This window comes from Pholcus phalangioides, unplaced genomic scaffold (genome assembly GCF_987345545.1).
Source record: "Pholcus phalangioides strain wild (caught in Gottingen) unplaced genomic scaffold, Ppha-v1.0 ptg000016l_1, whole genome shotgun sequence".
Classification (NCBI taxonomy): Eukaryota; Metazoa; Arthropoda; class Arachnida; order Araneae; family Pholcidae; genus Pholcus; species Pholcus phalangioides.
The window spans coordinates 14,474,849-15,002,826 of NW_028301609.1; the positions used below are offsets into that span (position 1 = coordinate 14,474,849).

Genomic DNA, 527,978 nt, shown 5'->3' on the forward strand with positions numbered 1-527,978 from the left:
AGCGATATTTTCTTCAAGTCTTGTTTTGAAATGCCGGTAGTCTGATGTTGAACAGCTGTCTCTCGATGTAACGATAATCCCTCTACAACGATTGTTTTTCTTGGCCCGTAGAGTATCGTTATATCGAGATTTCACTGTATCAGAGCAGAGGTCTTAACACTAGAAGGACCGGACTATACACAATCACTCTAAATTTTTGAAATAGAGAAATAGCAAGCATTTTCCCTTATGGTTAATCTATTAATTTCGAAGAAAGTTACTTTTTCTTATGCATACAGGGTGTCGATAAAATTACTTTCCAACTGTAAATATGAACGTTCAGATGGAAACTATTGAAAAGATTTTCCGTGAAAAAAATATAGATAAACATTGCACCAACATCACAACGTACATTGCTCCATTTTGACAAATGTGTGGCTTTTTTATATTTGTATCAAGGTCTTTTACGTTCAGACTAATTAGTTGTTCGCGCACACTGTGGATAACATATAATCTTATGTCACCATGAATTTGAACTATTAGGGGAAAATACTAGAGAACTTTCGTTCTACAAATCTGTATGTATAAAACTGATTTTCTGTGTGATTTTGTGTGTGTGCGTGCGTGCGTGCGCGTGCGGTCACCGTACTTACTTACTTTACTTTGGTCACCGTGGTTCCCTAGCAATGCGTTTCAGACGTGTATATGCCTTTATAATGGTTTGCCAATTTGTCAATTATCCGAATCATCATCAGTATCACTTTGAGCGTCAGGCAAAGGATGATCCCCACAGAAATCAGTGTGTGTTCTCTATACAAATCTACAATTTTAGATCGACCGTCGCCAAATTTTGTATATATACCAAACGGGACCCGACTTGAACGATAGGCTACTTTAAAATTTTAAAATTTCGTCAGAGCAGGGCAAAAAAATGCCCCAATCGGGCAAAAAACTGTCGGGCAACAATGGTTTTTGGGCCTCAACAATCACTTTCGGAACGTTTACTTTGGTTACCGTGGTTCCCTAGCAATGCGTTCCACACTTGTTTATGCCTTTACAATGGTTTGTTACTTCTCTAATCCTGTTACTATATGAATAATAATTTATGCCTTTGTAATGCTTTGCCACATTTTCAATACTCTCAGTAAGGAGGCTTTTTGAATAGATGCCATAATCATTATCAGCATCACTTTGAGGGTCAGGAAAAGGGTGATCCTCATAGGAATCAGTGTTAAAAGTGCCGATTTTACTGTAAAATGCGAAAATTTTGTGGTGTTTTCTGTCACATCAATAATTTCAAAAATTGTATTGAATTCTTGATTTTTGAAATATTGAGTTCGCTTAGAGATATACGAAGCCCAGGAGATGAAATATGAAGTAATTAGCCGAACCTACTTTTGAGTTGGATATTCATGCAATAACATTGATTTCAACTTTTTATTTATATCACCTCAAGCATGAAAATTAGTTCTCCGCATTGTCTTTTTATATTCAACTGCATAAATTGATATAGTTTAGGTTGTTTTAAAATCAGTCATTGGTCTGTATAGTACATCGAAGAAATTCCACAGCTTTAAGCATTTTTGGAAGCAGAAACAGGCAGAAATAGATAACTTGAAGTTCGGGAGGGGGATCGAAATACCTAGTGCCCCTTAAAAAAAGGGGAAAAAATATTCGTTTCTTTAAATCTAGATTTGTTTATTTCATGAAGTCGCCATATTGGTTAATTTAGACGCGGTTTGCATTTCCCTCAAAGAAAGAGGAAGATATCACGTGATCCAAACAGCCTCATTGAAGAAAACCCGGGCAGCGCCGGGTATTATAGCTAGTTTATTTATATTTTCTCAAGCATGAAAATTAATGTCTCCGTATTGTCTTTTGATATTCAACTGCATAAATTCATATAGTTTAGAAAGTTTTAAAATTAATTTAGGGCCCGTATCGAAGAAATTTCACAGCTTTAACTAAGCATTTTTTGAAGCAGAAACAGGCAAATGGATAACTTAAAAGAAAGAGAAAAGATTTGTTTCTTTCATGAGTCGCGCAGGCAATCGCCATATTGGTTAACTTAGACACGGTTTGCATGTCCTCAAAGAAAGATGGAGATATCACGTGACCCAAAAAAGCCTCATTGAAGAAAACCCCCTGCAACGCCGGGTATTATAGCTAGTTAATTTATATAAAGTACACCACGTTAGAAAATATACACATTTTTGTCTCTTTCACTAGTATTATCTGATTCGGACCGGTCACACTTCCGGAATCACTGCTTTCTCTCTCGGGTGGATATAGCAAAAAATTCATAATTTATATTGTCAGAGTTTGCATGGTAAGTCTCCTCAGCCGTTGATTCATTGTCCGAAATATCATTTAAATAGTAATAATTTATCATTGTCGTTCAAACATGTCGAGACCCATTTCTACAGCAATGTGAATGAACCTCTGTTTCCTAGGAAGCTTTCAAAGAATATATTGGCATGAAGAGTTATGGAAAGTCTAACTAAAACAAAAACTAAGCTTGCCAAATGAACGAACAGAGAAAAAATTTCCTCAACTTTAATATTGGTGACTATAATAAGAAACGGTGTGTGCTTTGGTTATACAAATACAAATACAAATACAACGCCACAACAGGCAAATTGCCCAACGAGGTGGCTGACTTAAGAACATCATGGATCCCCGAGCCATTTTTTGGAGGCCCTACCTACTACTGCTACACCACACATGCACCCCGCCCACACGTATTGTATGAATTTTTTGCTGTCCCCACGAATAGCTTTTTTAGCAAGCTAGTCTAAATAACATGATGCAACAAATATTGTCATTCCATTTATCTTTTTTCCTACCTGTATGTAACTCATGAGTATACATATGTTGTGTTGTATGTACCATCGGGGAATGATAAGGAATAAACCTACAGCAAAAGCATGCAACGCTCGCCCAACGAGAAACATACACGATTTACATATAGCAGTCGAAATGGCTGCCCTTGGCCGTTCGATGATATCTGCCGAACAAAACATTTAATGTCTTAAAAATTCCGTACACGAAAAGAAGTATGAAAATAATGAAAATTCACCAAAAATTGAGAGTGCGTGTCAAATACTATCGAGGTTATAGCGTTTTCAAAATCCAATATCGTTAAAATGACTGCTCCGGCCGTTCTAGTGTTATAAACGCATGGCCCATGGGCTGAATTTTGGTCCTCGAAGCTTTTGGCACTGGCGAACAAACAAGCCAGTGTTTGTTCGCCTCACTCATGTACACTCGTGTCCATAAATTAAGGATAATGCCAGCTCCGGCAAATAAAGGTTCAGAAACAAAACAAACGTTACTTATTCATAAAGCCCATTTATTAAACAAAAGATAAAGAACAAAAACGATGGTGTATGTATGATACCATTCATAAAAACTACGATTTTTGCTCCCTGGAGCAATTGTAAAAAATATCTCCTTTACAAAAACTTACTATTACATGGTTGGTATGATGGTCAATACATTGTATGTCTCCCATGCGATGAAATGCAGTCCGTACAACGCCTAGGCATGCTGAGTATCAAATTATCGATATGATCTTGGGGAAGATCACTCCACTCAGCAACCAATGCTCTCCGAAGTTCCGGTACACATGTAGGAGGTGGTTGACGGGCTGCAACTCGTCGGCCAAGCATGTCCCACACATGCTCTATCGGATTCAAGTCAGGTGAGAATGACGGCCATTCCATATGGGTTATATCCTCAGATTCAAGGCATTCGTTTACGATGTTTGCTCGGTGAGGACGGGCGTTGTCATCCATAAACACAAATTCTGCGCCCATGGCACCCCTAAACAAACGTACATGTTGTTCCACAATGATGGCCCGATAAATTTTGGCTTTCATGGTTCCGGTTTGAACATGCAGATCTGTTCTGGTATAATTCCACCCCAAACGAGCAATACTGCACCGCCGTAACGGTGCCGTTCAATGATGTTGTCTTGGTGGTAACGGGTACCTGGTGTTCTCCATATGAAAGTCCGACGTGAATCAGACTGCAAGCTAAACCTGGACTCGTCGGAAAACATCACACAAGCCCACTGTGACGATGTCCACATTGCATGTTCTCTACTCCAGGCTAATCGCTGCCGACAGTGAGTTGCCGTGAGCGGAACACATCTGACAGGCCTGCGAGCATATAGACCAATATCTCCCAAACGTCTGTACACGGTTTGCCTTGAAACTGTGGTACCCGTGGCTGCAGATAGCTGACGAGACAGGTCGGATGCTGTGCTCCGTCTGCTTCTTTTGGCAGTTACTGCCAAATACCGGTCTTCATTCGGCGTTGTAACTCGGGGGCGACCTGTACTCTAACGTCTACTGACATTTCCGTTAACTTGGAATCGTTGCCAAAGCCTAGAGATGACACTTTGGGAAATTCCAAGTTCCTCGGATACTTCCATCTGAGTACGCCCACATTCCTGGCGGCCGATCATTCACATGCGTCCTCTGTGTCATAACTATTCGCTTATGGCACTGAGCGCCTTACAGAACTCTTGTGAACAATTTCACTTCTTTGCCACCATTCCTTATATACTCCCCCCCCCCCCTCTTACACTCTCGTCATTGTGACGTACTATCGGCATCATCTGGTGGCTTCCTGAAATTTGCATATCATTCTTGCAGATGTGTGTGATAATTCTACAGGTGAAATTTTTACTTTAGATTTCGATTTTCGTGTGATTCTGAATTATCCTTAATTTATGGATATGAATGTAGTTACTGAATTTATAGTTTTAATCGCGCATTTCATGAAAATTCGTAATTAATGAAAAATATTTTCAGAATTATTGAAAGAAATAATTTCAGAGAATTATGTATAATATACAAAAATTTGTATTCTATGAACAAATAATTGCAGTAACAATGAAAACTTATATTCAATGAAAGAGCACTAGGCTCCTTTGGCCTCTTTTGCATTCGTAAGAAGATAAAAGGTACGTGATAAAAATGAATTTACACGGGAATTTGTGATATTTTTTCCTGGGAATAAATCTTTAATTTAATGATATAAAATAATAAAATCTATAGTCCATAAATTTAAATATTTTCAATTATTTTTAATTAAATTTATATTCGAAGAGATAGGATTTTTTATGTATAAAACAAGACATCCTCAACGTATGGCCCACTGGCTGCATTTGAACCTCGGAGATTTTTGCAGTGGCACGTCGACGAAAAGTTTTACATACTTACAGAATTTAAAGAAAAATTGAAAATGAAAATAAAAAAATTTATTTCAAATTTGCAGAGAAATGATTTTAAAATTATTTTTAGAAAAAAATGGAAAGATCTTATGAAAGAAATATCTTCAGAACTATATTTAAAGAATTAATTTCATAATTATTGAAAAACACATAATTTTAGGATTATTGAAAGAATTAGTTTCTTAATCATTGAAAGAATTAATTTCGTGAGAGACATAGTTTTATAATAATAAAATAAATTGCAGAATTCGTGGAAAAAACCTATTTCACAATTAATAAAATTCATGGAAATTAATAAACATATTTCCAGAATTAATTAAAGGAAATATTTCAGATGGATTATTGAAATATATATTATCAGAATTAACAAAAATTCATACTTACTGAAAAAATAATTTGAGAATTAATGAAAACAGTCTCGAAATAAGTAATATAAATTTTTAATTCGAATTTTATTTCATTTATTAATTCTTACATTTATTAATTTCATTAATTCTTACATTTATTAATTTCATTAATTCTTACATTTATTAATTACATTAATTCTTACATTAATTCTTACATTAATTCTTACATTAATTCTTACATTAATTCTTACATTAATTCTTACATTAATTCTTACATTTATTAATTTCATTAATTCTTACATTTATTAATTTCATTAATTCTTACATTTATTAATTTCATTAATTCTTACATTTATTAATTTCATTAATTCTTACATTTATTAATTTCATTAATTCTTACATTTATTAATTTCATTAATTCTTACTTCTATTACATTGACTCTTCCAATAATATAAGGTCCCTTTTTTGACTCGGAGAAACTTACTCCTTCGACTTCATGTGTAAATACGACACAGTATGGCTTAGCCCTCAGGCCCCAAAGAATTTTTTTTTTTGCCCGCAATGTCTGTAAATTGAAGACACTTGCATTAGAGTTTCAAATGTATTTGAAATGTTTATTATAAAAAAATATTTCACCTATAATTACAGTTGAATTTCATTAATATGAACTCGCCCGATAGGAATTAAATATCTCCCACGTTGGACAAATCACTGTTTCGGCGGTAAATAAGAAATTCGATAAGTGATGAATTTTCTTCGATGTTTTTTCGACTTCCTCTTAATGAGGTTCGATTTCAAGAGAAAATCCTGAAAAATTAATGGAAATGTTTCCTAATTGTGTTTGTAAAGCAAATAATATCACGTGAAGTGCTTTTAAAAATACGAAGCATTCGATAAATTAAAACTTGTTCTTGAAACATAAACGAAAATACCCTAAAGGTTCAAATAAAATTTATTGATTTGAAGTTTTCCAAAAAAAATTGATTTCAACGTCTAAAATGCATTTGAATAATAAAAATTTTCCAAACAGTAATCCAAAATTATTAAAGAAACTAATTCATATTTTAATTACCCTAAGCATGCGAATATATAGGGTGATCTGGAAGCCCTAATTCGGACTTAAATCTCATCAACCATTCGTTTTAGACATATAGTTTCAATTTAAAAATACTCAAAATGTGCTCAGAATTCATGCTGTACCAGTTATGATAGTGAAAATACAGAGTGTCGCAAAATAAAAATTTTTAAACGGTTTCTCCCGTCCTCTAACTTCCAATTCGAAAGTTGTTGCCCTGTCTCTCCCGACTCCAACAAAAAAAATTTCATGTTTTTAACAGCACCTGTATCTCCCGAGGAGGCAAACATCAAGAATGCCGCAATTCTCCTTTTCCTCATTTATTTTTGCTACTGTTTCCCAACTTTTCTCCGGTATTTGAGTTCAAACATCTCAGTGAATGTTGCACTTTAAAACATGGATTTTTTTTTTTTGGCCTCAAGAGAGACAGGGCAAAAACTTTGTAATTAGTTATTAGAGAACAAGGAGGACCGTATAAAAATTTTGATGTTTTATTTTGTGGCACTGTATTTTCACTCTCAAAACTGGTACAACGTGATTTCGGAGCATATTTTGAGCATTTTTTAAATTGAGATCATACCTCTACGATGAACAGTTGATGCGATAAAGGCCGAATAAGGATTTACAGGACACTCTGTATATTACCTTACACACATAAAAAGTTTTATATCTTGTGGATAAGTATTAAAATATAATATATACGGGAAACAAACAAAGAAAACGTATTAATTACGTATTAAAACGTAACAAAAAAAAGAAATGAACATTAGCAAAACGATCTCAAATGTTGAATTTAGAAACATCTAAATGATCGTTTGGAAAGAAAACTGTTTTGAAAAATATCTTTAAAAAATTATTTTAAAATTTCAACCGAAATTATTGGAAAATTTCAACCGAAATTATTGGAAAATTTCAACCGAAATTATTAAGAAAACAGCGAAAATGCTGAAAAAAATAAACAATTTGGAGGAAATTATTAACTTGTTGAACTATTCATTATTTCAATCTCTGAGAGAGGATTATTCAGCCACGGCTAATATTTAAGTGATAAATATTTTTTAATCGATTTTGTGAATGTTTCTGGTCACCTACGATTACGATGATCTCTCTTCTTGTTCATTAAAACTCTTTCACTTCTTCAGTAATTTAATTACATTTGTTACGGTGAATGTGATAAATCTTTCATTATGCATCATCTCCAATCGTCTCGGTAAGATTGGTAAGTTCATCACTTTTACCGGTGATCGCGCCTAATACTCAAGCGTCGTTGGTACAATACTGAAAACATTACCAATTTTACCGGATATGGTACTTTATACGCGCTTTTACAGCATAATAACCTCTCTTTTCTCCAACTCCCAACCCCATCTCGTCTGTAATCACCACGAAATTTGTTAATCACGACAGTACCCAATTGTCCGGGGGAAATTATGTTGTAAAAATTTTGTATGTTTTTTTTGTTTTTTTGAAACAAAATAATGTGTTCTGGGCTCTGCTACGTAGCTGGGCTGGAAGAGATCTCGGCAAGGGGATAAATCCATCGGCAAAGTTCTGGCGTTCATTCATTCATTCATTCATAATAACCAAGTGTCGTTAGTAAATTTGATGAATACTTAAAATTCATCGCCTTTATCTGTATTTCTGCATTTTACTGTAATAATTGGTGAAATTGGTAAATGTGAAAAAAAAATCCAAATGATTCTAGTATGTGTGATGAATATAATCGGACCCTAATATAACGATAACAAATTTGCTATCGTACCCCGATATAATGATACACTACATATATATATATGAACTATCATGTATAGTATATCATATAGTACGATTTATTATGTTTACCAACGACGCGACGCTTAGGTATTATGCATAACCGCTAGTGAAAGTGATAATTTTTTACTGCTTATTAAGTTTACCAACGACGCTTGCGTACTACGCATGATCACTGGTAAAAGTAATTAATTTTAGGGAAATTTATAAAACTTATCAAAATGATCGACGATTATGCATAACAACCGGTTTGTTATGTAATATTATTAATAACCAATATGATATTTAATAACCAAATTTATCGCATTTACTGAGCGCGTTAAAATTACGTTAAAATTTAAACGTTCGGTAAATTTCATAAATTCCCATTTACCTTAAAGTGTACGCGAAATTCTTTTACTGATTTATGGACAGAGATTAGACGTTTTAATTTGGTCTGTGTTTATATCTTTATTGTATAATTTCAAAATGTCCGACGGTTGTAGCTTTCCCAATCGTGGATGGTGCAAGTTTCTAGAGCTAGTTCTTTCTCATACTATTAAAACTATTTTCCACTAGCAGAATACAAATTAATCGTAATGAATGAAACAAAGTGAAGCAAAAGTGATGAATTATATATCACGTATGAACAGTTAAAAGTTCCGGGAAAGTTTTCCCTCAATATCCTTTTTTGAGGTATGTATTAACGGCAAAATATTTTCAAAGTAGAGATGACGGGTGATAACGTGTTTTGCGTGTTGATGCTGCTGCCAAATTGCAGTCGTTGTGGGTGGAGGAATCGCAGTAATTTCCACATCGTTCCTCTTTTTTTTGTCCATTCTGCGACATCAATCACCGAAAGCGCCTTCCTAGACAATATAAGGGATTCTCTGGAGCCTGATTGATTAGTTTCCCGAAGGTTGTTGGAGGAGGAATATAGCCCGTGTGACATACGAGCGTTGTGTTCGGCCACGCGCGAAATGGCCGAGCTGATTGCAACGTCGACAATGTGTCACGAAACGGAAACCGGCAACTATGCGGTGTGTATGTGTGTTGGTCCGAAAAATCAATGTATCATGTTATACCGTTCGCTGTACAACCGTCCAAGATTCTTGATTACGAAATATCAGCTGTAAATCGGAAGTGAATTGATTTTACGCTCGTCTTTACAATGCATTTCATTTGCTTCATAAGGAGGGCAAGCTTTGGGTGTTCCCTCATATTTTAGATATTTCTATTCGTAATTTCTGCGAAAAAAATATGCTTGATTTCTATCCAACGAGTCAGGTAGTTCCCGTAAAAAAACAGCTAGATTTCTATGCAATAAGCTATGTAGTTCCCGCAAGAAAAAAAAATTATGCTCTATATCTATACAGTGAGCCATGTAGTTCTCGCAAAAAATATGCTCGATTTCTATGCAGTGAGCCATGTAGCTCTCGAAAAAAAAAACAGTTAGATTTCTATGCAGTAAGCCATGTAGTCCCCGCAAGAAAAAAAATATGCTCGATTTCTGTGATGTGAGCCATGTAGTTCCCGAGAAAAATATTATGCTTGATTTCTGTGAAGTGAGCCATGTAGTTCCCGCAAAAAACAAATTATGATTGATTTCTATCCAACGAGTCATGTAGTTCCCGCAAAAAAATAGCTAGATTTCTATGCAGTGAGTATGATTTTCCAAAGTTTAGGAATATTTGAGAAAAGAGCTTAACAAGAAAGAATATGAACAAAGATGTGAAGAACACTTGAAGATTTCTTCCTCTTATTTTCCGATATTTCACGAAATTTTGACGGTAAAATATAATATTTTTACATCGGGATATCAAGGGAACCAATATGTTTTAAAACGTCAGAGCAACATAAGGAAAATTTTTGTGAAAAATTAAACATTAATATATATAAGCATATTTTACAATATATCTATATATATATCTATATACTATATATCTCCACTACTAACAGCAATACCAGATGCTGCCGGAATTTCTTGAATGTGTCCAGCGTTGACCATTTTCTATCTCGCCGAATCGCTTGGCATGTCTCTCGGAGTGGAAAGGATAAATATTACAGAGACATTTAGAGCACGGGAAATTTCACATACACTCGAACTCGAATAACTTGTGAAATACGGCAAGAGAAATCATGGAAATGATTTAACGGTATAGCAATACATTATACGCAGTTCGTGATGAGACTGAAGCGCCACCTGGTGACACGTTCAAGTACTTTTCAATCCCATGTTGAAACTGGGCAAAATAAAGAAATTAAATCAGAAGTCGTAGAATTTACACATATTAAATCCTCGTGCATGCACAGTTCAAAAATAACGTGTTTACATTGCTGCCAAAGTCCGAAATCTGCGAATTCGCAAAGTGGCCAATTTCGTGGTAAATTTTTAAGGCCAATGTCCGAATTTAGGGTTTTGGCCAGCCAGTTCACGAAGTGGCTGGAGATCCCTGGTTTAAGTCCTAAAAAGAAAACGTATGATTCGGGGAAAGCGCGAAGAAATCAGCTACTGTGCACTAGCCACGTATCAAACGTTGACCATTAAAAAAATTGATTTAGCACCTACCGGGCCGTCTTACGTACTGTCATCATCATAAATTGAATGTTAGTTTAAATCTAATTAAAGATTTAAAAAATTTATAAATACTGTTTTTCAAATAATTAGTGAATTACATAACAAATAATCTAACCCGGTACTTCAAAGCAGCGCCAGTAGATCAAGAGACTTTTACAACTTTTTATAAGATAATTATTTTTAATACGGAAAATTTAAGCATTGCTGAATTGGTTGTTGCGTTGGTGTTATTTTAATATTTCTCTAGTTCGAGAAAAGATAACAATTTATAAGAAAATTTCGGCAAGAAAATTTAAAAATATTTTGACAGCGTTAATCTTACCATTCTCCGATTTTTCAGCGGATTGAAATTGAAATACTCTGAATCGATATGTACCGATCGTTCAGCAAATATTTTCTAACAAACAAATTCGTTTCTGGAAAGAGAGAAATTGAACATAGAAGTTGAATTTTATCGTGGAATAGTGGTGCTTTTGCCGCGAAATAACGAGTGCTCAACATAGTTTAAACATTTTAAAAAAATAGAGTCCAGGTATAAGTTCACAAATCGTAAATCCTGAGTACGTATTATCGGAGTAAGAACCGGGTGAAATATAAAAGTTTATGAATATTTCAGCTGTTAAAAGGAGTTATTAAGCTAAACGAGTTGCGAGTACTTTTGGAAACAACGTTGGAAACAACTAAAGCTTTTTAAAATTGAAAAACATTTTATTTAAATACAGTCAAATACCGATGGAACGAATACCGTTATAGCGAAAATCTCGTAGTAATGAAAACTTTCCTGATCTTTAAATGAGTAAGGAACAAACAAATTCACAGGAACAATGCGAATTCTGATATTACGGCATGGAAAATCCGTTATAACAAATTGATCCCGTGAAATCAGTTTCAGAAAATTAACTTGCTGAACGGTTGGGGAAGAAGGGTTGTGCTTTTGTATGGCTTGTGTGAAGGGAGGGAATTTTATCCGATATGGTGAGTGAAAAGATATAAAATCTGTGGTAAGAGCGCAATGTTACGCGTTATAGTAATGTTTCATAATTTTTCAATTTCAAAATGAGTGGCCTCGAAGGGAAACAATTTTTGATTGAGGGAAACTTACGAATATTTCCTGAAGTTGATGCTGGAGTAAATAAAGACAATGTGGCTTTAAAATACGGAATATCTTCGTCTACTCTTTCATTATTTTTGAAAAATGTGATCAAGATGGAATTTAAAAATCAAACAGTGGTTATCGAATCCCATTGAAAAAAAGACGACTTTCTCTCAATTTTGTGGATGTTGTGAAGTTCTTTACAGAACATTCGTTCAAGACATTTTGACATTTTCCAGAAACATACATGGTTTCAGGACATTCATTCATTCCCGAAATATGCCAGTTACCAGACCACTCATGCGAGAAAAGACTGGAATTTACGTGTACTTTGGGATGCGAAATCTTTGTAGTGTTTGTTTCAAGCTTTGCACGCGTTTGAACACGCATATACTTGGGAGCGGTGTTTCCCAACCGCTGGGCCGCAGCCCGGTTCTGGTGTGCTTGAATTAATACTGATTCAAATTTATTAATTTAATTATATTTATTTAACTTTATTAATATAAATTCAATGCTAAATGCTAAATTATATTGCTGAATGCTAGTGCTAAATGCTAAATGAATGAACACCAGGACTCTGCTACTGGACTTATCACTGTGCCGAGATCTCTTCCAGTTTAGCTTCGTGTCAGTGGTGGTCGGCCGAAGTTTATTTTCAGTGTTTCCCAACTTCAAGGCGCTCATGCGAGCCGATCTCCCCGTTAAAAAAAAGTCTCGCCACAGAGAGCAACAACCTACAATGGTTATATACACTCATAGTTAGGAAAATTGATGGCAATATTACACAGAAACAAACTTTACTGTAGGTTCACATCACGTACACGCACATTCCAACCTTTACCAATTCATTAGAAGTTCCGCAGAGGAATATGGATGAGAAGCATGTGTGGTTTAGTAGTAGTAGTAGTCCAGCTTCGTGGCTGAGTCTGGAACAAATTGTGCGTACCCAACAGTTTGAGTGCGTATCTGGTGCTGTGTCTGATTTTTTTTTCAGTGTCGCCATCTATACTTCAAATTGTAAGTGTAAGTGTAATGATTGTATATTTGGACTGTTGGTCTCTGTGATGAGGCTTTTTATAGAGGAGATCGGCTTTCAAGTTGCGCGTAACCGTTCGCGCCTTCAAGTTGAGAACCACAGAAAATATTGCTAAATGCTGAATTCTCTACTGGTAAACGCTTTTTTTTTTAATTTTTCTCATACCCGAAAACTTCGAGTTGAGGGAAAATTTTAGCACTAAAATACAGAAAAAGTTCTGGGGGAGATTGAAAGCTTCGACTTAAACAGATATTCGAGTTATTGGAGTCCGACTTACCGTAAATTGGCTGCATTTGATGTTTATGCAATTGTGAACAGAGTAGAAAATAAGCCAGTCATGCAACTTAGATAATAGTATAATATAAAATGACTACGACCAAACCGATGACACAAAAAAGCAGCACATAAAATAATAATTGACCGGAAAAAGTATGAAATATCAAACTTTGTGTACTGGTTTTTAATGTGAAAAATTCTGTTCAGTTTTAATATACGCCTTATCCCTATTAGGCCAGGATCACACTATTTCACAAAATTTGAAAAAAAAAGCCACCAATAACCATTATATTATAATATAAACAATATAACCAATAGGGTTATTGGTTTGTTTGTTTTTTTTCAAATTTTGTAAAATATATTTTATCAAACTTTTATAGTGTAATCCCGGCCTTATACCAAAAGAAGTAACATTCGAATGAAAATTGACAAAAGTTATCTCGGTAATTGAAATTATTTATTCGCAACTACCGTAAGACCCTCACTATCAAAGCCTTGATTATTCAAGTTCAGGGTTAACCGAAGTACTTTAGACAAATTGATTTCAAAAGTTATGTCTAGAAAATGTCATGGGAAACGCCTTGAAACAAACTGATCCATAGAATATCTACGCCAGTGTTTTCAAAATTTGATGATACTCTTGTAATTGTACTAGTGCCTTTGTTTCAGCACCGATAAAGTAGAAAAACGATATAATAGTTTCAATCATCAATATCTCGGCGAATTTCCATCAAAATGTCACAGGATGTATTTCTTTAGATATAAGAAGGCAGCAAAAATATCATTAATTGACGTTCTTTAGATAAGGGGCCGTTCAAGTATTACGTACGTCAGCAAATTTTTTGCCATTTTTGACCCCCCGTCAGCAAAATTTCGTCAGCACTGCCCCCTACATCCTAACGCATATTGGTGAGATCAGAAACGTACGCGAAGGGGGGGGCACAGGGAGCTCGTACGCCCCCCCCCCCAGACGAAAAAATATTTTTTTTAAAGTAGAAAACATTTTTAAAAAATTAAAATTTCGAAAGAAAATACCTTTATATGTTGTTATAATCGATTTCTGTTAATTTCAATGCTATTTGAAGGGTAAGAGCTCAAAATTTCTCTTCAACAAATTCATTGTGACCGACCCTTTAAGCCATATATGCCCCCCCCCCCTCAAACCCAATTTTGCAGAAATGAACTAAGCACCACATTTACAAATCGCTTAAATGACCCGTGGCACAATTCCAGAGCATTTAAGTGGCCCGTGGTACATCCAAAGATCACTTAAGTAACCCGCGACACTGTTCCAGAACACTTAAACGATCCGTGGCACATTTAGAGATCCCTTGAGTCACATGTGGCACGATTCGGAGTACTTAAGGCCCCCCCCCCCCCAGTGCGGTTCTACATCAGTCAGGTTAACCGCGGAACATTCCCAGATTACTTAAGTGATCCGTGGCATAATTACGGATCATTTGAGTGATGCATTGTACAGTTCCAGAGCACTTAAGCGGCCCGGAAACATTTCCATAGCACTTAAGTAGCCTGGACATATTTCTTTCGTTCAGGTGCATGTGTTCGTTCAGGTGCCCACAAACTAGCGAAAGATTTTTCTCGTTTTTGGCGCACCGAGTAAGATGCCATTAAGAATATTTCATAGTTTCATAAAGGGTGGTTGATGACGTAAGCGTCATCCAAACCCCCCCCCTGTCGTCAAAAGTCAGCAAATCGGAAACCCCCTCCCCCACATCGATGCTGATGTAATACTTGCATGACCCTGAAGGAGTTGCACGCAAATTTCGATTTTTTACGTTTTCTACAGTTATTATTTTATGTTGTACTTTTTTAATTGTATCTGATCGAACTTGAAAGACTTTCCTATGCACCCCTGTATAAAATTATGATCTTTAAATCATACTAGACACCTTGAAGGTTAAGTTTCTTTCTAATTTAGTGAAATTGTTCAAATATTTGTCACATAATTTGTCTAAATAAACTCTGAACAGCAAAGAAAATGCAAAAACAATGTTATGCGAAATATTTTTATAAAGCAGAATAAACCAAAATACAAAAATTCTACGGAATTAACCACGAGGGAAATCGCACAACGAACCATTTTCATCGAATTCGTATTCCCAGATTTAATCATTTTTACAATTGATAAAAACTGTCTGAAACATGTAAAAAAAAAAATCATCTAAATATTTATTTCCCTATAGTTTCAAAAAATAATTCAGAAAACAAATTTCTCCAATTTAAAAAAAAAAGCTATTAAAAAAATTTCCTATTAAATGAAAGTATCCGCTATTTTTCGAGAATTTTAAAATACACTCATGTTGTAGATGAAAAAAAACATAAACTTTGAAGATACTTCAAAAAATAACATGAATACTAAAATTAAAAATTAACAATTATGAAAAATGATGAGGAGAAAAGCCTATACTTCAATCTTAAGTCCCACATCATACATTTAAATTAACTGAAAAGGTTCTTTTTTTTTTTTTAATTATGGCGAAATTTCTAATTATTTCAATGTTTTCTTCTTTTTCTTTCTTTTAAATCCACAAAATATCAATTAGATTTTATTTGAAATTTTTTAATCACTCTCTTTACGAATGAGTTTTTAATTTCAAATTACCTCCAGGAAATTTTCCGGGATTTTTTTTAATTTTTTTTTTTTTTTTGCATTTGCTTTCATTTCATTTCTTTCTTTTTTTTTTTGGTACAAAAATTCCCTGAAGGGAATGAAACCAAAAGAGTTTCTTTTGATTAAGGGTCTTCTCGGCCTTTTCTCCAGTGAAAGCAGCCAATGAAAATGCCTTCAACCATTACTTATTCAACTTCCTTGTGTGTTGTTGCCGACGAAGCAGACTTTTCAATCTCGGAAATTTTATTTCATTTATTCTTTTTATTTATTTATTTTATTTTTGCTTTTTTGCTTTCATTTCTGTAAGTCATTAGCCTGTGTAATTTTTTTCCCCTCCGACTTCCATTGATTTCTAGTGGAACCAAATCTTATCCGAAACTAAAAATACGAAACAAAATGAGCAAAGGCTCCGATTCATAATAAGAAACGAAAAAAAAAAAATTAATGTAATTTTTTCTTTTCGGTTTATAACAATGAAATATAAGAATTTAATCAATTTGAAATAAGAGTACTTAACAGAGGTTTCTATCTGTTTCGAATTTCGATATCAAATTGATCGGACTTCTGAGATAATTGGTTGAGATACGGGCTGATTCGCTGATTCTTTTTCAAATTGTAATATGGAAGTTGAATAAGACTGATAATGAACTGATCAGCGAAATTCTCATCAAGTTCAATCAAAAAATGTGTAGCAATTTCAAAAATGCACATCCAGAGCTATAATAGATGGTGATTCAAATTGTTTGTTCGTAGGACTAGCTCTGTAGCTGTTGACTTTAGAAGTATACTTCAAATTACAAAAAGTTTTCAAATGACATGCGGTTTCTTTAAATGACATAATTTTTTGAGGGATTGTATACATAAAAATAAAAAATTTAACTTTTTATACAGTCCCCGTGTGCTGAAGAACCCAATCAGAAAGTTGCTACTTTGTCTCTCCTCAGGCCAACAAAACAAATTCCACGTTTCTAAGTGCAATACGCAATATTCGCTGAGAAATCTTGGTTCCTAAATCGGAGAAAAGTTTGGAAAGTATATCATAAAAATAAGGGGAAATAAGCGTTGTCCGTTAGTTTAGCAGTTCTTTCTTAATTTTTCTCCGGTTTTTGAATTCAAATGTCTCAGTGAATGTTGCACTTACAAACGTGGATTTTTTTTTAAGCCTGAGAAGAAACAGGGCAACAACTTACTAATCAAGTTTTTGAGAACAGGTTGTCAGCGTAAAAAGTTAGTTTTTATATTCTAATAACTATACAACCCCTTGCAATATGAATGACGTGTCTGAGCTCTACACGTTATTTGGATCGTTTTTCTAATTGGAAGTATGCCTCTAGGATCAACGATTCGCCAGTAAAATGTTAAAATGTAGCTTAGCGAGCACAATTAATTTTTGGTTTCATTTGAATAAGGTGTGACTATTAGAAGTTGAAGAGTTAGTTTTTGTCACTAACCACTACGCCAACAAAATTTTCGATTGGTTATGTTGCAATTCTTTAACAATGAACCGCATAAAAACCAAAAGTATCTTATTTCGACAAATTAAAAAACCGATTCCTCTTGTTATCCAACCGGTTTACATAAATAATTTTGAAATTCAATACGATTCTTCAGTAAAATTCCTGGGTGTGGTTTTCAATTCTCACTTAAAATGGGATGACCATATACATACCACCCGTATTAAACGAAGACAGGCAACGGGTGTCATTGCCAAGTTACCTGCTATCATTCCGTTAAAAATTAAACTTTTACTGTACACTCTTATACTTCCTACACTCACTTACTGTCACTTGATTTGGGGTCGTACATCGTCCGAAAACCTAAACAATCTAGCCACCATCCAGAGACACTTCCTGAGTACAATTTCTCATCATTCCCCCTCCCATACTACTAAAATCCTTCCTGTTCATATACTCCACAATTATCTTCTTTAAATGTTCAAGGCAATTAAACTACATATGTTCTCAGATATTATACAATTGACTTCGATTAACCATGAATATAATACCCGTAGTCGTAATATACTTTACCCCGCTGCAGTTCGCACTAATATGCTTTTCAACAATATAAGTACTACGGGTCCACGATGCTGGAATATGCTACCTGCCACTTTAACAGAAATCAATAGCCTACGCATGTTTAAGACCCGTCAAAAAATCTATTTAATACAACAGCCATCAGAGATATAGTATATTTCCCTCTTTTTCCTCATTATAATAGCATCAATCTATGTTGTATTTTTTTTTCCGACTTTTTCATTTTGTTTTTCTGATTGTTTTTGCCAACCCTTTTAATCGGCCACGGAGCTCGTCAGGGCATTTCTATGCCCTTTTCTTCGTGGTTTGACTGTACATGTTCAGTTTTTTTCTGTTATATTGTTCAATGTTCTCACCTGTATCAATAATCATACATGTTCTATAATACACTGTAATATTTTCATGTACGGAAAAATAAATTGAAATTGAAGTGTTGATTTCGATACTACCACATGTTTGATATGCCCGAAACAAGCACCCCCACAAAAGCCAGAAAGGCAATGAACAGTAATCGCCCTATTCTATAAAATACAAGGTAATTATTACCGTACACCCTTCAATTCCTCTAATTCGCTCTTTCTAAATATCGGCCTGAACCCACGCCTAGTCAGAAAGTAGTGTACCCATCTGGTTTTATGATTCGATATCATTCTTCAAAACCATTTTTAGCATCAAGACGGGCCTGGCAATCGTTCAACAACTCATATTTGTTTATCACTAATTAAAGCAAAAATTAACAAAAATGAATTATCAAAAAATACAGTGACGCTTATTATAATGACCTTATTTTCTGTAGACCATTCCATTACAACGACCTATAGGATAAGTCCCAAATGTTTTCATAGAACGGCTATCATATATGTTTTACTTTCGATATAACGACTATTTTCGACGGGAGAAAGGGAGTCGTTATATCGATCGTTACTGTGTATCTCGCGCGCACACCCATGACGCTAAAATAATACCATGAACGAGAAGTCGATCACTTAAAACAGTGAAATAAGCAACTTAAAAAGCAAATTAAGTCACGTGAACTCAACAGATGCTTAAAAGTATCGAAGCAGTGATATCATGCAGCAGCTCCGAGACCACGCCCACCTGTACCACTGTGGCAAGTGCGACCACATAGGGATGAAACAGACCTTAAAGAAAAAGATAATTTCATATATTTAGAACGTATTTTTATTAAAGAATTTGTTTGATATGTTTTTATATTGTTATTATCAGAAAAAATTGATATTCAAAATATTGTTTTCAAATTTGAGTTAATTGAGAAATATCAAAAAAGGAGAAAAATCTGCAAAAATCTCATTACTGATTACTGTAAGAATTGTCAAAGAAAAATCGTATCAAAAACATTGATTACTTACGAAATCGTCATAAGAGATGGAATAGAAGATGTTAAAAAATTGCTTTTGAAAATGTTAAAAATTGTTTTTGAAAACGTTAAAAAAAATTTTTGAAAATGTTAAAAAATTTTACAGAAAATAATAAAAAAAATTTTACAGAAAATAATAAAAAAAATTTTACAGAAAATGTTAGAAAAACTGTTTTAGAAGATGTTCATTAAAATTGTTATAAAATATATTTATTAAAATTCATATAGAACATTTGTTCAAAAATGTTATAGATGTTAAAGAAATTGTTACAGAAGTTAAAGATTTTTTTAGATGTATAGGTGCATGTAATAGATCTTACAAAAAATTCCAAAATATATGAGGAAAAAAAATGAGTGGATCAATTACGAAATTATATCATAAGAAAGGGTATTTGAAAGATTTCATTGGAGTTATTATTGGTAACATCACAATTTATTGGTAACATATTGCCACAATCCAACAACAATAAAACAACTGTTGATGAAGTAAAAAATTCAATTCAATTACTAAATTGTTTAAATCTATGGTCAGCATTTTTAATAGTTTCAATCGAAAATTTTTTTTTATATTTTTGACAAAACAGTTAAAACACTCCAAAAAATAATAATTTTTGTCAAAAAGTCAATTTTTGTGGGCTTTTTCTACAATAATTTTAATTTCTTATCTCTTTCGTAATATTTTATCCTTTTTTTTGCAGTCACTTGTTGGGCAATTTGTCTTTTTTGGTTTCAAATTTAATATCTGTATTTGCATCGAGGCATTTTAAAATGAAGAGATACCTACTACCGAATTTATGTAATACCAGATTACTAATTTGAGAATTTTCTTTTTGAAACTAAACTGCACTGTATACATGCATATATTCCAGCATGACTAACTGACAAAAATGAATTCAAAAAATATAATTTCCCACACTATCAATAACAGAAATTTCTCCTGGATTTTCTTCTTGCATCAACGTATCCATAAAATTCAACAAAAACTGATTCCACACTATTGAATTGAAATTTTAAATTCCACACCTGCTACCTAGACATTAAGTAAATTCTGCCGTATTAATTAATTCTCATTATCTTTTGAAATAGTATTCAGGTACGTCGTCCTTCTTCATCCTTCTCAGCCTCGGGTGAACAAAGTTAAAAAAAAAAAATAACACAATAGACTGGAAAGATTTCAATAATAATAATAATGAAAAAGATTAAATAATGAGTGCTCCAAGAGCGGTCTTCAACAGTTTAATTTATTCACGATATGTTCTTGTCAGGCTGGCAAACGGATTCTGAAATGACCATTCATACATAACGCAAAAAAAAAATCTTTTCCACACAAAAGAACTCCTCAAGATTCTCGAGGAGAGAGCGAAAAAAAAAAGAATCCGAGAATTTGTGCCGGGAATTTTCCGCGTCTGATATTTTGCATAATTTACCATCTTATTTGAATTCAAATCCAGATGTGTTCGGTGATCCTATTTGCCCATTCTATTGATCGGCCAACCAATCCTGCTCTTCTCGGAGTCAGCAATCTCCTCCAACCAATCACCACCCACGTTTCACACACACACGCATATACTCTCGAACGAAAATGGCTTGTTGGTGCTGTGAGGGATCCGAGTTATTTGATGTTATATATACGAGAATCAAAAAATAAAATAAAAATTGGAAAAAATTTCAAACGAAATATTTTTCTAAGGAACAATGTTTTTTTTTTTTTTCTGAGTCTTTTCCTGACTATAACGAAATCTCCCTTTTAAAAACTCCGATCGTTTTGATTTATTCAGTACCATATCTCAAGAAAACTTGATTTAACATTCAACTGGATCTTTGGGAAAACGTATAAAAAAAAATAAAATAAAAATATGGGATTTTTTTTTTATTCTTCTTTTACGTCGATTTAGCGCCCTGGGGACATTTTTCCCCCCTTTACGGGGAAATATTTGCTTACAATTGCCGAAAAACCGCACTGAAATTCCCTTTTGTTTTTTCTTGAGAAACTTTTCCTTTGCATTTTATAGGGTATTTTTTTTTCCTTTTTATAGCGGAATATTTTATCCTTTAAAGTAGTTCGGTGTACGTGCGAGTTTTGTAACAAGCTACGAATTTAAAATTTATTCTAAAATGAACTAAAACAAAACTTCGAAAAAATAGTTTCAAAAGCTATAAAGTATCAAATGCGATTTCTAATAATAAAATAGAGTTTTATGATGTTGTTTTGGTATAAATTTCCGATATTCTCTCCGAATTATGTAGTTTTTTACTGTTAAGATTTTCTATGTTAAATCAGTGTCCCCCCCAAAAGAGGATGCTTGCGCCCCCAGAGGACCACGGCTTTTTCACTGGGGGTTCCGCATGCCGATTTTAGAATTACCGGGGAAAAAATTAATGTCAAGTTGAAAAATAAAATAAACAATATCAATAAATAACTCGGAAAAGGTTTTAATTAAATTTACGCGTAAAAGAACTGCTGCGGCGTCTGTAAACAGTCGAATTTTTCATGAACTACAGATGATAGAAATGTTGAATTCAGAAATTTAATTAACTTTGTATAAAGCTCTACGTATAGCAAGTTTCAGATACCTGAACAACTTCAGTACGAAGCGTCTCAAATGTACCTCGAGTGGTTTCCAGAAAAGGATGTTACGGCCGTGTTTATTTCGCTCGAATTGGCTCCAGATTGCATAAAGTGATGATGCAAAAAATGTTTTTTGTCAGTATTTCTATAAGATTGCGAAATATATCATTTTAATCGCAGCTTCATATGTGGTCGTTAAGATGTCCAGTAATATTTCGTATATGCGTTTTCAAATTGATTCATTGTTCGGAAGGATTTTTTTTTTCAAATAAGGGAATTATTCTGCGTATACTTGTCGGATAATTATAGTACTTTTTAAAAAGTGTTGGTGAAGAGAGAGAGAGTATTTCAATATAATTATTATTCAAAAAAAAGCTTTGTTGTCGTAACTTTCCGTCAAATTCATTGTTCTTTGATTGAATGTATTTGTCTTTGAAAGCACTGTTGTCATTATTGTGAACCAAAATCTTTTATTCGCGGTTTTTTTTTAATTTATTGAAATATTTTTTTTTTTTACAACACTAGGCAATCGTCATTCACGTGTTTTGTTTACAAAATTTGAGTTGTGCTTGTTTAGGATGGCTCATTCTTCTAGTGCTATTGATAATGCTTTGGAAAGGTAAATAAAAGTGAAAAATTCACGAGAAAAATTGGATACATTGACTATGCTTGGCGAAAGTAAGTCAATAGCTGCTGTGGTCCGCCATTACGGAATCAACGAATCTACGGTGAGATCTATCAAGAAAAACGAATCTGAAATTCATTCAGCCGTAGCTGTAGCTGCACCCATGGCAGTCAAAACTTTTCAGCGCCTACGGGATCCATGTTTCTCGTACAGAAAATGCTGTGTTTGTGGGTACAAGACTGATACAAAAAAGTATTCCAATTAATTGTAATATTTTAACACAAAAGGCGAAAAATGTAATTCTTCCATAAGAAAAGGGCTAGTGAAACGTCTATTTCATCAGAATTTTTGCCAGTAAAGGTTGGTTTCATAGGTTTAAGAAACGATTCGGATCACGCAATGTAAAAATCACAGGCGATCAAGCCTCTGCCGACCAGGAGGCAGCTAGAAAATTTCCAAAGACTTTGCAGAAAATTATTGAACAGAAGAGTTATGCACCTCAGCAGGTGTTTAACGCTGACGAAACTACACTATTTTGGAAGAAAATGCCGCAAAGAAGTTAAGCAAGAGAAGAAAAGCGAGCTCCTGATTTTAAGGCAAGTAGAGATGGACTTACTATGTTGTTTTGCGCAAATGCGTATGGGTAGCACGATAAAGCCCACCATCATTTTCAAATCTGCGAATCCGTGAGCATTGAAGGGAAGGATAAGCCAATGATCCCAGTATTTTGGGCGAACAATATAAAGGCTTGGACTATGAAAACACTTTTCCTAGATTGGTTTAAACGGTGTTTCGTTCCGGAAGTCAGGAGGTACCTTGTTAGTGAATACAGGCTATTCAAAGTTCTTTTAATACTGGATTGGCCGAGGAGGAATTAATGCAGCTGACTGGTCCTGAAACTGAAGCTGTACCAGATGAAGAAGATCAAGATAAAGTAGTAGAAGACAAGTTCACCACAAGTAACATAGCGGAAGGGTTTCGCAAGCTCAAATCAGCAATACATTATTTTCATAACATAGATCCCTCTATTTTACGTTTTTCACATGTAGAAAAATTAGTAGAGGAAGCCTTGGCAACATACTCCAACATACTTAATGATATGAAAAATCACAACGTTCTTTCAGAAAACATCACCAACAATCGCTGCACCCTCTTTTTCATTCTTTTCTACCTCTGCGCGTCACCCTACTCTTTTTCAGATGTTCAATAAACGAGATATGCAAGAAAAAACTATGGTTTCGGTTATTCGCGGATTTGCGTATTCGCGGTCATCCCCGGAACGTAACCCCCGCGAATACGGGGGGCCAGCTGTATATATATATATATAAGGTTACAAAATTATTATCGTACTATGTGCGTAGGGAATAATCAAACACAGCCTCCGTTCACAGTGCTGGGCAGCAGCGATCACATTTGAATTAATATATGTATCTGTTGCGGCTGATTTTGAGAATGGACCGCGCGCGACAAGTTGACCCGGCCAGTGTCCGAAATTAAACAGAAATCGACATTGGCCAAAAGTGGCTGGAAATCCCCATAATATCGATATCAATCCCCCAAGGTGTCAATATTCCGATTGCTAACCATAATTACAAATGGTCATAATTTATAATTTTATCACAAAAAAAAATACGCCAACTTGGCGTTGACCCCGAATCGCACCTTTTGTTTCGCCAGGGATCTCCAGCCATTAAACGAACAGTCTGGCCAAAGCCCTGAATTCCGAAATTGGCCGGGTCAACTGGAAGGTCCTTTTCCGTACTGGCCAATTTCGAGCTTTGGTTGTAACAACGATGAGCCAAAACCGCTGAAGCTATAAATATGAAATTTGGTCAGCGGTTTTATTTTATGACGTAGAGACTCACTAAGAGGGGGGGGGGTTCGAAATTCGACCCCTAGGGGTGGGAGGGGTTCAAAGATTACAAAGAGAAATCACGCCGTTGAAGCTACTCATATGAAATTCAGTAGTTTTAATTCATGGTGCAAAGGCTTGCTATGAAAAGGTTTTTTGAAATTCAATCTCCTTAAGGAGGGTTCAAAGGTAGCAAAAAGACATCACGCCGAGATTAAATCACTGAAGCTACAAATATGAAAGTTAGTAGTTTTAATTCCTTGAAGCAAAGACTCACTAAAAAGGGGTTTTCCGAAATTCCACCCCTAAAGGTGTCATAAGGTGGTTGCAAATGTTATGTGAGGAGTCAAAATCGCTGAAGCTATAAATATGAAATTTAGGTATTTTATTTTTATGATCTAAAACACTCACACTTTTCAAATTTCAACCTCCAACGGGGAGGGGGATCATAAGATGATTCAAAGGTTATGTAAGGTGTTCATGGCTGAATCGAAACCACTGAAGCTGTAAATATCAAATTTAGCCAGTATTACATTTTATGATGTAGATACCCACTGAGATGAGATTTCTGAAAATTCAACCCCCCCCCCCCAAGAGGGTCGGTCATGAGGGGGTTCAAATGTTTCATGAATGTTTCATTACTCGGCCTCATCGCCGAGTAATCTTCAGATTACCAAATCCACCAGTAACAGCTACTTTAAACATAAGTGTTTAAATGATTCTTAATGATTGTTAAGTTAAGACCCAAGGTACGCAACTCAAATGGTCCTAGTGAATATATTGACCCAAATTAATTAACTAATTTATTTTTTTTTTTCTTTTCAAAGGGCATTTTGACGTACAATAAACACAAACCAATCACAATTTTTATTTAATTGTCAATTTTGACTGAGGTGTGAAGAGGTTATTATTAACATGATCAACATGACCTTAACACATGTATATCTGAGCGGCTTAATTTCATGGGTAACGGGTCGTTTAACTGAGACGTCGCTTAATAAGGCTGCATTGTTGGAGTCGACACAAATTAGATGGCGGTAACAATATTGTCGTTGCGTTTTGCGTGCATTGTTTGTCGGAATATCGAACTGCGAGCAATTGTTTGGAATTGAGTCGAGTGAGCTAATTTCAAATCTACATTGCTAAGTAATGTCCGACACGTATTATTCTAAAACACCGGTAGAGTTGTTTGTGCGTTGATTTCTGCTGTTTCGCGACGCTACGCACATGTTATGTCGGAAATTTGACGTTTAGTCTGGTTTTAGATTCGAAATTGGTTCGTCCGCTGTCGCAAAGTGGATCAATCGATAGATCGTTGTTGGGGCACGGGGAGAAAGAGATACGAGAGAGAGAGAGAGAGTGAAATACGTTTTTTATAAAGAGATTTAGAAAATTCACACAGAACGAGACCAAGTGAGTCACCGTATGAACGACCAAGTGGGTAAGTTGCCGCATTCCAGCATGGCCCAGGTCTTCTTCGACCACTTGCTTATATCTCTTCATTGAGACAAAGCAGAGAGCCATGATCTTGTTTGTAGGAGCAGCTCTAGTTACCGCATGAGAGACCAAGTTGGCGAGTCACCGTATAAGTGACCTATGAACGACCACGTCAGTGAATGTATCAGTGACCGTACGTACGATTGACCAAGTAAGTGGGTATTATTCTCAAGGGTTGTTGTTGTTGTTTTTGTGTAGAAAAAAAATTAGTTCCAATTTTCGTCAATAGAGGACGCTGCACAAAAGCAAGTCGCTGGAAATATCCAAATAAGAGTCCTACAAAAGGCAGGATATACGATTAACAGTTCATTTCCGAATTTCCCTGTTACTGTCGCTTACGTAAGTTTATCATTAAGATGTTGACCTTTGTGAATAAAGCACTATTGGTGAAGTTGTTTTACCTCAGCCGCAAATCGCCGGCTGAAGCTTTACGAATTTCGGACTCGAAAGACATTGAAGAAAACTCCAGGTCCAATGACTCCTACCGAATTGGTGCACAGTGCGCTCTATCGACGAAGTTTCTTCGGGGGAAAAAATGATTTTCTGTCTGTCTGTGTGTGTTCTCTATACAAATCTACAATTTTAGATCGATCGTCACCAAATTTTGCATATATACCAAATGGGACCCGACTTGAACGATAGGCTGCTTTAAAATTTCGTCAGCCCAGGGCAAATGCCCCAAATTGGCAAAAAACTGTCGGGCAACAATGGTTTTTGGGCCTCAACAATCACTTTCCGAACGTTTACTTTGGTACCCGTGGTTCCCTAGCAATCCGTTCCAGACGTGTATACGCCTTCACAATGGTTTGCCACATTTTCAATCCTCCCAGTAATGAGGCTTTTTCAATAGACGTCATAATCATCATCAGCATCGCTGTGAAGGTCAGGAAAAGGGTGATCCTCATAGAAATCAGTGTTAAAATTGCCGATTTTACTGTATAAATGCGGAAATTTCGTGGGGTTTTCTGTCACATCAATAATTTTAAAAATTGTATAGAATTCTCGATTTTTGAAATATTGAGTTCGCTTAAAGATATACGAAGCGCAGGAGATAAAATATGAAGTAATTGACCGGACCTATTTTTGAGATGGATATTCCCGCAATAACATTGATTTCAACTTCTTATTTATATCTTCTCAAGCATGAAAATTAATGTTTCCATATTGCTTTTTCATATTCAACTGCATAAATTCACGCGGTTAAGATATTTTAAAATGAATTATGGGCCCGTAAAAAGTACACCGAAAAAAATCCGCAGCTATAGCTAAGCATCTTTGGAAGCTGAAATAGGCAGATGGATAACTTAAAGGTCGGGGGGGGGGGGGATCGAAATACTTGGCGCCCCAATACTATTCATTTCTACGTTTCTTTAAATCTAGATTTGTTTCTTTCATGAGTCGCGCAGGAAGTCGCCATATTGGTTAACTTAGACACGGTTTGCATGTCCCTCAAAGAAAGAGGGAGATATCACGTGATCCAAAAAACCTCATTAAAGAAAACCCGGGCAGCGCCGGGTATTATAGCTCGTGTCCAATACAATTGAGCAAAGATTTTTAAATTATTCTTATTCGAATAAGAATCCCCTAAATTTTTTTTCCCCATTACATTATAAAAGTTTGATAAAAGATCTTTTACAAAACTTGAAAAAAACAACAACCAATAAGCCTATTGGTTACCTCGAATGTAACCGATACGATTATTGGTTGCATTTTTTTAGTTTCATCAAAGAGCTTTTTACAAAACGTTTATAGTGTAATCCCCCGGCCCAGTAACGGGACGTCAAAGTACCTTTTATGAAATATCTTGATAATATCCGTTAATCCGTACCCTCCTATTAGCTCGGATTAAAGAGATTCTGTTGTATAGGAAATCCCCCATTTATTTCTTTATTTACCTACGCCTCCATTTCTTATAATCAATTTCTTCTTATATATTTTGAAGGAAACAACAAGGTAAATCGGGCATACCTTCGTCACCCAGAGATGATGGAGAGGCAATTCTTAGCGGTATTAGAAGAGGAAATAAGCTCATTTATCCCGTCTCATCTCACTGTAACTAATAAGACAGGAATTTTCTCGAAGACGGGATTGAAAAAGCAAATATATCATCATGGGGAGGTGAAGGGAACGTAAGGAGAAAGGATTGTGTGCGGTGTTAAAAGTAACGATTTATCGATTCCGCTTAGAGCCGTGTCAATATTAATATCATCCGACGTCAGTTTTATAGTCTGGAGACATGCCCAATCAATTAGAGCGGCCCCCCTTTTAGTGAGGAAAATCCACTTTTAGGTGCCTCTTTCCCCTCAGCAGCGAAAATCTTAATACCCATTAACACTGATAGATGCGCTTTTCACGCTAAATTTGTCCGGATTTTTTTGTGTTTTATCCTCGGAATTTATTTGCATTCTTATTATTCCTTATCTTGAGTCAACTGCCGCCTGTACTGTATTGGCTTTTCTTATTGCAATTTTCATTTTGTCTTGCTTTAATGGGCAAGACACTTCATATTGATAATGAGTGAAAGCAATTTCACTGTTGATCATGAATTGATCTTCTTTTCTTTTTTCTTTCTGCTTGATTTCTATATGTGTGTTGCCTTTATTTTTGAATAAATGCAACCAGATGAATTTGGGCCGTTAAGTTATCTTGTCGCCCCGAGGAATCAAGCCACAATCCTTTCGCATTCCGGGCAAGTCCACTAGCCAATATAAGAATTTCTAGTAGTCATGGAAGTACTACACAGAAACAAACATCGCGTCCAGTTCGCTACACATACGTTCCAACATATACCAATTCGTTTGAAAGTCCGCAGAGGAATATGGGCGAGGTGCATGTGTGGTTCAGTAGTAGCCAATCTAAGACACGAATTTTTTCTTCGTTCATACACGCAGAATATGTGAGTCCATACAGCGAAGTTTTTCAACCTCTCTTAAGCCAGGCCCGTCATTTAATGGGGGGCAGGCTTTGGAAAATACACTAAAAATGGTATATATATAAATATATATATACACACACACAAATATATATATACATACATTGACTACATGTGCTTTGCCCCCCCCCCCCAGACAAAGTTGAAATGACGGCCCTATATCTTAATCGAAGGACCTGTAAAACGTCTGAAACAATTCGACGACGGACCACTCGTGTCTCGTTCCTATATTTTTGTTTATTCCTACCTTTTCTACACCATTTGTCTCATTTTTTCAACGATGCGTATTTGAATTTTTGATATTTACTAGATCGTGAATAGTTTTCAAAACTCTTAAATTATATTAAATAATATTATGGCTGTAGAGAGAGAAAGAATGATTTTCTCTCTCACACATCTGTCATGTTAAAAGTTTTTTTCCGAGCATTACATTTCGCATCGCTTTTTCCGGTAGTTCATTTCCTTTACTAATGCTACATTTTCAGCAATTTCAACAACAATTGGGGTTTTGCTGACTTAAAGGGAAAATTAGGCATTCCTCATATTTTAGCGTATTTAAGATCCCATTCACCCGTATTTTTCATCAATGAAATATGGTCACCAGGTCATTTGAATGTTTTTTTCGTAAAATAAATTTTTATTTACAGACTTTGCCGCAATTGAATTCCGGCTACTATTAGTGATGTATCCCTAATTTGATTTCATTTTTTTTATGTTCTCGCTTTCCCACATTTTCCCGCAATGAGGTATGGTGAACCTAAGTGCGGAACATAAGTCATAATTTTTATTTGAACCCATATGAATATTACTAATATCAATTGTACAACAATTGAATAATTTTTCATTCTTTTAGAATTAAATTATCTGCTTGCGGACCACCTGTGACATCGTCACGAACAATCTCTGGTCCGCGGACCATAGGTTGAGTACTAACACTGCCATAGAGTATATGAGTGTCAGACTCTAGGTTTTTATTGGAATAATATACATATAGTCGTTACATCTGCGTTCTCCGTAAGTCACTCGCGGATAATGTTTACATGGCCCCTGACCTAATCAGTATATCTGCAAGATCCGAGTGCAACATGTGGCTCGCGGGTGTTTTTATGATCCCCGGTTCCACACAGTCGGTATATGTGCGAGCTCCGAGCGCTGACCATGCTTTGAAAACCCCTGAGAGAGATGTACAGAATCGGTATATCTGCAAACCTCGAGGCCCGCGTGTGGCCTCACGGACTATGTTTTGATGGCGTCTAATCTACGCAGTCAGTGTATCTACACTGATCTTAATCACACAACTGAGTAAATTAAGATTAACTAATTAATCTAAATTGCCAATTACGTGATACGAAAAATCCGACTAATTCCATTCATTCGATTTTAATATTTCAATTACGGAGAAACGAATATTAAAACAAACCTTTCAATATATACTTGAGCATCTGGTGTGTGTTCATTTATAAATGTTGTTCTCAAGCAAATCCTTTATTAATAATTTCAAGAGAAATTTTAATAAATGTTTGGGAAAATTTCGAGTTTCAACGCTTTGTTTGCGCAACAAACACGATATGATATATCGTTAATTTACTTTGAGGCTTGACTCAACAAATCCGAGGAATTCCAAGCGCCGTTTGTTGACCGATCGCCGAAGTCATCGCGGGGTTCATTTAAATTTCAAATTATATTATTATAAACTACGCGTTGGGGGATCCGGGCAGATCGCGAGTTAAGAAGCGGGATATAATTATTATTATCCACGTGAAATTGTTATCCGGGTACTTGGCCTATGGGTGCTTGTTATTCATTAAGCGTGTTTTAATGACGATAATTCATTTTAATCATTGAATGTGCATTATTATACAATCTTTAGATTATGAAAAGTATGATAATATACAGGGTGTCTCACAAATTTGTAAATAATTTAAAAATTGAAGGAATTGGTGTATTTGAATGCGGTTTTCGGAAAAGTTATTCTCACTTTGGGGGGAATCTTTCTTTTTTTTCAGACAGAAAAAAGTTTCAAATTTTTGTTGATAGCGGGCGCTGAACGAAAGCAAATCACTTGAAACGTGCAAAGCAGATTCCAATCCCGGGTGTACGATTAACAGATCATTTCTGAATTTTCCTGTTACTGACGCTCACATGAGGTGCACCATTGTGATGTTGATGAGGGGGTGATAAAGTTGTTTTACCTCAGCTACTAATAGACGGCTGAAGCTCTAAGAAAGTTTTGGACACAGAAGGGGATTTAAGTAAAGTCCAGGTTTAATGACTCCTGCCGGGCTTGTTTACAGCGCTCTCTGTCGTCAAAAATGTGAACTATTTTTTCTGCACCAAAATAAATCCCCTTCGTGGAAATCACTTTTTCTAAACCGCATTCAAATATGTCAATTCCTTCAATTTTATGCATTTTTAAACTATTTACGAATTTATTTGACATCCTGTAAAACAAAAGAATTTTTGATGTTAAATTTTTGCAATACTAGAGTATGGAGGGCATCCTATTGTTCCAAATGAAATCGAATTCGGAAGACTGCGCAGATTATTGGCTCATTATTTAATGAATAAAAATAGAGTAAAAAACATTTGGCGCCACTTCTCTCTTTTTCCAATTATTGAACGTGTCCCAGAATTCCATAGCTAAAACAACACAGGGTGATAATACACATCAAGACAAAAAATTTTGGCACAATGGACGTTAAGATCGCAGCGGACTTATTCGAGGGATACGTGCATAATCTCTCACTTAAGAGTTCACCATCATGAGAAACGACAGGGAAACCTCTTCCTTTCTGTCACAGGCTGTCCACGAAGTTCAGGGGTCGCCCCTTCTTCCTCTCCAACGGTATCATGTGTTTGCGTGGGAGTGGGATATTTATACCCCCTCTTAAACGCCCTTTTTGGTTTACTTTGGGATTTTTTCCCCTCCTTTTAATGACGCCGGTGTGGTTTAAATTGCATATTAACCACTTCACGTACAAGCGTTTGTCAAATTTTGAATTATCTCTATTTAACGAATCGGCAATAAATCTGGTAACCTCTTCTTTACCTAATCCGACAATACGGCATCCAAACACGTGTCACTTCAGACAGAATCGCAACGACATGTGAACACGTGTCACCCCATACGGAACTACAATACATGTGAACACGTGTCACCCCATACGGAACTACAATACATGTGAACACGTGTCACCCCATACGGAACTACAATACATGTGAACACGTGTCACCCCATACGGAACTACAATACATGTGAACACGAATCACCATACGACCTCTGAACACGTGTCACCCGAGACAGAACTAAAATACGATATGTAAACATGTGTGACCCCGAAGGGAATCACAGCAACATATGAAGACGTGTCACCCCATACAGAATCCCAACAGCATGCGAAGACATGTCAGTCCAGACGGAGCTATAACACATGTGAACATGTGTCACCTTAGATGAAATAACAATGCATTCGAACTTATGTATCCCAAAACGAACTTACAATAAGCTATGGGCATTTAAACACGTGTCACCATAGACGGAATCACAACGACATGCAAAGACCTGTCACCCCAGACGGAACCACAACGACATGGAAACACACGTCTGTCTGTCTCCTCCCCCCCCCCCCAGACCGAAATAAAATGGGAAAAACATTCTGATTATATTTTTCCAATCTAACATTCCGACCCAATCCATTCGGTAGTGAATTTCCCCCTATGGCAGTGGTTCTTAACCACTGGTTCAGGGGTCCTCGGAGAGGTTCTCAGGAGGGGGGGGGGGGTTAATGAGCTTAGATAAAAGATAATGCTTAATTCTGAGATATTCTGTGAAGGAATCTTTTTTTTCGTTTCATTGGTGCAGAGGATCTGTGAAACACAGAAGGTTAAGCACTCCTAGCTCTATGGCGATATGAACGAAATAAGTAAGTGCGTGTTAAAAAACAAAGAGTAGTAACTGAAAAAAAAACATATATATAAGCAAATATAACTAATTTTAATTATTTTCTCCAATTATTATCCAAGGCTTTATTAAAAAGTGATTTTTATACTTGAACTGATTTTTAAGGTATCCAATTTTCCTCCCAGACCTCCAAAGGTTACGGCCACCACAACAACGTGCTCAACCAAAACTCGGTAGATTAATGTATTTCGTTAGAAAATCGAATAAAAACAAAAAAAAACCGGAACATATTTCCTAAGGGGGGTAGCGAATCTCATCTCGTTCATCATCATCATCTAAATGGTACGTACTTTCGCCAATCATTCCCCCCCCCCTAATGCATTTTTGATTCAATGCCATCGCTAGATTCACAAGTTAAATACGTGCTGCTACTGCGTACGTACCGGATAGGGCAGGGCCTCCGAATTCGGGAGGGGAGGAAAGGACTATGTTACGATATATTGGTTATTGGTGGAAGACGTGTGCGATATATATGTATATACAGAGTACATACAAGTCGTTAAATCAAATTATTGCTGCGGGTCGGCCGTCAAAGATAAGTCATTAAGGCCCGTAATTAGTAGCATCCGCCGCTAATGAACTACGATTAGATGTCTGTTAAGTAATTACGTGTTTTGGGCCCCACGTGCTCTCTCTCTCTCTCTCTCTTAAATGTGATTTAAACGCGGCGATACAGCCCCGCTGTACTAAAATCAATCCCAAATGAAATATACAAACTCGTTTACCTCCGACGCAAAAGTTTTGCGGCATTTCCGGTGGCCATTAAAATTGATTCTCCCGGTCTCTCCTCTACAATAATGATGATAATAATAAAGATTCCCCAAATGTTGCACTTCTGTGCCGGTACGTCGTGTAATTATTACTTTTAGCCTATCGTGTAGTTTGGGAGCAAAACAATCTGTGTAATCATTTGTTGATCTTATGTACAGGGTGCATAGGAAAGTCTTCTTGCCGCCAATTACTGGCGATCAAAAAGGTGTGCTTTTAATTAGAAAAAGTATTCCCCAATTGGTATTGCAAGGGTTGTACAGTTATTAAAATGAGAAAAAAAATTTAGTTTCTTTACGGACACTCTTCGACTCCAAAACTGGTCGCAGGGGCTTCCAAGATGGGTCGTACGGATCCACTAGGATTCTTGAACTATGGGTCACAATCAAACTTGATTCACTGGGGCTTCCGAGAAGGGTCGTATAAATCCACTTACACACAGCCGAGTACTCTTGAGCTATGGTCACGACACGACCCTAACTTGATTCACAGAGGCATCCGAGATGGGTCGTGCAAACTTGCTTACAGTCGAGTATTCTTGAGCTGATAAGGACCCAAACTTTATTCACATATCAAAGGGTATCTCAGGCATCCGAGATGGGTCATATAAATCCATTGACAGTCGAGTTTTCTTGAGCTACTGGTCACGACGAAAACTTTATTCAAAAATGGGTCGTACAAACCCACTTACAGAAAGGGATTCTTGAGCTATGGTTCAAAACCTAAACATGATTCTCAATGGCTTCTGAAACGTGTCGTACAAATCCACTTACTGATTCTTGAGCTATGGGCCACGACCCCAAACTTTAATTTACAGAGGTATCCAAGATAAGTCGTTCAAATCCGTTTAAATTTCTGCAATAAATGCACTTTTTTTGAGCCACTGGTGGCGAAAAACAAACAGTTTCACGGGTCGCAATGCTGATCTTGTTGTTGATTTTGGGTCGCGGCTGAAAAAGCTTAAGAACCCCCTGATATAGAGGGTTGATGTCTTCTCAACATGAGGATGTTATGTCATAGACATACAGGGTTGATGTCTTCAATTCCCCTTTACGGTCACCCCTCTTTTAAGGACGAATATTTTTGTCCCGTTGGTGTCCGAAAAAGAGATGTTTTACTTGGTTTCGATGTTTTAATAAGTTCGCATGTGATATTGTAAATAATTAATTTAATTTAGAATTGGCATCGAAAATATCGCTAGTTTTCTATGTGCATACACACATTTTACTAGTAAGAAAATCGCCGAGAAAATTTCAATTTGTTCGCGGCCATTATTTCTTAATCAAGTATTATGTAGCCTCGTTCGTGTGATGCACTGGAGTGTTCTTTAACGTATTTAGTTCATATGGAGTGAGGAATTGAAGAAATATTTATATATTCATAAAAATGCTTGTAATTATGATTAATTATCAGCAACGGGGGATTTGTGTTGAAAATTTCATTATGTAAGCTTATTAAAAATTCAATTCTTCCTTTTCCTTCGGAGTGTTTACAAAAATTTCTCTTTTTCTCTTGACGAGTATTTTAAGCACTATTTTTTTTAATTATAGTATTATATTTAATTACTCAGAAACTGAAATTTAAAATAAGACTGAGCTTAGTTAGAAAAGACTCTGTCTGGGTGAGTTGTATTGAGCTTGAGCTTTTAGCTTTAATCAATTCTCCACATTCCCACAGACCAGACTATTATTACTCAACTACACGTGTCTCGTAAATATTCCTTTGAGGAATCTCTAATGAATTTTTATATGCCTGAATGTTTTGTGTGTTTATGTTACGGTAAATGTGATAAATCGGTTATTATGCGTACTTACCAATCGCCTTAGTAAGTTTGATTAAATTTATCATTTTTTACCAGCGAATTTTTGCATAGCACTCAAGCGTTGTTGGTAAATTTGATAAATACTTGAAATTCATCCCCTTTATCTGTGATTATGCATAATACCCTAATGTAATTGGTGAATTTGATAAATATGAAAAAAAAATCTGAATGAGTCTAGTATGTGTGATGAATATAGTCGGACCACGACAAAATGACTGCAAACACTGATGTAACGGTACATATATGAATTATCATGTATAGTGTATCATTTTGCATGATTTATCATGTTTACCGACGACGCGACGCTTGAGTATTATGCATAACCACCGGTGAAAGTGATAAATTTCCCACCAATTACACTAGGGTATTATGCATAATCACAAAGGCGATGAATTTCAAGTATTTATCAAATTTACCAACGACGCTTGAGTGCTATGCAAATTCGCCGGTAAAATGTGATTAATTTATCAAACTTACCAAGACGAAATGTAAGGAAATATACGAAGCTTACCAAAATGCTCGGCAATTATGTATAATAACCGGATTTATCACTTTTACCGTAACATCTTATATATGTGTGGTCCTGACTTATTCATGTTGTTAGAGTTATTATTGTTTCGTGATATATTGGTGGGGCCATCTGTCTTCCATATTTTGAAGTGAAAATGACAGATTCCCGAATTCTCGCGTTAGCCTTTTTTTAAGATCCGTCTGCTCTTTTCGTAGAGACTTTTTCAAATGCGAGACCGACTCGCATTCGCGACTCGAACAAGGAAAACCGCGTCTTAAAGACTACCGATTATTATGCGTTATCCTTACCTCGTATCGGTAAATATGAAATATCGTGAATGAATCGCTCAAATTTACCGGTCATTATGCTCAAACTTAAGTCTGGGATCATGAATTGTATTGGTAATGTTGATTATGTTTGCACATGCTCATAAATATGAATAAAGTCAACAAGACTGATTAAAATATATATATATATATATATATATTTTCCTCTATCTTCTTCACACTCTTTTTTAATTTAATTTAATTTTTATGGCAAAATATACGTGTTATATTCGTATGACGTACGGTGATAGTCGAGGAAAATTGAAGTTATATTTCCGTATGATTTCTTCCGTCTTTATCAAATTTACAAACTTCTTCATTTGTGTGTGAGAATTATGCATGATTGCCGGTACCAGTAATAAAGGCAGTGAAATTTATCAAACTTTATAGAAAGAGTAGAGAAAAAAGAGAATTTTCAAACTTTTATTAGTCTTTAAAATTTTGTTGTTTAACAACTTGATCGAGAAAAGGAAAAACTGGCATTTCGCACAATTTTTTCCAATCTAAATTTGCTCTTTAAAAAAAAATCATTTTTTTTTTTTTTGCTCGTCCAACTTCGAATTTTCCAAAAAATTCGAAAAATCGAATTAAACCACAAATCAAAGGATGATGTCATTCTCCTCTATCCATACAAAGGTTTTTAACAGCTGGCTGTGATACGAAGATATATTTTGGAAAGAGAGAAAATTCAACTGCACCTGCGGGGAGAATCGAACCCACGTCCTTTCACTTTCCGGGTGAACGCCCTAGACCTGTGTTTCTTAACATTTTTTGCCCGCGGTCCCTTTGAACCATATTTTTTTTTTCGTGGCTCCCATGTCTTACCCAGAGTCTTCGACCCTCATCTAGAAGCAAGGTTCTTTATACGTATTGAATTAACTTTTCTCAGTGAATTTATACTGAACGAAAATTTTGCAAGATTGGTCTCCAGACTACTGGGCTTGAACTTATTGAGCTCCCCGCTAGTCCGAGTTCTATTTAGGGCCGTCTCTCAGCATCATAGGGCCCCTCAGGTAAAGTGATGCTATGGTAGTCCCACACTTATGTGGATATAAACAGCCTACATATTCCTACTTATTTTCAAAATTTATTATACTATGCAAAATATCGTGAAGTGGGGTCACTTATGGACGTGAGACCCCGGGCATGACAAGAGTGGGACTGACAGAGCTGCAGCCCGGGGGCCTGATATGGTTTTCATCATTTTTTTGTTTTTTCACACTAAATTTAGTATAGAAGGATCTGTCTAGCCGCCTGCAAACCCCCCATCCTAGGGAACCTGCTGCAAAATGTAGGCGGTGAGGCCCTGGTTTTATGGATAGTTTTGTTGGATTCTGTAAGTGTATAGTCACTGATATAAAAGCTTTATTTCTTCACACCTTAATTTTTCTTCTCAGCTCTTCTGCAGCCCTCCAAACTACCTGCCATGGCAGCTTTCTTCATTTTCTTCTGTGGCCTCCTTAAAGTATCCCAGTACCACTAGGGGGCCATATGGCCCCTGGTTGAGAACCACTGCCCTAGACCACTAGATTACAGAGGCACCGAATCTCTCAATCTTTCCTTGGAGCCCGTGTACACTGAAAGGGACCACCAGACTCAGGTAAGCTCACAACTGTTGACGCTGCCACCAGATGGCGACTTATACAAGTATGACGTCACTCTTCAGTGCACGTCCCGTTCAGTGCACACGAGCTCCAAGGAAATATTGGGATGTTCGTTGTCTTTGTAGTCTAGTGGTCTAGGGCGTTCATCCGGGAAGTGAAATGACATGGGTTCGATTCCCCGCAGGGGTATAGAGTTGAATTTTCTCTCCTTCCAAAATACATATTCGCATCAGTCAGTAATTAAAAACCTTTGTATAAATAAGAAATGTCAACATTAAATTAAATATACAACTCACAGGGTGTTCGTAAAAGTTCGAATTAACCACGTACTACATGCTCGTACCTGGGACACTGAAACAACACCATGCACGAGAAAACTCTCACAATCTTATGCTGATGTCGCTTGCTATAAAAAAGTAGCAGGTCTGCTACGTCACACAGGACCTCCAGGACCACGCCCATTGAGCCAAGATGTCAAGCGCAACATCGAAGAGATAAAACAGCCCTTATTATACTACAGTAAATATGTGAAGAATAGAATATGTGTATTTGAAGATATGTATAGAAGAATTTAGAATATGTGTATTTCGAAAATTTTTTTGGGAGCAAAACTATGATAAATAATTTCTTGGAATCACAAACACAATTTTTTATAACTCTTCTGATTATCTTTTCTTATGTAAGCATTTAGGGGTGAGCGATTCACATATTAAAATTTTACAAAAAACCGCAAACAGAAAATGTAACCATGAACTTAGATATGTAATATATATATATTATACCTGATATGTAATATGTGATAAACATATCCAAAGAAATTATTGCTTATTCATAATACACAATAATTCTTCAATATTTTTCAACACAATAAGTTTATTTATACACACACACAAACCTTGTATAAATAAACTGAAGCCTCTGTGAAGAAGTAAACCAATGTATGTAAACTGAATTTTCATTCAAAAAGTATTTACATGTTTGCATTACTTTTTTAATAAGTTTTATACACGTACACAAGACTTTCATAATTGAAATATCAAGAGACAAAAATAACATTATCTCATAACGAAAAGAAAATAACTTTGTAGGATTCTTGAATCGAACATTGCTAATGAACACCTTCAAGTGAAACAGAACAAAAAGTATAGTTTTTCTCCGAAACTAAGATCTAACCAGACAATAAGCCTGTATATATAAGCCCGACCCCGAAAATTGGCCTGTTAAAATTGTCAGCCAGATGAAGGTATTCTGTAGGTCTGTTGCTATACATGGCAGGTTGTCTTGTATAAAGTGATATTAATATGCAATAATGTTATTGACATTTGCATTTAATGATAATTCAAGTTATTCTGTAGTTTTAAGTTCCCAAAATTGGCTAATTTGGACAAGTGGAAAACACCTCCAGAGTAATGAGTCCTCAGAATGACTGCTGTCTCCTCCTCTTAACCAGATCATTTTTTAATTATTACTACTCTCTAAAAAATATTTCAGAATTTAATTTAATGAAGCAGGGATATTCTTCAACAGGGAGGAATTCAAGGAAAAGAGAAGAGCGTGACTTTAGCTCCTGAAAGTTTGGGTTCAATCTTTAAAAAAAACTCTATGGTTCTGGTTACATAGCTAAAGGTTTTATTTTTGACGGATCGAGACAATTTTAAATACATTTTCTGCAGGGTTTGAAAAATTTGCAGAGAAAAAATCCAGGCGCCATCCTGATTTCTTAGAATTTTCATTATCCAAATTCATTTATTTTACCACGAACAATCTTCTTGCTACAGTTCTGCATACAACTCAATGTCCAGATACAATTATGCAGAAATGGGTGTGTTTGCGTTTGAACAATTATTCCCTTATTGTATGGTCAGTTTTATTGTTTAACGTAGTTTAACATGCAACAGAAATGTATATTTAGACATAATATAAGATGTGCACATACAGGACATACATACATGTTTTAGTTAGGTATTTTGAGGTTGTAGAAAAGGAAAATTCACTTTTCCTCTCATTTTGCCCCAAAAAAACCCGCCCAGGCTGTAAGTGAGCAATAATTCCCTTGACATGAATGTCGCTCTTCACTTGTTAACACAAGTTGTATTAACAAGTGAAGAGCGACATTCATGTCATATATATAGCCATCTGGTGGCTCGTCGTCCATGAGCTGTTGGCTGATCGGTTCATCGTCCATTGCACGGTTCCGTTCGGCACATACTTTATATACGCTCTAGCGAAGGAAAATCTCTATCTCCTCTGTAGCTTAGTGGTCAGAGCACACGAGGGACTCGGGTTCGACTCCCGGTAGAGGCAGAGATGAGTTTTTTCCTTCCTTAAAAAATTAACATCTCAAATAATAAACATGTTCACAACATCCGGTCTTCCGTATATCTTGTATGAATTATTCCTTTATTGTATGGTCAATTTTATAAATCAAATACATAGTTTAACATGCACCAAAAATGTAAATTTAGACACAATGTGAAATATGTACACGTAAAGGGTGTACATACATGTTTAAATAAGTCATTTTGAGGTTGTGGAAAAATTAAATTATATTTTTCCCATTTTGCCCAAAAAACACGGGTTTTTACAACACTGGTAGCATACGGCCCGTAAGCCAGTTGTTGGTCATTCCTGATATATATTATTGGATGAATATCCCTCGAAATGGCAAAAAAATCCTAAAAAATTTGGCAATTTTTTATTCCGTTCTTCGAATACATTATCATTAGCATCAGCAGATTTTGCGTTTTCCACTGTATTCGATGACACCAATTTTTTTTCTCTTCGGAATCGCTTCTCTTCGACTATTACTAGAGCCGACCATTTCAAACAGAGGCAAATCTTGTTCAATATACGAGCACAACTAGAAAACTGAGATCAGAGTGTTGCCGAACATTAACACAATCGATGCCGAAATTTCATTGAAAATCAGCCGAAAAGTGGATGAAATATTAAAACTTCCGTCGCCATCCAGTGAGTATAATTGGAACCAAAATTGCAACTATCGATGTCCGTACAAGAATTTAGTCCAATAGAACGAATGATGAAATTGGTGTCCGTGACCGTATCTGATCTGAGGGTAATTGTAAAGCAGGGGTTCGAAATACATTATTTAAATAGTCTTTTTTGCCGGGATATCTTTATTTAGCCGTAAAACAGGGTTGACCGTTAAGAAGGGTTTTACTGTATAAAGAAAGCCCTGGGTCTGGGTAGGGTCACTCAGATTATAAACAACCTGTATGATTTAAATTTCTCATACATTACAAATTTTTTTTAAAAATCTCACGTATATGCATTTACTTAGTGTTACGTAGGTGGACGCAGCATCTATTATCGTCGCGTCTTTCATCACAAAAGATCTCTTCCAAGAATATAAGGACAAAACTGCGAAGTTGCATTTTCCAGCCTTTTAAATGATTCATCAGGTATTTTCTGAAGAGGTTTTGTTCTTGAAAGAAAAAAAAAGCACACGAGAATATATATATATTATAGCCATGAAAGCGTACTTTTTGAGATTTTAGAGCACTTCTGGAATGAGCTTTAATAGTTCCCTTGGCTATTGAAAGATTCTTCGGATATACTTCCATCCAGAAGAAAAAAAATTTTTTTTTTATCTTTTTTCAAAGAAAAGCACGTATAGCAAGTTTTTTAGCAGACATTTCCTTTTCATGGGTAAAATTTTCAATGAAAATATTTTCCCCCCATCTCAATATTACCTGTTACCTCGAAATTAATAATAGAAATGGTTTGAGCAACAACTTAATAATTATATAAAAGCTATCAATTATTACTCGCGTTGTCAATTTGGTTTTAGACAGAAAATAAACACTGAAATAGACTAGACTGAATATAAATGGATTACATTTTAAATAATATGAATAATCATTAAAGAAAGGTAACAGCGGTGTTTATATTGATATTAGCAAGGCCTTTGCTACAGTCAATTGGAATATTTTATTTGAGAAACTAGAAAAATATTCGTATAAGAGGTCTTTCCCCTTGACTAGCTCAGATCTTTTATTAAAGATTACAGACAGGAAACAGTCGGTAAGAGTTAATAACAGTATCAGTGAATATTGGCGTACCTCAGGGATCAGTTTTAGGACCAATACTGTTCTTGATTTATGTAAATAAAATTAATAATATTTATGGTCATACTGTTCTTCAAGACGTACAGAAAACTGGATGTTGTGAAGATATTTATTTCTTGAGATATCGATTTCTTTTTTCTTGGAAGGCAATAACTCAAGCTCTGCCGGGAGTCGAACCCGGGTCTCTCGTTTGCCGGGCGAGCGCTCTCACCACTAAGCTACAGAGGAGACCATGTCATATATATATATATATTTATCTGTCGGCTTGTCGTCTATGAGCTATTATCTGATTGTCCATTGCATGGTCACGTTCAACATATATACGCTCCAGTGAAGGAAAATCTCTGTCTCCTCTGTAGCTAAGTAGTGAGAGCACTTGTCCGGCAAACGACGGGTTCGACTCCCGGTAGAAGCAGAGATGAGTTTTTTCCTTCCTTTAAAAAAACTCTACATCTCAAAAAATAAATATCTTCACAACATCCAGTTTTCTCCATATCTTGCATTAACAAGTGGAGAGCGACATCATGTCATAGATACCGTTCTTAATTTGTGCTAATGACGTAACTGAAGAGTTGACTAAAACAAAAATTAGAAAAAATGTTTATATAAATAAAAGAATCAAAAGCGTTCGCCCCTCTTGCAGCTCGACGCAAGTAAAACCAAATGGATGTGTATTTAATGAATCTAAATACACGGTCAACTGAAATTAAATTGCATGAACGTGATGATTCGCGCCCTAATACTATATGTAATCGCGTATATTGATTGGGTAATGACGTGAAGTGGTCACGTACAAGCTTTTGGCAATAAATTTGGATTATCTCTATTTGACGAATCGGCGATAAATCTGGTTACCTTGGCCTAACCTAATCGCACGTTAAGAAAAGGAAGGGGGAAGGGAAAAATATAAAAGGAAAAAGTATAATAGATAAGAGAGAGGTTTTTTTAGAGTCTCTTTTCACCCACACCCTACGTGTTTTCTTTCGCTCGTACATGCGTATAGTAGAAAGGTACATTATGTGTAATGGAAAAACAGTAACAGAAGTACAGAAAGAATAGAACGAACGAAAAATCATCTTCAATAGAGAATTGCTATAAAACTTCGGGATGGTAAAGGGAGAGAAAAAACATAGAGAACTTGTTCGAATTTATTCCACTAGCGTTTCTATGAAATACTTCGTCCGTGATCGTAAAGGGATTAATGCAAATAAAACCAAATGGATGGTGTTTTTTTTTTATATGGGTTGACAGTCTGGGGGAGGAAAGTACAAAAATCTCATTTTATCTATAAATCGTTCATATCAATGGTCCTCAACAAGTTTCAGCCCATGGCCCGACTATATATTCTTCTCGTGGAATCCTACCTTATCCAGGGACCCAATATAATCCTGGAGCGAGGTCTTTCCTACTGATTGAGTTCAGTTGTGAGTAAATTTATAGTGAACAAAAAAATTATGAAAAAATAAATTGATCTCCAGATCCAGACCCTCCCCCTCCCCCCCCCCCAGTGATGGTTCTATGATGGACAATCTAAACATTATGGGCCTCGGGCGAAGTGATATTCTGGGACTCCTTGAATTCCCTGGAGGCCCATCAGCTAGAAGCAGCAGCTATTAGCTTCCCATGGACATGCCCCCCCCCTCCGAAACATGCTCGGAAATGCTCATGTGTTAAGATGGTCTGGAGAGTTACGCTACGTTCTTATGATAGTCACACTTTTCCCCATCACATTTCACTTACAAGCTTCATTTCTTCACATAACTGAAATTGTTTTTATATCTCGCTGCGGCTGTCAGTTACTTTTCATTTCTCTCCTTCTATTTAATTTTACTCGCGGCACCCCTTTGAATATCCCAGTACCGCAAGTGGGTCATGTTGAGAAACACTGATTTATATCATAATTTTTTCGACAGGATATTTTACAGATTAACAATCATATCTCACGAGACAATGAATCACTAATTCATTTCAACGTGCGTCTCAACATTACTTATGCAAAATATTGCTAATGATGTGTAGAAATCAGGATTAGTATCCCATTAGTATCCCAGCAAAACAATTACAAAGAAGTATTATACGAATATATATATATAGAAACAGAGAATTTATATCATGTGTATCATTAGTTAGAAAAACCATTTGCAGAGAAATCTTTATTCTTTCTCGCTCCGGGGTTATGCAATGAATTTGATAGTATTAATAGGCGACAGCTTTCATTTAATGTGTTTAAAAAAAGCTATAAAAAATTAAGTATTTGAAATAATAGTTGTTTATATTAATATAATTATTAAATTATATCTGTAATGTTGCCAGAAACCTTGCTTCGTGTCTTTCAGTCTTGTTTGTTTTCGTAATGTCTTGTCTAAATAAATAAATACGGTATACCTTCTTTTTTCTTTCAAAATTTAACGTCCAGAGTTGTAATAATTTTGAAAAATATCTGTAATTAGAGCCGAAACCAACCAATAATTTTTAGCTTGACCACATTAGTTTCCATGTCAAATCCAAAACGAGCAGATACAGATCCCATCAACTCCAGCGAATAGATTGAAACATTCTTAATAGTCATCTCTAAATAACGAACCAAAATACTCATTTGCCTGAACCTGTCACCGTGAATGACACTCCCGTCAAATTATGTTAACCGAAGTTATTACAACATAGTTAATGCAAATCTAGGATCGAATTTCCTCCCTTAAAGGTAAAATCGCCATCTTGAGAACGTGCCAACCGAAATGAATGGAAGTTTTCTGAGATCCTTTTTCTCCACTCTCTAATTCAGTCGGCCTTAGGACTGAGCGGATTTATTGAGCAGTAAATGTTGTCTCTTTTTCCCGAACCCGGATGGTTCTGGATTATTGATTAAGGGTCTGTTAGTTATATACTCGGCAATCGAAATGGAACCACGGGTGTTTCGTGGTTTTTTTTTTTTTTTTCAAATTTAACAGAGATATTTCACGAATTTTCTCAGATAACTTCGTCATAGTACACCAAATGAGTGCTGTCAACTCCCCAAACTACAATAGATGGCTGATGCACTTTTATAGGTTGTGCCTGTTGGTACGCCTGTAAATATAAACATATCGATAAATTTTGGTACAGTATAGTAAAAAACTGCGTTGGGATAGATTGGGATAAGAATTTAACATATTCCAAGGGAGACGGATTGCAGCTGCCAGAGCATTCGTTGCATCAGTATCAAAGCGTGTCCACCACTGACACACCTACTCACTAAACTTCACAGCAATCGATTCACAGGCAGAAAATTCTTCGACGAAAAATTCACCGATAGAGGAGAATCTTCGACGAAAATTCCCCCACCACCAAGGAAAATTCAACTACAAACAACTCATCGACAGGAAAATTTACCGAGTTTCCCGAGTCGGTGAGTAATTAACTGAATCAGAGATTAAAGTAAGAAAATCTTTGTCTTCTTCCCCAGAATCGGACTCGCAGACATAACGACAGCCTTCATCTTACCTCTGCGCCACTCGGATTAGTCAAGTAATGAGCGGTTGAGCAAATCACCAAATCAGTGAACAAATGAGTGAGCGGATTTGCAATTAGGTGATCCCGTGACCGAGTCAGTGAGTGTGTCAATGGGCGGGTGAAAAAGTGAGTGAGCAAGAAACTTTCCTCACTAACTGACTCGGTCATTTGTCACTCACTCGCTCATCCACTTGCTTATCAACTGATTTGCTCGCTCACTAACTTTCTTGTTCACTCAATTGTCACTCAATTGGTTACGCATTTTTACGCTCTGACTCTTGCTCACTCACTATAATTTGCTCAGTTTCTCACTTACTTGATCACCCTCTGGTTACTAATTCTACCATTCGTTATACCGCTCACTTGCTCGCTGCCCCACTCTTTCACTTTAACAGCTCAGTCATTCGTTCACTTACTGCAGCGGTTCCCAACCGGGGGTACGCGTACCTCAGGGGGTACACAAGAGGCCGTTAGGAGGGTACGCGAAAAGAAAATGGTAATGGCGGCCACCCATCTAAAAAAAAGACAAAATCATTTTAAAAAATTAAAAAGAATTTTCAAAATTAGGTAGAGGTTTTTACTACTATTGTCAGGTGTAATATCAATAAAATCTTCTATAGCAGAGGGGTTGCGTCCGCTGGAAGGTTCGGCCTTCCCGCCCGCGCCCAACCTATGATCGAGATTCACGCACTCCTTCCTCTCGGCTCACTTTTCTTCGGCGTTTTAGATTGTTGACACATGTGGGGCTGTGCATAAAAGCGAAGAATTAATTCGTGTTGTGTTCAACTTTTGTCGTGAGTGTTTGTATTGAGATATGTGCGTGTTATTCCCGCAATGTTCTACGTCAACTTTTATACCAAGCAGCTACAACTCACGTGATTTACGCTATGGATGATTGGCTAAAAACTGGATCTGTGCGGAAGCGGACTGAAACACCAAAACGAAATACCGTGCACCTGTAAACGTGAAAACGTATTTTGAATCTTTCAAAAGTGATCCTGCCAAAGCTACCTAGACCTCCTACTATACATTAGCTATCGTATTGCGAGAAGAGGGGAAAAAAAAGCACACTACTTGTGAAAATATGCTGTCAGATGCATGTTTGCAAAGGAAAGTGCTCTTATAATGAGTTTAATACCTCTGCCAAATTATACGGTGTCTGGAAGAATACAGGGCATGTCAGACGATGCTGAGAGCACAGCCATAAATCGTCTGCATATATTGTAACGTACTTGGCAACTTAAAATTTAGTTACCAACTTAATCACTTACCGCGTGTAAACGGGCTTTTAGTCACGTCAAAGATTGTGAATTTTTTTTCTATCCAAGTCGACGAAAGTACCGACGTCGCGCAATATTGTGTGCTACTTGTAATTGCTAAGTACTTGAAAGAGAATTCGAAGTAAATCTTTTCATTTGTTACCTATTGAAGGAGTCGTACGACTGTTAAAGACTTCGTTGAAGCATTATTTAGTTGAAAACAATTCAATGGTCAAAATGCATTAGGCTCACAATGGAAGGAGGAAAATGGATGGAGGAAAATCCACGGAAGGTTGCTACTCAAGTCGTTGTGCACGTGTGGCAGAAGACGCTCCCAAAATGAAATGGACTCACTGCTATATTCATAGAGATCCCTGCATTGAAACCGTTGTCTCCAAATTAGCGAAACATTCTTGATGAAGCGATCAAGATTGTTAACTTTATCTAGGTGAAACCTACCAACTACAGATTGTTTAAATTCTTGTGTGAAGACATGGGCAGAGCCTGACAAAACTTTGCTTTTGCACACCGAAGTTAGGTGGTCGTCTCAGGGTTAAGTCCTGACGTTGCTGTTTGAACTTCGGCACGAGTTAGCCCTTTTTTTGGGAAGTGTTTAAAACACTTCACGATTTCTTCTCACAAGCTGAGCTAAATTTAACAGTCAGCTACTTGGAAGGATTAAAATCCTCGTTTGTAAAATATTTCTCAGAGCCGGAAATAGGTGATCGGTGGACATCTAATCCTTTCAAAGAAGAGTATTTTGAACCGGCTTCATTGTCGATTCCAGAAAAGGAGAAATTGCTAGAGCTCTCATCAGATATCTCTCTGAAGATCCTCTTCAATGGTGGAATTGTGAACCTAGTCAGTTTTTGGGCTCGTCGCCGCGACGAATACAGTGAAATTTCTAGAAAAGCCATAATGTTTTTGTTGCCGTCTGTTAGCACAGAGCTTGTTGAACGGGCGTTTTCTTCGTATACTTACATAAAAAATAAATATCGAAGCAAATTGAACGCGCTCCGGATTTGAGATTGTATTTACCGTCTTTTGAGCTTAATGTTTCAAAACTTTGTAATTCAATGCAGTCCCAAACATCACATTAATTTCTTTCACAAGCTTTGTGTTGATTTCTTTGCTTACTTGAAAAATAAAAAAGCTAAATAATGAAAAAATAGACCATTTAATTGAATTCAACATATGCCTTTCTTTTTTAGGGAAGTTTGCGGAATCTGTAATGGGTGAAACAGATTGGGGGGGAGGGAAGTCTGGAGGATTCGGGATTGTGGGTACGCAGAAAGGAACTGGGCCAGCTGGGGGTACGCGGACTGAAAAAGGTTGGGAACCACTGACTTACTGAATGACTATTGGCGAACTGTTGGCGAACTTACGCATTTTTTCAGAATTAGTTTTCAGAATCGACGATAGATGGCACCGAATCATCTACTGCCGACTTGGAACTATTCTTTTTTATTTTAAAAAATCCTATCTAATTTTAATCTTATCCCTTACATTAAAACATTTTTTTTTTATCATTACTTATTCATTTTTAATTAGTTTTTAAAGTCTTAGCCAACATTTGACGCATCCTGTATTTCGTCATTTCACCACGAGAGGGCGATGACACGAGCATCAAAATACGTCTATTTCAGCGAAAGAAATAAATTACTGTACATCTGGCCCGCTAGATAAATTTCAACACGTCACTGGGTATTGTTACGGGGCAGAATTGACATCTGAATGCGAGGAAATTCATCGATGCTTCCTATTTCTTTATCCTCGGCGATGAATGAAATATTCGATAATTTCTGACAGTTTATCCATCCGGTGGATTCGAGACTCGATTTTGAGGGGAGAGGGCAAACGTACAGATTGCACTGATGGGCCTAGACGAGAGCGAAAACATAATATTATTGCCACGGCCGAAGTTTTCAAAATCGGAGAAGCAAATTCCCTTTAGGAAAAAAAAAAGGGAGAAGAGAAAATTTTCGTGCTTAAAATATTCGTGATTTTGACAAAATAAAGTCAAAGCGTAACTTTTAGAAAAGTCCGTTGTTTCGTCCATTTTAGTCGACGCGGATATTGGTTTATCGACAACGTTATAAGGTCTCATTAATATTCATAACTTGCAAAAGCCTTTGTGTCAAAAGCATTTTTCGGAGAATAGTCGACGTTTCGAAACGTCGAAATGTGAAAGCGTGGACGTCACCGGGGGGAAGGAAGGATTCATAATTTATACAAGGAAAATATATGAATAAATTTTAGTTGATGTGTTAATAAAATAATAGTGATATATCAATTTCTACAGGAATGAAATCGATAATGGGCATGTTTCCTACTCTATTGTCTTCAGTTTGCGACAATCACGTGATAACAATGTAATTCGGGGGCTTCTATTCTTCAGAAACTGGTTTAACAACAATATTCTGACTAACACTTTGTTTAGAAGTAAAGAAATCTCTTCTAAACATTTCAAATATTTTCTTCTTAAGCAATGCCTATTAGATTTTCATCCAGTTCTTTCCTGAACAAAAATTCTCAATAAAAGTTTCCGAAATACTTTTCCGCAATTCCCCCAACTGAACAAAGAAATGTTTGTTGACAATTTTCCACAATTATTTTTTTACTAAAACTGTATTATTTTTAAATTATTTCCTTTTCAACAATGGAATTGCATATTGAACAATTTTTCACTGTAGTTCTTTAATAAAACTACATACCTAATTCAGTATTTTGCTTAAATTATTTCCTGAACAATGCTTTTCAACAATTCATCCTGAAACAATGCTTTTGAATAATTCATCTTGAAACAATGTTTTTGAACAATTCATTCCTAAGAAATGTTTTTGAACGATTTATTCCTAAGAAATGCTTTTGAACAATTCATCCCGAAACAATTATTTTCAACAATTTATCCATAAACAATGCTTTCCAACAATTCATCCCTAAAAAGGCTTTCTCAACAATTCATCCCTAAAAATGCTTTCTCAACAATTCATCCCTAAAAATGCTTTCCAACAATTCATCCCTAAAAAAATGTTTTTCAACAATTTATCCCTACACACACACACAATATTTTATATATATAATAACTTTTCTAAACAATCTTTTTCAAAATTTCATTCCAAAATGTTTAATTCCTTCCTGAAGATATCTCTCAACACAATGTGCTCCCTAACTGCGCGTTTCAACCATTCCTTTTCCAAATTATTATTATTTAGGAAAGGAAACGGTTCAGATACTTATAATTATAAAATGATTAATACTTCACAATAATTCTTTTCTAAGCATCATTGAAGAGTTTTCAATGATCCTTTCAAAACATGAATTTTCAACAATCTTTTCAAAACATGAATTTTCAACAATCTTTTCAAAACATGAATTTTCAACAATCTTTTCAAAACATGAATTTTCAACAATCTTTTCAAAACATGAATTTTCAACAATCTTTTCAAAACATGAATTTTCAACAATCTTTTCAAAACATGAATTTTCAACAATCCAATTCAAAGCAAGAGGGTTCAATATTGTCTTTCAAAACACGATAATTTTCAACAAATCTTTCCATTCAAAGCAAGAATTACCAAGAATCCCTCCAAAGCAACCCTCAACAATCCCTTAAAAAGGTAGAACCCTCAACAATCCCTTAGAAAGCTAGAATCCCAAACAATCCTTAAAAGCTGAAATTTGCAAAAATCCCTTAAAAACTCAGCGTTCCAAACAATCCCTTGTAGTGCTGTCCACACGATGGCGCTGCCGTATCTTCCCAGCTTGTATAATTATTAGTCTATTTTCTGCTGGTGGCATCACAACAGAAATCGGGAGTCAAAGGCGTCTGGCTCGGGTTGTTGATGGTTGATGTTGTCTCACTCACGGACGCGCGTGTCTGCGTCTCATCATGCACGGGCCACATTTTCCTCTACCAGCATCCCCGTTTGTATTGTGTAAATATTATCCGTTGTAAATAAAGTGTAAATATAACAACTAAAGATTGGCGACATCGGACGTGAAGCAAAAGAAACCACCATGGCAGAGGTGAGTGCCGTAGTTATACCGCCATTCAACGTGCGTGATGTATCGTTATGGTTCGTGATGTGTGAAAGCACTTTCGAGTTAGCCGCTCCGAAACCGATAACAGAGTCAAAAACAAAATACAACTACATCGTTGCAAATCTTCCTCCAGATAACGCATCTCTAGTACGAGACATTCTCATGAACCCGCCAACTTCGGAGCCATACGAAAAACTAAAGCACGAACTAGTCACGCGTTGTAGTGAATCCTCGTCTACACAGCTTAGGAAACTTCTCGCTTGTGAGCCATTAGGAGATCGGAAACCGTCTGACATTCTCCGTGAATTAAAACGAAGAGCGGAATCTCTCAGCGTTTCGGACGAACTATTGACAGAACTCTTCCTGCAACAACTACCCAAATCTACTCGATCTATACTCGCTGTCGTGAGCCCACTAACCCTTGACAAAACGGCTGAGCTGGCCGACAAGATCCAAGAAGCAAGCCCACCTCATGTAGACGCCGTGAACAAAAGTCAACAGTCGAACACGATCGCACAACTCCAAGAAGAGATTGCCCAACTACGCCGCGAACTGAAAACAGTTTTGCGTGTGCGTTCCCGTAGTGTTTCGCGCTCGCGTTTCTCCCGTTCAAAGAGATCAACATCACCACCTACGTTGCCGGATAGGCAATTTTGTTGGTACCATAAGACATTTGGCAATCAAGCCGGAAGGTGCACTTCACCATGCAGGTTTACAAAAAACGACGAAGGCGGAGAGTAGTAGCGACATGCTCCCTGCCAACGACATCTCGTCGCTTATTCGTAGCCGATCGAAGCACCAACATTTCATTCCTTGTAGACACTGGATCTGACGTTTCAATACTCCCAGCGTGCAGCACTGACAAACGTCAACCACTTCTCCAACTTTCCGCTGCAAATTCGTCTCCAATAAACGTCTATGGTGAGCGAACAGTCACTTTAGATTTTCAACTCAGCAGAGTCTTCCGGTGGACTTTCCTCTTGGCCGCGGTACCGAAACCGATTCTTGGAGCCGATTTCTTGTATAACTTCAATTTGCTTCCGGACTTACGACGACGATGTCTCCTCGACATGAGGACGAAACTTACTGCAAACTGTCAACTAAAGAAGTCAGAAGTGCACTCAATCAAACTTTTCGACGGTGACTCAACTTATCAAAGCCTGCTCAGCAAATCTTCGCTGAACTCCAAACCATGCTGTGAGCATATCATCGAGACAACAGGTAGGCCAATTTTTGCTAAAGCTCGCCGTCTCTCTCCAGAAAAGTTATCTTGCGCCAAAAAGCAATTTCTGGACATGCAAAAACAAGGATTATGTCGGCCATCAAACAGTGCATGGGCCAGTCCAATTCATATGGTCAAGAAACCTAATGGTGCGTGGCGTATCTGCGGTGATTACCGTCAGCTAAATAAGATCACCACACCAGACAGATATCCCATTCCTCATATCCATGACCTAACCCACATGCTTCACGGGACTGCAATCTACTCGACCTCGTCTCGGCGTATCAACAAATTCCAGTGGCAGAAGCTGACGTGCCCAAGACTGCCGTCATCACGCCTTTCGGGCTTTATGAATTTCCTTTCATGCCCTACGGACTTTGCAATGCCGCGCAGACATTCCAGAGGTACATCGACCAAGTGTTGGCTGGTCTTAGTTTTTCAGCGGGATACATAGATGATATCCTCATCGCATCAGCGAACTCTGAACAGCATAAACAGCACCTGGACATAGTTTTCAAACGACTGGCCGAACATGGTCTAAAGATCAACTCTCTGAAGTGCAAATTCTTCCAAGATGAAGTCACATTTCTCGGACACAGGATATCATCAAAAGGAATTTCTCCTCTTCATGATAAAGTGAAGGCGATAAAAGATTTCCCAAGACCGGCAACCATCCAAGAACTTCGACGTTTTCTAGGAATGTTGAATTTTTATCGGAGATTCCTTCCTGGGTTAGCAGAAACACAAGCTCCACTATGTTTATATCTTCAAGAAAAAGCCAAAAGCAACGTGAAGATTGAGTGGACGGAAACATCAAATCAAGCTTTCGTAGATTGCAAGAAAAAACTCATTTCTGCAACCCTTCTTGCTTTTCCACATCCATCGGCCGAACTCTCTATCATGGTAGATGCATCCAATACAGCAATCGGTGCTTGCCTACAACAGCTTGTCAACTCGCACTGGCAACCTCTCGCTTTCTACTCCAGGAAGCTTACCAAAGCTGAGATGAATTATAGCGCTTACGACAGAGAGCTACTAGCAGCATATGCGGCAGTGAAGCAGTTTCAACACATGATCGAAGGGAAACATTTCATCCTCTACACCGACCATAAACCCTTGACATTTGCATTTCGTCAAAAGCCTCACAAGACATCTCCCAGACAAACACGACATCTTGACTTCATCGGACAGCATACCACCGACATACGTCACGTATCAGGCGTACAGAACCTAGTCTCTGATGCTCTTTCTAGAATACAAGCCATTGCATGCCCTCCATCAATAGACTATTCCAAGATCGCAGCAGCTCAAGCGACCGACAGTGAACTTGACTCTCTCAAGCATTCCTCCTCTTTAAAACTCAACATCTGCAATTTAGTTGGTATAGACAAACCACTCTGGTGTGACACATCCTGCAATCGAGTACGCCCATACATACCGAATACTCTTCGAAGACACGTTTTCGATGTTCTTCACAATCTATGCCACCCAGGCATCAAAGCAACAACACGTCTTGTCTGCGATCGCTTTGTATGGCCTTCAATTCGGAAAGACTGCACCACCTGGACTCGATGTTGTGTGCCTTGCCAAAAGTCAAAGGTACACAAACATACTGTTTCCGCTCCAGGAAAAATAGAAATGCCAGACGCTCGTTTCAAGCACGTTCACATCGATATCATTGGTCCACTTCCGTCATCCCAAAATTACACATATTGCCTCACCTGCATCGATCGATTCAGCCGTTGGATCGAAGTTTTACCGATGAAGGACATGACAGCAGCCACTGTTGCTTCAACATTCTATTCTGGTTGGATCAGTCGTTTCGGAACCCCAGAGAAAATAACAACAGACCAAGGTCGCCAGTTCGAAAGCTTCATCTTTCACGAACTCACCAAACTCCTTGGCATTCAGCACATCAGGACGACACCTTACCATCCTCAAGCTAACGGGATGATAGAAAGAGTTCATCGACAACTGAAAGCAGCTCTGATAGCTGGGTCAAACATGAACTGGGTGAACACACTTCCAACAGTCCTGTTAGGGCTACGATCCTGCTACAAAGAAGACCTCAAAGCCACACCAGCACAACTCGTATACGGCACAGAGCTCAGATTGCCTGGCGATCTAATCACCAACAGTAGTAACAGCATACCGTGTCCCACAGAATTTGTCTCCATTCTAAGGGACCAAATGCAGCAGCTACAACCAACTCCTGCAACGGCGCATGGTGAAAAGAGACTGTACATACATTCGGAACTGAAGAACACCACCCACGTGTTCCTGCGGTCAGACACAGTAAAACGAGCTCTCGTCCCCACTTACAACGGACCGTACGAAGTGCTGAAACGTGGTGAGAAGACATTTTTCCTTCTCATAAAAGGAAAACCTTCCATGGTATCGGTCGACAGGTTAAAACCTGCCTTTCTGCTCACCGGCAGTGTGCCTCAGCCAACCAACAAAAACACAGATGTATCCGTGCCAAAAACTTGCTCCGTCGTTCCGAAAAGCATCCTAAAAAAGACAACGACCTGCAAAAATATTTGGAAAAACCGTCTACGTTCATCGAAGCACGTGACTTTTAAACTTTAATTCTTTCTCTTCTGTCCTCGTCCTTCGGACTGCGAGGGGGGTACTGTAGTGCTGTCCACACGATGGCGCTGCCGTATCTTCCCAGCTTGTATAATTATTAGTCTATTTTCTGCTGGTGGCATCACAACAGAAATCGGGAGTCAAAGGCGTCTGGCTCGGGTTGTTGATGGTTGATGTTGTCTCACTCACGGACGCGCGTGTCTGCGTCTCATCATGCACGGGCCACATTTTCCTCTACCAGCATCCCCGTTTGTATTGTGTAAATATTATCTGTTGTAAATAAAGTGTAAATATAACAACTAAACCCTTAAAAAGCTAGAATTCTCAACAATCCCTTAAAAGTTATAATTCCCAACAATCCCTTAAAAAGCTAGAATTCTCAACAATCCCTTAAAAGTTATAATTCCCAACAATCCCTTAAAAAGCTAGAATTCTCAACAATCCCTTAAAAGTTATAATTCCCAACAATCCCTTAAAAAGCGAGAATTCTGAGCAATCTTTTACAAAGCGAGAACTTCCAACAATCCCTTCCAAAACGATACTTCTCTACAATACTTCATTGAACATTATTTCCAACAATATGCAGCTCAACAGTGCTTTTCACCGATTCCCCCTTAAAAATACTTCTCAACAATCCCTTCCTAATCAACAATGTTGAAAAATTCTCTCCTAAAAAACCTCAGGACTAAAAGTTATTCTGAGATTCTAAGTTTATAATTTTAGGTTAAATTTTCCCTAACGCCACTTATGTCTTAAGCAGTTATCTCCTTTAACAATGCTTCCCGGAGGATTATATATCCTTAAACATTGTCTCTCAAATATTTATCTTCTTACCAATGTTTTTTCTCCCCCCCCCCCCATCATCAACAATATTTTTAAAACGATTATTTCAGTTCTTTAAACGATTCATTCCTAAACTGTACAGCAAAATTTGAAACAGCTCTCCATAAATATTTAAAGAAATTATTTCCTGGAGATGTACAACATCAGGTTTTAATCACACCTATCACTTTATATTCTCGCACGAAACATGTTCATGATAATAATATTTTATAGCTCATAACACATTTCATAGTTTTCTCATTTCATTAGTTTCATTCTTCAATTCCCATTTATATTAACCGAAATTTCTGGAATTAGGGGAAAAATTAGTATCTAATAAACACGGATGAATAAAATATGCGTTGGATAAATGTTTCCCTACAACAAAAAACTAAGTATGTTTCGAGAAATATGATAAATTCCAGTCTTTTATAATGAATGTGGAGAAATTTCGATAATCGAAAAATATTCCATACCGCGTTGTAATGGATTCTACATGAAGAAAGATGCTTAATGAGCATCTTATGATTCAATTTAATGAGTTTATGTTCCGGTAAATATGTTTTCGGTTTTGAATAAATAGAAACAGGTTTTATCTCTTTTTTTTTATCTTTTGATATTATGCGTTTGTTTTTCCCCCCAAAAAAGTTCTCTTAATATCTCAAGACGTTCGAAATCGCATTTTTTTTTATCTCTCCAGAGATAAGATGATTAATGATATTGAAGTTGATAGATTGGATTTTATCGTGACATCCAATGAAATATTACCAAGAGAAATGTATCTGGATGAAAATCACTTTATACTTTGGTTCATATGTATAACCTTTTATACGTGAATTTATATCTTTTTCTTGGAACAAAATTGTTTTCGGTTCTCTAGAGATAAGTGTAAGATAGAAATGAAAAGAGGCCTGAGACTGTACATGTAACGGCAAATTTGATAAATGTGGTTATTATATATAATAACCGGTTCTTATGCATAGTACCCAAGCATCGTTGGATACTATACATAATAACCGGTTATTATGCATACTTTAAAAGCATTTTGGCAAGTTTGATAAATATTCATAAATTTGCGACTTTTTACCTGTGATTATGTGTACTACCCAAGCATCGTTGGTTAATTTGACGAAGTTCACTAAATTAATCACTTTCCCCTAACGATTAAGCATAGTACCCAAGCAACAATTTGATAAATTTGATAACTACTAAAAAATTATCACTTTTACCGGCGATTATGCATAATACCCAAGCGTCGCGTCTTTGGTAAACATAATAAATCTTACTATATGATATACTATACATGATAATCCATACATCATACATGTATTGTATTATTATATCGGGATTCAATAGTAAAATTTGTTATCATTATATCGGGATTCAGTAGTAAAATTTGTTATCATTATATCGGGGATCCAACTATCATCTGGTCTCCACCGCGACACGAACCCAGGCCCTCTTGAATTCCGAGCGGAATGCAAAGTCCCGACGGAGACCAGATAACTTTCCTTTCCGAGTTCACCTCGGCATAAAATCCAAAAAATATCTGTTTCCTTGATATATTGGGCTGAGAAAAAACCGTCCATCTCTATCTTTACCAACGACACTTGGTTATTATGCATATTCGCCAGTAAAAATGATAAAACTTATCAAATTTATCTAGACGATTTTAATAAACGATTTATCACATTTACTTTGTAACATATATATGTTATTGCCAAAGATCAAAATTGCCTAGTACGCGCAGTTGTCAATTTTGTTGTTAATTGACCCGGCCAATAACGGAATTTCGAGCTTTGGCCAGCCAGTTCGCGATAACCCCACCGTCACTGCAGTGGTGGTCGGTTGAATTTGGTTTTCTGCGGTTCTCAACTTCGAGACGCGAATGCGAGCCGATCTCGCCGTTAAAAAGTCTCGCTGCAGAGTGCTACAGGCCTACAACGTTACAATTATTCATTCATTACACTTCACTCTCTTTGAGTTGAAAAAAAAAACTCATAGTTTAAAAAATTGATTGCAGATGGCAGGACTAATCTTAACAAGATTTACACAGAAACAAACTTCACGGAAGGTTCACTATACGTACACACTCACATTCCAACATGTACCAATTCGTTAGAAGTTCCGCAGAGGAATGTGGACGAGGTGCGTGTCTGGTTTAGTAGTAGTAGTAGCCAGTTCGCGATGTGCCGGAGATCCCTGGCCCAAGTCCGATAGCAAAAAATATGAGTTCGAGATCTTCACCAAGTTGTTGTATTTTTGAGATTTCTCGCTCTCTCAAACAATACAGCTACTACATATAGCAATGTATGACACGTTGGGTCTGAAAAAAAAATGGATTTTTCACCTACCGGGTTGTCTTACATCAGTATATACAGCTTTGGCCTCGGATCTCCGGCCACTTAACGAATTGGCCGGCCAATGCTCGATTCATTTCTGAAAATCGGACTTGAACGCACTTCGGACTTTGGCAGTGACATATATAATATGCTCATGAAGATATATGAGATTCTATTGCAGGGATTTCCAACGTAGAGTTTCTCGTGGAACCCTTGATGGCTATAAGACTGTTCAGCGGAACCCCTTGATGATGTTAATGAGGCTGTGCTACGGAGCTCAAAAAAAAATTTTGAAAATTTTTCCCAAAACAAATTGTGTTCCTATACTGCCATCTCAACAGCATCCTAGCCCTCAGCGCAAAATGAAAAAGGGCCTCGTCACCACCTCCTCCTCTTAATCAGGGGCGGCAGTGTATAGACAGAGGAGTACGCAGGATCGATCTTTGGACGGGACCAAAAAGGCTTGGGAGGTGGGTACAAAAATTGCCTTCCCGAGAAATTTTGGATTACCACCCTTAAAGAGCATTAAAATTAATAAAAATTTGTTAAAATATCATAAGAAATATTTCTTATATAGGTGAACGATTAATATATTTCTTTACATTTTAAATTCACTATAGCGGAAAACTTACTGAAGATCTCAGTCTGGGGGGGGGGGTGTCTTCCTCCAAGGTTTGGGGGGGGCACGATGAGCACCGAAATGCTCGCGGAAAGGAAAAATATTATTCCTACATAAAAAGGTGTGCTCTAACTTTGCTTTCTTTCAGATGGGGGGGGGGCATGAGCGCATTGTGCCTTATTTCACCTGCACTTATTCTGTGCGCACAGAATTTCGACGTGTGAAGAGAGACGAAAAAAAATATGCTACCTTATTCAATGTAGGGAATATTTTTCTGAGCGGCAAAAAAAACTCTATATACACGGGAACATTCTCAGTCATTCTCAACTCCTAAACGAGTAATTCGTAAACTTACTAGCCATGAAAAAAATGGTCGTTGTCATAGAGAAGCATAGTAATTAAAATCGATTTGATTACTATGTCAGTGGAATTGTTGATGCGAAGTACCGAGCACTAAGCTTTCGTCTTGGTTTCTCTACTTAGGTAGAGATATTGATCAGTCAATGGCAAAATGGTTGCTTATAAACAACCACCAGTACATTTTTTTTTTAAATTATATATAACCCTTTATATATAAAATATTCTCACTAATACAAAACAATATCAATATACTGTTAACAGTTTTCAGGGGTTAAAACATCTTCTACCCCATCAGATTACACTTACTTTCAAAATAAATCTCGTCGACTACAAATATTCTCACAATATGTACAATATTAAACAATCAGTTTTTCACAAAGTGATTAACACAACATAAGTTTACAGCATATTTTGCAATATATTTCCATTTAGACAAAAAAAATGATATGTGTATATACATGAAAAACTCCAACAATGTCACCAAAACCATTCAATATGATTTCTAAACATTTGACAAATATATTTAAAAAATATATAAAAATGGAGTATAAGGTTACAAATGGTCATCATAATTTACAGAACCTCAATACACTCCTTAGAATCATATTATATAACTCTTGAACATTTGACAATTATATTAGATTTTTAAAAAATCTATGCTTATTAGGTCACATAACAAATAGTTATATAATTCACATAACGTTCATATCATATACCTTTCAATTAAAATTTAATTTCGTTTACGTGAACTGATATATTACATGACTGTATTTACATGAACTAATCTCACTACACCAATGTTAAAAATGGAATTGACCGGTAGTGATTAACATTTCCATCATTTTACAAAAATTTGATGAAATTTATTTATAGTAATATTTATCTATACTATGCTGTGGTACATTATTAATAAAAATACAAGGTCTTTTTAATCATAACTTCAGTATGATTAACTATTATTGCCTCTTTGATCAACTGTTCTATAATACATCCTGCACTGTATAGTATTTTCTAAAAGGCATGTTTTTCGGCTGACAAAATTTTATTTTCACTCGTTTGTTAGTTATGAATAAAAGTAATTAAGAGACCATTTTTTCATGAAGTCTTCAAATTACGTGTTTAGGGTTTGAGAATGTTCCAGTGTACATAGGTCTTTTACTACGCAGAAATGAATTCCTTACATTTTACAGGGTGATCCAAAAGTCACACAACCCGTTCTGTGAAATATTTTATTTTTAAAATGCTATCAAGTAATAAATCAAAAAACTATATAGTTCGAATAAGGCAACATTTGTGGATACAAAAACACAGTTTCTTTCAAAATGTTACAACATGTATTCAAATTGTGAGCCTTTGGCGTGAATGCGGCTTTTCAGCGCGCATTCTTTTTGCCAGGATTCTTGCCACTCTTCTCAGAGCACTCACCTTTTCAATCTTCGATTGAATGTTCTTTTTTTCAGCTAATCAATGAAGTGGGGATTATTCTTGTGCATTTGTCTTCAGGTTTCCCCCACAAGAAAAAATCAGGGGATTACGGTTGCGGTGATCTTGGTAGCCACAATCCTTTTGAAATAAGGTGATCAGTTTATTAAACATTCCCAGTTTCTCGAAAACGGGACACCAATCAGAAGATTGTTGTCTTATTGGGCGCAGAACCATTTGGGAATTCATTGTCGATCGACTCAATAACGGCTTCAAACGAATGAGTAGAAAAATATTCTTTAATCATATAAATTCTTTGATTCTGACAAAAAAAAGATCTTGATCATACAACAAACAAAGAGCCACTGAGAGTATCAATGAGCATTGAAAATAATATTAAAAAACGTCTTTCCATCTTGAACAGTATAGTGCCGCTGTCTATGAAAAAAAATTCCATTTACAATCAGTTGAATTTGATAAATTAATTTTTTTATAACGGGTTGCGTGACTTTTGGATCACCCTGTATAACGCTGAACACACATAGTGAGGGTTACCACATATTTCTACACTTGGACATGAGGACGCATGCTCAAATATTTGGCTACGTTCCTTACATATGTTTACAAGAGATGGCACCACTATACCAACAATGAACAACAACTATTTTCAAGTTAAAGCAGAACCACACCTCCGTTGCTTTTCAACGGAGGGTATTTACTAATTACGAAGCTTACCTTACGGTAAATGCGATAAACCTGTTATTATGCATACTTACCTATCGTCTTGGTAAGTTTGATAAATTTATCACTTTTACCGGCGAATATGCATGACACACAAGATTCGTTGGTAAATTTGATGAATACTGAAAATATTATCGCTCTTACCGGCGATTACGCATAATATTCCAAATGAGTCTAGTATGTATGATGAATATAGTCGGATCCCGATATAATCATAACAAATCGTACCCAATTATAATGATACAATACACGTATGAATTATTATCATTGCGCAGTACGATTTATCTTGTTTACCAACGACGCGATGCTTGGGTAATACTCATAATCACCGGTAAAGTAGAATGTCGATACAGTAATGCAGTAGACGCTGCTTATTGGAATCACGGATGTTCTTATCATTGGGGAATTTTTATCTCCTGGAACGCTGCAAATATTCAGTCGTTACTCTTCACTTCTAGTTTTAAAAAGAGATGGCAGAACTAAAATTCACGCACAACACTCGATACTCGCTCAGACTGTTAGGTACACTTCCGGCACAATCATTCGGTAGGAAATTGCCCATGGCGTTAGACCGGAGTTGTGTTCATTTTAAAAGAAAGGGGTGTTGTTAGCACTTCTGCAAAGTACGGAACGGACCGTCGTATTAGCATGAGACAAAATTCTTCATAGTTATCAGGTTTTTGGTTTATGTTATCAACTTTTCTTTTCCTTCCAAATTTGTTCTTGCGCAATTTGAAGCTAAGGTCTAATTGGACCTATCTCCCCCCCCCCCCGCCATAGTTTATCATTATCAAGACTATATCGAAAGTCAGAATGTGCAATTGTGCATTTCTTTTGTGGTTAAAAAAACATTTCCATACTGTTCGTAATGTCACCGCTGTGGTGGTCATAATGGTGGACTCGCATCGCGAGGACCCAGGTCCGAATCCCACCGTCACCACATTTGTGGTCCGCTGAAGTTGGCTTTCTGTAGTTTTCAACTCTAAGGTGCGAATGCGAGCCGGTCGGCCTACAACGGTACAAATAATCAGCCATCGCACTTCACCCATAGCGTGAAAAATTGATGGCAGAGGGCAGCACACACTATATAACAAGCATTACACAGAAACCCACTTCACGTTAGGTTCGCAACACACACAGCTTCCAACATGGCCCAGGTGTTCTTCGACCACCTGCTGAAATCTCTTCATTGAGACAGAGCGGCGGGCCATTGTGTAGTGAAGCCTAATAATGAGTGCGTGTGCAATTGTCATCAGAAATTTCTGCCATCCATCTTCTAAATCGGGGTGGCCAACAGCTGGCGCGCGAGGTGGTTTTGCGCGGCCCCGACAAGATGAAAAAAAACTATTATAGTTTTGATATTGCTTTTTCGATTGACGAAATCGTAGTCAATGTAGAAGAAAAATTTATTTCTGATTTGACAAAAAAACAATTTGCATTTTAAACGCACAAACACAAAACCTCTTCAAACACACAGGTCACATGATTTCTTTCAAAAACCTGCTGTGGGTGTTATGGCAGTTACAGATTTTCTTGCGCAATCATTGGAAGTCAGTGATGTGGTAATCTGGACGAGCAAAATTTCCCTCAAAATGTTTTCTTTTGTGTCTCCATAAAAAATTTAAAGGTAACGTGCTGCCGTCTATTGATAAAAATATTCAGTCAAGTATTTATTTATCAGAAAAAAGGAGCATTCATTCGGGGGTTTTAAATGTCTGAGCTCAAACGTTTGAGGTGAAACGTCGTGGGCGAAATGTGTGAGGCGAAACGTCGAGGCCGAAATGTCTGAGATGAAACGCCTGGGGTGAGTGAAACATCAGGGACGAGATGTCTGAGGTGAATACATTTCTGCTCCAACGTTTTGTCTCAGACATTTCTCCCGCGACGTTTTATTCTCACACATTTCGCATCCGACTCCATGTTTACTATCGACATTTCGCCACCGACGTTTTGCCTCAGACACTTTCGGACATTTTGCCACCGACTAAGGATAGGTATAGAAAAAAATTTTCATGAAATTCATAATAAAATAAAATTTCAAAATATCAAATTATTTTTTTGTTTCATAAACTTTAAATGTTTTATAAAGTAACATTCTCCAGTCTGGTGAGAGCATTAACATTCACAATTCTCCGACGAAAATAACGTCATCTCCCCCCTCGACAACTTACGCATTCCCATCGGGATTTATATAAAAGCCAAATTTCAAAATATAATTTCAACGCCTTTGTATCAAACAGATTCTCTAATTCCTTGAATTAATTTTATCCATGCATCCGATTTATTTAATAAATTTAATTGCGTGGAAATGATAAGAGGAAAAAATTGCAGTCACAGAAATCACACGTGTTACAAAAGTAATATGTTGCTCTAATTGAAATTTTTTTCCCAAATTATGCAAAAAAAAACCGAATCTCTTGTGATAAGATTCAATTCCGAATAAGTGCGATGAATAGTAATTTTTTTTTTTTTTTTTTTTGGTTTTTGATCAATATTAATTTACATTAGATGATTAATTCGGTTTGATGTTAAAATTAATCGTTTTCCGTGTTATCTTATGTACAACCCATTTCAACGGAATGAATTTTTTATAGTTATTCGGAACATTAAATGTAACAAAATGTCTTTTTTTTGCGCTTTACTTGATTTTATTCGGAGATTCTTTATGTCTTTAATCAAAATCCTCCGAGACCTTTCCGAGAGAATTTACCGATAGATGTGTTTTTCGGATGTTCGTATTATATCTCCAAAAACGCCAACTACTGAATAATTAATTTAAGGGAATTAATTAGGTGAATCTCATTCAAATGATATTAGATTAGTTTGTTTTTATTATTATTATTGTGTGAGAGGGAGAAAAACGCACTTGAAAATAAAAATTCAGGTTTCGAGGAGGAAACGATTGCTTCAACGTGAAATGATTCGAGTTCTTTGTACGTCACGTTCAATTAAACGCTTTCTTTCTAAGGGATAAACAACTCAAATATGGACTAGTATAAATAGCATTTTGATTAGTGGAGAAGCCAGTGGTGTTTCGTAGATTTGACTTGAGATCATTTGTTGTAGCTATGAATGCTCTCTTTCTTCTGTTGATGATCCGGAAAATTTGCCTTCCACATTTTCGCCCTCGATGTTTTGCCTCAGACATTTCGCCCCTGGCACTTTCCACCCCTGATATTTCACCCCAGACATTTCACCCCCGATATTTCACCTCAGACATTTCGCCCCCAATGTTTCACCTGAGACGTTTCATCTTAGATATTTCGGCCCTGAGGTTTCACCTCAGACATATCGCCCCCGATATTTCACCTCAAAAGTTTCACCTCAGACATTTCACCACCGACGTTTTGCCACAGACATTTCACCCCCGACGTTTTGCCACAGACATTTCGCCCGCGACGTTTTTTCTCACACGTTTCGTATCCGACTCCATGTTTGCTTTTGACATTTAGCCACCGACGTTTTGCCTCAGACATTTTCGGACATTTTGCCACCGACTGGAGATAGGTATGGAAAACAATTTGTGGATTGAACAAATATGGAAAATAGTTTGTGGACCGGCAAAAAATGAACAAATGGAATAAGAGTAATATTTTTGCTGGTCCGAAAAGTATTACCGTTATAGAAAGTAAGTTGTGGGCCGAACAATTTTTTGAATTAAATTGTGGACCAAAAACTACGGAAAATAATTTGCGTAGCAAACAAATATGGAAAATAATATGTGGACGGAATGAATTTGGAACATAATTTGTGGACAGAACAAATGTGGAAAGTAATTTGTGGGCTGAACAAATGTGGAAAATAGTTTACTAATACTTATCTTATGAACTATGATCTTCGGAAAATAATTTACGGACTAGCAAAATGTGACTAATTTGTTGACCGCAAAAAAAAATCGGTGGGGAGGCAAAATTTGAATGAGGGGATTAATAAGCGGTTGGTGAAGCCGTAAATCCGCCTCTGTAATCACTCACAGTCCATATGACATTGCTAGACAATATGAGCCACAATATACTGTACGTATAATATTCTGGAGATGATCATAACCAGTCATTAGACGGAACGGTTCGTTCGATGTTATCTCACCCCATGCTTATCTGATCTCGAGATATATTGTAACAGCAAAACATATATATATATATGGAACAAAACAAAAAAACTTATCCTGCTTATCCTCGCACCATGATATTGAGCTTAGTGGTGCGTCATTGGGTGACATCCTAAGGGATTTTCACGTATAAGAATTTTTTTTTTCATGTAGGCATGTTCCTCCACGGCCTGTCACATGCAACAGGAATATTAGTCTCCGAGTTACGGACGTTGACGTTTATTTCTTCGCCGTGCACTGGCATCACAGGCAGATGATGATGATGGATAACCCTAGGTGGGGATAAAAGCACAAAAAAAAAATCGCTATATTTCTTTTTCATACATTTTTTCCGGGACGGAATTCTTTCTTATTTTCTACACTTGACTCCTGTCTTTCCCACGTGACCGGGATCGCTCTGGAGAGGGGTTTTTTTTCCGGGAAAAGAATGAAAGGAGAAAAATATTTTTTTGTTTCTTTCTAGCACAAGGAGAGTTTTCCCCTCTTATAACATATATATCCTAGAAGAAAGCGGATGACATTTCAGTCTTTGAGTATTGCTTTCTGTACGAAACAATCAGTGAAAAATCGCCTTCAAGACAGTGGAGATCACGTCAAAGTCCTCTTTCTTGTCTCGATATATGATATTGTCAATCGCCGAAATGCGCCTCTTTTTTTTTTCTTGCCAATATTACAGGTTTTCTTCAGAGTTCCGCGAGAAAATTGTCAGTATCTTTCCAACAAAGTCTACTCTTTTTTTCGTATGCAGCAGGGGAGTATATGTCAAAGGATATCACCAAATTTCTGAATGATCGCCGTGAGCGAGAATAATGTATTGAAGATATATTTTCTTCGATAGAGTCTCTATTTCACCTCTTTTAACCCTTATTATATGTAACTATTGTTGTTTTCTGAACTAATTTAATGATTGATCTCTTATTTTTTTCTTATAATGATTGATCACATCACAGCTCTTTGTTCAACTGTGTTTTCTAAACGTTACGAGAATTGACTCGTGTAACGGCTTTGTTGTTACGAGATTGATGCAACCCGTGAATGGTATTAAAATACCAAAGCAGTTGTGACAACCACTGCCTATTGATGACTCAATTAAATTGGAGCAGCGATGTCTGACATGATGCGAGTGCATGAAGTGGAGCGCCAATTCTGTCCCGATCCAATTACAGTCAGCCCCGCTTAATAACGTACCTAACTGATACACGAATATCCCGTTTATGTGGAGAAAACTCTCAGGAATCAAAATTTCTTCCGGTAGTAAAAATTTCTTATAACCGTCAAATTAGTCAGCACCGTTGTACCATCATTACCGTCAAATTATGTAACGCTGGTTCTCTAAGTGTCATCATTAGATAAAGAATTAAGGTAGGTGCTTCTGGATCAGGGCTATATAGTAAGGTCTGTTTTATCTTATTGACGTTGTGCTTGCCGCCTTGTCTCAGTGGGCGTGGTCTCGGAGATGCTGAGTGATTTCACGGGCCTGCTTAGACGACATCAGCAAACGATTGAGAGATTCCTCGTACATGATGTTACCTGCGGCTTCGCTCGCGTGGATTTGATAACCTCAAAATTGCTCGGTGATGTCCCCCGTATAATATATGACCCCCCTTGAGAGTTGAATTTACAGAAATCCCGTCTTAGTAAGGGTCTATATTATAAAATATAATACTGACCAAATTTGATAGTGGTTTGGGCTCAGCTATGCCCATGTTTGGACGAAATTCCAGAAGTAAAACGGAGTCCCTATAAACTGATTACAAGGTAGCATCGATATCGGAGCGCTTGAAATTTAGATGTGTCACACGCTTCTTGGCAAGCATTTTTAGGGTTCGGATGTCGGGCTCACGTTGAAATTCGGTTTAAAATGAAGTAAAATAGAATGAAATAAAAGTTTTCTCTTGCCATGTGGGCAGAGGATGATGGTGGGTGTTGAACTTTTGTATTTTGAGTGGCTTTTGGTTAGATTACCCTATCGTTTTGTCAACTTTTATTGAAATTTCGATTTTGAGCTGCTTTCAAGGTAAATAATTTTTTTGAAATGTTAATTTTGCTTTTTTTGTTTAAATTGAATTCTTTTCAACTGCAAAATTCGTAGGTTAATTGTTTAAAGTGATTTTATCGAAGAAATTGATGAATGTGATGGTTTTTATAATACGTTTCCATGCTTAATAGTTGAATAAAGTATAGAAGCAGCACACAGCGCAAGATTCAGAATGCATTCAATGAGTATGTTTGATTTAATTTAAATTTAATATTTTCGTCACACGGCCTATGACACTAGTACCAATAATAAATCAATTCAAGTCCATTTCCCGATATGGCCAGTAAGAACTTCAGAAACATTTAGAAAACGGCATTCACAGTCGTCCATCTCATTCGTGGTTCCGACGACAGCCCTCTCTAAGAAAGTTCTTCGAACAGAGAACAAAAATATATTACACATATATAATATAGAGAGATACACATATCGATAAAATCAAAGCCGGTATCGAAACAGAATATGAAGGAAAGTGAAAGAAAAAAAAAACCTTTAAACGATTTTTATCGGCTCTCTCGTAAAGAAAACTAAAATAAAATAATAAAATGCCCGGAATTTCGGTCCATCGCGGGGCTATCGGTAGCCGCAACGTTACCAAAAAGTCAGCCAGGCCGCTGACTCCCCACCATCGATCCAGTAGGTGGAAATTCTGCTCGCTGGAAATGGGGTCTTCCATAGAAAATGAAAAAAAAAAAAATTGAAAAATAATAAAAAAGTTAAAAAAAAAAGAAGAAGAAAAAATCAAAAACGAATCGATTATAAGTTTTTCGTCGTGAACTTTCATTTTTCAAGCTAACGGTTGCCTGCAGTCGAAAGCAGCTATTTTCCAAAAAGTTCATTATATATATATGGAAAGAAAAAAAAAAAGAAAAGTTTATGGATCGACCATTTTTTATTTTTTTTCGCTATAAATCCCGGGCCTAAAAAAAACAGGAGAAGGAAGGCTTTGTAGGCAATTTCAAATAGCTATTTAGTTGATGAGGTATATCTCTCTAGAAAACTGAAATCAAACGCACCAAAAATCATAAATCTCCCGCTTATTATTATCCTTCCCACCATTTCATATATATATATTTTTATCTTGCAGTTTTTGTGGTTTTTTTTTAAGAGTTTTCTCTTTTATCTCTCGGTGTTTGTTTGCGTTTCGAGTTTCAGCCACATCATAGATTTTATGTCTCATTACAACGATTCACAAAAGAGGTATAGGTTGTTTTTTTTCTTTGTTTGAAGTGAAGATAATACGAGGTATATATAATTGGCAACCAAACCATAGCTTTCGGATCAAAAGAGGATTTCGAAAACAACCGAATTCTCTCTGTACTGAACGGAAATAACCGGTTATGGGTTTGTTTTATTTTTCCGTTCGTGATCGATAAAATGATATTAAAGATGAATCGAGTAAATATTTACTATGGGTAAACGAATCGGACGTGAAAACATGGGAAGAAAAATGGATAAAACCCGATTTCCACGAAAAATCCGTAAATATATCGATTTAGGCTATTAATAATGCTGTATATATATATATGTGCACAAATATACACGGGGAGGAAAAAGATTTACTATCTCATGAACTTCTCGATGAACAACGCAAATGATTCTTTATTGATGACATTATTGTGAAGTAATAACAATATTGGCAAAAGTAGGGTTTGTTTTCGCCGCTGACGTTATAATATCGTTGCTCCAATTTTGCACAAGATATGCAGGAGACTGGTTGTTGTTCTGCAAAGATGATTGACTAGGAAATAAAAATTCTTATTTCCCTCCCCCTGGCACTCGAGCTACAGCCCTTTCGCAGTCCGGGCGAATGCGCTATCACTACGCTATAGAAGTAATAAGAAATATCTTCCTTACAGGGTTTATGCTGAACTGCACCGTGCGACGGACGGTGACAAGCAATCAGCTAATGGGTCGTAGGCCACCAGAGGGCAACATATCTGTAGAAAAAGATGTCCTTTCACTTGTTAATACACGGCATGCATCAAACTGGTTGTTACGCAGAGATGATCACTAGGATTTGCCTCGTTTACGAGCCACTTGCTGGTTGCTTGTCACCGTCCGTCGCACGGTATCGTTCAGCATATATGCTCCAAGGAAGGAATTTCTCATTTCTTCTGTAGCGTAGTGGTGCTACACTCCCGAACTGCAAGTGGGCTGTGGTTCAAGTCCCACTGGAGGCAAATGGGAATTTTTCTTTCTTCGTTATCATTCTGTGCATAATAACCAGTTCTCTGCATGTCTTGCATGAACAAAGGAAAGGAAATCTTTCTCTATTTGCAACAAAGCAAGCAGTCACAACAGGTCATTGGCTTAGCTAAGTGGCTGTCTAAACAACAGGGTTTGTCCCACTCGCCCCCTCCCCCACCGAAGTTTCGGGATTCCCCTCAGAAAAATTCAAAAAATTTTTATCATATCCTGATGTGTACCCATTTTAAAGCAAATTAACTCCATTTCACCATCAAAGAGGTTTGTTGCATTGAAATATTTCGTTTGAGAAACCACACAGTGTATGTCTGGCGTCATGTTTGCTGTCACTAGGTGCTGCCCTCTACCCCTCCACAAGGTAATGAAAAATAAATGTGGGTTTGTTTTAAAACGTTAGAGCATCTCAGAAATTCACGAGCCTAGTTCATATAAAAAATGAGAAATTTCTGCAAATGCAACATTGCGTGTGCGTTTGCTTTCACAGTATGAGAAAACTCTTACTCATGTGGAAAGAAAACAGTAAAACCCCTTCTCAACGGTCACCCCTCAAATGCAGTCAGCCCCCTCTTTTACGGTCAAATAATTATTTCCCTTGTATAGTAGACGTATACATCTCAAGCCCCGGATCAACGTTCACCCTCCTCTTTTACGGACAAATCTTTTGCTCCCACTTGTTTCCACAATAGAAGGAATTTACTGTACATTGTACTGCGCTTATCTGTAGCTTTGATAATGAATTTCATGCTTCGAAACATTAAATCGATGATTCTGTTGCACCCATCAGGATTGAACTTCAGCCATGGCTCCCATTGTCGTTTTACTAAAATAATAATAGCTAGTTTGCATTTGAGTGACCGTTTTTTTAGTGCCAATAAGATTGGCATAAAGTACCATAGTCAGATGTTACGAAAACCACCACAACATCGATGGAGTTCGATGGGCATGGCTGAATACTTGATAAAACCTCGTTTTCCCCCCTCTACCAAAATCATCATAGGGTGAAACCAGAAAGTAGAGACAAACACATCTGTAGACTCCTCTGGGTGCTGGTGTACCTGTCTTGCTCTCTCTACTTTTAGATTCTACATAGAAGGTGAAGACTAGTTTGGAGAGGACAATTTATTTACCTATCAAGATTTGGCTCATATTCAAGAAGTTGTATCATTGCTTCTGCTATTCAGATAAGCAAAATTTTGATACAGAATGAAATGCTGCCATCTCCACACAATTTTTTGAACTCTGGAATTAAAAGGTAGAGAGCAATATTATGTGTGTGTCAGACCACATACACGTGATACACGTGTGTGTATAATACCACATTTATACACGTGATTTATCTTTGCTCATGTTAGAAAATAATAATAATCCAATCCCCGGTCATGAAGTTATCAAAGTAAAAAGTAATACGACCGAGTTTACTTCTTTCGAAAGAGATTTCTGAAGTTTAAACTGGCTTAAAGCTGACCGCGTTGAAAATGATCTAAGAAACAGGAATTTAACACCGCATGGGAAAGAATGGCACGAGAACCTCAATCGATACCCTGACCGATCGATATTTCTTTTAAAAACATCTAAAATATTTCGGACGCCAAAAACTTTCAGATCATTTCTTTTGCTTTAAAAGTGGAGATCAGGACGCAGATGTATTTATATAGAAAAGAGGAGGATGCATATATACCAAGGCTACTTTACCACACCAACTCCGGTCATATATCGTCATACTGCGATTTCCTATTGGGTGGGAAATGAATTCACCATATACCGGTGCTCGCTCCAGGCTCGATAGGTAAAGAACTTGTTTCAGATGTTCTTTGCCCAGCCGGATTCGATCCCTTGACGGTAGCCTTCATAGGGGAAGACGATCATCTTACTACTGCGCTACTCGGGTGCATACCAAGGGTGGACAAATACAAGGCCACAACAGGCAAAATTCCCAACGAATCGACCAAGAAAAAGATGCCCATAACAAATATGGATGTCATATATTTCTGAAATAAAGAAAGAGAAATCTGAAAAAAAAATTCACACATGCCCGATTTAAAATAATACACGCACGAATCAGTATTTTATATGCTGGCATCAGGCATTTGGTTGAAAAAAAATACATGCCCGTTGAAAACTTTCACATGCCTCAGGCATGTCCGACGATTTGTCCAGGCCTGATGCGTACGTATTTGAAGAGAGAGAAAAAAGTTGAAAGCGGTGAAAGCGAAAGTGTATTTTTACAGAAGAAAAAAAGAAAACAAAGATTTTTATTTGTAAAGGAAAAAGGACGTATGTTCATTTATAAAAAAAAGAGGAAGCAGATGTATTTATAGAGCAAGAAAAGAAGGACGGAGGGATATTTATATAGAACAAACAAATAAGTACGCAGATGTATTTATAGAGGAAAAAGAAAGACGCCAATGTGTGTATTCAAAGAAAAAAGATTTTGTTGATGGAGAAAAAAATATTAAGATACTTTTACAGAGAAAATAAAGGTAATGAAGGAGATATATTTATAGAGGAAAGATATATATGTGGGGAAAAATAAGATGTATATTTCTAGAGAAAAAAACTGGGGTAGGCTGTGCCGTAAACACGGCCGCAAGTTTTGACGTGAATATGTTCTTTGTGCCTTGGATCGCATGGTAGGTTCTGAAATAATGAAATTATTATCATGGGATTTGTGTTTGGAGCTAGCGCACGATACCAATGTTGTCTTTTTGCGTTGCGAACCTCTCTAGATACATGGAAATAAAACAATGTCGTTACGAAAGCCGGCCGCGATCCTGGTGTCCAGAGCGGAAGACATGTTAACGTCCGTAGGGTATCATCGGATTTTTCCTTAGAAGCACCTATAAGACGACACCATTGGCTTCTTTTCGCGTTCTGAACTTCTCGAGATAGAGAGTAAAATAATTTCGTGGCGGGCCGTGAGTCTGCTGCCCAGACCAAAGGAGGTAATAAAAACAGAAAGGTATCATTAGATTTGCTTTAACGAAATCTACCCGCAGTCATCAAAAACAGTGATATATTCGGAATACTCCTTGAGAGTCAAGGAAACAGATATTTTCTGGGTATTATGCTGAGTTGAACTCGGAAAGAAAAGTCATCTTGTCTCTGCCGGGACTCGAATCGATACTCTTGCATACCGGGTAAGCATGCACCCATCTACAAAACTGGAGACACGACCCTGCGTTCCTTATTTCACGCGCTGTGACGTGAGACGTATGAAGTAGAGGTATTAGAAACCTCTCTTAACTTCAGGAAGTAGTCCCTAGGTGGGGTGGTAGACAGAGATATGGACGGTTTTTTCTCAGCCCAAGATATCAAGGAAACAGATATATTCTGGATATTATGCTGAGATGAACTCGGAACGAAAAGTCCGTCTCCAGCCGGGACTTGAACAAAGGCCTCCTTGCATATCGGGCAAGCATATAGGAAGGTAGAGCCATGTCTCCAGTGGTGTAGATGGTAGCATGCTTGCCGGGTATGCAAAAGGGCCTGGGTTCGAGTCCAGGTGGAGACAAGATTACTTTTCTTTCCGAGTTCACCTCAGCATAATATCCAGAAAATATCTGTTTCCTTGATATCTTGCGCCGAGAAAAAGCTGTTTGTATCTGTCACTTCTTGAGTGTTTAAAGGATTTCGTCACGCAACTTTTTGTGAATGTAGTATCGTCAGATGGTTTAAGTATCGTCAGTATGATTTAAAGTATCGTCCCCCAGTACCGTCATATGATTTAAAAGACTCATTCACGTCAGACGCAGATGAGATACAGGTGTATTTTCAGTGTGAAAAGATGCACCTATGGAGAAAATATAAGATGCTTTTACAGAGAAAATAACGATGATGAAGGCGATATATTTATAGAGGGAAAAAAAGGTATTTATAAGGAAAAGATTTGTTAACGGAAAAAATAAGACGCATATTTTGACAAACAAAAGAAGGACGTAGATGTATATTCATAGAGAGAAAAGAACGATCAAGAGGCCTAAAATTGAAAATATTCAACCATATTCATGTTTGAACGTTTGGAAGACTGACTGCTAATCTATAATCGAAATTGCATAATACCATGTTTGAATATGCTTATAGATATTCTCAAATACATTTAGTTAATTGTTTCTTCGAGATCTTGTTCGAAAATATAAGCTCACCTATTCAGAAATTTTAATTAAAGTGTCCTGCCGTCTAGGATTTACAGAAATCGACTCGTGAGCCGGGAAAGTAGTGATAAATGCCCCAGATAATATACATGTATGCGTTGACTCGAGTTGCCACGTTTCTTTTTTGGATTGATATTGATGACACCTTTGGGTATTTGGGAAGGAATGACAGGTTGCAATATGATCGTCTTCCTCGGATGTCTCTATTCTTGAAGGATCACCGCCACGACTCTCGTGCATATCTGCACAGCGTGTAAGAGACAGGTTTATCATAACACGACGAAACAAACACATAATGATTTCGTCTGATATTTCTGAAGAAAAATGATCCTAGACGTCGTTCTGTGATTGATACTGAAGAAAAAGATTTTTTTTCAAATAAATAAACTAACTAACTAACGTGAGCTAAAGTAGATTTTTAAATATAAAAATTAAGGCGAACTAAATCTGGCCCTAAAAACAGTTTTGATATACAGGGTATCCCATAAATTCGTAAATAAATTAAAAATGCACAAAACTTGAAGGAATTGATACATTTGAATGCGGTTTGGGGAAAAGTTATTCTCGTGATGGTAAATTTTTCTGGTCCAAATTTGTACCAATAGAGGGAGCTGTACGAAAGTCTACCAAGAGTGATAGAAACTGAACACTTCTTGAATCTCTTCCGTGTCCTAAACGTTCGTAAAGCTCCAGCTTGCGATTCGTGGCTGAAGTGAAGCAACTTCACCGATAGTGTTTTGTCCACCAATGACAACCATCCCATCACAATGACAACCTTATGCAAGCGCCGGTAACAGGAATATTCAGAGCTGTTGATCGTACACCCTGCATTTTATATTACTACTTCACCAAACACCAACTCTGGCCATATCGCTACATTGCAATTTACTGCCATTAGTGAGATGGGTTGGAAGTGAAGGTGCTGTCTATCGGTGGTCGCCTCGAGTTCGTTTGGGAAAATATCTTATTTATATCCTCCCTTGGGTTCGAATCCGAGACCCTGACAATTTTATAGTACTGTCATTTGCATATCCAGCAGTTCGCTTTCGTGACAAAAAAACTACTTTTCGTCGTTTGCTCTATCGACAAAAATATTAGCTAAATTTTTTTCTGAACCAAAAAAATCCCTCTTCGTGCGAATAACTTTTCTGCGAACCGCATTCAAATACATCAATTTCTTCGATTTTTATGAATTTTTCAAACTCTTAACGAATCTATGCAACACCCTGTACTAGACAGCATTTTAGAAAATACGATCACCCTGTATAAGGGGCCATTCAAGTATTACGTAAGCAGATTTTTAGCCATTTTTGACCCCCCCCCCTTCCCCCTTGTCAGCAAAAGTCAGCAAAACACTGACCCACCCACCCCCCCCCCCCGCCCTTCTTGTCAGCAAAATTTCGTCAGCAACTTAGAATATTTCATATCTTCAAAAAGGGTGGTTAATGACGTAAGCAACCTTCAAGCCCCCCCCCTCCCCCCTTGTCATCAAAAGAAAGCAAATCCGTAACCCCCTTCCTCCCTTCGATTCTGATGCAATACTTGAATGACCCCCCAAGACTTTAAGTTAAACGCCATGTGCGTATACGAGTTAATGATAATTATGCAGAAAAGAGTTCGGTCACTAACAGAAAGAACTGATTTCGCTGTTGTTTGTGTTTGGCTCTCAAAGTGTAATTTGATTCTTGTACGGCCCGAAAGAGTAAACCTGGGTGGAATATGACGCACAAGCCGAAACATTGGAGAATAGCTGGACGATCTTCTAATGCACTTCAACTACGTATTATTGCAAACAGTAACGCGTCCTTCAGACCTAAATTCATGTTATTTTTGATTGTGACGATAAATCAATTTTTTTTTTTGGTGAAGTAATTGCAACATTAGAAGAAATGAAGATCATCGATCATCACGGGTGATTATCACTAAAGCCGTCAGGGGTTCAGCCAACACCTCCTATAACTACAGCTATCTAGCTATAGATGGCGTTGGTTCAGCACATATTATTTCTCCTATCAGAAATTTTTCTACCTCTTATATATGATTTTATCATTGATTGGCGTTTCATTATGTCTAAAAGAGGCAGAGGGAGTGCTTTTTGAAGTGTATTTTATTAAACACAAAAAAGCTATCTTTAGTTGCTATCATCATCTGAATGTGCTGATCTCGAATTTCAGGATTTTCGCAGCAAAATGTTATAGAAACGAAAACTAATTTTGTCTAGTTCTGAAATGATTTTTTTTCTCTAATTCGGAAAAAAAAATTGATTAGTTACTTAATTAAATTAGTTAATTCTGAGATTAATTTTAATCTGAAACCGCTTTAAATGATTAATTATTTATTTCGGTAATTATATGTGAAGTTATTTTTCTTCTTAATATATCCTGAAATCATTCCTTTCAATAATTATGCAATTATTCTTCTATTGATGGTGAAAAATAAGTCCTATCAGAAGTTACGAAATTATTTCTCTTATTGATTCATTAGTTACTTTTTTCCACTAGTTCTGAAATTATTTAATTCAAAAATTCTGAAATTATTTAATTCAAAAATTCTGAAATTATTTAATTCAAAAATTCTGAAATTATTATAAAACAATTATTTTCTAAAAAAATTATGTCTCGTTTATTCTAGAATTATTTTTCATCAAATCTGAAAAATTTTTTTTTTTTCTGAAAATGATTGGTGGGCCGCGACAAAAACCTCAGAGAGCCAAGTGCGGCCCGCGGGCCATGAGTTAAGACCCCTTACTCTATATAGCACCAGTTCTCAACCTTTTTTGACTCGCGGATCCCTTTTCAGTATATAATTTCTATGGCGGATTCCATGTTTGACTCGAGGAGCCCTTTTTTGTAAATAATTTTCATGGCAGAACCTTGTAGGCCTCTGTTATTTACTTATCTATCAAATTTACCTATTCATTTTATTTTCCTGGAGTCACCGTGAAGCCCCTGGGAGGTGCACACGGTGCACCGGTTGAGAACCGCTGCTCTATAGGAATCAGTTCGCACTATAACACCGGTCTGCAGGTTGAAGATCACTTCTGAAGTATACATGGCAGCACTGAAAAATCAATCACAACCCTAGATAAGCACTTACACCATAATCTCCCAACCTTTTTTGTCCCATCGCCCCCTTCTTCAGAAATTTTTTTCTCCCAGCGCCCCCCAACGTAATTTCACCCATAGAATCCTATGCTATCACCGTAGTTTCTACCGCCCCCCAGGGAGCGTTAACGCCCACGTTGGGAATCACTGACTTAGACTGTTAGGTACACACACTTACACTTCCGGCACAATTCACTAGGTAGTAAATAGCCCAGGGCGATAGACCTGAGTTGTGCTCGGTTGGAAAAAAAAAGTATAGAGACAGCAACACACGAGAAGCGTCGACTGCGTTCAAATAAAAGCGTAAAGTTCGATATATCGAAACACGATTTGCCTAAGAATCAAAAAGAATAACTTAAGGAAAGCAATAACTATTAATCTGACTTGACATTAGCTGCTGTCAAGTGTTTATGAGCGTCATTCCGGAGCTATTCACTTCTATGGTAGTTGCCAGAGGGAACAATAACGGGATAAATACGCATTCCTGAATATTCGGGTCTTTTTTTTTTTGTATAAAATGTCCTCTCGTGTTAGAATAAAAAGATCCCACACATAGCAATATATATTGAAGGATCTTTGGCGGTATCTGGGGACAAATTTCTTAAGACAGAGTTTTAGGGCTGAAAATGAGCTCGAAAAATTTTTAAAACCACAACTTGTTTTTTTCTTCAAAAACCTATTTCCTCGGAAAGTATTTTGCGGAGTCACGTTCTTCCCTCCAGAGAAAAGGAGCTCCAGGAATTTTTTCCCCCATTTTTATTTTATTTGTTTATTATTTGGTAAACGTCTTTTAAATAGTTGGAAAAGTTCGCACCGAAAAAGTTACTCAAAACTATTTATGCCCGAGGTCTTAAAGCGTCAGTTTTGTGTATGTACAGTTATGAGCATCCATGGCGGAAGTGTCGGAAAAAAACTGGGACGTGTGTGTGTGTGTGGAGAAAGGCTTTTTTGCCACCCCCGAAATGTACAACCGTTATGAATATTAATGAGATTTAACGCTGTCGATAAACCAATAGCCGTCCGTGTTACGTGACGAGTTGGAAAAGATAAGGCAAAAATATTTTGCAATGGTTTTTTTTTTCGGTCTTGGTCAGAATTATTCCGGAAGTTTTATTTTTCTGTCATTCGGTGAATAATTGCCGCTGGGCATCGTGTTGAACTTTCGTCCTGGGGATCCAGGTTCGTACCCCGTTGACGGTACAGTGACGGTCGTCTGAAGTTGGTTTTCTGCGGTTTTCGAGGTGCGAATGCGAGCCGATCTCCTATTTGAAGAAGTTTTTCCGCAAAGAGAGTAGGCGGACTTTCAACACGATACTCACATAACAAGAAAATTCGAGCATTTCCGTGTTTACTTCAGAAAATGGTAGACAGATAGCAGCATGAACATGAAACAAGCGCAACTCGACAACATAAATACTACGTTAGGCTACACCTACACTCAGAATACACATTTCGGCAGATTCGTTAGAAATTCCGTAGGGGAATGTGCACGAGTCAATCATGTGTACGAGGTGCATGTAAATTAAGCAGTATACATAGTAGAGAATAATTCCAAATACTCTTAAAATTTATGATATTTATATGATACGGTGGCAATCATAAGATGATATCCCATGAAATGTATTGAATTGGCTGATATTGAAAATTTTTCTGCATGAAACAACGCCTGCTCGAACAGCTGCCTTCGAATTCGATATTTAAGCATTAAAAGAAACACACACGTTTGTGGCATATACTAATACTAAATTAGAAGCCATAACAAGCAAATTCCCCAACGAGGTGACAGTGCTCACGACTGAAAAAAGTTAGACCTCTGCTCTAAAACAACGCGAAACTGGAAACGGCAACATGCTGTGACGTATTTCTACTGAGCCACACATGCACCTCATCCATATTCCTGGTTTCCATGCTAGAATGTGCATATATGTATAGTAAGCCTGAAGTTTGTTTCTGTGTAATGCTTGTTGCGTGTAGTGCTTCTATCTGCCATCGATTTTTCTAACTATGAGTGAAATATAATGATCGAATAAGTATGCCGTTATGAAGGCCGATTACTCTCTGTGGCAAGAGCTCGGCTCGCATTTGCGCCTCGAAATTGGGAAAGAGAAAATTTGAACTGAGAAATTTTCACTCAGATATCGATGATGAAAATTTTCGATTTTTATCTCTTTTCATGTGCTAAAAATGACCAGTTATGTAAAAACTCAACACCACTCAGTGTTTGCCATTATTTTCAAATGAAAAACGGCAAAAAAACGAAAGTTTCAACTGCTAACATTACATGCATTGAAAGGACACGAAAAACATTGTCTTTGTGTGTGTGTGTGTGTTTTTGCTGTTTTGAAAAAAGCCATTAAAGTTTGAAACATTGTTCTAATTTTCGGAGGGTTTCTGGAAACAGCATTTAAACGAGTCTTCGTTAAATTATTTTCCAAGTAACGGAGCCCCACGGTAACCAATACGTTTCAGCAAGACTCCACACTTTCGTTCTGCAGCACTTGAACAGCCGCTTACGCGCGGTTTGCAATTGCGTTCTAATGTTAAGGGTTTGAACAGCCACTCTCCTACTGGTTGGGTAGGTCGCTTTCTTTACCTGCCCAGTCACGTTTGTGCGCGCGGCAAGTACTTTCGTTCTTGTTTGCGGGGCAGGTGTGCCACCTCCGTTCTCGTAGGTGGTAGACACTATCCGACCCTTAGAAGCGATGAGCTTGCAGTTCAAGTACACAATTTGCTGGAGCAAGTCCGACAGCAACAACTTCGAGACGAGTCGCTTAGCGCTCTTTCATACGCTCCTACACTCCTTCTCTATTGACACGCCGCCCCATAACTACTTTCGAAGTTCACATCACCGTCTATTCTGAGATTCTTTTTCTCTCCCCCACCACACCTCTTTTTAGTTGCTAAGAAGCACTTCAGGTCGATCTTCATTTTGATACGGACTTCGATCCCTCCCTTATGTGAAATAATGTTCCCATGTCCCGTTTTTGTGTTATGGTTATCATTCGATTTAGGCGATCACATGTTACAACGTTTTTCATGTCACGATCATTTTGCATACCAATTAATCACGTGAAAATCTCGCGATAAATTGAGTGTGGTTCTCGTGGTCCTTCTGCTATGTACATCTCGCGATATAGTGTGGTTCTCGTGGTCCTTCTGCTATGTACATCTCGCGATATAGTGTGGTTCTCGTGGTCCTTCTGCTATGAACATCTCGTGATAGATAGAGTGTGGTTATTGTAGTCCTGCTATGTGCATTTCGCGTAAGAGTGTGATTCTCAGTCCTTCTGCTATGTGCATTTCGCGTAAGAGTATGGTTCTCGTGCTCCTTCAGCTGCGTATATCTCGTCATAGAGTATGGTTCTCGTGGTCCTTCTGCCGTGCATTTCACGATAGATAGAATGGGGTTCCCGTAGTCCTTTTGCTACGAGCATCTCGTGATAGATACAGTATGGTTCTTGTGGTCCTTATGCAATATGTCTTCATATATAGACGATAGTTCCAGTAGTGCTTGTGCTATGTACACCTCGCGATGGATAGATTGTGGTTCTTCTGGTATGTGCATCTCGTGGTCCCTCTGCTATGTACACCTCGCGATAGAGTGTGGTTCTCGTAGTCCTTCTGCTATTAACATCTCGTGATAGATGCAGTGCGGTTGTCATGGCCCTTCTGCTATGAACATTTTACGATAAATAGGATATATATATGATTCCTATATATATATATATATATAGAGAGAGAGAGAGAGAGAGAGAGAGACGGTCCACTAGGTCCTTCTGCTACATACATCTCGCGATAGAGTATGATTCCCATGCTTTTTCTGCTAAGGGCATCTCGCGATAGATAAAGTGTGGTTCCCGTGGTCCTTCTGCTATGCGCAACGTGCGATTCTCGTGGTCTTTAAAAAAAAATTGTTTCTCGTGATCCTTTTGCTATGAGCATCTCGTGATAGATAGAGTGGGGTTCTCGTGAATCTTCTGCGGTGTACATCTCGTGATAAATATAGGATGGTTGTTTTTGTCCTTCTGCTATGTACATTTCGCGATAGAATGTGGTGCCCGTGGTCCTTTTGCTATGTGCATTGTGCGATAGACTGTGATTCCCGTGGTCCTTCTGCTATGAACATTTCGTGATACATGGAGTGTGGTTCTCGTGGTCCTTTTGCTATGCACATTTCGCGATAGGCAGTATGGTTCCAGTGGTCCTTCTACTATGTACATCGCGTGATAGATAGAGTGTGGTTTTCGTGGACCTTCTGCGGTTCACATCTCGTGATACATATGTGGTGGTTGTTGTGGTCCTTCTGCTATGAGCATCTCGTGATAGTTCCCGTGGTCCTTGGTACATCTCCATATATTGAGTATGATTCCCGTGGTCATTCTGCTATGTGCATCTCGTGATCCCTCTGCTATGTACACCTCGCGATAGAGTGAGGTTCTCGTAGTCCTGCTGCTACGTACATTTCGAGATGGAGTGTGGTTGTGTTCTTCTGTTATGTGCATCTCGTGATAGATAGTGTGTGGTTGTCGTGATCCTTCTGATACGTACATTTCGAGATATAGTGTGGTTCTCGTGGTCCTTCTGCTGTGAACATCTCGTCATGTGTAGAGTATGGTTCCTTGGTCCTTCCGCTATGAACATTTTGCGATAGATAGAGTATGGTTCTCTTAGTCTTTCGTCTATGTACATTCCGCGGTTGAGTGTGGTTCACGTAATGCTTCTGAGTGCATCCCGCGATGGATAGAGTGTTGTTCTCGTGGTCCTTCTGCTATGTGCATCTCGTGGTTCCTCCGCTATGTACATCTCGTGATTGTTCGTGATCTCGGGTATTGTTCTCGTGGCCGATTATCTGATTTATATGGCATCACGTTCACCTACTGCACACGAGGACTAATTAGACTGGAACACAATTTATTTCCGATTCCTAACGGCAGCGTTCGACATTTTGCTTTTTTTATACTCGCAGACACATTGATGTGCTAACTCTCTGCAGTAGGAATCTTTATCCGTGGTCATGTTGTCGCCATATATGTTGTACCTCCGCGTGAGGGAAATTTCTGGCAAGGACAAATCGGGTATGGGAACTCACGACACATCTAAACATCGTTTGGTACTTTAATCAAGTATTTCAACACTCTGGGGTACCACGCCTTTCTCGTGTCCTTCTGCTATATACATGGTTCATACATGTCTTGATATATATCGAGTATGGTTCTCGTGGTCCTTCTGCGATATCTCTTGATAGAGTATGGTTCCCAGCATTCTTCTACAACATAAATTTCCTGATAGATACATTATGGTTCTCGTGGTTATTCTGCTTTGTACATCTCGCGATATATTACTATCTTCATGTCCCTTCTACTGTACTTATATCTCGCGGTAGATAGAGTGCGGTTCTTGTTTAAGAACCACAATCTGCTAGGTAAATTTCGCGATAGAGTACTGTTCGAATGTCCCTTTCTGCCATATTTACATCTCGCGATAGATAGAGTATGGTTCCCGTGCATGGGCGGAGATAGAAGGGGGCGGGGGGGGTCATTGCCCCCCCCCCCACGCCAGAAACTGCAAAAACTTTCCCGAGTGGGTTTTTCAAGATAGGGTGACCAAATAAAGGTTAATTGTTATCTATTCTAATAACTATACAACCCTTCGAAATATAAATGACATATCTGAGGTCTACGAATTCACTTGGATAATTTTTTCAATAGGAAGTATGCTTCTAGGATCAACGTTTCGGAATATGCCACGATAAAGAGGATTTTCTACGTACCCTGTATATTTGTCAGAGAGTTTTGTTTTAGATAATATTTAGTCCCTTTATACGCTTTAAAACATACAGACAGAGAACTGGGGGCGGGGGGAAACTGGATCGGGAGCCAAACAGAAAGAGATGATGAAGTGACTTTCGAAATCTGTTTCCTTAATTACTTGGCGCCATTTTTAAGAGTATGTGAATGGCGACTAGATGTGCTTTTCGTCGGCGTTATTATCGCGTAGAAAACGTCATAAAAATAGCAATTGTCACTCCCTGCGAGAGTGCTTTCGCCTCCTGATGTGATTTAATATACGTCGTTAGCGAAAGGCCGTTTTAAACACTTAAAAACCTAAACGAAAAAAGGATAAAGAACGAAAGTCATTTTCGCTGATGACTATCCTTCATTAAGATCGAAGATTAAGAGAGCGCGAAGCTCTTTCAACTAAAAGTCAAAACTCCGACTATTTTCCATCATCTAAAAAAGAATTTCTTCGCACATATTTATGCAAATTCGGAGCTTAAGTAGATTATATGCATGTTGTTAGAGGCATAAAGTTATAACCTTAATGTATTTTTTCCCTCTTTTTTGGAAAAAATCTTCAGTATTTTTTTACGCCCATAATCATATCATAATATATGAATGGTGATATATTGAATTTGTTAATTGCTGAATGGGTTTGTGTTCATTATATTTGGAATCACATATTTCAGTGGCTTGTCCCCTGACGGACACTTTTCTGATCCCCGGTCCCGTGGAATAGGGCTTTAATGTATTTTGTTCTCGGTAGCGGACAGTAAAATCACGCAGTCTCTAATTTTTTCCCAACTCTAATTTATTAATTTTGACTATAAATCGAGAATTTATCATATTCAACTATGATTATGTTTAATCTTAAGCTCATGTTAGTCAATTTGATAAATTGTCAATTAATTACTTATTTAACTGAACATAACTATGGTCAAGGAGTATGAACTCATGGTAATGTTTGTTTTGATTGGTGATACATGTGAAGAAAGCTAACATTACAAGATTGATAATGGTGTTATGAAAATGTTCTTATCTTCTTCACACTTAATTTAATTTTTATTGCAAAATATGTGTAGTGCACGTACCATGTACGAAAAAAAATAATTAATTCCTTTAATGAAGAGAAGAAAGGTTATAATTTGTCCATATTTATCATACCTTCCAATTTTATTTGGGAATTATGCATAATCGCCAGTAAAAGTGGTAAATGCAGCAAATTTAATCAAACTTTCTTTATCGTGGCGATTAGTGATTATGCATAACCACCGGTGTGTCACTTTCACAGTAACATATAACAAAGGAACTAATACAGAGACAGGAACCAATCGCGTCCGAATCCCAACGGCGTATAAATGTGAAAGTCGCATAAACGAGGTTTCAGTATATATCGTACCTCCCAAAATTTTTTATCTCATCGTTGTCTGTCGTCGAGAGGTTCTACTGTATGAGAATTGAGAAATTTTCAGTTATGTTTGAACTAATGCTACTGTTTTAACTGTCACTTGAGTTATTTGTGTTTATTATTTTTCTTCTCTCGATCGCTCATAAAAATTAGAGTCGATTAAACAATATATACATACATATATATATATACCATTACTATAAATTTAGATTAATAAATCACTCACTGAAATTATTACTAAAAAATTTATGCGCAGTGGATCCCGATTGCAACGTTTATAAAAAAAATCGTTATGAAAAACGTTGTACGCGGAAAAATGCTTTAAACGGGAATTCTTGATAAGTATTAGTAAAAGTTGTGGCCACGAAAATGAGCGGTTTAGTAAAATAAGTAGTAACACTAAGCGGGAAATCGTTCCAAGAAGGAAAGTTATAAGCGGGATTCACTGTATAAATAAAAAAGTTCCAGTTTACTCCAGTTCTCATCAGTAGTGGTCACATCTCTGTATAAACCTATTGGCTTCTCTTCTTACATTTCCTATATAAAAATATTGATTAAGGAAAACAAAATCACTGTATAAAAAAAATGATTATTTTTACACCACACTTGTATAAAAAATATTGGAAATATTTGAAATCTTCCTATAAATTGTTCACTTAATCTTATATATATATCAGTGGGTGTTCCTTTCATAATAGGAAAATTTAAACTAATTAGGCAGACATATGTATAGAAAATGTAAGGTACACAATGAGGTAAATGGAAGTTCGGGGTGAGTGGAACCAAATATGATTTGTAAAATTCAGTTAGCTTCATGACATATCACCCACTTGATCGCTGATTTTTTCATTCGCCCACTCACTGTATTTCTCATACACTTCTGATCACTCCCTCACTCACTCACAATGTGCCGGATTGGTAAAATTTGCAGTCTATGCTTGTGCATGATCAAAACTCATCCAATCTTCAAGCCGCTTGGACAATCAAAATGTTTGCGCAAAGTTCTCATGCACACACTCAAGCATGCTTGTAAAAAAAAAGGTTTGTACACGCATGCTTGTCAAACTTGTAGTTATGCGTATATATATTAGTGATTATGCATAACCACCGTGTGCAAGGAAGTAGTGGCAAGGCGTGTAGCCGCCTTGAGACAGTGAGAAAATAAAGATATTCTCAAGTGCTTATTCTGCATGTTGTTAACACGGAAAGAGTCCCAAGGTGGCGTCCTCAAAAAATTATGAAAAAATTTTAGTGCATTCACCTCCTCCAGAAACACATAGAAACCAAAAAAAAAGTCTGTGTGTATTTGTTAAAGTGTAAGCCGCAAAAAAATTATTAAAAACAGAAGTCGGCTACTCATCGTCTCTCGCGCTTCTTGGCGATATCTATAAAAACTACTTTTTCCCTTTCTTTCCTCCAACTTCTAGAGAAACTAGTTACTGTATTTCTTTTTTTTTTGTTTCCTTTCTTTGTCTGTGCTGTACCAGCACCTCCTAAAGATATTTCTCCGCACGCTGCTTGTGACGTCAGTAAGTAGTACATTTCCCCTCAGAATATTCAGGGAAAAAAATTTCCTGCTCGTGCCAGTATCATCGTTGTGCGGAAAGAAAATGATCGGGCTCAAAATTGGCGATTTCTATGTCCCACATCCAATCACTATGCGGTATTTGTGAGCCAATCAGAAAGATTCTACGCCAAAATAAGAAGAAACGAAATAGGATGGTGTGTTTGAAAATGTGGCAAACTTGCCAGGTAGTCTGAATGACGTTTATGGCAACCCGTGCGGAGACCTTCTATCTCTAGGAGGTGCTGGCTTCACCCCTGATCATGTGTGGTTTAAATTACGTCACTCCAACGCTCTAGGGTTGCGGGAATTTTAAATTCCTTCTTGGCTTCTATTGGCGTTCAAAATATTAATATTTACAATTTTTTTGAGTGACAAATAATAATTCATCCGGGTTTCTTTTATACTTTTGTGCATATTTAAATGAGTAGAACTCATGAGTAGTAGTAGGTAACTTTTTTCAAAACTTTTTGAAGACGTCATCTTGGGAACCCTTTCTTTGTAAGATCATAAATAATAATGGGAAAAACCATTGATTTTATTTTAATAAAAAAGTAGAAAATATTTTTAATAAAAATTCATTCAGTACTGTTAGTATTTATTCATGTGTGTGAAAAATCCCGCTCAATATCGGGCTTCGGTAGAAAAAATTTCGTCTCAGATGTTCGCATTGTTATAAGAATATTCGGGGATATCGGTTTCTGGAAAAAGAATCCTTTGTTCGATCCGAATCATATAAATTCCAGAATATTAAATGTTCCGAAACCCTGTATTTCGTATTCTTGTAGAAATAACGACATTTGAATCCGAAATATCGATTTTGTTTTTTAACCACCACATTTCATTTCCGTAAGTGGATCAATGTTTCCAAGTTGTATCATTTCTCGGTCGATTCAAAAATGGAATTTTCACGGCACGGAAATAATATTCATAAAATTCATCGCTCCGGTTCATTTAACTGAAATTGATTCCTTTTATATTAAATTTTGGATTTTCGAGCTAGTTTGGGTACGTATTAATACGAATATGTAAATTCTCCCCCCCCCGTCTTTTAAAATTGATTCCAACCGAAGCCGAAATTCTAAATTGACTTAATAAATATTTAACAAAATTCTCGGAAGGGGAAAATCCACTCGAAGCTAATCGATTTCGAGAAGCAACCTTTAAGCCTTCCGAGAATAACTTACAGAGTCAGTTCACGTTAATTATTATTACTTTCTGAATTTTTAACTCGGAAGTCTTTCATCAAGTTTTGAATTTTGAAGCACCCTTCCCCCCCCCCCCTCTCTCTTTTGAATGTGTTTAAAATGTTCGTTAAAATCAACAGAAAAAAACTAATTACGAACTTACCGTGGGAGCAGACTATTCTGCTCACTGTAGTGATCGAGCGATCGATTTGGACTTGGTCTTTATAGCTGATTAGCATCGAAACATCAGAAATTGATGAAATCTGGATGCTTCTTGTGAGTGTTTAGTGCTGCATGATTTACGGAAAATTCACCGCCACCCAATTCACCGATAGGAAAATTCACCACCATGATACTCGCCGATAGGCAGATTCACATTCACCGCCAAGTGATTTACAGATTGGAAAATTCACAGCACACAATTCACCAATAGGAAAATTCACAGCCATTCAATTTCACGGATAAGAAAATTCACCGCCACGTAATTCACCATTAAGAAAATTCAACGCACACAATTCACTGTGATATAGTAACTTCCACCAAGTAAAAATTCACTAATAAACAATTCATCGTCACGCAATTCACCGATAGGAAAATCACAGCTGCGGAATAACCCGTTAGGAAAATTCACCGCCACGGAATTCAATGATAGTAGCTTTCGCAGAGACTGAAAATTCACCACCACGCAATTCACTGATAGGAAAATTCACCGGCAATATGAGTGACCGAGTTAGTGTGTGGGTGGGTGTGTGAGTTAGCTTATGAGAATGGATAATTAATTAGTGAGCAACAGTATGAATAACCAAGTCAGTGAGTGACTGCATGAGTGCCTCACTCACTCGCTTGCTAATTTGGCCACCTGATCATTTGAAAAGCTAATTTTGCTCAAATTAAAGCGCCATCTCTCAGTGGTCGTCTCAAGCTCGTTAGGGGAAAAAATGTCTTGTTATACCTATGCTCTTCCTCCGGATCGAACCTGGGACCTTCACGGTGGTAGACAACCATCATACCACCACGCCCCACTCCGAAAATATCATTGAATTGCAAGTTCAATGATATTTCCTACTGTCACCTACCAAGTAAATACAACTGTTGTGATTTTCCGATTGAAATTGGTAACCGATTTCCAATTAATGAGCTACATGAAATAAGCAATACAGTATGATATTAATAAGCATTTTTTGAGCAATAATATAAATTAAGTTAGAGCCCAAATTAATTATGTGAGTGCATGTGCAATTGCATATTTTAGCACTTTTTGTAGTTAGTGTATATAAATGCACGAAGTCACCAAAAATTTAGGACAATTGCATATTTCTAGCAGTTTTTCGCTATTAGTCGCATTGCACTAATGTTTTTTCAAGATTATTTCTAACTTTTTATTCTTCGAATTTCATCAAATTTCTTCAATTTTTCCAAAAAAATATTTTGCTATAGAGAATTATTTAGGGATTTTTTTAAATGCATATTTTTGCACTTTTGAATGCATGTGTTCATGTTTTGCGCATAGTTTTTAGTTTTACTGTATATATTTTTCTTTTATTTTAGGTTAGGCCATGCTTTTAATGTAGATACTTTTCCCATTTTTCTACATATTGCTCATTTTTAGCGAAACTTCAACATTTTTAAACGCATAGTTTTGTTTTGTTTTTTTCATTTCACGTATATTTTTCAGTGTACGTGCCCTATAAGTTACGTTGAAGAATTTTTAAAGCATGTTTTGGTATTTTCGAATGCCAAAAATTTATAAATTTTTTCATTTTTCAACACTTTGAAATGCGTAATGTTTTGGTTTTTTTTTACAATATTTTTCACTACACAATTTTTTTGTACATACTTTTCATTCTTGGTGCCATATTTCAGCGTATGATATTAGATGGATTTGTTTTCATTTTTCACACACGTTTTTGATTTCATGTTGCCGTATATCCCAGAATTTCCTCACTCCCCAGTGCATATATTTCAGTGTTTTTAATGCATGTTTCAGTGTTTTTAATGCATGTTTCAGTGTTTTTAATGCATGTTTCAGTGTTTTTAATGCATGTTTCAGTGTTTTTAATGCATGTTTCAGTGTTTTTAATGCATGTTTCAGTGTTTTCAGTGCATATTTTGCCACTATTTTAGTACATAACATTCGAGCTCTATTCACCATTATTACTTTTATCCACATCATCATATCCATAGCACATTAATCACATCGCTATTAACATCTTGCATCTTACTCATCGTATGTTGACTTTATTATCATTCATCCATATTACATCATGTTATCGCATAAAATTAGTAAGCATCAATTATTATCATCAATATATGATATCCATTAGTTCCTGTGGAGGAGGGTAACTCCCAGGGTAAAGATGTACCCCCAGCCATATTTCTAAAATCTTCTGTTATACCAACCATGACAACAATGCACTACTGCATTTAATTGGCAGAGCGATGATGGAGGGGGATGGGGTGTGAGCTGTTAAAGTCTCATCTACGGCACCTCGATATACGAGCACCGAGATCTCTGTAACACCGCGAGACGCAGAGGGTGTTACAGTTTCTGGCGCCTCGACGGTCTTTCGAAATAATAGAGCCACCGGCGAGTTCCGAGAAGCAATTCTTTTGAGGAACCGCTGGTACCATCGGGCTTATATTAGGTGGGATGCTGCTAAAAACGGGGTCTTTTTTCCCCGTAGTCGAGTGTGAGAAGGAGGTTAGAGGTCGAGGCTAGAGAGAGAGAACCTGGTGGTGAATATCGATGATCAGGACTGAGATGGATCCGGAAGATTTGGTGGTGAGTGCCGTATCAATATGGTCTCGGAATTATCTCTCTCAGAGTTAAAGAATTTAATTTTTCTTTTTTATCGAGATACTTAATCATTTAATATTCGGCATGTCAAGTTCATGTATTTGCAATGGTATTAACATGTTGGATGTGGATCTCCTCTTTGAATAACCCTTATTTTATTTGATAATTTAATAAATTAATTTGTTATTATTAACCCCTCTGTGTGTATTCTATTAATTTTTAATGGTCATTTTCTTTGTTGACGGACGTTAAAACACAACGCAAAAGATTCCTTACCCTAAGTTACTCAAGGATTGCATAGTTATAAAAATAAAAAAACGAACTGTTTAGTTGGTCATCCTGTCCCAAATAATCCAATTGGGAAAGTTATTGTCCTGTCTCTCCCCCTGAGGCCAATAAAAAAAGTTCACGTTTCTAAGTTCAATATTCGCGGAGATATTTTAATTGAAAAATCTGAGGAAAATTGGGAAAGAACGGCTTAAATCAAGGAAAAAAATGTTGTCCGTTAGTTTATGCTGTTCCCTCCCAAATTTCATCTGGTTTTTGAATTCAAATATCTCTCCAAAAATTGCACTTAGGAATGTGGAACTTTTTCCCCCCTCCTTGGCGTCAAGAGAGACGCGACAACAACTTTTCAGTTACGGTTTTGAGCACAGGATGTTCACATAAAAAGTTACTTTTTTATTTTAATAGCTATACAACTTCTTGCAACATGAATGACGTATCTGAGGTCCATACGTTATTTGGATACTTCTGCTAATTGGAAGTATGCCTCTCTAGTAACAACGATCGCCAGTACTTAGATAGATAGATAGATACAACCGCTCACAACCCGGGATTGATGCAAAGCAACTTACTTCCGTTACCTCAAATGAGGCAGGGTTGTGTTGGAAATAGTTAGCAAAGATTTATATCCAAGTCACCCTCCTCTGCCCCGTGCACGCAAGTATCAAATCACTCGCGTCGTTCTCCCCATGAAGACGGTATGTCAAGTCGATGTAACGTACATGCCACTTGACTGAAAATGGATAACTCATCCCAGTGACTAGGGAGAAAAATTGCACGTGCCCCCCAGCTGCACAAATAAGAATTAGTAAGAAGAAGAAGTTGGCGTGATGAAGTGGGGAGATTCGGAAATTCGAATGGCAGACCCGCCAGTAAATTGCGGTGCCAGCTATTAGCTATGCACCCTACCGCTGTGATGGTCGAGTGATCAGAGTGACGGACTCGAAGGACCTGCCGAACACCACCTTCACCACAATAGTGGTCTGCTAAAGTTGTTTTCCTCCGGTTGCAAACTTCGAGGCGTGAATGCGAACCGATCTGTCCGTTAAAACGTCTCCACAAAGAGATCAACAGGCTTACAACGGTACAAATACTCAATCAACACACTTCACTCACTTCACTTCTGAAATATAGATGGCAGCACTGAAACATCCGACACAACACAATATATTTTGCATTCAGACTGTTAGGTGCACACACACACACTCACACTTCTGGCAGAACTCACTCGGTAGTAAATTGCATATGAGTTGTGCTCGGTTTGAAAGAAAGAAAGAAAAAAGCTATACACCCTGTATGTACCGAATCATTTTCCACATCCGATTCGATGCGTAATATTATCTGTTCATGACCTCTCGAGTATTTTCCTATAAATAAAGTGTATCGACAACGAATCTGTCAGAGAAACGTGTGATTCTTTCACAGATATTCTCCCCTTCCGAACGTTTTATTTCTGTTGCCATTCATTTTGAAACTCCAGTATAAATAGAAATTGATAGTGACACACACACACGCGCACGCACGTTCATAAACGAGTCGAAAGCAAAAAAATAAAAAAGTCTGGCTTATTTCGCAGGAAATAAATTTCCCAGATGTATTCTTGACACGAAAAATAAGAGATCAGATTCAATCAGACAAAGTTACAGAAGTAAAATATGTTTTTCTTTCCTATTTATCATACAGGTTGGGTTGTCTTTTTTTTTTTGTTATTGAACGCAAATACAGAATTCAATCCAATTTCCACAAGTCTTATATATTGTGATGTAAAATGATTTTTTGTCTTGTATTTTCCATATTATTCGTTTATTGACTGTTTTATATTTTAATAAAATAAAATATTCTCTCTCTATCACCTTAATACAAAAGTTTAATAAAGCCGGATTCCAAAAATAAATAATTTTGTGTTTTTTTTTCCCCGAATCTATAAAAATCGCGAGGAATTTTTTTCTATTAAATTCCACTCCCACGCGAACCCGATACTCTCAATTCCAACTAGGCTACGTATGAAATCGCCATCGTAAAACCGTTTTACAGATAATACTTTAGGAAAACAAAAACATACACACACATATATAAACACAAAGAAGCTTACTTTCTTGTTTTAACTGAAAGTGGAGATCTAGTGAAAAGTTCGAGAGCAGGAAAATTTTTGTGAGCTTTAAAAGAAGTTTTATTCCAAGCACGTAAAAAATAAAAAAATGTTTGTTTTTTTTTTAAACTGAAAATGAAATATTCAAAACGGGACTCGGATAGGATTTTATTTTCATTTCATTTTATTTATTTTTTGGTAGAAAAAAGGGGAGGAAATTCACTGATAAAAATGCGCCATTAAAATGAAAGCCGCATTAGAATTTTGTTTTTAATTTTGTTGGAAAGGCTTTCATTCGAATTGAATTTAGTGATTTAAAAGAGCGTGAAATGAAAATATTCAAGAGGAATATGTTCGGTTTTAAAAAAAAAAAAAAAACTTATCTGGATGTACGTACATACAGTGACCTTAAGGATGTTTTTCTACTATTTTTCTTTTATAAAGATGAAGTGGATTGAATAAAAGTGGATGACATCAAACGACGAAATGATACCAGGAAGGTTTGTTTTTTTTTAAATGGTAGTAATGCATTAATGATTCAAAATCAATATCCAAAAGTAGTTTCTCCAATGTCTATTCCTAAATTGTGAAATATATTTATAGAATTACACGTTTGGGATGTGCTTCGTAATGGAATATCACGGGATGTAATTGATAATATCTCTCTTTTATTCTCAAGACAATAAATCAATTACTTAGATCGTGTGTTTCAAGTAATTAAAAACTCGAACGATTGAACTCGTGAACTTTCCATAATCTTTTGAATCCCAGAATATAACTTATATGAATTCGAGTTATAAGCGGGAAACAAGACAAAAACACATAACTACGAGACACAATCCTTTAAAATAAATACATGTTTAATCCATGACCCGCGGTCCGAATGTGGCTCTCAAACCTGATTTTATAAAAATGAACTAAGCGGTAGATTTACAGATGCCTTAAGTGGCCAGTGGCACATTTCCAGATCACTCGAAGAATTCGCGGCATATTTACAGTTCACTTAAGGGGCCCGCGGCACATCCCCAGATCACTCTAGCAGCTGACAACACATTTAAAGATCACTTATGTGACCCGCGGCAGAGTTTGAGAGCATTCAAGTTACATTTACAGCATCCGCGTTACATTTGCAGTTCACGTAAGTGGCCCGCGACACGTTTCCAAGCCAATGAAATGGCCCGTACTCTGCGAAATGTTGGGTACCCATGCTTTGAAACATTTATTCAATTATCATTATTTTGGGAGCTGGCTCTCCACTTCCAATTTGGAAAAAAAGATGGCAGTAGCTCCTAAACGCTTGGCATCCATTAATTGTATACGTACTACGTAGTATACTATTGTATAGTGTTTAGGTTTTGCCTTTTACTTTTAGGCATTCACGATTTCAGTTTCATATTTTTGTCACTTTTGTTTCCGTTTCAGAGAAGTTTTCCCAAAGACCTTCCTAAGATTACTGCATCCGTCGAATAAGTTCGTCTCTGTTCTATTTATGCCTAACATTGCAAAAAAAAATTATTGCAAAATGTAACGTTTCAACTTGCTATTGACATGACCATTATCCACAAAATTCCCGTATTTCTCTTTTTCCGGCTATTTTTTTTTAAATGCCCCGTTTTTGCTTTCAACGAAGCTTGCTTTTATTCCCAATTTTAAGTAGAATCAGGAATTAAGGCAATTTGTATAATTTATAAATTGTGTTATAATGAATGTAACTATAAATATTCATCTCAAATATTTGCCAAAAAGTTTTTTTTTTTTCCGGTGTAATACATTTCAGCAGAATTTCTGCTGTCTGAATATGTAAAGTTCTTAAGAAGCTCTCTACTTCTTTTTAAACTTTTAATATATTTCCCAATGTAACGTAAATTTTTTTGGGAACGCGGAGGGTCGTTATAACGAGCGTCGACTGACTTTTGACCCTTGAAGTTTGACAGTGCAAATTACCGATAAGTATAAACATAATCGAAACTTCTCAGAAAGCATTAGTTCCAAATCAATGTATAACTTATATAAATTTAATATTCATGTTCGAAAGATTCCAAAACCCAATTGTTTTTCAATTCGTATGCCTTCTCAATACATCACGTTCATCGCATTTGCTTGAAACTTCAAATACTTCTCATAATTATGCATGTTTTTAAATTCATGAGTTTCTAAGATTTTCACTTCAAATCGAACTAAAAGAATATGAAGTAATAGAACCTTTAGAATGACTTGTAGAGTATTTCGTAAATGCTCCACAAGTCATATAAAAAATTTTTTTTTAAAAGTGGAATTCCTGCTTTAATTTCCGTCTGCATGGAGTACGGAAATCGATTGCCAAAGACATTAATTTCATTTGAAAGTAAAATTAATGAATGAACAGGAAGAAAAGAAAAAAAGTCAAAGTTCAGTTCACCGAAACACAAACTGATTTAAATTGATAGGACCTAAATATATTACAAATGTATATATATTTCACTCTATCTCTCTCTCACTCTCTTATGGCCTTCTTATCAAGACATTTGCCTGATTAAAAGCAACGTTTTATATGTACGAATGTATGTTTCTAAATCCTGGAAATTAAGGAGAAAAAAAATGAACGCTCTTTTGATCCGAATATTGAATTCGAGATTCAATTTCACTCTTTAAAAAAAAGTAAAACACAAGCAAATTAAATACATCTCGTTTTTTTTTTCCTCTCATTTGTTTTCTGAAGCAAATTCTTGTCAGATGATAAATAATATGTATTGCGTGTATTTCAAAAGGAATTTAATTGCTTCTTTTCCCCGTGTTTTTTGGATCTAATCAATTCGGAATGAAAATGTTTTGTTTTTTTTTTTCCTAAATTAAACTTCCTATAACTGAGCAACATTCAATGCATTGCAAAATTTCACTTCCAGAAGAATCTAGTTTCATTTTAAGAAGGAAATGTTGTATAGTTTTGTATTACTGTTACGGTTAAATTGGTAAATGCAGTGGTTATGTATAATCACCGATCCAATCTATCCCATTTTTTGGTAAATTTGTATGTTTTATTCATAAATCTAAATTTATCACATTTTTACCGATGGTTATAATATCCCAGATGGTATTCTTAATTTGCTTTTTTTTAAATGCTTTTTTTATCCCTGCATCTTTCAATAAAATAAATTTTTCCTTCCCCCAGGTAAAGATTCGGAAACAGATTCGGAAACCAAAAACGGAAACAGAGGAAAAAGTGATAATTATAGTTTAAGATTATTTTATATAATGTTATATATGAAAAATCCTTACCTGCACAAATAAATACAAATTTTCTTCCTGTGTACAAATTTTATTAGAAGTTAATATCAACGTTCCAATGTATCGAACGAGATTTTATAATTTATTTTTGCAATTAAGAGATGCAGAACAAATTTCTGTAGTTTTGATCCTATTTATCGATTCAGTCATCTATGTAATTGTCGAACTGGGCACATCTAGATATTTTTCATTCCCCTTTGGAGAATTTTAGAAATCACCTTTTTGCTATAAAACTTTTATGTTTTTATTCTCAATTTTATATATTTTATATTCAATTTTGTATTCAATTGTATATTTGTTTTTATTTTACTTTTTTTTTTCATTTTATTATCAGCTTCATTCGTTGTTTAAGATTTTTTAATTTTTAGTCTTCCAGGGCGTAGGATACTGTACATTTTTATTTGTGTACTTCATGCATTGTTAAGCATTATTTTGTTATATTAGTCTCTCTTTAACTGTAACTGAATTCAATATGTTGTTGGAATTATGAAAAAATAAATAAGCAGGTTTTATATATAAGTAATTCACTAATAATAGATGATGTGGTACAGCAGAACTTGGTAAATTCGATTTTTTGGATAACTCAAACGTTTACGAACTATTTTAAGTCCATTTAATGTTAAAATTTTTTGTTTGATTCGAAGTTTTTCCAAATTTTTTTGGATAATTCGAATTTTAAGGAGGGGGAAATCATGATTTTGTATGAGTAAACTGAGTTTGGAAAAATTATACAAAACCTTTGCTATTCTCAATCAAGTTGTTGAGCAACAAATTTTTAAAGACTAATAAATGTTTTAAAGTTCTATTTTTCCTCTACTCTTGTTTTTTTCATAATTTAATGCCTATTTTTACATTGTTCACTTTGAGTTCATCGAGAATGTGTACCACTTAATATCAATTATGCTTTTCAACTTATAGATCAAAGTTTAACATTCAACATCTGAATCTTTTTGTCCTCATTAAGAGTATAGAAAGTATTGAAAAATTCAGATTATGCGCAACATACGTTAATGAAAGTATATTTCCTTGATAGCATTAAGAATTATAAGCAAACTTTTTGGAGAAAGAGTTTCATAACGGATGATCATAAACTGTTTTCCGTGCGTAAATTATGCTTTGAACATGGCCAAGAAATTCCACCGTGATGCTGATTCCAAAACAGTGGAATAATGTAGCAGCTAAGATTAATTATTATACTTATAAATTATTAAAATTTGAGAAACAGTTTCGTAGTTGATGATAAAATTTTAATAATTAATTATTATTATCCTGCGTGAATGTTGATAATGAAGTTGCAATTTGTAGCTATTTTACAGATCTAGGATGAATTAATTGGATAGTTTAAACTTTTTTCCAGTCACTTTGGACTTCGAATTAACCAAGTTCGACTGTATGTGGACTATGAAGATTGGGGGGAATATGAGTGAGTCTATGAGCGAATATTCATCATTTAGAGCAGGTAACGATTTCCGGCTGAAGAGCAAGAATTTGTTCTCATTTGTTTTTCGTTTCAAAACAAGCTTCGTTTTTTATTTAAACGACAGATTTTCAAACTTCCTACACTTTATATAACTTGGTGGGTGAAACTGATGCGTCGGAAGCATGGGTGTTCGAGTAACCCCAGTATTTTGGGGCATGGGTCCGAGCACAGCAAAATTTATTCGAAATCAAAATTAAAAGTGCCTAAAACACTTTCTCGACGTGACCCTGAATTTAATTCCTTCACTTAAACTCAGCTTTTAGATTCCATCACCATGCATGAATCGACGGCGCGGAACAAAACACATCAAGTAAAAAATGATAAATTAGAAATCAGTGCTGAAGCGGAATATCTTGTCGGAAAATTACTACAGTATTGTGGGTATGATGTAATGGACAAAAACTATATGACGTCAAATGGAATGTTAGCGAACTATATAGTGCCGAATTGTCGTATGCGTAAATTTATATCCGGTCCATGAGCCCAAGTTCACTCAGTATTTGCTACTATTTTCATAATACCTAGAGAAATATGGGGCTTGATCCCCTCCTCCAAATATTTTTGAGCTCTCCCAATATTTTAAACTTTAAGCCTTTGCATATTGTCTTGATATAATTTCTAATTTGATAACGCAGTTTTGAATCCTCTCTCTACGAAATTATTCTAATGCACATCTCTTCGGACAAGCGCGAGCTGGGAAAAAAATATTTCGTGGGGAAATGTGTTTTCATTCACTCACACAAAAGGTTCGTAAGGTTCTTTTTCTTAAATCGGCGCACACACTCGGAATAACAGTGACAGCGAAGGAATGGTATCTTGCTTCTGTGATCATGTGACGGAGGCTTTAGGAAATGGCAAAAATGTTGACGTTGTTTATCTTGATTTCCAGAAGGCATTCGATCGGATGCAGCATAGTAAACTCTCGAAGCGTTTATACGAGATTGGGATTGGGGGCAACTTGTTGAATTGGATAGAATCGTGGTTAAGGGATAGGTCACAACAGGTTATGGTGAACGGGGAATTCTCTGGTTGGACAGGCGTCACAAGTGGAGTTCCTCAAGAAAGTGTCCTTGGCCTCCATATTTTTTTAATTTTTTATCGATAAACCCGATCAGGTTATCAATTGAGCTACGTGTGCTCTTGTAGGCACATAAGGCTTGAGCTATGAAAAAAGACCTGATTTCGTGAATATGTTAACATTGGGGGAACGCAATTGTCGGAAGGATATGACCGAGGTGTTTAAAATTTTCAATGGGATAGGTAGGATAGCCTATGGGTAATTAATACACCGCCAACCAACTGCTTCGACAAGAAGACACCAGTTTCATTTAGTAAGGGACAATTCCAGGTTGTGGTGTCACAGGGGTTTTTTCTCTTATAGGGTTGTTGATAAATGGAATAGCTTACATACGGCAGTCGTGAATTTAAACACAATCGACACGTTTACAAAGAGGTACGATAAACATAGTAGAATAAATCGATAAGTTATCCATACTTAGATAAAAACAGAATTTGTTTTTTCATGGGCAGTATATTATGTATTATTAATAATTTTCGAGATATATGCTTTTATATTGGTTGGATGTATTTTAGATATATTTGGCATCCAAAAATTTATGGAAATCTTTTTTCAGCTACCTGGTTGGGCAATTTGTCTGTTAGGGACTACGTGTGTGTGTTTTATATTTGTATTTTTATTTCTTCCATACAACTTCCGACGTAATATTGCGTCAGAAACATTATACGTGTCAAACATGGTAAACTATCAATGAATTAACCGGAGATTATGCATAAACTTCAGGCTGAGATAATGAAAGTCGATCAACAATGTTTTGTTTCGTTGACATTTGTTCAGCATTTAACTAATTGAAAGTTTTAGCACACTGGGGGAATGTATATAAGATGTTAATATGTATATTATTTTTATGTATACCACCCCTTTACCTTTTAAGCGGTACAGCGGAGAATCTCTAAACTCCCTTCATAAAATGCCATATCTTTTTTTAATTAAGCAGGTTTTCTTCCGATTTTCAGCTGGTGCAAAGATAGCGGTATAGGGAAGGGAAAAGTGTTACGTTGAGAAATCAATGGAGCTATGCTTATCATGGACTGAAATAAGAGACCTTTAAGGAGTCGAGCTATCTCGTCAATGGCTCTTAAAGGGTTAAAAACTTGTGTTATTTTAATAAGCTGCATGTCATTCGAAACTTTTTTGTAGTTGAAAGTGTGTTTCTAAAGTCAACAGTTGGAAAGATATTCGCTGATTAAACACTTTGGACGTAGCGATTCAAGATACCGACTTTTGTGTTCGTTAAATTCATGAAAATGTCTAATTTTAATCCAATCAAATGTTAGTCTTGGCGTCGAGATAAAACATTTTTGTAGAAAATGGGCCGATGAATTTTTCTGTACTGAAATATTCAACATGGAGGGCCATGAATAAAGTCCCATTATACTCGCGTATATTGTACCCAACGTGTTTTATAATATTCACAAAAATATGCAGATTTTTCAGAAAACAAAACACGACAACGTTCTTGAAATTTCAATTTTGATGCAACATATGGAAGATTGTAAATTTCATTATAATAGCGAAGGAAATTAAATTTCAATGAAATTATAAATGTGTAAACAAATAACAAATGTAAATTGGAATAATTTGAATGAATTTCGATAATAAAAGAAAGTTTGTTGTGAATAAGTGATAAAATAACCGTCTTGTTTCATAATCGCATATAAGTTCTATTAGATGTAAAGGTCTTGTGTATGAATAGTTTTGAAATTTATTTAGAGTTTACTTTCTTATGACCGGTAAATTTAAGCAGTCATGGTGACCACTGACTTATTTAGCCATCGTTTACAGGTGATCTTACTCAGCCATCGTTTACAGGTGATCTTACTCAGCCATCGTAACACCGGTGACTTTACTTTTCCATCGTTAACATATTCAAATCAAAAGCAATCGTTACAAAATTCCATAGCATGTTATTTATTAAATGATGACCAAGTAAGCCACTGGCCAACGACGGCTGACTGAGACTTCTGGTGAATAATTTCTAATGTCAACAGTTAATTATGGCTAAGCAAGGTCACCGGTAAGCAATGTCACCGGTAAGTCAAACAAAGGTCACCATTGGTCAAATTAGGTGAACACCAAACGATTTCTAAGTACAGTAATACCTCGGCTAACTAAGACTATTCGTTCCGGAATCACGTTCGTTAGCCGAAATCTTAATAAGTCGAGACGTGATTTCCCATAGCTTTCTATGGAAAATCGTTTGATTCTTTCCAGGTTCTACCGAAAATTTAAAAATGAATTTTTTAAAACCCCGAGAAACGCTATAAAAAAAGATCTCAGAAGAGAGATCGCCGAAGATCTCCGACTAGGGACCCTACTGCGGAATATGGGACCATGGGTCACCACGCCGTGCCCGGATGAACTCATGTTTGGGACTCACGAGGTTGGTCTGCCTATTGGGAGGCATATTCACGAATCAACAGCTTTGATTATAACCATCACCTGATGAAAATCAGTCGTACAAGAACTCTGACATACGGCTTTAACTGAAATAATCATGATTCTAATCATTGAATCATAGGGTGTTCCTCCGAGCGGTAGGTGAATATCTCCTGAGCATGAGAAATCAAGCAAAACTCATTGTTTTTTACACTATGAATTCAGTATAACGCAAGCCCCACCAAAGATCTCAGTGTTGGGGAGGGGATATGATGAGCACCAAGATGCTCGCAGGGAAAGGAAAAATTTTATTCTTGCGACAGAGATGTGCGTTTAAAACTTTTTTTTCCAGATATAGGGCACATTGTTTTTATTTCGCCTGCATAGACCTGTTTCTCTGCTCACAGAATTTCGACATCTGTGCGGAATGACAAAATAACATGGTGTTTTATACAAAAAGGGATTTTTTTTCTGCGCAGCAAAAAAACCTCTGTGTACACGGAAGTATTCTCAGTCATTCTGAGACTATAAGCGTCCATATACTTTGTAAACTGTTTCACCATGAACAAATTGTGCCTTTCTTAGGCACATAACCAATATATTGTCCATAACCAAAAATAAAATTTTATCAGCAAAAATATGCCCTCTTGAAAATATTGAAAACAATTATATTTATCCCAGTACTATACTACATGTGAGAAACACATCAATGAGCTAGAACCCCTTCAGCCACCTACCAAATAAAACTGTTAAAATTCTTCGATTAAAATCAGCTACCAGATTTTGGTTAATGTGGCGCATGAAAAAACAATAAAATATGATATCAGTTAATATTTTATATAAGTAATAATATTAGTTAAATAATATTAGTTAATTTATATTAAGTTTGCTTCAGCAAAACTTACAAAGTCTAGCCACGTTAAAGATTTTTAACCATTTCGTAGCAGTTTTTGGCTTTGATTTTCTTTTGATTACAACTGTAAATAGATATTTTGCGAGTTTTATCTATGTTATTTTACCATTTATAAATAACAACTGTTAAAAATTCTAGACAAAATAGAAAATTTAATTAATATTATTGCTCTAAAATATTAACTAATATCGTATCATATTGCTTTTTTTTTTTCATACAGCACATCGATCAACATCCGATTGCTGATTTTAACAGTTTCATTTAATAGGTGGTGGAAGGGGTTCCAGTTCAGTGATGTTTCTCGTGTGCCAATACAGGGTAATTATAACTTCATGGGACAAACTTTGAGACGTGGTGTAAAACACCTAAGCAAGCATTTTTTATCACAAAATCTAATCATTTTTATCACGAATCGCAATAGCAAAGGTGGTAGTATCATACGTTCATTGCCATAAAAATTTGCGCACCAAGAAATAATTGTGGGATCGAAACGAAAGTTGGCCTGAAGGTACATGTCGGGCAGATATGCAAATGATTAGAAATGCAGCGTGATTGCGCATTGCGTAATGCCACTAGAGGGCGTTGAACTTCGTTCTCCTTGGAGTATAAAACAGGTAAGCAGAGCTTGCTGGAGTGTATTTAATCGTTTGCAAAGGAAATGCCGAGGAAGACATGCCGTTACGCCGCCGTCAAAGACCATATGAGCAGTTGTCAGAGTTCGATAGGGGAAGAATCATCGGGATGATGGAAGCTGGGTGGTCAGCTCGGCGAGTAGCTCGTCAACTAGGCCGTTCTGATTTTACTGTGAGGAGGTGTTGGGACCAGTGGACAGAAGAGACGTCATTTACACGGCGACCAGGTTCAGGACGCCCTCGACAGACCAGTCGTCGAGAAGACCGTCACATCATCCGAAACGCACGCGTAGAGCCAACTGTCTCATTGGCCGCTATCCAGACACAGGCAGCAGCTTCACTACGGGCCCCTGTGTCTTCCCGAACCATCGCAAGGCGCCTGGCTGAAGGACATCTGGTATCGCGGCGCCCATTACGTGTGCTGCCAATGATACCCACCCACCAACGCCTCCGTTTGGAGTGGTGTCGAGCACGACGGGATTGGACTGCAACGGAATGGAACCAGGTCGTCTTCAGCGACGAATCGAGATTCAACTTGAGCAGTGATGACAATCGTGTTCGTGTGTGGAGGCCCCGTGGTGAACGCTTCAATCCTGCCTTCGCTTTACAGCGACACACCGCTCCCACAGCTGGTGTCATGGTATGGGGTGCCATTGCTTACGATACACAGTCACCCCTAATATTGATCCATGGCACAATGACAGCCCAGCGGTACGTCCATAACATCCTTCAGCACATGTGTTGCCACTCATGGCAGGGCTCCCAGGAGCCATTTTTCTACAAGACAATGCTAGGCCACACATAGCAAGGATGTCAAGACTGCCTCCGCCACATTACCACCCTTCCCTGACCTGCTCTATCCCCAGATTTGTCACCAATCGAGCATATCTGGGATCATTTGGGACGGCAAGTTGGACACCCTACGAGGTTGGTCGAACTAGAGGCGCATTTACAGCAACTGTGGAACGAGATGTCTCAGGACGTCATACGGAACTTGTATGCCTCAATGCCCGCTCGTATCGCATCGTGCATTCGCGCTAGAGGGGGTCCAACAGAGTACTAAAACTTCTGTTCATCTGTACTTTTTTCTGCAATAAATGATCCTTTTTCTTGGATTTTCTAATCACTTACTTATATCAACGTAGTACTTACATGTGTAAAATTTCGTTTCATTTTGACGACTTCTTCTGGGTGCGCAAATTTTTATGGTAATGAGTGTATTTTATTCATTAATTATCATGTAAATTTTCAATCATCCGTACAGGCATCACAGCCTCTGGATGATAAATGTTTTTTTTTAACTAATCTAAATCTCTGTATGTTGGAAATGAATAAATTTGATTTGATTTGATTATATGGTATACCGTATTTTAGTGTGCATAAGGAACCCCCTTTTTTGCCAAAAATTAGATCCCGAAAATAGGGGAGGGTTTTTTAAACTACACACCCTGGATAGTATTATAGATACATATTTTCAACTTTTTTTTTCAAATTTTAAGCCCAAAAAATCAGTGGGTTACTTATACACGTTAAAATACGACGTATGTGCTAAATGTTTCAATCAATCCTTTGAGTGACAGACATTTTTCCGAAATTCATAAGACAAAATGTAAACAGGTGCTCCCACTATGTGACCACTCGCCCCCCCCCCCACCCTTCCATCGAAAAAACGTTATTATGTTGATCTGATATATTTACTTTCGTCAGGACGTTTTTATTTGGGAAATTCTCTCACGACACCAGAAATCAACGTTACCCTCCCCCCCAACCGCCCCCTTGGCGGCGTGACCAACACTTTTGGAACCACGGTATGAAAGTAATAGAGGTTAAGAAAGAAAACTCCTTTCAGTAGTCGTATCTTAAGGGCAGAAAAATATTATTCGCCTCAGGTGGCAGAATTTCTAGGACCGACCCTGAATGTACGGACACACACCAGCTTCAGTACTTTAACACCATTTCCTTGTGTAGTAGGTGCCGCATCCATTTGTGATTTGGTCAGCTCATTTCTGTGTCTCATACATGCAGACGGAAAAGATAAGCTCCTAGAATGTCCAGACTGTTCAATTTGATGCCCAGAGTCTTGCACTGAAAATAATCGTACTCTAAATACAAAGACTCCCTTTTTAATGCATATTCTATTAACTGAATCTTTCATTTTACATGAAATGGTTAAAAAACTTTCAGAAAGAAAAGTGGAAGTATACATCAGGAATAAGATTTCGAGATAAATAAGAATTAACCTGGCTCCAGTGGCAGTAATTGTTTGATGATGACTAGTGCTAAAATTCAGCTCACGACGTGTCCGTTCTATCATAGCACGTGCATCCATATCAATGGAAATGTTCGTTAGCCGAATCAGCATTCGTTAGCAGAGGCTGAAAAATCACGAAGAAAATCTCTTTTAGCCGAAAAACGCATAAGCCAAGGAAATTGTAATGCTACCGGTAGACGATGGCAAAGGTCGCCGGTTGGCGTTGACTCAAGTTATGCCATTCGTTAACGATGGCTAAGTAACGTGAGTAAAGAAGCCGTGATGGATGCTGGGGTAAGGGATCCGCGACAGCTATAAGTTCGAACAACTACGATGGACTTTTTTATGTACGCAGCTGGTTAGTTAGCCGATTTCGAAGGCACTTCTCATGTCACCTGTCAGGAACTCGGCCGATTTCAAAGACGAGCGTACAAAATAGCTTGATACCATTTGACCATCCAGAAAATATTTCTCTCTCTTATCTTTTCGTGCGAAATATCGACGGGAAATTCTACATTTTAGAAAAGTTGTTGGTTAAAGGAAAAACAAAGGAAAGCTTTTGATTTCTCTCGTTCCCTTTTGAATGGAGAATCTCGATTGGACTTCAGAGAGATGGTAACTCTTCAACGAACACATTAAAAGCTGGAGTTGAAATAATTGCATCAGCGAATTACAAACTCAAATGAGTTCGAGCCAAATCACCGAAAACATCTTAATGGCCGCTAAATTTTCTCTTTGGCGTCTTTATAGCGACAGTTTGGAAACAAATAAACAAATGATGCGTGGAAAACAGAGAGATTTAAGCTTCTGGAACAAAGGGCCGTTTAATTTCGGTTAGATGTTGCCGTGTGTGTTTCGAACAGTTTAACGGCGGACGTGATTTGTCAAGGCAGTCGGTGCTTCACCTTTATATATATTTGATTCTTCGCCCGACCACACGCAGACACATACGAATTACACAATTTAACGTAGGGCTGGATGTCGCCAAGACGACCACATCGTATTTCTTTATTTTCGGTTATTTTGTTGACTGCGATCGATCCCGACTCCCGTGAAGTCCATCACTTGGCGTCCAAGTGTCTTCGATTTCTCAGTGGCCAGTTCCAATTACTTCGACTCACTCGATTCTTTGGGAAATGAGCGGCGCTTTTCCATCCCACCCCCCCCCCCCTTTTCTTACTCAGAGATAATCCAGGGAGTTCATCTTATTTGCCTTAACGATCGGAAAATTTTCTAATCTCTTGAGAGAGGGAGAGAGGAATTTTCCAGTTGTATGTGCAAACTCGAAAACAGAAACAAAAATACAGTTGCATCCCGTTTTAACGAACACCGTAATAACGGCAATCTCGTTTTGTAACGAAAACTTTTCTAATCCTCAACCTTTCACTAAGTGGCAATGGCGAGATATATCTCGTCTCCATAAAAGCCTCTTATTTCAGCGTTGACGAGCCTAGGTATTTTGTGAAGTTGATTTCTCGATGGAAAACTTTTCCCTGCACCCCTTAGCTGCTGAAAATCGGAAGAAAACCTACTTCATTAAAGAAGATATGGCATTTTGAAGGGAAAGGGTAGGGATTTCTAATTGCAGCTTAAATGGTTAAGAAAAAAAGAGTAAAGAATTAATAATAAATAAAAGAAATAATAATAAACAAGACTTAAGGGTAAAGCTGATTTTTTTATTTTGTTACACACTGTGTTTTCACTCTCAAAATTGGTACACGGTAATTTTTGAACACCTATTAAGCATTTTTTAAACTAGAATCATACCTCTACGACGAACGGTTCGTGAGATAAAGGCCGTGCTAGCACTTACAGGACACCCTGTATTTTAAAAAAGTTGGAACGGCTTAAATAAAGCGAATATTCCGTAAAATACGGGACATATGTTTACTCTTCATATAAAAGTTCCTGGCCCGCAAGCGGCAGAAATTTCGCATTGCTGGCTCGCGGACTCAAAAATTTGTGGAGCTTTGGCCTGGGGGATCTTCGACGCATAGTCCTCGGAGTTTCTCGTCGTTGCCCGCCAACAATTTTTGAAAAGCAGCTGAAAACATCGAAACACGCTTAGAAAAACATAATTTGATAAAGCCAGCTGGCCAATATTACTTCTACTTAATTTACCGCATATGCACCACATTAAACTTCCTCTGGGGATAATTAATTCGTCCGGCTATATTATTTCGTCTAAATAAAATACTTTTGGTGTTCGTGTGGTTCATTGTTAAATAATTGCAACCAAACCAGTCGTAAATTTTGTTGGCGAAGCGATTAAAGAGAAAAACCCAACCCTTCGATTTTGTGGAAGAGTATACAAGAAGACTTGCATCATCAGCGCACAAAATCAAATTTAAGTTCGCCCTGAATCTCAGGGCCATCATTTCAACTTTTTCCGGGGGGGGGGGGGCAAAGCACACGTACTCAATGTATGTATGTACTATATGTATATATATATACCATTTTTAGTATATTTTCAAAGCTGGGAAGCCCCTGATCGAATTAAATATCTACTAGGGAGACTTCCAAATCATTTGCATATCTGTTGAAGCGTGCTGGGGGCCCAGAGACAAGAACCTTGTGTGGACCCCGACTTCACAATGCACTAAGAATGGTTAGATGTTATTTAATTGTACATATTGTTTTCGACCTCTAAGATAACTAGAGAGTAGAGTTGGAGCTGATGTCACCGTATTTTTCAAGATGATAGAGTTTTGTTCTTCAGTGTTATGAGAGATTGTACCTCGAAAGCTTTATTTCGGTCAAATTACTCGTGCAAAACTTACTTCGGTCAAGACGGGTGTGTAAAATTTAAGGCCTGAAGGAGGGCGGTTTCCGTTGAATGAATTTTTCTAAACCCATTTGGGCAGTAAGTTAAATTGACTTAAATACAAATTAAGTCTCTTAAAAAACTGAAACCTAGCGATAATTATTAATATTTCAATGACTTCCACTTGTAGAATGGTGAGCCGTGACATTTTCATACGATCGAGATAAGTAGGTACTACCTGAGAAGATAATTAGGTACTACCTGAAGATAAGTAGGTAACTACCCGAAGAAACATCGAGGTCAAAGATTAAAGTGAGAGGTTCAGAAATTTTCTTCGCTGTTTGTTTGATAACTTAAGGACAAATACCAGCGTATCCAGAAACCGTTTTATGAGGAAGCGACGATATAGCAGACTCCACCTCGTTTATCTCAATAGGTTCTAATAACATAGTTGATGACTGAAGTGCTTGCTATTACACTCCCGAAAATTTACTATAGTATTGAGGATGCGAGAAGTTAATATACTGATTAATATATAGTGATCGTTAAAAAGTTTGCAAATTTGAGAAAGAGAAGCAGATACGGGAATGTATCAAGAGTGAATAAAAGAAAATTAGAAGATTTGTCACGCTGATTACCGGCCAAATTGTTGATTTTATTCCAGGTTTCTTTAGCATCAGAGTTTTTAAATGTTGCAAGAAAATAATATCTATTCCGTATGATGAAATCCTCTTATAGATGGTTCCGAAATGTTTTAAAAGTAGCCTCCGATCATCGACCGAGTAGCTTATGTTCTAATGAACTTGGTGAAAATCTATTTTTCTTATTTATGTTAATTTGAATATCATGAGTCACACACACATATATAAGGTATTCTGCATATTCTGTTAGAAGAAGAAAAAAGTTTCGAGTTATTTACCCCCCGCCCTTCCGATTTATGATGGGGCTTCGTTGGTCCGGCATAAAATGGGTAAGAGTGAATCAATAGCATAAGATACAATAAGAAACATGAAAAATCCATTATACATGTAAATATAAGTCTGAGTCAATTTTTACAAATTCATTTCAAAATTAATTTTCATTTTTTAATCTGACATTTCACTAATTAAGAAAAACCAAAAAAAATTAATCTCCGAATTTCTATATTTATAAAAAAAATTCTCATTTTTTTTCGCGTAAGAAATGATACTTTCTTCTGTCGTTTTTTCAATCACAAAAAAAACTAATAAATTTCCATATCAGGGAAAAAAAGTTTCTGGTAGTAATTTTTCCCCCCAAAGTCCACAGATAAATATTTTTCCTTTTTTTCCCTTTTTTTTTTTTTTTAATTTTTCTTTATTTTTAAGGTGTCTGGGGAAAAACTTTCCTGGACCGAAAAAGAGAGAGAGAGATTATTAAAAATTTCATCCGGAGAAACCTGTGATTTCTTTCATTTTCCGAGTGAAAATAATACGCGTCTTATCTTTTTTTTATTATTATCATTATTATTCGTGAGATACTCACTTGAACGAACATTCGTTTAAACAACTTTTTAATAATAAAATTTTAATATAGTTTTTCCCCTCTTCACAAAAATAATATAATTGTCGATAATTCCGAGATCGATAAGACATGTGACGAGGCTCCAATTATCTCTGTCTTTATCAGAAGCTTTCCTGACAAGGAGATACAGAAAACGTCCTGTGTAACGAGTACGGCTTTATAACTTATTTTCCCCTTTGTAACGACTGACTTTATCGTTTACGTCGTACCACGGTCATTTTCTGCTCACGAGGGCTAATTAGACCGGGACCCTCCATTTTATTGCCTTTTGCAGATTTTTTTTTTGTTTTGCACTCGCCGAGAGGTTGGTGCGCTAACCCCTCTATCTGGGAACTCCTGTGGTACCAATTTTTTTTCTGTGGTCATGTCGCCGTCGTTTCTGTTGTACCTCGGTTTCAGGAAAGTTTCTGACTAGGATGAACCGGATATCGAACTCGCGATACCTCTGAACATCCTTTGGTACTTTAATCGAGTATCTTATTGACCTAGGCTACCGCAATCCCCAACTGATTTGCACGTGGTTGTCACATAGCCACTGTTAAGATACAAAAAAATATTCGGTTATAGTGAATTCAAAATTAGGAAGCATTCGTTATAACGGGGGGAGGTGCACAACCTCCGGTCCACGAAAGGTATTCCGATAGAAAATATCAGTGTACACAATACGATAGATATATAGACTGAACATATTTTTTCATAAAAATACGGGAAATCGGGATTCATACTGGACATGAGGCATTATCCCTCAAAAATGTCAAATGCAAGTAAAGTTATCAGTTATAACCGAAAGCTACCAAAAGTAAGTAAAGTTATCAATTATATTGTCAAAGGGAAGTGAAGTTGTTACTTTTAGCCAGAAGAAATGGCAAAAGCAAGTCATTTACCAAAAAATTATAAATTTAAAAAATATGTGCGATGAATATACAGGGTGTTTCCAAAAGAATCATCCGATTTAAAAACCTCATAACTATTCAGCTTTTAATCCGTTTTGATCGAATAATGTATAGGTAAAAAAATTGAAATCTCGAGTTTCCCGCAGTTTTCGACAGGTAGCGCTAACGCTCTTCCTTAGGCTACCACTTCAGTGTTTGTCAAGATTTTCTTGTCCCACTGTTAGAAACCGATTGGGATGACTTAATTTTCTAGCAGGACGGGCGCCACCACACTGGAGCTTGTACGTTCGAGAATTTTTGAAGAATCGCATTCCTAAACGATGGATCGGCCGAACGGGATCGGACGAGATTCAGTTAAACATCACTAGCCTCAAAGATCGCCGGACCTCACAGTGTGAGATTTCTTCTTGTAGGGGTTTATAAAAGACTACGTTTATATGTGCCTCCCCTTCCAACTACATTAACCGAACTGAAGATACGCATAACAGCAGCCGTGGAAGCAGTGGATGCAAACATGCTTGAAAAAGTTTGGGACGAATTTGACTACGGTATAGACATGTGCCGTGCACCCCAAAGTGGACATATAGAGCACCTTTAATTTTGTTTGTAAAAAAACTTTATGATTAGCCATGTAACATAAAATTAATCTTAAGTGTATTATTCTACACCGTACATACTCGAAAAGCTAATCGAAAGAGAGAAAGAAGCCACTTAATGAGGTGCGTGATTTGAACAAACCTGTTTGTTATTACCTGAATCTTCTAATTGGCCCTTTTCTCTTTTTTCCCGCTCTTCTGCGGAGGAATCATCATCACACTCTTACATTTCAGAGCCCCCTCCGGTTAATTTCTCTATTCTCCTCCTCCTTTATTTTGTGCGGATATCTCTTTCTCTACCCCTATGCATTTTTTTCTTCCTACTCTCAATTCGTGTAACTCGTTTCTACCTTTTCGCCCCAATATGAGCGCAGTCTTACGCATTTTGTGATTGTTGATGAAGTTAAATCTTCATGCCCTGATGTCATAATCTCGAAATGTCTCAATGGGTAGAGCCATAGAATTACATACATTTAAAGCGTTATCGCCTTGTCTATCTCATGTGCAGTCAATAGACTAAAGGTATTCATTTATTATTTTAATTTGATTTGTCTATAATTACTTCGGTGTTTCACACGGGTGCTATGCGGTACAGCCTGTGATGATAAATACACGTTTTGGGGGAGATTGCGGCCACAACGCACACCTTGTTGCGAGCATCGTAACAGCTGGTTACATTGAAAATTTTTTGGGAAAACGGGATATTTTTATTTTCAAAAAACTCTGGAAGGCCAGAATTACGGTAAAAAATGAAAGGGGAGCAGACGAGACGAATAAAAACTTGAAATCGATTAATCGAAAACAGGAATCATCGATCTCATTTCAGTCATTTAATAATTGTGTGTTCATGTTCGGATCTATATTGCTTGTTATTAAAATACCCAAATGAATCAATAATGACCGCCGCCGACATGACCCATAATAAACTCGCTTACATGGTCTTATTTGAATACGTAATAATACAGTAGTACACAAGAATAAGAGACGCTTTCGGCTGCTTTCCGTGATCCGCGCAAATTACGCGAAACTCAGTAATTTGTGAGCGGCGCAGGTGCGTTCGTTTTCCCGACTTTTTTTATTCCTTCCACTAATGCGCGAAAACAGGAAAAGGAGAAGAAACGCATGAATCTCATTCCGTGTCAATTCGAAGGAACATTTAGAGAGAAAAGTTTATTAGTTGAATAGAGGGAGTGCAGCGTTTCTCAATGTCTCCGTACCAAACGACAAGTAAAATTTTTCAAGAAATTCTTAAACTTACAGACTAAGTAAGTTTGACCATATGACCGATATTTTACGTACGGCAAACTCCTGTATTTTTTGGTCATACCGAATTTTTTTTTATTGTCCCGTTTTGTCAATAAAGCTCGTTTCAATTTATAATCTTTACGATCACGATAATTTTCATAATTTATAAGTGATATTATGGTAATTATGGCTGTAAATATTCATCTCATATATTTGTCATGCTCAACGTTTTTTTTTTTTCTTTTTGGGGGGGGGGGTTTCTCCGTGAAGTTGTCTACATCATTCGTGATTTCCAATGAATTTTTTCCCCCATGCATTCGTGCATTATCAATAGTTTAAGCAATAGTTATCGATTTTTCCACCTTAGGGAAAATTTTTGTGATGTCCCGTATTTTTCCGTATTTAAGAGCCAGTATTTTTCCCACCCAGAAATACTGTACCCCTGAACGTTTTCTTTTCCTTCTTGATATACACACATACAGTGAAACTTGTCTATAACGATACTGTAGAGCAGCGGTTCCCAATCGGTGCTCCGTGTAGCTCTTGAAGCTCCATGTGTACTCTCCATGGGCTCTGTGGTCGCTCGAGGAAAATAAAAAAAACAACAGTAAATTTGAAAAAAATAGTTATAAATATTTTTAAATAATAAAAATAAATCAGTAGTTTTGATGAATAAATAAAAAATAGACCTACTGGACTCCGCCGAAGAAATTTTTTTACCGGAAATGGCTCCGCGAGTCAAAAAATGTTGAGAACTGCTGCTGTAGCGATCTAGAAAAAATATTGTTATAGACAGGTTATCGTTGTAGACAGTTTGAGGATTTGCTCATCCAAAGTTTATCTGCGTATAACGAATGCATGTAATACATTGTATGCAGCACTAATTAATTTAATTGGGTTTTTTTGCACGTATTGATTCATCCTATAAATACTCGCGTATATAAAATTGTATTTTATAAACTTTAAATTATTTTAACTGCTTTCAACAACTTCAAAGGGAAAAATTCAATTAAAATTTTTTAGAACAATACAGTATACATAAAAGTATCGTTATGGGGATCTCATTCTCAGCCACCTCTTTGGGCATTTTGCCCGCTATGGCCTTGTATTTGTATAAAAGGGAGATATATGAGCACACAATTTTATTTGACTATAAAATTACAAAAAACAAAAATCTGTTAAATTTTTTTGCTTTACTTGAGCCACACCGGTTGAGAAACGGAGATCTAGGGGGTAACATTCACGTCCACGTAGTAATTGCTAGGAGGACTGCGATCGTTACTTTTGCCGGGACGTATGTGTGGCATGAACAGGAACAACGACCGCCATATCGGAGGCGTCACTGTGACCAACAAAGTTGACCTTGTCCGTGTGTTTCATGAAATCTGACGAAAATGGGAAGTTAAAATCACCCTTTTTTTCATTATTATTATTTTGATCAAGGATCGTGTTGAGAATTTATAATCCAGTCTAATGAAATGTTGGGGCTTTCAATGTCAATTTTTCTTTCAATGAATTATTCAGTTCACACCTGAATAATCCCTCCGTTTATGACAGAAAGGACATAGCTGGGGGTCAGCTGAGTGTTGCACCCTACAACATCACTTCGCCCGGAAAGGAGGGGGGCCATAACGTTTTGACGGCAGTGCATAGAATCCCCAAAAAAAGTGGGAAGCTCATTAAAATCTCCAGGAGTCCGGAGATCAAACTTATTTACATAAATTTTGTTCACTATAAACTTACTCAAAAATCAATCCAGTAAGTTACAAAGCGTGTCACTATTGGGTTAGGTGGAATCCAAGTATAAGAGGGGGAGGGGTGCAAGGTCCTTATAACAATATTCTCTCTGCCACTCATCTACGAAACAGTTTCAATGTCAATAGCTTACAAAAACGCAGAGAGTACTTGCTCGTTATTTTTTTCAAGAACCTGTTGACTAACCAAATTGATTGCATACCCATTCTTAACGAAATCTGTTTCAATATTAAGTGCCACAATACAAGATCTGACTACTTATTTGCCGTCAAATCATTCAATACTGATATTGGTAATTACTGTGCTGTAAACAGATTTTCCGAATTTTATAATGCGCTTCCTCAACATCTGGATATTTTTCATTCGTCTGTTACTGACTTTAGAAGATTTTTGCTGTGATTGCGTTGTATTGAATTTTTGTATTTTGCGTAATTTTTTATACTTTTTATTTGTCTTTTGTGTACTTTATCATGTCGTTTTTTCTATTCTGTGCTAAATTTTACTTTTACTGCAAGCTGTAATTGGATTTACATCTGTAACTTTGTATTTTAAATAAATAAATAAGAATGATTGTTTTCTAAGGAAAATGTTCTAAGAGGTGAAAATCTAATGAAACGGGAGCTATATATATATATGGCAAGTGATGAGTGATGAAGGGGGAGGGGCTCATGAAGACCGCTGTGAATGAAGAGCTTTAGATAAGAAAACCGGCTTGAAAAAAAAAAGTGTCTATGTACACAGTATTCTACCTCTTTATAAGTATTAGAGCCGTGAAAAATGAAAACCCAAAAACAATGAAACGCTTAAATGAGAGTTTATTATTATCTTGAACCTACTCGAAGCACAATCAATGCGCATTCTTATTCAAGCCTGAAATAGTCAAACGTAACACATTTTGATGGGCTTCTATCTCTTTTTTTCCTCACACTGAAATGGAATTCATATTCATGGTAGCCCGAGAACTTGCTCAACTTCCTCTCGGTTCTGCAAATAAAGCCATGTGTCTTCATCGAGATCGACAGATAGATGTCTGAGTCTCCGACAGACCCGAACGAGCCTCTTCAACAGCGGCAGTTGCACCGGAGCAAAACCAAGGAACAATACCTCCAATACCGGATCATGGTTATTCTGTAGGAAAGTTTACAGGATACCGGAGAGGTCATTACCGTTCAGTTCACAGATATTAAGTTCTTTCAAAGTATACTTCCATTTTATGATCACGTTTTGCAGTGAACCTGTCTTGTATGTAACGTGGAGCACTTTCAGTTTTTCGGATGGGATGTTGTGTATGGATTCAAGTCCTTGATCGATGGCCAGGTGCTCCAGTTCTGTGGAATTCTGTAGAACCCGGCTGATATTCAGGCCATTGAATAAGCAACAGCTTATGCTAAATTTGCTCAATTCTTTAAATCCCGTCAGGTTCACAATATCTTGGCAGACGAACTCACAGCGTTCAAGTTCCAGAACTCGAAGTTTGGGGCATCCATTTTGAAGTTTGTCGATCGGACATGGGAATTTATTTGGATTATGAAAACACTGCCTCACGTAGCGCACTTGACAAAAATGGAATTCTTCGAGGGAAGGGCAACAATCAGCAATTTTCGAAAACAGGTGGTACTCACTACCAATGAAGTGGATTCTGGTCAAACTTAAATGCTTCAGTTTCTGCCCCCAGTTCTTGAATACAGGATCTAATATGCTAGGGTGCAATGGCATAAGACTTTCGGTAGGATAGCGTTCGTCAAATTCGGGATTGTTGTCGGTAACGCAATCCATAACCAATCGATTGATGTCCCGCCACTCTTTTGTCAGGAGCTGCATCACAAGTCGGCAAACCATGCTCTTCGTAATGTCGAGTTTTTCCAGGTTGCGGCAATACGGAGCCAGTCTAACGAAATCTTCTGGCTTCAGTTTAGGACGAACTTCGTTAATTTTGCTGATATCATCCTCATGCAGTGAATCAGTAGATAAATTCAATGACCGAGTAGCTGAAAGAAGTCCTTTTTCTCCTAACCTGAGCAAGTGGTCGAGGTTCCAGTGCAGCTTCCTGAAGCTGATTTGTTCCCACAACGAAGGAGTAGCAGAGATATCTCTCCATCGCGTGCAAACCATGGAGACGTTCTTGAATAATTCCCACTGGCCTTCGGTTCGGATGTGTTCGGAAAAGATCTTCGTCATCAACTCTAGAGGCAAATCGTTGATCGACTTCATGTTGTGACTGTAAATCTCAGAGCACCTGCTGTTTCTTTGGGAAGTTCGAGCTTGACTCGGCAACTTAATTTTAGCCGCTTGTTATTAAGGGCCGGTCTAAAAATCAAAAAGTTTGAGAAAATATCGATAATCGAAAAACAATGGATATTTGACAACAGTGTAAAGGAAAGTAATCCGTACATTAGTCCCCTTTACTAAATAAACTTTCGTCTGAAAAAAAAAGTTTACTGTTATTTTTTAAATTTAAATCATTAGTTGAGACTTATATTTTTATAGTCCATACATGCTCTGGCTTCTAGTCCGCAAGTTATCAAACCCATTTGCTCAACAATAAGGTGTTAAGCAAGATGACTCGCTCCGATGGATATATATATATATATATTATTTCACAATAAGATTCTCATTTCTTTTTCTTTTTGTATCCTGTGTATATAATATGGCAAGTGTAAGATAACAGATGAGATGGCATGGGGGGGGGGCGCTCAATTGCTTTTAAAACATACCTCCATCCTCATATGTGTACATTCATCTTAACTAAACCCCGAAACTTCTCCAACTCCTAATCCCATCTCGTCTGTAATCACCACAAAATTTGTTAATCGCGACGGAACCCAATTGTCCGGGGAAAATATGTTGTAAAAAAGTTTGTATGTTTTTTGTTTTCTTTCTTTTTTTTTTTACACAAAATAAAGTGTTCCAGACTCTGCCACGATGCTGGGCTGGAAGAGATCTCGGCAACGGGATAAGTCCAGTGGCAAAGTTCTGGCGTTCATTCATTTAGTCCATACATGCTCAAGCCATGGCCAACGCGACACGTTTCCAAACCAATGAAGTGGCCCGCACACCCCAAAAGGTTGAGCACCTCGTTGTAGTCAGAGTAACGGAGATCCGTGCCAAAGCTCTGGCGGCGGGATGTTGTATTAGTACAGGATATATTACAGTAGAGTCTCGACTATCCGGCCTAGTTTAAAAACAATAACACATTAATGAAGTGTGCGTGCGTGCGTGCAATGTTTATTCTTAGATTTCTTTTTCATGTAATGGGTTGGAAGCAGGTAGAAAGTGAGTATTTATAGAGCCCTGGCCTATCCGACATTTCTGTTAACCGGCCCGCTCTTCCGCCACATTTGGCCAGATAATCGTCTACTGTATATTTAGAAACATCATTAAATTGAAACTTCCTTCCACCACCCATTAAATAAGAAACACAACTGTTATGATTAGAGCCCGGAAGTTTAGACACTAAAAATGGTCAAAATAGACAGGTAAAAAAGGCACTAAATATGCCTAAAATAGGCACTAAAAAAAGGCATTTATAATTTTTGGAAGGAAGAAAAAATAACTACATACAAATGTATTAAGGGTCCAAAAACTAGCTGAAAAATTGTGTGGTTGCACTTAATCTGTCTATTTTTTTAACTATAGTTTATAATAACTGCATTATTATCCAAGTTAAATTGATTTTAAGCTCAAAATAAAATGTTAGTAGATCATGGGGGGAGATACGCCCCCCCCCCAGCATCAAAAGTGGAGTGGGCAGATCTAATGTATATGTATGTATATGAATTGACATCATCATCATCATCATCGTTCCCCCCAGCAATAATGACCTTGCCCCCCCCCCAGACTTCCAAGTCTATCTCCGCCTATGTAGTAGATCCTAAGGATTAAGCCAATTCCAGGACCACCATTACCAGACGCGGAGCTGGTAGAGAAAGCAAATAATTCTCATTTATCTGTGGTAACATTTGGAATTATCATTTCTATAGTAGAAACATGGCTGTATTGTTCTATTTTTGTATAAAAAAAAGAATTAACTTTTTTTAATATCACCACGTATGTGGGACTTCTTCAATGCCTGAGCGAAGCATATTATATAAAGCGTGTGGAGAGAAACAAAAATTTCTAGTTTTCCTCTGCTTTTCTAACACGGACTGCGTTCATTTGAAACAAAATCACTCACACTCAACACCATCCGGTCAAAGCAAAGTAAGTGCATGGCAATACCAATCACTCAGATCACTTATTTGCGTCTAAATAGAGACTGGAGGGGGAGGGCTTCTCTCTCTGATGATAATTAATAGACCTACTGAGAGTAGGAACATTTTAAAAAAGATTAATTCGTGTTTGAAGTTTTCAGTGCTTAAAATATCCACGTTTTACAGATTATGGCCTCTGAAATTCACTAATAAATTTAAAACTATATTAAAAGGCACACACACATTTATGGCACGAAAATTTCAAAAAAACCATTTTTAGAAAAAAAAAAGTTTGAAAATAGACAAAAAAAAGGCATTTATGGCATTTTGCCTGAACTTCCTTGCTCTGGTTATGATTCTTCGATTGGAATGGGTGACCAGTTTTAGATTAATTGTCGCATGAAAAACAATAGTATAATATTGATAAATATTTTTTGAGCAATAATATATATTGTATTATCAAATTTGCTGCAAAACTTTAAAAGTTGATATTTGTCTATAATAAAATACCGTTAGTAACAATCGTAAAGTGTATAACGTATAAAACCGGAATCAAACTCTTCTCGGTTTGAAATATTATCTGAGGCTTTCACGGCCGGCGTTCAATGACCGTTTGCGAGTCATCTTCTCGGTTTATATGCTTTTTGATTACAAACACAGCAAACAAAGGAGGATTATGCTTTGTGAGTTTTACTAATTCATTTTACAACAAACAGCAACTGTTAATATTTCGAGGCAAACTCAACACAATTTGAATAATGTTATTGCTTATAAAATATTTGCTGTCACACTAATTTTTTTTTTTCATGCGGTACACTAATCGAAAACCACTTACCAATTCCAATCGTAGAATGAAACGTGACGAGGCTTTTGAACTCCATCCCAAAAGAAGACTTCTTGCAAAGTTTCCAGGACATGTATAGGAGATCTCAGCGGTGCATAGTAATGGGAGGTGACTATTTCGAAGGACAGTAAGGTAACTTTCGCTAACATTTCATCTACGTTAATGTTACAGGACTATTCGCCGAACTTTATTGTCAGAGGATGCATAATAGTTTATGCCTTTATAATGGTTTACCACATTTTCAATACTTTCAGTAATGAGGCTTTTTGAATAGACGTGTCATAATCATCATCAGCGTCACTATGCGGGTAAGGCAAAGGATGATCCGCATAGAAATCAGTGTTAAAATTGCCGATTTTGCTGTATAAATGCGGAAATTTAGTGAGTTTTCTGACGCATCAATAATTTTAAAAATTGTATTGAATTCTCGATTTTTGAAATATTGAGTTCGCTTAGAGATACGAAGCCCAGAAAATTAAATATGCAGTAATTAGCCGGACCTAACTTTTGAGTTGGATATCCATGCAATAATAACATTGATTTCACAACTTTTAATATATATTTATATCTTCTCAAGTATGAAAATTGATGTCTCCGTATTAAAGTATCTTTTAATATTCAACTGCATAAATTCATGGAGTTTAGGATGTTTAAAAATTAATTATGGGCCCATAAAAAGTACATCGAAAAAAATTCCCCAGCTTTAATTAAGCATTTTTTGAAGCAGAAATACGCAGATGGATAACTTGAAGTTCGGGGGGGGGGGGGGGAAGGAATTTAAAAACTTAGCGCCCCCTAAAAAAGAAAACATAAATTAATATAAATACAGTCGCCCCCCCCCCCCCCGTATACGCGGTTGTTACGTTCCGGAGATGACCGCGAATAACCGAAACCACGGGTTTTTTTGTATATCTCGTTTATTGAACATCAGGAGAAGAGCAGGGTGACGTAAGGATAGAAGGATATGTAAAAGAGGGTGTAGATGTTTTCTGTAAGAACAATGTGATTTCTGTTTGCCGTTTCTTCTTCATATCATCAAGTATGTCGGAGTATGTTGATGAGGCTTCCTCTACTAATTTTTCTACGTGTGAAGAACGTACCATAGAAGGATCTATGTCATGAAAATAATCTATTGCTGATTTGAACTTGCGAAGTCGTTCCACTATGTTACACATGTGAACTGTTCTTCTTCATCTGGTACAGCTTCAGTTTCAGGAGCACTCACTCAGCTGCATTAATTCCTCTGAATTGCTATTAATTAGCTCTGTTAAACTTCTATATCCATATCATTGAACCCTTCTCCCCCGCCCCTGCTTCGCTAACGTGACAATGTCTTTTATAATTTCTTTGGAAATTTTCTAGCTGCCTCCTGGTCGGCAGAGGCTTGATCGTCAGTGATTTTTTACATTGCGTAATCCAAATCGTTTCTTAAACCTATGAAACCAACCTTTATATGCATAAAGTTCTGATTAAATAGACGTTTCACCAGCTCTTTTTTTTATATAAGAGTAAAATTTTTTCGCCTTTCCCTTATAATATTCCAGTCAATTGGAATACCTTTTCTGTGGCCGTCTTGACCCACAAAAAACAGAATTTTCTGTACGAGAAACACATGGGCAGACAATGCAAAGTTTTCGCTGCCATACGTGCAGCAACAGCCTCGGCTGATTGAATTTCAGATTCCTTTTTCTTGATATATCTCACCGTAGATTCATTGATTCCATAATGGTGGGCAACAGCAGCAATTGATTTACTTTCTCCAAGCATATATAGTCAATATATCAATTTTGTTTTGTAAAGTTTTCACTTTTTCGTCTTTTCGAAACGTTATCAGTAGTATTAGAAAAATGAACCATCCTAAACACGTACAACTCAAATTTTGTAAACAAAATACGTGAATGACGATTGCTGAGTGTTGGCAAAAAAAAATTTTCAATGAAGAAAGTAAAACCGCAAATATGGAAAATACGGGGGTGGGGGGGGGTCGACTGTTGTATATATATATACACAGTATATTAATCAGTCGAGGCTGTTGCTGCACGTATGGCAGCGAAAACTTTGCACTGCCTATGGGACCCATGTGTTTCTCGTACAGAAAATTCTGATCCATATTCATTTCTACGTTTCTTTAAATCTAGGTTTGTTTCCTTCATGACATGAGTCACACAGGAAGTCCTCATATTGGTTAACAGACACGGTTTGTATGTCTCTCAAAGAAAGAGGGAGATATCACGGAATTAAAAAGCCTTATTTAAGAAAACCCGGGCAGCGCCGGGTATTATAGCTAGTAATACTGTAATTTTGGCTCGGGGGTGGAGGATTATAACCCCAACAACAACCCCTCCCCCGCTCACGCCAATGTATATCAGAGTTTATTGTACGGGATTTATCTTCCGGTGAGGTTATAATCTAAACCTCTTGATTCGCGAATATGCCTCCCAATAGGATAACAGGGCTCCAATCTCGCGAGTCCTAACCATTAGTTCAATCGGGCACGGCGTGGAGACTCATGGTCCCCACACCTTGCAGCAGGGCCCCAAGCCTGAGATCTTTGATGGGCCGCCAGGTCAGGCACTGCATGTGCGTCCCCCCCCCCCCACCATTATGAATTTATAGTGTGGAAAAACAAAAATGCTGAGAATCCTATCTCGGGGCCTGTCAGACGCGACAAACATTCTTTACCATAAAACCAATGAACGTATTCACGTCTATCTTGTCGTGGCTACACAGGCGTAGACAGACATTTTTATGTTAAAGGACGTTTGCCGCGTCTGACATGACACGGTAAATGTCTGTAGATGTGAATCCACCCTAACAGGTGGTGACTAAGCCGTCTTTCGTTTTGCCCTGGGGCTATGATGCTGTTGAGACGGCAGTAGGGGTACCTTTTTTTGAATAAATATTCAAAAATTTGAGTTCAGTAGAACAGTCTGATTATCATCGAGGGTGAACAGCTTTATAACCATCAAGATTTCTGCGAGAAACTGCGTTGGAAACCGCTGGTCTATGGCACTGTTCAGGGGAATCCTTGGTTTCTTTGATATTCGACCAAGTAGGTGCATCAAAAAAATCTTATACATATAATTGACTTGCAAAAAACATTACCATTGCTACAGGTTCTCCGACGAGTGCTAAATGAAAAATACAGCCTGTAGCCTGTATAGCAGTACATCCCGAACGGTGTACGGTGAAGTTAAGAAAGAGGGAGATGACTTAGACTTTTCTAAGGGATATTCTAAGGCAGTGTTTCTCAAAGTGCGCATGGCTGACCTTTGTCAGGGGTTTGCATCCCTATCTATGCTTTGAAATGATTATTTTATAAGATAAAATATCTACTAGACTATTCTAGGGACCCGCAGAGGAACCATGGCTTGGGCAAGGGAGCCACGGGTGACAAAAGTTTAAGAACCATTGTTCTAAGGCGTGAAAATCTAATGAAACGGGAGCTATATATATATATATAGCTCCCATTTCATTAGATTTTCAACGATATATATGACAAGTGATGAAGGGGAGCTACAGAGCGCGCTGTGAATGAAAATCTATAGATAAGAAAACCGGCTTGACAAAAAAATATGCCTAGGTACACAGGATTCTACCTCTTTACAAGTATTAGAGCCTTGAGTAATGATAACCCTAAGATAATGATACGAGAGTTTATTATTTTTTCGAACGGACAATCAACGCGATTTCTCATTCTCAGGACTAAAAACGCCAAACATAACACATTTTGATGGATTTTTTTTTGTCCACCCTTTTTTTTTACACAGAAACGGAAGTCACATTCATGGTAGACCAAGAACTTGCTCAACTTGCTCTCGGTTTACCAACCAACTCGTTGAGCCTTCCTCGAGGCTGACAACTAGATATCTGAGTTTCCGACAAACCCGCACGAACTTCTTCAACACTGGTACTTGTACCGCAGCACTACTTAGGTACAGTTCCTCCAACATCGGGTCCTGATTACTCTGTAGGAAAGTTTCCAGGATTCCGGAGAGATCATCAGTATTGAGTGCACTGATCAAAATTTCTCTCAGAGTATACTTCCATTTTATGATCGCATTTTCCAACGAACCTGTTTCGTATGAGACGTGGAGCACTTTCAGTTTTTCGGATGGGATGTTGTGTATGGATTCAAGTCCTTGATCGATGGCCAGGTGCTCCAGTTCTGTGGAATTCTGTAGAACCCGGCTGATATGCAGGCCATTGAATAAGCAACTGCTTATGCTAAATTTCCTCATTTCTTTAAATCCCGTCAGGTTCACAATATCTTGGCAGACGAACTCACAGCGTTCAAGTTCCAGAACTCGAAGTTTGGGGCATCCATTTTGAAGTTTGTCGATCGGACATGGGAATTTATTTGGATTATGAAAACACTGCCTCACGTAGCGCACTTGACAAAAATGGAATTCTTCGAGGGAAGGGCAACAATCAGCAATTTTCGAAAACAGGTGGTACTCACTACCAATGAAGTGGATTCTGGTCAAACTTAAATGCTTCAGTTTCTGCCCCCAGTTCTTGAATACAGGATCTAATATGCTAGGGTGCAATGGCATAAGACTTTCGGTAGGATAGCGTTCGTCAAATTCGGGATTGTTGTCGGTAACGCAATCCATAACCAATCGATTGATGTCCCGCCACTCTTTTGTCAGGAGCTGCATCACAAGTCGGCAAACCATGCTCTTCGTAATGTCGAGTTTTTCCAGGTTGCGGCAATACGGAGCCAGTCTAACGAAATCTTCTGGCTTCAGTTTAGGACGAACTTCGTTAATTTTGCTGATATCATCCTCATGCAGTGAATCAGTAGATAAATTCAATGACCGAGTAGCTGAAAGAAGTCCTTTTTCTCCTAACCTGAGCAAGTGGTCGAGGTTCCAGTGCAGCTTCCTGAAGCTGATTTGTTCCCACAACGAAGGGGTAGCAGAGATATCTCTCCATCGCGTGCAAACCATGGAGACGTTCTTGAATAATTCCCACTGGCCTTCGGTTCGGATGTATTCGGAAAAGATCTTCAACATCACCTCTGGAGGCAAATCGTTGATCGACTTCATGTTGTGACCGTAAAATCTCCAACCACCTGCTGTTTCTTTGGGAACTTCAAGCTTGACTCGGCAACTGAATATGGTTCGGTTGTTATCAAGGATCGGTCTGAAAATCCGAAAGTTTCACAAAATATCGAGAAACAATGGAGATTTTACAACAGTGTTATAATTAGTGCTGTACATGACGTTTCTTTACAAATAAACTTTTATCTGAAAAAAAAATGTCATTTTCAAATGCATCATTACGCAAGAATTTTATAGATGACACCCCATCCCAATTCTCTGCTGTGTCATTTTCCATCAATCATAAATCAGTGACTGCAGTGTCATCGGCCGACTGCGCCAGCTGAAATGGGTTGGCGCGAAGCGTAAACGAGGTGCTGATGACGACTATGTTCCAGCTAGGTGATTTCGCCCGGATCCTACTAGAATATACGATCTGCGGCCTCGTCGCTGATACCCATCTACTGAGAGCCAAGCGACGTGGTGCCTATCGACATTTCGTAGTGACGAATGTCTGACAACTTGTAAATTGAGATTATATTCCAGAGACAATCAATCTTAATTAGTCTTGGCGATACTAAGATTATTCATATCAACTCTTTACTGTAAGATGAGCGTGATCTAACAATTATACCTTTTAGATCCGAATCAAAGATCAGTACGTAAGAACGTATAAACCACCGACAGATGAATTATATTAGCGATAATTCATCACGTCAAAGTCGCGATTCCACAATTTTATTTACCATCCTTAGATGAACTATGTAATGCGTACACTTCAATTATATGGCCCGTCGGTTACCGGTTTTCATGGATATCTGTGCTACTTGTCTAAGACTTATTAATACACCTTATTTGGAGAAACACCAGGAGTCATTATATCTTCCTGTATAGGACTATTAAGCAACGTATAACAGCAAAGACGGGCCGGCGTTGAGGAAAGACGATTTATACCCTTCTTTTATACCCCAAGTATTACTAGACTTCCGTCCAGGATCATCCACTATCGGTGAGATTTTACGAACCAACGGACTCTTCAGTACGTACCTCAACAAGGCTATGACCACAGTGTCAAGGGACGCTGTTTAGAGCGCATGGACGCTAGAGTGTTCATCTTCGGATGGAATCAAGAACTTTCGGAAGATTATGATGTAGATTTTATAGTTGATTTTTTTCCCCGTATAGTATGATCCGTCCATTGACCAACATTGATTACGTGTGAATCTATATGTGAAATCTATATGTAATATTATTTGTTATCCTGAAGATATTTAATAACATTGCCAGACACACCCATGCTCCGGGAACGATTTGATATCTCACTGAGATTGGAAGCGGGGTGTGTTTCGTCTTCAAAGGTCAAAGTGCCACCTGCTATCGAATACTATAGGTTTTTTTTTCCTTATTGTTTCATAGAAGTATAAATAAAGGGTGCTCAGCTCTTTTAAGGAGAGTGCGAGCCACTGTATTGGTTGGTTTGAAAACATGTAACGGGCCAGTTAAATGATCTGCAAATATGCCGCAGATCGCATAAGTGATCTGGGAATGTGCTGCGAGCCTCGCAAGTAGTATGAAACTGCACGATGAGCCATTCAAGTGATTTGTTAATGTCCTGCGGGTCCCTTAAGTGAGCGGAGGCTCACTCAAATGATGTGTTAATACGCTGCGGCCCCTTAAGTGAATACCTGCTACTTAACCGTACATGTACCTCGTACACATTCCTATACGGAATTTCTAACAAGTTGGTACACGCCGGAATTTGCGTGTACGTGTTGTGAATCTAACATGAAGTTTGTTCCTGTATAATGCTTGTTATGTGTAGTGCTGCCATCTGCCGTAAATTTTTCTGACTGTGAGTGAAGTGTAATGATTTAGTAATTGTACCGTTGTGTGTAGACCTGTTGTTCTCTGATCTGTAAATCGCTGCTAGCTCTTAAATGATCTGGAAATGTGACATTTAGTTCATTTTTACAAAACTAGGTGTGAGGTCACGTACCATTTTAGTTGACTTCGAGGGCCGCATTTGGCCCGCGGGTCACGGGTTGAGTATGTATGAATTAAGTGGTTCGCAGCATATTTACAGATCATTTGAGTGACCCCTCCACCGGAAAATTTTGAAATCAATGAAGAGACCCGCACTCTCCAAAAGTTTGAGCACACTTGATCTATTCATTCCAATACCAGCAACCATGCCGGTCATATAAAATTTTTTTTTTAATTCCTGATACATCGATTTTCTGCGATTTTTGATAGCACAGGGTAGGAAAATAGTTTTCCTCCTCAGGGTAAAATAGTAGTGTTAATCTGGAGAAAAAGTCTAATAACTTGAAAGAGGGTACTTTATTTGAGAGAGAGAGAGGTATACATTCTTTCCCATCTAGAATTGGCCATAAATTCACAAAAGAATAAGGATAGGTTAAAATCTCTCAGTTACAAGGAGAAGAGAAAGAGGAGGGGGCTGGGGTGCCATCAACGTCACCATCAGTTCAGATTTGGCAAGGGAGGGGGGGGGGGTGTTCTCAAATTCCTCTCAACAGCCTGTCAGCGCGATTTTCTCGGAAAAGGGCATTTTTCTGAAAAACGAGGGGTGTGGGGGAAGCAATGTACTAAATTTATATAGACACACACATAGGTGAAGAATAAATATCTAACGTTAAAATCCTTCAAATAATTTTTCTTGCTTTTTCCTGGAAGGAGAATGATGGAAAAATAGAGTAGGAGATATGGGTTTACCCCCTAGATCTCTACACCTTCTATTCCTGGTGTTTTTGACACACGAAGGCAATTTTCCATATTATTAACTTTTACAGCTGTATCAGCTCGTTTTTCCGTGACTCGTTTAGATAGAAGAGGAGAAGGGGCGAAAAAAAAGCTGTGCGAATTCTTTTCACACAACATAAAGCTGGAGAGACACCACCACCAGCGAATCACTTAATCAAATGTGACACCTCCGGTAGTGATCTCACGTAGAAACTTTGTGTAATGTAAACGTTGCGCGTGGTTGGGGGGAAGGATATAGTTTCATAGCAAATCGAGAGAGTATAAAGCCCTCTTTTCACGCGCCATATTGTGAATAGCCCGATTTCCACTCTAATAGCATTCCAGTGTAATGTTCCTGACAAGTTCAGGGTTGCCATAACTTATTGAGCTTCTGTGAAGCGCTAATAAATTTTATTCTTGCAGTACACTAAGCAAAGCCGACCTTAGGGGTGTGCGGTAGGTCAATATACCTGCTCTAGAAGGTATTAGGTAGGCGCGGTCGCACCGGTCCCCGCACTTACGGCAAAACAAGTGACGAAATATACATATATTTTCATCAATTCTAGAAATTATTTCCCTATAATCAATTCTAAAATAATTTCTCTCATCTGATTATGATTTTTCATCAATTCTAAGTTCCCCCCCCCCTTTCTATCGTTTCATTTTCTCACGTGGTTGCAGGTGGTTTTTTTCTATTGTTTTTTTTTAATTTCAATATTTTTTATATCATTAATTTCAAAAAGGTCCGTCTACGGGCCAAATTATTTTTTTCAATGATTCTTTTCTGAGAATTTATCAGACAATTTTTGAGAGTAGTTTGATTTAAAAAAAATTTCTTTGAGAAACGAAATTTCCTAATTTTTTACCTGTATGACATTTTGCAGCTGCAATTCACGTGGTCATCGATAATCGTTGTGTAACTTTAAATCTTAATAAAACTACAATTTTCCGCGAATAATCTGTGGCCGCATAAAATTCGGAGATACAAATTTTGACACTTCAAAAAAAACTGCGTCTTTATATAATCCATATATGCAGGTTGCCCCCTCTTATTGTTTTCCAATGGCTATTTCCCGAACCGTTAATTTTAGAGACAACTTTCAATTTGAAAAAAAAAAAATGTTTCAAATCATGTCACCCATCATTTTAAATTCCGTCCATATATATTTTTTATAATTATAAAAATAATTCAAGATTTACAGAAGACTGGATGTTGTGAAGATATGTGCCGGACGAGTGCAGAGTCAGCACTCGTCCGGCAATCGAGGGACCCGGGTTCGACTCCCGGTAGAGGCAGAGATGAGTTTTTTCCTTCCTTAAAAAATGAACATCTCAAATAACAAATATCTTCACAACATCCCGTCTTCTGTAAATCTTGTATTAACAAGTGGAGAGCGACATTCATGTCATATAAAAATAATTATAAAAAATCAAAAATTGGAGGGAAAAGAACGTTGTACGTTAGTTTATGCTGTTCTTTCCCCCCCCCCCCTTTTTCTCCGGTTTTTATAATTCAAAAATCTCAGCGAATAATGCATATAAAATTGCAAGTTTCGTAACTTTCGGTTAAATAATTTTTTCTCATTTTTAAACATCATTTAAAACCTTCTTTACTAATTGAAAGTTCTCTCTAAAACCAACGGTTCAGGAAACAGCCATTGAACAACAATAAGAGTGGAACAGTTTCCACTCTTAATGTTTACTAAATGCCAAAGGGATTTGTACTTTCAAAATTATTACTAATGCTATTTTACCACGCCCAAACAGTAGCTTTTAAAATTTTGAAGCAAATGTAATAATTTCACAAATATTATTGTTTATAAAATAGTTTGTAATGCCATTATCATATTGCGTTTTTGTATTCTTCATATCAATGAAAAACCGGTTACTAATTTAAATCGGAAAAGTTTTTTTTACACTATAAATTCACTATAGAGGCCACACCAAAGATTCCAGTCTTTGGGATCAGCATGATGAGCTACAAGAGATGCTCGAGGGAAAAGCAAAAAATTTATTTCTACATGAAATGTACTCTTTTAACTCCCCCGGATGTGTGTATATCATCTAGTTTCACCTGCGCGGACCTGTTTCTCTGCGCAAAATTTTGATATCAGTGGGGAATAGCAAAATAAAATGCCACCTTATTATACAATATGGGGGAATTTTTTTTTCTGCACAGCAAAAAACTCCGAGTGCACGGAGGCATTCTCAGGCTCTAAAACGTCTAAATTTTGTTAACTTATCCACCATGAAAAAATTGTGCCGTTCTTTGTTACTTTTGTCCCAAACCGATAAACGGGTAAAAGTGAAATTTCATCAGCAAAAATATGCCTTCAAGAAAATAACAATGTAGTACAGTATTATATTAAATGTAAGAAACATCATTGAACTGGGATCTCTGCTGCCACCTATCAAATAAAAACACAACTGTTATAATTCTTCGATTTAAATTAGTGATCGGTTTTTCATTGATATGCCGCATAAAAAACGCAATACGATATGACATTATTAAATATTTTATAAGCAATAATATTTGTTAAATTATTACGTTGGCGTGTAATTTTTAACAGTTAGTGTTTGGATGTAGTAAAATAGTATTAGTAAAAATTTGCAAAGGTACAGGCTGAGGGCCCTTGCATCTCCCGGTGATTCATTGCTAATGCTATTTTACCACACCCAAACAGTAAAAATTTTGTTAAAATTTTGAAGTAAATGTAATAATTTTACAAATATTATTGTTTATAAAATATTTTGTAATGCCATATCATTCTGCGTTTTGTATTCTTCATATCAATGAAAAACCGGTCGCTAATTTAAATCGGAAAATTATAGATAAGTGGCAGCAGAGATCCCACAGTTTAATGATGTTTATTACATTTAATATAATGCTATACTATATTGTTATTTTCTTGAAGGCATATTTTTGCTGATGAAACTTCCTTTTTGTCTTTTTATCGATTATTGACAAAAGTAACTAAGAAAGGAATTTTTTCATTGTGAATAAGTTTACAAAGTATGAACGTTTAGAGTCTTGAGAATGTGCTTACGTGAGTTTTTTGCTGTGCAGAAAAAAAAAATTCCACATTGTACATATAAGGTAGCATGTTATTTTGTCATTCCGCCAGATATAAAAATTCCGTGCGCAGAGAAACAGGTTTGTGCAGGTGAAATAAAATACAATATGCCCCTATTCTGTAAAAGAAAGGATCCTTGGTATAGAATTTAACAATTTTATTCAGCTCAGCGGGATTTTTTAAGCAGGCTGAAGTTTAGCATTTTTTATATTTCACATATATAGATGACAGCTGGTATTCCAATGTAACGACATTGCACTGTTTACATACTCCACATGGGAGGGGAAGCGTTGAGAGAGAAGTAGGGGGGGTTACCATAAATTCCTACACTTGGACTTGAGGACGCATGCGTAAGTATCTTTGGCTATGTTCCTTAAATGTTTAGAACAGAGAGATGGCACAATTACACCAACAATCAAAAACAACTGTTTTCCAACCATAACAGAACCGCTTTTAACATATATATGTATATGTTGCTACCAAAGCTCGAAGTTGATCCGGCCAACGTCTGAATTTGGAACTTTCGCTGGGCTTCGGCCAGCCCCTATATGCATGGGTACCCGATTGGCATGGTGGTAAGATGCTCGTCTACCATCGTGAAGGTTGTTGTCAGGGTCCCGGGTTCGAACCCAAGGGAGGATAGTGATAAGATATTTTCCCTAACGAACTCGAGGCGACCACCGATAGACAGCGCCTTCACTTCCAACCCATCTCACTAATGGCAGTAAATTGCGATATGGCCAGAGTTGGTGTTTGGTGAAGTAGCCCCTATATGTTGATCTATATATATCCCTATATATGGATCACTAAGATATCGATATTTAGATTCCTTTGTAGGGGTGTCATGGCTAATTATGAATGACCATAATTATCACAAAAAATACGCCACCGTGGTGATGACCCGAATCATAGGGTTCGATATATAGGTGCCGACCAAAGCCCAAATTTCGGATGTTGGCCGGGTCAGCTGGGCTTGCCAGTTTGCGAAAACTGGTCAACTTTGGCAGTGACGTATATATTTTTATAACTGTTTTTCAACGGGGGGGTATTTATTGTTTATCAGGCATTGAGTGTTGTTTCACCAATTTTGTTTTTCTGAATTGAAAAAATATATTATCTCTAATTCTTAAATAAACTACCCCATGACCATCTTATCGCATAGACCCGCCAAGCGATGACCAGAGGGCCTTCTCGGGTGTATATGCAACATTCACGATAATGGGATTAGATGCTATGATAAATAATAGTCGCTGTGGTGGTCGAATGGTCATAATGACGGGCGAGGATCCGGGTTCGAGCCCCACCGTCGCCATAGTGGTGGTCGGCTCAAGTTGGTTTTCTGTGGTTTCCAACTTCAAGGCGCAAATGCGAGCCGATCTTCCCCGTTAAAACAGGTAACGATTACAACAGACAACAGGAAATATAGATGGCAGCACCGAAAAATCAAACACCACACTAGATACGCACTCATACTGTTAGGTAAATACACTACCAGCACAACTCACTAGGTAGTAAATTGTCCATCGCAATATACCTGAGTTGTGCTCGGTTTGAAAGGAAGCTATGATAAATTGCAGGCACTGCTTGGGCAAATGCATCATTTTTCGAAGCGAAAATTTGAACAATTCAAAAATAAAGTTTTTATTCATTCTATGAAAAAAATTGTAATTATCAATTATCACATTTCCCCAATAGAATTAGTTTTTTTTAAAGTAAAAATACACAAAACGTAGATAAAATAAGTTTATTTACAAAATCAACAAATATTTTTTTCCAAATGACAAACACAACATTCAATGTGCCCGAATAAGAGACTCTATAAAGGAGTCAGCATATTCGATAGTAAGTCGATTGTCAGTGGAAGCTTTTTCTAAAAGACTCCGGTAAGTAAGATCACTGCAGTAACTCTCTGGGAATTTTCTTTTCAATCTAAATACCAAACCAAGATTCCACAATAAATATTAGAGCAACATGATAACATCAGAATAAACACCATTACTGCAATTTCTTGAATATAATCCACATTTGCGAATCTCACTACTCTGAGAAAACAAAAAAATCATTCCAATATAATTAATACACAGAGCAAGGATTCTCAAACTTTTCCACCATTCAATGGTTATCCGCCAGCTTCCCAGAGCTGTTTAACCCATTTGCATCATTCGAAAATGTGGAAAATTGGCCCATATCACCAAAATCTTTTTATTGTATAAAGTTAGAAATATTTCATAATGAAAAAAAGCGGAAAAGAAAATGGCGTACACAAAGAATTTATAATTTTACTTTTTTAAATGAAGATATGCATTGAAAATAATTTGAAAAATTAAATTTAATAGTTTTATACAGTATGATAGTATTCTAGTGTTTTGTTCTTATGCATAAAAAAACTACCGCGCATATATGCACTTATGATGCAAATGGGTTAACAAAGAATATATATATTTTTGATAAATATTTAATTTTTACGTTTTTGCATAAAGAAAGTTTCTGACGAAGTAAATCTGGTATTGAACTGTCGACACCTCTAAATATCCTTTTCTTTGGTACTTTAGGGGAGTAACTTATTGACTTCAGCTACTGCCCCCCCCCCACCTGGTCTAAATCATTGTGATGGAAACAGTATGAGGAGAAAATGGTAGCGAATACTTCCAACATTTGTTAAAAGAACTGATATTGAAATGAATGTCTTTTTTTTTTTTTTGTCCTGCAATTAAATTGCCTAATGTGTATCTTCTGTACAATTTCACTCTCACAAATAAAGTTGTAAAGTTGCACTCATTGCAGTGTTGCAAATGCTCTCCAGCCATCAAGGTCCAAGGCCATTACTGGTTCAAAACAATAGCATACTTCAATGTTAGAATAGTTGCCACATTGGTACTGAACACCCTGCAAATAATCATAAAGATGGACGACCGATTTCCTTTTGTATTGAAATCATTTTGTATTGAAATCGAACTCACAAGAACAGCAACTATTGGCTTTATTTATCTTGCATATTTGTCAAACATATATTTAGGGTTTTTTAGTGAAGTTTTTATCCATAGCGACCTGCTATTTCCCACCACTGACAATTTTCCAGCAATCTTAGTGATAGATTCCAAATGTGCTTCCTGAATGAATCTTGGGATTCTTCAACTATTGATGTTCCACAGCACGGCGCGGTGATGACCGACGTAAGTGATAATCATGTGTGTTATTTGCTTTTTTCTTCTTTTTCGATTCTATTGTCTCTGGAAGAATGCAATACCTTCTTATTATCAAATCAGAAATAATGGGAATTCGTGATTATCTCAAATTGAACCTGAACTAGCATGAACCTGAACTAGCATTCAAATGTGGGAATGTAGTTTAAGGTTTGAAGTGAAAATCTCATCGAATGACGATATCATCTGGTGAATGTTATTGCGTGGGAAACAAATGATTATGGAAAAAATGATAATAATTCTCATTTTGATTGATGAAGTGGAATCTCCCAAAACGAACAGACCCAGTTAGCAGAAACTTCAGGCTTGAATATATTTTCTTATGTAGTGGCCTTTGACTTTTTTTTGGTTGAAATTAGTAACTTTGCTTGCTTTTGACAATGTTTTGCTTCTACCTAGCAACTTTACTTGAAATTTTCTGCGACAACTGGTAATATCCCATATGGGTATCAATTTCCCATTTTTTACGAAGAAAATATAGTTAGCCTAGGCATTAATCATGTCATGTGTATCAATACTATTTATATTTCTCTACCAGGACATTTTTAATGGGCTGGGTGAAACCCCTTGGCAGAAGTTGAGCACTCGCTGTACTTGTATAATATACAGAGATCTCTACTTTCATTAATGTTCATGAAAAAAAATCATGTCAAAAAGATGAACCTATCCAAACAAGTTCCACTCCTAATTGGTTCAAACAATTAGTTGGGTCCAATTCTATTTAATAACTAGCTATAATACCCGGCGTTGCCCGGGTTTTCTTCAATGAGGCTTTATGAACCACGTGATATCTCCCTCTTTCTTTGAGGGACATGCAAACCGTGTCTAAAGATAACCAATATGGCGACGTCCTGCGCGACTCATGAAATAAACAAATCTAAATTTAAAGAAACATAGAAATGAATATTCCCCTCCCCTTTTCTTTTTGATGGGTGCTAGGTATTTCGATTCCCTCTCCCTGAACTTCAAGTTATCCATCTCTGCCTGTTTCAGCTTCCAAAAATGCTTAATTAAAGCTGTGGAATTTTTTCGATGCACTTTACGGGGCCCATAACTAATTTTAAAAGCATCCTAAACTATATGAATTTATGAAAATAAATATCAAAAGACAATACGGAGGCATTGATTTTCATGCTTGAGAAGATATAAATAAAAAGTTGAAATCAATGTTATTACATGGATATCCAACTCAAAAGTAGATTCGGCTAATTACTTCATACTTAATTTTCTGGGCTTCGTATCTCCAAGCGAATTCAATATTTCAAAAATCGAGAATTCAATTTAATTTTTAAAATTATTGATGTGGCAGGAAACCCCCCCCCCCCCACTAAATTTCCGTATTTATGCAGTTAAATCGGCAATTTTAATACTGATTTCTATGAGGATCATCCTTTTCCTGACCATCAAAGCGATGATGGTGATGATTATAACGTCTATTCAAAAAGGCTCATTACTGAGAGTATATTGAAAATGTGGCAAACCATTATAAAGGCATAAACTATTATACATATACTGACAGGATTAAAGAAGTGACAAACCGTTGTAAAGGCATATACACGTCTGAAACGCATTCCTAGGGAACCACGGTAACCAAAGTAAACGTTCGGAAAGTGATTGTTGAGGCCCAAAAACCATTGTTGCCTGACCGTTTTTTGCCCATTTGGGGCATTTGCCCTGGGCTGACGAAATTTAAAAGTAGCCTATCGTTCAAGTCGGGTCCCATTTGGTATATATGCAAAATTTTGCGACGATCGATCTAAAATTGTAGATTTGTATAGAGAACATACACACACACACAGAAAATCAATTTTATATATAGAGATTGCAAAATTTCTAATGGCTCTATGGCACATGATTTTTAAAATCAGCAAATTGATTCACTTGAAGCGAAATCATGTAGCAAAAACAATGGTATTGCAACACAGCTGAAAACAAATACTTACATTCTGAACAAAACTAGTGATATCACTTTCCACTCAGATGGCCGAAACAGAATATTCGTTGGTGAAAAACTGAAAGTTAAAAACAAAAAGACAGCTGAGTCTGAGTTAAAGGGATTCGATTTAAATACCTGGGTTACTATCCACATTTTTACAGTGCTGATTTTTTTCAAACATCTAGGAAAACCTTATAACAAATCTTAGAAACAAACCTTAAAATTCGAGCACAGAAGTTGCCATAATGCCTTTAAGCCCAAAATGCCATAAATGCCTTTTTTTGCCTATTTTCAAACTTTTTTTTTTAAAAAAATGCCTTTTCCTAAATTTTTGTGCCATAAATGCCTATTTTAACATAGTTTTAGATTTATTCAGTGAGTTTCGGAGGCCATAATCTGTAAAACGTGGGTATTTTGACCATTGAAAATTTTTCCACACACACACAACTCTCAGTATTGATATTATCATCAGAAAACCACCCCCCCCCCCAATCACTAAGTGATCCAAGATATTGGTGTTGGAATGCATTAAATTTGCTTTTACCAGATGGAGTTAGGTGTGAGTGATTTTGTTTCTGATGAACGCAGTTCGTGTTAGAAAAGCAGAAAAAACTAGCAATTTTTGTTTCTCTCCACACCCTTTACATATGTTTCGCTCAGGCGTTAGACTACATTGTACATGTGTAGCTGACCGATAACTGTCCCAAGAGGTCATGAATAGACGTCATACTCCACACAGGGCGGAGTAGGGGCAGACAGGGTTCTAGGGCTCATGTTTTGATATGGTTTTTTGTACCATAAATGCACTGCAAACAACCATGGATATTTATTAAACATACATATTTAGTTATCTTCAGATGATATCTATTTCTTAATACATGAACACGATACTTACCTATACCTATAACTGGTCTTGAAAAAAAATCAAATAAATATAGAAAAAAAAACGTACAAGCGTCCACTAAAAAAATTAGAAAAAGTAAGATGGGGGACCCCCCGCCACCGCCCCAAGGCAACATAATCATAGCCTTATGGAAAAAAAAATCACAAAAAAAATTAATTTTTTTTCATAGTACTCTATTTCAGTATCCTATAAGATTTACTTAAGCCAAAACAAAATGACAGAAATGACTTGATAACAAAAATTATTTTGGGTCAAACAGCATTTTAGCAAACACATATAATTATTTTCCCTCTCCTCACAATATATTACTTTTTTTCGAGGAGTCTTTCACAGTCCAATCTGTCTGCTTGAGTGGCGCAGTGGTAAGATGCTCTTCTTCCACTACGAAGGTTACCATCAAGGTTCACAGGTTCAAATCCGGGCAAAGACATTAGAAACAAGTTCTTTACCTACCGAGATTGGGGCAACCACCAATGTGGATGGCGACTTTGTTCCTCACCCAATTCCACTGGTTAGAAATTGCTGTATGGTGATATATAACCAGAGCAGGTGTGCAGTAAAGTAGAAATAGTCCAATCTGTCTATTTTCTTCCTCAATGCACATCAAATTATTAAGATATGGCAGTCTTTTAAGAATGACACTCCTTTGTGACTACTTCCAAAAAACACAGGGCAAAATGTGTAAAGTACAAGGTTCAATGTAAATAATTCAAGGTAAACCAGAGGTTTTACTGAGCTGTTCATTCTCAAAGTGATTTGTTTACATTTTACTGCACAAAATACCAGCATCATCGTTTTGACATATGAAGCACTTTCATTTCTAGCTCTGCAGAATTTTGTAAACATTGTTTATACCTGGACATGTCCCAAAAATACAGAAAACAAAAATGCTATTGGGTAGCATCAGAACCACAAAACCTAGAATAATTGGATGTATCCAACTGTTTTGTTATACAAACTGTTGCTTCACCTATACACAAAATGTGCACCAGTAAGTACAAAAGTATTTTTCTATCCAGACAGAAGTTTTTATAATGAATATTCAAAACATTTACACAAAATGAGTTTTTGAACCCTCAAACTAAGCAAAAGAAAATTTAATAAACCATATGGTCCACATAGACCCCACCCCAGATAACCTGAAAAAAAATTATACAATTTCTGCTTCGGCTCAAGAAAAAAATTACTCAGATTTTATTGACAGGATTTAGTAAAAAAAAAAGTAGGAAAACCCTGAAAATAGGACAAAACTAGGACATTTTACCAAGAAGTAGGACAAGTGGGAGCCCTGCATATGTGTGTATACATTACATAAAAATTAATATACCCTTACCTGAAAGATGTGACGAGTAACCGGACATTATCACTGATGTTTTTATAATGCAGCCCAACAAGAGGAAGCAAATCCAAATACCTTTAAAAAAAAAAGAATAAAAAAAAGAAAGATTCAATACAGAGCAGAATATAATGAGCAAGCAAAAATTTGTAGCCAAAAAAAATTTGGTCTCATCATTTAAGCTTCTTATTAGAGATTAACATTAATGTGCTCACATCTAATTTGAAGCCATTTCTTTCCTTTCCAATTTCATCATCTTTGGAACAAATGCGAAACATTTTCAACAAATGAAGTGAAGACATTTTAAGTCTAAAATCATCTCAGCTTCTTCCTTGACATTTTCCGCAAATGCTAGTGGTTGACATTGTCATCAGATTTTTGTGGGTCTAAGTCTACAGTCTCTCTTTCGCGGTTCAAACTTATATAGATCTCCTGGTGATGCCGATTACTAACACTGGAGAAATGTTAAGGATAAACTAAGATCGGAAAACTGCCTTCAACTCAAGAAACTCTCCAGTACTTGATGATGGCCCAGGAAAACTTAATAAATTCTGAAGGTGTTTCTCTAAATATAAATATACCTCATCTATACATTTCTCTCAGTTATAAGATGATTTTTCTGCCCGGCCAAAATAATAGGAAAATAATGCTATTATATTCTTTTTCATTTATACAGGGCCATAACTAGGATTTTTGCCGCCCGGGCAAACTCTAAACTATTTTGCTGCCCCCACAACTTTAGAATGTGATAATTTTGTTATGGTGTTCTTTGTTCCCACCTAAAACTTCCGCCTTTCTAAATTTTGCCGCCCGAGGCAGTTGCCCCCCCCCCCCGGTTATGGCCCTGTAACTGGATTTATATGACTGAAAACTAATTAAGTTTAATATGCTGAAAATACAATGGTGCACTGGCTATTCAGAATAAAAATACAGTGGTCTCTCACGTATATACTTCTCTCAGTTAAAAGACGATTTTCTACACATTTGGTCAAAGATATCCTGCTCTGTGTGGAAGGACTTTTTCAAATGGGAGATCAGCTCACATTCGTGCCACCTAGGGGCAAACACCCATCTTGGCTCCTCTACTTTGCAATTTCGTATGAACAAGAAACAAACATGGCACCGTTCCTTGTCCACCGCACAGGACACCCCTTCAGTAGTTATAAATAGTGCAGTTCTCTTATACACCACTCTTATGTAGGTCTTTTTTTGTTCCCTTGCACCAATGCATAAGTGAGACCCCCCTCTCTTCCTACTGTAATAGTTTTTATTAACTCTTCGATATAATCTACTGTACCATCATATAGGCACTGGAACCTGGGGACTGGGGCTATTTGAGCACCTCCCAATAAATTTCCTAATAATTAATGAATATACAATGCAAGGAAACTTCCCCCCCCCCCCCATACTATCTTGAGTCCTGTATATACTGGACGACTAGAAACTTTTAGGCCCCACCAAATGTTTTATTAATGTCAGCGCGTCTCTGTGTACAGCCTGATTATCTCGAAGAAAAAATGATCGAATGACTTTTATTTGAATAAATACAATAAAAAGCTAACTTACGCAATCCTCAACTTAGAAATAACCACTTGTCTTCGCAGAGAATTCTGGGATACCGAGTCAACCATTGGAAGAATTGGATCATCCAGGCTTTTTTCTTCCACCAAGCTAGATTGATTCTGAAAAATAAAAATACAGTCATTTCATGAGAGAGTGAGAGACTGCTTTTTTCCCAGCCCAATATATCAAGGAAATAGATCGTTTCTGAATATTATGTCTAAAAAACTCCTAAACTGGTCTCCACCAGGAATAAAACCCAGGTTCCTAGAGATGGATGATTACTTTTTGCTCGGCTAAGATACATGAAATCAGTAAGTTTTCCAGATATTATGCCGAGGTGAACAGGGAAAAAAAGTGTTGTTTCTCTCTACCAGGAATCGAACCCAGAACCACCTGATATGCAAGAGGTCTTTGGTTCAATTCCCGGTGGAGAGAAACAACATTTTTTTTTTCCTGTTCACCTCAGCATAATATCCAGAAAGCCTATTGATTTCATCCAGGTTCCTAGGTTGGATTCCTATTGGAGACGGTATAATTTCCTTTCTGAGTTCACCTCGACATAATATCCAAGAAAAAGTCAACTTGTTTGAGTCATTTCATGACTTAATTATGACATGATTCAATAGATTTTGAATGTGTATCTGTTAAACATAACAACGCTGTTGATTTGTATGACCAAAAAATCTTGAAAATATACATTTATGGCTTAAAGCACCTTAAAATTCATAAATATGACCATTGTTTTACCATTGATTTACCATTGTTTCATCTCTTCTTTTTTCAGTTATTGCTTATATCTTATTAAATTAAAAACATATATATATAAATAAACAAAAAATTCATCAATTTACTTTTTTAATTAAAATTCTCTCACAGATTCGAATGAAAACCACGCCTTCTTTATGTACAATATCTGTTCTTTACTACGTTCTAGAACTGCACTGAATTTTACGAGATACAGTTTCAAATGTTTAAGAAAAACTGCCATTACATATTTAGTTTCTTTTATGAAATATTTGAGGAAACTACTTTGCAGTTTTTTTTTTAATTGATAAAAACTACCAGATGGAGCAATATTGGAAAGCATGTCATAATGCAGATGTCTGGTTTCTGCAATCTTGTTGATTGGTGCTCAAGCTGAACTGCAATGCTGCTTTAAATCTGTACACATTAAATCTGTTTTGCACTGAAACTTTCAACATATTTAACAAAAAAAAATACAGTGGTACCGTCTGTCCTTCTTCTTTTAAACAGAGCACAACTCCGGTCTACCAATTCACTATCATTTTATCTGCTTTCGGGTGTTAGTTGTGACGCAAGTTTATTACATGTTTTATACCTAACTCATTCTCGTATACCAAACTATCTGTGAGCGTATCTAGTGTTGTGTGTGTGTGTGTGGAGTTAGTCTCCCGTCTGTATTTCGATTTGTGAGTGAAGTATAATGTTTGAATATTTGTACAGGTGGAACTACTGAAGGGGTGTCCTGTGCGATGGACAAGGAATGGTGCCATGTTTGTTTCTTGTTCGTACAAAATTGCAAAGTAGAGGAGCCAAAATGGGTGTTTGCCCCTAGGTGGCAGTGTCAATTTTTGTTATTGGTTGCAGCCAACCAATTTTGTTATTGGTCGACTGAAGTTGGTTTTCTGTGGTTTTCCAGCTTTGAGGCACGAATGTGAGCTGATCTCCCATTTGAAAAAGTCTCTCCACACAGAGCAGGCAGGCCTACAACAGGATATTGACAAAACATGAAAATTCATGCATTTCCATCTTTACTTCAGAAAATGGAAGCCAGATGGCAACATGAACATGAAATAAGCACAACTCGACAACATAAATACGTTAAAGCCAAGAATACACTCAGAACACACATTCTCTCTCTGGCGTGTGCCGATTCGTTAGAAATTATGTAGAGGAATGTGTACGAGATGCATGTTCGGTTAAGTAGTGGTAGTAGTATTGGTTGTGGCCATGGTTGTCCATTCTGTTGTAAGACTTTTCAATGGGAAGATCGATCGAAGATACTGGTTCATGTGCCACCAGTAAGATTCCAACCCAGGTATTCGGGATGCTCACCACCTCAGGATGTCCACATGACCGCAAAGCGGCTAACATTGGTGCTGAAAATGCAGAAACATAGCATAAGAATCCTCCAAGAACAAAAAAGTGGCTACTATGAATGGACAAGTTTTTTTTCAAAAAAAAAAAGTAGAAAAGACGAGGATTCCTTGTAAATACATACTACATCTACATCACTGAAGAAAATGCCCACAGATTAAAATTTGCAGTAATATAAATTAACAAAAAAAAACCTTTTATTGCTTGAAAATTCCTAAAATATGACTGATTATTCAAAAATGCTTAAGATATGACCAACAGCTCGAAAATCCTCAAAATATGGCATGTCATAAAAATCCCAAGCCATCATGAACACTACAATCTGCATATTGCATGTAAATTGGCAACTACTATGTCAATGACCATAGATGCGAACTAAGCATGATAAATAGTTGATAAGGTTTTCGCGGCCATCATTTGATAAAAATTGTTTTTTCGGGTTCGAAGACCGTCATCCGTTTGAGTTTGTTCTCAACGTTTCCCCAACACTAGTGGTTGGCATCATCAGGAGAATTGATAAACTGGATCAAAGTCAAGTTTTCCGGAGTCTCAGGTTGTATTTATGCACATAAGTGGCTTGAACTACACTATTGTTGCTGCAGCAACAGAATGATGACAACAGCCAATCAGATAACTCCACATCTCTCGGCCAATCAGGTTCTACCAGCATAACAACTGTTTACAATACGCTGCCAGCCATAGAATCAACTGACCAATCACAAAACAATAGTGTAGTTCAAGCCACTTATGTGCATAAATACAACCTGAGACTCCGGAAAACTTGACTTTGATCCAGTTTATCAATTCTCCTGATGATGCCAACCACTAGTGTTGGGGAAACGTTGAGAACAAACTCAAACGGACGACGGTCTTCGAACCCGAAAAAACAATTTTTAAGCATGATAAGTCAAAATTTAAGTTTCAAAATTAGCACACACATAATTTAAAAAAAAAATCATAACTTAAAAATGGAGTATTTGAGTAATGAGTAAAGAAAAATTAAATAACTTGCATTTTTTGCTGCAGGCCTATCGTTTGATGCAAGGATGGGTGTGGTTCTAATGGCTTTGGATATTCCCCCTTTTCTAGCGGCCGATTTTTTCTTTCTGCCTTTAATTTTTCTGGGTTGCTTATCTTCAGCAACTTCATTATTATTACTATGAGAGAAAAACATAGCAAGTTTTTCCTCAGCGCTCAATTCCTTCACAGTTGCCTCTTCAACTGCTTCAACTATGGTCCCACTAATGACTTTCTCTTCGAATTCCCTCTCTTCTTCTTCCATGTTGTCCAACTTCATACAAAGTTTCAAGTATCTTTCTTGCATGCCAGAGAGTTCCAATGACGAAGAGTTCCGAGACAAATCCCGATGATTGAACAGCTGTTCGATATCAGCAGCTTGCAGTCCATCCTCACCGAGAATAAACTGGTATGTGGAGAGAGTAATCCACTCTCTAAAAATGTTATGCATCTGAGTGAAAAAGGAATCACTTACGGCAGCAGCAGCAGCTGTTTCTGGTTCTGATTTGCTTGATAAAGGCAGTGGTGTGATGAGAATTGGTGGTTTCAAAGGTTTCACTGAGGCTACAGGCATCAATTTATGGCACTGATGCAATTCATCTTTTGAATCCAAAAAGAACTTGTCATTGTCATCATCAGACTCTGTGGAGGTCTCTTCTTCGCTGACGTGGGACGGCTTATATATTTGTTTCACTGTACTACTTTGATTAGTTTGTGTTTCACATTTTTCTTCAACAGGCACTCTGCAATGAAGGAAAAAAAGCAAAATTTACCAAATGCATGCTACAACACAAATATACCAACTAATATCACACTTAAATCAAGAACTTGGATAGACCTAGTTATGACGAACACCACAATCTGCATAATATGGTAATTTTAGATATGATCAATAGTACGAGCCTCATTCAATATATGGTAGAGCCTCCCTTATCCGAATTGAATTGGGCTCATTTTTGATAAGAAAAGTTTCCTATATGATTTCATATACAGTAAAAGTCTCATAATAATAAGAGTTCACACTCACTGGAAAAATTGCAGTTATAACAGACTTCTCATTATCAGTGAATCTCAAGTTTTTGCTCTCTGTCAAATAATACATTGTAGAGAATTCCTACTTTATCTGTAGCATAATCGTCTCTTGGGTATGTTATTTTGTTCTGATATTAGCAAATGAACAGGACTCTCTCCATTCATGAAATTGATTTTTTGAGCTCACAGCAGTTGATTCTCTAAAACATTTCTGCATACAATCTTGCATCCTTAAAACCATTTAGCCAACTGACCTAAACATTAAAATTCTAATTGTTGCTTGATTCTATGGATTTATGAACTCTTTGATATCACACGAAATGATGAACTTCTCTAATCATAGAAAGCATTTAAGTATCCCCTAATTATAAAAAAATTCCCCCTGCCCCCCTCCCATAATTCAAATGGCTTTGATTTATTTTTATAGAGACATTCAAACTAACTTACATGTCTTTTTCTGTCACTACAAGTTTGTCTCGGAAACCATCCGCTAACTTTGCAAGATCATCTAGAAGCAATTTCTTGCAGTCATCCTTAAGACTGTTGTTCTGTGAGTTGACATTCTCTATGGAGACTTTATCATGAATAAAAACTTCTTCTCCAGCACTTCCTCTGAAATTGAACACAGAATAAAAAATTTGGGTAATTGTGAATCACATCTACAGAAAACATCAAAATTGTATGTGAATATCAGTATGATTTTAAATCATATTTGATAAGTATTAAACACAGAAACAATAAGAAACTCTCATCACTATCATGTTTATGGTGACGCTCACTTAAGCAAATTTTTCTTCATTGAATAACCACCACAATAGCCCGGAAAGGAAAATTATATGCACATATATATGAATGTTGGAATGAAAGTGAAGCTATATAAATCATAAACTAAGGTTATTTTTATTTGTTAGAAGCATGATTCTCAGATATGTGTATCCTCAGATTTTGATTATCGATTTTTCCAGATTAAAAAAATGAACAAAACTTATTGCATGAACATCTAAATTATAACAAACAACTAATTACAAACTTGTTGTGGCAATCCTGAAGGAGAGTGACTTTTGCTGATTCTTCTTGAAACCAAACTGGAATCTCGAGTAATTGAGATTTCAAAAAATTTGAAGCTTTGTAGCAGGTATTGCTACAAAAACACTAGATGACACGGAAAATAAATAAATTCCTTTGAATAACACTGATATACATGCATTCTCTTAAATAGCATAAGAATATTATGCATTAAAATGTACAGTTACCATCAAATCTGAAGTTCTTTTTTTCATACTCTACAGTAAATTTCACTGAGCATGTATATTCATTTCATTCCATATATTCATTCCATAGCCTCCAACTAATGTGTAATTAGAATTATTTCATTCCCAAAGTAAGAACTATTTTAAATGTTTCAATGAAAACCCACTTGCTTATGGTTATTACTCTTATACAGACAAATTTTCCGGTCCAGCAAGTGCTTGGGAAGAGAGAGGTCACTGAATTCAGAGTTCACAAAAACGGAAAGAACTGTACAAAGATTCAGATTATTGAGTGTCGGGTAAATGTAGATGATTTCCAATGAGTAACACTTGACTCAGGGCCGCAACTATGGGGGAGCAGGCGGGTCTCGTGCCCGACCCGAGGGGGCACAAATTTCATTCTGAAACCTCTCCTTCAACATTACAAGGGGACGTCAAAATGGGCGCTTGCCCCGGGTGACCAAGCATCTAGTTGCAGCCCTGATTTAACTGTACATGCACTTAATAAACATTCCTCCAGGGAATTTTTTATGAGTTGACCTAAGCTTTTTTTGTGTTACACTGGTGTCTATCTTCCATATTTTGACATGAAATTGGCAAATTTTTGGCAAATAAATTTTTATGATAGGGGTCATTCAAGTATTATGTCAGCATCGAGGGGGGGGGAAGGGGTTTTGGATTTGCTGACTTTTGATGACAAGGGAGGAGGGGGGGGGGAGTTTGAAGGTTGCTTATGTCATCAACCACCCTTTTTGAAGATAGGAAATATTTTAAGCTGCTGACGAAATTTTGCTGACAAGGGGGGGGGGGTCAAAAATGGCTAAAAATCTGCTTACGTCAGAGATGTAAAACCTCAGAAAGCATACTTTCGCCCACACCACTGTGCCCCCCCCCCCAACACCCCAACAGGGATCAAATCTGGATCCTCACAATGAGAATCCAGCATGATGCCCACATGACCACACAGCAGTAATGGGCAGTGCAGCTTATTAGCCCGCCATGGAAATAATGGAAAATATATACACACAGACAGTTGATAAGTTCGTAAAAAATTTGGATGGATGTGCTACAATGAGAACGTAAATCTGTCAGCAATCTTCTCCCATCAAGGTAATGATGTCAAACAGTGTAACCCCAATTAACCTCCTCAGTGGCATTTACAAGATATCTTGCCTCCTTAAAGCCCCTCTTGTTTCAACAATGACAAGCCCAAAGAACTTCATGAATTCTGCTTCTCCTAAGAACATGTTTCCCATTCCCACCCTGTTAGATCCACTGCCAGTGGGCAAAGATTGTTAAAAGTTTTACTATAAAAGAGAGAGACACTGTTTGAAATATACCTTTTTTCCCTAACTGTTGGGTAGTATAGAAATATGCATAAAGTATAAATAATATAAAATTATAGAGTATTTCTCTTCCTTGGTTCTATTATTCTCTGACTTTGAGGAAAGAACTATCCCCTGCACAATATTGGAAAACTCTTAAAAAGAAATGTAGCATTTTATAGAGAGTTTGGCTATTCCCACTAGGCCAGTTATAATGAGAATCAGTGCAATTTATAAAGGAAAGGGTTAATAAACCGTATTGTCAAATAAAGATGCTTCTGGAAAGATGCAGAGACAAACTTCAGAAAGAAAAGTTTTTTGTTTCCGCCAGGAATCAATCCCCAGTCTTCTCGCAGTCCTATAGCATCTCTCTCACTGTCGCCACCTGGTTGGGGCTATAGCTGAGTTAAGGAAGGCTACAATGTCTCCACTCAGTGCATCTTTCTACTGTGTGTGCATCATAAGAAAAAGAAATATCTGTGTCTCTGTAGCCAATTGATTATTACGCTAGCACAGATTGCAAGAGGACCAGGATTCGATTCGATCCTAGTGGAGACAGCAAACTTTTCTTTCTAAAGTTCATCTCATCATCTTTTTTTGTTTGTGTTGTGGGCTGTGTTGTAAATCTAAGTATATTTGTGATCATCTCAACTCGAATTTAATGAATAGAAATGTTGATCATCTCTGACGTTAAATCTAGGTTTAGCTGTATAACTCATTTTGCATTGATCTAATACAGCAGGCTCTCAACTAGCTGGCCTCTGTAATATCCGACCTCGTTAAAAAATAATTATGATTATCCATCATAAAAATGATGAATAATTTACTTTACCGTTATGTTACAAGTGTAATAAATTTTTGAAATCCTTTATCAAGGAAATGAGTTGAAATAATTTTTGCAAGAATTGAGCCTACGTTTTCTTTAATATTTTGTTTATTTTAAGCCTCTCCACGTAACATTGTAAAAAATACTAAGCACCCAATAAAATGTCATATCTTTTTTAATAATGTAGACTTTCTTCCAATTTTCAGCAGATGCATAGCAAGGGGGTATAGGGAAAAGTGTTTCATTGAGAAATCAACTTTACAATAGATCTAGGCTTGTCAATGATAAAATAAGAGGCTTTTAAAGAGATGAGATATTTTGTAAATCTCACTAAGAGGATTAAAACCCGTGAGCACGCAGAAGTGCCGCAACACGACGTGGCATGGACTCGACTAATGTCTGAAGTAGTGCTGGAGGTAATTGACACCATGAACCCTGCAGGGCTGTCCATAAATCCGTAGGAGTAAGAGGGGGGGTGGAGATTTTAATAGAATGAAAAACATTAAGTGACATAGTAGTGTGGGATGCAAATTGCATAAAATTCTTCATTTGTGCTGTTAAAAATATATATAATTATTATTGTTCTTTTTCTTGCAACTTTATATCATTGGGTAACAGATCATTAATCTTTTCAGCAGCACTGATGAGATATCTCACCTTACTTGATGCTTTGTATTTAGCAATTATGAGATAACTCGCTGCCTTTTAAAACCCTCTTATTTTGGCAGTGATGAGCCCAGATACTGGGTTGTGTTCCCCCCCCCCCCTTTAAAGCATGTTTTCCATCCCGAACCTGTCAGATCAACTGCCAGCGGGCAGTCAGCTTCTGTTCTCATTTTGATAACAGAAAAAGGAGAGACTGTGTTCAGTTCAAATTATAAAATGTTATACTTCTCTAGGAATATATGTATAAAAGTAGAGTAATACACTGAAGAGCCAAAAAAACTGGTCACCTGCCTGATATTGTGTAGGGCCCCCCGCGAGCACGCAGAAGTGCCGCAACACGATGTGGCATGGACTCGATTAATGTCTGAAGTAGTGCTGGAGGTAATTGACACCACGAATCCTGCAGGGCTGTCCATAAATCCGTAGGAGTAAGAGGGGGGTGGAGATATCTTCTGAACAGCACGTTGCAAGGCATCCCAGATATGTTCAATAATGTTAATGTCTGGGGATTTTGGTGGCCAGCGGAAGTGTCTAAAGTCAGAAGAGTGTTCCTGGAGCCACTTTGTAGCAATTCTGGATGTGTGGGGTGTCACATTGTCCTGCTGAAATTGTCCAAGTCCGTCGGAATGCACAATGGACATGAATGGGTGCAGGTGATCAGACAGGATGCTTACGTACCTGTCACCTGTTAGAGTCGTATCTAGACGTATCAGGGGTCCCATATCACGCCACCTGCACACACCCCATACCATCACAGAGTCTCCACCAGCTTGAACAGTCCCCTGTTGACATGTAGGGTCCATGGATTCATGAGGTTGTCTCCATACCCGCACACGTCCATCAGCTCGAAGCAATTGGAACCGAGACTCGTCAGACCAGGCAACGTGTTTCCAGTCCTCAAAAGTCCAATGTCTGTGTTGTCGGGCCCAGCCGAGGCGTAAAGCTTTGTGTCGTGCAGTCATTAAGGGTACACGAGTGGGCCTTCGGCTCCGAAAGCCCATATCGATGATGTTTCGTTGAATGGTTCGCACGCTGACACTTGTTGATGGCCTAGCATTGAAATCTGCAGCAATTTGCGGAAGGGTTGCACGTCTGTCACGTTTAATGATTCTCATCAGTCGTCGTTGGTCCTGTTCGTGCATGATCTTTTTCCGGCCGCAGCGATGTCGTAGATTTAATTTTTTACCAGACTCCCGATATTCACGGTACACTCGTGAAATGGTCGCATGTGAAAATCCAAATTTCATCGCTACCTCGGAGATGCTATGTCCTATCTCTCGTGCGCCAACTATAACACCACGTTCAAACTCACTTAAATCTAGATAACCTGCCATTGTAGCAGCAGTAACTGATCTAACAACTATGCCAGACACTTGTTGTGTCATATAGGCGTTGCCGACCGCAGCGCCGTACTCTGATTGGTTCCATATCTCTTTATTTACATACGCATGCCTGCACCAGTTTTTTTGGCTCTTCAGTTTATATATATATTTGGTTGATCCATGAAATGATTTTGTTTATATATTTACACTTTATTTACAACGGATAATATTTACATAATACAAACGGGAATGCTGGTAGAGAAAAATGTGGCCTGTGCACGGCGAGACACAGACACGCGCATCGGTGAGTAAGACAACATCAACAACAAACAAGCAGAGTCAGACGCCCTTGACTCCCGATTTTCTGTTGCATTGCCACGAGCAGAAAATAGAATAATCATCATACAAGCTGCGAAGACACGCTAGCGCCATCGTGCAGGCAGCACTACAGTACCCCCCCCTCGCAGTCCGAAGGACGAGGAAAGAAGAGAAAAAAAATTATATTTTAAAAGTCACGTGCTGCGATGAACGTAGACGGTTTTCCCAAATATTTCTGCAGGTCGTTGTCTTTTTCAGGATGCTTTTCGGAACGAGGGAGAAAGTTTTTGGCACAGATGAATCTGTCTTTTTGTTGGTTGGCTGAGGCACACTGCCGGTGAGTAGAAAGGCAGGTTTTAACCTGTCGACTGATACCATGGAAGGTTTTCCTTTTATGAGAAGGCTAAATGTCTTCTCACCAATGTTTCAGCACTTCGTATGGTCCGTTGTAAGTGGGGACGAGTGCTCGTTTCACTGCGTCTGACCGCAGGAAGACGTGGGTGGTGTTCTTCAGTTCAGAATGTACGTAGAGTCTCTTTTCACCATGCGCCATTGCAGGAGTTGGTTGTAGCTGCTGCATCTGGTCTCTTAGAATGGAGACGAATTCTGTGGGACACGGAATGTTATTGCTACTGTTGGAGATCAAATCGCCAGGCAATCGGAGCTCTGTGCCGTATACAAGTTGTGCTGGTGTGGCTTTGAGGTCTTCTTTGTAGCAGGATCGTAGCCCTAACAAGACTATTGGAAGTGTATTCACCCAGTTCATGTTTGACCTAGCTATCAGAGCTGCTTTCAGTTGTCGATGAACTCTTTCTATCATCCCGTTAGCTTGAGGATGGTAAGGTGTCGTCCTGATGTGCTGAATGCCAAGGAGTTTGGTGAGTTCGTGAAAAATGAAGCTTTCGAACTGCCGACCCTGGTCTGTTGTTATTTTCTCTGGGGTTCCGAAATGACTGATCCAATCAGAATAGAACGTTGAAGCAACAGTGGCTGCTGTCATGTCCTTCATCGGTAATACTTCGATCCAACGGCTGAATCGATCGATGCAGGTGAGGCAATATGTGTAATCTTGAGATGATGGAAGTGGACCAATGATATCGATATGAATGTGCTTGAAACGAGTGTCTGGCATTTCTATTTTTCCTGAAGCGGAAACAGTATGTTTGTGCACCTTTGACTTTTGGCAAGGCACACAACATGGAGTCCAGGTGGTGCAGTCTTTCCGAATTGAAGGCTATACAAAGCGATCACAGACAAGACGTGTTGTGGCTTTGATGCCTGGGTGACATAGATTGTGAAGAACATCAAAAACGTGTCTTTGAAGAGTATTCGGTATATATGGACGTATTTGATTGCAGGATGTGTCACACCAGAGTGGTTTGTCTATACCAACTAAATTGCAGATGCTGAGTTTTAATGAGGAGGAATGATTGAGAGAGTCAAGTTTGCTATTGGTCACTTGAGCTTCTGCGATCTTGGAATAGTCTATTGATGGAGGACATGCAATGGCTTGTATTCTAGAAAGAGCATCAGAGACCTGATTCTGTACACCTGATACGTGTCGTATGTCGGTGGTATGCTGTCCGATGAAGTCTAGATGTCGTGTTTGTCTGGGAGATGTCTTGTGAGGCTTTTGACGAAACGCAAACGTCAAGGGCTTATGATCGGTGTAGAGGATGAAATGTTTCCCTTCAATCATGTGTTGAAACTGTTTCACTGTGGCATACGCTGCTAATAGCTCTCTGTCGTAAGCGCAATAATTCATCTCAGCTTTGATAAGCTTCCTGGAGTAGAAAGCGAGAGGTTGCCAGTGCGATTTGACAAGCTGTTGCAGGCAGGCACCGATTGCTGTGTTGGATGCGTCTACCATGATAGAGAGTTCGGCTGATGGATGTGGAAAAGCAAGAAGGGTTGCAGAAACGAGTTTTTGCTTGCAATCTACGAAAGCTTGATTTGATGTTTCCGTCCACTCGATCTTCGCGTTGCTTTTGACTTTTTTTGAAGATATGAACATAGTGGAGCTTGTGTTTCTGCTAACCCAGGAAGGAATCTTTGATAAAAATTCAACATTCCCAGAAAAAGTTGTAGAAGTTCTTGGGTGGTTGTCGGTCTTGGGAAATCTTTTATCGCCTTCACTTTATCATGAAGAGGAGAAATCCCTTTTGATGATATCCTGTGTCCAAGAAATGTGACTTCATCTTGGAAGAATTTGCACTTCAGAGAGTTGATCTTTAGACCATGCTCGGCCAGTCGTTTGAAAACTATGTCCAGGTGCTGTTTATGCTGTTCAGAGTTCGTTGATGCGATGAGGATGTCATCTATGTACCCCGCTGAAAAATTGGGACCAGCCAACACTTGGTCGATGTACCTCTGGAATGTCTGGGCGGCATTGCAAAGTCTGTAGGGCATGAAAGGAAATTCATAAAGCCAGAAAGACGTGATGACGGCAGTCTTGGGCACGTCAGCTTCTGCCACTGGAATTTGTTGATACGCCGAGACAAGGTCGATGGTCGAGTAGATTGCAGTCCCATGAAGCATGTGGGTTAGGTCATGGATATGAGGAATGGGATATCTGTCTGGTGTGGTGATCTTATTTAGTTGGCGGTAGTCACCGCAGATACGCCACGCACCGTTAGGTTTCTTGACCATATGAATTGGACTGGCCCATGCACTATTTGATGGCCTACATAATCCTTATTTTTGCATGTCCAGAAATTGCTTTTTGGCGCAAGATAACTTTTCTGGAGAGAGAGACGGCGAGCTTTAGCAAAAATTGGCCTACCTGTTCTCTCGATGATATGCTCACAGCATGGTTTAGAGTTCAGTGAAGATTTGCTGAGCAGGCTTTGATAAGTTGTGTCACCGTCGAAAAGTTTGATTGAGTGCACTTCTGACTTCTTTAGTTGACAGTTTGCAGTGAGTTTCGTCCTCATGTCGAGGAGTCATCGTCATCATAAGTCCAGAAGCAAATTGAAGTTACACAAGAAATCGACTCCAAGAATTGGTTTCGGTACCGCAGCCAAGAGGGAAGTCCACCGAAAGACTCTGCTGAGTTGAAAATCTAAAGTGACTGTTCACTCACCATAGACGTTTATTGGAGACGAATTTGCAGCGAAAAGTTGGAGAAGTGGTTGACGTTTGTCAGTGCTGCATGCTGGGAATATTGAAACGTCAGATCCAGTGTCCACAAGGAATGAAATGTTGGTGCTTCGATCGACTACAAATAAGGTGGGCTTGCTTCTTGGATCTTGTCGGCCAGCTCTGCCGTTTTGTCAAGTGTTAGTGGGCTGACGGCAGCGAGTATAGATCGAGTGGATTTGGGCAGTTGTTGCAGGAAGAGTTCTGTCAATAGTTCGTCCGAAACGTTGTGAGATTCCGCTCTTCGTTTTAATTCACGGAGAATGTCAGACGGTTTCCGATCTCCCAATGGCTCACAAGCTAGAAGTTTCCTAAGTTGTGTAGACGAGGATTCACTACAACGTGTGACTAGTTTGTACTTCAGTTTTTTGTATGGCTCCGAAGTCGGCGGGTTCATGAGAATGTCTCGTACTAGAGATGTGTTATCTGGAGGTAGATTTGCAACGATATAGTTGTATTTTGTTTTTGACTCTGTTATTGGTTTTGGAGCGGCTAACTAGAAAGTGCTTTCACACATCACGAACCATAACGAAACATCACGCACGTTGAATGGCGGTATAACTACAGCACTCACCTCTGCCATGGTGGTTTCTTTTGTTTCACGTCCGATGTCGCCAATCTTTGGTTGATCCATGAAATGATTTCGTTTATATATTTACACTTTATTTACAGCGGATAATATTTACATAATACAAATGGGAATGCTGGTAGAGAAAAATGTGGTCCGTGCACGGTAAGACACAGACACGCGCGTCGGTGAGTAAGACAACATCAACAACAAACAAGCAGAGTCAGACGCCTTTGACTCCCGATTTTCTGTTGCGTTGCCATGAGCAGAAAATAGAATAATCATCATACAAGCTGCGAAGATACGCTAGCGCCATCGTGCGGGCAGCACTACATATATATATAAGTTAATTATAAAATTCTTCTCAAAATGTGTACCATATTTTTATTCGTGGACTTTCTGTTTCTGTAATAAGTTTTCAAAATGCACAGTACAGTATGTAATAAACATTTGTAAAATTTTGGCCTGTACTAAGAGGTCAGAAAATATTGACAAGATTTTGGTATGAAAAGGGTGTTTTTATTGTATGGGTGAGGTAGAACATAAGCATTTATACATCTTCAGACTATCTGGCTTTTTTTTCATCTGGCCTGCCCTTCCGCCACATTAGGCTGAATAGTTCAAAGTTCACTGTACTGTGATAATGAAATTTCAATTCCAACATTGTACAAAGTTAATGAATTGCAAAAGCTTCAACGGTACACTACATTAGTGAGAATGAAATTTCAATAAGCTTTTTCTTGAAATCAGAATCTACTGCTTTTTTTTAAAGATAGATAGCATATTAAAATTAATCTGGAAACTCACCTTCCTTGCAGTTATGTCATAAACCTTTTTATAGTTATAGTCAATTTTGTACTTTTGTTGAGAAAGCTAAAATAAAAAAGAAAAAATGTCAATGAATGTCAAATCCCCTATTTAATGAATAAAAACTCTTATATGTCAAGAAAAAGAGGTAACACTTTACATTATTTGCAGATGCTACTTTTTAGAGATACAGTTGAACTTCAATTACCCTACCCTCGTTTACAAAGAGCTCTCTACTAACTGATGCCCAATTTCTAGAAGAATATATATATTTTTTCTTATTGGTGAGGAAATTATGATTTAACTTGTACATTTTTTTACTGATGCAAATGACGATATTAATGAGGGTGAGAAGACTGAGAGTGCAAATAAAAACAAGGACTTGAGGACTATATTTGAGCATATGAAGGGTTTTTAACAGCTGGCTCATGCGAAGATGAATTTTTAGGAAAGAGAAAATTCAACTGCCCTTGCAGGAAATCAAACCCACGTCTTATCACTTTTTGGGTGAGCACCCCAGACTACAAAGGCAACGAATGTCACAATCTTTCCTTAGAGCTTGTGTACACTGAACAGGACCATACATGGATGGTTGGACCCATATCCTCAGATAAGTCGCCATCTGGTGGCATATCAGCAATGTGAGCTTTGACCTGAATTAGGTTCCACCATCCATGTATGGTCTCGGTCTAGTTCAGTGCACACAAGCTCTAAGGTAATATTGAGACATTCGTTGCTTTGTAGTCTAGCAGTCTGGGGAGCTCACTAGGAAAGTCAGAGGATGTGGGTTCGATTCCCCTGCAAGGACAGTTGTTTTTTCTCTCTTTCCTAAAAATTCATCTACGCATGAGCCAGCTATTAAAAATCTTTGTATGGATGACGGAAAGTGATAGCATACTCGGATATATTCGAGCAATTGCTTGGTTGGAGCAGCAACAACTAACAAGGGATAATGTTGTTAAAAACTTCATAACAAAATAGCAAAGCAGATGTTCAGATTGCATGTATATCTAATGAATGGTTGTAATTAGGGATTGTGAAATAGTGATTTGACCGAATAATCAAATACCAAATATTTGGCTGATGTTTTTGCCAAATATCAATTTGCTTAAAATTCTTCAGAATTATAAGTAAAACTGGTGTTTTTAATTGAAAATAAAATGATTGGTAATTTCAAATAATTAATAGTTTTAATTGTGCAATTTACTATTTAAATAAATATAAAAAAACTGGAATTGAAAATTTTTTATTTCCATGATACTGACAATGAAATTCAACGATGATATACTGTATTTTAATATCACTTACAGAATCTTTTTTTTTTTCAAAACCTGTTACAATTTTACATCTAATTAAGAAAATGTCAACCATCATTTACTCTCAAGTATTAATGCATCATAAAATTTACTTATTTTTCCTTTCTAGATGTTATTTGCCCCTTTCAGTAGCTCAATACGTTTCTCGTCTAGGTACATTCTTCAGTTAGTGAACTTGTGTAATTAATGCTCACTTCCACATTATATTGCGGTAGGATTCTGCTTTCAGCTTCATGTTTTACTCTTCTCGTAGAAATTAACCCTGGCATAAACCCCTTTCACAGAAAGGGATATACACCACACAATAAAATATAATCAGTAGATTTCTTATTTATGGGAAAAATTCCAGTTAATATAATTTTTTAAAATTAGTTTGTTGCGCTTATATTAACACTGATATTCAGCCGAATTGAATATTTGTCCTATCTCTAGTTGTAACTAACACAGATAACACTGGACATTTTCCAAATAAGATTCATATAGGATTACTTATAAACTTTGATTCAGCAATGCAGGCTCATTCAACTCACATCAGACAACTGAAATTCTACTGTACTTTATTTTGGAAAAAATAAGTGTAACACAATTCACTGATAGTGTCAAAAGACAATATGCATGATTTAAAAAAAAAAAAAGAAGAAAGACTAACATTCTGGCAGTAATTTACTATTTGCACTTAGAAACATTTATTCATACATAGTAAGAAAAATAAAACTGGAAACAAAAATGGGGGGACTTGCCTTTATTTTATTCTCACACAAAGGATATCCACAGAGGTTTAAAATATTACGTTCTTCAATGACATCAGCGTAATCTGCTTGACTTAAAGTTTTGCACTACAAGAACGGAATTTAAAAAAAAAAAAATTAAATTAAGGAACTTAATATACCACACACGGAATATCTCAATAAAAATCCAACTACCAGTGAAAGAAAAAAAAATAACTCCTAGAATTGCAGAAAAAAAAAAAAAGAATAGTTTTGTTTCCTTAACAATCTAAAATAACATAAATTGAGAACATAACATGTATTTATACATTTATGCAATGGAAATATGACAAAACCACGAGATATATTAAAGAAGGGTCATAATCCTCACCCCCACAGTAAGCAATATATTACAATGCAGGTGAAGTTCACTAATTCAAATATGGTTAGTTCATATTTTAATTCAAAATCAAGTTTCCTGTTCAGTTTAAAGTTGTAATGATTTAATGTTTCTCATTCCTAAAATTTGTTATGCAGGACAAATCTCCCCACCCTCTTCACCATATTTCCAGTGCTGTTCAATTTAATTGTGGCTCTATATTTTTCATAAAGATTCTGGAATATTTGATAAGTCGCATTAGTGGTGATGTCACGATCAGCAGAGCTGATTCCAAACACACGTGAGCTTATTGAGATTATAAAAGAAAATGCCATAGGACGTCAGTCTGTTTAAGTTATTTTTCTAAAAAAAATATGGACAAATAAAATTTGTGAGCTCTTGAAATAAACACTTCAAACTCTTGTGAACATGCAATGTCAAAAATATAATAATAGTTCATCTCTAATTAGCTATGAAAGCTTTATATTTCTTGCATGCCATCCGTTCACATGCATTTGGCCTAATTACTCTGAATATATTTATTTCATTAAATTTGAATTTTTATTTATTTTCAATAACTTCCTTTCATTAATTAACGCCTTTTGATCAATTATTTTTTTTATTAAATCTGAAATATTTGTCCCGATAATTTTAAAATTAATTTTTTAATTTACTTTAAATTTTCGTCAATTATGAACTCATTTCCTTCGAAAAACTCAAGTTTTTCATAAGTTATTACTTTCAACAATTCTGAAATTACTCTTTACAATTCCAAAATTATTCTCAATAATTCTGATTTCTATCAGTAGTTTTGCAATTATTGCTTTCAGTAATTCTGTGACTATTTTTTCAATAATTCTAAAATTATTTCTTCCATTAAGGTCTTTTTTTTAGCGTTTCTGTAAATTCTGTAATTATATATACCTTTTAGATGCTGAATTTGTCTTCTCAATATATATAGCTTATATGAAATCATAGGGTCCCCAGACGGTGGTTTCTAATGTATCAAATGCACAGCATTACTATTGATTCTGGAAAGTATCTCACACAGTTCTAAATACAACAGTTCAGATTTCAATGGTCAGAGCTCTTTTAACAATTTTTTTTTTTTTTTTTTTTTTTGGAATTTAATCGTTTCTCTATGTAAAGTAGTTATTTTCTAAAAATGGTCGGCGAGCCATGGGCTGAAGACCCCAGACCTAAGCAAAGTTGCGATTTGTTTTCACTCTTTCATATCTATTACATTTTTTTGTTTTCAGGTTGTTTTCAAACATGGCGTGGAAAAATGAGATAAAGTTTTGTAATTTACTTGATTCTATCAAAGAACCTAAACTGATAGAAAGAGAGGAAAATGTAGTAGAATCAGATCATGTCAGATCCATTCACTATGATACAGATGATGAAATTATCTCGAGCATTGTGGTGGAAGTTTTTACAATCAGGCACAAAAAAGCATCACCATTTTTTATAGAGGGGAAAAAAAGACCTGAAAATAATTTGTTCGATTCAATTTTTGAATAATGATTAAGTGATTCATAGACTCAATGCATTAAACAAATGTATGGCTACAAGGATAAATACAAGTAAATAGATAGCATGCGAGAAATAAAAAGCTTCATAGCTAATTAGAGGCAAACTATTACTATATTTTTAACATTGTATGTTTACGCGTGTTTGAAGTTTTCAAGAGGTCACAAGTCTTATTTTTTTTAGAAACTTGCCGAGCTCATGTTTGTTTGGAATCAACACTGCCGGTCATGACATTACGCTAATGCACCCTATACATATTGATTCTGGGATCACACATTAAAATTCAAATGTACTGTGTGTACCATTCGTTACTTCTGTCTGAGGCCATGAAAACACTTCTACTACTTAACCAGACATGCAACTGGTAAACATTCTTCTCAGGAATTTCTAATGATTTTGTGTATGTGTAGTCCTAACGTATTTTTGTTATGATAATTATATACACATTTTGTGTTTTAGTGATGCTATCATCTGATGACCAATGATACTATATGGCAGGGCTGGACAAATCCCAGGTACCAGGTCACTACGGCGACTAAAAAATTGGCATTGTCATTTAGAATTTTTTTCGTGTAGTTACTTTTAAGTGTAGTTATTAATCTGCAATTTAATTACTTTGTGTAGTTACTAAATTGCCGGCAATTTTTGTAATTAAATTGTAATTTGTAATTTATAGCAGCATATCTGCCAACATGAAGGAGGGTCACTATGCCCTGAAAAAGTCAAAAGAAGCATTATTTTGGATCTTTTTCTCCAAATAAAAAAATTTTCTGGCACCCAGATTTTTTGTGATTTGTCCAGCCCTGAAATAAGACATGGGAAAAATCACTGATCCATTTTAACAAGAAAAGATTTATAATTTTACTGATCACCAATTCACCCACAAGAGACAATTTGCAGCATAGGTAAAAAGTATACACCACCACATCATGTACACTTCAACGAGTGAAACTCAGGGAAGCCGCCAATTACAGCATCCCTTCGGCTTCTGTGAGATTGTGGTGGTGTTGAGATTATTCCAAGCATTCAAAATACTTTCTGAAAAGATTCCTTCAACCGTATTCCCTCGCATTTGCTGGCATGTCGGGGGAAACCAAAAGAACTAGCATGCTGGGAATACCCATATTTTCCGGCATATCAGGAAATTCAACGTCAGTAGAAGCATAAAATATATCTTCCCTGATGTTTTTTCCTTCTACTTGCAGATCTTTCACTATTGAACAAGCTTTAAAATAGTGAAATAATGCTATTCGCTTAAATCACACAGTTTTAAACTTTCTTTTTTACATTACATAAAAGTCAGCAAGTAAATAGCCCTATTTAGATTTTTACGTTAATTCAGCAAGATATTAAGATTAATATAGACATAAGCACCGAATAGGGCCGTCTTAAGAGTATCATGGGCCCCCGGGCCAATTGATTTTTCTGAGACCCAAACCAAATAATTCTCAAAAATTTCAACCAGGTCTCATTTTTGTGAGGCCCGTTTTCGCTTGAGGTGCCCGGGTGGACCCATGCCTTAAGACGGCACTGGCACAGAAAGCTGTAATATTACACTTTTCAAAATCATCAGCACTGCAGTGGGCATTTCAAGATATGCAATGGTTAATAATAATTGAAAGTTTTCTTACAGCATCAACAAGATGATTACTCGAAACTGGTTCTAACAGAGACTCTACTACATTCAAAATTTTCTTTTTTGTATTTTCTATCTTTTCTCTTGTGCAGGTCCTATAATGAAATAGTTACAGTGCCTTGATTTTAATGCATGTAATACTTTACAATATACTACTTCAGAAGGCATGAATCGGCAAAGAAAATAAGGTTACAAACACTTTATTGGCTCCCAATTTTAAAATAATGGCTTCAAAGATCCTTCTATGTGGTAGCATCATTGACAAACATTGATTGCGAAAAGCATTCTATTTAACATAAAATCATGTCAATTAGCAATTCTTCACCACTGAATGCTTTCACTGATTCTAATAGGACTGGGATTACCAGATTCAGAAACTCCAAAATGAATACAATGCTCATGCCCTTTTGGCAATGATCCACTTACCCTCTTAGTTTAACCCTTATACATATCATGTCCTAATTGTATTATGGATATATTCATATCTCATGCCTGAAAATTACAATCAATTTTAATCTTTTCTATCTAATAAATCTTTAATTCAACTAATGTTGAAATATTATTAGTCATAAACATAAGAACTAAACATTCAAATTGTTAGTGAATTTTCCATACTATCCAAAATCAGTGCACTGTATGGAACAGCTTCGATATATGGTCCACTTTGACAATTTTCTGCGACTTTTTTTGGCGCCAAGCATGTCTGACGGCCCAACGAAAATTCGCGAAGAAGGCCGTCAGACACTACGGGGCACTGAAAAAAAATCGCCAGCATAGAAACAACAACAGAAACCAACAAGCACATAATAATTACTAAATATAATAATAATCAAAACAACATAAGGCATCCAGAGGCTTTTAAATGAACAACAGCCCTTATGCCCTTCCTGTTTGTTTAAAAAATAAAACTCTGGATAAAAGTAAACCGATCAAGCTATAAATAAAACCCCAATACTGTTTATATAATAAACTGATCGGGGGTTAAATAATAAATATATAGGGGTATAAATAAAGCCCCTACTCTTGATTAAATAATACATCGCAATCAAGGTATAAATAAAACCCGGACTCTACTTTAAATAAAGGAAAATATTAAAGGTACAACCTGAGAGACAATAGAAATACCTGATGATATCCAATAATTAATCCGATCCACGCACTACATTTTGAAGATCAAGCTGTATATAGGGAAGGAAGAGGAAAAAATATCTCATCTCCCAACGGTTTTCCAAATCATTCAAAACGCTGCAGCTGGTATTAAGGCAGATGCTACAATTTTTTTTCCAGGGCTGTTTCTGGACTGTTTTCTTGATATTTTAAAAGAATATGTATATGGGTTATTCTCACGAAATCGGACAAACCAAATGAAAAAGTTCCTTTCTTCGTAGCATCCTGCACCAGTGTTTATCATGCTACAAGTACAGTTCCAATGCTATTTATGGTTTTTTTTTACTGTGCCGATAACTTCGCAGTATATAAAAGTAAGTGTTGCCGTAACCATAAGCGCGAGAGCTGAGTTTTTGTTTCTCATCTTATTCTCGAGTGCATTTCCTGAAACTTATATTTCAGATGTCAATCGCATTGATTTCTGGGGCGATTAGAGTCATATATATGTCAAAATTATTTTACTACCCTGTAGCTTTGGCACTGCACCAGTACACAATCCAAACCAATAAAACCACCCGGAAAATTCATAGGTTTTATACTATGGTATGAATATTACTGTAAATTGTATATCCCCCCAATTAATTGAAGCCCTGAGTAAATGCCCGCTTGCCTATTCATGAATCAATGCCCAGCAGCCTTTTTTCACATGTCAATATGGGCATGACCTCCCCCCCTACATCCTGGAGCAAGGCCCCGGGCTGGGGTCTTTGGCAGGCCCACAGGCCAGACTTTCACGGGCCATTCTATACTGAATTTATAGCATGAGAAAACAAAAAATAATGGTAATTGTCCCGGGTCGCAGGGCTCGAGCTCTGTCAGCCCCCACCCTTGTGGAGGACAATGAATATCGGACAGGACTACTTCCATGTTGTTTATATTGGTATGAGTAATGCTGGGAGAGATTAAAACTCCTAATACATTCTTGATCAATAACTAACTGTTTTACATGATAAAATATCTAGGATAAGAATAATTAAATACGAATAAATACTCACAATTGCGCTGACTGCTTTTGTTTTTCTCTAACGTCCATCTCAAAAACGCGAGAATTCGAGAATTTTTCAATGAAATTTTTCAGATCTGGACGGCTTTGACTTTTTTAATTTTGTCATTCCTAGAGAAGGAAGATGGTTTCTTTTGTGTGAAGGGTTTTAAATCAATTTTTAAACCTGTAATTCACTTTTGTAAAATAAAAACATTATTTAAAATGTAATTTAAATTTTTTTCACATAAAATATGTGTTTGTTTTTTGAAACTTTGCATTTGATTTCAGTATCATGTAAGGCCCAGATTTTGTTTACAATGGTTTTTCTTTTCCCGCGGTCACAGACGTCAAAAACGAGTCGGAGATGAGTTTGTAAACATTCACGCAAGGAAAAATGAGCGGTTATTTTCGTTATTACGTGTGGGACCCGATTTTAATTATTTCTCAGATCGTGACCGTTCAATGTCTTTTCTACGTTTCGCTCGGGTTTTGGATATTCATGACGAACTCAATGGCCGGTTACAGCACCCATTCCTTGGATCACATGTTCCTGTACAAGGTAATGAATTCATTACAATTAGTGCCCCTTTTTATTTATTTGGTACCGCTTAAAACTCGTGAAATGTTCTACTATAGTCTAGAAAGCTTTCGCTTTTTTTACATAATATGCCATCGTTCTACCATTCAAATTTTCTTGACTACCCGTCCCTAAAATTTGCCGCCCTCGGCTATGTCTGGCTCACTACCCCCTCCCCTTTAAATACGTTTGTATCTCAGAGTAACTCACGTACCTGCACACTTTCTTGGTCACACAATTTTTGGTCGTTCTCTGAGTCACTCCCATGCTTACATTCTCTGTGTCACTCTTTGTTGCTCATTGCCCAGGTCTCCTCACTCTTTATGTCACTGTTTTCGTCATTCACATGCTTGCACTCTGGTTTTGTCACTTGCTTGCTTGCACACTTCTTTTGGTCACTTGCTTGCTTGCACACTTCTTTTGGTCACTTGCTTGCTTGCACACTTCTTTTGGTCACTCACATGCTTGCACACTGTTTTTGTCACGTGCGTGTTTCCACACTTCTTTTGGTCACTTGCATGCTTGCACACTGTTTTTGTCACGTGCGTGTTTCCACACTTCTTTTGGTCACTTGCATGCTTCCAAACTGTCTAAGTCACTGTTTCGGCCACTCGTTGTGGCCTAGTACTTCTTTAGAAGATCAGAATTTATAATTTTATTGCCTCCAAGCTGCACAATTTGATCGTCCTTCCTTCTCCCGTTCGGCTAATTTTCTTGAACACTTTCCTCAAATTTGCAGGTCTGAGCTATAGCCCACCCTATAAAAATTCCTTTGTCCCTAAGTGTGGTTTACGCTGATGCAGTTTTTTAATTAGATTAGCTGAAGGCACCCTCCCCAAAATGACTAATAATAAATTGTTGACCTTATTTGTGAGGCCCCTCTGATTCATAGCACCATATCTTGCAACACCCTGATCAAATGTTTCACTGACCCGCTGTAACTTAAAAAAAAATTTTTAATGAGAATCATAATCATTCCTAATCACATAAGCGTCAGCTCCTGTTACAGTGTAGCACTTACACATTAAAAAGGGTGGAATGGGTGGTGGTTCTCCATCCCAGAAAAAAAAAACATATTCTCTGGGAGTATACCCAGGGCCATCTTAAGAGCATCATGGGCCATGAGATTTTTCTGAGTCCCTACCTGACAAGTTCTCGGAAAATTCAACTACTTCTCATTTTTCTGAGTTCCCCGAGCCGTGCCCAAGTATGATTTATCAATAACACTTTTGTACTATGCATAATCACCGGTAAAAGTGATGAATTTAGGGAAATTTATCAAACTTACCAAAATACTCAGCGATTGTGCATAGATTATTATGTATAATAACTACATTTACTATAGCATATATATATATTGTTCAAGCTACGATAAATAATCAAATGTCCTGGAGACCCTAGTCACCTGAAATAATGTGCTTACTTCACCTAGTGTGACAGAGCCTGGGTTTCTCTCAGTTCCTATCACTATCACATGATAATTGCGCCTGGAGTTAACTGTGCATGTGAAGTCAACCAAACCATTGACAGATTAAAAGGGGTGGTAGCTCTCCTCCCCCCCCCCCCCCCCCGAAAGCAAAGATTTGTTATTCGACTCAATCTCTAGTAGATGACAAACCTTAAACCAATAAAGTGTTACTATTACCATGAAAATCTTTCTAGTGAACTTGCCTGATTATTAATCCTGTGTTGTATAGATTTTCTGCTACCAAATCCATTTTTTTTCTCTTAATGAATATACTATGTATCTTCTTTTTTTTTATCAGGAAATTCATGTGCGAGATCTTCATGGACGTACGATTATTGGATGTTATCTTCTCAATTCTCTCACTGGGTATGTATGGAAATCTATTTATACCGTTTTATAAATTTCATCAATTATTTTGCAACCAGCTCTTTTGTGTAACTGTGAGATCTTGCTTAACACTAAAACTATCAAAGCAGTCAAAATTACAGCTATTGTAAAAATACCTGTTAATGGTCTGTAATAATCAGCCGTAAAAATGTGGATCTGTTTTCAGATTAAAACTTGTCTCAAAATAACTCAGGTTGCGTGTCTTGAAATATCATTATATGGAAGGTTTCAAGGGCACTAGGCTCATGTGGCTCCATCCCCATGAAAAAATATGTTTATATTTTTCAAATTTTTATTGCATATTATTCATTGACTTCAACATCTCGGGCAATGTAAGTTGCTTAACGACAACCGAGTGATCCCCCCCCCCTCCTACGCAAGCATTCTGATAAGGCAAAACAATAGAGGGTTACTAGGGATAGGAGCATCTTAAACAAGGGTGCAGTGCACCTACGTGGCGGCAACCTAAGCTTTTTTATGTAGTCACATCAGTTTTTTAAATTATTGATTAATGAAAATTCACACGAAACCAGTCACTCTCTTCAATTATACCTTGACAGTGAAAATGTCGAGAAAACTTGAGACAGTCTGGGCCTTGGGCCGTAATACCAGAAACAAGAATAGACTTCTGGTAATATAAAAACCCGTAACAAGATATATCACATGGCTATGAATTCTGGTAATATTTTGTCCTCACTTATTGTGACGTTTTGGAAAAATCCGGAAATTTTCGGACTTTTTTAAATTTACAGCCTTGTATTTTTTTTGAGCTCCTGAGGTTCAGGTTTATGATCCAAAATGAGTTTTGACACCTATCCTCTGCTTCAAAACGAAGTTTGAAATTATTTTGACGGAAGATGTTGCTCATTCGAGCAGGATTGCCTTCCCACATCTGTCATCTAAAAGGAAAGTCATCTGGTCTCCGCCAGGATTTTGACTCTGGTCTTGCACTGGAGACATGACCCTGCCTTCCTTATTATTTCACACACTGTGGTGTGTAGCACTAAAGTAGACATTAGTAGCCTTCTCTTAACTTCAGGAAATGGCCCCAAGGTTGGGTGGTAGAAAGATAAACAGATTTTTTTTCTCAGCCCAAGATATAAAAAAAACAGATATTTTATGCCGACGTAAACTCAGAAGGAAAAGTCATCCAGACCTAGGTTCAAGCCCACTTTCCATCCCAGCAATAAAACTCATCTTGAGGTCTACCGGTGCATGAATAACACACTTTGGACATCTATTCAACCTGTGCGGGCCAAATTAGGGGTTAGATATTATCATATTAGATAAATCAGGGATCAATTATAATTGCAAAAAAAGGTTGAGAAATTGTTTTTTCTGTAAAATTGAAACTATGGATGCAATTGAAAGAACTAATTTGCAAAAGAAACAGCAATTTTTGATGCATCACATCTAATTGCTGAGAACCAGATAATATATATGTTGTATTTCTACGTAGAAAGAAACGTTCCCTCATGTACTAGGTGCACTCCCCATGTTTTCGGATTCTTGGAATGTAAATTGATCGTTTTTCATCATATTACTTATGGCGGACACAAATCTGTGTGTTTTCTAGATAATTTTACTGATGCTGCTTATGCACTGTAGTGTTGTCTCTAGTGCGGCCCGCAACACTGCAGCTGATCATTATGTTGGCCCCTTAAACAGTAAGAAGTCGGCCACCCTCCTTGTATGTAGTAGTTTTTAAAAGTCCCCCATGGAATGACTTTAAAATTTTTGTTTCTGCTTCAACAAATTTCCTTACAACAAATTAGAAAAAGTCACTGAGAAAAATTTTCAAATTTTTAAAATAGATGCAAATGGCAATCAAATTTTGAAAAGCGGCCAGAATGGCCATATGATGGTTCTAGTGTTGAGAAATTCTATTTCTCCAGTCAAGATTTTTCCCCATTTAAGAATATCTTGTGTATATGTATGTACTGTTATTCTATTTCAGTTCACTTGTGCTGTGGTTTTTCATCCAAAGAACAAAGTTATGTCTGGACTTCACTGTGACGGCTCATTTGATCCATCTTGTCACTTCCTGGTGCTATAACAGTCAGTTTCCATCCAGTTTGTCATGGTGGCTGTTAAATCTTGTTTGTGTCGCGATCATGTGTGTGTGCGGTGAATTCCTTTGCATGAGGCGGGAAATGAAAGCCATTCCTCTGAGCATCGGGCCAAAAGCAGATCTATAGCAACATACGTTTTATATTGTGCCGAAATTGTCTAAATTATTTTGTTTGCTTGTAACATAGGAAAATGTGATAAAACAATTTTTTTAACATAAGTGTTACTCAATTAGATCTTGTACAAGGGATGTTCGGTAAAGATACTATTTATTCAAAACATTGTTTGGCAAAACATCTACTACAAATATGTTCATATCAGTGGTTCTCAGCCCTTTTTATTATATAAATTTCTATGGTGGAGCCCTGCAGGCTCTCTTTGTATTGTCATTTGTCATATTTACTGATTTTATTCTGTTAACCTTTTAAGCGGCAATGACTAGATATCTCACCTCCATAAAAGCCTCTTATTTTAGCATTGACTTTGTAAAGTTGTTTTCCCTATACTCCTTAGTTTCCACTTTCTGAAAGTCAGAAGAAAGCCAACTTCATTAAAGATATGGTATTTTGAAAGAGGGTTTAGGGATTTTTAATTGCTGCTTAAAGATTTAAACGTTCCCCCCCCCCCCCAGAGCATTTTCCTCCAGAGTCCCAAGGGCTCCATGGAACACCAGTTGAGAACTACTAATATGAATTTAATATTTTATTCAAATTGTTTGACAAAATACAATTAGTTCAGTTGAACGAAAACTGGCGATTTCAGTTCCAAATTGAGTTTGATGGGAGTTTTAGAATACAAGATCAAAATTTTACTGTCCCCACTGTGAACAGTAGTTTCTGTATTCGGGAAGTACAGATTTGAGATTAATTTGAAGATCGAAAGTAGTTTCAAAATCATTGACTAAATTAACTCTTTCCGAAGCTGTGGGAAGTTTGCTTCTCACCTACTTCTTCTTATACTATTTTGGGAAGTGCATATCACACTATAATGGGTTGGCCTTGCCATTAGAGGTGAAAATTAAGAAATTTTTCCTATTGACCAGTGGGTACTAGACCTGTTAAATCTAGTGACCACTTACGAACGCGAGCAAAAAAGAGAACAATTTCAACTGTGGCTAAATCCCACCGTTTTTACCTTAATATTTAACACATCAAACAAAAAAGTACAAATAAAAAATAATTTCACTCATCTAAAATTTTTTATGTATCTATCATTTATTTTTAGTAAGTATATGCACATCAACTGAAATATACTATACATTAATTAATATTTAAGGTATACGGAAGCCTGCTTTTGAAGGAATCCTGCCACAACTCTCTAAATGCTTTCCTTGGGTTAAAAATCCTCTAATGATGTTTTAGCTTTTTTTTGTTACAAAAATGTGTTAAAATGCATATCATTACGAAGGGTAGAAATTGAAAAGGCTGATGAACGCATGCAAGGTACGCATGGCATATGATCATTAGAATAGAAGAACAAGATTCTAGGAGACTCAGGGAGGAAAATTCAAAGAGAGAAGGTGTTTGGGAGACTGCTCTAGTTTAACAGGAATTATAGTTTTTGTAAATAAAGATGTTTCCTTGTACCTGTGAGTTTTTGGCCATTTTCAAGTCCTCTGCAAAGAACCCCGTGAGAGATCCATACAACAGGACAAATATCTGGTGACAGAGATTCAACGAGACTCAATGTAATATTTTTTCATTGAGCTTGAGCTACCTGTGAGGGTTTTCATTTTGCTCCATACTCTTTCTACCTCTGCATTGCTTGGTGAAATCATCAATAGAATTTGCAATATCATTTCTCATCATCTCAAACTTTGTGAAAAAGTCATCTTCTCCAATAGTGATTCCAAAGATATTTGGTGGTTTGAAATTTGAGTACATTATATTTCTGATTATATTTCGTTTCCTATTCGGAATGCTCTCTTTTCTTTAAGGGGACCAAATAAAATTTTTTTCACTGCCAAGTGGCTTAACTTTGCATAGTGGGGGGGGGGGGGTTATTGGGAGTCTGGTCGTTCCCCCCCCCCTTGAAATGTGAGAAAATGACCGGAAAAAAGATGACCAAATCTATTGTTCTATCACTTTGGTCCCCCTCCGAAATTTCTGGCTACGGGCCTGGCATAGCCCATTAAATGATTTCTTCTTTGGCGAGTTCTTTTCTCCTAGTGTGGCACTGTGAAAAATTGATGGCAACTAGAACAAAAAATCTGAGTTCCCTCTCAAATGTCGTCACCATGAAGCGACTGTTAATTTTCACCTTTACTTGCCATTACACGAGTCCAATTTATTCAATAAAGTAAAAATTGTTTCACTTATTGGTATTCTCAAAAAAATGATAAATCACAAAAAACTAATAATAAAAATAGGGAAATTTTTAAGAGAAAAACATGGCTCATAAAAGGGTTAAAACTGAGATAAGTAAAACGATGCATGATTTGAGAGGGGGGGTTTAAAGTCAGAGTGGTGCAAGTCAATAATCCTCATTTTGAGAAAAATATTTTACTAGAAGTGGGGGGGGGGGGTTATGGAGTCCCATGTTTAAAATTTTATAATGTCGCATTCTGGTGGCAAACTATTGAAGAGCTGAGACTTTTGTTTAATTTTTTTCTTGATAGTTTAGCACTTCTGGTTGCATTTCTGGACTTGGGTCAGAATTGTTGAAAATTGATTTACATTACTCACCCCCATTTATAAAATTCAGCTAGCTTCTGAAAACGTCACAGAATTTTTCTTTCGTACTTACAGTGTGTATTTTTCAGTAAAAACGAAATTGGTACGATAGCGCTGCTCATACTAGGTTATAAGGAACTTTCATATTGAGAAGTTGGTTTTGTGGTCGTGTCTCTACCTCTTTATATTTCAGTTAGGCCTAATATTGATTTTTTTGGAGTAAAATTCTGCCTTATGACTTTATCTGTCATTTTAACATTTTAATGGCCGATGTTCCCAAATTAGTAAAAAATATATATATTTTTGTTCATAAAAGCATTTGATTTTTGTTCATGAATGTGTGAGATTCCAAACTTAATTTGCAAAACAAAAATTTCATTCATTTGAGCACCTATCACATAAATTTAACTTTTTTTCAATCAATTTATTTTAAAAATAAAATTTACTTTTTGTTTTCAACTTTAATGTTTCTATGGACATGGGAAGGTCGAGAACATACAGGAAAAAAAATCCATGAATTTTATTGTTTATATCTCTAAACTAAAGGATCAGAAGGGAGAAGACAAGAAAAAATTAAGAAAATCTATTCAAATCTTAATCCTGCCTGCAAAAGGTTAATATAATCATGATATTTCTAGATAGGAATTAAGAGGGTTATATTTTCTCCAGGTTTACCCTGTGCTGAGACAAGTGGAGCCCAGTGAATTTACACTAACCTCGTACCTATTTACATTGACTTTATCAACTGTGGCACGAATGTGAAGGAGATAAAGCTGAGTCAGCACTAACTGCTTCCATGAACCTAAAAGATGAGTGTCTTGAGATAGAGAAAAAATTAAACTCCATGGACGTAATGTCAAAAAACATTTCAGAACCAAAATTAGGCGACTGGGTTCTCATAAAATTCACAAATAAAAAATATGTAAAAATGTTCATTGGGCAACTAACCAAAAGTTAAGACTCATCTGGAAAAAAAATTTGGAAGAATCGGTACTACATCTACCTTTCAAAGACCCAACATAGAAAGTTAAAGTATCATTACAGGTGATGAAGGTCTGTCCTTTCCTTCACCTCTCAAGTTAGATAAATTCATGATTTCAACTTATGCTTGCGATGGGCTTCGCAGATGGTGTCAATCCAACGAACTTCCCATATCTCTCAAAAACTGGTTCTTAATCTTGGGCACAGTAACGTTTGCCTTTCATCAGTCACAACACTGTGATCTCGGCATCCCCAAAAATATCTACTTGATTTTTTCAGGCAATTACAGTGAAATCTCAACTCATGCCAAGAGACTATCATATTTGATTTTTCATACATATCACAAATGCAGCAACTTGGCACTTATTCAAGAATTCAACATATTTGTAAAGACCTATGTTAGAATGTGCTTCACCTGTATGGTCCCCTTACAGAGTAGGAGATATCAAAATGCTTGAACAGCCATAAAAAAGATTTACAAAGAACCTACCTGGTCTCAGCAAAAAATCCTATAGAGAAAGATTGGAACACATGAATCAACACTCACTCAAATGGCGCCAACTCTTCCTTTATCTAGTATTGCTCTACAAAATACAGAAAGGACTTACACCAACTCAACAAGAGCCCACAAATTTACTATCAGAATCCCATTCTGCCAAAATAAAACTAGATACCATAGTTTCTTCATTCCCACAGCCCAAATACGAAATTCATCATCTGGTGAGATTGTAACAAAGCCAACAATCCATCCATTGTAGGCCGCCTTAAAATACTGTGATCTGTCACCTCATCTTCGATGCTATGCTTTTTAAGTTTCTCTTTTTTTGCAAAGAACTGTTTTTATCATTTTTGTGAGGCAGCCACTGTTATGTCCTTGTGGTTTTAACTTATCAATTGTGTTCTTTTATGTAATTTTACATACACATCTTTTAATAGTTATATATTATTGTTTTATTTGTTTTTCATTTGTGTATTTTTTGTCTCTCTTTTTCCCCCTCTTTGTGATGTGCCAGCCTGCCATTCACAAATAATGTGAATAAATAAATATAATGCATGTACAGGGTGATTATAATTAAAGTTCCTGTGTGTGTGCGCTCTGAGTAGTTTTTCCCAAAAACTATTCATCTGAATACTGCCAAATTTTTAGGATATCTTAATTAGACCATGGGGGAAGAGATTAATGCAATAAAGGAAAGTTTAATTGTTGACCACCAGGTGAATGAGTGACTTTTTTATTGGATTTTCCTTTTCTTCCCCCCCCCCCTTGATAGTGTGTATATAGAGTTCCAATGGAATACGTTCACCAAATGGGCACTACATAGGTCTGATGGAGATATTCCATTGAAACTTGGTATATAAGCTATATCAACCATGAAAAAAAAGGAAAATTTGATTTTAAAAAAAGTGTCTTTTATTCACCTGGTGCTCAAAAATTTAATTTTTTTTTATTATTGCAATCTTTCCCCCATAGAATCATTAAGATATCCAGAAATCCTGAAAATTTGGCTGTATTCTGATGAATACTTCTTGAGAAAACTACTCGGAGTACGAAAACTTTAATTAGAATCACCCTGTATTTCCTTTTCTCATTTGCTCTGTATAATGTTGGTTAATATTTATGGGTGGGGTATTATTTACCTATATTGTGAGTTTTCTGCATACCGAGGTTGTTAATTTTGTATACCAGACTAATAAAGAATGTTTGGGCTTTTTTATGGTTGGTTCAAATGAATTTTTCCCCTTTGTTTAAACTTTTTCATTTATGAATCATTTCATACAAATACAAAGGCCACAACAGACAAAATGGCCAACAAGGTGGCTGAAAAAAAAAGATGTCCATAAAAGAATATGGATGTCGAATACATATCTAAACTTTATCAAAAATACTGCAACCCAATAAGAGCAATAAAAAAACTAATAATTTTGATAAAATATAAATATGCTGCCCATAAAAAGTTAGGGGTAAAAGTAGGGTTGCCTTATCCAAGTATGGAATAGCTTCTCGATTTATTCCAATATGTTTATTGTATTTCTTTTTAAACGTGTCAATTGTGTTAGAAGTCACAACCCTCCGGGTGAGTTAAGATATTCCATTTAACAACAACCCTATAAGAAAAAAATTCCCTGCAATACACCACAATCTTGAGTTGTCCCTTTGTCAAAGCAGTTGATTGTTGGCGTATTAGTAATTCATGGTCCATTCTATCTATTCCATTGAAAATTGTGAACACTTCAATCATATCCCCCCCCCCCCCGGACATCTGCACTCTTTTAATGTAAAAATTTTCAAAAAAAACAAGTCTCTTTGCACCCCGATCAACCCAATGTGTCTCTGTAAATATGGTCTCAGAAACCTGACGGCATACTCCAATCCAGAGCGAACTAAGTCCGGAGAATTGGAAGGATCACAATTATTATACATTTTATGTAAATCCATATTTTGATCAAATTTTTCGACAAAATATAATTCAATTAAATTAAAACTGGTAATTTCAGTTCAAAATTGAATTTGATCAGAGTTTTATAACACGATAAAATTTTATTGTCCCCCACTGTATAAACAGCAGCTTTTGTATTCGGGAAGTATCAACTCACCCCAATATTATTTGGGAGCAGTTTCTAGGGCAGTGTTTCTCAACCAACGGGCTGCAGCCCAGTACTGGGCCCTGATATCACTCATACCGGGCTGTGAGTGATTAACCGTTTCATTTTTCCTCATTCATTTTCTGGTCATGTGTTTGACCAGGCCTTCAACTCACAAAAATGAATGAAACCGGGCCATTGAAAAGGTTGAGAACCACTGTTTTAGGGAAACAAGCAAAGATTTGAAATAACTTCAAAATCATTGACTAACCAATTTTCTAAAAAAAAATTCAAGATCCAAATGCAGAAATTCCAGGATTTGACAAATATGCTCAGCATATTATATTACTTTAAGTGGACAGCCTTAATGTCAATCTATTCCTACATTTGTTTACATCTAACGAATAGGTGTGCGAAATGAATAAAATATATTTTTATAGCAATTGATTAATATAGGTGTATACAGTTATCAATACTTAAGTTTATTATAAATGGTCATAGAGTGGAGAAAATAAATGTCTTGTGAAATTCCCCATCAACTTAGAACTGAAATCATTAGTTTTCATTTAATCAACTTGTATTTCCCCATACCAAAATATTTGATCAAATATTTCAAATATAGTCACTTATCAAAAATTTTATATAACCCTTTCAGATGCAAGTATTCATTTTTAGGAATTTTCAAGATATATGTTTTTGCATTTTTGATACTCAAAAATACATTAAAAAACAATGTCAGTAAACTTTTATTTTTTTTAAATTTTGGAGTTTCATGAGTAAAGAAATAATTCACCTCGTTCAAATTTTTTCAGCTAAGGTGATGCAGGTTACAAATAGATTCATCTTCACATTTAATTTTTTCCAGAAGTTAATTGCTATGTTTTATTGTAATGAAAGACATTTTTCCTGGAGACACTTTTTTCCCCGGAAAGTACGTTAAAAATACCCTGAAAGCTCAACTTTTAAGTGATGCCCTCTGACGAAAGCCCCAAAAGTCATTTCATCATATTTCTAACTCAAAACTTTCATAATCCTTCAAGTCAGGGCTCAACTCCTCGAGGTCAAAAGTAAAAATTCTACAATGAAGAAAAAGCAATCACCACATTTGTGCATACAGAGTCTGAAAGTACATGATTTATAACACAAGGCATCTCACGACATCACTGTGAAAGATGTAATAAGTTTCCTATTAGAAGACCAAAACACATCAGGTGTCACTTATTCTTGTACTATCTTTGATAATATTATGCATAAATTTCCATGCACTACAGCAGTTTTTTTTTTTTTCAACTACGGCACAATCAGGCTTAAACTATATAAAATTTAAGTGTGTAATAAGTACAGGCAAAAGTAACCTCTTATATTGTTTGCTTCTGCATTTGGAAGACAGATGACAGAACTTCTTGAACAAATAATAGGCATGTCTATAAAAACTCTTGCATGTAGATAAAACATGTGCTTTACACCCCTTTTTTTTGCTTGTTCTCCCCAACTTTTGTTTTTTTAATTCCAAAATCTCAGCAAATATTGCACTTGGAAACATGGAATTTTTTGTTAGCATCGGGAAAGACAATGCAACTTTTTAATTGGGTTTTTGGGCACTGTTTATAAAAATAAATGTTTTTATTTTAATAAATACACAACCCCCTGCAACATTAATGACATATCTGAGTTTTACACGTTATTTGGAAGCATGCCTTTAGGATCAATGGTTGGCCAATAAAATGTTGTGCATGCTGTTACCTATGCACCCTGTGTATGAAAATACAAAAACAAAGGACAACAGACAAATTGCCTAGCGAGGTGGTTAAAAAAAAAAAGTCCATAAAAACTTTGTTATTACTGTTATTGCTCATCTGGCCTTAAGAATGAAAAGGTTGTGCAAACCCCGCTGCTACACTCATGTGGTGTTTCTTCCCCCAGAAATGTAATATTGGATAGTTAACTTTCAGGAACCAATCCACTATTAATTCACAGTACCACTGCACATGAAATGGATATAAAAACCCAATAATTACATAACAAATTTTATTTTTTCAAAACACAAAGTTTCAAAACTGTCTGATTCTTATATCAACATTGACTGACTTTAGTTCAATGGACTTTCTCAGGACTTACACAGCACAATAATGTTGATGCCAACATTGTACATTACATAAATACATTTATTTGTAACAGAAAGTTATCTGTTGCAGTCTGTGATTTTTTGTTTTTTTCACACCTTCAATGCTTTCTTCTTTTCTAAAACTTGTTTTTCTAAAGAATATCCCAGTCCGCTGAAGACTCAGGCGGTGAGCTTTCAATCTGAAACAGAAGACATGATATAATAAATAATTGAATAACTTTTTTTCACATTTTTGAAAGTAGAATAGAACCCTGATTATCCAAGCTAATGGAGGGGGGGGGGAAGACTGGAGTTACCGCCAAAAATGCAGTTTGAGGTTGAATGTAATAAATAAAGCCATAAATGACATTGACGCAAAAGTTATTTTTAATTACTGTAGAATGCAATAAGAATATATAATAAAACTCCTCTTTTGCAGACACTGACGAAACAGAAGAACACTGTCTGCAAAAAGAGGTTACTGCAACCAAGGGGGATGACAATTATGAGAGGTTTCACTGTAGTCCAAAATTACATGAATTCTGTTATGTATTAACATACAACATTTACAACATTTCACACACATAGATTACTTCAAATATACTCTTGTATGCCTCAGGGAGAACAATGATACTCATGAGCAACAAGCTAGAGATATGTTTGTTTAGTCTTCTAAACTTATTTTTCCCATCTACCATCACCCGCTATTCCATAAAAATTCTTATAGTCATCGGCCAAGCCAACCCATAATATTCCTTGTTGTATCAGTAGCTTCTAACACCATCTTAGGTCATTCTTCCCCTACTTCAGAAAACACTGCTCTAGTTCAGCGCTGTCTCAACTGTTTCAGAGGCCACTGAGAAAAGTAAAATTCCACGGCCTTTTTTACCTGGATAGAAAAAGCCCTCAAGTTCATTCACGGTTTTGGATTTGTACCCATAACAAGAAAACAATGGAATTTAAGAGAGTGGGACCTCTCTCAAACCACTAAATGCTGGTACTCGAATAGAAGATAATTATTTCTCATCTCGCCCTACCATTACTCTACTGACAGGATTACAGTGTCCAGTTTACTTCGAATCTCATATTGCCCTAGGGCTGCATCGGGAACGCATTAGTTGACTCATTTGGCTAGAAATAATAGCTCATCATTCTACCTACTTTCAAGAAATCACGGTACCACACTTTATCATGCCCCCCCCCCCCCCAATAGATCCCAGGGGTCAAAAAATTTACAAGTTGCAAAGCAAGACGGTTTTGCATGTCATTTTATTGCCCTTAATTTATGAAATGAACTTATGAAAGTACCTTGGATAACCCGAAACTCAGTTAATCTAGGCTCAGATGATGAAGTTTGTTGAATAAAAATGAATATTTTATTATTGGAATATTATATTTTGCAATTTAATTCTCAAATACTTTATGCTCTGCTTACTCAAATCTTAAACACTTGATCAAATAATACAAAAATACTTAGTATTCTAGTAATTTTTTTCCATTTAGCTCATCTCATCTACGAGAATGAATATACTTAGCATTAACCAATTAAGCATTAAGGAACAAGCAAACTTAATCATTAAGACAAGCTTCAAACCAGCCAATTCTAAAAATCCAAGAAATTTAAGACTTTTTTGGAATACGTGAGTCAAATTTCCTGGCCTGCCCAGTCAAGTTCCAATGATTTCCTTACAGAATATCCTATTAAGTGGTTTTTAAAATTTTCCTGATTCACATCATAACCGCCACAGTCGAAATCATTAAGCCTTATAGCAATTGTCACCTATTTTCAAGAGAAGAATTTTTTTTTGATCGCATAAACTGATAAATGCTTCCCTCCGGCAACATAAAATAGTGATAAAAAGAAAATCAGGAAGAGAAAAACTATCACTTTGTTATTCTGTACACTTATAATTATATAACTACCTCATGAAAGAAACAGAAAACATCCTTTCTCTCCCCTTTGGTTATCAGACTTTGAACAAAAGCCAACTCTATCCACTGGCGGTGGATTAACGGGGCGGGGAACATGTTATCAGAAGAAAACTTACAATGGTATCTGGGCTTAGGGTTGCCAAAATAAAAGCATTTCAAGAACCCAAACTATTTTGGGATCCCCAAAACAAAGGAAATTAAGTTAGACAAGATATGTTGGGATCGCCACTGTAAAGGTTAAATCACTATGCATAGCATACTTTGTTTCACACGGTTCTCTGGAGCCAAGAAGAGCAAAAGGCGTTTATAGTCAATAGAAACTGCCCCAATATCAAGACGTTCTGACACTCGGATTCAAAACATCTGAACGATATTTAGTTCTTAATTTTTGGGCCTATCATATTAACTGATTCCAATCATATGTTACCATCAACAAATCACAGGAGATTTTGAACCAAAAATCCAAAAGTTTTTCTTGTTCGATTGTGGGGAAGAGGATCTCAAACACTCATGCCAGAGACAGAATAGTGTGTAAGGGTGCTTACTAGGCACTAGTACTAGCCAAAGAGCTTTGAGAAATTAAAATGTAAATTTGTATAGTGAGAGCGCAATAGTGCACTAATTCATCTTGTGTAGTTATGTGGTAGAGAAAAGGGGCCTTCATTCAGAAAAGATATGGTGGTGAGTGATCCATTCTATTAATTGTTGTTCATTATATAATTTTTTTATTATATCGGGATATTGTGGGTGTCAGTATGACACATTATGATAAGCTGTTTGACGGGATTTACTACGTTAACTATAGAGTAAAATATTAGTTTTGCTTAAATTTAATTCTATGTCATGATTACATTCAGTTGGGTTTAAATTAATTAGACTAGACTTTCTCAACCATATGTTTGTGCCCCGAAGATGCAATAGCATGTTGGTCTCCCTTGATGTTTCTTCGCATACTGGCTAATGAGGGGATATGATAGGTAAAAATAAGGAAACAGAAATGCAGTATGTAAAATAAAATTTTTAAATATGTTGTCAAGCCTAGATACTATAAAGTTCTACTCACTGTAAAATATATTCATTGGTAACCAATACAAGATAGAGATGCAACTTCAACCAAATGAATTAACTACACAGTTTAAAGCTAACGATTATCTTCAGAAGCTACTAACTTCATAATGCAAGAAAACCAGAAAATTCTTTTCACTGTCAAATTCAATTTAAAAATTTTTTTATTTGCAGCACCTTTAACCCTCTCAGCAGCAATTACGATACATCTTGCCTAACTTGATGCTTTGTATGTCTGAAATCCCAAGATATCTTGCCTCTTTAAAACTCTTATTTTGGCAACGATGAGCCCAAACATGTTTGTAAATTCAGCTTAATCTTCTAGCATGATTTTTCACCCACCTCTTCAACCTTCTGATCAACCCTCGGTGGACAGAGTTGGCTATTGTTCATGTTTTGATTAGTGGACGTCTGATAAGAGAGATGATGTTTGAAATATAACTTTCCCCCCTTCCTTTGGGACAGTATAAATAAAAAAATATAGTACATTTCTCTTCTTCTCGGTTTTTTTTTTATTTTCAAAAATGGGTGGGAAAACACTATCACCACAACAAAATCTGAAAAAAAAAGTCTTCATGGAAAAGATGTGTCATTTTATGAAAGATTTAGTTATTAACACTGTGCCAGTTATAATGTGGATAAGTGAAATGTATAAAACCTATTAGGGCAGAGTTTCTCAAACTTTTGTGACCACCTTTGCTCTCTAGTCATAGCTCACCTGCGGCTCCCCAGAATAGTTCAGTTGGTATTCTGTATCTATAAAAGAACCACTTCAAAGCACTGAGAATAAGTACATATCAATAACACCCTCATACCGCAACACTCCTGACAAAGGTTGGCGACCCTCATAGGAGCCGTAATGCACACTTTCAAAACCACTAAGGTTGAATAAGGTGAATTTTAAGTTGAGGTCAACTTCAGGCTACAAGTCACAAAATTGTTGATTCCCTCCCAAACCTTTGCTTTACCAGATGTTATTAACACAACAAATTGGTTGCAAGGGAACCAGTACAAAATTATTTGTTTATAGCAAGTTCACAATGAGAAAAAAAAAAGTCACTCAACCAGCACATTATGTCTAATTTTGTTAAAAGAGGAACCAAACTACACCAGGGATTGACAAATCACGAAAAAAAAAGTCTAGGTGCCACCCAGATATTTTACGAGCCAAACATATTTCTTTTGCCTACGCATGATTACTAAATCATGCAGAGAATTTCAAGAGTCTATATCAATTTTTTAGTAGCTATGGTGACCTTGCGCCTGGGATTTGTCAAGCCCTAAACTATATATATATAACGAAATCATAAATAAGACTTTACCAGAGTCTTCTTTATTTGATACTGCCGGAGAAGCACCTTCATCATCACTCGCAGCATTCTTTTCTATTTAGAATTTGATTAAGAAGTTTAGAAAAAAGTGTTTGCAAATAAAATCTATATGCATACACTTAGCTGAAATAAATTACACTGTTCAATAAATTTTCATAAAGTCTTTGTTGATGCATGCAAATGAGTTTATTTGAATATCCATGACCATAAGGGAACAGAATATTACCATATCACTAAATCATTAGCTCTAGTATCCAAAATTGGAGATGTGAGACACGGAAATTAATAAAATACACAATTCATGACATAACCTTGGTTATACAAGGTGAAATTTGAAAAAATCTTCTACATATTTAGTGAGGATTTCTATGACAAACTATCAGAAAATGGGCCAAAGTACATAATAAATAACTAAACTATGAGGATGAATGGATGAATAAGCAAGTGAGTGAGAGAGTTAGTAAGTGAGTAGGTGAATGAGAGCAGGTGAGTGAGTCATCCATACAGTCCCTCACTCAGAGGGTGTCTGGGCTTCGTAACTAGGCGCATATAAGTCACATTGAAGTTTGGGGACAGAGGAGAAGCACCTTTTAGTGAAAAGGAAAAGTCCCTCCTCAAAACAGCAGGATTCATATTTTCAAAGAATATGAAAAATTCAATTCTCTTCTCATTTCAATTTTCCTGAAAAACCACAGTCAATATATAATTTTATATTATATTCTATATTATTAATATTTTTCCCCATCTTGCAAGCCAGGTTAAGAACCACTGTCCCAGACCTTCGATGACTTCTGGCATGATCATATGCTTGGACTTTCTCTGAGTCTACTGATGTGTGCAGGAAGGAGTTGACGTCATCAAATGTGTCAACTTATGTTGATGCTACATAACAATCTCAAAAGGTAAACTGATATGCCAACAACAGTTGAGCGGTACACCAAAATCGAAGAGGCTTCTAAATACAGTGCAAGCTACTACTGATTTAGTAAAAGACTTGAATATTTTTTGTTGCGACCGGATATTTTAAGGCAATGAGATCTTAAACCACATTGCAATTACAACGGAGGTCGTCATAACAAAGTTTGGCTGTATCACCTAATTTATATAGCATTTCAATTGTTCAGAATCGGTTCCGAGCATTTAGCAAGCATTTTCTCACAAATATTTGTTCGTACAATACCGAAAACAATGACGGTATGAAAGTTAAATCCTAGAGAGATACAGCTGATATGCACAATGCACGTGTGCCACTTCTTTTTATACTGCAGCACTTACGCCCATGCAGTAGATAGGCATAAGAAATATGGTATCATGTTAATTATGAATACAGTAGAACCTCCCATAATGTATGCTTTCTGTTATCAGAACTCTTTCATTAACAGATACAACTGATGTGGAATAGAATTTCAATGCATTTCACCACCTAGTAATGCAAATTTCCTATTAGCGGAAAAAATATTCAGTCCCATGGGCATCCATTATCAAGAGGTTCCATGGTAGTAAAAGTTAATTAAACAGTGTGATCAGTTAAACAACCATATCTAAAATACAGAAAATTCATTCACCTGAACCAGATTTTTCTGCATCCGAATCAGACCCAGCCTCTCCTCCCGATTCTGATCCAGACCGAGCTGGAGATCTGGGTGAGCCGGATCCCGATTTAGCTGAAGGTGAACCAGATCTCGATCTTGCTGGTGAACCAGACCCTGATCGAGCAGCTGGAGATCCAGAACCAGATCTTTCTGCAGGAGAACCTGATCGGGATCTTGTTACAGGCGAACCAGACCGTGATCTTGCCGGTGATTCAGATCCAGATCTTGCTTCAGCAGGTGACCCTGATCTTGACCGTTGCTCTGTGGGTGACCCAGATCTTGATCTTGCTTCAGCTGGTGATCCAGATCGAGATTTGGCAGCAGGAGAGCCTGAAGCAGATCTAGATCTCGCGGGTGATCGCGAACCGGAACGTGCTCGAGATGGAGATCTGGAACCGGAACGAGCTCGAGAAGGAGATCTGGAACCAGAGCGAGCTCGAGAAGATGACCTTGAACCAGAACGAGCCCTAGAAGGCGATCTTGAACCAGAACGAGGCCTAGAAGGCGATCTGGAACCAGAACGAGCCCGAGAAGTAGATCTCGAACCAGAACGAGCTCGAGAGGGAGATCTCGAACCAGAACGAGCTGGAGAGGGAGATCTAGAATAAGCAGGTGGTGAAGGTGATTTTGATTGATCCCTAGCAGATCCAGACCGTGATCTGACAGGAGAGGTAGATGGAGATTTCCCTCCTTTCTGGGAAGCTTCTCCATCTGATGCTCCCGACTTTGCAGAGTTTTCTTCTCTGTCGGATTTTTCTGCATCTGAATCAGAGTCCAACATCTTTTTCTTTTTGCTTTTAGTCTTTGAACTTCTGTCAGATTCACTCCCGCTATCTGAAGCAATTTTCCTCTTCTTTCTTTTCCCAGTGTCTCCACCATCATCGTCAGAACCACTATCAAGATAAAATACAGAGAAAAAAATACATCAGTAACAAAAATGAAATGAAATTGATTCTGGAAACTGAGAACATTGCCACAATTGACTAAAACCATGAAATAAATTTTGTTTCATGAGTGTGCTACGAATACCACTACTGTAGTCAGTAAAGCAGTCTTAAGAAATGATCGAGTCCGGCCTCTGGAATCAGTACGATGGTCATGCCGCATTGAGAAAAAGTGAACCAATGGCTTTTTAGTTGCGATTGTGAAACACGAAAAAGTGAATATGCAAAGTTGCTCATCTAGGAGTCTTTGGTATACGTACAACTCGTGTTGCAAGAAATATCTGGTTTATCAAGTGAAAATCAATTTGAAAAATTCTAAAATTTATGATTGTTTCTTGAAACACTTGTGAATCAAGTTACTCATAACTCAGAGTTTTACTTCATGAACTCACATCTAGTATGTCATATTTTTCGACTGTAAAAATATAAATTTTGCTCAAAAGTGTTCGCAAGAAAAAATTGCATTAAGTTTGAGTAAATAACACAAATTTTTAAAAATTGATTTCTCAAAAAAATCAATATCCATTACAAATAAAGTTTTTTATAATGGAAAATTATATTCTTTACAAAAAATTAGTAAAATGTTTTGAATAAAAAAAAAAGAAACAAGTCAAAGACCTGTCCATTCTTTCTTTGCCACTCTCCGACTCTTCACTAGAGGATATTGTTGCTTTTGAAACAACCCTGCTTCTTTGTTTCGCAGTAAGGCCGTCTTCTTTCTCAGGCTTCTTTTTGCTTCTCCTTGATTCCCTGTCTTTCCTTCGGTGAGATTTACGAGAATGATGACCTTCATCATCACCAGATTCCACTTCATCATCTCCCCGATGAGATCGCCTAATAATGGAGAAGGGAAAAAAATTCTAACAGAAAGCAATGTTCCACAGAATTGCAGCTGTGTGAGACCTTTTTTTTTATCATGACTAAAATAGTTTGTTTTATCATAACATGAACACTTTATCTATATATATAAAAATAACATGTCCTGATTGACTTAATGATTCATCATTGCCAAGCCAAAACCACTGAAGTTATGAATATGAAATTTGGTCAGTAGTGTTATTTTATGAAGTAAAGACCCACTAAGAGAGGGTTTTCGAAATTTGATCCCTAAGAGGGTCATAAGCGGGTTCAAAGGTTATACAATAATCATGCCGAGCAAAAACTGCTGCAGCTATCTATATGAACTTTTGTCAGTAGTTTTATTTTATGACGTAAAGGCTCAGTTTTTCGAAATTCACCCCTAAAATGGTCATGAGGGGTTCAAAGGTTATATGGGACAATAATTGCTGAGCCAAAATCGCAGAAGCTTTAAATATGAAATTTGGTCAGTAGTTTTATTTTGTAATGTTAAAACTCACGATGGATTTTTCTAAATTCATACTCTAAGGGAGACATAGGGAGGGGTTCAAAAGTTTTATTCGACAATCATTGGCTGAGCCCAAACCACTGGAAGCTATGAATATAAAATTTGGTCAGTATTATATTTTATAATATAGAGACTCGCCAAGACAGGATTTCTGGAAATGCAGCACCCAAGGAGGTCATGAGGGATTCAAATGTTATTGGAAGGAATCATCGCCAAGCAAAGAAGCGGTAACAGCTAGTAACTCATATAGTAAATGAGACTAGAAATTTTCCTCAATAAATCAATATTAGTCCAGGGATCGACAAATCAAAATTTATGTGCACAAATTTCTTAGAAGCCAAGAACAATTTCTCTCATAAAAAAACTCCAAAATTATGTTTTTACTTTTCTGGGACATTATTTTTGTGTCAATATATATTTTCTAGTTGCCATGGCAACCTGGCACCACAGATTTGTCAACCCATGTATTAGCAACCTAGACATACCAAGTGTAAAGTTTGTGCTCTCCACTCAACGGCAAGACCCGATGAAAATGTCCATTCCATATTACAATTACAGTGACACTACACAACTATAACTTGACATAACAATAAAAACCTCTACATTTTTTCAAATGCTGTTTGGAATCCCCTTATTCCCATAGTCTTGTGTCAAACTTCTCTTGATACAATATTTTTACTATGATAAATCCCTTTATAATTATTTTTTTAGGAAATTTTAAAACCGCTACAACAATATTTTATATTTTGCTTGAAATATATCCTTTAATATATTTTTAAACTTGTCGCACATTTCACAATATTCTTTTAAGTACATCTAACAATATTGGTATTTGGCACTGCCTGATCACAGAAAATGTTCATGAAGTGTACGGTATTGCTACTTTTTGTGTGACACAATACAGTGGCATATATATAACTCAATTTTGTTTATCAACTAATCAACTGAACTTTTTGCGGCCAATAAGCACAATAATAAAAATAATAATAAAATAAATAATAATAATAAAAAGCACATTTTTTGGTGGTACTAACAAAGCTGATCTAGAAATGATGCTAACAGCAGTAGAAATTTGATGGCACATGATAATAATGTCACCCCCTCGATGTAACGATAATCTCTCTACAACGATATTTTTTCTTGTTCCACAGAGTATCGTTATATCAATGTTCCACTGTATTAAATATGAAAACAACATGCTGGATTGCATTACATTGTTAGTCGCAGATATACTGGTATGATGATATTTCAACAATATCAAAGAGCATATCAAAGTTTGAGATTTTCCCCTTGTTCTATGGATGTCGAAAAACAAATATTTATCAAATCATTGGCTGATCTGGAAAGTTCTATGTAAACAATTATTTTGTACAAATCAAATGAAAAATCCCTTCATACATTCGACTGATTTTCAAGTTTTTTCCCTTCTTTACAGCTCTCAGCCATTTTTGTTTGACATTATCAGAACTCTACTCATAAGCAACTCAGCCAGAGTGGAGGCAAAGAAAACATTATAAAACCATTAAAAGACCTTTTTCTTGAAAAGAGGGAAGGTTCTTTCCCGGGAATAAGGGGGTTTCACTGTATAATGTACAAGGACTCAAACCTTTTGGTTTTTTTCTTTTTTCTTTCTTTCTTCTCATCACCATCTTCTTTCCTCCTCTTCTTTTTTGGTTCGATATCATAATCTAGTTCACTATCATTCACAAATTCATCGTCTTGACCACGTGGCCGACCACCCTGATTTAAAAATGAAAAAAAACAAATTTGATACCAAAATAACAGGATAGGAAACAAATTCTTTAACTGGTAGATAAAAAATTTATGACAGATTTAATTAAATTTGAAGTGTTATTTTTGAATGCTAACATTTTGCAACAAAGTATTGCAATTTACACAATATCAATTCATACTTTAGAAATTTTTTTGTTAATTTCAAGCAACTATTCATCACGTATATACACAAATACAGAAATGGACAGAAAATCAATGTCGCCTACTTTTCTTTTTTCTTTCAAACTGAGCACAACTCAGGTCTATCGCCATTTATGGGTGATTTACTTCCTAGTGAGTTGTGCCGGAGGTGTAACTGTGTGTGTACCTAACAGTCTGAGTGCATACGAAGTGTTGTGTTTGATTTTTCAGTGCTGCCATCTATATTTCAGAAGTGAAGTGAGTGACGTGTTATGATTGAATTTGTGCTGTTTGTAGGTCTGTGGCAAGACTTTTTAACGGGGAGATCGGCTCGCATTCACGCCTTGAAGTTGGGAACCACAGAAAAACAACTTCAGCCGACCACCACTATGGCAACGGTGGGGTTCGGACCCGGGTCCTCGCGATAAGAGTCCGTCACTATGACCACTCAACCACCAAAGCAGCACTGCAAACAATTTAATTACCACATATACTCATGCATGGGCTGAGCAATATTGCTATCAAAAATTGTTTCGGCGGGGGAGGGAAATCGGTTTAGTCAATTTGAGGGAGAAAGATTCAACACAAGTTTTACCACCATTATAGCAGAGATTTACAACCTCTGGCCCAGGGGGCCTAAATTGAATATAATATCTTTCAAATAATAATAATTTAAAACATATTTGCCAAACAAAAATCTAAAAGAAAACTTTTTTCGGCATTCAAAAGCACACATCTGATGAAATTTCCCTCTTTTAATTTACCTTCTTCTTTGATTTTTCCTCTGGCATTTCATTGAAGAGAAGCTTACTTTTGCTCTTCTCTACAAACTCTTGTCTCTTCATTATCAATTCTTGTTCTTGCTTCAGCCTCTCTTCCTGCTCTTTTTTCTACAGCAAGGAAAAACAAGGAATCGATATTAATAAAAAGTTCTAATTTAGGAAAGAAATATCCATCATTAAAACAAATAGCTTTTTAAAAAAAATTATGTACTCCACAGAATTCTTTTAATTACACTACAATCGAATATTTATGCATTTCTTGAACATTAACAGATAAAATATTTGTGTGGTTTCTATTGTAATTTTTGCAACTTTACTGAGTTAAAATTGTATATCAAGAATTAAAATTTGTAACAAAAAAAGAGAGATATATTATAGACACTTATTTATAAATATTCATAATATAACTAGAACTTTTTCTCAATTCATCATACCAGCATACATACACACATCAGCAAACTGATGTTTTTTTTAAAGTTGGCATGATTCTGGATTTTAAAATTTAGACATTGCACATAGGGTAGGATGCCGTCATTCACTTTGTATAAGCCTTTAATAATTTTGTTTCTTACAAGTTGAGACAAATATACTATCTGAATCGAGAATAATACAATGAATTTCTTTAACAAGAAATAGAAAAATCTGTCACTACGAATATGAGAACTCAGAGTTCATTCTTAGTTGCAGTCACACATATGACTTAGATAACTGTGACTTACACTATTTCTGAGTTATATGATTTTCTGTGAAAGATGCCTGGTTCTTGGATTCAGCACAATTGCAAGCATTAAGTTATCAAAGCTGAGATGGAAGTGACATTTGAATTATGTGATAATCAGGTAAGAATATGTTGTTCATCTAATCAGAAGGACCCACGTAACCACACTTAGCTTGTTTTTAAGTGCTAAAAGTAGAAACCGGGCAAGCAGATGAAGATATGAATTTTGCCCAAGATTTTGGAAATCAATTTAAGCCTTAGAACAATTTGTAATCAAGGTTTGGGTTCAATTTCAGTTTTTAAAGATTGGTTCAATCACCAAGTGTCTGATTGATTAAGGTTTGATCAATTCATAAGTTTTGTCAAACCTGATCACCAGTCTTGAAAAAGTTAATTTGAAATGCTATGTAATATTTTTTGACAATCCACCCTGTAACAACGTAACTAACCTCCAACTCTAATTAATTTTGATTTTCTTGAAAGTTTGTGAACTTGACTTTATACAGTAAAACCCCTTCTTAACGGACACCCCTCAGATGCGGTCATCCCTCTTTTGCAGCCAAATAATAATTTCCCCCTTTTGTAATAAAAGTATGCATTTCAAACCCTAATTAACGGTCACCTATCTTTTACGGATGAATTTTTTTGTCCCACTGGTGTCCACAAAAGAGAAGTTTTGCTATATTAAGAAACAAATAACAAAATTCACCTGGTTTTAGAACAAGAAACTCAGAAGGCATAAGTGCAGCTAATAACCCTAGCTCATGGACCTAAGTATTACCAAATATCAAACTACACATGAACTTGGCTTGTATATATTTTGAAGTAATTAAAAAATCTTATGGTAATTTTACAATCACAGAGAAACATCATTACAATGATACTTGATATATAATGATAAATTCCTCTACAATGATATTTTGAATCTTGTTCGTAATTGACTATGGTCTAATTTAAGACAACAGTAAATATTTTTTGTGTACATGGGCACTGTATTATATTTTTATCACGTATATATAGTCTTTAGTTTTATAATTGCATTTTTAATTAAGTTGCTATATTTTAGAAATACATGGATATGGCACCCATATTTGTTATACGCATCTTTTTTTCAGCCACCTCTTTCCGCATTTTGCCAGTTGTGACCTTATATTTGTATTATGGGTTCAATTCCTCTCTGTACAACGACATCCTTTAATACAATAAATCCCTGTATAACAATATTTTTTCGAATATTTCCAAATCGCTACAACATTTTTAATATTTCAAAATCCCCTTCAATACATGATTAAATTCTTCCCCAATGTGTGTTTAATAACAGTACCAATTCAGAAGAGATACCAACAGCAGCATAAATTTGATGTCACCTGATGATAATGCTATTAATATGCTAATAAATAAGAATACCAACAGCAAGAAGAGATTGCTTTTTCCACGGATATAGATGCTGTGTGGCGAGAATATGGAACAGTCTTCCATCAGAACTTGTATACGCCTCCTATGCAAGATTTGCTTCCGATATTGAGGATTTCGACCTGACTCCGTATGCGAAGTGCTACCCTTTCTGACTTTTTTTTTTTCAAATATAAGTGCATTTCATGCCTTCTGGGGTTATTGTAAATAAATAAATAAATAAAACAAAATAAATAAATAAATACCTATTCCTCGATATAATAACCCCTCTACAATAATTGTTTCTGAACTGCAGAGTATCGTTATATCAAAATTTTATGTATATGTATGAAAACCTGCATTTTTCTTAAGATTCCTTTGAAAAGCCTAGTGTTTTTCAGAAATACTGGTTCAAATTAACCAATGTTTAATTTATTTGTATATAAAATCGTGACTTGACTCGCACCAATTCAATTTAGCTCTTTATGATGGTCCCACCTATTGCATAACTTGCAATGCGTCAGTGTAGATCACACTTAAGAAAATTAATACAAAAAAATCACACTTGAATACAAAAATTCATCAAGGAACCAAAACGTTGAAAAATTTCATATAAACCTGTTGCTCAATAATCTGTTTCTTTAGAGCTTCTCTTTCTTCTTCCTGTTTGCGTCTGAATTCTTTTTCTTCAACATCAAGTTTTCGAGCTCTAGCTACATGATATTGTGCTTGACTCAACAGATCCTGACATTGCCTGTTAGCATATCCAATGAGAAAAACTTAATAATGTTGCATATTCAATAAGTCGATTACAGTACCTTCAAATAGATCAATATATTCAAAACAAACTAATTTCAAAACATGTTTTAAAAGTACAAAAACATTTTTTTCCCCTGGTAGAGATGAAATTTGTCTGCACATGGAGAAATAAAAAGAAATTCATAACCTCATTAGGGGTCATTCAAGTATTACGTCATCATCGAAGGGGGGGGGGTTCCGATTTGCTGACTTTTTATGACAAGGGGGGAAAGGGGGTTTGGATAATGCTTACGTCATCGACCACCCTTTATGAAAATATGAGTTAGAATTCAGAGTCAGAGGAGCAGAGCTGATGACGAAATTTTGCTGACAAGAGGGGAAGAGGGTCAGCGTTTTGCTGACTTTTGATGACAAGGGGAGGGGGTCAAAAATGGCTAAAAATTTGCTTACATAATACTTGAACGGCCCCTTAGGTTCAGAGATTTTAGCATTATATAACATATATTATTTTCAATTGTTCAAAGTTGCTTGCAAATCTATTGTATCTTTAAATAATCAGCAAATATGTGTTCATATTATATAAATTAATGAATTTTAAATGAATGAAATACAATCATTACAAATGGCATTAAATTTCTATAAAATAACAAAATAGCAATATTGAAAAGTGATCATTTTATATCAATGTATAATTGAAACATGAACAGCAGAAAAATCAGTTATAATTTCACACAAAAGGGTATAAAAATTCTAATATTTTTGCTCCTCTCTACAGCCACAATATCCTTGTCACTCACCTAGCCTCTAAAGCAGCTTGTTGCAAATCATATTTCATTCTATCACCAAATGAACTGAGATACTGGAAGTACCTAAGGCAAATAAAAATTTTCTTAATTGCCAAACACACACACTAACCTTTAGACATTTTATGAACTTATCGTAAAAATTTCGAACATATTATGAAATTTTATTATTTTAAAAAATAGACTCTTTCAGAGGGAAAAAAATTGATTTTGGAAAGCTTTTCTCAAAAAAAAAAACTATATCTACCAGTTATTATCAGAAATTATATACATATCAGTGATGGGCCAGATGAACCTGCTAAGTAGAGTTTATAGGCTCTTACCACTAATTCACCACACACCAACTCCGGCCATATTGCTATACCACAATTTACTGCTGTTGACGAGTTGGGTTGGTAATGGAGATGCCATCTATCAGTGGTCAGTCACCCCAAGCTCATTAGGGAAAATAACTTGTTACATATATTCTTCACTTGGTTCAAACCTGAGACCTGATGGCAACCTTCACGATGGTAGATGAGCATCTTGCCACCATGCCACTTGGGAGCAGAGGTTCTTACAAGCCCACCACAGATTTTAAAATAACAGTTATATTATAAAATCAGAGAATTTTCAAAATAATATTTCTTTAGTCTTAATTGAGTTTTATAATAAATTACATTGGGGCTTGTAACATTTTTTTCTTGTTTTCTTTCCCCCATTCCTAAAAGAGTTTGCCCATATCTCTCTCTCTGGTATATATATAAATATGAATATATATATATACCTTTCCAGGTGTATATGCAGGAACGACCTATGTAGGGGGGTAGGCAAAAGCGATTTCTTCCAGAGAAATTTTGAGTTACTTAATCATCAAAAAGCATTTAAAAATTGACAGATATTGATTAAAATAGTACATAAAAATAACTTTTTCAATATTTTAATTTTTTAGGAAAATATACATCTTTTTAAATAAAATTCATGGTTGGATTGGGAAGAGGGCATAAGCCTCCTGTCTCATCCGGGTATACCTCTAATACCTTTACATGTAGAATCATTAAAAGTTTAGTGAATGAAAAATTACTTCCATTAGCCGCAGTCCATTCACACACATAACGGTTTATAGTAAAGGTTCACTACATAATGGTCTCCTGTTCACACACATTAGTTTACTCTATAATTCATACAAAACATACTAGAATGTACTACTTAACCATACAGGAACCTCGGAAACATTCCTCTGGGGAATTTGTAATGCATTGGTACATGCAGGAGCATGTTGTGTGTGTGGCGCTAACATATTTACGTTGCCAGAGTTATACTTGTTTCGTGTTATATAGATGTTGGCTTTCATATTTTGACTTGATAATTTCAAAAAATTTTACTTTCACGTAAGTATCGTGTTGAAGGTCTACCTGCTATGTGCGGAGAAGTTTTCTCAAATGAAAGACCTGCTCACATTTGCGCTCTGAAGTTGGAGAACAGCAGAAATCAACTTCAGTGGACCCCCACTGTACTGCCAAAGAGGTTCAAAATTGCTTCCTCATGACGACAGTACAGTACGATGCCCACATAACCGCACAGCAGCAAAACAGAATCTAAATATGCTCAGAATTCTGAAATGTGCCTGACAAATATGAATATATAGGCTAGCAGAGGAAAGAATATTTTTTAAATGGAAGGAAGATCTTTTTTAACTGTGATGTATGTGAATAATCCTAAAATGAGAAAAAAATTTTAAGAATCTTAAAACATTTTAAAATCCCAATTTAAGCAATAAAAAGTTTAACACACCTTTGGGCAAGATCAAGCTCATGCACTGCAGAGAGTACTGTCTTCAAATTACTTTTCTCATCTTTCAGCGTCTGAGTAGCCAGTTTCTGTAAAACTAAAGCAATGTTGTAGAGTAGAACAGTATCGTGGGGAGCCACACGCCTTGCCTGCATAAAGAATCAGAAGTTAAGAACAATAGTAGCTAGGAGAGAAGAACTATCAAATCAATGAATCAAACTTCAGCAAGAAAAAAAAAAAGATGAATCAAGAATTATAAAAAAAAAAATGTGTTTTAATGCTTATTCAACATAATTATCCAAGTAAACCTATTCAATGAAGTTGTTAATTTACATAGAGATATTCTGAGACAAAAAAACCAATAATTTTAAAATTGAATAGTATGTAAGCAAGTTACTTATTTATTAGAATAAAATTCACGCATTATTCTCTTCGCTTTTCAAATACTAAAACTTTCTTAAAACAATCAATTGGTGAAATTTGATGCTAGCAGTTCACAAAACCATTATTTGTAATTCATTCATTAAAAGGGGAGAAAATACGAGAAAAAAATATTTCAGAGGACATATTTAATATTTTCATGCACAATTACTTCTGGAGTTACTGACATGTAAATGTATATAGGCATATAAATCTATTACTAAATGTGAGATTGATAAGAATATAAATGTCATACTTTAAGAAGAACCAGCTTGCAATCTTTTAGCTTCCCACATCTGAAATAAGCTCTTGCTAGATACATCAAGATATCACCATTGTGGTGGCGGAAGAACTTTTTCAAGCAGTTTTCATACTGTAAAAATAAAAATTGAAATATAACTTCATGCTTGAAATTAGTAAAGTATTTAAAAAGTATGCCCCTAGGATCAATTTTATAGGACTTTTACCATCAAGGGAAAATAGAGAAAGAAAAATATGAGTGAGAAAAAAATAAAAACGGATAAAGGTACATCTGAATTATCTATAATTATGTTAATACACAAAACTTCATGGGGGAAAAAATATGATCAATAAGAAATATAAACTTATTTTCAAATAAAAATTGAGAGCATGCTAACTTATCCAATACCACCAGGCCTTGTTATAACAAGGAGCTTGTTTTGGTGAAAATGCTCATTAAATCCAGTCCATTTCAAGCAGGGTTGTTAGGTTTAAAAAAACAGTTTGGTTTTTTCCAAAAATCAAATAAAAGTGGTCCTAAATATAATTTTTTTTCTTTGAAAAATATCATATTGGTTCATTACTAGCCAAAATTTTTCATTCTTACCACATTTTATATTCTTGGGGTACATTCTGATGGTATATCTTTAAATGGAATAAGCGGTTTTTTCCAGTCTCATAAAAGTGTCTGAATTTATATTTTTATTTTCATGTAAAGTATCTTAGTTATTTAAAGTGATATACAGAAGCCAGAATTTCTCATTCTTACATTTTCTAACTTTTGGCTACATTCTGATGCTCTATCTTTAGCAAATTCATGTATAAGGATTGCATTACACATCTAGTGGTGCATTATCTCACAGGGGTTTTTTTGTTTTGTTTTTTCACTTCAAAGAAGCAGCAATGGTAATGACACCATCATGCTAGGGATGCGCGCACACACACACACACACAGGTGGTCTTACAATCCAATAAAGACACCAGCTGTACCTGAAGGACAAAAACCAGTGTACTAATAGCTACATTACCTCTGACTTTTTCATTTTCTTTCCCATAAGAAGTAGCACATATCTGTATATCACCCAATCTTGATATTCAATAATTTTTTTTAAACTTTCACCATCAAGTCCAGTTATTCAAGGTTCTACTGTATAGTAGTAAAAGATTTACAAAAAATAATCAGCTATATACAGGGTATAATTTGACGTTTTGATTCGAAAACTATACAATAAGAACTACTGATCAGAATGACTAGAAAATTTGCATGGATACTCCTGAACCACATTATTTCGGCACTTCAACAACATCATTGTGTGGATAGAAGAACTTTTATCAAGATGCAGATTGCAATACCAGCAAAGCAGCTGCTGAAGAACCATTTTGACAATAACAGCATAACATAACACCTGGCTGTCAGTTCACCTGACCTTAACCCTTGCAACTTCTGAGAGGGGAGGACCTCAAATGTTATGAACAGTGGTCGAATTGCAAACTCTGGTGAATTGTAAGCACATCCACATCATGACATACTCTGATCTGTTGTTGGACAAGCATTTTTGTGCTTTCACCTCATAGCCAGAACACAGTGGACAACATATTTAACATTTCTTAAGTAAGTTGCGGTTTTATTTGTTGAATTCTTCATTTTTGTAATGTTTCCATGAATTATGAAATCGTGCAATGCTAATTAAGTTATCATTTTGCCCTGACTGGCTATCATTTCCATTCTGCGAGCAAATTTCCCACATGTTGGATGAGTAGTGTCGTTAATTTTACATTTTTAAATATCCCCCCCCCCCCCTTGCCATTTAAAATTCCATTGCTTCAGGAATATTCATGTAAATTTCGAAGTCATTCTGACAATGGTTCTTTTTTTAAAGTGTTTGAAATCAGAACTTTAGTTATAACCACCCCGTATATTGTAAATCATTTCTAATTAATCTGTAATATATATGCTTCATTAAATACATTATATTCAATTAATTTTTATTTTTTATAGCAGTTTTTGCAAAATAGCTTTCTAATTCTAAGTAACTGGAGAAAAAACATTTATATTATATGGTTAAAGACATTAAAAATTTTCACACACAAAGTAATTCATAGAGTTAAGCAAAAAATAACTAAATTGCAAAAGTGGATTTTTTTGTTTAAATGTAGGAAATATTTGTAGATTAATTAATATGGGAATAGTGTTAATTATATTAATAAAACTTTTATTTTAATTATTAGAAGTCTGAATCTTAGAAATTTCATTGTTTTTAATATTAATGCTATTTAAACCAAAAAAACCCGGTTTTTTGGTTTTTTCAAAAAAAAACATTTTTTTTACCAACCCTGATTTCAAGTAAAAGAATGAAATTTTGAAAATGAAGTGCTTATAGTAGGTATGCATAAGATATCAATATTTGACAATACAAATAAACTTAAAATGTAGGTAGATATGAAATACCTAAATAAATACGAAACCTTCTGTACAACCATTTGGTCAACACTCATTCCTTGTCAAGTGCACTAACCTCGTCAAAGTGCATTATCGCCATATTATGACAGTGTGTTATTCAAATCAAGATCTAGGTCATCACTATAACAATTTCAATAACTCAGTTGAACGGAAAATGTTATTGTTTACACTGTTTCAAAATTTCAGAAAATTAATGAGTAATAAAACTTTGAAAAACTAAACTTGCCATTTGAATAGCAGCAACATACTGTTTTTGTTCCACGTATATATGTGCAATATTCAGCCACACATCACAAAAATCTGCAGTTGCTTCGCGTACCTGAGCAAAGCAATCTCGAGCTTCTGGAATATAGCCCTTGTGTGCTAAAACTGAACCTACAATGACACAATTTTGAGTATCATGTAACACAAGAAATCTTCATAATCAATTTGATGTGTGTATTTCATATATTGAAAAAAAAGTAACGGTATTAAATATCATATTCAGCATAATCATAAAAGGTTTCAAAATGCACAAAATATTTTTAAGCTAAGTAATCAGAGGGAAGCAAGCTTGCTTTTATGCATTCGATACATAATTAAAAACGTCAGGAACTAGAAATAAAAACACTTGATCACCCCCTACAATGATTTTAAAAATGTATCAAGCTAAAGTACACAACTACCGAGCTTGAGTAATTTTGATTACACTCACACTCTGGCTAATGAAAATAATTCCTTCAGGAATCTCAATTGTTAGCCAAAACAGGGTTTCCTATAGGTTTCTATGGAAAATTGTTTAATTCATTCCACATAAAGCCCAAAATTTGAAGATAAATTTTATAAAGCAGCAATCTAAAAAGCAAAAAACGGACCAGAGGTGGAGACTTGCACCCGAGTGACATTGTGTGGTAAGACGATCATCTGCCACCGTGAAGGTTACTGTCACGGTCCTGGGTTCGAACCTGGGGAGGATATAGATAAGATATTTTCCCTATCTAACTTGAGGCAACCACCAATAGACAGTGCCTTCATTTCCAACAATCTCATTAATTGTAGTAAATTGCAATATAGTGATATGATCAGAGTTGGTGTTTGGTAAAGTAGAGATGGAGACTAACAATTTCACAATCAGATGGAGAATTGAAAGGAAGAGATGACATATTTAGAAATTTTTATTTCACACTATGTACATATCAACCCAGTTGGGTTGGTAGGTGTCCCTCTATGTGATGTGGTCAGCTCATTTCTATGTCTCACACATGCGGATGGAAAAGATAAGCTCAATGAATGTCCAGACTGCTCAGTTTAATGACAAAAGTCTTGCACTGAAAGGACTTGTGCACCAAACACATGCAAGTTTAGACTCGTTTTTTAATGCATTTTTCCTTTTTTTTCAGGTGAAATTGCTCAAAAGTCTTTTAATGCTTGGAAAATGGTTCTGGGGTGAACATAAATTAACCAGACTCGAGTGACAGTAATTCTGATGGTTGTGTGAAAATTCAGCTCACAATACTACTATGTTATGTCAGTGCATGCATTCATGTCAACTAAGATGTTCATTAGCCAAATCTGTATTCGTTAGCTTAGGTAGAAGTGCAGTAAAAAAGAAAAATCATTAGCCAAAATTCATAAGCCAAGGTATCACATATTTAATTTTGGCTTATTTTAGAAAATATTACATGCAAGGAATTAAATTATCGCAGCTAAAATACTGAAGTTAACCTAGTTTCATCTTATCACACAGGGGAAAAGATACAAATTACTAAAAAAAATCATTTGCAAGTTTTCTGAAGCTAAACTTTTTCACTAATACAACTAAGAATATTCAATTTTTTACCTATTCCATTTGCAGCCCATATATTTCTTGGATCAAACTTCAAGACTTGCTTGTACATTTGCAAAGCTCTGTCCTGATGACGTTTCTCCTTGACTCTGTCTCGAGTTGGTTGGTGGAGAGTTTGCAGCCAAACATTGCCTATAGCAATCAATGAGTAAGTGTCGGATCCCGTAGGACTCTGTTTCAAAATCCTCTCGAACTTTTTTTGCCCTGGGCCCCATTCCTGTTTAGCTAAATGCAAATTTCCAATGAGTGACCAAGCATCTGGATGTTCCTAGAAAATTAGAATTCTAGATTTTTTTAATATGAACTACAAAATTAAATTATTAGAGAAATGGGTAAAATGACAACTTGATAGTTATTTACACGCCATTGCCTACTACTCACATCATCAATTTGGTTTCAGGGAAAAAAGGAATACTGAAATGGCTATGATTAGATTAATGGACTATATACAAAATAAAATAATTAATAAAAAAGTAGCAGCTGTATTTATAGATATCAGTAAAGCGTTTGATACAGTAAACTGGGATATCTTATTGGAAAAACTAAAAAATATTGGAGTAAGAGGGCTCCCACTCGATTGGTTCAGATCTTTTATAACAAATAGGAAACAGACCGTTAAAGTAGGCAATGCGGTAAGTCAGGTAAGGGCAATAGATACAGGCGTACCTCAGGGATCGGTCCTCTCTCTCTCTGGGCCCAATACTTTTTTCTATTCACATTAATGAAATTCATAATATCAATATTTCCGGTCAACTTGTTTCATTCGCAGATGATACAGTTCTAGTTTCCTCCGCTGAAACAACTGAAGAACTGATAAAAAATTTGGAAAAAGACATCCATGCAATAAATAAAAGAATTCGAAACCTTCGATTTAGGCTAAATGCTAGCAAAACTAAATGAGTTCTTTTTAATTTAACTAACTTAAGCACACAGACAGATTCAATGAAATTTCATGAATGTAACGACTTTCTTTCAAATACTATATGTAACTGTTCATACATTGAAAGAGATTATAAATATTAATTATATCATTATTTCATCTAACCTAAAATAGAAAGATCATACTGATCAAGTTGTTAATAAATTACGAGCAATGACAGTAATGACGTAAAAATTAAAGGCTATCATCTCACACCAAAGTTTGAAAGAAGTGTTTTTTGCATGGGTGTTCCCACATATTTTATATGGACTACAAGTTTGGGGGGGGGGAACATATACAGGGGTGGGAAGTGACTAAGTCCATTTCGGAGCAGCCTTGGAGCAGCAAAATTCAGGATTCGAAGCAGTTTTGGAGCAGCAAATTCAGGATTTGGAGCAACAAATTCGGGATTTGGGGCAATTTTGGAGCAGCAAAATATGGGATTCGGAGCAGATATTTATAAATTGGAGCAGTGAAATTAACAAGAATATTTTCATTAACCCTCAACCCTTTCAAAATAAAACTGCACTGTCTTTTGTTATCAAATATCTTTTCGTCAGCTTGATTTTTGTTTTTGGTGTTTTAGGCTTTTGACACCTTGGCTATCATAAAATTTTTTGCACCCGTCTATTTAAGATGATTTTTGCTTACTGGGGCACTATTTGCTGCCTGGAACAGCAGCACTTCAAATAAGCTAAAAAAAAATTTATGTTTTTAATTTTTTTATACTTGGAAAGAAATTGGCGATTCAGCACTCATTATCTGACCAGATTGGCAATCTGACATTCATTTTTTGGCGATATTGGCGATTTAACGCTCGTTATTTAGCGATATTGACGATTTAACGCTCGTTATTCGGCAACATTGGCGATTTAACGCTCGTTATTCGGCAACATTGGCGATATTCGGCAAAGTTTCTAAACTAACATTCGTAATTCGGCGGACAAAGGCATTGCAAACCATCTTCAGTTCCACGATCACAGACAATATCGGGGTTTCGCGATGGAAAGCCCGATCAGGGGCCGATAGTTTAAGTATAGTGGAATAAAACACGCTCTTCTCGTAAAGAAACATTTTGTGGCTAGCAGGAACAAAAATTTTTTGGCGTCCTGTCCGAAATTCCGGGCATACTGAAGCAAAATTCGCTATTTGGCGCAGAAAAATGCGAAAATACGCTATTGGAGCAGGATGGCGCAAGATATTAGTTTTGGTGCAGTGCGGCACAATTGGCACAGAGTTCCCACCCCTGCATATAAAAATTCAATCCATACTATAGATAATCTTTATGACTGTTTGCGACATGACATTATACAAACTAACAGTTCTTCACAAAATAAAGTATCATTAATCCAATTTAATATATGGCAACTTTATCTGTATAAAGTTTTAGTATTCATCTATAAGAATCCTGATTGGTATCCCAGGGTGAATATACAAAGAAGCACTATGAGATCACAATATTTATATCAAATACCATTACCTAAAAAAACAATTTTCAAAAAATCAATGTTTTCTTGCTCCAAGAATATGTAGAGAAATTGATGATATTATTAGACAACAGCAATCATTTTATATTTTTAAAAAGGCTATAAAAGATCGTATACTGGAAATAGCAGATATGGAGCGGTTCGTTTCGTTTGATAGTTAATGAAATTGCAAATGATATAAGGAGTAAAATTTGTTTATATCTTTGTTGTGTAAGAAAATATATCTGTATTTTGACATATCAGACTATAGTTTAACATTTTAAGGTTTTAACATTTTAGTTGGTGTGACTTGAATGCAGCAATTGTAGTAAAATATATCTATGTATGTTGCCAGAAATTCTTTATGTAATGTATCAATACGACCCATGGAAGGTTATTTATATCCCTTTGGGTCGAAAAGTGTTTAATTTTTTTTGTCTGTTTTGTCCATTGTGCTGTTTGTTCAATAAAAATAATAATAATAATAGTAATGGAAAAATTAGAATCATTGTGAATGATAAGTGAATTGTAATTTCAATTATAAAATCATCACAAATAATGAATGTGAATAAAAACTTTATTGATAATGTTTAGACTATATTTGTTACATTATACCAAGTGAATTATTATTTTTGATTTATATTAAACAATCTTCCCAATTCCATCAATTGCCATATCAGACTTTGCAGACGATTGCGCCATCTACCAAACAGTGCACAACAAATCCGACCAAGCATCTCTCCAAAATAACCTCAACATTATATCGGAATGATGCTCATCCAGGCAATTACCTCTAAACTCTTCAAAAACAGATTTTATGAAACTTACTTGCAAAAGGCTTTCTCTTGATTCTTCTTACTCTATCAATAACTCTATATAATCACAGAGGTTTCTTCTAAAAGATTGTCTTTCATAAGTGTTCAACCTTAAAAACATCACCCATCACCTCAGACATCTCTGCTTCCAAACCTATATCCTTCCTGTGCTCTCATATGCCTGTGAAATCTGGGACCCCCCCCCCCCCACTATCTTCAATATAGACAAATTAGAATCTATCCAAAATAAAAATATGTTCACTTCATTTTAATCTGCTAGTCATTTTCCCTTCCATTACTGAACTAACGAGCCAACTCAATATCCTACCACTTTCCACCCATAAACAAATCTCTCGATTAACATTCCTTTTCAAAATCCTTCACAGCTTTTTTCATATTGACACTTCCAATTTCCTAATTCTACATAGCTTCACACTTTTCCAACAGAATTAACCATTCTAAAGAATTGAAACCGATTTATGCATCCACAGATTGTTTCAAATTCAGTTTCTTTCCTCGTGCAATAACCAATTGAAAAAACTTCCCATCAAACATTATTGATTGTACAACAGTTTCTGATTTCTTTTGTAACATGAACTGTCGTCTCTGTCAAATTCTCCACCGCATTCCCTTGTATAGGCCTCGGCCATGCAATACTGAATAAATAAATTAAATAAACAAGTTATAGAAAAATACAATTCCCCATTATGGATGACCAGATGAAAGCAATGGTCCATGTTATGTTAAATGGCAACTATCACTTTGATAAATATTATTATACATACTTGATTTACTTGTAAAGCTTCTTTGAACTTATCAGATGCCTCGTAGATTTGACCTCTATCACGAGCCATACAACCCAGACGCAAATAACCTTGAGTGGAAATAAAATATTTTAAGATGTAATTCCTGCACATAAAATCAATTTCAAATACAAACTCTAAGGCCATAATAAGGGGATTCTCCAACAAGGCAGCTGAAGATAGGAATTTTTTTTTATATAAATGCTCATAATAAGATATAGACACATTAGTTTTCAATAACATGATCATGTGCAAAGCTCTTTTCTTTTTTGTCATTAGTTGAATAATAATTAAGTGGCCTGTCTTTACAGGTTTTCTTTTTCACAAGCTTTAACCCTCCAGTGGAGTGCGGTTTTGAATTTTTCTGTAAAAATCGCATGGTATTTTTTTATCAGCTATGTATATAGAATGTGATAATAGTATACCCCAAAAATTTTATAGAATACACGAGGCACAATATTTGCATTGTTCATGGCTAGAGGGTTAAGACCTTTGAACTGAAGTGTTCATAGTTCCGGAATAATTGAAGATTATGTTCACACACACAGAAAAAAAAATTCCACTATTGAACTTACAGTCAATGTAATTTGGATGTTCTCTCAGAATATCCTTATATAAACGCTCAGCTTTGTCAAACATGTGAAAGGATTCATAAACCCTGGCTAAATTGTATGTTGTAGTGACAGAAATAGCTCCGTAATAATGCTCGTCATGCTCAGAATCTGAATGGGCTCTTTCTAGAGCTGCCTCATAATATTTCTGAAATAAAGTGAACAAAAAATTTTCAAATATTTTACTTTCCTGTGTATTCAAAATTGATTAACATATTAAGAATTATAGGAAAACTGAGTAGAAAATAATGATTTCATGCAGAGCTGGATTAAGACATTTGAAGGCCCTAAGCACTTGAATGGTTTTGGTTTCCCCCTCTGCCGGTCCCTACAAGTATATTTTCCTTGATATTTAATCTATAAATTAAAAAGAAATGAAATTTAAAATTTCAGAAGTAACTAATCTGCGGCAGAAATATGATGTGAATGTTTCTAAGCACAGACATTGAAATTCTTTCCGCACGCACCCTCCCTTTTTTTATATTTGCAAAGTCCTTAATAATATGGACTTTTTCCCTTTCTTTTTGGAACATTTTGGAATTTTTTTCATATTTTCCGAAAAGATACACCTTAGATTTTTAGCTTTTTTTTTCAAAATCTTTTGAAAACAATAATATATTTTCCTCCATTGACTGCTTGTTAGAATTTCATTAACCGGCTTCAAAAGCAACCACTGAATCATAAAATGTCAGATATTACAGTACTCACAGGTACCTTAATTTTGGTGAACCACAGTCATTGAGTACCTAAAATCTGGGGGATCTATATCAAACCAGAAAAGGGTGGCTCTTTGCTGTGTTTTTTTTTTTTTATAATAACATGATCTTCACGTATTCCCAAGGGATCAGCATGATCCGTCCAGGGAATTTGTTAGTGTTAGTAAACATCCATGCCCGAACCGGGATTCAAACCCAGACCTGCACAGTGAGAAGCTAGCTCCCTAACCACTCTACGGCCAGGCGACAGTTGTGACAACTTATGCAAATGCATGAAGAGCCGAATCAAGGGTGAAAGAGAAAATTACAAATATTGCAAAAAAAATTATGCAAAATTTCAAACTACGAGCACAAACTGGACTTTTTCTTCTTTCTTTCAAATCAAGCACAACTCAGGTTTATCGCCATCTATGGGCAATTTACTACCTAGTGAGTTGTGCCGAAAGTTGTGTGTACCTTACAGTTGCAGTGTGTATCTAGTGTTGTCTGATTTTCCAGTGCTGCCATCTATATTTCAGAAGTGAAGTGTAATGATTGAATTACATTTGTACCGTTTGTAGGTCAGTTGCTCACTATGGTGAGACTTTTTAAAGGGAAGATCGGCTCACATTGGCACCTTGAAGTTGGGAACCACAGAAAACCAACTTCAGTCGACCACCTCTGCTGTGGCGATGGCGGGGTTCGAACCCAGGACAGCATACTGGACTGAATGAGTAGCAGAGAAAACCACGATTTTTGATGTATTTCATTAGGCTGGGAACACAGCAGCAAGTTTTTGGGATTCTTTTGGAACTCAGGCTAGTCATTTGGGGGGGGGGGGGCGTTCGCCCCCGGCTTTTGAAGATACACTAAAAATGGTACATATATATATATATACATATATTGAGTACATGTGCTCCCCCCCCCCCCCCCCCGGAAAAAGTTGAAATGACGGTCCTGTTGGAACTTCTTAGTTGATCAACTTTACTCAAGAATATTAAGACACCAACAAATAAGGCAAATACACAAAAATACAAAAATACTAATGCATTCCAACACCAATGGGTGGTCTTCAGAGGAAAAATATTTAATTACTAGTCGCACTGACGAGTTTCCCACTTAGGTTAAATACCAAATCTTAATGCTCGGTTGCTCACCGGAAAAAGTATGTCTGTTCACTTCAAACGCAGTGGTCAGAATGTAGCTGAGAGTCTGCGTGAGATACTAATGCAGCGTCCTGACTGGATGCTTGCAGAATAGTACTACCTGATTGGTCTATGCAAATTCTTAGAATTCCTGCTGGAAATGAATTTAATCCATTGTGTTGCGAACAGAGATGTAGATTTATTATCGTTTACTAGTAAATTTTTGAAGGCACGAATATATGTGCCTTCATAGAAATTGAAATCAAATGTGGACTTGACTTTGTGAAAAAATTCTCGCTTCTTGAAATCTAAATCTATAGCCCAACAGTGAGTTGCCCAAAAGTGTTGCAAAACTGTTGCCAATTGTGAGCAATGATAGTTAATTTTTCACATTCCTGATTCTTAACAAAGCAAGCATGTTCATTTAATCTTGCTTTTATGGGTCTCCTTGTCTGTCCTAATATACAATGAAGAGCCAAAAAAACTGGTACACCTGCCTAATATCGTGTAGGGTCCCGCGAGCACGCAGAAGTGCCGCAACACGACGTGACATGGACTCGACTAATGTCTGAAGTAGTGCTGGAGGTAATTGACACCATGAATCCTGCAGGGCTGTCCATAAATCCGTAGGAGTAAGAGGGGGTGGAGATCTCCTCTGAACAGCACGTTGCAAGGCATCCCAGATACGTTCAATAATGTTCATTCAGCCAACTTAATATCCTCCCACTTACCTACGGTAGATATATCGCTTGCCTACCATTACTTATAAAAATTATCCACGGCTATTTTAACACTGACACTAACCACATTCTAATCAAATCTGCATATTTTTCAAATAGACTCAATCATTCCAAAAAATTGAAACCTTTTTTGCATCTACAGATTGCTTCAAATTTAGTTTTTTTCCAGATACAATTATTGATAGGAACAACTTGATAGGAATGTCAAATCCCATCACCCCGCACCCTCTTGTATAGGCCTTGGCCAAACAATATTGTATAAATAAACAAATTTTACTTGTGCGGCTTATACTCCAGAGGGGTGTCATAACTGTAACAAACAGGTAATAATAATTAATGTTAAGATAACGCTTCTGAATTCACCATTGCCCATTTGTGCCTTAGTCATTGTTATCTCCCTTGAAACCATGCAGTTGATCTGCTAATGACTCAAAGATTTGTAAATTTTTAACTTTATTTCCTTATTCTGTAGAACTTGGCTTACTCTTGATGTGTGGGTCTCACCCGAACACGGCCCGAGGACTTCATGGCAATTAGATCTGTTTACAATTTGTGACATGCAAATTGGTAGGCAGGTATTTTTGCTAGGTGGGGTACCTGAGTAAAATCAGTTTGTCAAAGAGCCCTATTATGCTGTTAAAAAGGCCCATGAAAATTCTAGGATTTTTTGCCAGATGCTTGATGCTGGAAAAAAATTGTGCATAAAAAAGACGTTTTGATAACTTTTTGTGGTGCCTCATTTTTTTTCTGATGCCCTAAGCACATGCTTACTTAATGGTTATTTAGGCCTTGATTTCATGTAAATTTTGATAGAAAGTGGTTGAATAGGTATTACCTTGTTATCACAATGTGGATATAGTCCGTAAATCATAGGTTTTAAAAAAACCGAATTTTTTTCTCGCTTTCTCTTATTGCTTTTTTTCTTGACAGATTTATATAAAATATACTTTAATAAAATCATTTTTTATGGATAACAGATGGCATATAAATACAAGTAGAAAAACATTCTTTTCTAAAAAAGAGCCAACAACACCCTTCAGATTTTGTTATAGACGATAAAGGAAATTCCAATGACTTGTTGCATGTCGAATGTGCTATATATGTGTTTTGTACCTAATGTAAAGTTTGTTTATGAGGACTGCCTGTTTGTTTCAGAAGTGCTGCTGTTTGTTTTCAGAGTTTGGAAGCAAACAATTTGACAGGTTATTCTCATGGATTTCAAATGTTGTAGGTCTGATTGCTCTCTGTGAGAGAAGAACCTTAATTCTTTTATTACAACTTTATATACACCACTGCAGATTATAAAATGACATTTTTTTATGTTAATATTTTTTTCCATTCTTGAATGAAAATTACCTGGGACTTATATGAAGTTGTGTTTTTCTACAAGAACTTTTCTTCTCATTATTATTAGTGTGGTTTATTCACCGGAAATTACAGTTCAAATTTTGTTTCTTTCCCCAAAAATCTAAAAAAATGATGGAGACAGGGTTTTAAAACTTCATAATAGGGGAAATTTAATATCTGTGGAGTCTGAAAAATTTTATACTGTGGCTGATATTGCACAAAGGAAAACTCAAACCAAAAGTTATAAAAACTATTATCAAGTAACAAACGTCACTTCTGAGTTCCACAAATAATTTATGAAACCCTACCTTGGACTCTAAGAAATTGCCAAGACGAAAATGAAGAGCAGCAACATTATTCAATATCTCTGGAGGAACATCAGCTTCCACTTGATCCTTTAGTATATGTGTGGCTGTTCCATATGCTGACAGCGCTCCTTGAATATCTGATTGTTCCAGTATCTGTGCCATTTCTATCCATGCTTCAACATCATCTTCAAACTGCTCTGTAACTTTCTTCAGCAATGCCTTAAACCACAATTTGATTTTTTTAATAGCAAAAAAAATTTGCAATGTTCAAAGTAAAAATACAGATTTGCTCATCATTTTAATGAAAAAATTTCACAATCAATAGTTACATGAGGAAGGTTTAACCATAAAGTTGAACCTCCTAGAAGTGAACAGTGGTAAGTGAAAATTCAATTGCGCAGAGGAGTAATTTCCCTCTACTAAATTTCGAGAGGTATTTTTGTAAAAATAACAGCAAGAAATAACTTCAAATAGTCATGAAAATTTTTGGTTTTATGTTAGTGTTTTTTTTTTTTGCCGATTCATGCACAAATTTAATTTTAAGTCACAAGAAAGTGACACCATTTTTTTCCCCACAAGCATTGTGTATACATACCTGTTTTTAAATTGAATAAAATAAGATTGCTTCCATTCATACTTTTGACTCCGGATAGTTTTTGAGTTGCTTCACTGGCTGTTATGAACCATGAAAATTGTTGATTCTCAGCATTTTAACATTTATATTCTGAATACTATTTGCTTTATGAAGAATCATTATTAGCTCACATTTTCTTTGAGAGCCATTTCTTCCTTTAACAAAACTTACACGAGGAACAAAACTTATTTGACATCAACATGTCAAAAATAATCATAAATATTCATATATATTGAATGCAACCAAATTATTTTCATTTACCATAACACAGGGCTACTTTGCACTGTTTGAGAGTTTCTTAAGCAAAACTTGCTACAAAAAAGGCATAACAATTTTTTTTTTTAATTTTTATGAATTTTTAAAAATTGGTGTAAAATAGCCAATGGTAACAGGTTACTTTGCATCACCTAATACCATAATAAGTATTTCTAAGCAAGACAATATCTTGGAATACCATATTCCCCTTAAAACTTATTGTGTCATGATATAGAAATGGTCAAAATTCTCAAAAGTGCAAAACTCATCCTGTTCAACATGTAAGAATGCTAGTTATATCAACAAAATTAGATATTATTTTGTTAATAAAGAAAAAACATTTCAGCTATTGATATCACAATGTGTGAAAATGCCAATGACAAGAAAATATTTACACATATTTATCAAGAAATTTAGATGGCTAAAGATGAATTTGGATGCGTGAAATACATGTCTTGATGTGTATTGGCAAATACTTCCAGTGAATAAAACTTTGTCAGTTGATTAGAAAATTCAGAGACTGAGAAATCAGTCCCTGCATAATGTTATTTAACTGTCATAACATATTACATAGAGCAACCCATACCTTTGCCTGGTCCCTCTTTGTCTGACTAGAAGAATGTGCATAAAGCGAGCCTAAAATTTTCATTGTCTCGTAATTATTTGGCTGCGCCTTCAATACTTTTTCAAAACATTGTGCTGCCTATAAATAGGAAGATAATATTTAAAAAGCATTATTAAATAAACAAGACAACTACAATGACAACTGTTTGCCTCAAAATAATTTAGATTAGCAATCTAAGAAAAATAAACTTGCATTTTCTTCATCTCTCCGGTGTATATACATCTCTCCCAATCCATAATGAGGGAGTACGAAGTTGCTTGAAGCAAACTGTGTGGCTTGGTAATAATACTGGAAAGCTTGATCATAATCTCCCTGGATATGAAAAGCTCGAGCAAGCTGATAGCAGCTCTCTGCTCTCATGGCTTCATTCTCTGTGTTGTGAAAAGCATGGAGAGCCAAATGACGGACTTTATCGTAATCCTAAAGAAAAAATTAAAAAAAAATTTTATCTTGAAACTGCAGAATTCTCTGGATACATTGGTACACATATAAGAGGAATGTTTCACATAAACCAGGTATTTGTCTAAGGAGTTACAGTGAATACAAGTATATTACTAAACAGTTAGTTAGCTTAGCATTTTGGTAACACCAAAATTACATGCTGTAACAAATATATTTGATTGTACTTAGCTTGAATCTGGTGTGTCACTGCTACTTACCTTTTTGAAAAAGAAATGATTTGCTAAATGATTCAGGACCATTGGATTTGTAGGGTCAATTGTGTATGCTTTGGACAGCATTTGAACACCACTTCTTATTGCTTCTGGAGTTTTCATGTTCAACTCTAGCACGGCAAGTCCAACTAATGCACCTACACACTGGGAATCGAGTGCAAGAGCCCTCTCAAAAGCAAGTCTATACAAGAACAGAAGAAAACTCTAAATTATAGGTCCCAAAACAAGATTTCATTCTATTTATTTTCTATAGGAAATAAATTGTCAGGTAATGGAAATGTTCAAACAATCTAAATTTCAGGATTATTAAATAAATCTGAAATCATTATTGCACTAACTCACTTGGAAATAATTTATCTGAATACACACGTGATAGCTAAAACGAGTTTGGAGATTTTTAATTTGTTAAGAATTTGCCAAACATTTTCTTCACCCATCAACATCGGCATATGCTAACACAAGTGTTTTTTTTGGTTTTTTTTTTAATGAAATTGATTGCATTTGTATACTACATGGTTTTGTACAAAACATGTAGTAACTAAATTAGTCAGGAAGTAACCTAATGACTAACCTTATGTGAAGAGAAGGTTAATTTTAATTCTTCATTATTATGAAATATCCTCTATGGTTGCTGGTATATTGCCTAAGAACTGATAGAACTTATCACAAACAAGGAAAGGGTGCCAAGGTGTCATCCCCAAAAAATTATGAAAAAATTTAAATACATTCATCTCTCCCAGAAACAAATAAAAACAAAAAAAATTTATGGTGGAATCCAATTATTAAAGTTGCAAAAAGTTATTAAAAATTATAACAATCGGCTACTCGTCGCCTCTTGCCGATATCTACAAAAAGCTAATATTTTCACTTTCCTATCTTTCCTCAAGCTTGTGTTCTAGAAACTAGTTATTTCTCTTTTTTTTTTTTCTCCTTCTATATCTGTGCTGTGCCTGATCTTCTAACTTGATTATGTGTTGTGAAATTAATGATGTCACTAACATTCTAGGGTTGCAGGATATTTAAATTTATCCTTGGCTTCCATCACAGCTTTCAGAATATTAATTTTTTTTTTTTTTTTGAGTAACTCATAATAATTTCGCCAAATTTTTTCTTCTTTTTTCCCATATTTAATAGAGTAGAATCGGCAGTAATTTTTTCAAAACTTTTTAAAGACGTCACACTGGGACTCTTTCCATACAAGTCATTTTCATCATAACACGCCGTATTATTTTCTCATGAATGAGCATATTCCTCTCATTAATTTTACTGAATTAGATAATGGGAGCATGGCAAGGCAAAAGTAACATTCTAGAAGGTGACACTACATAAAAGCCTGTCCACTGAATTACAGTACTTTTAGATCCTAAATCTTAAATTTCTGAATAGAAATTGAAGGGCTGAAGTTCCCTAATTATGGTCTCACAAATATAACTGGAAATTCTTCAATAACAGAAATGATGGCTTTCTCTGAAAAAGAAAATTAGAAGAATTATGAGTAATGATTGAAAATTAGAATAAAAACTTCAAAAATTACCTTGCTTTGTCCAATCTCCCGATTTTATAAAAGCAATGCCCCATACCAAGGCGTACAGCTGCAGGACAGTTGGGGTTCGTTCGTAAAGCTTTCTTGTACAAAGCAAGAGCACCTCTAAAATCTTTCTTGTTGAATGCAATGCAAGCTTTGCCAAGGACTGATGGAATGTTATTAGGAGACTGAAACGAAAAAGAAAATTTCAGTAGTCTGTACATGCAAAAAAGTAACAACTGATGTAGTTTTAGTTATTTCTCAATGGTTAGCTTGATGATACTGTCCACTTTGAGATGATGTTTATTGAATTTTTACAACATAACTTGGACCAGGGTGTCTGCTATTCTTCAGAGACATGCTAAAACAATCATTTGAAAACTCTTTTACAATCAGGTTCTTCAGAATCAATGATGGTAAGTAAAATCATCAAACTCCTTCAAGCTGTAAACTTCATTGTCTGTTGAAGGTGGTGCAACATGGGAAACAGATCATTGCATTGTCATGGGCCTCACAACATGAAAAATATATACACTACTGCACTCCCCCAAAACTTTTCTAACCATGCGTGTAATGAGGTTTTCATTTCGTTGAATGAAATGCTTTTACTCTTAAACACGATTCTGAAGAAGGTGATATTAAAAGTGTTGTCCACAAGTTCCAGTACATTATCCACGAATGGTGGTAAAGTTTGTTATACAGTTGATGCGAGTTACAACAACTGTGCATTATAGTGACTGTTCCATTGCAACGACCAATGTAACAAGTCTTAAATGTTTTCCTATTCATGCAATGTTATTTTTCATCCAATATAATGACCTGTACAAGTCATTCAATCCATTACAATATGCTAACTTGGGCTCCTTTTTTGCAAAGAAATTAATAAAATCTGTCTATAAATATATTTGAAATTGACCTTTGACATTGAATAATTTGGCATGATCTGCTTGTAATGGTGAGAGAGAATGTCTGATAAATACTTATGTGACTGTATATATAACTGCACCCTCCATTTCTCTAGGACAGTGGTTTTCAACATTTGAAAGCCTGCAGCCAGGTTAAATTTATTTTTGTAACTGGAAGGCGTGGTCAAACACAGTCGCTGTGGTGGTCGAATGGTCATAGTGAAGGACTTGCATCGCTGGGTCCCAGGTTCAAACTCCACTAGCGCCACAGTGGTGGTCTGCTGAAGTTGGTTTTCTGTGGTTCCCAATTTTGACGCACGAATGTGAGCCTATCCACTCGTCAAAATGTCTCGCCACAGTGAGCAAAGGGCCTACAATACAATTACTCAATCATTACACTTTGCTCATAGTTTGAAAAATTGATAAATGCTAGCACTAACAAGCATTACACAGACACTCACTTCACGTTAGGTTCACAACACATACACGCACATTTTTCCGCATGACTCTGGTCTTCAACCACCTGCTAAAATTTCTTCATTGAGACAGAGTGGCGGCCCATGATCTGGCTAGGAGGAGGCCATGAATATGGAAAATGAATGAGGGAAAGGGAAACAGCCAGCAACTAGCCGCTTGGGGGTTAAGAAACACTGGTCAAGATCATAGATTTGTCAAAATTCAGATTGGGGAAGAGGGATATGAAGGATTCTGACCACAGGACCCGACATCCAATACGCATTCATAAAGAATCCTTTATTTTCAAATAAAGCGGACAAAGTACAGAGAAATAGACAGGTTTTCATACTGAACATCAATACTTTATTTAAATTCACATTCATTCAACGTGGCTGTCTCGAATAACAGCAATGCAATATCCTCTGAACTTAAAATATATGTATGTGACTAGATAAATGCATTATGTATTCAAATATTATCATTTTCTAACCTGACATATCTTCATTGCTACGTTATAACAAAAAGGAAATAATTTTTTATTCTATCTGAATATGAAATTCGCTAACGAATATGATATTTTTTAAACTTTTGAGACACGACCACCCAATATAATGTCTGTTTCTGTAGAATGATGCGATGTAATTAAAACTAGCATTGACATTATTTGATTTTCATGCTCTTAAATGTTCGCTACAACTACATAAAACAAAAATAGCATTGCATGAATAGGAAATCTACAAGGACTACAAAATGCCATAGGTTTATACTGTATTACACAGAATGCTGTAAAAAACATGAGAAACCAGCTTTATGAATGTTAAAATCTGGTCCATCACTAGCATGACAAAAAAAAGTGAGGTTTAATAAGGATCACAGGATACATTCAAATGACCAGTATCAATCCATGTGAAATATAAATAAATACTTGAATCAAAATAAAATAATGGTTACCACTGAAGCAAATGCATTTTCTCAATTTGAGAATAATGAAAATTAAGCATTTATTTATCGCTCTAACCTAACTATCACCAGTCTAATTATGGAATACAGCTACTGTGTTCTGCACATTTTTCTATACGTTCAGAAATTCAGAAACCATGTTATTGCTTTTACATCACAACTATTTAATTTTTTTGTCTTCTTTTTCAAATCTTAAACACATGATCAAAGAAGACAAAAACACTTCGAAGTCTACTAAATTTTCCATTCGGCTCATCTATGAAAATAAATAGAGTTATCATTCGACATTTACAATAAACCAAGAGTTATGGTAGCAAAAACAAATGTAAAGTTTACACTATCCCAAAGTTGTTCGGGTAAAACACAAAGTTACCTAAAATGCAGAGAACAAACATGGTACAAATCAGCAAATTCAATCCATTCTTGGCATCCAGATATTTAAAAATTATGCGGAATCTGTGACCAATATTCCAGATGCCAGGGATTATGGTAGGAAGAATTACTATGCGAGATATGTTTAATGAAGCAAGGTATGCCTTTGTCAAATAAAATCAACATGAAATATTCACACATTTACCTGATTCAACACAAAATTGAATTGAGCGTCAGCTTGATCCATCTTATCACCTTCCAGCAAACAAAAATAGGCACGACCCAACAAGTGATTCTAAAAAGAAAGAAGGGGAAAAACACGTATGGTATTAAATTAATCACAAGGAACAAAAACTAATCAGTGAATTTGAAAATTGATACTTCATCTTCAATACATATATACACTGCATATCTTCATGAAGTAATTTTATATGTGATTATTTTCCCACAAAGCCTTCTAAATTTCTTACTCTCAAATTTTAAGATTATGCTTTGACCATCTGACTTGAATTTGTCAAAATTATAGTTACCAAAAAGTTACAACATAACTGTTTTGAACATAAAATTAAGAAATAAAAGCAATTATTGAACTAGGCTTAGTCTATAGAAGGAATAAATATTTTGCCTGTTTTGCCTCTAAAATTTAACTTCTTTAAAAAAAACTGTGCAATATCAAAAACGAAAGGAAAAATTGAGTAACATTCACAATCACAGGGTGTGCAATATCAAAAACGAAAGGAAAAATTGAGTAACATTCGCAATCACAGGGTGTGCAATAACTGCTTAATGCAGCCTTTATCTCATCAACTGCCTGTCAATCATAGAAGTATGATTCCAATTAAAAAAATGCTCAAAAGGTATTCCAAAATTACCCTGTACCAGTTTCGAGAGTGAAAACATGGTGTCTCTCATAAAATAAATTAAAATTCTATATAGTGCCTTTGTTCCTCAACTTTCAGTTGCTCTGTCTTTTTGAAGTCCAACAAAAAAATCCCAGGTTTTAAACTGCAATATTCACTGAGCAAACTTTTGAAATCCGGAGATTCTCCAGAGGGGGTCCCCCCCCCCGACACTAATATATAGACTCGCTAAAAAAAAAAGGTCATAAAAATTTTTTTTCGAAAAAAACATTTTTTTTCAATCAATTAAGAAAAAGTTATATTCTTCCCCCCCCCCCCCAAGGCAGGTTCTGCATTGCCCCTGAACAGAATATAATTCCATGTCAGACTTTCCATGCAGAATAGAGAAATCACATCTATATACTGTTCATAAAGTATAAGTGTTTCTTTTCGTGGATGCCATCAGGGAATGATAATCTCGGGCATATGAGCTTTATATAGCTTAAAGTTTTATATTTTCTTTCTGAAGATGTTTAATCGGAAGAAACGATTTAAAAAAATTCAAATTACAAAGCTGCCGACGTAAAAACATGTTTCCCGCACAGCTGTTAATGGAATACAATAACGATTATACAGGAATTTCGGCAACCAAGGTCATGCCCCTGATAAATGATTGCCGATAAACCCTAGGAAAACGAAGTCATGTCTTTGCCAGTTGCTTAAATGCGGTCGCAGAGATTTTTTTTACGGTTGTGCTCGATGGAAATGACTACGGCTGTCCTCTATGGGTGTTTTCTCTAACGACGACGGTAATCATTGACGCCACGACAACGTGAAAGCTCACGTAAAATCTAATTTTCTGCCAAAATTCGGAGAAATTTTAACAAATCGGGAGAGCGGGAGGAAAGATGAAAAATCCGGAGTCTCCCACCTAAATCGGGAGAGTTGGCAGTTCTGACTGTTCTTTCCCTACTTTTCTCCAATTTTCAAATTTGAGTATCTCAGTGAATATTGCAATTAAAAACATATAATCTCTTTTGTTGGACTCCAAAAAGACTGAGCAACAACTTTCTAACTGGAAGCTAGAGGACACCGGACCGTATAAAAATTCAGGTATTTTATTTTGTGTGTGCCATTCATTCTCAAAATTGGTACAGAGTAATTTTTGAACACATCTTGAGAATTTTTAAATTGAAAACATACCTCTACGACAAACAGTTGATGAGATAAAGGCTGCATTATCTCTTACAAGACACTGCATAATTTATACGTTATATCACAATAATTATTATTGATAACACGATCCTCATATTTAATATCAGAACATTGAAGAAAATTGAACATCAATTGACTGAGAGAGACAAAGTGGCTGTATTGGACTAGAGATTCTCTGGGCTTTCATTCGTATAAATTTATTTTCTCAATATCCCCCTCCCCCAACACCAGCGGTTAGCATCATCAGCTGTTCAAATTGTGTTACTGGATACTAAATTCAAAAATTTGTTTATATATAATCAGAAGTTAAACTTTCCAACAGCTAGATGACCAACCAATGATCACAGAATTTTCTTGCAGCCTGTCAGACACTGCTTGTTTTGATTGGTCATTGTTAATTATAAATTAGTGTCTTGTAAGTGTCATCTTTACATACATAAGAATGAGCAATTTCTTTCATGGCCATGGAACGAGGAAAAATCGGATGTACTTCAGATCCGGAAACTACATCCTTATAAGAGATTCATCACCTTTCTTTCTTTCTCTGACCATAGGAATTTTGATGTTTAAATAATTTGAAGAAAGAAGCTATATATTCAAAATACCTGACCAAAAGAAGAACTGTTCATACCTCCTATCTTTGTACCTGTTTTAAATACTAGCCAGGCTCATTTGCCCCATCATCATTTCAGATGAAATTATGAAACAATGCCACTCATTTTGCCAAAATTGGTATTGAAATGATTGGTCACCACAGGGCTTGAAAAATATCAAGTGCCAGGTCAAATAAGAAACTGGTGTTGGTGCCTAAAACTTCCTATGTGCGGAGGTTAGTTAGTAAATTGGAATCCATGGAACAGCACAAAATTTTTGGAATTTATACATCCATCAATACCGAAGGTGGTCATTATGTTCTAGAAAAGTTGGAAGAATTATTATTTCTAACCAGTTTTTCTCTAAGAAAAAAATGTTTGGCTAATACAAAATTATTCTGGCGCGTTTTTTAAAAATATATCAATCCCTGGGTTAACACACACAGAAATGGAGCCAAACTCTTGAGAGCAACTCTACAAAAGTCTGCCAGAAGGAAATCTTGCTTATCTTCTAAAAATTCTACATTTTCCTGCGGAAATATAGGATTTATTGCTCATGTGAGCAAAGCAATACTCTACCTGATCATACATGATGATTTTATCAGCTGTGGTGTACAATAATGTAGCTTTTGTGAAATATTCCCTTTTCTTGTCATGGTTTGATTCTTTATTAGCTTGCTGCACATAGTAAGCAGCGAGGGTATCCAGGCAAGCCATTTGGTCATGTTCAAAGTTTCTGTAGTCAATATTGGCCTCAGTTCGAGAAACATCCAGAATTTTAACAAAGTCTTCGATTTTACCACGTTTATAGTATTCAAGCTGCAATATTTAAAAAACAAATTATAAATAAAAATATATGTTTCCATCACTTCTGTAGATGAAATTTGATTAGAAGGAACCTCATAAGACTTTTTTTATTGCTTTGATTCAAACTATATATTATCAACAAAAATAACTTCAGCGATAACATATGCAGAGAACATTCAATCACCTCTTACATATGCGGGGGTTGCATTAATTCTATTAATTCGCATGATGCAATTTCCAAAGCATTTTGCTTCCTGCATGAGGTCTATGAAGTCTTTAAAAACTTTCAGATGCAAAAACACTATATTTTTTATGATTGGATTGATTTTTCTTAAATTTAGTTGTAGTTGAGATGAAAAATTAAACCACTGTTTAGTCTTACTGGATGTTATGGGAGAGGCGAGGTGTCAATTTTGACCTTCGGATGCTATGGGGCACTCCAGATCATTAATCGACATCACAGTGGATACACATTGCATTGACCTTCACTACTTGAGAAACACTGAATTAGACTAGCGGACATTACACACACATCATCCTCAAGATTCAATCATTAAAACAACAAATGGAAATTGGCTATTTGGAAAATTTTCTTTTTCTGGCAATGAAATTTTTCTCTTTGCTAAATAAGACATTTTGCTGTGTTGTGGTACGATGATAACGGACAGCTAGAGTGCTGGTTGTAACAATGATGCTGAAACTTCCGAAAAGGAAAATCTCACAAATGAAATTTTTAATGAGATGAGAACACAGACGTAGTGAAGTTTTTTGCTGAAAAATTCTTTAAAAAAAATTTTTCTCGAAAATAGATAATTTTTTTTTGCATTTACTGTAATAACTTGAAAGATTCATTGACCTTTTTGTGAGTCCAGGAGGTAGAGTAGGAATCCGAAGGCCTCTCAGAATATTCTGGGGAGTTGGCAGCCATGACATTGTCATTATTAATAATTATAATTTCTACAAATTTCACATCACAAAAATTTGTTCAAAGACAAAAATAATCTAATCAAAAGCATCACTTGGATACAATCAGTCATAGCGTTACAAATAAATGAATTGCGTTCATTCCCTCATAAAAACATTCAAAAAATCATCATAAAAAAAAAGAATTGGTTAATAAATAATGAAAAGTTTTTATACGAACAGCCAACTGAACCCAAAGATTAAGAGGTGCTTGCTCCGAACGTAGGATATTCAATACCTCATCACCCTCAGGAAGTTGGTTCAAGTCCAGCTCTATAACCTAGAGATAGGGGAAAAAAAAGACATTCAAACGTTTGAAGTAATATTCCCAATGTAAGCTACATGCTTGTTTGCATATTTAATGGTATTTGCTAGACCCATACTGTAATATAAAGTGTGTGTGCCATAAGTCTTATATAATAACCCTTTAAATTACTTTAAATAAAAATATTACTTCATTACTCTACTACGAACCTATAAAATATAAGCAAAAAACATTTTATAGCATGCTCTTACATTGCATTATCACTACCTCAATACTAAAACTTGATAACAAAAAATTGAAATTTTTAGTTATGGGAGGGGGGGGGGGGCAGGAACTAAAGATCTTGATTCCCAGACTGTTTCTGCAGCCTTTCAGGTCAGAATTTTTCAGGGGCCCACATTTATAGTAAATTTATAGATTCCAAAAAAAATTCATATTGGTTCCCTCAAGCTCCTGCAGTTTCATTTATAAATAGACCATGGGTCTGAGCAGTTCGTATAATAAATAATGACAAAATACAGTCGAATCTCATTTTAACAAATACCATTATAGTGAAAAAATCTTGTTTTAACGAACACTTTTCTAATCCCTCAGATAAGCGTACATAGAAACAATGCAAAAACCTGGAATTCCTTTATAACGAAATTTCGTTATAACAGTGATTTCTCCTGTCTCTGGGAATTCCTAATATCGGGATTCAAATGTATAGTAGATACCTACTCCCAATTAGAGTTGTTTTCTATTAGTTTCTAGCAGAAGAGCTGATATGAAGAAAACATTAAGGGGGCTGAAAGTTGCCTGTTGCCCCATACATAGGAGGGGAGGGATGCATTGAAATGTATATTCATTAATCATTGGGAGGGAGGGGGGGGGTCCTCCTCACAAAATTTATTTGAGGGCTGAAACAGCCTCAGTCCCCCCCCCCCCCATATTCCAACACCTATGCTTTTCAGGTAATCTGAGGAGTCTTCATTAATATCAGGTAGAATGTTTCCTTCCTCTTAGACTACTAACAAGACTCTATTTGGCCTACTGTACTAGACTCCAATATATGCATATAGGCCTACATTGGATCAGTCGGATCCATCATTGATTCTGAGAGGAAGAAATGCCGAGCAGAAATATAGAGGGGGGGGGGGATTGACAATTTTTCTGTGGAAACAAAAACCCATCAAAATGAAATTGACTTTTGCAGTGAGGAGAGGGCAGAATTGTTCCCCTCTCCCACTGGCTCTCAAGGTATGTTCCCATGTGTCAAATAGTTTATCTGTCAACTTCAGTCATCAAATGCTCGTAAGTAATCCAGTAATTGCTTTCATTGGATAAACTAGACAGTGCTCACTGATATATGCGCATAAGACCTACTTCATTGAAAATAAACCAGATTTTATGTACTTGACAACTTAACTGAATGACATATATTCAGCAAATGACTGCTTGATTACTCAAGTTATGAGTTTTTTGAGCACTTGAAAATTAATAAGCAACTAAACTACTTGACATGTGTAAAGGGGCCTTAATTTAGTAAAGTGAAGCACTTTTAACATGTGCTGTGGATACCTATATGGAGTCAGACATTTATTCAGTGTATGGCACAGCAAGAAGTGATGTCACTTCTTTGTGTTCAATCTGACAGCGCATACCCATTATTCATAAGTGGATGTTAAAGAATTAAATTAGGATTCTGCCTAGCATACACTGTGAGCCCAGTTGATAGCATGTACAACTAGCAGTACAAAGATTGATGGTTCTAATCCTGCTTGCCCCAGCTCACATGGCCCCCACAAAGGCGAGGCTGACAGGAAAATAAAGAGGTGAAATTTGCATCTTTTCTGGGTCGGCACCTGGGACACCAAGCTTACCGGCTCTCCCCCCATAGTTATGGCCCCGGTCACTAAGAAATAAAAGAGAAATTGCATAGCGTGTTTTATTTATTTCCAAAATATAGCAAGCCTGTGTACATAAACTATATCCAGGACTTCAAATCTAGTGCATCAGATAACCATCTGGTGTCACGTATCTTAAGAGATCTGCCAAGCAGTGCAAAGTCACTGCAGGTCTTCTGCCGTACAGCAAATAAACCTCCGGCTCTGCCTTTAAAATGTACAGATTTTAAGGGTTGTTCAGTTGTTAAGTAGGTAAAACCTAGTTTATTTTGAATAAACCAGATGCCATATGTCATTCATCAGTGGGAGCAGCCTTGTATTAGTCAATGAACATTGACAACTTAATTACTCATGTTGGGTCAGTTTTCTGTGCACTTGAGGACTTAAAATTTAGGAACAGCTTCAATATACAGTCCACGCCAAGTTGGCAAATTTTTTTTACGATAATTCACCAAGGTCGTCGTAATGATGCCAGGTTGCCGTATTTGTTCTAGAACTTTCTTTTCAGGATTCCAGGTGGCCCTCTAGTTGTTTCTTTCTACATCGTTCTTTGTCCCTTTTCTTCTAAATGGTGTCACCTTACAGCCGCGGCGTTTTGAATAATATGTAAAACCATTGGGAGATTATGTAGTGTGTGGGTCGGATTAATTATTGGATATCTCTCAAGTGTCGTACCTTTAATATTTTCCAATATTTATTTCCTTTTTTTGCATACAGGAGGTTTGGTTTTACCATATGTAAAACATATGGTTTTATATGTAATATGGTTTTAATATGTAAAACATATGGTTTTATATGTAATATGGTTTTATATGTAATATGGTTTTATATGTAATATGGTTTTATATGTAATATGGTTTTAATATGTAAAACATATGGTTTTACATATTCAAAACGCAGTGGCTGTAAGGTGACGTCATTTAGAAGAAAAATGTAGAAAAAAAGAGAAGACAAAAATAGAAAACAACTAGAGCGCCACCTGGAATCCAGAAAAGAAAGTTCTAGAACAAATACGGCAAATTGGCATCATTATGGTGGCCTTGGTGAATTATCGTAAAAAAAAATTAAGAGTGGATACCTTATGTTGTTTTGTTAACACAAGCATAATCTCTTATTCGGGTATTGGGCCCCAAAAAATAATTGCCACCATCCCCATAGTAACCTATGGATACAGCTTTGAGCCTCCCAATAATTTAGTCCTTTATATTTCCAATAACTTTACGGCAATCTTAAACTACTAAACTAACTCGAAGCATGTACTATTGGCACAGGGGCGTAGCCAGAAATTTCATTCGGAGGGGGACCACTTTCATTTCGGGCGGGGAGGACCAAAGTGACAGAACAATGGATTTGGCCTTTTTTGGTCATTTTCTCACATCTCAGGGGGGGACCAGACCCCCAAGTCCCCCTCCCTCGGTACGCCCTTGCCTGGGCAGGTATTAAGTACTTTTAATTGAGACTGCACAGCCCAGTTACATAGCTGTTTCATACCTCGATTGCTCCCTTACCTAGTTAGCTCTCATCTCTATTAGCTCATGGTGTGTGTACAGTATTCAATTTAGGACTATATACGAGTTATTTATTGCTTTAAATTTATCAACAACCAACCTCTTCGGTGTCATGGAGGGGGATTTCTATTGTGTTGACCATCTTTGATGGCTCCCTCACTTGATTACCGCTTGAATACATCGCCACCTCGTTGCGGAAACTTGTAAACTCAACCACACATTTTCAACAGAAACAACGAAACGGTAGTCACGTTCGACAGTGGAGGAGAATGAAAACACTTTGAAAAAATTAGTGTTGCCATTTTCAGTTTTTACCACTCTGTTGAAAAGATAATAATGTTATGCAAATGAGGAAATTTTATTCACCACTGAAATTCTGAAATTGTTTTACTGGTTTAATTTGAATTTTATTAATTTTTTTCAAATTTAATTGATGCTGGATATGATTTTGAAAATCGATCTTTTTTTGGGAACCATTCGATATGAGTCAAAGCCGACCGTCTCTCTCATTGTTTACTGTTGTGATGCAATCGGGCCAGCGTTTCCAGTAATTCGCGTGTTTGTTGCAATAAACCCTCGTTAAGCTTCCGTAATTAACTCACAAACTTCCTTTCGGTGACATCTTTTTCCTTTTAATCTTAAAAAGAACTGAGTTCTCGACATGTTCAACATTGTGATAAAGGTGACGTTGGTTTTTCTTTTACTCATATATTTCAAAGATAAACTGGTTATTTATTTATTAAATGAAAAAGAAAAATTCTCACTTTACTCTACCGGTTACATATAAATTGATTCCTTCGTGTTAAGAAAATAAGTCAGTACCGTGGTGACCAAATCTATTGATTGATGAGATTATAACAAAACTGATTCAATGGGTCTGGGTTTGTCCCTCAATTATCCTCCCTTTTTATAGATTAAGCCACATAATTTATTACTAATTATTGAGGAAGTATAAACTGATTTTGTGATCCCGTAATTTTCTCATTGTTGTAGATCAGGTACTTTCAACCGTCAACGCATAGTCCGAGTGAGTGCTCTACTTCTTTCCTTAAAGCATAGATGATCGCTGAATAGGACTGTTCATGGATAGCCTCAAGACTGAGCTAATAGCTCTTACTACAGTTGCTTCCAGATGGCGACATACAGAGGGAATTATATCACTCTCTGCTGTTTTATGAATTACAAAAGATTTGTTATACCTACTGTCGTAAGAGCTATTAGCTGTGTATAGAGAGACTTCCATGAGCAGTCACATTCAGTGCTCATATATGCTGTAAGGAAATAAAATGTCAGTCTTCTGTAGCTTAATGGTAGAACACTTACCCGAACTGTGAAAGATTGGTGGTATTTTCTTCAGAAACATTGTGTATTTTCTTCCTGAGTTTCATCTTCATGTCTGCTTGATAGCCACGCTTTCATTCTTCATATAACAGCAGAGAGTAACATTGTTTCTCTCACTAAGCTATGCTACAAACATGTAACCAAAGAGCTTTGTGGGTCATTTTTTCTATCTGCATGTATCAGACACAAAAATGCACACAATTACAAATGGATGGGGGGGGGGGGGAGAACACTTGCAAACTTGACTGGGTCATGTACATAGTGTCCCATCTTTTGGAAATATTTTGATACCTGCATGAGAGGGGAAGCAGAGTGTTTGTCTGGTCCTTCTCAATGTTAAATGTGTACATTTAAACTAAAAAGTTCTTCAGTATCTCTCACATTTTCCTGTTAATTCTCATTAATCCAATTTTAAAGTTTGTTCTTCTGTCGGTTTTTGTATTTTTTTTTTTGTTTTTGTTTGATAGCTTTCCATGGTGTTTAAGAAAAAAAACTTATCTCTGAATTTTGGGCATCAGCTGGAACACATTGGATTAGAAATCTATGGAAATCGTGTTTCAGCTTTGTTATTTCGGCTAACAAACTTGATTTTGGAACGATTTATGTATGTTAGTCGAGGCATCACTGTATACATGAGCTGAGCAATTCACTCGAAGACTACACATGGTACATAGGTGGAGATAGACTTGAAATTCTGGGGGGGGGGGGGGCACAATAATGATTGCTGGAGGGGGTGCAGGACGATGATGTCAGTTCATATGTATGCATATACATTAGATCAGTAGGCTCCACCTTTGACGCTGGGAGAGCAATTCCCTTATATATCCGCCCATGCATGGTACCCATCTTAAAAAGAGGTAATTGCGAAACCTTCAAGCCCCAAGGCAGTGGCTTTCAACTTCTATGTAAAAATTCATTGTTAGAGACACTCATCGCCTTATTATTTGATAAACTTTCAAATGGAGCAAATCAAATATATATATATGTTGGGTTGTTTTTTTTTGTTTTTTTTTTCCTTGCATCATTTTGTGTTTTCCGCTGTGTTATGTCAGTTTATAGATCTATCATTTTCTTATATGAGTGAAAAATAAACTGCTTTATGCATTATATATGGAGTTCCTTTTCTATAATTTTTTTAGCACATCTTGAAAGGCAGGTGGAGTAAACTTTGTGGTTCGCAGCTCCAATTGCAAACAAGGACAAATTTTTCAGTTCCACCCTTGCAGAATGCCTCTAGAGAAAGCGAGGGAGAGGGTTTATATCTTGGCAGCAAGGACAGTCAGAAAGTGTATGAGATAAGGACATATAAAGTTCTTCCAAAAGATTTCAAAACATACATCAGAATCACTGAAGAAAACTTTCACCTTCGCACGAAGCATTCAAAATTGTTTGGTTTCTGGAGCACCGAACTTGGTGGCTTGAATGAAATTATCCATATATGGGAGTATGGTAAGGCCTTTTTTCACCAGTCCTGGTAGTTCAAAATCAGTTATTAATGAATCACTTTCAAATCACATTTCTTTAATCAATGCCTTCAAGTTTATGTAATGTGTTTTGTTTGTTTGATTTTGTTAGGTTTTTTAAAAGAGAAATCTATTGCACTTGCTCTTTGAAATTATTGGTCGTTGTTTGGTGCTTTTTTGAGCTGGTGCCGCTTCAGATTTCTGTGTTAAGACTTTTGATTTAGATTTTAGCAATAATCTTAATCTAATTAGTTTCTCGGAAATCCATTATTGCTTGATAATCCACTAGTTTCTACTTATACAGTGTTTTCTTTACAGCCTAATAACACAATCTTCACAACCCACAAAAATGCAGTCATCTGTCACATTCATTTTTCAACTTGAAAGATGGATGGCAGCACTTTTTGATAAAATCACATGCACATCTTAAACATCTCAAATAGTTAGGGACACACATATACTTATTAGAAAAAAGATTCATCCCCCCATCATTTGCCCAAGATTCTGTAATAGCTATAAAACCCAGGCCCTCCACAGCTATCACAGTTTCTAAAAAATCTTTCTTATGACCCAAGCTCCTGGTATTTATTAGCACACATTTTAATTTGCCCTGTGATTCAGTGTCAATCGAGAAGCCATCCAAGTCAGAGGGGGTAATTCCACATCCATACTGTTCTTATTAACAATAACTAACCTGCATTCCCATCTACGTGGTCTGGGAGTAAAAAACCTGATCGTAAACCTCCCAGACCCCACTCCTATCAGGATGAATCCTATCCCAACGAAGCCACCTATTAGTAAATGTGGGAAGCTCAAAGAACATGACCCCAGCCAAGGGAGAATCAAATGTCTTTCAGGCCTAAATTGAATTGGTGTATCCTACTCCTATATCCCCTACTATCCCTTGTCAGTACTGGAATCACTACCACATCTGAACCCCCCTCCCAAGCAGATAATAGTAAGTCCCGGTACTCTAACAGAGACTCACTAATATCTGCTCCTACCTGATTCATTCCCACCCACAGGATTACCCGCCTAGGGAACTTTCAAATGATGCAAAATGTCTCAAACGTTACTAATCTTCCCCCAGGAAGACGACAGCCCTCAAAACCCCAAAAATCTCTACACACTGTTTCCCAGTTCCTTAACCATAGAATCGCCAATGATTAAACCCCTATCACTATCCCCCCTACCTCATCCACAACCACCCATTCACCCTCTAAACTGTCGTTGTTCATGGAGATTGCTTCTTCAACGACAGGTGGCTCCGTAATTACTGGGCCCCCCAAAATCCTAACTCTCTCTCATAATGCTTCAACCTTGAGTTCCAAAACAAAGAGTTTTCTTGAGTGAAAAAATCAAAGGCAAGAGAATAATTAAACTCGCAATCTAGAAAAATAAAGAAAACACCACAGAGTTCAATCCAAAAAATAAACAAACATGCTAACTAAAACTCACGAGAATGGAGAAAAACACAAAACAGCACATTGATGCCACAGACAATCCTCCAGTAATTCTTCAGCGATGGGTTCAGGTTTCGGATAAAACTACTGCAATCGGTCAGCCAGCGGAGCACGATAAGAACGCATCCAATCCATCCATGGCTAAGACAAGAATTATGATCATCAAGGGTACACTTTTGAAAAATGTCATTGTCATGCTTTATTCAATTCATTCAGTGTTTTTTTGTTGATCTTCGCACTTCTACTGCATTTCATTCACCAGTACAATGTTGCACGTTGAAAGGAATCTTTATTTTTCAATATTTTTTACACATGGGCGGGGTCCAGCCTGGAGGCTGAGAAAATTTGCGTGTATCATTTATTTTTTCACACACTATAAATTCACTATAGAAGGGCGCTGGGGGTCCCCTAAGATCCCAGCTAGGGGGCCCTACTAGATGATATGGGGAGCCATTATTTTACAACTTATCTTGCTTTCAATTGAACAAAAAAAATAATTATAAAGTTGCTAAGCATAAAAATCTAGGTCTTGAGTACCATGTACACACAAAATTGAAACCTCAGACAAAGGAAGTTTCTGCCAGAAATTAAAATTTTATTGCTCTACTAAATGAGTGTTACTGATTTTTTTGACAAAATCAACTCAATTCAGTGCACAATGTGATGAGCATCAAAAAGCTGTTTTACATATGTACACTAGACTACGTAAACTATTTTACATAGCTTAGGATTTGGTGACTATTCGCGGTTATTTTCATTGCACACATGCAATCGCTTCGCAAATGCATACTATATTTCAAACCTTGTCAGTAGACTGCCAAGTGAAATTTGAAGCCACGAATTACAAGAGTTCAAAAAATGATAGTCAAACCTCTTTTCAAAGCAACAAAACACATTATTAGCCTTTGTCATAACAAGCCCTTCAGTTCAAAATTTCAAAACAATTTGTACACAAACAAGACTTTGTTTCATGTAGAAATTTCCAATGTTTTAAATATACTTCATCATATATGAATGGCATAACTCTTTGTTGTCTTATTCATTATATATCAAAACAAAATTTACAGATGATCATGTACATCGTGCGAAAGTTCGAAAATCCCTTGCAAATGATTCAGAATGGCAAAATAATTATATCAAGCAAGTTGCGCCTATGTGGTTCAAGCAAGAAAATGCCACTATGATGCTATTGCCATGGAGTATCATTACACTGCCCAGCAAATCAGGTTTGTTCAATATGCTGTTTACATAAGTTACCTCATGAGTTTCCAAAATCTTGTGGCAGTTTAAATAAAAGTTTGTATCATTTACTTTTTAAATAAATCATTTGATCGTATTGCCCACCACAGTCTTTTTCTGCAAATGACGGCTAGTTAGACTAAGATGTACAGTTTATGGCTGATTCTGAATGACTATAAACACCTCTGCAATGTTTTTAAAGATTTCCTCTTTCTTAACACATTATTGGCAAGAAACATATTTCAGACCCTTTCTGACTTGAATATATCTCGTCTCAAAACAGAGAAATGGTGCCACTATCCTTTATCAGGGCACTTACAAAAGTAAAACCTTAAGGGGGGGGGGGCTAATTCTGCCAAAAGTCCTCTATATACACAGGATTAAAGGATGCACAGTTTAGTCTCAATAATCAGGTAAACAAGACAGAGACCACCTTAAGTGACTTGAAACTTGGGGGGGGTTCCCACTAATACTTATTTTGCCCTCAAGTTAACAGTTTAATTCAGTTTTCAGCTCTCAAGACACATCCACTCTGGTTAAGGGATACCAACAGGACCACCAGACCCTAGAAAAACCGATACTACAGGTGTCTCTTTTTATGCAATTGACTGATTCTGTAAAATAGTCATGTAAGATGAAATCATGTAAAGTGAGTCGAATTTAATATTGGAAAGATAGGGATGGGGCTGGTTTTCTCCAGAAGGATTAAAATTATTGAACCCAACAGCAAAGAAACCCTTTTTTAATGAATTAATTATTCAAACCTATATGTGTGGATAAATCTCATGAATTTAGGCAATATGAATGAATCAAATTGACACTTTTTCTGTTTTTACTGCTTCTGATTGATTCTAGTGTGAGTGTGAATGTTTTCTTTCCTGAAGAGGCTGATAACTCTTTTTAATGAAACAGTCAAGATTTGGCTGACAAGCAGCATTTTTCATGTCCTTATGAAGACTTCCATAGCAAAGCCAGAGAATTCCACTTATTTCTCGCAAATATAAAAATTCTTCTTTCACTGAAACCACTTTTTTGATTGAATTTCTCATGGCATTGCCAATGTGTTACCAAATATTTTTCAACAGTGAAATCTAGCGAGTTGTATCTGAGAATTTCTCTCGTATTTGTTTCAACTACACCATCAAATCCAATGTGTTTTGTCATCAAAGGGTTTAAATAGTGTTATGTTATATATCTGCGATTTGCAAGCCCATACTTCCAGGATTAAAGTTATCAAAATTAAATACATACACTCTAAGCTGAATTTTGCAGGTTGGAATTCATAAATTCAATTTTTGGAAATTGTGTTACAGTGAAATTGCATGAAGCGAGGGATACCTATAATTTTTTTTCACCCTAAATTTACTATAGAGGATTTTGGGATCCATCAGAGACCCGAGGAATCGAGACTTCCCTCTACCTAAAATTACTCACATTTGAATAAAAATGGGACAAAACTTATGCCTCTTAAAAAAGCAGGTTCTGAAAAATTCCAGCACCTTTTGGATTATTCTGAACCTCCAAGTTTTCGAGATTCAAATTATTGGAACTTTACTCAGAATTTTCGGAAAATAATTTCATTGCCAATTAAGAAATTTCAAAATAATTTGAAGCTAACTTGCAGCATTCTGATCACTTTTGGTCATTAATTTATAGTGCAAGCCAAATTAGACAGGACCTAATGTTGACTGTTGATTTTGGTTGTTTTTTTATCATACCTCTAACCAAGAGATTTGTGTGCCAACTATAATGTGTGTGATAAACCTCCTGTGTGGTTCCAAAGTGCTATGTTGTTGTTTTTGTCCCAGAACCATTTCTGTTGCACGCGAGTAAGGGAATACCCTTCTTTATTTTGGAAAATACTTGCCATTATGTGTGCTGTCATCACCTAAATTTCATTTTTCGCTTCTAAGACAACTTTGGTTTGAGGACAAATGATGTCACTCTCTATTATTCGTATAAGTGGAAATGACTAGATACTAGGCAGGGATGAATTTTGGAAAGAAAATTTACTTGCTTTTGCAGGGAATCAAACCATGTGCTCATCTCGAATGTGAAGGGGGCGATTGTTTGATTTCCTGCAGGGCAAGTAAATTTTCTTTCTAAAATTCACCTCCGTTTGATATCCAGTCAGTATGTACTTAGTATAATTTTTGGGTTGTTTGGTCAACTTTCCCATTTATATATCATCATAGGAAATAATTGTTTAGTGTTAAATGAGAAAAATACTGAAAGGAGAAAATTACATTTAAAAAATTTTTCAGGTAATTTTTTATTGGTCTATAACATAGTTTCCCAACGTTTCTTGTCCCAGCGCCCCCTTCTGCAGAAAATGTTTTTTGCCATCGCCCCCCCCCCCCCAATGCAATCTAACCCATAGGATCCTATGTTATACCCGTCGCTGCTACCCCCCGAAACTTTCACTAGTTTATAATTTTCAAATACCTTTCAAAGTTCGAATAATTTTTCATTAAATATTAATCTTGGGTGTTAGAAGTTTTTTGTTTTTGGTTGAAATTTTAGGTTTTTTTTCACAGATTTCAGTCATTTACTTGTTGTTTCATTTGTTATTTTTCTGAGTAAGCAATTTCCCCCCCCCCCCTCCCTCTGCTCTTACTTTGTGCTTAGGAGTATATGAGTTACAGATATTCAGTATGAATAGCCACACAGATATTTGGGATGGAAGGCTGAAAGCTGCGATGGAGCTGAGTTCCCTGAAGCTCAAGAAATCAAACTCTATACTTGTTGGTTGTTTCACAACGATATTTGGTCAGCACAATTCTGGTAAATAAATGTCAGCCTTTGTCTTTTTTTTTATATTTACTTCTGGATTATTAAATTTGTAATAGTTGAAGATAAACCAAGTATTTCTGTTATGAATATACAGTCAACGCTCGTTGACGCGTTTACACGAGATTGGAATAGGGGGCAACTTGCTGAATTGGATAGAATCGTGGTTAAGAGATAGGTCGCAACGAGTTATGGTTAACGGGGAATTCTCTGGTTGGACAGACGTCACAAGTGGAGTTCCTCAGGGAAAAGTCCTTAGCCCCCATACTTTTTTCACTTTTTATCGGTAAACTCGATCAGGGTATCGATGGGATTACTAGCAAATTCGCAGATGATGTGAAGCTAATGGGGGTAATCGGGAATGAAAGCGATAGGGAGTTGCTCCAGACCAACTTAAACAGAATTGCATCATGGGCAAATAAATGGAGCATGACGTTTAGCGTAGATAAGTGCATGGTCGCTCATTTTGGTTCGAACAACCCACGGTTCTCTTACGAGTTGAATGGTGTCACTATCCCAGATTCAACTAGGGTCACCGATTTGGGAATTCTCATTGACGAGTGACTTCGGTTTTCTGTACATTGTTCAGCGGTGGTCAAAAAAGCGAATAGAGCGCTTGGTCTCATTTTCAAAAAGGTCTCTTCGCGTTTTCCTAAAGTCATTCTTCCGCTTTTTCAAGGCTTAGTTCGTCCTGGACTGGAGTATGCTGTAAGGTTTTGGGGACCATACCTACAGAGGGACATAGACTTGGTTGAAGGGAGTGCAGAGAAGAGCTATGCATGTCCTTATTGGCACACAGGGCTTGAGTTATGAAGAGAGACTTCATTTTTTGAATATGTTTACATTGGATGAACACAGGTGTCGAGGAGATATGATCGAAGTGTTCAAAATTTTCAAAGGGATGGATAGGATGGACCATGAACTTTTAGTACACCGCCAATCGACTGCTTTTACAAGGGGACACCAGTATCGATTGGTGAGGGACAATGCAAGGCTATGGTGTCGCAGGGAATTCTTCTCTAATAGGGCTGTTAAAAAATGGAATAGCTTACCCCCGGAGGTAGTAAATTGTAACACAATTGACACGTTTAAAAAAGAAATACGATAAACATGTTGGGGTAAATTGAGAAGCTATCCATTCTTAGAATAAGACAACAATAAGTGTTCTTTATGGGCGTTGTATAATATTTTATCATGTGTATATATTGATTATGATTTTTGTTAATTGCATCTTTAATTGGGTTGCTGTATTTTTGAAATATATGACAACCATATTTTTATGGGCATCTTTTTATCATCCACCTCGTTGGGCATTTTGTCTGTTGTGGCGTTGTATTTGTAATGTGCACCCCCCCCCCCCCCCGTTCCAAGAAAAACAAATGTCATATTAGGAGGTAATTATATTAAACGTTTAAAAAGAGTAGCAAAATTTTTCTTCTCCGGAAAATTATACAGTAAAACCTGTCTAACAAGGGCACAGTATGAGACGGAAACCTGTCTTAAATGGAATCAAAATATACAGTCGAATCCCATTATAGCGAACTCCAAGAGCCCAGAGAAGTCACTTCGATATAACATAATTTTGTTGTAAATGGATTCTAGGTTTTTGCATTGCGCTTATGTAAACTTATCTGTGGAGTTAAAAAAGTGTTTGTTAAAACGAGATTTTTGCTATAATGGTATTTGTTAAAATGGGATTCAACTGTAGTCTTTTCAGTTCTGTATTTAGGTTTTGACATCAGTTTCTTGTTGACTTCCAAAGTTTTCAATATGAGATCTAAAGATATAGCTCTCCATTTATTTAAGTGAGCCGTATCAAATGATATTTTCAGAATGAGAACATAAGCTCTCTCATGTTTTCATAACATAAATCACATTTAATTTTTTTAATTCGTTTAATTGGAGGTTGTTTCATTAAACAAATGATTTCTGCGAGTCGCTATATTGGATAAAAAGTAACATGATGGAAATAGGAAAATATTTGGAAACTGTCATACTTGTCGTTATAATGAACTTTCGTTATAACAAGCATTGACTCTATTGTGATTATTTCAGTATAAAAAATATTTAAATTAAACAAAATATTTGTAATAAACATTTCTTATTTCTTTATCAAGAAGAATAAATTTAAAAACTAGCAACGCTATTTGCCTCCATATTCTTGTTTCTGATTTACCGACACCTTCTGACCTATAATTTGAAATATACTGAAAAGTACGGATGCGAAAATGGCTGCCTTTTATTGTTATTAGGTGGCTATGGACAAAGAATTCAAGACTTTTCGAGAATGGCTGAGAAGTAATCTCATTATTAATTTTCAGATTGGGATAATTAAAGAACTTGAAAAGGGTGCATAAAATTAAGTTGCCTGAAAATATTAACAAACGTTTTCCATTCAATTTCTCAAAAATAACATACTAGCTTGTTGTCATATTCATATTTATTTTCTTATTTTATAGTCTATGCTTTGTGGCAGCATGAAAATTTTGACAAATTTGCTTTTGGAAGACTCCAGTTATTGAGCGACACAAACAAAACTGTTTGTGAGTATTTTCTTGTGCTTTGGTCATTTCAATACTGTCGTGGAAGCACCCATCCAGGATTATATTTTTTTCAACAAGTGCTTCCGTGACAGTCTCTTTACTTCTGATATGTGTAATCTGAGCATTTCTTATAAACATTGTACGATAAGATGAAATTATTGATTTAGACATTTCTGTTTATTTACTTAGTTTAATATTTTTTGTCATTTGATTTCTTAAGATTTGATTTCTGAGTAATTGGAGACACATATTTTCAATTAATTTCTAACTTCGTAATTTTTTTTCAGATTGTAAAACAACATTGCATACATTTTTTTATTTCCTCATTTGTGAAATATTCCACGCTTAGAGATGCAACAGAATTGACTAGAGATAATCGGTTGAGGTTGACCATAGTATATTTAAACCCTATTTTTAAATTCCTGCTTTTCACTGTTTTCCTGTCATCTACTTCATTTTTCTTTGTTCCCATCTTAAACTCATTCTTTTTATCATTCACTGTTTTCCCCCACCATTGACAATGTGATTTGGACTTTAGTTCCTGTGATTTATATTCTTTTTTTCCTAGGTTGGCAAACACATTGTGGCATGCATTACCTCTTGTTCAAATAGAATTCTATGGATATGCCATTCAAGTAATGGTGGTAGTTAATGAAGGTGGAAATATAATCTTGCAGAAAAGCAAAAATATTAGGCAATTAAGAATTTTTCAAGTACCTTAGCGTGTGTCTTTTTAAGGCTTAAATTCAGCTATTTATTTTTATTAATTGTTACTCATAATTATCTTAATGTTAGTCTTACAAAGTACGTATACTATCAGGGGTTCCGTTCACAATCCCGACAAGTCACAATCCCGACAGACAAAATCCTGACAGGTCAAAATCTCGATCTACTATCAGACTTGTGAGAAAAGCGTCACTCCTGGGCACCAAATGAAAATGACTTTGTAAACAGTTGGGTGACCTAATAATGAGAAAACAAAATTTGCTAATTACGTTGTGAGGACCTTCAAAACTGATGTTATAGGTGGGGTGACGTTAAGAGTAAATGGCATTATACTGTAATTATTTATTTCTTCATATTTTCAGTTAATGTGATTTCCTGTGTATAATCTGTGGATTATGTGTTGAATATGAGTCCTCTTAGTTTGGGTCAGAAACCACTTCATATTATCCACAGATTTTTTTTTCTGATAGGTTGAAACAACATCAAATATTGTTAAAAATAATTTACAAAAATTATTCTTAAAAGATGGCGTATAGATGTGGGTGGATAAATTGATGTCTTTTCAAAAAAAAATTGACTAACAATCTTTTCCATTCTTCAAGATTTTATTATTAGTGAATGAAATTTACATGTGCAGATTACAATCAGGTAATTAGGGTTGCAAATTTTCCCATTCAGTATATAAAATGACATAAGGTTTTTAATTGTTTATTTAAACATTTTTAGCATTGAAAAATGGGAAATCAGCCTCTTTTAATGGTGTTTTCATTTTTTTTTTCCTGCTGCCATTTACAGTTTTCCCATTAGTACCTTGAAATGTGTAAAAAAAAGAGGACTTTGTTACTTCTTGCAATTTTGTATTTTATTTTTGAATTTACTCGTGTATAAAAATGTTGCCATTCTTTATTAATTATGATAGAAATCTCAACAATTAATTTTTTTTTTCAGTGCATGCTTTCTACCACGAGGTTTTAACTGGGTACAGCAAGGGTCTCTTACCCCATAAGGTATCGCCTCTGCAATGAAGAAGCAGCACCATCTTTACGAATAGAAAAATAGATAACAGTTTTTTCTCCTTTCTTTTGTTATATTTTATTCTGTTTTTTTTATGCATGCCCAGTGTTTATTTTAGTCTATTCCAAGCCCATAAAGCTCTGTAAGTACATTTGGAATTGTACAAAGAAAAATAATGTTCAAGTTTAAATCTTTATTTGCTCATTTTAAATAAGTATCTATATATTGTGGTCGAGCCTGTGTTGTTCACTTACATTTTAAGCTGAACTATGTGAAATAACAAACATTTTGAGATAGCATTTGTTTTTTGTTTTTCATATCTTTTAAAAGAAATGCAGAAATTACATGCAGCTGTATGTAGAAACATTTTTCGAAAGATGTTTTCACTTAACAATAACAGCTCATTATAACTGTATCATCTTTGTGATCAGATGGACTTTCCAGTGCTTTTACCAATTGAAAGAAATAGTTTCGTGTTATAACTAGAAAAGAAAGCTATGTTCCCCCCCCCCCATTACCTTCTGTCATGTTTCTAGATTTTCACATGTGATTTGGGAAAAGATTTGAATATTCAAAGAAAAATATGTATTGTGTGATATTTCTCAGTGCAAAATAACTCTGCAATACTGCTTCAGTAGTATCTATCTTGTTTTCAAATTGTGTGTCTCTGCAACAGGCCATTTTATGAAAAATTCAAACTCTGGTGGGTCACTTTGAAGAAACTGGTATTCAACAGTGTGGCCAAAGTCACAAACATAAACAGAAAAGTAATAGGTCATGGCCCACGAATGAAATTTTTTTCTTTTCACTGGTGGATTGAATAAAAAGGGTGATGGGCTATAAACCCCACCAGTTAATGCATCAAAAAAATCAATCCATTTCAAACATTTGTAAAATATTTGTCTGTATTTTGATTCAAATTTGAAATTATTTGCAAACTATTTATACGTGGGAAAAAATATACTGAAGCAAAATGAATTATATCTTTGTTATTTTTATTCATACAAATATCAAAATCAATGCTAGTACTTTAAAGGTAATATATAACTACTATAATTATGTAACAAATCACATAATTATTATCCTCATATTTGAGGTTTTACAAAACTTTCTGATCTGAAGAATTGCCTCAACATAGTTTTCTTGTTTCATCTTGCTTTGTCCACCAGAAACCTTAATGATCTCGGCCATACTAAAAATGTCATTATCATTCATAAATTTATGTTTTCTAGACTACATTCAACATATATATATATATGCAGACAAATTATTGGCTTCATAACTATTTTTTACCAACAAATATTTTACCCCAAATAGATCGAAAATGTGAAGTATTTTTACTCTTAAGAATCTAGTCATTTAAGTTCCGTGAAGACTTCAAATATATGTCAAGATATTTATCAATAATTTAGTTTACCTATTTGGCATTTTTTTTCAGTATATTTTTGGTTGTGTAGCATTTATAAGTGATTCTCAACCTGTGGGGTGCAACGAGGAGAAAAAGAAAAAAAAAGTGCCAAAAAGACTAGGAAACTATTACTTAAAAATTGAAAAATGCTAATTGTGTATAATTTGAAGGAAGAAAAATACATTCAAATGATCCAAAAATAAAATGTTGCCCCTCATTGATAGCTGCATACATACATATCAGTTATTTGAAATTCAACATTTCCGGCAAGGCGTTCAAACTAAACTGATATAGGAAGAGGTTTTTGTTTGTCCAGCTACAAAAAGGTTGAGAAACACTTGAATGTCTGTCATTCAAATTATTTTATATTGAATTTACTGTCTGTGATACAAGTTTTATGTTACAAGGTTCCTTGAGTGAACAATCTCATGCAAAATTTTAATGAGTCGCTGCATTTATTTCTCCGAAAAAGTTAATATTTGTTTTTATTTTTTTGTTGAAATTTTTATTGTTACTTTAACAAAAACACACATCTATGACTGACTCATGTAGTGGCTTTGTGATTGTGTTTTTACCATTATTTGTTGTGTATAGTCGTTGTATTATACCTTGAAAAACGTCTACATTTCTTAGTGAAGATAAATATACTGCACGGAGCAGTGTATTAATCCTCACTTTCCTTTTTTACCCTGAAATTGGATGCAAATGTTGATTATACAATGCTCCAGATTATAGGATGTTTTCCTCTAGCAAAATTTGCATGTTTAGATTATATTCAGGAAATTATGGTACATTCTCATTTTAATAATATTGCCAGGTGAACGTGAATCCAAGCCCCCCCCCCCCCTCCTCCCAGAGAACATGTTCTTTGGGGGTTCAATCTTGATGTAGAGTTTTTGCTAAGAAAAACTACATAATGGCAGTGCATTGGTTTTAGAGAGTTTTTACAAATAAATCTAATTAGTGTATGAAGTCAAACATTAATATGTTTTCCCCACTGCTGTGCAGTCGTGTGAGCATGGTGCTGGACTTTCATCATGAGAGTCTAGACCTGGCTTCATCCAGGTTCGAACCCTGCTGGCGACACATCGGTGGTTTTCTGTGCTTTTCCAATTTTGAGGTGCGAATGCAAGCTGGTCTTCTATTTCTAAATATCTCTCCGTATAGAGTAGACAGACCTTAACATGATACTTACATAACATGGAAATTTAGGCATTTGCCATTTTCACTTTAAAGTATGGAAGACAGGTGTCAGCACAAGTATAAGACGAAACAAGCACATCACTGAAAACATAAATATGTTGGGGCCAAGCATATGCACACGTACAACATGTTTGAGAATGTACCAGTATGTTAGAAATTCCTCAGAGGAATGGTTACATACATTTGTTTGGTTGAGTGGTTGGTATCTTTTCCCCCACATTATACATACCTATAGTCGTCTAAACATGAGAGGACTATATTTACTCTAAGTAGACCCCACTTCACCTTAGGTATGTTTCAACCATGTTGCATAACCACCACCTGAATGTACAGTTATCCCCCAGTGATCATGAGTCATTTTACCTTATTTTTTTTAAATAAATGAAATACCATATTTTCAAGTATTATAATAATTTTAATCTCATGTTGTATCGAATCTTATAAATTATGGTGAATGAAACTATGGTTCTGCTGGGGAATCCTGAGTTAGATGAAAAGGATTGTTTGGGCAGAGAGAGGGAGAGAAGGGGGTGGGGCAGTTCATCGAATTTCAATGAATTGACAGAGAGGCAATTTATTGAAACGTGATGTATGTAAATACAGTAAACCTTGAAAAGATCACCTCTTTAAAAATTCCATCTCCTCATAGGACCAATATTTTCTGGTCAGAATTTGTCGGATAAGCTACCTTTTAGAAGGGTCAGGTTTTCTGATGGACAGTGAGTGGCTCTCTTAGAGAGGTTTCACTGTTTACGATTTACATGTTCCTTGCGAATTCGGTTGGTCCTTTTGTCTTCAAGTCCTAATTCAAAAGAAGCAGCAAAAAAATTTTTTTTTTGTTTTCCTATTTATGATTCAATGTTCTTGCTAGTCACTAAACCAAATTTTTGCTCACCCTGTTATAAAGCATTATGTTGCAGGTTTTTGTTTTCTCCTCTTTCCTAAATATTTGTATAATTTCATGATTTTTCAAAAAATAGCTCATATTTAGAGCCTGTATTATATTCATTAAAAAAGTGGCAGAATATGCACTAAAAATAAAGATAAATGTGCCCTTAACACTGCCAAAATATTCCATGAAATCAAAAATATGTGAGAAGAATGAAAATAAATCCATCTAATAATGCCAAAATATAATAAATAATAATGACAAAAATGAAAATTATACACAAAAATGAAAAAAATATGCATTTAAAAGCGTTTAAATATGAAAAATCATAAATATGCCTTATAGGGCATATAAAAGAATATTGAAGAGTGTATGTGAAATGAAAAAAAATATGCATTCAGAAATGCTGAAGTGTCACTAAAGAAGAAAAATATACATAAAAAATTGAAAAAAAAATTGTGCATATATTTTTATATGCACATTTTTTTCAATGCGTTGCAGGTACAGAAATATGATCTTCAGGCATTTTTAGATGCATATTTTTCATTTTTAAACACATGCCCCAAAATGAACAATATGCAATGGTGAAATATTTTCTTTAAAAATATAAAGAAATGAGATGGAATTTGAAGAATTTGATTGATCAAAGGAAATTAATACAAAAATGCTCTAAAAATGTGCACTTATTTTAAAATTTTGATTATATGCATTTCTGTGCACTAACTATAAAAAGTGTTAAAATGTGCTATATTGCATATAATCCAGGCTCTACTCATAATTAATGGCATTGTTTATCTGTGATTTTTTTAGGTCCTCAAATTGCCTTATTGACTTACACCATTTGAATTTTGAATACATATTGCCCTAGAAACTTAATGTTGTCAATATACAGTGAACGCTGGTTTAACCGATTTTTTTGAATTTAACACATGTTCACCTCATGTGATTCGATAAATCAGGTTTCAACTGCATATATGTTATTTTTTCAAACCAGAGTTTCAGAAATATAAAGGTGTGCGTTATTTTGTATAGACAAATTTGGTACCTGTTTTATAATTGTTCCTTTTTTTAAATTGCTATTGTAAATGTTGATTTGATTGTTTCATATACAGTGAGTCTCGATAATTTGAGTCTCAAAAGTCTCAAGGTTCCGGATAATTCAAGGTGCTGGAATTTTTTCAAAATTCATTCTTGAAGCCTCACTCTTTATATGTGTTCCACCAAGAAAGCATTTTGTTTAATTTTTCCTACTGATGCCATTGATTTTAGTTTGAAGGTGATTTGCCAGACTAAAGCATTCTTTATCCCTACGTCATGACCTATGGTCTTCAGTGGACTAGAATTTTAGTCTCAAAAATTCTAGTCTATGAGACTAGAATTTTTCTCAAGCCTCTCTATAGTAAATTTATAGTATAAAAAATTATATTTTTTTTCTGATCAGGTTTTTAGGGCTGGAGCTCCTGTCAGCCTTTGTTATAAAGTGGACATTGTTTTTTGCAGCCGTAATTTAATGAATTAATGAATCAAGAACTTATAATCAGATGAATCAAGAACTAAAAAGATAAGAGTATGAATATGTTACTTAAGTCCAAAGAAAACAAGTTAGAATAAGTTCCTACAAGCCTGTTAACCCAGGGATGGACTTTGTATTTTTCTCCATTTTTCATACACACTATTTACGGTATATTTACCATGAAGGAGATGTAACACCCACCCCACAAGGTTGTTTTCTATTGTTTTTCAGATAATCCAAGTTTTCTGTTATTCAAGGAGTCTTGATCCTGTTCACCTTGAATTATCGTGACTCTACTGTAGTTATTTTATGTTTTGCTTGCTTATCAGTAATGAATCTCAATTATTTTTGTATGGATATCCTTTTCCTCCCCTTATCTTAGTATGAACCCCATTTCCTTTGAAAAAGAATCAAGAGGGTTGATCCTAAACTTTGACGAAAACCCCTGCCAGTTTTTGTCCTCTTTTCACTATTGGTTCATAATTGAACTCCCATTTTTATATCGTTCATTGAAATTGGGAATGCATTGAGTTCATCTACCACCTAACATGTATATACCGTGACAAATATTTATTGATAAGGACTTGCTGAACGATCAGTATTGATCTTTGATACTTGAGATGCAATTTCATAAGAATATGTTTAACTCCACTCATTCAAGAAATACAGTTAACTATTTCATGCAGCATGCAGGTATAGAATCTGCTGGTTTCATCTTATCAAATGCCTTATATGTGACTCAGTCTTCCAAGTCTCTGAGCGAGCCGTAATCTATTGTCTTTGCCGTCCTCTTCTTATAACCTTTTTGGCTTTCTGTTTTTATACATTTATTTCCCTTATATATTATTTATATTATGATGCAGATTTAGTTTTTGTAAGATTCAGGGGCGTCAGAGCTAGGAGTTCGTGAACAACCCTCATCCAGTATCTTGTAGCACAGCAATGAACACCCTTCCCAGATTCAATTCAAAAATCAAGATCTAAACAAGGGTCAAGCCAAGCTTCCAAAGGTCTAAAAACACCTCCGATACCCCCTTATTAGATTGATGTCACTTATTTTTAGTGTAGTTGTGTTCAATAAAACTTTGGATGGTAAAATGAATGGTTGATAACGGAAAAAACATGAAGCACATATAAATTCTAATTTTCAAGTCTGTAAGTAGGTGCATTAATTGTATGATCGTTTTGATGTTGCTGAAATAGCAATTTCAATACAACCAACTTGTGGTGCTGTATCATAAGTGGATTCTGAGATGAATTGTCATGGTCTAGATCAGTGGTGTGCAAACTGTGGGTCGCGACCCCTGGAGAGATTCTCCAAAATAAAAACTTTCAAACAGGAAATTCATTTTTATTTCAAAATACATCAAAACTAAAGAATGCCTTTATTCAGCTGAGCTAACTACAGTGTATCATACAATGTAATCGTATCACATTCTACTTGTACAATAATCAATATATCGGCTCCGTCATGTCAGAATCATGAATGTGATATGGCCTTGCAAAAAAAGGACATGGGAAATGACGTTTGAATATTTGCTCTATCCATGTTACTCTATGGAAGTTATTTTCCTAAAATGTTTTGTAACATGTTTTTCAATAGGGATATACATTCACGTTTCAGGTACAACTTAGATAGCAAAACAAGGTATCCAAACAGCTGATAAAAAAAAAAGAGGAAAATTTGTATATTCATGCTTCTGGCATGCGGCGGACGATATCAGGTTAGTACTTTTACATGGTGACTTAAAGAGAATAACCCGATTTTAAAGTTGTATTCTTAAAAATAGAAACACAGAATAGAATGATAAGTTATATGTGATTATATTGGGGTAAATGTGTCTACGTTTTATGAAAAATTTTTGTTAATGGTCAATTTCAAGTGTAGAATCATTTTGAAATCATGATTCTTTTTTAATCACCCTGTATCCGAAAATCAAGGACCATACACCCCGCTACACTTCCATCTTTCATAAGAGACACTAAATACATCAAAAAATAAAATAAATATTGATATGATATTTAAAAAAATTAAATATCTTTGGAAGTCAATATCGCCTAATTAAAATCGAAACAAGCATTCCAAAAAGTGCTTTTGGGACAGCACATTTACTGGCAAAAAATCTGGCAAGAAGTTAGTAGTTATAGAATTGAATTCATTGAATGTTGGAAAATTGGAAATATTCATGTACGGCAGCAACTAAAGGGGGCAGGCAGAGCCGGCTCTAAAGTATTCTGGGTTGCAGGGATGTGATTTTTTTTTTCTGAGGCCCCCCCCGCCTGGCCAGAAATGCATACCTGCGTACCAATTTTCATGCTTATTTAAAATTTTTTAACCTGATCTCATTTTCAGGAGCGCCCCTCTGCTTGAGGCCTCCGGGCAGACCCATGCTTTAAGACAGCATAGGAGGTTGTGATCTGGTGCCCTGGGTACCTTACTGTGGGTGGATCCAGCTTAGCGTTAATATATTCTGATTTAAATAAAAAAAAATTCTTGCCTTTTTCATTTTGTATTATCCTTCGTAATTGTGGATTCACAACTGCTCTGTTATCAATTTCATTTCAAAATCAGACATTTCTCCAGTGCCATGGAGTTCACTGCAAAGCAATTTCAAACAACCAGGGGATACAACTTGAGGGGGGGGGGGGGTTATATAAAAGTTTCTGCAGAAATTTTTTTCTCTCATCGTCTCCCCCCCAACTCAAGTGAACCTATAGGATTGTATGTTATACTCACAGCTTCTATCGCCCACTTTGGGAAACACTGCTGTAAATGATATCATTTGTTTGGGATTAGAGTGGCCATGTTTGATAGAAAGAAACACTGGGAAAATTGGGATCAGATGTGGGACATCTCTGATTGCCACCTAAATACTGTCGGTGGGAGGTGAAATTTCTAAATATTGTTCACTAACATACAGTGATACTGCTAGTCCGCTAAGGTGTATTTCATGGGGGGTGTTTAACAAAAAATATGCGAGATGAATATTTATAGACATGTTCATTATAATAGAAATTATCGTGTGCAAATTATTTTCATCCTTATTTTAGTGGAAATTTTGAATTAAAGTAAGTTTTTGGGGGAAACTGGACTTTTTCACATAATGCACTGGTCACGCGGCCTTTTAGAGTGATGAACATGTATAATTCTTTTTTTCAACGATAGGTATCCAATAAAACAACACAGATGAAGGTTCCTTTAACATGCTGAACTCTATTTCTAAGAAAAAGTCATAGAAATAGAAGCAAAAGTTACAAAAAAAGTGTATCATCGACATTATAATCAAGGTTCATCAATATTATTTCCTATGGGAAATGGCTGAGACAGTCAATTATTGACGTTATACCCACGGTGTCGTTACAACTAAGTTTGACTATGTGTTTAACATAGAGAATGATGAGCATTTTTTTGTAGGTTTTGTGTATGTTTAAATGAGCAAAATGCATCCTCATTCGTCTATGAGTAGGTTCTAATTATCAGTGATAAATTATAATGCAAGTCCTTGTTCAGACTCGTTTAATTCGCTGTTCATATTATTTTCAGATAACGATTGTTCTTTCTTCGATGTTTTTTGTATGTTCCTATCAATGAATTTCTAGTGAAAAAAATTGAGTTAAATACCTATTTTTAGTGTTCGGTACTTGAAAAGAATGTAATTCGTCTTGAAGAACATTGACAGTCCACCCCAATGGTACATATTGTTACCCTAATGTTTTTGATATATGCATATTGTTTTATTATATACCTGACAATTAGTGTATTATGGTTTTATTCATATATTATAGTTGTTATTTATGTTGTAGTTATTATTCGTAACATATAGTGGTGATATTTGGACCCCTGTGCGATGAAAATTGTATCCATTTTTTGTTGTTGTTACTTTTTAAGACTTTATTTGGTAGTTTATAAAATATTGGTTCTTAATTTCTTGTTTCACTGTGTTTTAGTCTCGTTAATATCATTCAGTTCAGTTCTGTATGCCATACAGTTTTGGAACCCTTATCTTCTGAAGGATATAGACTTGGTTGAAAGGGGTGCAAAGAAGAGCCACTAGAGCACTGTTGGGTATGCAAGGCTTGAGGTATGAAGAAAGGCTTGATTCGTTGAGTATGTTTTCTTTGGACAACATAGGCGTCATGGAGATGTGATTGAAGTATTTGACTTTCAAGGGGATCGATATAATGGATCATGAAATACTGTTACACCGTCTTTCAAATGCTTCGACTTGGGAGGTGTGAAAGCATGCAAGCAACAAAAAGAGTAATATAGAGCAGTGCCACCTTAATGCATGGTCCCATTCAGGCACTCTCAAGAGAAGGACCTGACAAAAATTAGATATTTTAAAAAATTTGCCATGGTGGGGGCTTCAGGAAAATCAGTTTTGTGGCCCTATTTAATATTTATATGCATGTCTCTTTCCGCCGCCCGCGAAAATATGATAAGGAGTAGGCATAGAGATGAACTTAATTTTGCTCTACAACATTCACCACATCGCCTGCTCCCCTGCTGGGCACTGTACCAGGAAAGGTACAGAGTTCACTCTTTTTCCGTTTACGGGAATGTGAGGGTAACGTAGTAAATATTCATTTCGTTCCTGTATACAGTACTGATCAATGCCTGTCATCAAAAGGCAACTCGTGAAGTGGAAGGATAATGTTTTGTTTGAAAATCAGCACGGATCGTGGGTTCAGGAAGGGCAATTTATGAGTAACCAACCTCCTTTGCTTCTATGATCATGTGACTAACGCTTTAGGCAAAACATTGACGTGATCTATCTTTCCAAAAGGTTTTTGATCGGGTCCAACATGGTAAACTCTTGAAGCATTTACATGACATTGGCGGCAACTTATTGAACTGGATAGAATCGTTGTAGTGGATTATGGTTAATTGGGAATTTTCTGATTGGACAGGTGTTAAAAGCAGAGTCCCTCAGGGAAGTGTCTTTGCACCCATACCCTTTCCAATTTTTATCGATAAACTTAACAAGGGAATTGATAGGATTACTAGCAAATTTGATGACGTTAATTAAGCAGATGACGTTAAATTAATGGGTGTAGTTGGGAATCAAAGCGATAGGGAGCTGCTCCAGGCCAACTTAAATAGGATTGCAGCATGGACAAATGACCATCAGCGTTCACAAGTGCATCGTTGCTCATTTTGGTTTGAACAACCCACGTTTCACTTACGAGCTAAGTGGGAGAACTATTCCAGATGCAACTATGCTCACCGATTAGGGAATTCTCATTGACGTGCAGCTCAGGTTTTTATTGTTCCATGGTGGTCAAAAAATAGAATACTCGGTTTGATTCTTAAAAAGGTTTCTTCGTGTTCTCCCAGTCATCCTTCCGCTTTTTCAAGGCTTAGTTCATCCTGGCCTTAAAACGATATGGCGTACTCTAGGCCAGTACGCCATATCGTTTTAGAGACTTATCTTCTAAAGGATATAGACTTACTAGCTGATACCCGGCGACGTTGCCTGCCCTGTAAAAAATTTATATATGTATAGCTTATTAATTATTTCTTGATCAAAAAAACTTCTGCATCAAGTAAGAAATAAACGTTCCGAAAGTAATTGTTGAGGACCCGAAATCATTGTTGCCCGACAGTTTTTGTGCCCATTTCTGGCATTTGTCCAGTTCTGACGAACTTTTAAAGTAGCCTACAGTTCAATCCCCGACCTGTTTGGTATATATGCAAAATCTGGCGACGAACGGTCCAAAACTGTAGATTTGTATAAAGAACATACATATTTTCACATTCATATATAAGATGGTTGAAGAAGGTGCAAAGAGCCACTAGAGCACTGTTGGGTATGCAAGGCTTGAGGTATGAAAAAAGGCTTGATTCGTTGAGTATGCTTTCTTTGGAACAACATAAGCGTCATGGAGATATGATTGAATTATTTAAAACTTTCAAGGGGATCGATATAATGGATCATGAAATACTGTTACACCTTTTCAGATTCTTCGACTCTGGGAAACTAGTTTTGATGATTAGTTCTCATTTTCAGTTTTCCATAGTCAATTATGCTGAGCACAGTTGGTATTTTCTTGGAACTTGAATCCTCTCATCTCCCAACTCAATAGTCTGGCTCTATTGTACAATATTCCACTTCCAAACAATTCTACATACCGTAATTTTGAGCTGTAAACGCAAACAATGGCGGATCCGGGTACAGTGCATGTAGTTATAAACGACTAACAAGCAAAACAAACAAGTGAATAGGAGCAGATTTAGCTGTCTTTTTTTCTTGTCCACGAATTCATTAATCCTTGGGTGTGCCTTAATGAAAGGGAGGCGAGGGTCTTCTTGACAACAAAACAGTTCTTATCACGGTTTTGTAGGGGAAGGGAGTATCTTTCCTAGCTTGCTTAAAAACAGATATTTTTCAATCTTTAGCAGTGTGTCAACACTTTTCGTCTTTCTCAAGTGCAGAATGGCAAAAAACGAAAACGCGTTGTTTTAAACATTAAAAAAAAAATGGAAATTGTGAAGACTGAAAGCTGGTCATGTGGTGGAAACTTGCAGTTGAAATACGGACTAGGTGTGACAACCATCAGTGATTAAAAAAGAATTGCAATAAAATAGAAAATTTCGCAGCCAGTTTGCAAACAGCAGATGGACTATTCTCGCAAAGTTTTTTTTAGGAAGTTATGCCATGGTTTTAACGCTATCACTGTGAAGACGATCAAAATCTTCTAGATTCAAAAAAATTCTTAGATATGCTTGAGGAGCTCCCTGTATTCCACAGTCCTGTCATGAAGAGGATGTGTGTCAGTGGTTGAAAATCGATAGTAATGATCCGGGATATCATTTTTTTGGATGACGAAGAAAAAATGACGAAAGTGAACAATCAAGTTGATCAGGATCAGGGTTGGCAGGTTTTTGACACATGGCAGTTTTTGACGGTTTAAACCGCAGTTTAAACTGTCACGTCAAAAACCCTCCGTCAAAAACCTTTGTCAAAAACCTCAAATATTGCTTTTCGATATAAAAATTCCCAATGAAAATGCACACGTTAATTGCATGTAATGTTTAAAGTGACTATGTTATACAAAGAATAAATATTTAATAAGATTCTAAAATAATTTTCTACTCCCGACAGAATTATTTTGGACAATATATGTTTTTTTTTTCTTATAAAATTTGAATAAAGCATAACATGAACATTGAAGGGAAAACTGTGGAACGATTTGGCATTCTTTGATTCAAGATGATTCTTGACCTTCCAAAATTTCTTCAACTGCTTATATATATATGCATTGATATAAACTATCTGCTGTACTCTTTTTACAACAGATAAGTGTTTAAAAAAGTTTATTACATCATGTATGTAATGTTGATTTCTGTTATTATTAAATTATCTAGATAACCACTGATACTTAAAACAATACTCTTATTGCACATAACATTGAAATATATCTAGCGATCAAAATACTAAATTGTAGGACTAAAATGTCATTTAATTTGGCAATGCTAGCTTTTATATGTCCAATGCTAGCTTGTATATGTCAAACTTGGTTTATTCTTACTTTTGCACTATGATATGCTACATTTACTAGTATTTATAATGCAATGGTTTTCCAATTGAAGCTGTATTCAAACATGCAAAACAAATGCTTTGGGTATCAAGTCTTGTCAGCTCTGCTTTGGTTGAAAATACTCTTTAAAGCTGTGTGAATCTAAGAATCTAATCACCCTGATCTAAGAAATTTTTAGGAGAAAATAAATGAGTTTAGTTAGCGCATTAACAGATGCTGCGTTAGAAATTTTATATGGAATAAAATTTTGGGCAGATCAGAAAATTTAAAATATCAAAATAGATATTTTTCGTCAGTAATTATAATTCTGAATATAAAACCCTTTAATCTAAATAAAAGTAAGTATTTTGTTATTTAACATATCTATCAAGTTAACAAAAACTATTTGACATCATTGACAGTAAGATTTTGATAGTTTTAATACCGAGTTAGTTTCTGGGGTCAAAAACCTAACCCTGATGCCCTATCATACATATTTTGAATATGCAGCTCTATTCCACTTGGCAAATTGAACACAGGTAATGAGTAGCTTAGATAAATAAACCATAAAATTATATTTTATATGTTCTAGGCTCTTATGTTGAAGAATTCAAAATTGCAAATTATAATTAATATTGTTTTAATTATTGTAATAAATTAATGTTTAAAAATAAAACATTGTAATATGCCAAAAAGTAAGTTTTTCATCATGTTGTATACCTATTATGTTCAAAACATTATCAAAAGGCATTCATTTAGGTTTTTGACGGTTTTCGACAGTTTAAACCAGTTTTTGACGTCAAAAACCCAACCCTGATCAGGATGACTGTGAAAGTGGTGAAGATGAACCAACGGCAGATGTAATAACAGTGAGGCAGAACAGCGTTTCACAAAATGTCTCGCACGGTTAGAATCGCGGCCTAACGCTGACCCGCTTCAATTTTTAATGTTAATACTATTACAGGATGAGACTGCAAAATGTTGTATAAGCAAGTTGAAGCAATTAAAGATACATTTTTTTGAATGGTTTGACAGCGTTATTTATCATGCACGTATGTGTGTGTATTTGTTTTACCATTTTATTTTTTCCTTTACAATTTTGCTGTTGTGGTAAACTACTTTTTTTTTTCATTTACTTTTCAGAGTGTAAGTCGGTTAAATTTAATTACTTCAAGGTTTTTGTTACTGAATTGCAATTTATTCCTTTGCATTGTCGAATCAGTTTCGAAATCGATTTTCCGAATACCCTTCGGTCCCGATGTGTTCGGATAATCGATGTTCTACTGCAATTCTAGGTTATTGTGTCGCAGAGAGTTTCCTCCAACAGGGTTGTAAATGTATGGAATAGCTTCCCCAAGATAAACACCTTCAAGAAGAGACATAAGATGGGCGGGAGTAATCGTGAAGCTATCCATATTTAAAAAATGACAACCATATTGCTATGGGCAGATGTTTTAGCTGTTTAGTTACTTTTTCTGCCATATTATTTTTGGGTAGCTACATTTAGGACTACAGCAACCACAATTATATATATATGGGCTTTTTTTTAGTACTATTTATTTTTATTTCTTTTTCCAGCCACCTTGTTAGGCGATTTGCCTGTTGTGGTTTCTAATTTTGAATTTGTGTGTATGGAAGACAGATGGCAGCACCAGTATGATAAGAAAGCAGAACTCAAGCAACATAAATAAGTTAAGGCAACATATATACACACTCCACAACATGTTCCTGTATGTACAAATTTGTTAGAAATTCTGTTGAGGAATGTTTGTAAAGTGTAGTAGTAGTAATTAAATTCACGCAGCCACTCACACGAGCAAATTTGTGATTAATATTAGCATGAAACATCGCAACATAGAAGTTGCGAAATACAATTACAAAATGTATACAATGCAAAATAAGATACAATTTAGCATAACAAAGCATATTTTTATTTAAAAAACAAAACAAAAAAAACAAGTACATTTGAAAAAGACTATTGGAACAAAAAATATTCCACACACAAAAACATTAAAAACAAAAAAAATTAAGCATTGCATTGAATTTATTCCTCACCGGTCATAAAAGGAATGTAAAATGAGCTCATCAGTACTATACAGCAGTGGCTCTCAAACATTTGTCTTCTGCAGCTCCCTTGCCCTCGTGGACGTGCATCAGTGGCTCACCAAAATAGTCTAGCAAAGAACTGCTACATGGTATTGAATAGGCACACATTAACAAGGATAGTGCCGCTGACAATGGTTAACTGCACCCCCAAGGAGCCGTGGCACATAACTTTGAGAACCACTGCTATACAGGGTGTCCAGATCAAATGTCTCTAATTCCAAAAATTGATTAAAAAAATCAGTAATGTCACGTAGGGTGGCGATATTAGAAAAATTTAGCTGATCAACTCTGCGAGTTTCACGACAAATTTTCTGAAAGCGTCATTACATATGCTGCCATTAGTATGAGAGGACAGAAAGAAAAATGGTGTCACCCTACAAGAAGACACATTGTTCCATGGAAATGTTAGCTCACACATCAACGATGATCCTGATTTCCTCTCTACGATCTATTTTTCCGATTTTTGCTTAGGCAGATAAGAGGGGGGGGGGGGCAATCACTTCCAGAGGCATAGTTACAGGGGCACTTGGCAGGCTATAGCCCAGGGAGAGGGAAAATTTGAGGAATGAGTTGTCAAGAAAATTATTGGAATGGTAGAAAGGTGATAAAATTTCAATAGCCAACAAATGGTAAAACCATAAACACTCCTCGGCATAGGGACTAGGCCAGTGAGTGACCTACAGAGCAAGGAGACCAAGAAAGTGTGCAATAATGTGAGAGATCAAAAGAAAAATCTATAGTGTTTGACCATTAATGACCTAGAAAGTGAGGGGCCAGGTCGGTGAGTGAGCAAAAGAATGATTTAGAGTGCGTGAAAGCATGCGAAAGTGTAAAAAAGGTGATTTAGGGTGTGAAAGCATGTGATTGACCAAAAGAGTCATTTAGAGCAGTGCCGTCTCAATGCATAGTCCCATTCGGGCACCTTCAAGAGAAGAACATCATCACAAAAATTAGATCTTTCAAAAAATTTGCCACGGTGGGGGCCTCATGAAAATCAGTTTTGTTGCCCTATTTAATATTTATATGCATGTCTCTTTCCGCCGCCCATGAGGGATATGATAAGGAGTAGGCTTAGAGATTAACTTATTTTTGCTCTACACATTCACCAAAAATAAATTTATAGGTCCCTTTTTAAAAAACGAAGAATTCAGGTCCGTCAAAGAACCTTTCCAAGGAGGTTCCAGAATGCAGGGCCGTCTTAATGCATGGGCATACAGGCCCAATGAAAGATTCAGGTGGACAGAGACCCTCATATTAACAAGATTGAAGAGAAGGACACAGGGCAATTTGGAGGATTGATGGCCCCACCCCAGAACCCTGTTAGCCTGGGCTGACAAGGCTTGGGAAAGGGCCATCTCAAGAGCATTATGGGCATCAAGTAAAGTGATTTTTTTTTATTTGAAGCCTCTACTTGGTAAAAAATATGCCTGCCTGCCCATTTACATTCTGAAATTTTAATGAGATTGAATTTTTGTGAGCCCTCCCCTTGCTCTTGAGGATCCTGGGTGGGCCCATGCAATAAGAGGATACTGCTCTGGGGGCCTTATCAGTCTTATATTTTTCCAATATTTAAAACTAAATTTTCTTGAAAATCAGTCATTATAAGGAGTCCGCTAAAAGTCTGAGGTCCTGTCAAAATTCAAGGCCCCATCTATTTGAGGATGATGGGAAGAAAACACAGATTCACTGTGATAGTTTTAATTAAAAAAATATGATAAAACCTAACTGACAGCTTATTAATTAAAACACACACAAATCTTTTTAATCATTAAGAATGCATATTTTCATATCATATAACTGCTTTTTTCTCTCAATCGCTCAAACTTAATTAAGCATTAATGAGTAAACTACAAGTAAAAAATACGAGTATCAACAATCTGTGCTTATATGCCATGAAAAATCTTTGAGCCCAAATTAACTTCATCGATTAACATTTTTTTAATATAGAGAAAAGTGCTTTTATTGATGAGGCCCCCTCCCCATTAAAGTGAATGCGTGGTGGCAACTCAGTATCACAGATATGGTTCAGACATCTCAATTCGCCTGATGCACAACTAAACGACCATTCAGCATCAACTAAATAAAACAAATTCTATTGACAAGATTGTCTTGCACAATTAATGGATGTGTTTCCGACTTACATGATATTGCTTAATAGTTCACACATTTTTATTCTTTCATAGATTTAATGAATTTTGGTTAACAGAAACGAGCAAACTCAAAATTTTAATACGAAAAGTTAACTTGAAAGCCCAATGATATTTACAGGGCTCCCACTCAAAAAATTAGAAAAAGTAGGACTAAAAAGACGGATGGGGAAGTCCCCCCCCCCCCTTCAGACAACATAATTATAGCATAATTAAAAAAATTACATTTTTTGTTAATTATTATTTCTTTTTCATAGCAATATTTCAGAATCCTGTAAATCCTACAAAAACAATTTTTGGCCAAAACAGTGTACTAGCAACCACTGATAATTCTTTTCTGTCTCTCCTAACAATATACTTTGTATTATTCTCTCTTTTTTTTGGAGTCTTCCAACTCTCAGTCTCTCAACTCTCTTCGACAATGCACAGCAAATTACAAAGACATGCAAGTTGTTTGAGAACGACACTTCTTCCAGATCTCTTTCAAAAGCACAGTGCAAAATGTGCCAAATTACATGACCTGATGTAAATAAGCCAAGGTGAACCAGATAGTTTTACTGCACTGTCCATCCTTTTTTTTAAAGGGATTTGTTTGCATTCCACTGATCAATACCAGTATAATCATTTTGGGCAAATGAAGCGCTTTTATTTCTATCTCTTTGCTGAGCATTGTAAATATTGTTTACGCCTCTGCATGCCCTAAAAATACAGAAGACAATTGAATGCTATTGGGTATCATCAGAGTTACAAAACCTAGAATAGGCCTATGTATCCAACTGCTTTGTTATGCAAACCGTTATTCCACCTATACACAAAATGTGCACCATAATTTTGAATAATGAACGTTAATCACTGTCCAAGACCATGAAGTAGTAAATACAAAATTATTTTTTCCATCAAGACAAATTTTTAATGACTACTCTGCTTGAACCCTCAAACTAAGCAAAAGGAAAATTAATAAACCAGATGGTCCACATACACCCTCCCTCCCCAAATAACCTGAAAAATGATACAATTTATGCTTTGGCAGAATCATTAATTGCAATCTACTACATTTGTAATATTTGGCAATATATCAATGATTCGCTGTTCAACTGAAACCGATTACACAAATTTTCTTGATAGAATTTGGTAAAAAGGTAGGAAAAGTAGGACAAAACCGAGAAAGTGTAGGAAAAATAGGATGAGTGAGAGCCCTGTATTTACGTTGGTACATCTAGCAATTAGGGTATAGAATTCAATGTTTTATACAAAAAATAATTCCAAATCAGCGGAACCCTAGTGCCACATTACAATACATTAATAATACTTGGTGCAGTTATATCTAAGTTTAGCTCTCTATATTTTTCTGCAATTTTTTCCATCCACAAAATCTAGAAATAGAGCAGCTTTCTTTCCGCACTGTATTTAGGGATAATCTATATTTACCCCAAAGATCTTCTATACTTATTTTAATTAAGGACTTTACCACATATCAGCAACATGCATACCATACCACGTTACCTTTACTCCAATATCATTGAAATTATGTTAAAGAAAAAAATAATTTTTGATTTAAATCAATGATTCCATTTTTTTAAATCCAGTGATTTAATTTTTTATCAATTGATTGACAAAAACTGAAGATCTGGCTTTTAGGAGCAGTTATAGTTTAAAATGTTGAGTTTCTTGGCCCTTAACATTTTGCAGCCCGGTGCGATCACACCTGCCTAGGTCAGGCCCTGTTGCTGATATAGAAGGATTGAGTTGGACATTTGTATCGTGAGGACTTACTTGATATGATCGTTGGACTATTTTTTCATCCAGGCAACAAAAGCAGCATGTGTGGGAGTTTGCTGTTTTTTTTTAATAAAAACTCTGAGTGTTGCTTTCTATTTACATACTTTTTTTCCCAATCCTGTCATAATTCTTGTTAATCGTAGAAACTACTGAATAGGGACATTTGAACCAGACAACCTGCACGTATATCACAAATTTCTTTATTTTCGAAGAAGAGAGGAGTATTAAACACTTATCATTACCCTCGATTATGACATATCGATGGATTAGCTAGTTTTTTTTTTTTTTTTTGTTCTCTACGACTAGGAATATACTTGACTGTTTTGTTTAATAACAGTCAAATACTGAGTAGGTTATTGGTACTAAATGTTTTTTTAAGTTACTATATATAGCCTATATAACACAATGAAACAAAACATTTTCGTTGCCCATAAAAATTCATAATTGATGAAAAATACTTCCAGAATAAATGAAATATTTTCAGAATTAGTTTTTTTTCATAATGTGTTCACGTATTCCCAAGAGATTCTTTGAGTGAGATCTGTCCAGGGAATTTGTTAGTGTGTTAGTAGACACATCCATGCCTGAACCGGGATTCGAACTCAGACTTGCACAGTCAGAAGCTAGCTCCCTAACCACAGGACTGCCAGGCAACTGAATTGATGAAAATGGGACGGCTTGCGAAAAATTCACTACTGTGTGAGATATAGTTTTGGTACTCCCCCGATCACGTTTTGCTTGGCAGACAATTTTTTTTATCAACTCAGATTCAGCACTCCTCCTTAAGCAGCGGCGCATCGTGTGGTTCCAAGAGGGTGCCCACAGGGTCTTAATTAGGCTGGGGTGACCGGGCACTGCCCTGGGCCCCCAGCCGAATAGGGGCAACAGAAAACTTTACACTTGTTTTGCATAATAATATCGCTTTCAAGAGGGAGGCACACCAAGGAAAATGTCTGCCCTGGGGCCCTGAGAAGGCATTACTGCCCTGGGTACACGCCTCCAGGAACTGCCCCTGCTTACAAATGCAAGATGTGTGGTGATTTTTGGTTTTTGGGAGAAACGTTAAAAATACAACCCGTCATTGAAGCGCACACAAGCACTGCATTTTCTGCACACGAGTGATTTGATTCAAATGAATTATGAAAACAAAATTGTTTTTCCTTCCGCCATTGCTAATGGTTCATCTTAATGAAACAGAACGAAGAACCTGTATGGTTTCCTGTTGCAACAAAGCAAACTAAACGGCTTTCCAAAAACCCTATCAATTGTTTTCTTCTTAACGTCTAGGTTTAAGGCAGATTCAACAGGTTTTTACATTCATACAGCAGTTGAGTCTTCTCGTGAACCGTTTTGGATATCACCGCAATGTCAGCCATGAGTTTCTCGTAGTGTGTGATGCTATCAATATTCGAAGAACCGCCCAAGACTTTATCCATGAACTGCTGTCTCGCAGGCAGTGTGTACACGGCCAGGTGAACCCCTTTCTGCATCAACCAAGGGTGATACCTTGACAGTGACTGGTCATAACATTTCCTGGCGATGGAGGAAGTTTCTGCATGGGGATGGGCTTGACTCATATCCCGCATGAAGAACATGATGAACTCAAGGGCTCTGTGTAAACGCAACAGAGTCCGGCAACCAGATGGACGGCTCCTGTCGTTGATAATTCCATTAGAACTTTCGTATTCGATCATCGAAGGAATGGTCTGATACATCTCACCATTGGGAGACTTGCGGTATTCTTCCAGTATCGTTACTTTGCTTATGATATCGGAAGAAACGAAACCAAAGACTGTTCCCATCATCTTGAAGAACCTGAAGGAGAAAAAAGAATAAGACAATAATTCATACTCACAAAGCGATTTAAAAAATGACAGCTACATAAAGGCAAAATAAATTACACGCTTTCCTATTTTTAACACAATGCAGGGTTACATTCATTCTCTTTTGGTTAGCCATCAACCTGGTGATGGCAACCCCTTGCTATCTAAGTCACTCTTTTGGTCGCTCAATGATCTCGTCCCTTGCTCTCTAGGTCACTCACATACTTGGTCACACTCTTTCGATCATTTACATCAGTGTTTCTCCAAGTGGGCAATATTGCCCCCTAATAGTCCGGGGGTAGCAGCTATAAATTTAGTATAGGATCCCATGGGTGAACTCAATTTGAAGGGTGATGAAAAAGAAAATTTTTTGAGAAGGGGGGGGGCGATGGAACAAAAATATTGGAAAACTGATTTATATATACACGATTGCAAGCACTCTAGGTATCCTTTTTGGTTGATTACCAACTTGCTCCCTTGCCCCTATTTAGAAGTTACTCTTTTAGTTACTCACTGATATCATCCCTTGCTCTCTAGGTCACTCATATGCTTGGTCACGCTCTTCTGATCATTTACATGCTTGCACACCGTTTTGGTCCCTCAGAGATGTAAAATTCTATTATAAATAACTTGAGAATATTCTTATAAGTTCTTGATGAGAATATTCTGTTATTTATAATATAGTTACATATAATATCCTTGAGAACATTCTCTGGAAGGACTACTTTCACAAATTACTAGGGAATATTCTTATAGAAAATAATAAGAATTATTCTGAAGTTAATAATAGTCCTTCCAGAGAATATTCTCCTCGATGAGAATATTCTTCAGTTACCGAAATCTTTCCAGAGATTATCATCAAGAATATATGTAATAACATGTATCATAATAAATAATCTCGATAAATAATTTGAGAATAATAATTATTATTTTTGTATAATAATTATTATTTTTGATAAGAATATATTCTCTAGTAATTTATAATAGCAGTCCTTTGAGAGAATATTCTCAAGAATTGTTCTCTGCCCCCGTCTCTCTTCCCGTCAAAAAGATGGATATATTGAAGTTTGTAGACACCACAATATTAAACTTTGAAAGCAAGAAAATTAAACCAACAGAGCTGAATTACACAACTTTTAAAGAAATGTCTCGAACTAAAAGTTATCATTGGGGGTGATTACACCAAAAATTGTTTTGTTGTAAAAGTTTCAGGCAATGAAAACCAATTTATATTTCACAATATAAACAAAATTAGTAAAAAATTTAAATTATTTAAAAGAAAAATGAATATTCTCGATTATTCTCTAATTTTTACATCCAGAATATTCTCAGAATATTCTTGTTCTCCGAGAATATTATTATCTCACATCTCTAGTCCCTCACATGTTTGCACACTCTAGGTCACCCTTTTAGTTGCTCACTCAGCTAGTCCCTCCCTTGCTCTCTAGATCTCTCGCTTGGGGTATAGCCAACTTAGTTCCCCCCTCCCTTCTGTTATAACACATGAAGTTACCATAGACGTAAACTTGTATCTGGCCCATGTGAGCCAAAGCCCCCACCCTAATAATATAATTCAGTCTTCTCAATATTTCCAATAACTTCACGCCTATGAAAGTTATTCTTTTGGTCACTCACTGACATGTTCCCTCGTTCCCTGGGTCTTTCTTTTGGTCATTCCCATACTCACACTCTTTAGGTCAGCATTTCTCAACCTATGGTCCGTGACAATGGCATAATTGGTCCGCAGGCAGACTTGATAACTTAATTCTAACTGAATTAAAAATTATTCATTTGCTGCAATTTTTATTCATTTTCATATGGGATTTAAATAAAAATTATGGGTGCCCTCATACTTGGATTCACCATACCTCAACATGGAAAATGTGGGAAATTGTGATCCTGGGGTGGGGGAATATCACTAATTGTAGACAATAAATGCAATCAACAACAAATTTGCTAGTTACTGCTATAACCACTAAAGGGTATGAAATAAAGGGCCTCTACAAATCACTGTGAACAAAAATGTATTTAGTGTAAAAAAAATCAATAAACCTGGTGACCATATTTTATTGAGAAAAATACGGGGAACTACAATCTTAAATATGGAACAACATAAAAAAACAACCAAAAACGTTGCCATAAGTTGGCAAAATCAAACTGTTCTTGAAATTGCAGATTGCAGAAATAACGAGTCCGTGTGTGTGTGTAACAAATATGTGAGCTGGATATAAATATTTGTACAGCCATAATTATAAAATGTTGTTTATTCACGATTTTATCAAATACTACAAATAAGCATCATTAAAAACAACAGGACAAAAATGCATAAAAGCTTGTTTGATCATCCCGTATTTTAAAGGAGAGACAGATTTCCTCATATTATTCATCACTTGTGGGAGGTTCCCTCTGGATTCAAACTTGTCTCTAGGTCACTCACATGCTTTCAAACACTCTAAGTCAGTCTTTTTTCATTTTATTTTAAATTTTGCTGTCACTCATACCTCAGCGAATAACTACTGACCGATTGGGGAAAAGTTTGTCAACAAAGGAGGGAGGAGAGAACACCTACTAGCCTCCTGTGTAGTCTTGCAACGTCATAATAACTTACGAGAAGAAAAAAAATTTTGGTTAAACCTTTGGGACAAGATTCCATAAGCTGGGTTGAACCAAATTTGGGGATTATTTTTCGCTGCCAACTGATTACCTTCGTGCTTTCAAAATCTTTGATTGGTAATAATATCGTTTTTTCAAGTCAACATGCTATCATTATCTCTTTTAGCAACATTTTAATTTCTTATTGTCACCAGCGTTATTGTTATCATGAGTAATGAGTTAATGATAATCACAACAGTACTGACAGGGAACTACCCACCTCTGACTTGGATGGCTTCTCGATTGACACTAAATCACCGGGCAAATTAAAATGTGTGCTAATAAATGCCAGGAGCTTGGGTAATAAGAAAGATTTTTTAGAAACTATGATGGTTGTAGAGGGCCTGGATCTTATAGCCGTTACTGAATCTTGGGCAAACGATGGGGATGAATCTTTCTTACACATCTCAGGATACGATACTTTTTTGAGAAATAGATCGGATAGGAAGTGGAGTGGAGTGTTGATATACGTGAAATCATGTTTGAAGGCTAGAGAGTTGTTATGTATCTGGCAACACCAGAAAATAAGCAGTATTATGTTGTACGAAGGTGGCAACACTTCAAGGGAATGACAACATGCCGGGAATCAGTTGTAAATATTGTTCCGTAATAAATTAGTTAATAATTATCGTTCAGCTCATGATTCACTACCGAAACGGCTCATAAAGTACAATAAAAGAGTGTAATGTGAAGAGAAGTGATATTGAAACTATATGAGTTGAGCTTGAAAACAAAAGACATCATAAACTTATTGTTGGAGTTTGTTACAATCCACCGAATAGGGATCCAAACTACATCGCCTAATTGCATGATGAAATTTCCTACATGTGTAAGCGTAAGAGGGTTCTCATACTAGGGGATTTCAATTACCCAGGTATTGATTGGGAGAACCTTTCATCTAGAGATCAGTATGAAAGAGACTTTAAGTTGGTACTCGAAAATTTTTTGTATCAGCATGTATCAGAAGCCACTAGGGCTACTGCTATTTTGGATTTAGTTCTTACTAGTTCTGAGGATCTTGTTGAACATGTTTCGGTGGGGGAAGAGTTTTCTTCCAGTGATCATCGTATCGTCATATTTCACTGTGGCTTTTCCTTGGGTAAGATTGATAACAAAAGACTGGTTCCTTGTTTTCGGAGAACTAACTTTGATGTTTTGAGAGGAAGGTTAGCGGAAGTTTTCAAAGACAGGTTGGAATCAGCAGGGGTGGTAAGTCAATGGGAAGAATTTAGTATGAAGCTGTCCTCTGTTTTGCACGACGTCATACCCTTTGATAAAAATTGTTTTTTCGGGTTCGAAGACCGTCGTCCGTTTGAGTTTGTTCTCAACGTTTCATACTAGTGGTTGGCATCACTAGTGGTTGGCATCATCAGGAGAATTGATAAACTGGATCAAAGTCAAGTTTTCCGGAGTCTCAGGTTGTATTAATCAACTGACCAATCGCAAAACAATAGTGTAGTTCAAGCCACTTATGTGCATAAATACAACCTGAGACTCCGGAAAACTTGACTTCGATCCAGTTTATCAATTCTCCTGATGATGCCAACCACTAGTGTTGGGGAAACGTTGAGAACAAACTCAAACGGACGACGGTCTTCGAACCCGAAAAAACAATTTTTATCAAATGATGGCCACGAAAACCTTATAGACTAGTCATACCCTTTGTTCGAAAAAAGCGTGTTTGTACATCACACCCTCTATGGTTCACGGATAGAGTGCGTAACCTTTATCTTGAAAAGAAAAGAGCATTCGGAGAGTATAAAAGTAGACGAGGTGACCTATCATTGTTTATTGATAGAAGAAGAGTGTTGAAGAAAGCGATAAGGGATAGTAAAAAAGAGAAGTTGAATCTAGGTTGGCAGATAACATTGGCTCTGACCCAAAATCATTTTTTCGATACGTCAATAATGGATGCAAGGGATGAGGCATTATCGGCCCCTTCTTCGTGCGAGAAACGATTACTACTGAACGTTACATTACAATTTTGGAACAATTTGTTAGCACACATGGCGCATACCGCAGCCCATGCAGTAACTTTAGATGAATGCAGTGGTTTCTCTTCACACAAATGATGATTTTCGGAACCCCAAAATCTCCAGTTTTGTTTTTTTTTTTTAAATTTTAAAAAATTTAAAAAAAAACTAAATTTTCGAAATTTCTATAAAACATTCTTACAGTTTTGCTAATAAACATACCGTTTACCGCAGAATTCTATTGATCTTTGTTGTAGAGATATTTAATTTTGAAATAAGGGCTTATTCGCTGATCACCCTGTATATTGATCAAAATTTAAAATGGCTCTCGCATTGTAATTATTTAAAAGCAAACTCTGTTTCATTATTTATAAATTGTACAATATGTAAACCAATCTTTTTTGTTGACGTATTATCATTCAATGTTCCAATAACACTTACTTTATGGTCTGTCACTCTGGGGTAGTGATTATCTTACCACTATTGCTCCCTTAATTTCCTTACAAAAAAAAACTATTAGAATTTTGATGGGAAATTACATCACTCCTTCAAATGAACTTTTTCTACACCTAAATATCCTACCCTTAAGGTATTTATATTTTTTTAGATCCATATTTATAATTAAGAAAAAACAGTTCGCTTTACCTTTGAATTTGTCACGAACATCCAATAGACCTACTTTCCTATACTCTCTGCCTTTAGTTCATAAAAATATTCTCAGAAAGCATATTTTAGCTTCCTTATTTCTAAATTTTATAATAGCCTTCCAAATGAACTTTACAGCCATCCACATTTTCAATTTTCAAAAAACTTCTTAAACAATAGTTATTTCAAATAGTCAATATTGAAAACCACTTTTGATTTCGTCCTCAAATTTGCACTCCCTTTTTTGCTACAGATTGACTTCCCGCTCCAACTGGTTAATTTCTCATTTAAAATTCCCTTGTTGTCAAGTCTGCTGTACTATTTCAAATCATATTATATAAACTCATGTTGATTCTAAGGAAACAGTTATTTTCCGGATATTATGCTGAGGTGAACTCGGAAAGAAAAGTCATCAATTCTCTGCCGGGACTCGACGGCTGGAAGAGATCTCGGCAACGGGATAAGTCCAGTGGCAAAGTTCTGCCGTTCATTCATTCATGCCGGGACTCGAACCCAGGCCCTCTGGCATACCGGGCAAGCATGCTACCATCTACGACCACTGGAGACATGACCCTGCATTTCTTATTTCACACCCTGTGGCATGAGGCACTGAAGTAGAGGCATTAGTAGCCTCTCTTTAGGAAATGGTTCCTGGGTGGGACGGTTTAGAGCGAGATAGATGGCTTTTTTCTCAGCCTGAGATATCAAGGAAACAGTTATTTTCAGAATATTATGCTGAGGTGAACTCGGAAAGAAAAGTCATCAAGTCTCCGCCGGGACTTGAACCCAGGCCCTCTTGCATACCGGGCAAGCATGCTACCATCTACACCACTGGAGACATTTCCCGAGGAAGGGCCTGGGTTCGAGTCTCGGCAGAGACTTAATGACTTTTCTTTCCGAGTTCACCTCAGCATAATATTCTGAAAATAACTGTTTCCTTGATATCTCAGGCTGAGAAAAAAAGCCATCTATCTCAATCATGGTGATTTTTTTTATATAAGTAATAATGCACCCCCCCCCCCACTGCCCGTTACATCATTATATTGTATTTTATATATAACTATCGAAGCTGTTCTATATAACTTATGTATTATATGTGTGTATGTTTTGATTTTTTCTCCTCCAAAATCACTAAATACTATAATTATATTTTATATTGTCAATTGTTAGTGTTTATAAATTAACTTCATTGTAACGACCAGTATGGGACCTAGGTGTCTCCTTGGTGGTTTTCATTAATCAAATTTAATATTTACCTTATATTAATTAATAAATTGATTTGATTTTTGCACTTTTTTAAAATTCTTCCAAATTGTTCTGCAACGTACATCACAGATTTCTGAACATTCTGCTTTGGGGGTCTCATTATCTATCATGTTCATCATCATTGAAATTTAGTGAGCATATGCCAAAGCCTTGTTTGTCATCATGCATTTTTTGTCTTGCGAGTTTTTCAATAATTTCATGGATGAGCATTCTTCAGACGAAAAAACACTTGTATTTTTTTACCATGAGGTCTGCATGGTACCTGCGAAAGATATTATAGTTTCTTGCCCGAATTGTACTGCTAGCGTGGTTCCGAATAGGCGCCAAGAAATTCTGTCGGCGTTGGGTTTGTGGGAATGGGAAATAAGAACATTTATAAGTCCAAAGTAGCCAAATTGGGCAATACATATATAAATCCTGTGGCCAATACTTTCTTCGATGATTCTGGTTTTCCTCGCAATTTTCTAGCTTGCCAAAAAAAGAATTGTCAATTATTTTTTTTTGTCGGCTTTGACAATGTTAAAGATGTTTGACATGCAAGAAAGTCTATGTCGTCAAAGGGGAAAAACCTTGGCAAAATTAGAAATCTCCAAATTTGGAGCAACCTCAGATTCAGAATGTGAAAAAAATTCGACGGAAACCAAAATTGATAACATTATCCAAAGTTCCGATAACAAAAAAAAAACCAATTTTTTTTACGTTATGATATCGGTCAGTTTCGTTCTTTACTAAAGTGATGACATTAATTTATCCGTGATTCTAATAAGCAGCGCCGACAGTACATGTTTTTTGATTGATCATGATCCACGTGATTGATCATGATTAACTCGTGTTTCGACTGAGATACACAACGAATTGCCACATCAACATTTATGGAAGGCACAAACCTGTAGAGTTCCTTGAATCCTGCAAGATAACAGTCCATGTCCAAAGCTTCGACATTTTCGGCGCATTTGGCGAAACAGTCGAACACCAGCTGGATATCGAAAGACGACCTGCAACTGTTATTGTTATCGATAGCCAATGATCGGTCAGCTGTTTGCTGCTGCTGCTGTTGTTGTTTACTCAAGTCATCCGCCATCTTTGCAGTTTTAGGAGAGATTGACGTTTAAGTGTCAATGTGCACTGAGGGTTTATTGTTGTGTGCGCCTGGAAGAAATCTATGATGGGATGAATAATTATCTGACCATACGTCCAGATATTTTGAGTGGTTCAATTGTTTCAGAAATGATGACAATTTCGCCATCTACAAAGTTCTCTTGCCGATCTACATCCAGAGTGACTAGTTTGTCGGTCCAAGACGAAACCGGATACGGGCCATCATAAGGTGGAGTCAGTGGGGGCTTGACGCAGTCAACGCTGAGGAAGACATAAGTGTAGGTTGACAGTGCTGGATGTTTGAAACTAGAACCTGTAGAGCGAGTTGAAGTTGGTACTGGAAATGAACTCGCAGACCAGATAGCCAAAGAGGCAGCGAATATGAAGCGAATATATCTGGACCTGAACCTTTCTATCCTGTTTTGATGTCAACCATCAAAGGAGATGTCAAACAATGAATAGAAGACAAACACATGCGGCAATGGAACTCAAGGCAGGACAGCAGACAGGCCAAGCTGGCCTTGGGAACCTATCCGAATATTGCCAAAAAAACTTATCTCATTGAACAGGAAACAAATTCGACAGGTTATACAGATAATCACTGGTCATGCTAACCTAGCGAAACACCTACACAACTGTGGCTATGCAGATTCACCTATTTGTCCTGCGTGTGGAGAAGAAGACGAAACTCCACTCCACTATGTGGGACGATGTCCCGCCTTCTCTATCCCGAGAAGGAACTACTTCGGTGATCATCAGGTGATTCTAAGTGAAGTTGTTAATGCTCCCAGCATTTACAACCTGGTAAATTTTCTCAATTACACCAAACACCTAAATTCATGGTGAGTTTCAATTTTGCTTTAACTTGAATTCTCATGCATTACTATTTAATAACTTCATGTTGAGTTCTTAGCTATATCTCTGAGACCTTCTCTGCTCCTTTTCTAAAAGGGCACCGCAGACAGAAGCAGCCTCAAATTTTCTGATATGGCTTTACTGGTTGCGGTTCTCCGTAATCTCCCATATACAGAGATTCAATATAATGTGGTAACAGATACCATAACTTTCATCCCTGGAGCAGCCACCAAACTCTGGGAATTTCCACAGAAGAATGTTTCTCTTCATTCTCACTTGACCCACAACTCGTGTTAAACCACTTGGTGTTAGAGCAATGGGCAAAATTTTCCTAGGCTTTTCCTTTATGGGAGGCCAGATGATGATGATGAAGTTGGTACTGGCTTCAACTTAGCCATAGTGTGGCGCAGTTGTTCAACGAAGCAGCTGGGATCCTCATCTTGGCATGGTGTAGACACGCACAACAGTTGACCAGGTAACCTAAGGGTGGTGCCATACGCTAGTTCAGCACAAGTACTGCGAAGATCAGTTTTGTAAGCAGAGCGAAGCCCTAGTAGCATGATTGGTAGTGTTTCGGTCCAACGCTTGTTGGAGTGGCACATTAAAGACTTTTAGTGAATGGTGAAACCATTCCACTAAGCCGCTGGATGGTATAGAGCTGTAAGTGCCCTGAAAAGGTTGGACTCAAACTGTCTGCCCTGGTCTGTGGTGATTTTAGACGGGATGCCGAATCTTGAGACCCATCCTGAGACAAATGTTCGAGCAACTGTGTCAGCAGATATATCTTGAATAGGGTAGGCTTCTGGCCATCTGGCGTACCTGTCAACACACGTTAAGAGATATCTTTAACTGTCTGATGGTTGAAGTAGACCTACTAGGTCTATGTCTACATGATCGAATCTTGCAGAGGACAGGTTAAACATCTGCGGTGAACTGTGAGTGTGTTTGCTTTACGTTTTTGGCATTGGGCACATGAACTGGTCCATTCTGCAACATCTTTCAGCGTAGAAGGCCAGATAAAACGTTCCTGGATTAGTCGTTTTGAAGCACGGATACCATGATGAGACAGGTTGTGAAGGAATGTGAAGACTTGGCGTCACAGATTATGTGGCACATACGGGCAGACACTTCCGGCGCTGGGGTCACAGATAACATGAGTAGAGGATGACAGTTCGAGTGATTTCCAGTGCTGCTGGGAGACTGTCTTCATCAGGTTCTGAAGCTCTTCATCTTCTGCCTGAGCTGTAGCGAGTTAAGTGTGGTTCGGGCATTGGAGGTTGATTTCATTGATGCGGGACAGTGATAAATTTCCAACAAATAGTTTTTTCAATTAATTTCTGTCATTTGATTATTTCAAGAATAAGCCTGCAGCAATAATGCAAATGAGCAAAAACGAGTGTGATGCTATATAAGAGTAGTTCTTGAGTATAAAAAAATGTGTATAATGTTAAAATGAATAAATTGAAGGACATAATCAAATGATAGAAAATAATCGAAGTATATATTTGATATATTTTGGAAAATCCTTTATCATCCAGACACTTTAAAGAAGAAACTTGAATACAGCCCACTCTATTGCTTATATCTTTGTTTTTTCATGATATTCAACTGTACTTTCCCAAAGTTGCTCTACATAGTTGGCAATCAAATTCAAGTTTTGGGTGATTTGGTTAAAAACTCCACTTACTATAAGCAAAAATCATGCGGTGAAAATTAGAATTTCTAGAAAAAAACATATCTTTATAAAAATATGTGCACTTTTCCCGAACATGTATACGAAAATCACAAATAGCAGGTAAAATATATTGTGAAACTTACAAATCATTTGCAGCTTATTCTGATACAGGGTTAATCAAAAACATCTTTTTCTTATTTGATTTTCTGTCTGTCTCCTAAATGAATCAGTGGCTAAATTTTCACTGCAAATTGTGAGTACTAGCATAGGGTTTACGTGAACAAAATTTCAGAACAATTCATACGATGATAAAAAAAAAATACAACAAACATACAACGATTTTCATAACATATTTTCCTCGGACAATTGGGTACTGTCACGATTAACGAATTTTGTGTTCTGTGGTGATTACAGATGAGATGGGGTTGGGAGTTGGAGAAAAGTTCCGGGGTTTCGATAAGAAGGATGAATGTACATATATATTAGAATGAAGTTACATTTTAGAAGCAATTAGAGGGGGGTCCATGCCATCTCATCTGTTATCTTACACTTGTCATATTATATACATAGGATACAACAAACAAACAAAATGATAATTTTATTGTTTAATATAAAATATCCATCGGAGCGAGTCATCTCGCTTCGGCGGCCCGAAGCAGAGGTGGAGTTAAGGGCGGGCGCACCAGGCGCACAACCTGGGCCATGTAAAACCCAAACGTTACACTTTTTTCTAATTTAAGGGGTCCAGTATTTACTTTTGCGTCCGGGGCCTCAACTGCCTTTAATGGGCATTGTATAATATTTTATCATGTGTATTTATTGTTTATAATTTTTATTAATTGCATTTTTAATTGGGTTGCTGTATTTTTGAAATATATGACATCCATATTTTTATGGGCATCTTTTTCTCAGCCACCTCGTTGGGCATTTTGCCTGTTGTGGCGTTGTATTTGTATTTGAATATATTCTCGCGGCCCGGTAAGATTGATGTCACTGCGCGATTGAGAAACAGTTTTAGACGATAAGTTCATGGTGATAATTAAAACGTTGCGTATATTTTCTTTTTATTTTGAAATCATTGATGTATTTTTTTTCTTCACAAATTCTCCCTCATACTGCCAGAAGTCGTGAAAAATGGAAAAACAAACGTCGAACCATTTCTCCTTCCTCTTTGAATCTCAATATACAGCATCTCATTTCACTAGGATGTTTTTTTTAATTACATGTTTCTGTGTCTGTATTTATTTAAACTTATGTTGAGCTTTGAATTTTAATTTTGATAATACAGTTGTACAGGAATAAACAATTCTGTAGTCTGATTTTTTTTGCGGTATAAACTTCAGATAACAAAGCTATGCCATTATGGCATTTATTTTATTTTATTTTTTATTTTTTTATTTTACAAGTTTTATTTTCTCAGCGACTTTTTTTGTACTTTTTAACTACATCGATGAGACTATTGATTGATGCCTTTTAACCCTTTACACGGCATAATAGCAATAAGCTTCCTTATGATTTTCAGCAGTAAATGAGTATATAAAGTAATGAATGTAGATTAGTGTTTTCAAAGTGTGCGTCGCTGTTTCTAGGGACATCGGCAACCTTTATGTGGGGTGTCGTAGCGAGCTTGAGATATTTATTTGTGCACCTATTTATGCTTTGAAGTAGTCCTTTTATACGGGAAAATATCTATTAATCTATCCTGAAGAGCCGCTGACGAGAATCATGAATTAGGCAAGGAAGCCGTGGTTGACAAAAGTTTGTGAACCATTGGTATAGGGAAAAGTGCCATGCGGTGTATTGCTTTCAATACAGTAAAAGGTATCAATTTCACTAATAGACATCTTTTTTAATTTTGGGGACCACATAAAAATTACATTTCTACTTCTGCCAATCATTTTACATATGCGCTAAGTTTCCATCTTTTTTTCTGATCGATACCTGTGCATATTTTACTTCGATTTCAGAATCACCTTCAGTTTTGTTTTGCTTTTTTGGGTGCTATTCGATATACACCCTGTATATCAATTATAACCAAAACTACACACAATGCATGATGACATAAGTTAGCATAACCGATAAAAATTCACTATATATTTAGTTCTTAGCTAGGGTAACAAACATAGTCCATGTGATCCAATAAATTTTCATCACATCTATTCAAAGAAAGAACAATACATACTGAATGCATGAGAACAAATTTAAATAATTTGGCTTAACATCAGAACAAATATATGAAATATGTAAACCGTTTTCTGTAAATCTAAAACTATTGCAATTTTTTTTCACGTAAAAGTTCAAACATTTTGAATGTTATATTCAAGCTAATTTACAAGACAAATATACAGCTCCATAACATTAATTTATTTTTTATTCAAACCACAGATTCTAGATGCAAACAGGTATAAAATAACTGAAATATTTATATCTGTATTGATGCATATCATTTCTATAAGTCGTAAAAAAATCTAAACCATACAAGAAATGTATTTTCAATTGCCTAAATCAATATTCAACTTTTTAAAAAAAATCATTCTCCAATTATAATTTTGTCTCGAAAAGTTACTTCGGTTAAGAAAATAAATAAAACTGCACCATATGGCAATGAAAAAAAAAGAAAATCGCTGTTAAACTGTAAAAAAGAATGTAAAATATCAAAATAAAGCAACAACAAAACTTATGATTTTAGCTGCCGATTCAGAAATAATCACTATTAACAAGTATACAAAAAAAACTCGTCCAGCAAGCTGAACTGGCATCAATGCTAATAACAAACGTGTAAAAAAAGAAACTCTTTAGCATGAATTAAATATTTTATTTTTAATTAAAACGGTTAGGTGATTAAAAAAGATTTAAATGCAAATCACAAAATAACGAATAATAACGAGAGGGTGAGCATTAATATCAATCATTTCTTCTTATAATATACGGGGTGATTATAAAAAAACTATCCCGACATATGGGCCCCTAACTATCATACCATTCACAGAAACTGAATGAAATTTTGGCATAAGGTATTTTGATGTATGCGCTCAAGAATGATATGGAAAACAACAGTGTCACTCTAACAGTTACGGTTACAGTGAGAAAATTTCGAAAATATCAAATGGCAACACCAAGTTTTTTGTATTGGAATGCGATCTCCATACTGAAAAACACTAAATAGCGTTGGAATGGCACCTGTAGCACGAAAATCCCCGGAGCTAGGCAAGGAAAAAGTAAAAAGGACTTTGCCGTGCACCAGAGCATTAATGTTCGTTTCATTCGTCACACCGTTTCTTCGGCTGAGATCCCAGCCTGATTAGTCCTCCACAAAGTCATGTGGAAAATTTGTGAAACACAATAAAATGCTTTATTTTATGCTGCTTCTCTGTCCTTATTGGTTGTCCTCACTTTTAGCCTATCTACCGCCGGTGATTTTCATGCTACAGTTGCCATTCCAACGCTATTTAGTGTTTTTCACAATGGAGATCGCATTCCAATACAAAAAACTTGGTGTTGCCATTTGATATTTTCGAAATTTTCTCTGTCTTTTATTTCTGAAGCAGCACTGGCACTTGAAAGCAATGTGTTTGTTGGCAAAACTCATTGCTTTTCGTTTCGATAAAGGAATCAACATTAAATCTTTGCTCTCTGCTGCTAGAATAGCGCTGAATTCAGAACTCTCAGAAAGAAGACAACAGACCTCACCTGACTGCTCTCTGCAAGTGTTTTGTATGTAAATACTGACACATAGTCATACATAATCCGTATTAGATTCTAGGTAGAAGACACAGCTCAAAAACATAAAACTTTATTCCCCTTTTTCTCCGTGCTTATATACGAGCAGCCTTGACCGCGGTTTTTTCGTCAGTCTCTATGTACAAATATGAAGACATGACATTCCCTCCTTACTTAAGCCAAAAAAAAAGCTCAAGAATTTCTGATAACACTGGTAAATTTCACTTTTACGTGTTTCTTTGATCAAATAGGGTCATTCTTATAGTATTTTCCTCACTTATTCCGAATTAGTGTGTCAGGCATAGTTTTTGAGTAACATGCGTTTAAAATTTTGAAAAATGTATATTTTTCGCATTTGCTTATAACTTCAAATAGCTTAAATTCTAATATTAATGGCCGCTCAAAAGGTACTTTTACATGATTTTCTTCTGTATTTTGCAGCAGGAATATCTTATTTTAATGTCCAACAGTAATCGGCCAGCATGTTTGGGCTCCACTTGCCTTGATAACGCGATGGATATGTCCTGATGGAATCGCTCACCGTGCTCGTCGCTGCCGTCACCTAGGTTTTCTGGGAAAAAATCAAAATGTGAATGAAGAAAATTTATCTTCAGTGACATATTGCAACCAAGAGCTTTATAGTTCTGAAGTAATTCCTTATATTTGTCCGTCTTGTTATTTCCAAGAAAGTTCTGGACTACAGTCGGCCCCCCGTCTTCGCGGGGCTACGTTCCTGGGGCGACCGCGAATACGGAAATCCACGAATAACCGAAACCATAGAGTTTTTTTGTTTATCTCGTTTATTGAACATCATGAGAAGAGCAGGGTGACGCAAAGGTAGAAGGGAAATGTAAGAGAGGGTGCAGCGGTGGTTGGCGATGCTTTCTGAAAGGATATTGTGATTTCTGTTTGATGTTTCTTCTTCATATCATCAAGTATGTTGGAATATGTTGACAAGGCTTCCTCTACTAATTTTTCTGCATGTGAGGGACGTACCATAAAGGCATCGGTGAACTTGTGTTCTACTTAATAGCTTCCACGGCTCTAGTTCTGACAGTAATGGCATTAGTGATGGTGTAATTCTTCCATACCTTCAAGACATTTTATGGATTTGCATCTTCTATTGCGTGTACAATCATCTTCATTGAGTGGCGTGTATAGTGAGCCTTGAATGTTCGCTTTACCCCCTAATCAAGGGGCTGAATGATAGATGTTGATTAGGAGGCATATAAAGGAGTTCCACACCATCAGCTTTGAACACATTGACATCTTGTTGTCCAGGAGCATTATCCAGTATCAAAAGAACTTTGAATGACATGCCTCCACTCTCAAGGTACCTCCTGACTTCCGGAACGAAACATCGTTCAAACCAATCCAGGAAAAGTGCTTTCATAGTCCAAGCCCTTTAATTGTGCATCCAAAATACTGGAAGCTTTGACATTCTTTCTCTTCAATGCTCGCGGATTCGCAGATTTGAAAATTACTGCGGGCTTTACCATGTACCCATACGCATTTGCACAAAACAACACAGTAAGTCTATCTTGACTTGCCTTAAAACCAAGCGCTCGCTTTTCTTCTTGATTGATAAATGTTCTTGCGGCATTTTCTTCCAAAATAGTGCAGTTTCGTCAACGTTAAACACCTGCTGAGGTGCATAACTCTTCTGTTCAATAATTTTCTGCAAAGTCTTTGGAAATTTTCTAGCTGCCTCCTGGTCGGCAGAGGCTTGTTCGCCAGCGATTTTTACATTGCGTAATCTGAATCGCTTCTCAAACCTATGAAACCAACCTTTACTTGCATAAAATTCTGATGAAATAGACGTTTTACCAGCCCTTCCCTTTATAGAAGAGTAAAATATTATCGCCTTTTCCGTTATAATATTGCAATCAATTGGAATAAATTTTTTGTAGCAGTCTTGCACTCACAAAAAACAGCATTTTCTGTACGAGAAACACATGGATCCAGTAGGCGATGCAAAGTTTTCGCTGCCTCAGGTGCAGCTATAGCCACGGTTGAACGAATTTCAGATTTCTTTTTCTTGATATATCTCACCGTAGATTCGTTGATTCCGTAATGGTGGGCCACAGCAGCAGCAATTGACTTACTTTCGCCAAGCATAGTCAATATATCCAATTTTTCTTGTAAACCTTTAACTTTTTTTTGTCTTTCCGAAGCATTATCAGTAGCACTTGAAAAATGAGCCATCCTAAACACACACAATTCAAATTTTGTAAACAAAACACGTGAATGACGATTGCTGAGTGTTTTCAAAAAAAAATTTCCAATGAAGGAAAAACCGCGAATACGGGGGGGGGGGCGACTGTACTTTCTTGAATGACGGTGGCAGGTAGACTTTCTGGGGATCCACCAGGAGCTGACTGACGACATTTTTGGTTCCCGGAACGAGCTGTCTTCTTGGTGGTTCAAGACCGAGTACAAGGGCAATGACTTTCAAATCTCCGCAAAGGTGCCAGGCATGTCTTTCGTACTGAACCATCCGTAGTAAAACTTTCATGTTTTCATGTCTCCTTCATGTGGGCCTCGTAAGCGATGGGAATGAAGGGGTTTTCGTTACCATTCTGCAAAAGTATTGCTTTCAAGCTGGTTTTAGAGGAATCTATGAATAACCTCCACTCTAGGGGATTACACTGATGCCCTAACGCAACGTACAGAGCATCGAGATCATTGCAATAGACGTCTTCCTTCGAAAAAAAGGTGCTGAAATTGCTTTGGTCGAGGAGCAAAGCTTGGACAGTTTGCTCAGGAATTCCCTCGAAAGGGTGAAAGGGGCTCGTAATTCCCTTGTCCCCATGGCTAGCACATGATCAGAGGTATTTCAAAAGAATCTTGATGTACTATTCCATAATATTTAGTCAGATGAGGCAAGTTTTAATATTCACAATACCCATTATTAGGCTAAAATGTTGATCTTCTAAGTATAGAGTATTAAGGCTAGTTAGGCTAACCCGCAACAATGGAAAATGCAATTGCGGAAAACTGGTGCCTGATGGACGATTTCTGATGAAGGATTGAGAATCAGCATCTAAAAATACGTAAGAAACAGTACTCAGCGTCCAAGAAACAAAAACCTTGTTTACCTGTGTAATATAAATAAATCGACGTAATGGGAATTGTACTACAACCTAACCAGACTATAAAGAAGAAATATGTATACACACACAATTTTCACATTTACAAAAAAATTTGGATGCCAAGGAGAAAGAAAAACAAAAACACACACTTCCAATTATAATGCTGTGTACCCGAACATGAATGCGTACATACATTAAAACACAAAAAAACTATAAGTCCAACTTCACAGGTGCATGACAAGAACGCTGTGAGCGTCTTAACACTGGAATAGTCTGATCAGCCTCTTGAGAAGACTCTACTGGCTGTGGAACCTCAGCACTAGCTGGCAGATCTGGTTCACATGGTTCAGTTGACTCTACAGGTGATGGTGTGTTCGAATTTCTCAATCGCAGCTGGTCCCTATGACAAACCGCATAGCCTGATGCTATGCTTACTCCTGACATAACTCTTCCAATGGGAGTCAAAATCTCTCTCAGAACCCACTTTGGTCCACTACCATAATTTCTACACCAAACCTCATCCTTGGACTTGAACTTTGTATTTCCATTAACTGGTAGATGACTTCTAGGCTTCAGCAAGTCCAAACGACTCCGGATGGCTCGATTAAACATTGCCCTTGCAGGAGACACTTCTGTTGATGCATTTGGGGTCTGCCTATAGTGGAATAGGGACTTATCCAACCTTTCCTGGAAAGAACTACCTTTGATCTTTTTCATGGCATCCTTCATTGAACGCACTGCCCTTTCTGCCAGCCCATTCGACTGAGGATGGTATGGGGCAGTACGAACATGAGTAATACCCCCTTTGGCGAAGAAAATCTGAGAACCATTCACTGGTAAATGATGTCCCGTTATCACTCACAACAGTTCTTGGCAAGCCAAATCTAGCAAAGATGGAACGCAAAGCTGTAATTGTAGCTGTGGATGATGTCGATGGAACTGCAATCGCTTCCAGCCACTTGGTAGCAGCATCTACCACTAACAGAATCATGCGGCTTTCGAATGGCCCTGCATGATCAATATGAATACGACTCCACGGCTCACTTGTCAATGGCCAGGGTCATGGCCCCCACATCCTGGAGCAGGGCCCCTAGGATGGGACTTTTGGCGGGCCCCCAGACCAGACTTTTCATGGGCCCCTTTATAGTGAATTTATGGTGTGAAAAAACAAAAAAATGATGAAAATCGTCCCGGGCCCCAGGGCTGGAACCCTGTCAGCCTCCCCCTTGTGGGGGCCATGGCCAGGGTGCCAATGTAGAGGAAGGCTCAGGAGCTTCCACTTGGCAAGTATCACAAGAACATACCAATTCTTCGGTGTCACTGTCGATATTTGGTCACCAAACGGACTGCCTAGCCAGTGCTTTGAGCGCACCCATGCTCTGATGGCTTCCGCGCAACTCTGGAAGAACATAATGTAACGTTATCGCTTAGGCCCCCGCGGAAATCGTCCTTATCCTAGTCATTTTAATATATTTTAGTTTGCTTTACCTTTTTGTGTCTCCGGGATCGACCGGCAGGATCGTGTGTCCGCCGATCGGCCGCCAATTTGTTATGTTTGATTGCCAGATTCAGTGTGTTATAATGTTTACAATATTTCCTTTTCTCTCATGAAATTATGTAAATTAGATTCAAGCTCAATGCCGCACCTTCGACCTTGTGATTGGTTCTTTCGTGAGGCATTGTGGGAACGCTCCTATATAAAAACCAGATAGAGATGTGCACCACTCACTTACGCTACTTCCGACTAACCTTCTGTTCTCATCACTAAGGCGTCACGCCCCGTTGAGGTGTGAGCTAGATCGTCTCTCAAAAACAATGAGTTAAAATTGTAGAGGTGTGCCCTTGGCACCTCACCCGTCTCATCGCTTGTCTTCATGTGCAAATCCAACGTCGTCGTGATCCCGTCGCCTGGGGATTGGTTAGTGGCCAGACCGGCTACCCGTGGACATTCGCCTCCGGTTTCCTACGCATTGGCTGAGCTGTGACCTCAACGTGTGTTTCGAGACACCAAACCCGTCTGAAAGTGTTGTCGGGGAGTCTTCTGCTGTAAGGTAGACACCTGGGAGTGTCTAGTGGACGATGTGAACTAATACGTGAAAACCTGGACATGGCGGTGAGCTCGTTCAGGTTTATTGTTCCGTTGTAATATTGAGAGAAAGGTTTAATTGTGATAATTGTTGTTAAAACTTTATATTAATAGTTAATATATAATCGAATAAATGCTCATAGTTTAATCAAAATCGTGTTTCTTTCATTGTTGTCATCCATGCAATGGTTACAGTCAACACAGGATCTGAATCTAACGATCTCTGGAAATACTTTGTTATTGGACTGTCATCAACAGAACTACATCAGCTGGCTTGGGATGATCTGCATAGGCACCTGGTACTGGAAGTCTACTGAAGGCATCAGCATTGGCATGTGACGACCCCTTTCGATACACGATGCCATAGGAATATGCTGATAAGACCAGGGCCAAACTTTGAATGCGAGAAGCAGCCATAGATGACACAGGCTTATTCACTGAAAAAAAGACTCGCAAGTGGTTGGTGGTCGGTGACCAATGTAAAAGTCCTTCCGAGTAAATATTTGCGGAAACGGGAGATGCCGAATATCAGAGCCAGAGCTTCTCTTTCAATCTGGCTGTAGTTACGTTCTGCTTTAGTAAGCGATCGGGAAGCGAAGGCAATTGGACGATCTCCACCAGCTGACGGATGTGATAGTACTGCTCCATCACCATATGGACTAGCATCACATTGCAAGTGCACTTCTTTGGTTTCGTCAAATGCACCAGCAAGGAAGAAGATAACCTTTTCTTAGCGTTAGAGAATGCATTTTTCTCAAACTTAGTCCACTTCCAGGACTCGTTTTTATTCAGAAATTTGTATAGCGGAGATAACACTGATGACATGTTCGGCAGAAATTTAGCATAGTAAGTCAATAACCCTATGAAGGATCTGAGCTCCTCCACATTGGCTGGTTCAGGTGCTTTCTCAATAGCATCCAACTTTGTTTGGACAGGATGCAGACCATCCGAATCTATCCTGTGCCCTAAATACTCTACAAATGGCTGTATGAAAACACACTTTGAAAAGTATAAACGTCTTTTGATGGATTCAATTTGATGCCAGCTTCTTGTAAGGTTGTCAGGATCCTCTTTAGGTTCCTTAAATGATTTTCTGCTGATCGACCTGTAATGAGTAAATCATCTAAATAGTACAAAGCGCTATCGCTATCATGTCCCTGCATAAGCTTATCCATTTCCCTATGGAAGATAGCAGGAGATGAAGCTACTCCAAATGGTAGCCTTGTATAACGGAATAAACCTTTATGCGTGTTTATCACCAGGATGCCCTTACAGGCCTCGTCCAGCTCCAGCTGACAATATGCATCTGACAAGTCAAAGATCAGTCACCCCCAGAAAGATGTGCAAACAAGTCCTCAACGTTTGGAAGAGGATATTGCTCCAGGTCAGTAGCAATATGTTGGCGGTCAGCTTGAAATCGCCACACAACCCGTTTGACTTCAGTACTGGTGTAGCCCATGCAGACGATGGCACTCTCTCCAGGATACCTGTCCAAAAGTCTGTCGATTTCCTCTTCAACTTTCTTTTTATATGCATATGGTACGGGACGAGCCTTGAAGAACCTTGGTGCCACAGATTCTTTCTTGTTTAAGTGCACCTTTACATCCTTCAGCTTTCCTTCAGAGCGCTGAAAAGAGCTCCTGATGGTCCTTCAAAACTGCCGGTAAGCTTATTTGCTGTGGTGATGGAAGGCAAGTCTGAAACGCGTTTATAGGCAATGTTGACCTGATATCACGCCAGACTTCTAGCTCGTTGATCCAGCTCCTCCCCATCAGGGTCACAGAACACTGTCCTACTACTAGAATAGGAAGCACCACATTTTTTTCTTTGTACTTGACAGAGACATCCATAGCACCTGCAATCTTTATATACACTGGTGTGAGAAATTAAGAGAATTTGCAGACTTGGTCGATTATCTCTATAACTACTGTACCGATTTTAATGAAATTTGATATGTACACACATTGATACAATACAAAACAAATAACCTTTCAATAATTGTAATACACACGCATGATCGTGCGTAACACTCGTTGGAGTCGGAAGGTATGAAACAGCGGTTGCAGAATAAACAAAAAAATAGGTTAATAGGGGGTATGGTCCTCTCTTACAGATATACAGGTCTCGCAGCGTGATTTCACACTTGAAATAAAGCCGGGTTTTCCTAGGAGCAGGTTTCCTGTGCAGTGCGCAACGCGATTCGCCCAGCGCGACACGCCGTCCACTCACCAATAATAAAATTAGTATGGCTGTTTTCCTACGGAGCGCAATACGCCTGACGACAGAGCTTTACGTCGGGCGTGATTGACCGAGTGCTTCTGGAGGAGTCAAATGCGTCGTGCACCACGGTTTTGCCGATGTTCTCTTCACTCTTGTGTGTTTTCGTTCCCTTCCCTTCAAACCGGAGCATGCAGACGACACAGTAGCTGATGCCAAGGCTATATATTATAATATAGCCACCCTGATCTGATGCGCCATGCTAGCAAAAAACAAACGCGTAGCGTAATTATGTAACACGTTTCTGCCGGCGCGAAATCGTCTAATTCGGTTCACGCGGCGCAAGAAACCTATTCCTAGGAAAACCCGGCTTAAGGCAGTTTATCATTTCCTGTGGCAATTGGTCCCACTCGTTCAGCAACGCTGTTTTCATTCCCTGGATGTTTCCCGGAGGGGGGTTGCGAGTTGCAATTGCCCTCCCCAGAGCGTCCCAGACATGCTCTATAGGGTTAAGGTCTGGAGATCTGGCTGGCCAATCCATCCGGCGAATATCCTCACTCTCTAGAAAATCGTCGAGCAGAAGAGCTCTATGTGGCCTCGCGTTATCGTCCATTAAAATGAACTCAGGGCCAACTGCACCCCTGAAAAGGCGAACATAGGGCTCCAAGACCTCATCCCGATACCTCACACCAGTCACAGTGCCTCTTTCAAAGACATGGAGAGGTGTGAGGCCATTCAACATGATGCCTGCCCAGACCATCAAACCTCCTCCGCCATAATGGTCGATTTCGCGGACATTGGAGAGTAGGTAGCGGGTCCCTGGTTCTCTCCATATGAACGTACGGCGAGAATCGGTGCTTAGGCTGAACCGGGACTCATCAGTGAAGAGAACGGTCACCCATTGATCCATACTCCAATCTCTATGCTCTCTGCACCATGATAAACGGATTCTCCTGTCCGTAGAAGTGAGCGGGACACAAGCAGCAGGTCTTCTTGCAAACAACCTTCTCTCATGAAGTGTTTTGGAAACAGTCACCCTTGATACACGGGTTCCTGTGGCTGCATACAAGTCACGAGAGAGCTAAGAGCACTCCTGTTACGCCTCGCTATAATCGACAAATGGCGATCTTCTCTGGACGTCGTGGCTATGGACGACCTTGCCCAGGCTTTCTCTCGATGGATCCGGTATCCTGGAACTGTTTCCATAAGTTACACACGACGCTGGGCGTTAAATTGAACTCTCTACAAATCTGGACTTGAGATTGGCCTGTTTCTAGCCTCCCCATCTCATTCCATCATCTAAACGTTGGTGGTTACTCATTTTTACTGTTACAATTTGAAATTAACCGATTGCTGCAAAATAACACCAAGAAATTCGTCGAGGTTGTGCTAGCGAACGAAATGCGTCTTAACTTACGCGCGCTTATAAAGCCTGTTTCTCTACTGGCTCCGCCTACACACACGTGTACGCTTACGTATTTGACGTACAAGATTTGCATTTTTGTCTAGAAGCAGTGGTTTTACATTCAGTTCAGTTCTTTTCATGAAATTCGATAAAATATGCAAATTCTCTTAATTTATTTCACCATTGTAGTACAACCCATTCATCACACATAATTAATAGTTCTGTTGGTGCTTCAATGTTAAGCAACATCCCAGCAATACGTGAGGGAGTAATGTACCATCCCAGCAATGCACGAGAGCAGTGGCGTCGGAGCCGGGGGTGCTGTGGGTGCTCGAGCACCCACGGAAGTTTGTAGAGCGGGTTCGAGCACCCACAGAATTGATTCAAAAATCGAAATTTCCTACATGAATCTCAAGACGGGCACCCACAGGTTCGAAACAGTTCCGACGCCCCTGCACGAGAGGGAGTGCGAAAAACAAGAAAGGGTGCAAACGTTTCATTCTCTCCAACAACATGTTTTGGAAAGGTAGGACATTAATATAAAAAAGGTATCTAACAGAAGTTATGTAAAATGAGAACATGCTCCTAGTACAAACTCCTTCCTTTGACTATTGTTAAGAGCATGCCCCTCCCCCACCAATGCAGTGGCGGACCGTGCGGCCATATTGGGCGCCGCTCTAGGAGGGGTGCCAAATGGACTTGAAAGGATGAAAAAAGCTTTGTTGACCAAAAAAAAAGTCGTCAGTTGCGCCAAAAATAGATTCCGCATGGATAGAAATATTTTTCCTCGAGCCGCTCCAGAGTTCACAAAATCCGGATTTTCGCAATATGAAATTGACGCGATCGGCAACCGCCGACGATAACCACACGACCGCATAGTGGTTAGATGACAAAACTATGAGTATTTTAGCTGAAGTTTTTACAGATCCCATTTTCTCCCAACGATCTCCGAAAAATGTCGGTAATTTAAACGAGTAAGCCAATTTCCTTTTCAATGTATGTCGTCTTCGAACGCAGGTTGGCAGCCGCGAAATTACCGTTATTTTCAGTATATAATCCATAGCTGCCAACTTTTGAAAATGAAAATTCGGGAGATTTCGCGCAAACCCGTATTTAATGCTAAAACCACTCCCTAATAAATACAATAGGGATTTTTCCAAATAAAATAGGGATTTTCCAAACATAAAAGTTAAAACTTAGGGAATAAAATCCCTACTCAAAAACTGAAGTCAAATTAAAATAGGGATTTTACACACATGGAAGTTAAACTCTTGGGAATAAAATTCCTACGCAAAAAACAAGTGAAATTGGAGGCCAAAACTTCAATGATGTAAAAATAAATATTGTGTTCAATCAGAAACGCTGTGAACAAACATTCTGCGCGAATGACCCCAAAATCATTGGAAGATGAAGGAAAACACCGTCAATTTTTGAAGAACACTGACTTTTTCAGACACTTGCTTGATGTTTTTTTTTTCTTTCCATGACCGATGTTTATGTCCGTAACACTACTTATGCAAAAAGGAAAAGTCGGCCCTCTTCTGGAACGTTTGATGAAAGGAAATTCATCGGAATAAGTATCTTTAAAATTGATTAAATATATTTTTGCTTATCAGTATTCATGCTTTGTTATATCGCACGTACGTAACTTCAACAAAAGAAATTTTGATCACATGCGCGTCACTATAATCTTCAATTATTATCCAGGACTATTGGCTGCTAAGCCATTTCCCTGCACGATAAGACGAACAACTTTCTTGTTACCATCAGAGGGTTTGTAAAACTTTTCCCCATTTACGACGTGTGACGTCATTTCGAAAGGGAAAAAAAAGAGGCTTCATGCCCCACAAGAAATTCCTTAGGGATTGTTTTCATAAGTGGGGATTTTTTTTAATGAAGTAGGGAATTTTTAGGGACAATTAGGGATTTTTGTGATTTTCGTAAAAATTCGGGAGATTTAAGAACTTTTCGGGAGGTCGAGCGATGAAGCTAAAATTCGGGAGACTTGGCAGCTATGATAATCCGTAGGAGAAAAAACGGTCTCCGAAATCGGAAAATTCGGCATATTGATTCAGGGACTTTGATAGCCCGCCTGTTAACCAATAACAGTATAGGACTTTATACTTCAAGGTAGTAGAACTACTTTCAAAGGTCACGATATAACGCTATTGTGGTAGATGGTGGGAAGTGAAAAAAAATTGAAGTTTCTCTCTCCGTATCTCGGGAAGAACGCGTCCGTGAACAAAATTTTCATGCTTTTTTTCCTAAATTCCGGATATTTGACGCACTACAGTGCATTAGCGGTACCTCCGCGAACCATAAACAAGAATTGGCGCAAATGCGCAGGGATTCGGCGTCTTGGCACACCATGCAGCAAGAGAACCGTTTCGGCGCAGCTCTTGCACCCCTGCCTTCACAAAAATTCTAACCACAAGCCGAGACAGAACAGAGGCGTACTAAAGACACTGGTTAACCACGCTAACCACATCTGTGAGCCGTAACATCTCGCCACAGAATTGACCCATCTACAGAAGACCTTCAAAGCTAACAGTTATATGCTAAAAGAGATTCAAAGAGCCATTTGACTTTATAAATGAAAAAATAACATTTATTCGGGCCAGAGCCTACTCACCATACATCTGTAAGGTCACCGATCGAATAGGGAAAGTTTTGGAAAAGTTCAACATCAAGCCCATTTTTAAACCCATCAGGAACTTAGCACAATCGCTATGCTGTGCAAAAGATCCAAGATACCCGCTTTGCATGGCAGGTGTCAACCGGGTTCCATATTCTTGTGTGGAAAAGTATACAAAGGTGATGGAGGTGCATCCCACTTGGGTCCCATTACTTCAGCAGCGACGAGAGCCAGAGACATAACCTAGACAGCCAATTGCCGCTAGACACCACATGCAGCTATTCGGAGCAAAACACTATCCACACAAGCCAGCCAATGCGGTTCTGTATGAAGCCTTTCTCACTTGTCGCAGAGACTTCTATCCAATTAACCTCCTGTCACAGATGTGGGTGAAATGTCAGGAAGAAGAAAATGCCTCAGACCATAGTTTTCCAAACTTTTTGTTCCATCAACATTTCTTCAGAGAAATTTTTTTCTCTCATCGCCCCAAACTCAAGCAAACCCATAGGATCCCATGTTATACTCATAGCTTCTATCGCCCCCCTGGACCTTTCCATCGCCCACTTTGGGGAAACACTGCCTTAGACCATGGCCTAATAGCCTAGAAACTGCTTGCAAGTCATTGAAGGCTGGCCATGAAAGCCTCAGTCAATAAATGTATTTTTTCGAATTCAATATTTTTTTAATTCAACAGGGCCGCAACTTGCCCACCCCCCTCTGAACATGCTTCTGTACATGATAATCTGCATCTTTTTCTTGAATATTGTGTTTTTTTTGTGATTCTTTGCAGTAAGAAAGCCCCTGAGAGCAAGATGTATATAGGAATATGCAGAAACCGATGATACTGAGCAGCAAAAATGATTTTGTAGTTGATGAGAAACTGATTGCAGTTTATTACGGACAATAACACATTTGTATGCTCGAAAATAAATTAGAATTATTTCCCCAGAATTGTTTGTTCTCCTGTAATTTTGATGAATCTTACTAAAACAATTGCTGAAGGTAAATTAATTCAAAAGCTAAAAAAAATAAAATTAACCAAACAAGATATCAGTTATGCCATTTATGTCGTGCAAGAGGTTGTGTCATTAAAATATAAAAGTTTTCATACGAACGCACTGTCCTATAAAAACCAATTACAAAGTTGCTACCCTGTCTATCCTGAGCCAACAAAAATAAATTTCCATTTTTAAGTGCAATATTCACAGACATATTTGATTTCAAAAATCTGAGCTAATATAGGAAAGAACAAAAAACTAATGGACAAAGTTTCTTTTCCCTTGTTTATACTGTACTTCACCAACTTTCCTCTCAAATATCTCAGCGAATATTGTATTTTGAAATGATGAACTTTTCTTGTTGGCCTCAGTAGAGACAGGCAACAACTTTCTAATTGGGCTTTTGAGGACAGCGCGACCGCACAAAAAGTTAATTTTTTTTATTTTAATAACACTACAACCAATTGCAAAATGAATGACGTATCTGAGCTCGACACATAATTTGAGTACTTTTCCCATAAGCAGGATCAAAACAGTTCACCAGTAAACTGTGGTAAGGGGAATCAAGTAATCACTGTATATTATGATAATTATATAGTCATAATTATCATTAATGTATTCATTTCACATACTTGCCTTGCTAAACATTTTTATTGCAACTTACTTTTTAATCCATTGCAATTCCTAGCGGTACTTCATCTCACACTGTTTTCGATTTCGCAGTGATTTAAGTGATGACTGGCTCATTGAAGTGATATTTTTCTCGACGAAAATATGGGAAATAGCTAACTATCACCACACGTTATGCCAAAAGTGAGTGAAGTTGCGAATTATTGCTGAAAACATAAAATATAGCCAATCATTGTAAATAAATGATGCTCTATCGCAAATTGCAATGGATTGAAATGAATTCTATGAAGAAAAAAAAATTTAACAAAGCCAGGATTACACTATAAAAAAATTTTAAACACTACAAATGCAACCAATAATCTTATCTGTTCTATTTGCTTGAAGGTAACCAATATGCTTATGGTTGAATTTTAAAAATTTTATAAAATAAATTTTATAGTATAATCCCAGCACAAGACAAATATGACATAAATGTTCATATTTATAATAATTTATACATTGGGAAAATAATTTTAATGCTTGATTTCAATAAAGAACAAAAATTCAAGAAAGCCCCATTGAAAATATATACAGGACATTTTTAGAAAAGAAATTAATCGGGACAGCCAAAATTATGGGAAGACACAGGAATGTCCTGGCAAATATAGGTCACGTGGTGTGTGTGTGTATATATATATATATATATAACCCTAGTCATACCACTCAGTTGTCGAAATTCTGTGCATATTCTAAGTATTTAGAAGGTATTCGAAGATTATGTCATTTGATCATTTTTGTCGCACCACAGTCATTTTCTGCACACGAGGGCTAATTAGACCGGGACCTACAATTTATAGCAGATTCCGAACGGCAGGCTTGTTTTTTATGCTCATCAAGAAGATGGTGCATTAACTCCCATCGAGGGGTTAATGACCCAACATGACCCATCTGCGGTCATGTTGCCATTGCTGTTATACCCGTGTCCGAATAGTTTTTTGACAAGGACAAACTGGGTATCGAACTCCCAACACCTCTAAACATCCTTTGGTACTTTAGGTGAGTATCTTATCGACCTGGGCTACCATGCCCAAGATGATGTCACTCTCCGCTTTTCATACAAAGATTTTTAATGGCTAGTTAATGCAAAGATATATTTTGGAAAGAGAAAATTCAACTGCCCTTGTGGGGAATCAAAGGAAAGATTGAGCTGTTTTTTGCCTCTGTAGTCTAGTGCGTTCACACAAAGTGAAAGGAAGTGGGTTCGATTCCCTGCAGGGCAGTTGAATTTTCTCTTTCCAAAATATATCTTCATATAAGCCATTTAGAATGTGATATGTGGAAAAGGAAAACATGAGCATTCCTCTGGGGAATTTAAGTTTGAAAAATGCTGCCATCTGACTTCCATATTAGAAGCAAGCATTGCAGATGCCTGAATTTTCGTGTTGAAGGCCTAGGAGTTACAGCCACAAAAAATTAAAACAAAAAGAGGTGGGATTTCTTTACGGAAACGAGACTTGTTCATCACATTCTTCAAATAAAAAGCTGTTAATTTTATTGCACATTTAATCAACATCCACTGTCAGCACTCAATTCAACATATAAAAAAAGAATTGAAAAAAAGATGCGAACAAAACACATCGGAAAAAAGAATCAACATATTCAAATATATAGAAATAGTTATAGTAAAGAAAAAAATGGTATAATTCCACACAAAACAATAACCAAATTGATTTTGCTCTATACAAACTTGATTTCTAATATGTTGAAGTATATATAGGAATGTTTTCGCTTTCAAAAATGTAGAAAGAAAACCAGTATTTACAGAAGATTGTAATGTAACTTAATGGCTCGAAACTTAGTCACACTGACTTCTCGAACATATTTAATAAATTTCATTTCATTGGAGAAAAAAAACACAATTATATAATGAATACTGCAAAATCACAACTTGTTCAGACTAGAGTATTAAAAAAATCTTGAAAGAGACTGTACATTAAATATACACCAGCTATACCATAATTGCATCGAATAACGTTCATATATATATATATTTTCCAATTCATTCAACGAGTAAAAAAGCTTTAAAGTTTGCTTCTCTATCTTTGATTATCAGCCTGATTTACAATACATGAAAACTTTTTTTAAATCAAGTTTTGATGAAAATTGAATTTTCACAGTAAGATTCAAATGTAAACCCCCCCCCCCCAAGCAATAAAAGTAGAAATTGATGACATGGAATAGACCGTTTTTCACCCCCCACCATAAATTTAATATCTCCTTCAGGAAAATCAAATACATCCATTCGTCAAAAATTTATACTTTATAATTTAATAAGTGCCAAAAAAAAGTTCAGTTGAAACAAGAGAAAAAATCCTTTAAATGTATATGTTACCCTTAAGGTGTATAATTCAGTTGTTCATACAATAACTAAATTATACACTTTAACTGCAACATATACACTATATAGACATATGTCAATGAGCACTGAGTTCAGAGATTTTTTTTTCTAATTTCTGGAAAAACATTCGATGAAAAGTTCTGAAATTTTGGTCATGTAAACTCTATGCTAATACCCACAATTTCCATTGAAAATTTAGTGACAAATGCATTAAGAGGCAGACAAAAAATTAAATAAGAAAATAATGTTTTCATCAACCCTGAATCAACTGCTGCAACTGATTCGCAATTTTATAGTTGAATACCATGAAAAAGCAGAAAGATGTTGGCAATACAGTGAGCAGTATTCAAGTTACTTTTTAAAGTATCTGGATGATAAATTTTCAACAAAGCTTTTTCAGTTATTTTCTGTCATTTGATTATTTCGAGAATAAGCCTGCAGCAATAATGCAAATGAGTAAAAACATGTGTCCGATGCTATATAACAGAAGTTCTTGAGCATAAAAAATGTGTACGATGTTAAAATGAATAAATTGAAGGAAATAATCAAATGATAGAAAATAATCAAAGTATATATTTGATATATTTTGGAAAATCCTTTATCATCCAGACACTTTCAAGAAGAAACTTGAATACAGCTCTCTATTGTCTATATCTTTGTTTTTTTCATGATATTCAACTGTACTTTCCCTTATATAAAGTTGCTCTACATAGTTGTCAATCAAATTATAAAAAATAAAATTGATATATTTCGTACATGCATACTTGAAAATTATTTCATTTAAATGTTCATATCTCATGCAATATAAAATGGTTTCATACAATTCATGGTTTAGTACAATACATATTTTTTACATTGTCAAATACTTTGTCAAAAGGTTTGGGCGAATTGGTTGAAAACTCCACTTATTATAAGCAAAAATCATGTGATGAAAATTAGAATTCCTAGAAAAAACATTTATATCTTTATAAAAATATGCACTTTTCACGAACATGCAACAAAAATCACAAATAGCAGGTAAAATATATTGTGAAGCTTACAAATCATTTGCAGCTTTTTCTGACACAGGGTTGATAAAAAACATCTTTTTCTTATTTGATTTTTCAAATTATTTTTTCCATCTTTTCTTATTTGAAATGAATCCGTGGCTAAATTTGCACTGCAAATTGTGAGTACTAGCATGACCAAATTTTCAGAACAATTCATCGAATATTTTTTCAGAAATTCCAAAAAATATCTGAACTCCGAAGTGTTCACTGACTTATGGTCATATAATATATATTATGTAATTCTAAATGATCATTTTTACTGATTTGCAGTGATAACTGTTCAAACAAAATTAGAACCAAATCAATTAGAGTTTTCTTTCGGTAACATATCACATGAAAAAGATAAAAATCTCAAAATATTTATGCAAAATACAGAGGCAATGACAGTTAAAGGAATTCACACTTTCGCTATCTGTTGGGCATTGAAATACATATAAAGATCATTTATAGCCATCTAAATACAGATTTGCAACCGCTTTAAGCTTCTTCCACATGTGAAATCTATTTGTACAGTAAACTGGAAAATTTCATTATTTCCTAAGAGAAATTTCATGAATATCATCAGGATAATTTTTTTTCCCTTATGTAATAACTAAAAATATTTTGTCAGTTTTGTTGTAGTAAATGTTAGATATGATCTAAGTAGCTGCATATCCTTTTTTCCCAACCTTGAAAAATCTGATTCGCAGCTACCTAAAACTGCTAACACAAAATATATTTATAAAGCTAACTGAAATTTTATTTAAAACTTCAAAACTATTCATAGAGGGTGATTATGAATGTTATGCATATGATATGTAAGGAGCATTTAAGTTTTTAATCATCAACATAAATAATTATTAAAAATTTCATATAACAGTCTATCGATATTTAAATCTTTGATCGAAGGAACATACAGCCAAAAATATGATAAACATGCTGAATGTGCGCTTAAACCTTTTTACTTAACTCTCACGCTGAGACAGCAGAGGCCGATATATCATCACTTTGAGTGGATGCATTTTTCATACATTTTCAATCACAAAAAAAATCAGAGAACATGTTTAAATTCAAAAGTCAAAGAATCAAAGATCGTGGCATATTTGAACAGCTGTAACAATTCACATTTCAAGTTACTTCATATTAAATATGTACTAAAATAGAATGTAAAATGTAACAATCAAAAGTCTTGGGTCAAGAATTGATTTTGCATCAGAAATCATTTTTATGAAAAACGAAATTTCTTTAACTCAAAGTTCATTTATGTGGCATCCTCTTCAGGATGGAGGGGGGGGGGGGACTCAAAGGACTACAAACTGTAATTAGATTTAACGTTCAAAATGTAAACTTTTTCGCTGCATAGAACTATCACAATAACAATTTCAAAAATTTGAAATTACAGCTCATATCAATCACTCTGAGTCAATGACGATCGCTTGGATGAAATTATTCATTTATAACCAAACTCACAAAATGAATACTGACAAAGCAGCTTCACAGTACCTATTGCTAAATAAAACTCAATGTTTGGAATACAGCAACACCTCTCTTTGCGGTCACCAGGGGGATAAAAAATTTGTCCATAAGAGAGAGGTGACCGTTAATCAGGGGTTGGAAATGCATACATTTATTATACACAGAAAAATATCCTTTGGCCACAAAAGAGGGGTGTCCATTAAGTGGGGTTTTACTGTACCTTTTAGTAATTTTATATTATAACAACATTGGCTTATAACGTTATAAGGCTCATTTTTCAATTAACAGCTTTCCCGCACCCTAAAAGTTCTTTGTACAAAAACCTAATAGCACTTATTTGAGCATAGAACAAAATACACCAGGGTATTTAACGAAGAGTGTCAGAAAATAATAAAAGTTCTAAGATTGATTCAGAAATATGAGAAACCATTGGCGAAAGAGTGAAATTCAGTCATGATAGTGTCACCTCCATATAATGATGATTGGCGGGGAAGGAAGTAGAAAAATTATAATTCAATTAATACATTTTATTATAATTTCAATTTCACTAAATCAACAAAACTGCTACCTATTTGCCCAAAAAAAATTCATAGTGATCAATTATTTAAAAAAAGAGGAGCATCATACCAGCCATTGCCAATTACTTACAACAAGCATATTAAAATCAGGGCAAGCTTTTTAAAACAGGATGTATGGTCCCAAATACACATCTTGTCAATTCAAATATTGAGATGCTAAATTGGCACTAAATTTTTCAGAAAATTATATCTTTTTCTTGCCAAAATGAAACATTTCGATATGATTTGACCCAGTAGAGACAATGAACTTCACACATATGTAATTTTTTTTAGGGGGCAGAGTTACTACACTCTTCTGGATAAATTCTTTAAGAATTTGTTTTTCACCAAAACTAGGGATTTTTAGTGATTACTCTAAAAATTTCACTTACAATCTTTTTTTAATTTGGGGACCACATAAAAATTACATTTCTACTTCTGCCAATCATTTTACAAATGCGCTAAGTTTCCCTCTTTTTTTCTGATTGATACCTTTTTGCATATTTTACTTCAATTTCAGAACCAACTTGTTTTTTTTTCTTTTTTGGGTGCTCTTCGATACACACCCTGTATAATCAATTATAACTGAAACTACACAATACATGACATAAAAGTTAGCGTAACTGATAAAAATTCACAATATATTTAGTTCTTAGCTATGGTAACAATACAGTCCATGTGTTCTGATAATTTTTCATCATATCTATTTGTTCAAAGAAAGAACAAGATATACTGAATGCATGAGAACAAATTTCCATAATTTGGCTTTCATAATGAACAGGCTTCCAAAAAATTAGACAAGCATATGAAACATGAAAACAATTTTCTGTAAACCTATACCAAAAACTATTGCGATTTTTTTTGTCCATATAAAAGTTCAAACATTTCGAATGTCATATTCAAGCTTTTTTACAAGACAAATACACAGCTCCATAATATAAATTTATTTTTTGATTCAAGATTCTAGATGCAAATGCATGTAAAATAACGGGAATATTCATATCTACATAAATACCATTTCTATAAATTGTAAAAAAATTTAAAAAATACAAGAAATGTATTTTCTCAGTTGCCTACATCAATATTCAACTTTAAAAAAAAATTCATTCTCCAACATAATTTTATCTCAAAAAGTTACTTCCATTAAAAAAATAAATAAAACTGCACCATATGGCACTGAAAAAAGAAAATCGCTTTCACTTCGTAAAAAAAGAACGTAAAATACCAAAATAAAGCAACAGCAAAACTTAGGATTTTAGCTACCAATTCAGAAATCGTTATTAAACAAGTACACAAAAAAAAAAAAAACTCGACCAGCAAGCTGAACTAGCATCGATGCTAATAACAAACATGTAAAAAAACTCTTTAGCATCAATTAAATATTTTTTCTCTAATTAAAACGATTAGGTGATTAAAAAAGATTTATATGCAAATCACAAAAAATTCAACTAGCAGAGTCTTTGGCTATATGCCACATTTTTATAAACCTAGTATATGATACCGATATAATATAGGGTATCTATTGCTTCAAAAATGTCGGAACATTCACAATAGTGGAAAAATAAACTTCAATCCAAAATTAATTCATTTCTTTTTTTAGCAGTTTAAAACCTGACGACAAAAACACAAAATAATAAATGTGCTTCCAATGTATGAATTAGTTTGTGAGCAATAATTATTTACAACGTGTGCAACCTGAAGAGGGGAACAATAGGAAACACAAATTAATAAGAGGGTGGGGGTGTTAATATCAATAATTTCTTATAATATATATATATTATACATTGACAGCATCTGTACACTCTAAAGCACCCAGTGATTTTTTCCTTTCGGGTGGTTCGATAGCTTTTATTTCTGAAGCAGCACTGGCACTTGAAGGCGACGTGTTTGTCGGTAAACTCATTGATTTTCGTTTCGGTAAAGGAATCGACATTAAATCCTCGCTCTCTGCTGCCAGAATAGCGCTGAATTCAGAACTCTCAGAAAGAAGACACACAGATCTCACCCGACTGCTCTCTGAAAGATATACAAATAATTTGAGTTGCCTGTATACACACTACCATATAACAAATTTCATTCACTGCAGCAGTATGTAAATTAATACAACATCATAATTCGCTAAAACTAACAAGAGTAAAATAAAATCAATCAAAAAAAATTCATGTTTCAACATGCTCAATGTCAGCAACATTACCTCATGTTAAGATTTCCAAGAAGCTTGTAAGAAAGGAAAAAAATGCATTAAAAACTCTATTTAAAATGTAATATCCCAAAAATGTTCACTCCCAATTCATCGACAAAATTTAAACAGGGGGAAAATTGTTTTCTTAATGTATTGTGATACAGTCAAACACTAATATAATGAATGTACTCAATTTAGTGAATAAAAGTATCAGTCTCATTTAATTAGTTAATTCAGAATTTGAGTACATCAGAAATGAACTGAGAATGAGATGGAGAAAAAAAGTGAAATGTACATGCAAGTATACCACACTTAAACAATTTTGCTATAATAGTATTCTCAAAAATTAATTTAAGAAATGGCAAAAGACCTGCAAAAAATTTGGCATGATTTTCAAAATCATCTTTGGAGATGAGGCCTTAGATATTTTAATATGTTGAATTTTTTCCCCTTCTTTAAAAAATATTTACTGGCCAGTAATTACACTGGTCTTCCGAGAAGTTTGCATTGCCTCCCATCACCAACACAGAGAATGTATGGTGCATTAGTAGATGAAACACTTGCAATAAAAATTATCTTGATCATGACATAACTCAGAAAGTTTTACCAAAGCTCTATATAATTTATTTTGTTTAGCTGTATTTCAATAAGCATAGTTCATGCAGCTGTGGAAAAAAAAATTTACATGAATTGTAATGGAATAAAGTAGCATTAATTTATATTTATAACAAATTTACCTTTACTGCCAATTTCTGGTGTTAATTGTGTGTCACAAGCATCAATAACAGGGCTCAAGGTCTTTGGAGAGTCTTGTTCTTCACCCACGGTGGAAAAATCCCCTAGAAAATGTTAAAAGAAAATTTACTTTCTCGCAAATGATTTATTCATAGACATGGGTCAACTACTATTCAACAGGTGTTTCAGAAAATAAATCTTAAACAAAAGGAATAACACAGTACAGACTTTGATCAGCAGTGCTAAGTTCTCCAAAACCACCCATCTCGTAATTACAATAAAAAAATCTCAATCTCATCTATTACCTGACAATCTCATTTCCACATTCCCACCAACGGATTTGGGTCTGGGTTTTGGAGCAATTGGAGGCGGTTTTGGTTTCAAGTTTGGTGTCAAACGCCCACAGGAATCTAGATGAGGTGAGCTCCCTGTTTGTGAAAATAAAACAAAGTTGTTTTTAAAATATGATTTGAAAGGAGATCATGTCGTAGCTTATTAATTTAATACATGTGAAAATGTACTAATATAGTAACAAGCGTAACCTGGTGAATTTAGACTAAGTGAAGAAGCAGCTGCATCATCAGGTTCTGAAGACAGTTCACCAGTAGAGGACTTGCCCACATTGCCACAAGAGCCAACTGGTTTGAGCTTTACATTATGTACAAAAATTCCGCTGACAGATTCGGTGGAACTTTTGTCCTCTATCGCCTAAATTACGAGAATACATAAATTGAATGGAAATAAACTTAAATCTCACAATGTTTAAACACAAAAAAAACATAAAAGCTCCTCATGGCTCCTCAAATACAATTCAAAACATAAATTTAACTTATGAAAAACAAAAATCCTATGACAGTTTGATTTTATCGATTATTACTGATAATCTTTCATTTTCACATCATTTCAAATACATTGAAGCAGGGTTGTTTGGTTTAAACCGCGTTGGTTTTTTTCAAAAAATCAAATAAAAGTTGCCTAAATATCATTTTTTTCCTTGAAAAATATCATATTGGTTCATTATTAGCCAAAATGTTTCATTTTTACCACATTTTATATCCTTGGGGTACATTCTGATGGTATATCTTTAAATGACATAAGATTTTATAAGTGGTTTTTTTCAAAAAGTCTCATAAAAGTGGCCAGAATATATATATATATATATATATATATATATATATATATATTTCATATGAAGTATCTTAGTTATTTAAAGTTATATATAAAAGCCAAAATTTCTCATTCTTACAACATTTTCTAACCTTTGGCTACATTCTGATGCTCTATCTTTAGCAAATTCATGAATAAGGATTGCATCACACATCTAAATGTAGTGGTGTATTATCTCACAGGGTTTCTTTTTCCCTTCACAAAGAAGCAGCTACAGTAGTGACACCATCATGATAGGGGCAGGTGGTCCTATAATCCAATAAAGACACCAGCTGTCCTTAAAGGACAAAGACTAGTGTACTAGTTGTTACATTACCTCACATACATTTTCATTCCCATAAGAAGTAGCACATCTCCTACTGTATATCTCCCAGTCTTAATATTCAATAGTTGTTTTTTTATACTTTCACACACACACACACTGTTAAGCCCAGTTAATCAACGTTCTACTGTATAGTAGTAACAGATTTATGAAAAATAATCAGCTATATACAGGGTGATTCAAAACTATACAAGCAAAGTATAAGTACTGATCAGAATGACTTGAAAATTTGCATGGATACTCCTGAAGCAATGGAAGTTTCTTTCGCAAAAGAAAAAAGTGCAAAATGTGCAAGTAGATGATGCTGTACTTGGCCAGCAGTATAATCTATTTTGTGTAACCACATCATTTCGGCACTTCCACAGCATCAGTGTGTGGATAGAACTTCTATCAAGATGCACATTTCAATACCAGCAAAGCAGCTGCTGAAGACCTATTTTGACAGGATGCACCTTAACCCTTGCAACTTCTGGCTGTGGGGGTACCTCAAAATGTTATAAACAGTGGTCAGATTGCAAACTTTGGTGAATTACAATCTCCAGCACATTCCCTATATGTTAGAAGTTCCTCAGGAATATTAACGGGGATGGGGGGGGGGAACACGTTTGGTTTAATAAAGCTGAATTGCAAGCACATCCACATTATGACCATGGCATACTCCGATTATGTTGTTGAACAAGAATTTTTGCGCTTTCAACCTAATAGCCAGAACACGCGGTGGACAAAATATTTGACATTTCTTAAGTAAGTTGTAGTTATTTGTTCAATTACTTCGTTTTTTGTGATGTTTCCATGAATTATGAAATCGTGAAATGCTATAATTAAGGTATCATTCTGCCATGACTGGCTAGGTTGCCAGAACCGACTGGTTTCCATTCTGCAAGCAAATTTCCCACATGTTGGATGATGTCATTAATTTTACATTTTTAAGTATTTTTTGCCCCTTTATCAAATAAAATTGAATTTTTTCGGGAGTATTCATGCCAATTTTCAAGTCATTCTGACAATCGTTCTTTTTTTACAGTGCTTTTAAATCAGAAAATTAGTTATAATCACCCTGTATATCGTAAATCATTGCTAATTAATCTGCATTATTTATGCTTCATTAAATACATTATATTCACCTAATTTTTATTACTTTTTGCAAAATAGCTTCCTAATTAAGTATACCGACAGTAACTGGAGAAAAACCTTTATATATTATATGATTAATAATATCATTAAAAGAATTTTCAAACACACAGTAATCCATTGATTTGAGCAAAAAATAATTAAATTGCAAAAGTTGGTTTTTGTTAAAATGTAATAAATATTTATTGATTAATTAGCATGGGAATAGTGTTAATTACATTAATAAACATTTTATTTTACTTAATTATTGGAAGTTTGAATGATTTTTCAGAAATTTCATTGTTTTTAATGTTAATACTATTTAAAACAAAAAAAAAACGGTTTAAACCAAAAAAACCCGGTTTTTTGGTTTTTTTAAAAAAACCGGTTTTTTACCAACCCTGCATTGAAGGGAATAATCCAACCCTTCAACTGCCTGAAAAATTCTAGCTCTGATTTCACTGCTCTACAAGGGAAATTTTTCTTACATGGAAATATCTGTTTCTAAGGTTTATGGTGTGGGAAATTCAAATCTCTATATTGCTAGAGCAGAAGTTGTGTTCTGAAAACAAGTCTTTAGATCAGTGTTTCCCAAACTTATTCAGCCCATCGCCCCCTTTTCAAAAACAAAATTTCTCATCACCCCCCTGGAAGAGATGTAAAAACCCACATTAAAAAGTTGAACAAGGCAGTGACGAATTTTCGATTTTTTTGCATATACTATGCAAACATAGTATAAAAAGGGTTAAAAGCTCTAAAATAATTACAATTAAGAAAATTACATTAAACTTCATTGCAAAACAAAAAAAATTAAATTTGTGAATTATAAAATTATAAACATGCATATAACACAAAATATGCATTTAGTTGCATTTATTGTGGTCAAAGTGATATTCGCATCACACAAAAAATATCCATTAATGTTAAAATTATTTAAAAATACAGACGCAAAACCACAATTGTTACTTAGTTTTAATAAAAATAATTTTATTATTAATAGATGTTTTCCAAGTGTGATGATTGTTGCTTGGTTTTACTAGGCAGAGTTCTCAAACCCTCACAATTGAATATCTGTAGGTGATTTCGATTTTTGTCGAAAGATTTGTGACTGCATTGAAACATCTCGCACATGAAAAATGTTCAGCTACATTAGTACCTCTCATTAATGGACACTCACGATAGGGCCGTCTTAAGAGCATCATGGACACCCCCCCCACCAAGTGATTTTTCTGAGGCCCTATATGGAAACTTCTCAAAAAATTAAAGTACTTCTCGTTTTTCTGGGCCCCCTCTTTTCTTCAGGAGCCCACGCGTTAAGACGGCACTGACTCACGGGACCGAAAATTTTCGCCGCTAACGAGGAGTGTCCGTTAATGGATAGTAAAATTAGTAAAATAATCAGTCTCAACGGGAGTCCGGAGTCCCGTTGACGTAATTCAAAAAGTGTTTGGTAACTGGATGTGCTCACTAAAAACGGGGAGTGTCCGTTATGGAAGATTCCACTGTATATCCCTATAAATTCCAGGTACAGTATTTGTTTTTTCAGCCAGAAAAATTAATAGCCATCTTCAAATTTGAACGTCAGACCGTCTTTTAATGCTATTTCTGTCAATTTTTCTTGTAAATGTGATAATTGTGTTATTGTTGGAGATCGAAAAGAAAAGTATCGAAAATTGTTATTTCATTCAGTACAGATTATTTATTTCATTGCAGATTGTAAGAATCTCTTGGGAATACGTGATGATCACGTTACATAAAAAAATAAATATTATTTTAATCTCTCTCCACACGCCCCTTCTCGCTATTGTCAACTGCACCTTACACATTCTTGAAACAATTTAAACTACATTTAACTTATTATTATTAACTATTATTCTAGTTTTGTCTTTGAATTGTAGATTGGATATTTACCAATCTTGTACATTTGCAATTAAATACATTTACAATTTAGAATTAAAAGCTTGTTATCGGAGATAGTACCAAAATTTCCCTTTTATCCTTATTGTCATAATCAGCGCGGTTACGGATAGTGCTCTTGATAAGCATTAATAGATAGCATAGGCACGGAAACCTAGAAAGCTGAGGTCCTTTGAGCCCCTCTCCCCAATACAATTTTTAAGGGGGTACTGAGCCCCCCCCCCCCAATTAATTTCTAAAAATTAAATGCAATGCACGTTCTCTCTGTCCTGCGTACACGCTTGAGTCTCGTGTATACGGGACGACAAGCAACTTTATGCTTTCCTTCCCCCCAATATTTTTTTCATGTCGGCGCCTCTGATAGATAGTACTGCCCAAGTGGGACTTACTTAAGTCATGAAAATCGGTCAATATAAGAGGATTTAGTAATATCAAAATTTTGATAAAAAAAAATACATTATCGTACTTACGGCGTGGATTCAACAAACATCTTCTTCCGCATTACATTTATTTCTTTTCAGACACCATCGAAATTACAAATACAAACACAAAGGCCTCAAAAGGCAAATCACCCAACGAGGTGGCTGAAGCTGATATGCATGTTTGAACCATGAAATGGGTCCATCCGTTGTGTAACAAACACTTAAGATATGTGACTTTTTTGCACGAAAGTCCAAGACTGCTCGTCTGTAATTCATTTTTTTGTACTTCCACACACGTTATCTTTGGGTTTAACTAATTCACGAATTTGAACGAATACATTACAAAAATTTTCTATTACAAAGTTCCTCAAAGTGAGCGTCTGGGTTCCTAGTCGTGTCGTGACAAGCTGTTGACCATTGATGTTTGTGTCTGTTCCCAAGCAGTTCTTTTATAAAAAAAAACCCAGCATGCAAAAAGGCCATAGCTGTAGGTGAATAAACAGTGATGCTAAAATTATGCCCCCACCCACATCCTGCCTCAGGGTCCCGAGGCTAGGCTCTTTTCGGGCCATTGAATTTATGAGGTGAAAAAAGAAATGACGAGAATCGTCTCGGGGCCCTGAAACCAGCTGCACTTTTTTGGGGGACGATAGCTTCAATAATGAAGTCATTAGCAAAACCAGTGATTCCCAGATGGTGTTGAAATCTGCGACAGAAGGTTTTATCGATCAATTACAGTTACAATACAACTGGAATGTACAGCGCATATTCGGGGGGGGGGGAACACTTTAGCTCTGCTTCCTTAACAGATAAAATAAGTAAAACTACTGTGTGCAAATATTCTTAGTTTTTTTTTTCGCCCATAGGCACGGATATTTACGAAGGCTTTCTTCCGAAAAGGGTCCCAGTCTTTGAAAACTTATTTTTTCCTCTCGTCCTCCCATCGGTCCCTTATGCCCATTCGTAGCCCCCCAATCGCGTCTGTAGCTGGTATCGCCCCCTTGAATAGTCCCATCGCCCACTTTGGGAAACACTGCTTTAGATGAAGCAATAATGCAACTTGATGATGCAACCAAGAAATTTGGATTTTGTTTACTTTCCTCAACTACTCCCCACCCACCCCCCCAACTTATAACCTTTCTTCTGGTTACATAATGACAGGAGAAAGAAATGTTTACATGTTTTGTAACACTGACCAAAAACTAAGCATGGAAAACATGTGATTTTCAGAAATAATAGATGTCTCTGAACTGAAACATGCGGTAAATTTAAAAAAAAAAAGTTTTCAATAATATATTTCTCACAAAAAATAAAATAGCCAGAAGGCCATTTAATAAAAACAATTTTTTTTTTTCTGAATAAATCTAATTCCCAAATTAATTTAAAATTCTAATTGGTTTAAAAGGAAGTTGAAGTAATGGCTGCATTCTTCTTAACCTTCTAAACACAAAATTTGATAGATAGCAACTTATACTGCAGGGTTCAAACCCCAACAGCCACTACAGTGGTGGTCTGCTGAAGTTGGTTTTCAGTGGTTCCCAACTTTGACAGTGCAAATTGTGAGCCGATTCACTGTTAAAATGTCTCGCCACACAGAGCAACAGGCTTACAATGGTGCAATTATTCAATCATTACAATTCACTCATAGTTAGTTTTACGGATTTCATTAGAAATCCTGTAGAGGAATGTGTACGAAGTGCATGTACGGTTAAGTAGTAGTAGCAGCAGGGCTTGAACCAATGTTTTCCAAATGTCCCAAATAGAAAAAAAAACGGGAAAATTTTCATTTGGCTATAAACTACTGATAAAAAAAATATTTAAAAATGTAAAAAAAGATGAAATATGAAAGTATACTGGCCCTAAAAATATATTTGAAAAAGAATACACATTTTTGTTTTAAGATAGAAAATTATTTTATTTATTTACTCGATATTGTTTGGCTGAGGCATATACAAGAGGATGCGGAAGTTCTGTATGATGAAAATGACGGTTGATGGTAAATGAAAATTCGGAAATCGTAGTACAATCTACAATATTTGGTGGTAGGTTGTTCCAGTCTATAATAGTTCTTGGGAAGAAGCTAAATTTGTGGCAATCTAAAGAGGCAAAGATGGGCTATAATTTTTGGGAGTGATTGAGGCTAACGGAAAAATGAGAGGGTTTATTTAGAATGTTGGAAGTGTCAATATTAAAAAAACCCATGGAGGATTTTGAAAAGGAAAGTTGAACGAAAAATACGTTTAAGGAAGGAGAGTGGTTGGATATTGAGTTAGCGCTTGAGTTCCAATATGGAGACAGATGAAGACCAACAGTTAAAAATGAAGCAAGTATTAAATTATTTTAATCCAAAATCCAAAATTTTATCAAATTTAAAAATTTGAAAACACGCAGGGAACATCCAGGAGAAGGACATCCTTAACAAATGAAAATTTGTTCAAGCAAATTAAAAAAATCTATTGATGAAAAAAATAAAAACCAGTGCAACTTTTAGAAACTGGAATGTAAACAGAAAGTGAGGAAAAAAAATTCTATGCCAAATATATTTAACGTAAACTGCTGGAGACCCGATTTAGGACAATTTTGTGAGAATCACCTATATAAGCTATTGCGGAGAGACACAAAAATTACTGAGTATAGGCATAGAGAATAAACTTTTCTTATTTTGGAAATGACATGACATTCTGCAATGATGTTTGGGGCTTAACGAATGCTTTGAAATTCCAATAGGAGCCACAGGAATGGGGACTTTTTATAGATGCCTCAAAATATAGTTTAAGAGGAGTTTTCTATATTGGGAAAGTAATGCTTTCTGTCCTCGTTGCCTATGCGAATATGACTAAAGAGTCATACAACATTTTGAAATATATGCTCAAATTAGTGAAAAATAATGAGCACAAATGGAAAATATGCAGTGATTTGAAAGTAGTTTCCATAATATTGGGTATGCAACAAGGCTACACTAAAATTTGGATGTTTTCTGTGTGAGTGGGATAGCTATAACAGAAATTTCCATTAAAAAAGAAAGATTTGTCCTTAAAATGAATGGAAAGTGGGAGAAAAAAAAAATATGTACAATGAGAAATTGGTAGCCAGTGATGATATCCTGCTCTTCACATCAAGCTAGGTCTTATAAAACAGTTTGTCTAAGCTATGAATCCATCTGGGAAAGGGGTTTATGTACCTTTCAAAAAAGTTTCATTGTCTTTTGGCCACAAAAATAAAAGAAAGATTGCTTAGAGAACTTTAGAAAAACACAGATTTTGAACAATGCCTGGCACCAAAAGAGAAAAGTGAATGAATTTGTTTTAAGAATGTAACATAACTTTCTTGAAAAAAAAAAGCTAACAACTATGAAGAATTGGTTCAATAGCTGATAAGTGTGTACAGGGATTTAGGATACATCATGTCCCTAAAAATATATTTCCTAGATTAACATTTGTATTATTTTCGTGAAAAATACAGTGGTTTCCGACAAACATGGTAAAAGATTTCATTAAGACATAATGACAGTAGGAAAAAGGTATGAAGGGGGATAGATGAATGCAATGCTTGCTAAAATATTATTTAGCAGAGCAAAAGTGATCACGAGTGAAAAGTAAGCCTTAAATAATTGTTGGGGAAAACAGGAATTTGTTGATATTTTCTATCAGTAATTAAGTTTTTCTTATAAAATATGATATATTTTACACATAGATCAGTATTTACTTTTTGTCTTATTCTGTTTGGAATGTTCGGATACCATTTTAAAAGCGACTAGAATAGTAATTATTACATATTTTGCCTATATTTGTGAATACAGTGTGGACGAAATGTAAAAAAAATCTGAAATTGCCTATAACTTGAAAGCTATGCCGGACACAGAGAAACAAATTACAGAATTGAATACAGGAGGCAGATTTCCATAAAAATCACGACTGAGAGAAACAATTTTCACTTTTATTTGTAGAACAGTGTTTTCAGTCTTCTAGCATAATTTTATTTTACTTAAGGGAAAAACAGAAATTGAGGAATTGTCATTCATACTTGTATATATATGCAGTTTTTTTTGTTCAAAAATTTGTTCCGTTTAATGAAAGGAGGTTCTGCTGAAAAATGGGTCGAGACATATCACTTTAGGATAACAGTTTTTGGTCCCGAAACAGGAGGGGGGTCAGCTTACACACGAGTATATACAGTATTATATTACCTTGCGGCAAGTTGAGGAGCATAAGAAGCCACATTACTTCTTGAAAATCTATTTTCATCAAGGCTAACAATTTTTTTTAATCGGTCATAGGTGGCTGAGCAGTTTATGGGTTAAAGATAATTTCTTCAGCTATAATAAGTGCCTCTTTTAATGAGAGTATTTTCATCTAGAAAGTTTCTTAAATGAGTAAATAATTACAAATTTTATATCATACATGAAAATGTGTGTGCATACATTCCTAGTTCAACAAAGCATTTTATTTATCATAACTATATCATACCTCGGAACTATGAGAAGCTCTTTTCTCTTGACGCGACTTCATTTCAGCTAAGAAACTTGGGCTTGAACCTTGCGGTGGACCAATGCCAAATGGCTTGAGTTTGGAATTTCTATCAGTTGGTTTGTTATCAGGCTCTTTTGCTAAAAAAATGTTTTTAATTAGATGAGATCACAAATCAGGAAATGATGTTCACAGAAAAAAAAATTAACTTGCTTCGTTATTTATTGCCAAATTAAATATCGGAAAAGCAATATAAGATACATATTATGAGTTGTTCATAATAATTATAGTTTATCATTTTTCTTAAACTTATCTACTTGAAAATAATATTTTGTCATGTGCCTTCTTGAAATTCTATTTAGGTGATCAAAAAATCTTGATTGGTCAATTCTTTTTGAATGGGTCCAATATGTATATTGAGAGCAAAAATATTTGTCAATACCCACATACATGATTTTTCCCCAGTAAATGATGCACATAGCATGTTTTTCCTTTAATTAGCACGTTGAGCCTCTACATATAGCATTTTATGTTTCTATAATGACAGATTTCTTTCATTATAAATTTATAGAGATCTATTTCATTTAATGATTTTTACACAAAAATACACAAAAAAGCAATGAACAAAATTCATCTAGGGATCCAAGTGATTCATACCAGTGGACAGGAAATTCAATATTGCAGGAATACAATCATTATGGAAGAGTATAATCTTTTGTCTGATATAACCTTAAAAAGAGTTGGCAAGTAAAAGGAAAAACTAGAAATTCCTAACATGTTTCGACACACAGTGGGTGCAGTCTTCAGAGAATGAATATAATCACGCCGACTGGGGATAATCAAATAAATTAATGAAATGAATTTAAAATTTCATTAAACTTAATTTCATTGAGTTAAATAAAAACATATTTATTTAACTGAATGTTTTACGCACGGTTCACATGTTGAAGTTTTTGTCAATGCAGATATATTTGACAGAGAATGTTTGCTCTTGTGATGGCAGGTACATAATGAGTTGAAAGGAAAGTTATGGAAAATGAAGGTTATAGTAAAACTGATATTATTCTGCAACGAGAAATTTATAAATTTTGTTTTAGGCTTGTTTAATTTAGAGGCCATTTGCAGTAAACAGTCACAAACTCTGATTAAATCATGGTTAATTGTGCTCAATAACCACTGGTGGTCTGTTGATGAATATAGAAACCACTGCCAAGAATTCTGTAAGCATATTGGTTTTTACAAGTTCATATGTTCATACAAGTTTAGTTTAAAGTGCCATTAGAATTTCCATAATATCCTATGGGAAGAAACTAAAAATAGTTGTGATGAGGTTCAAACTCAATAGGTACCTTTCCTCTGTCGCCCTCCTAGCTGAGGTGAAGATGAATGAAGACTCAAGTCGCCACTTGACGATACAATATTTTTGTTCACTTCTTTATTGACGTTGTGCAATGGTGAGGGATGCAAAGAGTTCATTTTGTCAGCTAGGTCATATGAACGAGACTTGTGGATATGGCTGACATCAGTTGTCATGCGGCTGAACAAACTGCTGATACCTTTGATGAAACTGAAATTTTAAATTTAGAAAAATAAAGATTCTTTATAGCATATAGTTAAATAAATATTTTTTTTCATAAACTGGATTATGTATGTTAACTTATCACCCATGATAACAACAGTATTATTATGGAAAGATAAAAATAACAGATCTAGCTGTTTCTTGGACGATAAAATACGTATAAAATTTTATGTATTTTCAAGTAACTTAATCATATGAAACAAGAAAAATATACGTAAAATAGTTTTGCTGAAAAAATCAGTTCCCTGAAAAAAAAGTTCCTGATGGTACCATAGTATGTTAACACATAGATGGCACTCTATGCCTTCTAGGTCCTCTAATAATTTTAATCTGTTGATTTCATTCCATGTTGAGTAGTGTAATTTTTTTCCTCTTGAGAATTGCAAAGCATGTCACCATTCAGTTGTATATCTGACATAATAAATATGTTAGAATGACATACACATAAACATATGACTTTTCAATGTGCTTGAATTAATTATGAATTCCTCAAAGGAATGTTTACAAGGTGCATGCATGGTTAAGCAGTACTACTTAGTAGCTAAAAGATCAGAACCAAGAAAATATCTGTATGCCAGAGGTAAAGAGCATCAAGTCACAAAAGGGAAATTGTACAGGACAGCTGTTTATGAAGTTAATATGTTATTTATCCTAATATTCACAAAAATGCACATATAGTGCTCTTTACCTCCAGCATACACGTCTTTGCAAACACGTTGAAGAAGTGCACATTAATTTTGCGAGAGATTGTCATTTGACCACAAGACAGATTACTGAAAACCTAGATATAACTAATGGTGTTTCTTTAAAAAAAAAAAGACATTATATTCGACTTCAACTAATTTCCATACCTGCATCAGTACTGAGGACATAGGAATTCATAAACATAATTTTAACAGAATGTAAGAGACCCTTCATATAAACTGGGTCTAGCTTTCTGCTCTCTTAAAAATTTGAAACTAACGTGTGTTTCATAACTGGTCCAACTAAGTCTTTGGTGACCGGTTTACACATATGCTCATCACAATGTAAACCTGCAACTACTATAACTACAGTTAAAGTCTGTTATAAAAACAGTTCACGATAACAAGGAAAATTGCCAGAGAGAATTTTGGTCTCATAGAGTACTATTTAATTCTATAAGTAAAACTTTTAAATCTCAATCTCTTGGTCTGCATTATATTACTGCTCACTTCCATGGCAGTATGAACTCATCAATATTTTCCTGCTAATAGGAAAGTTTTTTTTACAGCAAAATTTTTTCAGTCATTCAGAAATGACTAAATTGCAAGTTCTGGTTTCTGTGGTCTCGGTCACTGAGAGAGACAAAGGTTTGAATAAAATCATCACATAAACCATGTGTATAGTAGGGAAGCCTGGCGATAGAAAGAAAGGGGTTAAAACAACTTGATTTTCTGTCCATTCTTTGTTAGGAGTACCTCAAAGTAATTTTTTCAAGGAGTATGTACCATGATAAGAGTCATCATGTGTAGTTCTTGAAGAGAGCGATGGAAAAACTGGAATTTTTAGGAATTCTTTTCACGCTATAGCTAATGCTTCCTAATTTTCAACCTATAACCAAATATTTTTTTTTAAATCTTTAACATTAGCTATTTGACATTCACTCCAAAATCACTCATTATAGCAAGAATCTCGCTATAAGCTGTGCTCATTAAAACAGGCTTTTACTGTGCTAGCGCAACTCTGGCTAGGACATCAATCATCTCTGGACAACGAAAGAGATTACTTCGCTTATATTGAAGGTGGCCATTAGTTGATGCAGGCAAAACATTTCTTTCATTTTTGCATGAGCCTTAGCTTTTTTTGCAGCCCAAGAACAAATACAATGCCACAACAGGCAAAATGCCCAACAAGGTGGCTGAGAAAAAGATGCCCATAAAAAATATGGATGTCATATTTCAAAAATACAGCAACCCAATTAAAAATGTAATTACAAACAATATGTGTCTAGAATGCTCATTTAGGTCAACTGCAAATGGATGTTTTTTTAACATGGGTATAAACTAATCGAGCTCCATCATGGCCAAATTAAGAAAATTTGTCCCAAAGTGTCAATTGTAACTTATGAATCATTCAACCTAGAAATACATCTAAGTTTCCCTATAGAACTTTAAAAAGTAATTCTTCAGATTAAATAGTTTTTCTTTTCTTGACGTCATTCAAATGTTTTTCAATACTTACCTAAAGCTTAATATGACAACTTATGAAGTATCTTCTAGAATTTTCCTTTTTGACCCTCGCTGTTGCTTTAGATGTCATAAAAAAGTTCAATATGACACTGCCACAAGAGTTTTAAATGTTTATCATAAAACATTTTCAAATCTATAGTGAAACAGATCTTATTCCTTATGAACAGGTCACCCTTACTAGGATGGAAGGCCTGTTGTGAAAAAAAATTGAAGACCAGGGATGCAATTAAAGATACAAATATACTCTGCAGCCTGGATAAACCTTTTGTTTCATTGCCCCCCCCCCCCAATCCAAGGGCAGCTCTGAATGAATTTGTCTTTTCTATAACCAAACAACAGGTTCCTAATATTAATAGTTTTTGGCTCTACCGAGACAATTTGCCTTTGATAATATTGCTGGCACTATTTTATTCATTTTTGCCTCCTAGCATTCAGACCAGAGGCTAATTAAATGTAGACTTGCAGTACATTGCTATGTATTGCAGAAATACATATGCAGATATTGCAGGGAAAAATTAGACCATCCCGTCTCATTCTCTATATACACCATTTGTGCCCCCCTCCCCCACAAACTTCAAAGAACCTGTGTCAGCTTATGCAGAAACAGTCACAACGAAGTTAGCATTTTTAACTCAAAAACTTGAATGAGGACCTAAGTGAAAATGTGTCCACTACTAATTTCTTTTTTGGGACTAACACATCAAACATACAATCAAAACAACCGAGAGAGACAAAAAACCACATTACAATGAGACAGACACTCTGCGATCCCAAGAGACTAAAAATTCTTCCATTGGGTCAATATAAATTACATTAAAGAGTTAATTGGATTATGCAACAGCCTTGTTAATGTACTAATTGGTTAAATATTTTATAAAGTAGTATATATATTTTTAGTTTAACAAAGAAAACATATATATATATATATATATATATGTAAATACAAACATAAAAAATTACTCAATTGGCATACACCGAATTCATGTATGGTCATATCACATGTATTTTCAAGTTGATTAACAGGAATAGTTACATTTTTAAATATTTTTTTTTAGATTTATTTTGTGTTGTTTTATGATCTGTTATTGCTGTAGTATGTATTCTAGACTAGTGTTTATTATGAATATGCATGGTATAGGTTCATCATTTTTAGGGTGGTATATCTAATTCTTTTGGAATAATGTTTTATTTGTTTTCAGCACTTGATATATGTTATTCAATCTACATGAGGTTCTATTTTGTTCCTTGCCATTTATTGTTTAAGAATGAAAATTTTACTAGTCTATAAATATAGTTTTGTCTTAGAGTTAGTTTGTGACATTCTGTTGCATAATTGTTTGCTGTGGTGTTTGTTATTTGGGATCTTATTTTATTATGTATATATATATATATATATATATTACCTAGTTTGTGTATATTTATTTGATATGCACCTACCCAAGCAGTGATTCTAGATATTCATATATAGTAGAATCCAGGCTAATCAGAACTGATTTGGACCTGTTCTGATCACCAAAAAAATTGATTTACCGGCGTTCCATTTCAAACATCATGATTTTTCTAGCATTTAATGGCAGTGAATGTTATATCTCAAATAACATAGGCATCAAAATCTGAGAAGCTCAGGTGACTTGAGCGACCTCCGCATCAATGAATATGCTATTCAATGCACACTCCCAGTGTGCACAACACTGAATCCTGTATATATGGGATGTTTTCGTATTGGCAACACCATTAGGCTAGAGTTTACCTCATTTAGCAATAGAACCCATGATACCTATTTCATTTCCTCAAATATACAGTACATGTACTGAATAAGCAACTAAAGACATCCATGAGGGTCATACTGCCAGAGACTGCCCCACCCCACTAAAAAAAGTGTATTCAAAGCTGGTAGCCTACTAGGGAAGGAGGTAGACTATCTCGCACATCCCTCCTGTGGATTGGTTCTTTCATTTCTATGCATATTTTTGCAGTAGTTTGGATTATTGAGGTTCTGGTAAATATATGTATCTCCATATCCATGTAGCTGCCCTCATATCAATAAGTTGTTTTGTTTTCTGTTCAAAGATTGCTTTGAATCGACGGGGGTCAGAATTCAAATATGATATTCAACCTGTTCTTATGACATTTATAGAGTTGAATTTACGTGCCCTATGAAGCAATAGTGAAATAGTTTGACACCATTTTAATTATTATTACCGTTAACCAATTATTTTAATTTGACATCATTTCCCCAATATAAATTTTCAAAAATTTTAAATTGGGCGTACACTTATTATGTGTACGCCCAATAACATATTCTAAATAACATTAAAATGTATATATGCCCAACAAAAGATTACTGATAATTTGACACATAAATGTTTGTAGACATTTGTGTCTAAAATGGGACAACATTCACATTTTGCAAATATTGTCCCATTTTTCATATCTTGTTCACTATGAGTGGTTTTCACATTAATTTATAATCCAATGTGTCCTCAAAAGTACATTTTGCAATGGGGTTTTTTCACTTTCAAGAAAAGAACTTGGATTCTGTTTCTGAACTTTAGCACACTGACCATTAGGATGCCATGAAATAAGGGAGGACAACAATATGAAGACACTTGTTTCTCTATAACATTTTGATTAGTAGTGAGTGGCTTTGAAATATCAGCTCATTTAAATACTGTGTTTGTGCAGTTTTTTTTTATACTTTTTTGGTTTTAATAGGGTTTGTGAGCAAGGCATTTAATCCCGCAGTCACTTTCCACAGAAATAGGCTTATTTTTCCCCCCATGATTCTATGCAATGATCATCAGGTCTCTATCATTCAACAAAGATTTCTACCCAGATTACTCTTTCTTAGGTGCTGTTTTTTGTCTTATTGCATGTGGTTGTAATCTTAGATCATATTAAAAAACAAGTTATACTGCCAAACATGTGATTTTTTTTATCCTTAGGTATCAGTTGAGACACAAATGTTCTCTCAATGTGCTTAACTATAATCCCATTTATTTATTTGGAAAAACTATAAAAATGGTACCAAAAAACATAGTTATATCCAAGGTCATTGCATTTTATAAACATTTTAAGCAAGGCTTATTAGATTATTTTCTATGGGAATCAGACGAGACAGCTAATTTTTGACATTATAGCTGAGGTGTTCTTACAGAAAATTATGGAATCCCTTGATGGAGGAATGGGAAAAATTTTTCAAAACCTCTTTAAACACCAAAATCTATACATAGCTTTTTCTATGAGGAATCACTGTATATTCATTTTTTAGTGTTTCACCAGCAAAGCACATTCTCATAACTCATTGGTGAGAAGATGGAAATAGTTCTGCACTGTGAAGATGTTAAAATAGCCTACAATGAAGCTTGAGCAATGAGGTCATGTTTGTAAAACATTTCAACTTATGCCATTAGTATCAATTTCCAGTCGCAAAAATGTTTGTCACTGACGATACATTTCACTGCGGAGGAAAACAAGCCATATGAATAAGGAAAATTTATGAAAAAGGACTTTTTTGGGGTGACCATATAACCCATCATCCTGGTGCATTCCAGCATTTTCCTGTAAGTTGGGCCCTCCCGACTTTATTTTTTACAGAATTGTTGTGTATTTTTAATAAAGCCCACTTGAACTTTTATTGTTCACTGAAATCACGCTGATTATTATAAGTAAAGATATTCATTTCATATATTTGTGATGTTAAACAGTTTTTTTTTCCTTTGTGGAATTCATTTTAAACACAAGTAGAAAGCTCAATAAGTTGGTTGAAAAAAAGATGCCACAATAAATATAGTTATCAAAATATCAAAAATACAGCAGCTAGCCAAAAACAGCATAAATGAAGCAGTGGATTTTAATCCACTGTGGTTTGCAGTAGCATTTCATTTCCTGCAATTGGCTTCCTTTTTCTGAGATTGCAACTATAATTGGAAAATTTGCTCAGTTTTCGTATTGTGTTTAGTGACAGTCAATTTCCTATATTTTTCTAGAGAAAACATGGCCACTTTGAGATTGCAAGAAATGAAATTTTCTTTAGGAGCTTTTAATGTTGGCAAGAATCTTGTTTCAGAACGGAAGATTTTGATGAGGCTAAAAAAATCAGAAGTCCTCTGGGTAAATCAGAAGCATTGGCAACTATAATGGTGGAGCAAATGAAACAGTTGTTATAATTTCATTTTTTTTCCTATGAATGTAACAAAACTTTGTGTAGAGATAGAGCAGGAGGGGTAAGGAAGGCAACCCCCTACTGCATAATGGACTTGCCCTGCCAAGTCATACGTGATTTGTGCTGGCAGTCAAGTGGCAATATTCTCCAACAGGCAATCTGTTTTCTTTCTTTTGCATCTATGTAATGTTTGAGTGTAAAAAGGAGCAACGTGGTGTTATTCTTTTTTAGTGGCAGAAAGAGTAGCACCTTTTTAGTGGCAAAGTTATATCGCCAAATGAAGGCATTGTAAAATGAACATGCACTGTCATTGACTCGTGTACGTGTAACATATACGTGTATAATTAAATGTGTTGCCACAAGAAAACATTTTGGTGTTATTTTCATGGATCTGCCCTGGACAAACATAGGTCCCTTGGGAGATCATACCCTTGTATGCAGTTTGTGTGTAGTTCATGTGTTGTGTTGTTTTTGTTATGTCATTGTATGTAGTTTATTCATACAAATAAAAGTCTACTATCCCTCTCTCATGTGCAGCACTGGCATACACGTTTCCACTGTGTACTCACTTTCCTCTGTACGGGAGTTTCTCTTATATAATGACATGAACAAAACTGAAACACACTCCTACCTTCCTGCTGATGTCCCTTGTGTCTGTTTGGGTTAATTATCTGGTCAACTTTCACCAAAGAGTCTGTGATGATGTGACTTTGACCAGGTCGGGCATCATCATTCACAGATTCCCAATCCCTCGCAGAAATATGCATCAGTCCAACATACAAGTCAATGATAGTGTATGTTCACCTTACACTCCCTTTGTTGACTGATGCAAACTTCAACTCCTTCTACCACTAAAAACAAACACCATGTTGCTCTTTTTCACTCGCAAACATTCCACAGACGCAGATGAAAAAACAACTGTCGGCTAATTGCCTGCACATATCATACGCGACCACCTAGGAAAAGTCCATTCCCCACAGTAGGGGGGGTTGTCTTTTTTTACTCCCCCGATCTACCTCTACACAAAGTCTCACTACACTCAAAGTAAAATAAACCAATTTATAATACTACTGTTCCATTTTCATTTGATCCATCCTTATACATAAAACAATACATTTCGCATAAAAAAATGCAAAAAACAAATTTTGCACTCAATTTTTTTCCCATCTCTTCATTAAAAAGTTTCTAAAGTTTCATAGCATATCAAAAATATTTTACTTTTAAGATATTTAAATGACCATTTACATCAAAATTCAGGATTTTTAATTTTTCCAGCTGCAAGGGATCCGTCAGGTATGTTGTGCGAAAAATATAACAATAAAATGAGTCTAAATTATCACGTTGAAATTGACCCGATTGATTTTTTTAATAAACAAAATGCCATAGTATAAATATATAAGCTGGTGGCGAAGAAAAAAAATGGATTGAAAGATGTTTTTGCCCTCCCGAGTATATAGCAGAAAAAGATTCTCAACAGAACCTCCCCAAAGTGGAAATGTATGAAACAGACATCTCAGTGAATGCAATCGATACAGAGTACACTTTGAATAATATAAAAAATTACTTGAAAAATTCATAACTTCAACCAATTCACTAAAGAGATAATGTCATTAAACTTGATACTTTGCATTCCAGCACTGACTCTTGTGTGGTTAAAAAGTTCCTTTTTTCAGCAATGATGACAGATATTTTGTGAAACTGACTTACTTATCATCGTAATATTTTTCTCTTCTCCTCCTCCCCTGCACTTGCTGAAAATAAAGAAAATTGTCTAATTTGGGGGGGGGGGCAGATAAGACATTTTATACAGGGTTTAGGGATCTGACGTGGACTAGTGAAATGAATTAAGCTGAGGAGAGGATTGAGAAAGAAATGTTAATTTTTTGATTCATAAATTTTCACTTAACTGGTACTCAATTTGCAATAACTTGTTTGCCAACTTACTTTTCTATTTATTGCACTTATTTATCATTGTTGAAGAATGCACAGCAATATGTTTCCTTCACACATGGTATTTCTCTTCAAGATGCAAGGGTCAAAAATCCTCCTTGCTTGGATTGTCAATAAATACGAGACATGTGCATTTGAGCCATTCTGCTGGTAATTATAAAAACTTCATGAACAGCTCAAAAAGTAAAAAAATCAAATGTTTAGGAATTTTTTAGAAGCATCAATGCTGAAACAAGCTCAAAATGTACTTCAAAAATATAAGTAAATCATGTCGCTCGATACCAACACAGCCAGAAAAAGGTTACGTAAATGATATTTAATTAGGCATGAGCAGAAAATATCAATTTCACTTTTTAACAATTTTGGTGCCAGATATGCAACTTATCCAAAGATTCTAGTTGAATCCTGCAACAATTAAAGATGTCAGCGATAAAGTGAGTTGTAATTTAAGTTATTTGCTGATATTGATGAAATTGATATTTCAATTATTTTCTTTCATTTGATTTCCTTCAGATTTGTTTTTTTTTTCATTTTGACATCATAAATGTGTATTATGCTCAAGAACCTCTCTAATATAGCATCAGACAAGTGTTTTTGCTCATTCAAATAGTGCTGTGGGCTTATTCTTGAAATACACTGCTGGCCACCCAAATTGCAACACCAAGAAAGACAAGAGATATCACAACAATATTTAATTTGTAGATAACATGTTGACCAAGCATCAAATGATTAAATTTATAGACTTCTGTGAAGTGTGGTTCCAAAATCAGTAGCCAGAGTAGCCGCCATTGTTGGAGATCACCGCTGCCACACGCCTCGGCATTGATTCAAAGAGACTTTGGATGTGTTCTTGGGGTACAGCAGACCAAGCAGCTTCCACGCGTTGCCAAAGTTGATCTGGTGTGGCAGCTGGGGATGTAATCTGGGTCAATCGTTGAGCAACCATGGACCACATGTTTTCTATCGGCGAAAGATCCGGAGAGCGAGCTGGCCAGGGAAGCAATTCAATCTGCCGATTGACGAAGAACCTTTAGACAATGCGTGCCACGTGTGGTCGCGCATTATCCTGTTGAAATATGGCTGTGGGCAAGCCCTGAAGGTAAGGAAGGACAACTGGCTCCAACACCTCAGAGATGTAGTGCTGGCTTTTTAAAGTACCGGCAATGCGTACTAGAGGAGTGCGAGAGTGATATCCAATACCGCCCCATACCATAATATCCGGTGCAGGACCAGTGTGGCGGTGCATAACGCAGCTGTTCAGCATCCTCTCTCCACGGTGTCTCCAGACTCGAATCCGACCATCATGGTGTTGCAGACAGAAGCGTACAGTAGAGACAATTTCATTCCATTGTGCCGTCCACATCCTTCATTCATCGCACCATCGGCAGCGGAGACGTCTGTGGTTCTGCGTCAAGGGTAGACGAAGCAATGGACGTCTTGCAGACAGACCACTCTGCTGTAAACGGCGTCGAATGGTACGCGCAGACACTGGATGATGCGGTACAGACTGAATGTGCTGTGCTATGGTTCGTGATGTGGCTGAGCGATCCGTCACTGCCATATGCACAATACGCCTGTCATCACGTGAAGTGGTGCACTGAGGTGGATGCGATCGAACACGTCGGTCCGTCGTACCCTCCTGCATCCAACGATCACATATCCGCATTACAGTTCTTTGGTTTCGTCCAACACGACTACCGATTTCCCTGAAAGATAATCCACAATCTCGGTAGGCCACTATCCTTCCTCTGTCGAACTCGGATACTTGATCAAAAGATGATCGCTGTTTTCTACGAGGCATAATTGATCGTTTTTTTGAAAAAACCACAAGAAAAACACAATTGCCGTACTTCAAATCGTCGAAATCTCCAAGCCTTAAATAGCGCTTTGAAGTGACGCCACAGGCGCGCGTGATGTGCGTCTGCGTTGAAATTCTAATCATTTGCATATCTCACCTCCGCTAATGCATGTTGTAAATTTCATATTATTTGCATGCTTCCTTCAGGGTGTTGCATTTACGGTGGCCAGCAGTGTAATAAAATGGTAGAAAATCCCTTATCACCCAGCTACTTTCAGCAAGTAACTTTAATTACAGCTCATCATATCGCCAACATTTTATTGAATTTCCCTGACATTCACCTGGAATTGTTGTACAAGTTTTTTGGGGAACCAAAGTATGAAGAAATAAAATTTATATTTCTTGCACATACGTAATTAAAATCATTACTTTAAAATGTGCATATCTCATCTTATACCAAATTGTTACATTTTAAATTTCTTTATAGTGTCTTGTATACAGTAGAACCTCCCTTAACTGACACTCCCTGTTAGCAGACACTTTTCTGATCCCTGGTATAGGGTTTTAATGTATTTACTCCCAGTTAACGCACACTCTTGATAGCAGACTGGAAAATCAGGCTAACACTAACTTTTTCCAGAACTGTTTTGTGAATTTTTGTTCATAATTCTAGAATTCATTATATTTAACCGTGATTATGTATAACTCCAAGCGTGTATTGGTAAATATGATATTCCGTCAATTACTCGATTAACTGAACATAACTATGGTTCAGGATGCCAATTTCGAATGGTAACATTGGTTTTGTTTGCTAATGTTGATATGTAAGAAGAAAGCCAACATAAATGATAATGTTGTTATGAACGTTTATTTCTTCTTAATTTTTATTACAAAATAATTACAAAACATGTTCAGTGCACGTAACATGTATGGGGGAAAATAATTAGTTTGATGAAGAGAAGAAAGGTTATAAATATTTCTATATTTATCAGACTTTCCAACTTTATTTGGGAATTATGCATAATCGCCAATAAAAGTGATAAATTTAATGAAATTTTCTTTATCGAGGCGATTGATAATTATGCATAATCACCGGTGTATAATTTTTACATAAAGTAACATATAGGAATCAACTGCTATTGAAGCCAAACATCATATAAATGTGAAAGTCGTATTAACAAGGTTCTAATGCATATCGTACCTCCCCAATAACGGACACTCCCCATTAGCGAACAAAAGTTTTTGTCCCATTATCTAGAGGTTCTACTGTAGTATCAATATGATACAGGGTTGATCAAATACATTTTTTGCCTTTATATTATATTTTTCTTTTATATTTTTTAATGGTCCCCTAATACACTTGTGAAGGAATTTACAATGGAAAGTGTGAGTTCAAATTATTATGCTTACATGCACAAAATTATAGAAGTGTGATGTTATAGCTCATTCGCTTAAAACTGTCAGGTGGCCAGAATAAAAAGGTCACTCGGGGTATATCAAGAAAAGTGACTGGGGCATGGAAATTACCAAGAATTGAAAAATAAACCAGTTACACAATTTGCTCATTCCTTCAAACAATCAAGCAGGCATTAGCATGCATATACACAAACATATACCTTATTAAAATAGATTTATACATTGGCAGATGGTGTCATGAGCTACTCAATTCAAGACTGGATCAAAACAGTCAGAATTTTAAGACACTGAATTATGACTTTAAAAGAATCATTTTGCGTAAATTCAAGATTTGTAGTGAGATTTTCAATAGCCAACAAAAGGGTATAAAACTAAGTATCAATTTACATTACAAAGGCAAATTGCAATAAAATAAAAACTAAATGAAATTACTGAAGAGCATTTTTTTTAAATAACCTGACATTTGTGAAACTCTGCTGAATGAACACAACATTCACATAGTGTCATGTATTCTTTCCAGTTATAATTGGAAAAAATATATTTTTATATATTTCCCTACAGATAAGAAAAAAAATGGCTTCATGCAATAACATGTTGTGGGTTCTATAGAGATCAATATTCAGCCCACCTTTTGCCACTAACTGCACCATGAACATAACATCAATCAGAAAAAATAACATGCATTTCGCAAATACACTATTAAGTTAAAAAAACCAAAATACACAAGCATTATAGCATATTATCTGTGGTATTAAAAAAGCAAATTCATCATGCATTTCGAATCACATCACCAATTTCATATCAAAAAACAAAGATTGAAATAAAACTATATAATCTAATAGTTTAGGAAAAACCACATCAGTTACTGAATAAACAATTCTAGATCCAAGACATGAAAAAAAAATGTGCAATATGCAGTTACGATGAAAGGAAATTTTGTTCCCATCCACAATATAGTTTGCTATCAATGATTAATAGTCAAGCAAATTTTAAATAAATTATTTGGCCAAACATAATAAGATTTAAAAATTCTAAATATTTGGGGGAAATGTTATAAATCTTGATCAATATGTATGTAACTTTGGTTGATTATAAAAAAACAAATTAGAAACTTTATTTACTCAAATTTCATTTAAATCTTATGAAAAAAGTTTAAAATTAATGTGAATTTTAATCTTTAAAAGTGTTATTTGTTATGCACATGTTAAACATTATTTATATATAAATTAATGCACATAAGCATGCAGCATGCTGTTTTGCATAATTTGTGTATTTTAACCTCAAGCACTTCTGTTTAATGAGCTTGCTTTTTCATCATTTGGGCATACAAGTTAAATAACGAAACAAATTCACAACACAAAATATTGTTTGCCATATACACGAAACCTAGATTACCTTACGTAATTGGGATGAGCCAATGTTGGTAAATCTAAATTTCCAGACAATCAAATATGTATTAATTTAAATGTCCAGTATCATGTGCACTAATTATGATTGAATATACATTCAAAAAAATATAGGCACTTTATCATTGCTTTCAGCTGCTTTTGTTTCTAAATAAATCTGAAAAATTTCGAAGTCTTTTTAGATTTATTTCTGAGGAGTTGCAATGTTCTTGCAGTTCTAACCAAAAAAATCCTTAAAAGCAATACTGTTATCAATATACAGTTGCAGTCTCTTTGCTTCCATTTTCATAAGAACATAGTAGAATTTCACACCTCTGGGACAATGCCCTCATCACTAAGGAAACCGACAGAGGTTAACCAAGTTTCAGATAAATGAGAAAGCCTGATTATACAGATTCTACTATATACATTTGTAAGTACATTTAATTTTTTCCCCATAATCACTAATATCTTGATGGATTAGAAGAAATGAAATTTTTTCATGTACACTGTGTTCCCCAAATAACTAAATCCTGTTTTTGTCCCTTCCAGCCTTTACCTATTTGTTTTAAAAAACTTAATGATAGATCAGAGAAAGTCTTAAATCAACTCATATGAATATGTTTAGCAGGGATCAGAACCAAGACATTGCATGCGAAAATCAAGGACTAATAATTAGAGCTTCTGTGATAGAGCTCATGTCCTAACTGTAAAAAGTGATAGGATGATGGGAAAGTGGGTTTTAATGGAACTACTGGATACCAATGCTACTAAAATATACAACAAACAAATTCTAGAAAAAAATTCAAAAACTTCGGTTAAAATACAAAACGATACTTATAACTGAAAGTTTAAAAATAAACCATCCTGGAAAAAACTTGAATGCAATTTCATTGATTCGTATACATAAGCTTTCTGTATAAACAAAAACTTGAGAAGCATGGGACACCAGACACTTCTAACAGGCAATCCAGGAAAAATTCTAATGGTGGAATGCAACAGATTGGGAGGGCGAAGAGGATATTATGTCTAATATGATGGACATAAGAACCATTGTTGACTAAAATGTACTATACCACAGAAGCTAAAGAACAGGAAAACTGTTATGGAGAAAAATTAATTATGAATAAAAACAATAAAAATTTCTAAAAAATATTTTTTGGATATGTCATTCTTTTCCATGCCTATTGCTTAGAAATTCTGAATCTCACATTTTCACATCATTTTCACTCTCTTATTTATCAGCACCACTGCCACATAATTATGAATGAAGAGTTGCTTTTAATACATGTGTGAATATAAAATAATCATGTGATTCATTTTGATGCAATTCAATATATGTTCTTATTTCGATAAAATTAAAAAAAATATATCTAACAAAAGTAGAACATAATAAAAGCAAGCTATTTGAATGTAACAAAACTGAAATGTCAAAAACAAAATTAAAAATAAGCATGAATATAATTAGGAATAAAAAAAACACACAAAATACATAACCAAAATAAAAGCAAACTTTGTTAAATTCATAAGGAATGGGAAAGTAAGGGGAAAAAAGCAAGGAAAATAAGAATAAGGAGGACAAATTAATGCAAGAAGCTATAGAGCTACCAAAAAGCCACCAAATGAAACAGGAATGAAAAAAGAATGAGACAAAGCTGCTTTAGAAAAAACATTATTTATTCCTGTTTGTCTGTGTGTATATATGTATAAAACAAAAATTTACATACGGTAAAGATCATTTTGTTATATTAAAAATCACCATACACAATTACATTAACAACTGAGGAAAAAATTCCAAAGAAAAAAATAAACCCATAGAATAAACTTACAAGGAAAAAAAAAAATATATATATATATATATATATATATATATATATATATATATGACTATACTGCACTATTGCACAGATTTTTTTTAAACTTTATACACTAAAAAGTCATATAACAAATTAAACTTTTTCAAATACCTAGTGATTCAAGCATATTGCACTATATATATTTTGAAAAGCAGATACATATAACAAAGTAATTATAAAATATATTATACATACTTGAAAATTTAAAAAAAAATGTAATGAAAACATTTTTCTAAATTTCAATATAAAAAATTTTATTTTGATATAATATTTGATGTATTCATGATTATTGGCACTGACTGCTGAGGCTATTACAATAAAGCTAACAACTCCTGTAAAATGTATTTACAATCTCAATCTAGCTATCATATAAAAACATTACAAAAAATATTGAAGGTATAAAATGCAATAAGCATAGTAGAATCAAAATTAAAAAAAAAATTAATTGTGCGCAAATAAATGAAATAAATAGTAAACTTTCAGAAATTCAACATATAGAACGAGACAGCTCTGGCACTTGAAAAGAAATATATATATATTGCCGTGTTTGATACTAAACACAACTAATGATTAAAAAAAATGACTATCACAACAGTCGTCGTTGATGCCAGCATGACAAAAAAAAACCATAATTCAATCATAATTCATAGACTGTCTGTGGGATGTGCTGCAGAACAAAGCAAAAATGAGGAGATTATTGGAAATCCTTATATCTATACCCCACATCTGAAACCTAGGGGTGCCGGAACCTAGGGGCTGAGGCTATTTGAGAACCCCCCCCCCTCCAAATTTCTAAAAAAAACATTGCAATGCACCCCCCTCTCTACTGCGTACACGCTTGAGATCCAGGACCACCAGAAACTCTTTCAGCCCCTCCTCCAATGTTTCCTTCATGTCTGCACCTCTGTCTGAAGGAATATGATATAGATTGAAAGGATTCTCAGATGAATGCTCATTAAATAAAAAAATGTACACAATCACAACTAAACTTTTTTGATCAATTAGTATATTTCTACATAATGATTAAATGGTAAAAAAAAACTTAATAGTCCTTAATCTTTTGAAATGATTAAGAAATGCACAATTTTTCCATCACTTTCATGGCACTTAACAAATGCATATATCAACTAAGTAGAAAAAAATTGATATGTCAAATTTAATGTATCTCAAAATTTATTTTATTAGTTATTTTATTTACTAGTGTTTATTTTATTTTTGCAATATTAAGAGCTGTATTTGTCTCTGGAAGTTTACTATACTAAAAAATAATCTTTAAAAAAATACTAACAATATTATTACAACATAAAAAACGCAAGTTTTGACAACATGAAAAAAATATATATTTCAACAAATATATGAAAATTCAATTACAAATATAAAAAAAATTCAGATATCTTTTAAAATGTGCACACAAAAAATGTAAATAAATACAGTCAAACCCATTCATAACAAGAGTGGTTTTAGCTGTAGTCTGAATTAAACAAGGAAATTAATGAATTTTGTTTGGTACAATACTAATTGTATAACAATTCTGTCACTTTTAGCAAGCAGATTTTTTTATAGTAACTTGGATTTAACAAGGGCTTCAAAAGGGAAACCTTGAAAAAATTAACACAAAAATGGCATGTAAATGAAAGCACGACCACAAAGTGTTCAGAGTTTCTTTCACTGCTCTTAAGGAGATAATGCACTTCATGAGGTCTGTCAAACAAATGGTTTGACAGAAAGTTTATAACCCCTTTAGGTTTGTTGCCTGTGTAGAGAGACAGCCAACAGTTTGCCTATAGGGTTAGAATGAGCATGAAAATGAAGACAAGAAACTGACCAATCAGATGACGACAAATGGCTGCTTTTCAGTTTTAGCTCAACTTTTAATGCAGATCCCACATGTTTAAGTGTGAGAAACATCAGTGGAGTTTTTCTTTCCCATGTGTTGTGTTCTTTGTGAAAAAATAACAAGAGCAAAGTTTCACTATCAAATTTAAATAGAAATCCTTTACTCGAAAAAGGTGAAAAAATATTTTACCTATCAAATATTTAGAGATATAATCTTATATTCACTCACTATGAGCACTTAATTTCCTAAATTTCCTTCTTTTGACTTGAAAGCAGATTTAGTGTGTTCAGACTTGACAAGCATTTTTGCTGAAAATGAGTTCCTCGTTATAAGCGGGTGCAACTGTATGCGAAAAACAAGTGACTAAGGTAGAAAAAAAATATGCACAATGAGATTACATATTGAAACCTTTAATCACCATTGACACATCTGTGTATGCAAGGCAAAATAAAAAATTGTATATTTTCATATTAAAAACAACAAAAAATCTAAAATTGTATCCTGCTGTCAATGGGAAAAACACCTATTGACCAACAGTATCTACACACTGAAGAAATATTCTGTACACATCCCTAAAGTTTTTTAAGCATAAGTCAAACGCTAATTTTCACTAATTGATAAAAACAAGTAGCTTGCACTTGATTTTCAAGCAATTTCACAAGTAATGCATTAATTATAAGAGTACTGGGCCAATGAACAGAAAAATTAAGTTTTTAAGGAAACACTCAATAGTATGTAATCACTTTCTATGTATCTTATAAAGACTATGACTCAAAATTAATAAAATTACACACCAACTGAATTCCATAACTGAAGGTCTAATTAAGAAATGGATAATTTTTTCACCTTTAAGGTCAATATCTGGATACATATCTAGCAGAGATACAACACAGTTATTAGTTTTGTAAATAATCTACCAAGCCAAATAAAGCATGTTACAAGCTTTAATTTCCAGCTCATGTATAAGAAGTTGGGAATTTTGTATATATTCAAAGTGAAGAAAAATGTCAAATGATCAGTTTTACTAAGAATACATTAAATGAGGGGTTTTCAACTTTTCAGGCATTCCACAAGCCAAATTTAAACTTTCCACAAAGCCTGCGGGCCACCAACTCATACCGAGGTATTTAGAATTGTTAGATGAAATCCAGATTTACAATAGTTTAATGAAATGCCTCATCTCAACAGATGCATCAAAGGGGGTTCAAAGCTACAAAGGGGTTGCAAAATAATTGAAGACTATTTTTTCTGAAATTATTTCTTTTATTATCAATTTTCATTAGTTCCGAAATCATATCTTTCATCAATTCTAAAAAAACTTGAAATCAAGAAATAATTTCAATTCTTAATTTATTTCTTATTAATTTTGAAATTTTCAAAAATTCTGATTTTTTTTTTTTCTAGAGGTTTTTCAGTATTTCTGTAATTTAGGTATGGTGTTTTGAATGACAACCTTCTTTGCTCTGAAATATGAAATCAAGGGCTCCTAAAACTGTTTGGCCCTGGAGTTCTCCAACATGTTAAGACAGCCCTGGTGATGTATCAAATGTACAATGCTACTAGTGAATCTGGAAATAATCTTAAATTCTAAATCGCTTTTCAATGATACTTTTTAGCCCTTTTATAAAATGGTCAGTAGGCTATGGTGAAAAACTTTGGGGTCATAGGTGGCCTGCATTAAATGTATACCATGTGCTAACAGTTAAAGTGTAAAATACAAAATATTAATGCAAACAGGATAAGATTATTTCACCCTTTACAATCAAAAAAATAGTTTTCCTTCTATTCATAACCAAAATACTGAAAGTTTTTAATAAATATTTTTTCCAGAATTTTTTTCCCTCACTCAAAAATGAAATGGAAATAACTATTGATTGAAGTAAGCCTATATAAAAAAAGACTAAACTTCCAAAATTTGAAAAGTTCAGACAAATTAAAAGTACAATTAAAAAGTTTCAAAATTTCAATTTCATTTTAAGGGGTCGCTCAAACTGTTGTCATCAATATCTATAAATATAAAATAGCTTTTTCAGACAAAAATTCAGATACTAAATTTCTATATTTCAGCCCAATACATTAAAATCCAGAAAAGGTCTATTTTCTTATCACCTGGGCATAAAATCCAGAAAAGGTTGATTTTTTTAAATTTCTATTGTTCATACTTTTAAGACTAACTTTTAACTTATTTTTCGCCATATAATAATTTCATTGCAAACTTAAAAGTTACATAAATTTTAAATGTCATCCATAAACAAATTTAAATACTTTGTGATAAGGTTTTTTTGGTGTTGCATATTTCAACATTCATATCTCATAGTACTGGGAATATGTTCCACAACAAAACAATTGAGAAAGAGTGTGTCCTCTGTTATTTTGTCCCTCAATTATTATGTTTCTTTTTTAAATTTTATCTTTTGTTCTGTCCAATATAAAAAATTATTTCATGCTACTTGAAGTAGAGGAGTTCAACTTCATTGATTAAAAAAATTGTTTTTCAGCAATACATTCTTGATGTAAATAGTTTTAGGATTATTCATCAAGGGCAACAATTTGATCCGACCTATAAAAAAACAGCAGTTGGCTTTATATTTACATGTATAAAATAAGTTATAATTTTCTAAAATGACTCGTGTAAGAACGAGAAAAAAGGGAGCAACTTCAAAATAAAAAGACTTGGGGAAACAAATTTTTAAATCATTCAAAAAATCTGATGAGCAGCAATACTCCAATGCAACCATACTTAACAGTCTGAAGAAAAAGTATTATTATACAGAATTTATCATTGTAGATAAAACACACTGACACTATCGGAAGTGTGCCAGGACCAGAGAATATTATTTTTATAAAGATGATTATCATTATATAGGAGTTTCCCCGTATAATAAATAAGTTCTGACAACAGAATGAAATATAACAAAGTTATTCGTTTGTGCTGTACGGTCCCAGTTTAACACCTTCGTGAAGTGGCGGTCACTTTACAATTACCCAGACTTCAGGCACTGACCACTTTGCACACACTAAAACCTTTGCCATGGACAGTAACATACATATAATTTTCTTTCATGTATTCATTTTTTAAATTATCAGTAGAACACATGCTTAATAATTCAGGTAAAAATTTCATTGTTCTAAATCCACATTTAGCAAAGGTGGTCTATAAAATTTTATTAATTAAAATGACTGCCAGAGACCAAGGTTTCTTGAGCTTAGTTACATGACTAAATCATACACTACAAACACTACTCTGTACATTTGAACAAAGTTCAGTAACTATGCATTTCTTTGTGGACATCACTTCATCTATATTTCACAACATACATATAAGTGGCAGTGTTGATGCAGCTCAGAAATCCAAATTTACAACTTTTGAACACTATTAACAAGGAGCAAATGCATGATTTTTTATGCATGCTTTTAAAATTGAAAAGGAAGAACTTTTTTTTTTGTTAATATGCAAATTTACAATATTTCACTTTGATTAAAATACAATACAAATAACACAGACTATTATATCAAAACCAATATTTTACTAAGTTTTTTTAGACCCTATTCAAAACTGACTGAAGGTAAAAGATATTTATTCTCTTCAAAAAAATCTGATTAAAAAATGGAAAATCCTATGCTGTTTTAAATTACTAGAATATATATTTACAAAGTATAACCAGGAAAAATATGCATGCAAAAAAAGTGGAAAACAGTATAAAGAAAATGTTTACAAGGTACATTTTTGCCAAATTCAAAAACTGCAGAAAAGCATTGCATATGAACTTAGACAAAACTTGAATGAAATAGTTGATCAATGGATATTCTATTCAAATATGAGAACTAGAAACTGGAACCAAAAATTGAATTTTCCAGAAACAATTTTCATTTAAAAAAAATCAATAGATTGTTTTGTTCTAAATTTTTGAAAATAAAAATTTTATATTCTATCCAATTTCCTTTCATCATTTCATCTTTCTTAAAAAAATAGATAAGATTGAAGTATAAGCAAATGAAGTTACATGCTCATAATGTTATGTCATACTAAGTAAATAAAATGTAATGAGCATTTATGTTATGAAGCTAACGATTGTTTCAAAGATGGATAAATGAACACATGCTTGTTCTCAAGCACATCCATAAAATTTCAGTAACTCTCTTCAACAATTACTGCACTCATAAATGAATATCACAAAAGTGAGCTGAAACGTTTTTCATCTACTTAGTTGTTTTTTAACAGAGTCTGCACTCTCTCAGAAATTCCAAAATGCAAATTAAGGCTTGATATTTTCAGCCAAGTTTTGACAGAGGTGATCCCTTGCCATTTCATTTTTAATTTTTTTCACCAGAATTTTATTGCATTTATATTGACACATTCATCACCTTTCTGTGGCTTGTATTCATGTGCAAATATTTAGTAAAAATACTTTTTTCAGCACTAAAAAATTTCAATTATAAAATGCTGTTGAGAATGGAAATGCTGAGCAACCTTTTTCCTTCTTAACATGCACAAAGTGAAATGAATAAAGCATCAGGTATTATGATAACAGATATATTCATTTATTCAGATATTAAGTATATTGTTTAAAAAGAGCACTACTATGAGGACAAAACCTTTCAGCTCACATATGTAATAAATGTACATTTAAAAGATATGACTAACAGCAGCTTTGCAGCAACCATGCATAAAATAGTTCTAAAAAAAATAAAAGCACCCTTTTAAAGGCATGAAACAGAAGTTATCGTGATAGTTTCGTTGGAACTCACCCTCTGTCTTTTTTATCATTGTCAGGGGAACGATCAACTTTGATAATGCAGTCTGTCGCGACTAGATCACTACTAAGCACGCTTGCTGATGTGCTGCTGCTATCGGTACGAGCCCTTTTGTAGAAACAAGAAAAAAAGTATATTGTACATTCCATAATTCCATGCAAAAAAAAAAAAAAATGCACCTTCCACTCACCCTAGCAGAAGAAAAAAAATTATAGGCCAAGCATCTGTGTTAATTTATGGGCTAGTTGATACAAATGACATTGAAAATAATAGTTCTATTGATTGGCACATTGCATACAACTTAAATTCCATGAAAATTTCTCATTTTGAATGAGGAAAATTGTAACACACCATATAGCAAATTACTACCCATAGGTGGATGTATTTAAAAAGAATCAAATTCAAAATAGGCACTATGTGAAATTAAAATAAATAACTGTCTCATTCCAAATTTTGTCTTCAAGACTATCGTCTATTGACTATTGTCTTCAATCAACTGACAAATTGTCAAATTTATAAAAATTTGTTCCACACTAGCTAGAAGCCCCTCTCTCTCATTTGCTTTTTTTTCAATTTAACACTCTTGAAACATTCTCTATTTACTGTATTTACTCACATATAGGACAAGGACATATAGGACATATTTACTCAATTTTCACTGCTTCAAAGACATAGGTCCTCCTATATGCAACAGTAAAGGATTGTTTGCTGGGTTTTTTTTAATCGTCTATAGCTTACCCTGCAATTACAGTTTGCTGTTATGGCAATCTTTAGAGTTGGGTCATCCCTTGGACATATGCATCAACAATCCATTTCACAATTGTGTGAAGAAACTGCACATGGACTCTGTATTACTTCTTAACCGTACAAGGAATGTAAATTAAGACAGTCCATGTACCGTTTAACCAACAGCGGAATTTCTGTTGGTTTGGTTACATGAAGGAAATTGTTATATATGTGTGGCTCTAACATATTTATGGTGTCAGAGTTGTGCTTATTTATGCTAATGCTGTCATCTGTCTTCCATGTTTTGAAATGAAGATAGTAAATGCTTGAATCGTCATGTCATGGAAATATCATGTTAAAGGTCTGCCTGCTCTCTGTGGAGAGATTGTTTCAAATGGAACACTAGCTTGCATTTGCACCTTGAAGTTGGTACACCACAAAAAATTAATTTCAGCCGACCACCACTGTGCCGCCAACAGGATGATTTGAACCTGAATCCTCATGACGAGAAGCTTACTGCAAAGATGAAGCTACTCCCAACTGGCCGTGACTCCCATCTGGCATCAAATAGGCTAATGCTTCGAAGCTTGCTATGTGGGTGTAATTTGCAAGGAAAAGTATAGCTCTAGAGTCCGTCATTTAAGGTCATATCAAAGTCATTCGAGAAATGCTGCATTTCAAATACAAAGCCACAACAGGCAAAATGCCCAACGAGGTGGCTGAGAAAAAGTGCCCATAATAAATATGGATGTCATATATTTCAAAAGTACAGCAACCCAGTTAAACATGCAACTACAAACAATATATATATACATGACACAAATGCACTTGACAGATCTGAGGACGATGGTTTGTTGCAGTGAGAGCGAAAATGTGAGGAGAGTTGTGAAACTTTGGAGGAAGAGTTCAAGCAGATGAAAGTTGATAGTATTAAGAAAACATGGTTGTATGCTTTAAAATGTGCATTTTATACTATTACCCTTGAGTAAACAGAATAAGGAATTACGAATCACATTAATAAATCTAGTTTCCCATTATTTTTATCTCCAAAATCAAACCTCATCCTATATATTTTTTGGGGGGGAAGCGGGGAGGAGGGTGATTCAATTTGGTACTAGTGTGATAACTACAAAATATCTGACAAATAATTCATAAATAATGGCTTGAATATCTCTACTGTAAGATAAATTCCTAAAAGAATGTCTGGTATAGACAAAATGTTGCTGCTGAATGCACTTCAATAGTATCCAGACAACTGCTATCAGAAAAGTTATGTTAGCAGTCTCATCGAATTCAATAGCCCTCCATGCCTCCAGACTAAATTCAAACATAAGATTTCAAAACCCCAAAACTAAAGCAATATCAGTTTATCTAAAGATATACAGCTTCTCATTTGTGTGAAAATATACATAATTTTCTCGTAAACATAAAATGATTAGAACTATCCATACCTAATCACTTCAGAATCAGGAGACAGCGTTGGTGTTGAAGACGAGTTCTGCTTTTGACGGAAAAAATTGTCAAGTCCTTCTCCGAGGTCATGGGTGTCATCACGCGATTCTTTGCCTTGTATTGCAGGTCTGGTGGGTGCTCTAGTTTTTGGCCGTTTAGGACGTGCCTTTCCCAGGTGCTCAAGTTTCTCTGATACTGGAGAAAGGCTAGGCAGGCTTTCTATAAGATAAATGAAATCACTCAAACTATAACTAATTCAGAAAAATAAAAAATGACGAATAGAGCAAAAGTATACAATAAGGACTCAATTTACAGTGATTTCTGTTAATAATTTAGTTTTTGTCATATTTTTAAAAAAATATTCAGCATGAAGTTCAGCGCAATCAGAATGTCATCAAATTATGTGCTCGTGTGAACACTTTAATAAGCTTTATTCCTTTATCCTTAAATATTCTTTTAACAGCATCTAGAATAAATTACTTCACAAGTACATACTCTGAAAAAAAATTATGATTGAAACTATAAGGAATGAGTGACCCTTTGTCACTGATCAGTGAAACTCTGGCTCTTCAAAATTATTAACTTTGAAATTGTAGACATGCCTGATCAATAACAAATATTAAATGAATTAGTATCAGTTAAATTTGCATTGCCTGTTTCTAACTGCATGCAATAATGATTTAATAAAAGAAATTTTCTATATGTTACATGTTCAATAATGCCCAATATCTTGCAGAACCAACAGGGAAAGCTATTGAGTACACTATGTGAAAAACTTATACTTTATATACCGTATACAGGAAATGCATAAGTATACATGCCATCATTTTCATCTTTCGGAAGGAGGTCGGGAATGTCATCTGCTGCTATTCCTTCAACACTATCTGCAATTCAGAACAAGATATATTTATTTAACTATTGAAAGTTATTGTAAATTGAAAAGTAAAAAATAAAAAAGTAAAAGAAAACCTATTTAAGTTACTAATGCAAATACAAAATAATTATCTGATCCTTCAATGAGGGTTGGATTTTTTCACACCTGACAAAAGTTTAACTGTTTAAAGGCCAATGTTCCATAAATGGAGCATAGTTTTTATTTACAAAAATATCAGATAAAAATTGATTCAAACATTTCAGTTTTTTACCATGTATAGAAGAGAGTTTGAAGTATTTTTTGAAATAAATTAGGAAACTTCAGGTTGATATAAACATTTTTGGCAGAATTTTGAAATTTGACATTTTTCGGGTATTTTTCCCCCATTTTGATTAAAATTTGCCAAAATTTCAATTTTGAAGTACATTGAAAATTATTTTGTGTGTTTCTACCACTTAATATATCAATCAAAGTAAATGAATTAGTTTTTTTGTACTGTTAAACGGTAAAGAGCTACACACGTTCAAAAATGCATGTTCCATTTATGGAACATTGGCCTTTCAAGAGAGAGGGATTCTAGGGATATCTAAAATGAGCAGTGTGCTGCTTCGATTTTCTTATTCGAACCCCAGGGTGCTGTCATCGTTTGACATGTGTATAGGGGCTAATTCTGGGTAATATGACACAAAGGAATGTGCTTTCTAGGGTGGATTGTTTATATTGGATGAGAACTTTTTCATTCTTGCATTCTTAGTAATGTATATTTTAGCAAACTGCAGACTAATCAAACCGAGTTCGACAAATCTTAGGTAGTCTTGTTGTGTTCAGCTGATTAACCATATCAAAAAGATATCTCACATTAGAAGAAGCTGCAAGATATTTAGGAACTCTTTCAGATTCCTAATTAGAAGATGTAGATATATTCCAATTACGTGCTAATGAAAATGGGAACATCGTCGATGAAGATGATATTGTTGAAAATCCTCTAGTATCAACAGCTCCAACTGATGTATGTGAAATGCTAGGTAATTTTGCAAAAACGAGGATGGGTTGTTAGAAATCTCCTGAAACGTGTTAAAAAGATGTAGGGCAGAAAAAAGGAACAAAACGTAAGTGCAACACTCAAGTTTCAAGATAAAGCAAAACAGTTTTGAGCAATCCGAAAAAAACTTATTATATGGGATAAAAAAAAATTCTTTCTAGAATCCGATCAAAACCTCAGCTCTGGATTCCATTGGAAAAGATTTGCCATACGACCATTATAGCACGTTGGATAATTCATTCAGAGTTGCGAGAAGTGGATCTTATTTATCATTTGGAATTCCGAAAAGAAGTGACAATAAGCCTTCTATGATCTAAGGAGGGGTTAATTATTCATCCAGGTCCACGTTGTCAATTGAAAAAAAGATGCCAGATCATCTGATGGCCATTATATTGTGTCTGCGATGCAAGGACGGTGTGTGGTTTGGCAAAACAAAACACTATAAGTGCTACCAATGTGACAAACACGTCCATCAAATATATATGTTTTTCTTCTTTTATCACGGACATTATAAAAAAAATTTGAATTTTCTGCACTCATTTTAATGTTAAAAAAATCGGTATGTGTTGCGAATTTGAATTTGTAGTAGAAAATAGAAAATTTCGTGTGATAACTGTACTCCAGAAATAAATAATCGTGAGAATATAGGCGATACCAGTTTCCGCTTTCAACTCTCCCCAAGTGCCAATGTTCCATTTATGGAACATCGTGAAAAACAAAGAAAAAAATTTTTTCTTCAAATTTCAAACTTGATCTATGTATAGGCATGCAAAAGGACCTCAAATTCCAAATTTCAAAACAATAAGTGACTTTGTTCATAGTTCAGCCTTTAAACAGTTAAAGAAACTTTACTTATGCAATGTGATTTTTCTATAAAATTAAGAGAAAAAAAGTAAAAATTTAATTTTGTAAATCATAGCCATAAAAAGTATCTTACCAACAACTGACTGAGGCCGGAGTTTCCTAGCATGAACACTTTTTCTCTTGTTTGTGAGCTTTGGGGTGGCCTGAAGATTTTGAAAGCTCAAGTTAAAAGGATTTTTTTTTATAAATTATCACACATACACATTAACAAAAATATTATTTACAGACAAAAAAATCAATCAATTAAATAAGACCTAACCAAACATCATTCTTCATATATAAATTTAGAAGAGAAAGATAAAAAAAATAAGAAAAAATTCAATTCATAAAATTAAGATAACCTTACTCACCAAATTAAGCCAAGCCAATTGCTGTTTGCATGAAAAATAAGAGCATGCTGTTCAATAATTTTAACTTAAGAAGTATTTCTTGCCAAAAGTTTTTTTATAAAGTTTATACAATTTCATTAAAATGACTCCTTTCAGATAAAACTGGTATAATTAATAGATAATTTGGTACCAACCTGCCGTTGGTACCAAAAGCTGAAAAAATATGCATATATATAAGAACAAACAGCAAATCCATTTAAATCAGATTTTGAGAAATCCTCATCTTTAACAAACACTTACAAGGGGTGAATCAGAGTTTTCACTGTAGCTGTCGCGATCCAACTGAGAATCACCACTCTGGCTTATTTTCAGCCCACCTCCGCTTGTACAGATACGACCTCTCAAAACATCTGGAGTCGTACAACGCTGTTGATTTGCAACTTCATGCTGAAAATTTGAAAGAAAAACTTGTGTATATATGCATATAAATATATACAAGTGCAGACAATAAAAAAGGAATGAAAACCGGTTTGTAAATGACATTACGGAAATTTTTGCAGCATAAAATATTCAATCATTTAATAGTTTGAAAAATTAAAAACGGGGGAAATTATTTCAAGATATTTTTTGGTTTTTTTTTACCATTTCTCTATGGCTCTTAGATAATGCTTCAATAACTTCATCAACAATTCTATCCGATACTTGAGCTGCAACTGATAAGTTGACTTCACTGCTTAAAAAAGAAAAAATAGAAAACATTAAGATTTTCTATTAACTTCAAGTCATTTCTATACCGTTATTCACTTGGTTAAAAAATCAATGATTCAAAACTTAGTCCTCAATGGGTTAACAATGCAATTTCATGCTTATTTTGTTCTGCTTATCTGTTCTTATAAAAAAAATTTCAAAGATAGTTTAGTATATGATGAAGAAAAATATTAATGTGAATTATTTCAATAAATGTAACATTTATGGGAAAAGTTACATTTTTTATTACTTTTATTTCAATCTTTGATAAGGCTTGAAACAAATTTCAGCATGATATTAAACTTAAATGATTAAAAAAGTTAACAAAAAAATCATGATTTATGAATTCTAAAATTTTTATTCAAATGTTTAAATATAACAGAACATGTTTGACCTCAACGTCTGAATTGATGTTCTATCCACTGAGCAACCCAGTGTCAGGCAAGTTCTGACACGGATCCTAGTTCAGAACAGATAATATAGTTGACTGTTAGCTATTTCTTTCTCTTAAGATGACACTAATTGTGTCAAAAATGCATTAGGACTCGAAATTTTCATTCTACATTTCTGTTGATTATAGTCCAAAAAATTTGTTGGAGAAAAGTTTGGCATAAACTAGTAGATAACAATATATTGGTGAAACATTGAGACAGTAATTTTACTTTATATCTCAAAAATCTGTTTTACAAACAATTTATAACAGAAAAAGTAATGTTTGATCTTATATATGAAAAAGGTATACACAGCAATATCACAGCTTACAAATTTTTTTGGTTAACAAAGATTTTTTTTGTGGTTTTGCAGCCTTGGCTAACAAATGTTTTGATGGATGCACTCAATAGCATAACACAGTGGCATTGTGAGTAGAATTTTGGCACAATCAAAATTACTATTACTCAAATTTGATTAATTTATATCTACCACTTTCAACTTTCTCTTTCAGAAAGATTTTGAGCAATTTCATGTAAAATAAATTATTGTATTAAACTTGGAAAAAAAAATTGTTGTGTATTTTTAAAGCTCATGCAGAAAAAATTTCAGTGTATACCATTTTAGTGGTGTTAAGAGTAAACTCTTAGCATAAAACTGAATTAGCTTGACATTCTAGGACATTATCCCTTCCATCTACGGATACGAGACAAAAAATGAGTTGACCACATCCTGTAGAGAGCGTCCCGACTGGGTTGTGGAATGCGTACAAAGTATGAAATCAAAAGGTCTTCATTTTCCCACCTTACATCTCCATCTGTAAAGCGGTTCAGTTCAACCTTTCGTCAGATTGCTTTTTTTACAGTGCTTTTTTAGTGTTTCGAAACTTATCTTAAAATTTTAGGCTGTACCTAGAATGAATTAAATGGCTTTTCACAGAAACCTATGGAAAATGGGATTCCAGCTAAAGAATATTATTTCAGAACAAATTATCTTTGTTAGCCGAGATATTGACTGCTTGGATCTAAGGTGGCTATCTAAAGCAGTGGTTCTCAACCTTTGGAAGTCCACAGTCCAATTTCATTTTTGTATGTGGAAGGCCCGGTCAAACATATGATTAACAGAACATGAATGGGGGAAAAGGAAACGACAGAATAGTCGCAGCCCAGTATGAATGATGTGATGACCAGAAACACTGATCTAGAGAGTAGTATAAGCATCAGCTGTGTTGGTCATCAGTAGAGGTCTGATCAGGTTTGAAACTCACTGACGGCAAAGTGTTGGTTGGCTATGTTGGCTTTTTTCGTTTTCCAACTTCAAGGTGCAAATGTGAGCAAATCTCTCCCATTTGAAAAAGTCTTTTCAGAGAGAAAGAGCAATTACTCCTATAATATTTAGAAAATTCACACAACATGCAAAAAAAATAACCTACAGAGTTGTTTATTTCTGAATTTGGAAGACAGATGGCAACACATCTTTAACATACGTAACAAGCATTCCTCAGAAACAAACTTTAAATCAGGTATAGAACACATAGATGCACATTCTGAGATGTACTGATTCGTTTAAAGTTCCGCAGAGAAATATTCATGAGGAGCATATATGGTGTTAGTAAAGGTTCAATGAGGACCTTGCATCCGTCTTTATCGGAAGGATTCAACACATTGAACGATCGTTATAATGCGCATTCCATTACAGCGATCGATAGGATAAGTGTTTAGGAAGGAAGTGTATCGATAAGGAAATGTTTTCCTGTAATGACGTACCTATATGTTTACCTATCAATAAAACAACCACCCAATATAACATTTGTTTTTGACAGAATGATGAGGTCAATGAAAAGAGTGTCGACTGTGCAAAAATACAGAATCGAAACAATTAGGAACTGAAGAGCATTTTTGTACTTTAAAAAATAATGGGCTCCAGCCCAGGGCCTAAGACGATTCTCATAACTTTGTTTTTTCAAACTATTCATTTACCATAGAAGGGCCTGTTTAAAGTCTGGCCCCTAGGACCAAAACCAAAGATCCCAGCCTAGGAGCCCTGCTACAGGATGTGAGAGTAATGACAATGAAAACCAAGATGTTTGATAAGAAACTCTGGTGATTTAAGGAATTCTGCTAGACTTAATAATTTTCTGAGATGTGATTTAATAACAGGGGACAATACACTTGAGTCTTGATTTTTCTCCGACTGAACACAATGCTATAACTTAGATGGTATTGAAAAGCTTACCTGACTTTATTCATTATACTAGTTCCACACTGATCGATTAAGGCATGATGGACGAAGTCAACGGGTATAACTCCTTTTTCTTGGCACAACTTTTCTAGATCACGGCGAACCTTATAATGAAAAGATGTATAGGGTATGTACAACAAATGAGGGTAAACAATAAAAATAATGCATGAAGGTTTGAGTGCATTATATATATATAAACTTCACAAACATTAGAAAACGTTCATGACTTAAATATCTATATTCATTAAAAACCTGGTAATTGGAAATAGATATTCATGCCCAAAATACAGAGTTTTTTTCATTCACTTGAAGAGTTTTTCAACCTTTCATGTTTTCATATTATGGTAAACCTACTCTCATTGCTAAAAAATTTAGTATGCAATTTATAGTAATTGAGTTAGTCTACATTAAGGAACCACAACTCAAATTGAAGATATTCAATGGGTCAAAAATAAATAAATCCACTGAATAAATGGAATAAAGCAGAAAAATACATGTGAAAATAAATGTATTGGCATAAATGCTTTTTTAATTATAAGTTGGGGGAAGGGGATACCTACAGAAAGCAGCAAAAACCAAGTCAACTGATAATATTACTCACATCTTCTCCTATGATATTTGGACACTGGTCTTCCACACACTTCAACATACAAGAAGCAGTGCTCTGCATAAAATACAAACAGTTGCTCAGAGAGGGATATTTCAAAATAATTAACCATTAATCTATAAAAAATTAAGAGCAATAAGCAATAAACTACCATGACATGACTTTGCACTGTGTCATATAGTTCGTTGACAAATTCCTGTAGCCGTGTTTCAATGGGATTCCCAGAATCTTCCTGTTGTAGGACCACTTCATGCAGTCTGGCTAGTAACTGAAAAATTAAAATAAATATAATTCACAGCATGCCAAACTATATCAAAATTGAAAACATTAGCCATTTTAAGCTTGTAACATGATTACCTCATTTTTTAAATACTTGTTAAAATCAAAGAAATAAGGTGAGTTTCTTAACTTATATCATACTAATTGATAGATAACCATCTGAAAAGCAGGATGCAGTCATCCTAACCAAAATAATATTCAATATTTTTTGCTATGAAATATGAAGAACTTTCGCACCTTTTATTTATGTTTTTTTTCAATACAGAAAGAATAAGCACGTCATATATATACTTTAAGAGAATTAGCATATTATGTTGAATCTCTGAAAAACTAATGGGTAGATTTTAATGAAATTTGGTACAAATACACAGTTATAACAGAGAAAGAGATGCATAGTATAAGTCATAATAAAAAAGTATAGTACACATGCATGATTGTCAGTAAAGCTCATCATTGCAAGAATGTCCAAAATCCATGTTGCCAGATTGAACCAAAAATGAGTCTAATACGATGGTTCCGCTCTCAGTCAGACAGGTGGCGTAGTGTGACAGCATACTGGACAAGAGGCAGTTAAGGAGTTCCTAAAGAAATCGGTCCCACTCCTGCGGCAACGCAGTTTTCAGCTTCGGGAGGGTTCTTAGGGGAATGCAAGATGCAATCGCCCTCCCAAGAGCATCCCAGACATGTTCTATACGATTTATGTCAGGAGATCTGGTTGGTCAATCCATATGCTGAATTTTCTTACTTTCCAGATAATCGTTGACCAGGTGAGCCTGATGTGGACAAGTGGTCATCCAAGAACAGGAACCGAAGGCCAATTGCACCCCTAAGAAGTCCAACATAAGGCACTAAGATCTCCTTTCTATACCTCCTAGCAGTCAGGGACCATCTGCCAAACACATGGAGGGGTGTACGGCTGTCCAACATGATGCCTGCCCAGACCATGACACCTCAACCACCATAGTGGTCCATTTCTCTGATGTGGGAAGAATGGTATCGGATCCCAAGCTCTCTCCAGATAAAGGTACATCAAGAAACAGTGTCCAGGCTGAATCTTGACTCATCTGTGAAGAGCACGGTGCTCCATTGAAGTGTGATCCAAGGCTGATGTTGCCTGCACCATGCTAAATGTGTTCTCTTGTATGCTGCAGTGAGCGGGATGCAAACAGAGGGTTTTCTGCCATAAAGCTTTCTTTCACGAAGCCTTCGAGCAACAGTAAACCGTGGAACTTGAGTTCCAGTGGCAGCATGCAGCTCACGTGAGTGCTGTGATGCTGTAGCAGTCCTGTGGCACCACGTTCAAAGTGCCAAATAATGATCCTCATTGCTTGTGATGGCTCTTCGAACACCTTGTCCAGGTATTCTCGATATGTAACCGGGCATTACATCAAGCTCTGTAGCCACCTGCACTTTTGATTGCCTTACCAATCTATTGATGATTCTACATGTCATTTCATCATCCATACGTTTGCGGCTACTATCTCTCTCATTTTATCTGATAGTTTATAAAATTTACCCAACTCTTGCAAGAAACACAGCAAATGTTGTTGAGGAGTATCAGCACATGAATAGTGCAAAACGCCTCATGCGCTTATCATCCCCTCCATGGTCACAGCTCCGCCCACATGCACATGTATGCTTACGTATTCGACACTGAATATTTACATACTTCTTGGGCTGCATTATTAGTACCTTTAGTTCAGTACTTTCTGTGAAAATAAACGTGCAAATTCTCTTGATTTTGCATACAATTGTAATATATTTTTAATGTATCAACATTATTACTTGTTTGGCATTATTGGCATCACCAAGAAAACCCTCAGCTCGTTCTACTTCATCTGAAAGTGATGCACCATCAACAGCAGCTTTTTTCACATTATTCACTGTGTCCTGCACATGAACCATCAATCGATCGACAGTCTATACATAGCAAAGAAAAATTAAGAATTTAATGCAGCTATCGATCTAAAACTATCAAATTAATCTAAAACTATCAAATTAATCTAAAACTATCAAATTAATCTAAAACTATCAAATTAATCTAAAACTATCAAATTAATCTAAAACTATCAAATTAATCTAAAACTATCAAATTAATCTAAAACTATCAAATTAATCTAAAACTATCAAATCATAATTTTTTACACAGTAAAGTCTCCATAGAATTAATTCCCTTTATCTTAAAATTTGGCATAACAAAAAAAAATTCAACATAAAGTACAATAATGAAGTGCGGGAGAATTACAGCAGAAGCTTAGCTACATACAAAAATTTGTTAAGCATTCAAATCTCACTTATGCAAAATCACATAATACAAAAAAATATGTGCTTCCCCCCTCCCCCCGTCAAATAACAATAATACTCTATGGCAGGGGTTAGCAAACTGTCCGTCGAGGCACCCACACTCCCTGGTATACCACCAACTTTTATCAGGGGTGCTTTGGAGCAGCAGCCTGACAAACGCTTCTTTGTTAAACTGCTCTGCGGAGTCGTGGATAATCATTGATTAGGATAAAGGGCGCCACAGATGGGAAAACTTTGAGAGCCCCTGCTCTATGGTCATTTACATTCACACTTTTTTCTACAATATTTTATCGATCAACAAAAACCAATATTTTAGACACAAGAAAGAAAAAGTTTTGTTTCACATGCTTGGAAGTGTTGAATAATGCATATATGTGAGTTTATTGCCACTAAAATCAAACAACTACTATTATGGCAAGTGTGCTATGGGTTGGCAATCCCTGGTATGTCTTGTTTATGTATATGAAATTTCCAATAACTGTTTTAAAAAAAGTTGCGATCTCTACAAAGTACAGAACCACTAGTAGCAGTATAATTTTTACAAATTACACAGAAAAAGACCTATGCTTCTAACAGGCCTTTCCTACTCACACACAGGTTCCATTTATTGTTGTCATTTTTAAATATAACTGAGTTTGAGAAAAAAATCCTACAGAGGGAAATTATTTTTAATGAGCTATATATATATATATATATATATATTCATCGACAGTTCTCCATAATATATTCATTTTATTGAAGGAAATGAAATTGGATTAACAAGAAAAAAACTGCTTTGGTCTTTCTCTCAACTTTCCATTAACAAAGTATATGAGTTTCTTACATAGACAGAGAGACTACTGTATTTTAATTTCTCTTACTAAATACAAATACAAATACAAATACAAATACAACTAAAAATCCTACAACTACTATCGTCAAATGGGGTGACTTGGATGCATGCTCTAATTTTTTATTTCAGGTGATGCCATAACTACTACGAATGAAATAGAGAGGTGGTTCCAGGTCTGGCTGCAAGAGTGAGCTTCCATGATTAAAAATTGTGCCCGAATCTTTCATAATTATCCCACTTTTTTTATGTCTACACTTCTCAACCTGGATTTTAAGGTTTCGTGGAACCATTGCAAAACTTTGTTTACAGTGCTTACATGTTAGTCTTGATTGAAGTTTGCCTTGGTAGATATACTTATTGTTTCAATTGTGGATGATAAATTATATAATTAAATCAATATGTTAATTAATGGTTGTATGATTAATGAATCATCTAAGAATTATGAGGTGACATAGGGACATTTTATAATATTTTCTCAAGGAAAAGGAATAACCATTGATGACCTGGATAGTCTAAACCCCAGAGGAGTCTTCAACCAGTAGTACTAATCATAGTAGAACTAAAAATAAACAAACAGCATAGGAAACAGAAAAGTGAAGCCAGCCTTTTCATGCCAGAAGATTCCGAGATTGATGCTCCTGCAGAACAAGAGATGAAAGATAAACATGAAAGGTGAGATGTGGTATACATCTGACTATTGAAAAAGATAAATCCTCCAAAACAGGCATGTCTGACTAGGCAAATTTCCATTGCAGATGTGAAAGAAAAATTTCCAGCAATCTAAATATTTGAAATAAAAACAAAATTTATGTATTTATACTTTTTTATTTGTCCCGAATTATTTCCAGTGGGTGAGATGAAAACATTGTTCCAGATACGTTTTCACAAGACTTCAAGATTGCAAAACAAGCAGCAGTTCGATGGACAAATACATTTATTTATAGAACAGCAATTTACACGTATTTTCAAGCTAATCAGAGAGCTAACAACTTTTTCGCAAAGTTCAATCACAACTGACTTTTCATCGAATCTCTCCCCTTGTGATCACCTCACTATTTATAGCTCTGGTCGAAACTTCGAGAAAAAGGATATTCCACAAATTTCTATTTCATAGTACCAGGTTTGTGGCGCCACTGTCTGGAGGGGCGTAACCCTCTGGAATGTTCTCTCCAACCCTCCACCAGTTCTCCGCCAATCGCAAGTCTTTGCGCTAAACTGAAACCGGCATCAACTGCAGTTGCCAACAGATTTTGACATTTCTAAGAACCATCAAACAAATCGCACCATCTATCATCTATAGATCATAACAATATGCTTTGATAGGTGAAACATCAAGATAATTGACTCTCCCCACCTGACGGAGTGACTGGGGTATGACTTTGAATGCATTTTTCTCCATCATAATAAGTTACAAAACTATTATCATTGCATAAAAAATAACCAAAAACTTCTTTCTCGGGTGCACCTTTTAGTAAAATATGTTAATTTATAAGATAATAATACAGAAAATGTTCAAAATTTGTAATCAAGTCATCCAATTTGATGGTATGTTTAGTATTTTTTAATAATATTATTACCTGCTGTGTTGAGCTTAGCAAAAAACCTTGTTGCAACCGGAAAGCTCGGCTGTTAGTATATTTCTTAGGTGAAACATTTCGATGCAAGCTCTCCTCTATCTATAACATGAAAAAAAACTTCAAGAATAAGCAATGATGAATACAAATGATTTAATTTTTTTTTTTGTTAATTTTTTTTTTTGTTTCTATTTTTTTCTGCAAGGAATCAACACCGAACCTTTGATTAATTTCAAACACAATAGTGTTAGGGAAAATACAACTTCTTGATACTAAGAAAGAAAGAAGGAACATATACTATACTTCACCTTTCTAAGGGCAGCTTCAGTTTTTTCAGGTGCAATTTTCATGGCAGCAGTTGCATCAAAAATTGGACATGGCATGTACTTCAGAGTGAAATTTCTAGAAATTAAAACATCAAATGAAATTAGATTCCTGTATAACAAGAATTACATTCGAACACAAAAGAAAAAGAATAATTCCGACAATATTTTATATTTTCCCCAATTGATTCACAATTTTTTTTTCCTTGGTTGTTATTCTGTTTGTAATGCTATTTCTCTTGAATATCCTGATGTTGCATCATCCAAGGCGCTGTCTGCTCATGTTTTTATATTATTGCATATTGATGTTTTATATATATTCTTCTATTCTAAGTCCAGCACCTACAGCTATCGTCCTTATTGTTATACATCTGGGACCTCTTGTCCATATCGTACATTTTGGGTAGACTTAGTGGTAGATGTGATGGGGGAATAAATTGGATTTCTATGCTTGATGGGGTGCTCTGGGCCTACTGGGATGTTTGACGACTTTCCTACAGGCTCCCTATATGATAAAGGTCCCTGTTGGAATGTTAACGTGGAAGTGTGTTTGGTTCTCAAGCATACCCCAATCAACTAGAAATTCCTCAGATTAATGTTTACAAGGTGCATGTACAGTTAAATACAGGATTACAGTACAAGAATTATATATTTCGGGGGATTAATGTTTTACAATGGTGGAAAAGTCACAGTAAAACTAAAAAAAACTTACAAGCTGCAAGGCAAAAAAGTATTGGTTACTACCAGGGCCCGAATGTTGATGCCATTTGTATTTTTTTTACATTTTTTAACACTTTTTTACTTTTAATGCATTTTTTTCAAATGTTAGGGTATTTTTTGGCATTTTTAGGATATTTTTTCGCTTTTTCAATTTTTTTTTTTTCAAAAAAAGTAGACTAGATTTTTTTAAAACCAAAAATGTGTTAATTTCATCACTTCATTTGTATCATCCTTTATGGAATAGAGGCAAAGTTAGTAACAATTCCACCACGGGCGGAGATACAGGGAGCATGGGGAGGCATTGATCCCCACCCCAGCGTCAAAGGTGGAGTCATATGGACTTTTTTTTTGTTAAATAAAAAAAAGTTCATTGAGAACCTGGTAGTACTTGCATGTATTACAGGGAAAATTTTCAAATCTGCAAATTCATGTTGAACGATTTTGAACCTAAGGAATATTTGAAAAATAGATGGCATAAATATAAGATCAAAACTTCAGCACTCTGTTTTTCCATTATCCAGTTCTTGCAGAAAGGGATGAAGCTTACTGATGCTATCGGTAAAGTCAAAGAAGTTCTTTAGGTATGCTAAAGGTGGGTTAGGACAATTTGGTATGAAATTCAAAAAAAAAGTAATGAGAAAAGGGGACTTTACATATCTCTCGCCTGTAGAAAATTTTTTTTCTCCACAAGGCAGTCTAAAATTTTTGAAATTGAAGAGGAATTAACTGAGTAGGTTGAGGATTTTTCCCTCAAATATTCCCAATCACATCTGTTAATGTTGAAATTTACCTCAAAAAACTATACTTGCAAAAATTTGTTTTCTCTTTTACATTTTTTAACTCACACATAAATTATAAATTGTTGATTTGAAAAAATTCATTGGCAATTTTTTTATGAAATTTAATTTTTAGAATAATGTAGTTTTCAAACTAAATTTTTTTTTTCACTTTTGAACATAATCAGTTTATAAAGAAATTTGTTTTGTCATTTTGATAGCATTTTTGTCAGTGTAATGGATTTTTTTTCAATTTTTAGGGCATTTTTTATTTTTATTTTTAAGGCATTCTTTTTGTATGGTCCTTTTTTTAGGACTTTTCAGGTCAACATCTGCCTTGATTACTACAATACATAGGTTCAACAGGCACTAATAAACATTCCTGTAGTATTCCTAGCAATTCACAATGTCAAATAGCTTTCAAAAGTAAAAGTTCTTAAAATTGTTTACTTTTCCAAAGCATAAGCAATGTCTTGGAAACCTTGAGGTGGAGTAGCATTCTTGTCCCATAAAATGGATTTGAGTTTGGAATTTATCTGAAGTGCTTTTGCAAGTGTCTTTGCTCCAGCAGCCCCCATATAATTGCCGCTGCAAAAAATTAAATATAAGGGAAAAGAAATTCAAATATAAAGGAAAAAAAATTAAATACAAGAAGAAATTTAAATATAAAAAAAATTAAAAAGCTAACATTCAGATGTCTAAATTTGGATAGAAAAAGATAGTCTCAGATAATAAATTACCATACATAATTAATCTTTTCAAAAAAATCACCAATCCACATAACATAATTACACCAGCCTATGACTCGCAAAAGGAAGCTATCTCAAACATCCAGGTAGCAGGCTCAAATATTGTACACTAGTGCCTTGTCCTTTTGGTAGCCATTGATATGATACAAAAATATATTATTGCTATCTCATAAAGCGTTCGCCGAAGGAATAAGAGGAATAAACCAATTATGAAAGTAATAATTTTTCATTGTGTATTTTTAAGATATAAAAGGTACATTTTTTTCTCTCTGAAAATGTGTCTCATTTTTTGAAAGCTGGCTTTTTAAATTTTTTTTTTTTCAATTTGAAATTAAATAATGCGATCTTCACGTATTCCCAGAGGATCAGCATGATCTGTCCAGGAAATATGATAGTGTTAGATTAGTAGACATCCATGCACGAACCAGGATTCAAACCTAGACCTGCACAGTGAGAAGCTAGTTCCCTAACCACTCGGCTGCCAGGCGGCTTACACACAAGTTCTAAATTTTTTGAGTTTTTATCATTGGAGGAGGGGAGTTGGCTCATATGCTCACACCCGAGTATATACACAGTATGTTTATTTTCAATTTCATATCACATAATCTAATTTTTAGAAATGTTATTTAAGTCACAAGGTTCTGAATTGATCTAAATAGATGAATGAATAGCATAATGGCAAATGAAAGGCAATAACACTGAAGCACTGAATATCAATCATTATATCAATTTATTTCAAACAATTATCTACACATATGATTGGAGTTAGAGTAGTTGTATTATATTATTTACGTGATATCAATCGATGTAAGACACTGGTTGCTTCCAAGGGCATTGATCACAACACATGTATCACCCCGAAGTTTTGAATCTGCCAAAGACAATGATTCTAGAACAGTATCTTCCTCCTGAATTAATTGCACTACAGAATCCATCACTCTAGCCATATATCTAGGAAAAATAAAGTACGAATCCTGAATTAATGGCTGTTAAAAAATGATTAACAAATTGTAATTGAAATAGCACATGGATGAACTCAAACACAACATACTCTTTTTCAATCAAAACTATCATCACAAGAAAAGAGTAGCAAATGAAATAAAACCTTTATGAAACCTGAAATCATTCCCTATTGAGTTACAATCAAGGCCAAAAATAATAGGGGAAAGGGAAGCAGAATATTCAAGGGGAAGTAAAAACATAATAATCAAAATTTACCGTGGGGGGGGGGGAAGCAAAATTATGTTTGTTCTTGCTCAGAGCACAGTTACAAGGAGCAGGTACTGCTATAGTCATAAAAGAATCAAGGATTAGCATGCTTACCACTTGAATACCAAGTAGCTTTATTGCTGTGTTTTATATGAAATATACAAAACATTTGGTAATGTGTTTTGCTTTATCTTGAAAAGAAAAGGGCATTTAGAGAATTAAAGAACGGAAGTTTAGATTTGACCGCATATAATGATACAAGGAAAAAGTTGAAGAAAGCAATTAGAGATAGTAAGAAAGTGGAATCTAGATTGGCAGATAATATTGACACATAAACCCAAAATCATCTTTAGGTATGTTAATAATGGATGCACTGTATCTGTTGGTCCATTAGTCAAAGGGTCTAGGGTAGAGAGGCAACAAAAACATGTAAGGTATTAAATGACTTTTTCATGTCAAGAGTTTTCAACAAAGACAGTGATATTTCAAGTAGGGGTGAACCTTGGATTGATAAAGAACTCAATGGAATTCAAGTTGATGATGGGGGAAAGTCCTCCAACTTCTTAGGAATGTATATGCTAGCAAGGCACCAAGACCAGATGACATTTATACAGGAGTCCTTAGGGAATGCACTAATGAGCTGTTTTTACCAACCGCACAGATCTACAGGAGTAATGTGGTTGAAGGTGTTGTCCCACAGGATTGGAAACTTCCTATCTTTAAAACGGGTAGTAGGGGAACCATCTAAAATTATTGCCCAGTAAGTTTAACTAGCTCCCTCTTCAAAATACTGGAAATTAACAACAGGCAACTCATAAAAAGGATGGAGAATAATAATGTTTTGTCTGAAAATCAGCATTGGCTCAAGAAGGGGGAAAGTCATGCATAACCAACCTCTTTTGCTTCTATGATCATGTGACTAAGGCTTCAGGAAAAGGGAAAAGCGTCGACCTGGCCTATCTTGATTTTCAAAAGGCTTTCGATCAGGTCTAATGTGGTAAACTCTTGAAGTATTGGCTGGGATTGGGGGCGACTTATTGAACTGGATAGAATTGTGGTTGCAAGATAGGTCACAGTGGGTTATGGTGAATGGGGAGTTTTCTGGATTGGACAGGCATCACAAAGAGAGTCCCTCAGGGAAGTGTCCTCGGACCCATACTCTTTTCAATTTTTATCGATAAACTCTATCAGGAAATTGATGAGATTGTTAGAAAATTTGTGGTTGTTAAATTAATAGGTGTAGTTGGGAATCCAAGAGAGAGGGGAGCTGCTTCTGGACAACTCATTTTGGTTTGAACAACCCATGATTCACTTACGAGCTAAATGGGAAAACTATTTCAGATGCAACTAGGCTTGCCGCTTTGGGAATTCTCATTGATGAGCGGCTTACGTTTTCTGAACATTGTTTGGCGGTGGTCAAAAAAAACCAATAGAATTCTTTGTTTGATTCTAAAAGTTTTCTTTGCATTATCCCAGAGTTAACCTTCCATTTTTTCCAGGCTTAGTTTGTCCTGACTTAGAGTAAAGTTTTGGAGGCCCTATCTTCAGTCGAAGGGGGTGCAAAGAAAAGCCACTAGATCACTGTCGGTATGCAAAGCTTGAGGTATGAATAAAGACATAATTCGTTAAATGTTTTCTTTGGAAAACCATAGGAGTCCTGGGGATATGATTAAAGTATTTAAGATTTTCAAGGGGATCGATATGATGGATCATGAAATACTGTTATGCCATCTTTCAAATTCTTTAACTTGGAAACACTAGTTTCGATTAGTTGTGGATAATTCTAGGTTATTGTGTCGCAGGGAGTTTTTCTCTAAAAGGATTGTAAATGTATGGAATAGCTTACCTTCTGATGTCATGAATTCCCCATGATAGACACCTTCAAGAATAGATATAATAAGATGGGTGGGAGTAATTGAGAAGCTATCCATATTTAAAGAATGGCAACTGCATTGTATGGACATATTTTAGCTGTTTAGTTACTTTTTCTGGCTTTCTTTCAGACTACGACAACCATAATTTTATACAGGCTTTTTTCTAAAACCTTTTTCCTTTTTTTCCAGCCATCTTGTTGGGCAATTCGTCTGTTGTGGTTTCTGATTTTGTATTTGAATTTCTTTGTATAAACAATATGTGTTTGATGGCTTTTCTTTTCGAGTTCACCTCAGCATAATATCCAGAAAATATTTTTTTCCTTGATATGTATTTTGTTTATACATCATGGCTTGTACATATTTTGAGTGAATTCAATTTCAATCAATTCACACTACTTACTTTGGTTTTATGTTGAGAAAGTTACGCCCAAGAGAAAGATGTTTTATGGATTTATTTTTGGCAACAGCTGTAACAATGTTGGCCAGATCAACATCAAAACCTGTAAACAAACATGTAATTAGAGTAAGAAAATTAAAAGCTAGTGTAATTCAAATATAATTGTAATGCATGAGTGAAATCATGGAAATAGACTGAAAGTAAATAGACTAAAAAAATAAACGCTTATCACAAGAAATGTTAAATTAAGATATGATAAAAAAAATTCTCAAGATAATTACGATGGATTTATTTACTAGCTGATGTATAATTAAAAATGAAACCATTTTAATTATAATTTAAGTTAAACATTTACTATGAAACTAAAGAAAGCTTGCTAGTTCAAATGCTGAAGTCATTGGACCAAATAATGTTTTGAAATCATTTTGCTAATTATCTCTTTTCTGAATTTTCAAAACCATGTTTGTTAGCTGCTGTGTATATTTTTTAACTTAACTTTTTCCCCATTGGATGTGTATGTCTAGAATATACAGATGTTCCAAAATCCACAAAAGGTCCAACATCCATAATTAGCAGACCTGATGGGATTTCTGACTTTGTAACACACACACACAACTAACCAATTAATGTCAAGTTAATTCGATATAAACCCAAAGGTGGAGGGATTGTTTGATGTGAAACAAAATGGCACAGTTCATGCACAAAACCAAGAACAAATAATGTTTTTCTCACCATTATCACTGATATCCAAGCTGCAAAGGCAACGAATTCCAGGTAGACAAGATTCAAGAACCAATGCACCGTGTGACTTAAGCTCATTGTTACTCAAATCCAGCGCCATATCTGTTGCTATTTCATTGCATGCTAAACCCAGAAGCATAGCCCTACAAAATAAAGGGAAAACTATTTTTCAGGATAAAGAAAAGTCTTGGTCGATTCTTGAAATGAATAGTTATTTTTATACAGAATTATATCATTTTAAAATGTTCATACCAAACATGTTCACATCTATGAAATCCCACTTTTTAAGAAGAAAAGTTACTAAGCATTCCCAAACATATAAAAATCTGTATGATTTTAAAATGAACAAAAATTTCATTCAATTGAATATAGGTATATACTTCTACTAACAAAATATTTCTTTACTAGGCAATCCTTTTAATAAATATTTATAATTTTGATGTATCATTTGATAGCCTGAGGTCAAAGTGAAAAGCAGTTCAGGTATTTCAATCCAAGGCAAGATTTTGTCTTAATTTCTCTATTTAATAATTTACCACTAATAACCGAAGATTTGTGCTTTAACTGAAAATGAAGTAACTGGTTTTGTTTTAAATTTTGGCCAATGGCTCAATAACCTGAAAGAATTATGTAATTGCCACAATAGCTCTAGCCATAAAAGTTCGCGAGTGATTCTAGCTCAATTATTTGTATGTAATGCTATAGTTATTGACACACGCTGATGAAATAATTAGATTGGCAATATTGTGTGACAGACGACAGATCAATCTTGAACGTTAATAGAAGCTTCATATCAAAAATAAAGAAGTTAATAACATAGGCGGAGATAGACTTGGAAGTCTGGGGGGACATGGTCATTATTGCTGGGGGAGGGGCACGATGATGTCAATTCATATAAACATATATATTACATTAGATCAGTCAATCCAGCCCTCTCCACCCATAGTTAATAAATGTAAATATTGCATCCGCATACTTTAAGGCCTCAACTGGTAATCGAATCCCAGACATATTCAGCTGCTTTAGAGCCACTGTGCTTGAGAAGAAAGCTTTAAATGAAGGTGGCACTATGACTTCTTTGGTTTTTTTGGCTGAAAATTGGTTTCTTGATAAAATTAATGCAGCCAGCTTTTGAGTGCAACCTCGAAGTAGAGCACCAAAAACCTAAAAATCAAAAGTAAATTTTAATACACACAATAAGTTTTTTTTTAATATATATATATATCTATATATATAAAATTAATTTTCTGTCTGTCTGTGTGCGTGTATGTTCTCTATACAAATCTACAATTTTAGATCGATTGTCGCCAAATTTTGCATATATACCAAATGGGACCCGACTTGAACGATAGGCTACTTTAAAATTTCGTCAGCCCAGGGCAAATGCCCCAAATGGGCAAAAAACTGTCCGGCAACAATGGTTTTTGGGCCTCAACAATCACTTTCCGAACGTTTACTTTGGTTACCGTGGTTCCCTAGCAATGCGTTTCAGACGTGTATATGCCTTTACAATGGTTTGTCACTTCTTTAATCCTGTTAGTATATGTATAATAGTTTATGCCTTTATAATGGTTTGCCACATTTTCAATATACTCTCAGTAATGAGGCTTTTTGTATAGACGTCATAATCATCATCAGCATCGCTTTGAGAGTCAGGAAAAGGGTGATCCTCATAGAAATCAGTGCTAAAATTGTTGATTTTACTGTATAAATGCGGAAATTAGTGGGATTTTCCGCCCCATCAATAATTTTAAAAATTGTATTGAATTCTCGATTTTTGAAATATTCAGTTCGCTTAGAGATATACGAAGCCCAAGAGATTAAATATGAAGTAATTAGCCAAACCTATTCTTTTGAGTTGGATATTCGAGCAATATCATTGATTTCATTTATATCTTCTCAAGTATGAAAATGAATGTCTCCATATTGTCTCTTTTGATATTTATTTTCATAAATTCAAGTGGGTTAGGATATTTTAAAATTAGTTATGAGCCCGTGAAAAGTGCATCGAAAAAATTCCACAGCTTTAACTAAGGATTTTTGGAAGCTGGAACAGACAGATGGTTAACTTGAAGTTCAGGGGGGGGGGGGGGTGATCGAAATACCTAGCGCCCCTTAAAAAAAATAAAAATATATATTCATTTCTACGTTGCTGTGTAAATCTAGATTTGTTTATGTCATGAATCGCGCAGGTCGCCATATTGGTTAACTTGGACACGGTTTGTATGTCCCTCAAGAAAAAGAGAGGGAGGTATCACGTGATCCAAAAAAGCCTCACTGAAGAAAACCCGGGCAGCGCCGGGTATTATAGCTAGTATTTCAATACAATGAATGATTTCACATACAGTATATTAGAAGAAAAAAAGCTCCCAAAAATTTGCATGAAAGTTAACAAACATGTGATAATTTGAGCATAAGGGTATTTTCACTGATTTAACCAAATGAAGTCCAAAACACATATATAAAGGTTATACAGTCAAATGCTCATTTTTACAATCTCATACAAACTTCAACAATTGGTTTGTAAAAACCAAAAGTTCATAAATGGGAAAGTCGTTTAAAGAAATGGCACCATATTTGAAACCAGGGGAATAATTTGTAAAATCAATCATTGCCTATATAAAAATCTGTGTCTTCAACATGTTAATATTTTAAATATAGATGGATCCTTCATAAAACAAAAAAATAGAAATGGACATCAAAAATAGTGTACATTTTCTGACATAATAAATTGTATTAAACATCAATAGTAGAGAGAGGATGTTGTATAATAAACTTATTTCACACTCATACATACCATATCCAAAGCACATTCTGTTCCAGATAGATCTAAGTGAGCAAGAGCATTTGGCTGTGCAAGAAAATTGTAAAGATTCTGAAATTAAGAAAAAAAATTGGAAATGTTATTAACCACTAGGCTATTTCAGTTGTTATAAAGGTATTAGTCAATTGGTCCTTTCTAAAATAAAACATATATACATTCAAATCACACTCATACAAATACAACGCCACAACAGGCAAAATGCCCAACAAGGTACTCATGTACAAGAAAAAATATATTCACTCTAATTTTTTTTCCATAAATAACATTATTAGTTGATTTATCAACACTCTACAATCAAAAATCTCAAAAAAACATTGTCACATCAGTTCATCAAGCTAAATTTATAAATCAACGTGATGCATATTTTTCATGATAATAAATAAATAAATAAATAAATAAATATATATATTAATAAAAAATTTATATATTACACTTTAAATTATATTCATTATTTCACACATCAGAGGTCATTAAACAGTTTTTAAAAAAAGAGTCTTTTTCTCTGATGAGTGGGAGAAAAAAAAAATCATACATTGACATCTTCCTTGAATAAGTTGTCACTGAGGTTGAGATATGTCAATGTGGAAGGCATGGCTCGATTCAGCGATAATGCATGAGCAAGAGTGTTTACTCCCTTAGATGTCAAGCCTGTTCGACTCAGATTCAAGTGTACCAGACCTTTGTGGAGCCTGGCTATTGTACCACCCATTTGACCAGCACCTATGGTAAAATAACATACAGCTATGGCATGTATTCAATTGTATTATATCATATGTATTAGACATTAACAATACAAAAAGAAACTATACAAAATTGGATTTGAAAGAAAGACATACAGACAACACAGATAAAAGGAATATAATGTTATCATTACCTTGAGTAATTTTTGCAATGATGCCACACAAGCTGTTTATTCCTGGAAAATAAAATAGAAAATTTAAAGGAAATTAACAAGGTGTGATGATACAGCTTTTTTTACTGCTACAATAAACCTTTACCACAGAAATTCATTCAGACTAATTGCCTAAAAAATAAGTAACGTTTCCAACTTGATTTAATAATTAAGAAAACAATTGAATTGAATATCAAAATTAAATATACTAAAAACTTATCTCAAAGAAGTGGGCGGTTAATTGAACATATTGATCTCTGCAAATGAGAAACAAGCTCATTTATGTGAAATAATATCTTAAAGTAGAATACTGTACTATACTAATATTGCAAAGCCTGTTAAATTGTCTTCCTCTTGATTGATAAACAACTAATATGTTTTTGTTGAAGCAATACAAAGACCACAATAAGCAAAATGCCCAATCAGGTGATTGAAAAAGATTTAATTGAAAAACATAGTTGTAAAAATATCTAAAATACATCAATTCAAAAGAGATCTAAAAGAGATAGAGAAATTATTGCTTCAATTAAAAAAAATGTGATTGTAATTTAATTGGCATCAACTGTGAAATGTCTGATAATTACCACTTATTCGTATAAATTGGTTGAAACAGCCTTCAAGGAAGATTATTTTCCCCAAGTTAAGAGTTTTTTTAATGCAAAAGGAATTTGTAAATGGTCAGAGGCATTAATGAAACATAGTAAACTTTTGATTTTTGCTAATGAAGTTAATACTAAAGTATAATTTTACAAATGATTCAGAACGAACTACTAAATTGTTAGTCTTTTATATACTTATCGTTTTGATTGTTATAATGAATGGGTCACTATAATGCATAGTCATTGTAATGAGCGTTGACTGTAATTGGTTGAACTTATGATAAAAAATAGACTGAGACTACACAGCTATGATTTAGATAAGATTACTTAGAGAATTTTTCTATAAAAAAAATGTTTTCTGCCACAACAAACTTTTTAAAAAAATTGGGAGAAAAAAAAAATGATTTGTTTACCTTTGTCTTCAATAAGATTATTTGACAAATCTAGTGTATGGAGAGCAGTGTTGGGATTTGCTATCAGTGCCATTGATAGCTTATAAGTAAAATCTCTGCAAAAAAAACCAAAATCAAAAATTGGAAAATAACAGAGTTTATATCAATGTAAAGACATGAATAGATCACTTCTAAGGCTATCTTTATTTCATAAGTACTAAAGGTGCATCAATTTCAAAACTTAATAACCATATATACTCCTGTATAAGCCGACCCCTCACTTTAGAACCACCAAAACTGCAATAAATGGAAAGCCAGTGTATGAGTCGACAAGCTGAGTCCACAAAAATCAGTGAATTTTAGGAGAGAAAAAATCATACATTTTCATGCAATCAGTTACAATGAAAAATGATTCAAACTTTCGAATCCATTTCTTCTGACTCTCTGAGCTCAATATTAACAGCCAATTCGGTGTGACATCTTCGTTTTCATCTTTAACTGTGCTGTCATCGCCATCGTCACTTTCAAAGAAGATGTCATCTTCAGTCGTGTCCATCATGTTACTAATGTGCAACATACAAATCATGAAAATCAAAAAGTCAACATTTAAAGGATTTGATGATTTATTTGGGTAGAAACTGAATTTCACGCCTAATGAGCCCACTGTCACACTAAGCCAATGTCAGGGGTTTCTCTCTCTGTCTTTAAGGCATCTTTGATAATTATTAAAAGTCCCTTTAAAAAAACCTGATTATGATTATAATCTTTAAAGGGTTTAATGAAACAAAAAAGGCTTTCGTGGCCATTGTGTAAATTAGAATTAAATTTAAAAGTTTTCAGGTTTTTCGGACAATGTGAAGTACAGTTTGTGTCTTTCGACGTTTTGTTTGCACGAGTGGCGAACATTTTCAAGAGTTACATAATGGCGACAGCACAATACCAGCCATCAACCTGGTTTCGATATGTGGACAACACATTTGTTATATGGGGTCATGGAGCAGAAAAACTTTCACAATGGAGAAAGAAGAGGGGACCCTTCCGTTTCTAGATGTTCTGGTCATGACGAAAAGTAATAGATTGGGCCATACGGTTTACCGTAGAAAGACGCACACAAACAGATACCTGCACTTGAAGTCTAATCACCATCCTGCCCAGAAGCAAGGTAAGATCAAAGCTAAGGTATGAAAGGCAAGAAAAATCTGTGAACCAGAACATTTTGGTGAAGAAAAATTACCTGATTAGGACCTTCCAGGCCAATGGATACTCTACAGGGGATGAAAAAATGCCTCACGGAAAGTAGAAAAACCAGTGATGTACAGTACAGGTTGACAAGTCAGCCGTAGCAGATCATGCCCTGACCAAGGATCACAAAATTCTCTTCGCGAACACCAAGTGCTATCCAATGACAAGAGATACTCGTATTTTCAACATATTTTTAGAGAAGTAATCGAAATTCAAAAGCACAAGAACTGCTTCAACAGAAAGGAAGAGAGGATGAAAATCAACAGTGCTTGGTTTCCCATTTTAAAAATGAGATTGAAACCCAAGCATTATTAAGAGCCCTTAGGATCAACTTCGGCCAATGGGGAAAATCTGGCTCAACAGATCAATCCCAACGTGCAGGGAGAAGGCATAAGTAGTAGCCTTTTGCCTGCCATTAAGTAATTCTTGAAAATGTTCGCGACTCGTGCGAACGCAACGTCGGAAGACAAAAACTGCACTTCATGTCAGCTAAAAACCCAAAAACTTTTACATTTAATTTTAATTTAAAGGGTTTGTTAATTTTTATATTTAAAGGCTGTAAAATTGATGCAAGTTCACCAAGTATCAAACCAAATTAAGTTTTTCTTTTTTGCTTTGGCTTTAAATCATCGATTCTGAGAGTTTGAACATAACTACAAAAATCACTATTTATATAAAAATTATGTCCAATGAAGATCGTCTCAGATCTTCAAGCTAGCCATGTGTTAATTAGCTAAGGCTAGTTAAAATAGAAATTGAAAATAGAGGAAATATTTAAAATTATTATTCTCGAGTATTTAAAATCAATAGTTTGGACTATTTAAGATTTGATTACAGACGTCCCAGTCCCTTGGAAAACTCCACATATTTAATTTTGATTTGATACTTTACCCATCATCTCTAAGTTTTTATTCATTTCTTGAAGGTTTATTCATAAGATTGGCAATTGCCAATCTATCTCTTATTTCTTTATCCATGCAATTCTCCATTCAGGATCCTGAGAACCCCAGCAGTAGCTAAGGGATACCCCTATTTGAATGGCGACTGCCCCATCTACTTACACCGGTCTGTGATTGTATTTCTTTTAATTGGGACTATGTTCCCACCGGCTTGGACAAAGCATCTTTCATGTTAATAATCTTACGCTAGTTGAAACAGAAATTGAAAATAGAGGGAATATTTAAAATTAATATTCTCTGGAATTTAAAATTGATAGCTTGCAGTATTTAAATTTGTTATTTTAAGATTTAATTATAAAGAACTTCAAGTTTCCAGGTGCCAATAAAGCAGGCGGCAGTAAAATATACTATGGCATAGCAAGCAAGTAATCCAATAATAGGAACTGGATAGTAGACATATTTCTTGAGGATTTAAAGTAAATGGCTCCATGCAAATGAAGATGCTTTGTCCATGCCGGTGGGAACATAGTCTCAATTTAAAGAAATACAATCACAGATTAATGTAAGTAGATAGGGCAGTCGCCGTTCAAATAGGGAATCCCTTAGTTACCACCGCAAAGCATCTGGTCGGTTGTATTCCAGGGATGCCTAGGCAAGAAGGATCATCCGAGGAGTTTTGTCTTTTAGAAAAAACAGAATCATAGAAAATAAAGAGGACCAATGAATAAAAGAAAAATTTCAAGGTGGAGAATAGATGACTGCCATTAAGTAGAAACAGAATCCCTTTATTTAAGAAGTGCAATTAAAGTATAACAGAGTATCTAAAATGCTGAGTTTGTTAGTCATGAGTTGCGATGAAAGAGAAAAATTGAATAGGTTTAAGGTTAAGTAATGGCCGCTGGGGTTCTCAAGGTACTGAATGTAGAGTCGCATGGACAAAGAAATTAGGGATGGATCGGAGTAAACTTTCCCCCATCGTCTTCTTATCGGTCGCAGGTCCTCAGCTGTACTTCTACAGCGATTTCAGAGAAAATAACTGGGTTCTAAACTCCCAAAAGAAGAAAGCAACACTTTATTTCATTTGTTATCCAACATCCCCCAACGAAACCGTCATGTCTCTTTGGTGCAACCTTTCACACTACTCTACTTTTTCGAATGTTCCTTTTTGTTTTTCTTTCCTTCCTCTCGTAACTTCAGTTTCTCCCAGGCCTTCTTCCAACTCTTTTTCTCCTGAACCTTACAATCATCAATAGCTAATCTATAGTTACTGCTGGAGTTCTCAAGATCCTGAATGGAGAGTTGCATGGACAAAGAAATAACGGATGGATTGGCAATATTCAATCTTATAAATAAACCCTCAAGAAACTAACAGAAACTTAGAAACTATGGGTGAAGTATCAAATCAAAATTAAATGGGTGAAGTTTTAAGAGGGACTGGGACGTCTGTAATCAAATATTAAATGGCGAGAAAAATCTGGACATGAGTTAGAAAGAGAGTTAAAAAGAGAAGTGAGTAATGACGAGTTAAAAAAGTAAATAGGACCGGAGTTGTGTGGAACTCAGAAATCGATGCTCAGGTCATGCTGCCATAAGTTTCCAAGCCTTTGGAGAATGCAGAGGGGTCTCTCAATGAAGATGGTGAGTGATGCATGGATTATATTCTCTTTCCCATATGTGACTTATAGTGTAGGTTCTCATACTTAATTGTTTTGGGGCTAACAGAAGTGTAGTGAAATCACGAGTCATATAGTGTTCAAGTTCACATATTTAATTGCTTTGGAGGCCATCAGATGAATTTGTTAATGAATTTGACTGGAGTATGTAATTCTTAATATGAATGTTAATATAGAAAATACAATTTGCATTAATGAAATATTCAATTAAATGTATAGAGCGAATAAACTAATTAATTTTAAAGTATCTCATGCATGACTACTTATGCGTCAAGTTTGCCTGGGTTATACTTATATAAATATACAACATAATCGAAAATAAATAAGAATGATATTTTTTTATGTATTTAAGAGAACGGTCGCAAGCCAGAATGGGCTAACACATGTGTAGGCCATCTAGCTATATGGTTTGGTAAAGTGGGGTTCGATATTTTCTCCTACAAAAACTGACCCATATACGTGTACAAGCCAACCCCCACAAATTAAGGAACAAATTTTTTCAACCAAAAAAACTCAACTTATACACAAGTATATATGGTAACTCTTTTCCTATATCAATTTTGAATTGCGTGCAAAGCTGAATATTTGATACAGTTAATTTTTAGTGTTTTAGATAAATTCAACTTTTGTTGCCATACAAAGTCATGAAGTTGAATGTATAACAACAAAAGTTGCAAGTGGGGGGGGGGGGGAAGCGCTCAATATTTTAATTATGCATGTTTAAAAAAATTCATACGCTTTCATTCCAGTATTATCAAGATACAACTCTTCCAAAGCAACTGATCTCCTTAGAACAGTGAGAATCACATCAAAAGCTTCAGATACCTGCAAAAAAAGTTAATTATCACAAAAGCTCCAAACGTTGTAAGCTGTTCAAAATATGCTACATGACATGGACTGATACAAATACTCTAGGCCAGCCGTTATCAACTGGTGCTCTGTGGAGCCCTTAGGGCTCTATGTTATGCCAGCCACTCGAGAAAAAAAATAAATCAGTAAATTTGATAAATAAAAAAATGAAAACTGCTGCTCCAGGCTATATTAACATAATATAATATGATTAATTCATTAAACATGTCTATTGAAGCATTTTTCAACCGCCGGGCAGCAGCATGGTACTGGGATACGAGTGATTGACTATTTCTTTTTTCCAAATTCATTTTCCATTAGTCGCGTGTTAGACAGAGCCTTCCACTCACAAAAATAAATTAAACCAGAGTGTGGGATACCAAAGGTTGAGAACCACTGTTCTATTAGATGGGGATGCAAGATTTATGAAAAATGATACAGAGTTTAATGACCCTGAACAGTTTTTTTCACCCATTAAATGTCAGCATGAAGAATACAAAAAAAAAATAATACAATAACTAGGAAAGTAAAACATAGTATGATATGAAATACTGATAAAGAAACTCACCAATTTCGTATTACTTGCTCTAAATTTAGTAAACCATGTATTGAAAGTCAAAGCTGAAATGATTGGCATCAGATCTCTGTGTGATAGATTATTGAAAATCAATAAATATGTAGAATACACACAATTCATAACCATAAAATCCAAATGATAAATTTTTTTAAATTTGCGAATCCAAAAAAGAACCTTAGTTAAGTCTTTTTATATGAAACTAACAATTTCATCATGTTTTAAACTTTTATCAATAGTTATTTACCTAGACATTAATTTCATTATTTCATATAATATTAGACAGTTTAATTATGACTCCAGTCATTTTCTTCTTCCTTCAAAATTTGCTGTCTTAAATATAGTGTCTATAAATATCTTTGCTGTCTTATTACCTACTCTATAATATAAAATCACAAACTCGAAAAGGGCCTGTTTCTAAGCAACCAAAATTAGTGACGATTTTGTGTTACGTTTTTGAGTGACGGAAGTCGGTTACAATTTCGGGTCAAGTATTCATTTAACTCTAGCATATATTGGGACCCATTTGACCCATCGGGACCATGTTAGGTGCATGTACCGAGAGGCTCCCACATCCTTCAGCAGGGCCTCTAGGCTGGAATTTAGATGGCGAGCCCCCAAACCAGCTTCTCAGGGGCCCTTCTGTGGCTAATTTATAGTGTGAAAAATGATGGCCCTTGATGAATCTCATTCTTTTCTGTTGTAGAATTTGCAACAGCGGAAGCCCAAGATAAAGCCAGTCTGGGGCCCCACTAAAAGTATGCGAATTGGTATCCCGGGTAATTAGTTGGGGGCCCTGGATTTTATTCGTTGGTAAAACGAATACAAATGAAAATTTTTCATGGCACTCGCAGCGGGGGAATGACTGACAAGCTTCCAGGTCAGGGCCCCATGAAAATGTTTCAGGTTCTAATTCGGGGCCCCTGGATGTATCTCACTGGATTTTTGTTGTTTAACATTGTAAAATTCGCAACACATCGGTAGCCTGAGATATATCCAGTCTGATGCCCCACTAAAATTCAGCGAATTGAATCTGGGGACCCCCATGGGGAAGTTTTCTGGGGGTACTCGATGAATCTCATTTGTTTTTTGTTGCTTATTATTGTAAAATATCGCTTCTTCAGGAAGATGTGCTTTCACACGTCACTTTCCGTAGCGCGCTGATGAAGTAGGACGAAATAAACAAGATATGTTGTGAAGGGAAGTGTGGGGGGTTGGCCGCCAAAGGCGGAAGGGGGCAGAACCCCCCCCCCCTTCCCCTAGTAACACATAAATAAACAAGTTTTCATGTACTGGATATAAGTGGATTATTCCATGCTTAGTGACAAAGGATGCAAATGCAAACTGCTTAAAAACCATCAATTTTTTTTTCAAACAATTTGTGTGTGTTTCATGGGTTTCTCCTTAAAATATTCTCGCTTCTGCTTTCTAACACAATTTTGTATAAAATTTATTGACTATTCAAAGAGGTTTAAATGATAGTACTTCAAAGAAACACAACTACCTATATGAAACCTACAGATTTTTGATTAAAAGTTTTTAGCTCAGTTGAATATCATATGCTGTTTAAATATTTAAAAAAACCATGAAATTCCCCAGCCCAGAGGAATGTTTACAACGTCCATGCATGGTTAAGTAGTGGTATATAAATGGTAGTGGTATATAAAAAAATTAAACCACAATAAATGCAAGTAATTTATTTACTCACATTTTTTCAGGCTTACATTTAGAAAGAATATACCCATGCAATTGCTTGTAACATTTTATGTTATTAAACACAGTATTGATTTAACAAGAGTGGCTTAGAAGGAGAATCTCAATATTATGAGTAATTTGCAACAGGGTTGTTTGGTTTAAATTATGTTGGTTTAAACAATGGTTTTAATCAAGTGGTTTTTTAAAAAATTACATAAAAGTGGCCTAAATATAATTTTTTCTCCTTAAAAACTCATTATTAGCCAATATGTTTTATTCTTACCACATTTTCTATATTCTTGGGGTACATTCTGATGGTATATCTTTAAATGGTGCAAGATGATAAGTGGTTTTTTCAAAAAAATCTCATAAAAGTGCCCTGAATATAAATTTCCTTTCATATTAAGTATCTCAGTTGCTCTGAAAATTATAGTGATACCTCGGTTTTTGTTGATAATGCGTTCTGAAACAATTGAAACAATCTGAAACCGACACAATTATTTCTATGTGAATCAATGTAAATCCAATTAATTAGTTCTAGACTCTCCAAAATAATACAGAAACACATTTTATAAAGAATAAATATAATGTTTAATACTAAAAATAATAAGAAATTATTTTTAATGTTTTAAAAATGAATATAAAAGACTAATGTAAAGAATAAATAAAAATTTAACATGGAATTCACATTTTTATACCTTTCTTAGATGTGCCAACTTTTGGAATCCAGAAATCTGGAAATTCCCCGGCACTTAAACTCGACCAAAAAAAAAAGTCACGAAAACATTTTTGAAAAGAATTTTTTTCAATCAATTAAGAAAAAGTTCCATTCCACCCCCCCCCCCCCAAGGCAGGTTCTGCATTGCCCCTGAGCAGAACATAATTTAATGTCAGTCTTTCCATGCAGAATAGACAAATCACATCTACATACTGTTCATAAAACATAAGTTTCCTTTTGTGGATGCTATCAGTGATGGATAATTGTGAGTATATGAACTCTTAAAAAAAAATTTATATTTTCTTTCTGAAGACATGTTTAATCAGAGGAACCAATTAAAAAACTTCAAAATACAAAGCTGCGGACGAAAAAACTTTAGGCTGTTAATGGAATACAATAACGATTATACAGGAATTTCGGCAACCAAGGGCATCCCCCTGATAAATGATTGCCAATAAACACTACGTAAACAAAGTCATGTCTTTTCCAGTTGCTTAAATGCGGTCACCAAGACTTTTTTATGGCTGCTCGATGGAAATGACCACGGTTGTCCTCTATGGGTGTTTTCCCTAACGGTGACGGCAGTCATTGACATCACAACAATGTGGAAGCTCACAGAAAATCTAATTTTTTGCCAAAATCCAGAGAAATTTTAACAAATCCGGAGAGCAAGAGGAAGGGTGAGAAATCCGGAGTCTCCCGCCTAAATCCAGAGAGTTGGCAGGTCTGCTTTCTGAAGATTCTTCTAGGCATATGGAAGATGGAGAGAAAGATGGGGGGGGGCGAGGTGCAGATATTATTGTCTGGAAGAAAGAATCCCCTCCATAAGGACCTTAGGTATCAAGGCACTATCTAGGATCACTTCCTGGGGCACCATCTGAGTTCCAACTCACACCTGCCCCGTGCCCAGTAACACTGTGCGAGTCAGTGCACCTTTCAAATTTTTCGAAGCAGCCTCTGCTGGCTTTAAAATCAGTACGTACTCTAGCACTTGTCCCAGGCATTTTCTTAATGCAATTGGCATACAACGGTTTGGCCTTTTCAAATATGATGGTCCAGAAACAGAATTGCCATCTAATTGTTTTTGATTGATCCAAATTAGTAATAACTGCTCAACATCTTCAATTACTTGTGATCTTTATTTCGTTAGCACATTCAAACCTTGCGGTATATTAGTCTTCTTTATTACTTCCTTTTTCGACATAATGGAACCTATCATGGATGGCGAAATCCCATAATGCTTCCGATTACAATAATCTCAATGCCACTCTCATATTTTCAATGCTTTCCTTCTTCAACTCGATCATGTTCTTGGCATTCTTCTAAGGGCTGCTGGCTCTAGAAATTTTCTTTGGTTTCCATGGAATTGTTTGGCTAGATGTGCAAGGTGATGCTCACACGAGAAATAATGCCACATTGAGCAGGAGAAAAAAAATTAGCAGTGAGGTGAAGTTTGCACATTAATGAAATCTGAGGCAACCGACGAAAACAAGACAAATTTTCTGTGGAAAAAAATATGATAACAAATGTCAATGAAAACCGAGGTATTACTGTATACAGTACAAAAATTTCTCATTCTTACACCATTTTTTAATTTTGCACTACATTCTGATGCTCTATCTTAAGCAAATTCATGAATGAGGATTGCATCACACATATGTGGTAGTGATGCATTATCTCACAGGCTTTTTTCCCCCTTCACAAAGTAGTAATAACAGTAGTGACTTCACTGGCATGCTAAGGGCAGATGGTCTTACAATCCAAAATTAGACCAGCTGCTCGTTAAAGACAAAAACCAGTGCACTAGTAGTTACATTAACTCAGACATTTTCATTTTCTTTCCATATTTCCAAAGGCAGCAGCACATCTCATACTGTATATCGCCATCAGGCTAAATATTGAATTATTATTATTTTTACATATTTTAACATTACCCCCAGCTAATCAAGGTCCTACCATACAGTATTAAAAGCCCGAAATTGGCCAGTTTGTGAAGTGTCCTGCCCAAATAATTTTCAGTTAGAAATTCTTCGGAATATGGACTGGGTCACTGTTTGGTTAGGATGTGCAGTAGTAAGTGATTTATAAAAAATGATCAGCTATATACAGAGTGATTATAATTAAAGTTCTGATTCCAAAACATGAATAAGAACTGCTGGTCAGAATGGCTTGAAAATTTGCACAGATCCATTGCATGAAGCAATGGAATATTCTTTGACAAAAAAAAAAAAAACAACTTTAAAATGCACAAGTAGATGATGCTGTACTTGGCCAGTAGTATAATCTATTTTGCGCAACCATATCATTTTGGCACTTCCAACAGCATCAGTGTGTGAATAGCAGGACTGGACAAATCCCAGATGTCGGATTGACTAGACCATTGGTTTTGGCACCTAAAATTTTATATGCATCATTGCTTGAATGAAGTGTAAGTACGAGACAATTTTTTTTTAGTTTGTAATAATGTGCCTTCCAACATGAGAATGGGTCATAAAGTCCCGCAAAAAGAAAAAAAAGAAAAAATTACCCAGGACCTTTTCTTGGGAGAAAATATGTTTCGCTCTTAATGAATTTGGCTGGCACCTAAATTCTTTTTTGATTTGTCCAGCCCTGATGGATAGCACAACTTTTATCAAGATGCACATAGCAACATTAGTAATGCAGCTGCTGAAGATCCTTTTTGCCAATAACGACATGACACCACACCTTGCCACCATGTTCACATGACTGGTAAACACTACTATAACCCTTGCAACTTTTGGCTTTGGGAATACCCCAAAATGTTATGTGCAGTGGTCAGATTGAAAAATTGGATGAATTTAGCACTTCCACATCATTACCATGGCATAGGCCTACTCTGATCTGTTGTTGAACAACTATCTTCTGTTCAACATATTTAACATTTCTTGTATAAGTTGTAGTTGTTTGTTAAAATGACTTTTTTTCGACTTTTTGATTTTTGTGATGTTTCCATGAATTACAAATTTGTGCAATGCTAACTGCATTATCATTTTGCCTTGACTGGCTGTCATATCCATTCTGCGAGCACAAATTTTCCATGTGCTGCATGAGTACAGAGAATGCCAATAACGACATGACACCACACCTTGCCACCATGTTCACATGACCGGTAAACACACCCTTGCAACTTTTGGCCTGAATATTTTAATGTTAAAATATTCAGGAATATTTATAGATTAATCAATATGGGAATTGTGTTCATTTACATTAATAAACATTTTATTTTAATTAATTATTAAAAGTTTTATAATTTTTCAGAAATTTTATTGTTTTTAATGTGAATGTTATGAAAAGCAAAAAAAAATCAGGTTTAAACCAAAAAAAAACCAGTTTTTGGTTTTTTCACCAACCCTGATTTGCAATGAATCATTGAGAGAACGTTGATGATAATTGCTTATAATGAGAAATAAACTACAATGAAAACTTTTCCAACCACACACTGTAAGCTCTTATTGTAGCAGACCTTTACTGTATTAGTAAGGCAATTTCAAAATTACGGATACAAAATTTATTTCGAGAAGAAAATCAAAAGATAATTTTACCTTCCATCCAAATGGTCAAAATCCAGGAGAGAGAGCTCTTTGCTGTCATGCGACAAATATATTGTATCCACATCCTATACAAGCAGAAAGTTTATCAAAACGTTAAAGCACATGGAAAATATTCAAATGACTTTAAAAAGTCAGTTGATTATCAATAATATTATATACTAGCTTACCCATCGTGCGTTGCCGCAATCTCAGAAGAAAGGAAATTCAAGGAAATGAAAAAAGGAAAAAAAACTTTAAAAAAAACGATGCCAGAAACCTTCGCAGGGTGTACTCAACAACTTCCCAAAGTTTCATGGCGATCGGATGAATGGTGTAGTAATGCATTAAGGACAAACACATATACATTCGTTTTTATATATATAGATTTCCGTTGGTTCCTGTTTCTCATCTATATAATGCGAAAGCAATATCCCTATGTTGATATTTACATGCCATGTACTACATAACAGGAAAAAAAGTAACTTAATTCTTCTTAGTGATTCAGCAGTTTCAGCAATAATTAGCAAATTATTCATAAATTTATTTTTTAGATACAATTATATCCCGTATTTAGAATCATATTTTTCCCGTATTTTTTATTGTTAACGTATGGTTACCCAAAGAAGGTCTAATTTTCTATTTTAAACCATGAGTATATTCTTGTAGTTACAATTCAATTACAAAAATTCAATAATTTTTCGGTCAGTTGGAATAAAATTACCAAGTCTACCTGCAGATCACCACCTGTGCCATTGTAACAATAGTCGGGAACCTTTGGGGAATTTGCCAAACCTGCCTCTATCTCTTATTTTTGAAACATGTTTATATAGTTGTAATTATATAATTTTGAATAGAATTTGTTATGTTTTCTTACCTTTTATAATCGTGCACGGTTGATTGAATTAGTCTGTGATATTTTCATCGCTCATAGTCCGGAAAAATGTGCGATCCTGATCACAGCCATTTTAAATTGTTGTTGCCCTTTTTATTTTGTGAAAGTACCTATAAAAAATCTATTGTAATTTCTTTATGCAAATTGGATGTTGTATTTTCCTATTGGTTGTGCTCTGATGTGTATTTTTCTGAGATGGTCGGTCCCAGGAGTTGGATCGTTCCGCACTTCCTTTATAGGTATAAATACCCGGAGTCACTTCGCATTCTCTCGCATTCAATCTCGCTTTCAACTCAGTATACATCACTTAAGGTGAAGGTGGTCGCCTTTCGGTGAATCATTCATAGTATGAAATAATTCGTCTCACTGGTGCCCCGCACATCGCCGGCTGGTTCCAGATCCATCATGCCTCCTCTCTAGTCATCCGTTGTCACTGCCATCATCCCGGTTCCTATCATTGCTGGTCAGTAACTTGGCTTGTCGTCGATCGACGCTTCCGACCGCCTGATCGTCACCATGGCTGTAGCTACTGAGCCTGCCATTCTCGTTGCCACGTGGTGTCTCGGCTCATTGACCTTTGCCCGCTCCTGTCAAGGTCAATGACGTCACTGGTCGAGTGATTCAAGATCGTCAAACTTCAGTCGTCGGACTATATAGATAAGTCAACGGACTAACATGGCGATTGGTATGAATTAGAGAAATAATTTTGTTCTGTTAATTGTAACCTAGTTAATTGTTAAAAGTATTAATAAATTTACTCATGTTAAAATCTAGAAATTCTCTTGAAATCATTTCTCTCTCTTTTATTGTGTATCGACTGCACCGATTTCGCCAGATCAGAATCCTGTGTAGTTATGCAGGGTTGTCGCATCATCGCCATGGACTACTTCTGGGCCGCGGACGATAGGTTGAAAAATGCTGCTATAGCGTATGTCTGGGATGCTCTTGGCGAGAGCACCAGGTCTACAATGGCACAAATATTCAAAAATTACACTTCATTCGGAATTTGAACTATAGATGGTGCAATTAAAAACTGACACACAACACTACACACACTCGTACTTCCGGCACAACTCCACCGGTAGTAAATTGTCCATGGCGATAGACTAGAGTTGTACTCAGTTTGAAAGAAAGGAAGAAAACAAAGGCTGTTTCATCTCTTTGATGTTGTGCTTGCCGCTCAGCGGGCATGGTCTCGGAGCTGCTATGTGAAGTAACAGTCCTGATAACTTTCACTTTTTTTCTCGCAGACCATATCAGCTTTTCAAACAGAGTATCAAAGAAGATTTTATATTTTAGTGGCGCATTTCACAGCTTTAAGTCAGATTTCTCGATATAGTGGTGTTTTAGCATCACTGCTATGCACATGTGGTATTTTTATTACCTTTTTTTAATCAATAGCTTACCCATCGCGCGTTGCTGTAATCTCAGAAGAAAGGAAATTCAAGTAAATGAAGGAAAGGGGAAAAAAAGCTAAAAAAAAAACTGCCAGACACCTTCGCGGGAGTGTACTCAACATGTAACATTACCATTTAGGCCCCCGCAGAAATGGTCCTTATTCTGGTCCTTATTCTTAATAGTTAATAGAATAAATGTTTATAATTTAACTGAAGTCTTGTTCCAAACAACTTCCCAAAGTTTGATGGCGATCGGATGAATGGTGTAGTATTGAATAAAGGACAAACAGACACACATACATTCGTTTTTATATATAGATTAGCTATAATACCCGGCACTGCCCGAGTTTTCTTCAATGAGGCTTTTTGGACACGTGATACTTTTTTTTTTGAGAGACATACAAACCGTGTCTAAGTTAACCAATATGGTGCCTTCCAATGTGACCAATGAAAGAAACAAATATAGATTTAAAGAAACATAGAAATGAATATACAGGGTGTTTCAAAAATAATCATCGATTTTAAAAAGTTATAACTATTCAGCTTTTAATCCATTTTGATCAAATAATTTATTGGTAGAAAAAGGAAAATCTTGAGTTTCACTCAGTTGCCGACAGGTAGCACTAATGCTCTTCCTTCGGTCATCACTTCAGTGTTTGTCAAGATTGGCTTTTTCCACAGTTAGAAACAGATTCGGATGACTTCATTTTTCAGTAGGACAGGAAACCACCACACTGGAGCTTGAATGTTCGAGAATTTTTGAACAATCTCATTCCTAAACCATGAATCGGCCGTACGGGACCTGATGATTCAGTTAAACATCACTGGCCTCAAAGATCGCTGGACTTCATAGTGTGCGATTTCTTCTTGTGGGGGTTTCTAAAAGACTACGTTTATGTGCCTCCCCTTCCAGCTACATTAACCGAACTGAAGATATGCATAACAGCAGCTGTGGAAGAAGTGGATGCAAACATGATCCCAAAAGTTTGGGACGAATCTGACTACCATCTAGACATATGCCGTGCACCCCAAGGTGAACATATTGAGCATCTTTAATTTGGTTTGTAAAAAAACTATGATTAGCCATGTAATATACAATTAATCTTAAGTGTTTGTGTTCAGTATTTTTCGTAATGTACACATTTCAAATCGGGTGATTCTTTTTGAAACACCTTGTATTTTTTTTTTTTCCTTTTTAAGGGAAGCTAGGTATTTGAAATCCCCCCACCCCCCCGAACTTCAAGTTATTCATCTGCTTGTTTCTGCTTCAAAAAACGTTTAATTAAAGCTGTGGAATTTCTTTGATGTACTTTATGGGCCCATATTAATTTTAAAACATTCTAAACTATATGAATTTATGCAGTTGAATATTAAAAGAGAATAGGGAGACATTAATTTTCATGCTTGGGAAGATATAAAAAGTTGAAATCAATGTTATTGCATGGGTATCCAACTTAAAAGTAGGTCCGGCTAATTACTTTTTTAATTTTCTGGGCTTCATATATATCTATAAGTGAACTCAATGTTTCAAAAATCTCTAGCATTCAATAGAATTTTTACAATTATTGATGTGGCGAAAAACCCCACTAAATTTCCGCATTTCTACAGTAAAATAGGCAATTTTAATACTGATTTCTATGGGGATCATCCTTTGCCTTACCCTCAAAGTGATACTGATGATGATTATGACATCTATTCAAAAATTCTCATTACTGGGAAAATTGAAATGTGGCACACACACAAACCATTATTTATTTATTTATCAAAAGATATGTACAAACATACATATAAAATAAAAACAGACAACTTTTCATCCAAGGTGAACATGACTGTCACATACTGGATGATGGGTTATTGATTAAAAAAAGTGTAATGTGTGAAGGGGGGAAAATACCTATACATATATACACTGCTCAAAACTATTAGGGGAGCAAGCAAAAAAGTGAAGAAAACCGTGCGAGACAGCCACGTATTGGCATACAATGGATAGTACACGCGTATCAATGCGCAATACAGAAAAAAGAAGTAAAAAAATTTCGACCTTGCCCTGGTCGACATCTAACATTTCCTGTTTCTTGGAATCGATTCCACAGCCTTACAACAACACTTCTGGCGACTCCAACAGCGTCCACGACACTAGGTTGTGTTTGCCCGGATTCCAGTCTGCCTATAACACGCCATGCCATGGATTCCGGTAAATCACGTTGTTGAGACATCCTCAAGTCACCTTGTCTCAAAAAAAAAAAATACTGCGCAATCGAATTTCACAGTTACGGCAGTAAAACAGACGTTTCTGCAACATCCCGATTTCTGCCCTTATCTCCTTTTTCTGGTTTTTGACGTCATGAACTTTGATTTGCATATGAAGTTTTCTTCTTCCGTTTCCTGCTAGGCTTTAAATTATGGATGATTCATTTTATGTTACTTATCGGTATACATCTTTGCGTAATTTTGTTAAAACCATGTTTCCCCCAATTGTTTTGAGCAGTGTACATTTGTACATAAACACAAAAATAAATGAGGAGGGAAATTGATAGTTAGATATCAAATAATACATGGGTGAAGGGGGGAAAAAAATTAATAGTAACATCATTGTGGCAACGCATGGTATGAGTGCAATTTAAATATCAAAATTAGAGATAATAAGTATGATTTGAATAATTGAGCTACTGTTGGAAAGGCAAAATATTTAAGCTGTTGATAAATATAATGGGAGAAAATAAATTACTTTAATTAGTATGGGGGGCAAATTCTTTAAAAAAAAAACAAAAGACTAAAAGTGCACGGAGATATCATCAATAGGCAATAGATATCTTTTGAGGTACTTTTTGTAGGTGTAAAGAGAGGAAACTCTTAATTTCAATGGGAAGAGTTATAAAACTTAGGTATTAGGTAAGAGAAATGAATTTTTTTAATGCTTTTGTGAATAGTTAGCAAAGAATATGTAACGTTACGCCTAGCAGAAGATCAAATACAACGCCACAACAGGCAAAAATGCCCAACGAGGTGGATGAGAAAAGATGCTCATGAAAATATGGATGTCATACATTTCAAAAATACAGCAACCCAATTAAAAATGCAATTAACAAAAATTATAAACAATATACACACATGATAAAATATTATACAATGCCCATAAAGAATACTTATGGGTGTCTTATTCTAAGTATGGATAGCTTCTCGATTAACCCCAACATGTTTATGGGTCATTCCATTTCAAATCAAAATTTTTCTCTAATAGGGTTGTTAATAAATGGAATAGCTTACCCCTGGAGGTAGTAAATTGTAACACAATTGACACGTTTAAAAAGAAATACGATAAGGGTGATTCCATGTCAAATCACCCAGCCATGGCACCCATAGTCTCAGATTTCAATTATTTTTTTTTTATTTGTTGCATTTACCATCCTTATTAACCGTGTGAAATATTATTTGCATATCTCTAAAACTTTTTGAGAAAAAAAATGTTGAAATTTATCAAAAACTGATGCAGATGACTTTTTTGAGGCTCAATTTTTAAGCTGCATTGTTTGAGAAAATAAATCATAACTTTTTCAATTTTCAATATATTCAAGTGAAATTTTCACTAAAGTGTTCGCAAAAATATACAGAATATGAATAAAAATAATTCATACACTTACATTTGAAATTTACATGCAAAAAAAATTATGTAAACTTTGTTTTTGTGGAATTTTTTGTTAGAAAAAATACAATTTTTCAAATGTATTTTTAGACCAGAGGCACAGCAGTTACCAAAACAACTTTTATTTTAAATTTATCCTAAATATATGAAGTAAAATACTGGAGAAAAAAAATAATGTTTTTTTGACTGTTAATATGTTTATTCTAGCTCGCAACACAAAATTCATCGAAATAAGACTGGATCATTCCGATTTCAAACCATTCTACTAGATACTGAAATGCAACCCATCATCCCGGATTCCAATTATTATTTTTTATTTATTGCTTCTACCATGCTTGTCGACTATGCAAAGTTTTATGTACATATCTCAAAAACTTTTTGATAAAAAAAATGTTTTCTAACCTCACGAATGACGTCTCTTAGGCTAACCCCATTCAAGCAATATTTTTTGTGAAAATATATCATAACTTTGCAGATTTTCAATATATTCAAATGAAATTTCCACTAAAATGCTCATAAAAAAATGCAGATTATGACTAGGAAAGAAAATTTAAACCTTTGCATTAAAAAATTAGATTGCAAAAAAAAACCGTTGAAATTTAATTTTTGATTCTTTTTATAATAAAAACACAATGGCTCACCTTTGCTTTTTCATTTACAAAAGCTCTCCTGGTTTTCCCACAGCATATTCAGTGACATTGAACTCTTTTTTGATTGATTGATTTTTTTCCTTGTTCCCCTTTCTTAAAGCAGGGGCCAGAGTTAAAATTTGCAGTTTTCCCCTTGTTGTGATGGTTAAATTGAGTCTTATTTCTAATTAACTTTATCAAAATAATCATATCATTTGCTTTCTGTTTATTATCTTCATTGTGCTTTGAGATTCATTTTCTGGTAATTCTTCAAAAACTTTACAAAACATTTGATTTTAAAGTGTTGCAAGCAGATTCAACTTTTCTTTTGGCATTGTTTGACTTGCACTGTGGAGCTACCCTATGAAGTTTAATTGGTGACTCTTCTATGTTCTGTAGAGATGAATTTATTTCTTCAAGTGCTTCTTGTTTAATAATTGGCATTTTTCCAAGTTACTTCTCTACATTACTATCACTGTTCATCTCTTCACAGTATTCAGTTTCTTCACCTAATTTATTGTTGTTTATATTCACTGTCCCTACAGGCATGGCATATTTTTTGCCCTGGAATTAATTTTGTACAACCATTTATTTCATTTATACATGAAAAATACAAGTTTACTATCCTTAAACCCTTTGTTATTTTTTTCTTATGACATTTTAAAGGATTAAAGCATGCTTTCGGATATATTTCATACTTTGAGAAAAAAGCTCTATGATGCTTAAACACACAGTAGATAAATGTTCAGAACTTGCTCCACTCCTCAATATTGATGTTCGATGGGTCCAATGATGTAATGGGTAACAGATTTTACACTTTTGTGACAGTCAGATCCAGTTTTTTTTCCAACACTATAAATTTCAAGTGTCTTTTCTGACATTTTACTTTGAATTCCAAAATGATATAAAATATTTAGCTCAAATGAAAATTGTGTTATTATAAGAAAAATTTGGTAACCCTGGAGTAGGCTACTTTATGGAGCACATTCTCTGTCTTCAGCAAGATCATAATTGAGACTTGCATCATTTGATCGGGGGGGGGGGGGAGCAGTTTAGTTCTAACACTTTTGTTTTAGCGCAGTGACTTTATCCTCACCTGTTGAGATGATAAAGTCTTATAATTAAATAAGACACCAGCTGCCCTCTGAAGGACAAAGACCAGTGTGCCATAGTTTATATCTTCACAGAAGCTATTATTATTTTTTACAATCGCCATCACAACAAGAAACATCACATCTTATATATCACCACAAGGCATTACATACATTAGGTTTTCAATTCTACTCTCTTCCATCTGCCTCAGCTACAACAATTAGGTTGTAGCTGATAATTATTTCATTCTTTGTGATTCAATGCCTCATATTCTGGCTTTTTATCAGCAATTTTAAATTATTTCGTGGGAAAAATATATAGAGGCTTGTGTTAAATATTATAATGTAGATTTTTTTTCACACAAGTATAACCATTTCATATTTATCATATACATTAAATACATGTATATTAAAATATATGCTGTAAAAATCAAAGTAATTTAAAAAAAATGTAACACTGTTGTGGTAAAATAACTTCATAATTAAGCATGTTAAAAAACTTCAAAAATTAATCTATATATATGATTAATATTATCTGGATTTATCATATACAAAAAAATTCTTTACGCAAAAATATATCAGATTGCAAAAGTTTTAGTGGAAATTTCATTTGAATATATTGAAAATCTGCAAAGTTATGATATATTTTCACAAATAATATTGCTTGAATGTGGTTAGCCTAAGAGACGTCATTCGTGAGGTTAGAAAACATTTTTTTTCTCAAAAAGTTTTTGAGATATGTACATGAAACTTTGCATAGTCAACAAGCATGGTAGAAGCAATAAATAAAAAATAATAATTGGAATCCGGGATGATGGGTTGCATTTCAGTATCTAGTTGAATGATTTGAAATCGGAACGATCCAGTCTTATTTCGATGAATTTTGTGTTGCGAGCCAGAATAAACATATTAACAGTCAAAAAAACATTATTTTTTTTCTCCAGTATTTTACTTCATATATTTAGGATAAATTTAAAATAAAAGTTGTTTTAGTAACTACTGTGCCTCTGGTCTAAAAACACGTTTGAAAAATTGTATTTTTTCTAATGAAAAATTCCACAAAAACAAAGTTTACATAATTTTTTTTGCATGTAAATTTCAAATGTAAGTGTATGAATTATTTTTATTCATATTCTGTATATTTTTGCGAACACTTCAGTGAAAATTTCACTTGAATATATTGAAAATTGAAAAAGTTATGATTTATTTTCTCAAACAATGCAGCTTAAAAATTGAGCCTCAAAAAAGGCATCTGCATCAGTTTTTGATAAATTTCAACATTTTTTTTCTCAAAAAGTTTTAGAGATATGCAAATAATATTTCACACAGTTAATAAGGATGGTAAATGCAACAAATAAAAAAAAATCATTAAAATCTGAGACTATGGGTGCCATGGCTGGGTGATTTGACATGGAATCACCCTTATCGTATTTCTTTTTAAACGTGTCAATTGTGTTACAATTTACTACCTCCAGGGGTAAGCTATTCCATTTATTAACAACCCTATTAGAGAAAAATTCCCTGCGACACCATAACCTTGCATTGTCCCTCACCAATCGATACTGGTGTCCCCTTGTAAAAGCAGTCGATTGGCAGTGTACTAAAAGTTCATCGTTCATCCTATCCATCCCATTGAAAATTTTGAACACTTCGATCATATCTCCTCGACACCTGCGTTCATCCAATGTAAACATATTCAAAAAATGAAGTCTCTCTTCATAACTCAAGCCCTGTGTGCCAATAAGGACATGCATAGCTCTTCTCTGCACTCCCTTCAACCAAGTCTATGTCCCTCTGTAGGTATGGTCCCCAAAACCTTACAGCATACTCCAGTCCTGGACGAACTAAGCCTCGAAAAAGCGGAAGAATGACTTTAGGAGAAAGCGAAGAGACCTTTTTGAAAATGAAACCGAGCATTCTATTCGAGTTTTTGACCACCGCTGAACAATGTTCAGAAAACCTAAGCCGCTCGTCAATGGGAATTCCCAATTCGGTGACCCTAGTTGCATACGGGATAGTGACACCATTCAACTCGTAAGAAAACCGTGGGTTGTTCGAACCAAAATGAACGACCATGCACTTATCAATGCTAAATGTCATGCTCCATTAGTTTACCCATTCTGCAATCCTGTTTAAGTTGGTCTGGAGCAACTCCCTATCGCATTGATTCCCGATTACCCCCATTAGCTTCACATCATCTGCGGATTTGCTAGTAATCCCATCGATACCCTGATCCGAGTTTATTGATAAAATGTGAAAAAAGTATGGGGCCAAGGACACTTCCTTAAGGAACTCCACTTGTGATGCCTGTCTGACCAGAGAATTCCCCGTTCACCATTACTCGTTGCGACCTATCTCTTAACCACGATTCTATCCAATTCAGCAAGTTGCCCCCCAATTCTAATCTCGTGTAAACGCTTCAAAAGTTTACCATGTTGGACCCGATCGAATGCCTTCTGGAAATCAAGGTACTACCCTTCTTAAATATCGGAACAACGTCAGCAAGTTTCCAATCTCTTGGGACGATACCCTCAGCAACACTACTCCTGTATATCTGTGCGACTGACCCCAACAATTCATTAGCACATTCCCTGAGGACCCTGGGATAGATATCATCCGGTCCTGGTGCTTTGCTTGCACAACATTTCTTAGAAGATTTAGGACCTCCACGTCTTCTACTTGAATATCGTTGAGGGTTTTATTACCCCATGCAACACCCGTACATCGAATATCATTATTTCCATTAAAAACCGATGCGAAAAAGTCATCGAAAGCACTAAACATGCCTACATTGCTCTTTAACCTAGAGCCTCCTATCAAGAGGGGGGCCAACTGTTCCCTTACATTCATTATTGACGTATCGAAAAAATGATTTTGGGTCGGAGCCAATGTTATCTGCCAACCTAGATTCAACTTCCTTTTTACTATCCCTTATCACTCTCTTCAACACTCTTCTTTTATCAGTAAACAATGATAGGTCACCTCGTCCACTTTTATACTCTCTGAATGCTCTTTTCTTTTCAAGATAAAGGTTACACACGCTATCCGTGAACCATATAGGGTGTGATGTACAAATACACTTTTTTCGAACAAAGGGTATGACGTCGTGCAAAACAGAGGACAGCTCTATACTAAATTCTTCCCATTGACTTACCACCCCTACTGATTCTAACCGGTCATTGAAAACTTCCGCTAGCCTTCCTCTCAAAACATCAAAGTTAGTTCTTCGAAAACAAGGAACCAGTCTTTTGTTATAAACCTTACCCGAGGAAAAGTTACAGTGAAATCTGACTATATGATGATCACTGGAAGAAAACTCTTCCCCCACCGAAACATGTTCAACAAGATCCTCAGAACTAGTAAGAACTAAATCCAAAATAGCAGTATCCCTAGTGGCTTCTGATACAAAACAATTTTGGAGCACAAACTTAAGAAAGTCTCTTTCATACTGATCTCTAGATGAAAGGTTCTCCTAATCAATACCCAACAGGGATTTATAAAAATATAAGTATCTAAGTGGTAGAATTTCTATACTTTTCAAGAGAGTGATGGAAGGAGTATACTAGTCATTAAAAATTAGCCTTATAATTTTCTTCTGTAGTGATATAATAGGTTTCAAGTTAGTCAAATAGTCCTACCCCAAATAGGTAAACCGTATAACACGCCAGAACTTTGCCACTGGACTTATCCCGTTGCCGAGATCTCTTCCAGCCCAGCTTGTAAACAGTATAACAAATAAGAATGGAACAGTGAGTAGTAAAGGATGATTACAAAAGAACAACAAACAAAAATATTTTAGAAAATAAAATTTACACAAGATATACGGAAGACTTGATGTTGTGAAGATATTTATTATTTGAGATGTTAATTTTTTAAGGAAGGAAAAAACTCATCTCTGCGTCTACCGGGAGTCGAACCCGGGTCCCTCGATTGCCGGACGAGTGCTCTGACCACTAAGCTATAGAGAAGATAGAGATTTTCCTTCGCTAGAGCGTATATATGCTGAACGGAACCGTGCAATGGACGGTGAAACCGATCAGCTAATAGCTCATGGACGACGAGCCACCAGAGGGCTATATATATGACATGAATGTCGCTCTCCACTTGTTAATACAAGATATACGGAAGACTGGATGTTGTGAAGATATTTATTATTTGAGATGTTAATTTTTTAAGGAAGGAAAAATTAAGGTCCTATATATAGCCCTCTGGTGGCTCGTCGTCCATGAGCTATTAGCTGATTGGTTTCACCGTCCATTGCACGGTTCCGTTCGGCATATATACGCTCTAGCGAAGGAAAATCTCTATCTCCTCTATAGCTTAGTGGTCAGAGCACTCGTCCGGCAATCGAGGGACCCGGGTTCGACTCCCGGTAGAGGCAGAGATGAGTTTTTTCCTTCCTTAAAAAATTAACATCTCAAATAATAAATATCTTCACAACATCCAGTCTTCCGTACATCTTGTATTAACAAGTGGAGAGCGACATTCATGTCATAAAATTTACACATTTTAAATCTTAATTTGATTTGTAGATTATGAACATGGGATTTCCAAGGCATAAACTATTATACATATACTGGCAGCATTGAAGAAGTGACAAACCATTGTAAAGGCATATACACATCTGAAACACATTGTTAGGGAACGACAGTAACTAAAATTAACATTTCAAAAGTGATTGTTGAGGCCCAGAAACCATTGTTGTCAGACAGTTTTTTGGCAATTTCAGGCATATTTGCCCTGCTCTGACAAACTTTTAAAGTAGCCTAACGTTCAAGTCGGGTTCCATTTGGTATATATGTAAAATTTGGTGACTACCAATCTAAAATTGCAGATTTGTATAGAGAACACACAGAAAATCACTTTTACATAGATTACAGAATAGGGAAAACTATACATTACAAAAAAAGAGGAAAAATTAAATATGAAAAATGTAGGTCTTCAAGTATTCAAATGGGCAAACATAACCAATGCTCTTTCTCTGCAGAGTATAATCAAAAATGCTCTCGTATGCACAAAACCTCTATGTATTGTTTCCTCTCTCTCTAGTATTTATTTACTAATGCCAATGAAAACCTTGCATAATTATTGTTTCATATTTCCTACTCTTGTGAAAATTTTTCTCATATACAAGACATTTCTTACCCAGGCAACTTCTTCTCTATATGGCAAACCATGATAATCACACATACAGGCATACTGCGTGGAATAACCACCACATGGACCAGTATCTTTCATTTCCAACGCATGATTGTACTCCAGCATTGCTTGAAGCCGAGAAACTGGTGTAACATCCAGTTTTCTAATCACATGTCTTCAGGAGAAAAAACAATTAAAAAATTTTCAGTAATAACAACAGTAACATAGGAACATATCAAATTAATTCAACAAGGTACCTTAATACCATTTAATTATTACTCACATATACATCACAGAAAAATTAGCAGTTATTATTTCACATCAGAGGAGAGAAATCTCATCATTTTGAAGTTATTAAATTAACAGAAAAGTATAACAGCAATTTTACAAGAATTTTTGAAGAAACATGCATAATTACTACCAATACTTACACAGGAGTAACTAAGAACTCATCAGTGTTGGTAACATTTCATGAACAATTCAAACAAATTGTTTTTTTTTTTTAATTTAAAAACTTATTAATATATGAATATTGTTAGCTTTACTCTTTCAAAAGTTAAAAACTAGTTTTCTTATGAGTCACACATAGCTCATTATAGATTGAACACATTGAACTGATTCTACAACTGATTCTTATATCTTATATCACATTTTAGCATACATCAAAATATGAACATATCACAATTATCACATTCACACACAAACTGATCTGAATAATTTATGTATACAGTCACTCCCAGACTTACAGAGCTATGAACTCTCTCAGCAAATGTTAAAATGACCTTGGCGATACAGTAGATCCTGTTTCTAACACAACTGACACATTTAAAAAAAAACAAGACAAGCATGTTTGAATAGCTTCTCGATTTACCCTTACTTAGAATAAGACAACCATAATCGTTGTATTATATTTTATCACGTATATATTGTTTTATTTTTTATAATTGGGGGTTGCTGTATTTTAGAAATATATGACATCCATATTTGTTATGGACAACTTTATCTCAGCCACCTCGTTGGGCATTTTGTATTAACGTATCATTGTAAGGACAATATAATAAAAAAAAATAGAAAACTTCTTGAAGAGAAAATATTTTTATACAGGAAAAAAATTGAGACTTTGGAAATAATCCTTTTAAAACTGAGAACTTAAGCAGGATCCATTGTATTTGGCAACGAGACCTTCTCTCCCCCCCCCCTCCCCTTGCATTAACTGCAGCCCTGATTACAGAATCATCTGTATTCAAAGTATCTAAATATTTAACTACTGTGCTATGCATGCACAGTAAATAATATTACCTACCACTTTTAAAGCACACTACACATGAATACCTTCAGATTAGCTACAGCCACAACAGAAAATTATGAACCTAACTTCATGGTAAGGATGTAACATACAGCACGTCATTCGTAACTTAGAATTTGACCAAAACAGAATAACTGAATATTGCAAGAAAAGCACTAGGGAAAAGTATTCAAAAACTATTTTGAAGGCCTTGAAAAATGGAATGAATCGGGAGGCATATCAGTGAAAAAATTGAGAACATGGCTAAAGAGTATAAGAAGTGGAAAATCAGAAAATAGTCAAACTCATCAAAGCTGGCAAAGAACAATTAACTAATAAACACTTGCAGAGTTATAAATTGAAGGAATGAAAAAAAACCGGAACCATAAGAACAAAATTGTGGTGTCATTTCGGATGCAACTAAGCTGACCTTTTTAACTAATGAGGATTTAACTCAATGAGGATTTCCAAATCATCACAGATTTGGAAATCCTCATTGATGAGCGGCTCAAGTTTTCTGAATGTTGTTCAGCAGTGGTTAAAGAAGTGCATAGAATGCTTGATTTCATTCTTAAAAAGGTTCCTTTGCGTTCTCCTAAAATGATCTGTCCACTTTTCCAGGGCTTAGTTGCTCCTGGATTGGAGTAAGTTATTAAGTTTTGGAGACCATACTTATGAAGGAGCATTTGACTTGGTCCAAGGGGTGCAAAGAAGAGCCACGTGTGCTCTTGATGGCACATGGGGCTTAAGCTATGAAGAGAGAGTTGATTTCTCAAACATGTTTACATTGGAAGAAGCAGGTGTTAGGGAAATATGACTGGAGAGTTTAAAATTTTCAAAGAGGTTGGCAGGGGCTCCCACTCAAAAAATTACAAAAAGTAAAAAAAAGTAGGATGAGAAAACTACTTCCTTCAGAAAACAATCATAGCATAACTAAAAAAAATTTAATTAATTTTTCATTATTATTATTTATCACTGTTTCAGTATCCTATAAGATTGACTCGAGTCAAAGCAAAATGACAGAAATGACTTGGTTACAAAATAAATTTTTGGCCAAAATAAGGTCTTAGCAACCACAAATAATTCTTTTCTCTCCTCAGAATAAATATTACGTTCTTTTTTGGAGTCTTCCACAGTCTGTCAATTTTCTTCGACCATGCACACAGCAAATTATGAAGACGTGTAAGTTTTTTAAAAATGACGCTCTTTCAAAACCACTTTTAAGAGCACAGTGCCAAATATGTAAATTACAAGGTCCAATGTAAATTACAAGGTCCAATGTAAATAAGTCAAGGTGAACAAGATTGTTTCTGTTATATATATGTTATATTTATATGTATGACTTGGCAACAGCGCAGAGCGCAAGCTTCAATACGCGTGCCATTCGATTGCTACGGGGATTCGAGTTCTGGCGGCCATGGCGGTCGGTTGTGTTTCTCCGTAACTATTGTACTAATACAAATACAAATACAACGCCACAACAGACAAATTGCCCAACGAGGTGGCTGACTTAAGAACATCATGGATCCCCGAGCCCCTACCTACTACTGCTACACCACACATGCACCCCCCCCCCCCGCGGAACCCCCCAACGAATCGGTACATGCGGGAATGTGCGTGTACGTATAGTGCAACCTGACGTAAAGTTTTGTTTCTGTGTAATGCTTGTTATGTGTAGTGCTGTCATCTGCCCCCAGTTTTACTAACTATGAGTGAAGTGTTATGGTTGAATGATTTACCGTTGTAGGACTGTCGCTCTCTGTGGCGTTGGAATAAAGCGCATTTATGCTATTGTGTAATTCCGAATGCTCCTTCAGTCTGACTGTTATAAATGTCTAGTGAGAGACGTTTCAGTAGGGACGAAGACAGTATCTATCATCATTCTGCAGGAGTTGAAAATCGGCGTTTCAACAGGAACAAGATAGAAGCAAGCTCTAGCGAGGTAGGCCTAATTTCTTCAAGCGATTTCCTCATACGCTGCGGATGGCGGGGTTCGGTGTGATCGGCGAATTTGACCGCGCGAAAGAACCGTTTTCGGAGTATGCCGAGCGGTTGTATCAGTATTTTATTGCGAATGAAGTTACAGATGACGTCCGCAGGCGTGCTATATTCCTATCGCTGGTGGGTGCGCCGACATATGGCTTGATAAGTCTGGTGTCCCCAGCCTTACCCACGGAATGAACGCTAGCAGAACTGATACACGTTCTCAGGAATCATTTTGAACCGGCTCCGTCGGAGATCGTAGAGCGGTTCAAATTCAACTGTCGCTGTAGGAAGCCGGGAGAGTCTGTGCCAACCTTCATAGCCAAACTTCGAACTCTCGCAAGGTTTTGCAATTATGGGCATACTTTAGCAGAAATGCTACGAGATCGGCTCGTGTGTGGGATAAATGATGACGCTATTCAGAGAAGACTGTTGGCGGAAAGAGATCTGTCTTTCAATCGGGCGTCAGAGATCGCGATGTCGATGGAAGCGGCCTCGGAAAATGCCTCTAACCTGCGTGGTGACAACGCGTCTCCAGCGGAAGTGCTGTTTGTAAAGCAAAGGCAAGCGAAGCAGCCACGGAAGAGTTCCATAGGTCATCACCCGTCGCAAGCCAAGGTTATGTTTTCCTGCTATGCTTGTGGTGCGAGTGGACACAAGTCCTCAACTTGCAAGTTTGCCAAGAGTATGTGCTATTCATGCGGGAAGACGGACACTTAGCCAGAGTATGCAAGTCAGTGAAGAACAAATGGAGTGTTGGAGTCAAAGGTTGTGCGAACAGAGTGAATCAAGTCGACCAGCTGGATAACTCGTCTCCGGCGTTCGATGTGTTGACGTTGAACTCGATGTCTGATTTCCCACCACCTTGTACCGTGCAAGTCGTGATTGAAGGGCTACCTATGGTAATGCAGGTGGACACGGGAGCACCTTTTTCAGTGATGCCTTATTCGATGTTCAAGAAGCACCGATATCGATTTCCACCTTTGAAAGAGACTTGTATCAAGCTCAGATCTTTTACAAGGCATAGTCTGAAGATAGTGGGCACGATGGATGTTTCTGTGAAGTACGAATCCAAATTGGAAATTCTTCCGATCCTTGTGGTGGATCAGTGTTCCGTGATCTTGATGGGTCGAAACTGGATCCGCGAACTAGGGGTGTTGAGCACTATTTATTCGGCTGGCTCTACAAACACGATCCAGGTTGACGTGAAATCTTTGTCACGGGACTTGCAGGCCGTGTTGGATGAACATCAAGAACTGTTTTCGGGGGGCCTTGGGAAGCTGAAAAATGTGAAGGTTCGTCTGAAAAGAAAAGACTGTGCTTCATCGAAATTTTTCAAAGCTCGTCCCGTGCCTTACGCTTTTAAGAAGAAGGTAGAAGAAATAAGTAGACTTTTGGATTTAGGCGTTTTGGAACGAGTGTCGTCATCGGAATGGGCGACACCTGTAGTACCAGTCCTGAAGGCGAATGGTAGGATTCGCCTGTGTGGTGACTTCAAGCTCACTGCCAACGTTGCTACAGATCTCGAGAGGTATCCGTTACCCAAAGTTGAGGATTTGTTCGCTCGTCTTTCAGGGGGAGTGACTTTTTCATAGATCGACTTATCGGATGATTACTGTCAATTGGAATTGGATGAAGCTTCCAGGGACTTATTGGTAATTAACACTCATAAAAATTTGTTCAGGTACACGAGACTGCCTTTTGGGGTAGCGTCAGCTCCATCAATTTTTCAGAGAGAAATGGACAAGCTCTTGCAAGGGCATGAAAATGCGTTGTGCTACCTAGACGACTTGCTGATAACAGGCAGCTCTGTTTCGGATCATTTAAGGAATTTTAGCAAAGTGTTGTGTACTTTGCAGGAAGCTGGTATCAAGCTACATCCCTCGAAGTGCTCGTTCATGCAGACGTCAGTAGAATATCTGGGGCATACAATCGATGCAGAAGGACTACATCCAGTGCAAACGAAGTTGGAAGCAATTGAGAAAGCTCCTGAGCCAAAGAATGCGGATGAACTGAGGTCTTTCATAGGTTCGCTGACGTATTATGCAAAATTCCTTCCAAATATGTCCTCTATGCTAGCACCATTGTATAAGTTGTTGAATAAGAATTCATGTTGGAAATGGACTGAGCAGGAGAGGAAGTCCTTCCAAGAAGCAAAGAGAAGATTGTCTACGTCTTTGTTGTTGGTCCACTTCGATGAAAGTAAGGAAGTTCATCTCGAGTGTGACGCTAGTTCGTACGGAGTAGGAGCTGTGTTGTCTCATCCCTCAGCTGTGGGGGATCGTCCTATTGCTTTTGCGTCTAGATCCCTGACGAAAGCAGAAAGGAACTACAGCCAGATCGAAAGAGAAGCCTTGTCGTTGGTCTTCTGGGTTACATGGTATCGGAAATATCTTCTTGGAAGAACATTCACTTTGGTAACCGATCATCAGCCACTAGTAAGCCTGTTTTCTCAGACTAAACCAGTGGCTCCAATGGCTGCTTCTCGCATTCAGCGATGGGCGCTTGTGCTATCAGGGTACTCGTACAACATTGTGTATCGGAAAGGATCATCTCACGCGAATGCTGATGCCTTCAGTAGGCTACCTGTGCCGACAACTGTGGCTGAATCTCCAAAGCCTGCTGATGTAATATTATTGCTGGAATCTATGGATGATGGCGCGGTGACCAGATTTCATTTCCAGAAGGAGTTAGATGCTGATCCTGTTCTGTTGAAAGTGAAGAGATACATAGCACAAAACTGGCCCAGGTGTGTAACGGCTGAAATTCGTCCTTTCTGGCTCTGCCGAACTGACTTGTCAGTGGAAAACAGTATTATTATACGTGCGAATAGAATATATGTGCCACCAAAGTACAGGAAGTATGTGCTGTCAGAGCTTAATGGGGGTCACCAAGGTATGGGTGCTCTCAAAGCCTTGGCTAGACAGTCTGTGTGGTGGCCGAATATTGATAAGGACATTGAGGACTTGGTACGTTCGTGCATCGATTGTCAAGTCGAAGCTTCCGTTGCTCCATCAAACTTGGCTCCATGGCCTTCCACAACGGAGCCTTGGAGCAGAATTCATATCGACCATGCAGGTCCGTTTGATAACCACATCGTTTTGTTAGTAGTGGATGCTGCCACTAAGTGGTTGGAAGCTATTCCGGTGTCCTCGACATCGTCAGCTGCTACGGTCGCTACGTTACAATCCCTCTTTGCGAGATTCGGATTACCCAGGACAATCGTCAGTGATAACGCAACATCGTTCACTAGTCAGGAGTTCTCAGATTTCCTCCGTAGGGACGGGATCATCCATGTCCGAGCTGTGCCGTATCACCCGCAGTCAAATGGGTTGGCTGAAAGAGCGGTGCGCTCCATGAAGGATGCGTTGAGGAAAATTAAGGGCTGCCCTTTCCAGGAAAGGCTTGACAGATTTCTGTTTCACTATCGAAGGACACCTGTCTCATCAACTCGTCAAGCTCCTGGTACAGCGATGTTCAACAGAGTCATGAGAAGCAGGTTGGACCTGTTGAAACCGGGTCATCATCTGGCGATGGAGTTTGCACCTGAGGATAAGGTATGGTGCAGAAACTACGCAAGTGGCCCAAGGTGGATGCCAGGAACGGTCTCCACTTCAAGGGGTAGGGTCATGTCAGAAGTGAGTACTCCTTCGGGTCACGTGGTTCGTTAATCGGGACCAATTGCGTCAACAGCTTTCGTGTCACCTTAGCGTTCAGCTGGTTTCGAGATATCCCAGCAGCCCAATAAATCAGAGGGACCTGATCAGACGAAGAATACAGAGTCCACCAGAAATGAACCGACAAAGGCAAGTGATCCTCAAGCTGTTGATTCATCACCTCTTCATCTGAGGCGATCACAACGTCGCAGGCGACCACCTGAAGACTAGGTGTGTAGGGGGTTGCGTAACTGAACTTGTGCATTGTAGTGCAGACTTTCTTTTAGAAGGGAAGGTGTTATATATATATGTATGACTTGGCAACAGCGCGAGCTTCAATACGTGCGCGCCGTTCGATTGCTATGGGGATTCGAGTTCTGGCAGCCATGGAGGTCGGTTGTGTTTCTCCGTAACTATTGTACTAATGTTGGAATAAAGCGCATTTATGCGTGTGTAATTCCGAATGCTCCTTCAGTCTGACTGTTATAAATGTCTAGTGAGAGACATTTCAGTTTCACTGCATTGTCCAGCCCTTTTTTGAAAGGATTTGTTTAAATTTTAGTGTTCAATGCCAGAGTAATCATTTTTGAAAAATGAAGCACTTTCATTTCTAGCTCTTTGCTGAGTACTGTATACATTGTTTATGCCTCTGCATGCCCTAAAAATACAAAAGACAATGGAATGCTATTGGGTAGCATCAGAATTACCAAACCTAGAATAGGCCTATGTAACCAACTTTGTAATGCAAACTGTTGTTTCACCTATACACAAAATGTGGACCATAATTTTGAATTATGACTTCTAGTTATTGTCCATGACCATGAAAAGTAATTACAAAATTATAGTCAGACGTCGTGGCAAGAATGAAGAGAAGCGCCTGCGTGTAAGTCTTTTGCAACAACCTGATTAGCTGCTTGTGAAATGGAGCTATCCGATTGGTCTATTTGAATTTACCACTGATTGCACCACCATGGCTTAAATTCATTACCAGTGGGAATTTAAGAAAATTCAAATAGACCAATTGGATAGCTTCATTTCGCAAGTCAGTCAGGTTGTTGCAAAAGACTTACACGCAGGTGCTTCGCTTCATTCTTGCCACAACAATTGACTTGAACAGACGTATTGTTTTTTTGTTCCACTGAGCAACCGAGATTGAAGATTTGATACTCAATCCAAGTGGAAAACTCGGTCAGTGTGATACTTTTATCCTCTGAAGATGACACCCATAGTGTGTCGAAATACATTAGGAATTTTTTAGTATTTCCTCATTCGTTGCAGATTTTTTTGTGCATTATTAAGCAGTCATCTACTCTTCCATACACTACTTGTTTTGTGGTGGTCGAGTGGTTATAGTGCCGGACTCGTGATGCGAGGATCCGGGTTCGAACCCCACAGTGGTGGTCGGCTGAAGTTGGTTTTCTGTGGTTCCCAACTTCAAGGCGCAAATGCGAGCCGATCTCCCCGTTAAAAAGTCTCGCCACAGAGAGCAACAGTCCTACAACGGTAAATCATTCAACCATAACACTTCACTCATAGTTAGAAAAACTGGGGGCAGATGACAGCACTACACATAACAAGCATTACACAGAAACAAACTTTGCGTCAGGTTGCACTACACGTACACGCACATTCCCGCATGTACCGATTCGTTGGGGGTTCGTTAGTAGGTAGGGCCTCCAAAAAATGGCTCGGGGAACCATGATGTTCTTAAGTCAGCCACCTCGTTGGGCAATTTGCCTGTTGTGGAGTGGTATTTGTATTTGTATTTATTTAACCCTCAAACTACACAAATGAAAAATTAACCTTGAAAACGATAAAATTTCTGCTTTGGCAGAATCAATAATTGCAATCTACAACATTTGTACTATTTGGCAATATATCGATGATTCCCTGCTCAATTAAAACCAATTACATGAATTTTATAGATAGGATTTGGTAAAAAAATAGGAAAAGTAAGACAAAAACTATAAAGTAGGACAAAACCGAGAAAGTAGAGCATTTTACCAAAAAGTAGGATGAATGGGAGCCCTGAGTTGAATAAAATGAATTACGAGTTATATATATTTAATACAGAATCAACTGCTCAACAAGGTGACACCAGTATTGATTACCAAGAGGGGAATTCTAGGTTGTGGTGTCACAGGTATTTTTTCTGAAATAGAGTTGTGAATAAATGGAATAACTTACCTCCGGTGGTCACAAGTTCTAACAAAACTGGTACATTTAAAAAAGAAGTATGATAGAAATAATGCGATAAATTGTGAAGTTATGCATACTTAAATAACACAACCATAATTTTTTATAGGCAGTACATTTATATTTTATCACAATTATTGGTTTTTATTACTCTTAATGGGTTGCTGTATTTTTGATATACACTATGCTTCCAAAAGTTGTGTCCTTTTTGGAGTTTAGACATTTTCTCAAATTTCTAGAAAATCACTGGGCAAATCGTTCTGAAATTATTGGTTATATATACAGTCGAATCCTGTTTTAACGAACACTTTTCTAATCCCCCAAATAAGTTTACATAGGAACAATGCTATGTAACCTGGAATTCCTTTATAATGAAATTTCGTTTTAACGAAGTGATTCCTCCGGTCCCTTGGCGTTCGTTATAATGGGATTTGACTGTATACCTTACATTGTGTGGTACTCACCAGTATATACATACAATATTCTATTCAAGAGATTGCTTGATTCGTCTAGAGTATAAGAACATAAATTTGCTTATAACATAAGTTTTCAACAAATTTTTTAAAAATATACAGAAAACATTACACTATACAAGAGGCATACTGTATAGAAATTTGAAATGTGACAAATTATTATTCAATGAAACAAACATTTTTACTAAATGATTATTAATTGCACATGCACAAAAAATATAAATTTCATTTTTGATAATTTGATTGCCAGATATATAGTGCAATGTATAGTTGCCTGGGTCGTGTCTGGTCTGACAGATATATAGTGCAAGTTATATGAAAATTCCAGCTGAATGTCGTGAAAATTCAGTAAGATTAATACAATATTGTAAGCTGTAATTTTGAAAGTTGCTGGAAATAGCTGAATAATAAGGGATTGCCCACAAATTAGTATACTTTTTTGCTGTTATTCGATTATTTTATGAATAACTCCACAATATTATAGGAATGAGTAAAGACACGTCTAATATGCAATGTAAGAGAAGTGTTTTAGCACAATATGCGTGTATGTCACAACAAACAAACTGAAGTCAAAAGTGAAATAATCGCAAATAATCATACACCAATTTGTGGAAAACCCCTTATCATTCAGTTACTTTTAGTAAGTTTCGAAATTACAGCGCACAATATCGCGTGTATCTTTCTGAATTTCCACGACACATTCAGCTGGAATTTTCATATAATTTGCACTATGTATCTGGCAATCAAATTATCAAAAAATAAAATTTATATTTCTTGCGCATGTGCAATTAATAATCATTTATTAAAAATACTCATACGTCATTGAATAATGATTTGTCACATTTCACACTTCTATAAAGTATGTCCCATGCATAACGTCATGTTTTCTTTAATTTTCATAAAAATTTGTTAAAAACTCACCATGTTATAAGTAAAAATTACGCAATGAAAATTGGAATTTTTATAGGAAACATTTTTATTTTCGTGATTATACGAGCTATTCTTACGAAAATTGCACAGAAATATTAGACAAGGTCATTACAATATTTTTCTAAAGTTGCAAGTCGTTTTCACCTTTTTTTTTAATACAGGGTTAATCAAAAACTTTTTTCCTTACTAATTTTTTTATCGGTCCCCTAAACGCACTCATGATTAAATTTTCACTGGAAATGGTAAGTACCAATATAAAGTATATATGACTGAAATTTCTGAAGGATTTGTCCAGTATATTTCTAGAAATTCAAGAAAATATCTAAACTCCAAAAAGGGCAAACTTTTGGAAACATGGTAAAAAAACATCAATTATCAATGATATACTAACTCCAAAGGCACTTGCGGGAAAATGCTTTTCACAGCTGTACCCAGCTGACTGATCATGTGATCTACATCCTCAGAATCTTGGTCCATTGAGAAAAATGTGAAGACCTTATTATCAACTGTCAGGGATAGCTAAAGGGCAAAAACAATTTTTTGTCATGTCAAATATATTCAAAAAGTATACATTTATTTTCCACACACAAAATATTTCCTTCAAAATTTACACACCTGTGAAATTAAAAGCTAACTGAAGACATACAAAATACAAAAAGTTTTAACATGTACCTGGTTAGTCTTCTTACTTTCAATGGCTTGAATGTCAAGATAATGGAATGTGTGTTCAATCTGTAAATTGGGAGAAAAAAAATCATAAATGTGGTACCTCTCAATAAAGTATGTATGAGAAAACTTTTGAACATTGGCAAGTTCAAGTAAACTATAATGCATAGCATACCCAACCCTGTGCTTGCAAGTGCAATGGTGTCTGCTGTGCTCTTCCTTGGCACCTAGAAGCAACTAATTAGTTGCAATGTTCCATCTTACCAACTATTTCAAATCTAATAGAGTAACCAGTTTTGACAATGAGTTCATACATTGGCACCAGCTACCTTTACGAAACACTACACATGAATTCCTTGGCATATAAAGGGTGGAAACCTCAGACATAGATACAATTCCTCATATTCTGACAAATATTTCATATAAAATTATTACAAGATATACAGAAGACTGGATGTTGTGAAGATATTTATTATTTGAGATGTTAAATTTTTAAGGAAGGAAAAAACTCATCTCTGCCTCTACCGGGAGTCGAACCCGGGTCCCCCGATTGCCGGACGAGTGCTCTGACCACTAAGCTACAGAGGAGATAGAGATGTTCCTTCGCTAGAGCGTATATGTGCCGAACAGAACCGTGCAATGGACGGTGAACGGATCAGCTAATAGCTCATGGATGCCAAGCCACCAGATGGCTATATATATGACATGAATGTCGCTCTCCACTTGTTAATACAAGATATACGGAAGACTGGATGTTGTGAAGATATTTATTATTTGAGATGTTAATTTTTTAAGGAAGGAAAAAACTCATCTCTGTCTCTACCGGGAGTCGAACCCGGGTCCCTTGATTGCCGGACGAGTGCTCTGACTACTAAGTTATAGAGGAGATAGAGATTTTCCTTCGCTAGAGCTATGAGCTATTAGCTGATCGGTTCACCGTCCATTGCACGGTTCCGTTCGGCACATATTTACGCCCTGGCAAAGGAAAATCTCTATCTCCTCTGTAGCTTAGTGGTCAGAGCACTCGTCCGGCAATCGAGGGACCCAGGTTCGACTCCCGGTAGAGGCGAGGCAAAGATGAGTTTTTTCCTTCCTTAAAAAATTAACATCTCAAATAATAAATATCTTCACAACATCCAGTCTTCTGTATATCTTGTATTAACAAGTGGAGAGCGACATTCATGTCATATATAAAATTATTGTTAAATGCTCAGAATCTATTCTTAACTGAAATGCAGTTAGTAATATTGATTTTAGAAATTTATACTATGACGTTTGCAATGAATTTTTTTTAAGATTGTGTTTCTCAGGACAAAAAATAATGTATGGTCATTCTTATGAAATTGGACAAAAATAAATGCCAACCAAAAAATACAAAAAAATTCTTAGGACCTCTCTTTACCTAATGATAAATAAAATATAGACAGCAGTGAAGTTTGTTAAAAATTAATGGTAAAAAAATTGATTTAAGTTTAACCATGTTAAGAGAAAATGCACAATTCCACGTCAGATTTACTTATTCCAACACTAATTTGATGTTTATGCATGACGCAACATGGTCCATCCATTTTGGTTGCTAATTTTCATTAGGGGGAACGATTGTTTTTGTAAATTGCATTTTCATTTCTTTTTTGTGCTATTTGTGTTTCTTGCAAATTTCATGGGAACAAAAGATTTCTAATTTGTTTTTGTTTTGCGGAATCACGAGAGGCGCTCTCAAAGCAGTTTCAGATGAAACATCAGTACAGCTCGATGCAGCAGTCAAGAGAGAAACCTTTTCTACACAAAATCAAATTTTGTGTCAAAAAGGTTAAGAATGTAGTTATCTCTTGAACTTTCTTTTAAATAAATTAGAATTGGAAATTACTTTACAAATTAAATTTATTCTGGATGAAAAGTTTAAGTGATAACTACATTTTAACTTTTTCTACACAATATTCAATTGGTTCAAGTCCTACAACACCAGTTGCCACCTATGTGTCAACTGGTTTCACCATAAATGAAGGAAAAAAGGAAAATTTTCATTTGCCTATAAACTATTGATAAAAATATTCAAAATTATAAAAAAAATATGAAACATTAAAAAGTATTCTGGTCCTAAAAATATATATTATTGAAAATTAGAACATTTTTCTTTTACGATACAAAGTTATCATTGTTAAATTTGAAAAATGGGTTGAGCTTTAGTAGACTAAAGCAGATGTTAGTTGTGTACATATTGTAAAATAAAAAATAATCTTCAGTATCTCATCTTACTATAAAATTCCCATTTATCCAATATTGAAGCTGTTCATTTTAGCCTTCAGATTGTCTTTAAATTTTGTTCAATACCTGGAACAAATTTAATTGTTTTCCATAGAAACCTACAAGAAATAGTGTTTCGGCTAGCAAACATAATTTCAGAACAAATTATCTTCGTTAGCCAAGGTATCAAAATATTGATAAAAATTAACAGTGTCCTTTATCTCTGGCATATAAATATATTAAACGTAAACTGCTGGGGACACAATTTAAGCCAATTTCGTGAGAATGGCCCATATGCAATAAAAACATAAGTGACACCACAAATTTCAATACAGTGAAACCAGTCTAAGACGGACACTGCATAATATGGAAACCTGTCTCAAACACAATCAAAATAGTCCCCTCAAAGCAGAATGTATTGCATTGTTCAGCAATGAATCGGCTAATTGGAAATGTTTTGCAGTAAAAATTCCCATAATGTAATGTAAATAATTATTTTTAATTATTTATTCCCATAATGTTTTCTACATTTTTCTCAAAATTCTTCCAGATTGTTCTGCAGTAGCACCGATTGTTCTGTGACATACTTTGCAGATTTCGGCATATTCTGCTTTCGGGATATAATCTATTCAATGATTAGTGCCTTGACTTGCACCTTTATAAAACGGAAATTTGTCTAAAATTGAATATTATTCAGTCCCTAGACTTCCGCTTTATACAGGTTTCACTGTATAAATTTAATTTTAGGTCAATGAATCAAGTTTCTTCCCCATCAATGTAAATACTGAATTTATGAATGCATGGTAAAACTAGTAGTTTAAACAAAAAGTATGGAATTTTAAATACTTTAGTTGGTACTTTGGCTGTGAGGATGAATAGCCTACAAGCTGAGAATGCCTGAAAAAGAAATTTTATTGAGATGAAAAATAAAAGAAATACCACCTGATAACAACAATGTACAGGGTTATTCAAAATGATGTACGGTATTTTAAAATACAATAATAAACTCATTTTCAAACATACACTTACCAATTGGGGTTTAAAATAAAGAAAAACTCAAACATTTTTATTTTATGGCATTATTAATGTTCTATATACCTTTTTCAAGTGATGTGGACAATGTACAGACGATAGTCTAGTTCTTGACAAATTTGTTTGAGCATGTCTGGTGTTACAAGTTCAGAGCATTACATATGCGTGTTTTTAGGTCATCTAAGTTGAGTGGTAGTGCTTGCAGCTTCCAGTTTGGAGGAGCACCATCCAGTTGCAAGACAAAGTCATTTGAATCTTCCTCTAATTGAGGAAACAGCCAGAACTCTAACATATCAGGATATGTGTTGCCATTCACTGTTTGTTTCACCAAGAAAGAAACATACCATTTTGTCTCAGAAATTGCACAAGACATTCATTTTAGCAGAATCTGTTCATGCTCCACGGTATAGTGTGGGTTTTTAGTACCCCAGATATGCTGTAACGTGTCTATAGACACTTCACTTTGTTAAGCCGCTGTGGTGGTCGAGTGGTTATAGTGACGGACTCGCGATGCGAGGATCCGGGTTCGAACCCCACAGTGGTGGTCGGCTGAAGTTGGTTTTCTGTGGTTCCCAACTTCAAGGCGCAAATGCGAGCCGATCTCCACGTTAAAAAGTCTCGCCACAGAGAGCAACAGTCCTACAACGATAAATCATTCAATCATAACACTTCACTCATAGTTAGAAAAACTGGTGGCAGATGGCAGCACTACACATAACAAGCATTACAGAGAAACAACAAAAACTTCACGTCAGGTTTCACTACACGTACACGCATATTCCCGCATGTACCGATTCGTTGGGGGGTTACGAGGGGGTGTGTGGTGTAGTAGTAGTAGGTAGGGCCTCCAAAAGGATGGCTCGGGGATCCATGATGTTCTTAAGTCAGCCACCTCGTTGGGCAATTTGCCTGTTGTGGTGTTGTATTTGTATTTAAAGGGTGCTATTGTCCCCAGCTGGTCCGGTTGTAATGCTTTTAATTAAATTTCAATTTTTCTAAAGAAAAATCTGAGTTTTGCAGTTCAGCTCTGATGAACGGCTGCCCCTTTTGGTAGGTTTCTGAATGGTGAAAACCAGAGGTGTTTCAGGGTATCGTGCCAATTAACTGCTGATGGTGATGTCCAGTTCTTCTCCATCTTCCAACATATGTGGTGGTTTGATCGATCATTTGGAGAGCTTCCAATGGACGCCAATTGCCAATGACGTGAACTCCTGAACTCGATTCCTTGATTTGTCCCTTCACCTTGATCAGACTTGTGCCATGTTTGCTACCTGAACTTGGAGCTTCTGGGTTCTCAGAAAGAAATTGGATTCTCGGCTGATGAACTATCATGGGTGAGATAACAGTTTGACTGAACTAAATCTTTGAATGGAGTTTGCAATGAAAAATTTGTCTTAAGTCGAAATTAACTAAAAGTTTAAATTGTAAAGGTAATGTTTTAAAATATTTAACAAAATAAAGTAATTAAAGTGGATAAAAACTTATATTTCCTTCTTGTTGTCTGCTTTAACCAGGGTTGATAAAAACTTTTTTTTGAAAAAAAAACAACAGAAAACCAGGTTTTTTTGGTTTTAATAACATTTACATTAAAAACAATAAAATTTCTAAAAAATCATTCAAACTTCTAATAATTAATTAAAATAAAATGATTATTATTGTAATTTACACAATTCCCATATTAATCAATCTATAAATATATCTTACATTTTAATAAAAACTAACTTTTGCAATTTAATTATTTTATAGCTTAACTATAAATATTAATTTTATGTTTGAGAATTCTTAATGTTATTATTAACCCTATAATAAATATGTTTTCTCCAGTTACTTTCAATATGCTTAATTAGGACTCTATTTTGGAAATAATATGATAAAAACTAAGCAATTACTGTGTGTTCAATGAAGCATAATTAATGCAATTTAATTAGCAATGATTTACAATATGCAGGGTGATTATAACTAAAGTTCTGATATCAAAACACTAAAATAAAAACCACTGGTCAGAATGACTTGAAAATTTGCACGAATATTCCTGAAGCAATGAAATTTTGTATGGCGAAGGGGGAAAAATACTTAAAAATGTAAAATAGATGACGCTGTACTGATTCAGCACCTGCATGATGGATATGATAACCAGTCAAGGCAAAATGATAATGCAATTAGCATGGCATGATTTCTTTTTCATGGAAACATCACAAAAATCAAGTCATTTATGTTAAATATGTTGTCCACCATGTTCTGGCTGTGAGGTGGAAGGGCAAAAATGCTTGTTCAACTACGGATCAGAGTATGTTATGGTAATGATGAGTGGAGGTGCTTTCAATTCACCAAAGTTTACAATTCGATCACTGCATATAAAATTTTTGGGGTATCCTCAAAGCCAAAAGTTGCAAGGGTTATAGTAGCGTTCACCTGTCCGGTGACTGGCCAGGTGTCATATCTTGTTATTGTCAAAATGGTTCTTAAGCAGCTGCTTTGCTGGTGTTGCTATGTGCATCTTGATAAGTTATGCTATCCACCAGGCCTGGACAAATCGGAAAAAAAATACAGGTTTTTTTTACCAAATTTGTTAAGAGCGAAGCATGTTTTCTCCCAAGAAAAGGTCCTGGGTAATTTTTTCTTTTTTTACTTTTCCGGGACTTTATGACCCATTCTCATGTTGGAAGAAACATTACAAAATCAAAAAACAATTGTCTCATACTTACACTTCATTCTAGCAATAATGCATATAAAATTTTAGGTGCCAAAACCCATTTTCTAGTCACCCCGGCATCTGGGATTTGTCCAGCCCTGCTATTCACACATTGATGCTGTTGGAAGTGCCAAAATGATATGGTTGCACAAAATAGATTATACCGCTGGCCAAGTATAGCATCATCTATTTGTGCATTTTAAAGGTTTTTTTTTCTTTTGCCAAAGAATATTCCATTGCTTCATGCAGTGGATCCGTGCAAATTTTCAAGCTATTCTGACCAGCAGTTCTTAATCATGTTTTGGAATCAGAACTTTAATTATAATCACTCTGTATATAGCTGATCATTTTTTATAAATCACTTACTACTGTACATCCTAACCATACGGTGACCCAGTCCATATTCCGAAGAATTTCTAACTGAAAATTATTTGGAGAGGACACTTCACAAACTGGCCAATTTCGGGCTTTTACTACTGTATGGTAGGACCTTGATTAGCTAGAGGTAATTTTAAAATATGTAAAAATAATAATTCAATATTAAGCCTGGTGGCGATATACAGTATGAGATGTGCTGCCTCCTATGAAAAAAAAATGAAAATGTGTGTGAGGTAATGTAACCACTAGTACACTGGTCTTTGTCCTTTAGGAGCAACTGGTGTCTTTTTGAATTATAAGGCCACCTGCCCTTACCGCGGCAGTAAAGTCACTATTGCTGCTGCTTCTTTGAGAAGGAAAAAAGCCTAAGAGATAATACACTACCACTACATATGTGTGATGCAATCCTCATTCATGAACAGTGATTCCCAATGGGCAATGGAATGTTCCAGGGGGTGGTAGAAAGTACGGGTATAGCATAGGATCCTATGGGTTAGATTGTGTTGAAGGGCGATGGGAGAAAAAAATTTCTGAAGAAGCGGATGATGGGACAAAAAAGGTTGGGAAACTATGTTCATGAATTTGCTTAAGATTCAGAATGTAGAAAATGCAGTAAGAATGACAAATTTTGAAACAGTATATAATTTTCAGCAACTAAGATACTTAATGTGAAAGAAAATTTATATTCAGGCCTGAGATTTTTTTCAAAAAAACACTTATATCATTTTACACCATTGAAAGATATGCCATCAGAATGTACCCCAAGGATAGAAAATGTGGTAAGAATTAATCATTTTGGCTAATAATGAATGAATGATATTTTTCAGGGGAAAAAATTATATTTAAGCCACATTTGTGATTTTTTGAAAAAAACCGCTTGGTTAAAACTGTGGTTTACACCAAACAACCCAGGCTTTAACTAAGGATAATTCGAACCGGGCAGGTAATCCAAAGGAAGGTTACAATGCACATTGTGGCAGTTTACTTTCCCATTGATATGGAAAGTTACCTCGCCAACTGAATACGAGGCAGGCAAAAAAATCATTGTCATTTTACATTTTTCCTGTATATTTCTGGAAAAACCCAATCACTTTTACTTGTCTGTTGGAAATAAAGCATGAATTATCTACAATCCGTAAGGTTTCATTTGCGATAGTTTTCACACAACACACTTGTTTGGGCGGGCGTCCTAGTTCATTATATATATACCCGCTTTGTTTATAGATTTCTTTGGGTCGAGTATAAATGTCGCGTTTATCTTTTCAATGATCTTGTTACTAATAGGTGGTGTAACATTACATGTTACCTCTGGAAAAAAAAACACCATATTCAGTCATTAGTTTCCGTATTCTTATATATTTTTGTCATACATTGAAGACTGACCAAGTCTTTAATGTTGGTGTTTTATTGTTACATTTCTATTATGATTTTCCTATAATGTTCAGAAGTGATGTCCTAATTACTATGTTATGTCTGGACGCCGATTTGCTATGATGGTCCTGCATAACCGAAAAACCTCCTATATATTGCTGCATGTGTGCTTTGATTGTGCTTTTTCTCTTCTACTTGTATTTTTGCAGTCAATCAATGTCAGAATTCAGCACGTGTCTCAATAGTGCAATGCGATTGGCAGTCGGTCCCTTTGCCGCTGTGGAGTCATGTGGGCGTCGTGCTAGACTCTTGTCCTGAGGATCCATGTTCAAACCCCATTGGTGGCGCAGTGGTGGTCACCTGAAGTTGGTTTCTGCAGTTTTCCAGCTTCGAGGCAGGAATGTGTACCAGTTCCTATTTGAAAAAGTCTCTCCACAGAGAGCAGGCAGGCCTATAACATGATACTTATAAAACATGAAAATTCAAGCATTTCCATCTTTACTTCAGAAAATGGAAGCCAGATGGCAGCGTGAACACGAAACAAGCGCACTTCTACAATATAAATACATTAGGGCCAAGCACATACACTCAGAACACACATTTTCTCTCTCTCTCCGGCATGTGTCAATTCATTAGAAATTCCGTAGAGGAATGTGTATGAGGTGCATGTTCGGTTAAGTGGTAATAGTAGCAGTCCCTTTAAAGGGTCATGTTCAATGCCATGAACTAGTGCACCAGTTTCTCGACAGGGGTTCATCTTGGCGGTGAAACACGCTAAGATCCACAATTATGGTGTAGTGAAATTATGTTCTTTGTGTGCAATTGTTGTCTACACTCATGTTACGTGGAACCTCTCGTCCATTCTTGGCTGGCGTGATGATCAGTGCAATGTCCAGATGGTTCCTTTGGAGTAGTGTCTCGTGTAGACGGACACGACTGTAAGTGGAATTCCTTGGCATGATTGTGCGTGTCATTCAACGCCCAGAGGGAGACTTGATCATGTCAGCATGACCAATGGGAAGGTGGTATCAATATACGGACTCAAAGGTCTTATGGACTAAAAGCCTCACTAGTGCGGGATGGAGAACTATTTTCCTGACTGTCGTCAGTTGGTGAGACATTTTAATTTGTGTGCAATAATAAATTACTAAATTCTAAATCGTAATTTTATATGTTAAATTATTTAAACAAGAATCACATGTCAAATTTAATAGTTTTGTGTAATATTTTGAACTGTACTGATAATAAATGTCTGTTCAAGTGGGAAAATTGTATGTGTAATTTCTTACAGCCAGCTGCAGGATAATTATTTTTGGGAAAATCAAAAATTGAACCGGGAGTGTACTGTAACAGTCCAGTGGCCTCCTTATGCTTTTGCCTTTACAGACAACTTGTTTCTTCAAATTGGTAATACCACTTAAAAATGCTTTTGTCAATAAGACTATGTTTTACAAAACATCTATAAAACGCACGTTGGGCTAAAATTAGATTCCATTTTCGCATACTGCAGGACGCAAAATGCATTTTCTTTGACACTCCATCTTTACGATAGTAACGCCACAAGTCAAGGGGAATTTGAAAATGTTCGAGTTTCCCTTTATTTTAAACCCGTACAGGGTAAGTATGTTTAAAAATGAGTTTATTATAGTGTTTTAAAATATCGTACATCATTTTGAATAACCCTGTATAATGCAAAATAACAATCAATATACACACAGATAAAAGATCATATTACATATTAAAAAATGTCTGATGCAAGACTTCTAAAAAGAAAATACATATGATCAATCATTAATATGACCTACATGAAAATGATATGTTAATCTATATATCAAAATGATTTTCTAAGAAAGCTCACCAGGATCCGGCTCTCTGTTTTCTCTGGCTTTGTTTCCATTTTTACAGGGCATTTCAATGAAATTTTCACATTTCTTCCCAAAATATGCCTGATGCTCTCTACAAAAATCGAATCAAATAGCAATATTGGAATAGCTAGAATTTTAGAAGTCAAAGTGATTAATAAGTCATCGCTCAGCAAACAAAAAAAAAAAAAAAAAAAATATATATATATATATAAATAAAAGAAAAATCACTGATATTAGTGATTTACAGAGTAGAAAAAATGATTATGAAACTCGCACATCTGATTCTTCATTAAGGTCTATTCATACACCTCTGTTCAGTCTAAATTTGGCATTTAGTCTCTAATGCATAAGGAACATATTACGATCAGATTCCGAATTGCACCTGATGTGTGTAAGAGTACTAATAATAAATTGGTTAAAGGAAAATTTTCTTTTTTGAAAGGGACAAGACAAATCTCTTGGAATGGAGATGCGCTGGTGTGTGAATAGGCCTTGATTCTACTAGCACCGAAGCTTCTTAGAAGCCATAAAACAAGTATAATGTTATACTTGAAGGTCAGATGAACTTCCAGCACCAGGAAACCTAATATAATGCAGGACTACTATTTGACATCCCAAAATTCTTGGGACTGTATGCATAAAATTACCAAATAGGTTATCGATAGATTTTATTCTATTTGTCAATCCATCATCCGATAATGAGAGAAGCCGACTATATTTATCAGGAATATGCCAGTCCAAAAATGATGTCACTTTCTGCTATTACGATGAGGGTTTCAACAGCCAGCTGTTGAAAAACCTTTGTTATGTCATAGTTCCTTGAGGATTGGTTAGATGTCGCGGTTTCATCACATTGGAATCTTATAACCCTGATTTGGGGGATCCTGTTTGACAGTTGGCCCACACAACCATTCAAATTCCACACCTCACCCTTATTTATTTACAGCAATAGACAAAACTAAATAACATAAATGTTATATTGCTTGTCATCTGGTGGGGGTGAGGGATTGTCAATCAATAAATACATGTAAAACCAAGTATGATAATCCCATCAAGCACAGCAATGAAGGCAAACTTGAAATGTAGAAAGAAAAGAGCAAAAAATTTACAGCATCTAACCAATGGCAGCACTATTACTATTTGACCATACATGCACCTCCTACACATTTCTCTATAGAATTCACCATTAGAACACTGAAACATGCATAATATTCTGACAATATAAATATGTAAAGGCCACACATAAGTTTGTAACATTCAAAACATTCTGGCATGCTCCTAATCTTTGAAAATTCCTTAAAGGAATGTTAAAGAGATGCATGCAGATCTCCTCGTTGAAAAGTCTCACCCCAGAGAGCAACAGGCCTACAACAGTACAAATATTCAAAACACCACACTTCACTTAGAATTTTAATATATATGGCACCACTAAAAATTCACACATAAAACTGTATACACATTCGTATTGTTAGGCACACACAAACTTCTGGCACAACTCAATCAGTAGTAAATTGCTTATGGCCATATACCAGAGTTGGGCTCGGTTTGAAAGAAAGTGCTATTAAGTATAGCTTATAATAATGAAACTTTTGACAAGAAAAAAAATTGACAACATAAACCAATAACTGTAAACAAATTTTTCCCATCTTATGATATGTATTGGCCAGTTCCATAGGGGCCTACATTGCAGTAGTGATAACAATAACTGAATGATAACACTATCCTTGATTCCAACAAGCAACACCTACAGTCAGGGTTGGGCTTCTTCCGGGACAGTGGAAGAAACTGAAAAAATGTGCATTAATTACAGTTTAGTTGATGTACACATAATTAATGCTTGTTGTTTCACCTCACTTGTTGTGAAATAATATTAAGTAACAGTTGCTGTGGTTATAGTGACGGACTCGCGATGCGAGGATCCGGGTTCGAACCCCACAGTGGTGGTCGGCTGAAGTTGGTTTTCTGTGGTTCCCAACTTCAAGGCGCAAATGCGAGCCGATCTCCCCGTTAAAAAGTCTCGCCACAGAGAGCAACAGTCCTACAACGAAAAATCATTCAATCATAACACTTCACTCATAGTTTGAAAAACTGGTGGCAGATGGCAGCACTGCACATAACAAGCATTACAGAGAAACAAAAAAAAAACTTCACGTCAGGTTTCACTACACGTACACGCACATTCCCGCATGTACCGATTCGTTGGGGGTTCCGCGGGGGGTTGTGGGCGGGGTGCATGTGTGGTGTAGCAGTAGTAGGTAGGGCTCGTAGGTAGGGTAAAAAAAAAAAGGGCTCGGGGATCCATGATGTTCTTAAGTCAGCCACCTCGTTGGGCAATTTGCCTGTTGTGGTGTTGTATTTGTATTTGTATTTGTATGTTTTATAAAAACATTTTTTTTTACATTTAATTATAAATATCTCACCAAGGTGTGCAATATTTAATTTTCCAATAAAGCACACATATTAAAACAAATGATTTCAATTGCCGCTCAAAATGTTAATTCGAGTATAAAAAATATTATACAATTTAAAGTATAATTAATAGATGTTTATAGAAAATAGTTTCATATGTTCAGCACATTTATTCAATTACCTGGCAATATATAACTATAAGGAGTAATATGTCGTGTTTAACAAAAATGTAAAAGTATTTTGGGAATTATCATAGGACTTACATATGATCGACAGGTGTTCCCTATGCAATAAGACCAAAGCTGCTGGGAGACATCAGATATAACAGACAATTGAAATGTTTAGAAACATTTTTAATTTTAATGTTTTTTCATCATTATGTGTGACTATCTCCATGAGGTGGGCAGAAGCATACTTGACATAATTTGAAATTTTAAGCACCCTTTCAAGCTCTGCAGAACTCAAAAAGAATTTCCTTGTCTTTTGCATTCATTCATTCTACGCTGAGAAATTGATTACAGCATACAACTGCTAAAAACTCTTCTTTTTTTTTCGATGTTGCACTACAGTGAGGAAAATGAGGATTTTTATAATATTGTCTGATATTTTGTAATTATTATTTATATATAATAATAATCTGTTTTCTAACTACCTTTAAAGTAAGATAAAAAATTTTCATTTTCCAATAGTATGGAAGAGAGTCATTTAATAAATTAATAATGTTTGTTTTGTTGCTTAAAAACCTGTTGGTTATAGTGACGGACTCGTGATGCGAGGATCCGGGTTCGAACCCCACAGTGGTGGTCGGCTGAAGTTGGTTTTCTGTGGTTCCCAACTTCAAGGCGCAAATGCGAGCCGATCTCCCCGTTAAAAAGTCTCGCCACAGAGAGCAACAGTCCTACAACGGTAAATCATTCAACCATAACACTTCACTCATAGTTAGTAAAACTGGGGACAGATGACAGCACTACACATAACAAGCATTACACAGGAACAAACTTTACGTCAGGTTGCACTACACGTACACGCACATTCCCGCATGTACCGATTCGTTGGGGGGTTCCGCGGGGGGGGGGGGGTGTAGCAGTAGTAGGTAGGGGGCTCGGGGATCCATGATGTTCTTAAGTCAGCCACCTCGTTGGGCAATTTGCCTGTTGTGGCGTTGTATTTGTATTTGTATTTGTATTTGTAAAAGTTCAATTAGATTGAAATTAGATGAATGGATTTTAAACTTTCAATGAAATTTCTCTAGGTCTTGATGAAAAGCTTCAGCTAGATATGTGATCTTGGTCAAAAGACATAATTTTTCTAATTGATTTTGCATGTGCATAGTTAAATTGTCATAGGCCTAATTCAAATTTATTAGAAGTGTTAAAATGTATTTGCCATATCTTACATTGTAGGGCAAATGATGAATACGGAAGGAAGACTGACTTCTACTTGGAAGAAGCAGGGTTGGCAGTTTTTTCCAAGCAGAAGAAACTATTCAACTCTTCAAAAGACTGATGCAGTTATTAATTTGCATACATAATTAAATTAGAGAAATAAAATTTACTTAATGTTATAAAAAATATACATTTGCTATATCTAAAGCATAACTTCTAACTTATATGACAAATTATTGAAGGAAAACTAGTCTCTTCCACTCGGAAGAAATCTATTTCTTCCAGTCGGTTTTTTCATGGTTTTCCACTTCGGAGAAACTGTCCAGCCCTGCCTACAGTACTACTTGACCGGAAACCTTTTTAGGGAATCGGCATACATTGTGGACGATGTATATTCTGACTCCAATTGATGAAGCGGTTGATAATATTTAAGTTCATTTAATTTTAGAAAACTATTTACACAGGTTAACAATATTAATTTCACATAATAAAAAAGGAGAAACTATACACTTGCGCGAGAGCAACTCACTGAGGAAGAAGTAAGTCACGCAAGGGAAACAGTTCGCTTGTCCCCTTTTTTCGCCTCTGCCACCCACGCATCAGGAGGTGCGCATATGGGGACGAGAGATGATGCAACACCTTTGTAAAATCATTCCTCCGAAGGACTTCAAATGAATTAGTGCATGTTAGAATGCATGTGTTAGATGTGCATGTGTTGTACACCAAACAGTTTGTTTTGGACTAATCCCTGTTATGCGTTCCAGAAGTACTGCCATCTGTCTACCAATTTGGGTGTTTATTTGGCCTGTCTGTATCATGGACTTTGAATGTTGTAGGCCTGAGTGTCCACTGATAAGACTTTTCTTTAAATGGGAACTGAGTTTGCATTCATACTTTAAAGTTAGAAAATCAACTTCAGCCGACCAATCATTGCACCAATTTTGAAGATCATACCCAGATCATTGCAATGCGAGTCCATCATGATACTTACTTGAGGCAAGCGTGCAAGCATTTAGTAATAAAAATATCAATTTCATGTCCTCCACTAATTGCAACCCTGGTTGTGTTGGTCCTGCTGTGATCAATTTGATCATTTGTGTTGCACCCCAATCATTTTCTGCACATGAGGTCTAATTAGACCGGGACTCATTGAGTACTGAATTGAGTTCATTACTTAATCAAAATGGCACAATTTAATCAACTTTTTTCCACATCTCGCTGAGAGGTTTGTGCTAACCCTGTGGTGGAAGACTTGCTGCTGTAGCAATTCCTACATCATGTTGCCATCGTTTCTGGTATACCTCCATATCAAGAAAGATTCTGACAAAGATTAATAGAGTATCAATACATCTTTTCCTTTCAAGCAGTTGCTCGATAGCTTCTTACACTGTCATCCTGACCTGAAATCGTCATGATTGCCTCACAGTACTGGTCCTTCCATTTTGACGTCTTCGGATTATGTCTTGATAACACTGGCTCATCTTCAACTGAAATGTTAGAGCATTCAGCGTCTTTACCATCAGATTCTGACTCACACCTCAAGATTTGAGTTCACTCACATGCACAGATGACCTTTCATTGTTGACTCCAATTCAGTCTCTCGATACATGTCGTTCGGTAACACCGCTGTAACCGTCATCGGTCCTCTATACTTTTGTTGAGTCTTTGTCGGTTATCCCATGGCTCTCAGACTTCTCTTCATAACAACCACCTCGCCTGGTTCGAATACTATTGTAGCACATCTGTGCTTATCGAAGCTGTTCTTCATCTTTCGTTGATTTGCTGTGATTATATCTCGAGCTTCTTTTTGTACTTCCTTTGGATTCATCCATGAGTTATTCTCATCTTTTAACCGTCTCAACAATCCATCATTGAACATTAGAGAATATCCATGCAAAATCACATATAAAACACCATTTGATGAATAGTTAACAAAAACTTCAGTTACATCCTCAACACATACTATCCTCATTCTTTTCTTCCACCTTTTCTTCTTTTTCTGCCTTATCACCCTTTTCTTTCTTGTTTTCCACCTTTCGCAAGAAGTCTTCTGTTCATCCTTCCACTTTAAAATAACATACAATAAATAGTTTTCCCTCTATCATCCATCTTTCTGAAAAGTTGGTTATTCTTCAGCTCGTACCCAAGAACTAATTGTATCTCTTCCTTGGTCCACGTCAATTTTCTGTAGTATTTCTATCTGTTTCTTCAGTTCGTCATCTGAATGCTGGATCATTAGGATTTGATCTTACTCAGTGAGAGTGAAGCATATTTCTAGTTTCTGATCAATAAATGAGTCTAGAGTAACCTTTGGTAACAATACTAGTCCATCCTCCACGTCATCTGTTCTGGCATCAAGGACCTCCATCATTGCACCGTCAACTTCTTCTGGATTCATGACCATCAGCTCTATTGTCTTCTCCTCAGTTCCAACATCTTCTCGAGCACATGGCAACTCGCATGCCACACATGCAATCTTTCCCCCCCCCCTCCTGGAAAACTCTATTTCTGGCAACATCAGACAGTTCCGTCCAACCATCAAATCATACGACTGTGCATTATCATTGACGACCAACACATCCACAATAGTTTCCAAATCCACGTTAAGGTTCTCAATTGCAACTGTTGATGGCTTCACCAAATCTCCATATCCCAACAATTCTTCTGATTTCGGCACATACTTGAGCTTCAGTCTTCCACTATAGACTTCAACAGTCACACTACTTCCAGTGTCGATCAAACATGAGATGAGACGTCCATCACTGATCCTAGCATTTTTGATGCAGTTCCCTTTGTAACAATCAGCACAACCTCCCATTTGCTGTCAAATTCACTTTCTTCGTTGCAGTCTGATCACAATGGTTTTGAATATGATTGGCCACACCACACAGGTGACACATGTTAAGTTCTTCTTTCTCAGACAATCACATGAGACATTACCCAGGTATCCACATGAAAAACATTTGGGCTCCCAGTGTGATCACTTATCATCTCTCGGAACCATTGACCTGACACGTTGTTCCTTGCCATCGCCCACAACTTCACTTTATAGTTCCAGTTCAAAGTCCTTTCCATCATCCTATCTCTCCTTAGATCTATGTGTACAATTTGCTCCTGAGCAACAGTTCTTCGGCGAACATCTACTATTTGGTCAACCCAAAATCCTGATCTTTGTTCATCAGTCCCAATGACCTTGTGACTTTTCACATCCTCAAACTTGGATCTCACACTTTCATATTCACTCCGTGCGGAGGCTTTCTGCCTCCACAGCTCTATAGCATTAGAAAATGTTGGTAGAGCTGCGGGTTTGGACGCGGCTTTACAAATTGTCTTTCGCGCACAGACAAAACAAATCGGCTAAGAGTTTGTCTCATGAACTCTCCCACATGTGTATAAAAATTCATTGTTACAGTAAAGATCGATGAAATTTTATAAAAATAAATAAAACACCACAAGAAACTCAAAGAAACAATTTTTTAAACTGATTTCCATAGTATTGAGAGTCTCCCATATCTTTGTAGTTCACTGCGGCCGTTCTGAGAAATTACAGACAATCTGTAGCAATTGGCAACTCCGTAATGTGAGAGGCATAAAAGCGAGATTTATACCAACATGAAATTACCATTAAATTTAAACAAAAAATTTTGGAGTAAAAGAAAAATCATCCTCATGATATAATATACAGCTGAGGAAGTCCAGTGTCCACTTTGACCAGTGACCTATTTAGAATATTTGAGATATCTTTCTCTCAGTTAAACATTTCATTGCACTGTTACAATGATGTCCACTCTGTTACAGGAAGCATTTTTACAGTTCACAGGTAAAAAAATTTACGAACACTCCAAACTAAGATGTTAAATTACCAACCATTTGTCTGTCAGAAATAAAAAGTTTTGATTTTAAGTAGCTAAATACGTAAAAAATAAACTTTTCCATGAGCTATTTCGAAGAAATCATGAAAAACCATCAAAACAACAGAAATTTTTTTTTTTTTAAATTGCTTTTTTTCAGTATATGTAAAAGAAATAAGCTGATTTCATTATTATAAGAGACTAGCTGATACCCGGCGACGTTGCCCGCCCCGCAAAAAAATTATATATGTATACCTTAATAATTATTTAACAACTGGCAGCTGGAGTTGAACATTTTTATTCTCAGTTTTGTCACCGTAGTTGTTGTTCTCAGCTATTAGTGACGTCCCATGTCCAGCGAATATTATTCAAACGCGTTTTAAGCATTTTCTAAATTGAAACTATACCTATACTATGGGCGATTGATGAGATAAAGGCAGCATTAGCACTTACAGGATAACCTGTATATAGGCTAGCAGAAATACCCGGCGATCTTCCCGGGTTTTTTGCAATTACTGGTAGGATTGGAAAAGTGACAAACCGTTATAAAGGAGTAAACTGTTATAATAACAGAATTAAAGGTGTGACTAACCATTGTAAAGGCATATATTCATGTCTGAAACGCATTGTTGGAAACCACGGTAACCAAAGTAAACGTTCCAAAAGTGATTGTTGAGGCCCCAAAACCATTGTTGCCCGACAGTTTTTTGCCCATTTCGGGCATTTGCCCAGCTCTGACGAAGTTTTAAAGTAGCCTACGGTTCAATCCCGGACCTGTTTGGTATATATGCAAAATCTGGCGACGATCGGTCTAAAACTGTAGATTTGTATAAAGAGCATACATACATACTTTCACATTTATATATAAGATAAAAACAGCAGAAATAATTATTTTTCAATGAGATATTTGTTTTCATAACAGAGTGGACAAAAATCCGACTTTCGGCCATGAAACCCAAAAAATAAAATATTACAAAATGAAAGTGAAAAATATTTATGAAATATTAAACTTCAAGTCATTGGCTATAATTTGATATCAATTTTATTTTGAAAATTCAACTTTGAATTTTTCATTCCAAAAATGTGGAATGTACACTTTTTTTGGGAATGACTCGTATACATTTTTGAAATTGTTCATAGAGATGTAAATGTGGATTGCAATTTTTTTTCTGTCACACCCTAGAGTGCCCCTTCATCGCTGCTCGCTGCACTTCTTTGGAACGTGAAAGTAGATGATGCTGTACTTGGCCAGCAGGATAACACCATTTTGCGTAACCACATCATTTCCACACTTCAACATCAGTGTAGATAGTACCACTTTTATCAAGATGCACATTGCAATACCAGCAAAGCAGCTGCTGAAGAATCATTTTGACAACAGGATGACATGACACCTGGCCGTCAATTCACCTGACCTTGCAAGTTTTGGCCTTAAGAATACCCCAAAATATTACACGCAGTAGTCAAGTTGCAAACTCTGGTGAATTGCAAGCACATCCACATAATGACATACTCTGATCTGTTGTTGAACAAGCATTTTTGTGCTTTCACCTCATAGCCAGAACACACACAGTGGACAAGATATATTTAACATTTCTTAAGTAAGTTGTAGTTTTATTTGTTCAATTATTTCATTTTTGTGATGTTCCCATGAATTATGAAATCGTGCAATGCTAATTAAGTTATCATTTTGCCCTGACTGGCTATCATTTCCATTCTGCAAGCGAATTTCCCATATGTTGGGTGAGTACAATGTCGTTAATTTTACATTTTTTAATTTTTTTTTCCCATTTAAAATTCCATTGCTTCAGGAATATTCATGTAAATTTCGAAGTCATTCTGATAATGGTTATTTTTTAAAGTGTTTTGAAATCAGAACTTTAGTTATAATCACTCTGTATATCGTAAATCATTGCTAATTAATCTGCATTATTTGTGCTTCATTATATACATATTCGCCTAATTTTACAGTTTTTGCAAAATAGCTTCCTAATTAAACATACTGAAAGTAACGAGAAAAAACCTTTATACTATATGGTTAATAATAACATTAAGAATTTTCAAACACAAAGTAATTCATAGAGCTAAGCAAAAAAATAATTGCAAAAGTGGATTTTTTGTTAAAATGTAGGAAATATTTGTAGATTAATTAATATAGGAATAGTGTTAATTACATTAATAAACATTTTATTTTAATTAATTATTAGAAGTTTGAATGATTTTTCAGAAATTTTATTGTTTTTAATGTTAATGCTATTTAAACAAAACAAACCGGTTTAAACCAAAAAAATGGTTTTTTACCAACCCTGCCACGAGAGAACCTATAAGCCTGCGCATTATGGTTATGAAGTACCCAAGACTTGGCCATCGAGAGATCTGATCACTTGTCTCACCAAATTATGCAGACGTTTAAGGATTTAAAAGTTCTTTCTGGTGTCAGATTACTTATCAAATCATCACATTCCAATACTTCATAACCAACTTATTCCTCTGATCTTTTCTTCCTCGGATAAATAATTTACTTAAGGGGTAAGTAATTCTCAGGTTCCGAAGTGCAGCGAGCAGCAACGAAGGCACTCAAGGGTGTGACAATAAAAAGCTTGCAATCTGCATTTACATCTCTGTATGAACAATGACAAAAAATGTATTAATTCACAGGGTAGTTACTTTGAAAAAAAAAAAACCAAATAAACAGATTCTATCTGTATTAATTCTTCCATAATAAAAGTATCAAAACTTTTTCAATGTAGTAGTATTTTAAGCAGCTAAAGCCAGCTACACTAGGAAAACACAGCTTAAGGTCTTTTACCAGGGCTGGACAAGCGACAGGTTGCCATGGTGTCTAAAAAATTGGTATTGGCGGCTAAAATTTTCTTTGTGTAGTTACTAAATTTCAGGCTGAAACCGGCACAAAATGTTTGGAATTTATAGCAGCATATGCGCCAACATATGAAAGAGGTTGACTGCTCTAAAGGTGTCAAAAGAAGCATTATTCTGGACCTTTCTCTTCAAGTAAAATTTTTTTCTGACCCCTAGATTTTTTTGCAATTGGTCCAGCACTGCTCACTACACAGGTTATATAATTTAATACTTAGAAAAATTTGATGTTGTCAAGTACTTTAAAATGTAAGCAGACATTGTTTACACAGGGTTTATTCATAAGTGCAAGTGATTTAATGGTTAAGTAGAACAGAGAGAGACCCGAGAACCCTTCCTTAAACAGTGTGGAAGCCAAAAACTTCCCAGGCTATTACATAGCCAATAACTATATTTTATCCCTTATTTTTGCTTTGTTCTTTTCTGACAGTCTAGCATCTAGTGCATGCATTAACTTAAACACCAGTATTCAAAAACAACTAATGTAGGAAAGAACCTATTCTTGACTTGATGTTTGCAGGGTTTAAGGAAGAACAACTCCTTCAGAGAAAATCCTTAAGGGCTATTTTTATTATGTAGTGATGCATGATTTTTCCTTTAATTTTCATGTCTATAAGTAGACACCCTACACTCGTAAATATGTCTATCAACCACTTTTTCTATCACTCATATTTTTCCACACTTTCTTAGTCCCATTTTCAGAATTTATTGACCTGGTATTTTGCTCTCAAGTCACTCTTTTGGTCACTACTATGCTTATACACTCTCTCATCCTCACAAACTCTTTAAGACTGTTTTTCTCATCTTTTCTGAACCCAAGGACCAGTAAAATGCCAAACAATTTGATATGAACCCCTAATTTACAACATTAGAAGCGTAATCATATGTTCCTTAAAATACAGAACATTAAAATTCAGGAGTAAAACATGTATTATACAGGAATGCAGGGCCGGAACTAGAGGGGGACAAGGAGGGGGACAGAAAAATTTAAAAGGTAGCAGTTTAAGGCAAGAACAAACAATACCGTTGTAAAATGATAGACTTTTAAAGTTGTGAATGCAGCAAAAATCCTAGTTAGGACAGTGCAGGAATGTCCCGTATTTTGAGTGGTATTCCCCTGTAATTTCAGTCATTCTCACTTTTTCTACATTCTATAGTTTCATTTTTTTTTCAATTAACCATATTTGAATTTGCAATGCTTACTGAAATTGTGAATGAGGATAATTCTTATCACTTATAAATTATATTATACAGTCGAATACCGCTATAGCAAAAAAAAACCCATTTTAACGAACACATCAAATTCTCCCACTTAAGTTTACCTAAGAACAATGCAAACACCCAGAATTAATTTATAATGAAATTTTGTAATAACAAAGTGATTCCTCCTGTCTCTAGGAGTTTGTTATAATGGGATTCGACTGTAATTATGAATATAAATGTTCATTTGAACAGATTTTTCATGATTAAGTTTTTTCTTTAAACTACATTTTGAGATTCATTGCGATTTCCATTAATTCTTCATTACCCTAATTGATAATTTTTAAGCAATAAAGTGTGATTCTGCCAAATTACAGCATCCATTTTTTAAATTAAAATTGCAGATATTTCGTATTTAACCAAATTTAAGCTCCGAATATTTCCCATGTTTTTCTGAACGAAAATATAATCACTCAAGTCATGGTGAAATAATAAAATTCTATTGACATAAATTCTTTTTTACTGTGATTTGCAGCACTTTTTACGTATATGTCCTTCAGCAATTTCAACAATTGGCGAAATCATCGAAAATTACATTTTTTGGCTACAATTATATCCAGTATTTAATATCACCATTCCCCCCCCCCCACATTTAATTAATATCACCATTGAGATATGATTACCCTAAGAACGAATATTTATACTGTATATACTGTTTATACAGGTTATGCAAGTAGTTACTGACATTAGCACAAGATTCTCATAATAAATTCCCGCGTTTTCAGTGCAAAATAGATATCGGGTGCTCCAAAACAGCTTCTTATAAGCGACTGCAATTACTGTTTCAATTTTATATGAAATCAAGAATTTTGATTTGCTTCACCAAAAATGTTAAATCTATTGAATAATGGAAAACTCCCAATAATAGTTATATTTTAACAGCCCCGTTAATGGCAGCTGTTGGGAAGTTTCACTGCATATAACAATTTGCCATACACAAATTTACCTGGCATAATCATAAAATCACAATGCATTAATGAATGCATTAAGATAAACTGATATGCATTTTCCTCAGAAATTTATGGAACAGCTATGGAATATAATCCTTTTTTCTTTGGCAATATTTTAGGCAATTCTCTTCCTAATCAGCGATGACCTACAATTTTTTTTTTTTTTTTCCCCATCCGCTATTATTTTCTTAGGCTTCTAGGTTGCTATTTTTTTTTTACTGTCATTTGAAGGTAAGGTCACCTCAAGAGGTCCAAGGTAATAATAGGCTTTTGTATAGGCCATGGTGTTTGAATTGAGGCATTAGCACATTTTGAAGCTCTTTTTAAAGTTTGCTATATGATGTTTGTTATACTGTTTTCTCTGTATGTTACATTCATTTTTTTTTTGTTCGAATATTTCATTTGGTATTTGTTCTTAGGATCAGAGCCGCCAACATGAAGGAAACATTGGGATTACTGAAAATTGCAGGTCATCTCATATATACGAGACTTCGCATATACAGGAGGGGGAAGGTAAATTGCATTGTTTTTCCAAAATTATTGGGGGGGGGGGGAACTCAGCCCCTTACAAAATTTACTAGGGTTCAAATGGCTTCAGCCACTAGGTTCCGGTGCCTATGCTTAAGATTGCATTTGCATTCTTTCGGGTGGTGCATTTCATATTTCTATTTTAGCCAGTCGTCTCTGGCTAAGAAGGCATATGACAGAGCAGCCATATGTAATAGCGGTGCCTATGACATCATGCAGATTTTTTGTTTTTCTCACATGGATATCATGGAATAATTCATAATACAGCTCTTGCCACAGGCATCCTTCTACTTCATTATCTTGCCTTTACATGGTGTTTAGCAATTGTATTTCAAGATCTGGGATTGAACATAGTAGTTTTGATGTTTCGCTGTATAACGATGGTTCTAAAACTTTGGTCACCCGTGGCTCCCTTGCCCAGTTCACAGCTAATCTGCGGCTCCAAAAATAATTTAGTACATATTTTCACTTATAAAAGAACTACTTCAAACCGTAAATATACACACCAATCAATACATCCAGCTAGTCGTGGTGCTTCCGTCAAAGTTTGGCAATGTCACACACTTTGAGAAACACTGCTGTATACAAATACGCATATACAATAACACAACAGGCAAAATACCCAACGAGGTGGCTGAAAAAGATGCCCATATCAAATATGGATGTCATATATTTCTAAAATACAGCAACCGAATTAAAGTTATATAAAGGCAGTATACCAGGCATACTCATTAGCATGATGCCTACCAGTATCCTTCACGCTAATGATATTGGCACAAAATCATCAGTATGAATGAATGCATCGAGATAAACCAATTTATTTAAAAAATATCGACGCTTTACCGCAAATATTTTGAGCGTTATTCAATAAAATCACAATTGAAAAAATGAAAAGTGAATACTAGATCTACGCATTTATTCGGGACATTTAAATAAAAGGGAAATAAAACCGGATAATATTGTTCACAAAATAGAGCGCATAATTTATTTATTAGTTAATGAATAGGAATTGTAAAAGCGTTATTTTTTTTCTATTAGGGACGGGATAGAGCAGCTTCTCACCATGGAGCTCTCGAGAGATGATTCCCCCTTTGACGGACATGGCGAATTGTCGTCTTTTTTTCTCTGCCCTGATGTAAGTTTTATTCGAAGCTTACGACAGCCTCTCGCACATCGTTTTCAAACAGACGATCAATTTTCGATGAAATAATATAAAACAGGTCGAGGTATCGAAACCCAAATGACGAGGGAGGGAGTGCCCCTCAAATAACATCATCCATTACTACAACCAACCAATTCCACTAAGAGGGGGGGGGGGAAAGGGTTGATGCTTGTTGTTGTTGTTCCGATTGATAACTATTGGGAAGAGGAATCCTCCTATTGTGCTCTTCTAATCCGCGTTTCCTCTTTGTGAGTGTTTCTCACGTGATTTTGTTTGTGACGTTGCGGATGTAGGGTAATCATGTGACCCGTGTTTCTCGGTAAATTTTGGAAATCGTGACGTTTTTTTATACTTTTTTTTGCCCCGGCCAACTAAGTTTTTGTTTTCTTTATTGAAGTTAAAGATTAAAAAATCCTTTTCCCAACTTATTAAATTAGGATACAAGATTCATGGAAAACTAGAAAAATATTGATTTTTTGAAAAGAACAAGTCATCTCTGCCCCAACGAGGACTCGAACCTAGATCTCTCAGAACCAACTGATTGCTCTATCCCTTGACTAAGAAGACAAACGGAATACATTTTCCTCACAGTGTATATATTGCATTCATATATCTTGCCCATTAAGTTATAGGGAAATTATAGCTCAGTGATCTTGCATTAACAAGTGCAGAGAACATCTTTCTTACATATATGGCATGGGCTAATGTCATTTACGAGCAATTGGCTGGTTGTTCTCAGTTCATCACACAGAGCCATTCAACATGTATACGCTTCATAGAAGAACGTGTTCTATCAACACCACACTAAATTTACTTAGTGTGGTGTTGGTTCTATCTGTCTTCATAGCTTAGCAATAGTGCATTTAGTCGAGATGTCTAAGATCGGGGTTCGAGCCCGCATAAATAAATTTTTCTTTCTAAAAAATACGCTTCACTACTCATAGAAAGTTTTCCGTATACCTTCTATTAATGTGGGAAGGACATCTTTTTCTCTACAAGAAATTATCAGTGTTGATTTCGCATATTTTTCATGTAAAACTCTTTTTTCCCATCAATAAAGCCGTGTTTTCTTAGGAGCAGGTTTTTTACGCAACGTCAATCGTCTAGCACGGCGTCCACTCACTAATAGGAAAAGCGTTACGGCTATTTTCTTACAGAGTGTGTGATTCGGTGACTGTTTCTGGAGGAGTCAAATGTGTCGTGCGCTGTGCGTTTCACCGATCTTCTCTCTTCATTTCTGTTGTGTTTTCTTTCCCTTCCCTTCAAACCGGAGCATGCAGACAACAGAGTAGCTGATGATAGGAAAACACGAACGCGTAGCGTAATTATGTAACACGTTTCTACCAATGCGAAATGGTCCAATTCGGTTCACGCTGAGCAAAAAACCTGCTCCTGGCACGTCTTCTGTGCAGTGCAACGTGAATCACTCAGCACGTAACGCCGTCCACTCACCAGTAAGAAAATCAGTATGATTATTTCCCTACAGAGCGCAATGCGGCTCATGACAGCGCTTTACGTCAATCGTGATTGGCGGGCTGCTTCTGGACAGTGGCGTCGGAGCCGGGGATGCTGTGGGTGCCCACGGAAGTTTGTAGAACGGGTTCGAGCACCCACAGAATTGATTCAAAAATCGAAATTTCCTACGTGAACCTCAAGACGGGCACCCACAGGTTCGAAACACTTCCGACGCCCCTGTCTGGAGGAGTCAAGTGCGTCTTGCGCCACGCGTTTTGCCGATGTTCTCTTCACTATTGTGTGCTTTCTTTCCCTCCCCTTTAAACCGGAGCATGAGTAGCGACAGAGTAGCTGGTGCCAAGGCCATATACTATAATACAGCCACCCTGATCCGATGCGCCACGCTAAGAAAACACAAACGCGTAGCATAATTATGTAACACGTTTCTGCCGACGCGAAATGGTCTAATTCGGTTCACGTGGCGCTAAAAATCTATTCCTAGGCGGAATAGATTTTTAAAAATCTATTTTTTTTTTCTAAAACCCGGCTTAAAGGCGGGTTTTCCTAGAAGCAGGTTTCTACAGCGCGTGCAGCGTGAAAATGCTGATTGGTCAAAAAACCTGAATTTGAGGTTTTTAACTAATCAGCGTTTTCACGCTGCACCCGGCGCCGAAATTCTACTCCTTTTCCTAGGAATAGGTTTGTTGCGCAGCGTGAACCGAATTAGACTATTTCGCGCCTAGAGAAACGTGTTACCTAATCACCCTACGCGTTTGTGTTTTCCTAGCGGGACGCATCAGATCAGGGCGGCTATATAAAGCCGGGTTTTCCTAGGAATCGGTTTGTTGCGCAGCGTGAACCGAATTAGACTTTTTCGTGCCGAGAGAAACGTGTTACATAATCACGCTACGCGTTTGTGTTTTCCTAGCGAGGCGCATCAGATCAGGGCGGCTATGTAAAGTATATGGCTTTGGCATCAGCATCTCTGTCGTCTGAATGCTCCGGTTTGAACGGAAGGAAAAGAAAACACACAAGAGTGAAGAGAATATCGGCAAAACTGCGGCGCACGACGCATTTGACTCCTCCAGAAGCAGTCAGCCAATCACGCCAGACGTAAAGCGCTGTTGTGAGCCGTATTGCGCTCTGTAGGAAAACCATCGTACTGCTTTTCTTACTGGTGAGTGGACGGCGGGTCACGCTGGGCGAATCACGTTGCGCGCTGCACAGGAAACCTGCTCCTAGGAAAACCCGGCTTTACGTGCGTGAACGGCGCGTCGCGCTGAGCGATTCACGTAGAAAATACAATACAATAATAATTATACAGGGCTTTTAGCTACTATGACCATCCCCTACGTAAAAAATAAAGTGAGAGTCACTGAGCTATAAGTAAACTTTTACAGATACAGATAGATTAACGTCCTCTATGCCTGCTTAGGGCTCTAGGATAGCTTTAGTTCAAAACGTCAGAGTGCAATCTTGTATAAAAACATTTGCGAAGATGAACAGGAACAACAGAACTGTGGGGAACAAAGTACAATGAAGTAAACTTTTACTTATAGCTCAGTGCGAGAGTCATGCTTTATCAAGACGGTCAAAACTTATTTTTATTCACCTCCGATAACTTTTGGAGACCCCGTAGATATCTCCTCTCTCTATTGCTTGGGTGGGAGACCATCACCATTATTGTTTTGCGTGATATCGGGATTTAAATTGCTGTTGAAGCGTTTTGTATGTATATATTTTTTCGATTACAGGTAAGTTTTCTAATTGAAAATGTTTCTCTTTTCCATATCATTTTATTAATTGGCTATATCATTTTATATCAACGCGATTCGCATGCCATAATTTTATCCTTTTGTGAAGATCATGGTTATTGATTCATGCGCAAGATTTGCACTCGGATAATTTTTGTTTCAGGATATTGATAATAGCTTGGCTCATTACCATTAATTTATTTGATTGAAGACAATGGCCGAAGATTGGGATGTTGAAGCGCTGTTGGAGGCCCCATACCGTAAAGAGGTTTGTACATAGTTAATGTCTATTTGTAGTTTAAAATGTTGCTATAAATCATTGAATAAGTTTTGTTTAGTAAAAGTGTGATTCTTAATAATAAAAATCTTCTTGATCTGTCCTGTAGAGCAGTCCCGATCAAGATCTATGGATAGCTTTAAAAAAAAAATATGCTATTCTTAAGGGTTTTAAGAATATTCAACAAGCGAAGACTCAAGATTATTATCGTGTAAAGTTTGATTGAAAAATATTGAGGGATACGTTATGAAGTTGTGCCAGTTATCTAGATAACTTGATGCTATCAAATGTAAGAGTCAATGCTATTTGTGATTATTTTTATTAAGTGAGTACTTTTAACTGAAGAGGGTAAGATTTTTTTAAAGGTAACATGAAAGCCACAATATTGAAAATTATTGTGTGCCAGCTGAGCGTTTAAAGTTTGCTTATGGGCGAACATTAGTTCAACTCAGCGGCATGCATGTTAAACTTCTGTCTTTGGGATGCACGTCCGAATTATAATCTTGAGATACCTAACCGCGTGATTAGAGGATTTTCTTCGTTTGAATGGAACAGCTATAGTTTGGCTGGTCCTTTGTTTTATGTGATGTATTATAGGGAAAAATGTCAGGAACAACAGAACTGTGGGGAACAAAGTACAATGAATTGATGAGAAGTGTCCAAGAGTTAAATGGTGCTAGTGTTGTCTTTCTTGCCCAAGAAAGAAATCGTCAACTCATCGCTAAAAAGATAGTTAAAATGAGAAACGTTAAAAACAATAAACAAAACATTTTTTGTGTAAATGAAGGATGCAACGTCAGCGGAGACATCACATTCATATAACCGACAGTAAAGCCAGATTCTTCTAGGAGTAGGTTTTTTTGCACAGCTTGAACTGAATTGGACCACTTTGCTTTGGCAGAAACGTGTTACAAAATCACATTGTTGTATGCCCCAAAGCAGAATGTGCCAAAATCTGCGACGTACGTCGCAGAACAATTAGCGCTACTGCAGAACAATTCGGAAGAATTTTAAGAAAAAGTACAAAAAAAACATCATTACATGTATGGGGATTTTTACTTAAAATACAAAAACTAAGATTATTTTTAATATATCAGTTATGGTACTATATGTTTATGTATATTAGGATCACTCTTGGTGTTTCTTGTTTGCTATTTTAATGGGAAAACTTTTTTTAAATATTATTTTGCTATCTCATTCTTTTACAAAAATGAGAAAAAATACTCAAAAAAACTTGACAAAATATATCAAGATTTTTTGAGTATAATATATTTTTGAATCCTATAATCATTATTTTAATACAAATTTGTCCCAAAGCAGATTGGTTTGAATTGTTCTGCAACAAGCCCGCAACTGACTGAAAATGTTCTGCTGTAAAAATTCCCATAAGTGTTGCCTACAGTTTTCTTGAGAAATTCTTCCAGATTGTTTTGTAGCAGCGCTGATTTTCTTTGTATGTCACAGTTTTCAGCATATTCTGTTTTGGGGCAAATTTGATATTGGGGAAAAAAACTATTTTGGAAAATAATGGTTACTCTTGATATTATTGATTTTGAGTTTATATCTCTGAAAATGTCTTTTCTTTGTCTTGCTTGGTAATTGATTGATGCAGGGTGTTCTGTTGAAGCAGCAACAAGCTCTGGTGATAGCAGACATCAAGGGGAACAAAAATGGTTTTAAATCATGCTATCTCAAACCAGATTTTGTCATTTAAAATCATCAAAATGTTCATGCTGGATCTGACATCAAGCACAGATAAAAGACAATGAGTGAAAAAAAAACACCATTATTTGCAGAATTAATGTTTAATTAGCTGTTTTTTCAAAGTTGTTGTTGTGGACATCATCATTGCTCAACCCACAGTAACAAAGAAATGATTGTTGGACCCATTTTGCTGTACCTGGTTTTTGATGAATATTATGTAGCAGGGCTTGAAATGAAGTCCAGGGAAAGTAAAAAAATATATTAGAGACAAAAATATTGATTGAATATTTTTTGTGGAGGAAAAACCCATGCTTGTCTCAAGAAATGTGGCTGGTTACTAAAGGTTTATTTGTCATGCCTTGTTATACAGCACTTTTGCCTATTGTCACTCTCGCATAGTTTGTCAATACTTCAACAGAACACCTATTATAAAAAGCAGCTTTTGTTTGTTTTTTTTAATGATCAAATTTCTTATGACTTGCTGGAATGTATGTTTGTTTGACTTTTCAGTAAGCAGTTACTTATCTTAAACGTCTCTGAATCAGTTTGTTGTAAACATGAAATAAGTAATAAGTCTTTCTGACTGAAGGAAATTCGTATTTACATGGTTTTTATTGCTGGAAAAAATTCCTTAAAATGCAGGGATTCTCAAAGTGTGTTCTGCCAACCTTTGTCAAGGACAGCAGCCCAGGTGAAGGTTTTTTGAAGCAATTCTTTGTTAAATGGCTTTAGGGAGCTGCAGATAAGTGTTAGAAAAAAAAGGCACTGTGTGGGTGAAAAACGTTTGAGAACCCTTGCCATAATGTAAACAAAATTAATCCTTAATAGTTTGGCAAATTCAGGTCATCATGGTGACTAAAAAAAAAAATCGTATTGGCATTTCAAATTTTCCTTGTGATTAAAAATTTGAGTTTGAGTGCTATACAGAATTTTTGGAATTTATTCTGACATTCTTGTCAATTAGAAAAAAAGTCACTGAATCCTGAAAAATTTTGAGATAAATAATTTGACCGTTTGTCTCCTGTAAAATTTGTCAGGTGCCTGATAAATTTTTTCCTTTAAATTTGTCAAGCATTGCTTAACATTCAAAATAGCTTTCTCCATGAAATTGAATAGAGCTCTCCAACATTTAAATCAATGAATCAGGAGAGGGTTCTTTTACTTGTCACATGATTATTGCTCTTCTATCTTCCCCCATGCTTCCAAAATGTGTTAGGTAATCTATTGAAACTGTTTTTGTTTAATTTGCTTGTAAGAAATTTATTCTGGGGTTCCTAGTGATGACTTAAATGCATGCCACCCATTCTTTCTGATGACATCTCATTTATATTGTAGTTTTTAAATTTGTTACTTTAGTCTCTGAGAGATTGGTATGGTTTGCAAAGTTTTGATTTTTTTTTTAAATGGTTACAAATTATCAACTCCTAGAACTTTAAATTTCTTAGGAAATCAGTGGATATAATTTCTTGTGTTTTTTTTTCTTTTTTTTGTACATTTTTATTGTATTTGTTTTGTCTTTGTATTATTTACCTTAAACAGTAAAATATTTTTCGAATAACTTTTGGGGCTATGGAAAAAAACCACATTCATTGGTTTCTTTCTTATAGATGATTTCTGGAAAAGTTCCTCTGCCTTTTGAGAACTTGTTAGTAAGCAAAAAAACGAGGTTTGTTTCTTGCAACTGCAGATGGTATTTTTATAATGGCTTTACTACAATGCACGACTCGGCCATTTTGAAGGATGACAGACAGCGTGTTATATATAAAATATGGGTCTTTGTTTCTTTCTAATATTCTTGAAAAGTGACGTGCTAATTGTAATCTATGTAAATTTTTCGCCATCTGAATGATGATGCGTCGGCCAAATTGATAAAATTCTTACAATTTAAGGTTGAGGAAAAGTTTTTATACGTTATCTGGTTTTTTTTTTTGGTTAACCCAACTCCAGATAATGTAAATCCATGCTGCCCCTCTTAAAATACTATCCAGCTTTAAAACTTGTCTTTAATCAAAATTATGTTAAATATTCAGCTTTATCTCCCTATAAGATTCACTTTTGGAAAGAAAAAAAAAATTGTTCGCATGAATTTTTGCAAGAAATTTGCGAAGTGACTTTTAAATTACTAAATGATAGGCTATGGCCAATTTTTAAGCCATTTTCCTAAAATGGCGAGTTCGGCATGATTTTAAATTTATGAGTCATCCGTGGCCTTTTATGCATCTGGTAGCTTGCACATAGGTGCAAAATGACTACTTGAAGTTTTTTTGCCATTGGTAATTTTTCTGTTACACTTGCATGTTATTTAATTGTCCAGCCTGTTAGAATTGGATACCCATTACTCTTTTTCTAACAGCTCGATATTTACTGCTCTTGTGACATCATTTATTAAGACTTAAAATTCCACATACTTGTGCTTGTTTTAGCCAAATTTCATTTAGAAAAAAATTCATATCTTATTAAAACCAGATGCAAGACAGAGAAATTTAAAATGAAATATTTGGCTTAGGCATGACTATTACTTTCCTAAATTCTACTTAGTATTTCAGAATTGTGTAAGTAAAATATTTTAAAACTCTTAATGGTTAAAAAAACGAAGTTGAAAAAAGAATACAATTACTCCATATCCCATTCCTTTCGTCTCAGGGATGGCTGAGAACAGATACGAGAAGCAGCGAAAGCAATGGCAAAGATTCTGACTGGAAAACCGAAGCAAAAGAGGATGTGTTGGGGCGATCTTATTTATATCGCTGATGAAGTATATACTGCAAAGAACACCTATTAATGTGCACATTTTTTTGCAGCAATATTCTATTGTGAGCTTTTCAAATGAAGAAATCTTGCCAAATTGTGTGGTTTTTCTATTTTTTTGTGTGGATATTGTTCTGGTTTATTGCAAGGACTACTTGTTATACACTTGTTTTTGTCTCTATGAAATTAGATGCAGGATTCACACTTAAAAAAATTTAAGCTGCAATTAGCACTCTTTTTTCTTTTCAAAATCAACTAGGGTTGCATAGCTGCCAAGTCTCTAGAATTTCTACTCCATTTTGTGAAATCACAGAAAAATTATATTTTGTGGGGGGAAAAACACAAAGTTCGCACACCAATCAGCCAGCGTCTATTCGGCCTTTTGAAATCCAAAATTGACACAATCTTGTGTATCTGCTTTATTGGTATGTTCTGTTGAGTCTGTCTCGTTTCGGGCCTGATGGAGATTTTTTGGTTAGCAAGATTTGATTTTTCAGAGTATTAATGACAGGTAATTTAATCCAAGGAATTCAACCTGCTTTATGGCCATGATTGGCAATGGCATTTTTTTTTTACAACGGGAAAATATCCTTATAATTTTACTTTTACTAATAAAAAAATCCCTAAAATGTTTTCAAAGATCCCTTTTACACTTATTACATTATTATTTATGTACGGAATTTGGATCCATGTTGAAAACCTCCTGAATTTTCATTCTCCAAAGTTAGCAGTTATGGGGTTGGAAATTTTTTATTCCAGTGCTTGATTTTGAATAAAATACATCTTCTTAAGCCTTGAACACCATTGATTGAGTTATCTTTGGCTCTTTACATGTCGGTTTCGCGTTGTACAAGAATTATAGACGAGTCTTTAATTAGTCTTGTGCATAGCATAACATTGAATTTGAACTAAAATTTAATTATATCTAATATTTTTTAATGATATTTCATTTGGAAAACCTCTAAAAAGGTGCTGTGAATGCAGATATTTTTACCTTTCGTCTTTCTACCAAAATACTTGAAAAATGTTTTTGAGGGAGTCATGGGAAAACCTCCTATTTTTCCTTGATACATGGTAATTTTGCTCTAATGGGTTTGCCTCTTGAAACAGTTGAAATATATTAAACGGTAATAATTATTTCATTATTTTTAATACCTTGCTAATAAAGGCCCGTTTACATGTATGTTTTTTCGCGTGCGATAGCTATAAACAAATTCAGAACTGTAAAGAGTCTGTGCATGTAATGGCAAAAAAGTTTGTGGTTAGGAGTGTGCACTTGAACTGGGCATTCCAGCAGTCAATCGCAAACTCAAAATCATGTCTAAAGACAAACCAGCCCCACGGGCAAAAACGAGGCGAATCCCTCGTTTCCTGTATCATTTTCCTTCATTATCACTAAAAAAGCATTTTGTACAATAAATTTTTTTTCAGTGATTTTATCAGTCTAATAAAAATGAAATATGCACATAAATCCATAATTAATGTAAGAATTTATGAGAGAAATAATTAAACTAATAAAAATCCAGAATTGAAGAAAAATAATTTGATTGGCTAAAAGCCTTTTAATAATTTAAGGCCTTTTTGATTTAGGAGCCCTAGTTCCAACTTTGTTCACCCATCCATTAAGACGCCATTCACTGGTTATAGAAACTTAAATGATGTATCAAATATTTTGGTATTTAGCAATATTTAATAATTTTCAAATTTAAAGATTCATATTCGAAAGATTAAGAACATCTGATTTAAATTTGACAGTATAAATTTGACTCAAATGGACTAGGGGAAAAAAGAGTTTTAAAGGGAATTGAGGGCTGTAAAAAAAAAGAAATTTTCTATTATCTGAATGCGTGAAGATTAATAATGATGCTGCTTAAAAAAAAAGCACCTTACTGATTAACCCCTTTATGATTAGGGACATAATATTGCGTTTAAATACCAGTTGAATAAATTCAATCGAGCCAACTCTTTTTTCAACTTTTTTTTTTTTCCACGTAGCAAAGTGTTATTGTAACCATATGAAAAAAAGTTGTGTGTGCGTGTTTTCCCCCATGTTCTCCCATCACTATCGTTATATATCAATGGGATAATGATCAGCTGATAACGAGCAACAATGATGGTGGTTCTCTTAAGCTTTATATCCCATTCTCTACGAATTCCTTTCTTTTCCACACACACACACACACAATGTATCTTTCTCAAAACTAATCCTTCTATTATGTATACTGCACATAGAAGTGGGAAAGAGGGCAAGTAAAAAAAAATTAAAAAATAAGTTTGTAGGTGACGGCGAAAAAAACAAAACGCTAATTCTCTCAGCTAATATATCTATACTGTTCCTCTGTACCCTTATTCCTTTTCTTTTTTTCCCTTTCTTCAACATGGAACAAGGCTTCTATATTTATCGCTTATACGTCTAATGCAGATCATTGAAATTTATTGCCAACAGCTTGTACTCAAAGGGTTAGCTAACTCTGTATTCATAACATCACAAAATATTTCATTTACAGCAGGTGTTCAGCGGATGATGTGCTGTATTTTTTCCATGATTACAAAAGATGTCCAAGGTCTCACACAAGTGTTCAAAATACAAAGTATCAAATAGTATTACGTTAAATAATAAAAATACATTATATAAAACAAAGTATATTATTTTGTGTATTATGTAACGTATTAAACGTTTCATATAATAAGATTATTTCTGATTCATTTAAAACCATTTAATATCACTGGTGATATCTAGACAGGCATCATTATTCGTGCTTTAAATTTTATTGCTGAAATATTATAAAACAGCATGTGTTATATACATGTGTATGAATACATGTATAGAGTTTAAAAATTTGAAAAATAATTCACTTCTCAATTTATTATTTGTATTGTTATGAACTGCCCAAGCATTGATTTGATAGATTGAAATCATTTTTTTTTTAATGCAAACGAAAGGAATAAAACCGTATTAAGTACCATAATTTGGGGAGGGGGGGGGAATTAGGAAATTATTTTATCCATGTTTTTCTGGCTGGCGATATCGTTTGTAGTATAAAAAAAATATACATTGGCTATATACTATATCAATAATTGATGAGAGAAAAAAATATAATCGTACTTGAATGGAGTCATATTTTTCTTCTCTATGATTAAATTCAGAAAATACAGTTTTGGGCCAATTACATAAATATCTCCATAAAACCGAATCGAAACAAAAAAATTCCATGATCACAGGAATTATTTATTAATGATTGCAATAAAAGCCTACAGAATGGGTTATTTTAGTTAATAAATTATCTTGAATATTTATATCTAATTTCAAGGAATAATTATCAAAATGAACAATCCCAATAGTAATATACTTCTGGGAAAACCTATATTTTTTCTGAGAGAATGACAACCAAATTTTGATTTGCCAACAAGGATAAAAATCTCGGCTATAAACGTGAAGCTATGCACTTTCAAAAACTCCATATGCCATGCAAAAGCGTTTGAATTTTGCTGCGTGCTTCCCTTTACAAACACAATTCAGAACGGGGCATTCTTTCATGCAGGAAAGAGTGAGTATCTTTTTAACAATGTCTTAAAACGGTGCACTCCTAACCACCTCCGATCCTTCGCGTAAAAACGTCTTATTCTAGGTGTGCAGGGAAAATTTTGCATGTAAAGGGACCTTAACAACGTATGTTTTTTACCAATTGGTTATTTTTTTGCCTTATCATTTCAAATTTTTCCGTATCCTTAATAATTAAAAAAATTATTATAATTATTAAAACTTAACTTAAATAATTAAAACAACTTAAATAATTAAAACTACTTAAGTAACTTAATACTTAATAATTAAAATTAAAAATTTTCCATATCCTAAAAAAAATTATTTTTTTTCAATTAGACCTATTCCTCGTATCTGAGCTATAAAATACAATACCGAACCCTGCTGAGCACTCAAAATTTTCAGTGAACAAATCTATTTTTCTAGGGATTACACATGTTGAACAGTGATTCAATCTAATGCCAAACTTGTTATAGCACCAAAATTATGTGAAGTAAATGCCATCATTAAATCAAGTTCGACTGTACGCTTTCAAAAAGTTGTCCTGTGTCAGTGTTTTTTTATTGTATAGTCTGTTTGTGTTTTAAAAAACTCCATTATTTGCAGCAAGGTTTCTTCAATTTGACAGTTACTGCATAATTATAATTTTTGTTCCTTAGATTTTTTTAGGTAGTTGATTTTTACAGGTTATGTTTCTAATCATTTCATAAACATAAATCGTGAAATTGTCTGAAATATCTTTGCAGGTTCTTTCATTGAGAGCTTTAAAATGTGTGTGTATGCCTAATAGGTTTGTAACATGTTTCTCATTATATTTTTCCTATTTTTTCCCCCTTTTTTTTTTTACTGAAAATCTGCTTTTGATCGTCCTTCAAATTTATTCTGGATGATGTTTTTGAACCATGGTAGGATGAAGCTAGTGAAAGATATAATGGAACCCATAATGCTGATAAAGAAAACAGAAGGTGAGCAAAAAATTGTTTTTAGCTTATTTTCTAGTTGTATTTGTTCCCTGTAATATTAGATTTTGTGTAAAATATTGAATCATTATTAATGTTTGTAATTTTAGTTCATCTTATATAAGTAGCTGATTGATAGGGAGGGAAATATCAGTGGATATTATAACAAAATCTAGATTATTTTGATGAAATTTTTTAATTTTTATTTCTATAACCTCACATCTTTGAAGACTTGCTCAATGTGCCAATTTCAAAAATAGATGCAAAATTATAATAAAGTTATTGAGATAACTTGGTTTTGCGGAAAAAATAAATTTAAATTATTAAAAATTGGACTAGTGGCATGTGTGTGTGTGCACACTCTTTTTGCGTATCTCTTTTGGAGAACTAATCAGAACTCAACTTCTCCTCTTCTTTTTTTTATAGTTAGGTGCATTTCATTGCATCAATTTTTTTTTTCTGCTAGGAATACATTGCTAGGTTTCAGGTTTGTATAACCTTTTTCTCTAAGTTTTCAGTTATTTAATGCATTTCATTGGTCACTTAAGAAACACTTGGTTGTTATGGGTGCTAGTAAATTTTTTGTTTCTCATGATAGATTTCGGTAGCCAGTATTTTGTGCATAGGCCACATGCATAAGAAATGCCAAATTCGTATTATCTTGTTGAGTCCTGCTTCTACTGCTTAATTATGTCTGAAACTGGTAAGTATTACTAGTCCAAAGTGAAAACACATGTCCTCCCATGCAAAGAAGTAACCAAGTATTCGGATGGTTGGGGGAAAAGAGCCTCAGGAAAATGTTAGGGAGGGGAAGTGCATTTAATACGTTTTCAGTGAAAATCTCATCTGTGCAAGTCAGTTTTATATTTGAGAACATTTTTACTCTTTGTACCTATAACCTGGTTTTGTTCCAGTATATACTGGGCTTGATTTCAAAAGCTGAAAATTGTCAGTAATTATGGGCTATGGAATACTGTGCTAATAATCAAAAAAAGTAGGTGTACTTGTGTATAGTTGTCTGTGAATTTCAACATTTTTCCTCAGCTGATCATAAAATCTATCAGATGTTGAATTTCGGCTAGAAAAATTTTTTTGTAAGAGACAGTATCTTGCATGATAGAAATGAAACGTCTAGGCTGTCTAAGGCCCATATTACACTATAAAAGTTTTATAGAAATTATTTTTATGAAAAGGCAAATACACAACCAATAAGCTTATGTTTAATTTGCTCGTGAATGTTACCAATAAGATTATTGGTGGTTTTAAGTTTTGTAAAAGCTATTTCATAAAACTTCTATAGCATAATCCCATCTTAGGTCTGATTTGACATGAATAGATTCACATCTACCGTTTACTGGTCGCAAGACATCGAAGCAAGTATGGGAACACTCTTTCCCTTTCCATCCTAACCCAATTTTCTTTTCTTCCAAACTGTGTGCATTGCCCATGCACCATCTCTAAAGGGAATGTTCTACGATTCCATGGTTTCAACTGTCCAATACGTTAGTGTCAAAATTTCACTTTGAAATCAGCAGCTTTCTTTTCAACAAATTTCCAATTAACAATTATAATGAGAAGAACAATTAAGAAAGGTCTCAAAATATTCTTTACACTTCAGCGATTTAAAAAAAAAAAAAATCAAATTGTAGGGTTTTTTTTTCTGGTCATGGTGTTCGAAATCGTGTAAACCTTATTTCATAAAACACCATTTGCAGCTTGTTTGCATGCATGCATTCATTGCTTGTATGTAATCTTTTTTCTTTTCTTTTCTTTTTTTTTTTTTTTTTGCTGTGGTCCAAAGTCTTTTTTTTATCTATGACTATATAGACCAGTATTTGCCAATTTAAAAAAAAAAATGTTTAAAGGTGTTAAGTACAGTCAAACCTTGTTAATAAGTCACTCTTGGGAGAGCAAAAATATGACTTGATAAGCGGAGTGACTCGTTAAACGGAGTAAGTCATAGCTGTGTCAATTCCTGCCTGAGAATAATTGGGACTTCCAAAAAGTGATCTGGTAAGCGGAGTGACATGTTAACCGGGTGACGCACTAACGAGGTTTGACTGTATATATATGCTTGACTATTTTTGATTTCCTATTTGGTTTTTATTCCAATATTGAGTATTTGTAACAAATATTTTTCATTGCTACTTAACCCTTTTGTGAACAGGCTTTTAGGAATAAATTTGGAGGGTTATCAAGTTAAATCTAAAAAATTGTTATTGCTGAAATGGGGGGGGGGGGAGGAGATTAGAAAAGGCCTGCTTTCTCTATTTTTTTCCTCTCCCAGACATCCTTTGTATTTAATACTTTAAATTTTTTTTACTCGTGAGGGAGAAAAAAAAATAGAGAAAAAGTGAGGTTGAAAGAGATAAAGGGGGAAAAATTGATTCTCCTGTTTACAGAGTTATTAATGAAGAATCTCAAGAAATGAGTGTTTGAATGCAGGGCTTGACAAACTTAAAAAAGAATTAAGGCATAAGTGAAGTTACACAGGTGTCAAAATTGTCTTTGCTTAACAAAATCAGTCCAAAATAACATTTGACTTGTTTGTGCCCCCCCCCCCTTTTTTTTTTTAATGCTAGCAGACGTGATTACATAGGTTTTTTTTTTTTGCAAATTTTGTGCTTTTATCAAACTTTAATTATCAAACATTAAAAAATTAACATTGATGCTCAATTTATTATTTTTATTTTTTTGTTACCATGGCAACCTGGTGCCTGGGGATTTGTCAAGCCCTAATTGAATGCTATATTTCTCCTATCTGAGTGTCACTATATTTTGTCCTTGCATGTTGAGATGTTGAGAGATTAAGCATGTAAATATAATTGAAAGAACTATTATAAATTAGTCTTGAATCATATTGGTTTATCAAACAAATCAAAATGGTTGCAGTTGTGATTTTTTTTTTTTTGTTTTTTTTATCCAAAAAGTAAAAGTCAAGATTTTCAGAAACTAATTTTTATTGAACATTGGATTTTCATAGATCTTATGTTTAGTTCAAGTTCTAATTACAGAATCTTTTTTTTTCTTCTTATCATAAGTTTCAAACTCATTCTGAAGCTCTCATTTCTTATATTTTTGTACTTATATTTTTTCTGATAAAATAGTGAAATCATATGACGGTTTTCAGAGATTCATTAGTGTAATAGCTTGCTTGCATGATTTCTCAGCTTAGTTATAATAAAATATAACTTTCTCATAAACCAAGATGATAAAAAAAAATTTCTTTATTTTTTTTCAGACATAGAGGGAGTTCTAAAAGCCCATCAAGGTAGGTTGTGAGTTTTCTTCAAAAAAAAAAAAAAAATATGCACATGCTATTTAATTTTTTTATTGTGATTAAATTAGTACTTATAACTTTGAAATTCTTCTTGTAGCCGGACTAGTTCAAAGAAGAAAAAGAGAAGTCGCAGCAGAAGCCGTGGTAGAGAAAGACGAAGCCGCAGTCGTGATCGTAGAAGTCACAGCCGTGAGCGTAAACGTAGTAGAAGTCGGGGTCGCAGAAGCAGAAGTAGAGATCGACGTCGCCGAAGCCATAGTCGTGGTGGCAGGCGTGATAGACACAGGTCTAGGTAAATGTTTCCAGGTTTTCATGATCATATACCAAACAGCTAATTTGTAAAATCAAGTGGTTCAAAGAACCTAGTTCTGTAATCAAACTGATTTTAATGTATTAAATGTAATTTAATGCCCTAACGTTCAAAGGTGCGCATTTATATCGTGCTCATCTACCTGTAACTTGGCGGGTGCTTATTGTAATCTCTTTGCGAGTTTGGATATTCAGAATCTACTTTAAAAATGCAGATCTTAGTTTTGTTGTCTCTGTGTGTAAAATGATTGCTATTAACTGAATATAAAAATACTCAAATACTTGGTTTTAGAAGTCGCAGTCGTGAAAGAAGACGACACAGTAGAGAAAGGATAAGATCTCGATCAAAATCTCCTCGACGAGAATACAGAAGGTGATTGTTTTTTGTTTAGCTTTTTTAATTTTGTAATTTACAGGTGGATGGTAAAAATAAATATGCCGTTTGATACTTGTTATAACCGCCATGTGCTATTGCACCGTTCCATTATAACAATGGTGCAATAAGTCCCAAATTTTTTCCTATTTATCTTTGGTTTTTCATCTAATATGATAATCTACAAATACCATTCAATCCAATATGTCTGAACTTGGCTCTGCCCAGCCTCTTTTTGTGAAGAAATTTTGTAAAAGAATGTTTTTTGCTTGCGGAACTTGTGTTAGGACCTTAATTTTGGCAGTTCTGTATATAGGTGTCATTCATGTAAATGATTATTACAATTTAATTTTCTAACCTTATAGACATTTTTATTGCAGCTGCTTGCATAATATAATTTTTTATTTCATCCAAATTAAGAAGTTTTTTTTTTTTCTTCAAACATTCGATACGACAACCTTCCAATGTATAATGTCTGTTTTCTGTATAATTGGGGGAGGGGAGAGCCATTATAACAAACATTAACTATTCTCAAATTCATAATTGGTTTTTTATTTGAGTTAACCCTTTCAGACCAAAGTTTTTTTTCTTCAAGGTGTTTTGATTTTTGATACTCGAAAAATTCATTAAAACATAAATGTTGTCAAATCTTTATTTTTTTCCCTTTCGATTTTTTTTTTTTTTTTTTGTGAAATAATTCGCTTTGTTCAAATTCTCTTTCAGCCAAGATGACGCAGGGACTATTCATATTCACATATAATTTTTGCCAAAATTTCATTGTTGAATTTCATGTAAAAATCTCGCTTTTCCTGAGGATACTCTCCTGGAAGTCATCTTAAAGTCTCATCTTAAAAACCCTGAAAATTAAATCTAAGTGCTGCCCTCTGATGAAATCTTCTAAAAGTTCATATTCACCATATTTCTAACTCAAAACTTCTATTCTTCAAGTCAGGGCTCAAGACCCTGAGGTGAAAAAAATATTTCTACAGTGAGAAAAAGCAACCACCACATTTGTGCATGCGGTTTCTGAAATGTTTTGAAAAGGTTTCTGAAAGGGTTATCACATTTATTTAAAGCCATTCATGAAATAAAAATGAAAAAACAAATTTTTATTTGCAAAAATAGTGAGGAAAATACATGGTGTCTAGCATGTGTACTGAGCTGTCTAGTCTTAACTTCCAATGAGAAAATTTCTAAAACTTAATAAATATCTTAATGATGGGGTGGAGAATTTAAGCCTATTTAGGAAACCAAAAATCCTTGCAGAGCTATTGAATGAAGAAATCATTGAGCTTTGCTAGTGAAACACTCTAACAAACACATTCTTCTTAACTCAACATCATACTTTTAATAAAGAAATGGGAATATAGGAATGGTTCTGCTGAAGATGTTTAGATACCGCTATAAAGAGCAGGAGCAGTTTGATCCTCTGTTGTAAAGAATTAGCATTTATATACAACCCCATTTAACATAGAAAACACCCTCTAGTAATAAATGTCAGTGATAATTTTTTTCCCCCATTCTTCTTTTTTCTAAAATTTTCCATCTTTCCGTTGAATAACTTCTGCTATCGAATGTTTTGAAGAGGTGAATTTCATTCATTCACACCTTGTATGTACACAGTCATTTCAGAATCTGTTCCGACCCTTGCCCATGAGTCAATCACTCTGTTGGTGATAAATCACTGATTCAAGACTAAATGTACTTTTTATTTTCCTTTGGGTTTTTTTTGCTGACCATTCAGCATCTAGTCACTGTACTATACCTGTTGCTGTCCATCTTCGCGACAATAAAAATATAAACTTATATAACATTCAATTCAATTAGAAATAAAGAATATTCTTTAATTTGCCACATTTGTTAATACCTATTTTAATTAGAGTTTACTACTTAGCATTTATATAATACAATAATTTGATTTACAAATAACAAAAAAAAAGAATGGTCACTCACCCTTCATCTCCTCTATGCTGGGTTCAACTGGACGAAGTTTGGGACAATAAGATGTTTCTCCCATTGAGATCATCATTAGGGACTATCCTCCCGGGTTATGAGAGAGAGAGAGTTACAGCATTTTTTAAACGCAACTTTCCCAAAGTGACCTTATTCTCTCTGCCAAAAGCACGGCAAGTGCTTGCTAACTCTCAATCGGTTCTTCATTCAACTTCTCTCATTGGTGTAGTACGATCACTCAACAACCATTAATGTTTTTATTGGTTCTAACAGGCATGTGCAAGAGTAGGGTGATGTGTTCCTTTGTCTGAAGAATGTGTTGACAGACAACTACGACATAGAAAAGCTGTACGTGCCTTTTATATACCAGGTGTACAAGTATGAAATGCAGATTTCAGAAAACAGATGGTGCACCAATGCAGTTTGTGATATAAAGATATGACACTGCGCCATTTTGTTGTGTCATCAACAAGTGTCAGATGCGCACGAGTGATAAATTGGGAAAGTGTGTGTGCATAGTGTTGTATTGTTGTGTTCAATATGTCGAAAGTTATACTGAACAAAGAGCATTCCCGGACAGCATTAATTTTTTTTTTCATTTGAAGATAACTGCTGTTGAATCATACCGATTACTTTGAGAAGCTTATGGTGAACATGCTCCATCTCAACATACGTGTGAATGATGGTTTCAGTTTTTCAAAAGTGCCGACTTCGATGTTGCAAACAAGGAACATGGAAAACTGCTAAAAAAAAAAATGTGGAATTGGAAGCATTGTTGGATGAAGATGATACTACACAGACACAAAAACAACTCGCAGAGCAATTGGGCGTTAGTCAACAAGCTGTTTCCAATCGCAATGCCCCATGACAACGAGAAATGCTCCTTGACAATGGTCAATGTGCAATGCTCCATCGCATACAGCAAAAGCGGTTCGCGGCACGTTGGAAGCACTCAGCTGGAAGTTCTACCCTATGCGGCTTACTCACCAGACTTGGCTCCTTCCGATTACCACTTGTTTGCATTGATGGGTCACACACTTTCTGCGCAACGCTTTGGTTCGTACGAAGATGTGAAAAAATAGCTCTGAATAATTCGTAGCAAAAGGGGAAGATTTTTACTGGCCTGGTATTCACAAGTTTCAGGAAAGATGGGGGAAACGTATAACAAGCAATAGAGCATACTTTGAATAAAGCACTTTCTATCATTCTTCCGAATTTAACGTGTTTTTTTTTTTGAAAAAAAAATCTGCATTTCATACTTGTACACCTGGTGTATATATAAAATTAAGGTTGTATGTGTATTACAATTTCTAACCAAGTCACTTATTGTTTTGAAATCCTTTTACGTGTTTATACATAGATCAGCTTTGGAATTTGAAGAAAAAAAATTTTTTCTTTGCTTTTCATGATGTTCCATTTATTGGGATAAGTGACAGCAAAAACTGGTATCGCCTATATTCTGACGATTATCTATTTCTGGAGTACAGTTATGTGAACAATTTTCTATTTTCTACTAAAAATTCAAATTCGCAACACATTGGTTTTTTCAAACGTGTATGGAAAATTCAAATTTTTTTCTGTTGTCCAATAAAAGAAGGAAAACATCTGTTGTGGTATTATACAAAGTGTCTTTTTGGCAAATCACTCATCATCCTTGATCGAAGACACAATGTAATGGCCATCAGATGACTTGGCATCCTTTTCAGTTGACGATGGGGACCTGGATGAATGGTTAACCCCTCCTTCCAGGGCCGTCATTTCAACTTATTTGGGGGGGGGCAAAGAACATGTACTCTATGTGTGTATATATATATTTATACCATTTTTAGTGTATTTTCAAAAGCCAGGAGGACCCCCCCCCCCCAAATGACGGGTCTGCTTCCTGCGTTCGTAGAAGGTTTATTGTCACTTCTCTTTGAAATTTCACATGCGAAATACAATCTGCTTCTCCCAACTCTGAATTAATTATCACAAACATGCTATAATGGTCTTATTTGGTCTATAATCATATGGCAAATTTTTTTCCAATGGAATCCACAGCTGTAGTTTCAATTGGGTTCTTGAAATAATTCTTTTTTTATCCCATGTGATAATTTTTATTTTTTTCAAATTGCTCAAAACCTTCTAGCTTTTTCCTGAAATTTTCACATGAGTGTTGCACTTATGTTATGCTTCTTTTTTCTGCCTTACATCTTTTGAAGAACATGCTTTGGGAGTTATTAACACCTCACCCTCGTTGTTCGAACATATATCTACCATTCCACATACATCAGTTGGAACTGTTGTCACTAGATCATTTTCAACAATATACTCTTCATCTGTGATGTTCCCATTAGCAGGTAGTTTACATATATCTATGCCCTCTGATTCAGGAAACTTGGAAAAGTTTTCAAATATATCCTATAATAGCTTTTCCTGATACGAGATATCTTTTGGCATGGTTACATGAAGCTGAATATAACTCGACTATCTACGATTGCAGATCTCGGTTTGATTAGTCTGTGGTTGCAAAAACGTGCATTTCTAAGAATGCAAGAATGAAAAAAATACTCAATGTAAACAATCCACCCCCGAAAGCACATTCCTCTGTTTCATATTACCTAGAATTCGCCTCTATACACGTGTCAAATTATGACATTGACCCTGTGGTTCAAATTGGAAAATCAAAGTAGCGCACTACACATCAGATATCCCTAGAATCCCACTCTCTTGAAAGGCCAATGTTCCATGAATGAAACATGCATTTTTGAATGCATGTAGCTTGTTCACATGTGATAGTACAAAGAAACTAATTGATTACATAATTGATATATTAAGTGGTAGAAACAAGGAAATTTCTAATTTACTTCAAAATTGAAATGGGGAAAAAATGCCCAAAAAAATATCAAATTTCAAAATTATGTCAAAGAAGTTTTATATTAACCTCAAGTTTATTTTAAAAAATACTTTTTTAAATATCTCCTATATATGATGATAAAAAAACCGAAAATTTTTGAATGAATTTTTATCTGATATTTTTGCTAATAAAAACTGTTCTGTTTATGAAACATTGGTCTTTAAACGGTTAATACCTACTACCCTTTAAAAAATATCAATAAAACAAAAAAGTTATGAAAATATTTTGAAACAAAGTTAATGAAAGACCTAATAAGGTTTTTAGGCTTATAAGAACATGTTAAAATTAAACAGATTTACAAACAGATAGCTTAAATTTATTTTAAAATAGAGATATAAACAATAAAAAAAATTAAAGTATTTAATGAGTTTGGTTTGTTTGAATATTTGTTTTTGTTTTTTTACAAAGTAATGTTCAGAGCAATTGTTAGTTTTATTTGTTTTTTCAGATTGCTTGATTCTTAATTTTTATTTACCTTTCAGGCATCGCTCACGTTCAAGAAGTCCTTTGAGGTGTGTATTTATGTATTTTGAATGTTTACTGGATCTGAAAAAATATATTGTGTATGTAGCTGTATGCCGAGAAATAGTGAGAAAGACCAGCATATGCCAGAGATACCTGTATTTTCTGGCATGCTGGGAAATTCTTGAAAATCTGTGCTCTAAGGATTTATTGAATTGGCTGATTTTTATGGTGGTCTTTGAATCTTAGAAATTTTCCGGATTTACAAACTGGTCAGATGCTACTGTACTCTAATTGTCCTGGGACCCTGATTATATGAAAAATCTGTCTTTTTTGAGTGAAAGTGGATCCCTCTTGAAAAAAATATGCCCCTCTCCATAATTCACTATTACTACTAAACCAGACATGCACCTCACCCATATTCCTCTGCAGAGCTGCTAACAAATTGGTACATGTTGGAATGTGTGTGTACGTATAGTGAACCTTCCCCGAAGTTTGTTCCTGTGTAATGCTTGTTTTATGTGCAGTGTTTTTTTTTTTTTTCAAAACGAGCACAACTCAGGTCTATTACCATTTATGGGCGATTTACTACCTAGTGAGTTGTGCCGGAGGTGTAACTGTGTGTGTACCTAACAGTGTGGGTGCATATGTAGTGTTGTCTTTGATTTTTCAGTGCTTCCATCTATATTTCAGAAGGGAAGTGAGTGATGTGTTATGATTGAATTACATTTGTGCTGTTTGTAAGACTGTTGCTCTCTGTGGCGAGACATTTAATGGAGAGATTGGCTCGAATTCGTGCCTTGAAGTTGGAAACCACAGAAAACCAACTTCAGTCGACCACCACTATGACAACGGTGGGGTTTGAACCCAAATCCTCGGGATGCGAGTCCGTCACCATAGCGGCAATGTGTAGTGCTGCCATCTGCAATGCATTTTTTTAACTGAGTTTTTTTCTCAACTTGTAGTGAGTGAAGTGTAATGAATGAATAATTGTACCGTTGTAGGCCTCTTGCTTTCTGCGGCGAGGCTTTTTATCGGCTCACATTCGTGCCTCGAAGTTGGGAACCGCATAAAACCAACTTCAGCCAACCACCGCTGCGGCGGTGGTGGTGTCCCCATAATTCACTGGTATCGCCAGAAATTTTTCCCAGCATGTCCCAGGTCTTTGATCACCTGTTTATATCTCTTCATTGAGACAGAGCGGCGGACCATGTTCTGGGTAAGAGAATGAGGTATCTCTGTAAATGAAATAAATAATTCATTTTTAAAAACATGTTCTATCCAAAGATTTTTACTTTCATTGTCTACTAGTAGGAAAAGCTTGTAACGAAGCCCATTAGCATTGAGAATTTAAGATGTGAAATTTAACAAATGTAAACAAATATACAGTCGATCCTGCTTATAACATTCTCATTTAGAACATTTTAGTACATCTTAAATTCACAGTCCCAACTCTAAGTAATTCTCATTAAGATTTCCAGTTTAAAGTGTTTTCCTGCTTAAAACAGTCATGCATTTTTATGACAGTTTTTTTAAAAATATTACAAGCAGGATCTGCTGCAATTAAAAGTTAGATGCACACAAACATTATATATGTAAAGTACTATATATATTTACTTATAAATCAATAAATTCTTTTCTGTTTGATGTTTGATTTCTTTAAAATAATCTTAGTTTTTTTCAATAATATCTTCTGATTAAATTCTTCTTAGAAGCAGCAGCATTGTAAAAGTTGAGACCAGCCATGGAATTAAATTTTCTATTTTGAAATCACACACATGAACTTCAGTTACTGTAATTTAAAAGATCGATGAGTATTAAATAAAATTCTTATAGAAAAAGTGGTTTAAATTTTTGTTTTCTTCAAATAATCAGATTTTGGAAATTTAATTTTTTTATAATTTCTTTTTTTTTTTTCATTCCTAGGAGACGTTCACCTCCAATGACATCACATGGGTAATTGAAATAGACTTTTTCTATGTCCAAGCACTGCAATGAATATAAACTCTATTTTTCATGTTTGTACATTGAAAATGTGGTAGATAAACTTAATGGTTTAAAGTTTGGTGCAAGCAAATTTTTGTATTGATTTTGACGCAATAATAGCCTTGCAAAGAATGAATTGAATTTTTGTATCAGGCTGGATTGAATTAGTAATTAATATTTTTTTTTTTTCAGGATGAATGTATTTGACAGCATTCGAAACAAGTATGAATTTTAATTCCTATTGTCTTTGTTCAATAAATTTTAGTAGATGTAAAAAAAAAGCCATCAAATGAAATTGTGTATTAAAATACATCATATCATGGTTTAAGTATTTAAAGTTAATTTTTAAGTTATATTGGGAAAAATATTGAGCATTTATGTAATTCATAGCATGACTAAGAAGTAATTTAATGTTTTCAGATTGCCAGGAGATGATATTAGTCCTGAAGACAGAGATTTAAGAACTATCTTTGTCATGAGACTTTCTCAGAGAGTTCGTGCTCGAGACTTGGAAGAATTTTTCTCATCAGTTGGACCAGTAAGTATTTATTTAGTATACAAACCTGTGAAAGGCCGAAAGACTTTGACTTCACTGGGTGCACAATACAATCAATGAAATTGGAAAGAAAATGCAAGGGGATATCAGTAAAAACAAAAAATTGACCAGACACGTTAATATATGTAGGGGGGAAATGTATAAAAGTTATAAATTATAATAATTATAAATGTTAAAAAAAATCCATGAGTGCTTAACAAACAATAAAATACACATGTATAATCAATAGAACTGTGAGAAAAAGCACAATATCACAATAAAAATATTACTCAAGGAATGCAAACAAAGAGGGAAAAATGCATAAAATTATAACACCTATTAATAGGTTAAAACCTAACATGACATACAATAAAATAAGCATACATACTCCAATATAACTCAATACAAATTAAAATTTATGCCCTGTTAAAAAGATGCAAGATCACACAAAAGCACTAAAAGGATGACAAACTGATGTGTGGATGAGCACACGAGATCCGGTGGCAATCTGTTCTACACTCTTCCCACCCTACATCAGAAGCTATTAGAATTTAGCATTACCTTGGCAGTTAAATTTAATTTGTAATGGATGTATCGTGAATTATTTGTAAAAATTCGCTTTAAAATTCTAAACGTGAAATGTTCATTGTGTTTCATGTTGCAATATGTGTTTTGTTTCTAATTCCTTGTATGAAAAATTTCAGTGTTCATGACAAGGTTTTTTTTTTCTTATTTCTCTGCAGGTCAGAGATGTTAAAATTATCATGGATAACAAAACAAGACGGTCAAAGGGTATTGCTTATGTGGAGTTTGCTAGTGTTGAATCTATACCTTTGGTAAGTGTTAGGAAAAATTATTTACAACTTTATTTTCTTCCTTAAAATAAAGTAATAGGTTCTTCTGTGACTGAAATTATTTCTATCATAAACTTTATAGATTGATATTCAAGTTGTGATTTCCTAATGAGGACAAGAGGGAAATACGGGGTGTTCCAGAAGGTCTTTTTCTAAAAAGTAAAACTCTATTAAAGTCCAAATCAGTCGAAGATGGCCGGGATGGCTGCCTTTGAGGAAACCAATATCACTTGCTTCTTCCCAATAAGCTAAAAGAAAATTGTAAGTTCTTGGAAATGTGGAAATGCCTATACAGTTAGACCCATTGTAATGCCACAAATTTTCAGTGAACAAATCTTCCATATAGGATTATAATGTAAAAAACCTGTTACACAACTCGTTGTTTGGATGTATACAAAGTCTCATTTTCCAAGAAAATTTCGATAACATTTCTTCTCCCGAAAAGAGTTGATGATTTATTGTTTTTCATTTCACTTTTATTAGTCAACATAACAATAGTTTAGAGCAAATGACTTGAAGAATAAAGAATGACATAGTCGGGAGTCTTAGAAAGCACATTGAATACCTGAATACTTGTAGGAACCAAAAAAAATATAACATATTCAACGTAACAAATTTATTGATTGGGGGGGGGGGGAGTGTGTAAAAAATGAGCATACTGCGCAACTTTTTTCAAGGTTGCCAAGAAAAGTTTTTCAATAGTGCATGTTTTTACTCGCTGGTCATTGCATTTTGAGTATTATCATTTCCCTTGATTTGCTCCAATCAAATTATGTCGAACGTGCTGTTCTGTCAATATCTGAGAAATGGAAAATTTGTGATTATCAAACCAATACGGACTGAAAAAGCAATGCCTCCATTGTTTTCCTTTGTTTATTTTGTTTTTGTATTTATAAAATGCATCACTGAACTTGTGCAGAATTAAAATAATTTCAGAGGTAAGTGTATATGTATCTCTGAAGTTTTACATCAAGAAATATTCAAGTAATTGTACAGTTTTTAAAATTTCTCATCTTAAAATTGAACGCGCATATAAAATAGGTAATTTTATTTATGGAGTAGTACTAATAAGACACTGAGATACAAAATAGTTCATAATAAATGTGTGAATTTATCTAATGAAGCCTCTCCGAAATGCTATACTGACCATGATCCGATATAGCCCCAAACTCTTTATACCGCCAAAATTCTTTGGGAGGGATGATGGTGTTACAACTGGTTTTGACTGTATTCACCAGGATAAGTGACCCCCTTCTATTGTATGTGAGAAAGCGTATGGGTGAGAGAAAAAAAATCTTGTTAACATCAACAGCGTGGAGCAGCTGAAAAGAAATAAATTTTCTAATGGCTCTGCGAAATACAATGTCACAACAGGCGAAATGCCCAACTAGGTGGCTGAGTTGCTAGTAACAAATATGGATGTCATCAAACAAGATAGACGTGCACATTCCATTTATATCATCAAACCATAAAGAAGAAAGCTCCTTTTTCTGTAACAGCTTTTGAAGCTTATACAAGTCTGTATCAAATCTGTTTCTGACCAGGAATAATAATAAAAAAAAGCCTATGATTCTTCGGTTAAAATAGACAGTAACATTTGAGCAAGAAGGTGTTTCCTGTCAACATCCATTCTGAAGACATAGCAGCAAAACTGGTTTGATGTGGATCTTTTAAAAAAAATTCCCATCTTCCACATAAATTTGAAATAATACAGAATAAAAAAAAAAAAAAAAGATTTATTTTGTGATAAGAGGGGCAAACAAAGGACTACATTTTTGGTGGTAGTGTATTGTAAGAGGTGAAATGTTGAATTATTCTTCGTCAATTATTTGGAGTATTGCACACATGCGTTGGTTTACATTTGAACCAAAGCTAGAAGTATAGTATAGTATAGTCCGCTGAATTACAAATTCTAATTTGTCAAATTGCGAGTGCTAAATCGCCAATGTTGCCAAATAACGAGTGCTAAATTGTGAAACATCATGTCTCAAAAAATTTGCTCCCATTTTGCAACAATTTCTTTCTGAGTATAACTAAAATCAAAAGACCAGCAGGAACCATGCCCATAAAATTGAAAAACTTTAATTTTGAAGTGTTTTTTGTGTATGTGTTGATCTACTTATACAGAGTTGTTGCAAATACAAATAATTTTGTAAAGAAAATCTTTCTTCTACTTTGATTTTTTTTTTATTTCGAATAATTGAGAGGGAATGAATATCATTTAGAATTTTTATAATTTGTGATGCTGCTATGAGTTGTACTTTGACCAAAACTTGAAGGTTCTAAAACACTTTGGTGACGAAAGAAAAGTATGAATTATCTGCATGTGGATTGATTATTTTGTGAATTCTTATAATGCTGGATAAAATAAATCAGAAGTTGATTTTTGAACCGTTGCTTCGTCTATATTTTTGACAAGAGGGAAAATTCAAAATTTACTCAGATTCAAAATAAATTTGTTTTTTTTTCTTTGCTGTAAGACTACTAAGTTATGAAGTTTGTCATGATTTCTTAAAAACTCCTTAATTTTTGTTTAAGAAATTTTGTATGAACCCTGTAATCTGTAAATCCTGACAGTACCCATTCAGAGAAATACAGTAAAACCTCTCTTTTGCAGACACCGGTGGAGAAAAAATTTGTCCTTGAAACAGGGGTGACCATTAATCAGGTTAGAAGTCCATACTTTATTATACACAGGGAAATTATTTCACCATAAAAGAGAGAGGACCACATCTGAAGGGTGTCCGTGAAGTGGGGTTTTGCTGTACATTGTTATTTTCTTTGTAATTTTTTTCTTTTCGACTTCTGAATAAAATGTTCCAGACTGTCACAATTCTGGGCAACAGGATAAGTCTAGTGGCAGAGTTCTGGCATTCATTGTATATAGACTTTATGGGGAAAAAAATGAGTTCAATAGGATTTTTCAGTTGATCTTAAAATAAGGATTGAAAAGTGCAGTATTTCTTCTTTAATTGATTGTTAAAGCCATGTTAAATAAACTATATTTTTGTTATTTGCTTTCAGGCATTGGGTCTTCATGAGCAGGAACTCATGGGCACAAAGATACATGTACAGCTCTCTCAAGCTGAGAAGAATCGAACAGCTGCAGCTGCCAGCAGCTTAGCTAAAGGAAATCCTGGTCCCATGAGACTCTATGTTGGTTCTTTGCATTTCAATATAACAGAAGAAATGCTCAGGGGTATTTTTGAACCTTTCGGAAAGGTAAGATTTCTTTACATCTGAATATGTTAGAGTTTCATTTTTGTAACAATAGAACCTAGTTTTGCTGTGAAGTTCAATATACTATGCATGAACCATTATGTGTCCCTCCCTCATTATAATGACCTGAGAAAAAAAACTTGTTCAAGGTATAACGTGGGAGTAAACTATGCATGAATTTTAAAAAATAACATTTTGCCATGCTTGTGAGATGTGGAATGTACAACTTACATAATTCAGGGAATTTCTTCGTTCCCCTTTCCAATTTTTCTAGATACTAACTTACTGTGAATTCTTTTCTCTAGATCAGTGGTTCTCAACCGGTGCCCTTGGGGCTTCATGTGCACTCGCCAGGGACTCCGTTGCCACTCGAGGGAAATAAAAACAATGAATTTGAAAAAAAAAATAATTATGAATATTTTTAAATAAAAATAAATCAGTAACTTTGAATAGATAATAGATTTGCCTATGGGTTTCCACGAGTCAAAAAAGGTTGAGAACCGCTGCTCTAGATGGACACTGACTAATGATAATCAACTTGGTCACCTGTGCTTGCAGATTTTTTTGTTGTATGACTGGTCATGTCAAAATCAAAATTCATTTTTGCTCAGTTTCGAGTCAGTGATCAAGTCAGTAAATATCTTGGCTATGAGTCAATTTTTCAAAAATATCAATGTTAAAGTTGAAAATTTTAGATTTCAAAGGAAAAAATATATGAAATTATCCCTGAAATGGACAAATTTAAATGTTGAAAAAAGTTTGTAATTGAATATAGAAAGACATGCCTTTTTAAATATTGTATCAATGATTTCTGAAAATAAGGATGTTATTCATGCAAGACTATTTTAAAATGGGAATGAAACGATAATCAATCAAAAAAAATTTTGAATTTTTTCATAGAGAATAATTTGCCTTTCACTTTGCTCATATGTTTCATTCATACAAGTATTGTGGTCGGGTCAAGTATTATGTCAGGGATGGACACAAATGTCTAAAAATTCATTCTTGGTCAGGCATGTGACTTGAAAAAATATAAGTTCAAAAAATATTAACAAATATTACTCGATTTACTTACTTCGATACATCATTTTTAAAGATCATTCCTCATTATTAAAATGAACGCACAAAATGACTAAGTAATAGTTATTTACATAATCTTCCCCCCCCCCCAAAATTATTACTATGAATCATTTGAATCTGCCTTATCACTAATGTGACTGTTGATATAATGAAAACCAAGTTTCCTGATATTATTTGGCTCACCTCCTCTTGTCAGGATTTTTTTCCCTCTGTCCTAGCTGACAATTAATAATGTGTAGCTCCTAAATAATTTTTGTTTAGGACTACCGTCTACAAACCTTTTTATACAGCATGTGTTCAGGAAGTATTTATCCAAACATCTCACTCTCACTCACTCGCTCACACACACGGTTATGGAAGCATACTTCAATTGGAAGTATCTAAATAATGTGCCTATTTTACACATGCCATTTATTTCATTAGTCTTTCTTTCCCCATTCAACTTTCTGGATAGCTGTATAATATGCCATAAAAACCCAAATTTGCCTTATGCACCCATACATTGTGGTGTCTCCAAATGACTGATCCCAGTCTTGTATTTTCAGTACTGTAGTTTCACACAATTATGATCCAGCATAATACAAATACAAATACAACGCCACAACAGGCAAAACGCCCAACGAGGTGGCTGATAAAAAGATGCCCATAAAAATATGGATGTCATATGTTTCAAAAATACAGCAACCCAATTAAAAATGCAATTAACACAAATTATAAACAATATATACACATGATAAAATATTATACAATACCCATAAAGAATACTTATGGTTGTCTTATTCTAAGAATGGATAGTTTCTCGATTTACCCCAACATGTTTATCGTATTTCTTTTTAAACGTGTCAATTGTGTTACAATTTACTACCTCCGGGGGTAAGCTATTCCACCATTCAATTTTTTTTTTTTTTTTTTTTTTTTTTTTATGTTGCTGATATTGCCTGTAGAAAGATTTTAATTGTGTATTATGATTACTATATTTGTATATTGTAATTGTATTGTTTGTATGCCTATGTTTTTTTATAGTAATCTCATTCAATAATGTAATTAAATATTGCATTAGAATAAATCATCCATGCCTATTTCTTTACCTCCAGTAATTTGAATCTGACTCTTTTTCTTTTTTTTTCACAAATCCAGATTTTACTGTAAATATATAATTTTTTTTTCCAGATAGAGAAAATTGAGCTGATAAAGGATACAGAAACTGGTCGATCCAAGGGATATGGATTTATTAGTGTATGTATGTTTTTTTTGTTTCTGAATTTTCACATATATGTGGTAGTGTCATTTCTCTTTGCTTTTGAATTGAATTTGATTTACATTAAAACCTAGATATAACTATACTCTGCAGACAAAAAAAAAATTTGTAGAGTAATTATCATTATATTGAGAAGCAGAGTATAGAGTACATTACAGCATAGTACATTAGAGTAGACATTTCCAAACAAGACTTGAAAAAATATTGTTGTGCAGGGATTTATTGTTATATCAAGTATCATTGTAGCAAGGTTTCACTGTAATATGTATTCCTTGATTTTTATTTAATGTTTCTATAATTTTAGGGATAAACTGCTACTGAGTTTTTGCAGCAAAATAAAGAGATGAAATTTTGATTGTTTGCTTTTTATAAACTATTAAGAGTACTATTATGTGCTTAATTTTTATTTTATTTCTCTAACTTCACTTAATTTGTAATGAGGCCAACATAGATAAATTGGCTGCAATATGGCTGAATCTGAGTAATTTAGAGAAAGTGAGTTATTTGTAAACTTCTTGTCACTGAAACAATTTTCTTATTGTGTTTTAAAATTTTATGCAGTATTGCAAGGTTCTGAGTTTGATCCCACCCCCACCATTGTCGGCTTAGTGGTAGTCAGCAGAAGTTGGTTTTCTGCAGTTTCTGACTTGATTTTGAAGCAGCTTGAATGTGAGCTATTTTAAAGTCCCTCTGCAAAAAAACAAAAGATCTTTAACATAATATGGCTCTAGCCATTTTCACTTGAAAATAAGGAAGACATTGGCAAGCATTGTTAGAACACTAAGCATGCATAATCCTAACAACATAAATATTTAGGGTTGTACATACTCATTCTAGCATGTACAAATTTTTTATAATATCTGCAGAGGCATGTTTATATACAAAGGTGCTGCATGTACGATTAAGTTGTAGTGGTTGAGCTTAGATATTGCAAAGTGCCTTCGAAAACGGATAAGCCTTGGTGCTGTTAAAAATTGAGAGCTTTGGATTTATTACTTGGGAAATTAGAATTACTTTGATATACATCTAAAATTTCAGTTATTAAAGTTGAACTGTAATTGATTGAGTTTTCTGTGGTGCTCACCAAGCAATCGTAAGGAAACTCGTAGTGTTGAGCATTAACTTTTAACAGCCAAATGTTCCCAATTGAGAACATTGGCTGTTAAATGGTTAATGTTTCAAACAAGGTACTTTGGTACCCTAATCTGGAACATCAGTTTCATTAATCAGAAAAAACTATTTTTCCCATATATAAAATCACTTGATTGGAATCTCACAGGTTCAGTGAAAAAACAAACTTTACAAAACAAAAATGTCATTTATTTCAGCACCCGTGCTATTAACCCATTAAAGACCACTTTGATTTTTTAGAAATTGAAATAAACACTGAGTGGAACCACTCCCCCCCCCATTTATTGGCGGAGAAAAATTTTTGACTGACAAATTTTCTTACCAACTGGCATCATTGGGTTAATTTAATTTTTTTAATTTTAATGTTTCTATGGACATGGACGAGTTTAGAAAATGTACCAGAAAATGTTTTTCACTAGTTTTTTGGTTGATATCTCTAAACTAAAGAATCAGAAGGGTAAAAAATTAATCCAATTCTTAATTTTGCCAGTAAAAGGTTAAGTAAAAGTCTACCTCAGTCATTATATGTTGAGGGAATAAAGAGCATTTATTACTTTGCAACTGCTATTGTTGGGTTATGTTTATATTGACAATTTGACAGCAGCTTCATTTTTGAATTTTATGAGTTAGAAATTTCTTTGAGTTTGTATATGGAAATGGTTTATGCATATCAAAAATTTTATTTCATTCAAGTACCGTATTTGAAGTGCTTGTTGTGAAAATGATCAACTTATTTTGCAGTTTTATGACTCTGAGGATGCAAAGAAAGCGCTGGAGCAGTTGAATGGTTTTGAATTAGCTGGTAGGCCAATGAAAGTTGGTCATGTCACAGAGCGTACTGATATCGCCCAAGGCCCATCATTTCTTGATAGTGATGAACTTGATCGAACAGGGATTGACCTCGGTGCTACTGGAAGATTACAACTGATGGCCAAATTAGCAGAAGGTAAACATAGCTTTTGGTACCAAAAATTACAGTAATCTTCAGTTTATATTTCATTTAGTTTTCCTCGGATGTTTATTGAAGTAGTAGTCATTGAGAAGAATATACATTGGTACAGTATACTCACTAATCTGGAACAAATCAGACCAGGGTTGCCAAATTATGGAAATCACTGAATTACTGGAAGGCAGTTAAAAAAAAAAAAATTCAAATGTCAACTTCTGTGCTTAGACATTCACAGAGCCCAATTTTTCCATAAGTAAGACTAGCGCACAGCCAGATTAGTCTACTGTATCTAGATGTATCTCCTCTATTGAGAGTGACAAACTTTGACACAGTTTATGCTCATTATAACAACATTATTCATTCCATTAAGTGCAGTTTTGAGATTTTGTCAATTTGGACTTTTGAGTTATGAGAAATAGTAAAAACCCATTTTAAAGATTTCCAGTAGGGTTAGTGATGTTTAGATAACTGTTTTGTGGTTCATACCTGTTCTTATCATGAAATAATTAGTTGAAATTTCTAATCAACTGTAGTACATCAATCTGCTTCTGAATTTTGAAGAGCGATGTCAGCACTTTTTAAACACATAACCAAGCATTTCTAAGAAACAAACTGCTGCATGGTTCACAACACATACACACATGTTCTAACATATACTCGTTAGAAATTCCATAGAGGAATATAAGAGAGGTGCATGTGTGCAGTTTAGTAGTTGTCCGTCAAAAACTTTTTATGGACAACTACTAAACTACATCTACCACAAAATACTGTATAAGGCCAAAAAACTTATTTATTTTTTGCTACATGCAGCATAATAAGTTCACTTGCCTATATATATTTTTTCATTGAGAAATATAGGGTGCTATAAAAAAAAATTGACCACTCATCAGGAAGTGGGGGTGCCCCCCCATGTGAGGTTAGGAAATAAAACAGAATGGTGAGCAAGAGGGGTAGACAACCAACACCATCCAGTCAAATTTCTATGTGAAGGTGATGAAAAAAAAAAAGACTGCCTCTGTTTCATAACTTCTCTTCTCCAAGCATCAAAGTCAAACATTCTCAATGACCGTTTTTGTCCATTTCTTTGCAAAAAAAAATGGGGAGAAGCGATCTGAGTGGGTCATTGCAATGGATTGAATGGTCTTTGTAGGTCATTATATTGAATAAAAAAAGTAGCGTGGGGAAAAAAAATATTTTGGACTCCCCAATCGTACTGGTCGTTTTAATGGAGCGATCATTACAATGAGTGTTAACTGTATATCTTTCAATTTATAACAGTAGTTGTTTTTTTGCTTTTCTTGGCAGAATTGAAAAAAAAATTAGTTTTGGATGGCATTCAAAATACAAATGACAGCTGTTGGAGCCAAATTTACCATTCTAATAGGGAAAAAACTTTTTTTATGGAGAAATATACCAGAAACAGTTCTAAAATACAAGTTTATTAGAGTAATATTTTTATGTTTGGAAGTGCTTGTATAGGGTGGCATTGATATCTGATCTGGACCAGATGTCACACACTGGTCACCCCTGCTCTGCAAAAATATCCTTCTGTACAATATTGCTCTCAGGTCCTGAAGCCGTAATGCATCTATAATGATAAATCTTGTATAAAAGTGGTTTTCTCCTGTCCCTTGAGCAATGTTCCCTCTTCAGTTGTGCATATTCAGAATGCCTTTGCACATGCAAAATCCATAAATACATTAGTAGTGTATATGGTAGATTGTCTTACCTCGCACAGGAAGAGCAAGTCTGCACACATTAAAAAAATTATATAAATTAGAACGTTGCCGTTAATTATTGTTTGAAAAGTTTTACTGCCTATCCATAGAGCTGTTGAACTCTTTAATGCTTGGATATTTCTTAATTGAGTGGACTCTTTCTCATCACTCTCCTGTGGGACTTGTTTTTCTGATTCCAACCTCTGTCATGAGTTTTCAGTTTTTTTCCTGCTGTTCACAAAGAGCCTCAAAAACATACCCATACTTCTCTATTGAGCTATCTTCTTCCATTTCTGGGTATTAAAGAGTTAATAATTAAAATATGGGTGATGAAGTTAAGGGTTGAACTCAGGCTCGTCATTTGGGGGGTCAGACTTAAAAAAATACATTAGAAATGGTATATATATGTATACATTTAGTACATGTTCTTTGCCCCCCCCCCCCCCAGAAAAAGGTTGAAATGACGGCCCTGGTATTGTTTTATTTCCACGGGCTGGTCACTGAGAGGTTTTGTTGAGTTATTGCCATGCATAAGAATCGGAAATTGCACTCACCAGCATAACACTAGAAGGGTCAGACTATATGTTATACCTATAAGGGCCTCTGGCAGTCATTTTGATTGCTGCTTCTTTTTAGTGCAATATATTTACCGTATATACTCTTGTTTAAGCTAATTCATATATATCCGATCTCCCCCCCCCCCCCCCCCCCCCTTCAGGACTGCCAAAATCGCAATAAATTGAAAACTAGTGTATAAGCCAACCCCAAAAAATGTGTGCATTTCAGAGAAAAAAAAAAATTTGCATGCAAAAGAAATAGCTTCCCGAAATTTACAATAGAAAATGATTCAAACTTTTTAATCTGTTTCTTCTGTCTCAAAGCTCATTGTAAATAGTCTTTGAGAGGCTTATTCATTAGGGTGGAACGAAAAAGGGTGTTTTTTCACTTTTTTTGGAAATTGATGTTGCCTTAGTATTCAAAAGATGCCTTTCAAGGTTTTAAGATGTTATATCAAAATCTAGGAACGGACCCTAAAGGTCAAGGAAAAAACTTTTCTAAGTGCACATTATAAATTTTATATATATATATATATATATAACAACCCTTTTTTGGGGGAGTTGGGGTGGGGACAAAACTATAACCATGTTCTAAATTATAAAAAAAAAAAAACAGTTTGACAATATGTGTCAGGAGGATGCCTCTATTGTTTCCTCTGTTGTCGCACTTATTACATTTCACTTTTTTGTAAAATAGTCAACTTTTTTTCAAACGATGGAAGAGTACACCTTGATTTTACTCTCAGACCTGCCAACTCTCCCGATTTTTCATCCTTCCTCCCGCTCTCTGGATTTGTTACAATTTCTCCAGATTTTGGCAGAACATTAGATTTTACGCGAGCTTTCACATTGTCGTGGCGTCAATGATTGCCGTCGCCGTTAGGGAAAACACCCATAGAGGACAGTCGTAGTCATTTCCATCGAGCACAGCCGTAAAAAAAGTCTGTGACCGCATTTAAGCAACTGGGAAAGACGCGACTTCGTTTTCGTTGCGTTTATCGGCAATCATTTATCAGGGGCATGACCTTGGTTGCCGTAATTCCTGTATAATCGTTATTGTATTCCATTAACAGCCGTGCGGTAAACACGTTTTTTCGTCCGCAGCTTAGTAATTTGAATTTTTTTTAATTGTTTCTTCTGATTAAACATCTTCAGAAAGAAAATATAAACTTTAAGCTATATAAAGCTAAATATAAAGCTTTTAAGAATTCGTATACCCAAGATTATCAATCATTGATAGCATCCACAGAAGGAAACACTTATACTTTATGAACAGTATGTAGATGTGATTTCTTTATTCTGCATGGAAAGATTGACATGGAATTATATTCCTCTCAGGGGCAATGCAGAACCTGCCTTGTGGGGGGGGGGAAGAATGTAACTTTTTCTTAATTTATTAAAAAAAAAAAAATTTTTTTATGAACTTTTTTTTTGATCAAGTCTATGAGTATCGTGGGGGGGGGGGCCCTTGGGAGAATCTCTGGATTTCAAAAGTTGGCACGTCTGTATTCTGGCTTGAAGGAAGCCTTCATGACTCTCGGTTGTTGATACAGCAAGAGATGCTTCAGTTACGAGTAGTACGCACCGTTCAACTGCTTGTGTGTGACACGGTAAAATTCGGTATAGATGGAAAAGCAGGTTCAGATAATTTATGTGGGTCCAGTTCCTGATTTTTTATAATGGGTGGTTCAGTCACTCGCACTTGATCACATGCAATTAGTTCCGGATAGTGCTTAGCAAAAAAGTTTCTTTTCAGAACATGGAATGTATGGATTTCTGCTTCTGATCATCCTTCATTTCTAATTCTGAGAATTCTCTTGATTCTCAGTTTTTTGCCCGTACTATTTCCACAAGATATATCTGATCTGCACTTGAATCACTTTTGTCACTGTCCATTATCGGAAGGTTATTAGAGATTGGTTTAAATTTCACAATAGGTAATCTTTCACAATTTTCCAAACTTTTTCCGATATCACCTTGAAGCCTGTGTGGACTGATGGAACATCCATCTAGATGCTTTACAAGATGCCTTCGAGGTAACTCATTGAAGTGAAAAAGAAAAATAAGCCATTGCAAGGGATGGCCTATTTCTTTCTCTATTAATCTGATAACACTATTTTTATAACCAGTGTTGGTAGCAGTTCCGTCGCATCTGATCGCCATTAATTCTTTCGTATCAAAATCTTTCTTCAAAAAGTCTAGGATTGATGACTTTAAATTCCTTGCTCTACTGCTTCTTGGAGTTGTGTTACCGAGATAAATTAACCCGGGTTCCTGCAATATATAGTTGTGTTCTTCGGATATGGTTCTTCAATGGAAAGAATCACCTTCTTTGACATTAGCTAAGGTTTTGTCTTTTCGACCCTCAAAATATATTCTTCACACATTTTGTTCTAGGAATTCTATCTTGCAAGAGAACCCTCTGTGATGCTCTTTCACGCCTTATTTTCATCCGATCTATTGTCATATTTGGCTTCTCTTTCGTCAATAACCCAACATCTTCCAGCACAGCATTCGCAATAATTGCAGCTGATCGATCAGACACGCCAGTTCTATCACAAGCAAGAGCAACATTTGGTAATTTAGTTCTCATCTGTGAGGATGATGGTAGAACTTCAAAAGCAAATAAAGTACGTGCTTCAGCACAGATTGATGGACCAGCTTCAGGTACTAGTAGATGGAAATGCTAACTTCAACAGGAAACTGTGTTTTGGCTCATATAGATCACTTTCCTCAGAATCGTTGGATATAGATGAGTTTTCAGTTTCACTGTTGATGAATTAGTTTCCGCCGTTTCTTTTTGAGATGACTTCAAATGGGATACTACTGTCATTTTCCTTTGTTCATTGTTTTTCAATTTCTTCGTTGTTAGGACATTACTCGATCAATGGCCATCTTGCGTGCACTTCTTTGATCTTGCAAGGAATCTCGCTCTACATTTGGGACCTTTCTCAACTTGTCACACTTAGTCTTCAAAATCACATATACATGCTGCATTGTCGAACAATATTCGTGCTTCGCACTGAAAAGATTTCAAAAGTTCAACTTGAAAGTTTGGGAATCTTTCCTTGCTTTCATATTTTTTCCAAATATTTTCTATCTTTGCCACGATAATTTCAAGAATGTCTGCAATAGCTGGATCTTTTCTTGATTGTTGTGCCTTCATATTGTGTTAAGTCAGCAAATAACAAAGTATAACATCGCCATAGGTGGGCAAGACTTGAGAATTCCACTCTTTAGGATTTCTTAAAATGTCATAACAATAAAAGCTTCTGGGCATCATTTTGACTGCTATACACCCTCTCAGTTAAGGGGTAAGATTGTAGATGAATACTGAAAACAAGGGGGAAGCATCGAGGTCACTGAACGAATCACGTGTTCAGGGGAATAGGAAAGCCTCCTCGGCGGTGTCATGTTATAGAATTCCACACGTGCGTAAAACTTTAGGGGCGATGAGGAACCTCAAGAAGTTTGAATTTTGGGGGAAAAAATTAGGAATGGCATTTCTTCACATAAAGGCATATTTTAAATTCTATTACAATGGGAATTTCAAAAAAAAAATTTCGTTCCACCCTATTATTCATGCTCACACATCCTAAAGACTGTACAATCGACGTTAGCTCACCTGGTATCAAAGCCAATGATGTGTTCAATTTCTTTGCCTCGGCTTTGACATTATCGATTCATTGGGGTTTGAACATATCTCATACCAATAATGCCGGTTTCTCGAACACTGCTACGAAAACCACTACTGATTGCGGGGGTTGATATTTTCTCATCAAAAACTGACCCGAGTATAAGCCGACCACCCACTTGAACAAATTTTTTCACAAAAAATCTCTGCTTATACACGAGTATATGCGGTAATCACACTAAATTTTTACAATAAAAAATTGAGCATTATCCCACATGGTTAATTTGTCGATTTTGAAGAAATTTATTTTTTTAAACATACAGGGTGTGCATAAAATGACTTTCCAACTTTAAATATGATAATTTAGAGGGCAACTATTGACAAGATTTACCATGAAAAAAAATAGATAAACATTGTATTTACGCAACATCGTACATTGCCCCATTTTGATGTATACTTTTATATGTATATCAGTCTTGTTTTATTCACACACTTTAGTTCTCTCACGCTATGGATAACATACATTATTATGCCATCGTAAATTTTCACTATCGAGGAAAAACTAGGACATTAATTTGTAGTATGCAATTTTAATAATTTTATAAGGAACACACGATTATAAAAAAAATACATCTTTGTGTGTCTTTCTTTTTCATTAGTATTATCTGATTCAGACCAGCCACTTCCCAAATCTCTACTTTCCCTCCATCTTCATTGTCAGAGTTTGCATCCCAAGTCTCACATTTATTGTCCAAAATATCATTTAGTATTGATAAAATATTGTTCTCTTCTAAATTCTATTTCTACACAATGTGAATGACCCTGTTTCCTAGGAAGACTTCAAAGCAGATGGTGGTATTAAGAGTTATGGAATGTTAAACTAAAGCAAAAACTTAGCTTGCCAGATGAACTATCAGAGAGAAAAAAAAAAAGTTTCCTCAACTTTGATAATAGAGGCTATAGCTAAGTAAGATATGGTGTTTTGATTGTGGATACATAAACTTCTGCTGTCCCTGCCAATAGATTTTTTTAGATTGCCCAGTAACATGTTGCAGCAAATAGAATTATTTTTTTTCTTATTAGTATGTTACTACCACCGCCATACCATACATGCACTTTGTCCACATTCCTCTATGGAATTTCTAACGAATTGGTATATGTTGGTTTGTGTTGTGAACCTGGCGTTGTTGTTTGTTTCTGTGTAATGCCTGTTGTGTATAGTGCTTCCATCTGCCATCAATTTTTCTCATTATGAGTGAAGTGTAATGATTTAAATAATTGTATTGTTGTAGGCCTGTTGCTCTCTGTGATTAGACTTTTTAAGAAGGAGATCGGCTTGCATTCATGCCTCGAAGTTGGGAACCACAGAAAACCAACTTTAGCCGATTACCACTATGGCAATGGTTGGGTATGATTGGACGGTGGGGTTGAAGTTGATATGTTGCTTGTGAATATGTTTTGTTGTGTGTGCCATTAGGGAATGATGAATAAACCTAAAAGCAAAAGTATACATCAAGGCCCACCACAAGGAGAAAATGTATGTAATTTACATATAACAGTCAAAATGACTGCTCTTGGCTGTTCTAGGTATAAAGGTGGATTTCTCCCAACAAAAGCTTCAAATTTTTGTACATGGGGACAAGTACAGAAATAAAGTCACCAGAAATTGAGTGTATGCCAACTACTGTCAGGATTAAAGTACTTTCAAAATAAAAAAAGCAAAATGACTGCTCGGGCAGTTCTAGTGTTAATGTAAATAAAACTCATTTCCTATTTAAAAATTTGTTCTCCCTTCTTGTTTTACACAGGAACAGATTTGAATATTCCGAGTGCTGCTGTACAAGCCTTACAAATGTCTCAAGGTGTCATTAATCCGCAACAAACAGCTGCCGTTGCACCTCCAATAGCAACACAGTGTTTCATGTTATCCAACATGTTTGATCCAGGAACGTAAGTAACATTAATATGAGTTCAGAAGATTTTCCCTTTCCTTTGAAGAAAAAAACTTTGTGCATACAGCTGCTTATGGCTTTTTTCCCCCAATTTAGAATTCCAAAGCTACAGAAAATGTTCACTGTTGAATAACTTAATGTATTGAATAACTTTGTTTTTTTTTAATTCAATAATTCTCGCTCTTTACACTCCGATAAAAAGTTTGTTGTACTTAAATATCAACATAATTAAAATCTGTCGGCTTTTCTTCTGTGGATCTCTGTTGACAAAACTTTTTAAATAATTTCTGTTACAGGGAAACTAATCCAAGTTGGGATGAAGAAATTCGTAATGATGTCATAGAGGAGTGTAAAAAACACGGAGGTGCTATGCATGTTTTTGTGGACAAAACTTCTCCACAAGGTAATGTCTATGTCAAGTGTCCGACTATTGCTGCAGCTGTTGCATCTGTCACTGCTTTGCATGGACGATGGTTTGCAGGTGAGTTTTTCTCCCTTTCATCTTGAGGTTGCTTACAATAGTATTATGTATTGACAAGTGAAATTTTATCTGGAACATTCTGAATGTAATATTTTTTTTACCAAATTAATTGTGCAATGAACATTTGAACAATGAACATTACTATAAAAAAGTTGCTTGGAATTTGATACATGCAGATACAGCGAGTACTTGATTTCATAAAACCTGGCACTGCAACCTGTGGTCTGGTGTCTTATATCATTAAGTGTACCAACTTTTTGTTTCGTATTACTTTTGCTGGCTGTAGAACAGCCGAATTGTTTCTTGGGGGTGCTAAATACACTGCTAAAAAAAATTTCTAGGGAGGTTTTACAGATTTTAGGATATAATTGGAGCTCAGACCTGCCAACTCTCCTGATTTTTCATCCTCCCTCCCGCTCTCCGGATTTCTTAAAATTTCTCTGGATTTTGGCGGAAAATTAGATTTTACTCGAGCTTTCACGTTTTTGTGGTGTCAATGATCACCGTCGTTGTTAAGGAAAACACCCATAGATGACAGCCGTAATCATTTCCATCGAGCAGCCGTAAAAAAAGTCTCTATGACCGCATTTAAGCAACTGGCAAAGACTTCGTTTTCGTAGCGTTTATCGGCAATCATTTATCGGGTTGCCGAAATTCCTGTATAATCGTTATTGTATTCCATTAACAGCTGTGCGGTAAACACGTTTTTTCGTCCGCAGCTTTGTAATTTGAATTTTTTTAAATTGTTTCTTCCGGTTAAACATCTTCAGAAAGAAAATATAAAACTTTAAGCTATATAAAGCTTTTAAGAATTCATATACCCAAGATTATCAATCAATGATAGCATTCACGAAAGAAAACACATACTTTATAAACAGTATGTAGATGTGATTTCTCTATTCTGCATGGAAAGACTGGCATGGAATTATATTCTTCTCAGGGGCAATGCAGAACCTGCCTTGGGGGGGGGGAAGAATGTAACTTTTTCTTAATTTATTTAAAAAAAAAAAAAATTGGAAATTTTTTTATGAACTTTTTTTTTGATCGAGTCTATGAGTGTCGGGGAGGGGGGGGGGGTACCCCCCTCGGGAGAATCCCCAGATTTCTGGATTTCATAAGTTGGCACGTCTGGGAGCTGCTGATTTCAAAACTCGTGGTGGTTTCGCTGAATTGTTACTTTAGTTTTTTCAGGTTATACAAAAATGCTCTCAACATTTGAATGCAGTCTGCAGCCATTCATTTTTGTTATATTTTTACTTTCCATTTTTTTATTTTCGTATTTTATTCGCCATATTCTTGCATTTATATCAGACATCGGTTGTCTCTATGTATCAATTTCAAGAGGGTGAAATTCCTGCTGAGACAACAAAGTGTATATAAGAATTATCCTATTTTATTTGCTTGTAAGGCACATAGGGATAATTAGGAAAAGGTAAGAAATGACCCCTTGTCAGCAAAATTTTGTCATTGGCTCTGCCACTCTGAATCCTAACACATATTGGTGGGATCAGAGACGTACACAGGGGCATGCGAGGGGGCTCGTGCCCCCCCCCCCCCCCCCACAATCAAAAATTTATTTTTTAATTGAAATTTCGGAAGAAAATACCTATTATAATCAATTTCTGTTAATTTCAATGTTATTTGAAGGCTAAGAACTCAATTTCTCTTTAAGAAATTCATTGCGACTCGCCTTTTGAGCCACATAATAAATCGTATAAACACCCTTGGCCCACGGACCAAATAATATGGCCCTGGGGGTTATGATGCAGCCTTCCTCAAACCTAATTTTGTAAAAATTAACTAAGCGCCACATTTACAGATCGTTTAAGTGTCTCATGGTATGATTACAGAGCATTTAAGTGGCCCGTAGCACATTTTCAGATCACTTAAATGGCCTGGGACACAGTTCCAGAACATTTAAGTGATCTGTGACGTATTTAGAGATCTCTTGAGTGATATGTGACACAGTTTTAGAGCACTTAAGTGGCCCCCGGTGCGGTTCTACATCACTCAAGTTACCCGCGGCACATTCTCAGATTATTTGGGTGATCATCTGCATATAATTACAGATCATTTGAGTGGTGCGTGGCACATTTCCAGATCACTTGGATCCACGAGACATTTAGAAATCACTAAAGGCTCTGTAGGGCACTTGTCAATAGGCGGGAAATGTTACTTCAAGTACCCACAAACTATCGAAAGGTTTTTCTCGTTTTTTGGGCATCGAGTAAGATGCCATTAAGAATATTTCATATTTTCATAAAGGGTGGTTGATGACGTGAGTATTATCAAAATTCCCCCCCCCCCCCAATCGATGCTGATGTAATACTTAAATGGCCCAATTTGTAAAACATTTCTGTTTTTACTGGCAATGAAAACCTTCGAGTTCGAATTTTTTATTCTCAAATTCCTAAACTTCCCTGTCACTTACAGATTATGATGAAAAAAATCAAATTTATCATCCAAATTTTTTTGGTAGGTCATTTTGTTCTAAGTAAAGTCTAAAAAACAAAAAAATACATGGTGTAACATAATTCTTTCCAGGGTTTGGAAAGGTCATATTTAAAAAACTAATACGAATACAGAAAAAAGTTCCATACCACCATATAAGGAATATTGGTCCCATTCTTGTGCTATCTGATAATCCTATTGTTGTTATACAACCTTGACATTTTAAAATACCAACACCCAAAAATATATTTAAGGGATGTTATGGAACTTAAAAGTTAGCGGTGCTTTAAGGTTTTTATCTTTCATTGGTGAAAGGGTTAAAGATTCAAAGTTTTTTTTTTTTTAATGTGTATTGTGATTTACATTTTGCACAGTTTCAATGTGATTTATATGCTGCTTATGTATTACTATTGAAATTTGAATTCCACTTTATCTGAAAAACTAGAGCCAATTGGTCAAAACCAATGCCAGATTTTGAATCAGTGCTCTCCACTTTGAGCTATCTTCTGCCATCTCTGGGTGTTAGAGTTAACTAAACTATGAATAATGAAGTTAAGAATTGAATTCAGGCATGTCATTTGGGGGCACGCCCCCAAATGACACTACCTCGCCTAAAAGTACGTTAGGTTTTGAATTACCCCCTGTATATATTCTGAAACACTTCGGCGCTAATACAGATTTTCTATTTGCCATGGCAGCCTGGGGTTTGTCTACCACTACTGAGAAGGATATTTTGAATTGCTTAGCAGGCCATATAAAATTCTCGATAGAATGAGATCCCCCCCCCCCCCCCGGGTAAAGTTTGTGCACCCATGCATGATAAATTTAATTTGTTCCACTTAGTTACATTTATCTAGTATTGCACAAATTATCTCCAAATCTATCCTATTAAAATAATGTAGATATGTTTGATTGATTCAAACCTCTACAATATGAATACTTGTATAAAAATAAATTACACTGGTGTATGTGTGTGTGATACACAGTGTATTCTGTGCAAGAACAATGTAATTTCTCTTAAAATTACCATGTGCAGTACTACTACTTCACCAAACACCAACTCTGGCCATATCGCTATACGCTATATTGCAATTTACTGCCATGAGTGAGATTTTGTGCAGTACTGTCAAACTATCATTGTCTGCATCAAAGCAAAAAAAAGCACACTAAAAACCAAGTCTTAACTAGCAGAACAATCAGTGCAGCTGAGGATTTGTTGTAGAACAATGCAAATTATTCTGCTTCGGTAACTGTCTGCTTCAGTTTCTTTAATGCTTTTCATGTGTTGAATAAGCTTTCTCTCATACATTTTAAGCTCATAAGTTCAATATTTTGATTAAGCTACACTGTGCAAAACAATTAGGGGAAATGCAGTTCTATTTAATTGTGGTTTTTTAACATATTAATAAAATATTGACAAAAAAAATTGTAAGGTATTCACAAAGCGTTATCACAAGAGTTAATTCATTAACTAATTTTAATAAATTTAAATAAATTATTCATATTCTCTAATTGTTTTGAGCTAAGTAGTTTAAGGGGACTCGTACCTTTTAACAAGGTGAAAAACCGCTCTATAATAGAAATATCATTAAAAAAAACTAATTAGTCATTGATTTATGTGCTATCCTATGCTAGTATGAAATGTTACATATCTTGGATATGTTAAAAAAAAAAAAAAATCATTAAAAACAACTTTCACACATGATAAAATACCATGGGTGAAGAATACCAGGTCTGTTAATTGGATTGTGTCCTGTAAGTGTTTTTCTTTACTTTCACAAGCAATCACAGATTATTACATTTGCCACGATGTGACCATTGGCACAAACGGCTTTTGCTTATGGTGATAAGGAGCAGTTGACATTTCACTGTATTTGACACTTGGTGGTGAGGGCATCATAAAAACTTCCAAAATATGGATGTAAATGTGTTGAACAGCTTTTATAAATATTTTTGCTTGTTTGATTAGTCATGGCACTGATTCAAACTCGGTACCGCTGTACTTTGGCAGAGCCAGTTTTGTTGAATAACTTTTTGTTTTGTGATATGACATTATGTTTTCCAGGTCGAATTATCACTGCTGCGTATGTGCCTGTCGTCAATTACCACAGCCTATTTCCAGATTCTGTTGTTGCTCCTGTGTTGGTGTAAAGTACCAAAAGAAGACTGTATATTCTTCCTTTCTGGATATTTCATCATCTGTCTGTGTCTTCATTAAAAGGAAAAAAATTCATTGACAGCAGAATGTATTATTATAAAAAGGACAAATCGAAGAAATATGTCATACCTTTCTTTTCATTGATGTTTCTGTGTCTGCTGTTGTATATAAATAGCCAAACATGTATCGTGTTGCAGTCTGCAAGAGTTTCTTGTACACCACAAGAGAACAAATGGCGTGAAACAGTTATGTGGAATGGTTTCATCACACACATATATATATATTTGAAAATAAAAGTGTTTTTTTATCAAACAATGTTTTTTATTTATTGAGGCAGTTTGCATAAACACTAAATTCAGGCTGAACAAAAAAAAAGTGTAACAGACTTGATGTTTTATGACTTGTAGTAGGAGGGAAAATGAAAATTTTTTGGGTTTATTAAAGCTTGAGTAGAAATATTGCTATTTGATGTGCTACAACTAAACCAAACATGTAACCTCGTCCACACATTCCTCTGCAAAACTTGCAACGAACTGGTACATGTTAAAATCTGTGTGTACGTGTTGTGAATTTTGTTTGTGTAGTGCTGCATATGGTGGCACTACACATTGTAGTTTTCAAAATAAAAACTTTTACTGAGAGACGCCCTGTGATCAGAAACCCAATTCGAAAGTTGTTACCCTGTCTCATGCCAACAAGAAAAATTCCACATTTCCAATTGCAATATTCACTGAGATATTCAAATTCAAAAACGGAGCAAAGATAACAAAAACAGCATTAAATGCGGATAATATCGTTTACTCCCATTTAACGGCTGTTTTTTCCGAAATTTCTGGTTATTATTTGAAATGAAACATCACAGTGAATATATTGCACTTGGAAACATAATTATTTTTTGCATCAGGAGAGACGAGACAACTTCAATTAGGTTCCTGGGCTTAGGGTGTCCGTATAAAAAGTTAACATTTTTATTTTAATAATTACACAACCACTTGCAACATGAATGGCATATCTGGATACTACCTGTTACTTGGATACTTTCTCTGATTGGAAATGTGCCTCCAGGATCAACGGTTCGCCCAGTAATACCATAGTTACCCATGCATCCTGTATAATCTGCGAAAATGTTCTCGCCCCCAATCCCGTTTTAAATAAGAGACGATACTCGGCAAGTGACTGAGAAGAGTTTTAAATTCCAGTCAGACAAGGTTGGACCGAGATGCCGGTTCCCTCCAATCATAAAGCTTTATTTTAGCGTCTTTTTCGAGCTTTAATTTAGGGCTGTATTCACCGACATGGTTTAAACCATAGTTTCCCAACCTTTTTTGTCCGATCGCCCCCTAACGCAATCTAACCCATAGGATCCTATGTTATACCCGTAGCTTCTACCACCCAACCCCCCCCCCCCCCGGAACATTCCATCGCCCACGTTGGGAATCACTACACTAGTTTTAAACTAGTCATAATTTTTGGAGGAGAGATCAACATAGATTGGTTAAAAACCTGAATTTAACCAATCGGCATAGATCTCTTATCCGAAAATTTTGAGTATAGTTTAAACCATATCGATGAATACCGCCCTTATTCGTCTGAATTTTGTTTTGTGGCCCTTTAACAACCCGATCCCCCTAAAGCAGTTTCTCAACCGCCGAGCCGCGAGTGATTATTCATTTCATTTTTCCTCATTCATTTTCCGTTGGGCGTGTGTTTGACCGTGCCTTCGACTCACAAAAATGACTAAAACCGGGCCGCAGGTGTGAAAAGGTTGATAACCACTGCCGTAAAGTACCAGTTTTTCTTGGAGTAGATTTTTTGCGCCGCGTGAAATGCCGTTAACTCCAATAGGAGGAGCTTTTTTTAGCCGTGGCCCGTGTGTGCCACGATAATAAAAAATAGGAAAAGCAGCACAACCAGAGGCCCGCACAAAAATTTATTTTGCATAATACTCCTTTTGCAAGGAACCTCTAAGGAAATTGTCGTGGGGGAGGGACTTGGTGGCCTGGTCCCCACCCCCCGAAATGTGAAAAAATTCATGGAAAAAGATGGCCAAATCTATTGGTTCCCCCGAACGAAATTTCTTTCCAAGGCCCTGAGTATGACTGTTTTGCTAAAGGTTTTTTTGTTTTTTTTGCACCGTGTGAACCAATGGGACCATTTCCCGTATGCAAAAACGTGTAACTTTGTCATGTTAAAACCGATTTTTCCCATCGAGAAGAAATAAATTTCTATCCTGTTACTCTCTAAGATTTTCCCCGAAAAGCAGGTTTTCTGCGCCGGGCGCTACGTAAATCACCCAGTGCGACACGCCATCCACTCACCAATAGGAAAAGCGGTACGACTGTTCTCGTGCAGAGCGCGAAACGCCTCACGCCAGCGCTGGAGAAGTCAAATGCGTCGTACGCCGCGAGTTTCGCTGATCTCTTCACTTTTTCTTTCCCTTCCTTTTTGCCTCCCTTGTTTATTGGGCAAAGATACGGGGAGACACACACGGCAATAGATGATGTGCCACGATTCAGTGATGTGCTGGAATTCAGGTTTTTTTTGACCAATCAGCATTTTTACGCTGCGCGCGCTGACGAAACCTGCAAGCTATCTGCTGCGCGTCCAGCGTGAAAACTGTGATTGGTCAAAAACCTTAATTTCAGGTTTTTAACCAATCAGCATTTTCACGCTGCACACGACGCAAAAATTCTACTCCTAGGAAAACCCGGCTTTAGTGAGTGAAAGGCGTGTCACTGTGCGATTCACGTTGCACTGTACGTGGCGCTAAAAACCTACTCTTAGAAAACACGGCTTATAGCCCTGTTTCCCTAACAGCAGGTTTTTTGCGCCACGTCAACCAAATGGGACCATTTCGCGTAGCCAGAAACATGTAACTTTAATCAGCACCTCCTAGAGATAGATAGATCCTCTATCTCTAGGAGGTGCTGCTTTAATCCGCTATGCATTTATGTTTCTCCAGCCTGTGACGTAACAGCAGCTCTCGTCTCCTATCTCTATACACACGTTTGATTGCTGTAAGAAGGGAATAAAAATGCAGAGAAGAGATCGGTGGATTACGAAGGTGGACACTTTGACTCCTCCAGAACCAGTCAGCCGATCAAACCCGACTTGAGGCGTTTTGCGCTTTGTAGGAAAACAGTCATACTGCTTTTCCTATTGGTGAGTGGACGGCGTGGCGTGCTGGGTGATTCATGTTGTTTGTGGCGCAAAAAACCGGCTTCTAGGAAAACGAGGACTTTAGTATGTTTTTGATTGCGCAAAATCGCGAATATACAGACGACAAAACAGCTAGGAAAACGCAAACGTGTAGTGTGATGAAGTCACACGTTTCTGCCGACGTGAAATGATCCTATTCGGTTCACCTGCTGCAAAAAGACCTGCTCCAAAAAACACGGTTTAACAATCTCAGTCATCGAGCTTATATTACTGGAGGGAGCATCCAAAGGAAATCACGTGCCGAGAGCCCTGTATAATTATTATTTATTAGGAAATCACGTGGCTCGTTGAATAACACGGTTCCTGCCTGACCCATAGAAATGTATAGTTCAGTCTGTATATATTGCGTTTTAAAGATAAAAAAGATTAAATTATTCATTTCGTTAATACTTGGAATAATTTCTTTCATCAATTCTGGAATTTTCCGTCATTAATTCTGGAATTTTCTTTCATAAATACTTGGAATTATTCCCTTTATTAACTATTATTTCTTTAATTACTTCTGGAATAATTTCTTTCATCAATTCGGTTACTTTCATTAATGCTGAAATTATTTCTTTTATTAATGCTGGAATTATTTCTTTCATTGATTCTGGAATTATATCTCGTTAATTCTGGAATTATCTCTTCCATTAATTTTCTAATTATCACTTTCATCACTGCTGAAATTATCTCCTTCATTAATTCTAGAATTTTTTTCATTAATTTCGGATTTATCTCTTTCCTTTCTTCTGGAATTGTCTTCCATTAATTCTGGAACTATCACTTTCATTAATTCTGGAACTATCACTTTCATTAATTCTGGAACTATCACTTTCATTAATTCTGGAACTATCACTTTCATTAATTCTGGAACCATCACTTTCATTAATTCTGGAACCATCACTTTCATCAATCTGGAATTATCTTTCATTAATTCTGGAACTATCACTTTCATTAATTCTGGAACTATCACTTTCATTAATTCTGGAACTATCACTTTCATTAATTCTGGAACTATCACTTTCATTAATTCTGGAACTATAACTTTCATCAATCTGGAATTATCTTTCATTAATTCTGGAACTATCACTTTCATTAATTCCGGAACTATCACTTTCATTAATTCTGGAACTATCACTTTCATCAATCTTGAATTATTTTTCATTAATGCAGGATGAATTATCACTCATTCATTTTGGAATTATCTTTCATTAATTCTGGAATTATCTTTCATTAACACTGAAATTATCTCTTTCACTAATTTTCGAATTATCGCATCGATGCTGAAAAATTATTTATTTCTTTTATTGTTTTAAATCCTTATATTTATGCCCATAGGCGGAAATTGACTTGGAAGTCTGGGGGGGGGGCAAGGTCATTATTGTTGGGGGGGGGGGCACGATGATGATGATGTCAATTCATATATACGTATATACATTAGATCAGTCTAAGACGCCTTCATATACGTGTATTAAGGAGTTCTAGATCAGTCGACACCACCGTTGACGCTGGGGGGGGGGGAGGCAATGCCCCCCACGCCCCCTCGTATCTCCGCCCATGTTTATGCCGTTAGAAAATGACTGAGATTCATCGAGAAGAAATATAAGAACTTTAAGAACTTTATTGAATATAAAAAGAACTTTAAGAACTTTATCGAATATAAAAAGAACTTTAAGAACTTTATTGAATATAAGAAGAACTTTACTTCTCCTCTAAGCTGAGATTGCGCTGGTATTCCACGAGTCACATGATCTTTCGATGAATAATGTTGGTGACACCGTTCTCAGCACTGCCTAAAGTTTTAGCACTGCCAAGGCGGAGACCGCTGACGTCATACTCCCTCCAGTAATATAAGCTCCATGATCGCAGTCAGAGATCTTTTATCTTCAATACAGCTTTAATGTCAGTACTATCAGTACTATAATTCACAATCCCCCTCCGATCCGCGTGGAGGTGCCAACCGATTCAAAGGCTCAACCGACCAATCATTTGTAGGTATTGCGAGTTGTGTTTTTGTCTGAAGACTCCCCCCCCACACAGTGAGGTGCGTATTTCAGTGGAGAGAAGAGCGTGGGAATTGCTCTCGGGAAATATATTGTTCGCCCTCTAGCGATTATTATTCCGTGCAAAATGTTTGAATCGGGGCTCGAACACGTTTGTTTGTTTTGTTGAGGAAAGAAAAAAAAAACCCTTCAATTTGTTAAAAAAAATGAGCTGAGTGCTGTTCAGCAGTGATGTTTTTTCGTACACATTTTGTGTGTTTGAAACGTAAAAGAGTGGTAACAGATGAGGCCGTGCTCTCCCTTCGGTGTCCTCCTCCGTTTAATTCAGCTGAGAATGGGTTGCGCTCCTACGAAGCTCATCGACAGGAAAGCCAAGCACGCTTCGTCCTCGATATTGGACATGTCCGCGGACATTCAGCGCATCGAGACGGTCTACAAGTCCAAGAAGCTCCACAAGACACCTCATAGACACTGCTCCCACGACAGAGACATCAGTAGCTCTAACTGTGCTAAGCATCACCGCAAGAAGAAGAAAAAATCTGACCATAGCAAGCATAGCAGGCATGGCAGTAGCAATTGCAATAACGGTTCGTCTACGAAGGTGACGAAGAATCGTTCCATGAAAGAGAGGCCGGTGCAAGCACACTTTGACTCGAGGATCACAGCGAAGTACAACATCAAGGCTCTCATAGGTAAGGGAACGTTCAGCAGAGTGTTGAGGGTCGAGAACAGGGTCAGCAAACAGCCCTATGCCCTGAAAGTTATCGAGGCTCCTGCGGGTAAGGATGCATTCGAAGCAGAATTATGTATCCTACGTAGGGTCAACCATCCAAACGTCATCAAGTTGATCGAGGTATTTGAATCGGACAGTAGGGTGTACATGGTCATGGAACTTGCCACAGGTGGCAACTTGCTGGACAAGCTCGAAATGAAAGGTTCATTCTGCGAGGACGATTCCAGGAAAGTCATGGAAATGGTGGTCAGTGGCGTGAAGTATCTACATAACGTCGGGGTGACTCACAGGGACTTGAAGCCGGATAATTTATTGTACTACCACCCGGGTAGTAACTCTCGTATAATGATAACCGATTTTGGTTTGGCAAGTACGAGGAAAGCATCCGGTAGTTCTTATATGCACACGATATGTGGGACACCTCAGTACATTGCCCCAGAAATCGTTGCTAGGAAACCTTACACCTGTGCTGTGGATATGTGGGCCGTTGGCGTGATAGCTTACATATTGTTGTTCGGATCATTCCCCTTCGATGCTGATCACGATGCGCAGATTTTCAAACTTATTCTCCGAGGGAAGATTAGCACAACTGATTCGGTAAGTTCTTGTGTGTCTCATAAATACTTTTTGATATCATTCTTCTTCATTAATAGAGAAGATAGATAATTATAATTTTTTTTATTTATGAATTTCATAAAAATGTTAATCGGGCCTGTAGTGAAAATTGAGGAAACAAACAAATATTTTAGGACTCAAGCTTGTATTTTTTTTGCCCGAGCTAGTAATCGCACAGAAAATTCAAGCTGCCTATATCAATTTTTTTAGTTGCCATGGCAACCTGCCTGTAAAGCAGGCCCCGTGTTATGAACATTATGGGTCCTTCTGGAAAATTGATGTTCTGGAGCCCTACCGAGCCGAAAACGCTTGTCCACAGATTCATAAGCTTATTCTAGAAAAATCATAGTATTAATTTTGATTATCACGAGTCTCCTATATCAGAGCTAGACAAATTGTGAAAAAAAAATCTAAGCACCAGCCAAATATTTTAGGAGCAAACGCATATTTTTTCCTAGAAAAATAAGTCCAAAATATTGTTCATTCCAACTTTTCCCAGACACAGTAACTCCTTTTTATGTTGTGAGATTCGCTGTGATGAATTTCACATTTTTTCAGTGTCCCTCATACTCAAGCCTGTAGCCAGGGGGAAACGAAGCAAGTTTTTGTCATTTTCTAACATTTCGGGGGGGGGGGGGGAAGAACCAGACCCCCAAGTCCCCTCCTCGCTGCAGCCCTGCTCATACTGTAATTCGATTATTATATGTGAAAATTTTCATCATGCCAATAGTAATTTTTATTTGCTATGGCACCTGAAATTTTTAAAACAAGGACCTAGGAGTCCTATCTGGATGGGCCTTAATCTGTAAGACATCCTTGCTATGGGCAAGATCTTGCTTAAGTACTTTGTAGCCCTCTAAAATGATTTCTCCCAGTCCTTTAGTGTCCTTGGCACCTTCGTGCACACCAGTTTATATTAGTATCCGAGAATAACTATCAAACTAAGTATTATATTTATAGTAAAAAAAAAACCAATACTCTGTAATCATGTCCCCCCCCCCCCCAAAAAAAAAAAAGAGTGGGTCTAACAGGGCTTCAGCCCAATGAAATGGAACGATTCCTATCAATTTTGTTTCACCTTATAAATTCACCATATAGGGGCGTGATGAAAAATATCTGTCCTAATAAGCACCAAAGACCACAGCTTAAAGACCCTCCTACAAGACGTCACATGTCTACAGTGCACCACAATAGAAAGGTTGTCACTTTTAGACACGATGGATTATATACCCAGAGCTGTAACTTATTGCTCTAAGTAGTTTTAAATATGTCGTTAAAAGAGGAATTCAATTCGCCGTTCTTTGTGGTCCAGCGATCTGGGCACAGAACTCTGGTGCACTCTTGGCTTGGAGCATGTCCAGTTTTTCGCATAAGGAAATGTGCATAGGGCTCACAAACTTTCTTGCCCTTAAAATTGGCTGCCTTTTGCATTATAAGCACAGCATCTGCCTCAAAGAGCAGATGCCTAGGGAAGCAATAAGGTTCCCCAAAAATTAATATTTGCATAGGGCCTAAACTCGGCATCCTTCCTGATCCAGCTCCTGGGGAACCAAATGCCCCCTCCTCTTTCCTCTAATTGAGACCAAAACTTGATAAATCTAGGTTGCTGTTTATGACTACTGCCGATTGGTGATGGGAAAAAGTGCAGCCAAAACTTATGCACGACTGTTTTGAATTTTTATGGTTTAAAATAAACCAAGGTCAACCAAGTTAAAGAAGGTCATGCTTAAATCACATTTCACAAATAGGAATGCCAGGTTACCCATCAAATGCACTTTAAATCGTGCCAATGGGCGACCAGTACCCTGATGTTTCTTATATCTACGTATGGAAACAAACAATAGCGGGACTAAGAAAAAAATTGTGTGCCATGGCATCCAAAATTTTTGATTTTTGACTACTAAATTAGAGTTGGGGCAACACAGCATTTTTGGAATTTGTATCAGCATATATCTACCAACATGTAAGGGGTTCTTCCAGGGCCGTCATTTAAACTTTTTAGGGGGGGGGGGGGACTCAAAGAACATGTACTCAATGTACGTGTATATATATATAACATTTCTAGTGTATTTTCTAAAGCTGGGGGCCTCCCCCCATAAATGACGGGTGTGGGGGTTTTATTTTTTACATTATTTCACCCCTGCAAAAAATGGAAGAAACATTTTTGTATCTGTTTTTCTTGGGGGGGGGGGAGTATTTGGCTTGTAAAGAAGTTTCCAAGTGCCTAGATTTTTTTTTTATCTGCCAAGCCCTGCTTTTAAATGCACTGTGAGCAGTTAAAAGGGTGAATTCATCAATGTGACTGGTTCGCTGTCTAGCACACATGACCACATTTGTGCGCTTTGTTTGTGATGAAGAAAGAAGTACCGCTTTCAATCTTTGTTGCAAGGTTTGGGACTGGATCTGCTGCATCCTTAAATTACAGTTAAGCACGCCATTCTATTATCACTGTTTTGGCAACCACTTCTAGTCTATTTCTTGTGACTATTATTACTACTATACCACACATGCACCTCATCCTCATTCCTGTACGGAACTTCAAACGAATTCGTACATGTTGGAATGTGTGTGAACCTGATGTGAAGTTTGTTTCTTTGTAATGCTTGTTATGTGTAGTGCCGCTATTTCTTGTGACTGTGTTCTGTGCTTGTAATAGACTATGTCAGGGATTGACAAATCTCAGGTTGCCATTGAGACTAGAAAATCTTGAGCAAAGCTAAAGTGCTTGTCTCCTAAGAAATTTAGCTGACACCCAAATTTTTTTAACGATTTGTCAACCTCAGGACTATGTGAATCCATGGAATCGAACATTTTTCGTCCTTTAAAGGTGAGAAATTTAGTACAGTGTTTCGGAAAGCGTGTGTCCTTGCTCATAGGGGCGTCGCGACGAGCTGGAGACAGTGCCGCCGCTAGATACTTTTTCAGCCGGGGAGGAAACGCATTTTGGTGCCCACATGTAATATAGAAGAAGCAGTTAAAGGGTTCATTCGGCGCCCCCTTCCGCCAGCGCCCGGGGCACAAGACCCACCTGCCTCTCCCCCCCCCCCCCCCAATATTTACCACCATCTCCATAATACGTATGGAAATACAGTTGGCGCTCTTTAAAACGATCCCCATTCTTCTGTCCATAGAGGAGAACCATATAGGATAGGCGTTATATGGGAACATCTGGGACTTAACCTCGGTTGTTATAATGGAATGATCGCTATAACGCGCGGTCATTATAATGAGCGTCTACTGTATATTTCTTGAGCTTCTTCCTCCAATAATTTTGAACCGTCCCAATATTTCTAGAAACTTTAAGCCAATGGACAATTAGTGAATTCAGAGAGGATGCAAATGGGTTAATTATAGTTCCTGTAAATTATTCGTATCTCAATTTCTTCTTTACTTCAAGACAATAGGGACTCCTTTGATTTGTTTCACATCAAAATATCAATACTCGTACAAAAATCAATTAACATGTATAGCGTATGCCCCCATTCATGATAAACATAGCTTTGTAAAGGATAAAAGTCAAAAATATAAGTTTTGGGAGAAATTGCAAAAAAAAAACCCCTATGAAACGGGCTTATAAAAAATAATTACAATTTTCTCAAAATTTATTGGACAGGATTTGGAGCTCTTTTGATGTTTGAAAGAGGACTGTTTACCTAATTTTCCCATTGTGGTAACTCAAAAATACAGGTTTTTTTTTACTTGTGTCCTCACTTTAGCAATACTTGTGTGATATGTTAAATTATCTTCTCTTTTTTTTTTTTGTTTAAAACAGACATTTTTCTTCCGTAACTTGGATTACTGACTGGCAAACGGTGACAATCATCATTGATGAAGTGATTGTAGAATTTTGAAGTAATCCGATCGTGATGAAAACTTCTTGATGGCCAGGCTGAAAGAAATTTCCTTTGAGGGGAAAAAAAATCTTTTTAAAAAAAAAATCATTGTCAGGTTTTGAAATTTACAATGATTATGGAGGGACGGGAAACAATATTTGCTGAAGGGAGTGGTCATTTTATTGACCCTGAATTTGGTGAAGCTTGTGATTTGGATTGATTCCATGTTATTTCTATTGTCTGTATATGTATTATGTATTTTTTTGTAGGAAAATGCAGCTGCATTTTTCATGCTGCTTTTCCTTCCATCTCTTCTCATTCCCAATTGTTTTCTCAAGTTTCTTCTTAGTGTGTATGCTCCTTGGTCATCAGCTGCTTCTTTGTTGGAAAAAGGGCAATTGTGTTGCCTGCCTGTCTGGGAATCCTCTCTCTCTCCCCTCCCTTTTCTGTGCTTTTGCCCTCTCACCACATCCCACATATAAAATAACATTCTCTTTCTCTCTTTTGTGGAGCCACACCCTCTCCTTCAATCATTTCTCTTGCCTATCTACTACATCCTCTGGTTTCTCCTCCCATTGATGTTTTGCACATGACCCATTTGAGGGTGCCTCTTCTTTTTTCCTTCTCTCTATATATTCCTTGATCTTTGGTGGGCGTCGCCTTTTTTTTTTTCCGAAAGATGGTAGAGAACTTTCTGCTTGGAGTGCCGGGTTCTCTTGAAAAGTGATAAGTAAATTTATTGCTCAATTTCCTCTTGTTGTTTAGCTTGCTTCCACTTTCGGTGGCGGTGTTTTTTTTTTTTTTTTGTTATTTTTGTTTCTCTTTTGCAAAAGAAAATCTTTAAAAAAAATAACTGGAAGAATCCGCCTCAATCAATACACTTTTTATGCCTTGTCTAATGATGTCTATTTTTCTTTCTGATGTGTGTGCGTGCGTGCGCGAGTGTGTGTGTGTGTGTGGGGGGGGGGGAGAAGCTGAAGCCTTTATTAGCAGAATAAATATTTATATTGAATGTGATCTCGGGATTTATCTGAATGAAATTCACGTGGAGGAAGAGAGGTTGCCAAGTTGTCCAAAACAGTGTTTTTTTAATCTTTTTTCCCCTCCTACCTTCCCCCTATGGAGCCCTGCTTTGCATTGGCGTATGCAAAGCCCCCCCCCCCCGAGACAAGATTATAGTGTTATTTTGCAGCAGGTAAAAAAGTAAACACCCCCTCAGGAGGAAAAAAAAATCTGAACCCCCGAGAAAATTCTGCGTACGCCTATGCAGCTTTGGACCATATGTTTTTCTTAGCCTCCTTGCCCCGGTCAAGGAGCTAGACACTTCTCATTGAATTGATTTTTTTGATAAAATTTATATTGAAGAAAAATTTTATATGTTAGGGTCGACCCCTGATTCAGTGACGGTTTTCGTGGGAAATCCTATGCTATGCCATCTCGCCTCCGTCGGACAAAAAGATTATCACTTTAGCTGGAAACAACAGGCAACAGCTCACGTATGTTTTAACCCTGGATAACTAAACTTAAATCACTGTTACTCAGTTGTCGATTAATCTAGGGCAGCGGTTCTGAACCTTTTTTGACTCGCGGAGCCCTTTTTAGCAAAAAAATTATATGGCGGAAGCCCGTTGGTCCATTTCTGAATTATTCATCAAGGTTACTGATTTATTTTTACTATTTGAAAATATTTATAATTTTTTTTTATTTTCCTCAAGCCGCCGCGGAGCCCCTGGAGAGTGCACAAGGAGCACCAGTTGAGAACCGCTGATCTAGGGTTAAGATGACCCTGGTTTTATGCAGGGCCATTTTAGCATCATCGGGAGGCTCTCCTATCTTGCTGGGAGTACCGGTGTACACAAATTTACGTATTTATTCTCGAAAAAAACACAAGGAGCACGGTAGTCCCAGTGCCGTCTTAACGCATGGGCTCACCCGAGCCTCGAGAATTTATTTATTCAATATTGCTTGGCCGAGGCCTATACAAGGAGGGAATGGGGTGAAGTTTGACGGAGACGATTGATGTTACAAAGGAAATCGGAAACTGTTGTACAATCAATGTTTGACGGGAGGTTGTTCCTGTCGGTTATTGTTCGAGGAAAGAAACTAAATTTGAAACAATCTGTAGATGCAAAGTTGGGTTTCAATTTTTGTGAATGGTTAATTCTTTTTGAAAAGTATGAAGCTGGAGTTAGAAAATTGGAAGCGTCGATATGAAAATGTCCATGAAGGATTTTGAAAAGGAAAAATAATGGAGAGAGATATCTACGGGTAAAAAGCGGTTGCATGTTGAGTTGGTGCTTGAGTTCAGTGACGGAGGCAGAGGACGACCAACAGTTAAGAACGAAGCGGGTGGATTTATTTTGAATAGATTCTAATTTGTCTATGTTTGAGATAGTAAGGGGGGTCCCAGATTTCACAGGCAGACAGAAGAGGTGCCCCACAAAAATTAGATCTGGTTGAAATTTTCTATAATTAACCAGGTGGGACCTCAGATTATCACTTGGCCCGGGGGCCCGTGATACTCTTAAGACGGCTCTCGGTAGCCCAAGTCTATAAGGTACTTGCCTAAAGTACCAAGGGATGTTTGGAGATGTCGCTAGTTCGATACCCGGTTCGTCCTTGTCAGAAACTTCCATGACACAGGGATACAACAGAAACGGCGACATGACCACAGAAGAAGATTGCTACCGCAGGAAGTCTTACGTCGAGGGGTTAGCGCACCAACCTCTCGGTGAGTGTAAAAAAAGGTTGTTATTCGGAATCGGCAATAAATTGTAGGTCCCTTTCTAATTAGCCCTCGTTGCAGAAAACGACCGTAGTGCGACTCAAATGATAAAAAATAAATACTGTGAACTCGATATATTCCTCTACAACGATATTCTTTCGAGCCTTGTTTGAAAAAAATATAGTTTGATGTTAAACTACTGCCTCTCTCTCGATATAACGATTTCTTCTGGGTCTCCAGAGTATCGTTAGATCAAGATTTCACTATAGTATCAAATCTCGTTATCGTGCGACGCTCTTATGCACTCAAGGTCCCGGACTGTGTCCAAGTGTGCTCATGAGTTAAGACGGCCCTGGCTAGTTCCGCTTCATTCTGAAAGTAGTCACACTTTTTCCCCTCCATATTTTCATGCCCCCCCCCCCACATACTGCAGCAGGGCGCTTGGGCTGGATTCCAGGCAAGATTTTTCACGGGCCCCTTGTATAATGAATTTTTGTGTTGAAAAAATTAACGATTGGCGCAGAGTTGGAGCCCAGTAAGTCCCACCCTTGTTGTGGGGGGGGGGGGGGGAGACATGCATATTTCACTTGAAGCTTCATTTCTTTACATCTGAATTTTTTTCCACAGAGGTTTGTGACTCACTTAGCAGTCTGCCATAGTAACCCCTTCATTTTGGTTTACAATCGTGCCCCCCTGGAGGACCGCAGGGTGGGGGGAGGCATAGGGCTCCTGGTTGAGAATCTAAAACTGCCTCCTCTGCTCAGCGCATCAGCCAAACTGTTGTCCCGGTAACGGTAGAGATTAAGCGGCTGTAGTGGTCGAGTGGTCGGACTCGTATCGTGAGGATTCGGGTTAGAACCCCCAAAAATTGTCGACAGAAGTTGGTTTTCTCTGTTTCGCCACTCGTGCGAGCCGATTGACCTGTTAAAAAGTCTCTCCACGGAGAGCAACAGGCCTAGAAAGGTACTAGTATTCAATCTTTAGACTTCACTCGTAGATGGCATAATAAGCAATACGCAGAAACTAACTTCACTTTAGGTTGACAACACGTACACGCACATTCCAACATGTCACAATTCGTTAGAAGTTCCGCATAGGAATATGGACGAGGTACATGTGAGGTTTAGTAGTAGCAGCTAAATCGTTGAAATCTCGGGGTGTGCGCATGGTGGCAAGCCCCAGACCATGTGAGTTGGAGGTGGCTCTAGGAGCTGTGCAGCCGCACAAAGTGCCAATATGGCAGCGGTGCCAAATCAAGGGTGGAGTGATAAAATTATTTCAGAAAAAATGTGAAAAAAAATGTTTTGTCTGGATATTTTAAGTTGTGAACGTTTCAGATGGAATGATTCGTAGAGGAAACTAATTTTTGATGTACAGTAAAGTCCGTTATAACGACAGTTTACAACCACGAGGAAAATTGTCATTTTCACGCACTGCTCGTTATTATCGCTCGGTCAAGGAAAAAATAGAAAATTGCTACTTTATCTGCATTGTATGTAACGTCTTTTACACCCTTTTTTTCTTGTATTAACGAATGAACAGAACTCTTATAGTCATGAAATTCAGTCTTCGTGTCACAGCTGTTAATTGTCTCTAAAATATTTTTGCATATAATTTCGTATTATCAAAGCAATTTAGTCAACCAACTGAACAATCAAAAGTCTCAATTATTATATCGTTGCTCCCAATTTTTTCGGTCATTCGCAAACGACTTGAAACTGAACGTTCTGGTCCCGTGGCCTCTTAGGCCGGGATTACACTATAAAAGTTTGATAACAGACCTTTTACTAAACTTGGAAAAAAAACCCCAATAAGCCTATTTATTGCATTCGCTCGAACGTAACCGATACACTTATTGGTTGCATTTTTCAAGTTTTATAAACAAACTTTTTCTAAAACTTTTATAGTGTTATTCCGGTTTTTGCTTCTGGAAGGGACAAAAGTAGAATAAAATCACAACGCATAACCCCTGTGTATAGTGGGGAAGCCCGAAAATAGGAAAAGGGGGGGGGGGTTAAAACAATTTGACAGTTCTATGTCTTTCCATTCTTAGGTGTACCTCAATTACTCGATAAAAGATCTTTTACAAAATTTTTATAGTGTAATCCCGGCCTAAGAGTCGTCATGTTTATTCCTTGAAGAAGAGAGAGAAGGGAAAACTATATAGCATCCAGTGTTATCCGAAAATATAATTTTGAAGAGTAATATCACTCCTATCCAAAATTTTAAGGGTAATTTTGTAAAAATTGGGTGGGGGAGTATTTTTTAAGAAATACAAAAATAACTCTATTAACAAAAGAATTATTAAAAATTTGAAGGAGTATTTTCACTCCCCAATGAAATTTGGAGTGAAATTGAATTCTGGTGCGTGAATCCCGAATCTATATGCGTATTGGAGAATACTGCTAGCATCTTCTTTGAGAACTCTTTCGACGTTATAGTGAATGCTTCTCAATTTTCAACTCGTTATAACCGGATATTTTTATGTATATTTAACATTAGTTATTTGACAATCACTTACGAATCACTCGTTATAACGGACCTTTGCTGTATTTCATGTGGGTGTGAATGCAGCTGCGAGTTTTGAGGGTCGTTTTACTTGTGCTGTTTATACCCCGGAGGGGCGACTGAACGATATTTTGCCCGAGTGGGACTTTTGTGTTTATCCCCTGTTGTTAGCCCCGTTGTTCGACTGCAGGGAGTAGAATTTGCGAACCGTTTTCGAGTCGTGAACAGATTCTTATTTTTAGGGGAAGTCTATAGCCCAGGGCGGCAATTTCGAAGGGTTGGCAAATTATAGTTATTGGTGATCACAAATATCAAATTTGTGAAAAGGTGTCATTATACGGGGGGCAGAGCTTACTTAAAATAGGCTACACTTGCTGACAAGGTTGTGGGGGAGGGGGGTAATCAGAGTTTAATTATTACCTATGGAAATACAGTACTAGGTTTGAGCTTGCCGCCTCCCCAACATTTTTGAGCTCTCCTAAAATTCCAATAACTTTGCCCCTATGTCTGGATCTTTATAATCTTTGTTTCTTTAAATCTTTTATACAAAGTAGAGCGGACTCATCGTCATCTATCTTTGTCGCTCCAAGTGACGTCTTATCGTTAGAAAAAATTCAGGATAAAGGGAACAACGATTGGTTATAGCGATAATACTGACGTCACACTTGCGCTCAAAGATGGTGCATGAGCCAACTTGGAATTTCAAAGAGCCATAATCAAAATAAGCTTTGATGCAAGCATGGGCTGAAAAGAATTTCTCAGTTTGACGAATTCAGTTGATTCTTTCTGTTTTGTCCTACCACTACCTTCTTTTCACGAAGAATACATAGTGTGTCCCACAATCGACTGACGTTTTTCAAAATGGGATTTAAGAAAACGGTGATAGATATTAAAGTCAGTCTTGCGGAATATAAATGTGCGAAGTCAGGAATTTTAGGTACGTCATTCATGTTGCAAGGGGTGGTATAGTTATTAAAATAAAAAAAAAATTAACTTTTTTTATATAGTCCCCGAGGACAAAAAAAATTAAAGTTTTTGCCCTACCTCTCCTGATGCCAACAACAAGAAGAAGAAAAAAACTTTTTCCACATTTCCAAGTGCAGTATTCTCACATATCTGAATTGAAAAATTGGTGGAAAGTTAGGAAAGAACAACAAAAACTAACGGACAACGCTTCTTTCCCAACTTTTCTCGTATTTTTGAATTCAGATATCTCTGCGAATATTGCACTTAAAAACGTGGAAAGTTTTTTGTTGGCATCGGGAGAGATAGGGCAATAACTTTCTAATTGGGTTTTTGGGCGCATGGAAACTGTGTAAAAAGTTATTTTTATTATTTTAATATAACTATACAACCCCCATGCAACATGAAAGACGCAGCTGAAATTCCGGACTTCGCACATTTATATTCTGCCAGAATGACTAATATCTGTCACCGTTTTCATCCCATTTTGAAAACCGTCAGTCGATTGTTGGACACTATGTGGGAGGTAGTTATTCTACTCGCTTCGTGAATTGCGTAGTAAAGTCAGAGCCGCAACTGGGGGGAGGGTGCAGAGGGGGGGGGGTCTGCTGCCCGAGTTAACTGTTATTCACTTTATAATTTATGTATATCGGGCGCCAAAAGTATACTGGCCCCGGGCGACTGGCTGTGAATTTTCGTTTTTCTAGTTGTAGCCCCACTAAAGTTTACTCCGTTTCTTTGAATGAAAAAAAAATGAATTGCTTAGTTTTATTGCTATGGGCATTCTTAGTAGTATGTGTCGAGTCAGTCAATCAGTCCATCCTACGACGCTGTTGGTGATTCTTTTTTTTTTTTTTTATGAAATCTCATTTGATTTGGGGGCGAGGCAAGTAGCGCTATTTGCGGCATCAAGCTCTGGCTACCAGTCCTCCTCTCTTCATTTTATTTTTGTCTCGCGCTACTCTTTTATATAAAGTAATTTCATCTTTGGTTGGTTGCTCTGCCCACGTACTAATGGATTTTTTAATTTTTTTTTTTTTGTTCGAGACCTCACAAGCTCATTGTCGAGGTTTTTTTTTCACATATATATTTTTTTGTATGCCTTTGTCGCCGAATTACAACAGGGTCTTTTGTTCCATTTGGTTTTTTTCCCTCTCTAATTCGTGCCTGACTCCTCGTTTTCGTTGTCGATCGTATCTTCGGGACCAAAGTGCTTTTTATATATTATTGGCCCTGCTATGTGCCTTTCCACTCGAGAGAGCTGCTCGTTTTCGGTGTAGGTGGTGGGAACCGAGAGAAGTTAGAATGTCTCATATTGTCGTGGTTCTGAAATATTAATATTCTCGGCGGAAATGAGCATTGGAAGGCGCATATCATGATGGAACGTGTTGAGACATGTTGCGTTTTATGCTTCTTATGCGGGTGATTTCCATCTGTTACGGTAAAAGTGTTTTATCCTTTCTCCTAGGCGCAATACTGGCGCAACCCTTCAAGGACAAGATTATTCAACACACACCCTCGTCTTGTTTTTTCCCCTATTTTATACATTTTTTTATCACCTTGAATTAGACCAGTGTTTCCCAAAATGGGGAATATTGCCCTCTGAGGGGCGATGAAATGGTCCAGAGGGGGCGATGGAAGCTAAGGGTATAATTTATACCCGTAGCTTCTATCTATGTTATACCGTATAACATGAAATTCTGTGGGTTCACTTTACTTGGGGGCGATGAGGGAAAAAAAAATCGGAAAAAGGGGCTGATGGAGCAAATAATTTAGGAAACTGAATTAGAAAAATAGTAGGGGAAAAAGAGATCGAACACCATTTATTTTTCCTCGTTTTAAAAATGTAACAAAACAAAGGATTTCACACTGGACAACTTTCTTCGGTTGAAGAACAAGTTTTATATTCCAGTCAGGAAGAATAAAGAAAAAATCCGCAAATTTTTACATCAATTCTCTTCAAGGGGGTTAGGCATTACCATTGGAATAGTTTAACTCAGTGGTTCCCAACCTTTTTCTTCTCGCACCCTCAGTGCAATGCGACTTACCTTCTCGCACCCCCTTGGATAATACGTTTTCTATATGTTGGGGAAAATTCATGTTCCCCCCCCCCGTAATAGATTACAGTAATTAGCCGATAATTATTATCTATGAATTCTTTTACTTATTGCTTAATATATTTTTGGCTATGGCTAATATTTAATTTTGGATTTTTTTTTGAAAATTAACTCAGAAGCGAAACAAAAAAACTTGCTATGTTTTAACATTTTTTTTTAGATTTGGAAAAAACATTCATTGAATATATCTTTACTTACTTGATTCTAGCCGCAACAACTATAAATTAATGTTTCTTTGAGCCTAGACTGAATTTTTTGACGATTTTCGCGAGTTATGTGTGTTCACTACAATATAAAATCTGAGCACAACTTGCTAATAACACGAGGTACCAATGTTATAAACAAACCACGAAATAGTTTAAGTAAACAATGTTTTTTTTTTTTTCCCCCCGACCAAAATGGAAAACGAGTGCTATCGCTAATAGAAAAAGAAACTTTTACTACGCAAAATTCGTATGACACATTTCTGCCAGTAGAAGTCAGAAGATGAGGCTTTTTTCCCCCAAAATATTGGTATGACTCATGCTTTTCTTTTTTGGTAATTGAAAAATGCAATTTTTATCATGATTTTAATTTTTCAATTGTAATTTCTTTGTAACAGTCAACATGTAATTTCTTTTTCCATCTCGCATCCCCGGTTTGGAACTACTGGTTTAACAATTAACAAGACTCTCACGTCCGTTTTGGAACGAATTACTAACATAAATCGGGGTGTCACTGCATACGCTAGATACCGCGACTAGATATTTTGTCAGCCGGGCAAGCACGCATTTTGGTGCTCCCTTGTAATGTATAAGGAGCAGGTAAATGGGGAATTCGGCGCTCACTCTAACGCCTGGGCACCAGACCACTACCTCCTATATACTCCTGTATATAGGAGGTAGTGACCAGACCCGACTACTCCCCGCTAGATCGTGCCCTGACATTTTATATAAATATTACCCTGCTCAAAACTGACTTTGTTCTCAGATATTTCATTGATTTTAGGATGATTTTGGGGCGCTGATTTCGAGTCTGGCAATGGTTTTGCCAAATGGCCTTCACGTTTTGAGATAAAGTGAAAATTAAATTTAAATGGTAATACTATAAGCAACATACAAATCACATTGAGACCGCTTTATAAATAAACACAATAAATCGTTTGCTAAGATTTCAGTGATTTTAGGGTAATTTTGAGACACTAATTCCGAATCTGGCATTGGTTTTATCAAATTGGCTATAGTTTTTTGAGATAAAGGGAAAATTAAATTTTAGTGGTGTAGCATGAGCAGCTTTCAAGTCTCATTGGAACTGTGCGTTATAAATGAATACAGTAAATTATTGGCAAAGATATTTGTGATTTTGGGTCGCTGATTCCGAATCTGGCATTGGTTTTGTTAGGTGGTCTCTACTTTTTGAGATAATGCATACGCCCAACAATGTGATTTGTATACTGCTCATGTATTACCATTGAAATTTCATTTTACCTGTTTCTCAAAAAACTATAGCCAATATGGCAAAACTAATGCCCGATTCGGAATCATCGCCTCAAAATGCCTCTTCATTCACTGAAATATTTTTGCAAAGGATTTACTGCATTTATTTATAACGCAGTCTCAATATGATTTGTACGCTGCTTATAGTATTAGTATTGAAATTTAATTTTTACTTTATCACAAAAACCAATCCTTTAGAGCAGCGGTTCTGAACCGGTGCTCCTTGTTGACTGTCCAGGGGCTCCGCGGTCGATCGAGGGGGGGAAAAAAGTAAAGTTAAAAAAAATTATAAATATTTTTAAATAACAAAAATAAGTAACTTTGATGGATAATTAAAAAAAAATAGGCTTACGGGACTCCGCCATAGAATTTTTTTTTTTTACTAAAGAGAGCTCCGCGAGTCAAAAAAAAGGTTGAGAACCGCTGCTCTAGAGTAGTGTTTCACAAAGTGGGCAGTATCGCCCCCTGCCGCTGTGGTGGTCGAGTGGTCATAATGACTGACTCGCCTCGCGGGGATCCGGGTTCGAGCCCCACCGTCGCCACAGTGGTGGTCGGCTGAAGTTGGTTTTCTGTGGTTCCCAACTTCGAGGCGCAAATGCGAGCCGATCTCCCCGTTAAAAAGTCTCGCCACAGAGAGCAACAGGCCTACAAACAGTACAAATATTCAGTCACTACACATCACTCACTTCACTTCTGAGATATAGCTGGCAGCACTGAAAAATCATACACAACACAAGATACGCACTCAGACTGTTAGGTACACACATAATTCCGGCACAAATCACTAGGTAGTAAATTGCCTATGGCAATAGACCTGAGTTGTGCTTGGTTTGAAAAAAAAAAGTATCGCCCCCCTGGTGGGCGATTGGAGCTATGGGTATAACAGGATCATATGGGCACGCTTGACAAGGGTGGGACTGACAGAGCCCTGGGAAAGTTTTTGATTTCTTTTGTTTTTTCACTCTAAATTCACTATACAGGAGCCCACCAAATATCCTAGACTAGGGTCCTGCTGCAGAATATATAGGCCATGAAAGAAACGATATGAAGCATTAGAGCAAAAAAAAGTATAGTGGGTGAAAGTAAAGTGTGACTGCTTTTAGATTCTAGCTATAGTGTTTCCCAAAGTTGGCAATATCGTCCCCTGGGGGTGATAGAAAGGATCGGGGGCAGAACTTGAGGTTTAGTATAGGATCCTATGGAATGGCTTGAGTTGAGTTTGATGAAAGAAAAAAATTTCTGAAGAAAGGGCCGATGTGTGGAACAAAAAGTTTGGGAAACTATTCTGGAGTCAATCTGATAAAACCGATGCGAGATTCGGAATCGGCAGCCCCAATATACTCTAAAACATAGTTTCCCAAACTTTTTTATTCCATCCCCCCCCCCCCCTGCAAAAAATTTCTCTTCTTATCGCCCCCAACTCAAACCAACCCATTGGATCCTATACAAAACCCAAAGTTTCAATTGCCCCCCCCCCACCCGAAACCATTCCATCGTCTCCATGGAGCGATATTGCCCACTTTAAATACTGCTCTCAAACCATTAAAATTTCTTCAAGAACATAATTTTTTTTTTTTTTTTTTTTTTTTTTTGAGCAGTATTATACAGGGTGGTCGGCTGAAGTTGGATTTCTGCGGTTCCCAACTTCGAGTCGATCTTCCCGTTAAAAAGTCTCGCCGCAGAAAGCAACAGGCCTACAACGGTATAATTATTCATTCATTACACTTCAATCACTATGAGTTCAGAAAAAAACTCATAGTTTAAAAAAATTCATTGCAGATGGCAGCACTAAACATAAGCATTACACAGAAACAAACTTCACTATACGTACACACACATTCCAACATGTACCAATTCGTTAGAAGTTCCGCAGAGGAATATGGACGAAGTGCATGTATGGTTTAGTAGTAGTAGTAGTATTATACAGGGTGATAACTATCGACCGCTCAATAAAAATTACGCGTGATTCCTTGTGAAAAACTAATATCGAGAAGTATTTTTTGTTTTAGGATCGGACGACTATTTAATGAGTTAAAACTTTTTTAAATTTTTCTGATGTGTCATTTTTGTAACTGTCAATTACGCGCCAAACACGCAACGAAAGTAAAATTTTTGCCCACCAGAGGGTTGCAGGCTTTTTGAAAATTAACTGAAATATTCAATATCCCCTTTGGTCGAACACATAGTCAGGCGACCACGAGGTACGGGAGTGCATAATGGAGACTAGCGGCGAAAACAATTGTATTGTTTTTTTTACACCGCCACACACACTCGAGAGGACGAGAAAGAGGCACGCAGCGATGTGCGGGATTCGAACAACGGTGCGAAACAAAATGTTTATAAATTTATTGAACCTTATTATAAGAAAGATTTTGTGACGTGTCTTCCAAATTTATTCCAGTCTACATGATTCGCGCAGAACTTGGTAATTTTTTCAGGTGAATTTTTATTTTGTGGCGTATTTATAAGGGGCTCCTCTCTTAGCAGAGACTGATTTCAAGTTCTCCGCCCTAGACACTACTAATTTTGCCACCTCTTTGAGGTGGTGCTCTTATGTTTCGTTTCTTAATTTTTTTTCCCGAATAATCATTCCCTTCACTACAATTTTTGCGATAATAGCGAAATTTTTCGTGAGTTTTTTTTTTCGGTTGCAATCAGTGATATCCTGTATTTAGTGTGGCAATTACTCTGGTGAGATATGGTGATGCCAAATATGGAACTGTTATTTTTACGTGATCCCATAAGGATATTGCAAGTGTCAGTTAGAAAAATAGAATAATTTTACAGTTGACTCAGAAGTAAATTATCAGGTCTGCCTGCGGACCACCTTTGCCATCGTCGAGGACCACCTCTGATCCGCGGATCATAGGTTGAGAAACGCTGATTTAGAAAAAATAATCATTTCCTGAAATAGTGAGAGGAGTTTATGGCTGACGCCCCCTCCTGGATGAAAAATAAAATGAATGTTCTATTTTTTATGCCTATATGCTATATGGTGACATTATAGTAGCTTCCACGCGCTTTTGCCAAAAACTTGAAATTGCATGAAAGCGCACCCTGTGGTGGATATCGAAAAACATCACAAGATGATTAAGAGGTTTTTTTTTTGCTTCTCTAATTAAAGAAAGATGCGGGAAAAAAGGACCAATTGTGCAAACAAGATCACGCGGCGTATTTGAAGAGTTAAAAAAAAAAAAAACACCGTGAGGGGGGGGGGGATGCTTTTATGAATAACATTACCATGTTTCGCGATTGTTTTCTTTTCCTGTGGTGAATAGAAAGGCGTCATCCAGGCGTAATTGCAGCACGTGCTGGTGTCCACGGTCATCCGATATCGTTCATATAATAGAGAGAGAAAAGTCCTGCTATCTGTGGTAATGTGAAGGACTTGTCCGATATCAGAGTGTGCCATGCAACACACGCACATTTAAAAAAAACAGCCCGAAACATCGTTTGACTTCATTTGCCAAAGTTTTCATTGTAAGGTCCTGTTTCCTTGGTATTTAAAAAGAGGCATGTAATCATTTGCTGCTGCCCCTTTTTTTCTCTCTTCCTCTCAGTTTGATTTGTGGCCGAGTGCGGGCCTGAAATAACTGAGCGGCGGCGAAATATTAATTCTTGAGATGATTAAGTCTTATCCTCCGCGCTCTTGTTGATTGTGTGTTTTTCTCGTATTTGAATTTTTTTCCTTATCCATGTGCAATATCGTTACCTTCAAGTGCTGGCCGTTTCTAATGGTTTACGGAAATTTCGCCCCTCTCCCGGGGCATTTCACCTGCCCTGACCGTTTGAGAGACGAAGTGAGTGAATGAGTGACCGTGTGTGTGACCATATGAGTGACCGTATTGTCACTCATATGGCCATTCACTTGCCCAGTGACGTGGTCACTATCTTTCATAAGATCACTCGGTCACTTATAGTCACTCACTTGATCATTCATATGGTCATTCACTCAACCATACAGCAACACTCACTCACTCATGCCGTTACTCACTTGGTCAGTCACGCAATCATTCATTCATGGCCCCTACATCCTGTAGCGGGGCCCCTAGGATGGGATCTTTTACGGGCCCCCCGGTTAGACTTTTCATGGGCCCCTTATGTAGTTAATTTATACCGTGAAAAAGCAAAAAATTATGAAAACTGCCCCGGGTCCCAGCGCTAGAGCTCTGTCACCCCCCTTTTTTGTGGGGGGGGGGGGCATGCACTCATTTGCTCACTCATACGGTCATAGAAATATCACTCTTACGAAATGTCAGGGTCGAAATTTCTGGATCCCGTTTCGAATCGGGGTTGAGCATCATCAGTGAACTATCACGATCGCGCTGAATTTTGAATATGTACCAGTAAAGTATAGTAGAACCTCAATCACCCCGATCCTCTTTTTTGGGGCTTAAGTGATATGAGAAATGTCTGGAAATCGCATACAAATAAAAATGACAAATGGCCGTTTTAACGTTTAGGCCAGGATTTCCAACCTATGGGTCGCAGGGTCTTCTGAGATAGGTCGCACAAATCCACTTACAGCCGGGGAGTCTTGAGCTATGGGTCACTACCCAAACTTGATTCGCATGGGGCTTTCTATGTCAGTGTTTCTCAACCGCTGGTCCGCGATCTGGTACCAGTCACATCGGGTTGTGAGCGATTTTCAGTTTCATTTTCCCCATTAATTTCTTGTTAGTCGCGTGTATGGCCGGGCAATTTTCAATCGTAACAAAATGAAATTTACCGGGCCGCAGGCTTCCAAAAGTTGAGAACCACTGTAATAGAAGAGTCGTATGAATCCACTTAGTCCTTTTATAAATGCAGTTATTGCGTTACTGATTTCGAAAAACAAACAGTCCCATAGATCGCAAAGATTGTGTTGAAAAATGTTAAGAACTTATGGTCTAGGCCTACCGAGACACGTGCCTTAGAGCATAGGCGGAGATAGACTTGGAAGTCGGGGGGGGGGGGGCAAGATGATTATGATGTCGATTCATCTATACATATACGCATTAGATCAGTCGACTTCACCTTTGATGCTGGGCCCTCGTATCTCCGCCCATGCCTTAGAGACTCGCCTCGATTTCGATAGATATTAGGTGGATTGGTAGGTTGGTACCACGGCCGAAACTAGGGGGGGGGGGGGCAACTGCCCCGGGCGCTCCCTAAAAATTTAGGGAGCGGCAGTTTTAGTTGGGAACACCGTTATAAAATTATCGAATTTTAAAATGGGAAGGGGTGGATGTGTCTCATATTGTCTCTGGGCGGAAAAATACCTAGTTACGGCCCTGATTGATACTTCCAGTTTAGTAAGCGGAATTCCTATAATAGTGCTTTATCTGGAGGGGGTGAGGGTTCAGGATGCTGCCGAGACGGTTCTGATCGCAGGGGCGTACGCAGGATCGATTGAGTTACCAACCTTAACAGAAATTGGTTGAAATAGCATATAAAGAGTATTTTTTTTCATCCAAACTTATTCTCTACCTTTTTTTAGAGACCCCAAGAACCAATAAAATGTCTGAAATAGTTCTACACAGACCAAACTTAGGACCGACCTTCACATTTCAATCCACGTTCGTTTTTTCACAGTAATTGATACCCTGACGACAACCGCGTAAGTCTGAGTACAGTTTTCCGTGTTAGTTAAAAATCGGGACCAAATTTTCGGAAGAACCAGGCGTGGATATATCACCCACCCCCCCCCCCCCCACTTCCAAGCGAAATGCTATAATTCATGAAATTTTAGACACACTTAGCGTTTCTCAATCTTTCTGAACTTAAGGACCAGTAAAATGTCTGAAACAAATTGGCGGACCACTTGTGTCCCGTATTACGAAACATTCCTGTAATTTTGGTTGTACCGGTTTTTTTTATACATATGTGTCGTTTCTCCTGTTTATTTGAATTTGTAATATTTCCTAAAGTAGTGAATACACATCGTTTTCATAATACTGTATATAAATTATATTATAATTATTGCAAAAAATATAAATATGCATCTCATATTTGCCACGTTCGACGTTTTTCCACAATTTTAATAGCAATTGGTGATCATGTCTACTTCTGGCATGGTCTTTGGTGACAATTTCCGATGTCATGTATTTTACTCCATTCTCCAGTTACCGTATTTTTCTCAATGAAATAAGGTCATCTGTTCATTTGAATAATTTTTTTGTGCACTACATTTTTTTAACTGTGATTGTAGCAGCCGTGCCGTTTATTTCTCCCACACTTCAGCAATTTGCATTTGGAGTTAATGAGTTGCATTTTTTGGGCAAATTTTAGAGATATCCCGGATTTAAGATTGCATTTTTCTCGATGATATATGGTGAACCTACATACATCATTATTACGACATGCTATTTTATTACGTGTTTATACGTTATTACATGTAACGTATGAAGGTATAATTTTTATATAACTCCATATCGTTATTACTAATAAGCCTTTATCAACCGCAATGGTGGAATAATTTTTCCTTCAATTAGAATTAAATTATCAAGTCTACCTGCGGACCACCTACACCATCGTCGTGGAACATAGGTTGAAAAACGCTGTTGTATATGATAATAGCATTCAATCAATCTATTGAAAAAATATGTGTCTATAAATTCATATTTAGTCGAGTAAGACGAATATGAAATTTCAGTTTAATTAGAATTTTATTATTAAGCGTTGGGATGGGACGAATAGTGATTTGGCCGAATATTCGTCGGCTGAATATCAATTTTCTTAAAATTCATTTCAATTACAAATAAAAACGGTGTTTTTATTCGAAAATAAAATTATTGGTAATTACAAATGATTGATATTGAACTTTAATTATGCAATTTATTACTTGAATAAATATTAAAGAGTGGTAATTGAAAGATTTTTATTGCCATGATACTGACAATCAAATTTAACAATGAGACATGCATTTTGACCTTAATATTAAAATACAAATGCGCCATTAGTGGGCCATTTAAGAACATTTTATTCATTTTTTTATGAACTTAAAGTAATATTCATTTGATGATTCTGTACCTCAGAACCATACTATCGTATGTCCGTTTGAGCGATTTTAGAGTAGGAAGAGAAAACAATAATTTATCTAATTTTGTTAATTCCTCGAAAAGTATATTGGGACATACTACAGTCTGGTTTTGGTTACTTTCTTTAAAACCATTCCAGCTAAACTACGATGTTATGGCCCTAAAATACAGAATGAGAGCTACAAGATCGTAAAATTGACAAAAATGGACATACGATGGTATGGTTCTGAGGTACAGAATTATTTTTTGAAAATTTGTGGACTCGGTTCAAAATTTTGTAAAAGAAATAAAAATGTACACTTTGTCAAAGTACCAGTGGGCCACCAAAAAATTGAATGAAATAGGACAAAATTTATACTTCACCATTATTATTATTAACATAACTAAAAAAAACACTATTAAGGAAAAAAATAATTAAGTTTAATAGGGATGTCAGTAATAGCACTTGCAAAATTAATTTTTTTTACAACACTTGTTACAATTTTACATCTAATTACGAAAAATGTCAGCCATTACAGTATTTGCTCTCAACTAGTAATGATTTAATTTACGATTTACGAAATTTACGATTTTCTTATTTTTCCTCTTTGGGTGTTCTTTGCAAACTTTTGCCTCTTTCAGAAGCTCGATATGTTTCTTGTCTAGGTACATCCTTCAGTTAGTGAACGTGTGTAATTCATGCTCACTTCCACCTTATTGTAGTGGAATTCCATTTTCAGTTTAACCTTTTAACGGCCAATGTTCCCAATTGGGAACATACTTTTGATTAATTCAAAAAAAATATTTCTCTTCAACGAAAATAGCTGATTTTTTTCCCCTGAACATATAAGGTTCTGAACTTAATTTAGAAAAGACAAAAGTTATTCGATTCAGCTCTTATCATATCAATTTATTATTCTAAAATCACCCATTTTCAAGGGAAATTATCTGTAAGTTTATGTTTTAATTATTAAAATAGTTTTTGTAAACATACATGCATCTCAATTTTTTTTTAATTGTAGAATATTGCCAAGAATGATAAGAAATGCTCAATGAGAGAGAAAAAAAATTTGTTTGAATTCCAGGGAACTTTTCCTACGATTGTTCCCAATTGGGAACATTGGCCACTACTGACTATTCTAAAGTGCAATGCAGGGGAGTGGCATTCCGAAAAAACAATTTATTGCTTTTTCCTTCTCTCTGGTGTGTCTCAAAAGGAAGGAAAAGTATCAAATTTCGCATTCCGATGTTTACATGCAGCACCCCCTTTTTTCTGTGACTGACTTTGCCCTCCCCCCCCCCCCTTCAACCTTCCCTCTACGTTTTGAGTAATTTTGTTGGTACGTTGGTCTTTCAGTTCTCAGTTGATATCTGGTCTTGTGACTTTCTACACTTCTTTTTCCCATCTTTTTTGTTATACTAGTAGCTTATTAGACTGAGTTTGAGAGATTCTGATATATCACATCTCTCTGATGAAGAATTCGAAATGTGCCAGCTACTGCCTGATGAAAATGAGCGGGCTACAGATGAGGAAAATATCGATGACAACATGCTTGGCCCGGTCGTTCCTGCAGATGTTTGTGGATATCTGTGTTTTAAAATCACCACGTAGTTCATTTGTGGGTGAATTTGTAGATCCTATCAACATGCCTTCTACATCAAAATTGCCTTTCAAAGATCAGATAATTACCCAGTCAAAAAATAAGAAAACATCATGTGTCAAGTGCCAAAAGACTAAAATTCATGCAACCGAAGTGGAAAAAAAAGTACTGCATTCGACAAAAATATAAGTGAACCTACTGGAGCAATCAGTCATAAGTTTCCTGAGATAAGTGCAAGCCGACTCGATTGATATTTTTTTTCAAATTTTTACCGCAAGAGTACCTCAGTTACTTGGCTGAGATGACAAATATTTATGTCGCACAACATGGATCGAATTTGAAAATTGAGTGTAAAAAAATCGCAAAGTTTTTTGGATTGGTTTTGCTAAGTGGTATCACAGAATACCAAGTGAAAATGATCAAGACAATTATTATCACAACATGCTAGAAATAACTTTAGAGACATAAAAAATAACTTCCATTTGATGGATAACTCTTTGTTACAACCCGGTGATAAGTTGGCTATCTATGATGAATTAAATGAAAAATTCACACACATTCGGTTTGGGTTGTTCCATGATAAACTAAGCATCGATGAATCAATAGTACCGTATTACGCTCATCATTCAAGTAAGATGTTTATATGGGGAAAACCGATTCGCTTTGGATTTAAAATTTGGATGATTTGCTCAAACAATGTGGTTTCCCATATAAAATGGAAGTATATGCTAGTAAGCAGTCATCGGAGCCTGTGCCTTTAGGTACCAGAGTTGTAAATAATATTTTCTCTCTCTTTATATTTTTAAATAATATCTTTTAACTTATCAAGGGATCCATACAAAAACCTAAATCCGTATGTATGTATTCTTTTGTGAATTTTAGACCAGCATATCAGCTCATCATAAGCTCTTTATTATAATACAGATATACATGCCTTTTGAGTGTATTCGAGAGAAGTTTATTTCCATCATTTTTAAAATTCTATATGTATATTCTTTAATTTTTAAAATAAATTTATTAAATGATGACGAATTTTGCATCATCCTGTAAGATGGCTTCACTGCGAAAATTATGTTTAGTCAGATCCGGCCAATGTTCCCAATTGGGAACATTCAAGAAAACGCATAGGGAAATTTTTTTTCTTCAATTTCTCGATTGATATCTCTTAACTAAAAAATCAGAAGGAGAAATTAACAAAAAAAATAATGAAAATCACTTGGAATCTGAATTCGGCCGGTAAAAGGTTAATACTTTCGTTATGTTAGAAATTTACCCTGACATAACATTTTCACAGAAAAGGATACACAGTCGAATCCCGTTTTAACGAACACCGTTATAGCGAAAATCTCGTTGTAACGAAAAATTTTCTAATCCCCTGATAAGTTTACATAGAAATAATGCTGAAACCTTGAATTTTTTTATAACGAAATTTCCTTTCAACGAAGTGATTTCTCCGGTCCCTTGGAGTTCGTTAAAACTATATTCGACTGCGTGCCACTCGATAAAATATAATAACTAACCGTGTGATGGTTCGGTCCATATCTTACGGGACTTCAAACCGTAAATAAAGTATTGTAGGTACATTTTTAATTCATGGGAAAAATTCCCATTACAGTGGAACCTCCCCTAACGGACATTTCCCGTTAGCGGGCACTTTTCTGATCCCCGGTTCCGTGGAATAGGGCTTTAATGCATTTCATTCCCCGTTAGCGGACAGTGAAATCAGGCAAACTAATTTTTTTCCCCAAGCTCTAATTTATTAATTTTTGGTGATTAACCAAGAATTTATCCCATTCAACTAAGATTGTTTATATTTTTTAAATCAGTTTGTTGTGCTTAGATTTACACACATTTGGGCAAATACTTAAGCGTTATTCGGTCGACCTTAATATTCGGCAAAAGGGCCGAATACCGAATATTCGTTCCATCTCTGATTGAAAGTGTTTGAGAGGACCACCGGTTAAGAAACGCTTTCTTCAGTGATGACCTCTTGTATAAAATGCAAAAGAAAAATGAAAGGGCGCGGTTCATTCTCGAGATGATGTGTGGACAATTGACATCCGAACCTTTTACTTCCAAGTCCAACAAGAAGTATTGTAATATACAAGAAGATGACTTTTCAAAGTTGGGGAAAAAAGATTTCTCTGGGACCAGCCTTCAGAAAGATCAACTTCTCTTCCTTTTCCCACATGGGCTTATCAAAGCTTCAGATCTACTGCAGCTCCAGTGTTTATTTTAGAAGGGTGGTGCCCTCTCTTTTTTTCCCCACTACAGTCGCTTAAACTGCCGCGCCCCATCGGGTCGAAAGTGCAAGCTGCAGCAGCAGTGGAGCACCTCTACTTGGATTGCTGATGAGTGGAGTCTCTGTTCTTTGCTACTAAGAATCCACAATGTTAGGATCTCTCTCTTCTTCCATATTAACTCCTCTCTTCCACCTTCCCATTCGGAAAAGCTTGGATACCCCCCCCCCCCCCATAGGTTGGGGTTGAAAATATGTACAATTTCTTTGTGCAAATTTTCCAGGAGGTTGGGATAAAAACGCAATTTATCTGTCCTTTGGTAGTCTTGTGTTCACCTTTCTAGCAAAATTCCCCAATATTCTTATTAAAGGCTAATGCTTCCATTGAAAGAGAACTTGGATAGCCAGTGCAGTCTTAATGCATGGGTCCACACTCCTCAAGTGCAGAAAGGGCCGTATGAAAATAAGATCTGTTCGAATTTTTGACAGTGAATATGTAAATTGAGTAGCAGGTATGTCTGGCTAGATTAAGGGCCTGTAATGCCGTGCGGTGACTTTGTGTCAATGCATCGTCCTCCACCACACTGAGGTGACTCGGCCATTATGGATATAACTGTGCCCAAGAGGAAGCGGCTCCTTACATGCAAACAAATTGATATTAGAATACAATGGTGCAAACAAAGACAATTATGGAGGGACTGTGGAATCACACTGTGATCAAGGTATTCGTGGCGTCTCAATGATGAAGCATTCACTAAGCAGTGCATGAAGCGGCCAGTGAAATTTGATACTTCCGTTATGGTATGGGGCAGGCGCGGATCTATGAGAGAGGACGAAATGCGAATATTGCATTTAATAAATCCGTTGAAAATTACTTGTAGCAGTGTTTCTTATTAAATAACAAATTTAAAAAACTTCGAATAAAAAACGGAAAAAAACCGGGGCATTATTTTGCAAAAAAAAAGGGTGGGACAGAGAAACCCGTGACTATCCCGGAAAATGCGGGACGTATATCCACCCTATTCACAATGTGGGGGAAAAAATCACCCCTCCCAACAGGGAGCTCTTGATCCGCCCCTGGTATGGGGTTGTATGAGCGCTAAGGGCCCCAGGGACGCTTTGTACATGGTGGGCAAAAAGTCTGTGGAAACGTTAAAAATTGATAAAACCGCAAAAATAACCGAAATAAAAAAAGGTTTGCTGGGTTAGCATCGCTAGGTCACGGGAATTTTTTAAGACAGGAAAAATTATTAAAAAAAAACTACCGATAGGTGGCGCTTCTACGAACGACTTCGGTGGAAATATGCAAATGAGATGGTTATAAGAGTTTACACTCCTAATCCACAACCACTTCACCGTTGTAAACCGTGTATGTAGACCTGCTGCACTCTGCCTTTGCTGAATTTGTCACTCGCCTGCAATGTGTGGTGGTGGTCATGTGCAACACATGCTGCTGCAATAAACGATTTTGAGGCATTCTGTTCGTTATTTGCGTATATTTTCTTTTATATGTGTACATCAGCGCCACCTATCAACTGTTTTTTGTTATTTCTTTGCTGTCTTAGAAAAATTCCCCTGACCTAGCAATGTTAACCCTGCAAACCGTTTTTATTTTAGTTATTTTTCTGGTTTTTATGCATTTTTAAAGTTTCTACAGACTTTTTGTCCACCCTGTATTTTGACCGGGAGGGTAAATAGCCAGTTGGAGACACTTGTAATGGAAGACCAAAAGCATGGTGTTTGTTTTTTAGTGGCAGAAGGAGTTTGAGTTTGAACGAAGGCAGTGTAGGGTGCACATGAACTGTCATTGAGTCGTGTGCAGGACTGGCACAAGTGTTTCCACTCACTTTCCTGTAGTAGAGTTTCTCTGCAACGATGCCTTTTATTGTGTGCTGTCTGTTTGGGTTGATTATCTGGTAGATTTCTTTCACCAAAAACCTCTCTGTGATGAAGAGGTGACTGACCAAGTCATGTATCATTCACAGATTCTCGTCTCTCGAGGAAACAATTATTTGTGTGCTGACAAAGTGTATGGGCAGAGTGATTGGCCAAAGAAATGGTACAAAAATTTTCTACTTGGATATTTACATGTCTCTGAAGGAAACACCATAAACATGTTTTTCAAGCATTATTTTTTTGGTCTCATCTGAATATCTTGTTTTCAGCGAGATGGTATTGACATCACCTTTTATTTGTTACAGGTGTGGAAAGAGTTCTCCAAGGAGGCAAAGTCTTTCATCTTAGACCTTCTGAAGCATGATCCTATGCGCAGGTTGACAGCATCAAGGGCTCTAGAGCATCCTTGGCTCACGTCTACGAACCTGACCTATTCTCAAGAGAGCATCAACATCTCCAGGAAATCATCATCCGTAGACAACCGGGACCCAAGCCAGAGGTCTGCGATATCTGTTGGTTCATCTAGGTCCGGTCGATCGATTAGTTCCCTGAGGTCTGGTCACCACCGGGTCCAGCTGCATCACCTGGAAGCACTGTCATCCGATCCCGAATTCTCCTCTCTGATGTGAGATGCTGCAGCTAGGTGGGTAGATTAGTTTTTTCTGAGTTGTTGCCAATATGCCCTGTGATAAATACTTCTGTAAATTTCTCACGTGATAAATCTGCGGACTTTAAGGTTGAACCAGACTTATTTTTTCTATGATCAGTTATCATTATCAACCTGTTAGATGGTAAGGCATCAGAATGTGTACCTTCCTTCATCACTTCCCTTGTTAATAATCATTTTCGTACATGGTTCACGTCTTTTTTTCCCCCCATATTTGTATTTTTATTGACTCCGTAGTAACCTAGTACCACCATGATCATGGGTGGAGATATGCACCAAAGATGTGTAGTCATATCCTACAAAAAAAAAATTCACATTTTAAAGTATTCACTGAGATATTTGAATTAAAAGTCAAAGAAAGTTGGGAAGAAACAGGATGGGGGGGGGGGTAAAACTTGTTTTACCTGCAAAGAGGTACCTGCTTGTACGGTTTCTTAGTAGTACAAATAATAGAAAAACCAGAGTATTTCTTAGTTTTTGTTTATATTCTCAGAGTTCCGGGAGGGAAGCACTATCATCTGCACGAAACTGGAAAAGTATTCTTCTTGAATAAATGTGGGGTATATTACATAGGGTTTAGTGATTTTCCACTGTGCCAGTTATAACATGGATCATTGAAGTGTTAAAAACTGTTTAAAATTTTAAAGCAGTGTTTCTCAAACTTTTGCCACTCACGATTCCCTTGGTTTTGTTATCGTTCATCCATGACTCAGGAGGAATGATACCCCCCTCCCCCTAGAGCAGTGCCTAAGAGCCAGATAATATGGGAAAATTTGTCTCTCCTGTAAAATAGGGGACAATTCACCGAATCTATATAATAAAATATCCCTTTCACATATCTGGGATCTCTGCCTGCCCTTTAATAGTTAAGAAAGAGTCACTTCAAAGAACTGAATGAGCAAATATAGATACACCATCTTGTCTCGATGCCCCTGAAAAAAGTTGGCCATGCCCCTAAGAGTCCCGACACTCAGTTTGAGAATCACTGGGTTAAAGGGAAAAAAATCCCATTTTTGAATAATATTAAAAAAAGAAAACAGCACAGTTGAATATTTTGTAGCCAGTTTAGTGGGAAAGACAAATGAAGTTGTCCTGTTTTTCTACGTCCCGTTTATATGGTGGTCGTTCATTTTGCAGATATTGTTTCAGATATAGTTATCATTCTTATCAGAAACCCAGAGTCCTGATGTGATCACACTAAATACTGTGCACTGTATTATTTCTTTTTTTAAGATTCATGTATTTTGTCTTTATTAATTGTGTCTAGCATATTTGTAACTTGTATCACTGTTTATTTCCAGATTGCATTTGAACGAAGACGAAACCCAGGATTTGGGAGAGTTAGAAACAATTTTCATTTCAAGGTTCATATCGCATCTGCTTTATGTTCATCACATTGAGGGGACGAAAGTTATTTCTTTGTACCGTCATTTGCCTCGAATCTCACAGCAATTCGATTTTGTTTCCAGCAAAACTCTTTCTTGTTGTCTTCACAAATATCATACAAAATGAAATGTGCATTTTTCCCATAGCACTGAGTGCTATCATCATTTCTTTTTTACACAAATTATATATATAAATATATTTATGTATACTTGTACATGTTCATCGACCAGCATGTGTTTCCATGCGATTCTTTTTTACACCAATGAATTTCCTACGATTTCAAGTGTTTTTTTTCTGCCAAAGATTTATTCATATATATATTGTATATATTTTTGTAATTATATGTATATGTATTTTGTGAATGCATTTTAACAATGAGATTTTTTGCCTGGTGCAATTCAGGGTTACGAACGTCACTCTACTTGAAGCTTTTTCCCCTTCCTCTTAAACCCCAAGTCTCATGTAATAATTAATTTTTTTTCGATGACATGCTCGTGAGAGTTTCAAGTCTGTATAATTTCATTCTTTCAAATCTAATTCCCAATGAATTCACAACGGAAGATTAAATATTTTTTGCCTGTTATAATGTCGGAAGGAACTAATGGAAAAGGCAAATAAAAGGAAAAGCCGCGAAATTCCTATTAAGTTTGACACACTAAAAGTGTCGTCTTCATAGGATAAATAGAACCACTTTCATGCTGGCTGGAGATTCCAATCTTAACTCTCAGTTGCTTAGCAGAAAAGAAAAATGTCTGTTCAAGTCAAACATTCTGGTCAGAATGAAGTCGAGCAAGTCTAGAGCAACGTTCTGATTGCTCGCAAATGGAAATCAATTGGTCTATTCAAATTTTCTTAAAGTTCTTGCTCCTCAATTAACCTAAGTCATGGCGCTGCGAGCAGTGATGTTGATTCATTATCATTTAACAATATATTTGTGAAAGCCAGAATATAGAGAGTTTTTAAGAAGTCTACATCAGCTGCTGAGTTTACTTTATGAAAAATCCTAGCTTCATGAAATTTGAATCGGTGGTCCTCTTGCATGCAGTGTGAGGTGATGTGAGGCACTGCCATTAAAAATAAAGAATGCAAAAAATTGACCATCGCTGTCAAGAAGACCATAGATTCAAATTTCATAAAGTGAGGGTTTTCCACGAAGTAAACTCAGCAGCCGATGTAGACTTCTTCAAATGCATATATATTCTGGCTTTCACAAATATATTGTTGAACGATAATAAATCAACACCAACAGCAGCACCATGGCTTAAATTAATTGAAGAGCAGGAACTTTAAGGAAATTTGAATAGGCCAATCAGTTTCCATTCACAAGCAACCAATCAGAACATTGTTCTAGACTTGACTTCATTCTGACCACAACTTTTGATTTGACCAGACATACTTTATTTTTCCACTGAGCAACAGGAAGTTAAGATTATGGATCTCCAGTCAGCGTAGTAGTGGTTTTGTTTATTCTCTGAAGATGGCAGCCATTGGGTGTCAAAACATGTTGAGAATTCCTGGCGTTTTCCTTTTGCCTTTTTTGTTAGTTCCTTCTGAGAATTCAGCAACGACTTGTTCACAAGATCAAAATGTAACCTGCCCAAAAAGCTTCATCTATTCATAATTTGTTCTTTTGCTGCATCATTTTACTAGGCATGCTACTGTTGCGGGTAGTTGTCGCTTCATCTCGTATAGAAATTTCCAAAATATCATTCATTTAGAGAAAAGATTTTCTTCCCACTTGTTAATGCAAGATTCCTCAAAATACTGGTTATATTTTGAGAGGATGATTTTAATAAGAAAATTCATTTCTGCCTCCACTGGGACTTCAACCCGTCTCTTGTTTGCTGGACGAGTGCTCTACCTTTAATTTATGAAAACAGAATATTTCTTACTTGAAATATATATATATGTTGAATGGCTCTATACATGGGCGGCAGCAGCAATCAACTAATAGTGAATATGTTGCCACCTGGTGGCCTACGCGATTCACAAGCTATTATTTGATTGCTGCTTTCATCCATGTAGAATGCCATTCAACATAGAATACTTCTTCCTCGGAGTATATATATCTGTTTTTCTATAGCTTAGAGGGTAAAGCACTTGTCTGGCAAACAAGAGACTGGGGTTTGAGTCAGGCAAGGATGAATTTTCTTCCTAAAATCATCATCTCCAAATATAACCAGTCTTTTGAGGAATCTTGTATCATTCATTAGGTACAATTAGTTGTGGAACACGCTTGTAAGAGTTCCTATATTCAGTGCTATATACAAATGTATTTTTCCTCCTTGTAGGAATCAATAATTTATACCATTTGTTTTTTGATAGTCATTTTATAATATCTTGTAACTATATTTTGCTCTGTGACCATATGAGTGCCAATACAAACTGTGCCAATCTCATTCAAATGTCATGTAATTTGCGCCAATTTCATAAATCAAAATTTTGTCATGTATCAATATTTTTTTTTTTTTTTGGTTTTAAAAGAAAATATTCTGTTCTGTACTCAAGCTATAGTTTTAATAGCTTTAAAGCATTTAAAAAAGCGTCATTTAAAAAAACGAGTGGTTCTCAACATTTCATGTACCTTGATGTTTACTACAACATCAGTCCATGCCGTCCCTTAAAAATTAGAAAAAAAATGGTTTAGAAAAGAGATGAAACATATAAAAGAAATGTAATTTTAATTGTCCCAAATTTTTTTTTCCTGAAAGAATTCTAGTTAATTTTGAACCGTTTCGATAAATTTTGTAGACAAGGATTAACGTTTAAAAAAAAGTTTGGAAATATCACACTGTGTGTGTTCTATTATTGAAAACTCAATGTCTGATGGGCACTTGAATTTTACAAACTGTTAATTCACAATTAGATTCATTTTACCACTGACTATAAAGGAAGCCCACAAAGCTCATTATGTTGGGGACCACTGTTTTTCAACTGACACAAATTTTGTAGAAATCATTGTAAATTGTACATTTCATGGTTAGTTTTGAAATATATATTTTATTCATAATCACATTCTTGTGATTTCCCTGATGTGATTGTATATGCTTTCTCAATTTTTTGTTTTAAATAATTAGAGAAGTACAAAATTTATATATACATATTGTAAATATGAGTATTTGTGTTTTTATATAGTTTCTTAGGTGAATAAAATTGTTTATAAATGATGCTTATGGCATATAGAGTCAGTGTTCTTGTTGTGTATCCAGATCAAGTCTCGAACAAAAGAGATGAAGTCTGGGCGATTATATTTTTTTCAGTCATTGAGTGGTTTGCGTTACATCTGCATGTTAAAATATTGTTCTCTCACATACGTTCGATTTGGATTTTTTTTACATTTACTCCTTTTTAATGGTCCTGTTATGATATTACACTTGTGCAGAGAATTAACCCTTAAACTGCCATTATCTATAGATGATGAGCATAATGCAGCCTGCTCAATCATGTTCAGATGATTTGAACTGTTTTTTTTTTTGTTTCAAAGATGTCATTTCTCCGCTATTCATACAAAGGCTTTGACAGCTGGATGATCTGAAGATATATTCAGGAAAGAAAGTTCAACTGCCTCTGCAGGAAATCAAACCCACATCCTATCACTTGTCGGGTGAGCTCTCTAGACCACTATGCTACAAAGGCAATGAACCTTCTTCCTTATATCTTGTTTTCACTGAACAGGACCATACATGCACAGTCAGAATTTAACTCTGCAAATTTCTCTATCTTCCCCCGCCCCCCCCCCCCTTGTTTGAGAGAAGAAATTTTTCTTTTCATTCACTTCAGCTCCCACCTCATTTGTTTTCTTCGTGACAAGTGGGAGACCTGTGGAAGAAACCATGCCCCCTAACAAGGGTGGAACTGACAGGGCTCCAATCCATGGATCCTGGGGAAATTTTTGATTTTTTTTTTTTTTGTTTCTTCACACTAAATTCACTATACAGGAACCCGTGAAAAATCTGACCTTGGGCCCTGTTGCAGGATGTGCAGGCCATGAAAGAAACAGATGTGAAGCATTAAAGTGGGTAAAAGTGGGACTGCTTTTAGATTCCAGTTAGTGTTTCCCAAAGTAGGCAATATCTTCCCCAGGAATGATAGAAAGGATCAGAGGGGCTGCAGAATCTGTGGGTTTAGTATAGGATCCTATGAGTTGAGGGGGGGGGGGCAGTGAGAAGAAAAAATTCAAAAGAAGGGGGCAATAGAACAAAAAGTTTGGGAAAGTATCATCTAGTAGGACCAGTATTCACCAATATCAATCTAATTCAATTTTACTTCAAATTTTGTTGAGTGAAAATACTCCTTTAAATTTTGGGTAATTTTTTTTATACAGTTATTCGTTTTTTCATCAACAAAAAAATGCCCCTCTTTTCAACAAAACTACCCCTTGAAATTCCAGAGGAGTGGAAGATCAGAGCTATATATAGCCTAAAGGTGTCTGCCTATATTGCTTCAGTGCAGAGCTGCTCTTGAGGGGTGAGCGACAGGTGAGGTTGCAATGGGTCCCTCACTTTAAGGGGCCCTGCAGTCACGGTAATGGAAGTGAAAAAAAATATTTATCAATTAAAATTTTTTTAGTATAATAAGGTGTCAGCTCTCTCTAAGAAAATATTGTACACATTTAACGAAAACATACATCTCATGTAGAGGACTCCATCACCAATGAATGCATTTTTGTTTCTCTCTCTCTTGTAGGACAAAGCGACCTAGAGACCCAAATCAAACAGGGGCCCCCAAATTATTGAATGCTTTCATCAATTCTCAAATAATTTCTCTTATTAATCCTGAATTTTTATAAATTTTTGAATTATTTGTTTCATTAATTCTGAAATTTCATTTCTTTCATTAATTACAAAGTTATTTCTTTCATCAATACCAAATTTTCATAGATGCTGCTATATTTTTTTTCCAATCTTTTTTTTTTTAATTTTTAATTCATGAATCCTAATTTTCATTAGTTTTGGAGTTATTTTTTTCATTGGCTTAAAATTTCTTCCATTTCTTCCATTCTGAATTTTCATTAATATTTGTGTTTATTTACATTTAATGGTGCGTCTATATGTTTTGGTATGGTTATTTTTCAGCATTCCTGTATATTTTGTAAAAATGTATGAATTTTTGTATGACCGATCCCCCCCCCCAAAACTGTTGACATTCCTAACCTCATAATTTTCTCACAAGGGACTGTAGTTAAAATTCCAAAAGCTGATCATACTTAACCAAACAATAAATGAACGTGAATTCACAGGAAATTCTAATCCTATGTGGGTTGTTGAGAGAGAGGAATTTTCATTACATAAAAGTGTGAACATGGTATGGGACTTGCATGTATTACGGGGGAATTTTAAAATCTGCAAATTTCATGTTGAATGATTTTGATCTGTAAGAATGTTGCTTGCAGTAAGATTTTGTAAGATTTATTTTGCCTTGAGAATATTGAAGAACTGAAAAAGTACATAAGATCAGTCTTCAGCAATCTGGTTTCCACCATTCAGTCTTGCAGTAAAGTATGGAGTTTATTGATATACAATCGACAGTGTGCTAAAAGTGGGGTGGGCCAATTTGCTTTCATGGAATTCGAAAAAATAAAGGGGGAAAAACAGACTTATTACCTGTGCAGAAAATGTTTTGATGGATTTCGAGAACGTCTGAAAGTTTTGAAACTGAAGAGAAATTAACACTGAGTATAGATCAGATTCCCCCCCCCCCCCTCCCCCTAGAAACATCCCCAGTAGCATCTGTTGATGTTGAGAGAAAAGTTTATCTTGCCTTTTCAGAAATTTCCATTTTCTCTTGTAGATTTTGTAGCCCACTCATAAATTGTGAATTTTTTTTTTTTTGAAAAATCCCATTGCAATTTTTGATGAAATCTAATGGTGAGGATATGAATGTGATTTTCAATAGATACAATTTTTTTTTTCTTTTGCCTCCAGTCAATATAATGAATGGTTCAGTTTCTAAAGAAATTTGTTTTATTTTAACAGCATTTTATTAGTCATTTTTGGTGAATTTTTCTATTAGTTTTTAAGGTTTTTTTTTCGAATTTTTTGGGAATTTTTTCGAGATTTTGGGCCATTTATTATGGTAATTTTACAAGCCTTTTTTATGTGAACAACATCCGTCCTTGATTATAATTACAGTCGAATACCGTTATAGCGAATATCTCGTTTTAACGGACATTTTCTAATACCTCAGATAAATTTACATAGGAACAATACAAAAAAACCTGGAATTACTTTATAACGAAATTTTGTTGTAAGGAAGTGATTTGTTCTCTAAGTTCGTTATAACGGGATTCAACTGTATAAATAAGAATGTTGATATCTTGTTCGTCATGGTTATTTCGTAGAATTTTCATTTTAATCTATGCTACAATTTGCACTAGTGCTTCATTACCCCGCCACCGGTAACTTTGGGGTCATTCAAGTATTACGTCATCATCGAGGGGGTTTCGGATTTGCTAACTTTTGATGACAAGGGGGAAGGAGGTTTGAAGGTAGCTTACGTCATCAACCAACCCTTTTTGAAGAAAATGAAATATTTTAAGCTGCCGACGAAATTTTGCAGGCAGGGGGAGGGGAGGGTCAGTGTTCTGCTGACTTTTGCTGACAAGGGGGGGGGCAAAAATGGTTAAAAATATGCTTACGTAATACTTGAATGGCCCCTTTTGCTTAATTTAAGCAATGTTTGGTGACTTTGCTTACTTTTGCATCATTTTTAGCGATAATTGGCAATATCCCGTGTGTAGAATGTTAATTTTCCACATTTCTTTCGAAAAAATATGGCTTGTTTCTCAGGATGATTTCCCATAACTTTGTCCCGAAAATACTGGACGTATGGTCATCAGATTCGCGTAGTTTGTCTTTGCTCCTTGATGCTGTTTGAGCCGAATCTCGTCAATTCGCCCGCTTCCATCTTCATCAACGGTAGCGTGTCTAACAAAGATGGTGAGTTGTTCATTTTATTACAATTTAGAAATTATGATGAAACCGCTTTATTTAAGGAATTAGACTCGAATCTAATTAAGATGAAAAGCTTTGATGTTCGTTGTTTATTTGATTGATAGTTTAATCGAAACTTCTAATCTCCATCCCTATACGAATTACACGTGGCGAGGCTTAAACGCATCGTGTACCTACTTGTTTCTATGAGAGGAAAGTGACGCTTGGATAATCATTAACTAGATTTAATATAATTCAATATGATTTATTAGATAATTATATTGAATATAATTCAATATGATTGTTAGATAATTATATTGAATATAATTCAATATGATTGTTAGATAATTATATTGAATATAATTCAATATGATTGTTAGATAATTATATTGAATATAATTCAATATGATTGTTAGATAATTATATTGAATATAATTCAATATGATTGTTAGATAATTATATTGAGTACAATTCGCTGGCAGAGATGATGAATGTGATTTTGATAGGAATTGCCGTCATAATTTAGTATTGACGACAACGTTCATCTGATTTGCCATCTTTGACACTGAAATTTGCGATTAGAGTTCAAATTAGGTACAAGTTTCGTGTAGAGATTCTTAACGCCACCCCAACAAGGAAAGGGCAGGCGGGTTTGGTGACCCCGGGCGCTGTACTAGAAGGGGCGCCGTAGTAATTCATCCTCCAAGTGCTCCTACATTGCACGGAGGGCGCTAAAATGATCGCATGCCCCAGCTGGCGAAGCGTCTAGTTGGCAGCCCCGCTTAAGGGGCAGGCGTCTTTATCGTGCTGTTTTGATAAATACCTGTGCAGAGTGGGTTATGCAAATTATGTCGCTCTGCACCTGTTCTAGTTTGATTTTTTTTGACCCACTCCGGGCTGTAGTTTGCTTAACAATGTCACCCCACTGTAAATATGCCTGTCTCTTGCTTGCAAATATGCTTTCAACTCCCTGGGGCACTCTTTTTGTCCCTGGTTTGTTAGGGCACTCTTTTCTTGTCGCTTACATGCTGTTTGGGTCGCTGGCGAAGGTGGTGCAATGCTGGGAACAGATGCAGTATGGTCCGCCACGACTTTGGCGACTTTTTTCTCGCGATAAGTCGCCAAGACCGTCATAATGCTTCTCTGGGTTGCCGTATTTTTTAACACTTTTCCGGTTTCGTTGGGTGATACTACATGGCGCTAGCTTCAACAAACAGGATTTTTCTTTTGTTCACCGCGTTTTTTCAAAAATTCTAAGCAGCCGTTGTTCCATTTCCAGCGCGTCTCTCTCTCATTATTATTCCTCCCTTCTGTAGCTCTAGTTATTTGGATTATCTACTGCTCAGGTTGTATCATACCATTTTATTATTTCGTTGTATTTATTAGTTATTCATCCATTGCCATGCCTTCTGTTTTATCGGTTTATTATTTAAAATGAACCTACAGAATTTTTCATGCCCGGACCCGTTTACTTAAAGAAAAGGGTCCGGGTTTTAATTTTAATGCATAAATATTTATTTATTCAACATGCCCGGATCCGTTTATTTAAAAAAAAGGGTCCGGGTTTTAGTTTTAATGCATAGAATATTTATTTATTTATTCAACATGCCCGGATCCGTTTATTTAAAAAAAAGGGTCCGGGTTTTAGTTTTAATGCATGGAATATTTATGCCCGGAATTCCTTATGCCCCGATCTTTTTATTATTAAAAAAATGGGCCAGGTGTAATTTTTTTTTAACTGATATTTTTTTATATTTTTATGCTTGGTGGTTTCTATTATGTTTTGCACGCTTTTTTTTCGGCGTCCGTAGTGTCTGACGGCCTTGGCGACTCTTCGTCGGGCCATCAGACATGTGTGGCGCCAAATAATCGCCAAGTGGCGGACCATACGACAGCTGTTCCGTGAATATAAATTATTCAGCTCAAAAAGGACACTGTAAGTCACCAAGGCGGAACGACTGCAGTATGGTCTGCCACGACTTTGGCAACTTTTTCTCCCGCTGTAAGTCACCAAAACTGTAATAAGTTAAAAGTTACAAGTGTTTACGTATTGTGCGTGGTCTGTGAGACAAATGTTTATGAACTTCGGGTTAAACCGCTTTTTAGGCTGTGGTGTGGTCAAAACTAATTTTAGCCAGCTAAAATTACAACCCTGTATCATTGTGTTGTGATGTTAGAGTATTGTCTGTGTCTGAGCAATAATTTCAATCAGCGGTTTTTAATAATTTAAATAAAATGCCTGAAATTTGATTTCAATCATTGGAAATTAGAAATAATTCAATTTTATTTATAATTGTGATTTATTTTAAGAAAATTGATATTAGGTATTCTGCCAAAACATAACTAATGGTAACTTCTGAATTTTTTGTATTTGGTTAAATCGCTATTCGTCCCATTTCTAATGTTTCGTACTCCCTCTTAAGGTATCCGACTACCATTCTTGTCACTTTTCTTTAAAATGGTTCTGGGGTGAACTTTAAATACATTTTTTGATAGAAAGTTCTCGAAATGGTCAAAACAGTGACAAATTTTGGTCTATCCTATTTTCTATGAAAAAGTCGTTTTTATGTCAAATTTTAGGCAAAATTCATGTGATATTCGAAACACGATTGCAAAAAATGTTATTAATGAAATGCTTTGTGATTTTCACAGTGCATTTAGCTGGTAATGAACCAAAATTTAAAGGATTGCATGATATGTTCATAAGTTACACCAAAATATGTTTAAGTACGTGTGAATTTTTTGAAAATTCATCCCACATTTTGTCTATAAAACACGATTGCATACTGTAATTCAAAAAATATATGTGATAGACCTTCGATTTTGGGTTATCAACAATATATTGCAAAATATCACATTAAAATTTCGTAAGGATGCAATGCACCAATTTTTACAAATCATCACAAAGTCAAGTAAAATGTCAAAAATAACATTCTTCGTAAAACACGTTTAAAGACTTTATTCGCGTATTACTTGAATGTAAAACCGCAACACTAAAGTGAACGTAACTTTGATTCTAAGCATCATATAAACAAAACAAGGCCGTTTTAGAATCGCAACAAATAGGGCTTTTATAAAAAAGGAACAACTGTCGTATGGTCCGCCACTTGGCGATTTTTTAGCCCCACACATGTCTGATGGCCAGGCGAAGAGTCGCCAAGGCCGCCAGACACTACGGATGCCGAAAAAAAAACACATCAGCATGCAAAACATAATAGAAAACCACCAAGCATAAAAATAGAAAAAAATATCAGTAAAAAAAAAATTACACCTGGCCCATTTTTTTTATAATAAAAAGATCGGGGCATATAGAATTCCGGGCATAAATATTCTGTGTATTAAAACTAAAACCCGAACCCTTTTTTTTAATAAACGGATCCGGGCATGAAAAATTCTGTAGGTTCATTTTAAATAATAAAGCGATAAAACGGTATGGTACAACCTGAGCAGTAGATAATCCAAATGACGCGAGCTACAGAAGGGAGGAATAATAATCAGAGAGAGAGACGCGTTGGAAATGGAACAGCTGTTTAGAATTTTTGAAGAAACACTGTGAACAAAAGAAAAATCCTGTTTGGTGAAGCCAGCGCCATCTGGTATCACCCAACAAAACCTGAAAGGTGTTAAAAGATACGGCAATCCAGAGAAGCATTATGACGGTCTTGGCGACTTATCGCGAGGAAAAAGTCGTGGTGGACCATACTGCATCTGTTCTGAGACCGAATATGGTAGAGAAGGGGGGGGGCGAAAACGTGCCAGCCTTCCAGTAAAGGATCCATGCTAGTGAATGTAGGGATTATACTATAGCTGTTCCAGTGATATGTAGTAAAGTAATATTCATGGTATATCAAATTTAATTGCATGTTTCATAAGCTTATTTTGTCTGCGACAATGTCAGTAATGCATTCATGCATAAAAACTGCTATTTAATCTAATTTCAAGACCTTATAAAATCTACATTTGTCATAACTCTCCGGGGTTTACACTAGGTAAAAAGTTTAAGCAAAAATGGGGGGGGGGAAAGGTTTAGCAAAATGCTTCAATGCTAATGATTTAATGGTTGGATGCCTTTTCGTTTCGTACCTCACGTATGCATTTTTGCGAAAGTGGCGTATTACTTTCGCATTCGAAGATTTTCTTTAGTTTACCGTGGCTTAAACCCTGATACAATTTAAAATTTTTATTTTCCAGGCCTTTCGCCATTTAGTCCAGGTGGGTCGAGTGGCTTACATTCCTTATGGAAAAGATAGCGGAAAGCTTTGTACGATCGTCGATGTCATAGATCAAAATAAGGTGAGAATCTATTTTTCAAGACTACTGGGGGACTAAATTTTTGCTATTTTGTAAATTAAACAGGGAAATAATTTGTCATTGTTTCCAGGCACTCGTTGAAGGACCTTGTACTGATGTCAGGCGTCAGGATGTGCCGTTCAAGAGGCTTCGCCTAACTCGTTTCAGACTTAAATTCCCTCACAGCACTTCGTCAAGAATTGTTAGGAAAGCTTGGGAAGCAGAAAAGATCACGGATAAGTGGCAAGAAACGTCGACAGCGAAGAAAATGGCTTGCCGCAAGTTGGTATGTAACAATGCTTTGCATTTTTCTTTTTGTGGATACATAATCTTGGCTAAACTCGTTCTCTATAGAAGCAAGAGTATTGGAGATGGGTGTTCAGCAGGGTCTTGAATTCATTAGCCGTTGGCTAATATATTTCATATTTTAAACTGAACAAGGTGAACAGTATTTTTCATTATGATTTGGCACATTTGATGTTTAGAGCAAGACACTGTGGTATATAGGCCTACTCGTGAATAATCTGTTGCTATTAATCAGTTCTATTTCCCAAGACACCTGAAAAGTTCATAAATGTACCGAATTTTTTTGCTAGTTGCGAGAAATTCTTGTTTTCATGAGGGCAAATTCCGATTTTCTTCCTATGAGAGGGAATATCTGCTGCCTCTGTAATCTTTTTCTCAAAATTATGTCACGTGTACAGAAGCTCAATCTGAGTTCACTATACAATCTTTTATGATTATGGCAAAGCTATCAACTTTCTGGATTAAATCCGGCAATGCTGGATTTTGCGAAGCGTGCAGGGCTTCCACATTATTAATTCATATTGTCGGGTTTAATTGCCGATTAAAACAATACAAACTTGGAAAAAATGAAGAGAAGAAACAAAGTTTGCTGTGGTTCTGCTGCCGCTGTTCCTTTTTATAAAGGCACCCCCATTTACATGAAGCATACTAGGTGCGGTTCCCTGTGTAAACGATAGCCAAAGCCGTCCAAGGTAAATGCCCAGTATAGTGGTACACCCTAGCTTGGCTACTTTTTTTTTTACTACTAAACTGTACATGCATTTCATACATATCCCTGTATGGAATTTTAACGAATCCACGCACAAGCTGGAATTTATGTTCTTAGTGTGTGTCTTTCTTTTTTACTGCCAAACCCGATTTGTCGCTATTTGCTGTTACCAGTGGGATGTTATGTAACCTTTAAAAAATGTGATGTGTGTAACACTTAGTAACCTTTAAAAATGTGCCAGAGAGGTTGGTGTTGGTGACATGTTGCTGTTTTGGCACAGTCGAAAACTTGGGTGACAAAAAGGTATACCATACATCAGGAATCTATCCAATCAATTCGCTGCGAGTTGATCAATTTTTTTTGTCACAAATATATATATATATATATATATATATATTTTAAAATTTGTTTTTAGGCTTTTTTGACACCTCCTTCCAGGATCTAGTTGGAAGGAGTTATACGAAAGCCTTACAATGAACTGATGTCACTGCCATAGTACAGGAAGTATCTCTGATATGGAGCTTCCTGTCTCCAGCTCTGATACATGCTTTCATTTGAAATTAATTGCACTTTCATTTAAAAACATTTTCTGCCTCGCCGTCCGAAACTAATTTATTGCTCTTCAGAATTGATATTTTTTTGAATGAGTATTGATGTTCTGTGTGGATCTAACAAAATTTAATTCAAAATTCCTTGATTTTTAGACTAAAAATGTTATTTTATCTCTTTCGTCAAATAGTGGTGTGAATATGTTGTCAGACCTTGTCATAATATAGTGAAACCTCTTTTGCAGACACCAGTGAGACAAAAAGAAAATTGTCTGTAAAAAGAGGGTGACTGTTAATCAAGGGTTTGAAAGATAGTTTTATGAGAAATTATTTGACCTTAAGAGAGGGGTAACAGCATCTTTAGGGGTATCTGTTGAGAGGAGTTTTACTGTAACACTGCAACAAGATCGGATAAAAATTCTTTAACATTGATCCCAGATTTTTCAGGGGCGGGGGTGCTCCCAAATTTCTACTCTTCCGGAATGCAGAAAAATCCTTATTTCTTGAATTTCGATTGTGAAAAAATCCTTATTTTGAGATAAAGAAATCGTCCTTTGAAGAATTCGCCCAAAAAAAAAAAAACCTGTTGGTTTCATGCTTAATCCCCGAAGTGACACCTCAAGCATAATTTAAATTGGCGCCACTGCATCAAATCTCAAAAAGTGGCATTTTTGTGGGAAGGAAAGAAAAAATAAATTTAGCAAATGTAAATTCAACATTTTGACATCTAAATTGGCAAGATGACTTGTATATGCTTTGACCATATGTAATGTTTAATTCAGGGGTTCTTTAACCTTTTTCAGCCGCGACCCAAAATCGCCAGCTTTGCAACTCATAGGACTGTTTGTTTCCTCTCTCTCTCTCTCTCTCCCCCCCCCCCCCCGAAATTAGTGAAACCAGTGCAGACCTGCCAACTTCTCCGGATTTTTCATCCTTCCTCCCACGCTTTGGATTTGCTAATTAGATTTTACGCGAGCTTTCCCATTGTCATGACGTCAATGACTGCCGTTGTCATTTCCATCGAACAGCCATAAAAAAAAGTCTTGGTGACCACATTTAAGCAACTGGCAAATACATGACTTTGTTTATGAAGCGTTTATCAGCAATCATTTATCAGGGACATGACCTTGGTTGCCAAAATTCCTGTATAATCGTTATTGTATTCCATTAACAGTCGTGTGGTAAACACAAGTTTTCTCGTCAGCAGCTTTGTATTTTGAAGTTTTTTAAATTGTTTCCTCCGATTAAATATGTCTTCAGAAAGAAAATATATGTAACTTTAAGCTATTTAAAGCTTTTAAGAGTTCATATACCCAAGATAGAATCACTGATAGCAACCACGAAAGAAAACTTATGTTTTATGAACAGTGTGTAGATGTGATTTTTCTATTCTGCATGGAAAGACTGACATAGAATTGTATTCCGCTCAGGGTGATGCAGAACCTGTCTTTGGGGGGGAGGGAAAGGAATGGGACTTTTTCTTAATTGTGTGATTAAAAAATTTTTTTGATCGAGTCTGAGTGCCGGGGATTCCCCCCTTGGGAGAATCTCCGGATTCCAAAAGTTGGCACGTCTGCCAGTGACCCAATAAGTGAATTTATAATACCACCATAAATCAAGTTTTATGACTCTTCTACGAAGCCCCTGCGAGTCAAGTTTTGGCCGTGGGGCATAGCTCAAGAATCTCGGGCTGTAAGTGGATATGAACAACCCATCGCTTAAACCCCTGTGAATAAAACTAGGATCGCGACCTATATTTCAAGAATCCCTGGCTGCAAGTGGATTTGAATGACATATCTTGGAAGCGTCTGCGATTCAGGGTTTTGACCCATAGGTTAAGAGCCCTAGTTTAGTCTACAGTAGAAGTGTCTGTCTGCATTTTTTTTTGTGGTTTGATTTGTAAATGGTAATGGGAGGAGGGGGAATAATGCAACTTACTAGTTGTTAGTGAGTGGCTACTTGGCTCCAATCTGGGATTTCTTGCATGAAAATATTTTTGTAAAAAGGGGGGGAAATCCTGAGTTTTATTTTTGTTAATGAGTCAGTTTTTGTTATAAATCTGATATTTTAGTGCTGACACTGTATCCGCTGAAAAATCTCCCTAATTTTCATTCTCCATAATTGGCAGTAATTTTATTTGTTTTGAATGTCTTTCCTATTCACAAACGTTCATGTCCATATGGCTGTGTTGCTCAAAGTGCATTGCTGCTCTTAGGGACTTTGCCAATTTCTGTCAGGGGACGTTGTGGTTAGCTGGAGGTATTGATGTGCTTGCCTACTTGTGTTTTTAAGTAGTTATTTTATAAGTGTGTGTGTGTGTGTGCATCTATTAAAATGGGGTAGTCTCAAATCTTTTCCACCCTGACGTCCTAATCAATGCTTATCCGCAGCTCTTTAAAACAGCAACAATCTTTTCAAAAACCTTTGTTGGACTGCGGGTCCACTGTGCCCCTGACAAAGGCTGGTGGCATACCAGGGAACTGCAACACAGTTTGGGAACCCCTATATTAAATTATCCGCAGGTGAATCATGAATTGGGCAAGGGAGCCACAGGTGAAAAAGTTTGAGAACCACTGCAATATGGGTTAATAAAAAAACTAGGATCAACTGTAGTAAAGAAAAGTATCCATTTGGGAACAGTTTTTATTTTTTATCCTGGCTATTCTGTTAATGATGACTGTGGCAAAGATGATGATCCTGGACTTTGATAGGAATTGCCGTCATAATCTCTTTTGATGATAGTCGAGATCTGAATTGCCATAGCATCATTTATTGGTTCCATTATATATTGAGACCGAAATGGTTTACAGCATTGATCTTTTAGAATGTACATCTAACTAGAGATGGGGATGAATATTCGGCTGCTATATTTGGCCCTTTTGCCGAATATTCGGTTTGGCTGAATAGTGCTTAGGTATTTGGTCGATTATCTGTAAGTGTATACACAACAAACTAATTTTAAAAATTATGTAAATGGAATTTTTCCAATAAATAAAAATTAATATTTCATTGTGATGCCTTTCTGTGTTAAGTCTGCAGGGGTGCAAGAGCTGCGCCAAACTGCACCGAAACGGTTCTCTTGTTACATGGTGCGCCAAGACGCCAAATCCCTGCGCATTTGCGCCAATTCTTGTTTCTGGTTCGCGGAGGTACCGCTAATGCACTGTAGTGCGTCAGATACCGATAATTTAGGAAAAAGAAGCACGAAAATTTTGTTCATGGGACGCGTTCTTTCCGAGACACGGAAAAAAAATACGGAGGGAGAAACTTTAATTTTTTTTTTTCACTTCCCACCATCTACCACAATCGCGTTATGTCGTGACCTTGGAAAGTAGTTCAACTACCTTGAAGTATAAAGTCCTATACTGTTATTGGTTAACCGGCGGGCTATCAAAGTCCCTGAATGAATATGCCGAATTTTCCGATTTCGGAGACCGTTTTTTCTCCTGCGGGTTACATACTGAAAATTACGGTAATTCCGCCGCTGCCAACCTGCGTTCTAAGACCGCATACATCGAAAAGAGGATTGGTTTACTCGTTAATTTACCGACATTTTTCGAAGATCATTGGAAAAAAATGGGATCTGTTAAAACTCCAGCTAAAATATTCATAGTTTTGTCATCTAGTCACTATGCGGTCGTGTGATTATCGTCGGCAGTTGCCAATCGTGGCAATTTCACATTGCGAAAATCCGGATTGGATGAACACAGGGGCGGTTCGAGGAAAACAATTTCTACCCATGCGAAATCTGTTTTTGGCGCTACTGACAGTGTTTTTTTGGTAAACAAAGCTTTTTTCACCCTTTCAATTCCATTCGGCACCCCTCCTAGAGCGGCGCCCAATATGGCCGCACGGTCTGCCAATGCATTGGTGGGGGAGGGGGCATGCTCTTAACAATAGTCAAAGGAAGGAGTTTGTACTAGGAGCATGTGCACTACAATGCAAATAATTACAAGAAGTGAAATCAGTTCAGGGAATAGATAGATATTGGGCAGACATATTCAAACTTTGTAACCTTGAAAGCACCCCAAAGTTCAAAATTTTGCCAGTTTTGGTGAAGGCTTTTTTTATCTTTAGCACATGGTAACGCAGACAGTGAAAGAGAGTTCATTGTTAACAAATAAATAAAAGTCTGTTCGAACATTGAAAAATCTGTCCATCTAATGCTTTAATGGAATAAGACATAAAATTTTATGTTCAAGGGCATGAAATATTTGAAAAAAAAATGTCATTGAGATGCTGAAATTCTGAAAGCGACTCGTGATTCGTAATCTAGTATTAACATGCTATTAGGTTGAGAAATTGTTTAAGTAAATAAGGGATTTATATTTTTCTCGTTTTTTGCATTTTGCGTTTAAATTTAATAATTTATTTAAATTTTGTGAGAAGTTAATTTTTTTTTCACGAAAACCCTTATTATATTCTGCACGCACTTTTTTTGCTATATCAGGATGAATAAGATTTTGGTGTTCAAGCAGCAGAAATTCTTGTTGCCTAGGTTTTTAGAATGCATGTTGCTTAATTTGAAAAGAGTCTGATAATTTTTATTCGTCATTTCAGTAATGCATGTTTTAGTAGTTACAGGTAAGATAATTCAGAAAAAATTTAAATGGATTTTAATTTGTGAAGGAATTTATTCAGAATTATTTGTTTCGACCATTTTTGGCAAAACTTTTGGCATTTCACAGAAAAATTACTCCTTATATTGCAGATATAGTTCGTTTTTAGTTCTGCTCCATTTTCAAAATTTCTGCTCCAAAAATGAAATTTGCTGCTCCGAAATAGATGAGGGGCGCTTGCACCCCTGAGTCTGGGAATTTCTTGGAAAAGTGAAACATGAAACTGAAAATAGAATCCTACTGCAATTACACAAGCTCACTAACTGAAGGATGTACCTAGACAAGAAACATATTGAGAGCTAATGAAAGAGGCAAAAGGGGCGAAGAACATCTAAAGAAAGATAAGAAAATAAGTTGTAAAGTTTGATGTAATATTTGAGAGTAAACAATGGTTGACATTTTCTTGATTAGATGTAAAATTGTGACGTGTTGAAAAATTAATTGATTCTGTAAGTAATATTAAAATACAATACACCATTAGATTTGATGGTCAGTATCATGGCAATGAAAATCTCTATTGCCAGTTTTTTAATATTTAAATAAATTGCATAATTAAATATCATTTTTTGATTAAAAACACAGATTTCATTTATAATTATGAATTTTAAGATTGATATTCGGCCGCCAAATATTCTCTATTCGGACAAATCACTATTCGTCCCATCCCTACATTTAACATTTTCTTGTAATTTTCTTTATTACTCTTGTGAATATTTCTGATGTACCTGGGCACAGTAAGTGATTGAAGGCTTTTTTGACACCTCCTTCCAGTATCTAGTTGTAAGGAGTTATACAAAAGCCTAACAGCAAACTGATGTCGCTGCCATAGTACAGGAGGTTTCCCTGATATGGAGCTTCCTGTCTCCAGCCTTGATACATTTTTTGGCCATTTGAAATCATTGTTTTACATAAAAAAATAATTTGTAATTCAGTGATGTGCGCGACATTGTGTTGTCAAACGGAAAGTCTGCAGATAACGCTTTGTATGTACAGTTAAAGCCCCCTATCCAATTTATCTGGGTTAATTTAGTCAGCGCTTCATGCACAGTTGTCTTGGTCCGCTGGTCTGACTTTAATGTTGACATGAAAGTTATGTTTGTTTGGAAATTGCTCCTTTTAAACTTCTCTATTGCGTCGTGTAAGGACTGACAAACATGATGATCCTGAACTTTGATAGGAATTGCCGTCATAATCATCTTTGATGACAGCTAAGATCTGATTTGTCACAATATATAGTCATTCTTTACATTATGAAGTAGCTCCACATCATAGTTTGACCAATCCCAGCTGCCAACTTCAGCGGTGACTGAAAAAAAAGGTGTGTGTGTGTGGCATCTAAAATTTTCGATGTCCGATTACCAACTTGGGCAGAACAAAATATTGTCATGTTATTAGAAAACCTTGTACATCAATTTTTTTTCAAAAATGACTTTTTGGCAATATGCCAGGGAAAACAAATGTAAGTGCACCCAAAATTAGAAGAGAACAGCTAGTCACATTTCGGAACTGTATGAAGTTCCATCTTCAGTAGCAAAGACATGGTAGAAAGGGAAATACTCCTTTTCAACTCTTTGTCTTGAACAGTGATTAACTCCTGCTTTAAGGAGTATTACCATGTCTACTATTTGTCTTTGCTACTGAAGAAATGAACTTCATGCAGTTCCGAAACGGGTCTAGCTGTTCTCTTTCAATTTTGGGTGCAGTTACGCCGTTTTTCCCTAGTATATTGTCACGTCCAAAAGGTAATTCATTTCGATTTTTTGACATTTCTAGATTAGGAACACATCTCATCAAAAATCGACAACTATCTGCTCTCTATAGAGAAAAAAAAATGTGGATTTTTTTGTGTTAAAATGCAATAGGACCATCGCATCTTTTCTTTTTTGTTCATCCTGTAAATTTGGGAATTTTTGATGGACAAGATTTTCATTAAGCAGTGACGATATGCTTGGCTCCTAATATATTTGGTTAATAAAAAGAATTGGACTACGACAAACATGATGATCCTGGACATTTGATAGGAATTGCCGTCATAATCTCTTTTGATGATGGCTAAGATCTGATTTGTCACGAAACTCTGCAAGATGAAATAGCTCTACAATGTTTTATAATTATGTGAATACAAATTTCTGTTTACATTCGAAGTATTTCGATAATTTTGTGAGACTTAACGATTGTTCGGTTCATCACTGATCTGTTTTTTAAATTTGAATACGTTTTTTGGCTTTTTTTCACACCTCCTTCCAGGATCTAGTTGGAAGGGGTTATACGAAAGCCTTACAGCAAACCAATGTCACTGCCATAGTACAGAAAGTTTCCCCGATATGGAGCTTCCTGTCTCCTGCTTTGATACATTCATTTGATGTGAAATCACTAAACCACTTGCCCCTTCTACGTATATACTATTTTATGTTAGTTGATGTTGAAATGAGATCAAATTGAAATGTTTCTTTGTAACAGCGAGTTTTTCTTACTGATTTATTTTTTAGAGGTCAATTTGTTGAGGGTCTGTTTGAGAGGTGCTAGGATCAATTTTGTCAATACTCGCAGATGTATCAATGGGAATCCTGTAGAGCATGAATCTTCAACCGGTTGCTTGTGAGCACTATGGTGTTCCCTGAGTGCTCGATGGTGGTGTCCAATTTTGTAACTTGTGTGTGTCCAATTTCGTAACTTGTGTGTGTCCAACTTGATTAACATTCCAACTAAACACCTTGTGCTAATTGCATTCAAGGACTGGTCCTGATTTCATGCATTCATGTCAAACTTACCTTGCTCTTCTTTTAATGATGGGTACAGGCAGTGCTCGCAACTGGAAAATCGTTGAAGATCTTCTTTAGAATGTTGTTCCAGACTCTGTCACAAAGCTGGGCTGGAAGAGATCTCGGCAACGGGATAAGTCCAGTGGCAAAGTTCTGGCGTTCATTCATGCTTTAGAATGTATGTATATGTGGCAAATATGATGAGCCTGTGATTTGATAGGAATTGCCGTCATAATCTTGATTTGATGACGATCAAACTCTGATTTGCCTTTATGTTTCTAAATATGTGGTTCTGCGTGATTATAATGTATGTTTTTGTTTTGATGTTTTTGGCAATAGAATGAATCTTTTATTTTTCAGTAGGACCCCAATTATCCGAGCTAATAGTTTACTACCTTTTGAGAATTACATATGGGGCTTCAAAAAAAAGTTTTAATTTTCAGTGTGTGTCATCGAGCACTCATGAATGCTTCAGGGGGGGGGGGTGTTCTGGAGCGATATGCTTTAGATGTTTGTCTGGTAAAGCGTGTTCTTGATTTATTTTTCTTATCGACCTCCTTGGAAAAAATCATCACCCCCTCCCTTGCTAAGCCAACCTATAAGATCTCTAGCTTCTACCCCCCCCCCCCCCCCTTCTGATCGTTCCAGGTTTTTTCGTAGAGACCTTTTTCTTTCAAATCGAGCACAACTCAGGTCTATCACCACCTATGTGTGATTTACTACCTAGTGAGTTGTGCCGGAAGTTTAATTGTGTGTGTACCTAACAGTCTGAGTGCATATGTAGTGTTTTTGATTTTTCAGTACTGCCATCTATATTTCAGAAGGGAAGTGAGTGATGTGTTATGATTGAATCACATTTGCACTGTTTGTAGGTCTGTCTCTCTGTGGCGAGACTTTTTAAAGGGGAGATCGGCTCGCATTTGTGCCTTGAAGTTGGGAACCACAGGAAACCAACTTCAACTGACCACCACTGTGATGACGGTGGGGTTTGGACCTCGCGACGAGAGTCTGTCACTTAGACCACTCGGCCACCACTAGGTGTTTAGCAGATCTTTTTACTAGCCGCTGTGCAATCATGTGGACATCTTGAGAATTCAACCATTGGTGACAGCACGGCTGTGACCAGCTGAATTGTTTTCCTGTGGTTTTTTTAATTCGAGGCACAAATGAGAGCAGGCAGTCCTGCAACACGATAGACATAACATGAAAATTCGAGCATTTACCAGCTTTACTTCAGAATATGGAACACAGATGGCAGTATTAGCAAACCAAGCAAAAGTCGGACAACATGCATATATTTACTCAAGCATGTTCCGACATGTATTGATTCTTTAGAAGTTCTGCAAAGATCTTGTGTACGTGGTGCATGTTCGGTGGTGTAGTAGTAGTAGTTCTTTTTACTGCATCTAATTTCTAAAATTTGTAAATTTTAGAAATTAGATGCAGTGCACCTTTGGTAACCCAAAGCTCAGTTAATTGAGACTCAGATGATCGGGATCCTAGTGGGTATATATCTGCATACGGAGATATACACACACTTGGACAGTATACTTTACCTCCAGCATACGGTGGAGATAAAGTATACTGTCTCACAAAATTGAAATTTTACCAGAGAGCCATGTTAAGACTATTTTTTAGAATTTCATTCTATGCAGCTTTTTTTTTTTAAGTGAATTATATATCTGTTATAGAATAAGAAAATATATCTGTTATTTATTGAAATAGGACTTGGTGTCCCATGCTTGTGTGCAGTGCAGGGCTGGACAAATCTCAGGTCGTCGTTGCATCTAAAAAATTTGTATTGGAGCTTGGAATTTTCCTTGTGTAGAGTTAATAAATTGCAGGCTGAGAGCAGCTCATAATGTTTGGAATTTATAGCAGTGTGTCTGCCAACATGAAAAAAAGGTCACTGTGCCCCCTGAAAAAGTAAAAATAAACGTTATTTTGGATCTTTTTTGTTTGGGTAGAAAGTTTTTTGGAGCCTAAAAATATTGTTCGAGTGCCTAGATTTTTTTTGCAAGTTATCCAACCCTGGTGTAGTTTAACGGAAGTACTGCAAATCTATAGCTTTATGCCAATATTCACGAAAATTGACATAGTGCCCTTTACTTTTTTAATTTATATGAAAATGAAAATATATTGTCGTTTGTTCTAGAAGGTTCCACGGTCAGAAGAATTGTCATTTTGAAAATATTGTTCTTGTTTCTCTGTGCATGAGTATCTTCATTGAATCGAGGTTTGTCATTATGGCAACTAGGAAGTTTAACATTGGTACCTGAAATTTTACTGTTTGATTACTAAATTGCAATCTGAGAATGAAACAATTCTTAAAAATTACTGTACGGCGGCACCAACAAGGTAAAGGAGATGCCAAATCCTGGTTAAGTGGGTGACAGATTTTCTCAAATATTCTTGGCGTTCTTCCCTATAGAAATTTGGGCTGGCGATCAAATTATGTATTTGATTAAATACGATAAGTGTAATAATGGGTGAATATTTTTTGATTTCTCGACTTCTTGTTTAAAGTGTGTTTGAGTACAATAACTTGATTTTTTTGGCTTCTCTTCACCCCGTTTCCAAATGTTGGATTTCGGGGGTTCTAAAAGCCATACATTGACAGCTTGATGTTTTTCCATGATGTGTGGGGGCATTTTTATTCATATGCCCTCTCACCTTGAGTGTTTTGCAACATGACAACAGAATTTTTCTTTTATATCTCACGTTCTATCTCATAAATTTATGTGATTTGTATGGTATATTTATGACTTTGGTAGATGTTTCCGTGACACCTCCTTTCAGGATCTAGTTAGGAGTTATTCAAAAGCTTTGGACTGCTGTAGTAAAGAAGGCTCCTGTGATATGGAGCTTCCAGTTTCCTGCTTCGATAGATTTTGACCATCGGCAGAACTTTTTCCTTCTCCATTGATAAACTTGTATCACTAATGTTAAGTCAAATGTGATAGAAATAGCAATTTTAGTTGTCTCAGTTTTTAAAGTGATGTTTAATCTGTCTGTAGGTGGCAACCAAAATTTCTTAGGAGCCAATCCAGTTAGCGATAACATTTGTTGAACCCCTGATGTATATCTTCGATGCCGCTTATTAGACTCACAGATAATGAACTCATTGATATTGTTATCACTTTTGCAAAGAGTGGAACGAACCAATATCATAACGTGGGCAAAAATTTGTTAATAGTTATAAGGACTTTGGGGTCATTCAAGTATTATGTCAGCATTGATGGGGGGAGATGGGGGTTTCCGATTTGCTGACTTTTGATGGGGGGGGGGTGTGTTTGGATGATGCTTTCGTCATCAACCACCCTTTATGAAGATATGAAATATTCTTAATGGCATCTTATTCGGTGCGCCAGAAACAGAAAAACCTTTCTATTGTTATTGGGTACCTGAACTAACATTCTCCCTATTGATAAATCCCCTACAGAGCCACTTTAGTGATCTCTAAATGTTTCACAGAACCTTCAAGTGCCCTGGAAATGTGTCCGGTTCGCTTAAGTGATTTGGAACTGTGCCACGGGTAACTTGAGTGATGTAGAACCGCACTGTGGGCCTGTAATCTGGCCATAATTCCTTCAAAACTCCATTCGGTTGATTCATTTCTAAATGGGTTAAAATTGAAAAAAAAATTTATATTAATCAAACCACAATTTTGCACATGCAAGTGGGGCTACAATGGTTGAAAATGGGCTTGCGTCCTTCGGTCACAAAAAATATTAACATGATAATTATAAGAGTGTCATAATGAATAACTAGCATAATATCTAACACAACTAAAAGTTAAAATAGAAAAAAATATTGAAAATAATTCCATTTCATTGTGCAAGCAAAAACCGGGACAAACAGGCATCTCGAAAGTCTTTTCAGGACGGTGAAAAATAACGAAAAACCGTGACGTCTTATCACCCTAGCCATAGGATAGACAAATGTATGACAGGGGAAGAATACCTTTCATTAAGTTCTTGATCAGTTTCTTTCAGTTGACCGGGCCCAAATTTCTTTTCGCGAGAGTCTCTCTCAAGGTATCCATGAAATGTATAAGAAAATCATTCGTGCTATAAATCAAAGTTCCATTCAAACGCCTCACAGGGGCTGAATAACTAAAATGCGGGAACATTTTGCAACCAATTATGCGGGGAAGAAAAACTGTTTTCCCATTCCACTATTACTTGTTTACCATTCGTCCCTTTCAACCTGACGGGATGTATGATCAATGTGCTTTCAAACTGGGCTTCTTTATGGGTATAGTTATCATTTGGTTATTGTGTTATCAGAAACCTGAGTCCTGTTGTGATCACATTAAGCAGTGTGGACTGTATTGTAGTTGTTTGAGGAAAATCGATTCATAAGCAATTCCAGTTTTACTTTTGTTTTTCCCCCATAGAAATATGGGGGGGAGTGTGATATCAAATGAATCGTTATGTTGCAAATATGATGAGCCATTTCATTGATAGGAATTGCCGTCATAACTTGTTTTCGAGGCATTTGCTGATATTTTGGTTCTGATTTGTATTTTTTCCTGATATTAACAAGAAGGTAACTGATGTGCAAGTACCTTTTTCCCGTCCTGTTGTATGATAAATTTTTGATATCTTTAGTTTTGTTTTGTGCATTACCTCTCTAATTTATATTGGTCACAAGTTTAAGGCTTTAAGGCATCCTGGGCCCTTGTTTTGATCAGGCTCAGGTGTTCACCATAGCCTTACATTAACTTTCGTTATGTCTATCCAAGTTGGATGTGGCATACAACGAAACAGTTTTAGCATAGTCTGGCTAAAACAGTGTTTGGGCGGAGCTCACAAAAGAAAGGGGAAGTACAGTGGCAAAGTATTTATCATCATGGGGGGGGGGTGTTACAGAAAGAAGAGATCATAGAAGTGAAAGAAATGAGTGTGCTACTGGATTTTTTTTTTATGAATCCACTTTGATATATTCCTGGCAAACCCCAAAGCGGAATATACCAAAAAATTGTAACATATGTTGCAGAGCAATCTAGGAGTTCAATTGGAAGTGCTAGGAGTGCTTTCTGCATAGAAAACACTATTATGGGAAATTTGGTGCTGAACATTTTTAATCATCTGAGTGCTCGTTGCAGAACAGCGCAATACATTTCATCAAAAATTATTGCACTTAATCGGGCTTCCCTTTACGAAAGCCAAATAGATGCTCACAATCATGCAGTGATGGTCAGCTGAAGATAAAGTGTGAATATGCAAGTCTGATTCCTTTCTAGAAAAAGTCACTATAGTGAGCAGCAATTGGTCCCTATCTCTTATGACAATTGCTGCAAATCGGTTTTTACTAACAATCTGCTAGAGATGAGCGGGGCCTGTAACAGCGGCCAACAGAAACAACTAAGGGTTTCTCTGTTACCTATCATCGTTGCACTAAATACTAAATGCCAAATTGCTGCAAATGTCTCCAAATAAGTTCAGAAGTTGTCAAATTTTTCTTTTAGATATGTGTTGATTGATGGATAGCATTTTTGTTTGTTGCAAATAGATGGCACCATCAGCAGTGTTTCTATTGAATGAGTCCTGAAACTTAGTCAGAATGTGTGAAATTGATTGGATATTCAAATTTCATTGATTGTTCACTTTACATATTGGTTGCCATGTTATTTATTTGAATTCAAAGATATGAGACGTTGATTATCATTAGTAGTTATATAAAGGCAATAAGGCATCCTGAGCCTTTGATACATTCAGGCTGAGGTGTTCACCATAACCTTATATTAACTATCATTACATTTCTTGGAATTTATGTGAAATGTATCGAAACAGTTTAATTACAGCATTGGTTGATTTTTGGCCATTCACTCACCATGTCATTGTTGCATTGGTATGTGCAGCATCACGAGGTATTTGTTATGAATAAATAAATTGTGAGATTCAGTTTTATGATAATAGGCAATAAGGCATCCTGGGCCCTCGTTACTATCGGGCTCAGGTGTTCACCATAGCCTTAAACTGAATTGCGTTGTTTTCTTTAATGGAAATATGACGGAACATGTGTTTTTCTTATGTATCAAATTCAGGGTATGAAAAAATCATGAAAATCAAAGAAAAAAATTTTTAAAGAAAATCAAAAAAAAAGTCTGATTTTTATTTGAACCAGATTTTTTTGATTTAAATCAGATTTTCTTGATTAAAATTAACTGACTGCTTATTAATTAAAACAAGTCTTGTTAATTACCAAGAATGCATATTTATATATCATTTAACTGCTTTTCTTATCACTTAAATTTAATTAAGCATTTAATTAATGAATAAACAAACGAACTACAACCAAATGTACAAACATCAAAAATCTGTTTATGTAACACGAGAGGTCGTTGAATCCAAATTAACTTCATAGATTTATAATTTTTTTTAGAGAAAAGTGCTTTTATTCATACCCCCCCCCCCCAATTAAAGTGAATGAGGGGTGGCAACTCTGTATCATACATCTGGTGCAAAGACATCTCAATTCACTCGATGTACAACCAAAGGGCCATTCGGCATCAACTAAATAAAACAAATTCTATTGGCAAGATTGTTTCTAGCACAATTAATGGTTGTGTTTCCGACTTGTATGTTCAATAGTTTACACATTTTCATTCTTTCACAGATTTAATTAGTTTTGGTAAAAAAAAATGAACAAACTCATGATATCTATGTTGGTACATAGCTAGTTTCTGCACTGTATCTAGGGATTAAGTTCAAGTCTATATTTATCCCAAAGATCTACTTATTTTAATTAAGAACTTTATCACATGTCAGTAAGAAGCAAACCTTACCAGGTTACATTTACTTCAATATCATTGAATTTATGTAAAAACAATTTAAATTTTGAGATTTAAATCAACGATTTAAAAAAAATTGAAGTTATTTAAATCGTGATTTTTAGTCATGATTTAAATCGGCGTACCCTGATCAAATTTGTTGAAAAGTTTGTCATATTAGCTGCCATGCAAAGTAATTGTTTTGTTTTACTCGTTTCCAGAGGGAACAGATGACAGACTTTGACAGATTCAAAGTTTTCAAGACTAAGCAAGTGGTGAGTTTTAGTGGCGAATATATTTTTTCCTTTGATTCTTATTGTTTGTCGTGGTGTTTGAGGAAATTGATGCGAGACGTTTTACATGTTATTGCTTTGTGAGGACATGGCATAGCTGCCCACTCTCTCGGAAATCCCAAAAAATGTTTACATCTTAATTTCAACGGTGATTGTAGGAAGTCCCTAATTTTTTGAAGGCAATTATTCCCAAAGAGTTTACCTCGAAAAGAGGCAGTTTACATTTTTTTTATCCTCGAAACGACACTCCAAGCATAATTGTTGCCCATCTAATCACAGAAAATGATGTTTCTGTAGTGCAGGGGGGGGGGGGGAGAGGAAATAAAATATTCCCCAAACAACCAGCTTCAATTTGGGCCTTTTGACATCTGAAATTGGTGTGATGACTTGTATATCTGCTTTGACCATACGTTCCATTGATTGTCCTTTTACAGTCAGATGGAGATTTTTTTATTTGTTGACAAGATTTGATTTTTTGAGAGTACTAATGGCATATAGTTTACGAAGGTTTTGACAACTGGCTAATGTGAAGATAAATCCAGGAAAGAAAATTCAACTGGTTTTGTGGGGAATCAAACCCACGTCCTCTTACTTACAGGGTGAGTGCCCTAGACTACAAAGCCAGTGAATCCTCTTTCCTTTGAGCTTGTGTGCACTAAATGATGGGGCCGTACATAGACAGCCAGATTTAACTTGGGGGACAATTTCCGTTACTGCCACTAGATGACAACTTATTCGAAGACAGCTGGCTCATGCTAAGATTAATCCTGGAGAGCAAAATAAGCTCTAAGGAAAGAGGATTTGTTGGTGAGTGGTCTAGGGCACTCGCCTGGAATGTCGGTTCAATTCCCTACAAGGCTAGTTGAATTTTCTTTCCCGGATTTATTTTTGCATCAGCCAGCTGTCGAAACCTTCATAGTAATAGTGGAGAGCGACGTCATCTTCGGACAGGTAATTTAACCTATAGGTTGGTGATGGTTGACAACTTGGCACTGATCAGTGATAGTTTGCACGATTTCACATTTTCTCAAAAAGGGAAAAGTCCCTACAATTTAATTGCTATTAATGAAAATTCCCTATATTGTTTTTTAAATACTCATTTTTTATATTTGTTTTTGTATGGAATTTTATCCACCGCAAAACCTTCCTAATTCAGATTTCCCCAAAGTTGGCAACTAATGACAGTATTTGAACCGAAATCCAGATTGTTTTTTTTTATTTCTCCCCCATGTACCTGTAGATGAATCGAGTGATCAGGCGAGAGTTTCTCAGGTTGAGAGGTTTGGACAAGAAGAAAATGAAGAAAGCAGACAAGACGAAGAAACAGCGCAAAGCCGCCAAATAAGCCCTGTAACCTTTTTTTTTCTTTTTTTGAAATTGAAGATTAAAAAACTGTAAATTACTTTTTGTTTGAATTTCTGAATTTGTCAATTCATACATGCTACGGCGAGAAGAAAACCCAAAAGCATAGCTGCCAATTCTCTCGAATTTATCTCCCGGACTCCTGAAAAATTCTTACTCTTTTCCCGAATTTTACCCATGATTGTGAAAAATCCCTTCATTTACGGAAAAAAAACACCTGCTTAATCGTTGCGTAAATTGTCACCATTTCGTCAAATCACAAATGTCATTTTTGGGGAGAAAACAGAATTCTCCGATCAGCAAGCATCAATCCAGCCTTTCTAAATTCAAAATTGTACGATCGCATGCATCCATGTCTCATTTCAAGCCCGACAGATTTTTGTTTGGTTTGAGAGTTTTGATTTCTCAGAGGTAATTTAACCCTCAGTTGCTGTCCTCCTAGAGTTGCTACCACCAAATATTTATGGAGAGGACTTTTACCTACTGGCTGGGGGGGGGGGGGGTGGCCATGATTAGCGATGGCTGGTCAGTTTTTTTTGCAAAAGGAAAATACCCCTGATATTTCCCTTTTATTGAAAAATCCCTAAAATGTTTTAAAAGATCCTTTTTATATTTATTTTTGAACGGCATTTGGATCCGCTCTAAAACCTCCCGAATTCCCACTCTTAAAGTTGGAAGCTAAGTTTTTTCCGAACTCTATTTTCTTCGTATGTGAGGATTTGAAATCAAACTGTTAGTTGATTATTTCTGATTTCATCTATTATCCCTTCAGCATTTAGTTCCGTTCTTGTATTTGAGGAGGGGTGGTGGTGTTTTCTAAAGCACAGTTGCCATGGTGATCTGGTGCCTGGAATTTGTTCATCCCTGTCGTCCCGTCACGTGTATAATGTCATAGCCCGGGATTACACTTTAAAAGTGCTTTTATAAAACTTAAAAATACAACCAATAAGATGATCGATTACATTCAAGCAAATGCAACCGATCTGTTTATTGGTTGTATTTTTCAAGTTCACGCTTTTTGCGTGTTTACAAAACTTTTATAGGGTAATCCCAGCCTTGATTCGAATACCAAATTGGGGAAATCCCAAAAACTGAATTTGTGGCATATTTTGTCCATTTTTGTAGTAAATGAGGTCAAAAAGTAAAAAATACGGTGTCTCAAAGGGTTAAACTTATGAATTGAAACATTAAATTTAATAAAAGTTGTTTATAGTGCCAATTATAAGTGTTGGAAATGTTTGCCTTGTTCTTGGACTACATAGCTCGAAGTCTCGTCCGAACATGGCCCGCATATTGACAGACTGGAAAGTGAAACTGATTATGGAACAATTGCTGCCACCTAATATTTATGGAGAGAACGAGTCTCCTCACCTGGTATCAGCCTTGGGAATAAGATGGCAATAAACCCTTAAGGAAATATTTTTCACATGAGCATAGAGGGCCCGATCTTGAATCCTGTGAACTACGCGGCCGCTGAAGGGGCCAATTTTTAGGGCACCCACTGAAGAGGAGCAGTTTTTTAAAAAATAGAATACCGTTATAGCGAAAAAATGCCGTTTTAACGAAGTTTTCTAATCCCCAGATAAGTTTACATAGGAACAATAAAAAAAACCTGGAGTTCCTTTAATGATTTCTCCGATCTGTTCGCTATAATGGGATTCGACTGTAGTTGATAGATTTTCGTTTGCTTTCTAAATTCATTTTCTTGAGTAATTACAGGAATTTTTCTTGAGAGCAGGAAAACAAGAGCTATGAGGCTTTTTGGATAGACGTCATAATTAGCATCACTACACTGAGGAACGGGCGCAGGATGATCCCCACAGAAATCGGTGTTGAAATTGCAGATTTTACAGTAGAATTGCGTAAATTTAATGGGGATTTCCGCCATATCAATAATTTAAAAAATTGTATTCTTTATTTTCGAAATACTGAGCTCGCTAGAGATACGAAGCCCAGATAATTAAATACAAAATAATTAGCCGGACCTACTTTTGAGTTGGATAGCCATGCAATAACATTATTTCAACTTTTTATTTCTTGAGTGTGAAGTCCCCCCTGTGAAGTTTATGTCCCCTGTATCAATTAATATAGGTTTAAGTTTAAAAAAGAATAATGGCTAATATATATATTACATTGAACTAATTCCGTAACAATTGAGATAATTGGACGGGCAGGTAGATAACTTAGGAAAAAAATCTCATTTCTGCATTTCTTTAATTTATATTCTTTCATGAGTTGCTGAGGAATTCATGTTGGATGCAGTTTGTTTGTCCCTCAAAGAAAAAGCTAAATATCACGTGATCTAAAAAGCCTAATTGATAATTGTTGCCAACAATGATCGTTAGTTTGGAAAGCCAAGTCCCCTTTCTGTACAGACCAGACTAAAATCGAATTCCCCCCTCCTCGGTCCTGAACAAAGCCGCTTGTAAGTTCTCTTACGGCCGTATTCACCGTCCAGGTTCAGAACGCGATCCAGGTTCTAAACCGCGTTTCACCTCAAAATTGGTATTCACCACCCCTGAATCGAGATCCACGGACCAGCTTTTCGAGCCTGAAACTGAACCTCCGATATCGGCGATCCAGCAGGGTGGATCGAGTTTCAGCGCATGCGCAGTGAACATTATCGTCGCTGCAAACACAAACATCGACATCTAATGGCGGTCGCGCTGAATTGTTTTTACGATGACCCGAAATGAAATAGGGAATTTAGAAAAATTTATTAATTATAGGGTGATGAGTGACCGCGTTTAGGTATTAAATATATGTTAAGTAATTATCCCCGATCAATGAAAGCTCTCAACTACTTCTTGAAGCCATCAACAAGTGACGAAAGAAGGTGAGTAATGATACTTCTCTATGATTTCCTTCAAATCTGAACTTCATTCGCTAACAAAATGATCATTATCAAATAATAATAGAATTGTATGAGTAATATACTCATGTATTGATATTAATGACAAATTCGTCTTTATGGTACCTGAAACAGGGTCGTAGTGGGCAGGGCCGTCTAAAGAACACCATGGGCCCCCGGGCCAAGTGGCTTTTCTGAGGACCTACCAGGTAAATTACAGAAAATTTCAACCAAATCTCATTTTTGTGAGGCCCCTCTTCTCTCGAGGCCCCTGGGCCGTGCCCGGGTAGGTCCATCCGTTAAGGCAGCACTGGTAGTGGGCTCTTTCGATGCAGACTTTTTTCTTGAGTGGGGGCCCCTGAAAGTATTATTATGTAAAATAAAGTGTACATTTTTGTGAGGGCCCCCATTCTCTCGGCCCTCTGGAAGTGCTCCGGTTGCCCCAGCTTATTTACGGTCCTGACCTAGAGGTTAAAATGGCAGGGTATTGTGTCACGCTTTTGAAGTTTTTTCCTCTCTGAAAATAATGTAACATTGGTCTGAAAAGAAGTCATGAATATCTCTCTTGAATTGCAGGAATAGTCACTTGTATATAGTGTATACAAAAAAATTTTTTTTTGTATTACTTGTATACAAAAAAAAAAAATTTCCCTAACCAGGACCATCTTAAGAGCATGATGCCCCCCCCCCCGAGACGAGAAATTTTTCTGTGGCCCTACCTGGTAAATTCTAGAAAATTTCAGCCAGATCTCATTTTTGTGGGGCCCCTTTTTCTCTTGAGGAGCCTCGTACATTAAGAACTCGCAAAATGTACTAGGCAAAAGCAATCATTACAGTAGTGCATTTTAATTCCTAAACAATGCAATATTCACCAACACTCTAAAATATAGATTTGTGTATGAAATGTTTCGTCTCTAACATGAAAATATTTATATTAATGCCAAGCAAAATATATTACCTTTTTTTAGCTTTTACCTCTTGGCAATAATATATTTATTTGATACTTTGCTGCTGTGTGTAAACATGACATTTTCCTTCTATATTCAGTCGATCTCGCTTATAATATTCCCATGTATAATATTTTCCTGCTTAGTACTCAAACTAATTTTTATTAAGATTTCCTGTTTAAAGCATTTTACCTGCTTACATTTTTCATGGTAATTTTTTGAAAAAAAAAAAAACCTTTATAAGCAGAATCGACAGTATTTGCACAAATGAAAACACGTGCACAACAAAAAATATTTTCTGTGATGCACTCTCATTATCCAAAATCATATAATTATCAGCTCATTTCATTCTATTTGTGCATCAGTATTTTGCATATAAATATCAGTTCATTCGTTTATTATTTACAGTTAAACCTCACTACAATGATACTTGATATAAAAATAAATCCCTCTACATCAATATTTTGAAAGTCTTGTTTGGAAATTCCTATAGTATAATGTTAAACTGCTGCCACTCAATTACAGATGTGAGATGAGAATATTAATATGAGAAATAACTTGAGAATAATTATTATTTTTGATAAGAATATTCCCCAGTAATTTATAAAAGTAGTCTTTCCAAAGAATGTTCTCTAGGATATTATGTATAATTATATTATAAATAACTGGAGAATATTCTTATTAAGAATAATAAGAATATTCTCAAGTTATTTACAATAGTAGTCCTTCGTTGTAATATTCTCAAGAATTTTACATCTCTAATCTTAATACAACAGCAGTCCTTCTACAATGATATTTTTAGTGTGTGATCATACCTTTCGTGCTCAAAACACTAATTCAAAAATTCATGAAATTACTTTTTGGAACCTTATTTATGTGCAGTTCATGCCAGCATTGGGCAATGATTGAGTGAAATTTATAATATTTAAGTAATCTATCATTACATAACTAGTACCACGTGATTGCTGATTACATGTGCTCTATTCGTATTATGCAGTATGATTTCACTGTATTTGAAACACATGAGTGTGATTTGCTTCATTCTTTAGGGAAATTTTTTTTATGAAAACTATGTTTTTAATTTTTCAGATGAAACAAGTATTTGGGAGCAAAAGTAGGGTAAAAACACATCTATGATAAAATGTGGCCACTGAAGACAAGCTGACTCAATCACAGAAGAAAATCTCAATATTTATTTACAATGTTTGTGTGTGTGTTATACGTACCATTATTTTTTTTAGCAATCTCAAATACTTCCATATAAATATGAATAAATTATTTTTGATAATTGATTTGTCGTTATTTCTTAAGTGAGGAAAATGTTAGCTTTTTTTTACGTAGTTTGAATTTGTGCCTTAATTATGTTCAAGTTACAGTGTAAATTTTGAAAGTAACGAATTACTAGATTGTGATTATCATGTAAATACAGTATATATTTTTAAAAAATCCAGATTTAACTACCAATCCTGCTAGTAAAAAGAGGGATGGAAAATGATTTTGTTGATGAATAGTGACGTTGAATCTATCAATATATGTCAAGTTTTTTTAATTTTTAGTCTTGGCTATTAGTTTACCCTTTAGTTAAACATGATTCAAAGGCAATGCATTTTACACATTAAAAAAAAAAAAATTGTCCATACACTAATGCTTGTATTGACTGTCAGATTTGAAACTTCGTTTACAGATTTTTTTATTTTTACGAATCTTAAAGCTAATCAAAAACTAGTACACATGTTAGAACAGTTTTTTGTTGAAAAGGAAACTGTTGGGTTTAGCATTTTATACATTGAGAGAGGGGGGGGGGGGGGGGGCACATCTTGTGTGTAGGAAGGATTGCGTGCAACTATCATACAAGTTTCAACAAATATAATTACAAAAAATCAGTCTCAGATATTAACTTATTTGGCTAATAGGAAATATAGCATCACAAGAATTACTATTAGCATTAGTGCTAATTACTATTAGCATAAAAAAATTTTTTGGAAATCAAATTCACTGAATTTTGTACTTTTTCATTTTAATATGTGTATCTAAAAATGTGATTTCAGGTACAAAACAATCATAATTTAAAAAATATTCAGATAAAAATTATTTTTTGAAAAATATCCAAATTTATTAGTATTTTTTAAAATATAAATTTTACACAATTGCGACCGTCCTTTTTCCCTTCATTTCATTCACGATTAATAAAATTTGTATGTGCTGATACATTTTTTTTTTTCTTCAAAGCAATGAAAAGCGCATAAGCTGAATGTATGTGCGATATATAATTTATCTAATCTGAGAATATTAGCAATTCCGTAGCGAAATGAAAAACCATCATTATAGATATAGCGGAAGTAGGAAAGAAAACCGTAGCTGGAATGAAATGGAATTTCCATTAAAAAGGGGATGATAAAACCATATTTTGCTTATCGAAAAAAAATTGTTGAAAAACGTAAACACAAGAATCCAACCGTTGAGTTTTCTACTTCATTAGAAGATCAAAAACCCTTCATCCAATCAGCGTCGGATCTACTTTCGCCAAGCTAATATACGCCAAATACTCGCCAACTGAACCGAGTTTCACTTGATACGCATTCGAGACTCACTGGTGAATGCCAAATTCGTTCTAAAACTGAAACGGGTTTCAACTGATCCGCGTTTCAGGACCGTGAGTGGTGAATACGGCCGTTAATGCACCTTTGGTCCTGAAGGTCGATTGTGGGAAAACAGATGGGCCCCCGTACAATATGGTAATGTACCTAAGTACCGTGAAATAAGCTTAGCCGATTCGAAAACAAGGTGAAAAATCACGAATTCTTGATCGCCACTTCCTAATTTCCACAACAGATGACGCCATTAAAGAACAGCTAACATGAACTCGGGTCCCCTTGCATACCGGCAAGTGCGCTAACCAATACACCAGAGACACTTTTCAATGCCTCATAACACGCATTACCAGCCTCCCTAATTACACCAATTTTCGCCCCAGTTGGCGTTTTGTATGTTTGGTTAGCGCGCTTACCCGTTATGCAAGAGGAGCCGAATTGGATCAGACAGAATTTTTGATTTGAAGAATAAAAGCCGTCTTCCCAGTTCAGAAATTACATTACGATAATGACGACTATATAACTATGAATATTTATTTCACATTTGTCATTTTTTTAATTCACTGCAATTTCAGGTGGCGCTTCCTGTCCCTGTATTAGCGACTTTTTTGTGATGGCAACTTTGCTTACTTTTGCATCCTTTTTGGCGATAATTAACGATGTCCCGTATTTCGAATGACTGAGTTATAAGTAGGCTAACCATATTTATTCGAGAAAAATACGGGAAATTGAGCTTTGAAATGCAGGACACCGCCAAAATGATGGTAAAAGTAAGCAAAGTCGCCAAACGCGGGAAATGAAGTACAACTTCAAATTGCATTAAAAAAAAAGATGTGTGAGATGCATATTCTTGTTTGTAGTCGTAATGTAGACAAGAGCCAAAAAAACTGGTCACCTGCCTAATATCGTGTAGGGCCCCCGCGTGCCCGCAGAAGTGCCGCAACACGACGTGGCATGGACTCGACTAATGTCTGAGGTAGGGCTGAAGGTAATTGACATCATGAATCCTGCAGGGCTGTCCATAAATCCGTAGGAGTAAGAGGGGGTGGAGATCTCTTCTGAACAGCACGTTGCGAGGCATCCCAGATATGTTCAATAATGTTCATGTCTGGGGAGTTTGGTGGCCAGCGTAAGTGTCTAAAGTCAGAAGAGTGTTCCTGGAGCCACTTTGTAGCAATTCTGGATGTGTGGGATGTCGCATTGTCCTGCTGAAATTGTCCAAGTCCGTCGGAATGCACAATGGACATGAATGGGTGCAGGTGATCAGACAGGATGCTTACGTACCTGTCAGAGTCGTATCTAGACGTATCAGGGGTCCCATATCACGCCAACTGAACACGCCCCATACCATCACAGAGCCTCCACCAGCTTGAACCAGTCTCCCTGTTGACATGTAGGGTCCATGACGTTGTCTCCATACCAGTACACGTCCGTCAGCTCGAAGCAATTGGAACCGAGACTCGTCAGACCAGGCAACGTGTTTCCAGTCCTCAACAGTCCAATGTCAGTGTTGTCGGGCCCAGGCGAGGAGTAAAGCTTTGTGTCGTGCAGTCATCAAGGGTACACGAGTGGGCCTTCGGCTCCGAAAGCCGATATCGATGATGTTTCATTGAATGGTTCGCACGCTGACACTTGTTGATGGCCCAGCATTGAAATCTGCAGCAATTTGCGGAAGGGTTGCACGTCTGTCACGTTTAATGATTCTCGTCAGTCGTCGTTGGTCCCGTTTTTGCATGATCTTTTTCCGGCCGCAGCGATGTCGTAGATTTAATTTTTTACCGGATTCCCGATATTTACGGTACACTCGTGAAATGGTCGTATGTGAAAATCCAAATTTCATCGCTACCTCGGAGATGCTATGTCTCATCTCTCGTGCGCCGACTATAACACCACGTTGAAACTCACTTAAATCTCGATAACCTGCCATTGTAGTAGCAGTAACCCATCTAACAACTATACCATGTATGTGTTATATAGGCGTTGCCGACCGCAGCGCCGTACTCTGATTGGTTCCATATCTCTTTATTTGCATGCCTGCACCAGTTTTTTTTGGCTCTTCAGTTTAATTTCTGTGTTGGAAAGATAATTTTAATCATGGATTTGAAGAATAAAAAGTCAAGTTGGCTTCGTAGAAAATACGTGAAAAATCGGGACATTTTTGCAAAAAAGTCGGGACAGCTAAAAGAGCAGAGACTGTTCCGGAAAATACGGGACGTATGGTCACCCTAGCTATAAGGAAAGTAGTGAGGACTGGGGAGCCGTCCCTTTGCGACCGCATCACACCCTTTTGGAGCGAAAGCCGGGGCAATTTGCAGTAATGGTTCATTTCCCGCCATTTTTATTTTTCTGTAATTTCAACAATATTTGGCAACTTTGGTTTTGGCGTCATTATTAGCGATAATTGGCGATGTCCCGTACTTTCCTGTATTTGGAATCTGTCTCGTATTTATCTCGAGAAAATATGGTCAACTTAGTAATGACGCGTGTTTTCAGTGTTTTGAAGCGTGACCTTCGAAAGTAACAACGATGGTTTTTGTTTTTCAATAATTCATTTTCTTTATTGCTAAGTAATTTATCAATAATCAGATAACTATATAACACCACATTCACTACTGCAGATGATGGAAAAAGAAGTTTACCACGATCGAATTTCATAATTAAACTGTGAATTTCTTCAAAATCAAATTCTTTATCGACTGTTAATATAGTTTTACAGCTATCGCATTTACTGTTTTTCAAAACTGAGAATACACAGTACCCAGCTATGTATGCCAAAACAGGTAAATATTCATGTGCTTGTTCAATTTCATTTTCTCTTACTTCATCTACTTCAAAATTGGTTATTTCAGATCTTTCATCAATTGAATTTATATCTCCAAAATTATCATTTAAAATTATGTCATTCACAGGGATTGTATATTTTTTTGAAATGATGCCTAGTTTCATATTTGCTCGAATTCTCAGCTTGTTTTCAGATTCAAACAATTGACGAATAGTTATATGATAATGACTGCCTGCCATTTGTCGATATAAGCTGAATCTGAGCTCGAGATTGTCAGTCTGAAATTTTCCTGGAAGGATGTAATCCATATTGAGCTCATTTTTACAATATGATGTTATTTCAATTATAGCATATGTGGTTACTTTTAGTGCAGTGTGTGTTTCTTTTGTTAACATGCCTGTAGTGCATTTCATCTTTTCCCATTCCTCCAACCAATTCAAAAAGTTATGCAAAAATATCAACTTTTCATCATCAGCTGAATAAGTTAATGGGGTTTTGAGCTGATCATTTAATCGAATTCCAATGTATTTGGATTTGACATTCATTATTTTCCACCAATTTAAATGAATATTTATATAGTTTGCAGTGTCTTTGAAGTGTGGAATTTCTTTCTTTTCACCAATTTCTAAAAGGGCATTAATGATACTTTCATTGAAAATTTTTAGGACTAAATTTACATTTTGGCGTTCAAGACATGATGGGAAAAGAGCTTTTAACGTTAAGTTATAGCCGTATTTGATCAAGCCGTTCATTTCACACTCATACAATTTTCTGAGAGAATTAAAGGATGCAGTGTGAAAATTTTGAGCGTCTGTCATGCCATCAAAGGATGGAAAATACATACATTTTTGATGGTTCTTTTGGTTTATCCAATTATTTCTTATACTTTTTAGAAGATGAACAGGATCAATTAAAAAAAATAATGGTCTTCCATGATCAACAGGGTGTGGGTAAATGCATTGAAAATTTGGTGGATTAACAAACTCAGACATAGATTTTCTGTTAATGGCATTATTGTCTGTTATAACACAAAACACATGAAATCCAATATTTTCTAAGTTAACAATTAGCTTTTTAATGAAATTATGTAATTTATCAAAAGTTATTGTTTTCAGTTTTTAGTTGCTCTTCTTTCGGAAAACCGAACACCTTTACTTTGGGGCCGTTTTTGTAGTTTCCCCTACAATTTACTACTGAACAAGTTTGTGGCATATTTCACAACATATATAACAACTATTAATTTGATGTTTAAACTGGAAATTCATGGAAAAAAATGTTCCTCAACATGCTTTGTGTCGTAGAACTAGAAGGAAAATGTACAGAGTAATGGAGTTTCCTTAACATTATGGCAGAAGAACCTGTTTCTACTAGGGGCAAAGCTTCTTAATACAGCTTTGACTAGGGGTCTTTCCGATCCGGTTAGCCCCAAGGTTGGTGACGTCAGAGGTATGTTGATGGGGATTGAGTTGGCCTTGTCACTCACGTAGGTCACGTTTGAAGCCCCATTTTACGTATTTTTCTCGAGCAAGTATGGTCAGTTTGCTTATACGTCGAGCACAGTTGGACCAAAAAAATATAAAAGTTAGAAAATAACTAAAATTTGTGGCAACACATGGAATAAACTTATTGTGGCGTCTTAGAATTTCCCTAGCTCTATGGTCATGTGGAAAACCCGGCTGAAGTAGATTAAAAAAAACCACAGAACCCCTTCATACACATGTATATATGAAGGCGTCTTAGGTAAAACATTCCCTGAACGTGTTAATGGGCATTACAAAATACCAGACCTATACATTCCGTTCTTTTTCACATTTCGGCCAATAATTATGCATTCTTCGTCTTAAAATTTATAAAAATACTTTTCTTCAAGAAAAATACTTTTTTTAATGAAAACTTAGTAATGTTTGTTTTTATTTAAAAAAAATAGTTCTTCTTAATATAATGTTTTCATTTTGGTGAAGGCTTCCACTTCGGAAATTCAAAGCAGTGAATATTTCCGCGAATTAACTGCTAAAAAAAAGAACTTTCAACGCAAGAAATGAAATAAAAATTAGAGAAACATTTTTTTTAATGGAATTTCATTATGTATATACATACAAGTTTTTCCATAAACAATTTACAAACGGGTCCGGAGAGCATAATTAGAAATATTACAATTCACAAGAGCACTTATATATGTTTGCTGTCAAATAATTACTTAGTTATAATGCAAACTTTTGTCTAGTATTTTATACAGAAAAACTGTAAATTTGAAGAGTTTTTCCCCCCCTCCAACAAATGCAATTATTCATAGCATATAAGAGAAATTCTTTAACATTTTCATTACATTTACTTTCACCATGACTAACTCTGTCATGCTTTCTCACACTTCAAGGGTACCAGAACCTAAAAATTTTTCCTCTACTTAATTAAGACTAATATTACATGTACATAGCTCAGCAATCAACACATTAAGGAAGATGACCAGGTGGTGGCCCAAAATTTGAATAAAAGATATTTTCATTTCACAGGCGATACATTAGAATTTAAATGAACTTGGAACTATCCGAAAAAACTTTGCATTAAACTGGCATTTTCACAATTATGCAGTCAGAGCTCAAGGGAGACCAGAGGTGCTAACATGAAGAAAACAGGGCATTGTGTATTCATTAATTGTGGAGTTGACATGTAAGTTACTAAAATCAAATCTTACACAGGACGATAAAAAATATCTGTAGCAAAGCCATAAACACTCATTGATATCCCCAGCTGTGGAACTAAACTATTTCTTCTATAGCGATTCACTCGCTTTAACATTTCACTTGCACGGGTTCGTATCATCTTATCCACAAGAAAAATAATTTTAAATTTTTTGCGACTTGGGGGAAGCTCAAACAACCTTAGCACCCAGGTTTCAGAGTGAAGGGGACAGCAGGGACGTGGTAACCCAGGTCGATAAGGTACTCACCAAAGGATGTTTAGGGGGGTGTCGCAAGTTCAATACCTGGTTCGTCCTCGTCAGAGAACTTTCCTGACACTGGGGTACAACAGATACTGCGACGTGACCACAGAAAAACACTGCTACGGCAGGAAGTACTACATCAGAGGGTTAACGCACCAACCTCTCGATGAGTATGAAAAAGGCTTGCCGTTCATAATTGGCAATAGGTCCCAATCTAATTAGGTCCCGAGTGCAGAAAATGACTGTGGTGTGACAAAAATGATCAAATGATAAGCAAAATTTGGGAAAGTTTCATAACAGATGGTCATGAAGTGTCTTGGCCATCCTTTAACCCAGCACATTCAACATACCCAGAGTATTTGTGCCTGCTTTTGTCCCACATAATTTGTTTCGTAATAAACATGTATCGTCTCCCAATCGGCTTCACATTTTTAGTCCTCAGCTGATATACCAGGAGGTTCAAATGGAACATCTCCAAGAGTGTCTTTTAACAATGTAACAGTTTGTGTGGGCATTCCACATACTTTTTGCGCCATTGCTAACATTGAAGTAAGATCTGATATTTTTGTCCCTCCATTTCAATCTTTGCTGGAGCAGTTTTATTTTGCGCTTCAGTTCAGCTTTAGTGGGACTACCTGACTTCGGCATTTCAGAACTGATCTGACCTGGAAAATTAGTGCAATCCTCCCCTGACAAAGCGACTGTAGCCAGTTCTGATAATGCTGTAGTAGCTGCTTCAAATTCATTTTGGCCACCTGATTCACCAGTTTTTGCCATGTTGTGATAATCGTGAACAGCAGTTTTCAACCTTTTAGAAATCTGGAAAAATCCTAATTAAAATATTAACTTCATATACAGTAGAACCTTTTTTAATGGCCACTTCCGAACTACCGCCACATTTTGTTGAAACCAAAGGAGTCTCAGACTTAACATTACAAGTAACCTCCGATCAACTATTTCAGAGTGATCACTTTAGGCACGGAGTTGAAAAAAATATGCATAGCGCAATGAGAAAAATAATTTTCAAGGTAGTATTTCCCCCAAATTCTATTGAAAGAAAGATTATTTGTGTATGCTTTCTTTTCCTGGGTATAATTCCTGGAAATATAAATGCTAGATGGGTGTTGAAGGCAGCGGAGAGGGGGGGGGGAAACTTACAACAGAAGACAATGCTGTCAACACAAGGAGGAATACACAAGCTGTCCAGCTACCCCCAAAGCGGAATATGCCGAAATGTGCGACGTACGTCACAGAACAACCAGTGCTGTTGCAGAACAATCTGGAGGAATTTTAAGAAAAGTGTAGAAAAACGCTATTATGTATATGCAAATTTTTACCGCAGAACATTTTCAGTCAGGTAGAGGCTCGTTGCAGAACATCGCAAAACATTCTGCTTTGGGGCCGGCTACTAGAAAAGCTGTTTATGTGGCATTCCCTACTTCAAGGGATGGTTCAATCCGAAAAATGTAACCCGCAAATAGTGAATGAATAGAAATATCCTGGGCATAAATTTCTTGGGAGGGATGTGTCAATCTACTTTTCACAAGAACGTCTTCAGCTATCAGACTGAATATAAAAATGCCCTGGAAAGAAGGCTTGATTTATTTTGGATGGTCCTGTTAGTGGCCGTTGTTGGGAGGTTTTACTGTAACTTTCCATTATAGTTTGCACAAAAAATTGTTTCTAATTTCTAAGCAAAAAACAGAAGTCCCAAAGATTTTAAAAATTATATATATATATTTATAACTATATGTAATATATATAATTATTATTATATATATATATTTTTCAGTATAAAAGCTGTGCACTATATGGCGCATAACAGCAATTTGATGATTGCCACATAATTGAATACACTGGTTAATCAAATGTTATGCACCAGAGCTGTTGATAACCATTTAGGTGGGGCCGATTGTACTTAAGCTTCCACCCATTGTTTAAGAATTTCTAGTTTTCGAAGGGGAAACCTTTATTAAAAAAAAAAGTGTATTCATTACCAGGCTTCAAGAAAGCAATAGAATCAATCAATCAATCATTGTTCGTAATAGTAGCTTAACAATGATAATGGATAATTGTAATACATTGATAATATAATTAGATATTATAAACATAATTATAACACTGACAATTATGATACATTTATGGTTTCGCTTTTCACATTTATTACGCATTTTTCACATTATAGTATTAATTACATTTTACCACTCCTCATTCTCACATTTTCCCAAAATGGTTTTTACCAGAAATGGAAAAGTTTAGGTCTTTAATATTTACGAAGGATAATTTCAGTTCTTTAAGGCATTATGCGTATAATTTTACAATTGTAGTATAAAAATGAATGAATCTTTTAATATAAAACCACGTGCACTTACTTATGAAACGCATTATTTCCATCTTCCTTTAATTTTCCACATCGGTTGGTGCAATCATAGGCAGAACCGATATCACCATTCGTGTATATGCAGATAGAAAACTGACAACTATACTAATGAATATGAAAACTGAAAAAAATACTGAAGATTGAAGTCCCCCCCCCCCCCATTGTTTACATACTGAAATAAGCAATGTGTTTTGCCTATTTCACTCTATCACGCACACTTTCATATTCCTCTGCATCGGCTAGCGCACGTCTGTGTTATTGTATAGGGCAGACGTCTTCAACCTTTTGCAGTCGCGAGCACTGACTGTACACATCATCAAAAGAAGAGAACCCTTACGACAAGTTTGACATAGGAATGCATGAAATCGGGATGATTTCAATCATCCTTTGCAATTGGTACAAGGTGTTTAGTTGGAACGTTGATCAAGTGCTTGCGAGCACGAAATCGGACAAGAGCATAGAGCAGTCTGGTTACTTCAGGGAGCACCGAGTTGAAGAAGCCTGGTATAGGGAGTCTTCACTCCAGTTTAGTTATAGCTCAGCAACAACCAGGGCGATCTCTATTCTAAGAGAGACGGCCCTGATGTAGAACCCAAGGAGGTTATAATTCTCATAGTAGAACCAAGCCTCCTAGTAGTATCCAGGAGACTTTGGTAGAACTCCTTTACATATGTATATGAAGGCATCTTACCCTGACTATAAGACGCCTTCATATGTAGAAGGTACAGTACATAAAGGGGTTCTAACCCAGATGCAATCCTTTGTGACCACTTTTCACAATTTTTACCACAGATGGCACCACTACACTATAATATTCCTACGTTTTAGAGAATTCATCTTTTTGTTCTGCTTTTCAGTTTCCCCAGAATGATTTTTTTTTTTATTTCATGAGGAATATTTTATTTTCACCCTGAAACATGAGCGGGGTGGATCAATGTTTGTGGGTTTATTTTTAAACCAGTTCTATTTCAGTTGCGAAAAATTGTGCAGAGGACTTTTTTGTTAGTATAGTGACGTCATCTGTTATGGAAATCAAGGAGTGACGTTTCCAAGGAGGGGCGCAAGCATCCTCCTTTCCCAGTTTTCGAATCTGGTAACCCTGCCAGTGTTAAACCCGAATCATCTCTCTAATCATCTTTTTTTCTTGGAATGGTACTCATACATCTGATGAGTTTGCAATGTAATCAACTCCCAACAGAAAGCCTCAAATTTAGTTTCCAAAAATACACTTGAAAGGCTGGGGGGGGGGGGGGGGGAGGAGGAGGAGGCAGGATGATGTCAATTCATATACCTAATATGCATAAAAATTAGATGGGGGAACCCACATCTCCATCCATGTTTATGAAAGAAAGTCACAACATGCTGGAACATGTGACTTTCAGGAGCTGGTAGGAGGCAAAATTAACGACTCATAAAATTGAATCATGTCAATTGACTTCAAACTGTGTCCCGTAAACATCTTAAAAGTTCATAAAAGAGTTGAAGGAATGGGAAATGAACGCGGTTTGCAAAAAAAGTTATTCTTATGAAGAGGGGATTCTGTCTTTAGTGGGGGGGGGGGAATAGTTCAAAATTTTGTTTGATAGAGGGCACCACATCATAGAAGCATATCACCGGAAACATGCCAATCAGAGTCGCATGAACTTCAGAGAGTAGGATAAAAAGCGCATTTCTGAATTTTCCTTTTACTGACACTTGCATAAGGTTTTTATGGTGATGTTGACATTATTGGATAAAGCACTATTGATGTTGTGTTTTACCTTAGCCACAAATCACCTGCTAAAGCCTTATTATGACCGTTTCGGACACT

General features: G+C 35.9%; 12 protein-coding genes, 1 long non-coding RNA gene and 1 other non-coding gene across 21 annotated transcripts; 8 read left to right on the forward strand and 6 right to left on the reverse strand.

The window, feature by feature from the left end:
* Nucleotides 1-50,742: 50,742 nt before the first annotated feature.
* On the forward strand, nt 50,743-51,507 carry LOC149075112 (uncharacterized). The gene has a single exon (XM_089246039.1). It carries the CDS (start codon nt 50,743-50,745, stop codon nt 51,505-51,507), a length of 765 nt encoding a protein of 254 aa, XP_089102165.1.
* Nucleotides 51,508-113,528: 62,021 nt separating this feature from the next.
* LOC149075113 (F-box/LRR-repeat protein 6-like) lies at nt 113,529-114,599 on the reverse strand. Its single transcript, XM_089246044.1, has one exon. The coding sequence runs from the start codon at nt 114,597-114,599 to the stop codon at nt 113,529-113,531; it is 1,071 nt and encodes a 356-aa protein (XP_089102170.1).
* Nucleotides 114,600-121,207: 6,608 nt separating this feature from the next.
* On the reverse strand, nt 121,208-122,473 carry LOC149075114 (F-box/LRR-repeat protein 6-like). Its single transcript, XM_089246045.1, has one exon. The coding sequence runs from the start codon at nt 122,471-122,473 to the stop codon at nt 121,208-121,210; it is 1,266 nt and encodes a 421-aa protein (XP_089102171.1).
* A 7,558-nt stretch (nt 122,474-130,031) lies between these two features.
* Nucleotides 130,032-159,445, reverse strand: LOC149075115 (putative RNA polymerase II subunit B1 CTD phosphatase RPAP2). 2 transcript variants are annotated; one of them, XM_089245674.1, is made up of 11 exons: nt 159,361-159,445; nt 157,194-157,293; nt 153,687-153,782; nt 151,631-151,696; nt 142,441-142,562; nt 141,858-142,022; nt 140,854-141,121; nt 137,247-137,362; nt 135,678-135,758; nt 133,448-133,516; nt 130,032-130,230 (listed from the first exon to the last, which is right to left on the reverse strand). In XM_089245674.1, exons 1-11 carry the CDS (start codon nt 159,396-159,398, stop codon nt 130,095-130,097), a joined length of 1,257 nt encoding a protein of 418 aa, XP_089101800.1. In that variant the 5' UTR covers nt 159,399-159,445; the 3' UTR covers nt 130,032-130,094. The 2 variants fall into 2 exon arrangements, with proteins under 2 accessions (XP_089101800.1, XP_089101799.1); XM_089245673.1 differs by having other exon boundaries at nt 140,374-141,121.
* A 239-nt stretch (nt 159,446-159,684) lies between these two features.
* Sys1 (Sys1 golgi trafficking protein) lies at nt 159,685-166,180 on the forward strand. Its single transcript, XM_089245675.1, has 3 exons — nt 159,685-159,909; nt 161,694-161,761; nt 163,740-166,180. Exons 1-3 carry the CDS (start codon nt 159,745-159,747, stop codon nt 163,978-163,980), a joined length of 474 nt encoding a protein of 157 aa, XP_089101801.1. The 5' UTR covers nt 159,685-159,744; the 3' UTR covers nt 163,981-166,180.
* Nucleotides 166,181-172,099: 5,919 nt separating this feature from the next.
* Ctr9 (RNA polymerase-associated protein Ctr9) lies at nt 172,100-217,143 on the reverse strand. Of its 2 annotated transcripts, XM_089245676.1 has the most exons (23): nt 216,938-217,143; nt 213,360-213,458; nt 211,988-212,227; nt 208,967-209,056; nt 206,078-206,256; nt 204,529-204,724; nt 204,058-204,289; nt 203,831-203,943; nt 202,356-202,574; nt 198,085-198,268; nt 197,492-197,580; nt 193,501-193,774; nt 191,908-192,056; nt 189,237-189,353; nt 188,564-188,709; nt 186,785-186,856; nt 185,847-185,982; nt 183,101-183,226; nt 182,029-182,162; nt 179,675-179,890; nt 178,086-179,005; nt 176,512-176,574; nt 172,100-172,392 (listed from the first exon to the last, which is right to left on the reverse strand). In XM_089245676.1, exons 1-23 carry the CDS (start codon nt 217,016-217,018, stop codon nt 172,388-172,390), a joined length of 4,080 nt encoding a protein of 1,359 aa, XP_089101802.1. In that variant the 5' UTR covers nt 217,019-217,143; the 3' UTR covers nt 172,100-172,387. The 2 variants fall into 2 exon arrangements, with proteins under 2 accessions (XP_089101802.1, XP_089101803.1); XM_089245677.1 differs by lacking the exon at nt 176,512-176,574 and having other exon boundaries at nt 172,266-172,392; nt 216,938-217,118.
* A 194-nt stretch (nt 217,144-217,337) lies between these two features.
* LOC149075118 (protein NipSnap homolog 3B-like) lies at nt 217,338-230,971 on the forward strand. Its single transcript, XM_089245678.1, has 6 exons — nt 217,338-217,519; nt 219,318-219,627; nt 222,172-222,330; nt 224,972-225,127; nt 227,593-227,676; nt 229,351-230,971. Exons 1-6 carry the CDS (start codon nt 217,499-217,501, stop codon nt 229,425-229,427), a joined length of 807 nt encoding a protein of 268 aa, XP_089101804.1. The 5' UTR covers nt 217,338-217,498; the 3' UTR covers nt 229,428-230,971.
* A 17,643-nt stretch (nt 230,972-248,614) lies between these two features.
* On the reverse strand, nt 248,615-257,427 carry LOC149075119 (ceramide-1-phosphate transfer protein). The gene is made up of 2 exons (XM_089245679.1): nt 257,229-257,427; nt 248,615-249,797 (listed from the first exon to the last, which is right to left on the reverse strand). The coding sequence occupies exons 1-2, from the start codon at nt 257,420-257,422 to the stop codon at nt 249,272-249,274; spliced, it is 720 nt and encodes a 239-aa protein (XP_089101805.1). The 5' UTR covers nt 257,423-257,427; the 3' UTR covers nt 248,615-249,271.
* Nucleotides 257,428-278,083: 20,656 nt separating this feature from the next.
* On the reverse strand, nt 278,084-402,586 carry LRR (capping protein regulator and myosin 1 linker 1 leucine rich repeat protein). 4 transcript variants are annotated; one of them, XM_089245684.1, is made up of 38 exons: nt 402,344-402,586; nt 388,015-388,148; nt 381,530-381,580; nt 378,446-378,505; nt 378,165-378,292; nt 367,257-367,425; nt 354,472-354,545; nt 348,490-348,565; nt 347,809-347,897; nt 343,280-343,374; nt 342,250-342,291; nt 341,908-342,095; nt 341,349-341,426; nt 339,528-339,715; nt 338,543-338,694; nt 337,814-337,913; nt 335,123-335,281; nt 334,032-334,169; nt 332,071-332,164; nt 331,766-331,864; nt 328,838-328,972; nt 326,925-327,041; nt 326,768-326,830; nt 326,161-326,270; nt 323,392-323,479; nt 323,050-323,196; nt 322,771-322,791; nt 322,494-322,563; nt 320,462-320,524; nt 319,640-319,859; nt 317,457-317,570; nt 295,861-296,078; nt 294,512-294,651; nt 285,650-285,815; nt 285,413-285,535; nt 285,110-285,211; nt 284,385-284,407; nt 284,118-284,206 (listed from the first exon to the last, which is right to left on the reverse strand). In XM_089245684.1, exons 1-37 carry the CDS (start codon nt 402,381-402,383, stop codon nt 284,391-284,393), a joined length of 4,068 nt encoding a protein of 1,355 aa, XP_089101810.1. In that variant the 5' UTR covers nt 402,384-402,586; the 3' UTR covers nt 284,118-284,206; nt 284,385-284,390. The 4 variants fall into 4 exon arrangements, with proteins under 4 accessions (XP_089101807.1, XP_089101809.1, XP_089101808.1 ...); XM_089245681.1 differs by lacking the exon at nt 284,385-284,407 and having other exon boundaries at nt 278,084-284,206; XM_089245683.1 differs by lacking the exon at nt 284,385-284,407 and having other exon boundaries at nt 278,085-284,206; nt 388,015-388,112.
* Nucleotides 366,421-366,492, forward strand: TRNAA-GGC (transfer RNA alanine (anticodon GGC)). The gene has a single exon. It is a non-coding gene; the product is annotated as a tRNA-Ala (tRNA).
* A 2,934-nt stretch (nt 402,587-405,520) lies between the features above and the next one.
* On the forward strand, nt 405,521-448,424 carry Caper (RNA-binding protein 39-like protein Caper). 3 transcript variants are annotated; one of them, XM_089245687.1, is made up of 18 exons: nt 405,538-405,652; nt 405,816-405,920; nt 406,039-406,218; nt 414,832-414,887; nt 418,123-418,152; nt 418,259-418,453; nt 418,763-418,843; nt 424,175-424,204; nt 426,081-426,110; nt 426,333-426,362; nt 426,561-426,678; nt 427,419-427,511; nt 430,554-430,751; nt 432,999-433,064; nt 434,959-435,163; nt 442,884-443,025; nt 443,324-443,508; nt 448,025-448,424. In XM_089245687.1, exons 3-18 carry the CDS (start codon nt 406,207-406,209, stop codon nt 448,108-448,110), a joined length of 1,557 nt encoding a protein of 518 aa, XP_089101813.1. In that variant the 5' UTR covers nt 405,538-405,652; nt 405,816-405,920; nt 406,039-406,206; the 3' UTR covers nt 448,111-448,424. The 3 variants fall into 3 exon arrangements, with proteins under 3 accessions (XP_089101812.1, XP_089101813.1, XP_089101811.1); XM_089245685.1 differs by lacking the exon at nt 405,538-405,652 and adding an exon at nt 409,241-410,388; XM_089245686.1 differs by lacking the exon at nt 406,039-406,218 and having other exon boundaries at nt 405,521-405,652.
* Nucleotides 448,425-453,330: 4,906 nt separating this feature from the next.
* On the forward strand, nt 453,331-484,304 carry LOC149075123 (serine/threonine-protein kinase H1 homolog). Its single transcript, XM_089245688.1, has 3 exons — nt 453,331-454,651; nt 481,330-481,667; nt 482,993-484,304. Exons 1-2 carry the CDS (start codon nt 453,605-453,607, stop codon nt 481,651-481,653), a joined length of 1,371 nt encoding a protein of 456 aa, XP_089101814.1. The 5' UTR covers nt 453,331-453,604; the 3' UTR covers nt 481,654-481,667; nt 482,993-484,304.
* Nucleotides 484,305-489,916: 5,612 nt separating this feature from the next.
* Nucleotides 489,917-511,716, forward strand: RpL14 (ribosomal protein L14). The gene is made up of 5 exons (XM_089245690.1): nt 489,917-490,015; nt 494,201-494,302; nt 494,391-494,585; nt 510,243-510,296; nt 511,555-511,716. The coding sequence occupies exons 1-5, from the start codon at nt 490,013-490,015 to the stop codon at nt 511,657-511,659; spliced, it is 459 nt and encodes a 152-aa protein (XP_089101816.1). The 5' UTR covers nt 489,917-490,012; the 3' UTR covers nt 511,660-511,716.
* A 2,613-nt stretch (nt 511,717-514,329) lies between these two features.
* On the forward strand, nt 514,330-516,766 carry LOC149075125 (uncharacterized). Its single transcript, XR_016194283.1, has 2 exons — nt 514,330-514,512; nt 516,564-516,766. It is a non-coding gene; the product is annotated as an uncharacterized LOC149075125 (long non-coding RNA).
* Nucleotides 516,767-527,978: the final 11,212 nt, after the last annotated feature.

Bases quoted from the DNA above. Each gene is read 5' to 3' on its own strand.
- LOC149075112 (XM_089246039.1), top strand. From the start codon at position 50,743: ATGGCAGAGGTGAGTGCCGTAGTTATACCGCCATTCAACGTGCGTGAT.
- LOC149075113 (XM_089246044.1), bottom strand. From the start codon at position 114,599: ATGAAGTCGATCAACGATTTGCCTCTAGAGTTGATGACGAAGATCTTT.
- LOC149075114 (XM_089246045.1), bottom strand. From the start codon at position 122,473: ATGAAGTCGATCAACGATTTGCCTCCAGAGGTGATGTTGAAGATCTTT.
- LOC149075115 (XM_089245673.1), bottom strand. From the start codon at position 159,398: ATGGACGTTAGAGAAAAACAAAAGCAGTCAGCGCAATT. The intron at 137,363-140,373 runs GCAAGTTATTTA...TTTATTTTTCAG, and splicing joins ATAGGCCTGCAGCAAAAAAT to AATCAATCTAGCTTGGTGGA. The intron at 135,759-137,246 runs GTAAGTTAGCTT...TTTTTTTTAAAG, and splicing joins ATTTCTAAGTTGAGGATTGC to GTATTTGGATTTGCTTCCTC.
- Sys1 (XM_089245675.1), top strand. From the start codon at position 159,745: ATGAGCGGTTATTTTCGTTATTACGTGTGGGACCCGATTTTAATTATT. The intron at 159,910-161,693 runs GTAATGAATTCA...TTTTTTTATCAG, and splicing joins ATCACATGTTCCTGTACAAG to GAAATTCATGTGCGAGATCT. The intron at 161,762-163,739 runs GTATGTATGGAA...ATTCTATTTCAG, and splicing joins CTTCTCAATTCTCTCACTGG to TTCACTTGTGCTGTGGTTTT.
- Ctr9 (XM_089245676.1), bottom strand. From the start codon at position 217,018: ATGTATTCAAGCGGTAATCAAGTGAGGGAGCCATCAAAGATGGTCAAC. The intron at 197,581-198,084 runs GTAAGTTCAATA...TTTCCACTCAAG, and splicing joins ACATCCAAATTACATTGACT to GTTATTTGCGTCTGGGTTGT. The intron at 176,575-178,085 runs GTGAATGAATTT...AATTCTAAATAG, and splicing joins TGCAGAAAAATCTGGTTCAG to AAAAGAATGCTGCGAGTGAT.
- LOC149075118 (XM_089245678.1), top strand. From the start codon at position 217,499: ATGTTCAACATTGTGATAAAG. The intron at 217,520-219,317 runs GTGACGTTGGTT...TAATTTTTTTAG, and splicing joins TGTTCAACATTGTGATAAAG to CACATCTTGAAAGGCAGGTG. The intron at 219,628-222,171 runs GTAAGGCCTTTT...CAAAATTTACAG, and splicing joins TATCCATATATGGGAGTATG to ATGATCATGTACATCGTGCG.
- LOC149075119 (XM_089245679.1), bottom strand. From the start codon at position 257,422: ATGGCGGATGACTTGAGTAAACAACAACAGCAGCAGCAGCAAACAGCT. The intron at 249,798-257,228 runs GTTTGTGCCTTC...TTTCTCCTTCAG, and splicing joins GGATTCAAGGAACTCTACAG to GTTCTTCAAGATGATGGGAA.
- LRR (XM_089245681.1), bottom strand. From the start codon at position 402,383: ATGTCCGTCAAAGGGGGAATCATCTCTCGAGAGCTCCATG. The intron at 323,480-326,160 runs GTAAGCTTTTCA...TTTTTTAAGCAG, and splicing joins AGTATAATGAATAAAGTCAG to TGAAGTCAACTTATCAGTTG. The intron at 284,207-285,109 runs GTAAATTTGTTA...TATATCTTTCAG, and splicing joins ACCAGAAATTGGCAGTAAAG to AGAGCAGTCGGGTGAGATCT.
- Caper (XM_089245685.1), top strand. From the start codon at position 410,314: ATGGCAAAGATTCTGACTGGAAAACCGAAGCAAAAGAGGATGTGTTGG. The intron at 414,888-418,122 runs GTGAGCAAAAAA...ATTTTTTTTCAG, and splicing joins GCTGATAAAGAAAACAGAAG to ACATAGAGGGAGTTCTAAAA. The intron at 424,205-426,080 runs GTGTGTATTTAT...TTTCATTCCTAG, and splicing joins CGTTCAAGAAGTCCTTTGAG to GAGACGTTCACCTCCAATGA.
- LOC149075123 (XM_089245688.1), top strand. From the start codon at position 453,605: ATGAGGCCGTGCTCTCCCTTCGGTGTCCTCCTCCGTTTAATTCAGCTG. The intron at 454,652-481,329 runs GTAAGTTCTTGT...TATTTGTTACAG, and splicing joins AGATTAGCACAACTGATTCG to GTGTGGAAAGAGTTCTCCAA.
- RpL14 (XM_089245690.1), top strand. The intron at 494,303-494,390 runs GTGAGAATCTAT...CATTGTTTCCAG, and splicing joins ATGTCATAGATCAAAATAAG to GCACTCGTTGAAGGACCTTG. The intron at 510,297-511,554 runs GTGAGTTTTAGT...ATGTACCTGTAG, and splicing joins TTTTCAAGACTAAGCAAGTG to ATGAATCGAGTGATCAGGCG.